Source organism: Sciurus vulgaris (genome assembly GCF_902686455.1).
Source record: "Sciurus vulgaris genome assembly, chromosome: 11".
NCBI classification, from domain to species: domain Eukaryota; kingdom Metazoa; phylum Chordata; class Mammalia; order Rodentia; family Sciuridae; genus Sciurus; species Sciurus vulgaris.
In genome coordinates, this window is record NC_136472.1 from 70995266 (window position 1) to 71571981 (window position 576716).

Sequence of the window (576716 nt, forward strand, 5' to 3'; positions counted from 1 at the left end):
GCTTGTCCCGGGCCCTGCCCAGGTTGCCTCCTCTTAGCCCAGTGAGCTGGCTGTAGCTCGCCAGGCACTAGACACTCCCCAGATGGCAAGTCAGTTAATTCACATGGGGAAGGAAGAGTCAGCTCCTACCTCCCACCCAAGCACCTACTGTGTGCCAGAAAGGCCCAGGCAGGGCACTTTGCATTTTTTTCTTTCTTTCAAGACTCAGTCCCACGTCTGTCTTATTTCTGTTTTCTCTTTCTACCTGTATCTCCTTCCATTTTCTCACCCACAAAAAGCTCCCATTCGGAATCATCATGTGTGACTCTTTTCTGTTCCATCCATGCTGCTGCTTTCCTCCTGCATCACTGGAGTCTACCAAATTGCATATATGCTCACGACTCACATGTACCAAGGTGCATGCACTGATAGACATGGGTGCAAATGTAAATCTCTGCCATGACTGTAGCTTATCAGCTGTGTGACCTTGAGCAAGTCACTTAACCTCTCTGAGCTTCAATTTTCTCACCTCATTAGAGTTGTTAAAAGAATAAATAAGATCATGTGTAACACTCTTAGTATCTTGCCTGGGCCTGGTGTTCAATAAAGGTTAGCTAACTTTTGTTTGTTCATTTAATCCTTACTCTTTTTGTTTCTAGGTTCAATCTCAGCACTTTCAATTTTTTTTTTTTTTTAAGGACTAGGTATTTTTCAGTTTTAGTGACATTTATTATTATTATACACATGCACCTTAGTACACTTTCTGTACATTTAACAAACCACATTCAGTATATACAGAAGCATGAGGCTGGCATTCACACCTACAAAGACCTTGTTTATGCTTGTGTCTGGTCCAGGCCAGGAAATGAGTTTCCTACTCAAAGTGTGGTCTGCAGACCATTCTGGGCTCTTGTTAGAATCTTTTTTTGTGTGTGTGGTGTTAAGAATTGAACTCAGGACCTTGCTGTGCTGGGCAGGTGCTCTGAGGTACATCCCTAGCTCATTTGTTGGAATCTTGAAGAATCCTACACCCCACCCCAGACCTTTGAATCAGAATCTGCATTTTAATAAGAGCCTTAGAACATCCAGGCAGAGAAGAGGGAAGGGGGCAGAGCTGCCATCCCTAGGTGGCTAGGTGGCTAGGAGGGAGCTGGCTTGGGTCCTGTTCTGGTGTATCCAGCCCGCTCCTACACCAGGTTGATACACGTCCCAGCTCCTCCTCCACTCTTGGGAGTTGGTGCTAAGGTGTGAGGTTATCCTACTTCACCTTGGGAGGACAGGACAGTCTCCTCAGCCCTGTCCTAGGAGGACATAAATAGCAAGGTCTTTCCCTGGTCCCTTCCAGGATTCTGAAGATCTGGGACCGGGAGCTACCTGAGGGCCCAAACAATTGGCAGGGGACCTCTTGCCCTTCAGTGGCCCCTCTGAAATGTGTTTGTACAAGTTGGTGACTCTCCCCACACAGCTTTGTGGCAGGTTACCGCCAGAACTCTGGCTGACCTCTACCATCTTGAGTGGGGTGTGGGCTAAGTCCCGTGGGGCTGTGAGAGCCTGAATCCTGGGCCAGATCCTTGCTCCCTTAGCCTTGGGGCTAATTTTAGTGCTGCCTTGACAGCTGCCTTGCCTCGACCTGGGTCAGTTCCCAGCCACTCAGTGCTGAGGTCAGTTGGGGTCTCAGGAGTGGGCCAGGCCTGCCCCAGCTTTGGCTGCTAGAGATGAAACTAAAATCCTGGTCCCCTCTCCACCCTCCCTACTGCCTGGAGAGTCCTACCTCAGCGGTGACCACTGCATTGGGATGGGAACTGTTCCTGCTCCTAGCTGGAAACACTCTCTGAAGACAGACAAACTCAATCCCACCCAAGAGGCACAAAGACCAGAAAACTTAGGACAGAAAGGATCATGGAAATCCTTCTAGTTCAGCACCTCACCTGCAGAAGGGAAAGGTCAGAGAGACCAAGATGTTGGCCCAGGGTCACACAGCGAACGATGTCAGAGTTGGTACTGGAGCCTGAGTCTGGTGTCTAGTTGGGCTCCATGCAATGCGCCCTATGAGTGACAGTGTAGAAGAGCTGGCATCTACAACAGCCCAGGAGGGCAAGCTCAGGCTTTGATGGCTGTCTGCCTGGAGGGGCAGAGAAGGGAGGCTCCTTCTCAGGTCCTTCCCAGAGGCCAACCCGTTGCATGTTTCTTGAACACCTTGCTATGCCCTGCCCAGGGTCAGGAGCAGACACTCCTGGGATAGTTGACAGGGAGGAGTTTAGTCTCTGTGGACCAAGAGATGGAGGCTTGCTCTGTCACCCGTATTTGGGTCCCTGGTTTCCTCCCTTATGAAATGGATGTAATGACGCATGCTCACAGACTGCATGGAAAGGATGGAGGAGATGAGAGCAGACTGGAAGCCTGCTGGGAACTCAGGGTGCTGTGCCCACACAGTGGATATGCTGCCACCTGGCTGGGCCCAGGGTCCCTTCCAGGGAGAATCTAGAACCCCAGCAGCTCCCATAGTCTTTATCTACTCTGCTGCTCCCCAGTGATACTGCAGGAGGAAAGATCGTTTTTAAAAAATATATATATTTTTTTCAGTTGTAGGTGGATGCAATACCTTTATTTTATTTATTTTATTTTATTTTTTATTTTTATGCTGAGGATAGAACTCAGGGCCTCATGCATGCCAGGTGCGTGCTCTACCACTGAGCCACAATCCCAGCCCCAGGGAGGAAAGGTCTTGAAGCCAACCTGGCAGGGGTCAGGGGAAGCTATGACTGGGTTGTTCTTCCCCTCCTCCAGCCTTTGCTCCCACTGTCCCTGACCCGTCAGGCCCTTCTCACTGTCTTCTTCTTCCAAATCCTCCCCACCTCCCCATCCCTCATCCTGCCAATTCCAGGTGTCTTCTGAGCTACCTCACCTGGGAGGATGGAGCTGGGTAGAGTGTTGAGTGCCAGGCAGCCAGTTTCATTTAATTTTCCAGAGCTTCCTCTCTGTCCCTATTTTTGTCTCTATCTCTGTTTCTCTCTCTCTCCCTCTCTTTGCAGTACTGGCAATTGAATTCAGGGCCTCACACATGCTAGGTAAGTGTTCCACCACTGAACTACACCCCCAAGTGCTTTAAACATTTTTTATTTTGACCAGTTACTAGGGAGGCTGAGGCAGGAGGATCACAGGTTCAAGGTCAGCATTGTCAATTTAGTAAGACCCTGTATCAAAATTTAAAAAGGTTGTAGAGTGCTCCTGGGTTCAATCTGCAGTACTAGAAAAACAAAAGTTATTTTGAGGCAAGGTCTCACCAAGTTTTTGAAGCTGGTCTTCAACTTTCAATTCTTCCTGTCTCAACCTCTTTCAGTCTCCCGAGTAGCCGGGCTACAGGGCCCAGCCAGAGTCCCCTCTTTCCCCATAACCAGGAACTCCTGAAGGCAGGGCTGGGTTCAGTGCTCTGGGGGCAGCCCCTGGAAATTTGAGCTCAGAAAACCCTACATTTGAACCCCCAACTCCACATTTGTTGGTGTCACCCTGAGCCAGGTGGGCCTCCCTCCATATCAGGTGCCCCGTTCCAACTCACATGGGCCAAGCTGGGCATGGTGGCACATGCCTATAATTATAGCATCTTGGGAGGCTGAAGCAGGAGGATTGCAAAAAGGCCAGCCTCAGCAATTTAGCAAGGTTCTAAGCAGCTTAGCAAGAGATCCTGTCTTAAAATTAAAAAAAAAAAAAAAAAAAAATTTAAAAAGGCTGGGGATGTGGCTTAGTGTTAAAGTGCCCCTGGTTCAATCCCTGGTACCAATAACCAAAAACTAAAACTAACTCATACTGGCCTTTGAAGTCCCTTGTGGAATTCTGTCCATCCCACGGTCTTCATGGTGCCCTAGTCCTGTGTGTGCAAGTGGAACCTTGTGTGTAGGCACATGCAGGCCTCTGCACATGGGTGTCACTCAATAACTATTTAATGGCACACCTTAAATCTTTTTGGAACAAGCCATGAGTACATGATTAAATAATTTTGACTAACTCTCAAAACACATACAGGCAACCCTGTGAAGGCTTGTTTGTCTGGCCTCACTAGACAACAATGTGATTCCCAGAGTAAATTCTCTAGACGATTGGAGATGGGGAATTCTGAAGATTGGCCAGAAGAGAGGCATTACAGGTATGAGTTGGGGGGCTGCCTCGAACCAAAGTGGGAGCTGGCCAGTGCTCAGCCATGAGCAGAATGGTAGTGTGAGGTGAAATGACAAGGCTGGCAGGGTCCTTGATCATGAAGACCCTTGAATGCCAGGTCAAGGAGTTACAGACTTGATCCTGAGGGCAGTGGGGAGCCATGGAAGGGTTTTGAGCAGGTGAGTGATGAGGCTGAGCTTGCCATCAGTAGGGTCCCTCCCTGGCTGCTGCACGAAGTATGGATTGAAGGCAACGGGAGAGGGATCAGGAGCCCAGTGCTTCAGAGGTTCAGGTGGAGAAGATGAAGTGTGAATGTAGGCAGGATGTGGAAGAGTATTTCACAGGAAGGGTCCAGGATTAGTCAAGAACTGAATGGGGGACAGGGAGGGAATGAAAGAAAGCCGGGTGATTCCTGATGCAGGTGATCAGCTGGAAGTGTCCTTGCTGGGGGTGACAGAAGAGCAGGGCCAGAGAAGATGAAGATTTTGGCTCTGGACACACCTGGGAGAAGGATTCAGAAGGAGATAGCTGGACTGGTTAGGGACTGGGGCCAAGCAAGTCAGGACAGATTTGCTCTAAATAACATTCTCTGGATGACTTTATAGCATCCCAAGTACCCTGAGTACAGTCCCTTAGGCCCTGACTGCATATGGTCCTCAAGACAGGTAGGACCCCAACTTGGGCCCCAGAGAGGGACAGGAAATAGAATTAGAAAGGATCTAACAAGGGTAGGGCAGGAGTGGCTACACAGAGGTATGTGGATGCAGAGGGAGGAGGAAGAAGACACAGCTGGGCTAAACTGGTAGTCCTTAGAGGCCCAGGAGACCCACAGTCGCCATTGTACAGGCAAAGCCAGTCTTCAGGTGGATGCTGGAAAGCTTGTCTGAGTATCATGTAACCCGTCCACACAAGGTGAAAGGCAGTAAGGGCGATCTCCTTCAACAAGTGCTTATTAAGTGTCTCCTCGTGCCAGGCACTGTTCTGTGATCAGACAGTGATGAGGATTTATGCTATATGGAGAGGAGCAGTACACAAAGCAGAACCCAAAATGATGTCAAGGAGGGGAAAGTGAGATGAGGAGACAGAGTAGGGTCGGAGTTGGTCACATCAGCTGGGAGGGAGGAATGGCACCTGAAGAAAGAGACCTGCAGGCCTGAATGGCTGGGTGATTTTGATCCAGTATCTTCCCACTCTGCCTCAGTTTCTCCATAGGGAGTCTGGCTGGATCTTCTCTGAGGGCCCCTGCAGGCCCGGACCTTAAGGGAGCAGCCCCGCCCCGCCCTCTCAGAGCCCAGGAAAGCAGAGGAGCCCCAGACCTTTTTCTGGCACAATGCCAGATTCACCTTTGCAGGTGGAGGAGGTGACTCACCTGAGGATGTTAGGATCCGGGAAACAGCCCCAGGTGGGAGTGGGAACCTAGACTCCCCGCCTTGCCTCGCCCAAGAGTGATGGCTGGGCGGGCCCTGGCCCTTCCTAAGCAGCCCCCAACTGAGAGTCCTTCTGCCCTCTGGGGGAGGTGCCAAGGACTTGCCAGTGCCTGGCCCTTCTGGGCCTCAGCCTCCAAAGGGGCAAGTGGGGAGGGATGGGGACCAGAAATCCTCAGTGTTCCTAGCAGCTGTAAATTGCTGTTCTGGTGAGTACATTGCAGGAGGCCCACAACCTCAAAGGTTTCCCTGGGGGCTCCAGGCAGGAGTGAGATGAGATTCTCAAGTGGGGGTGGGGGAAGGGTTGCAAGGTTTAGTAAGTGAAAATACAGGATGCTCTGTTAAATTTGAATTTCAGATAAGCTATGAATAATTTTTTAGAAGATGCATGTCCCGGACATTACTTATGCAAAGGAATTATTCAGTTTATCTAAAATTCAGATTTCACTGGGTGTCTTATATTCTAGGTGGGGAGGTGACTGGTGCTGAGGAAGTTCCTAGAATTCTGATAGTATTCTTGCCACCTCCCTTGCTGCCTCTTGGGTCCCATGGACTTATCCTATGCTTTGTTGGAAGGTAGAAGAATGAGGGAGAGAGAACTTGGGGTTGAGGAAAACAGAGCTATATAGACACCCCAAGACACCAGGAGACCCCAAGGCACAGGAGACAGCACCTGAACTGCACTGCGGGGCATCCAACTAACCTTGCCCCCTCCTGACCGCCCTTCCAGCAGGGCACTGACTCACTTTACTCCATACCCACCCAAGCCCTGCCCCTCCCCTCCTATACAAACTCCAGCCACAGCCTACTCCAGGAGTCCTTCCTTGGCTCTTCTTTAATGTCCTGACTACCTCCTCTGAGTTCCCAGGCATGCTTTCAGTCAACTTATCCTGTTACAGAGCTATATAATTAACCGAGCACCGCCCCCTGCTGCACCAGGCTCTGGACACTCACAACAGTGGTTAGGATGACCCACCCTGCCTCCATGGAATGCATAGTCTAGTGGGGACACACAATCACAAAATGGGGAGGTAGCCATCCTTTCAGAGGGACTGACTGGCCCACATGACAAGGCCTCATGAGGGTGGGGGTGTGTTCTGTTTATTTAGGCTCTGTTACAAAGCAGGCTTCAGTGACTACTAGCTGAATAAATGAAAGTTGAGAGTGAACAGAGCAGGGAGGGCTTTCCAGAAAGCTGTCACCAAGAGGGACAAGCACTGAAGAAGAAGGGCCTTCTTGATAGAGAAGGACAGTGCAGAAGAAGACCTGGAGTGTGCTGTGAAAAATGAGAACAGAGGTATGGTTGGCACAGAGGAGGATTTGTGGGGACAAGGCTGAATTAGGCAGCTCTGGTTAGATGGGGAGACTTGGCATCATGGCATGCTATTGCTTATGAGAGTCTGGCCTGCCCCACAGATTCTGCATTTCCAGAGGGCAGGGACTGGATCTTCCTCTCATCCCCACTAGCGCTGGGCTGAGAACTTGACACAGGAGATGGACTGATAGAGAGCTGGTGGACAGGAAGCAACACTGTGGCTGCACCCGAGGTGCCAGGAGGACCAGTCACACCACATTGTTGTCACTTCTGCCTGGATGTTTCTCAGGACAATTTTAGTAGGTAATCACAGACACTCTGCAATATTAGAAAAGGTGAATGACTTTCTACTCTATGTAGAAGTCCCTGTGGCCTGAGCATCTGTGTAACCTGGCCCTTCACCAGCCATGGTCTGGGAAGGTGCAGGGATGGTGACAGGGCCATTCCACCTACCTTCACTGAATCCAGGTGAGTCAGGTCGACTACAGATACCATTTCTAGTGCCCAAATGAAAGAAACTGAGGCTTAGAGAGTTTAGTTTGAGTGTTAAGATGTGGCTAAGCCAGGATTTTAACTCCGTTTGTCCATTGTGGGAGTTCCTTCTGTTACACTGAGCTACCCCTATTTTTTAAAAGTAATCTCTGGGATATTACTTATTTTCTGCACTTAGAAACTCAATCCAGCTTTATCTCATTTTGTTCTTTGCCACTTCTGTTGCAGATGTCGTCAGGATTGTTACTTGTCTAAGAACCTCTGCAGTGTGGCCTTTGTCCTAAAGCAGTAAACTGTGGAAGGAGGGAAGGAAGCAGGAAGGCAGGGATGAGGCCAGCTCCTTCTGGAGTTCACTGGCACTTTCCCCGGCCTCCCCACCCTTCCTGCAGCCCAACGCCCTGCTCTGAATCATGTGGCTCCTCCGAACTTTTGGGACAGCTGAGACTGTGCACGCACACACAGCATTCCTCCACAGCCAGGCTCAGCCCTCCCCTACTCATCACCTAGACCTGGTCCTGGAAGTGCTTCGCTACCTCCAGGTACTCAACAGGCCAAATCTGAGGCTACCACAAGGCAAGATTCTCCCTGGGTTTGCGGAGCCCCCTGTCTCCCTTGCTAGACTGTATCTCAGGATGGGGATCATCATCCTCTCATTGTGTGCTCAGTAAGTACCTACTGTGTGCCAGGTGCAGTGCTGGGCACCAGGGTACAATTAGGGCATGAGCACACCATGGTATAACTAACTGCTCTGAGTCATCCAAGTACATTACCACACTGACCTGGGTGAACCACCTGGGGCTCCTCATAGCCCTTCAACTAAAGACCTAATGTCTAGCACACCAGACAGCCTCCAGGAACTCAGGTAACATCAGCTACATCTTGGATCTCCTGGACTCCCCTGGCTTCTCCAGATGTATGACTGGTGCAGGGCAGGTCCACTGGGATGGATATGGGGCATTTTAATGACCGCTGGGTACAGACATGCATAAGACCTTGCCAGTCACTCTTGGACAGTCTTCTTACCCATAACCTTCAATGTCAAGTTTGTCACCTCTTCTTTATCTCCCATTGGTTCCAAGATCCAGCCAGTCCTTTCTCTTGTTTCTGGCTTCTGCATCACAAATGGACCTGTGGCCTTGGTGGCAGGTGCCACTATCCTGGAGCCTAAAGACCTCTCAACAGTTCCATCCAAGAACCTTGACAGAAGCCTTAAGCCTGTTTAAATCTTGTCCTGGATACAGCCCAAGTTCACTCCCAGTTCTTAGCTCATGAGCAGAGTTGAGGTCTTTGGCATGCCTGCTGCCCAGCTCAGGTTCTTAGGTCTGCCCTCTTTGCAGAGGGCCTCACACATCAGGGATGGTCCTCCAGGGCTTGCCTTTGCAATGGTAGCAATAGCAAAAACACAGCAACAAGAGCAGACGCAATGTCTCCATGTCTTCTAACCTGTACCTTTGTTCTACCTGTCTATTTTGGTGCCAATACCATGCCGTTTTTGTTATTATTGCTCTATAGTAGAGTTTAAGGTTTGGTATTGTGATACCTCCTGTGTCACTCTTCCTGCCCAGGATTGCTTTGGCTATTCTGGGTCTTTTGTTCTTCCAGATTAATTTCATGATTGCTTTTTCTGTTTCTATGAAAAATGTAACAGGGATTTTAATTGGAATTGCGTTAAATCTGCATAGTGCCTTTGGAAGTGTGGCCATTTTGATAATATTAATTCTGCCTTTCCAAGAACATGGGAGATCTCTCCATCTTCTAAGGTCTTCCTCAATTTCTTTCTTTAATGTTCTGTGGTTTTCATTGTAGAGGTCTTTCACCTCTTTGGTTAGATTGATTTCCAAGTATTTTATTTTTTTTGAGGCTATTGCGAACAGAGTTGTTTTCCTCATTTCCCTTTCAGTTTCATCACTTATGTATAAAAATGCTTTAGATTTATGTGTGTTGATTTTACATCCTGCTATTTTGCTGAATTCATTTATGAGGTCTAGAAGTTTTCTGGAGGAGTTTTTCAGATGCTGTAAATAAAGATCAATGTCATCAGCAAATAGTGACAGCTTCCTCTTTTCCTGTTCGTATCCCTTTAATTTCTTTAGTCTGTCAAATTGCTCTGGCTAGTATTTCAAGGATGATGTTGAATAGAAGTGGTGATAGAAGGCATCCCTGTCTTGTTACAGTTTTTAAAGGGAATGCTTTCACATATGGAGACATACCCACATAAGTACAGTTATCTCATTCTAGACAGGTGCCAAAAACTTACAATGGAGAAAAGATAGCCTCTTCAACAAATGGTACTGGCAAAACTGGAAATCCATATGCAATCAAATGAAACTAAACCCCTATCTTTCACCCTGTACAAAACTCAACTCAAAATGGATCAAGGATCTAGGAATTAGACCTGAGACCCTTCACCAAATAGAAGAAAAAGTAGGCCAGAATCTCCATCACACTGGCTTAGGACCATATTTCCCTAACAAGACCCCCATAGCACAAGAAATAAAAGCAAGAATCAATAAATGGGATAGATTCAAACTAAAAAGTTTTTTCTCAGCACAGGAAACAATCAATAATGTGAAAAGAGAGCCTACGGAGTGTGAGAAAATCTTTTCCACACACACTTCAGACAGATCACTCATCTCCAAAGTTTATAAAGAACTTTACACCCAAAATACAAAGAACCCAATCAATAAATGGGCTAAGGAACTGGGTAAACACTTCACAGAAGAAGATATACAGGTGATCAACAAATATATGAAAAAGTGCTCATCAGCCCTAGTAATTAGAGAAATGCAAATTAAAACCACACTAAGATTTCATCTAACTCCAATTAGAATGACTATTATCAAGAACACAAGCCATAATAAGTATTGGCGTGGATGTGGGGAAAAAGGCACACTCATACATCACTGGTGGAGTTGCAAATTGGTGCAGCCACTCTGGAAAGCAGTATGGAGATTCCTCAGAAAACTTGGAATGGACCCCCCATTTGACCCAGCTATCCCACTCCTCGTTTTATACCCAAAGGACTTAAAATCAACATACTACAGTGATGCAGCCACATCAATGTTCATAGCAGCTCAATTCATAACAGCTAGTTTGTGGAACCAACCTAGATGCCCTTCAATTGACAAATGGATAAAGAAACTGTGATATATATACACAATAGAATATTACTCAGCCATAAAGAAGAATAAAATTATGGCATTTGCTGGTAAATGGATGAAGTTGGAAAATATCATGCTAAGTGAAATAGGCCAAGCCCCAAAAACCAAAGGCTGAATGTTTTCTCTGATAAGTGCATGACAATATAGAATGAGGGGAGGGGTGGCGGGGGGGGAAGAAAAGAATGAAAGAATTTTGGCTGGTGGAGAAGAAAATGGGGTGAAGGGGGTGGAGGACAGAAAGATAGTAGAATGAAACAGACAGTATTACCCTATGTATATGTATGATTACATGAATGGTGTGAATCTACATTGTGTACAACCATAGAAATGAAAAGTTGTGTACAATGAATCAAAATGCAGTCTGTAAAAATAAAAAGGATTTTAATTAAAAAAATTAAAAATAAAAAAAAATTTTTAAAAAGAGCAGATGCAAATGTTTCTCAGAAGAAGGAAGGAGGAGCCAGGCGTGGTGTCACATGCCTGTAATCCCAGTGGCTCTGGAGGCTGAGGCAGGAGTTCAAAGCCAGCCTCAGCAAAAGCAAGATGCTAAGCAACTCAGTGAGACCCTGTCTCTAAATAAAAATACAAAATAGGGCTCAGGATGTGGCTCAGTGGTTTGAGTGACCCTAAGTTCAATCCCCAGTAACCTTCCCCCAAAAACAAAAGAAGGAAGGAGGGATTTGGACCAGAGCCGCACAGGACTGTGTATTAAAAGCATGAACTCAAATGATTCAACTTAGGAGGCTGAGGCAGGAAGGAGGATGGTAAGTTCAAGGTCAGCCTGTGTAACTTAGTGAGACCCTGTCTCAAAATAAAAAGGATTGAGGATATAGCTCAATGGTAGACAACCCCTGAATTCAATCCCCAGTATTGAAAAAAAAAAAAAAAAAAGATCAGATTATGTGTGGAAACAACTTATTTCAGTAGCTGTTATAAACTCACATAAATTACAACTAGCCAACTAGCATTAAAGGAATTTTGATTTTTTCCCACATTTTTTATTGGTGCATTATAATTGTACATTATGATGGGATTTGTTGTTACATACTCATACATGAATGGAGGGTCCTCATTCTCATACTCATACAATATAACAATATAATTTGGCCAATAAAGGCATTTTGAAGAGACCAGTGTTTGTTCTGGTGGTCGATGGTATGGTAAATGTGGTGATTCTTGATAATGATTATGGAGTTTTCACTGACAACAGAAATGAGTATTTTCCTTAACCAGGAAGTGATGGCTCTAGAGATACTCACAGCAGGTGTTATTTAACAGATTCCTTGGCCTCCACCTTATCTTTGCTACACTTAGGAGAGTCAAGAAGAGGAGGAGATAGGTCCTATGTGAAACTTATGGTTTGCTAATGGAGACAAGATTCAGAGACACAATGGAATCCTGAAAGGAGACCTCCTCTGCTTGATCTGGAAGCCAAGGGCTTGGGGAAGGGGGACCACAGCACTTAGGGGTAAGAAAGTCAAGATGAGTGAGGTTCAGACCATCCTGGCCTTCCCCAACTGCTCCAGAAGATTTGGGGTTGAACTGCACTCTTGGGTACAAAAGAACCCATCTGCCCATCAGAGCCATGGCTGGACATCTCTGAGGAATCACAGAGAACACCAGGAAAATGGAGAGCCAGTCTCCAAAATGGTAAGCTGGGAAAACCACAGAGGAGTGGACCCTCCATTCATGTTATTTACCTGAAGGTTTATGAGCCCCACAGGAGCAGGAAGAGACACTGAGCAGGAAACACCTGCATGTGCCCAAACAGCTTCCTTTCTAGTTTTTACAATTTATTCTTAGTTGTTGACCTTTATTTTATTCATTTATTTAGTTGTGGTGCTGAGATTCGAACCCAGTGCCTCAAACACGTGAAGCAAGTGCTCTACCACTGAGCCACGATCCCAGTTCTTCTTTTCAATTTTGACAGCACCCAATAGCTGAAAGATGAGGGGAGCTGTAAATGTTGTTTTGGAGTATCATATTTGGGTGATTACTTTATGCCAGGTGCTGTCCTAAGTATCTTTCATGAACTGTCTCACTTAATCTTCCAATGTTGCTATAAAATATACATTATTATTACTTTTTTTTTAACATTTATGGAAACCAAGGGTCCCAGGACTTAAGTAAATTAATCAGTGATAGAATCAAGTTTTGAAGCCAGTATTTTCTCTTGCAAACCATTCCTCTTAACCCCTACACTGCCCTGACCTGTATTTACATTAAGGAAAGTCCTAGTCAAAAGCATCTGTGATGGGCTGGGGATGTAGCTCAGAAGAGTGCTTGCCTAGCATGTACAAGGCCCTGGGTTCAATCCCCAGAACCCCCCCCCCCCCAAAAAAAAAAAGCATCTGTGATGTTCTTACATACCAAATGTAGGAGTTCTTGCTGGGTAGAAAAGGAAATGACCCCTAGTTAGTGGGAGGGAGCATCTGTGGATATTATGCTGGATTAAGTTATTCTACTATTGACCTAGAACATACCCATTGGGTGACAAGGCCACACCTCTGGGCAGGTTGAAATGACTCATTTAAAATTCTTCCTTGTAGAAAATCTGGGCCTAAAAAGCAGAACTGCTCACGGGTGCCAGGCTAAAGAAGACAGACCCTGACTCTCTTGGTCTTGATCTTTAAAGGCATTGGTATTTACAAGGGTGCACCAAAGTCAGAAGTCTGTCAAAAATAGGCAGCTCAGGGACTTGAAAGAGAGGGTGGCAAGTGGGCAAGGCCTACCCATCTACCCGCAGTCAGTCTGCACCTGGAGGATGCTACCTTAGACACTCGCCTGTTCAATAGGTCACATTCTGCTCTGTTTCCTTCTATTTCTGTCTGAACAGTCTTCTTATAGCCATTGCAGGGATTTTTAAAGAATACAGACTTTAAGATAATATTTTTTAAAAATACGTTAAAAATAAATAATCATTTTTAAATAACAGTTTTAGGTTTACAGAAAAGTTGCAGAGTACAGAGGATTTTTGCTTATCCTCAGCATCCTCTATTGTCAACATCTTACAGTCACCACAATGAATGGGCAACATTAACACATTATTATTAACTAACTGAAGTCCATATTTTGTTTGGATTTCTTTAGTTGGTTCTTTTGGGGGAGGGGATACCAGGAATTGAACCTTTGGATGCTTAACCACTGAGCCACATCCCCAGCCCTTTTTGATTTTTTAATTTTAAGACAGGGTCTCGCTAAGTCTTTGAGGCTAGACGCAAACTTTTGATCCACTCAGTCTCTGGAGTCACTGGGATCACAGGCACACACCTCTGTGCCCACCTTGCATTTCCTTAGTTTTTACCTAATGTCCTTTTTGGTCCAGAACCCATCCACGGTGCTGCATTACATTCAGTCATCGTGTCTCCTTACCTGTTTTCTGGCCTGGGACAGTTGCTGGGACTTCCCTTGTTTTTGATAACCTTGACAGTTTTGAGGAGTCTTGGTCAGGTGTTTTCTGAACTGTGGCCGAGTTTGGGTTTTCCTCATGACTGGAAGTTGGTTCTGAGTTCTTGGAGGGAGGCAAGAAGTCAAGTGCCATTGTCATCACACTGCATCAAGGCTACGTGCCACTGGTGTGGTTCACCACTGTTGAGTTAAGCTTGATCACATGGCTGAGGCAGTGATTGTCAGGTGTCTCCAGTCACCGAGAGGGAAGGGGCCATGCCCCTGGAAGTCTGCGTGGTGATCATAGTGGTAGAGAGCATCCACAAGGAAGTGAGTCTTGGAGGGCAGCATTTGAGTTCTGGCTTCCAGTGCCCCAGCTCAGATTCTGAGACTTTGGGCTCTACCAGCTTCAGTAGATACTAAGTCTGATTCACTTCCTTGGCCCCAATACCAGCACAAAGCTACCTGCTGAATGCATAATGTGACTTTTTTTTTTTTTTTTTTTTTTTTTTTGCAAATATATATTTTTAAATTGAGGTGAAATTCACATAACATTAAACTAACCATTTTAAAGTATACAATTTGGTGGCATTTCCTGTACACGTAGTGTTGTGTAACCACTACCTCTACCTAGTTCCAAAACATTTTCATCACCACGAAAGTAAACCCCACACCCATTGATAGTCACTCCCCATGCCCTTTTCTCTCAGCCCCTGGCAACACCAATCTGCTTTCTGTCTCTGTAGATTTATTTATTGTGAATACTTTATTTAAATGGACCCATATAATATGTGACCTTTTGTGTCTCTTCTTTCACTTAGCATAATGCTTTTGAGGGTCACCCACATCATAGCATGTACCAGAATTTCATTCCAGTGTATGGCTAATGTTCCATTGAATGCACACCACATTTTGTTTACCCATTCATCTGTTAATGAACATTTGAGTTATTTCTATCTTTTGGCTATTGTCAATAGTGCTGCTGTGAACATTCCTGTAAGAGTTATTTGCTTATCTGATTTCAACTCTTCAGGTGTCTACTAATGCATGAATGGATTTTTAAAGGTGATATTTCTTCCCAGGTTTATTTAATTAAATTAAATTAATTTATTTATTTGGAACCAGGGATTAAACTCAGGGGTACTTAACCACAGAGCCACATCCCTCCAGCCCTTTTAAAGTTTTTTATTTAGAGATATGGCCACACTATGTTGCTTATGGCCTCCCTGAATTGCTGAGGCTGGCTTTGTACTTGCAATCCTCCCGCCTCAGCCTCCTAAGCCACTGGGATTACACATATATACCACCATGCCTGGCTCTTCCCAGATTTTTAGGAAGCTAATCAAACATGGCTAAGGGGATTCTGTCTTGGGTCAGGTTCATGTTTAACATCAACATGTTGGCTAGAAACGTGGTACACATGTACCAAGTTCACCCATGACAAGAAGCCAGAAAATAGAGCTTATTATCACATAAAGAGGGCGAAGGATCAAGTTTTGCATATGGTTTCTTCAAAAGATTCTCCAAGCACAGGGTATGTGAGAACTGGTTTACTAATAATAACACAAGAAAGAGCTCAGAGTTCAAGCTGGGCACAAGCTCTTCATAAACCAACGTAGCGGCTGCCGCATAGGTGTAGGCTGCATTAACAGAGGCATAGCAACCAGAACAGAGAAGAAGACTGTCCTAATCCTGCACCACACTCCACCAGACCCCCTTTGGAGCTCTGGAGCCTCCCTAACCTGCTAGGAGATACTCTGAGTCAAGAGAAGTTAACCAGGTTAAAAGGTGTGGAAACTAGATCATGTGATAAGACCCATGTGGAAGCAGGGTAGCTGGGACAGGGTCTTTGCTGCCCAGGCCCTGTAGAGCTGGCCCTGGAGAGGAAAACTTTTTTTCCCATCAGGAAGTGAGTGTCCTTCCCTTTCAGGTTGGGTGTATGGCATAAGGAGGTGGACCTAGGTGACCCTGGAAGTCAGGTAACCGACCTGTGGCTTTTCAATACTAAGAAACAGATTTTAACTGGAGGGAAAGGAAAGAGAGGCGGAGAGAAACAACGTGCTTGGTGTTGGTTTGGTATCCTCCTGTTTCCCTTCTCTTCTCCTCCTCCTCCTCTCTCCTTTTCCTCTATTTCAGCACCAGCACAATTCTAAGCTTGGAAGAGCAGATACATCTCCACAAAGGTTAACGATTTGTGTTAGAATGGTGTGCTGAAATTGATGGGGTTAAAATTTAACTGGCTGACTTGTTAAAAACCTAGGAAAATTCTTCTGCCATTATGAAGAAATGGAAAAAAAGCAGGACACAAAATAATATATACATTATAGCTAGGTTTATACGCATAGAAACCCTGCTTAACATCACTTGCCTGTGTGAAGCAGGACTGATAGGGGAGTGGTATTTCGTTTTCCCTTTTTTCATATTTTTCAAATGCTCTTCAATAAAGGGACGTTATTTCTAGAGTCAGACAAAAACAAAACACTTTGCTTAATACTTAAGGACTAGCTGGGTGCTATGGTACCTGCCTGTAATCCCAGGGACTAGGGAGGCTGAGGAAGGAGGATGATAAGCTTGAGGTCAGCCCCAGCGATTTAGTGAGACCCTGTCTCAAAATTGAAAATAAAAAGGGTTGGGTTGTGGCTCAGTGGTAAGTCCCTTTGGGTTCAAGCCCCAGTACACAAAAAAACCCAGTACACACACACACAAAAAAAAACCTGGAGGTCTAATTGAACTGGCATAGCCCTGGGCTATGTTCCACTAGGCACTTGGGAAATTTCAGTAAACACAGGATATCTTGCTTGAAGAGCCATACAAATAAGTGACTCTGGAGCAGGAAGGAGAGCCCAGGCTCTCAGATAGAAAAGACCCAAAGGGTGGGAAGCCATCAAATGGGGCAGCCAATCGAGTTGGGCAATCACCAAGGCGGAGCAGGCCTCTCCTCTCCCAGTGGCATGGTGGCCATTGTTGACCATCAGCCTGTGTGGACCCAGCCCTGGAAAGGAACACAGGCTGCCTGAGAGGGGTCCTGGGGGACCAGGGGTGAGGCATGCTACGTGAGGTTCACACCATCTCCAGATGCCATCATACAGCAGTGCAAAGGAGCCTCCACATACCCACTCAGGGATGTTAACTATGGGCATCCGGGCTACAAGCTAAGAATGGCACAGGTGTTTGAGTGACTCCTGGCAGGCTTTCTCCTGGAGATGGGGGACACTATCCTTGAGGAGTCAGGGTGTGGTTCTCTCTGAACTAACTCAAGAAATATTTTCTATTTTGTTCTATGGGGAAATGTTGTCTAGGGTGAGTAATGGGACCCAGAGAGAGAGGATAATGGCCATTCCCTTCCCTTGAATGGAGGTGGACAGACCCAGACCAGGAAGCTTGATGCTGAGGCAGAGAGACACAGGAGGTACAGGAGCTAGAGGAAGGGCCCTACCTCTGGAGACACATACCCAGGGACATTATCGCAGAGCTGGTTCTTCCCTCCATGCCAGTTCCAGGAAGGCCTCTAACAACCTGTGGGCTCCATGAATAGTCAGGGGCATGCTGAGTCTCCACAGCCCAGGCCCAAATGCACTGAGTTATGGCCGCCCAGTGCAGGTTGCTGAGCATCAGGAGAGCCATTGCTGCCTCATACAGCCTGTTGGGTAACTGGGAAGAGGCTGACAGTTTGTGGGTATTGAGTAACCACTGGGCTTCCTGAAACTTCAAGTTTCTTTGTGGACTACTCCCCATCTTCCTCTTTCAAGGTCAGGCTGGGGACTGGGGAGGATCCACGGTTGGGTGACGGCTATTCATTCAATAGTTGCTTGCTCACCAATTCCTCTGCTTCTGCCCTGACCTGGACTTCGGGATTCAAGCAGACATCTGTAGGGTTCCACCTTCCAGGTTCCCAGCATCTATTTCCCCAGCCAAAACAGAAATCAGCCTGGGCTGCCCCTTCACATCCCTTTAAGTGTCCCCTTCTGTTCTCCTTGAACTTCTCCTGCTGCATCTTATTTATCATAAAGGGTCCTATTGCCCATCTTTTTCTCCAGGCTCAATGAAGGCAGGAGCTGTGCCTATCCTGTTCCCTGCTATATTCCTGGAGCTTGGCACAGTGCCACCAAATACCATTTAGATGCTCATTCAACATTGGTAAATGAATAAATCCCTTTGATTCTATGTCCTTCGTATTCCTGGAATCCATACTCTCCACAACCTTTGCTCAGATCTCATATTCTACTTGACTATCGAGTCTCAGGACCAGGCGACCTGTTTCATGTCCACCAATTTATTCTTTATATTTCAGCCAGAGTGAACGTTCTAAAGGGCCCATCTGCCATACCCAGAAGCCCAGAAGCTCCCACATAACAAGGAGCTTTTCAGAATAGAAAAATGACAGCCCAATCTGGATACTTGAAGAAAATGCTCAGGAAGTTATGCAGAATGCAAAAACTTGCAGCAACGCTATATAAACAAGAGATAAGAGAAGGGTCCAGGGCAAAGTACGAGGGAGGCATTGCACTGGTTGGAGAGTGGATGGGAATGAACTGGAAAACATTCATGGATAGTACACGGCATCCTCCTCCTCCCAAAACAGAACAGTGTGGGTCATACTGTCATTAACTGATCAGGTGCCATCCCATCCCCTTTACTACAAGCTCCTTAAGGACAAGGATCATATCTACTTTATCTTGGTATCTGTGGCACCTGGCACCTGGCACCAGGCTTGGCACAAAGTACGCATTCAATAAATAGTTCCTGAATGAATGAATCAGAAGATTAAATAAATTAATAAATGAAGAATCTATGGTTTCAAAGAAGATAAGAAAAAACAGACTAGTCCCCACTGCCTACCTCTTTCTCAGGGACCCCAGAGCAGCACTGACCAGATGGGCTTTTGACCAAACCCTAACAACATAGGAATGTTTCTTCAGGCCAGCTGGAGTGATTGAGGGCATGAATTCTGAGGCCAGATACTATAGGAGAGTCCTGATTTCATCAGTTAAGGTCGTGTGTGTTTGGGCAAGTTGTATAACCTCTCTGTGCCTTACTTTTGTCATCAGTAAAATGGGGATAACAATAGGGGGTCTTAAGAGAACTAAATTTTCATATGTGTGTAAATTTTGAATATATACATTTAGTGTGTGTGTGTGTACATCCATACATATTAATAGATAAACTTACAAATCTATAGCCCTGTTTAAGTGCCAGCTGTTCTTGATGATAATGATAATCACAACTGTGGCATATTTTTTCCCTGCAGATGTTGGGATTGAACCCAGGACCTTGTGCATGCTGGACTAGTGCTCTATCACTGAGCTACACTCCCCACCCTAATGATGATGACAATTCCCCTAGGCCACCCGCATCAGCTTCTCTTTTTCTGTGTCTACACAATTTTTAACAGTGGAATTGAGACATTTACTGTTATTAAGCAACATAGCATAACATTGAGAGGGTCAGGAGGTGATGGCCAGCCTGGCTTTATTTTGGCCTAATCAAGGGAAAGCAAAGAAAACAATCAAAATGGGACCTGGGAAAAGAGCTGACAGCACAAGCAGGAAGACAATTGTTGTGAAGTTTCAGATGAAAATCCTGTTTTATTCGGACATGACTTTTCTATTACAGAATAAAACTGTCCAAGTCATCTGTTCAACATTCTCAAAAATGAACGGTCCATGAAGCTTTGATGTGGTGGTTATTTGCTGGATGCTTTCCGAGTGGGCAAGGGCTATGAATAGGCTGTTCACAGAAATGGAAATGTGAATGGTCTCAAACACGTAAAAGGATGTGAGGTCTCACCCATGAGAGAAATGCAAACCACAGCCACGGGAGGCATGATTTTTCACCTATCAGATTGGCGAAAATTCTAGAGTTTTATATCAAAGGTTGTGAGACCAGCGGGATTTTACTTCGAGGTCACCCCTCCCTCACTTTTGGCGATGCCATTCACCCAAGATTTCCTCAATGGAGCTCCAGGAGGGCGGCCCTGCCTGGTGTACGCCTGCTAAATCGCCTGCTAAATTTCTCATGATGGGGTGATCAGTAGATATTATCAACTGACCTCAGGGCAAACCACTTAAGCACTTGGAGCTTTATTTTCTGAAAAGCAGACAATAATGGGGACTCAGGAAAAGCAGCCAGGGCAGTGCAATAAGTGGCACCTGTTATTGACTTTGGTAATTTGATACATACGAATTTAAATACATGTGCTTGACTAATCTGAAGACTCATGTAATTGCAAACTTGATTTCCACTTTGTAAATCATTACAGAAGATAAAGAATAAGAAAGACCTAGAATGGGTAGCAAAGAACAAAGAAGCAAAGCAACAAAGAAGAAATAAAAAATAGAGAAGTAAAATGAAACCACATTACTTATGAAATAGATATAAGTAAATTAAACTGTTATTGAAAGCAAAAATTCTCACATTCTCATGTTTAAAAACAAAATTCAACTACACGATAGGTTGCTTAGAAGAAATAAGACATCTGGGTGTCTGAGGCAGGAGGATTGCGAGTTCCAGGCCACGCTGGGCATGTTGGGCAACTTGGCAAGACCCTGTCTCCAAATAGAAAGATAGACGGACAGACTTAATATAAAATATCCAAATATATTAAAATATAGATGTTAAAAAGAGACAAAATCAGAAAAGAAACCTTGGAGTAGAAAAGACCCTTCTAATTATGGCACAAAATTCAGAAGCCATTATAAAAAATAGAAAAGCTAAACCTCAGACAATATAAACTTCTGCATTAAAAAGAGAGAAAAAAAAAAACCTGTCAGGTGTGATGGCACCTGCCTATAATCTCAGCGACTTGAGATGCTGAAACATGAGGATCACAACTTTGAAGACACCCTGAACAATTTAGCAAGACCCTGTCTCAAAAACTAAAAAGGGAGAGAGAGAGAGAGAGAGAGAGAGAGAGAGAGAGAGAAAGAGAGAGAGAAAGAGAGAGAGAGCATGCTTGGGATGTATCTCGGTGGTAGAGCATCCCTGGTTCAATTCTCTCAGTACTGGAAAGAAAGAGAGAGAGAAAGAAAAGGAGAGAGGGAAAAAACAAGTAAAGCAAAAGACAAATAATAAACTGGGAAAAATCATTTTCAATTCAGATGATAGATATAAGGACAGATAATCTTTCTAAAATATAATAAGCCAATAGGCATCAAGAAGACCAACAACCTAATAGAAAATGGCTATAGGATATAATAGAATAGGAAACAAATGGATCTTAAATTATTATTTTATAAAAAGATGCACTCAAAACAAGAGTGCAAACTACAACTACACTGAGACATGATTTTTCACCTATCAGATGGGCCAAAATTCAGTAGTTCCATATCACAGTGTTGGGGAGGCTATGGGGAGACAGGTATTCTCATGTGCTGCTGCAGGGAGGTTAAACTGGAACAAGTCATCAATCTACAAATGCACAGGTTATTCATTGCAGCAATTTTTTTTCTTTCTTTCTTTCTTTCTTTCTTTTTTTTTTTTTTTTTTTTTTTTTTTTTTTTTGGTACCAGGGATTGAACCAGGGGCACTTAACCACGGAGCCACATCCCCAGCTCTTTTTTATATTTTATTATAGACAGAGTCTTGCTGAGTTGCTTAGGGCCTCACTAAGTTGCTGAGGCTGGCTTTGAACTCATGATCCTCCTGCCTCAGCCTCCCAAGTCACTGGGATTACAGGCATGCATCACCATGTCTGGCCCACTGCAGCAATTTTTGTACTAGCAAAAAATTGGTAATAAGTGTCCACCAATAAATACATAAGTAGGGTTCAAATACATAATGGTATACCCATACAATGGGATCTGATGCAGCCCCTAAAAAGAATAAGGAAGCTTCCAGTGTATTGATTTGGAAAGATCCCAAAACACACTGTTCAGTGAGAAAAATGCAAGGTCACAAGCAACACTCTTTGTTTATGAAGAGAAGAAAGAAGTAGAAACATTTGTATTTGCACAAATAAATTCAGGGGTACACAATAAACTAATAAAACCACTTTCCACCTGAGTGCCTTGGAACACGCCTGTAATCCCAGCAAACTGGGAAACTGAGGCAGGAGGATGGCAAATTCCAGGGCAGCCTGGATAACTTGGTAAGACCCTGTCTCAGCATAAAATTGTAAAAGTGCTGGGGATGTAATTCAGGGCTAGAGCACCTGGCTAGCATGCAGAAACCTTGGGTTCAATTCCCAGTACCACACACAGACACAAATAATAATTAAAAGCAAAACAAAACATTTTCCAGGTTGGGGTAAGAGGAAGAACGGAAACTGGGAGGATGAATGGTGGGAGATTGAGGGAGGTACCTGTCTGCATATCTTTTTCCTTCTGTTTAAAATGTTCAGATCATTGAAATACATTACTCATTCAAACTTTTAGTGAAAAAAGTCAAATGACATAGGACATTTACATAAAGAAGCACAAACAGAGCTAGGTTAGGTAAAAGCAAATGAAATAAAGTGGGTATGATAATAGTGATGTAAGAAATAATAAAAAATTGTGTCTATATACATTTAATGGGACAAAAGAAGGCACTAAAAGTGTGTAATCCATAGTAAAGTAGAACTTTTATATATTGAATATTAGACTATCAGAATAGATGAAATGGAAAAAGAAGAAGTTGATAGAGATAAAAAATTAGTGGGAAACACAGCACTATGGGTGAGATGGGTTATACAGGATAAAAGGGAAGGAGGATTTGCATTACCTTAAAATATTTTAAATGTGTTTTATGTGTGTATATAGAAGAATTAGACTAATAGAATAACAAGAGTTAGATCTTAGAAAAAGAAAACATCTTTTAAAATATCCATGGAACACAAAAAAGCAAATTAAAGAAAGAAAATACAAACAACAGACTTTAATCCTTCTTTACAGGCCTTCTTCACCCACATACATACATGTTATGACTAGAAAGTCATAAAATGTTTAAACAATAAAAAGACATTTTTCTCTTTTGCCCCACCCCCCACCCCCTGCTGCTCTAGCTACTAGCTCTTGGCTCCTGCTAAGCTTGTGCCACTCCCTTAGCTCCCTCCCACTGTCCTCCTGATCATCTACCAGGACCCCGTCAGCATCCAGAACGTTGAGCAGGGACAGTCTGTGCCTAGAGGTCAGTAGGACAGAGGGTCACATTGATGACTTGCTCATTGGTGGAAATGCCTTTGTGAGCGCCAAGGTGCAGAAAGCACAGTGATCACTGGGGTTGATACTCTCAGGGACCATCACTTGCAGGAAACCGGCTTCATCAAAGAAGCCTACAGAAAGTACATCAAAGATGGCATGAAATTGGAGCTGGGGATGTAGCTCAGTTAAGAAAAAAATTCATGAAATCAATCAAAGGCAAACTTGAAGAACAGAGACCCCAAAGGGTAAGACCTTTTGCGACAGTTCTTTACAGGGGAAAACCTGAATTGCTCTGCTGGACTACTGTGAGCATGGTGTGACCCCAATATATGATTTTCTTTCAGGATGGCCTAGAAATGAGAAACTGTGAAAAAAAAAATCTGGCAATTACTTTGGATCTTTCACCTGTTGTCATAACTGGCTGCACTCTCATCCATATATCAACAGGTTATCAGGTCACAAGGACTTTAGACAAATAGGACTAATGTCATCTTGAGCTCTTTCTTTATTTCAACTGTGATTTATTTGGAGTAGAGGTATTTTGTGTGTGTGTGTGTGTGTGTGTGTGTGTGTGTGTGTGTGTGTGTGTTTGGTACCAGGGATTGAACTCAGGGGCACTTGGCCACTGAGTCATATCCCCAGCACTATTTTTGTATCTTATTTAGAGACAGGGTCTGAGTTGCTTGGTGCCTCGTTTTTTGCTGAGGCTGGCTTTGAACTTGTGATCCTCCTGTCTTGGCCTCCTGTGTTGCTGGGATTACATGCATGTACCACCACACCTGGCTGAGACATTGTTTTTGAGGGAAAAAAAGCAGATGTTCTGTAGACTATCTAAAAAAAGACTGTCTAAAAATTGTATTCATTTAAACTGAAAAAGTAAAATAAAAAGATCTCCAAAAACTAAATGTTTCCCTAAAAAGAATTTGGGATGGGTCAAAGGGTGATTAAAAATTCAATTATCCTCTAGTTACAAAATAATGATAAATAAGCCTTTCTAAATTCAAATAAATATAATACAGCCAAAGCTGAATTCGGAGGGAGATTATAGCCTTAAAAGCTTATATTGTTTTAAAAGATAATGTAAATAAATAAAATAGGCATTTGCTTCAATAAACTTGTGGAAAAAGAACAGAAAATCTACCTCAAGGTAACTAAGAGGAAGCAAATAATAAAGATAAAAGCAGAAATTAATTACTTGGTAAACATCGAACTGAGAAATAAATTCGGGTGTGTTTTAAATAAGCAAATAAAAACATTCCTTAGTATGGCTTATAAAACTCTTCATGACTAGGTTCTTGAGAACCTCTTAACTGTTTTATCCCTTGGCAATGCCCCTGCACACTTGGCTCCTGCCATTTTGGGCCCTTTGCTACCAGAACTCAGGGACTAGACTGATTCAGAAAAAAATTTGAGGTAGGGTTGGCAACCCTGCTTCTTAGCACTCTGCTTCCTTACTTTCCACTGCCTCCCATTAGCACAGAACACCTGCCTGAAAGGCCCAGCTCAAAGGTCCCCTGCCTTCCAGGCCAGTTTTGTGGATCCACAAGACTTTAACACAAGCCAGCAGTGACAAGTACCATAGACAGTGGGGCAACCCAACATCCATGACTGAGTTAACGTGCTCATGGGTAAAGTTATATCCAACTGTGGGGGTGGAGGCAAGCTGGCTGGTGGAAGTGGCACTGGACTGGTTCACGAAAGAGAAATAGGATTTCAGCCTATGGATCAGAGGAAAGAGCACCACAGGAAAAAGGAAAAACATGAGCAAGGACAGAGCTGTGTATGTGGGTGCAAGGACGGAGCCATCTGGAGAATGGCGGGATGTCGCATATGACTGTGGTGTGGGAGGCTGATGAGTAAGGAAAGGTTACTGGGCAAGTCACATAAAACCTTGAATGACACATTCCCTCTGAAGCAGGTTTGTGAGGTTGGGACTTTCAGATGGTCGCCCCTCGCCGGGGTTGGGTAGTAGTGTGAGGCCGCTGCCCTGGAGTTGCTGGGGGCAGGTGGGTGTGCAGCACGGGCTCTGGAGGCCTCAGGCAGGGTGGAAGGGGCCCAGCCTCAGTTTGATTCTCCTCAGTGACCCGTTTCTTGGCTCCTGCATGCCACCCTGCCCACCCACTAACATGACTAGAGAGGAGCTGGGAGGCAGCTCCTGGCAGCTCCCCTGGTCACCATGGATAGAGCCATACAGCTCCATCCATCTGTTTGGCCCAGCCCCAGTGGGGCCTCTGTGGTTAGGTCTTTGTGTTTACACAGTGGCCCTCTTTGTTCTGAGCAGCCTCCCTCCTGCCCTCCCACCTCCCTCTTGCCCTTCTCCATCTCTCTTCTTTCTCTCTTTTCTGTTACAAGAAACACCAGCTTTGCTGAGAGACAGGCCAGGGCTCCAACCCTGGCTTTCCCCATTGAGTCTCTGTGCAACCCTAAGCAAGTTATCTTGCTTCTTTGAGCCCCAGGTTGGGTCCGTGAAAAGGAGCTGTTGTAAGGAATCAAACTCCTGGTGCAAATTGGTCCAGTACCCAGTACCAAGACCCGAACGATAAGTGACGTTCATGAGGACCCCTACCCAACACTCATGCTGTTCCCTGGACCTTTCTTATTTCTCGCAACTCATCTCATCCTTACCTCTGGTCAGGAGGCTACCATTCTCCCATTTGACAGATGAAGAAACCAGGGCCTAAGGATAGGGGCTGGCTTCACAGGCATGTGACCTATACGGTTACCTTGGACCATGCCTTGAAGGGCCCTGAGTTTGGGTTAATATTCTGCTGTCACCATTTTGAAATTCTCAATAATTTTTGAACAAGGGTAGCCACATTTTCATTTGTCCTATGTTCCACAAATTAGGTAGCTGGTTCTGCTTCTAGGGGAGGTAGAGTAGAAGCTTTTCCAGGCCTGGACCAGGCTCCCTACTTCTCAGAGCTGCCTCCTTGGGGGCCTCCATCCTGGCCTGATTGAGAGCTAAAGCTACCAGGCTGCAGGCTGCAGTCAGCATCTGAGCCCTGGCCCCTGCCTGGAAATCTGAGGAGCGAAGTTCCTGGCCTGCAGGCTGTTGCAGCAGTCCAAGGAACAAGGAAGACCAGGCTGCTGGAGCCAGCCTAGCCCTGTGTAACTGGAGCCACCAGTGTGGGTCCCAATACCTTGGTCTAGCCATTGCTCTGGGAACTCATCAGGGCCCTCCTTCCCACAGGGTGCCATTCCAGGACCAGGAGACTCACTACAGAGTCAGTGCATGACTTTGGACTTTTACTTCATCTTCCTTAGCCTCAGTTTCCCTAAAATTAACATAAAAATGATAACACCCATCTCACAGGGTCCTGCCTTAACAATGAGTAGCACAAAGAAGGTTATCACTAAATAGAGTCCTTCCTCATTCACTCGCAACAGATATTTCTGGAGGCTGAGCATGTGACAGGGCCAGTGCTGGGTGCTGGGCATTTATTCCTGTGCAGGAAGGACTCTGGCCCTACCCTCAAACAGTTTCTCCATAGAGAGGGAGATAGGTACTGAGAGAGATAGCAGCATGACAGGTGGTAGGGCACCTGAGCTAGGTCTTAGAGGAGCTATGGCTGGAAGCCAGAAGAAGATCAAGAGCAGAGAAGCAAGAAGGGGATGTTGCAGGAAGAAGCAGCAGCAAGTACCAGGCAGGAGGTAAGCAAGGGCTCAGCTCTTTAGCCCAGCTAGCAGAAAGCAAAGAAAGGTGGGGCCCACAGTGCCAGGCTGAGGACAGCAGAGCCCCCAAACAGTGCGAAGCAGGGGATGGCAGTGAGGAGTGACAGAGACACCCTCCTAGTCTGTGACAAGATTAGAACCTGGGCCAGGCAAGGACTCCACCCTCAGTATGGAGTTTCAGAGCAGAAGTTTTTCTCAGGAGAGGTAAGAGAAGTATAGAGTGGGAAGATGACAGGGCCTTTGTGAGCCAAGTGCCTCCTCAGAGCTGGAGAGGCAGGAAGTCTAATGCATGGTGGGAGCGGGGAGCCACGCTCTGTGCTGCCCCTCCTGACCTGCTGCTGCTGCTAATGGAGCTCTCCCTTGTGCCCTCATGGCTCCATTACCCACCTCGTGGGGACTATTACTGTGCCTGAGCCTTTACCATTAGCCTGCTTGGTTCCAGGGAGACTCTCTTGTTGCTATTCTACCCACTTAGAAGGCACTTTCCGTGTGACTCACTGGGCCTCAATTTCCTGGTTGGATCAATGTTTGTAAATTCTTTTAGCCATAGAATCTTCTATGTATTTTTGACAAATTACCAGGAAATGTAAATAAGTAAAAATACAAAGCAAAGGTGCACAAGTTGAAGTGGAATAGGCAGGTCCCAGACAGCCCAGGCAAAGGGGACTTTGCTGGGGGATGTGAAATCTGCCAGACTTGATGACTTCCATGAATGAAGGAAGTGCCAGAGAAAGTGTCAGGGGACCTTAGCCTCCAGCTCTTATTGGAAAGGATACAACTCCTTGAACCTGGGCAGCTCAGGATGATGGGCAAAACACTGAATAGAGAACTTTTAGACAGGCTAGCTAGTAAGGTTATTATTAATACTCCATTTTATAGAAGAGGAGACTGAGACTCAGGGAGAAGTCATAGGGGAAGTGATGCCAAACTGGAATATGAACCAGAGGCAATGGGGTTCAAGGACAAGGTCCTTTACTCCCCAGGCCTCACTATATCACCTGATGAGCAGGTCAGATGTTGAGACTCTCAGGGATGCAGCTCCTTTGGCTGTAAAGTAAGGGAGTTGGACCGCAGCAGAGCATGCAGACCCCTGGACTGAGCACCTTGAGATGTGTCTGCTGGAAGCTAAGGCTGGGCTTAGGCCTTCATCTTGATATCAAAGGGGTATTTTTCTCCTGGGGGAAACAGTTGTGACAATAGAAGTTTTGGCAGCTTAAAAGGGGGAAGAGAGAGGGGGATTGGATGGGATTCCAGTGCCCAAAAGGACTTCCCCACACTGGGACCCTAAGGCCTATGCCCCACAAGTTGGTGATGTGGGAATAGCTAGGCCTCTGGAAAGTGCATGGATCAGCCTAGATAATAGGCAGAGGAGGAAGGACAAGGGGCCTTTGTGTTTCCCAAGCAAGTCCCAGGGGACTCCAGAGGCATCTTAGCCACAGAGCCTTGTGTGTCCTCCCTGCTCTTACTCCTGGCAGGGCTGCAGCCAGCATCCTTTTGGGGCCCCTCCTGGGCTTGGCAACCAGGCCCCAGTCAGCTGACCTGGAGTCGTCAGGCCCCAGGGCCCTGGGCAAACTCCTTGGCCACAGGAAGAAACCTGCTGTGCACTTGTCCAGCCACTGGACCACCCGAAGAGCCAATGGATGGACACTGATAGGTGGGAGGATGAGTATGATGGCTCCCATTCACAGAAGAGGCCCTGAGAGGGACTGGAACTGTGGGTTAACGTTCCTGAGTCAGTGCCAGAACCTACACTCCTGACTTCTAAACCAGAAATGAGGCGGGTGGGGAGGCTCTGGTTCATTCATGCTTACACTTAAGCAAGGACAGAGCACCTCCCAGGACCTCTGGGACAGCAGTAGGGAGAAGGATGACCTGGTCCCTGCCCTCCTGAGCTCAGACTGAAGAGGGACAGAAACAGGGTCCATGGCTATAGAAGGCCATCAGAGTGGGGTTGAGGGCAGAGAAAGGAATTAAGGCAGTTAAGCCTATGAGACTAAAAGAATGGGGAATTTGTGGACCTGCGGGTGGGATGAAAAAAAGAAGGGGAGCACAGGGACAGGGCCTCTCTTCACGCCTTCGGCTGGAGAGAGAGGCAGGAACCTGAGTGCTCCCGGGCTTTACTGTCTCAGGGTGGTGTCCTGAGCTGGTCCCATCAAGGCAGGCGAACAGGGCTGGGGCGCGGGGAGGCGACCAATCGTCGCAAAGGTCCCTCAGTGGGCAATGACAGGAGCCACGCCAGCTTGCAAACCTCGTAAAACTTTGGCGTCTCTCAAAATCGCTTCTCACACGCTCTCTGCTCCTGAGAGCGAGTCTGGCGGCTTCTGCCTGGCCAGGCGGTAGGACCGTCGCCGCCCGCGCTTCCTACGGAACTCCCACTGAGGGTGCGCTGACCCCAAGACTGTGTGGCTGGGCGGCGTCCCCAGAGTGGTGGCTGGGTGGCGAGGTGGCGAGGTGGCGAGGTACCTATTCCGGCGCGTGGAGGCGGTGCCGGGGTCTGTCCAGAGTCCGCTCCGCCCCGCGGGGCCTGCCCACAGGGCAGGGAGCGAGCTTGGGCGGGGCGGGGGCCGCGGCGCTCCCAGGCACGTGGGACCCTGCGCAACGCGGGCACCCGGGAACTGAGGCCACAGCCCCTGGGGCGGACGAATTCAGCGTGAAGGCGAGGGATAGACCGCCTGGTGGGAGATCCGACCCACGAAGAGGTTGGCGCGCGCGGCCCAGGGAAGCTGCCGGTACGACTGGCGCGGGTGCGGACCCGGCGCTGGGCAAGGAGCGGGCCGTGTGTGTGTCACTACCCCACTAGGGCACGGTTCCGAGCCTGAGTGTAGCGCATAACTGGACGGCTTGAGCGCGCTGTGAGTCCGTGGTTGATCTTTGCCTTAGCTGGAGCATATATCTCAGTGAGTGTGGATGCCACCCTGGTCCTAGGGTGTGTATATCCGCCTATTGGGGAAGTCGGTGTGTTAGTGGGTGAGTGCACGCGCCCCTGGGGAGAGAGTGTGTGAACTTGTGCGTGCTCTAAACTGTTGTTTGCACTGGTGTGGGAGCCCCTGGGGCGTGGGACCGTGGCCAGAGACCAGGCAACTCCCAAGACCTGTTGTGCTCCTGTCCTCCCACCAGGATCGCTCTGGGTGGCTCTTCCCCACCCCAGTCCTGGGTGTAGGTAAAACTAGGGAGGCAGTAGCTTGGACGGGGGAGGGCAGTAGCAAAGAAGAACAGTTAAGACTTTAATCTGTCAGCAGACTTTTAATCTGGCAGGTGCTGCTGTAGAAAGAGTCAGTCAGGAGAAAGGCAGTGCCCCCTCCCACAAGGACAGTCAGTGTCAGGCTTGGCCCCCCAGGAGTCCAGCCCCAAATGCCAGGTGCTGCTGGAAACTAGCTCTACCAGTTTGGGAGTTATGGAGTTGGGGGATCACCGTTCCTTTCAGCATGGCATTGCCAGATTCCCTGGGTCCACAGTCTTTCTTTGGATCTGGACTGGAATATGATGAGCTTTTGAGAGTCAGGTTTGAACCCTTGGGAAGTCTCAGTTATCAGTGGGTGAGAATGGGAGAAAGGAGTTTCTTTGAACAGCCACCCTCTAAAAGGACCAGTAAGGTCCTGCACATGAGAGTGTGGGGATAGGGGGTAAGGGACAAGCCCTGACACAAAAGTCCTGTCATTCTTTCCCCTCTCAGCCGGGGCTGACCTGGGGCATAGACATACGGTTGGGGAGCACTGGGCAACCCTCAGAAATGACTGCTGAACTTGGCCTGAAGAGTGTAGCTGTGACCTCTCCATTCCTGTCCCCCTCTTGCACAGGATGCACAAGGTCCAGATCCCCCAGAGACCAGCTAAGAGAACATGAGGGCATCACCAAGGTCTCATGAGCCCCACGAGAGCTTTGATTTCATGACTATAACCATTAGGCCATTGTAAATTGAGAATGTTGATCCTTGCCTCTTTGAATGCAAGGTTGCTTAGAGGATTCTTAAGATCAAGGCCAGGAAAGGGCTTGTGTGTGTGTGTGTGTGTGTGTGTGTGTGTGTGTGTGTGTGTGTGTTGAGGACTGAACCCAGGCCTTTTGAATGCTAAGCATGCACTTTACCACTGAACGCAGTAAAGGGCTTTGTAAACTCAGTGCAGTGCGTGGGGAGGAGCATGATACTCATAGATCTAAGGGCCTTTTGAAGAATATAATAGGACACAGGTGCAATAGCAGAGGATTGTCCTGGTTATTTGAATTTAATTATTGAATACTTTCTTCTCCTATGACACCCTCTGCAAAGATATTTTGCTAGTAACAGTTGACAAAAATCCCTCATTTTGTCTTCCAATAACCCTGTGAGGGAGGAATTATTTTCTTTATGTTGCAGATGAGGAAATGAGAGGTTTGGAGGGTATCTTCCCCAAGGTCACAAAGTCCAGGTGGAATCTGGGACTCCTGCCTGCCTTCCCCATCCAAGACAGAAGCCCCATCAGGGCAAGGAAAGTCCTGTGCCTTCCAAGTTGAAGGGAGTTTGAATCCTCTCCTAGGAACCTGTTTTCTGTGGCTTTCTTGTGGCCTGGTTGCCCAGCTGCCAATAAGGTAAGGTCAGCTCAGGTCTGCTCACAGGGCCAGGGGAGCCTTGCAGATCTGGTGAGCAGGGAAGACCTCTGTACCTATCTCAGAGAGAGGCCAGTTACAGGAGGAGGCCAGGTCATCCCTGCTTTCTTACTCTGTCCCTATCACCTGGCACATGTGGCACACAGAGCAGGTGCCAGGGAGTGTTTGGGAAATGGAGAGAAGTGGATGACAGAGGACAACCTTGGTCCATGCAGAGGAGGTCCTAGAGCAGAGGAGTTCTTATACTTCTTTATCACCCAGTCTCCTAGGCCTGAGTCATTTGTGGCCTGGGAAAAATAGCAGGAGTCCCTATTGGGAATGTGAACAGCCTAGGCCCTGGGGGGCAGCTCTTGATCCTCTGTTCTGGTATCCTGTCACTGTCACTGCAGTTCCCCAGAGGAGAGGCTTGTGCACTGGGGACCTCCCTTAGCCTTGTATCTGTATGGCTTCCTGGTGAATATTCAGCCTCCCAGCCCACCTGATAAGAGGAAGACCTTTTTTTTCTTTGTATGGGGGATTGAATTCAGGGGCACCCAACCCTGAGTCACATCCCCAGTCCTATTTCGTATTTTCTTTAGAGACAGGATCTTACTGAGTTGCTTAGTGCCTTGCTTTTGCGGAGGCTGGCTTTGGTCTTGCAGTTCTCCTGCCTCAGCCTCTTGAGTTGCTGGGATTATAGGTGTGCCCACTTTGCCCAGCTGGAGGAAGACTCTTACCATGGGTGGGTTGGGGTGCTGGGGAAGGATGCTCCCTATCCCAGGGAGTCCAGGGTCAAGGGAACAGGTCTCACCATACCCTTGTATGTGTAGTCTCCTCCTTCACCTCCCTCCCTCCAAACCCCCTAGTTCTGTCCACCTTACATGTGGCACCATCTTTGCAAAGGTCAACTATGATCATGACCTTCTCCTTTTAAGCCAGAATAGTGGCCAAGCTCCTCAGCCTGGTCTTCAAGCTCTTTGATATGAGTTCCTCAGGCCCCCACACATTCCATGCCACTTAACCATCCATGCTAGCCACACATGACCTGTTTCCCCAGCAGGCCATACTCTCACCCGTTGAGTCTCAGCACTTACACCTTCTGCCTCCTATTTCCTCCCATCTCTATGTCCACCTGACAAATGCCTATTCATCTGTCAAGTGCCAGCTGCTCTGGGAAGCTCTTCCTGAGCACCTCGAGCTGGCTGGGTGTTCCTCTGGGCTCCATGGCCCCTGGGTTGTGTCTTAATCACCCAGGTAGACTGGTCCCTGTCAGTGTCTCCCTGAGTCAGACTGGACATTCCTTAAGGACCCTACAGAGCATGATCTGAGCCTGGGTTCACAGGATCCCTCTAAAGGAGGGCATGCAAGGGCACTGGGGAGTGCTTGCTGGGACTTTGTGGCTCCTGGGAATATGACTTGTGATTGCATTACTCTGAGTGCAGACTCCTCTGGTTCTGAGAATCTCAAACCAAAGGCTATCAGAACCATGAGTAACAGGATTGAAGAAACAGTACTCCTTCCCAGAGGGCTGGACTTTGAGAACCAACAAACTTGGAAGCCTGGAGGAGCTGAGACAATCTCAGATACGCAGCCTCACACATGTCGGATTCTATAATTTTGTCCCTTTCCTACTTGGGGTCTCCCATCTCCTTTTCTCCCAAGCTGGACCTTCCTGCTCATCTTCAAACCTGATCATAGCTCCTCTTCCAGGAGCCTCACTGACTGCTCTGACCATGGCTTCTGCCCCTCTGGGGACACCAGGGAGGGACCTGGCTGAGAAGTAGCAGAGACTCCTGGAATTCAGTGTCTCCACTGTGATGGGCAGATGCAGCCTCCACATCAGGACAATTTGCCATTCCTATGGAATGCCCACCTGCCCCTTGTCTTACTAGTTTCTCATGAGCTATTCCATGGAGCAGTGCCCCCATTTGACCACCAAAGAGCCCAAGGCTCAGAGAGGGAGACTGACTTGGCCAAGATTGTACAGCATAGATGTTTCCAAGTTAAAACCCAAACACAGGATCTTGCCTTTTGAGCCTGACTGACAGCATTTTGGCGTGATAGGTTGGAGAGGAGCCCTGAGCACTGTGTTTCTGAGCCTGTTCAGTTCAGGAGCTAGTTTCTATAGCCCTGTGCAGGACTGTGCTGGGCCTGGGTGGAAGGGGTGGTTTGGCCCTGACCTGGTTGAAGAAGGTTCTCTCTTTAGGGTCTGTTACCAGATCTGTTAGCCTGGCTGAGACCTACCCACCCACAAGCTCTGACTTCAGCCTCTGTGAGAGGTCTTCATACTTGGTGAGGGCTCCCAAGAGGGCAAGAGTTTCAGGAGGGGGCTACAGAGCCCAGGGCTCTCCTGGAGGAGACGCTTCATACTACACCATCTGATAACATCCGGGTCACCCCTTAGCTGTGTGGCCAGGCCAAACCCCCTCATACTGCAACATGCCAGGCAAGACTGGAGAGCCTGCTGGATTTCAGCCCCTTTGAGGGCATTTGGGAGGGGACAGGGTGAATTCTAAGCTCCTAATCCTTTGCAGCCCAGCCTTGTCCTCTACTCAAACCACAGGCATGATTACTAGTTCTCGTCCTCTTTGCCCTGGTTCTTGTGCACTCTCTTCCACTGTCTCTATCACCTGACTCCTACTTATCTTCCAAAATGCAGCTCAGGGTCCTTTCCTCCAGGAAGCCTTCCCTGACTACCCTTTCTTCCCTGCTAGGGAAAGTAGGCATCTATTAGTCTATCAAGAGGAGATTGAGATTTGGGTTTTGGAACTGTGAGACTTGTCCAGGACCTACAACTGGGAATGGCAGGATTTCCCACCTGCACAGTGCCCTCTCCTGCCCCCTTGATGCAGTTCTAGGTCCAGGTCCTCTGTTTTCCCTCACAGCATCCCTCCCATGGCAGAGACTGGCAGCAGGGGTCTCCAAAGTGGTGACAGGACATTCTCCCCTACCAGGCTGGACAGGGTCCACTAGCCAGGTGGGTGGCACATTCCAGAGCCACCTTAGTGGAGGAACTGGAATGCCGTCTAACTGCCTGGGAAATTCCGCAGCCACCCTGAGAACTGCCTCTGTCACTCCTCCTGGCTTTGGGCTCACTAGCCTAGGACCACAGAAAGACCCAGATTAGGGTAGGAACAGAACCAGGTCAGGGAGTAGACTTGCCCCCTAGTAGGTTTGGCTTTGCTCTTGACTTCCTGGTGACTTTGGGTGAGACCTTGAGTTACTCCTTTCTGGTCTTAGTTTTTTATGTGTGAGATAAGTACAACAACCATCTTGGCCACTTTACACTAGGGAAGTACTAAGAGGAGGAAACATCAGCTGGGTACACCTCTGCTGGAAACCTGACCAGACAGAAAGAGCCACGAGGTTCAAAGAGGAAGGATCAACTTCCTGTCGATAGGGCCTGGACCTTTCAGGGTAGGGGGCAGTGGTCAGAGACAAAATTTCTGAAGTCAGACTGGAGTTTTGTGCCATTGCCAGCTTTGTAACCTGGGGAGCTTATTTAGCTTTTCTAAGTCTCTCAGGATTAAATGAGAAGAAGTATGTGAAGCTGCCTAACACAGAACTTGACACAGAGACAGCGCTTCCCTTGTGTTACGATAGGGGGTTAGAAGATAAAGAAGGCTGTTCCCAAGCAAGATATGTCATATGACTGTTTTTGCTGTGCTGACACTAGAGGGTGAGGGTGGAGGCCAAGACTGTGTGTTTTCTGAAGGGATGGCAGGAACCAGATTATCGGGTCTTTGAGCACCAGGCTAAGGAGTTTGGACATTAGCCTGAGGGACTTAGGCAGTCATGGAAGGGTTTTGAGCTTCATAGCACATGGTCAGATTTGAGTTTTAGGAAAGTCATGTGACTACACTGCAAAGGCTGGACAAGGCAGACAGGGAGTCTGGTGAAGGGCTGGTGGTGGTATGGAAGAGAAGCGCTGGGCTGTGGCTGGGCAAAAAACACACAGGGTGTCTCTGGGGGATTCCCCTGCTTGGAGTGACAGGACTTGGTGAGTGATGGGCTTCAAGTGGGATGGAGTGAGGTTGAAATCTAGAAGGACGGTGGAGGTCCTTCTCAGAAACGGCAGAATGACCTTGAGGAAGTGCTGTGCTCCTTCTCTGGTTGAGTCAAGGCATCTCCTAAAAAGAAGAGAGGTGTGTGCCTGGGAGGAGTCGGGTGAAAAGATGAAGCTCTTCATCTTGTCACTAGACTCTGAAGCAGACAGGCAAATAGCAACCAGCCCACTGGCCCATGTCAGCTTGGAATGACTGGGCAAGGTACTTTAAGCAAGCAGTGCCCAGAGGCACATCCCATAGCCCCCTCCCGGCCCTATACCTGTAGCCACTCACCTTTATCCCCCCATTCTAGGGCAATGAAGCAGATGGGAAAAGATCTTTCCAGAGAGGCACATTCTTCTTCTGCTGTGATGTGTCTGAGGTTGTGGGTGCTGGGACCTGCCCGTACAGAGCTGTCCCTCCACTGCCAACTATCCCCTCATGGAAGCCCTGGGCTTGGTGTGTATGAGGGCTCCCAGGTGGGACAAGAAAACCTAGGTTCTAATCTTGGCTGTGTCCTTGATTTACTCTGAGGCCTTGGGACTGTTTCCTCCTCATCAAAAGCGGGTTTGGTGCAGGTGATTTCCAAATGCTGCTCCAGGCCCTGTCTAGACTGTCACTGTGTGTTCTGAATGAGCTTCTGATTGTGTCTGTGTGTTGTGCCTGTGTGTTCAGATGTGGTCTGTGTGTGTGTAATGCCCATGAGGGATGCCTAGAGGTGGGAGTGGGGAGGAGGGTGATTCTAGATAGAGACCCAGCTTGGGCAAAGGTGTGCTGGCAGAAGTACCAGAGAACGTATACTGGGCAAGGAGACTATTGATCATTTCCTGTGTGGGGCTAAAGCACAAAACCAGGATGGAGGAAGGGGATGCTGGAACCTTGGCTCAGCCCTGCAGGACATGGGGAGAGGTCTTCCCCTGCAGAACCACCCTCTCGTGAAAGGGGGTGCCTGGAAAGGAGGCTGCAGGCAGCCCATCTGTGGAGTATATGAACTGGGGCTGGACAATGTGTGTGTGTGGGGGGGGGCATGTGTGGATGTGCAACTTGGTTAAGTACACCAGATCATCACTTCTCTGCCTTTGGGGTCCAACGTAGGAACAGAGGAGACAGCCCTGGGGGTGCTTGGCCTGGTTGGCTTTCCTTGTCCAACTCTGTGTGTCTGCAGGAGCCCCTGCTGTAGCTATCTGCCCTGAAAAATGCTGGAGGCTGGGCAAGGCCCAAGGCCAGGGAACCAGTTTTTCCTGTTTGCCCGAAGAACTCCCTGCAGTCCGTCCAGGCATGTGCATTCATGAGTGAGGAACCTGAGCAGCCTCTGAGCATCCTGAAGGTGAGAGCAGGGGCAGGTGTGTGAGGTGGGTCAGCCGGCTGGGAGGCTGGGCAGGTGCTACCATGCTGTGCAGTGAATGAACTAAACCCTGGTAGATTGGGGGAATCCTAAGGCAGGTGCCTTGCCCTGCTTCTTTGTCCCAGGGTGTGATGGATTTAGGCTTTGGAGCCAGACAGCCGTTGGTGTTCAGATTAGTTTTTCCAATTCCTGGCAATGTGACCTTGAACAAACAGCTTAACCTCTATGGCAGTATCTACCAAGGAGTGGTGGGGTGGGGTTCATGAAGATGCTTAATGGGAGCTGCTCAGCCCTGACTGGCTACAGCAGAGCAAGGAGAATAGCAGAGGGGACTCCAGGATGAGGAACTATGGATCAGAGATGGGCCAGGTAAAAGCATGTGACACCTCAGACAGCTGACCCACCTGTAGCATGCCTGGGTCTGACTTCCTGTGGCATTTCCTGGCCTGTCTAGAGAAGGACAGGGTCTTCTGGGCCCCTGGGGCTACTGAAGGAGGGATAGTCCAGGGGCAAGAGAAGGCCCAGGGTGGGGTGGGCCCCCAGGAGGGCCATACTGACCCCTGATCACCAAAGATCAGGAGCTGAGAAATCTTTATGCATCATTGTCTTCCTATAGGCCCTGTAAGCAGCAAGGGAAGGGAGAGGCACTTCCATCAAGCTCAGCTTCTGGGCTCTCACATTCTCTTGTGTTCATTTTACTCACTCATTCTCTTTCCTGCAATAGGTGCTGTGATCAGGCCTCTCACTAGGTCATAGGGACAAAAAAAGGGCATTATTAGATGAACTTAGCCCTCAAGGAGCACCTAGCATGTATTGGGGTAGAGCTGGAAGGACCAATTACCAACAAGGTCTGAGGAACAGCTTAGGAGTGGCCTGAGGGGCACTGTTGGAGGGGAGAGCTCCAGTGATGAGGTGACATTGAGAAGAACCTGGAGGGCTGGGTAAGATGGGTACAGTGTGTGTGGGTTCTAGAAAGCCTTTCTAGACAGAAAGAGCAGCATGAACAAAGGCAGGGAAGCCTCGTAGGGCCCTCAAACAGCTCACCCCTTTCCAGACTGGGAGCTCCTCAGGGTAGGGCCAGCCAGGACTGGGCACAGTAGAGCCAATGAGTGGTGAGAGGGACCAGTGACAAAGTCTGGTGGAGACTTCCACAGACCTCAAGGTGAGGGTCCAGGGCAGCCGGGGTCAGGAGAGACAGAGGGAAGGCCTGAGGGAGAGGGCTGGGGACATAGCTATCTTCCTGAAGTAGGGACTGGAAGCTAGGAAGATGGCCTCACAGTTGGTGAGTCAGCCTGTGGAGGGAAAGGGTGGGAAAGATCAGTCTGGACCAGGGCCACAGTGATGGAGTCCCCAGCTGGCCTGGAGGGTGGAGGCCAGGATGTCTTAAAGCAGGTGGAAGGGGCAGCTCCCTCCGTTCACTGGGAGACAGGGAAGTCTCCACCCCTCCTCTCAGTGTCAGAGATTCCTCCAGTAGAGGCCAGCGGGAAACTTGGTGCAGGGCAACGGGCTGTTAACTATGAAGGGCCCTGACCCCACCTCTGAGGAGAGACAAGGCAATCAGAACTGGGGCAGGAGCAGAGCAGCAACATGGGAAGGACCAGGGTGAGGAGGGAAGTTTGAGGACTGCATTTCTCCAAGGCTGAGGGATTTGACCCTTAAGAGGGCTGAAGTTCAGGAGGGTCTTCCCATTAGGGGCTGCTGCTATGATTTCCATTCTGCCTTTTGGGACTTCGGGGGCACATCTTTGCCCTTCAGACCAGGATGTCTATCTCCTGCCTTCCAGCTGAGAGAGCTCTTACTGGTCACAGGGTGGGGTGGGGAGAGGAGGAAGGTGGCACCTATCCTCCAGGCACTGTCAACTAGGAGGTCAGACCCCATGGGTATGACCCACACTCACAAGGGACATGGTAGGGAAATGTTGGGATTGTGATGGTGTGCAAAGAGAAACTGGCTGTGCCCAGAAGAGGCTACATTTGCTTCATGAAACAGGTTCCTTTCAATCTCTATCCCCATCTCTGCCCCAAACTTCCCCCGAGGGTTACTGTCCCCTCTGGTAGCCTCCCAGGCTGGGAATCAGGACTGCTGTGTGCAGAGGTAGAAAGTACCAGAATATAGGAATACTTAAAAAAAAAAAAAGAAAAGAAAGAAAGAAAAAAACCTGTTGAATGAGAGAATGAATGATTGGGGAAGAAAATATGTCAGCCTCTCCAGAGAGTGGGAAGATGAGCCTCAGGAAGCTCTGGGATGTCTACAGAGGAGCAGGGCTGCCCTGGTCAGAGACCCCTGAGCAGGCAGAGGGCAGTTGGCGTACAGTGGAGCCACACAGCTTTGAAGATCCCTTCCCAGGAATATGAAACTATACCCCTCTATAACCCCCAGATCCTCAGATTCCAGAGCTCAGAATCCTAGGTCTCAAACCCTGATCCTGAGGTTCCAGAGCAGGAACGGTACTTTTTTTTTTTTTTTTTTAAGGTCAGATCCTAAGTATTTTAGGCATTGCAGGCCATATGGTCTTTGTCACACCCACTTAACTCTGTAAACAGATGGGTATTGTTGTGCTCCAATAAAGCTCCACTTACAAAAAAAAATAAAGACTGTTGGGCTAGAATTGGCCGTTAGACTATAGTTTGCCCACTCTGTTCTGAAGTTTTAAAATTATGTGATGCTGATATTCATGGATCTTAAACATTTTTTTTAAATCTTAAACATTCTTTTTTTTTTTCCTTTTTTTTTTTTTTTTTCTTTTTTGATCTTAAACATTCTTGAGGTTTCCGGGTTTGGAGGTTTGGAGTCCAGGGAAAGATGCTGATCAGATGGCAAAAAACAAATAAGCAAACAAATAAAACTCCTGAGCTTAGGCAAATATTATTTTTTGGAAGGGGTACAGAGCAGTACCAGGGATTGAACTTGGGGACACTCAACCACTGAGCCACATCCCCAGTCCTATTTTGTATTTTATTTAGAGACAGGGTCTCACTGAGTTGCTTAGCACCTCGCTTTTGTTGAGGCTGGATTTGAACTCTGGATCCTTCAGCCTCAGCCTCCCGAGCCGCTGGGATTACAGTCATGGGCCAGGTGCCCGGCCATAGGCAAATCTTAAAAGAAATCTGTGAGCCCTTGGGGTCCATCCTGGCCCTGGTCAGGTGCCTAAGTCAGCCTTTCCACAGAGCCCCAGCCATGACCCTGATAGCTGTCCTCCCCTCCTCGCAGGGCGATGGAAGTGAGCCTGAACCTGTGGAATGACACCATCAATGGCACCTGGGACGGGGATGAGCTGGGCTACAAATGCCGCTTCAATGAGGACTTCAAATACGTGCTGCTGCCCGTGTCTTACGGCGTGGTGTGCGTGCTCGGACTGTGTCTGAACGTCGTGGCGCTGTACATCTTCCTGTGCCGCCTCAAGACCTGGAACGCCTCCACCACGTACATGTTCCACCTGGCTGTGTCTGACGCACTATATGCGGCCTCCCTACCGCTGCTGGTTTATTACTACGCCCGCGGAGATCACTGGCCCTTCAGCACAGTGCTCTGCAAGCTGGTGCGCTTCCTCTTCTACACCAACCTCTACTGCAGCATCCTCTTCCTCACCTGCATCAGCATACACCGGTGCTTGGGGGTACTGCGCCCTCTGCGCTCCCTGCGCTGGGGCCGGGCCCGCTATGCCCGCCGGGTGGCCGCAGCTGTGTGGGTGTTGGTGCTGGCCTGCCAGGCACCAGTGCTCTACTTTGTCACCACCAGCGCACGTGGGGGCCGCATCACCTGCCATGACACCTCGGCCCCTGAGCTCTTTGGCCACTTTGTGGCCTACAGCTCGGTCATGCTGGGTCTGCTTTTTGCCGTGCCCTTTGCCATCATCCTGGTCTGTTACGTGCTCATGGCACGGCGCCTGCTCCAGCCAGCTTATGGGACCACAGGAGGCCTGCCGCGGGCTAAGCGCAAGTCGGTGCGCACCATTGCCCTGGTGCTGGCTGTCTTCGCCCTCTGTTTCCTGCCTTTCCACGTCACCCGCACCCTCTACTACTCCTTCCGCTCACTTGACCTCAGCTGCCACACCCTCAATGCCATCAACATGGCATACAAGATCACCCGGCCTCTGGCCAGTGCCAACAGTTGCCTTGACCCTGTGCTCTACTTCCTGGCTGGACAGAGGCTTGTCCGCTTTGCCCGAGATGCCAAGCCACCCTCAGACCCCACCCCTACCACCCGGGCTCGGCGCAGGCTGGGCCTGCACAGGTCCGACAGAACTGATACCAAGAGGACAGATTTGTCAGCCAGCAGTGGGAACTCCAGGCAGACAGAGTCCACACTGGCTGGGAGCGAGAACACTAAAGACATCCGGCTCTAGGACTTGAGCCCTCAGGCCTGTGCAAGTTTATATGGGGGGGGAGCTGTAGGGGACCAGGGCTTGTTCAAATGCGATGGTGTCCCCAGAAACAGACCATCATGATTGTCACTTGGCAGGGGCTCAGAGTCAGCTTATGGTCCAGAGTCAGCAGCCCCATACCTGACAGCCATCATCTGTATGTGACAGTTGGGGAATAAGGTTTTTTAAAAAGGCACATGTTTAGGGCCAATGCCACCTGACACCCATGCAGATAGCTGGCTGATCCTGCCAAGGTATCTAGACTGGAGTCCAGCCTGATGAAGTCAAATGGAGAAGGCCCGAGAGGAAGAAGATATACTAGGGACAAATAGCAATCTGGACCTGAGCTAGCTACAGTGGAGCAAAGTCACAGGTTAACCAGAGGGCCCTGGTAAGTAGTTAAGACCAAGCTCCCATAGCAGTCTGGGGTGGGACTGTGTGCTTAGTGGACTCAGCTTAGAGGAGTACTCCCAGCCCAAGAGATGAACATTTGGGAACTGATGTGATAAACCAATCTGGAGGCTCCCAGCCTATAGCCTACTCTTTGAGGCTGTAACTGAAACTAAAGATTGTGCTACCTGTTGAGCTGTATTTTGCTGTATGGTCAGAGGATGGGGACACAGCCTAGGATGTTTTTAACACCCACTTAAAGGCCTTTATCCAGCCTGTTCTCTTCTGCCACCTGCCATCCCACTGACTGCTTCAGGGAAGTCTCACATCAGGGATTCCCCCTCCAGACCTCATGTCCTCTCTCACTTTAAGCCAGTTGGCTTCTGTGCCAAAAGTCAGGTGGAGTCCCAGTCCTTGGAGTTCCCCAGTTTAGGCAACAACCAGTAATCCCTTATTTCTAGCATTGCAATGGTGCAAATATTCCTACCATGACCAATTTCGAGTTACCAAAGCAATGGAACCTCTTGACAAAATTCCTGAAAATTTGACTGTTGACTCTTGCAAGCAGGTACCAGTTGCTCCAGCATACCATGGGATGATGCTGAGTGGTTGGGGCTGTGGGCCAGTAGGTCAGGGAAGGCTGGAGTGGAGTGGTAGGTGCTCCTGAGCTGTGGCTTCTGAGAAAAACAGTTTACTAGAATATCCAGGTTCCAGACACATCCTAAGTAAAGACATGGAGGTTAGCGGGTGGGTGTTCCGAGACCATAGCATATTCAAACTGGCACTCAGGCTCAAGATAAAGAGATAAGACCAGGGACCAGGTCATAAGGAGGCCAAGCCAGGCTTCCTTCTTGTCCCAACCATGAAGCTTCCTTTGCACAGGGTAAGTGTGAGAGAGAGAGACTCACTTCTCTTCCCATCTAGGCCTTGGCCTTCTGGGAAAATCCCAACTACAGCTGATGGTTGGTGATCAGGCTGGGTTAGCCTTGGGGATGGGTCTTACTTGTAGCAAGTTCTGGGTTCAGCCAGGACTGCCCTGAGCTGATTTATGGAGCTCAACTGGCCAGGACCAGGGCCAGGGCAGAACAATAGGCCTCACTCTAGACCTCCAGGACAGGAACTCGGTTCCTCTCTCTAGGAGAGCCCTTGCCCTGTGGGCCCACTCTGCCCGAGAGAAGGGCCTTTTTCTCACCCCACCTGTCTCCTACAGCATCTTCACCTTTTCCACTTTGCCTTGTCAAAGGCAGGGCGTCCCCAGGGGTTGCTCTACTTATGTTTGTTGTTGTTTTGAGATGAGGGTCTCCCCGCATTACCCAGGCTGGACTCAAACTCCCGGACTCAAGTGATCCTCCTGCCTCAGCTGTTGGAGTAGCTGGTACCATTAGCATGGGGTTGTTTTACTGAGAGACCCACTCTACAGCTCCCTCAGGTGACAGGGACCTGTTACAGGCCATGACCCAAATGATTACTTGCATTGTGCAATTCTGGGTGACCTGCCCAGAATAGTGTGAGATGCTCACCTCCCACATTCTAGGTTCTATATTTTTTGTTAATGCAGCCAGAGTCTCTCTGAGCTTTCTTGGTTACTACCTCATACAGACCATCCTGGGTCTTTTTGGCAGGCCAGAACCTATTTTTTCCCTACTCACTGCTATGCAGACTGAACCCCATCAGTGTTTATATAGGACTGGAGGGACAGGAAGGCTCACTCACCATCTATTCCTATGGCAGGCATGAGTGGGTAAGAAGTGGAGACCCTAGGAGAGCCAGGGACAGGCCTAGGGTCCCACCGCCAGACCATCTGGCCCTCCTGTGGACACCTGGCCTCCAGCTCAGTGCCCAGGCCACACGCCTGGTGGCTGAGGTTCCTCTGATTCCTGTGCTATTTTCAGCCCAAGTAAGACCAAGATTTTCCACTCCTGGCCCCAGACCATTGTCTAGCAGCCACATGGGGTGACCTGCCTGTCCTCAAAATATCTCCCCTCATGGTCTGGACCTCCCTGCCCTTTCCCTTTCTCCCTACCCTGACATCACTTCCTAGGGCTGTTGACTTCTGAAGGCTACTATGAAAGGGCACATGAGTCTCCAGCCGCCTAACAGGACCCTAGGGATTTTCCAGCCCAGCTGTAGACTCAAGACCAGAGGGGCGGGGCCTTGTCTAAGGTCATTCAGCAGGTCAGAGTGGCGCCTGGATGTGGGCCAGAGGCTCAGGCTGCTCCTGCTGCTCTGCCACCCCCTGCAGAGCAAATCAGTGTCTTGTAGGAATCCTGTGTCACCCACGCTGCACAACTCTTCCTGGGAGCCACGGAACCACGGAGCAGAGGCCAGGGACACTTGCAGGGGGTCAGAGGGAGTGAGGTGAGAGTCAAGTCAAGCTTGTTGACCTCTCTGCATCTGCTTTTTCAGGGAGCACCATGTGACAGTGCATGGCCTCTAGTGCCTGGAGTCTCTCCCCTGAGTGGCAATCATCCCCTGACTCACGACAGATAGGGGATCCACAGGACATTCCAACCTCCAGGATTAGGAAAGACCCTCGATGACATGCTCCCCACATAGTTGTTCCAGTCTTGGTCCTGGTCAAGCCACCAAAGCTGCCCCTCTCGTCATGTTAGATTTGGGCCGGTCTGTTTAGCATCAGGCACACGGGGGTGGGGGACTCAGGTGCTGACCCATGTCCCACCATGTGGGACTTTCACATGCATCATATTATTTATCCTTCCTGACCACCCGGAGCAGTAGACATTAGCCTCTGCGTTTAGCAGTAAGGACAGAGGAGAGGAGAGCCAGGGCTTGCTCCAGGTGACACGCACAGCAGGTGAGACCAGGGCCACCTGATGTCCCAATGAATTCCCTTCCCAGTGTCCCACACCACTCAACCCCTGCAGGGTAGAAGGGTCTGGACACCACCCTTGGCATGATTCAGAACCAGCGAGGCAGTCCAGCAAGGATGGGGTTAGGAGCATAGATTCTGCACCAAGACCACCTGGGTTGCAATGTCACCTCCACTTTTCCAGCCATGGCACCTTGGGTGAGTTAATCCTGTGGTGCTTTGATTTCCTCATTTAAATGAGATGCTACCTCCTGTGTAGGGCACTGGGAAGCTCACCTTAGTGAATGCTTATCGCAGTGCCTGGCATGTGGTATTTCCATACCCGACACTGAACTAGGGGCCATGGAGGCAAGCCAGTGGGGCCCTGCCTTCCTGAAGTTGACATAATTTAATAAACACATTTGGGATAAATGTTTGAAGAAGAGGACAGTGTGCCTGGCCAGTAAGGAACCTCCAGGGACCTGATGCCGTGACCCCTGAGGCTGAGGGTTTCCCCAGGAAGGAGGGAAGCAGGAATATCCTGAGTGAGGTATGGCTCACCTCTGCCCTGCCTGGTACTGGTGGCTTTTGGGCACACAAGCCTGTGTGTATTTCCAGAACTTTGTCCAGGTACCTGCGTGGAGGGCAGCAGAAAGGGGACAGTGAGAGGAGGAAGAAGAGGAGGAAGGTGCTCCTAATTCAAGCTGCAGGAGCCAGCTCCTGTAGGGTAGAGAGCTCCTACCCACTCAGCAGCAGGCTTAGGCATTGCTCCCTTGCTGGTCTGTAGCCATACCTTGGTTCAACCAAGATCCAGGATGGGAGGACAGGCCTGGAGTTGGTTCAGAGCAGGCAATGACTGGGCAGCTTTTGCTGTGTGACCTGAAACCACCTGCCTCCCTCTCTGGGGTGCTGCTTCCCAATTCCAATTTTCCCCGCCTCAGGTAAGGCTACCACTGCTGCCTACACCTTCAGGGACACGAACAATCAAGCTCACTGGGTTCTCGATTCAGAGGACTGACAGTGAGTCCTCCCAGTATCAAGTGTCCAGAAAGATGGAGTGACCACAGCCACCACACATTGCCACACCGTACAAAGCCAGCTGCTCCTGCCTCCAGTGAGAGGAGGGTGGAAGTGGATCAGGTATGACGGGGCCACAGGGTGTAGAATGTGTTGGGGTGAGGGGGAGTGTGGGAATTGAGCCCCTGAGGCAAATTGCACTGTTGCACTGTGACTGGGCAAGCCACTACTCTGCAGGCCTTAGTTTCCCCCTTAATTAATCATACTTGAGTCTGCTCAGCTCCTCTTCCTTCAGGAGGGGTTTTCTGGGCTTGCCTCTGTTGGCTCCAGCTTAGCCAGGTGTCCTGCCTCAGCCCTGTCCCAGCCAGGAACAATAGGCCCTGCGGGACAGTCACTCACCGGCTGAACCCTGTTCCCAGGGGCTCCACCCACTGCCCAGGACTATTTTCAGCTCTTGCAGAGGGAGTCAGAAAAGGACTTTCCACTCCCAGCACAATGACTGCCCTGGACCATTGTCCAGCTCTAAGTGGGTGATCCGCCTGCCCCAAAATATCCCCTGCCCTGCCCTCTGGGCCTCCCTGCCCTGCTCCTCACCTTGACATCATTTCCTGGAGCTGTTAACTCCAGTGTGCTTTGGAACAGCACACTAGGGGACATGACCAGGTGAAATTAGTTTTCCCTCCTGGCAGGGACCCCAGGGATTTTTTGGCTGCTTAGTGGGACTATAGGTCCAGAGAGGGCTTTGCCTCATCCAAGGTCACACAGCAGTCGGGGTAGAGCCCAGGGCTCTCTGACTGCTCCTGCTTCCTCATTAACTCTGGTATGTCCTGTGGAAAGGAGAGCTCACCTTTGAAGGTCCAAGATGTGCCTCCAAGGAACAAACCTGAGTAGTGTGGGTAGCAGGGCTACTTCTTGGGTTTTGACCTTGGAGCAGTGAATTCAGTACAGGGACTTGAGTTTAAAGTCTGTTCTTCCCCATTTTGGTCTCATTTTTACCAGAAGTAGATATTAGGGAGTTAATGTGTCCTCCCCAAATTCATATGTTGAAATCCAAATTGACAAGGTGATGGTATTAGGAGGTGGGACCTTGAGAAGGTAATTAGGTCATGAGGGTAAAGCTCTCACAAATGAAATTAATGTCTGTGTTGGTCAGCTTTCTATTACTGTAACAAAGTACCTGAGATATAAAACTTATAAAAAGAAAATGTTTTGACTCACAGTTTTAGAGGTTTCAATTTATGATCTGTTGGCTTTGTGGTTTGGGGATTGTGGTGGTACATCATGGCAGGAATGCATAATGGAGCAAAAACATTTGCCTCAGGGAAGCAGAAGGGAGGAAGAGGAAGGGGGCGTCCCCTTCAAGGACATACCCCCAATAACCTACAATCTCCCACTAGGCCCCACCTCTTAAAGATTCCAGTGCCTCCCAATAGCACCACACTGGGGACCGAGCCTTTAACACATGAGCTTTAGAGGACATTCTGGATCCAAATAATAGTAGAGCCCTTATAAAGGAACCCCAAGAGCTCTTTCACCTTTTCCACTATATGAGCTTACAACAAGAATTTGGCAGCTTGCACCATGGAAGAGGACCCTCACCAGAACTCAACCATGCAGACACCTTGATCGTGGACTTCCAGCCTACAGAGCTGTGAGAAATAAATATCTGTTGTTTATCAACCATCCAGCCTCTGGTGTTTTGTTACTGCAGCCTGAAAGAAGATGGCAGCTTTTGCTGGTACTGAGTTCAGGATTCAAGTGTATTCAGCTCTGGGGAAAGAGGAGGGTGAATATTTGAGGCAGAGGGCAGGGTCAGGCCCAGGTCTGCTATCACCACTCCTATGACCGCAAACTCAATTTTTTCTTCTGTCAGATAGAATGAAGCCCTTTTCCCAGGTTACCAAACAGTGGGGACACGGTGAGGCTCCAACACCCAGCTGCCATTTTCTCCCATCCTGCTGCCTGTGTGGTGGTGGACAGTTTCCCCTTCCCATCCTTAAACTGAGCATTTGACAAACTCTAGCACATTGAGTCACTTTGGGGTAAAGAGTAGAGTTCAGCTGAGTTTAAATTTTCAGTCTTGACTTGATTTAATGCTCATTTCTCTTCCCTGTGCCAGGAGGCCCTCCTCACTCCCACTCTGGGTCCCTCTCTCCTCCTGTGTGGGGAGGACAGAGACAGCATGTCTACTCTGGTACTGCCACCACCCTCTCTCCCTGTCCCTGCTTCTCTGGCCTTGATAACCTGGCCAGTAGTGCCTGGTGGCATAGAGTCCTTCAAATACCACCTCTCCCCCTGTAAAAAAAATGTCTCATTTAAAACTATTTCAGAGTAACTTGATTTGAGTGTGCCACATCTCTCCTACTGGGAGCTGGACGGATACCCCCAGTCTCTATGAGGGATTTTCCTAGAGCACCCCCTACTGGCTTGGGGTGGGAAAGCCCTCATCCTCTTCCTACCCCCACCCTCCACACCAGGCTGACACCTTGAAACTGCAAAGATGTCTTCAAATCCACAGAACTCAACATCCAGGATGGAGAGTGGAGATGGAAGATTGTAGGAGGTTGGGGTAATGAATTCCAAGAAGGTGTCAAACCCACTTGTTTTCAGGCTTCTTTGGAAGTGGGGTACTTTACCCAAATGTGTCTTCAGATATACTCCCTGGAGTCAAATTTCAAATCAGCAGCTGCATCCTTCATGGAATTACACAGGTAGACCAACTTATATGTGCAAAGCAATTGTGAAATGCAGCCAGGGGATTTAAAACTTGCCACATGGATGGACACAGTGTGTGCTATCGGGTGTGAGTGTGTGCCCAGTGGGCACATCTGTGATGGAGAACAGTGAGGGGGCAGGGCAGTCCTGATGGGTACCAAGTAGATATCAGGAAACCCAAGGACAGGGGTGGGCAGCCAACCTGTGGCAGGTCAGAGGGGCTGCCTGGGAAGTCAGACTGAAACCCAGAGAGGAAAGAAGACAGGTTTAGGGTTGGAAGGAAGAGATGGGGAGCTGCAGAGAAGACCTGTGAAGCCCTCCCTTATCTCTCCCCATTCCTCACTTCCTCCTCCTTTCTACTCCCTACACCCAGAATTCCTGGGACCAAAGGGAAGCAGAAACGAGCAACCCAGAGCTTTAACCCCGCTTCCTTTTATCTTAGCGCAGGCTCTATACCTTCCCTGGTTGTGCATCTGCAGTGTCCCGGGTTGGTTGATGTTGCACTGCTGCCCCCTAGTGGCTATAACTGACTTCAGTGGCAGGAGATGAAGACGAAAATGATCCTGGTGGCAGCCAGGCTGTTCCCGGGAAAGAGATAGATGAAGGGGCAGGACAGAGAATTGAAACAGAGAACACAGTGTGCCTATTGTGATTTGCCAACATATCCTGACTTGCCAAACAGACGATCATGCCTGACTGAACCATTATGTCTGTTCCCTATGCACCCCCACCCTCAGTTGGGGATGGAGATCATTCTGTCCTGGGCAATTCCTTTGCCTGTGGGAGAACCCTCCTCACAGCACAGCCTTAGGGACACAGCATATCTGCTCCTCAGCCCATGGTAGCCATAGAAGGGTGCAACCAGGATCCTTCTCTGGGCCAGGTACCACAGCTCTCCCTGCCCCACTCCAGAAACCCCATCCTCTCTATGCCCCCAGAAGTCCTTATCTTCTCACAGCATGGCCTCTGAAGCTGCACTCCATCCCCTGAAAAGTGTGGCTGGCTGGATCCTCTGACTGTATCCAGGCAGAGATTAGGGTTTACCTACCACCCACGAAGTGCTTGTAATTTGGACCCCATCAGCATGTGGGTAGGCCAAATACATCTGCCTCACAGGGAAGGGAGGGCCCAGGTGTTGGTCCCTTAGGTGGAGCCAGAATTACAAAGATGAGGGGTGCTGCATCTGGCGCTCCAGGCCCACCTCGCTTGAGTTCTGCACACTTCTCATTCACAAGCTTGTCCTCCACTTAAGGCCAGACACCTCCTCCACAAAGCGCAGAGAGCCCTGGGGTCAATGGCATTTGAACCCCAATTCTCACATCAAAGCCAGTTCTCTTTTCTTTGGGTCAGTAGCTTTCAGGTACCTCACTAAATCAGATGACCTTGGGTTTCTGCTTCCTCAAACTGAGTAATCATTACAAAGGAGTAATCGTATGCATTTCATATTTGATTTTTTTAAGATTTATTTTGTTATTTATTTCTTTATTTCATTGTTTATTTTCACCACCTGTCTTCTGCCATAATGAACAGTCCCAGGAAGAACAGGGGTCTCTGCTTTAATATCTATGCCCAGCACAGTGCTTGGCACATAGTAGGCACAATTACTGGCTGAATGAATGAACGAATGAATGAATGCAGTTTGTAGTGAGGAATAAATGAGATACACTATGTAAACACTTTGGCATAAAATCCAGTACCAATGGGTACTGATTATATGTTAATTCGTTTCTTTACAATGCAAATCATTAATAATTTCATATAAGCTTCACAGCAGCCCTTTGAGGCGGGAACATTATTATCATTGATCCATTCATTCATTTATTCAACAAATATTTAATAAGTGACTACTGTGGAGCAGATATGATTTGACATACTTGGAAATAAATCATCAGTGGAAAAAAAGGCAGCGATAATAAACAATAGGCAAAACAAAATGTAAGTTATACAGCGTATTAAAAGGTGCCAAGTGCTATGGGGGGAAACAGCAGAAAGAAGGAGGGGAGGAAGGGAGGGTGCAGTTTTAAAGAGAGTGGTCAAATGAAGCCTCAGGAGCCAGCAAATCTAAGAGGGCGTCTGAGGGAACACTTGAAGGACAGGTGGGAGTTAGCCAAGGAGGAAGAGCTTTCCCAAAAAAGGGACCAGTAAGTGCAAAGACTAAGACCTGGCTTCCTGTGTAAGGAGGCCTGGGATGGAGTGGTCCAGGAAAAGCAGTCAGAGGTCCGGGAGATCTGCTTGGATACTGAGCAACATGGAAAGTCACAAAGAGGTGATAATCAGGAGATCCAGTCTGACATCCATTTTGGAACTGTCCTGGCCGCTGTATTGAGAACAGACAAACGCTGAAGACGTGGCTTAGAGGTAGAGCTCTTGCTTAGCATGTGCAAGGGCTTGGTTCAATACCCAGCATGGCAAAATAAAAAATAAAAAGGAATAGGCCAGTGGGGCAAGGTCAGAAGCAATGAGAGCAGGGAGGAGCCATCGCTGAAATCCAGATGAGAGCGGGGCTGGAGCTGGAGCTGGGACCAGGTCAGGGAATGTGAACCAATATCAGGTGTACTGAAGGAAGAGCCAACAGGGTTCCCGACGGATCAGAGAAAGGGCAGAACGGAGGATGCTGCAAGGTTTTTACACAGTGAACCTGAGATCTAGAGGACTGGTGAGTGGCTACTACACTAGTGAGGTCTAGGGTAGTGTCTGGGAGAGGGCTGGGCAGAGTAGGGGTGAGGGAGGACTCTGCCACTGCCAGTCACAAACCAGCTCCAGGGAAGCTGGGCATTGATTTGAGCAATGGCTTTTTCCTCTTCCTCTGAATTCTCTATGATGACCTTTTAATTGGGTCCATTTGTTCCAAGACTAAGCAGAACAGACGCCAGATTATTTGCTTATTATTAAATAGATTAGGAAATGACCCTCTGTCTTGGGCTGCCAGAAAAATCAGAGCAGCTGAACAGTGTCTCAGAGGAGTAATGCCCCTCCCCCTGCCGTACCCCATGCCCAACTTCATCTGCTATGCTGTCCCCATTTTCCTCCCCTCCCCATCCCCCCAGAGTAATTTTTGTTCACAGCAACATCTGGTAGCATCCTATGACTACATTTTCCTTCTTGCATAGCATTTTGTTTTTTTTCTGGAATGAATCATTGCCTAAGAGGGCTATATTCTAAGCACAAAGAGAACAATAATGAAATCTTAAGCAATATTTGTAATCATATTATGACTAATAATATTGGGGCTTCTACTTTGAAACTACTACATATAGTAGAATATAGCATACAAATAATCATGTAAATGTCATTGGAAACCAAGGGTTTCAACATGAAAAAGATAAGAGTACAAAATCAAAGGAGTTAAATTTGAATTGAAATTCAAATTTGAATTTGAATTTGACTACAGTCTTAAATTTGAATTGAAAACATCAGTAAGAACTCATGATGTATTTTTCTCTTAAAAAAAAAAAAAAAAAGTAAGTATTTCCAAGCTGGGTGCAGTGGTGCATACTGGTAATCCCAGCTACTTGGAAGTCTGAGGCAGGAGGAGCGCAAGTTTCAGGCTGGCCAGCCAAACTTAGCTCTACAGATTGAACCCAAAGGTGTTATACAACTGAGCTACATCTCTAGCTCTTTCAATTAAAAAAAATTTTTTTTCATTGTAGATGGATACAATACCTTTGTTTTATTTTTTTATTTTTATGTGGTGCTGAGAATTGAACCCAGTTCCTCACATGTGCTAGGCAAGTGCTCTACTACTGAGCCACAGCCCCAGCCCCTTTCAATTTTTTATTTTGAGACAGGACTTTGCTAAGTTACCCAGACTGGCCTCAAACTTGCTATCCTCCTGACTCAACCTCCTGAATAGCTGAGATTACAGGCATGTGCTACCTTGCCTGGCTTCTTCTAGTTTTTTGAAATGCACAGTATATGATGTTTATTTATGGTGAAATTCATGTTTTGATCCAGAAGTTTATAATGAAACTATAAGTAGATAAACAAGCAAACTCATAGGTCAGTTTTTTGTGTTGCTAGCTTATCCTTGCTTTACTCTGAAAAGTAATTTAGAAGGAAAAGAATCTAGCATTTACCCTGTCTTTCCTAATCAAACCGTATTTCAGAGAAACCAAATGGTTGATGAAAAGTTCTTTACAGAAGAATGTGCGCCAGTAAATGAAGACAGAGTGATAGAATTAAACATTGCAATTTAGTATTCCTGTTAAAGTACTGTTTTAGTCCTGGGTTGTCCATTAGGGTAGCGATAACGCATAAGTTGCTCTTTAACATTTGAAATGTGACTTGTTTGTACTGAGATGTGATATAAATATACTCATTGGATGTTGAAGATTTAGTATAAAAGTTTAAAAATATCTCAATATTTTATATTGAGTACATGCTGAAATATTAATATTTTAGATATAATGGATTGCATAAAATATATTATTAAAATTAATTTCACCTATTTCTGATTAATATTTAATGTGCTTACTGTGAAATTATATATGTCCTTACATTGTATTTCTATTGGACAGGCCTGGACAATGATCATCCATAGATGCTGGTGGGTATAACAGTTTGATAATGCCTAAATCCACTGGCCAGTATTAACATCAGAAAATAGAACTAGACATTGTATTGCTGATGTGATTCAAAAAGAGTACATTCCACCACTTATGAAAAATCTGTGCCAAAAAACAAATCTGAAGTTGATCAAACCTCTAGATCTAACTACCAATTTTTAGGAAATACAAGGAATGGCGGATCAGATGGACCATACAGGGAGGCAACTAGCCAGATCCAGAATTTGAGAACTTTTATCAGATATACAACTGGTTTATTTAATAAAAGAATGGACAAAAAAATTAGAGGAGAAACAGACATCAGAATGGAAGTCAAAGCCAGGTCCCATATCCCCTCCCTGCCCCAACTTTGTAAATATCCAGAAGTCATCTAGGAGGGAAACAGGGAGAAAATGTGAAACACAAGGGGCAGTCCTGATCTTTCCCCATTCCTCAGGGGGCTGGGCTCCCCTGGGAAGCATCAGATCTGCTACAGGTAATAAGGGAACTGCATTTTCTTAGGATAGGCCTTGCCAAGTGGGTCGCTTTGTGGAAAGGAGGTCTCAGGGCCTGGATTTGCCCTTGCAGGGCTAACGCATGGTCAGCATGGTGGGGAACCTGGTGTTGGTCACTCTAATTGGCCCAAGTTTTCACCTTCACATCCCACTCTATTTCCTTTTTGGTCAGAGCTTCACATATGGCTCTTTTCTGTTTTCACCCCAAATGTTGATGGCATCTATCAAAAACATCATCTCCTCTGCCTAGTTCAGGACTCAGCTGGGTTTTGTGGGGGTTTGTTTTTGTTTGATTATTTGCTTGTTTTATTATTCTCTCTAAATATTATGTGTTGATGTTAATGGCCTGTGATTGCCGTGTGGCCTTGTAGCCATCTATAATCTATCATCGTATGAGGCCACCACATTTCATCAGAAGGAGAGAGACGGACACACATATGCACACGCACATGCACACACAGAGATGGAGGCAGAGGTGGAAATGAAACTTGCTGGAGCCACTGCCCACACAGGGAACATGCTTAGGCTGACCTGCAATGGTGATGTTGCCGACCATTATCTGTACTGCAGCCTGCTGGTCCTCTAAGTCTCTTGTGCAGCACCTCAGTGAAGTAGTGGTTTTCACTGTGGTGGGCATCAGTATACCAGTAACCAGTCTCATTCCTTTCACATTCATCCCATCTGCTCAACGCAAATACAAATCTTTCAGCTCTGAGCTCTGCCATTTCTTTTTCCTTTGGGTCTGTAGCATACATGCACCTCAGACATTCTTCTTCAGGGCCAATAAACCAGAATAGCAGGTGTATTTGCTATTGCACCTTGGGGTCCATAGCAAGCTGAACCCTTTGCTTAAAGCCTGAAAAACAAAAGAATGCTTGTCAAAATCCATGAGCGTAGTGATAACATGAGATCTGTAATGGTTAATTTTTTGTGGTGACTTGACTGGTCTAAGAGATGCCCAGAGAGCTGATAGAACATTATTCTGGGTGTGTCTGTGAGGGTGTTTCTGGAAGAGGTGAGCATTTGAATTGGTAAATCAAATAAAACAAATGACTTTTTTGCCAAAGCTGGCTGGCATCATGTGATCTGTGAAAGACCTCATTATAGAAAAAGGCAGAGGAAGGACAAACTTCCTTCCTCTGTTGGGGCTGGAACATCTGTCCTGGCCTTCGACACTATTGCTCCTGGTTCTCAGGCCTTCTGACTTGGGCTGGATTACTCCACCAGCTTTCCTGGGTTCTCCAGCTTGCAAACAGAAGATCATGGGCCTTCTCAGCTTCCAGAATTATGCAAGCCAGTTTCCATACTAAATAAACAAATTACACGTACTATTTGTTTTGTTTCTCTGGAAAACCAAATACAAGATCCAAATTTTAATTTCCTTGGTGGATTTTCCACCACAGGGTTTTGTTCCTAATTGTCTTCGTTCTACAGATGGAGGAATGTCCAGTTTCCCTTCACCTAGACTCTGCCATCACTTCCCTAATAGGCATTCTTGGTTTGCTCTTTGCTTTGTCATCTCCTGAGCATCTTGTAAACAGGTTTCACTCTGCCATTGTTTATACGGGGGACCTAGACACTTTTCCACTATGGTTTGGCCCAACTCTGAGTCCTGATCTTTTCCCAAAACTGAATGCACACTGAGTCCACATCACCTGGAAAAAGGTTGAATGCCATGGTTTGCTACCTAGACTCAGGCATGCCAAGTACTTTGAAAGGGTTCTCTTGGCGGTCCGGACCTGGAAGAGGGAGCAGGATTCCAAAGAAATGCCTTCCAACAGTGCAGGTTCAGCATGGAGCCAAAGACCCTGCACTCATGCTTTTGGGCTGTTGTCCTCACTATGCTGACTTTTGTTCTGGCCTTTCTTGTCCCCTCTGACACTACCTAAGAGCCTCTGCCAGTCGCAGCCTCAAGTGGTGGCAAATGGAGATGTTTCCACACAAAACGAGATCTTCTTGTGGCCTTCTCCACAAGAGAGCAGGAAGTTAGGATTTTTTCCCCTTGATATGTGTATCCATCATTTTATTCTCAAATAAGAGCCCCAGTTAGTAGTTACTTCATCTTTCCAGATTACTGTGTATGTGGCTAGATAGATAGATAGATAATAGATAGAGATATAGATGCCCTAAAAGCTGTGTGTTCTTTCTTTTTTGTGGTATAGGGAACTGACACAGGGCCTCACACATGCAAAGCTAGTGCCTACCACTGAGTTGCACCCCCAATTCTTTTTGTTTTTTTTTGAGACAGAGTCTTGCTAAGTTGCCCAGGCTGGACTTGAACTTGCCATCCTTCTGCCTCAGTCTCCCAAGTACCTCTGATTATAGGTGTGTGCATCATGCCTGGCAAGTTGTGTGTTTTTCTTTCTTCCTTTATAGGTACACAAAATGCTGCATACTATACACATATTTCTATGCCCTAGCTTCTTACAAAGATTTCCTTTCTCCCTTTCTCTCTTTCCCTTCCTCCTCTTCCCCTTCCCCACCCCTCCCCGCCTTCCTTCTTCTTCTTCTCTCTCTCTTCCCTTTCTCTCTCTCTCTCCCATACCAGGATTGAACCCAAGGATGTTCTATCACTGAGCTACATCCCCAGTCCTTTTTATTTTCTATTTTATACAGGGTTTAAGTTGCCCAGACTGACCTTGAACTTATGATTCTCCTGCCTCAGTCTCCAGAGTAGCTGGGATTATAGCCGTGCACCACCACACCTCCCTATTCTGAAAATTTCTTGAAGGTGTTTGTACTCTAATACATAAAAGTCTTCCTTGTTCTGTTCAAACAGCCATAATTTATTCAACCATTTTTGGTCTATGTATTCAGATTATTTCCACTTTGCAAGTATTGATTTGTTGATTTCCTAAAGAGCTGAAGTGAATGAAAACACCAATGTTTTCTTTATTATGAAGTGTAAACTATTTTACTAAATAATAATGTCTGGTCAAATCTCAGATTCAATAAATCTGCTATAAAAGGAACAGGGATTCAGTTTTGTCCATTCTACAATGTACATATACTGCATAACATCATGTATGAACAATAAAAACATACAATGTTAATTAATTTTTAAAAAATGGGCAGGGATCTATTGGTACCAAGTGAAAAATTTGCTCCTTTTTCTTATCAACTCAGCTTCTTGTTTCACCTTGATTTTCTTGCCCTCTTTGTGGCCAGGGCCTAGTGTTGTAGAAGTCATGGGACTCCACAGACAGTTTGAGAAGCGGACCTTTGCAAACTGTCACCTCCTTTGCCATAGGCACTATACTCCTTTTAATGCCAGAGAGCATGTTAACTCTTGTGCCAGGAGGAGTTCTGGGCATGGGTCTGTGAGCTATATGGGGTCTCCCATCAATTTGCTTAGAGGCAGGAAAGGAATCCAGAGTCCTAAGGAGGAGCTGCCAGGAAAGTGACTCCTGGGTCATGAAATGCAAATTAACATTTAGCTGGATAGTGGAATAGAGTGAGCAAGAGGAATAGGTGCTCCCATCCGGGATCCTGGCTGGCTGAGATTGCTGGACTGACAGGCAAATGCGAGCCATTTTGGAGCTTTTGGGCCTCAGGAAAGGGGTTGGGAGTCCTGGGGCTGGGGCTGGGACTGAAAGAGCAGCACTGGCCTGGAGAGGAGGTTGCAGACACTGAAGGCCGGGGAAGGGGAAGTCTCAAGAACTGCTGGAAATACCAGACATAGCTCATCCAGCAGCGGATCTCTCTGGCTTCCGAGGTCATGGGCTGAGGCTGCGAGGGGAGGGAGAGGGAGAGGAAGAGGAGGAAGCAAATTTGCTGCCACACACAGTGTAACCAAGGGCTTCTTAACCAATCCTGGGCCCAAGTGGATGGGGCATGGCTGTTGGGCCTAATTCTGTGCCTATAGCATTTCTCTGAGGCCCACTTCCTTGGCCTCAGTGACAGCACACTGCTCAGCTGCCTGTATTACTGCTCTGGCTGAGGAGGACCTCAGTGTTAACCCCAGGTACCTCCTCTTCCCTCCTTTAACTGATGGCTCCATCCCAAAGAGAGTAGGAATGACCTCATCCACCTTATGGCCCTGAGAACCAAGCTCTAAGCTAATAGATCCCAAATCTCTAGCTTGCTGACAATCCTAGGTGACTGGATGTGATTTTATGGAAGAGACACCAAGTTTCTTGCTTTCTTTGGTACTAGGGATTGAACCCAGGGGCACTTTACCACTGAGCTTAATCCCCTCCCTTTTATTTTTTGTTTTGAGACAGGGTCTTGCTAAATTGCCCATGCTGGCCTCAATCTTGCAATCCTCCTGCCTCAGCCTCCTGAGTCACTGGAATTACAGGCATGTGCTACTGCACATAGCATCACCAAGTTTCTGGATGTGAGTTTGGGAATCAGATCACTCAGGTAAGCTAATTAGAGTGAGCATGTTCCAGGACTGGAGCAGTTTCCATGGAAATCAGAATGATGCTCTGCACAGGCAGGAGGACCTGGGGACAGTGGATGACCAGGCAAGAAAGGCTAGGACTGAGAGCAGAACACTGTAAAGCAGTCAGGACCACCAGGTTCAGAGCTGCCTCCCACTCCAACTCCTGTAGACTCCCTCCCCCTACCACCTGAGAGCTCAGCCTGTGGGGAGCAGACAGATAGGGCTCCTTCACCTCTAGCAGCCTCTGCGGTGCCATCAGCACTTTTCATACCTCTACGCTTCTCACCGGGAACCTGAGGCTCTTCCTGGGCCTTTCTCTGGCCTTAGCAGCACACGTGGCACAAGTGCGGGAAGTTCAAGGATCAGCCAACTGATAACAGCTGGAGCTGGCAGACAAATGCTCCAGCTTCGCTGCCCCTGGGCGGGACAGCTCCAGGGTGTGTTCTGCACAGCCTCCCAGAGGTTCCCAGTGGATTGACCCCCCCAGTGAGGATCTGCTCAGTGACCACCCTGAACGGCTTCCTTCCTTCCCTGGATCACCTCTGACCACCTACTTGGATGTGGACCTTCGCCTCAGATCTGCTTCTGGAACCCAGATGAGACAACCCTCCTTCTCTTCCTCCTTCACATACAATCTGCCAAAGTCCTGCTGATTCTACCTCCTCCAGAGCCCAGCTCCATCTTCTAATCATCTCCTCACTATCAGCCCTCCTCCACCGTCCCCCGACCCCCCGACCACCTTGGTCTCTTGCCTCACCCGTCCTCTCAGGCACAGCAACCAGCTCAAGTCATCTTTCTACAACACAACTCTGAGCTTGTCCCACCCCTGCCTAAACCATTCTGAGGCTCCCAGTGGCCTCAGAATAAACCGAGCTTCCCAGTCTGGTATTTGAGACCCTGAAGGACCTGGTCTCTGTCCTCTCAGAATTCTTGTCTTGTCCCATGCCTCCCTTCCACTGGACAGTCCAGTATGACTGAACTTCATGAAGCTCCCAGAATTTACCCTGCTCAACTCCACCTCTGGATCCTTATTTGCTGCCCCCTTTCCCAGGAACATCTTCCCCCTACTTTACCCAGAGGACTCTAGTTGTCCTTGAACACCTAGCCCAGGTTACCTGTGTGCCTTGACCACCCCCAATCTTCCAAACTCCTCTGGGCTCCTATGCCTTGGTGCATGTCTTTCTGTCCCAGTATCCTCCACATCCTGGTCTGTTCTCCCCTGACACTGGGCACTTCAAGAGGGCACTAACCATGAACATTCACTTTTGTGTCCCTTGTGCTCTGCAAAGACAAGGCATAGAAGAGGCATCCAAAAACACATGAGCAATGATGAGGCCTCTGAATACAAAAAGAACCCAGGGTTCATTCCTCCGTTTAGATATTTGCAGACCACTGTGCCAAGGCTGGGGGAAATAGGTCTGTGAAACCCAGACACATTGCCTAGCCTGGAAGAACTTGGCTGGGGAGGGGAGAGAGGCAGCATTGGGCCAGAGTGATCAGGACATCACAGAGGCCAACACTGAGGAGGCCCTCGGCCCTGCCAGGTGTGAAGGGGGCCAGAGAAGGCTTCTGAGGGGAGGTGCTGCCTCTTTGCACTTGTCCACCCATTACATCTTCGCAGAGCATTTGGAGGAGTTGGAGAATCAGGAGAGAAAGAGAAGACATAATGTATCCCCAATAATCTTGCCCCTCCTTTCTCTTGAAGGTGACTTTTACCCTTTGGTCACACAATTCATGTCTTTGCATACTTTCTACATGAGTATTGTATTATTTTGCCTATTTTAAAACTCTATGCACATAGTAACATACTGCGCATCCATCCACATATATTTTTTCAGTCACATGATGCCTGTGTGATTTCAACCTTTTCCATGTGGTGTTCTAATTTATTTTTTTCTGCTGTATGATATTTCATTACATGAATATAGAGTCGCCCCTTACTATTAGAATATAATCTGTTACTGAGAACAAATTTATATGTAGTGAAAACTTACATTCCAGGATTTTAATAAGCAAAAATGTTTCCAGTCCATTCAAAAACCCCAACTAATTTTCCCCAAATATCATTAAAATTCTTTAAAACTATTAATAATCACCAAGGATATGTGCATAATATAAAGTTGTATTGTCCAATATAGTATCTCTTAGTCACACAAAGTTATTCCAATTTATTTATTTATTTATTTGCAGTACTGGGGACAAGACCAGGGACACCCACATGCTAGGCAAGTGCTCTACCACTAAGCTACATCCCCAACCCACAGGCAATTTAAATTTAAATGTAGCATGGCATTATGGCACACATCTGTCATCCCAGTAACTCAGTAGGTTGAAGCAGGAAGATTGCATGTCTAAGGTCAGCCTCAGCAACTTGAGACCCTTAGTAACTTAGCAAGACCCTGTCTCAAAGTAAAAAAATAAAATAAAAGAAGCATCCTTGGGTTCAATCCCCAATACAAAAAAATAAAAAATGCAATTTAATTTAATGTTAAAAATTCAGTTCCTCCATTGCCCTAGATACATTTTTAAAAACTTTTTTTTAAATATCAAATTCTTCATGAATTTTTGTGTCATCCTTGCATAGGGGCCATGCTAATCTTTTCTGCATTGTTCCAATTTTAGCATATGTGCTGCTAAAGCAAGCACTGCTCCAGAAACATTTTAAGTGCTCAAGAACACACGTGGTCAGAGGCTACCGTATTGGACAGCACACATAGGCTGTCTCCACCATCACAAAAGTTCTAAAGCATGAAACCACTGATTACTTCATTCTGGGATACTGAATGAGCTCTGCTTTCTCCCACAGCAAAGCCCTCTCACATTTGGTGGGTGAGATGTAAGCCATTACATCTTCCATGTAAGCCAAGTTTATGTCTATCCCTCATGATGAACTTGGTCACTTACCCATTTTCTTCTAATGTGTATGACCTTTCTCAGGTCTCTCAGGCTTACCAAATTTCTCCTCAGGCTTTTCCACTTTCTTAAAAGACAATTTCAGGTAACAGATAAGGAAAGAGAGCAATTGTACCCCGTATAAGAACATGAACATGAGACGCGACCCCATCCTCGGGACAGGAAGCTGAGTTAGACTGTTTCTCTGTGCTATGTCCACTCTCCCAGGTTCACCTTGTTGAGCACATGCAGATTCACTGTCAGGTTGAATCCTCAATACTGTATCCCCAATTTATTTCTACTAGTATTTATACTAGTAAATAGTTTGCAAGTCCCTACCATAACAAATATCAAAAGAGGGAGAGTTCAGAGAGCCAGGGATAGCCACATAATAGTCTATTTCTCCTTTCTTCTATTGATGGAAGATTGTTCCCAGAGTTTTGCTGTTAGACCAATGCTGTGATGTGTCTCAATACATGTGTGAGTTTCTCTTGGCTCTATGCAGTGGAATAGAATGTTCCATCTTAGACTATGTGCATCTTCAACTCCACTAAATATTGACAAAGTGTTCTTCTACTTGACTTTGTTCAATTTCTTTTTTTTTTTTTAGTTGTTGATGGACCTTTATTTTATTCATTTATTTATATGTGGTGCTGAGAATCAAACCCATTACTCACACATGCTAGGCAAGTGTTCTACCACTAAGCCACAACCCCAGCCCTTATTCAGTTTCTTATTCCACCAGCATGGTATAAAATTAAGGGTTTCTCTATATTCTTAACAAAATTTATCAAACTTTTAAGTTTTTGCTAATGAGGTGTGTGACATGGTGTTTTACTGTGGTTAGAATTTAAAATTCCCAGGTTGGAGCCGGGTGTGGTGGTGCACACCTGTAATCCCAGTGGCTCAGGAGGCTGAGGCAGGAGGACCATGAGTTCAAAGTCAGCCTCAGCAAAAGTGAGGCACTAAGCAACTCAGTAATACCCTGTCTCTAAATAAAATACAAAATACGGCTGGGGATGTGGCTCGGGGGTCTAGTGCCCTGAGTTCAATCCCCAGTACCCAAAAAATTAAATTAAATTAAATTAAATTCCTAGTTTGGGAGCAAGGTTGAACACCTTTTTGTACATGTATCAACCATATTTGCTGTTCTTCTGTGAAATGCCTATTCATGTCTTTTGCTCATTTTTAATTAGGTTGTTTGGCTTTTTCTTATTGATGTGAGGGAGTTAATTTATATGCTGAATAATAATCCTTTCTTATATTGTTGCAATGATCTTTCAGCCTACAGTCTGTCTTTTCACTTTGTGTGTTTTTGGATACTGAACAGAATTTTAAAAAAATTTTTTTTTACCATACTGAGTTTATTGATGATTTCCTTTATGGTTTTTTCATCATCATTGTTGTTTTATTTAAGAAAAGGGGAAAAAGGCACACTCATACATTGCTGGTGGAGTTGCCAATTGGTACAGCCACTCTGAAAAGCCGTGTGGAGATTCCTTAGAAAGCTTGGAATGGAACCACCATTTGACCCAGCTATCCCACTCCTTGGCCTATACCCAAAGGACTTAAAATCAGTATACTACAGTGATGCAGCCACATCAATGTTCAAAGCAGCCCAATTCATAATAGCTAGATTGTGGAACCAACCTAGATGCCCTTCAATTGATGAATGGATAAAGAAACTGTGGTATATATACACAATGGAATATTACTCAGCCATAAAGAAGAGTAAAATTATGGCATTTGTTGGTAAATGGATGAAGTTGGAAAATATCATGCTAAGTGAAATAGGCCAAGCCCCCAAAACCAAAGGCCGAATGTTTTCTCTGATAAGTGCATGACAGCGTATAACAAGGGTTGGGGGTGGCAAGGGGAAGAGAAGAATGAAGGAACTTTGGAGGGTGTAAAAAAAAAAAAAAAGAAACCTTTCCTTAATCCTGGCACGCAATAGGAATTCAGTATATGTTGCATAGCAGCTCTGATGGGGGCCCAAAGGAGTGGCTGACATCTGGGTGCTGTAGATATTGGGCTGACAGGAGCCGATGGTGCCGTCACTGAGATGAAGACATGGGAAGGATTATGATAGGCAAAGGGGAACTGTGGTCCTCAAACGGGGTACGTACAGGGAGGAGTAGATCTTGGGCTCAGCAGAAAGACTGGGCTGGGGTGGGAGTGTGAGTTTCCAGCAGACATGGGTAAGGAGAAAGGGTGCCCTTCCCCAGGGAGAAAGTGCAGCCGAGCAGCATAGAGGGCAGAACAGAGAGCTGGGAGGGTGAGGCAGGGCTGCCTGGGGGAGTCTGGGAAGTAAAAGACCCAGGAAGAGTGCTGTGCAGGCCACGTGCGGAGTCATCGGTAGCGTCCATGGAGTGAGACAGCTGTGCACGCTGCTTCTGAGGCATGAAAGTCACTGATCCTTGGCAGAGTCATCCTGTAGGTTGTCTGGGGTCAGACTAGGGGAGATGGGCAGAAGAGGCAACTCCTCCAGCGGTGCCAACGTCAAGAACACCTTTCTGTCTGGGACCTCTGTGCAGTTCCCTCTACCTGGGATTCTCTTCCTCTCGCCTTCATCTGGCTGAGCACCTCTTCATTCCTTCTGGTCTCAATTTTAATGTCACTTCTTGTTCTTCACCCTCAGTGCCTAGTGCACAACCTGGCACAAAGTTGGAACTCTAACTGTCGAATAAAACCTGCAATGGTAGCTGAGGGGAGGGCTGGCTTTTATGCGGGGACTGCAGGTAAGGGGAGTTTTCAGAGACAGGGGAACTGAGGTCCTTGGCCATCAGTGGGATCTTAGGAGATTAAAGGGAAGCAGAGTGATAATCAGGAGGAATGTTGACCTTGGTGAGCACCAACCACGTGGCAGGTTCTATCCCATTACAGTCCTGACACTCACTGTCCCTGGTCTCACTCTCATCCCTGCTCCCATCCCCACTCCTGTCTTTAGTCTGACAGCCCACTAGCTATGTGACTTGAAGCAAGCTAGTCTCCCTGAGTCTCAGTTTCCTAATCTGTAAAATGGGGCTGATAACAACAAGCACCTGGGGTTGTCATGAACACCAGGCAGCAGTGCATGGTGTGGAAAGTGCCCCAGACCCACACTTCAGGAATAGCTCAGCTCTGAAGTCAGACTATCTAGCTTCAAATCTCAGGTCTACCACTAACCAGCTGTGTGACCTTGAACAAGTCACTTCATCTGTCTGTGCCTTAGTTTCCCCACTTGTAAAATGGGGTTAATAACATCTCTTGCATTGGTATAGGTTTAAATGAGGCAATGCATTAAAATAACTAGCACAATGCTTGGCACACAGTAGGTGCTCAAGACTTTCCACCTCATATTCTTCCTCTTCTCCCCGCCCTCCATGCCCCCAACTCCACCATCCTGGAAACTGTAGAATATCAGAGTTGGAAAGATGGGAGAAATCACCATACCTCAACCAACACACACCAATACACGCCAGGGTAGGGTAGGAGTCCCCAGGGAATCCTGACTGGAGACCAGCAGTCCAGTCCCAGCCCAGGAGCCGCCCCCTGCAACCCGCGGCCTCTTCCAGACATTATCAGCGCCTCCTTGTCCCCCTCCTGGGCGAGCAGCCCAGTTCAATCCTGGCTGGGCGGGACTCCTGCGCGGGTGCCAAGCCCTCCGGGTCACAGCTCCCCCTCTCCTGTTTTGCTTTCGCCGTTCGGGCGCCAGAGACATTTGGGGCCAGAGCTGCAATCGCAATCTCGGAGGGCACCGGGTCTTCTGTTCGTGCTTCGTCGCCCAGCGCCTGGGCAACAAGAACTCGGCGCGAACTGGTGCTGCGCTGCGCGGTGAGGGATGCGCACTGCGGGACCAAGGGACAGCGGGTGGGAGCGCGTGCATGCAGGGCAGGACTGCTCGCTTCAGGCTGGTGACCATCCTGATGAGATTCCCAGGCATGAGTCCCCGGGGGAGGGATGCGGGTCATGGGCTGTGACTACTGTGAGCGGTGGGTTGTGTACACTTAGTGTGTGTTGTGCACAGTGTGCCACGTGTTACCAATGGATTGTGGACTGTGTCTGACTGCAAGAAGTGTGCATGATACCTGTCTATAGCTGGGAGTGACTTTCATCAGTACGTGCTGTGTGACGGGGGTACTTGTCACCATAGTGCACTGCCTGTGTGTTGAACAAGTTGTGAGGTGTTTTGTGGGACCCATCAGTGGCCCCCGTGGTGTACTGAGCCAGGGGATGGAGTGCTTTTTCAGTGATTGCCACAGACAGGTTTTCCACGAGCCCAGGATGGCTCTCACTTTTGCAGCCAGCACCTCTGAGTGAGTACTTGGGAGAGTTGACCCCAATCTGAGTGATAGAAGGATGTCAGACCCCATACTCGACCTCCCCCATCCCCTTTCACACACACGTGCACAAGTGTGAGCTCAAAATAGCTCCTCTATTTTTTTTTAGTCTCCAAAATTCCTGTGGATTTCACATTCCTGTCTATAATATTTCTGCATTTGTTTTAATATAAAATATTGTTCTGATTAACAAACACCCAGTGATTGAATCAAGGCCTGCATGCTCCTATCCTATGATGGGAGTTCTCTAGCATCTGTTCGGCCCCCTACCTGTCCCCCAAACTGAGATACAAGGACTTAGACTCCACAGAGCATGGCTGCATGGTTAGGCGTGTGGTGTGTGCTCTGTGGCAGCCAGGGGTTGGGTGAGTTCTTGGCGACTTCTAGTGAAGGGGCAGGGGAGCTGGGTTTCTGGGGAGGAGCCCTGACCTTCAATGGCTCTCACCTCTACTATACCTGCAGGATTCCAGGGGACCATGAAGAGTGGGTTGCTTTAGCAGGCTGCCATCTAGGACTGCCAAGGTGAATGTGTTGTGCAGAAGTGGTTCAGACTCCAGCTCTGGCACGTTACCTGAGGCCTATGGGCCTCTGTGCCTCAGTTCCTTCCTTGGTAGAATGGAGACATTAAAGCATGTGCTTTATAAGATTATTTACAAGGACCGACAATAGTTCCTGGATATAAGGTGTTTGGCACAGTCTCTGGCACATAAAAACCCTAACAGTGACAAAACTATGATGATGGTGATGGAGACCCCCACATGAGTGGGTCCCTGCCCATCCCAGGAGCCCTCAGATCTCATGGAGTCAATGATTCCAGTGAGCTGGGCAGGTGGGAATCTGAGATCCCTCATTTGGGTGTCTCCAGGACCCATTCCTGTCCCCAGATGGTATCATTGTTGCATTCTCAGTGACTCCCTGACTCCTGGGAAGATGCAGTCTGAGAGAATATGCAGGTCTGCACAGCGTGGGACAGAGGCCAAGGGGAAAATGCAGGGCAGCCTCGCCCACCCTGATAACCACTGCAGGAGCAGACACTCCTACACTTTGGGTGGGGTGGACTTGAGAACTAGCCAGGAGAGGGGCTGGAGTCCCTCTGCCGGGAATGAAGAAAGGCAAGATGAACAGAATGAGGGATGTTTGATCCTTGGACCAATGCAGCCCTGAGAGCTGGAAGAGAGCCTATGAGGACAGAGTTGAGCCTCAGGCCCAAGTGGACCAGTAGACCCTTCAGGCAGGCTTTGTTTCTGAGGTTAAATCATTTGTGTTGGCAGAGCAAGAGCCCCTATTCCTGGTGACTTCATCAGGCCTGTTTTAATAATGTGCCCAGAGGCCTTAAAGAAGAAGGGGACATAAAAGGCAGTGTTGGGAGCTATGGAAACATTTTGGGGGAGGGCACCTAAATATATCTCCTGTGGCAGGGTACTGTGATGGGCTGGTGGGAGGCTTGGGCAGGGGCAGGGCCAGCCATTGTCCTTGCTGCCCATCGTCCCCAAGCAGGGAGTGCTTCTGCTCCAGAGACCCTGAGAATTGCTCCACAAGGTCTGGAGGAAGGAACCTTGCTGGGCAGAAGGAGGCCTGGCCCAGTCCCAACTTGCCTAGTGACCAATGAGGCCAGTTTTCTCTTCTCAGCTATTAGGGAGCTAGAACCACGTGAAGTTAGCGTCACTTCTGGTCCCAATTTCCTTTCATCTACAATTCTGGCTATAATTGTTTATGATTCCAGTCCTAGCCCTAAGAGTCTATAATTTTTCAAACATTCTAAAAGTCTATAATCCAAAGTCCAACTTTCTATACTCCAGCTGTAACGTTCCCTGATTCCAGCTTGAATGCTAGAGGATTCCACCCCCAGCTTTGGCAATCTAACATTCTCACGCTTCTAAACTACCAGGGAAGATGGACTGGGGGCTACTTCAGCAGAATCAAGAAGCCCCAGAAAAGGCCCCCTCCATTCCATCCAACCTGGGCTAAAAGACAGTTCTGGTAAAAAGACCAGCTGCTCCTGGGATGGTGACAGAGGTCCCTCTTCATCAGGCAGTGGAAGTGGTCAGAATAGCCTGTGACTGGCTCTCAGAGGAGGGTGGCTTTGGAGAGGGAAAGGTTCAGATCCCTAGGTATAGACATTCCTCAGGATGAGGGAGTTGTGGGGGCATGGGTACCCTCAAGGGACTTTGAGAGGAAAAAGAGAGAACAAGAAATGGGGCTAAAGAGATCAAAGGCAAGTCTTGTTCTCTCTGAGATCTACCCTCCAGCCTTAAGGGGTGGCCAGGACTCCCATGGAGTGAGCGGAAGCTGCAGGGGCTCAGCCAACCTTGATCACAGCGCATGCTGGGAGTGGAGGATTGACTGTAGTGCCTGCTGCAGCTGTGTGACTTCAGATCAGTCCCTGTCCCTCTCCAGTCCTCACTTTCCTCGACTACAACTGCTTGCCCTACCTGTCTTCTACTACAAGGGAAGTAAGAGTGTCGGTGACACCTGGTCCTTGGAGGAACATCCCTAGACATGAGTCCAAGGACTGAGTAGTGAATGAATGAATGAATAATCAGATGAATAGATAGGAAAACTGCATGATGACCGTGATCTCCTTTCCCTCCTTCCTATCCAGCCTACACCCACGCGTAAGAAACTGATCTCAAACTAAAAGACCCACAGCCTGGTTGCAAGGGGGTGGGGAGAGCTGTCCTTTGGGAGAATCCAGGATTGGCTGAGAGTTTAGGTGGGGGCTGGGAACTCCCAGGAGTCACCTGTTGCTCTGCAGCATTTCCACTGCCAGTCCTGAGAGGTCCTGGGTTCCCAGGTGGTGGGAGGTGGGGTGAGTGGCCCAGGACAAGTAGCTATTGGTGCAGATCCACAGGAAGGTAGTACTCGTTTTCCAGGCTCCAGCAATGCAAGGTGCTGTGCCAGTGACCTCTGTACTCAGTCAGTTCCCACAGCACTCTGGCAGGAGGGAGAGGGCTGGGCACACCCTGGGCTTCTTCCTTCATTTTTCCTTCTTTCTCATTCCTCTGTTCTTTATCAAGTCCCCATGAACTGTCCCCCAAATATCTCTCCAGTTCCTTTGTTTTCATCCCTGTGATCTTGGCCCAGTTCTGAAATCCTCCCCGGCCTCCTCTCCTCCGGCCCATTTCTCCCTCTGCCCCCACTCATCAGAGTGACTTCCCCAGCACAAACCTGACTACGCTCTCCCTTCCTTGAAGCTGTCCCATGGCTCCCTATTGCTCAGGTGAAGCATGAACTCCGTGAGTTACTTGACGACTCAGGCCATTCCAGGTGACCCTTGCCTACCCCTCCCGCCACAGTTCTTTCTCAGCCATGCCCAACCACTGCTCTTTCCCACATCCTGCTCTGTCCTGAGGCAGGTATGGTGCCCCAGGCCTTGTGAGCTCTGGTCAGTCTGCAAGCCCAGCTCGTCCCCCTGCCTGGATATGGCAGAGAATCCACAGGGAATGACCTTCTCTGTGCACAAGCCCTTCTGCGTGTCATATGTACCCACTCAGTACTCTCTGCAGAAGCCCCCAGCTGTCTCCTGCCTGTCTTCCCTGGCTATGGCCCACCCTCCATTTCCCTAAGCATGGCTGACCTTGGCCTTAGCAGAGGTCTACAGAGCAGGAATAATACTAGAGAATCACAGAAATGAAAGGATAATTCTAACCAGATTTTCAGGCCTCTCTGCTCCTGGAATCTACTCAGTTTCCTCCTGAGAGCCCCTCCTAAGACTCCTCTAGTTCTTCCCTTAACTCCTACTAGCGGCCATGTTGTAGGCACCCCTATACCTGAAGGCACATCACTCATCATCCCTGCCCCAGTGTCTAGGGCCTCTCCCCACCACAGGACCACGGCTAGAAGGAGAAAAGTCCTGCAATGCCATTGGCCCATCTCAACAGCCAGTCCTCGAGCCCCAGAGAAGACAACCTTGTGCCTCTGATAAAAGGACCTTAATGGGCTGGGGATATAGCTCAGTTGGTAGAGTGCTTGCCTTGCAAGCACAAGACCCTGGGTTCAATCCCCAACACCACCAAAAGGGGGAAAAAAAACAAAAAAGTACCTTAACTCTTGTGTCCTTGTGTCCAGGCTGAACGGTCACTGGAGTGCTTCTCTCCAGACACAAGTGCCCTGGCCCAAGGTACATTCAGGCTTCCACCTCACATAAAGCCCTGAAGAAGCTGTGCAAATTTCTTTTTTCTTGATGTTCTTCGAAGCATTCCTAGGATCAAGGTCAAAAATCCCAGAACTCCACCCCATCTCAGCAGCCCTTGCACTTGAAAATTTTACCAAATACACAGCCTTGATGGTGTATCATTTTGGGGGGAATCAATATGGGCAGTTTTGTGTTGGTCTCTATGCTTGTATCTCTCTCCACCTCTCCTGTGAAGCCCCTGGACTTTGTACCTGTTATATGTGTTTCCATTTATATATATCCCCAATGCAGCCCAACGTCTGCACAGTTGGTGCTCAATAATGCTTGCTGAATTAGATTGTCCTTCTTTGGTGGCACTCATAGAACACTACGCAGGATTATCCCAGTGATTAGATCCATTCCTCCAGACAAATATTGGTCTCCCTTTTATTATAAAGACCATAAATCCTTGCTGTATTTTTCTTGCTTACTTTGTCTTCTAAGAAGCTCATCTTAGCCTAGGTTTCTGTTACTGTCTTTTTCAACCCTTCAATAGGACCATGCAGCATATGTGGCCTTTTTTTTTTTTTTTTTTTTTTTTGGTACTGGGGATTGAACCCAGGGACACTTAACTACTGAGTCACATTTCCTGCCCTTTTAATATTTTATTTAGTGACAGGGTCTCACTAACCAACTAGCAACTTAGGGCCTCTCTAAGTTGCTGAGGCTGGTTTGAACTCACCATCCTCCTGCCTCAGTCTTCCAAGTTGCTGGGATTACAGGCATGCACACCATGCCTGACCATATGTGGCTACTTTCTGAACTACCTAGCCCTTTCTGAACAGAGGTGTGACTTCTAAAGTTATCAATAATAAAACCCTAATTATCTCCTAGATTCTTATGACAAGGTCCGCTGACCTCTTGTATTTGTTACTTTTCTCTTTTGTCTCTTCTGCCACACTGATGCCTGCCCAGTCATGGAGGGAGACACTGTAGCCGTATAGGGCAGTGGATTGGTTCAAAGTGTTGGGTTCAAAGCATGACTTTGCCGCTACAAGCTCCGTGAATGTTGGGCTAGTTGCTTCCCCACTGGGAGCCTCATTCCCCATCTATAATATGAGGGTAATAAAGTTACCTGCCTTTGATGGTGTGAGGGTTAGATAAGCTAGTCTGTGTGTTAATAGCTAACAATTCCTGGCCAGCCCTGAGCACCATGCACATGTTTGTGCCATTCCCTGCAGGGGGACCATGGGGAGGGCTGTCTCTGTATGGAGCATTCTGTATCAGTGCTTCTCAAATGTTAGGGTGCCCACATCATTGGGAGCTCTGATCAGCAGGTCAGCATGGGGTCTCACCCTGCAATTGGGTTGTGACTGGGATTCACTGAGATGATCCAGAGAGGAACGAAAGAGCCTAGGACTGATGCCCCTGAGCCCCATTCTGAAGCCCCAGGAAGGCAAGACACTAAGCTGAGCTGAGGACAAGAACTATGATTTCCTTGCGTACCACAGGCTCACCAGTACTGGCGATCATTCACCATTCAGAAGGACCCAGTAAATGTAGAAGGAATGGACCAGAAGCCTAGTGAAGTAAGAGTTGAGACTTGAGGATAATGGGTAGGGCTCCCGTGACCTGGGAATGGCCCTGATCTCTCTGAAATGCCCATTACCCCAAATTCTTCCCTTTGAGCTCCAGAATTCAGAGTGATTAGCTTGATACTTTACTTTGATCTGGTGGCTGACTGGGTAAGTCAGGGCCTGCACACCCAAAGGGACCTTTGCCTGCCTTCTCTGAGGATTCTGGTCAGGGTTTGTAGGATGACTGGAGTGGGTGGGCCCACCAAACCACCAAACCACCTGTATCCTTGGGGAAACCCTATAACCTCTGGGAGGGAGCAGAAGGTCTGGCATCCATTCAAAAATCAGCTTCTCCCTTTCCATCCTTCCTGATTCAGAAAGTTCCTCGTCTGCAACTCATTGCTGAGCTGGGCTAGAGCCCTGCCTGTGCCAGGCTGGACATGGGTGCACACGTATGTGGGTACGTGTGGGCATGCTCTGGGGGGCATGCCTCCAAGGGCAGCAGGTACCTGAGCAGCTGTGCACTCACACGGCAGACTTGTGTGCCAGGGTCAGGATGTGCTGTGCGTGCCCCACAACAGGATCACATCCACAGAAATGAACGTACTTCTTTTTTTTTTTTTTTTTTTTTTTTTTTTTTGTGGTGCTGGGGATTGAACCCAGAGCCTTGTGCTTGCAAAGCAAGCACTCTAAAAATTGGCTATCTCCCCAGCAGAAACATAATTCTTGCACCCCTGCCAGGTTTCCACGGCCACTGCCTGCCTAAAATGACTAACAGCAGACCCCAGGCCGTGTACAGGATGAGGGGTTCAGGGTGCAGAGCAGGAAAACTGAGGCTCAGCAAGAGGGCCCAGCATCCCCTGTCTGAGGACACCACCAAGCTTGCTGTCTTCAAGCCTGGAGTGGGGTCAATTAAAGGAAGTCAAACTAGGGGTCAACTCCTAGTTGCAACTCCTGCAAACTAAGTCAAGCATCTCCTACTTCAGACAGGGCTGAGGGCAGTGTTGCCCTTCTTGTGTCTGGGATGCACAGTAAACTATTCCTGCCAGAGCTCATCCAGGTTACAGAGACCCTTCTCAGCACTAGCCAGTGGGCGGGAGGGGCTCCATTCTATAGTGAGGGAACCACTGGTCCAGAAAGACAAGACCCATGCAGGGAAGAGGCCAGTACTGCACCATTAGTGCAACAGGGCCAGGAAGGGGGATCCCGAGTCGGCACTAGCAGTGGCTGCCTAGGGGCAGGGCCTCTGGAGGCAGGGCTCCAAGATCCCTGCTTGTGGTCAGCATCACCCAACAAGTATATGGGTATAAACTGCAAAGCACTTGACTCACTCTAATAGAGGCCACAGGATTCCTGCTGGTGAGTGAGGGCAGGAAGGAATGGGCCAGTATCCATAAACAGCTGAAGGTCTAAGGACAGTGGGGATCTGACCTTGGCAACCCACAAGGGCTGAGCTGGGAGGTCCTAGTTAATCCTCTAAGCCATCCCCCTCTTCTTAAGTAACTACTTTTGTTCCAGGGAAATTTAAGAGCTGCAATGCCTGGGAACCCCACAAATCTCTCCTGGCATGTGGGCCAGCCTGGGAGCTGTGGCAAGGAGTGCCAACCTGGGAAAACAAGACTTGTGGGCTGGGGGTTTGCAGGGCACATCCCCACCCCCGCAGTAGGCAGGCACAAGCAAACACACAATGTGAGCAAACAATACACTCCAGAGCTGCTCACAGGGATACACTTGTGCACATACTACACTGCAATTCCAAATACACACCCCCCTGGGAATACACGTGCATCCTCAAGGTCAGACCGACGTGTGGCTGATGAGCCCCCAGAAGACAGTCATGTACCAAACATTCACGTACAGCTGCCATGCATGGCCCTCCCCCACCTGGAGACCTGAGTTCAGTTACCTGGACACTATGCCTTCTCCTCCCAGGGCTCCAGTCTGTCCCTTTCTCACTTCTCCTTCTTCACCTTCTCATCAGAGGGACAGAGGAGGGGCCCTCCTGTCAATACCTGTCACTGGCTGGGAGTGGAGATGGCTTTGTTCTTTTGAAGAACAGGTTCTATGGAATTTCTACTTATTTCTCATCAAGGATAAGGACTTGCCAGGCGCGGTGGCCCATGCCTGTAATCCCAGCAGCTCGGGAGGCTGAGACAGGAGGATTGCTAGTTCAAAGCCAGCCTCTGCACAAGCAAGGCACTAAGCAACTCAGTGAGACCCTGTCTCTAAATAAAATACAAAATAGGGCTGGGGATGTGGCTCAGCGGTCTAGTGCCCCTGAGTTCAATTCCCAGTACCCTGCCCAAAAAAAAAAAAAAAAAAAAAAAGGGTAAGGACTTACTTTTGGGGGTCCTTGAGAGCCCCAAATTGGGAGGAAGCTGGTTTTCAGATGAGCATATAACAATCCCTGACACTTGGGTAGTGCTTAAAAGTTTGCAAACTGCATTCTTGCCAGCATCTTCCCATTCTTCATGATACCCTCAAGATGCAGGTGCCTTCATTTCTTCCAGGTGAGGTAACTGAAGCTTAGAGAGGGGTGGGAACCGCCTGAGGTCATGCAGCAAGTTGAGGCAGAATTGAACAAAACTCTCCCAAGCTTAGCCTGGAGGAAAGTGCTTTGCCTCCTGGTGCTTAGAGTATGAGAACTAAGCCTGGTTCAGAGCCCAGAAGATGAGGCAGGCTAGGACTAACAAGTGGCTCAACATGAGAACTTCATGCTCCTTTACCTGTGGCTGCCTGAGGTCACAGCCAGCTCCCTCAGAGACCAGCACTCTTCTGTGAAGTTCAGCCTTTACCAGTGTGCACATGCCAGGGGAGAGGCTAGGAGAGAGAACAAGGACACCCGTACCTTGCTGTGTGACCCAGGCAAGACTCTGCCCCTCTCTGGGCCTGGCACCCTCCTCTTTGCAGTGGGATATTGTGGTTAGCTCTGGGGGGTGTTTTGCCCCTCTGAGCCTGCAGAGGGCTTTCCCAGAGAGAGAAGAGGAAGGCAAGCTCAGGATGCTCCAAACCAAAGCCTGACAGTCCCGAGTTGCAGCCTGCGGCCTGGCAGCCCAGACTTGGTCCTCGTTCACTGCTGAGATCCATCCAGGCAAGGCCTGGTACAGATCAGGGCCAGGGTCTCCTTCTGGCTGGATGGTCCTCTCCAAAGAAAAAACTAGAGGTGTGTGGGAAAAAGGGTGTCCAGCAAATCCAGGAAGGGCCTGTCCTGCCCATCTGAGATGGTAGCCCCTGGGTTTCCGCCCCTTACCCTCCCTCAGGTTTCCGGTTGCTCTTATCATTACCTGACTGACTACCTATTTACTCATTAACTAAAATAAATCCATTTCCCCTGCTAGAATGCAGGTGCCTCTAGGGCAGGGATTTGTTTTGTCCCCTCAGGTGCCTCTCTACCTGGGGCAAGCAGGTGGTCATTAAGTACTTGTAAAAAAGATGTGGAAGAGGAAGAGGGGGAGGAAGGGGAGGAGGAAGGGGAGGAGGGTGGAGAGTAATCTTAGAAATGAGGAGGGGCTAGCCCAGGCCTATCACAGACCAGAGGCAGAGCCACCCTCAGCCAAGAAGGGATTGGACCTGAGGAGGGGGATGGTAAATTAGGCTCAGCCCTTTCTCCCAAATCATGCTGGACCTGAGGATCCCTCCTTAGTCCCTGGGGAGCAGATGTCTGGATCCATGGGGTTGGGGCCACAGACAACCGAGCCCATAGTCTCCGTCTGTCTCTCTTAATGGACCTTGCAGGCACTGCTGAGAAAACCAGGGTAATTGTTCCCTGTGGCAGTGATGAACAGGAACAGGACTCTCTCCAGACTTGAAAGAAGCCAGGAGAGGGCTGGGGTGGAGGTGTGGGAGAATGGTCATGGGATGAGTGCCTTTCCCTGGGCCAGGCGCTGGGCCTTAGATATTCTCACCCTCCATGCTCCCAGTAGCCCTCAGGCTAGATGTTTGGTGCCCATTCTTGGGGTGAGGTGACTTGCTCCCAGCTGGGTGGTGGTTGAGTCAGCCTTTCATTAGGCACTTGAGCAACAGGTCCTCAGGAACTGGGTCAGGCCTTGCCACTCACCAGCTTTGTGTGGCAGCAAGTCACTTCCCCTCCTCCTTGTTCTCTGTTTCCTCATCTGCTGCTCCCAGGACTTCTGCAGAAGGCAGTCTGTGGCGCAGGAACTGACTAGCAGTGGGGGCTGCTCCACAGGTCAGGATTCACTCCAGCATTCATGGACTACAAGCAGATCACTCACTAACATCCGGGTGAGTTTCCCAGGTTGGAGCTTTGGGTACTTCCAACTCCTCTGGTAGCTTCTGAGAGCACATTATGCTGTCCACTTACTACCACTGGCTCATTGCAGGTTGGAGCAGGTGCAGGACAGGTGTGGGGCATTCCTCTTTCCTCCTCTTTCCTCTGCCCAGTTGTGCCTGGAGCCTGCTGCACCGCTCAGAGGGTTGACATGAGGCACAGACAGGAGGGGACGAGGTGGTGACCTGGTGATTGGGCTGTGCCTTGGTGGAGGAGTGGAATAGTGGAACAGGATTTGGAGCCACATTGGTCTGGGTTTGAATCCTGGGTGACACAGGACACATTTCATTTCTGGGTCCCAATTTCTTACTATGTGAAGTGGGGGCAGCAGTGATCTTTCCCTAAGATTTGTGTGTTTTGTTTTGTTTTGTGATGCTGGGAATCAAACCCAGGGCCTTGCACATGCCAGGCAAGCACTCCACCACCAAGTTATATCCACAGCCCCTCCCCTGAGTTTTTTTGAAAATTGTTCATTGTAATATGCTGTTGGGGATCCCCATGGGACAGAGGCTGGACCCTGCCCCAAGAGCCTTGGTGGGAGTGAACAGGAAAGATGGCATAACCAAATGCGAGTCTGCAGAGGAGGCCAGCGGAAGCCTCCCAGTTCAATCTTGGACAGCCTGGAGCTGTCTCCATGTGACCAACAGGGAAATTGAGTCCTTTAGTCCAGGTGTGACTTGTGAAATCAGAGAGAGCGGGGTGAATGAGTGTGTCCAAGAGAACAGGAGTTTCTATTGTACCCAACTCTGCTGACCACAAGGGACAGCAGGCAGCACTCTGAGCACATGCTCAGCCCTGAATCCTAAATGTCATAGGATTCACACATCTTGCCACCTCTAGAATGGGCTCCAAGCCAACTCATGGACAATCTCTCCACCCCTCCACATCAAATGAGATGAAAAATGAGAAGTCTGTTTGCATACTATAAAGTTTTGTGCCTCTCCTCGCGTGTTCAAGCCCTTGGGTGTGTATGCATGAGAATGTGCAGTTTGCGAACGTGCGCATGTGGGTGCAACACATGTGCCTGTGCACACTCCACACTCCAGATCTGGCCAGGTGAGACTAACTTACACTCCCTAACTTGCTCTTTGGCTGGGGCTCTTCTCCTCAAAGTTCTTATAATCTTTTTTTGCATTTCCTCACCATTTGTTAATTTACCAGAAAGGGAGGGGGCCACAGTGCGGAAATGTAGCAATTGTGTCTGAGCCTGACCCCTGGCCTCATCCTGTGGCTTCCCTGGAGACCTGGCTGCTGGGAGCTCCTGCATGGCCCTGTCTTGCAGGGCCAGGAGCTTGCCGGGCACCTACCACTGCTTTTCCCTCTAAGGCTCTGCCCTGGCTGTTTCTGCATTGTCCCATCAACTCTTCATAACATCCCAGTTTCCTCAAGGGATGCTATCATTGTTCCCATTTTATTGGCAAAGAAATGAAGGTTCAGTAAGGGAAATGGCTTACTCAGAATACCCAGAGGTCCAGTGGTAGTACTCTGAAGTTTCAACCTAACTCAGTCCGGAAATTTATTTGTCACTGTTGTGGCCGACCTAGTGAGCATGTGCTGACTGGCTGACTGATGGACAAATGAAAGAGCAAATGAATAAATCATGCATTCCATCTTGAGCTGAAAGAGATTAAGCCACCCCAGCAATGGCCATCATTAATCAAACACCTACAATATACCCAATGTTTCACATAAAATGGACACAGCCCAGGTAATTGTCTCAGGAGGCTGCATCCACAGGGCCCTGCTGCATAGCACCCCAACCCACCCCTTCCACTCTGGGGCCATTTCCCCATTTGCTTCTGAAGTGGGTTTCTATTTCAGTCTGGGGTGAGGATCTGGCAGCCCAGGCTCTGATTCTTCTGCTCTGTCTGGTGACATGTCTAGTTAGAGCCAATGCCCTGATCAGGGAATGTGATGTTCTCTTCCCATCACCCCTTACACAATCTCCCCTGCTGACCCTCTCCTTAGCTCTGTGGGAGGTCAAGGCCTATTCAACATGCATTGTTGATATGTGGAGTTGGCCCAGGCTGGGTCAGCGACCTCTGTGCCCAGCCATGTACTGGGCTCAGGAGCTAGGAGATCTAGGAATCTCATGAAGTTGGCAGTAGCTGAGGCAAAGCCAGGCAGTACCTGTTTTCATGTCCTGGAATGGAGTGGACATTCTTCTGTGTCACCGGGAGACACATCCCAGCTCAGAGTAAGGAAAAGCATTTTCTCTGTCATGTCAGGGGAATGGAAGCGGCCATTCAGATAGGCCCACAGTTCCTGAGTGTTTTGTGCCTTCCGTTGGTGGATCAGGGCATGGCAGGGACAGTCTCTGGCCGGGGAAAGAAATCAGACTTTGAAATCCAAGCTGAGTTTGAATCCAAGCACCAGTATTTTCTGGCTGTGTGATCTCAGACAAGTTATTGAACATAGTTTCCCCACATGTAAAATGGGGTGATAGAACCTACCTGACCAGCTTGTGGAATAGATAAAATAAGATGATGCTTATAACATTATTTGTAGATTCTTAGGAATTCTTTATTCATTCTGTGCCCTGGAGAGCCCTTCATCTGAGAGAGGAGAAATTCTCTTGGGTAACAGCTAGTGTGATGGTTGGAGCAAGAGACAAGATTTGTAAGATGTTAGAATTGACCCTACAGATTCCCCAATACTTGATACTATAGTGCACGGGTGTAGCATCTCATGCCCTTGCCTTGGTCCTGGCTAAGTTCTTAAGGTGGATGCACTTCCTTATCATGGAGGGGAGGGGCACAGAGAGGTCAGTATTTGCCACACAAAAATGCCTCTGTTGTTTAAAAAAAAAAGTACTATAGTAAATCAGATAATAGATTAAAAATGAAACAGCCCTAGACTTCTGCCCAAGCTGGAAATCTCCCCTCCCAACTCCTGGATTCATTGGTGAGATTCATTGAGGACTCACTTTGGGCCAGACCCACACTGGAGTTTATTCTAGATTTAACTGAATTAATACTGTAACTTGCATTTAATAAGTGAGGAATATAAGACTGTTGAATAACTTGCACAATGTCATACAGCTGATAGAAACAGGGAGTATTCAAACCCAGGACTATCTGTCCCTGAAACCCAGGATTCTCTCATTCCAAGGGAAACTTGCTCCATAAAAGATGTCAGGCCTCCAAACAAAAATACATACAACAGGGCTGGGGTTGTGGCTCAGTAGTAGAGTGCTCACCTTACACATGTGAAGCACTGGGTTCAATCCTCAGCACCACAGAAAAACTAAATAAACAAAATAAAGGTATTGTGTCCATCTACAACTAAAAATATTTTTTTAAAAAAAGAAATAGATACGACAAAATGGCAAAAATATGAATAACACAAAAAAGGAATGGTTAGAGAAATGAAAGTCAATGGCTATAATGGCTATAATGAAAGACAATGAAGACAGTTGGTGAGGATGTGGAGAAATCAGAAGCTTCATGCACTGCTGTTGAGTCTAAGATGGCGCAGCTACTTTGGAAACCAGTGTGGCAACCCCTTAACAAGTTAAACATGGAACTCTCATATGACCCTGTCGTTCCACTCCTAGGTGTATGCCCAAGGAAGCTGAAAGCATATATCCCCACAAGAACTTGAACACAAGTACTGGCATTATTTCTAACAGCCAAAAAGTGGAAAACAATCCAAATGTCTGTCAATTGATGAATGAATAAACAAAACATGGTGTACCCATACAATAGAATATCACTCAGCTATGAAAATGAAATTTCGATTGTGAATGAAAGTTGAAGACACTGCTGAGTGAAATAGGCCAGGCCCCCAAAAGGCACATAGTGTTCAATTTCATTTACATGAAATTTTCAGAATAGGCACATTTATAAAAACGAAAGATTAGCAGTTTCTGGAGCAGGTGGGTGGGGAGAGAAAAGGGATGGGGAGTAACTGCTAATAGGTACAGCATTTCTTTTTGTGGTAATGAAAATATTCTGAAATTAGATAGTGATGATAATTGCACAGTCTTGTGAATTTCTACAGGATAATGTGAATATACTAAAATCTACTGACATGATACTTTGAAATTAACTTTTATGGTATGTGAATTACATCTTGATATTTTTAAAACTAGGATCAGGGATTTAGAAATTACATAGAAGGTTGAGTCTAATATTGATACAAAGGAGCAAGTAGGAAATCTTGACTGAGTTTCCTGGCAGCTGGAGTGAAAAGGGAGAAACAGTTTCCAAGGATGAGTGTTGCTCCTTAGAGAAACCAGTTCTTGCCAGGCACAGTATTGCATGCCCATAATCCCAGTGGCTCAGGAGACTGAGGCAGGAGGACTGCAAGTTCAAAGACAGCCTCAGCAACTTAGCAAGACCCTGTCTCTAAATAAAAATAATAATAAAAAGGACTCAGTGGTTAAGCAACCCTAGGTACAATCCCTGGTGGAGAGTGGGAAAGAGAGAGAAGCCAGCTCTTCAGGCACTTGGCTTTAGCACTAAGACTCTGTACCCAGTGAACAGCAGCTCCCCCTTTCCCTCTCCTCCCAGGTCCTGGAAGCCACCATTCTACTTTCTGTCTCTATAAACTGGCCTACTCAAGCTACCTCACATAAGTGGAATCATATGATATTTGCCCCTTTCCATTTGGCTTATTTCACTTGGCATATTATTTTCAAGGTTCACCCATTTATAGCACATTATCAGAATTTCATTCCTTTCTAAGGCTGCATAATAATATGTTGTGTGTATACAGCCATTTTGTTTATCTATCCTTCAGTCAATGGACGTTAAGTTGCTCCTATGTTTTGGCTATTGTGAATAATGCTCCTGTGATCCTTGCTATATAAATGATTGTTTGAGTCCTGCTTTTGATTTTTTGGTTGGAATTCTAGGAGTGGAATTGCTGGATGGTATGGTAATGCTATGTTTGTTTGTCTATATATTTATTTATTGAGAAATGGCTATACTGTTTTTTGCAGAAGCTACATCATTTGACCAGCAGGTCAGTAATGCAAAGGGTTCCAATTTCTTCACCTCTTCACCAACATTTGTTGCTTCCTGTTTAGGGGGTTTTGGTTTTTGGGGTTTGTTTTTATTATAGTCATCCTAGTGGGTGTGATGTGGTAGCTCCAGGTTTTAATTTTCATTTCCTTAATAGTGATGTTGTGCATCTTGCATGTTTATTGGCCATTTGTATATCCTCTTTGGAGAAATGTCTGTTAGAGTCCTTTGTTGATGTTTGAATGGGGTTGATTTTGTTGTCAATTTTGAGTTGCAGGAATTCTTTATATATTCTGGATATTAACTCCTTATCAGACATGATTTTCAAATACTTTTCTTCCATTCTGTTGACTACCTTTTCACTCTGTTGATAATGCATTTCGATGCACAAAAGTTCTTAATTTTGATGAAATCCAGTTTATCTATTTTGTTGTTTTGTTGCCTGTGCTATTGGTTTTATAGTGGTCAGGGCTATTTTGATTGCAAGTGTCAAATGCAATTAGCTTGGGCAAGAAAAAGTTCATGTAAATAAAGAGTCCAAGGTATAGCTAGATCCAACAGTTACAAGGATGCCACCAGCATTCTACTTTTGTGTTTTGTTAGTCAGCTTTTCATCACTATAATCAAAATACTTAACCAGAACTACTTAGAGGAGAAAATGTTATTTGGGCTCATAGTTTCAGAGATTCAGTTCATGGTCAGTTGGCTTCATTGCTCTGGATCCAAGATGAAGCAGAATATCATGGTGGAAGGGCATGTCATTTGAAGGCTGCTCAGCTGAGTGCAACCAGGAAGCAGAGAGAAAGAGAGCAAGACTCCAGGAACAAAATATAAACCCCAAAGGCATGTACCTACTGTGACTTACTTCCTTTAGTCATGCCCCACATGCCCAAGAGTTACCACCCAGTTCAATAATCCTTTCAAATTATTAATCGATCAAATGGATTAGTCCATTGATTGGGTTACGGCTCTCATAACTTAATCATTTATTTCTGAACATTGTTCCATTGTCTCACATAAGAATCTGGGGGACAGCTCATATCCAAACCATAACAGTATCCTTTCTCCTGACTTTTTGCTTCTCAATTAAATTATTTCCAGAAGTACCAGTTCTCACAGTTGATAATCTAGGAGAAAAAAGCAGCTTTCATGCTGGTTCCACCTAAGTTGCTGAGGCAACTCTAATTGGTTGCCCCTGAGCCAATCACTGGTGAGGGGTCTGGATGAATGCTCTAATTGGTTGGGTCTGGGTCAGGTGGCCACCATGAATGAAAAAGATTACCACTAAATAGGGCAGGAGGCTCCCCATAGGAAGAGATGCTAGACAGTCAAACATTCCTCCCCAAAAGGAATCTGGGAATCTGATGGGCAGCCAGGGTTAGAAGGCTTTGCTTGAAAGAGCCTCCCTCGCCTTAGGCTTCTCAGAGAGGTCCGAGAGAAGTAGAAGGACTCCTAGCTGGTCCCTGCAGACTCTCTGAAGGAGGTGGCCCCGTGACTGGTTGGAGGGTGAGCCCAGGACACTCAATCTCTGCCCTCCCTGTTCACCCTACCTGAAATGCCACAGGTTCACTTGGCCATTTCATTCCTGCCTCCTCAATGAGGCTTCCCTGCCCAGGCTCCTGCATGCCTCAGGCACTGATGTCTGCTTCCGATTACAGGTCTCAGGTACATGTCCCTTGAGCTGTCCACACTGAGCTCCTGGGGGCCAGACCTGGATGTCCTCCATCTCTGAGGTTTCAGTGGGAGTCTTCCAATTGCAGATGGCAGAAAAGGGAAGGCCAGGGATCAAAAGAGCACTGACCAGGAAGCAAAGGAGAGCACAGCTGGTCCCAGAAACAGAAAGTAGATCAGGCATGGCAGATCACATGCAAGGGACAGTGAATGCTGAGAACCGAGAAGCCACAGTCTGCCTCTTTCCTCAGGAACTGGGAAGCTATAGAGGGCTTGGGAAGGGATGTGGATAAGGTCATATTTTTGTTGAGCAAATGTCCCTCTGGCTATAGAAAGGGGATAAACAGACAAATGTCAGACTGGAGCACAAACGGGTTGGTGACTGATGTGAAGGGGCCTCAGTTCTCTGACTAGGGAAAGGGCAAGGAGCAGGCTTGACCTACTGACCTCTGCAGGTGGGATTGGACACAGCAGACACCTAGCCATTTTCCACAGAAGGTGTATCTCCCATGTCATCCCACACCCTCTCTCAACCTATCACCACCCCTGCTAGGGTCCAGGTCAAGCACAAAGTCAAACACTCAGGGTCTAGATCAAGGCTGCAAGCTCAAGGACCAGAGCTGGATTCCATACTGTGGGAGAGCAGGTGGAGCTGAGGACAGGGAACAGCCTGGCTGAGCTCTGTGATGGCATGTCTGGCTTCTTTGGGCAGGGTGGGGCTCGGGCTCCTCCACCTAAGAAGAGACCAGCCCAGATCCAGTGCTCTGGAACAGATGGCACATGGTTCCTTCCTGTTTTGAGCCTCTCAGCCATGCCTTGCAGAGACACAGGCTGAGATAGAAGGGAAGTGATCCTTGGGAATGGTGCTGGACACAAGAACCAGGCAGAGGAAAACACTGGTGCTGTTGGAGCTCCACCCTTCACCAGCTGAGTGTCCTCAGGATTTTTGAATCCAGCTGCCCAGGGGCAAGGCTGGGGCTAGGAGCCGGGTACTATCCCACACCGTGTCCAGAGGGCAGTGCTGTCCCAGGGCCAAATGCCCCTTGTTTCTCGGCCTTGGTTTCCTCTCCTATAGGATGAATATGAAGGAGAGGAGAGGACTCCTCAATCTCTAAGGACTTCCCTCCCCGTCTAAGAGAGGAGGGCCTGCCTGGGCCTGGAAGGTGGGGCAAGTCTCCAGTTACCTAAACGATGCCTTGACTTCACTGGAAAGAGCCCGACTGGAGCAGCAGACTTGGGGCTGGAACACAGAGATGGGAGAATCCCCACAGGGTCACTGCAGGATTATAGTGTCCTCTTGCCTGCTTCCCTCCTGGCTTCCCTTCTGTGGCCTGAGGACCATGGTAGGGCATCTCTGACCCTCCTTACTCTTCTGTCTTTTTAGCACTCTGGTTGTCAAGGCTGGCAAATGGGTGGCAGCCTGCTGTGAGCCTGGTTACAAGGCCCCTGACTTAACCTTACCTCTGGCTCATCCCTGAAACCTCCCTGTCTATACTCAGGGTTCCACTTCAGGCCCTATTTTCTCTGGTCTGGACTCTAAATACAACCAATCCATCCTCCATCCAACTTAAGGGACCTCTTAAATCTCAAATTTAATGATGCCTCTGCCCTGCTTAAGAAGCTATTGAGGGCTCTCTATAGCTAGTACCTACAATGAAGAAGCCAAATGTGTAGCCCAACATTGGGCCCATTGGGACTGGCTCTCAGGACTTCAGCTTCTCCTTCTGCCAGGCCTCTTAGCACCTGCAAACAAACTCTCGCCGATGCCCTGTGCCTACCTCTCTAGCAGGTCTGGAACACCTTCCCTTTCCTTGTTCATATTCCACTGAAGAATCTCCTCTTCCAGAGGGCCTTCCTTGATACCCCAGACAGGGGTAGAAGCCTCCTCTGTCTTCTCAGAGACTCCCAGGTTGAGAAGTCCTTGCACATTTTAAGACTTCCAATAAATGATCATCAAATGAATGAAGACGTGAAATTGCAAGGTAGGCCTTTTCTCATGAGGTTTGCTGCTTTGTATAAAATGATGAGCAAGACTAGGAGTTCCGCCGAGTAAAAACTGACTGTGTGCCAGACACTGGATTCTTCAGTTCCATTATTTCATTTGAGCCTCCAACAATGCTGCAATTATTCTTAATTTTTTTCTAATTAAAGACTCTGAGGCTTAGAGAGAGATAAAGTCACTGCCCATAAGCTGTACAGCCAGGACAAGATCAGGTCTGTTGGGTGCAGAGCTTTGCAGAGGGAACAGTAATGGGTGGCCAAAGGTATGAATGCCAGAAACGGGTATTTGATCCAGTTCCACTGGCTGAAGACCTCTAGGTTCTCCAGGGAGCTCTGAGGAGAAACCTGTTCCAGGAGGGGATATTCACATTCGGTATCCTCAAGTGGTACAGGGACAAGCTCTCACCAGCTCCTTCTGCCACCTTCTCCTGCTCCATCATCAGCTCTAAGGACTTCCCTCCCCAGTGGTGTTTTCTCAAACCAGTGAACCAACATCATGAGCTATGCAAAGGAATCGGCTCCAGCCATTCCCCCCACCCACTCCTTCTATAAACCCCCAAACAGATGTTCTGGAGGTGCCACTGGCCACCCACCTTCTGGGCAGGGTCCAGGCCCTTTCCTAGAAGACACAAAGGCAGCCCCCCTCCCCAGCCTTGCACCACCTCCAGTGATACCCAGACGTCAAGCCCACGGTCACCTGCACACTCATCCCCTAGGCCTGTTACAGCAGTCCCTTAGGAGATTTCCTCGTGATGAGCTCAGATGGCGGCTGGCTCCTCCATCCCATTCCACCAGCCTCGCCTGGGAAACAGGGTGCCCACTGCTCTTCCTGGAGCTGGGCCTGAAGACTTTCACTCTGGGCTTGAACCCAGGGATGTGGGAAGTGGGGTCAGTGAGGAAGTGTGATGTGAGGGGAGGAAGAAACACAGCTGGGGAGGCCCAGGGGAGGAGGTTTGCTGAGAGAGTGGGCTGATGGGGAGGAAGCAGCAGATGTGGTGCAGGATTGACGAGGACAGGGCTGGAGTTGTCCTGGCTGTGGGGGCCTAGGAGAGAAGGGAGCACATGGGCTTTATTAGGAGGCAGGAAGTTGAAGAGAATCCCTCTGAAAGGGCCCTCTTTACATGAAGAAGTTGAGACTGACAAAATAAGGCCCAGGCCTAGAAGAGAGGGGAGTGAAGGGCAGTCTGATGGGCTAAGCATGAGGGATACAAATTGATCAGTGGTATTCACAAGAATGCTGGGTCCTGGGAGTAGGGGAAGGGGAGGGAGGCCAGGATGCTGGGCCAGGGGAGGCTGAATCAGAGGTTCAGTGTAGAGAAAGTGTGTGTGAAGGTTGGAAGACTGGGAGGCTCTCAGGAAAGCTGGTTGAGGCCAGTGCAGACTCTGAGAGGAGGTTCAAAGCCTAGAGAAGACATCAGACTGGGTGGAAGGGAAGGGTCTGCAGCCCAGCCCCACCTGGTCACTGCCTGTTCGCCCCTCTCAGTTGGGATTGTTCATGGCCTCAATCTCATACACAACCAGATAGAAACAGCCATGGTGGTGGCTTAAGGTCCTTTAGCCCCTACCTTTCTATCTCTTCCAAATCCCTAATAAATACCTACTGTAAGTACAAACCACTGCTTGCCAAGTCCCCTATACCCCCAAGTGAGGTTTCTGCTCCTAAGTCCTCTCTGTGTAGACATTCTTGAGCCACCCCTGGAAATTCATTCAAAAAATTATTTATTGAGCACCTACTATGTGCCAGGCACTGGAGACGCAGCAGTGAACAAAATGTGAAAAACCTGGTGGAGCTTCCATTCTAGTGGAGGGAAAGAGACAATGAGCAAGCAAATAGAACGGCGTTACAAGAGGACCAGCTAGGGAGAAGAACACAGCAGGGAAGGGGAGTGGGGACACACATGGACATGTGTGGGACAGGAATTTTCCATAATAGCTAGAGTAGCCAGGAGGCCACATAGAGAAAGGTGTCACTGGAGCGAGGAACAGGAAGTGAGGTCCACATGCCATCACACTTTCATAGCAGGAGCCACCTGTCACCTGCCAACATCCCACATTGCATGCGGAACCAGGAGCTGACCCTACCTTTGATACCCTCCTCCAAGGCCACCCCTGAGACCCTTACCTACAAAGCCCTGTTTCTCCTACAGTGGGTCAGCCACAAATGGGGCCCCAGTCCTACCCGGCTGACATTTGAGGGTGGAAGGCAGTCCATCCATCTGAAGACCACCAACCAATTGGCGGCCCTGGCCAGTTAGTAAACTTTTGGGGGCCCCAGTTTCCTCTTCTCAAAATAGGAAGAAGAGATCATGCCCCATCCCAGGTCCCAGGTGGTGAGTAAGACAGGACGGAGTGTGGCAAAGGGTCTCATCTTCAGGTTGGGAAGCAGTCACAGCCCTCTGGCCTCATGCCTGGTTTATGGCTTCCACCACTAGGTTTCCCTGGGGCTGGACATGAGCACTGGAAACGAAAACCAGTTGATGATGGTCTTGGGAAGTCTTGGCAGGTTGTCCTGGGCAGACGAGCTCTGTGCCCCAGAGGCAGGCTGGACTCGGGGAGGGAAGCAGTGACCAGAAGCAGATCTTGGTGTGATGGGGCACTTCTCCCAGGGAGCTCTCTCCAGGTGGAATGCAGAAACCTGGGAGAGGAGTGAGCTCCCTGTCATGGGAAGTATGCAAGAAGGTGGTTAGACAAGCCCTGACGGGGGCTTCAGGGGGTTTCTCCTCTTGGGTGGGAAGTAAAAGCACTGAGTCAGATGATCTTAAGGCTTCTCCAACTCTGAGAATTCAGAACTCAGAACGCCCCCTTGTCATTGACCCCTGAACTTGGGGTCCAGTGGTATGTTTTATCTCCACCAGGGGGGCTCAGGCCCCGGAGGTGCTAGGGGCTGTCACAGCACCATCCAAGACAGGGAGCTGACTTTCAGGGGAGGTTGGGTTCTCCGAGGCTCCCTCCATGCCGACCTGAGTTGTGGACAGACTGCCTACCTTTGGGCCTCTGTGTCTGTGAAACAGGAAGGATCATGACCCATAATAACTACTCGGCCAGTATTGGTGGTCTGCTTTTCTTGAGGTCAGGCCTGGGGGGCTCAGACAGGCTCAGAGATGCTACTCCTGCAGGCCTTTCCTTTACTCCTCCCAACAAATCTTCTCTGCCATCAGTCAAAACAAAGATCTTTTAAAAAAATATATTGAATGAGGCAGCACCAAGGACAGAGCCCTGTTCCCATTCACTGACTGGATTCACGCAGGCACATTTTCCCATACTTCTTGGGAGTAGAGTCCATGGTGGTCTTTGGGGCCCCAAAGGCAAAGCAAACTTGTCCCCAGTTCCTAACCAAGTTAGAGAAGGGAAGGAGCCTGTCTGCTATTGGCCCTGGGTCTGGCTTCCCTTTCCCAACTCCTATTTCTCTTCCGGTCTCAAGAAACTGTTCTTAAGGGTCAGGGTGTCATGATGGGTTTACTGTGTGCTTTGGCAAGTTCCTAATCTCTCTGGTTTCAGTTTTCCTGTAGGGAAAAGTCACCTCTCTTCCCGAACAGAGGTTGTATCATTGTTCCGATCTTTATCCTCATCCAGGCTCACCACTGACTCACCGTGCCGCCTTGGGCAGGTCACCAGCCTTCTCTGAGCCTGTCTCCTCATCTGTGAAGTGGGAACAAAACCAACCACAACCCAGGTGCTCGTAAAAGAGCAAGTGAGACCCTGAAGCAAGTGCACCCAGCACAGTGCCTGGCACCTATTGAGCAGCCAAGAAGCTAGCAGCAAGTAACTGAGACAAATGAGACTCGGGGAGGTGAAGTGACCTCCTCAGGTCGCACAGCAAGTGGGTGATGAATCTAGGATGGTGCCCAGGCTCCTAGCTTCCCATTTTCCCTCCCAAGAGCCACTGAGGTGACACAGCACTTACTCATGGGAAATGAACTGGGGGCAGAGGGAACTGCCTGGCTGCCCCTGCAGGAATCAGTCTCAACCTGGCAGTCTCAACCCTCTGTCCCCTCCTGCCCGCTTCTGGTGGCCTTCAGATATGTGGTCAGTTCTCTCTTCTCATGCAGGAACATTGGGATTCTGGGAACAAAACTGTGAGCAGGGGTCTGTGGAGAGAGGAGGGAAAAGCATGGAGGGGGGCAGTTCTACAGGCAGGACACCTGATTTCAAGTGACAGAATTCTAGGTCAAATGAACTAAGATAAAAAGGGAATTTATCAGACATACCACCAAAAAGTTCTGTGGAAGGTAAAGCTTCAGGCATAGCAGGAACCAGCTGCTCCATGATGTTCTCAGGAACCCGTATGTTCCCATCTCTCCACTCTACCTCCCTGTGGCTTTATTTTTGGATGGTCTCCTGGTGAGGAGTCTCCAGTGCCTAGGACAGTGCCTGGCACAGAGTTCAAATGGCTATAGCAGATCCAGACTCATTTCCTACCAACTTTGCAAATCCAGTAGAAAACATGTCTCTTCCCAACCTTCCAGCAAATGCCCCAGAATTGACTCCCAAGCACCCAGTGAAGGTGGCCTACCCATCCCCAAGGTGGCCACAGGGCCTGAGGAGCCCATTCACAGGGCCTCCTCTGACTCTGAGAAGAAGGGGATCCCCCAAAGGAAAAGCAAGGGCAGGGTTCATCATGAAAGAGGGTCTGGAAACTGGGTGGGAAGAATCTGTACAGGAGCCCAGGAGTGAGTGGCTGCAGGGCAGGCCACGTGCTGGACCGCAGCCAACTCTTCCCGGATGGAGCCTGGTTATCTGGAAGGATAGGCAGGTTCTGAAGGCACTGGGAGGCTGCAGTCAACTGTGCTCCTCACAGCCAAGCAGCCTCCTCCAAGTCCAAGTGGACTTCTCCACAGGGAGACAAAGGAGTGGGCAGAACCCAGGGTCCAGGCAAGGCCCACGGCCTGCCACACTCACTCCAGGACCAGGGTTTATAGGAAGGCCCTGGGGTGAGGGACGAGTGCTGTGGGCCCCAGGGAACAGGAAAGCCAGGCCCAGGGCTCCTCCTTTGCTCCTCGCCTGCCCTGCCTCATTGCTTTCTGGCCTCTGTGCCCTCTCCCAAGCTCTTCACCTCCACACTGCCCTGTGACCTCTCAGCCCTGGGTCCACTAGGGCTACCACAGTCCCCAACCTTCTTCAGTCAGAGAAAACCTCTTGCTAACTTTGTCCCGCCTTGGTTTCCTCATGTGCAAAATGGGGACAGAAATCATGAAGAGTGGACCAACTGTCAGCGAGGGGGTTTTTTGTTTTTTGTTTTTTGGTTTTTTTGGGGGGGGGGAATTTGCACTGTGCTTAGCACATTGCCCATGCTCAATAAAGCTCTGTGTCCCAGGGGAGGTGGGGACCCTGGGAGCACTGCTGCTTGGCACACACTAGGGGCTCAGGAGAGGCAAGTTCCCTCTTTGCTCAGAAACCAGTGGAAGCACTCCCAACCCCCAAGTCCCCCAAACTGCGGCTTCCTTTTACTTGCTCTCAAAATGGCGTTTTCAGTTCCAATTTTAATTCCTGTTGAGCAGAAGGGGAGAAGAGGAAGTGGAAAAGGAGAAGAGAAAGCAGGTCCCCTGCCCTCCCTGTGCCCCACTTCCAAGTTTGCTTGTCTCTGCAGTCAGCCTGATACCACATGTAGGACCAGAGCTCTCCAGCTGGGGACACTGTCCACTGTCATGCGGCTCCCAAGGAGCCATGGCCTCAGGCTGGCCTGAGGTGGACTTTGCAGCACCTCTGCCCCATATCAGATGCTGTCTAGGATCAAGACTGGGTTGATGCCTGGAACACAGAGGGCATAATGACCCAGTAAGGTAGGTGCCACAACTAGCCCTGTTTACACCCAGAGTCAGAAGGTCACGCAGCAAGTTGTTGGTGGATCCCAGCCTGTCCGACTCCTCAGGGGAAGGAAGCTGGGTCTTGACCCCTGTCATCCTGTGCCCTTGCTATTAATCTCATACACCAGGGGCCCAGCAAGGGAGTTCCCGGGCTTGGTTTCCCAGCAGGCAGACCCAGGTTTGGAAGCTTCCCAGGCCCATCTGTGTTTAGCCGCTTTCTGCCCCAACTGGCTGGCAGGCAGTGACTCAGGCTTTCAGCTCTGGCCTCTGATTGACTGGCCTCTCATCCACTCCAGACACAAAGGCCTTAGGGGTGGGACAGGTGTGGGGTCATTGAAAGGGTAGCCTGAGACCACTGAATCTAAGTAACTGAAAGAACTTCAACCTTGTCCATTCTTCCTCATGTCCAAACTCAACCGCTTCTGCTGCAGAACTGACCTCATGGTTGTCACCTGAGCTGAGAAAAGGAAACCAGCAGAGGTTGTCCTCCTATGGGGCGAAAGGCTTCAGTGTTTTTACTGAGGATGTTCCTAGAGTGGAGACAGCAACATTCCTGGGGCCTATACCTCAGAAAGACAGGGTTTGGCACCAGCCATGTCACTATCACCAATGTCCCTGTGGCTCCAGTGAGCCATACTGACCAGGGTAAAGATCTGAGAACGTGAGCTTGTATGGGAAGGATAAAGGGCAGAGGAGTGGGTCAGAGGATCTGAGGCTGGGACCCAGTCCTAAGGTTGCTCAATGCCAGTCCCAGAGGGGAGGCTTCTGCTGTGTGTGGATCATCCCGGACTGTCCACTGGCGCCATCTCATGGCCTCAGGCCCTCACTGCAGCAAGACAACTGCCCAGTGGCAAGAACCAAAATATTCAGATGTTCTACCCAAGTCCTGCCCTGAGACTGACACCCTCTAGGAATCCCTCAGAGCTGTATGGATAGTGACCCACTCTGAGCAGGGATATCCATAGGAGGTCATCCTGGGGGACCAGCTACTGGGTGGTAAGTAGCCCAGGCTACCTTGTCCTGGTCCCTAGCACTGTTCATCGTACAGGGAGGTCCATGGTTACACAGCAACTTTCTGAATAAACAGCAAGTGTTCCATTTGCACACAACTCACCAGGTGTTTACCAGCAGTTCAAACCTGAATTTCTCAGTTTGATCCAAACTTTAAGTTCCCACTCAGTTCCTCAACTTCCTTGCCTGTGAAATGGGTTTTGGGTGAGATCAGTACCCCAATTGCTCTTCGGTCCTAAGGGGGTCCTCAGCATCTTACAGACTGAAGGGAGTCCTCACTCCATTTAGATAGTCATCCTCCCAATATTCTGGTGGCCAATGTGACCAGTCTGCTGAGGGAGCTCCGAGAAAGGGTTAGGCTTGTCTGGAGGAAGACTGTGAGTAGGGGCAGAGTGGGGGAAGAACCCCAGCTCTCTCCCTGCTCCGTCCACTCCACCCAGCTGCCACAGATGCTCCAAACCAAAGCCCACTCCCTCCAGGCCACCCTCCTTAAATGCTGCCTCCACCCTTGGATCTGGCTTTCTGGGGACAGTGAGGAGCCACTTTTCTTTCTCTGGTTGTCGTAACACCTCCAAGACCTGGTTTAGTAGTAAGGAGGGGCTGGGCAGGCTTGACCCAGGCAGGAAGAATCCCACTCAAGTGAGTTCCTGGGATCATCTCCTCTATCCTCATTACTCCTCCTGAGCTCTGGGCCTGTTTTATGGAAGGGACAGCGACTGCTAAGAGAGTGTTGCGGAGCAGGGAGGTGGGAGGAGCTGATGATATACACTAGGGGCTCAATAAATGCCTGTGGAGAAAAGGAAACAGGAGGAGAAAGGGATAAGCGTAAGCAAGTAACTAAGTGGATTGGCACACAGAGGGCAGGGGAGACAGGCTGCTGGTGGATGAGCTATTGAATGATGACGAAAGGAAGGGGGATGCAGGAGCTAATGACTGGGAAAAGGAAAATGAATGGCTTCCCAGTGGCTCTGGGGTTACAGCTGAAGGAGGGACCAAGAACTCTTATCGCCCACCTACCCATTTGATAGATGAGAAGACTGAGAGAGGGCTGGGAGAAAGGAAACTGCTGGGTCTGTGGGGGCTGGTAGCCTCTGATCTCCCCTCAGCCAGTTCAACCCCCTCATCCCCCTCTTTCCAGGAAAAAGGGGTTCCAGGAAGGAAGCCTTTCTCCGCCTCCTCGCTCCTGTAGGCCTAGTTTCCGCCAGGCTGAGGGGTGGCAGGGAGGCGGTGGCCCCTCCAGGGGCTATTTCAGTCAGAGACAGCCCTGCCAGGAAGCAGAGGAAGCTGTCCACCCATTGGAGGTGTTACAGCCTGACCGAGGTCTGAGTGCCGAGAGCCCTGCGTCTGGCTTCCCTGGGTCCTAGCAGGCTTGGGCCCACAATCCTGCCACAGGGACGGGAGGCTGCATGTGAGTGTCACTGCATTTTGGGGCCATGGGCTGGTGTGGGGTGGGATGGAGAGCAGCCGGAGACAAGGAGCTGTAACTTCTGGCCAAGAGACTGGGCCAGCACTGAACTAAAGGAGGCTCACAGGATTCTGCCCAGCTGGGGGATCAAAAAAAGAAGAAGCAAGATGGGGCACAGAGTTTGGTGAACACTTAGGATCCTGACAAATGGAGATGGACTGAATGGTACCTTGTGTAAAGAGAACAGCAAAGATGGGCAGGCCGGGGAGGGTGTCTGGATCTGTGACTGGCAGTGGCTGTGTGGCTGTCCCCATGTCTTGGGATCACTGCAATGGGAGAGGAAGGGTGTTTCCCGGAGGGCAGAGGATGCTGGGAAGAATATGGTCTGAACCACCTCTTTGAAAGCCCACACCACAGGCAGCTTAGTGGGGCAAGGATCTGAGCTAGTCCAGGACTTAGGGCTAAGAGTGGACCAAGCTGCTGCCTAGAGGTGGGGCCAAGCAAGCCTTCCCTTAGGCAGCCCCTGCCAGGAACAGGAGGACAGCTCAGCCCTCCCAGCCCCTCAGAAGGCAGAGTGAAGCTCTAGTAGGGAAGCTGGAGCCACAGCCAGGCCTGTCTTTCCTGGGCCAGAAGGATTTGCCCAGAAAGCAGGACAGTTCCCTGGGTCCCCTCCTACAGCCCCTGACTCCTTCCAAGAGGGAGAGGAAGGTCCCCAGAGGACCAGGGAGCAGGAGAAGCAGAAACCAACAGGAGTCTCTAGCCACCTGAGGCAGAGGGCTATCCTGGGGCGGCAGGCAGGGTCTGAGGATGGCAGGCCTCCCAAAGGAAGGTTTAGGGACATATTACCCTACACTGGTCTTCTCTCAGACCCTGCTTTCCCCACCTTGCTCCCTGCCTGGAGTGTCCTGGCACCCCTCTCCACCCACAGAAATCCTCCTCAGCCACCAGGGTCTTGCTCCAAACTTCAGCTCTGAAAGTCCCTTCCACCCTGTGGCTCTCACTGGTCCTCCTCAGACTGGCACATCTGTAGCGATATTGATAACTAGCTCTATGTCTGTCCGTGTCTACATACTATACTCTGCCCCCAGGCATTCAGCAGGCAGTGAGTCAATGCCGGGCAGGTGGAAATGGGAGAATGAATGCATGAACGAAAGAACAGCCTGATGAACAAAGGAATGAAAGTAGAGATAAAAAATGAACCTCCTCTTGCCCATAACAGTCTTGGCTTCCCAGCCTCTCTGGGGGGCCTCTTGCTTCTTCCTCTGTCCCCACGCTCCACACCTCCTCTCAGCTGGACGCACAGCAGTCCAAGCTTACGGGCTAAAGACCCACCAGAAGTCTTTGATAACCAAAGGTGATATGGTGAGTAGAGTGCAGACCAGAGAATCTAAACATCATTTTGCTTACAATTTGGGTAAAATAGCTGAACGCAGTGGTACACGCCTGTAATCCCAGCAACTTGGGAGGCTGAGGCCAGACAGTCATAAGTTTGAGGTCAGCCTGGGCAATTTAGCAAGACCCTGTCTCAAAATAAAATAAAAACGGCTGGGGAGGTAGCTCAGAGGTAAAGCACTACTGGGTTCAATCTCTAGTACCCCCCCACCCACACAAGAATTTGGGTAAAATGTTTTCACTAAAATCAAATTTTAAAAATTTGCTCTAATATAACTTTTTAAAAATATCATAAGTTTATTTAGCAGGTATAGTCACATTAAAGACAGCTAACACAGTGCCAGGCACTGATCTTTGCAACAACCTTGAGGCAGATACCATAAGTTCGGTTTTACAGGTGGGAAAACTGAGGTTCAGAGGTTAAGTAATGTGCCCAAGGCCACACAACTCACATGTGGCAAGCCTGGGATTTGAACCTGGGAATCCAAGTCCATATACTCAGCCTCAATTCCTTACCAGTCTTTGAGTACATTTGCAGGACTTCATGTGTTTTCCAGGTCTGTTTTTCCCATCTGTTAAACACAGTGAAGGAAGGATTGGACTATCTCAAAGGCTTTGCTTTCCAGGTCTATTGGATTTAAGTTGTAAACTCTCCCTAGACATCGATGATATGGAAATGCCATTATCCAGGAGGCTTCCAGGAGTCAAAACCCCAATAAGCAACCCCTTAAGGAGTTTGGGCTGCTGAATCCCCCCAAACCCAGCCTCAACCAGTGAGAGGTGGGACAAGGTGTAGGACGCAGTGACATGGTATTTATTAGCACCTACTGAATGTCAGGCCCAAGACATATTTTACTGTTAAGATTAGAAAAGGCAGGAGACATGACCTGGGCTGTCCAGTGTGACAGTATAGGCTCCAACACTGGAACCAGGCCTGCCTGGCCCTGAAGCTGCCCTTGTCACCTCCACATTCCACGTCTGTGGGCCACACCAAGTTGATGCCTCTGAATCAGGTGATTGGGTTCTGGCTTACCTCTGCTTCTAACTCAGCAATTATGTTTGATTTGTCCTTGCCCCTCACAGCCTCTGGATTTCCATCTGTGTAAAACTGTGATCCCTCACGTCTTCAGGGAAATTATTTTCACTGTGGGCACCAGGTGGCGCTGTGGAGTCTGCCACTGCTAGACCTACCTTGGTAGCCTTGAGTCAATTGGAAAGAAGCCTTAGGGAAGTCCTAGGTCACCTCCTTGTGCTATTTACAGAAAACGAGGCTGCTACCGAAAGAAGAACATGGCTTTTGGAAGGTGGAATTCAGACTGAGGAAGTTGGAACTGTCCTCAGTAAGCTCTTGGTGTGTGGATCATTCAAATGGGTTAACTAAGAGTTATCAGGAACTCTGCTCTGGACCCCAGTTCTGGCTTGAAGACACAGAGAGGCACCAAACCTCTCAGGAAGTTCTCAGTCTGTGAGAGACAGGCAGATCCACCATGACCACAATCTCCATATCCCAGAGAGCACAGGGGCAGCTCTGCAGAGCATGACTTAGTGATTTAGAGGTGAGTGCAGCATTTCCCCATTTCACAGATGAGGAAACTGAGACTCAGAGAAGTTAGGTCACTATCCCATGCTAAGCAGCAGAGCTGGGTTTCAAACCCAAGTTCATCAACTCCCACTAACAATAGAGACTATTGATCAGGGTTTTGAAGGATGAATAGAAGTTCCCTAGTAAGGCTCATGGGAAATAAATAATGTAGAATGAAAGTAAGTTAGATTTCTCCCAAATTTGAGCTTTATTGTATTCCAAGTTTCCCTGAAGTGAGTGGTATGTGGGGCCTCCATGGGGTGGTAAGTATAAGAGATGACAACGTTGGTGCTCTAATTGTTCAGATAAAGATCAAGGCCGAGAGAGGGCCAGGGCCTACGGGGTGGCTGGCGAGCATGTCACTAACAAAGTTGCGTTTTGCTTCCCCAGCCTCTCCAAATGTAGGAAGCCCAGCTGGGCAGAAATGGAGTGGGACAATGGCACAATCCAGGCCCAAGGCTTGCCACCTACCACCTGCGTCTACCGTGAGGACTTCAAGCGGCTGCTGCTGCCACCTGTGTACTCAGTGGTACTGGTGGCCGGCCTGCCACTCAACCTCTGCGTCATTGCCCAGATCTGCTTGTCCCGCCGGGCTCTGACCCGTACAGCTGTGTACACTCTGAACCTGGCCTTGGCTGACCTCCTGTATGCCTGCTCCCTGCCCCTGCTCATCTACAACTATGCCCAAGGTGACCACTGGCCCTTTGGAGATCTGGCTTGCCGCCTGGTGCGCTTCCTCTTTTATGCCAACCTGCACGGCAGCATCCTCTTCCTCACCTGCATCAGCTTCCAGCGCTACCTGGGCATCTGCCACCCCCTAGCCCCCTGGCACAAGCGTGGGGGCCGCCGGGCTGCCTGGCTGGTGTGTGGAGCTGTGTGGCTGGTGGTGACAGCCCAGTGCATGCCCACTGCCATCTTTGCTGCCACGGGCATCCAGCGAAACCGCACCGTCTGCTATGACCTGAGCCCGCCATCCCTGGCCGCCCACTACATGCCTTATGGCATGGCCCTCACAGTCATAGGCTTCCTGCTGCCCTTTGCGGCCCTGCTGGCCTGCTACTGCTGCCTGGCCCGCCGTCTGTGCCGCCAGGACGGCCCTGCAGGGCCTGTGGCCCAGGAGCGGCGTAGCAAGGCTGCCCGCATGGCTGTGGTGGTAGCGGCTGCCTTTGCCATCAGCTTCCTGCCTTTCCACATCACCAAGACAGCTTACCTGGCGGTGCGCTCTACCTCAGGGGTCCCCTGCCCAGTGCTGGAGGCCTTTGCTGCTGCCTACAAAGGTACGCGGCCCTTCGCCAGTGCCAACAGTGTTCTGGATCCCATCCTCTTCTACTTCACCCTGCACAAGTTCCGCCGGCGGCCGCATGAACTCATATGGAAACTTACAGCCAAGTGGCAGAGGCAGGGTCGCTGAGTCCTCCTGGGCAGGACCCAAGGTGGGGCAACTGTCATTGTGGCCAGGACACCAGAAGTTCCACCAACCCTGAATCATGCGAGTCACGGAGTAGCCCCTTGAAGACCCCAAATCCCTCTGTGGGCACAGAGACCAACAGGCTTGGGCCTCCAGAAGTTCCCAGTCACAGTTAAGAAAATCATGGTAAGGGCTGGGGATGTAGCTCAGTTGTAGAGTCCTTGCCTGGCATGCATGAAGCCCTGGGTTCAATCCCCAGCACTGCTAAAAATCAATCAATAAATAAAATATTTGTTGCCAGACATGATGACATACACCTGTAATCCCAGCAGCTCAGGAGGCCAATGCAGGAGGATTGCAAGTTCAAAGCCAGCCTCAGCAACTTAGCGAGGCCCTAAGCAACTTAGCAAGACCCTGTCTCAAAATAAAAAATAAGTGCTGGGGATGTGATTCAGTGGTTGAGCTCCCCTGGGTTCAATCCCTGATGCCAAAAAAGAAAAAAGAAAACCATGTTAAACTGCTCACAGAAATACATGTGACATGAACTGTAACAGAGGCTTTGTACTGTACTTTGTACATGTACAAAGCATGGAGTACATGCTTTGGCATCACCAATGAAGGGGAGGAGGGAAGATCCAAAAGGAAAGTGAGAACTTCCAGGAAAAGGGTATTTGAGCTGGGTTTTGAGAGATGAATGTGAGCTTTCTGATGGGGAGGAATGATATCCCATTTATTTAGTAAAGGTTTACTGAGATCTTGTGCTCAGGCCTGGGTGCTTCTGAGGTCCCAGAAGAACCAGACCCAGTCCTGCCCTATACAGGCTCCCAACTCCTAGACACAGACACAGTGATATCAAGGCTGTGATAGACACAGGCAAACCTGAAGGAGGGGGGCCCAGAAGATGCCCATGACCCAGTCCAAGGAGTTTGATAATATCCATCTGAGCCAGATGTCAAAGGCAGAGTGGGAGCACAGCAGACTTAGTGGGGAGCACTAAAGTGCAACCTAGGCCAGTCTCCTGCTGGGTCTGCCCTGGGGAAATGGGCTGAAGACTAGGGAGGAAGGCATGTGGACTCCTACATGTCCCACAGCCACTGTCTAGACAAGGGCAGGAGCTGGCAGGGTGCTGCAGGCTCAGCAGGGCGAGGGAGGAGGGGCACTTCTTAAAAGAGGAGGCTCTGGTGGAAAGCACTTTGGGTTCAAAGCCCAGAGGTAGCAATCAGCTGAGTATGGCTCTAAAGCAATTAAACCTGAAGGCCATGTATATGGGACCTGTGCCCAGGAAAGGAGCTGTGTGGGGCCAGAGCGTCACATGCTCAGAAGAGCCCCAGAGCCACCTCCCCTTCACTGCCTCTTCCAAAGTGGTTCTCAAGATGAGGGCATCCTTGGGGCCTGAGCATCACCACAAGCCCCCCAGAGAGGGGAAACAGCACTTCAACATTGGGTCATTCTAAAAGGAGAAGCCAACAGCCTGAGAAGACTTAGGGCCACCAGGAGGCTGCTACTTGGAGGTCCTGTGACTGGAAAGCCCTGATCTCATGGCAGACTGTCCTTGCTGGGTTCCATGCCTGCCCTCTCAGGTCCCTCATTTTGACCTGTGGGTGCCTGGAAGGCTGCCTTGCTGTCCCCTGTGGAGGTGTCTCAAACACAGATCTGAGTCCTATGAAGCCTCAGAAAGGCATCTGTACTGCAGGCGCCTTGAGGAGGCAGCAAAGGGGAATCAAATGGCCCAAGACCACCCCAGGCCATGGAGTCCCCCTCTCCTCCTCTCCCTTAGCACCTCCCCTGGCCAACGCTCTGGGGCTCCTCCTCCTCTCTGTTCTGGCTCTTCGCTTCTCTTCCCCACCCCAAGCCAACCCTCCGCTGCCCCTTTCTTCCCCTGCAGTCCTCCCAGACCTGTTTTTCTTATGTGGAACCATCTAGCCTGCCCGTGGCTGGTGGTGTAACAGACAGCTCTGTGAGCAAAAGTGCCCCCCACAGCAAGGAGTCCTCCATTCCAGAAGGTAGAGCTGGGAGAGGAGAGGGCAGAGGGACAAGGCTGGGGAAAACTGTAAATGAATTCTAGAAAAATCTTTAAGCACTTCCTAATCCCCAAGGCTGCTGGGCAACAGGGACATCCCCAGAAGAACTTCAGGAGAATTAACACCCTAACACCGTCAGGGGAGTGTTTGTAGCTGGCTGAGGAAGAGTAAAAACCAGACCCAACCCACCTTGGAAATCTGCTCAATGTTCTCCCTGGAGAAGCTGGTATTTTGGACAGGAAGAACTTGGACTCTTTTAGCCACAGTGGGACATTAGAAGACAGGCTGATTTCAGTTCCCCACAGGATGCAATGGGTGCCAAGCAGGTCAGATGTTACCCACCTTGCATCCATTGTTGAATAGGGAGTAGGGGGAATCATAATCAGAAGACGGAAGAAGGCCTCTGCCCACAGCCTGGTTGTGCCCTGTCAAGAGAGCCAGGTGACTATCCCAGCGGGCTACAGAAGCTGTGACCTGTTGGTTACTTTTCTAGGAGTGGAAGTCATAGGCCACAGGTAAATTGCTTTCCCAGCTTCCCTAAGTGAGGCAAAGTAGTGTAGAGGGTACAGAGCCCTGAGACAGGCCACCTGGGTATGCATCCTGGCTCTTCCATTTACTAGCTGTGTTAATCTGGGTAAGTTATTTAATAAACCCCTCTGTGCCTCAGCTTCCCCAACTGAACAATTGGGATAATAATACCTGTCTTGCAAATGGATGTGAACATTAAATTAATTAATATGTGCAAAGCAGTCCCTGGAACATAATAAGCATGCAATGAATGTTACTACTGTAATTATTTTGCCTTTTGGAACACAAGTTCCTGCAGGGTCTCTCTCTTTCTAGGAACAGGCATAGGAGGTCTCTAAACAGCTGGATTTAGGCAAGAATTTGCAACCCTTCTCTGGGAGGCAGAATCTTTTAAGGAAAAAAAAAAAAAAAAAAAAAGCTCTTCACACTTTTCCAGAATAAGGACTATAATCCACATACCCCATCTGCTCTGATAAGAATGGAAAACCATTTATTGCATGCTAATACCAAGGAAGCCAAATGTTGTGTGGAAGCTTAAGTGCCCCTTCCCCTCCCTCCCTTTGTCTTTCCCACCCTCTCTTCGCTCCTTACTTTAAACCATAACAGTAATATTGGGGTAGGGGCTGGGGGTGACCCTAGGGATCCTTTGCTCTCTGGGGTGGGAGAAGGGACACAGAGGGAGTAAGGAGTAGCGTGGTGACACAGTGGGATGTGGGTTCAGAAAGGTCCAAGATGACTCTCCTGTGAGTTGGAGATTTCCTGTGGGATGGGGCAGGGCAACTAGGCCTTGAAGGATGGATGTAATCTGCTGGGAGGAGAGGGGTTAAGGGTATTCCTGGTGCAGGAGACAGTGCAGGCAAAGGCCTTCAGGCTTTTGGTGGAGGAACAGGAAGTGTGGTGACCCAAGATGAGGCTGGAGAGTGAAGGCCTTGGGTGCCAGACCAGAAAGGCCCTGTAGAACCATAAGAATGATATCAAGGTCTATTTATTGGGCCCTGTGGGTTCTGGACACCAAGGAATGAGCTTTACACACATTTTCTCATTTATGCCTTATACTACCTCCTATGACAGATGGGGAAACTGAGGCCACTTGTCAAGTGGAACTAACTTGTCAAGGTCAAGCTCACACAGCCTTTCTATAAAAATACTGGATCTCCCTATTTCATCCTCCCTCCCTTCCATTTCTTCACCTGCTATTCAGTACACCTCTCCTGCATAGTCCCAAGAAGTGTATCAGAGGCAGCTGGAGGTCAACCACAATATCACTTCTCCCCTTTAGCTAGTCACATGGTCTCTAAGGATGAAGACTGTACTGCCCAGACTCTCTGCAGTTGGACATAACAGTGAATTACTCCTAGCAACGGGATATTAGCAAAGTGCCCTGAGGCAGTTTCATGTGGGGAGGGAGGAGCAATTTTAGAGAGGGTGGAGTCTTTGCCCTCCTCCCTCTCCCTTCTTGTTTACAAGTAAAGGGGACAACTGGAGTGCCATCTTGGACAGTGAGGGTAAGGGCCCCTTCTGTGGCTGGTAGAATGAGAAGCTGGGAGCAACTTGGGTTTCCAACCATTCTAGTCTGAACTTTTGCGTGAGAAATAAATACTTTAAACACACACACACACACACACACACACACACACACACACACACACACACACACACTAGTTTTTCAGGCCTTTGTAACCCACAGCCAAAACTAATCCCCTTAGACAGGTTCCATCCTGAGCTGGTAGACCTAGGTGGAGGCCTGGCTGTGACTGGGATAGGGGTCAGGGTCTAGGGTCTAGGATCAGGGTCAGGGTCTGGGCAGTGGGCAAGGCCTCACCCTGGTGGGAGCTAGGAGTCAATGGTCTGGAGACCCTTTTTGAAAGCAGTTTTGTGTAAAGCCTGGGAAGGGGTCAGCCCCAATGTGGCTTGAGGCCGAGGTGTGCATAGGCTTCCTAGGGGAGAGTGAGAACAGAAGGGCCCTGTTTAGAGTCCTGGGAACGCCAACAGTAGTGGGCTAGGGAGGAGGAAGAGCCAAGGAGGTGGAAGTCAGGAGGTCTCTGAACCATGGTGGCATGATGAAGCAGTGGAATTGGGTGAGGGAGTGTATTACAGTTTGGATATGAACTGTCCCCCAAGAGTTCCTGTGTGAATATGCAAGCATATTCAGAGGCAAAATGATAGAATTATGAGAGCTGTAATCTAATCAGTTCATTCTAATTTGAATGGATTGATTGGTGGTCACTATAGGCAGATGGGGCTTGCTTATAGGAGATGGGTCATCAGGGGAGTTCCCTGGAAGGACTCATCTTCCCTGTGGCCCCTTTTTCCTCCTCTCTCTCTGCTTCCTGGCCACCAGGAGATAGCAGAACTCCTCAGTCCATGCCCTTCTGTCATGTTTTTCTGCCTCGTCTTGGACCCAAAGCAATGGTGTCAGTTATCTACGGACTGAGAACTCTACAATCATGATCCCCAAATAAACTTTTCCTCCTCTAAGTTCTTCTGGTCAGGTATTCTGGTCACAGTGATGCAAAGCTGCCTAACACAGAGGGGCAGGAGGTGGGGAGTGAGAGGAAGGTACTGAGGTAGGCCAGATCCGGGAAGGACCAAGGAAGCAGCTTCCAGGGCAAAGACCTTCGAGTGTCATCAAGTGCCACTTGATGACAGGGAGCTAGGGGAGTAGGGTCAAGAACTGGGGAGCTAGAGAATCAGGACTCAAGGCCCATCTTGGGGAGATTTCCATTCTAAGCAGGAAAAGCCCCAGGACACTAGATCTGTCCTAGCAATGGATGCTGTTGCCACATTCTTTCCTTATTTGTTTGTCTGGAAGACACTCTCTGTGTACCTTTGAGATGAGCTCAGATTCAGACCCTACCTTGGGAAAGAATCTGAGGGCTTAGTGGTACAGACAAAGAAACAGTTCATCCAATAAACATCTATTGAACACCTACTGTATGCCAGGCATCATAGTGGGCAGTGGGTCCCCGCTCTCATAGTCTGATGATGGAGACAGGTAATAATGAAATAAACACATACACCTAGATCATTGCAGCTGGGGAGGAGAGCTCAGAAAATAAAGACTGTCAGTCAACAAGGAAGGTCTCACTAGGGAGGTGACAAGTTCATGGAATGGTGGGTGGTCCCTAGATGTTGGGAGCTGGGGATAGTGTGATCTTATTTGAAGGGTCCAAAAGATTCCTTAGCTGAGGCCGAATGGTCTCAGAGGCATGAGCTTAGTGCAGAGAGGTGCAACAGACTTTAGGAGTTCAAACGAGTCCCTTCATTTCTCTGAAATGTTTTCCTTACAATTCAGTGACAATACTACCAGCTCTCCCCCAGCTGTCAGGGTACTGAGGATGGAAAAGTTGGAGCAGAAATTTCATAAATTACTAAAAATTACTAGAAGAATTGGAAAGAAGCACAAACTGGAACTTCAAATTTAAAAAAATGAAAAGCCACAGATGATCCAAAAACAGAGAAGAGAGCCTCAATCCCAGCTTGACCTGCTCATGGAGTGGGCCCACCACTTCCTTCCACATGCCCTGGAGTCTGCACTACACGGAGCAAACACCCAGGTGCCCACCAGCAAGATAGGGAACCCATTCACAGCTACAGTCACACATTGGAATGCAGTGCACAGCTAGAACAAAATCACACCGACATGCACTGATATGAATATGTCTTAGCAGTATAATATTAAGGGAAAAAAGTCCCCCAAATTACATACAGCAACATGCCCCTTTTATAAAGTTAAAACAAGTAAAATGAAAATACATCATTTTGAGAGCATATGGATATACAATAAGCTCACATAAAAAGGAAAGCAAGAGAACGCTGAAAGATTTGAGATGAGGGTCATCCTAGGTGACAGGGTAGCATGGGGACTATATAATGAGATGTAGATTATTGAAAAGATCATAGTTGCTTTGTTTGGTGTTTTTTTTTTTGTTTTTTTTTTGTTTTTGTTTTTTTTTTTTTTGTGAGGGCCAATTAAATAACTGATAAGAATACATGATGAACAAAAGGATTACATATAACCCAATCCTGTTCACTCAAGATCTACTTAATTATACAGGAAAGAGGGAATTTTTTTTTTTTTTTTTTTGTACTGGGGATTGAACCCAGGGTGCTGAACCACTGGGCCACATCCCCAGCCCCTTTTTGTATTTTATTTAGAGACAGGTTCTCACTAAGCTGCTTAGGATCTCACTAACTTGCTGAGGATGGCTTTGAACTCACAATCCTCCTGCCTCAGCCTCCTGAGCCACTTGGATTACAAGTGTGCATCATTGAGCCCAGCAGCGGGGAATTTCAGATGGTTTCTGTTTAGCTTTGGAATGGAGTCAGAAGCCAGACTGCCCCCTAATTCCTTCCTGTAGTTCACTTCTTATGGGGGACTCCTTACTCATTTTAAGTATCCATGCTTACCCCTTACCCTCTTAAGTACCCCAAGCCCGTCACTGACTGTGACTGTATGAAAACCTTCCCATCTTCATTTTTCCAAAGGCTTCCAGAGCCCTGACCTCACGGGCCACCATGACTAACTGGGTAGATGGTTATTTGCATTCCCCCTTTGTAGATGAGTCTGAGGCCCGAAGAAAGGGGTCACTTCTGGGGTAGGCCTGGCTCCAAATTCCAGCAGCACTCCTCACTCAACCCTGGAACCCAGTGTTCTCAGTACCTCTCAGATAAGCCTTTTCAAGGCCAAAAGCATTCAGGCCCTCTGTTCATGGAGATGACAGTCTAATCCTGGATCCTGAGAAGCTGGGATAAAAGGACTCTTCTATTTTTTAAAATAAATTTTTTCAGTTGTAGGTGGACACAATGCCTTTATTTATTTTTATGTGGTGCTGAGGATCGAACCCAGGGCTTCACCTGTGCTAGGCAAACACTCTACCACTGAACCACAACTCCAGCCCAGCCTCCCTGCCTCTTGAGGCAGTGCAAGCAGGCAAGCCACTCTCTGAGTGGGTGACTTCCCTTTGGGCAGAGGCCCACCCAAGATCCTTAAACACCCTCCCTCCCACCAACAAAGTCAAAGCCCAGCCAGCTCACCTCTGAGCCAAGCCACAGGACTCTGAGAGCTGGTGACCTGAGTCTCTGCTTTTCTCCATCAATGAACCCAATTGTGATATAGGATAAGGACCTCTAGGATCTCTGTCCCAGAAGTGAAAAGAAGGCAGATTATAACAGGCTATGAAGGAGCTTAGAAAAGTACAAATTTCAGATGGTAGGAGCCATCATGAGAGAAGACAGTAACTTCTGGGATGAGAGTCTACACACATCCCAAAAGTTTCCCTATAAGAGCAGAAAGAAAAGAGTTTAAAGGAAAAGTCTGACTTCAAATGTCAGAGTCAGAGATGGCACACTTAGGAAACCTGACTTACTTCTCACTTTTCACACAAGGCTTAGGCCCAGAGAAGCACAGAGATTTACCCAAGGTCACACAGCAAGGCAGAGCAGAGAGGCATTAGGCAAGGCAGGCTCTTTTCCTTGTTCACCAATTTCCAGATAAAGAAAGAGCATTTTACTCCTTAGTCCCCTTGAAGCAGAGCTTAGACATGATTGAGTGAGAGGCTCACTGGAGATTTGTCTCAACTCCTACAAATCAAGGAGCCCACAAATCAAGGAGCTTCCCAGAGGGTAGAGAATGAGTTCCCATTCTGAGGGCTATATGAGTAGCAAGCAAGGTTTGGGGTCCTGGTTGTCCTCCCTTCCTCATTCCACAATCACTGAGTGTCTACCATCTTGCCCTACATCCCCTCCTGTCCCTCTCATCTAGAGTGGAGCCTTCCAGCCTAGTCCTGCCCCATTAAGGTCTCTTTGATAGGCACTCTGGTGTCTGGGTAAGACAGACTGCTGACTTACTACATCTTTCCCTGAGACCCTGTTACTGCATGGACGTAGGAAGGCCAGGGCAGGTTTGACCAGCCTATAGAGAGCTGGGCAGGGCTGAGGGAGCATGGGGCAGACCAGACTGTCCTCTGTTCCCAGGGAGGACTCCAGCCCAATAAGAAGGAGAAGGCTGCTGGGAGGCTCAAAGGAAAGAGATTCACTTCTTTATCAGGATCTGGGGTAAGGGAAGATTGTCTGGAGGAGTACAGCATTTGAACACCCTAAAATCTGGATAATAATAATTATCATTATTATTTCAGTTCTGGGGATTGAACCCAAGGATGCTCCCACCACTGAGCTACATTCCCAGGCTTTTTTATTTTTGAGAGAGGGCCTGGCTAAGTTGCCTGGTCTGGCTAAGTTGCCCGGTCTGGCCTCGAATTTGTGATATCCTGCTTCAGCGTCCCCAGTTGTTTTTATTACAGGTGTGCATCACCATCATGCCTGCCTAAAACCTGAATTTAAGTCATAGCAGGAGCAGCAATTTTTTCCTGAATCTGGCACAGTTGCTTCTCCAAGAATATTTATCTCCAAGGGTGGTTCAAGGATTAAATAAAATGATTGAAACAATATTATCCTACATCATAGGCGCTCTGCAAATTTTAGTTCATTCAGATGTGGGGTCCTGCACTTAAATTGAGCCAAGGGGATGAAAGGGACCTAACAGAGCCAGGCGAGGGTGGGAAAGCTGGTGGCGCCCGAATACGCGAAACAGACTCGCCAGACAGGGGCAAAGGAGTAGATTAGTGTAAAGCGGGAGAAACAACCCATACGTTTCCTGCCAGAAGGGTGGAGCAGTTGCTGGAAGGAGTTTAAATTTGGCAGTGGGCAGTCAAGCGCATTGCTATCCAAGCTCTTTTTGAGGGTGAGGCCTAAGGAGGGGCAGAACGCCATATAAAGGTTTCTAAAAACTAAGGGGACTAAGAAACAAATGAAATAAAGTGAAGTCTTCCCAATTCTCCAATGGCTGGGGGTAGAAGTGGCTTTATCTATCCAGGACTCAGAGGCTTGGGAGGACCACGACGGTAGAGGGCACAAGAGCCACGTACCCGAGAGTGCAAGAGAAGAGGGGGCGGAGCGCTGGGCGGAGCATCGAGAAGAGAAGCCTCCCGGACGACCGCGGGAAGTGGGAGGCGTGGCAGCTGGAAAAGTGGGGTGGAGCTTCAAGAGATGGGGAGCAAGTTTTAAGGGACTATCAGAACTGGACCGGTCGCAAGGAGGTGGGACTGGCGGAGCGTTCGGGAGCGTGAGGGGTGGGACCTAGGCGTGGTGCAGCAGGATTCGCCGCGGAGGGTGGGACAAGGGGCGTGACCTGAGCCGGGTGTAGGGCGGAGCAGAGAGCGGCGAACACAGGCCGACCTGCCCCGCCCACGGTTCCCGCTGGCGTCAGGTCCCACCCCCTTTCCGTACTGGAGTGTTTCTCGGTGTACCTGAGTATCGGTGTGTACGAGAGTTTGTGAGTCCCGCCCCTCGGGCAGGAGGTATTCCTGTGCGAAAGCGGCTGAACCGCTGCGCCACTGCGGCTGTGTCTTCGAAGCTGACCACGCTCAGAGCTCGCGTGTATTTGAGCGTGTTCCTTGGGAGCAGCTCAGCCCGCTGCACTCCCGAGGGACTTCTCGGGAGGGTCGCACTGGCCTGCCTGTGTACAAGCATCTTGTTTCTCCTTCGGCCCCTCCCCGATTCCCTCCCCCTACCGGGCTCCCAGCCTGGCGCGCGTCTGGAGCCCACCCCCTCTTTTGGGCGCGAGGCCCCGCCCCCCGCCCCCTTTCCTCTGCCACAAAGTTTATTTGCAACAAAAGGGAGCCAGGAGCGAGCAGCCTAGAGGGAGGGAGCGGGAGCTGGAGAGGGAGCGCGTGGGGAGGCAGGCCGTCCGCCGAGCGGGCGGGCGCTGAGCTGAGGAACCGAGTGTTGGGATCCCTCCCCGGACGAGCCGCGATGTCCCTGGACGCTCCAACCAAGACGAAGGACCAGCCGAGAGTTCGCCGCTGAGGCGGGAGCGGCCGCCGGGATGGAGCCGCTGACTCCCGCGACCACAGAAACTTGATCCACGACTGATAAACCTCTGCTCATATCTCTGCGCCCTCCCAAATCCCTCGCGCTGCCGGTGCAGGACTCAGGCCTTCGACTCCCGCCACTGCGTTCCTTTGGAGCGGGAGCAGAGGGGGGGTTGGCCGCGGCTCTCCGAGGCCAGCCCCCCCGGAGTGAGTGCTGCCACCATGGCAGACGGGTCGCCCCGGCCCCCACTTTACCGCAGTGTCTCGTTCAAACTGCTGGAGCGCTGGAGCGGCGGACCCGGGCCCAGGGAGGAGGACACGGACACCCCTGGTTTGCGGCGCCGCGCCTCGTGCCGGCCGGCCACGACCATCCCGGGCCAGCCCTCCCGGCGCGTGTCCAAGCTGGCGTCGGGGCCCCCGGCCGCCCCCGCGCAGCCGCGCCCGCTCCGCAGCCTCTCGCCATCGGTGCGCCAGCTCTCCCGGCGCTTCGACGCGCCGCATCTGGACGAAGATTCTTCTGGGTCTAGAGACGGGGGCGTCTCCCCCGGGGCCGCAGAAGAAGCGGCCGAAGGCGCTGCGCGTGGGGCCTGGCCCAGCGTCACCGAGATGCGCAAGCTATTCGGCGGCCCTGGCTCCAGGCGTCCCGGCGCCGACTCTGAGGCCTCGGGTACGTCCAGCCCCGACGGTGCTGCGTGGGAGCCTCTGGCTCGGGATCCTCGGCAGCCACCGACGCCACCTCCTCGGACGTGCTTCCCCTTGGCTGGCCTACGTTCGGCGCGGCCACTAACCGGGCCTGGGATTGAGGGGAGGCGGCGGCGACAGCAGCAGCAGCAACAGCTACAGGAGAGGGCTCAGCGTCCGGCGGATGGTTTACATTCTTGGCATAGCTTCTCTCAACCGCAGGCCGGGGCCCGGGCCTCCTGCTCCTCCTCCTTCTCCATCGCCTCCTCCTATCCTGTCAGCCGCAGCCGGGCTGCCAGCTCCAGCGAGGAGGAAGAGGAGGGCCAGCCACCGCAGCCTGAGGCGCAGAGTCCGGCCTACCATGGCGGACACTTCTCGGGCAGCGACGAGGACCAAGACTGTGAGGGCGGCCACCGCTGGAGAGGGAGACCGGGGCGCAGGGTTTCAAGCTCCCAGTTGGATCAAGACGGCAGGCCGGACAGTGATGGGTTAAATCTGGGTAACATGAACTCATCAGGGAGAGTCAGGAGCCCTGAACCTCCTACATCGCCAAGAGTCCCTAGTGAGGAGGGATCCCGGGAGTGGGGTATTGGCCCACAGTCTTGCGTCTCAGGTGCCCAGGAAGGCTTGCGGCCTATGTCCGACACTGTGGGAGGAGCTTTCCGTGTGGCCAAGGTGAGCTTTCCAGCATACCTGGCCAGTCCCGCGGGCTCCCGCGGTAGTAGCCGCTATTCTAGCACAGAGACCCTAAAGGACGATGACTTGTGGCCTAGCCGGAGTTCAGGGAACTGGGGCGTGTATCGCTCCCCAAGCTTTGGAACCGGGGAAGGGCTCCTGCGGCCTCAAGTTCGAACCCGTAGCAAGGGGCCTGTGGGCACCACCAGAATGTTGAGGGATGGAGGATTGGAGCTGGATAAGAGCCAACAGAGGAAGTCCCTGTCCAATCCAGATATCGCCTCAGAGACCCTGACACTGCTCAGTTTCCTGCGCTCAGATCTTTCAGAGCTAAGGGTCCGAAAGCCCAGTGTTGACGCTGGGAGTAGCCTTCTAGATGGCAGAGACTCACCATCAGCAGATAGCCCAGTGGAGCAACTTGAGCCCATGCCCTCCCATACCCCAGCATCACCTGGCACCCGCCCCACACTCAAGGACTTGACTGCCACCCTGCGGAGGGCAAAGTCCTTTACCTGCTCTGAGAAGCCTATGGCTCGCCGCCTGATGCGCACCAGTGCCCTGAAACCCAGCTCCTCTGAGCTCCTGCTAGCAGGTTCTGGTGCTGAGGAGGACCCACTACCACTTGTGGTCCAGGATCAGTATGTGCAGGAGGCCCGTCAAGTTTTTGAGAAGATCCAGCTCATGGGTGCCCAGCAGGATGATGGAAGTGATGTTCCCCCCAGAAACTCTGACTGGGCTGGTAATCTGACCCAAGGGCAGCGGTCCCAGGAGGAGCTGTCAGGCCCAGAGTCCAACCTGACAGATGAGGGCATTGGGGCAGATCCTGAACCTCCTGGGGCACCCTTTTGCAGCCTGGGTACTACAGGGGTGTGGAGACCTCTTTCTTCATCTTCAACCCAAACAAACCACTATGACCCTGGGACTGAGGACAGTCTGGGTGGGTGGGCCCTGGTGTCCACTGACACTCCTCCCACACCAGGTGCCCTCCGCAGGAGACGCAAAGTCCCACCTCCAGGCCCTGGTGGGACTGAACTGAGCAATGGGGAGGCAAGTGAGGCCTATAGGTCCCTCAGTGACCCAATTCCACAGCGCCATCGTGCTGCCACCTCTGAGGAGCCTTCTGGATTCTCTGTGGACAGCAACCTCCTGGGTTCACTGAACTCCAAGACAGGGCTTCCAGTGACCCCAGCTGTGGATGAGGGCTTGACCAGTGGTCACAGTGACTGGTCGGTGGCTAGTGAAGAGAGCAAGGGATATCAGGAGGTCATTCAAAGCATTGTTCAGGGGCCTGGTGCTTTGGGACGTGTCGGGGAAGACAGGGTTGCTGGCAAAGCCCCTAAGAAGAAATCTCTGAGTGACCCCAGCCGTCGTGGGGAGCTGGCTGGGCCTGAATTTGAGGGCCCTGGAGGGGAGCCCATCCGAGAAGTCGAGCCTGTGCTGCCTCCATCCAGCAGTGAGCCAATCCTTGCAGAGCAGCGGGCAGAGCCAGAAGACCCTGGTCCTGGCAGGGGCCGGGCACAGTCTGAGAGGGCAATACCAGAGGCCCCACCTGCCTCCTCTGCTGCCCACCACAACTTCTGCCTTGACCCAAAGCTGACTGATGTTCTGTCCCCTCGGCTCAGCCGCCGAGGCTCTAAGAAACGTCCAGCCCGGAGCAGTCACCAGGAGCTTCGGAGAGAGGAGGAAAATCAGGACCAGACTGGTAGCCTATCTCAGGCTCGGCCTTCCTCCAAACATGTTCGCCATGCCAGTGTGCCCACCACCTTCACACCTATTGTGGTGCCTGAGCCTCTGACTTCTGTTGGCCCCCCTGTAGCTGTGCTGGAGCCTGTGGCCTTCCCTGCCCGAGCCCACCCCACATTGCAGGCTCCATCCCTTGAAGACGTCACCAAGCAGTACATGCTGACCCTCCACTCCAGTGAGGGCCCGGCTCCAGCTCCTGTGGACCTGCCCTTGACTCCTGTTGCACCGCCCTCTGTGGAGGCCAAACCCTGTGAGGTGGTTCGGGCTCCAGATGAGCCTGCCCCAGCCAGCAAGTGCTGCGGCAAGCCACAGGTGGTGAGTCCTTTATGGGGGGCCTTTGGGTGGGGCCCCAGGAAGACCATGGGCACTTAACCTGTCAGGAGCCTTTTGCTTATACTCACTAGACAGGTGCCCAAGTCCAGATGCTTAACTGGTCCTGGAAGTGCCCTGACAGTATGAAGAGTGTTAGTAACAGAGGACTCCTGTCTGCTTAGACCCTAAGGAGGCTTCAGGTGCTAATGCTGAAGGTTCTCTGCTGCTCCAAAGTGTTCTAGTGATTAAAAGGTTCTTATCAAGTCCTTTGCACGTATCTCAGGGACTGGCTTTCAAAATTCCCATGTGGGTCTTTGTTGTGATGCACTGGGTATGTGAGGGTGGTGACACCCAGCACAGATCAGTCCTTTCTCTAGGTTTGCTGCTTAGCAGCTGGCAGAAGGCTTCCCATTAGATGTTTGGGCTCAGGGGTCCACCCTGGGCATGTGTTTTCCTTTCCTTTTGTGGCTTTCCTGTGATGGGTCAGAATATAAGTTCCTGGGCCTGCTAGAATTGTGGAGTACAAGGCCTTACTTTATGGAGTAGTGGAAAGGACTCAGGGTTCTAACCCCACCCCTTCCCTACCTCTGTGACATTGGCCTTTCTCATGACTTAACCTCCCCATCTGTAAAGTTGGGTTGGGAGGGATGTGAACAAGATGGTGCCTATGTTTTCATCAAGTTAGTACTGTGCATATTGGGGGAAGTCTATGGATTTGAATTGGGGCACTCCAGGGGCCTGAGTTCTGCCAGTCTCCCTCTTCACTTAGAGGAGCTTCTAGATGGGGGCTGCTGGGAAAGGGTGGAGGCAAGGAGGCTTCTGCTAAGGCTGAGCAGGAAGGGCCCTTTAGAGAGGTCAGGAATAGTTCTGGCCCCCAGAGGCAGGGCTGCCTCCACAGGTCAGGTTGGGGGCCCTAGTCTCCCATCTTGTCTGCACGCATCTGTTCCCCACCATACCCCTTTCCTGGTGACTTTGAAATATGACCCCCACTGCAGGACCCAGTCCTAGGGGTCTCACTCTCCCTGAGGCCCCCACTTCTGCCTTCTGGCTTCAGCCATCTGTAGGGTTAGGCCTGTGGGTGCACATTGGTTCGCAGCTGCACATCCTGGCATCTGGGCTGGAAGCTAGAGTAGAGGCACTTGGTTTCTGGGCTAAGCTAGGGATGGCCAGGGGTTATTAACTGCTGCATTTGCTCTCACTGTGTCCCCGACTGTGAGAAGCCTGGAAACCCTAAACCCTGGACTAATTTGGTCACTCCCTTTCCCAGCACGCTCTCACGGCCCCTCTGAACTCCGGTTCCCTTTGTTTCTCTCTGCTCAGCTCCTTTTCCCCCTGGTCCTGGCTCTGCTGTTCCTCATGGAGGCCACAGGCCATTGTGGAGTCAGCAAGCACAGAGGGAATTTTGGACCTTACCTTCCTGCCGGGGCCCTATTAGGGGAGCTCAGGGGCCCCTACACTCCACTGCCAATTTTGTTTTTGGAAGATGGGGGAAGGGAGGACAGCGCAGGGGCAGCTCCTGCGGGTACTATCCCCCCTCCCTAGCTTCCTTTCCCATGTAATGCTCTCCTCTGGGAGCCCTGAGCTATGTTGGGGGAGAGGGCAGGAGTAAACCAAGGGACTCAGGGAGCCTGCATGTGGTGGGGGTGATCTTGAGACCAGAGAAGGGGTGGGAGCTTTTGCAGAACTGGCTCCTGCTCCACCTCCCTTTGCCTCCCTCACACTGGGGGACTGAGGTGGGAGAGATCTGCCATAACACAGACTTCTCCCTGCCCTGACAGCAGACTTTCTCTGGCCCCCACGCCCTTGGCCTCTGCAGTCCTCCCACTCTTCCAGGCCCCATTTTATGAACTGGTGAAAGAACTGGTGAGTCTATAATTAGAAGAGCAGAGTTGGAGTTGCCTCAGCTGCGGATCCCTGTGTGACTTAGAATTTGTCACATGCCATCTCCGTGCCTTGTTTTCCCCTTCTATAAAATGGGGTTAATGGTCTCTGCCTGGCAGGCTCTCATAGGTGAGTGGGTAGTGTCATCATTCGTGCCTAGGGGCAGGAGAGAGGGAAAAGCACGCTCCCCGCCCCATCTGCTTCTCAGTGAGGCTTGTCCCACCCCCTGGCTTCCCCACCCGTTACTATAACCTAGGCTCAGAAGACATTCACCATCCCTGAGTTCCCCACCTCCTCTTAAAGCCTGAAAGTTCTCCCATCTGCTAGTCTGAATCCATCCTACTGTCCCCTTCCTTCTGGCTCCATGAAAATGGGAAGCAGCTGTCTACCACCTCCTGTCGGCCTTCCTGGAGGAGACAGTGTTCCTTGTCTAGGGTCTGAGCTACAGTCACATTCGCAGCACTGTGGGTGGGGATGGCATGGTATGGGCTCCAGAGTAAGAAGAGATGAGAGGGGCTGTTATTATTTGCTTATGGGACAGAAACCTACCAGGACTGACAGGAGAGAATGTAGGGACCAAGATCTCAAGCCGTGGGAAGGTCCTCACACTCAGGTGTCTCCCAGCCCAGACCCAGACCTTGGCGTGGTGTTGCCTCCCTTGCTAGGAGGCAGGGGGCCTAACCAGTCCCAACCCAGCCTCTGACTCACTTTCGACCTCTACAGTCGTCTTTGTGTCTCAGTTTTCCCATCTGTACAGTGGGTGGACTGCCTGGTCTTGGAGGCCCTGTAAGAAAGACTCAGCCTGCAGGGTGGTAGAGGTACAGCTGGAAGACAGCTCTCTGCGTTGCTGTATGGGATCTAGGACCAGAGAATGAGGGGCAGCTCACACCATCTAGTCTGAACACCTGCCTCGCCCCCCTAACAGTGAAAGAAAGGTGGTTTCTTTCACTTCGATCCACAATAGCTGGCTGGTCAGTGACCCTTGGCACCAAGGCTTCCCTACCCCAGCCTTAGAATCTTGTAGTCCATTTCTGCACTCAGGTACTTGACACCCAGTTGACCCACGAGACATCTCTAGCCCAGAATCAGGAAGCAACTTGTCTCTCAGAATCACAGACGGATGAACCTACAAAATTCAGCTCATTGGAATAGCAATAACAATGGCTAGCATTTATTAAATGCTTACTATATAACAGACACTGCTGTTTCATTTGAGTGTGAAAACTTGGTCATCTTATAGTGTGACCTTAGATTCACAGGCCTGTTGGAGTCACCCTGAATCTTAGCATACCAGTATCTTAAGGTGAAGAGACTGTTTCTCAGTGAAATTGGCCTGCCATCTGAGAAGGGGCCCAAGTCAGGGACAGTTGAGGACATCACCTGCACATCCCAACAGCCTAAACACTTTCATATGCGTTACTTAATTCAGAGCCTGGGCTGAAAGTAAGAAGAACTTCGAGACCCAGAAAGGGAGGACACTGGGCCTTAGGTCACACATCAAGGCCAGGCAGAGGCAGACTCAAGCACCAGAACCCTGACCTTGTTCCTGCCTCCCCCCAGCAAGATCTACCCCCATCCCCAGCTCACCCAGGCAGCTCCCTGCCCTCTGCAGGCCTGGGCTGCAGCTCTTAGAATTGCCTTTGTCTCTCTGGCTCCCCCTTGGCAGGGAACCCATAGTTGGTGTGTGTGTGTGGGGGGGTTCTCTCCTTCTCCTCCTTGACTCTTTGCTGTGATTTTTCCATGGAAACTGGTTCGGGAGGGGGGGATGAAGCCATTAGGACATTTGGAATCCTGAGCGGTACCAAATATCTATAATTAAATATCTTGTCACCCAGCAGGAGGGGAGTGGGATGGGGGAGGACAGGCAGAAAGGCTGTCCTTTTCCTGTTTATTCTCTGTCACCCCCATTCCTTCCCAAAGGTCCTGGGCTGCTACAAGGAGTGCTGTCCAGGAATGAGTCCACCCAGCCGGGAAGGGTTGGCGGACCGACCAGAGAGTTGAGCGTGACATTTTCCAGCCCCTCTGTTTCTGGGACCAGCTGGGTTTGGGAGGCTGTTGCTAATCCCATCCCCAGCCCTCTCTTCCCCAGCATAGGGACTTGCCCCTCCTGCTCGCCTCCCTCCCATCTGTGATCTTTCTGGCTACACATGCTGCAGCAGTCTGGTGGAGACACCCCCAGGCTGCCTGGGAGCTGAGACATTGAGTTTAGACTCTAGAAGCAGTCTGGACAGGGCTTAGGATGTTAGCCTGGCAAAGGAGGCTTCTTGGAGGAGGCGGCTGTGCCTGAGACTGGCCTTAAAACCAGGGAGAGAGGGGGTTGTGCCAGGACAAGGGCACAGCTTCAGCAGACAAGTGGGAAAGAACAGGGCAGGTTGTGTGCAGTAAAAGTTTGTTTCAGAGACTTGGGTGGTCCTTGATAGGGTAATGCAGTCATCCACAGAACAAATACTGAGTACCTAGACTGGCAGGCACTCTTCCAGGTCTGTGGATAGATAGCAGCTAGCTCCTGCCCTCACAGAGCTTCCAGACTAGTGAGGACATCTGTCCATAAAAGCAACACGATGTATCAGGGAGCAGAAGGAGCTAGGGAGAAAAATAAAGCAGGATTAAGAAATTGAGAATGACTGGGTGGGGTGCTGTTTTAGATTGAGGGGTCTGGAAAGGCCAATTCTGAGGAGGTGGCATCTGAGCAGAGGCAAGAGGAAGTGAGGGAGCAAGTCAGGTGAGCATCTGGAGGAAGAGCATTGTGATAGAGAGGGACAGCAAGTGCAATGGCCCTGAGATGTTTGAAGAACAGACCCAAGTATGGTGTGGGTGAGTGGAATAGTAGGAGATCCAAGGTCAGAGGTAAGGGAGGGTAGAGGTGGGCCAGGCAGGAAAGAGCCATCGGGTGGTCGGAGGACTTCACATCTACTGGCGCCTAGGAAAGTGAGAGGGGTAGGCATTGTTGGAGGGTCCTGGGTGGAACAGGGACCTGAGCAGTTGGCTGAGGCATGAACAGGTGTGCTCTGCCCTGTGTGTGGGTAGACTGCAGGGCTCAGGGTGGAAGCAGTGAGGCCAGTCAGGGGACCACTGGAGTAATCTGGGCAAGAGATGATGGTGACTTCAGCCAGGCACAGGTGGTTGGGTAGTGGATTTCTTCTATATCCCAGAGGGCTTTGATTTTTTGTTTCTTTATTTGTTTTTGCTTGTCTTTGGTATGGAGATTGAACCCAGGTTTGCTTTATCACTGAGCTCCAACTTCAGTTCTTTTTGTATTTATTTATTTATTTATTTATTTATTTATTATTTTGGGTACCAGGAATTGAAAGCTTTACCACTGAGCTGCATCCCTAGCCTTAATATTATTATTGTTGTTATTATTAGTAGTATTATTATTATTTTAGTTTTGAGACAAGGTCTCACTAGATTGCTTAGGGCCTCAATAAATTGCTGAGCCTAGCTTTGAACTCATGATCTTTCTGCTTCAACCTCCTAAACCTCTGGGATTACAGGCATGCACCACCACTCTTGGCTTTTATTTTTTATTTTGAGAAAGGGTCTTTCTAAATTGCTGAGGATCTGACTGAGTTGCTGAGGCTGACCTTGAATTTACAATCCTCCTGCCTCAGCCTCCTGAATAGTGTGCACCACCATACCCAGCAACCCAGAGGGCTTTGAAGGGCCAAGGTCCCTAGCTGTCAAGGTGAACACAGAGCTACTGCTGCCTCCATGGCTAGACAGTGTGTATGAGGCCACTTAGGTTGAGGAGAGGGAGGGTAACAAAGCCCCCCGAGTGAACTGGGACTGCAGGATGCCCTAGTCACACCCTGCAGGCCTGTATTGACTTGGCTGAAATGCTTAGAGAGTGGAGCCACCACAGGGCCCCAGGAAAGCTGGTGACAATGCCATATCCCACTCTCTCTTCTGTAGCCACCATGACCCTATCCAGCTCTAGCTTTTGTGTCTCCTGGGACAGGGAGCTCATGCCACCCAAGGCAGCCTCATCCCTCCCATCTAATCCCTCAGCTGCCTTGGCACTGCCCAACTCTAACATTCCTGGTAAAGAAGGGCCCACCAGGCAGAGTTGCACACGCCTGTAATCCCAGAGACTTGGAAGGCTAAAGGCAGGAGAATGACTAGTTTGAGGTAAGCCTTAGCAACTTAGTGAGACTGTCTCAAAATAAAAAGGAAATGTAGCCCTGTGGTTCCCCTTTATAGAGTCCCCCTGAGTTCAGTCCCCAGTACTGTTAAAAAAAAAAAGCAAAGCAGGCTCAGAGCTGGCAGAGGTTTGCCCAAGGCCCTGTGGCTTTTGTGTGAGCTCTGGCCCCAGGTGTCCTGACTCCCAGGCCATGCGTTGGCCCCACAGAGTTTCCACTGAACAGAGTTGGCAGAGATGGTGATGGCAGGGCAGGGGACAGGTCAGTCCATGTTTCCCAGAAAGGCTTGCAACCCTGGCACACTTATTGGGAAATGTGCCCAGGCAGCCTGGCGCCTTGCTGGCAGGCCCTGAAATCAGGACCCTGGGTCCCCTGGGAAGCAGGAGCCTATTGGAGCTGATGTGCCCCCCACATGGGAGTTGGTCCCCCCACATCCCCCTCCACTTTATAGCCACCAGGGTAGACAGAGGCAGAGGGAAACTGCCAGGCTGCTGGGCTCTGATTAGTAAGTAAGCTCCAAACTATGATGGGACCTGGAGCCCCAGCCAGCCTCCAGTCGCTGTGGGGATCATTAGGCATTCCTAGCCTGATAGAGCACTTGGTGGTCTTCATTAGGAGTGGGGAGACTGGGACCCAGCCTGGCTTCACCATTTCCCGGTTGTGACCCCTCTCAGAGCGCATATCCCTCCTTGCCCTCAGAATTGCTGGGAGGCAGCAGCTGTCCTGAGTAGGCTCCCCACTTGCAGACCTAGGGGATGGCAGGCTGGCCACTGAGGCCCCTGAGGAGCTGAACTTAGACCCGAGTTCTCTTCCCCTCCCACAGATGCTGCTCTAAGCTCCCCCTACCCCAGAGTCCTTCCTCGTACTGGTGTCAGGCCATGGTGTTCACTGAGGCCTGTCCCCAGAAGTGGTGTTGTTACTGCATATGGGATGTTACAACTTCCCCTGGTTTATTTCTGGAGGGACTTGGGAAGTCACTGGGCTCTAAAAGCTTCTCAGGGCAAGGGTGCTGGGGTGCAGAGGGTTCCTGAGGTGCAAAGGTCACAAGCTCACTCAGAGGTCTAGACTGTTGATGGGTAGTGTATTAGTGTCCTACATAGCAAATTACTGCACTTCAGATGCATAGCATCTTCAAATCTATAATCCTCTTGCCTTCCTTTTTTGTTGTCGCTGTTATTGTTCTTCTTCTTATTATTTTGGTACTGGAGATTGACCCCAGGGGAACTCTACCACTGAACTACATCCCTGGCTCTTTTTTTAATTTTTTATTTTTTTAGTTGTCAGTGAACCTTTATTTTATTTATATATTTTATTTATTATATATATGTAGTCCTGAGAATCGAACCCAGCACCTCACACATGCTAGGCAAGCGCCCTACCACTGAGCTACAACCCCAGCCCTCTTTTTAATTTTTGAGACAGGGTCTTGCTAAGTTGAATTTGCAGTCCTCTTACCACAGCCTCCCAAGTCACTGGGATTACAGGCATGTGCCACCACATCCAGCTTGTCTCTCTTCTTAAGGACTCTTGTGATTACATTAGGCCTACCTGGATAATCCAGGATCCTTAATGACATCTGCAAAGTCCCTTTTGCCATACAAGGTAACATATTCACAGGTTCAAGGGATGAGGACATGGACATCTTTGGGGGACTGTCGTTCTGCCTTCAACACAGGTAGACAAGGTATGAGACTGTTGACTTCTGCAATCCAGAGCCCCCTGTAGGAACGGGTCCCAGGGCAGTCCCACTGCATTTATCCTATTCCATTTCATTCCACATTCCTTCCACATTTATTAATTTAGTAGTCAATCATTGAGCCCCTTGATAGCCAGTCAATGAGCCTCAGGGAAAACTTGGACACAATTCTTGCTTGTCAGGAACTGTCCTCTCCCCATGAGGTGGGCGAGGCCTGGAAGAAGACTGAACCCAGGCCAGTGGGACAGGGACAGAAGTGCCAATGGGTCCCTTGGGGATAGGCCTAACTTCCAGAGGTGGGTGCCCCGAGGTGTGCTGACTAGATATTGGGATGACAGTTCCTGAGAAGGGCAGTTGGTAGGAGTGTTCAGGGAAGCAGGGGCTTAGGAAGGTGGTGGAAGTCATGTCTTTGCCAGGTGATCTTACCTGAAGGCAGGGCTGGGACCTCTGGGCAGTTGCCAGAGCTCCATGTTGGGGATCGGTGACTCTGGTGCTGTCTGAGCAGAGAACCTGTCAGGTTCCTTCATGTCTGAGAGGTCAAGAGCTTCCAAAGAGGCATCATGTGGAAGACCTAGGATAAGCACTTACAGATTCCCCTGAATCTGTAAAATGGGGTCCGTATCTCCTCACTCCACAAAGAATTATTAGAATTAAGTGAAATCATGTCAAGATGGCCTGGCATGTAGTAAGTGCCCAGAAAATATCAGTTCTTCCCCTCATGATTGACATGCTAAGATGTGTTTCTAAGAGTCTCAGTTTCTTCCAGCCATGAAGCAAAGGACAAAGCACTAAATTGGAGGCTACTCCTGGGTAGGGTCAGTGGTTCAGCAGCCTGGGCCTTTGGAGATGGTGAAGAAGGAGAGGGACCAGGTGCAGTGGCGCACACCTGTAATCCCAGCATCTCAGGAGGCTGAAGCAGGAGAATCACGAGTTCAAAGCCAGCTCCAGCAAAAGCAAGGCACTAAGCAACTGAGTGAACTAAATAAACTAAATAAAAATAGGGCTGGGGATGTGGCTCAGTGGTCAAGTGCCCCTGAGTTCAATCCCCAGTACCTCCCCCAAAAGAAATAGGGGACCACATGCCCATCGTCATCCTCTCTCCAACTCCATCTGCTTTTGTTACCACCAGCCCCAACCTAGGGCTTGTTCTAGATGTCTCATCCCAGGTAGAGACAGAACAGAGCCAAAGTCTTCTCTGAGTCAAAGCCCCAGGCCGTCAGAGGTAGGGCTTAGTCTCTCTGCTTCCTGTTTTGGGCCTCTGCAGCACGGAGTCAGAGAGTCTACCTGTCTGGTAGACCAAAATCTCTGACTCTCTTGCTGGGTGGTATTTTACAAGTCATTGGACCTCAATTCTGACCCTTAGTTTCCTGCTCTGTAAAATGGGGATGCTGAGGAGTTATTATGAAGGCAAAGAGAATACTTGTGGTTCCCTCAGCCCAGGACTCTGGGTCTAGGACAGTCTCAGAAATGTGGCCACTCAGCATGTGCCTTTTTTAATTTTAATTTTTAATTTTTTTTTATTTTGAGGCATGGTCTCCCCAAGTTGCCCAGGCTGGCCTCAGCCTTTCAATCAAGGTGTACCATCATGCCCAGCTAGAGTGTGCTTCTGAGATTGTCACTCTCAAGAATCTGGCATCCTGTGGTTTAAAGATGAAGGATTCCGAGTTCTTTTCCAAGAGGCAAGACCTCTTACCTTGATTTTGTTCATGATTTTGAGATCATTACTTCTTGGTTCTGACACCCTTTTTCTTGAGATTCTGGGGTTGGGAGAGGCAGGTCCTCGATCAGTTGGAGGAGAGGAGGGCTTTGAGTTCGGGAGGGGTCAGTGGAGGGAGCAAGTGCAAGGTTGGTGTCTGTTTCCTGTTTATTGGTTCCCAGGGGGTGAACAGGCCCTGCTTCTCCAGTGCTGTGGAGCAGGAGGGAAAGAGGCCATGCTCTGGCTGCCAGCCAGACCCACAGTCGGGCCTCCTGGGACCGCCAAGACCCCACTCCCCCACCCCTGGACAAACACTCAGTCCTTTCCCAGGACAAGGCACTGGAGGTTAAGGAACAGATGTGGAAGGGAAGGGGTGGAGGGATGGATGGGGCCCTCCCTGCAGTGGAAGGACTGTTGACTCCATCTTTCTTGGCAGCCTGTGTCACTAAGGTGTCCCTCCTGATTTCTCATTGCCCCCTTCCATCTCTCCCTGTCCCCCTGGGGTGGGCCTTGGAGTGAGACATCAACCTCTAGGCAAGCCAGAAGGACAGGAAGAAGAGGAGGGCCAAGGCCTTAAATGCCAAGATGGGCCACCTGGAAAGACCCCAGACACTAGTCATGTATTCTAACCATCCCTCACCCTTGCATGTGAAGATGGGGAAACTAAGATCCAGCCAAGGGAATGGTCTTGTCAAGGGCCTGCCATATTAGACCAGATCCAAAAGCCTTCCCCATGAACCTCACCATTGCTCCAGCCCCACACTTGGACTACGGGGTAGCGGGTATCACAGAGTTCTTGAGGGGAACTCAAGTTCTTGTGGTTCATCTGATATTTGAGGGAATTTGTCTGAGCTGGGCAGGGAAGGGAAGCCACACTATGTTTTAGAGACCAAGATGACCAGATCACACGGAGAGAAGCTGTGTGTGTAGGAGCCAGGTCAAAAGGTCTCTCATACCATACCAAGTTAAATAGCTTGGGCACTGGGAACTAGAGGCCCAGGAACTGAGGAGGAGCAAAGCCAGCTTTTCACATTAAAGAACATCCTCTGATGTGTCGTGGCTGGAGGGAGCAGGGAGGTGAGAAACCTAACTTAGGGGAACAGATTATGTAGAGGTGGCCAGAAAAGGATTGACTGGGAGGAAATTTAGAGCTAAAAATCTGGGGAGCCCTATCAGAAGCTGGGGTGGAGGAGTGGGATCCACAGTAGGATAGGATGCAGGGTCTAAGTCATGTCCCTGCCCCTGGGCAGAACTGCCCTTGGCATTCTGGAAGGGTGAGGGTCTGAGTCCTGCCCCTGCCTCTGAGCCCAGTGTGTCCCCTAATTTCAGTTTCCCCTCTTGGATAGAAGTGTCCTGCCTCTATCCCCCAGGGAGGGTCCCAGGGAACAGCCAAGCTCCAGGCTACAGTCCCAGTAGGCCCTTCTAAGAGAGACCTGATGTAGGGAGTATGTGGAGAGGGAAGGAGCAGGCCATGTTGGCATGCCAACTGACCCAAGAGAAGTCACTCTTCCTCAGCTTCCCCATCTTTGAAGTGGTTGTTCCAGATGTGGTTCTGGAACACACAGGCTCTTGGGAGCTGGGGATTGAATGACTGGTAAGCAGGACAGCAGGCAGCCCTGCTAACAGCATCCAGGTTGGGTCCTGAGGTCAGATCCTTATTTGTTCAGTAGACAACCAAGATCAGTGCTGTGCTGTGGCCCTGTTGCCTTGCAGGACTTCCTGCAGAAAAGCAAGTAAGGGGGCTGTAGGGAGAGAAGTAACTCAGATTCGGGGCCTAATCTGAGCCTGTTTCCCCATCAGATGCCTAAGAACCCTGCTAGGGCTTTGCTGGCCCTCCTCTCCTGCCTGGACCAGCCACTTCCAGGCTTCTCCCCAAGGCCAGCGGGGGCGTTGCCTGGGGCGGGTGAGGAATTTCCGAGGGAATGGCTAAATTCAGCCCCAGCTAAAAATAGTTCAGGCCTGGCCCCAAAGCTGGTGGAGGAGGAGGAAGAGGAGGAGGAGGGGGAAGGTGGCCTGGCTAATTCCCTTTTGCCCCGACTGGTCACCTGGGCCAGGGCCACCTCTGTCCTCTTGGACTCCTGCTTCTTCTCACTTGAACCAGGCCTTTCTGTCTTTAGGAGCGCCTTGCTTGCTTCTTTCCTCCCCTCCTCTGTCTCTCGTCCTGCTCTTGCCCCTGGATCTTCTGCACTCCTCTGTCTCTTCTGGTCCCCTGTCTCCCTGCCTCCTCCACAGAGCCAAACTGTGGGCCCTGGCCAGGTGTAGGCCTTCCAGAGAGGCCCCTGTGTAGGACTGTGTCCCTTTGGATTCCCAGTTCAGGTGTCAAGAACCATCTCAGCCCCAACACATAAAGCTAAAATGCATCTCAGCTCTGCTTAGTAGTGGAGAACATGCTTCGAAGGCTCTGGAGTATAGAAGTGTGGATACGAGCCCTCAGGTCAATTTGAGACCCAGGGCTTGATTCTGGTCAGGGGCCCCACCTATGCCAAGCCCTCCTGTTTCTGGCACACAGTGGGGCTTAAACACACATTTATTTTAAAAATAATGTGAGGGAAGCAGCAGAAGAAGAGCAGAGACTGCCCTGGGGTTGTTCCGAGCTCCCCTGCCACCCACACCCAGCCCTGTTGACTCTGCCCTGGGGACCAGGCAGGTGGAAACTGGCCCATGGGCAAAGGGTCCTGGCCTGAGTTAGTAACAATTACAGGCAGGATGGAAACAGACAGACCCAGAGATGGCGAAGTTCCTGACCCAGGTCTCAGAGTCCAAGGTAAGAGGTGATATTTGAAGTCAGTCTGGCCTCTAATGCAGAGGGATCAGGGAGGAAATTGGTGGAGAACCTTCAAAGGTGAGTCCCACAGTACCTGACTATGGGCTCTGGTCAAGGGGTGGATTGTTACAGTAGTATCAAAGCTTATAAAGCCTTCCTGGGGGGCCAGGAGCAGGTCTGAACACTTAACCGCCATTAACTCACTCAATTCTCACAACAGCCCGAGGGGGCGGTCCCATCATCCTTGTGTCACAGGTGAGGAGCCACCACTGTGAGGTAGTAGCATGCAGGTTCAGGAAGCTAAGTGAGTGACTGAACTGGAATCCTGCTCCAGACAGTCTGACTGCAAAGTCCATGGGCCTTACTCCTGGCCTTCAGGACTGCCTGCAGTTGTGGCACAGGAGGAGACATGACGATCCCAATGGATTCACAGCCTGTGGTCCTGGCCTTAAGAACTAACACATACCCAGAAACTAGCACATAGTAATTGCTCAGGAAATAATAGTTGACTGGCTTCACCACATTGTAGGGCCCTTGGAGAGTGAGAGGTGACAGACTGGCAGAAAAAATGAGTGTTTCCTGCCTTCTTGGGCCCAGGGACCATGCTCTTGGTGCTGGAGAGCAGCTTCAGTGGTGCTGGGCTCCCTACTGGTGGAGAGAGCTCTGACCCCAGAGGTTGGGAAGGTGCTGAGATGCACCAGGCGGGGGTTGGGGGGCAGCCCTGGCGATGCTGGCGCAGTCCCGCCTGCAGTATCTGGAAAGCAGATCTCTTGGGCCGTGGCCGGCGTGACTCAAATGGAGACAAAAAAACCTCCCATATTTGGACAAAGAGCCCAGAGAGGCCCAGACCCGTAGCCAGCCCAGGCCGGCTCCCCCACCCCCAGCCTCCTGCCCTGTCTCCCTCTGGGCCCCTAGCCCCGAGCCCTGTCCCACAAGTTTAACTCTTGGGCCCCAGGCAGTGCTGTGGCCCCATCTGTCAGTCATCAGGCCACTTTCTGTGTGGCCAGCCTGGGCTGTGGGTGCTGGGGAAGGCACAGTGTTGAGCCTATGCTTGAGGTTGGAGATGCAGAGAGGAGCCCCAGCAGAGCCTGCAGGCTGGAGACCCCCACCCATCCCAACATGGATAAAGTTGAAGGTGCCTACCATGTAAAGTTGCACGTGTGCGCACACTGTCCTTTTCAATCCCCAGCAGATTTCTGTATCCACAAAAACATCACAAGTGAGAATTTAACCTTTCAACCCTTCAGACCTTCCCTTGAGCAAGCTTTGGTGGCAGCAAAGTTGGAGTAGATAGGGACCACCAGATGTCAACTGAACTGCTGTAAACAGGCACCATCCATCTGGGAGATGTGTGCAGAGCAGTTTGTTCCTGCACTTGAGAACTCTTGAGTGCCTGACAAGGGACTGGGCTGGGCAGTGGACGCCAGACCACAGAAGGGGTTTTAAGCCATCCCTCCCTGGCAGCAGGACCTCATCTCATGGGAAAACCCAGCAATCTGCCCCACTGCTGGTCATTAGTGGACTGAGCACTGACTGCACAGCTGCTCCTAACTTTCCTAATTGGCCCTGGCCAGGGGATGAGCTTTAGTGGTGGTTCTGGGGAGCCCAGGGTAACCTGTGAAATTTGGTGCCCCTACAGTCCATTGGTGTCTGGAGGTGTAGGGTTAGAATGTGCCTACGCATGGACAAGAAGGGGCTCCTGCCTCAGGGAACCCATCTGAGAACCAGTCTCAGGAGGCCATGGAGGGTGAGGGCAAGGGAGACTAACTTGGGGCAGTGACTGAACCCTTGAAGGACCAGTGGGGCCTTGAGAGGCTAGAGGAAGCTGGTGCCCTCTGGCCAGAGAAAGCTGTGAAGGTCTGTGATAGAGAAGCCCTGGTGCATACCAGATGCCTCAAACACTCCTGATTCTGGAGAGTTGTAGGCCCTGGGGAGTCTTGAAAGCCAGGCCTGAATATCAAACTTGATCCTGGGACAGTGATTTTGAAATTTTCAAAAATAATGAAACCTTTCTTTAGTGGAATCTTAACAGAATTGTAAGATCAGCCAACCTCAATGTTCTGTGAAGTGGGAGTGTCTGCCCTGCAACCATGTCTCCCCCATGTACTTCCATGGAACCCCCAGGACTCAATCAGAAAATATCTGTTGAGGGCTAAGCAAAGCCCCAGGGCAGGTGCATAGAGCAGACAGGCCTACTCTCCAGGGCCTCTGCAGGCTCAGACGGTTAGCCTGCCAGTCATTGTGGGTGGGGAAAAGTCTGAGGAGCCAGGTCTCCAGAGGAACCAGGGTAATGGGACATCCGCCTGTTCTCAGGGTTCCTTTGAACAGGTAATGCCCCAACTCAGGGCTTCTGGAGCTGACCTGGGCCCTCTTCACCAGGAGGACAACCTATTGGGCGGTGGAAAACCCTCCACCCACGACTGCCACCTGGAAGGATAAGGCTACCAGGAGGTAGGAGCTGGCAGCCAGCCAGGCTCCCAGAATGTGTATGCTGTCTTGACCCAGCTCGGTTATACTGACCAGCAACAGGCAATGGCACATTGTCTAGAGGCCCAGGAATTCTGGCTGGTGATTTAGTTTAGAATCAGGAAAGATTTCCTCAGAATTGGGAGTGAAAGGAAGAGTGGGAACAAGTGTTTGCAGGAGGAAGCCAGAGTCCTGAGGCTGGCAGGGCCACCCTTTGCAACCTGGGCTTTATCAGCCTCAGGCACTTGCCTCCCTGGCCTACCACACAGCCTGGGCACCGCTTCTTTAAAAACAAAGTGAAAGTCATTGCCCAGCATAAAAATAGGGGAGGGTGCAGAGGCCTAGGGGTGCCATGGAGCAGGGCAGGCTGAACTACTGAGGCCAGACATGATGCAGTCAGAGCAGGTTATAGGTGGGGAAATGTGACTCCGGTAGGTCAGCAAGGCCCGGTCACTGAGGGTGAGAGGAGTCAGCCTAAGTGCTTGGACTTGATCCTGTACTCAGTTGGGTTGATGTCATGGTCAGAACTGACTGGAGCCAGATGACTTAGGTTCAGATCCTGCTCTTCCTCTTCACCATATGACCATGAGCACTTAGTGCCTCTGTGGCTTAGTATATACACCTGTAAAATGGGGATAATGATGACAGACTTATGATAGGGTTGCTATGAGGAATTAATGTGATAATGACTGGCCGGACTGGACCATAAGCCACTGGGGAACAGTGGGAAGCCATAAACCAAGTTGAAAGGGGAAGGAGAGTGGTGCCTTAGTCTGGAAGAGGAAGGACGACAGAGATGGAGGGAAGCGGACAGGGTCACTGACAGTGGTCCAGAGACTACTTATCTTTGATAATGGCATGACCTGAGGAAGTTCCCTGAGGAAGACCTGAAATTTCCTCCGCGGCAGCTGTACATAGGAAGAGCTGAGCTGCCGTGCAGAGCTCTCCACTGGCAGACATCTTCACCCCACTGTAAAGTTACTTTGACGAAATCTGTCTCAGCTAGTCTGTGCTCCTCGTCATACAGATGAGGACCCAGAGAAGGGCAAGGTCACCCAGGGAATTCTGACCTCAGGGCCTTCATCCAGCCTGGGGACTCATTCTAAAATCTGGCAAGCTGGTCCTGAGGGGGCTCAGCTTAAGCTGGGGCTGGGAGTTTGGCCTGAAGAAAGAAATGGACCGTTCTCTGCCAGAGCCTGGCCCCTCTCTGCTTGCAAGGTGGGCAGGGAGGGCTTCCTGGAAAAACAACTGGGGTGAGACTGGAACTGCCCAAGTGGAGACCAGTGAGGAAACTGAAAGGAGATGGCAAACACAAAGGCACCATTCTCAGTCCCAGAGCAGCACCTTGTTTGTTTATTTTTGCAGTACTGGGGATCGAACCCAGGATTTGGCACAGGGTAGGCAAGCACTTTACCACTGAGCTACATCCCCAGCAGCACCCCATGTGATCTGGATTCAGTAGGAACTGCCCTAGGACCTGGTCCTATGTGTAGGCTGGGAACACAGGACAGGGCCAGGGACACCAGGGGAGATCAGGGGTAAAGGAGAGGATGCCCTGATGTGAGGGGAGCTCAGGGGTCCCCATGCAGGTGGGAGAACAACAACAAGGTGTGCAGAGGCTGCTCATGACTGAGACACAAGATTAGAGTCAGAAGCAGGGACCACATTGCGAGGCAGATTTTTTAAAAATTCAATCTGCGTGTTAATATTTTGAATAGGTAATATATTCATGTGGTTCGGAAGAACCAAAAGGATAAAAAGTCTTCCCACCCAGCTGCTTCTTACAGCCCATGTCCCAGCCAGGATGCCAAGTTTCTAGGATTTCATGAATTCTGCCTGAAATACCAGCAAGTACATTTTCTGTTCCTTGCTTTCCACACAGGTGACAGCACGCTGTGCACTCTGCCTTTGCTCTTTACGCTTAATAATCACGTGCAGATCTTGCCTCCTCAGTAGTTTGAGGGATCCATGTTCTTTTTTGTACTACATGGTGTTCCACCGTGTAATAACCAAACTGTATGGAACCACATAGAAAGGATATTGAGGTAACTTGCAGTCTCTTGCTGTTACAGACAGTGCTGCAGGAAGCAATTTCAGGCACAGGTCATTTTTTATAGTGGGTCCCTTCTAAGGTGTGGACTTGATGAGACATAGGGTGTATGCTTTGCATTGTGGTGCAAGAGAGGTATCCCCACACCTTACGGTTTCAGACCTTTGGGTATTTTCCAAATCTGAGAGGCGCAAAAGGATATCTCAGGGCATTTTAATTTACATTTATCTCATGCTGAGTAATCTCGAGTGTCCTTTCCTGTGCCCTTTTCTGTGCATTGTTCTGATCTTCTGTCCATTTTTTTTTTTTTTTTTGGTTGTTGGCCTTTTAAAAAAAATTTTTTTTTAGTTGTAAATGGACACAATACCTTTGTTTTATTTATTTTTATGTGGTTCTGAGGCTTGAACCCAGTACCTCATGCATGCTAGGCAAGTGCTCTACCACTGGGTCACAACCCCAGCCCATTTGGTGGCCTTTTGTTTCATCTTTTTCTAGGAGCCCTTTAAATCTTAGGGATGTTAATTCTTTTTCCAGGTTATGAATGGCAGATCTCTTTTCCTGATTTGTCACTTGACTTTTTGACTTTGTTTATGGTATATTTTTGTTATGTAGAAGGTTTTGTTTTATGTGATCTGACATATCAAGCTGTTGTTTTATGGCTTCTGGATTTGGAGACGCAGTTAGAAAGCCTTTCCCCAACCTAAGGCCGTAAAGCAATGTTTTCCTCTGGTATTTTATGTTTTCTTGTTTTGTTTTACATTTAGATCTTGGATCTACTTGGAGTTTATCCTGCGCTGTAGTGTGAATTATGACTCCAACTGTTTTTTATTTTTATTTTTTCCCAGATGTCTGGTGTTTTAAGCACAGGAGCAATTTGGTCACAATTGTAGTATCTTTCTGGCATGGGTGTGAAGGTCAGCAGAAGGGAGTGAGACTGTTGCTGTTGAGAGTCTGTGGCAGAGGAATGAGGAGAAAGAGCTGGGGTGGCATCAGAAGTACTTGGTGGCATTTGGAGATGGGGCTCAGGCTGGTGGTACAGTGTTCCCAAATATTTCATTTGTGTTGCATGACTTTGGACAAGTTACATTCCCTCTCTGGGCCTCTGTTATAGTTGGAAGGGGCCCTGGACATCACCCTGATCCCAGGGCTGACTGTGAGGAAGGAGGCTGTCCCAGAGGTGGGGGCACAGAAGATGGCTGTGGATTAGCCATGTGGATCAGGCTTGGCCAAAGTAGACGGAGAGTTAACAGCTGAATTCACTATGTTCCTGGACTGGGCAGGCAGGAAGGTGGAGAGGGGCAGGTGCCCGTTTAAAAATATGCACTGCAGCCTGGCTTAGCAAGTCCGGTGGGGCAGGCCCTCTGCAGCCCTCTGGATCCGAGAATGCCAGGGGTTTCAGGGAGTGGGTACATCATCTGCTGTCTCAGGAATGTGGACCCAGCCATTGCCATTTTGGGGGGAGTCCTCTCCCCACCATAAGCAGGCACCCTTGTCCTCTCCTCAGGGATGCCAGAGTGGACACACCACACCCCAGAATCTAGTTGTGGCAATGCCCTGGAGTTGCCTGACATCAGGTGAGTCCTTATTCCCTGGGGCCTCTATCCATTAAAGGGGGTAACTGGTCTTGCCCTGACTGCCTCCCACTCAATTAGCACTAGAGGGCTGGGGATATGGCTCACTTGGTAGAAAGCTTGTCTTGCATGCACAAGGCCCTGGGTTCAATCCCTGGCACCACAGGAAAAAAAAAAAAAAGAAACAATCAATTAGCACCAGAAAGGGAAGCCTTGAGGTCCATGCCTCTTCCACTTTTATGGATGGGGAAACAGACTGTGGAGGAGCCCTGGACCCCTGCCCTACCTTGCTCTTTCTTGACTTTCCTGGTCCTCTGGACCCTCCTCTCTGCCCCCAGCATGGCCTGTACCAACTCCCCACCCCCACTCCTGGGCCCCAGTGGTCAAATTCCAGGATTTCCATTGCCATGGCAACAGCCAGCTCATTGGGCCCTTCCTCTGGGGTTCTCCACCAGGCCTGTTGTCCAGGGGAGGAGGCTGAGAGTGCCTCCCGCCCCTGGGGGACTGGAGAGTTGGGGGCGGGGTGGGGAGTAGGGCAGACCCAGCTGGTTTCTCATTTGTTTTCCAAAGGAGAAAATGGAAAAGGCACAAAAGTGCTGTCAGCAAAGGCTACTCTGTTATTGAGAGGAGAGTGGGAGGGAAGGAGGTGGTCACCTGGGCTCCAGACTAGGGCCACCCAGAAAGCCACACCCAATCTCTCATCTGGTGAATCACCCCATAGAAGAGTCTGAGACCAAAGTAATTCAGAATGGGAGGGCCTCCCCAAGGTCATTGTCATCCAAGGCTAACACCTCCAAGGGACTGAGGATTCCAGCCCAATTTGGGCTTCTCCCAAGCAGACTGCCCATAGTGGAAGGAACTCCCATGGTACCATTGAAGGAGGGGAGCTCTTCAGCCCTGGACTACACAAGCAAGGGTTGCCAGGGATGCCTGTCCTGGGAGGGGACTATCTAGGCGATGTCAGAGAGTTGGTTTCTAAGAGAATCATAGAATTTTATTGCAGATGGGTGCAGTGGCATACACCTGTAATCCAGCAATTCCAGAGGCTGAGATGGGAGAATAACAAGTTCGAGGTGAACCTGAGCTATTTAGCAAGACCCAAATAAAAAAGGACTTGGGACTTAGCTCAGTGGTCAAGTGTTCCCATGTTTAATCCCCAGTACTGCAAAGAAAGACTCTTCCTGCTAACAATAATACAGTTCTATTTGTAGCAGCCAGTATTTATTGTGCACTCTCTGTGTTCCTGGCACTGTGCTAAGTAAGCCCTAAACATTCCCTACTTTATAGGTGAGGAAACTGAGGCACCCATGTGGACTTCTGGAGGTTGGCTGGCCATTAATGGAAAGTGATCTCTGGCTTAATTTTCCTTATTCCAGAGCCCAGTCCATTGTTAAATGTGCTGGTGTATTTTCTTCCAGGCTTTCTCTCTCTCTCTCTCTCTCTCTCTCTCTCTCTCTGTGTGTGTGTGTGTGTGTGTGTGTGTGTGTGTATGAGTTTGCTTTTAAATGACACAGATAGTGCAATATGGGTGCTTCTCCCATCTTTCATTGGATATTACACCTAAGCCCTTCCCCTTGGCATTTTAAAGATCCCTGTAAGTGCCATGACTTGCTGGCCCTCCCCATGGCTGGACGTTGGAAGAGGCCAAGGGCGGACTCCCCATGCAGGCAGCCTGGACACTCTCAGGGTTGCTCCTGGCTGGAAGGCGCCCCCACCTCCTGGCACTGTGGATAGATGTGGCTATCCTGACCCCTATTCCACCTGGGTTCTCCTGGGGGCAGAAATCTGAATGCTTGACCTTGAGCAAGGTACTTACTCTCCCTGCCTCATTACCTTCCTCACAGAGCAGGGTAATGATAGGACCTACCCAGGAGCTTATTTTGAGGTTAAAATAAACACCTGTAAAGCGCTTAGTAAGCAGACTGAGGAATCCCTCAATAGATGCTGCTACTACTTTTAGGCATCTGCTCTCTTCCTGTCCTCAGGCTTAGCTAGGTTAAGTGATTTACCCACAGTCCCCGCCAGTCAGTGGCAGGGCTGGGATCCTGTTCTTAGTCCTGAGAACTCAGGCAAGTTATGACTCGTCACCGAGCCTTGATTTCTCCAGAGTTACTGTGGGTCTTGTGGGATTAGGTTCTGAAAGTGTTTTGTAAATTCTAAGGTACTGGGTGATAGAGCGGTGCCACTTATTGTCAACAATTACAACAGCAAGACTAGAGGGACTCTGAAGTTTCAAGGCTCAGCAAAGGAGGGGCTGCCTAAGTTTGTCAGTTGCCTTGCTGGAGGTGGTGGGCAGCCTTGGTCCTGGAGCCTCCCGAGGGGTGAAGCCTTGGTCTTGAGCTGACCTTGAGCTGCGAATTATGTTGTGCACAGTATGTGCATATGTACACTCGTGTGCACACACGTATACACTCAAGGGTGACTGCCTAGGATTTAGGGCTAGTCACCAGTTGTGGATAAAGTACAGTAAGGCCTTGAAGCCCAAGCTCCCAATGACCAGACAGAGGCAGCGGTCACTTCTACCAGTGTAACCCAGACCCAGTGACGGCCCCTGGAGGCTAGGGTGGAGGGATCTTTGAGCAGCACCTGGTCACTGCCCCTGGGCATTGAGACCACCCCATCTGGCCTAGTGTGATAGAAGGGGACTTTCCTGGGCTCTCGGTTGGACCAGGATCATCAGGGCCAGGGCTAGAGTCACTGACTGGTGGATAGAATTTATTCCTTTCCAGGGTGTCCCCTGGGTCCTAGAACAGGGTCAGGGTAGGGAAGGTGAGGCCACAGTGCATCCCAGCTGGTTGGGCCCCTCTGGATAAGCTGTTCTGGAAGAGCCTCAAAGGCCCATTTCTGGCTCAGCAGACTGCCTGCCACCCTGGGGTCCTGAGACACTTTCCTCTCTGGGCCTTGGTGCCCATATGTCTGGTGGGAAGGAATGACCATCTCTACCATTCCTTTAGGGGAGGGAACATGGACACGGTGAAGTTGCTGTGAGCTTCGGTTCTATTTGTACTTGCTTTCATTCATCCACGAATTCACTGTGTCCTGAGCGCCTTCTAGGGCTGGGCTCCGTTCTAGGCCCCTCCTTCTGGAACTCAGACTTCATCATATGTCCCCTAGTGCCCCGGGCAGCCTGCTGAGTGCAAGGCTGACACACTGTGGGTCTGGAGTATGTCAAACAAATGTTGACTGGGGAGCTGTCCCAGGGTGGCTGACTGCTACCCTGGTCGATGGGGACAGTCACTGAGAATAAGGTAGGGAGGGCAGAGTGAATGTTCAAGAGGCTTCCTAGAAGAGGCAGAGCATCAAAGTCAGATGGAACTCGGATGGGGCCAGGAGCAAGGAGGCAGCCCAGGCAAGGGAACAACCTGCAAAGGTGCCAAGGTGGGGGTGAGTCTGACATTGGGCAGCGAAGAGACCAGCCTGGCTGTGCAGAGCTAGGAGCGTGGAGAAGCAGGCTGGTGGGAGCTCATTCCTTCTCAGGCTTCCCTGTGCCTTTGCTGGCCTGAGTAGAAGAATTTCTGGTACTGTGGAAAGTGGGAATAATGACCTCTTTGGGCTGTGGGCTCCGAGAGCCCCCAGGATTTATCAACAGCTTAGGCAGACCATGCGCCTCTCAGCTCCCTGGGGCTCTGGCCTGAGGCTGGTGTGGCCTTTCCCAGGGTGCCTGGCTCTTGGCCCAGTGAGTCATCTTCCACCCCAGAGGCAGGACACCCCATTTCACCCAACAACTCACATACATGAATTTCCTCCACCCCCCGTGCCTGGGTCTGAGGGAGGGAGGGAACAGGAGGGTCTGGAAACAAACCCTAGAAACTTCCGTTCCCACGACCCCTTGCCCCAGCCTCCCTGCATGCTAGAGGCCTGGGTGGTGGCAAAGGAAGGGGGTCCTCTTTTCGAGAGCTCCTACTGAGTAGAAGATGTTCTTCCTACCTTTCAGGAGAGGAAATTAAGTCTGTGGGAAGGATGTTCTCAGCCAGAGGTGGTGGTGCCTGTCCCAGACCTTATGGACCCCAGTTCCCTGTGCAGTGCTCTGTTGCTGAGCAAGCTTAGATCTTTTGAATGAAATGATTTTTAGAGCTTGGAGGAGAGGGCTCCTGGAGGTCATCTCATCCAGAGGTTCTGAGCCAAGGCTAGGATACAGGACAGACTAGTATGTGGGCAGAAATGTGTGTAGGGGTGGGTGGGTGCATTTCCTGGAAGTCCCTAAAGTAGGGTTGCCAGATTTAGCAAATCTCACCCGAGGCTTCATCAGCCTCCCAAAGGTGTCCCTGTCTCCCTCCCACACACACACACTGTCATGGGTAGGGCAGCCTGGCCCAGCTCATACTGGACACAGAAGATCTGGGTTTCATTTTCTTTGCTTGTAAAATGGGGGTGACAGCCCCAGCCTCTTGGACTGAGAAGATGATTAAAATCAGAGATTACTAGCTCCTCAGATGTTTCTCACATCTGTTGGGGTCTAACCAAACCTCCCAACCCCCACCTCCTGCTTCCGGCTATTATCCGTGATGTTAAGAAACTTTTACTTCTCAGCCTAGAAGGTCCAGCTGTATCTTCTTGAAATTAAGGAGGGCGGGGTGACAGAAGAAAGAAAGGGAAAAAAATACATGAAAAAACGACTGGAGTTAAATTCAAACCACATGCACCACAGCCCTAGTCATGTGGGCCTCTGCTGCCATCTGTGGGCGTCTTGCAGAAGTGCAGTTCCTGGAGCCCCCACTTCCTCACTTCAGCTGGAAGGCTTGATCCTGTCCTGAAATCTGGGGAAGGTCAAACTGCCCATCCCCATTTCTGGGCATGACCTCACCACCCTCCCTGGAGCTTGGTGGGAAATTTACAGCCCATCTGCACCGTCCCTTCTCCCCCATTTGTTTACAGAAAGGAAAATAACCACGGGGCCAGGGGGAGGGGAGCAACTTGACTAGTCACAGAGCAAGATGGTCAATGGATATGTATTGTGCATCTACTGTATGTTGACACCTGGTCTCTGCTTTTCTGGATCTTATAGTTGGTGTGTGGAGCAGGTACAGACACTGAGACCTTCCTTCTGTTTTCCATCTGTCTTCCAGCCATCCAGGGAAAACAATACCACTCCCGCTTCCCAATTTGAGACTTGGCTTGACTCCTCACGTATGTGCTTTGTGACCTTGGTGGAGTCCCTCACTTTTTCTAATGCCAATTTCTTGGGGTCAACTCCAAGTTTATGTTGCTTCACTTCTTAGAGCCCTTCTTTCCTCACCTGTAAAATGGTAACAACAGAATATACTCAGAGGATTGGTGTGAGGACTCAGTGAGGGAATACTTAAAAAATAGCATTTCATTAAACATTGACTAGCTGTAGGAGTAAGTCCCCACCAAGGATATGGTGGGGAATTGACATTTCATACCTGGAGGTCCAGGAGGGGTCAGAAGTGCAGCAGTTAAGGGTCTCTCTTCTGGGATGAAAGGTGGGCCAGCCAGGTTCAGCTCCCAGAAGCTTAGTCTGAGCCCCAGCAGAGACAGTGAAAGCTGCTGCCCCTCTTCCTTTCAGCCAGTAGGGATGGTTTCTAAAAGGGGTGGTGATGCTTTCTAGTGCTGCTGATGCTGGGGTTCCAGCTAGACCCCTCTGGGCCAATAGATGTAATCTGGGTCTATGAAGAAATCATTTACTCCTCCATTTCTGCCATTGGCATCTTAAGGATCCTGAGTTCATATTCTAGCTCTGCCACCTAGTGTCTACACTTGACTCTGGCTCCTCCTTGTTGATCCTCAGTTCTCACTGAGAGGCCGTCATGCACTGTGGTCAGGTAGTACTGGGCTGGATTCCTCTCAAAGACATTCTCCATCCTCACTCACAAGTCTGGCACTTAAATCTTGCATTTGACTGGGACATTAACCAGGCTGTTGGCTAGAATACCTACATGTGACTTGGGCTTCCTCCCAACATGGATGCTGGGCTTAAAGAATGCACAAGCCAGGGCAGCAAGGCAGATCACACAGCATTTTTATGACCTAACTTTGGATTCCACATAACATCACTTCTGCTATGCTCCATAGTCAAGGCAGTCACAAAGATCCATGTAGTCTCGGGGGAGAGAACCTGAATCTTATCACTGTATGGGAAGAGTGTCAACACCACATTGTAAGAAGAACCTGTGTGATGGACAATACTGTACTATCTTTGAAAAATATCACCTGCCACACCTATCTGAGCTAATTGTGAAGAAAAAATAAGAATGATGTGAAATACTTAATCCATGCCTAGCACATAGTAAATGCTTCGCAAATAAGCAATAAGTATTTTTTATATTATTGAAGTGGCCCTTTTACTTTATACCTCTGCTGTAGAACCACATGGACTGCTACCCTCAGACCACTCTGCAGCCACCTGTCCACAGATACCCACTGACAGAGACATACACAGACATGTGGAGGTGTCACTCATAGTCCCACCTCCAAATACGCACACAGACCCATGCATGTAGGGCAGTGGCCCCAAAGAAGGAAGGTCCTAAGGCTCCTTGGGCCCTGGACCTCTCCTTCCCATTCTCAAAGCCAGAGTTGTGGGGCACACAGAGCAGCCAGTTCCCAGGATCCCTGTTCTGTGGCCACTTCCCTTCCAGCTGCCTTCAAGACCTGGGAACTCTGTGGAGTCTTCAGAGGTTTGTCCTTTCAGAAGGGTGGGTCTGTAGGGAAGAGGATACTATGAGGGGAGTCAAGGGGAAAGAGAGGATAATGGGAGGATAAGTTTCTCCAGGAACTGATGGAGACTGAGGCCCCAGCAAGTGAGGTGTCTTGCCCAAGGTCACACCCAAAGCCTGAGGTGTATAGACTCCAGAGCCTATTTTCTTCATCTCTATAGAAAGAAGTCCCTCTTGGGGAATTTTTGTTTCATTGATGAGCCTGGTGACCCAAGGAGGCAGCAGCTGTCAGTGAAATGGATGGCCCATTAGGTTGGGAACATCCAGTACCAACTCCAAGCTCATGGACTTAGATGGGATCAGACAGCCTGTCTGGGCCATCAGCCAGGGCTGGGTTCCCAGGGAAGAAGATCCTCCTTGATCCTGGCATTGCCTGTGGACAGCATTTTGTTTACCTCTGAAGCCTTCTTGGGTCAGGAGAGCCTGTGTATGTCGCTGTCTTGGGACAAAAGAGACTAGAGAAAGGCCATCATCAACTCAGGCCACCATCTTCTCAAGGTTGGGGAGGTGGGAAATGCCCAGCTGAATGCCAGAGGTCAGGGAGGTGGAGGTGGGCTCTCCCCCAGGGCGGAGGCTTAAGAACCTGGCAGCCAGTTGGGTCGTACTCCTCACCAGCTAGGTGACCTCTCTACATGTCAGTTTCCTGGTTTGTAAAATGGGAGTGTAACAATAACAGAGCCTTTGCTGTAGGGCTGCTGGGGGCGTTAAGGAGCCAGGGCAAGCAAAGAAATGGCAGCTACATGGCCCCCCGAAGATTGTTCAAACACCATTGGTGATGGCAAGGATTCTAAGATGATAGCCCTGCCATGTTCCAGTTAGGGCAGTTATGGGACTCTCTTGGCAAACACTTAAAGAAAGCTGGGCAGAAAGGAAAGGCCGGAGAACCCTCCCTACCTGCAGGAAGCCCACAGACCTGCTTTCCAGAACTGCATGTCTCCTTCATGACCTGACTTCTCTTATCTCTTTTAAAAATATGTTTTTACTTGTAGATGGACACAATGCCTTTATTTTTATTTATCTTTATGTGGCACTGAGGATCAAACTCAGTGCCTCACACATGCTGGGCAAGTGCTCTGCCACTGAGCCACAACCCCAGCCCTCTTGTCATTTCTTTTTCAATTCATATCTTCCTACCTAGACTGTGGTGTCCAATGGGACACAGATCTCTTTTCTTATCTTTAAATCCCCAGCATAGTGCTTGGCACCTAGTAGGTGTTCAACACATAGTTATTGAAATAATCAACAAATGAATAGAATAAACTTAAAGTACCTGCTCATCCATTGAACCATGTATCTGTGTGGCCATTCATGAGTTCATCTGTCATTGATTGATCCATCTGTTCATCCATCCATGTGTTATTTATTCATCTATCATCATTCCATCCTTTCATCTATTCAGCCATCACCATTCATTAGTCCATCCTATGTCCAGTTTTTGTCGTCATTGTTCACCTGATTGGTCCAGCACTAACTGTAGGACCCCAAGTGACCAGTGATCAGATGCATGATCTTGGCAGGGCTCAGAGTGGGCAGTGTGACTGGAGGCAGGTAAGCACAGCAAGATCCCTCAGAAATGGTGAGGTGCAGAGGGTTAGGGTTCCCCAAGGCTGGTAGAAGGGTGGTCCCACAGAGCTGGGGTGCCCACCTGTCTCTCCTGGAGTGGGGTGGTCTTGGGGAGCAGAGCCCTTTCTTCTTCTCTGTCTTTTGCCTTCCCTGCCTAAGGAGCATGGGAGGGGAGCTCTGGCGAGGAGGGGATGTCTGTGGAGAGGCAGGTATGGAGTGGAGGCCCTGTAGGCTTTCACCAACCCCTTTGTACACTTAGAATAGCTATTCTGAGCCAGATCCATTCTAAACTGCAGTACCCAAAAGAGAACCTGAAATCAGCTTCCAGAGGGGAGCTCAGAAGGACAGCAGAACCATATCTGCGTGGGGCACTGTCAGCCCCACCCTAACTGACCTCATCCTGAAGGACTCTGTCAACCTGTGCTTTTATGGCGTTATCCCTGGAGACCCTGACTCAGCCACTGTGTGCTGCTGTTCCTTTGCTTAGCTTCCTTTCATTTCCCCGCCCCGCCAGCCCCCCAGTTGCCAAGGCAACAGGCTTGGATCTAATTAGCCATCCTTAATGAGGCAGCAGTGCAGCAGTGCCTCTGGCACAAGTCCTGCCCCCTTCCTGGGCAGGGTTCTCCAGTGAACTCAGCTTTCTGGCTTCCACATGCCTCTGGATCTTTTGGCCCCAGGACCCTGTTCAAACCATCCCTCCTCCAGGAAGCCCTCAGTGAATGCTTTCCCCCAGGCAGAGATGGCCCCTCTGCTCAACCCTATGAGAGAAGCCCTAGTGTGGTCTGGAAGCTCCTGGAAGCCAGAAAGCATGGAGTCATTCCTGCTGGAGCTAGTGAGGGAATGGATATGCATTCTGAACTACACACTCCTCCCAGTCACTGAGAGGAAACTGAGGCCCAGAGTTGGACAGCTTGAGAGGGGTCAGATGGGAAGCATATATACTGACAGGAAGCAAAATGTGGGTTAAGTATCCACAGTGGGCCAGAGTGGAGTCCTTAGGCCACAGGTGCATGTGCTCCTGTGAAGTTCTCTGGAACCTGGCTGTCTGTCCTAGACATGAGGCATGTCCTCCTCCCTCACCAGCCCCCACTGGGCCAACTGATCTAGCAAATCCAGACCCTCCCCCGACATGCACAGCTCTGGGAGGAGGAAGATGAGGAGCTGATGCTGCCACCAGTCATGCCTGCAAGCCACAAAAGTAGGTGGGCTCACTGGATTTGTAGTTCCAAACTATCAGAAGAGGGCTTGAGGCCCTCCTGGAGGACCTTTGCGTGGCAAGAGGGTGGCTGGCAAGGGCCTCCTGCCCCAGGATTGGATGTGATGGTTGGAAGGCTCAGGGCCTCGTGGGTGCTGTGCTGCCAGTGCATTAGAATCACACAGAAGGCTGGTAAAGCACAGATTGGTGGACTTTACCCCAAAGTTTCAGACTCATGTTGGGGGGCAACGTGCATTTCTAGCACATTCCCAGGAAGTGCCACAACTCTTGGTCCAGGAGCCACACTTTGAGACTGGTGCCATAGAGAGGCCAGAAGGGGGCATCACAGAGCACATTTTCACTCCATCATTTGTTTGTTCACTCTATAATTGAATTATTGTGAGCCAGGCCTGGAGGGCAACCCCGGGAGACAGACAAAGTCACAAATTGCTCATTCATTTATTTAGCACAGGTTTCCCAACACCTCTCAGTAATAGGTTCTGAATCCCAGCACAGCCCCCTGCAACTCCCTCTCTGTGCTGTGTGAATTGTCCTGGGATTGCCTGCTTGTCGGGGGGTCAAGCTGGCTTTCAACTTGCTACTATCTTGGAATTCTCTATACCTGTTTTCATTATTCACCTTTTGGGGGATTGTCTGTTGGAGAGTTAAAATTGCAATGTTGGATATTATGAACTTTGAGGAGGCCTATACTACCCCGGCCTGTGACTGACCATTTAGAAGATGGGGAATAATTGTCTTGGATAGGCCTGGAGTGTGGATCCATCTAGTTGAGAGCTGAATGGGAGTGTCTCAATTAAAAAAAAAAAAAAAGATCTGGTGATGGCAGAACACCCGTGGGTTCAATCCCTAATACCACAAAAAAATGAACAAAACCAAAGTGGCTATGGCATATCAAGGGAGCAGGCAATGCTCTACCACTGAGCTACAAGCACTGATGTGCCTGGAGTGGGTGGTGTGGTCAGGATGTCCCCACTGCACAGGAAACCCAGGGGAAAGCAGGCTTGGGAGAGGAGACATTTGGGGGATTGGTGAGTGTGAGAGCCCCCAGTGTACCAAGATGAACCAGAGGACAAAGGTGAAGTTAGCCAGGGCTGAAGGCACCACTATGGGGTGGGGGATGTAAATGTCAGAGTCCCTTCCCCATGGGGGTTAGCTGGTAGAGAGTGAGGGAACTGGAATTCTCCAGGACTGTGCTAGATACAGGGCAGAGATCAAGTTGATGGGGTGGGGGTAGGACTAGGGGTAATGCAAGGTGGGCCCTTTTAGTGGTAGTCCCCCTCTACCACAGCCAAGTGCTCCTCCCTTGGGCCTTTGACCAGTGTGGAGTTTCTAGGGATATGCATGAGCTGCACACAGACCTGCCTGTCTCTGCCTGCCAAGGGTGCCTATTTCTGTCCTGCCTGCCATAGTTGTGGGAACAGAGAAGCATGTACCACTGTGTGCAGGAGTGGGTTCTGTGTATCAGGGTTCAGGTCGTTATGGCACCTGAACTGTATGTTGATGTGAGTGCATTGGTCTCTGGCCCATCCTGCACAGGGACCAAGCCTAGAGGGCAGATTTCCTTGCATATCCGCCTGTTCTGTGAAGTTATGTGCGTGCCCGTGTGTGTGTGTGTGTGTGTGTGTGTGTGTGTGTGTGTGTGTGTGTACCACAATGAAGGGAGAGTGCGAGTCCCGTGTGTGTGTGTGTGTGTGTGTGTGTGTGTGTGTGTGTGTGTACCACAATGAAGGGAGAGTGCGAGTCAGGCGTGAGTGACTTGTGTCCGAGGGCGGACCAACCGCCGCGAGCGGTCAGCTCAGCGTAGGGGCGCGGCGGTGCGAGGTCCCGCCGCTCTTGGGCGTGCTGTGGGAGAAGGGGCGGCGCGGAGAGGGCGGCGGGGGGCCGAGGGCGGGGACCCCTCCCCCAGCGGCGCCGCGCGGGGCTCGCCGGCGCACTCCCTGCGCGGAGGAGGCCGCAGCGCCACCGCCGGCAGCGCCGCCGCGCTCACACTGACACCGGCACTGCCACCGCCACCGCGGCGGGGCTGAACACCGAGGAGCGAAGGGGGACCTCGCCCCCTCGCCATCCCCCCACTCGCCCAGGCCCTCCCGCCCGGGCGGCGGGCCGGCCGCATGCTGCAGATGGTGAAGACCCTGGCCCAGTTCACCATCGCGCTGGAAGACATGCGCGACCTGGGCCCGGCCGCCGCCGCCGCCTCCGGGGAGCCCGCCGGCGGCAGCGGCGCTGATGCCGAGGAACCTGGGGAGGCCCAGGTACGGGGAGGGGGAGGGGCGGCCAGGGACCCGGTATAGGGGCTTGGGGGAGCTAAGTGCAGATGCTGGCGCGCAGGGCCAGATCCGTCACCCACCCGTCTGGCCACAGGGCGTGGGGCCTATGATAATACGGTGAGGGCAGGGAGGTTGAGGGTGAAGAGCCCCGGCAGGTGGTGGTGTAGTTGGCAGGACGCTAAGGGTCAAGGCCTGAAGGCACTCAGCTTGTGAAGTGGGTCAGCATGGAAGCAGATTTGTTGCCAGGGGTACCCTGGGTCCACAGGCTCAGAGACCAGGAGGGTCTTCCAGCCTCCTCCTGAGTCTTCGTCTCTTGAGCCCCACCCCCGCCCCCAGGTATATTCATGTGCTGGGGGGTAGCAGCTTTGCTTTCCCCTTGCCATTCTCTCCTGGCTGGACCTCCTTGCCATGTTGCAGTGGGAAAGGTGGTGTCCCCATTCCTGGCTCAGTGTGGGGGAGGGGGAGGCATCCAGAGCTGTTGCCTTGTCTTTGTGTGTCTCCCCTGACCAGGTCCACTCTCTGGATCTAGGGGGGCAGAGGTCCCATCATCTTGGTACTGTGCTGTGCTGTATTGTGTCTCTCTCCACTGCCTCAAGTCTCTGGGCTGCAAGGGCCTGGTCCTTAGCTGGGTGACTTTCCTGCATTTTTTTGTCTCTTTGCAAGGGTATCTCGCCTTTATGGCTTCTCTCTGTGCATATGCATCTGTCTTCTTGCTGTGTACATCAGGGTGTCTTTGGGGTTTGATAGCCCCAATCCCGCTAGGAGGAGAGGTGCCCTCTGTCTTCATGCTGTATCCCCTGTCCCCACCTCCCTTGACCCTACCTCAGGGCCCCCTGTAATGAAGGTTCTGGGATGGGGTTGTTGAGGGGTGAGGGGCTCTGGAGGGAAGCTGGGCTTACAGGGCTGTCCCGCCCAGAACAGGTGGGCCTGCTGATCTGGTTGACAGCTGCGTTGTCTGTCTCCTGCTTCCCCTGTCTCCCCCCACCCCATGCACTACACCCGTGTCTGAGCACGTGCAGAAGTGTGCTCCATACAGTGACAAGGAGCTGGCCTTGTTTTCAGTGCCTTTACCTGACAGCTGAGTGACAGCCTGTGTTTTGCAGCAGGGAGGAGGCTGGGAACCGTGGCATTGCAGCGTCAGCCTCCCTGTGTTACCCCAGCCCTCCCAACCATCAGGCCCAGCGCCAGCCCTGCCTCTCAGGAAGCCTCCCTGACTGTGACCCTCACTATGCCTGCTGGGCCAGGCCTGCCAGGAGGCGTGGGCAGGGGATGGTGGCTGAGAGGCCCAGGGCCCAGCCTGGCCATCCTGCTGTCAGGCAGTTCCCTGCTCAGTCTCACTGATGTGGAATGAAAATGGACAGTGAGGACACTGCCTGTCCTCATTGCTGTGCTCTCACAGCGCCAGGATGGAGGATTATTATTCGTTCCATTTCACAGAAGAGAGTGTGGAAACAGGGCAGTTAGGTGACCACAAGATCATGAAGCCAGGAAGGGCAGAACTGGGGAACCTGTGACCTAAAGCTGCACCATCTGTCTCGGCAAGAACTTGGGATTCTGGGATCCTCAGTCAGCATGAGGTGACTGAACAGACTCTGGTTCTGGCTTTGCCAGTCACACTGGCTGTGTGACCTTGGGCAAGTCATGTCACCTCTCAGACTTGACTTACTGTGCAGTGGAGGTGACAACACCTGTGTCACATATCTGTGAGTGTGAGGTTGGAACGAGAAACTGGGGATCGGAGGCAGGAACAGACTTCTGGGCCTTTCTTTGGGAGGTCCTTCTGCCCCTGAAGCTGTGCACTTAAGCTCTCCATTCCAGGGTGGACCTCCTACTGGAAGCTGCCCTGAGTTTTTATTTTTTATTTTAAGACAGGCTCTCTGTATGTTTCCTGGGCTGGCACTGAACACACAATCCTCCTGCCTCAGTCTTCTGAATAACTGAGATTATAGGCTGCCCTGATATTTTTTAAGACCTCAGATGCACAGAGGATAGCTAGTCTGGTTGTACGTGGGAACTCTGAGGCAGGGCCTGATGAGGACGTCAGAGCACAGGGCTGCCAAGATTGGGGCAAGCCAGCCTGACACTCTACCCCCACCACCAGGTTTCTAGCACAAGAGCCCACTTTTCTGAGCATGTCTCATTGTAGAACACTGGGCAAGAGACTTGACCTCTGGGCTGGGGCTCGGGCTCAGTGGTAGAGCGCTTGCCTAGCACCTGTGAGGCACTGGGCTCGATTTTCAGTACCACGTAAACCTAAATAAACAAAATAAGACTTTGTGTCCATCTACAACTAAATTTTTTTTTTTGTTGTTGTTGTTTTAAAGAGGCTTGACCTGAGTCCCTGTATTAGAGGAAATTTATCGCAAAAGGTGAAGAGCAGGGCCAGATAGCCCAGAGCTCAGGTTCACTAAGCCGACACGGGTACTAGTCACCAGGGCAGCCCTACTTCTTGAGTCCTACCCTAAGGAACTCCTAGGGTAAGGATGGAAGGGACGCCACAGACAGGGACACCACTCCAGCATCACCATATGCAGAGTATGCACCCGAACCAGCAGGCCAAGCAGAGGCTTGCAAGAAAAATGGAGAGGGAGCACTAAATCAAAGATCTAGGGTCTTCCCAGATCTGGAAGAATGAGGACCATTCTAGGGACTCAGAGGAGTCAGGGAGGAATCCTAGAGGGAAGTCCTCACAAGCAAAAGGAAGGTGTTGAGGCTGGTGCCATCTGGGAAAGCTTCCTGGAGAAGTGGGCCAAGAGCTTAGGGACATGGAGCAGGCATCACATTGAGCAGGCAGCAGATAAGCTCAATCACGGGGATGGGGGCCGGGCAACATTCCCAAGTGGCTTCCAGCAAAGCCTTCGCACAGGTTAGGGCTCACCCTGACAGGGGTGGGCACCCTGTCCCTCACAGTGTAGGTGCAGGGACTGAACAACCCCTTCGTGGCTTTAATTCAGGCCTTGCTGGTTGGGTCTCCTTTTCCCACCCTTAAGATGGGGAGAATAATGACATCTACTTCACAGGGTGATCAAGAGTGTTAGGGAACATAAAATGCCCAGCACAGTGCCTAGTGCCCAGGAGGGCTCAGTAACCTTTTAAGAGAGTTGAGATTTAGCTTTGTCTGACAATAACTGAACCCTGACACTACCCAGCTCTGTGACCTCTGGCACGAGCTTTACCTCTGTTCTGTAGTGTCTTTACCTGTAGCAGGGGCTACTGAGTCTACTCCAGGAAGAAGCTGTGGAGCCTAGCTAGGAGCCCCTGGAACACTAAGCTGGAAAGTGGGGTTTTCAGGTTGGCAGCTGGAGTGGGTGGTAGCCGGGAGGCATCTTTCTTGCAAATGTGAAAGTTTATTGATTTTTTTCTTTTTGTCCTTTTCAAGAGACCATCAGGGAACCAAGAAGTAAACCAGAGGTCTCGAATCTGCCCACAGCTGCAGGGCGAGTAGGGCAGGAGTGGGGGAGTGCTACCTAACTCGGGAGGGGTGCATTTGAAATTCCCACAGGGAGAGAGCACCTGAGTGAAGGCCTGACAGAGTGCGGTCTAGGATGCTTTGGGAAACAGCCCCGAGCCCTGCGGTGGTGGGCAGGCCTTGAAGGCCAGGGAAAGGGTGTGGATGTGTTCTCTGGGCCTATAGGTGAACCTGCATGTGGTTGCCAGTGATGGGGTCTGAGGGGAACAAGGCACTGCTCACACTCTGCTCCTGTCCCCACAGGACATGCGGAAGCACGTGACTATGACCCTGCTGGACACAGAGCAGTCATATGTGGAGTCACTACGAACCCTGATGCAGGTGAGGCCCACAGTGCAGGCCCCTGAGAGCAGTCTTCTGAGGGTGGGAGGCACTCAGACAAGTGGGAGCAAACCAGGTCATAGACAAGGGGCCTGGGCCAGAGAACTGTGACCCTGGGACACACTACCTTCCGTGGAGAGCCCTGGATATGGCAGCCTTAGAGGAGGAAGAAACCCCTTCCAGGGCAGAAGAGAATGGAGAGGGGTCAGACCAGGCCACCCCCGGGCAGGAGTCCCACCACACATTCCCCCCAGCAGCCCCCGACCTGAGCTCAGAGCTGTGCACCCCCATTGGTGTACCCCCGTGTTTTTCTCATTGACTGGGAAAATATTCATTGAGTGGATTTAAATGTTGGGCACCTGCTGTCTCAGGCACTGCTTCAGGTGCAGGAGGCACTAGGACAAGTGAGACAAGCCCTGCCTCAAAGCTCTCAGTCCTAGGGGGACATAACTGAGTTTATGGGGCACTCTGCAAGCATGGAGGGCACCTGCCCTGTTTGGAGTCAGAGAAGACTCCCTGGAGGAGGTGCAGACTTCTAAGTAGCAGGAATAGCATGTATAAAGTCATGTCAGAAAGGGCCCTTTGCCAAAAAAAAATTTAACTATTAAAAAAATAATAAATAAATAAATTTGAAAAAAAAAAGAAAGAAAGGGCCCTGTGCCTTTAGAGGCCCTTGTGGCACAGAGCATCAGGGGTAAGTTCTAGGGTGATGCTGTGAGAGCCCACAGGGACCACACTGTAGTGACCTTGAACGCCAGGAGGAGGGTCTAGACTCCACCAGCAGCCCTGGAGAGTCAGTGAAGGGCTTGAATAGGGCAAGCTCATGGCCTGAGTCATTCTGAAGTCTGTCTAACTGTTGGGAAGGTGAGTGGAAGGAGAAGATCAGGGCCACTGAGATCCGGTGAGATGGAGGCCACAGGGAGGAGAGCTGGGGCCAGACCCTTAGAAGGTAGACCAATCAGGCCAGGCATGGTGGGGGAGAGGAAGGGGACCCTGTGTTGGCGCCAGAGCTCCTGGCCTGGAAAAGGTAAGGCACGGAGAGGGATTCATCTAGGGCAGGACGATGAGTCAAGGTTCAAATGTGTGGGTTCTGGGGAGGCCCAGAACCTGGCTACACATGCTGAAGTGGGTCCTGCTGTCACCATGAAGGATGGTTTGCAGGCCACCCAGGCAGAGTGGGAACAGAGAGTGAAGGTGGAGCCTTGGAACGCCCGCAGCGTTCATTCCCTCATTCATTCCACAAATCTGATGCGAGCCCCTTCTCGCTCCAAACATTGTGTTCTCCAGGCTGGGGCGGGAAGGGTGCAATTCAGCAATGAGCATAGTGACATGGGCCTGTGTTCTGGAGTTCATGGTCTGTGGCAGAGACCAGCAGTCATCAGCCAGACAAATTACACATGATGAGATGTGGTGATGCAAAGTTCATGAGAGCATATATGTATACGATGGATATTTCTCAGCCTGGAAAGGAAGGAACTTCTGCCACAGGCTACAACACAGCTGTGCCTTGAGGCCATTATGCTAAGTGAGGTAAGCCAGTCACAAGAGGACAAATATTGTATAGTTCCACTTCTATTCTGTACCTGGAGTAGTCAAATTCTTAGAAAGCAGAATTGTGGTTTCCAGGACCTGGGGAAGGAAGGAGTGTGGATTTAGTGTTTGGTGAGTACAGAATTTTGTTTAGGGAAGATAAGAAGATCTGGAGGTGGATGGTGGTGTTGCTTACACAACAGTGTGAATATACTTAATGTGCGTGTACTAAACTCCATTTAGTGGTTAAAATATAAATTTTCTATTATGTATATTTTGCCTCAGAAATACATTGCTTTTATTTAAAAAAGAAAAGTGCATGAAGAGAGAACACAGATTTGGGGCCTGCCTTCCTGTGGGGGATCAGGGAAGGCTTTTCTGAAGTTGGGATGTTTAGCAGAGACACAAAGGTGAGGCAGTATTTCAGCAGAGAGGGACCCTGGGGGATGGTTCCAGGCAGAGGGTACAGCAGGAGCAAAGGATACAGTGAAGAAATCAGAAGTGACCAGTGTGACTGCTTGCAGGGAGGCAGGACTAGGCCATGTGGGGGCTTTGGGCTGCTGGGCAAAGACTGGGCTTTCCTGTAAGCACAAGAAGCCATAGGAGGGACCTATCAGAATGTCAGCCAGAAGCATTGACACACAAGGGCCTGTGAGGGTCCTTTGCCATCCCTTAGGTAAGAGTTGCAGACAGCAGAGTTAAACAGTCCAGGGTTGGAGTCACTTGCCCCCCCGCTGGATGACCTGGCTTAATCACATCCCCTTTCTGAGCCTTGATTTTGCCTGCAGAATGCAGCCAGTCATACCCACCTCCCCACACAAAGACTGAAAGACGATGTTGCACTTAAGCCTGTTGGTGGAGGCGCAGTGGCAAGCTGGGAGCAGGCAGAACCTGGAGAGTCTTCCCACCTCGGAATCTCCAGGGCAAGCACAGAGCTGCTCAGGTGGAGGGCGTGCAGGACATGTGGTGGAGGCGGCCAAGCTGAAAGTGTTAGGTGGAGGCTGGAGCTGGGCAGGAGTGTGTCACCTGGACCCAAGGACTGTTAGTGGCAGCCCTGGAGTGTGCAAAGGAGGACCGAGGTAGCACCAGGGGTTTGGAGCGCAGTTCCAGTGCTCTAACTTGCTCTTCCTGTTGGCCAGCTGGGTGACCTGGAGCATCTGACATGACCACTTGCTTCAGTTGCCCCGCTGTAGAGCAGGGGTGGGGATAGAACCTGCCCTGGGTGCAGATTGAAGAGAGGTGCGCATGCAATTTCACCACTGCCTGCCGCTCTGCCTGGGTTCACGGGTGCTCGTGCGAGGTTGTGCTGAGTCTTCACATTACCTTGTGGGGTAGAGATGGTGATCCCCTTCTTTAAGTGAGGAAATGAATTCTCAGACATTCAGAAACGTGCCAGGGTCGTCCATCAAGTGAGGTGTAACCTCTGACACTTATCGAGGGCCAGGCACTGTTCCCAGGGCTTTACATGAGGTAATTCACACCACCCTCCCCACAACCCCATTTTACAGATGAAGCTGAGGCACACAGAAGTAAAGCAGTGTGTCCAAACCTGCAGTTAGGAAGTGCCACAGCCTGAGACGAAACCCTGTCAGTCTGACTCAGTTCCCCCTCTCACTCATCCGTCTGTACTAGCTGAAGCATAATGATACTCAAATAGAGATTTGGACTCTGCAGCCCTGGTGCTAACTCCCAATGACAACTGCCAACAAAAATGGATTAGTATTGTTTCTCTAGGCCAGGAATTTAAAATAGAGAAGTTAAGTACCCAGGTGAGCAGCCAGAAGGTGGTATTTGAACCAGGTCCTAAGGCTGCACCTTTTTCTGGGTGTCGCTGTCACCCTCGGAGCCTGCCTTCAACAACAACACTCTGAGCTAAGAAATGCCCCTCCCCTGACTGCCCCAACCAAGCTCCCCTTTTCCAGGCACCCTTGACCCCCTCTGTTCCACTCTTTTTTTTCTGGAGCATTTACTCACTTCTAGCATATTATGTAATAATTCACTTCTCTGTCATGCTTGTTTTCTGTCCCCTCCACTCAGTTGTCGGCTCCCAGGTGCAGGTTCTGCAGCCCCAGGGCTTGCGGCCCCTCTACCCCACAGGAGTGGCTCAGGAGCATTTGTTGAGTGAATGTGGATGTTGGCTTCACCAGTTCCGGTTGGGCTTCTCAGTCTGTTTATTCTTGTCTCCCATTGTGTGCCTGCCTCTCTGTGGGGTTCTGGGACCCAGAGATGTGTGCTATAGCTTCTGTTCCTTGGAGGGCAGGGACCCTGACCCAGACAAGGTGCTGGCCCACACCAGCCTAAGAGCTCTGATTGGGGCTGCCTCTCTGCCTCCTCTCCATCACCCTGAGCTTTTTCAGTATCCCCAGCCAGTCAAGAGGATTCTGTTGCGCTTGACTTTCTCAAGTTTGTTTTACAAAACAAGCCAGATTTTTTAAAATGTTTAATATAAATGTTATTGCAACATAGCATATGCTTTTTCAAGTAACACCCTCCTGTTTCTTTGGCCTGTAGTTACAGTGTGGGCCAGTAGAGGGCAACCTCTCCATCAGAACCGAGCTACACGGTCAGGCAACACTATTGAATGCATAATGGAGGTGAAAAACAGGAATTTTACTGACTGACACTTGCAGATCGGGACACTTTTAGAGCAATGTTCAGATAATGTCACTACAAGCCTCCAGAAACTCCCCAGGGGGACTTCTGCTTTTTCTTCTTTGTTTTTTGCACAGAAGTATCACCTTTTAACTTCTTATGATTACACATGCAATTAATTCTAGGACATGTGGTATTCGTATTTTAACATCTGTGGAACCAGAGTTCCTCCTGTATGGATAGCATATCATAATTTAACTGGCAGGAAATTTTTTTCCCAAAGATAAGTAGATTTATTGAAATATGACTTAACCTTTTTCCTATTCCTTTTCTTTGTGTTTTTTATCTAACTACATGTAAGCTCTGTCAGGGCAGGGATTTGGGTCTTTCTTGTCCACTGCTGTCTCCCAATTCCTAGAATAGTGCCTAGCATATGCTAAATGTTCAATAAATATTTGCTGAGTTAGTCTGTGGAATTCTCCCAGGGAACCCTAATTTTCTTGCTTTCCTTATTTTAAGCTCTCTGCGTCCAGAAAACCTTTCCTGACCCCCCCCCTTACCCCATCTCGTGTGAGGTTCTGGACTGGGCAAGAGGAAGACTTGGAGCTAGGTCTGGCCACCCTCTGGAGCTCTAGTCTGATGAGGGAGATGTGGGAAGCAGGGCACTGAGTGGCGGGCCCATGTGATTCTGTGTGTACTCGCCCTGGGACCTGTGCAGGTGGTGTGTTGTGCCATCTCTGCGGGAACATGCGCTGACTCTGTGGGTCCCCCAGGGGTACATGCAGCCGCTAAAGCAGCCAGAGAACTCCCTGCTGTGTGACCCGTCGCTGGTGGACGAGATCTTTGACCAGATCCCTGAGCTCCTGGAGCACCACGAGCAGTTCCTGGAGCAGGTGCGGCACTGTGTGCAGACCTGGCATGCCCAGCAGAAGGTGGGGGCCCTGCTCGTCCAGTCGGTGAGTGCCCCATGCGCTGCCACGACCCCCCATCTCACCCGCCCTGCACGGACATTGACTCTGACCCCAGTTCTGACTCCAGCTCCTGGGTGGACCTAAACCTGGAGAGTGCCCAATCCCAGAGCGTGGCCAGACTCTGGTATGGCCTCCAGCCCCAACCAGACTCCATCTCTGAACCTGGACCCAACCAATGGCTGGCACTGACCTAACCCTAGTCCTGACCCTGAGCTGGTGTTGATGCTGACTCAGACCTCACATGGATGCTGGTACTGACCTCAATCCCTCACATGGATGCTGGTACTGACCTCAACCCCTATCTTCACCTGAACCCAAACAGCTGCCCTGACCCTGATGTGGGCTTGAGCTTAACACAACCTCATCCTGACTAGCTCTTTTTTCCATCAGGCATTTTAATTTATTTTATTGGTTGAAGTTCTGGGGATTGAACCCAGGGCCCTGCGCATACTAGGCAAGTGCTCTATTGCTGAGCTACACTCGCAGCCCACCATCAGGTATTATAATAATTGTAGCTGACTCTTTGGCACTTATTATGTGCTGGGCATTTTTTTGGGTGGGGTACTGGGATTAAACTCAGGGGCACTTGACCACTGAGCCACATCCCCAGCCCTGCTTTGTATTTTATTTAGAGACAGGGTTTCACTGAGTTGCTTAGCACCTTGCCATTGCTGAGGCAGGTTTTGAATTCATGATCCTCCTATTTCAGCTTCCTGAGCCACTGGAATTATAGGCATACACCAGCACACCTGGCCAATGATTCTAAATACATTATATGTATCAAAAACCCTGTGAGATAGGTGCAATAATTACCCTGATTTTTTTTTTTTTTTTTTTTTTTTTTTTTTTTTTTTTTTTTTTTTTTTTGGCAGTACTGGGGATCAAACTCAGGGCCTTGTGCTTGCAAGACAAGCACTCTACCAGCTGTGCTATCTCCCCAGCCCAATTACCCTGATTTTAAGGTTGATGAATATAAGCCAGGTGTGGTGGCACATGCCTGTAATCCCAGCTACTCGGGAAACCAAGGCAAAAATTTTGTTTCCAAAAAGTTTACAAACAGAAAAAAAAAATCATATCTACTTTGGAATGTGAATATTGCTTAATGTGTTTGTTATGATGTGAAGTGGACCTAAAAAGGTCTTAAAATGCCCCTACTGGCCTATAGGCTGATCTGGCCAGATGGGGTGACAGGATGATGCCTCCATTCGTCATCACCCTCAGTGTCACTAGGTTCAGCCTCTTGCGTGAACCTTGATGCTGACCTTGAACTATGGCAGGAAGCCTTGGACCCCAAGGGATCCAAGAATGCTCTGTCCTAGGATGGGGGTGGTTGGTGAGGGCTGTCTTCCTGAGCTGCTTCGGGCTCTGCCCTGTCTTTTCCAGACACAAAGAGTTGACACCTTAGAGAGTCAGGGACTCAGAGGCCCAAAGAGGCCCAGAAACACCACTAAAGGTCACTTAGCCTATCCATGGTGCTGTTGAGCAAAGGAACCCATGTTTCCTCACTCCTAGCCAAGGCTTCTGACTAAGAACATCCATACTTAGTTTGCCATCAGCTGGCCAGCAGGTGTTAGCCACCAGCCGCCATGTACCCTGCCCTGAGTCAGGCATTACTATGACTGGGAGAGGAATACTTCTGTCCTTGGAAAGGGAGAACTTATCCTGGGGCATCAGGAGAAGCCAGAGGCCAGGTATACACCAAGCAGACAAAACTCTAATCAGGAGCTCAGCCCTGAGGGTGGGTGAAATCTGAATGGGGAATGGAATTGCATGAGCAAAATCCAGGGATCTAGAATGAGTCTGTTCATCTGAGGTCAGTGAGAATGGAGACCTGCCTATTGGGACTTGGGGGCCAGAGAGCAAGGGACAGAAAAGCTCCGTTGCGAGTGAGAGAACCAGGTCTGAGCACACAGGACACATCCAGGCATACATATGTTACATGGTAAGATACACCCATGCATATATGTATGTATGCACACGCACATACCTAATCACAGTTGCACATACCCCCTGTACACACCTAGAAACACAAACACAAAAACACACACTGATCCCATGAAGACACCCTGAGAGTCCCCAATCTGTCTCCTCACCCACAGTTCTCCAAAGACGTTCTGGTAAACATCTACTCTGCCTATATTGATAACTTCCTCAATGCAAAGGACGCCGTGCGTGTGGCTAAGGAGGCGAGGCCTGCCTTTCTCAAGTTCCTGGAGGTATTCACTGCGAGCGAGGGCAAGGGAATAGAGGCCACCCCCACCTCGGGCTAGCTTTGAGGGTCCCAGGAGCACTTCGCTGGGGCAGTACAGCCTGGTCAGTGGGTCTGCCTCTACCCTTGGGCTGAGCTGGAGGGGCTTGATGGGAGCCTCTCCCTGGATAAGCCCCTCCTGGCATGTCATTCCTCACACCGGTGCCCATCCACCCTGCTTTGGATTTCAGCAAAGCATGCGTGAGAACAAGGAGAAGCAGGCGCTATCCGACCTCATGATCAAGCCTGTGCAGCGGATCCCACGCTATGAGCTGCTGGTGAAGGTGGGCATGGGGCTGAGTGGGCAGGTAGACAAGGCCTGGAGGCATGAAGGAGAGACCTTGGACATTGAGGACCCCTCTGGCTTAAACTTGGCTTTAGGATCCCCAGGGGTCAAGTAGGGTAGAAAGTCCTCCCTGGTATCTACCAACAGTCCCTCCTGCTCCAGCAGTCAGTTGGGCCTGAGGGGCAGTTAAACAAACAGGTCTGTTCCCCATTCCCATCCTAGGACCTCCTGAAGCACACACCAGAAGACCACCCAGACCATCCACTCCTGCTGGATGCACAGCGGAACATCAAGCAGGTGGCAGAACGCATTAACAAGGGCGTGCGGAATGCCGAGGAAGCAGAACGGCATGCCCGGGTGCTGCAGGAGATTGAGGCTCACATCGAGGGCATGGAGGATGTGAGTGCCGCCCCTCCCCCACCCCACCGTGCCTGTCTGTTTAGCCTCTGTTCTTCCTGTCTCTTGGAATGGTGGCTGTGTTCAGGTCCACACTGGAGTCTTGAGCATGCTTGCATCCATGTCTCCCAGTACCTGTGATCACATAGCTCCACCTGTCCAGCTTTGACTATGTGTCCTTGGCCTGGCAGCACAGAGCCTGGAGGGTAGACAGGATGTTGCTTCCATGGGCCATAGCCTGGCCCATGGAGTGGGGCTGCAGGATCGCTGGGATTTGTGCAGTGGACAGGGACTAATAACTAGCCTTTAAGATGCCACGTCATCCTACCCCACAGCTCCAGGCTCCTCTTCGGCGGTTCCTGAGGCAGGAGATGGTCATTGAAGTGGTAAGAAGTGTCCCCTCGTCTACCCACCTGTCCTTACCTCCCTGCTTAGTTCACTCTTCTCTTACCTGCTGCCACGGGTCTCCACCCCAACAGGAGGCCTGGTCAAGTCCCTACTCTACTCTGACTCTCTGGACACCTGGTGGAGAGCTATCACCCCTCCCTGGGCCTCACTGTCCCTTTGGGCACTGTGGGCAGGTGGGTGGGCTTCTGGACTGTGTGCACAGAGCTGAACCCTGCCTATGGCCCCACAGAAGGCAATTGGTGGCAAGAAGGACCGGTCCCTCTTCCTGTTCACAGACCTCATTGTCTGCACCACCCTGAAGCGAAAGTCAGGCTCCCTGCGGCGCAGCTCCATGAGCCTGTGAGTGGTTGGGAACTGGGCTATTTGGTGCAAGCAGGGGAAGCCCTTGTCCTGCCCTGGGCCCAGCTCCCCTACCCTGGCCAGAGCACCCCACTGGCTCCCAACAGGTACACAGCAGCCAGTGTTATCGACACCGCTAGCAAGTACAAGATGCTGTGGAAGCTGCCGCTGGAAGATGCTGACATCATCAAAGGTGGGGCTGGCTCAGTCCTGCCAGGGGGTCCTGGTGTTGGAGTCTTCCTCTGAGAAGCCTCCTGGTGGGTTTGAGCTGTGGCCAGTTGGGCTGCTTGTCCATCTGCTTTCAAACCTCATTTTTCCATCCAGTATGAGGGGCTGGCATGAGGGATCAGGTTGACATCCATGCAGACCACCTTCTGATGGGCAGGACCCGGGCTGGCAGGTGGGGCTAGGTGGGCTGCTGCAGGGGGAGCAGGTATAGCTGTAATTAGCCATTGATTTCTCTGCACACACTCATTTGGGTGCCTCATATTAGACGATGCACCATTTAGGCTCCCAGGTGTTCTACCCAGGAATCCAAGCACAGGCCAAGGGTTGATTGCAAAGATCCATGTGGTTTGGGGCTGAACTTATCAGGAGCTAAGGCAGCCCCAAGGAGCCACCCCTCCTGTCTCTCTCTCTTCGTTGTGCTGTGAGTTGGCCCCATTCTCACTGCGCTTAGCTTTCTGTGCTTCCTCATAGCTCCAGGGACAAAGCCCAGACTGTCTCCAGGCCCCAGGTGAACACAGGCCCCTATGCAGGAATGCAAGCTGCAGTGACGATTATTGATCTCCCACATCTCGTCACTAGAGAACAGGCCAGCTCACGTCATGATACCTTTAGGTCAGCTGCCCACTCCTAATCCATTCGTCTGTGGCCAGAAGTGGGACAGGTCATATGAAGAAAATATGGCTTCCCAGGCAGTGAGGATTGGGGTGGGACTGTTTCTCTCAGAAGGACTAAGAAATTACGTGTCTTCATAGGCTTCTATAACCTTTGTAGGCTTCTATACCACAGATTGGGTAATTTATTTATTTATTTATTTATTTTAAATTTTTTTATACCTTTATTTATATATATGTGGTTCTGAGGATCGAACTTGGTGCCTCACACATGCTAGGCAAACGCTCTACCACTGAGCCACAACCCCAGTTGGGTAATTTATTTTTAAAATATTTTTTCAGTTGTCAATGGACCCTTATTTTTATTTATTTTTATGTGGTGCTGAGGATTGAACCCAGTACCTCACTCATGCTAGGCAAGCGCTCTACCACTGAGCTACTGCCCCAGGCCCCTACTGGGTAATTTATAATGAATGAATTTATTGCTCACAATTCTGGTGCTCTGGGAAGTCCAAGATCAAGATGCCAGCTGATCTGGTGTCTGGTGAAGGATCTATTCTTATATTTCCTTACTTGGCAAAAGGGCAAATAAGCTCTCCCAGAACTCCCCCCACACACACTGGGGATTGGACCCAGGGGTGCTCTACCACATCCATAACCCTTTTTATTTTTTATTTTGAGATAGGATCTTGCTAAGTTGCTGAGGCTGGCCTCAAACTTTCTATCCTCCTGCCTCAGACTCCCAAGTTGCAGGAATTATAAACAATTCCACCCTACCCAACTTCTCCCAGAACTCTGTATAAGGACACTAATCCCATTCATCAGGTACCATTCTTATGACCTTGTCACCTCCCTAAGGCCCTGCCTCCTTCTAACACACTGGGGATTAGATTTCAACATGCAAATTTTTGAGGAGACAAACATTCAGACAATAGCAGAGCTCTTCCAAACCTTGGCTTCCCTGGTACACCTCGCGCCTGAGCACGCACCCTGCTTTCCGTAGACAGCACCACAGCCTCCTTAGCCAACATGATTCCCCCTTACCGTTGATTTTCCCTGGCCACAGGGCCATTCTATTTGCCAGACTCAGAATCTGTTCTTCCTGTCGTGCTGTTATGATCCCAGCCAGGTCTTCTTTCTTGCCATTCTGTAACCTGTAGCTCAACTACTAAACTATACACTTCAACATATTCTATAAACAGAACAGAAGACGACAGGAAAAACCTGTCATTTAGGAAAGAGCAAAAAGAAAGAAACTTCCTGTCCCTTGATTTCAAGTCTTGGTGTCCTGGCCCCAGGGGTGGAGGAGGGTCAGCCCCAAGTATAGGGCACTGATCCAGAGTGTACCTACCCCCCAAGCCAGACAGTGGGGAGGGAGGAGGGGGTTGCTGAGCTAGCCTGTAGGGCAGCCACTTGGCAGTGGTCAGGTGTGGGATAGGACCAGAGAAATCAGGACATCAGCTCATTGCTCCCTCCCTTGTGAAGTGGTGAGTCCCTTGGTCAGCAGATTAGAATGCCTGAGGCTCTGCCTACTTGGCAATTCCCCCATGGCAAGCCGTGCTGCTGCCACAGTCCAGTTCTGCAAGTGCCCGACAGCCTTTGCCCTGTGGCTGTGACCCATGCCCAGTCCCTTGCTCTCAGGCCTGGTGCTCTGTGGAAGTTGCCTGCTAACTTTATTCCTGAGGCCTTGGGGTCTGTAAGCTCTCAGTTTGTCACTCAGCTGCAGGTCATGTATTGAAGGAAGAGAGTCTATCCATGCCTGACCATGTCAATCTCTGTTTGTCCATGGCCTTCCTCTGTCCCCACCAGGGGCATCCCAAGTCACCAATCGGGAGAACATCCAGAAGGCCATCAGCCGCCTGGATGAGGACCTGACCACCCTGGGCCAGATGAGCAAGCTCTCTGAGAGCCTCAGCTTCCCCCACCAGGTCTGTGCCCTCTGCCTAAGGGTGGAGTTTTCTGACCCTGGGGAGACATGCACACAGGCCTGGCATTTGTCTGGGGGAGGAAATACCCCTATCACTTATCTGAGAGGGAAAATTATAGCTTCACTTGCATATGAGGGAAGTAACGTGTTCCAAGTCTGAAGGTGGAGACGTGGCTTCGTCCCATCAGAGGGGGAGAGAGGATCTATCTCCTGCTTGGGGCAGGGCAGTGGGGGGAGAATCCTGGCTTCCTCTTGGTCCGAGGGGAAGGGAGAGGCAGGTTTCATACACATTCCCAAGGGCATGTACTGACTCTGGTGAGGCCTGAGACCTGAGACCTGGACCTTCTTCCCCATAGAACTTGGATGATGCGCTGCGGGATCTCTCAGCTGCCATGCACAGGGACCTGTCAGAGAAGCAGGCACTGTGCTACGCACTTTCCTTCCCCCCCACCAAGCTGGAACTGTGTGCCACCCGGCCTGAGGGCACAGACTCCTTCATCTTCGAATTTCCTCACCCCGATGCCCGCCTGGGCTTTGAGCAGGCCTTTGACGAGGCCAAGAGGAAGCTGGGTGAGCCAGGGCCCACATGGCACTCTCTTCCCAGATCATCCAGGAAGTGTCTGACTTCAGAAATTTCAGAATTGCTATGTCCTGTGTTGGAATGCCCAGTTGGCAGGGGTAGAGGAGATGTGGGGGCTGAGACTTCAGGACCAGACTTCTGAATACCTGGCAGGGAAAGGACCTCATAGACAAGGTCAGCTTAGGACACAGGCCCCATCATAGGTGTGAAAGGCCAAGACCCTCCTCAACTCTGAGCATGGCTGGATCAAGGAATGCTATTGATCAGGGTCCATGGCTTAGAGACCTCTGGGTCTTGCACTGTCACTGTACATATGGGGGAACTGAGGCCAGGGGCAAGCAGGCAGAACCCACAGACCCTCCTAAGATGACTGAGATCAGGCCCTCCTTAGACCCTGAGGGGCAGAGGAGGAAGGGAAATGGGACAGTGGCAGGACAGGGTGAGGAGGGTACTAAGCAGGGTCTGTCTCCCTCTGCCCTGTCCCCCTGTGTGTCTCTCCATCCATCTCCACTACAGCATCCAGCAAAAGCTGTCTAGATCCTGAGTTCCTGAAAGCCATCCCCATCATGAAAACCCGCAGCGGCATGCAGGTGTGTGTATGCATGTGGGTCACATAGATGCACGTTTCCAAAGCCAACATGTGTTCATGAATCTTTGTTTTGTGTGCAGCCTTGCATTCATGTCTTAAACATTGCAGTTGCTCCCTATGACTTTGAGTACATAGTTCCCTGTACATGTAAATGGGTACTGCACATCTGTATCACATGTGCATGGGTCTGTTTCACGCATCTCTGTATCTGTTCATGTGAAAGGAGACTATACAATCGATGTGAATGGAATCTAATTTATGAACTTGTATGATGCTGCATACATATGTACAAAGGTTACCATTGTCACATTCCTTAATGCATGTATCCATGATCATATTCAGGGTGCAGGTGTACATGTAGGTATGGCCGATGCCTGTATCACACAGGTATGAGAGGTATGAGGTGCATTTGATGTGTGAAGAGTGTCATGCATGCTGTGTGCATGTGTGCACGTTTATAAAGAAGGGTATAAAGGGATATAAGGAATCAGCGCACACCCATGCAGGCCTGCCTCCCTCCATTCTGCTGGGGTCCTCTGGGAGATCAGGATGCTGGTAGCAATTCTTCCATTCACCTTTCGCTGTCCATTGGCACCTTCCGCAGTTTTCCTGTGCTGCCCCCACCCTCAGCAGCTGCCCAGAGCCCACACCAGAGGTGTGGGTGTGCAACAGCGACGGCTATGTGGGTCAGGTGTGCCTGCTGAGCCTGCGCGCTGAGCCGGACGTGGAGGCCTGCATCGCTGTCTGCTCGGCCCGCATCCTCTGCATTGGTGCAGTGCCCGGCCTGCAGCGTCACTGCCACCGGTGAGGCCCAGTCAGCAGGATGAGCATGCCTGCAAGTTGAACCCTGCACACACTGAGGCCGCAACAACATTGCTGTGGGCGGGGCCGATGGGTGTGTGGGGACTGGTGGGTGGGGCCTCGCCTCCTTAGTGATTTTCATCCACAGGGAGCATTCCGCCTCTCTGAGGGGCCCCGCTGAGATGGCCCCAGAGCCTTCTGGACCAGAGCTGGACATAGAGGCCCCTATGGACGAGGAAACATCAACACTGACAGAACCGGGGCCCCAACCCTGCCTGCACATCTCTATCTCAGGCTCTGGCCTGGAGATGGCGCCAGGCCCAGCTGAGGGTGACCCCCGCCCCGAATTGGTACCCTTTGACAGCGACTCTGATGATGAATCTTCACCCAGCCCATCTGGGACCCTGCAGAGCCAGGCCAGCCGGTCCACCATCTCCTCCAGCTTTGGCAGTGAGTGCCCCACTTGGGGCTGACAGAGTGGACTGCCCTGAGAGGGGGTTACTGAGGGACTAGTAGAGGCAAAGGCTAAAATCAGATCTGAGGTCGTTAGCATACCGAGCAGAGGGGGGGCCAGCAGAGTGAGTGGGAGTTGATACATTGAGGACACAGAGGTCAGTGGGACACACAGATGGAATCTTGAAGACCCTAGAGTGTCCCAGGAAGGTGGATACCAGGTGGAGTGGCGAGTCCCTCTGTCCAAAGTGTGGTGGCTAGATCTGAGGTGGCCAGGCTAGGACTAGGACGCTGTAGCCTGAACTCTCAGTGAGCAGGATTAGACCTGAGCAGATGCAGAGGCCCAGGGACTGGGAAGGAGCAGCTGCCAAAGGCCCATGGGGGGAATGGCCAGGACCCACAAGTGAGGGAGACAGACCTAGAAAGATGTCAGGTCTCTGGTCCAGTGGAGGGGATGGAGACAGAGACCTTTGTCTCCCTCAGATGAGGAGACCCCAAGCTCCAAGGAGGCCACAGCAGAGACGACCAGCTCAGAGGAAGAGCAGGAGCCTGGCTTCCTGCCACTATCTGGCTCCTTTGGGCCTGGTGGACCCTGTGGCACCAGTCCAATGGATGGGAGAGCCCTTCGCCGCTCCAGCCGTGGCTCCTTCACACGGGGCAGCCTGGAGGACCTGCTGAGCGTGGACCCTGAGGCCTACCAGAGCTCTGTGTGGCTGGGCACTGAGGATGGCTGGTAGGGGCCTGGGTGGAGCCAGGGACACAGTGACAGAGCCCGGAGCTCCCTGCTCTGGAAATCATGGTGTGGAAGCAGAAACAGGAGGGCTTTGGGGCAGGCCTCAGGGGTCCTGCCAGCCAGAGGGCCTGAAACCCAAAAGGAGGCTGTGGCCCACCATCTAGTACCTCGCACAGGCACCTTGGGGAGATGGGGGTGGAGGCCCAGAGGTGGTGGGATGACTCCCAGGGTTGGTATGCCTGAGCATTTGTCACCCCTGATCCACAGTGTCCATGTGTACCAGTCCTCTGACAACATCCGTGATCGCAGGAACAGCATGAAGCTTCAGCACACAGCCTCTGTGACCTGCATCCTGTAAGGCCTCAGGGTGTCCTTCCCATCCAGACCCTTCTTAGCATACATGCAGGCCTCCTCTGTTCACCTCGTTCTCTGCTTTATTGGCCCCTCCCTTCTGAGGAGGCTTCAGGACAGAGGCCTGGCCCTAGGCCAGCTGTGCTTCTTACACACTGTGCACTTGGGCAAGTCCCTGCCTCTGAGCCTCAGGCTTCCCCAACCTGGAGAATGGGGTGAGAAGAGATGGTCTTTTGGGAGCCAAAGGCATGTTACCTGTGATTCTCCTGGCCCTCGGTAACACACTTTGGCCTTCTGAAATCCCTGACACTTTCTTTTCCCTGCCCAGGTATCTAAATAACCAGGTGTTTGTGTCTCTGGCCAATGGAGAACTTGTAGTGTACCAAAGGGAAGCAGGTGAGTGCCCCCTGCACCATCCCCTGCCAATCTGCTTACTAGTGGTGGTGCTGTCTCCTGGGAATGGTGGAGACCTCCAGGCCATGAGTCTGGAAATGTGACTGGGCCACTCTCAGGCCTCTCTGGGCCTCAGTGTCCTTGCTTATAAATGGGGATGTTCATCTCTCATTTCAGGTGTGGGTGAGGCTTAAATTCAGTACTATATTTAATTTCTTGTTTTCTTTACCCCATTCCCACTTCAGGTCATTTCTGGGATGCCCAGAACTTCAAATCGGTGACCCTAGGTGCTCAGGGGAGCCCCATCACCAAGATGGTGTCTGTGGGTGGACGGCTATGGTGTGGCTGCCAGAACCGAATCCTTGTCTTGAGCCCTGACACATTACAGCTAGAGGTAGGTAGGGGGTAGGGAGACAGAATCAGTGACTTGGGATGATCTGGGCCCAAAATAAGAGGGAGATAAGACCATGGGGGCAGAGAGGTGTCCAGCTAAAGGATTGAGACGTTGCCCTGTGTGATACTAGGCCAGGCCCTATCCTTCTCTGATCCTCATTTCTTCTCTAAGTGATGAGGAAGACAGCAAGTGCCCATGTTTGTTAGGATTCCTGATTCATGCTTCTGCCTACCTTTTCTCTCAGTGTAGCTATTGGGGTCACTGGGGGCTAGAACAAGGGTCCTTCCTGATGTCATCATCCTTTAGCAATAGACTGTGCCCTTTAGTCATGATGTATTTACATATATACCTGAGGTTTCCAGCCTGGGTGGTATGTGGGGGCAACAAGTTCCTTTGATTTGTCTCTCACTTTTTCTGTCATTGACTGGAATGGAAGCTAAAGACCCAGTCGGGTTCCAACTCTGACTGACAAGCTGTGCGACCCTGGGTTGGTCTTTTCCTCTTATGCTTGGACTTTGCCGTCTGTCCAAGGAGAGGCCAATAACTTAGAGAGGCCTCTGAGCTTTGAAGTTCTCTGATCTTTAAGTCACTAAGTTGCATGGGGAAAGGGCACCCCATTTTATTTCCCAAGGATTAAGTAGGAAGGTACCAGTGCAGCTAAACTTTGGAAGGTTAGTCATCCAGACTCAGGATGAGGACTGTTAATCGGGGTGGGAGTCTGTGGGAGTTATGGGGAGGGAGGGATGGACACTGGTGGGACTGGAGACTGGAGGATGGGGGCGGGCCTGTCACCTGTCTGTTCTCTACCCTCCCCTCACCCACAGCACACATTCTGCGTGGGGCAGGACTCAAGCCGAAGTGTGGCCTGCATGGTGGACTCCAGTCTGGGCGTGTGGGTGACATTGAAAGGTAGTGCCCATGTGTGTCTCTACCATCCAGACACCTTTGAGCAGCTGGCTGAGGTAGACGTCACCCCACCTGTGCACAGGATGCTGGCAGGTACTGACCTTACACTACCACTGCTTCTTCGCAGCCTTCCTGCCCTGTCTCAGGAGGCTGGGCCCGGGCCAGTATTAGGCCACAGCACTGCTCTTTTTCACCCCCCAGGCTCAGATGCTATCATCCGGCAGCACAAAGCTGCCTGCCTGCGGATCACAGCGCTGCTAGTGTGCGAAGAGCTGCTGTGGGTGGGCACCAGTGCCGGCGTTGTGCTCACCATGCCCACCTCCCCCGGTACTGTCAGCTGCCCACGGGCACCTCTCAGCCCTGCTGGCCTAGGCCAGGGCCACACTGGCCATGTCCGCTTCCTGGCTGCAGTCCAGCTGCCAGATGGCTTCAACCTGCTCTGCCCAACCCCACCACCTCCGCCAGACACAGGTGGGCTTGCCATCCAGGGATCCTGGACTCTTGGTTGCCCTGATCTCCCTACTGCCCTGCTAGAAGAGTTTTTTTTTTTTAAAGGGAGAAAAGTATAATTGAGCTGGAAGTGGTATATATTACAGGAAATAGGCTATGGAAAACCCAAAATGAAATCCACTAGGAGATTGTGTATCTCTTGGGTGCATGCATAAAATTTTGTCCAAATAAGTGTCATGAGAAACAGGAAGTGAACAATAAGCTAAGAAGTAGAATATGGCAGCTGAGCACAGTGGTGTGAGTCTATAGTCCCAGCAACTAGGGAGACTGAATCGGGAGGATTGCAAGTTGGAGGCCAGGGTCAGCAACTTAGCAAGGCCTGAAGTAATGTAGTAAGACCCTGTCTCAAAATGAAAACTAAACCAGACTGGGACTGGGACTGGGGCGTGGCTAGCATGGTGGCACTGGGCTCGATTCTCAGCACCACATAACAAATAAAATTAAGGCATTCTGTCCAACTACAAAAAAAATTAAAAATAAATAAAAAGGACTGGGGATGTAGCTCAGTGGCAAAGCACACCCCTGGGTTCAATACCTAGTACCAAAAAATAAATGAATAAATAAAAGTAGAATATATCACAGATAGGATATGTTTATAGGAAATATATCCTGTTTTATGTATTTCTTATCTGCAACAGGAAATAAGGCAGAAGTAGAAATGATCTATAGGGCAGGAAGTAGACTCAGGAAGTGATGTACAGAAAAGGAAGTAGAAATATCACCAGAAAAGAAAACACCGAATAGCACATATGACAGGAAGTGGGCTGTGAGTATTAGAAAGTGAAACAGTGGGAATGAGGCATAATCACAGTCACAGTCAGGCAGACCTTGAAACCATATTCCCAGGAGGAAGTGACCATGGGAATTAAGAATTAATAAAGCCTCAGCGGGGTTGTGGCTCAGTGTTAGAGCACTTGGCCTGGCATGTGTGAGGCCCTGGGTTGGATCCTCAGCACCACATATAAATAAATAAATAAAATAAAGATCCATTGACAAATTAAAAAAAAAAAAGGAATTAATGACGCCTCAGTCAGGAGTTGTCTGGGTCCAGAGAAGACTTAGCTATTTAACTAGGAAAGGGCTGTTGGAATAGGAACATTGTATATAGTTGTGTATTGCTTAACAGCAGGACATGTTCTGAGAAATGCACTGTGGGTGATTTGCTTGTGGCTGGGCTGTATGGATATATAACCAGGTGAGCCTATTGCTCCTAGGGCCACAATGAACAGAACAACAGGAGATTAAATGAAGCACAAGAAAAAAATGATGCAATCAAGAGATGCAGTGAACAGGATTATGAGCCTGCTGTCAACATAACAGCATACCGTTTATAGTAAACTCTCAAAAAATGAAAGTAGTAGAAAATACATTCTAAAACAGCAATTTAGTATAAACTGTTACAGTGGCACATGTATGTAATCCCAGAGAACTGGGAGACTAAGGCAGGAAGATCAAAAGTTCAAGGCCAGCCTCAGTAATTTAGGAAGACTGTCTGAGAATAAAAAATAAAAAGGGGTGGGAATGTAGCTCAGTGGTAGAGCATCTGTGGGTTCAATCCCTAGTACATTAAAAAAAATGTTTGATGTAGAAAATACAGGGCTGGGGGTGCCACTCAGTACAGGAGTGCTCGTGAAGCATGCACGGAGGGCCTGAGTTCAGCCCCAAGCACTACGAAAAAGAAAAGAAAATACATAAACCAGTAACAGAGTCATGTATTCTTATCACCAGTATCGTGCACTGCTGTGACTTGTGCAGTGCCTTCATACAACTAGCAGGACAGGGGTCTGCAGCAGCAGCACACAGACGCATGAGCACTGGGTTGGCTGTGACATCACTAGGTGATGGGAATTCTCAGCTCCATTGCCATCTTGTGGGACCACCGTCCTTGGTGCAGGCTGTTGTTGGCCTCATCCCGCAGCACGTAACTTTAATCACAATGAAGACATTACATGTGCAGTCCTAAAGAGAGAAGGTGGTGTGGTCCCGGTGAGTTCAGTCATCCTGACTAGAAAGTACAGGTGGCTGCCAGGAAGTGGGTATTTCTTTCTAAATAAGAGTTCAGTGCTTGTCTGTCTTTCTGCCTTGTGGGATGTGGCACCTCAGGCTATGATGGGACAGCGAAGCCACAGTTCCCTCAGGCTGATGATGCTCCCTCTGCCCTCCAGGCCCTGAGAAGCTGCCGTCGCTGGAGCACCGGGACTCCCCTCGGCACCGAGGCCCTGCCTCTGCCAGGCCCAAGATGCTGGTCATCAGTGGAGGTGATGGCTACGAGGACTTCCGGCTCAGCAGTGGGGGTGGTGGCAGCAGTGAGACTGTGGGCCGAGATGACAGCACAAACCACCTCCTCCTGTGGAGGGTGTGACCCTGTCCACTGTGGCCCAGGACTCACCTGCCCACCTGCCTCAGTCTGCTTGCCTCTTACTAGCCCACACACAGACCTTGACCAGGAGTCTCCAAACTGGGCTGCCTAGGTGCCTGCGTGATGCCCCGCTGTCTCATCTTCGTGGAAGCATTCCTGACGTACACCTGCTGGCTAGCCACGGCCTCTCCCAACCTACTGGCTGCTCTGGTGCTCCCAGTTGTGACCAGGGCAGGGCATGCAGGCTGCCCAGGACCTCTATCCCTGGAGCTTCTACCAAAGACACGGCCAGGCTGGACCGCATGGGGCTGGAGAGGGCCATGTGCAATATTTGGAGGGTTTTCTGTGGGCAGCAGGAAGGCTGAGGGTTAGCATCATTTCCCGTGTACAGTATTTATATTCCTTTTTAGATGAGTACTTTCCAAAGCACTTATTTATGCAGTGACTGGGGGCAGGGTGTGATGTGACGAATGATGGGGGGAATAACCTATTCCTGTCCAAGGGATCACCCTGGGACCCAAACCAAGCCTTTCTGGAGGGACCATTGTCTCCCTCCATTACACCATCACACACACACACACACACACACACACACACACACACACTGCATGTTCAGGGCACTCAAACACTGGCCCTCGATGTAAACTTCTCAAGCCCATCCTGATGGGACTGCTCACCCTGATCAGAGGCCAGGACCAAGTGCCCTCAGTCATGCAGAACAAGATGATGGCTTACCACGGTGTAAATCCATCTGGGGGGCCTCCCTAGGCTTTGGCATTTCCTAGTGGCTGGTGGTGTCTTAATTTTGGAACACTGGTAGGGACTTGGACAAGGCTTTCTCTCAGGTAAGAGAAAAGGGCCCTCACTTCTTGCAGTCGGCCCTGGTCCTCAGCCCCTGCCTCTCTGTGTCTCATGCACTGGCACATATGGTCACCTTGGGGTGTGGGCCTAGGACGCCCTCACTCTGACCACTGAATCCCTCTTTTCATACCCCTTCCTGCCAGGGATGGCCCCTGTAGGAAGGACCCCAAAAGCTGAGGGGCTGGGTATGGCCTCTTCAACTGGGAAGGCTCCCACTTGAGGCAGCCTCTTCCCCCACCTCCCAAGCTGCAGGGAGCCACTCTGACCCTCAGCCCCTCGCTTCAGCTACAACTCCAAAGGTCTGGTTTCAGATGGGGTTTGTTTTGTTCTGTTTGGTTTGGTTTTTATTTAGGGTGGGTGGGTCATTGTGGTCTTAGATTATGTTTCTCTTGCTACCAAACAGTCATGTATTAACTTTCTTGGCTGATGAAATTTAAAGAGTCAATAAATAGAAACACCAAACAACTGCTTCCCATTGGTGGCCATAGTGGCCTCCTGTCTCCCAGTCATGGTCTTCCAACAGTGACTCCATTGGGTAGAAGGGAGACCTTCGAGACCTAGAAGTGGCATGGGGTGTCAAGGCTGCCAGGTCCTGCCACTCTTTGGGCAGCAGTTTCCTTATCATAAAAATGAAGGAGCATTGGTAGTCCAGCTAACCAGGTCTAGGGTTGGAATCCCTTACAGAGCACATGTGCAAGTATGACATAATAGAGACATCACAAGGGTGCAGCTTAAGTGTCAATCAAGAGCTGCTTGGTCAGTCAGTCAGGACAGAGTTTGGGAATCAAGCTGACACACTGCAGGCAAAAGAACCAGGCACTGGGAACCTATCTAGGCTCCTTCAGGAAACCACGTTCTCCAGCAAAGCCTCATGGCTGGGGAACCCTGACCAAGGCCAAGGTGATCCCAGTCCTCCAAGCAGGGGTAGAATCCAAGTCTGTCCAACTCTATTCCAAAGAGCTGTGTCATTAAGTCAGACACAAGAATGCAGAGGTCCACCAACACAGGGCTACTCCATGTAGGGACAAAGAGGCCTTCACACCGTGGTACACCTGCAGGACTAAGGTAGCATCTTGCTGGGGTTGTATTGAGCACAGATATACTTTGGAGTAGGAGGTGACATTTATGTAAAATTTAAGATGAAACATAACAGAAGGATCATAGGCTTTGAGGGTGGACAGACCCTGTTGGGAATCTTGACTTTGTCACTAAGTAGCTGTGTGATTTTGGATAGTTGTACCCCTCTGAGACTCCACTTCCTCATCTGTAAAATGGAGCTGATAATTCCTTCCAGAACAGGACAGTTGCCCCATGTTCATAGGTCTTGGGATTACAAGGAAGAGATTCCCTCTGCCTCTGAAGTACAGCGGTGCTTCCTGGTGAAGACATTAACCAGCAGCAAATAGCTATCAGAGGGTACTGTGGTGCAGACAGTGGAGCGCCACCTCAGGACCCATGAAGCCAGGCTTGGTGGCACACATATGTAACCCCAGCTATTTGGGAGGCTGAGGTAGGAGGATCAAAAGTATGAGGCCAGGGGGCTGAGGAGATAGCTCAGTCGGTAGAGTGCTTGCCTTGTAAGCACAAGGCCCTGGGTTCGATCCCCAGCACCCAAAAAAAAAAAAAAAAAAAAAAAAAAAAAAAAAAAAAAAAAAAGTTTGAGGCCAGCCTGAGCAACTTAATGAGATCCTGTCTCAAAAAAAAAAATGCAAAGAACTGGGAGTGTGGCTCAGTGGTCAAGTGCTCCCTTGGGTTCCATCCCCAATATTGCCAAGAACAAAATCAGGACCTCTGGCTTCTCTGTTGCCACCAGTTGACTGCTGCTTTCACAGCTTCACAGCTTCTGCTGTCTCAGGACTTGTGCCCCCTCGTCAGGGACCCCAAACAGACTTCAGTTTCAGTACTAGATACCCAAGACCAGATCACTGCCATCTTCCGAGCCTGAGTACCCAGTAGGCATGGGACTGGCTCAGCCTGCTGGTCCCTAAAAAGCCCTCTTCCAGGGCCCAGGGCCCTCGATCAGGTGCTTAGCCTAAGCCAGTCAGCTATGGGCAAGGAGGTCTTGGAGGAGCAGGCCCCAGGCCCCAGACCCAGGGAGGATTTTGCTCTCTAGATGGTTCTTAACCTGGACTGCACATGATCACATGGGGGGGCAGGGATGGAGTCAGATGCATCCCAGAGCAAGTTGGAACCTCGGGAACCTGGGACACGGGTATCAGATTTCATTGTTTTTTTCCCTGTGGTACTGGGGTTTAAACCCAGGGGCACTCTACCATGGAGCCACACCCTCAGTCCTTTTATTTTATTTTGAGACAGTCTCACAAAGTCACCCAAGCTAACCTTGAACTTGCAATCCTCCTGCCTCAGCCTCCCAAGTTGCTGGGATTACTGGTGTGTGCCATCACACCCAGCTAATGATCAGTATTTTTATAGGGAACTTTAATGGAGTACATTTTTACAAGAAAGTACCAAAAGTAGTGTGCAGCTCAGCAAATGTTCATAAAGTGCACACACTCAGGTCAAGGAAGAGAACGCTCCATGACCTCAGAAGGTCCCCTTCTACTCTCCCTGGCTTTAGAACCACAGGGTTGCTTTGCCAGCTGGTGGGAGAAAGTGGGGCTTGGCTTGACTTTAAGAGGGAACACTTGAACAAGGGCAGGGAGGCGTCAGGAGCCTGGTGGGCGGGGCCCCTGATATAGGAAAAAGAGGGAAAGGCAGGGGAAACAGGATGGGAGCTCAGCAAGATGGGATTTCTTGTTCTGTGTTCCATTCTAAAACCTGCAGTAATGCTTAACACACAGTGGTGCTCAATACATCATTGTTGAATTAAATCTGGAAAATCCAGCCAACAGAAAATGCAACAGAACATTAACCCCAGCTTCATTTATTGTTTCTGCAAGCCAAGGGTCTGGATCATCTCACTCTCACAGTGGTCCTGGGAGATTAGTACATTATTACCCTTCTTCAGAGGAGGAAACTGAGGTTCAGAGAGGTTAAGTGCTTCCTCAAGGTCACCCACTCCAAAGGGCTAGAATCTGGATTCATGTCTGCTCTGCTCATGGAAGAGAGGAAAGATGGCCTGATGTGATGCTCAGGCAAGAGAGACAGCCTGAGCAGCCATTTAGCCATTCACAAGGTATCTAGCTCATGCTCCTTAAAGCAGCCCTGATCCCAGAGGAGGGGAGAAGGGACCAAAGGTCATCAAGGGGTTTCTCCAGGTGTTCCCTTTAGCTAGGGACAGAGGGCAGGGTTTAGCTAGACCATCTACTACTTTATGGGGAAGATGAAGCACAGGGAGGAACAGGGGTTTACCTGAGGTCACACAGTAAGGCAGCTTTGAGGGTAGGAAAGAGTCCAGGGCAGGAAGGTTTTCTATGGTCAGAAAAGTCAGGAAATGACCCTTAGAGATCAGGGGAGGCAGAAAGCTAGATACACTTGTAAAGCTGAGGCAGGAGGATCCCAAGTTCAAAGCTCATCTCAGCAAGGCCCTGAGCAATTTAGCAAGACCCTGTCTCAAAATAAAATGGCCTGGGGAATGTGGCTTAGTGGTTAGGTGCTCTTGGGTTCAATCCCTGGTACAAAAAAAAAAAAAAAAAAAGAAAAGAAAAGAAAAAAGAAAAGAAAAGAAAACTAGATTAGCTGGCCCTGTCACACACCCGAAACCAGCCTCAGCACACTAGTCTGTAGGTCCAGAGAGATTGGTGGCAGGAGAGAATGGGTGACTTGGAACCTGAACACAAGCTTCAACCCTGGCCTCTCCTCACTGTATGACCTGAGGCAAGTGCCTGTTCCTCTCAGGACCCAGCTGACCTCTGAGAGCCCTTCACGTCTTTTGCTTGGCTGCCAAACACCACATTTCTCTCTGTCCTCACAAACCTTAAGCCATGGGCTGACTGCAGGAAGCAGTAAGGGGAAGTGCTATTTTGGGCCCAATTATAGCCAATGAGGAACCCTGACCAGCAAAGTCGAGTGAGTGGGCATCCCAGGCTGGTCAGGCAGAGATGGTGAGCAGGCATCAGGAATAAATGAGGGTGAAGCTCCTGAAGCCAGGATGTGGAAAGGTGCTCAGAGCAACACTGAAAGTGGGGAGGGGAGGAGAAGGAGCAGACTGGGGCTCTAGAGCCCAGTGGTCTAGAAGAAGCTGTTGCCCCCAACATGGGGTCTCTGCAGATCTTCATAACATCCTGAGTGGGTGAGCTTGCACTTGGAGAGGTGAAGTCACCTGCCTAAGGCCACCAATGCCTGGTAGTGGCAGACCTGGACTTGACCCTTATCTGTGTGACATCAAAGCGTGTATTCCTCCATTTCCCCCCAAATTTCTCTTCTCTAGGACCCTTAGTCTCAAGTGCTCCAGCAAGCCACCTGCCTCCCTGGGTATGGCCACGTAACCCCTAGCCCTTGAATGACTAATGCTTCAGGACCAGAGGGTAAGTGGACTATAAGTCTGACCTGGATAGCCCCCAGGGATCCCACCAGTCCCACTACCTGCAGTCCATGGCTCTGGGTTCCTCTCAGACCCACCATGGGACCAAGAGGCCCCCACATGTGCCTTCCACCAGTCAGGTGGGCCAGCAGGGCCAAAGCCTGGGAAAGATACCTGAGAGTGTTGGCCTTCCACAAAGGAGCCAGTAAGGCCAGGGCAGAACTCAAGACCCACCAGTGAGGATTCAGGTCCTAGGGCAGGGTCTGGACCACCCCTCCCGAAAAGAACCCTGGGGGCTCAGATCTTGCAACCCAGGATCCCTATCCCAGGCAGGGCCTTGCTGGGACATGGAGCCCACACCCCTGCCTCCAGGTCACCATCACAGCTCATCCTAACTTACTGGGACCTCATGCTATGCCATATAATGAGGCAGGGGTCTTCTTTGGTCTCACTGCCCCAGCTGCACTGTAGGAAGTTCAAAAAGATAGTCCCTGATCTCAGAGATTCTAATGCCAAGATTCCATGGGTTCACCTGAGATGCCAGGATTTTAAAGTCCTTTGTCCTGGAGACTGACTCTTCAAGCTCCAAGACAAGCTAGCTTATACCTGTCTGTGACCCCCACCACTCCTTCCCTCACTACAGAGCCACGAGATGCTCTCAGACTCTCAGGGAAGGGCTCTTCTTGAAGTAGCTTGGAAGTCAGAGTCAGCTGGAGGGGGAACTGGCCCAAATGACCAAGAGTAAATAATAATTAGGCTCCTTCATAACTGAGGGGTGCAGGGGTGAGAAATGTGCCAGCTGTGGCTCTAGGAACCTGCTCTATGGAGTCACAGAAGGCAGGAGCCTCTTTCCACAGAAAACTAGAATGTCCTTTGGGCAACAAGTTTTTTTACCCCAGTTTTCAGATGCGGAAACTGAGTTGGGAGGAGGGGATTTAACTAAAGCTTCCCAGAAGGCTGGTAATAGAGTGGCCCAGATCCTCTCTGGAAGGTCTGACTAGTTGCCAGTGCTCCTTGACCAAAAAGCATATCTTCATTTGGTTTTTTAAATGGTACCTAAAATGCTACCATTTGACTCTGGAACTTGGAACTGGAGTATGGAAAGTCCCCTTATCAAGAAAACATTTCTGAGAGTAGAGGGGCTGATCTGGAACCCAGTATGAGCCTTTCAGGGATTCCTCTATGGACTGGGATGTGAGGCCCAGGGATGATCCCTGTCCCCAACCCTGGGGGATCTCCATTGATAGTGGAGACAGCTGGGACCATGATCCCCACATCAGAAACCTGGAGCTCCTATTGCCCTTCCCCCCTGCAGGCATGGCCAGGGAAATGGAAACTTTTCCCTTGCCCCCCTCACCTTATCGGTGTCCAGTTCTCCTCCTGGAATTTCCTGGAGCCTAGGGACCTGACCTTTCTTCTCCCTTATGTGGCTCAGATTCTATGACTCAGTTTGTTCAGAACCCACCGCCAGCCCACTTATCCTCAACAGTCTCATTTACCTTCCTCCACCTCCTTCATGAGCTGTGATTATCCTGACCCCAGCCAGGCCTCTGCCCCCAGCACTCGGCCCTCCCTGCTGTCTCCTCCCGCCCTGCTCTCCGGGGATAGCCACCCGAATCCCCTGAACGGCACTGAGCAAGGGGGCACTGTTTGCTGGGCTGCTGCCTCCAGTCCTGGCACAGCACTTCTCACAGGGGCACTATGTACAGAACAGTGAATACAATATGAATACTGCCCTGGGGCTTGTGCAGCCATGTCCCTGGTCACTGCCCTGCTGGGCCCTCTGATGGTTAGCAATGGAAATGAGCAGGATGGGACAGCTGGTGGTTTGGGAGAAAGGAGTGTCATCTCTCCTGCTGAACTGAGGGACTAACTACCCTAGCAAAGAGGGGTGGGGATTTGGGCTGGTCCCAGTGGGAAGTACAGAAGCCCACCTGATGGGCCTCCTTTATAGGCTCCCCTTAGGGGTGGGCCTAGGTCTCATCAAACAGGGCAAAGTGGCTCCAATTTCCAGGAGGAAGGAAAGGACGAGGAAGGGGCAGCCGTAGCCCTGATTAAACAGGTAATGGAGACAAGACCCCAGCAGCATCCAAGTCTCCAGTCTCGCCAAACTCCTTTCCCCGCCTCCTGGTCCCGCGCAGTCCCTGCAGTTCCTCGGGGGACTCGAAAGATGGCAACGTAGAGCAGCGCGGCCGGGTGGGAGAGTGGCGAGCCCTTTCTGCAGCTGCTGGGCTGGGGGCTCCGGGCCGCGAGCCCAGACTCTGACGTTGTGGGCGGGGCCGGCGGCCGTGACGCGGGGGGCGGGCCGAGCACCTTCCCGGCCCGGCCGGCAATTCATTCAAAAGGCGCGCAGGCTGCGCTGCCTCCGTGCGCTCGCCGAGCCGGGCCCGGGCGCCACGTCCTACCCCGAGCGGAGCAGGAGCTTCCGCGGCCAGGTAAGGGGAGCGCGCGGGTCCCGCAACCAGGGTCCGCGGCCAGGCCAGCGAGATGCGCCCTGCCTCCCTGCGTCTCCGAAGAAGTTCGCCGCCGTGGCAAATGCAGCAATCCATGCCCGCGGCCCGCCGCCCGGCGGCCCGCCTCCCCGCGTCCTGTCCCGACACCTCCCGCGCACCGACCGCGCCGGCCTCTGAGCCCCCGGCCCGGGACTGCGTGTCCTACGGCCGAGATTCGGGACCCGGCCCTGCGCAGTAGCTGTCAGAAGGTGCGCGGAGAGGCAGCAGCGTAACTTGCCGTGTGAGGGACCGACGGGGCCCAGAGGCGCCCTTGGCCCGGGAAACTTGGACCCAGACCAGGGCAGGGTGCGGGACAGGACAGCGGCGTCTCGGTGCCACTGCGGCGGGCGGGAGTGGGGGGGGTCTAAACGGTGTCAGCCCGTTACTGTGGGTGACACGGCGCATGAGGCGGCCTGTCCTGGGCGAACGTGTGGCCGGGATACTGGGCGGTGACGCCGAGCCGAGCAGGCGACACAGAGGGGCTCTGTGTGAGACAGGCAGAGAGAAAGAGAAAGGGGTGGGGAGAGGTCCTGGGTCACTGGGGTCACTGTGTGTGGCCTGCGGTGTGAGCAGAGTAGGGCCAGGAACACTGGTTAATGAGTGTAAGATAGAGGAGAGGAACCCCAAGTGACTGAGAACTAGCTCTGGATCACTGGGTAGCCGTGCAGGGTCAAGTAGTGTCAGTGTCAGTGTGTGTGTGTGTGTGTGTGTGTGTAGTCTGGCGCCTGCCTTAGGACAATGAGTAAGAGGCAGAAAGAGGAGGGACTTAAGACACCTCTCAGCAAATGGAAGACAAGGAAGTTGGGTCTTTCCTGGAGGTGTTGGGGGGCACCTCTCAGGAGTCTGAGGGACATGCCCTGGCAGCAGAGAGGGGGCCAAGGCTGGGGCAGCCTCTGGCAGCATTTGAGGGGCCCTGTAGTAGGCTGTCTCCACCTCACACACACACAGTATCTCTCACACTCACACACGTTGAAGTCCCACACCTAGTAGAGCTCTGCCCTTGGTAACCTGTGTTCTCTGTGTGCCCAGGCTCAGCCTTGCCCTCAGACCTGCCCCTGCTGGGCCTCAGTCTCCCCTGCCTGCACACTGAGGTGTCAGGCTGTGAATGGACTGTGAATCATCACTTTGGGATCCTCTATTGTTTTTGGGTCAACTGCCTCTGTTCTCCCTTTCCTCCCTTCAGGCAGAAAGGCTGCAGTGGGGGTTGAGGGCAGGCTTCTGCTGGGGACACAGTGGTCCAGGGGTTGTACCCAGGTGTTAGAGGGTTGGAAGCACAACTTATCCAAAACTGATCAAGAAGACTCCAGACTCTCACTGAAAGACAGCCTGGTCCTCTGTTCCGAATTGAACCCTTAGACAATATGGATCCTGAAATTCTGATCCATAAACATTCTTTACTTAGGTCTTCTTTCTTCAACACCCTGGTTGGAGGAAGAGGGGGCACTAGTCTGGTCAGGGAGACTAAGTTCTGGCTGGAGAGCTGGACCAGGGCCCCTTCACCATCTGGACAAGGCTGCTCTGAGACCCATACTCTCACAAGAGGGTCTTAGGGGCTTATGCAGGGTAGGTGGAAATTTGTCTCCCTGGCCCAGAAGGTGGCAGTGATTGGAATACAGCACCTGCTATAGGTAGGATCTGGAAGTTCTGTCTTCTGCTGCCATCCTCTGAAAACGCTGATTTTGTTGAAATGTTGAAAATGTGAAAGGACACAGTACCAGGCTCTGTTTTAAACTTTATAGTGTACTATCTCATTTAATTCTCACAGTGGTTCTGAGATTTGGTGATTATTTCAGAGAAAGAAACTGAGGCTCAAAGAAGCAGAGTGGCTTACCCCACAGTCACAGAGTCGGGACAGTGGTGAGAGTGAAATTCAGGTCCTCTGACCTTATGAGGTGCTTGGCCTCACAGGGTCAAACCACCTTCCTGCTTGTGGCTTACCTGGGCTGGTAGGTATGGCCTTCCCAGAGTGTTCCCTTTTGTTCCGAGAGTCATGCGTGTGTGCACCCATGTCTGAAACATTGGAGTCAGGTGGGTTACATGGTTTTCCTCTTCCTCTTCCTCCCTCACCCCTCACCCTTGGCCAGATGTCACCAGAAAGGCCTGTCTTCTGCCTTCTAGAACTGCACCTGGCTTTGGGAGTGTCTGGAGTTAGCAGAACAGTCCAGGGTGGCAGGGATAATTGACCTTCACCATACCTGAGAGGACCCCTCCCCATCATTGCTGTTGCTCTGGAGGTATTTTCCTTATGCTTCCCTTCTGCTATGATTGGGAGCAGACTGACTGACCTTGAACTGGTGCCCTGCCCTCTCTGGGCCCTTCTCCCCATTCTTCCCAGATGCCCCTTCTAGTTCTGACTACTGTCGTTGCTTGGTCAAGAGCTGGGGCTGGGCATCAGTGTGTCCCTTGGTCTTCTCTGGAATGACTGGAGCTCTGTTTCTTGGGGCTGATGAAAATAGCTGTCTTGGTCTCTAGGGGCTGAGCCCAAGTTATTTCCATCCCCAGCAAAGAGGTGGAAATAGCTCACAGCCCTGGAGGGGAAGAGAGAGGAAGAAGGGTTAACCAAGGGTTAACTGCTCCTCACCCCAGCCTCAGTGGAGGCTCCCCAGCTCCATCCTGCACCCTGCCCAAACCAGACCTTTCTGGGAACTTGGGATGACAGTGGGGCCAGGTTGGGTTTCCACTTGTGACCCCAGTTGGGACTAAAGTGATAGTTGCTGGAGGGAGGTGCCGGTCTGGCCAAGGATGGGAGACACTGAGGGGCAGCAGCATCCCCTCTACTCATAGGGCCAGGAGGCAGAACCAGCAGGTCCAGCCCTATTTTACAAAGGGAGAAACTGAGGTTCTGAGAATTTCAGGGACTTACTTAAGGCCCCCAAACCTTTCTGTTCTGGCTCTCCCACTCCAGACAGGGTATCTGCCTTCTGCCCTGCCACTTATTCTCTGGCCAGCTGGACAATGGCCAGCACGGGAAGCAGGCCTAAAACACACCTTGACAAAACCAGACTGCTCTTACATTCTGGCTCTGGTCCTGCCCTCTGGGCCCAGACTCTTGTTCCTAGCTTCTCTGCCTCCATTTCTAATCCTTCCATACTGCCAGAGTGACCTCCCTAAAGGGACTGTTGACTTTTGCATGCACAATAAAGTCCAAACTCCTCTTGGCTGTGAGGCCTTTCCTTCTAAGACCTTTTAACTTTGCATCTTCACCCACATCCCTCCCTACCTGATGCCTCAGGTCTGCGCTACCTTTGCTTTTATTGCCCCTCTTCCTAGAAATCTCCCAGCCATTTAGGATTCAGCCCACCTCACTCAGGAAGCTTCTGAGTCCACTCTCAGTTCCTTTTCGTTGTTGGATCCACTTGCCAGTTATTCTGCTTGTCTTTGGAGAATAGACATCTATGGGCACTGCTCACCCAACTCTGTGGCTGTCCTGACCAGCAGTCTGCCCCCACCCCCCACTGCCATATCTGTGCTGGCAAGGTCTCTCCTGAGGAAGGGCAGCCACTTAGGATACATGTGCCTGAATACATAGCAGGGTTTGTACCCATGGTCTCTGAGGCTCACCATGGTCTGAGGTAGTGTGCTGGGGGTTAGGGCCCAAAACTCAAGGCCACTCTCTAGGTATGGGACAAGTTTGGTGTTAACCATGGCCCTCTTCAGAGAAGGCCCTCATTCTAGGCCAGTAGAGAAAACTGTCCTCAATGATGTCCTATTGTGTGGGCCCTGGGCTTAGCATCTCCCCCAGCAGCACTGATGGGGGCCCCCTCCTTTCCGAGTTGTTATGGAGGAGCTGAGACTCAGCAGAAGGGAGCAGTCCTGGTTTGCATCATAGTCCCCATGCTGCAGTCTAACACACCAGCTCTTGCCCAGCTCCTGGCCTGGTCTCCAGCTGGCCTACCCAAAGCAGGAGGCGGAAATGATGGGGCTCTCAGCACCTAGCTAGGTGAAGCCTTCATATGAGCAGGAGAATGGAGCAGAAAGGAGGGATTTTGCCTGAGATCATCCAGGAGAGCCCATCTAGCTCCCTCCCCAACTATGGATTGGTGGGTGCTGGGATGTGGTCTCTGGGCAGATCTAGCACCCACAGTGCACTGTGCTCCTGTGTGTAGGCGTAGGCTTGGTGTTTCCGGGTAGGACTGGGGTAGCAGAGAGACAGGAACCGGTGCTGTGTCCCTGCTGTGTGCCCAGCCCTGCCATTAAGGCTCCAAGACTGTCCCATCTCAGCCTCAGTCTGAGAGTGTCATCCATCCTCCAGGCACAGGCATGCAAACCAAGTCTCAGAGGGGGAGAAACCCTTGCAAGACCCTATTGTCCCTGGGATCCAAACCCAGGTCTGTGAGCCTTGAAGGCCAGAGTTCTTTCTTGGGCCACCCTGGGAAAGACGAGAGCTCTATAAATAAACTGCCCATGTGGCTGTGAGAGTGTTCCCTGGCTAGCTGGCATAGATGGAGGGAGCCTCCACAGCCAATTAGAGGCAGGGTCTGAGGGTGGTGGAGAGAGAAGGAAGGAGGGTTTCCAGAAGGAGGGACTAAGCTTGGCCCTGCACATACTTACTGTGAGAAGGAACAGTGAGAGCAAAGGGGACCTGCAGTGGGCCCAACCTCCCATACGCCCCATGCACCACTTACTTCCCTCAGAGAACCTTCCCACTTCAGCAGGAGTCAAAGGAGACTGAGAACTGAATGCTGGGAGATCCTCCCAACAGGGAGCTTCCTGCGGGAGAGGGCATCTGGATTTAAGCTTGATTGTAAGAATCACCATTTGCCTGTGAATTCTGGGTCCCCCACCACACAGCGAGGCTAGCTGAATAGGCACAATTGCCTGAAATTACAGAGGAGAAACTGAGACTTGGGCAGGTGGGTGACACCTCCACCTTCCTGACTGTGGTGTCAGCTGGTGAAGCAGGTGGGCACAGGCCTGATACCTGGGAAATGAGCACCCAGGGTACTCTCAGTGAGACCAAGCACACTACCCATGCTGCTGGGATTACATTGGGTTCCCCAAAGTGCCCTTGTTGCACCCAAGTCTTTTGGATGACCTTGGCTGGACAGTGCTTGTTTCGGGGCCTGGGTTCCTTTTCTGGCCTTTGTGAGAACTGGTAATCCCCAGATAGCACTAAATAATGGCTCTGCTTATCTCCTCAGCATCCCATGAGGCAGGGACTGGCACCTCTGCTTGCAGAGGAGGATCCTAAAGCTCAGAGAGGTAAGTGACCTGCCAAGGTCACAGATCTACTAGGCAAGAGCACCAGAGCTTGAGCCCTGTTGGAATGTTCCAGAGCCCAGCCCCATGCCCTCCTAACTCCATCATCACCCATACACTCACCATAGGCCTTAGCACAGCTCTGTTGGGTAGGGCCTCAAGGGGAGCCTCTTTCTCCAACACCCTTGGCCTGGGGGAATTGGAGAATGGTGCAGGAGGGGCTGTGGTCTCCCCTCAGTCTCTCCCAAAGCCTCTGCCCAAGTCAGGCAGGTTGGGGTGTGGGAAAGGCTCATGCTGAGCAGACTGGGCTGCTTGGGCATATTAGTGAGTGACTCAGTACCAAGAGTATGAACAGGCCTGGAGGTCAAGTAACTTCTTGGAGGAAGAGATAGCAACAGCGTAAGCGGGAACTACAGTGGGGTGTCCTCCAGTCTGTCCTGGGTCACTTGCTGTCCTGTTTTGAGGTGAGAGGAGGTATTCTAGGACTGGCCCATGGCACCAAGAGGTTGGTGGCAAACTAGAAACAGGCCATGTGGGGGCAGTGGGGACGCCAGGCCTGGGGGGTACTGGCTAGGGCTGCATACTGCCCACCCTACTCCAGGGTGGGCAAGCCCTGTCTTTTTTGAGACCAGATTATTAAGGCTACTACTTAGCCTCTCTGAGACTCAGTTCCTCATGGAACTCTGTTTTTCAGGGGTTCATTGGGACCCAGCCTGGAGAGGCAATGGGGCATGTGGTAGGCACTTAGTGAGAGGGTTCTTGGGGAGCCTCAGCTTGCCCCAGAGATGACTGTGGAGCCTCAGATGCCCCTTCCCCGAGTCCCAGCCTCAGTCCGGAAGGAGGCAAGAGATTGCATCTGTACCTACCCAGACAGGGAGGAGCTGGGTGGGCCAGATCTGGCTGCCTCAGCCCTTCCTTAGCCTCAAGGAGCCAATTAGCCCCCTCAGCTCCACCTGCCCACCTCACCACCTGACCGACTGAAGTGCAGGCCCAGGGGCAACGGGAGGTCTGAGGAGCAGACCGTGTCCAGCTCCTGGTAAGGTGGCAGCAGCTGCTGCCTGGCAGTGTGGTGGTACAGGATTAGGGGTCCAGCACTGGCGCTTTGGAGTCATGGCTACCTGAGGTTGGCAGAGGGCTGGGTATAGGAGCACCTTCTGACCGAGTGGCCCTATGCTGACCTCTGCACGTCTCTGGCCCCCCAGCCCAAGCGGCAGCCTTTGGAAACTGGGTCTACACTCTGGGACCTCTTCCTCCCTCTGGGAATTCCCAGACTTCCCCAGCCTTCGTGCTTCTTACAGTTCCCAGTGCCCTTTTCTTTCAGAGTTGGCAGATTGGGACAATAAACAAATGAGTATGGGTGCAGGCAAATCCCAGAGGCCCCTGAGACTGCCAAGTGGGGGTAGCATCTAGTCTGGGGCCTGCCTGAGTCTTTGTACTAGACCTTCGGTTGAGCCACCTACTGTGTTACTGCCTCCCTAGACTCTGCCATCAGATTGGCAGACTCAGAACATTTACCTGCCAGGCCCTGGGCTAAGCCTCAGGGTCGGGGAGGCAGAAAGGAGGCAGTCCCGGCCCCTCCGTCCCTGCTTCAGCACTTACTGGCTGTGTGACCTCCAAATGACCTCCCTGACCTCAGTTTCTCCAGGTGTAAAACAGGAATGCTCACCCCTGCTGTGAGGAGTGGAGGAGTCCCTTCTCCTGTTAGGGGAGGAGGGGAAGCAGGCAGTCCCTCCCTGCCCTCAGCACCGCCCAATGTGGGCGCTGCCCTACTTCAGCCCCAGTTGCCAAGGAACCACTGGGTACCTTGCTAACCTGGATTTTTCTATTGATGGGTAGCCTTTGTCTTCCTGCCTGGTGTGGCCACCACTGAGGGAGGCCCATGTCCAGCTGTGTTTCTAGGCAACCCTCACTTCTGAAGGCTTGAGGGAGGTCCGCAGGCCCTGGAGCATGGGCTGGGAAACAACCTGCCTTCCCCTCGCTCTGCTCCTGGTGGGCACCTGCTCACTCCTCCATCCCCCTTGCTTGGAAGGCAGCCCGCTGCACCTGCCAAGACACAGATGGTTCCATGACTATCCCTCCCTTGCTTAACCCTTCAAGGTTCCCATAGCCCCTGGGAACAGTGCAAGATTCTCAGCTTGCAGCTGCAACTGGTGTGACCTGGGCACTGACCATCAGTCTTTCCAGACTCCTCTCCTTCCCTGCCTGCCCTTCCCCAGAGACTCAGGCACCTCCTGTGTACCTGGCTGCGTGCCAAACATTGAATATAAATGTAAAAGGAGAATCTCAGTGTGCTCACACATGCCTGTCAAGCACATGTCCCTTCCCCCTCCACACAGGGAAACTGAGGCACAGTGAAGAGCAGTGAATGCTTGTTGAGGGCGTACTCTGCCAGCCCAGTGCTGAGAAATTAGTGTGCATTCTCTCATTTCATCTCGTGGCAGTCCTCTGCAGGGCGTCCACAGCCATGAAGCCAGTGCCAAGCAGAGCAGGGCAGATTCACTCCACCATATAGCCCCAGGTCAGCCCAGAGCCTCAGATGCAGGTTCACACCCACCCTGCCTAGTCCTGGCCTTGCCCTGCTGCCTGCCCGTGGGCCTTCACTACTCTGGCGTAGGCAGACCATCTGCTGAGAACACCCTTTTCTGCCTCCCTTCTTGAGTGCAGCACAGGCTTACCCAGCATTGCACTGGGCATGGAGGACAGCTAGTGGCAGGGGAGGGGCTGGGTACACAGGGTGGTAGTTGGGGAGGCTTTTAGGAGGAAGTGACTTTGAGCTGAGCTGAGGGAAGAGTAGGTGTTGGGCAAGTGAAGGGAGGGGTTTCTGGGTAGAGGAAACAGCAGGTAACCGAGTCTTGAGTCTCGTGCGCCTTGGGAAGAAGGTTGAAGTGGCTGGAGTGTGTGTACGTGTAGGGGGTTGGCAGGGTGGGCCGGGACGCCATTCTGAGGGTGATTGGAGCTGGTCCACAGGGCCAAGCTCCATGCTGGAACATCCAGGCTGCTGCTGGGTGAGGGGGCCAGAGGGACAGGCTAGGGCCCAGGGAGACCTGGGACTGTAGCAGAGGGCAGGGCCCAGCTGGGGAGCGGAGGGGCATGGCAGGGGCCTGGGTGACCCCAATGGCTTCAATTCTGGGAAAGGGGAAGCTGCCTGAGCCTGGGCGGGTGGCATAGCTTCCTCTTTCGCTAAGGCCTCCAGGGCTGCTCCTCTCAGGGCTCTGCAGCCTGGGGCCCTGGTCATGGCTTTGCTGGTTGGCTTTTATCCAGGGAATTTCTGGTTCTAATTGTTTGGGCACTTTTCTGGAGGGCCAAGTAGGAGGAAACCCTTACTGACCTCCCGAGCCTGTTGGAGGCCTCCTGCTTCTAGCCTCAGGCTGGGAGCTGGGCTTTGTGGTGAATGAAGCAGACATCTGTGCCCTCCTGCTGTCTGGTGGAGAGCCTGCAACAAGCAAGTAAACAGAGGATACTGAACCAAACCTGCACAGAGGTGGGGGAGGGGCTGCTGGAAGGAAACCCCGTGACCCACTTTAGGTTGATTACCTCATAAGCCTCATGACAGCCTTCCCGTGGAAGATAAACATCCCCATCCTGCAGATGAGGAGACTGAGCCCTGAGAAGTGAGGGGCTCAGGTCCCACAGGGCATTGGTGGCAGTGGGGACAGGCCCCAGGCTAGCAGACTTGGGGAAGGAGTGGCCTCTGAGCTAACTTCCTTCTCTGCTAAAACCCTTGGGGCCCCTCTTCCCCAGCCAGTGTGGCTTGTGGGGGGCTCTTCCTCAGGCACATGGAGCTGGAGGGGAGGCTCCAGGGGCACTTCCCTGTACTCTCTGGGCCTCAGTCTCTCCATCTCTGACAGCTGTGCTCCAGGAAACCCTCAGGAGATGCTAGAACTTCGTGGCCTTCTGGATAAGGCAGAGTGGTAGGGATGGGGCCTTCGGGACCTCCTCCCAGCCTCCCAGCCGTGGGGCTTCTCTCTGAACTTGCTCTGTAGTCATGGTTCCAGGGCTCTGTGCTGGAGACCTGAGGTGGGGACTGGGGGCCCTGAGCAGCAGGTGTGCACATGTGTGCATAAGGGCTTTTATGCCTGACCGGGCAGGTCCAGTTGGGGCTCAGACTGGGCTCAGTGTGGGGGCCTGGGCAGCCAGACTGGAGTAAGTGCAGGGTTGGGGTAATTAGAGGGAGTGTAATTAGAAGGCACGAGGGCACCAGGCGGCGGATGTCTGTGAATGTGCCTGAGTGGGCCCTCTCTGGCTTTGAGGCTGGGCCTCTGGACACTCACTTTCCTCCCGGAAGTCTCCAGATTGCACAGCTCCACACCTTTCTGCAGATGAGCAGCTGCACACTGGCTCCTTATGGGCTCAGGTCACCCAGCGGGTGCCACTCAGGGTCAGGGGTGGCTCTGGGGCTCTCTATTCTGCAGTTGTTTTGCTTCTTACTTTTCATCCCCTGCCCCAGCTCTCTAGGCCCATCTGGGGACATGAAGGGGGGCTGTGGGTGGGCTTGGGGACAGCCCGAGGACTTGGGCTTGTGATTAGTTCTATGGGTTGAGTCCCTGGAAGGACTGGGAGGGGATACACAAAGATGGGCTTGAGCAGGAAGTTGGGCTGCGCAGGGGGAAGGGACGCTGGGGCCGAACCTGAAAGAAGACTTGTGACAGAATTTGAGGAGGGCAGGTCAGGAGATGAGTCAGGGGGTGCCATCTGTTGAGTGTTGGCTGCCAGATATAGCCTTCACCTACTCTGTGGCCTGGGCTTCCTTGTCCCTGGTTTTCCCCTTAGCCGGCCTGAGGCCAAGGGTGGCTGGCTGCCAGTGACCTGGAGAGTCCCAAGGATGATGTGACCACTCCCTTCCCCCTCCCCTGGGTGTAACACAAATCCCTGGCTCCGCGGAGGTCTGTGCCTGGCCAGGTCAGGCGGGTGGATCAGTTCCCTCGGCTCCTTTTCCAGGCGGGAAGCCCGGACTGCCTACAGGGGGAGGGTCTTTTGTGTGACCTGGAACTTGCTGCAGGCAGCGCATCTCCTGTCAGGGTTGGGATCAGAGAGGTTGGGGCTCTTCAGCCTGCTGGTGCTCTGGGACAGTGGCTGGGCTCTCTGAGCCCCGTGAGCTGCCCTTGGGCCTCAGAGGTTGCACATGGCCTGTGTCCAGGTCCCATGAACACTGTTTCTGTCACCCTTATGACCCTGAAGTCAGGCCTCTGGGGTACATCCTGGAACTTCCTCATTCTGCAACAGTCTCTTCTGTTGTCTAATTTGAATCCTTTATCCTGTTGTTCCAACTTGTCCGCTGGCAGGGGGCTTCTTTGGAGGTAGCCACAGTCTGGTCCCAGGGACCTCAGTCTTGGTTGGGCCAGTGAGCCAGGCAGCGACAACTGAGGTTTCTCTGGAGTATCACACACTGTGTCTTGTGTCCTAATCCTGCCTCGTTTTGGTTTTTGGCACTTCCCACTTACTGGCATGACCACTCTCTTAATCTGTGTGGTGTTGGGGTCCCCTGAGATGGGGATCCGTGAGGACAGGGCCCTCATCTGTCTCCTTTGTACCTATTTCCCTGGTGAGGGCAGTGGCCGGCACATGGGGTGTGTGGGAGAGAGGAAGGGAGGCTGAACTCTGCTGCCATGGCCACCTACCCCTTTGGGTCTGCCTCTGCAGCCAGGCAGGCAGAGATGCAGGCAGACATGTTCCATCCCTCCCTGGGGGAGGATGGAGGGTGGCCAGATGGAAGGGACCAGGCCTGATGGAGTGGGGTACAGGAGTTATAGGAGCCAGACTCAACTTTGGGGAAAACTTTTAGGGATGCTTCCAGCAAAAGAAGCGTTTGAAGGGTGGGGACAGGGCCTTTCTTGGGGCAGAACCAGTGAGAGTGAAGGCAGAGGAACGTGAGGCAGGCGGCCTGAGGGCCGTGGGGCTCTGGCTGGCAGGAGCCTGGAAAGCTGCAGAAGAGAGCAGAGGCCCCGGCTGAGGTGCTGCAACCTCCTCAGCCCCCAGCCCAGGCCTCCCCACGCTTCCTTCCTCCTGTGCTCCCCGGTGATGCCGCGGGGCACCTGGCTGTTTATGGAAGGGGAAGGAAGCCTTTCCTCCTCTGGGAAGCCTCCCCAACCTACTGGCCCTCTGTTCTTCCAGCCTGGGCTGGCCAGTGAGGCTGGCCCTGCATGGTGCAGCCCACCTCTGCTCAGACTAGCCCGGGGGCTTCTAGGGCCCCTTTCTAACTCCTTATGAAGTCCTGCCATTCTGAAGTGCTGGGGGGCAGCAGCTGCCTTTCTAGCCCAGCTGCCCCATGAGTCGTCCCTCCATCTACCCTAGGCTAGAAGAGATCACCACAGGGCCTGATGATGAAGCTGAGCCTACTGCACTGGCCCCTGTCCTGCCTCCTCGTGGTGAGTTGGACATGGGCTGGGGAGGAGCCAGAGGAACTGAATCCTGAGCCCTGTACCCTAGCCCTCCAGGGAGGAGGGAGTGAACCCCATGCTAGGGTGAGGCTTGATTACTCAGCTCTTCTGGGAAGCATTTGGGGCTGTCCAGCCCCAGAAAGCCCATCCTGGCCCACCCTGGCATGAGATGGTGACCCAGGAGGGAAGACCATGCTGCTTCTAACTCATTCAAGACAGAGGACACTGCTTTCTCAAACCAAGCCTGCTCAGCAGGGCAGGAGGGAGAAGGAAGGACTTGCATTTGTATGCAAGGCCGGCATGGCTGAGGGCAAAGTGCCTGTCAGCAGCTGGTGTGGGAATAGCACCCAGCAAAGAGGGTGGTGGGGGGCCTGGGGAAATTGGGCTAAAGAGACCTGGGATTTGGGGCACCTCCAATGCTGGAGTTGAGATCTGTGTTGGGAATGAGAGAATCTGGCCAGACTTGGACTCAGACAGGTCTTGGCATCTGGTTTGGAGTCATCTTTCTGCTCTGACTCTGGAATTCTGCGAGTTGGACACCTGGCCTCGGGCAGGAGGCCTCCCGGCCCTAGCAGGTGCTGGAACCAGGTCTGCAGCCGGAGGACATCCCCAGAGCTTCTGTGAATTTCACCCCCAGGGCAGCTGGCTCTGCTCTATGCCTTGTACCCCAAAACCAGCTTTGGACTAAATTGGAGGATGTGATCTCCCCACAGCAGTTTAGGCCAGATGGTTCACACCTGAAAGTGGGAAGCAGGGGGAGCTCCCCATGGAAGGCACTGTGACACACACTGAGAAGACCCTTCCTTTGGAATGTGCCATGCCCTGTTTGGGTACAGGGGTGAATGGGGTGACCTTGCCACAGGGGGGTGGGGTCATGGAGGAGGATGTGGTCTCGAGACTCAGCCCAGGGCCCAGAATAGTAAGCACCAGCTGCAAACTTGGCTCCAGGGATGATAAACAGAGGCGGGTTAATGACATGTCCAGCTGTGATTGGGGGGCAGGGTTGTAGCAGGAAGAGGGACAGAATCAGAGAGGAATTCGGAAGCATTTCCTCCCTCATGGGTCTTGTTAGCTGAAAGGGGTGTAATTCATAGACCCAAGGGCTTGAGGTCCTGATCCCCTGTCTGGGGCTTTCCAGAACTTTCCCAAAGCAGATGTGATTTTTCTCCCTACCCATGCACTGGCAATGCAACAGGTCTGAGACAGGGCAGGTTTTCCTTGCAGTGTGAGGGATTAAGATTAGTGTTCACAAAGCCTGGGTGGAGTGGCCCTATGTGGTTAGCAATCTCCACCTCTAGGGGCTTGGAAAGTATATAGTGGACAGATGGCCACAGAGACCCCATGTCCAGTACCTCCTTCCTCCCTCAATATGCTCCTGCTTGCTTTTCTTCCAGCTGCTGCCCTGGCCTCTGGCCACTGCAACACCAACGACCCCTTGGCAGTGCCCGCCTGGGGAGGAGCCCGACCTGGTGAGCATTGAGCTGCATGTCTGCCCTGTCCTGGGAAGACATCTGAGGGCAGATGGTGGGGTTCCAGGCCTGGCTTCCCCAGGGACCTCAGGTCTGACTCTTGGTTTCCTTTGCACCCTTTGTTTTCCACAGGACGAGGGTCAGGGCACATTATGCAAGTCCTGCCCCCCAGGCACCTTCTCCTCCTCCTGGGGTTCCAGCCCATGCCAGCCCCATGACCGTTGCAGCCTTCGAAGGAGGGTGGAGGCCCGGGCTGGCACCGCAACCCACAATACACTATGTGGAGGCTGCCAGCCTGGGTGAGCAAGGGTGGGAGGTGGGAGCTCATGCCTGGGAGGCCAGACTGTGGATCCTGGGGTTCCAGCCTCATTCCTCCCTGCGCAGATCTTAGTCTTCCCATCCGTGAAACAGGATGGAGCAGGACCATTGAGGGTACTGGTAGGAAGGAATTCAGCCTAAGGACAGTTTTTGGAGAAACTTCTGGACCTCAGTGACATCTCTCCCTGCAGGTGGATTGGCCCTCGGGGGGCTCCCCGTGTTCCATGTCAACCATGCTCCTGGGCATCTCTGAGTATGCATGGCTATAATGGTGAGTGGCAGACTGGAGGTGTGTGAGGGACAGGTGTGGCAAGCTTGAGCCCAGGAACCCCACATTGTCCATGTGGGGCAATGAGGTCCTCTCGGCGCACAGGAGGACAGCCAGCCAGGGGGAGTCCAGCAGAATGTGGCCAGTCACCTGCCTTACTTCTGAGTGGCAGAAACCATACAGCAGGCAGAGGACACAATTAGGGGGCTTGGGAGGTTCACATCCTGACCAGTCCCCTGTCCCTGTCCTCTCCGTGAGACCCTGCAAATGAACGTGATACACGCGCTCACATGTACACACTCACGCGCATGCTTGGACACCCCCCTACACTGCTGAGCCAGTCACCTTCTCAGGCCACTCATTCACAAGGCCTGCCTGGGGGAGGCAGGATTCTGTGTCCCTGTGCCTAGGCCTGTGCCATGTGTGCTGTCTGTTCGCTCCTCTCACCCCACCTTGAGGGGTGATGAGGGCGCTGAGGGGCTTCCCATCCTGAGGCCTGAGGAAGCCTTGTTTCAGGACCGCTGATTGGCTGGTCAGAAAAGGAAGAAAGGCAGGGGCCCCCGGCTGGCCTTTGCCTCCCAGTGTGGTGGGGCTCCCTGGACCATCAGCCCTCCCTCCACCCGACCCATGCTGACTCGGGCCCTGGGCCTCTCTGCCTCTCTCTGTGTTTGTCTCTGTCTCTGTCTTGCCTCCATCTTTGTGCTCAGAGTGGGGGCGGCGGGCCCGACGAGGTGTGGAGGTGGCAGCAGGGTCCAGCGGTAGTGGAGAGACTCGACAGCCTGGGAACGGCACACGGCCTGGTGGCTCTGAGGAGACAGCTGCCCAGTATGCAGTCATTGCCATCGTGCCTGTCTTCTGCCTCATGGGGCTACTGGGCATCCTGGTGTGCAACCTGCTCAAGCGGAAGGGCTACCACTGCACGGCGCACAAGGAGGTCGGGCCTGGCCCTGGAGGTGGAGGCAGCGGTGAGGCCTGGCCTGGGGTCCAGGTGGGAGACCGGGAAACTTGGGGGCCACCAGAGGGAATCTCCCTGGCCTTGGGGGCTCTGGCAAGGAGAGGCCCATGGAGGGCCAACTGGGAGGGCCTCCTGGAGGTGCTGCGTGTGATCCTTAGGGGAGACAGCTGCAGAGGCACTGCTGCCAGGAGGAAGGTGAGGGGTCTGAGAATGGTGACAGGCAGAACAGGCAGAGGCTGATCAAGTGGGGTGGCTGTTTCCCCACCCTGGCTGAGGCCCTGCCCAGCCGAGGGATTCTGGATTCCTTGGTGGGAGCGGGTGCAGGTTATAGTTGTGTGTGTGGTTCCAGGGTTGGATGACCTTTAAGTACTCAAAGTGACCTTTGACCTATGGCCTGTAGCTGGAGGAATGTCCTGTGGGAAGGGGCAGCTGTCCTGGGCAGACACCACAAGGAGCTCAGGTTACAGCTCCAGACTGTGGTTTGAATTACAAGTTCTGAAAAGAGGAAGAGGCACATTCTCCAACTCCTACCCCAGGGGCCTGGACCCCTTTTTCCTCTTCCCCACCTGGCCAATACTTCCTGAAGGATGGGGGCCCCACTTCCATATATGCTGACTGTGGGCCTTCTGGCCAAGTGAAATAGCATCTCCCATGCTAGTGTCCCAGGCTGCCTGGGACTGCTAACGCCCCTTCTAACCCCTAAGTCTGGAGAAGGCAGGCAGGTGGCAACTCAGGGTCATTTTTACCTGGGACTGCACTTGTTTTCCTAGCTTAGTGACTTCCTTTAACCTCTGGCTGCTGCTTGGATGCAAATTTTGGGAACTTTCTTTGCTGCTGGGCTCAGGGTTATCACAGTGGCCCATTCCCACACTCTTGAAGTTTGGGTCCCAAGCTGACCAAAGCCCTCAGTTAAATAGTACCATGGACAGGGAGGTGTGCAGGGAGGTAATGGGCCTGGAAGGGCAGAGGTTGCTGAAGATGTTTAGAGTTCTGGGCAGGAAGGAGCCCACTGCAGAGAGGCAGTGCGACCCAGAAGAGGCTGAAACAGCCTCCCACCCCCAGTGGGCAGGGATGCAGAGTTCAGATGGCCCTGAAATCACTCAGCACCTGTTGCTTTCGGGTACAGAGAGTGTTCAGTAGTAAAAGTGATGATGGGCTTCTCTGAGCCGGAGCTGAGGTCTAGAGCCTGCAGGTGCAGAACCCTGGGATACTTTTGTCACCTAAACAAATGCACACTGTCAACTAAATGCAAGCTCTGCTGTGGCTTCAAGGAAGGCCCGGGGTGCCCTCTGCTGGCTAATCCTGGTGTAGTCTGGGAGCCCAGCTTCCTGGGATCAAGGTCCTTCTCTTCTCTTTGCCAGGTATCAACCCTGCCTACAGGACTGAGGATGCCAATGAGGACACCATTGGGGTCCTGGTACGCCTGATCACAGAGAAGAAAGGTGAGGAGATGGGTTGACCCAACGCAGTGCTCAGGAGAAGAGGGTCTCCTCCCAGAGCCTGCAAGGCAGTGTGAGGTCACTGTCCTGCTCTGCCCTGCCCCCACACCTGGGTGCTTCAGACTGACAGAGGTGCTGCCCCTGTGCCTCTGGTCTTGCTTGATGAGGGGTGGAGGAAAAGGTGCACAGCCCAGCTTGGGTATGGGTGGTGGGTAGGTCGGGGGCTCTGCTGGGGCTTATGGGGGCTCCCCTCATGGTTGGAGCTGGGTTCTGACCACAGCTGCCCACAGAGAATGCGGCGGCCCTGGAGGAGCTGCTGAAAGAATACCACAGCAAACAGCTGGTGCAGACAAGCCACAGGCCTGTGCCCAGGTGAGGGGGGCAGGGCCTTCAGATAATCAGCCTGCCTCCTGGGGGCTCACCAATTGGTCTGTTCCCTCATGTGCTACCTCTACCCCTTCTCTATCTGCTTGGGTCTTCTGGCCCTGAGCCTGGGCTGCCTTGGTGACTGCTCCTTCCTGTTCCCTTCTGTAGGCTGCCGCCCGCCTCCCCCAGCATGCCACACATCTGTCCTCATCGCCACCATCTCCACACCGTGCAGGGCCTGGCTTCACTCTCTGGCCCCTGCTGCTCCCGTTGTAGCCAGAAGAAGTGGCCTGAGGTGCTGCTGTCCCCTGAGGCCGCAGCTGCTACCACTCCTGCTCCCAGCCTTCTGCCCAACCCAGCCAGGGCTCCCAAGGCTGGGGCCAAGGCAGGACGTCAGGGCGAGATCACCATCTTGTCTGTGGGCAGGTGAGGTTGGCACAGTTGCAGCAGGGTCATGGAGAGATAAGACAGCCTTGAGTGGAGGCAGGGTCCTAGATTAAACCCTACCCTTCCTGGGCCTCTCTAGTCGGGTGTGTGGCAGAGAGAAATCAGGATTTCCTAGCTATGCAAAACCTCACATGGAGCCCTTGGGTTCTCAGGGCACATCTTGGCCCCTATGGAATCTGGGGCTTCCGAAGCCAAGGGCCTACCACCTGCAACCTAGAGTTGGGGGTGTTGGGGCTGGCACAGACAGCAGAGTGAAGCCTTGTCTATGAGGGCCTGGCAAGCTGCTCAGGCACAGCTGTCAACAGGCTCCAATCCTGAGATGGAACCTGTTGTGTGACCCCAGCAGGTGCTGCCCTCTCTGTACCCAGAGTGGTCACACCACCTCTTCTTGTAGGTTCCGTGTGGCTCGAATTCCTGAGCAGCGGACAAGTTCAGCAGCATCTGAGGTGAAGGCCATCACGGAGGCTGGGCCTTCAGGGGGTGATCTCCCTGACTCCCCACAACCTGGCCTCCCCCCTGAGCAGCGGGCACTGCTGGGAAGTGGCGGGAGCCATACTAAGTGGTTGAAGCCTCCAGCAGAGAACAAAGCTGAGGTGAGGGCTGGGAGGAGGTTAGTACCTGGGCTAACCCCAACTGCAGAACAGGGGTGGAAATGCAGGGGTCCATGGGCAAGAGCCATTTTCCTGGAGCCTAGAAGCCCCCTCACTCAGCTTTGGCCTTTCACCCCTATCTCCCAGGAGAACCGCTATGTGGTCCGGCTTAGTGAGAGCAACCTGGTCATCTGAGGGGCTGCCTTGTCTGAGGACACTCAGCCCTGCCTTGGAAGGTTCTGAAGGCTTCCTGGAGGAGGAAGAGCTATAGCTGGGACTGTAAGGACCAAGAAACAATGGCCCAGCAGGCAAAACAGCAAAGGCCAAGGCCTGGAGGTGGGACCGTCCGCCCCAGTGAGGAGGCAGGCAGTTGGCAGGCACTGTGTGCAGGAGCAGATTGAGAGCCTGGCCCCTGTCCCTGCTGCCCCAGTTCCTCCCCTGCAGGATGCCCTAACCCTGTGCCTGCCCTGGCCACATCGTAGGAGCCCAGAGTTCTCTGTACCATCAGAGATCTAGGCTTGGCCGAGGGGTGGCACCTGTACCTGGTGCCCCAGTCCCATACTTTGGTGACTAGCTACCCTGCCCCTGTACAGGGCCCTAGAGCAGATGTGCCTCCTCCTCCTCTCCTAGCAGGTTCTGTAAAGGGAAGGGGTGATATAAAAGCCCTGGGCTGGGAAGCTGAGTTCCTGGGTTCTAATCCTGGGCATATCCCTGGCCATCACTGGTCCGTTTATCTGACTATGAAGTGAGGAGAGAATGATGCCTCAGTACCCAGGACCTTCCCAGCTCCCTGGAGGTTCGGGGCTGGGTCCTGTGGAGGGGGGTGCTTGACTCTGCCACCTCTCCCATTAGTAGCTTTATCTGGCCCATTTTTGCTGCTTCTGGGGCCTCTGCCTTCAAAGCCCCCATGGGGCTGCCTATCCATGGCTCTGCCTACAGAAGGGGCTTACTGCATGTGCCTGCCCCTACTTTGCTGTTTTTAATGAAACAGAAAAATGACTTGACCTGGGCAGGCTGAAGTGCAGAGTCCCAGACCACCCTGCCACCCCACACCCCCAGATTTCTGGAACTTCTGGGAGAGGACCATTGGCTGGGCAGGAGAGCACTTCTGGCCTAGGTGGTTTCTGTGTCCCTGTGGTGTAGCATGTCTGCCCCCAGCTCTGGACAGCGCAGGTGACTGCCGGCCCAGCCCTGTCTGTCTCCACTCTGACTCAGCCACCTGGTTATTTATGTGGGGCCGTGCAGGCGCGAACCCACTGCCCATCCCTGTTTCTCTTATTTATTAAAACCTGCTGTTGTCATCTTTCATCTCCATCCCCATCCACTTGTTGAAGAATAAAAGGTGGGAACGTGGTGTATGAGGAGCTTCTTTTCCTTGTGCCCCTTCCCGAGGTCATCTGTCTGTTCAATACCTATCTCCTTGGCCCTGAGTGCTGGGCTCCATGGTTGGATGGGTGGCCCCTCCCTCCCTACACCTCAGCAGTGGGGGAAATGGGCCAGAGGCGGCCCCTAACTTCACCTGGTTCCCACAAAGGTGCCTAGAGGGCTGTCCAACAGCAATACAGTGAGCCACATATGTGATTCAAATTTCTAATAACCACATTCCAAAAAGTAAAAGCAAGTGGATTCAATTTTAATATTAATACTATATTTTAAACAGTATATGCAAAATATTTTCATTGCAATATAAAATCAATATAAAATTATGAATGAGGTTTTTTTTTTTGCTTTATAATCTATTATGTATTTTACACATCTTAACATGAACTAGCATATTTCAAGGGCTCAAAAGCCACACGTGGCAAATGATTACCCTATTGGACAGCGCAGCTCTAGGGGAAGCTGTGGTGTGGTGCCTGGAGATAAATGGGGGCGAGGGAGACCTTGGGAGGGAGACAGTGTGAAAAGGGGAGACAGCCCCATGGGGAGGGAACAGCATGTACAAAGGCCAGATCAACAGAAATGTGACCACCAAACATGAGAGGAGGCTGACCCATCAGCTCCCTCTTGGCCAGGGAGTGCAGGGTCAGGGGAAGCAGTGGGTACTGTGAGGGAGCCCTTGCAGCTGTCCAGGCAAGAGATGATGGAGTGCGACAGCTGGAGCCACAGGATTCCTAGGGCACACCTGCTAGGGCTCCTTAATGTGGGGCAAGAGATTAGGGCCAGCTGGGTGGGGCAAGAGCCATCCTGGGGGCACCTATGACAGCCCTGGCAGGTGTCCTAAGGCATCTGGACACGGAAGTCTGGAGCTTTCAAGAGACAGACCTGGTTGGCAACAATATCACTTAGATGGACCTTTATGCCAGTATTGGGTTGGGAGGGAACATGTCACAGGGAACAGGCCCAGAGCAGATCCTGGGCTGCTCCAGGACCTGGCAGAGAAAGCACTGGCAGGGAGAAAATCAGGAGAGGAGGTGTCCTGGCAGCTAGGAAGCGGGTGAGGGGGTGACAAGGAGAATGGGCTACGATGCCAGGTGCTGCTGCTGGGCTAGGAGGACTAAACCCATGAGAAGACATGGATTTAGAAGGAGTCCTCTCGGGAGCAGTGAGAGAATAAGGCCACGTCCAAGTGAATTGAGGGAGACAGCTCCATGCAGAAGCCTGGCTGGGTCAGGCCATGGCCACTGGGGCCTTAGGTTATGGGAGAGATTGTTTCTAGTGAAGTCAGGACTTCACTGATGTTTGCAATTTTGTTTAAAGATGGAAAGAGGTGGCCGGAGGCAGTAGCATATGCCTGTAACCCCAGCTACTCAAAAAGTTGAGGCAGGAGAATCAAAAGTTCAAGTCCGGCTTGTGTAACTTGGTGAGACCATCTCTCAAAACAAAGAGGGTTAGGGATGTACCTCAGCGGTAGAGCACTGCCCTCATATGCAAGGGGCTCAGAGTCAATTCCCCACACCCCAGAATAAAACAAAGCAAAACATTGCAGAGGGTGACACATGTAAACACTATGGGCCTACCCAGAGAGAGGCTGAAGGGCTAGAAAGTGACCCTGGATGGAATCAGGGAGGCGTGCAGAGTACCGGCCTATGTGAGTTGGGCCTCTTGTAAAGCAGGCATAAATGACCAGGCTGGTGCTGCAGGAATCCTGACTTCGCAGAGAGCAAAGCCTTCTAGGCTGAAGCCAAGGTGGGCAGACATGCTGAGATTCCACTTCCCCTTGCTTCTCCCCAGGTACCAGGGCACAGGCTTCTCTCTTTGGGGTTTCTCAGTTGAGTAGGAAAGGAATGGGGTGCTCCTGAGGAAGCAGGAGACAAGGCTTCGCCTATACTACAAGAGGAAGGAGAGAGGGATGCTGGACATCAGTAGGAAATTTTTGGAGCAATAAAGGATGTCAAATCAAAATCTAGGACAGGATAGATGACTAGTCCATGTAACCAGTGAACCAAAGGAAATGTTCCTGGGGGCTGCAGGGTGGCCCTTGGCATCTCTATTTGCCTGTTGTTCAAATTCTCCAACTTGACTGTCCCCTCAGCCAGCCAACCACCCCTCTTCACCGTAGGGCTTGGACAGTATGCAGCTCACTTGGGGGCGGGGTATGTAAGGATGAGACAATGGACCCCCACCCACTCTCCTGCTTTGGCCTCTTCCCCCAGGGGAAGGCTGGACTGTGGTCTTCGGATGTCCTTTTCCTACCTGCAGAACCAGCCTGGGGACAGGCATGTACACATGCCAGCCACGGTGGAGACTGAGGCTGTCCGGACTTCCCAGGTTGTTAGGGACACCCATATCATAGGGGAGTACTGTGCTCCCCTGCCCACCCAGCCTCCTGCTCACTGAGAGGAATGGTCTGTCTCTTGGGGTGTTCAGGGTAGTTCTTAAGAGTGGGGTGAAGAGCTAAGGGGCAGGCAGGGGTGTGCTTAATGCTCCTGGCCTCCATCCCCCACTTCCCTGAAGCTTTCCTATCTCCTCACTTCAAGTCCCTGCAACCGTCTTAACTCTTTTTTTTTTTGGTTCTGGGGACTGAACCCAGGGACACAACCACGGAGCCACATCCCCAGCTCTCTTTATTATTTTGAGGCAGGGTCTCATCAAATTGCTTAGGGCCTTGTTAAGTTGCTGAGGCTGGCCTCAAACTTGGATTCCTCCTGACTCAGCCTCCCAAGTTGCTGGGATATAGGTGCATACCACCTGTGCACCACCATGCAGGCCCTCTCAGCTCTTGAGCTCTCCACTGAGGGAAGAGTGCTGAGCTTGACCTCCACTCACCTCCTCAGGATGGTGGGGTTGGGGACCAGGTTGCAACTTCCCTCCCTGACCCTGGCCTCAGCCCTGACACTAGGACCTGACGCTGAGTGCCCAAGAAATCCCATCCTGCCCTGGACAAACTGAGTGCTGTGACACAGTGGCAATCCTGGTGGCCAGAGGTGCCTTTCCCACCCACTGGGTTTCAAGCTGAGTCAGGGACAGAAAGGGATGCTGCGGAGGGCCATGGAGGTACAGGAAGTAGTTTGGTGGAAAGCACTGGAGAGAACAAGTCTTGTTGCCTCCCCCTCTCCCTGAAACTGAACCCAGGGCTTCACATACTATTGAACAATACACAACTTATAATAAATATGTCGACAAAGGCTTGATTTTAGTCTTTCCAAGTGATCACGCTAATGGGCCTGTTTTTCCCTCCATTTACCTGGTGTGGCTGCAGTCATGTGATGACTGAATTGCCTGGGTCAGGCCCTAGTAAGGCCCAATGGCCCAGGGAGAGAAGCCTGGGCCTGTACTAGGGCGGTATCATCACCCAGAGAGGGGACAAGAGATTCAGATGTTTAGCAGGTAAAACTGATAACACTTAATGACTGCTTAAGTGGCCTCTGTCAACTGTCCTGTAACTATAAACCACCAAAGCCTTCTTGGTTTCCCATGTGGTTAAATCCACCCTTTAAGCACCTGTCTGGGATGGGCAGGGGAATGTGAGCCTTGATGTCTGGGTTCTGGAGCCAGACCAAGCAGGAGTTCCAACTCTGCCCCTCACCAGCTCTGTAACCGGCCACAGCACTTACCCTCCGGGGGCCTCCCCCGTTAAGACGGGCAGGACTTACCTCCTAGCCAGCTGTGAAGACTGTGTTAAGCGGTCAACAAGCAGAAAACGAGAGGCAAGCACCAGCCACAAAGGAGGCACTCCATAACTTTTTTTGGCTGGGGTGGGCACTGGGTATCTAACCCAGGCCCCCTGCATGCTAGGCACACTGCACTACAGAGCTATGCCCCAGCCCCAGCAGATGTCAGCAATGAATGGCCTCACTGAGTTCCAGTCACACAACTTATTCCAGGTGCTAAAGTTGCCATTTCACAGCTCTGCAATGTGGAGAGGCATGCACTGGTGAAACAAGTTTAGAATCACCTGGGGAGAAGCCCAGGGAATTTACTGGCTGGGATTTTCTGTGCCTCCCTCCCCCAAGAACCACTCAGTCTGGTCACCTAGGACTTTTTTTTTTTTTTTTTTTTTTGGAAACATTTTTTAATAGTTATTGAATGTTCTACAGTTTACAGTAAATATCATAGTTACAAACTCTTGGCTTCAATCTTTCAGAGCGATCACTATCTGATCTTCAAAACAAAACAAAACAAAACCCAAAGGAATCCAAAACAACAAAACAAAACCAGATTTACACTTCATACACGCACAAGCGAGGCCGTGGGGCTTTCCAATCTTTACACTCCACGTTGTGTTTTGAAAACACCTATAAATTCTTTGATCAAACTACTTGGAAGACACTGGTCAAAAGTTTATTATTATTATTATTATCATCATTTTAAATGTTTTTATTTCTTTTTAAAATGTGAGTTCCAATAAAATTTAAAAATTAGATTCCAACCTGTAGATTAAAATGAATTAAAAAATACAAAAATCATATACAACGCTCTCTTCACAGGGATGTTACATGCCATGAGAACAGGCTTCTCTGTCATGTGATACGAAAGGGATGCAGACACTTGAAGTCACCAAGGGGACCTACCCGTCCGGGGCCTTTTAAGATCATCACAGACAACTCCAAGGTGCTAAGCATAGCCTTAACCTCCCCTTGGTTATAGAGGAGCTTGAGCCACAACACAGATTCGGGCAATCTGGCTGACCCGAGGAGATCTCTGGGCCAGTCCCAGTCCCACTCTTTCCTTGATTCTTAGGCATGACAAGGAGGCTGGAGCCGGGAGCATGCTGGTCTGGTTGGGGTTAGGCCCAAAACTGATTTCACCTATTTGATTTCCAGTGGCTGATATTTATCTTCCAAGTGGTTACATCTGTTCTCTTCAGGAAGAAAAATTCCCCCTCTACCAGGGGCTGGAATGGGTAAAGGGACTCTGCCACAGCAAGGGCACCTAAGGATTTTGATGCAGCTACAGTGAAGGGGGGCTGTTGTGTCCCTCCCTGGCCCTGTGGCAGCCAGTTTCATCCCCTGTGCTCCTTGGCTTGCTGCTGGGCTGGACTCAACAGCATTGGAGATAGAAAATACCCATAGGAGAAGCTGAAGAGGTGGAACCCAAGTGTGGCTCAGGCAAGGTTGGCCATGGAATGTTGAAGCTAGCCTGCCAGAAATTTTGAAGGCTGGGTCCTGGAACCATGTAATGCTGAATTTCTGAAGAGTTTTCTAGGAGTGTGGACATGGATGGGTAAAAGACAAATCCTGACACTAGCTGGGCATGTCCACAAGTGCTTAGAGGCCTAGGTGTGGAATCTGCCCAGTTGCGGGGCTGGGTTTCTTCCACAGACCCCTGCTTTGGGGAGTGGGTGGGGCTTGCACACCAGCACCAAGCCTGCTTTTCCCTACCCATCTCTGGAATCCCAGGATGGCAAGAAGCCAGGGGCTGCACAACCAGTGGTGATATGGTGATATGGGGTGGAAAAGCAGAGCTTTCACGAACTTCCACTCCACTACATTTGAGGAGTCAATCCATGGTGATGAAGACCACAGGGCTCACAGTGAAGCCTATGCTCTCTGGCCACAGAGCAGACCCAATGAATTTGATATGCTGGTCTTGCTCAGTCAGCAAAGGTGTGTCCAGTCTATACAATAAGGATGCCAGAACTTGGTGACCAAGGAGCTGTCCTATTACATGAGATTCATTTTTGAAGGCAATTCAGAACAAACTAAGCCCTCCAAAGAAGCACCTTCAGATCTCTGGAAGGAAGATACCTCAAATTCGGAACATTTTGGGCGGTGAGGGGAAAGGACGAGAATGCTCACAGCCTGCTTACTTGATGTTTGCTCCTGGTTCTCACCCATGAAAGACCAAGCCTGGGACTCCAGCTGAGATAGGTGTTTGGCTCTTCAGGGCCATGGCTGGCCCCCTGGAAGTGCCAACTTGCTTGATCTGGACATTGGTAGGCTTTCAGGGGTCAGAAAGCCAGGGTGCCGTAGGTTTCTCAGAGACATGGGTCTTTCGATAGAAAAAGATGCCTGGAGCTATCGTTGAACATGTCTTCAGTACTGGGTACTGTGACAGCAAAGTGCTTTAAGTTAGCCTTTTGATCCAAATTCTCATCCTCTCTGTGCTGCCAGCTCGATATACCCCTGGGTCCCCAGGGCCTATCCCACAGGTTTTGGCCCAAAGCAGAAGTTCATAAAAATCTGCTACTCTGAGAGCACTGAGCTTCCCAGGCCTCCATAAAGTTTCCCTCTGCTTGGGGGCAGACAGGTAGCCCTTCCTTTCTAGCCTCACTGAGAGACCCAGCAGGTGGCAGCAGAAGGAGCAGGGGATTTCAAGAGTTTGAATCTTGGCTTTCACTCAGGAGCTGTGTGTAGTGTGTTCAGCTGTGTGTAGTGTGTCATTTGGCAAGTCTCTTAACCCTCTGAACATTAGTTTTTTTATGTATAAAACCAAAGTTTTGGGAATCAACATCAAAGCACTTTACATACCTTAAAAACTTTGGACAGGTGTGTGTGCCCCTGTTGAATATTCAGGGTAGGGGATGTATTTCAGGGTCATTGCCAGAAGAATAAGAAGGAACAGCAACCGTCTATCTCACAGAAAGAAGTTTTTTGTTTTTTTAAAAGCATGACAAAAAATGAAGTTTTAGGCTTTCAATATTTTGGGGAACCCAGCTCCCTGACTCAAGCGTCCTGGGCCCCAGGCTGATTGAGTGGCAGTCGGGGAAGCCACAAGTGTTGTCCGGTGATTGGAACCACTTTTATCCTTGGCGCTGGCCACCAAAGTGCTTAGCTGAGGAGAGGCAGTAGCATGGGATGGAGAAGGCTGTGCATGCTGTGGCTGAGTCACATGGGTATGTCCCTTCTATTCTCTGGTCTGCTGCCTTCCTGCAATGGGAGGACCCTTCCAGCTTTGACCTTCTGCCCAGCCTGATCACTGTATCATCCAGAATTTTTGGTTGATACCTACAGTATCTCCTGCCAGATGCCTATGACCTTTGCCAGAGCTGTGCTCATCCTCTCAGAGGCACACTGCCCTGCTCTCCTGGGCTCGGTCCCTCTGTAGTGACTCCCTAAGCTTGGTCAGGCTTATGGATTTCTGTCAAAACAAGAGGGTGAGGCCAGCTCAACTGTGGCTCCACTGCTTATCATGACAAAGGGGTTCTGGGCCTGGGCCCCTCCAGACCATAGCTTTTCAATGCCTTGTTTTTACCTCGTGGCTTCCCTGTGGTCCTGAATTACACACCAGAGGCTAAGAAGGTGCTGAGCATAGATACTTCAGTACATGGGCCTGTGTATGGGTCAGAGAGAGAGCACACAGCCTAGGATCCAAGAGGTTCTGCTGTTATTAGCAAGTCACTACTTTTCTGAGCCTCAGTTTCCTTATGGATCAAATGGTAGGCATAATCACCATTTCTCAGGGTTAAACCACATGATGTATATTAAACTGCTCTGTGCAACGTGAGGTATAGATGTTAGTTTTTACTTATGGGTGTAGAAAGAACAAAAGTTACAAGGTCATTCCTAGGTCCCTTCCTTTTTTCCCTACTCTCTGTGGTCCCACCCAGCTTACCCAGAGGCGACAGGGTCAACAGTGAAGTCTGTCAGGATCCCAGCATTCAGCTCATTTTGGGCTTATTCCCTCTCTTCTATAACCTGTATTCTCATTTGTCAAATGGGTAGAGTAACTGACCCTGTCTTTCTCTGGACCAGTAAATTAAAAGGCTGTGAAGTGCTTTGAAATCTATGAAGCACCTGACAAATGCAATCGTTTCCTATTATTATCATTATTAATATTTTGGCATTTTTCAAACACATATGACATAATCTAGAAGAGTCTTCACCCACCTTTATGAAACCAAAGAAGGTGGGAGGAAGTATTTGCAAAAAATGGATTAACACTGGAAAACTTCATGTTGTTTAAAAATAAAACCTCATCAAGCACCCCAGAACAGACCTCTCAGAATAGCTGGATTTTCTTTTTGGTCTTGAAGTTCCCTGGAGGGCCAGGAAAGTGGCCCCCAAACTCCTGGCTCTGGGCCAAGGATGCTGATGGGCTCTGATCTCCTGGGAACAGCTAGACAGTTTCTGAGGTCCTTATGACCCAAGGGTTTCCTGATTTTTTTCCTCCTAAAGGGGAGAAATGGAAGATAGGGGGAAGGGTATGTCCAAGTTTACATGAATTTAAAATGAAAGTTATTTTAAAAATCCCAAATGTTGTCAATGATCCCACTTTGTACAGTAAAATGTTCCTGCGCCACCCCATGGGGGGGTTGCTGGCCCAGCTATGTGCTGGATACAGGAGGATGGTGCTGGGCAAGTCAGGCTCCTGGCTGAGACTAGCAGGGGCCGCTTTGTCCTAGGGGTCCCTCTTCTCCCAGATGAGCCCATGTCTGTTGGGCCTTATCCTCGTCCTCCTCTCCTGATGGCTCCCACTCTCTTCCTCTCTTCTCAGGACGAGGGGCTACTGTCCTAAAAGCATGGCCTCTCCTTTTCAGCCAGCCCACCTGCTCCTTTTCCTAGGGTGGAGTCAGGCACAGGATGAAAGTTCCAGATGTCTTCACAGAATTTCCAAATGCTATTTCTTCATTTGCAATTTCTGTTCCTGCCATCTGCCCCCAGGTAGCCTCAGATCAGTCTTCAACCCCCACCTCTGGAGTCCGTGAGGGTAAGGAGCAGAAATGAGAGCCCAGAGATCATTCCAGAGCTCACCAGGTGTGGGCGCTGCTGACTTAATTTTTACAAAACCAAGCCTATCCATCCCTAGGTAAATTTTTGTAGGCAACATACCACTAGGTAGGAAGGCTGCATTTAATGCTAATTTACTGCGAGGTCTAGGGAAGTCCTTTCTTCTTCTCTGGGCCTCAGTTTCCTCATCTGTCAAACAGGGAAATGGATGAGATGATTGCTAAGGTCCCTTAAGTTCCATGAGTCTATGAAATGTTTATTGCTATTGCTTTTCCTTCACTATCCTGACCTTCAGAGCCGCCAGCACCCACCTGGAATGTGGTTCCTTCACTTTGGCCCTGAATGGCACAAGGTACCCAGGAGGCTGGCCAAGGTGAGCCCTGGCACTGGGAAAGGCAGAAGGGAAAGGGAGAGAAATGCCACAGGTTCCCACTCTAATCAGGAAGAAGCTCCTCATCAGAGTGGGTCTAGGAGGGCTCAGAGGCCGAGGTCAGGATTATGCAGGGAACCTGGCCTTCCACGTCCTCAGGACGCTGGGATCCCACCACCCTGCAGCTGCTTGGCGGGTCTAAGGTCAAAATCACCTTTTGAGGAAGTGCCAGGTCAGTTATCATCACTGTGCAAATCAGAAGGTCCGGGCCCAGAACATATGGCCAGAGACCTTTCAAACCAAAGCCATTAGGCAAGCACCTCTTTCCCCTTCTTTCCTCTCCTTCCCCAAGTCCCCCCTCCCCCCACCCTTCCCCCAATTCTCCCAAAGACTCTGGTTTCCCCAGGTTCTCATGAAGCTGCTAATAACACTCCTACATAAACAGGTGTTTTTGTTCTTGGTCTGCTGCAATGGTTCTCAGAAGACATTTCATTTGTGTCAGGAGTAGAAATGTCCTAAACTAATTTTGCTTACAAACAAAAAACAAAAAAAAAAAAAACAGAAAAAGAACGATTACCCAGAGATGTGGCCTGCTCAATAGCTCTGAGTTCTGACCCTGCGCTTGAGGGCCACATCTGTTTATATTCTTCAAATGAAGTTGAGCCTTCAACTGAACCACTGCAATAAACCCCACTCTGCTTGCCACTAGTCTGGGATCCTGGGGACAAGATGCTTGGGGAGAAAAGAAGTGCTGAGGGGATGTGGCCTGATCAGGTAGAAGGGGGTAGAGCTGGAAGGGCAGCAGCTAAGAGACGGGCAATGGGGGAAAGGCAGGAGATTAGAAAAAGCAGCTTTTACAAAAACCAAAAATAAAAACCAAAATCATTAAAGATGCATAAAGTGACCCTTGCACTTCTGTTGTCTCTTCTTGAAAATAGAGGTGGTGCTGCTACGGAGCTGCTCCAGCACCGGTGTAAGACTTGAGTAGTTGCATACAATGTGTGACTCCAGATCTGGAGGAGGAAGGGAAACCATCAGTGACAGTGATATTCCACAGGCCACTTCAGGAAGCCTCTGAACCCTCTTCTGTCAACTTGGGAGCCCTAAACAGAGCCCTCCATGTCCTCCCAGTGGAGCTGCTTTCTCCCTGCCCGCAGAAGTTGTGTTCTAGCATCAGCTGTCTCCAGAGGAGGTGGAGGGCAAGGTAGATGCTGCTGTAGGGCAAATTCCAAGTGACATCCTTAGAATCCTACAGTTCACAGGCACTGCCTCAGAAGCCGCTGAGGGCAACAGAGGGCTGGTGGTCAGGGCCTACCCCAAGTTTCTACTTGCCACAAACCAGAGCTAAAATCAGTAAGATTTCATTTGAAGAATGGGGCCCACAGAAGTCTGAAGGCTATACAATAAAAAGCACAGAATTTAGTACTTGGAGACTAGAGTTCAAGTCTCAGCTCAATTTTTACTGGCTGAATAGTGTTGAGCTATATCTTTTATCTGCAAAACAGACCTAATGATTCTTAATTCACAGAGCTACTGTGAGTATTATGAGATAACACATGAAATGATAGCTATTAAGAAGAGTAAAAACTGCCAGGTGTAGTGGCACATGCCTATGATCCCAGTGACGGGAGGCTGAAGTAGGAGGATTGCAAATTCAAGCCCAGACTGGGCAACTTAGCAAGACCCTGTCTCAAAAACAAAAAAGGGCTGGGGATGTAGCTCAGGGGAAGAGCAACTCTGGGTTCAATACCTGGAGCCATACATACAAAAAAGAGCGAAATTACAGATCTTGGAACGGGAAAGCAACACCTAGGCTCCAGATTCAAGTGGGAGCTTTGAGGCAGTTTCTACACGGACCCCTCCCCCACCTCTCTCACCTTGGCCCCACTCACTTGGATGGGCTGAAGGTTTTACCAGTGTGGGGGCACGTAGCTGTACGCAGGGGTTCCTTGGGCCCTGTATGTTGGCATGGAGACAGGGTGAGCCCCAATCGCGGTATGCTGGGGTGTAGTCAGCAGAGTACCTGAGCACACAAAGAGAAGAGGAAACCTGACGAGTCTGTACCAGGGTCCGGGTGGAGAGGAGGAAACCATGAACCTTCTCTACCATGTCAGGCTTTACCTCCTTAGGGGTATCTTTTCGGAAGCTGAAGGAGAGAATTAACCACTATTCTTGGGAAGCCTCCTTTTGCTTTTCTTTGTGGGATTCTCTTGTTGCACACACCAAGCTGTAGTTGTTGGTGTCTGTGCTTGTATCTCTCACATTAACCTGGATGTTCCTTAAGGAAGGGCACTGGTCTGACCTATTGATTCCTGGTCCCCAGGACCTAAACAACAGGGCAGGCCCTGAGCAGGTATCAGGCTAATGTAAAGGACAGAATGTAAAGCTGGCTAATGTAAAGGACAGAATAGAATCCAAATGTCCACTCTACTCCTGGCCCTCTCTTTTCTCAGATGGTAACCTAGCTGGTTCTTTAAGGTCTGGGTTTCTACAAGCTAGTCAAAGACGCTGGTTTTCTCTCACCCTTAATGGGAAAGCCCAGTTTCTCTCTAGGTGTCAACTTACCCAGAGACCTTCCTGAAGCTGCACTCCCCATCCCTACTCTCAAGGTTCACTAAAGGCAGTGCTCTGGTAAGCTCTGCAAGGGTCTTCAGGAACTCCTGCTTCCCTCCTCCTTCACCGCAGGTCCTTATACTTCTGCCTGCTAAATAACATTGCCCTGTGCCCTCTTTTCTGGGCCCCCTGCTGATACCAGAGTCCTCATGTTATGGTCTCTCTCCTTATCTGCAGTGACAGCCTCCTCATTGGCCTATTTGCTTGTAGCCTTTACCTCTGGTCCTGCCTCCAGCCTGTAGCTAGAGAGAAGGTTTAAACCCAACCCTCTCCTCCTACTTGAAGCCCTTTGCCAGCTTCCTCACCTTAAGATCCTCAAGACTTTCCACCACCTTATCCTTGCCACTGTGCCAACCACTCTTCCCATCCATGCCCCTATTTCCTAGGTGCCTTCGACTGCCTCTAGTCCATCAACTTGCCACCTTTGGATTCTTTCTGCCTGTACTGCCCTTCCCTCTGTCACCTCTCTGCTTGGTCTCCATTCACCCTTTAAGGCCTTGCTCAATATCCCCTCCTTGGTGAAAACTTTCTCATCTCTGTGACAGAGTTAGAAGGTCCTTCCTCTGTGTCCCTGGAACATCTCAGCATAGGATTTCTTATGCTATGTGGCAATCAGTAGTACATGATTGTTCTCTGCTCCATCAGGAGTTCCTAGAGGAGGAGGGATGCTAAGGTAGATACTGCTCTCACCTGCTGACATTGCCATGGTGGTGCCTGCCACCATGCCCATGGCCACGCCATTGGTCCTGGGGGCAGCAACAGGCGCTGGGTAGATGGCAGAGGGAATGCTGTTGGGTTGGACGACCGTGGTATGGTGGATGACATGGGGCTGAGCAGCATACACCGGCTGGGTATAGTAGGCTCCCTGGGGGAAAGAGACTGAGGTCACATGGGCTCTTGGAAGAAGTGGCAGGGGATGGAGAGAAGTAGTTGGGGGTGGGGCTCTCTGTTCCTCCCAGACCCTACGGAATGGGAAGGGGAGAAGGGCTGATCCAGGGACACAGGCCTAGGCTCCAACTGGAGCCCTGCTTTGTCTTACTACACAACTGTGGTTAGCTCAATACTGGCTCGGCTACTGGTCTCCCTGACACCTGTCTTTCCTTGCTCCCAGGGCTGCCATGATGACCTAATGGGGTAAGCTCTACTTCTTTAACCCTCTTTTCTGGGCCCCCTTCATTCTAGCAATTTAAAATGTCTGCATTTTACTGAACTATACTTCTACAAGCTGCCTAAAATTTAAAGGTAGGGACTACAATTGATCAGTTTCTAAGCATGTGCATGGGGCTGGTGAATCCCAGAGCACTATGCATATGTGCTGAGGGATCACCAGACTGGTGTGAGTACTGGCAGTTTACACACTGAGAAAGTGCCATCAGTCAACAGCATTTTCCATGATGTCTCTTACTATCTATCTCCCTTTGACCAAAAAGTAAGGATGGAGACAGAGGTCCGAGGTGGCTTCCCAGTGTCTGGATCGCCTGGCTCTTCCTGCTACTACCGTTCATATGTCTGTTGAGCACTGGGAGCAGACAAAAGCCCGTGAGATCATCTTAACCCAAAAATTTTAGTATCTTTCCACTAAATAATAACAAGGGCTTCAATGTAACCTCAGACGTCTGAAAGCACAGTCTAATACAGTTTTCCATTAATGAGAAAAATTAATCTCAAGCCTCTTCCTTTTTTAAAAAAGTTCTACATTCTACACGGCTAGTTTTTAAACTAAAAAAAGTATTCTCTTTGCCAATTACACCTTGTGTTGAATTGTCACTCCAGAAGAACGTGCCATGGGCACCCTCCCAGAGTGCACACATTCTTCAGCTGGAGTCCAAATGAGGGCACTGAGGCACAGACAGAATAACTGCCCAAGGTCACAGGGCACTGGTGTCAGAGCCTGGGCACTTTTCTCCTTCTTGGTTCACAGACTTTATCATGGAAGAGTGGATGTGGGGTTAGGGAAGACTAAGACATATGTGATCTCACCCTGACTCAACCAATAGCTCACAGTGTGACCTTGGACAAGACACTCCCCTCTCTGGGTCTGTTTCCCCATTTGTTTAACAAAGGAATTCAGCTAGATGATCACTAAAGGACCCATGAACCCTCCACTCTTCTTCACCCTACCCAACCCACCCCATTTGGTCTGGAGGGTCCTCTATTTGCAGAAGAGGTAGGCCCATGTATACCTACCTGTGCATACAGATTCTGCTGGGGGTAGGCACTTCTGATTGGATACATGGCCGTCTGATAGGGGTTGGGTGATGGGGAGTAGGGGGGTGGAGCAGTATTACTCTGGGTCGGTGGGACCTTGTATGGAGTCCCTGCAGTATATCCTGTACCAAGGAAATAAGAGAGACCACCAGTTAGTTGGCATAACAGCAGTGCTAGAAGGCAGCAGGTACCAGTCACAATTCCCCAGACAAAGATGGGCTGAATCCAGGCTGGAAACACAAATGAGAACAAACAAGAGAACAGGGCTCAACCCAGAGAGCCCTGGCCCTATAGGTAGCTCCCTCAGTCCTGGTGCACAGGGCTATACATGTTTCTGGAGATATTTTATTTCTCTAGGTTTCAAGGACTCTCATCTACAAAGTAAGAGGCTGGAACCAGATAGTCTCTTATAGGACCCTTTCAGCTATGATGGCCTGGGTTTCTACATTGTCTGAAAAAGGTGGGTGCACACAGGTGGAAGCCCCTCAACCCACCCATTCCTATCTTCTTGCTTGTCTGTCTTCTTATTTATCCCAGTATCCCAGAGTATCTATCTTTCTCCGTCTTGCTTTTTTCCTTATTCTTGTTCTAGTTCCTTTTCTTCTTATATGGACCTCCCTTGACCATGCTGTCCTCCCCCCCACCAAGTTTGAAGGTAAAAACTCACACAAAACATCTCTCAGATGCTCATCTTTTGTTGAAAATATTGCTGTACAGGGCTGGCTTTTTCCTCCCCTCCTGTGGCTTGTGGGAGGGTCACCTTTAGCCCATGAGCCTGAAGTCAGGACCCAGACCCCAGGCCATGTCTGCACCTCAGTAGGCTGGACAAAAGCTGGGGGATTGTGAATTCAGATCTCAAAAAGCTCACAATTGCCCATGAGACACAACTGGGCTTCCTTAAGACCTCCAAAAAAAGGTCAAATCTTATGTTTACAGGAAGGACTTCAGACACAAGTCACTCAGGAATGAGAAGGTTTCCTTATAGAATCACCAAATGGAATCATCCTAATGAACTAGGTAGTTATCAACTGACCCCCCAATCCTCTCAGTTACATGAGGGGACCCTGAGGCTCAGATAGGGCAAGTCTTTTTAGAAACTTCTCCTAAAGACTCTAAACTCTAGCCAAGCATGATGGCCTGTAATCCCAGCTACTCAGGACACTGCCAACAGGAGGATCACAAGTTCAAGACCAGCCTGGGCAACTTAGCAAGACCCTGTCTCAATATAAAAAGGGTTGGGATATAGCTTAGTGGTAGAATGCCCCTGGGTTCAATCTGCAGTATTAAAAAAAAAAAATTAAGATTCTAAATTTTTCCTTCTGAGTTGGAAGGGTCAGTGTCAGGGGACCTTGGCTATGAAGTCCTAGTGATGAAATACTAAGGTGGCTTCTTCCCTGTAGTCCTATCCTACATGGGTCTGGCTGATGTCATTGGACCACTCTGGGCTTCATTTCTTCTGCCTATAAGATGTTTGTTAAGGACCCTTTAAGCCTCAAGGGACTGTTTCTGAAAGAAGGAACTAGGGGTCAAAGTAGCAAGGGGCTTTATTGGTAGAGAAGCCATCTAGACTTTGGTCTGGCTTTCTGCCTAATTTGAGTGACAACTGCCAAATCTCTGGGCCTGGATTTCTTATTTTGTAAAACAGTAGATTAAAAATGAAGATCTCTTTCTAAACTAAAATTCCATGCTCTAAGATCACAGGGTTTCTCTATCCTAACTCTTTAAGTAAAAGCAAGCTTCCACATGGGCACAAATCCTCAATTACACCATAACTTTAGCTTGGTATTTTCTGCCCTGATGACTCAAGAGGATATGAGAGCTGCTGCTCAGCTGGCACAAAAGATGTCCTATCATCTCCCCTGGAATTGTCATTTATTTTCCCACCTGCATATCTATAGTTCATTCCATGAAAAAAATGTTTTGTCGTCAAATTTGCTTGGGAAATAAGTAGCAATGAAGATGGGGTGAAAAAGATACATTAAAGAAAAGGAAGAACTGATAAGAAGTAGAAATTAACTGGAAGTTGAAGGAGAATTATAGAGCAGATTCCCTAGGATTTCTAAACTGTGGAGTTAAACATGGGATGTGACCACAGGAAAAGAAGCAGATACCATGTGGGAAGATAGAGTCTAAGTTTGTAGAGATCTAGGAGCCATCTGATGGCACCTTTTCACTTTGGAGACAGTTTACTTCTCTAAGAAACAAAGGGGATTCTCAAAATAGACTGATTCTAGGGAATCTTCTTTTCTTTTATGGTCCCAGAGACTGAACCCAGGACTTTGCATATGCTAGGCAAGTTCTCCACCACTGAGCAATATCAACAGCCCCACAAGGAATCTTACTAGTTGACTGGAGAAGAAAAAAGAAGGAATGAGTTTTGAGGTCCCACAATTTGTGAAGTAGCAATGTAAAAGAGAAAAATAGGTGGGGGTTTTTGTTTTATTTTAATTTTATGGCCCTGACAAGTCTTTAAAATAATTTGATGAGCTGTGAATCTCTGAAGATGGAGAGATATGTAAGGGACTATATTTCCCTAAAACTATTACAGAATTATTATTTTTTTGGTGGTACTGGAAATTGAACCCAGAGGCACTCTGCCAGTGAGCTACATCTCCAGTTCTTTTTATATTTTATTTCAAACAGGGTCTTGCTAAGTCGCTGAGACCGGCTTCAAATTTGTGATCCTCCTGCCTCAGCCTCCTGAGTAGCTGAAATTATAGATGTGTGCCACCACACCTGGTAGTACCACAGAATATTTTATTCATACTAATAACATTTAAGATAGGTAAACTCTGTGGTCTTCTGTAATTGCAACTTGTTTGGTAAATAAATCTTTAATTTAACTACAAATCCACTATGACTACTTTCTTGTTACAATGGTAGGTACTGAAATCATAGGGTTAAAAAGCCTAAAGCATCTATTATCTAAGATCTGGTCCTTTACAGGAAAGTTTCCTGATCCTTGATTTAAAGGAATAAAACAAGATATAGAGAAGCTGGAGATGTAGCTCAGTGGTAAGGCACTTGCCTAGCATGTGTGAGGCCTTGGGTTTAGTTCCCAGAGTAGTGCAAACAAGACAAGAAAACAAAACAAAGGCTGGGGATGTAGCTCAGTGGTAGAGTGCTTGCCTAGCAAGTACAAGGCCCTGGGTTCAATTTCCAGTTAAAAACAAAGAAGAGAAAAGAAAAGAAAGAAAAAGAAAAGAAAGACTTATTTGAAAAACAAAAACAAGCCAGGTGTGGTGGCACACACCTGTAATGCCAGCAACTCAGGAGACTAAGGCAGGAGGATTCCAAGTTTGAGGCCAGCCTCAGCACTTTAGCAAAACCCTGTCTCCAAACAAACAAACAAACAAAAAAAGGGTTGGGGTAGTGATTCAGTGGTCAATCACCTGGTTTTCTACCTAATTTGACACCTGGGTTTAATCCTTGGTGAAGAAAAGAAAAGAAAAGAAAAGAAAAGAAAAGAAAAGAAAAGAAAAGAAAAGAAAAGAAAAGAAAAGAAAAGGAAAGGAAATACGACAAAATAAAGCAAAACAATGTGTGGAGAGTCCTGCCAGGATGGAGAGCATCTCTTTTCTATGTAGAAGAAGGGGCTTCCTCAATCAGAAGATGCCTATCTCTGAGAGTACTACAGCACAGAGATTGACAGTCTGAGTCCAGACCCCAGTTCTGCAACTTAATAGCTGTGGAATATATCATCTCCTGACATGTAAAATGGGGGTAATAACAACACCTCTTTCATAAAGTTCCTGCAACAAATATGTTGATAAGTACAAAGCACTCAGTACAGTGCTGGACAATATAAGCATTTCAAACAGAGTAGCTATTATTTTTTTTTTTCACACTGTATAGACATAGTAAGCTTCCTGTCCTGGGGGTGCACAAGCCAAGACTGGTCTGGATGAATACAAAAAGAAGTTAAATTATGATTTGGTATGGTTTGTTCCAACTTGGAACAAAGACTCCAGGATTCCAATATTCTAAAATTTTATGGTTGAAATACTATGATTTTATGATTCTTTAGAGTTAACAGGACAACACTATTGGTTATTTTACTTTTATGCTCTTAAAGAATGTACTCTGGAATTTTTATCTTCACCAGGAAAGGGTGACCAACTCCTCTATGCCCCAAAGACAACCATGTTAGAAAGTGCAGGGACTCTCCCTTTCAGGAAAAGCAAAAGGTTCTGAGAGAGCTTTAGATGTGGTACATTTAAGAATAACCTTGTCTGAGAATGTTTCCCTTTCTTCATGTTATAAAATGACACACACGCATACTCAGAATACAAATAAGTAACCAAAACATCCTTGGCAGCCAGAGATGCTGATCTAGAAGGTCCTGCTTATCTGTCTAGACAATTTGGGATGGGAGAAGCAGAGCTGCAAGCTAGAGGAGATCTTGGAGATGGCCCAGACTGACATAAACATTTCACAGATGAGAGAACGAACAGATACTAAAAGAGAATGACTGCTCACAGGGACACTTCCTCTAACCACAGCGGTAATCAAGGTTACCATTTGTATCAGGAAGATCTTATATGAGGCTACAAAAACTACTCAGGGTCCTCAGCCTGGACTCCTTCAGAGAGTCTGTTCATTTCTCTCAGGGAATGTACTTATTTGGACTAGATAATTTCAGAGGGTCTTTCTGAGGGTGCTGATATTCTAAGTCTCTGAGTATCTCAGTATGACTTTTATGAGAACATCATTGCAGAGGACTTTCCACAAGGGATTGGTGGTCCTATTGATACCCTTGGGCAACAATGAAAATTCCTCTTTTGCTATAGTCTGGGTTACCTTAAGTATCGCAAAAGTAAGGGTTTATTACTTTGTGCACCTAAGTAAAAAAAGTTGTTAGGCTTTTTAAAAAAAAAAAAAAAAAAAAATGTGGTTTTTACCCAAGTGAACTTAGACTCAATTCACTCACTGGTGGCCTAGTAATCCTGGAAGGAATTCTAAATCTGAAGGTCACAATATTAGGGCTTTGATATGCTGTGCATTAAGGACATGAGAGGCTCACAATCAACCTTCTCCCTTTCAGAGGAAGAACCTGGAGCCCAGAAGGGCAGCCATTTTCCCAAAATTGCATAGCAAATTAATATAGAGCTGGGTCCAGAGTTCAGAGCTTGAGGTCTTGTCCTGGACAGAGTTCTTTTTGAGTTAAAGGTTTTTACAGTCCAGTTTTGGGCATTTAATATATTGGTCTCTGGGTCCCCCATTTCACTAAGGGCAAAATCATGAGAGGAATTTGATCATCAGAAGTCCCAGTTTTGCCTTATATAAGTAGCTTTATGATTATCTGTTCTTTGTCTCAGGTTCCTAACCATAATTTTAGGCTCCATCAAACAGTGTAACATTAGCAAGGTAAAACTTTTTCAGGCCTCTCTTCAATCCTTCTTCACTGCTATAAACCTTTGACCTGTGGAACACCTACCACTTTCAAGGGCATTGGTCCTCACATCACAAGTACCTTTGAGACTAATAGATTTACTGATTACCAGGTTTACATGTCTGGACAAAACAAAGGTCTATGTCCGAGTCTTGCCTTGCCCTCTGACTCTCCTTGTTGGTACCCAAACAAGACAGAACTGAATAAGTAGAAGGGAGACCTTATTACAAACAGGCTTAGCAAATGTTGATGAAATTGAACTGAATTTCTCAAAGCACCCTGAATTTTCTATGACACTAGAAGCAACAAAATATGAATGCTGTGAGGAGTTTTTGTGGGTAGAGTGGGTCAATCAATCCCAACTTCATTAAAGAATTACACAGGTTTAAACATTACTTGTAAGAGAGGGATATATTTTGGTCCCTTCCAGGGACTGTGACAGCTTGTCTGGGAGGGGACAGTGGGACATGGCTACTGGACATTTCAATGGGATTTCAGAAAGCCTTCAGATAGTACAAGGCAAGGCTTCTGATACTCAGGCTGCCTAACTGTGGAAAGGGCTGCCTCTGGAGGGAACCAGCATGCCGCCCCTGAAGAAGTGAACAAAGGCTTTATGGCCAACTACTGAGAGTAGCTGGAGAGGAAGTCCCTGTGGCAGGGAGGAAACTGACACACAGCTCCAGGGCAAGAGAATCAGGAGTCTAATAGCTCTTGAGAATGTTTAGGATGAAGCCATTCAGGCCAGTCATTTAAAAGATGAAGGTCCAAAGCATGAATATGAATACTTATCTAAGGCTACTCAGAAACAAGTCTAGAATCAACTCTGGGCTTCTACTCCAGGCTTCTTCTTACTGCACTATAGTAAGTATGCCCTCATGTATTTATCTCCATATGTGTAGTTGTATGAGAGAACAGTTTTATGCCAATTAACATATATAGTTTTATATATGTTCTTTCAATTCTAACTGAGGTATCTGGAAAAAGTTTCTATAGCTGTTATTCCTCTAAAAGTAAACTTAACTTCATGAAAAAAGTTAGGAATAGAATCTTAACCCTGGGTGTTATCTCTTCTCAGTTGTGCTGCTTATTAGTTGGGCAGCACTGGGCATATTACCTTTTTGAGCCTCAGTTTTCATATTGGGATGAAAATCTACCTAAATCACTTTTAAGACTACAGTGTTGACTAAAAGAGAGGGTGCTGGGCAAAGTGGCACACACCTGTAATCCTAGTGACTTGGGAGGTTAAAACAGGAGGACAGCAAGTTTGAGGCCAGCTTCAGCAATTTAGTGAGGCCCTAAGCAACTCAGTGAGATCTCATTTAAAAAAAAAAAAAAAAAAAAAAACTAAAAAGGGCTAGAGATACAGCTCAGTGGTAAGGTACTCCTGGGTTCAATGCTCAGTATTGAAAAATAAATAAATAAACAAACAAACAAATAAATAAATAAAAGGGGAATTATGAAAGCACATTCTCCAAAAAACGAGCTACACTATATAGGTTGATATTGACACCTAGGGGCAAATGATAATAAGGAAAAAGGACTTTGGATGTTTTAAAGAAAAGAAAATACAATGAATTTTTCTAATCTACTTACTTAGCAGACTAGCAATTCACTATAATATACATGAAAGGCTTGTACAGCCCCAGGTGGCACAACTCAGAGGCTAAGTCCTTACCACAACCAAAGTCAGCCATTCCTCTATCAGAAAGTTCCCTCAAGGCATCAAGATCTTCCTTATATGGAATCAAAATGCCACTCAGTGATTTCTAACCACTGGTTCTCATTTCCTCAGTGGAACCACTGTGTTAAAAATCAGAGATGTAAAGATGATAGCACCAGTTACTCTACTGAGCCTCTAGATTATCATGACCAATCTGTCAGGCCTGCTGGCTTCTGTCAATATATATGTCAATTTGTTCCCATAGTATAGCTTCTATAAGGGCAGTGTTTCTTTTAAAAAAAAAAAGGTGGGGAGGCATTTACTATGTTTGAAGACATTTTTAGTTGTCATAATGGCACTTTGCTCCTGGCATCTGGTTAGAGACTGGGAATGCTGCTAAACATCCTACAATGCACATTGTGGACAGTCCCCCACAACGAAGAATTATCTGGCCCAGAAGTCAATAGTGCTGTAGTTAAGAAATCCTGCATTGGGGGAAATCCCTCTCTGTTCATAGACACATGGGTCTTCACAATGTGTCCTCTGTCCTTTACCCTGAAATGCAGTAACAGTCTTTTCCTAATCAACTTTCTCAGTCAGGTGAGTATTCCTTCTCCCTCCCTCACTGTTATGTGTCTCTCTAAAGCGGTGTGTATGACCAAAGAGATCTTTCCTGAATGAGGAAGGACGACTTTTTGCATGGATAGAAGAACCTTTTAAAGTAGTATTTATAGTATGTCATTTTTAAAAATCCCCTTTCCTTTCTTCCTAAGAAACAAATCAGTCCCAACCAAGGGGAACAAGGAAAGGAGGAGACAGGCTGTATTTACTGAAAGCCGCAGAGGATGCTTGGTAAGTTCGGTTCTCGGTCCCGGTGTCCACTGGGAGGTGGAAGGTGCCTTCAGTGCCACAGGAAGACGAGTTCTGTGGCCAGGCCTGTTTCATCAGCAGAGTGGCTTAAGGGAAGACACAAGAATGGCATTAGGCAGAAATAAGAAGTGGGCACCACCAATCACAGACACAAAGCAAGGATCTTGTGCTGGACAGAAACATATAACCCAAAGGGCCTGTTCAGACACACAGAATGATTCAGCCTTTCTGAGATGGGTTAGTGGGTTGGGAGCAGTGCTGAAGTGAGCTTCCAAGTGATTGAAAACAAGGAAATCTGCACTTATGCAAAGAGCATCAGGATTTTCTATGTACTACTAAAACCATGAACATGTCCATGAATACTGCCTCCTTCTACCTGACCTGGCATAAGGCTCTGGTATATTCCTCAGCTATTTTACAATGTGGATCAACTTGGCAGCCTTTGTGTACAGGGCCATATCAACTCAACCCCCCTCCTTTTCGTCTGAAATTTCACCTGGAGGTGTATTTAATAAGTTGCTGAAATACCATATCCTCTAAGGGGATTGAGCTATAGCCATGTGAGCTTAAAGGCACAGGGCACTGTGGGTGTGTTCCTAGTTATCCAGTGGGATACTTGCTAACTCATCCTGGACACCTAGCCAAGGTCAGAAGAATAAACCTCTTGCATACCCTTGAATTATCCTGCTGAGGAGCAACTTGGTGTCCCACCTGAGACAGCTCATAAATTAGAGATGATCCTTTAAGCCATCCCAAAAGTAAACGCCAACTTGGGGTAGGTGTGAAAGATGAGGCCCAGTGTGAGATCTGTAGAGACTTCCCCAGCTGACTCAAAGATCAGCTTGAGAAATTTGAAAGATGATACTTCATATGTTCTAGAAGTGGGACTGACTCAAAAAACTTACCTTCATGGCACCCAGAGGAGAAGGAGAGAGGAAATAGGACTCCAAAGGGTAGAAATGCCTAACTTTTTACTATACTTTCAAATACTAGAGGAGAAACATTCTTGACCCAAATTTCTATATATATGGTAAAAAGAATAATTTTTAGCAATATCTTTTCCACTCAAATAAGGTCTTGGGAGTCTTTGATATGAGACATTAAAAAGCATATTAGCAGGAGGTGTGACTGTACAGACAACAGTCAGACATAACTGAAACATTTTAACAAGGAGCTAAAGTAAGTTAGTGTAGTCTGAGAAGGAAGTATGCCTATATATGCTAAATCCACAAGAATATTCTATCCTTCAGAGAGATTTCATAACTCCCTCTGCCTGTCTGGGTAATAGCAAATGTCTCTGTTCCTTCAATCACAGAACTGCTAAGGTTAGAAAAGGTCAGGGACTTCACTATTTTTGCTGAACTAAGGCTAGGAGTGCAGCTGTTATATGCTGACTCTGCTTGCATTAATGGCCCGCAATATATACAGCAGATGCTGAAGAATGAGAAGGAAATCATGGGCAGGAAAGTGACACTAAAAGGAGAATTCTGGCAAAGAGAAGTGGAGGCCTCGCAGAACTCCAAGTAGAGTTCAGGGCCTCTTCTGGATATCCAGACATGGCTCTGCAGATACTACAGGAGGAGAGAAGTCCATTAAAGCAATCATCTTGGGTTCTTTATGAGGGCAGAGGGCTGGTATGAAGGGGATTAACAAAGGATCCAATTAATGCCAAAAATCTTATCAAGATGTCTTCAAATTTAGAACTTGATACTCCATGTGGCTGGAAAGCTGCAGCCACCCAAAACAACTACCTGAAAGGTTAAACATGTTCTGAGGTGTCAGATAGAGCAAGCCCATGCCCACAAGAACCTCACTGGGACTCCACCAGGGAGCAGGAGCCCTGAATTCGGCTGTACAAATTTGGAGAAATTAGAGGTCCTGATTCATTCCAGTTTTTTCTTCCAAGTGGCACATACTTCACCATCATTTGCATCATTAGTCAAAAGTCTGACATTAGCCTGAAGGGCTGTGTGACTAAGTAAATCAAAATTAGCCAAAGAGTACTGAGGTCTAACTGCACTCAGTACTGAGGGGAGCGCCACCGTGGACAGGAACACGCGGGTCACGGTCACTGCACACAAGGTACTTACAATCTAGCTGGGGATGCAACACAGCCACACGCCAACCAGGGAGTGAACAAGACAGCATGATACCCAGGAAAACAATGTTGTAGATTCACCAGGAAAAAAGCAAATGGGACTATGCTTTTGATTGTCTTCGCTAAGTGATCCCTTGAGCCAAACTATACATTTTCCTGAATAAAGGGGCATTTTCTTCTGGTTTCATTAAAGAAAACAAGCAATATTTTCTATACCTCTTCTGTATATTTGAATACTAAATAATTTAAATAATTGAATACATGTAAAAACTTAAAACCAAATATCAACTTGACCTCCTCATTAGTTAGATGATCCTGCTCTTCCAAGTACAATTCTAAAGGCACCCATTCTATTGGTGGTGATCAGAGCTTAGTTGTGGAATGAAAACAATCCCAACTGAAGCTTTTCCGAGGCATGGTGGTGGAAGAGGCTGCTCTGATAGGCAGGCCTGTTCTTGGGTGCCAGAAAGGAACCACTTCCTAGAAATGTGTGATAGCTATATATAGGTGTATCATATGTGAAGATGTTGTTAAGCTGTGCATTTAAGATCGGTGTACTATATTATACTTGTCATCCTTCAAGTCAAAAAGACAGAACAAAAGAGAACCACTGGCAGTGAAGGGCCATGGGCCAGTCACAGCAAGTCGCCCACATCCAGGTGCTGGGTTGTTCACTTCCCTGGATATGGGACCCTCACACCCTCTGACACTGGAACAATCTGTTAAGCACACTTAGAGGAGAGGCAGCAAGGGACCATCATCCTGAACAATGTACTGAGTCAGGAAATTTGCATTTTTCTAGCCTGGGCTCTGCCACTTATTAGCTATGGGATCTTGGGCAAGTCACTTAATTTTTTGGTTACCTCAAAATGGCAATAATATTATTCCCTGATTGCTTCACAGTATTGACATGAGGGTCAAAAATAAAGTGTCATCCAGTTTTAGGTCTGGTAGCTATCTACTCTCCCATACCCATAGTGGCAGACTGTTCTAATTCAAGCTCTCAGCACCTCTCACCTGAATTATTCCAACTGCTTCCTCATTGTTCTGTTTATTTTTAAACCTGTCCCCTCCAATCTTTAAGTTATAGCTACAGTGATCTATCTGAGACACAATCATAAAACTCTCTTTCTTAAGAACATTCCATGGTTCTCTACTGCATAGAGGCTGGTTTGAAGTCCATTAGCATTCAAGACCCCCCCACTCTAGTTCTGATTATCTCATTAAGTCTCCAGTCCACACTACAGTGCAACTGCTTACCATTCCCAGAATATACTGAAGAGCTACACATCTCCATGGTTTTGTCCACACTGCTAGCTCTTCTGGTATGTCCCTTCTCACACTGTACCTGGTAACTTAGACTAATACATCAATCATGAGCTGAAGATTCACATGTACTACAAAGTCTTTACTTCTCTCTACCCAATGACCTCAGCTTCTGCATGTACTCCATGTCATTCATTATCCTTGCCATTCCTGTGATTCTTAGAAGTCCCTGTACTTGGCTGGCTTATTTGTCTCCCCAATAAATTGCACACTCCTTGAGAACTAGAGACTCTGTCTTACTGGTCTTTGTATCTTCAAATGGCCACTTAGGGCCTGCCACAGAATATTTTGTTAAGTGTACCATCCATACTACTCATGCATCTTCATTTCAGATGCTGTAAGTGGAAGGGTGAAGAAGAATGAGACCTTCTATACTTTTTATGGATACTTCTGTCCAAGTCCCGAGGCAACCAAACAAAATGACTTCCCATAATTAAGTGAAACAGGTCTGTGGCTAGAAAAACTGAAATCATAAAATTATAAATGGATGGAAGGTTAATATTTAAAGAGACCAAAATATCCATGTATAATAAAACTTTACCTATGACCTAGAAACATTAGCATATTGCCCAAGATCACACAGCCCATAGGAGTGGTAAGAAATTTCACAGTTCATTTTCTGAAAGATGTGCCACATGTAAATTTAATTTCTGACATCTAGATGATCAAGGTTTTTTAAAAGTGTGCAGAGATTTTACAAAAACATTGTCCTAAGCAGCCCAGGTGAGGGTGGTAAAAGTGGCAAGTCCTTCCCATGGTCCCTTCCTGTCTATGACGAAAAGAACCTAGTCAAGTTACACTGCTGGGACCCTCACAGGTGCCCAGAAGTTCCCGTGGTGCCTTGGGCCTGGAGTCCACACTGCCCCAGAACTCAGCTTTTGGCACACATGGCTCCCACTTTCACCATCCTGGAAAATGCCCCAATAACAAGCCCAGAGCTCAAGATCTGGGCTAAGGGAACAGATTGTATTTAAAGTCACCAGGTCTTCAAACATGTCAGACTGCTGATGGAGATGGGAAATCTGATCCTGGGGCAGACTGGTGTTTTGGGTTCTAATAGACAAAATCCAGGCACCCCATCAAAGAGGCTGCCACAAGCCAACAGAGGAGCCACATATAGACCCTGAAATTTTGGTTCATTTGTTTGAATTCAGCAGCCAGGTTAGGGTGAGAAACGCCTTTTAGTGCCATGATCCTTCATTGCTGCCCTAGGGAAATGGTTCATGTGTGTCTCCAACCCATGATTTTGCACCATCAGACATGTTCCTGCATGCTTTAGGAACTGCTGCTGAGCCACCTGGGGGGAGCCCAAGCCTAGGGGATGGGATTTAGGGAGGAAAGGAGAGGGGTTCTACTATTGTTACAAGATAACACATTCATAGGCCATAATACAGATGAGGAAAAATAGCTCTCCTACCATAAGCTGAATGCAGGAACTGAAACTCTGTTGGATAGAAATGTTAGTTGAAATTACCACTAAGAATTTGTGCAAAGTTTTACATATTGCAGTTACATAAACATTCTTTGTCTTGAGATAGCAGTTACCCCCGGGCCACACAAGAAATAGTGATTGTACAGAGTGTGAAGTACCTCTACCCTGGAGAGGGTGACAGACTTGCCATCCAGGAAAGTTCAGTCATTGCAGAGAAGCATTTCCCTGGATGCCATGGCATCTTCCAGGCAGCTGACCCAGAAGGTGCCTGGAGTGAACAAGACCAAACTCCTGCTCTTAGCTCATCTATGATAAAAACAAGTTTCAATCCTCCCAAGAACTACAAAGGGTGAAGATGCACTACAAAGGCTGTAGGTATTAAAGGATGTGAAGGTTCAGAGACAATACAGTAATCATAACAGGACTCTTAAGAGTTGTCTATAAAACCCTGGAGAGCTAGGCCCAAGCTTCCAGGAGAGGGTGGTGCTACAGAAGGAACACAGGCCATGGGAACACAGACAAGTAGGTTTGAATCCCAGCCTTATGGCTTTTTTAACTGTATAACTTTGGACAACTTATTTAACCTCTCTGAGCAAAATTGGAGGCAAGAAGCTCTAACACATAAGACTAATACAAAAGGGAACACTTGTAGCTTGCCTTACCTAGTGCCTGGAAGGAGGCAGAGGTTCAGAAAACAATTCCTTTCCCCTACCATTCTCTAGGCTTGTTATATGCAAAATGGGAATAATACAGTTGTACTTCACAGGGCATTATGAAATCGGGTGAGATAATAGGTAAAAAAATGCTTTTGTATACAGATTCTTGTGAGGAGGTATTGTATTTTTGTTATACCAGTTACCCTGTGTATCCTTCCTTTTCATTTTCAAGTCAAAATTATCATTAATATGATAAACCCTTTGCACTGTGGATTCTGAAAACCTAGTCTTGGCTAGCTTCTGCCTCCTGTGGGGCAAAATAGTTCTTAAATAAGATTCTTGAAATCATTAAGAAATTGTAAAAAAAAGCTCCAAGTACCAACACTGCTTTCAGAACCAATCAAAGAGCTTCCCTGCATCCTAGACAAATGACATCTTAGGTGCTAAAAATAGCTCTGTCTAAAGCAACTTCTTGGTCTACTTGAAGCAACTGAAACATACTTAAACCTGAGAGCCTGGCTCCTTTGCAGGCATTTGCTTCTGTGATGCTGGCATCACAAATGGCCGGTTTTGGCAGGAAGCTGAGAATAAGCAACTCTGTCTTCTCTGACCTTGAGCCAGTTCCTCCATGGTAAAAACCTCCTCACTGTAATCAAGAAACCTATGAATGCAGAGGCCAGTGTCCCACAATATGAAGTAGACTCTGTGTGTGTGTGTTTATGTGTAAAATTCAGAAGCTAAAGGCATCTCCCCAGGGTCACACCAAAATCAGAAGAGTTGGTGCTACAGCCCAGGTTTTCCAACTTTCGGTATGGGGCTTTCTAACATAATGCACGAGCATTACCCTTTTTGTGTACTTTGTGAGTTTCTGAGCAAATGGTCAATATTACCTCAATTAGAGTCTGGAGATATGTTGACTTTTAAAAACATAAAACTGGGTTGTGTATGGTGGTGCACTCCTGCCAGCTCAGGAGGCTGAGGCAGAAGGATCGTGAGTTCAAAGCCAGCCTCAGTAACTTAGTGAGAAACTGTCTCTAAATAAAATATAAAAGGGGCTGGAGATGTGGTTCAGTGATTAAGCGCTCGTGGGTTCAATCCCCAGTACCAACCAACCAACCAACCAACAAAAAAAAAACGTGAAATTGGGGAAAATCAGGTTAAGAGATGACTTTTATTTTTTTAAACTTAATCTTCTACACATACCAGCAGCTTTCCAATCTCTCCATTTTGTTTTGGTTCTTTTTTTCTGAGACAGTCTTAATTCCTCCTTTCTGCACCACCTTTCCTCTCTAACCTGGTTGTTCTAGTTTAACACTTCAATTTCTCTCTGCCCACTGCCTCAACAACAATGTAGTGGTTTAGAGCTCACACGGTGGTGTGACAGAACGCTGGGCTGCGGATCTTTGAACTAGTTGCTCATCTTCTCTGAGTTTTAGTTTTCCCATTTGGAATGATGTGAATAACAACAGTACTGACCTCAAAGTTCTGATGTGTTATAAAACAAGTTCCCATCTGTAAAGAGCTTAAAACAGTCTCCTATACAAAGAACCCTTCAATAAATAGTAGCAATTTATTTTTTGTCTTTCCACTTCCTTGCCAAACAATCCTACAATCTCTCACCAGAAGTGCTGAACATGATGAGGAAAAAGCCCACTGCTGGGAATTAGAGCCCAGGCCAATCTTGGCCTTCACCTCAGCCTCCAGGGTTACCTTGCTCTGTGTTCTTTTGGTAGCTTCCATTTCCACTGTTTCATGTGAGTCTCTAACTCTCTGACCTTTGTCCTTCCTCTATCCCTCCTCACCTCTATGTCAGCAAATCAAGACCATTAGATAAGAACTCTCCACTTTCCATTGGGCAATTGATTCTAAGCACATCCCCTGTGACTTTTCCTGTGGTCTGTAAGGAAGAGCTGCCCTCCTGGTGTGAGGCACCCTACTCCCCCTGCCACTTGACACCCCCAAAATAGGAAAAGACCCGAACTCTGGATTTCCCACCCCCACTGCAGCCTCTGTGAAGGCCTGGCTGTGTGGCACTGCTTCTCCTGCCTTCTGTCTCGTCCCCTCCCCATTTGCTCAGTCCCAGCAGTGCTTGTTTAATCACACCTATACCCTCAAAACTTTCTCAACCCCACACACCCTTCTAGACAATGCTATTTCATTTTGCTTTCCCAGCTAGCCAAGCTTCTCGTAAGCGGAGCCTCCACCTGATAAATCTACTTCTTTCCTCCCTGGTTCACTGTACTCTGGTTTCCAGTCTCACCACCTACCTGACTGTTGCCAGTGAGGTCAGTGGTGGCCTCCTGACTACGAAGACAATGAATCTTCCTCATTCCTACCTGAGTTTCTGCCACAACTTGCTTCACTTTACTTTAGACTAGTTTACAAAGCCAACTCATAGATCTCATGAAGATTTAAATCACTTACCTATCATGATAGATTTAACAAAAGCCACCACAGTTAAGATAGAACTTATCGAATTTATTATTTTATCAGAGAGAATTTCTGTAGCTTTTATTATTGCTTCCTTCTATTATAAATTTTTTGGGAAATATATTTTATTGATTAAAAGAAAACAGAAAATAATGCTGATACAAATTTTAGCCCACATGTCACTGCTCCCCTTATAAACTCTTTTTTTTTGGTGGGGGGGTACTAGGGATTGAATTCAGGGGCACTCAACCACTGAGCCACATCCCCAGCCCTATTTTGTATTTTGTTTAGAGACAGGGTCTCACAGAATTGCTTAGCATCTCACCATTGCTGAGGCTGGCTTTGAATTCACGATCCTCCTGCCTCAGCCTCCCAAGCTGCTAGGATTACAGGTGTGCGTCATGGTGCCTGGCTCTTATAAACTCTTTGAGGGCAGTGACGGCAGCTTCCTCAAGTTTGAATTACCTACAGTGTCTTCCAGACTGTCTCAGGTATAACAGGGCCAAAATAAATATCTGTCACATCTATGTAAGCACTTCAGGGATTATCATCATTTATGTGCATAAAATAGCTCTTGTTTGCCAAAAAAAGAAGAGCCTATCTGATAATTTCATGGTGTGTGTGCGCATGGGGCAGGGGATATGGTTAGGATGTGATTCCAGGGCTCAAACAGAGATCTTCAAATATAGCCCATGTTCATTTCTGCTTTAAATATCCCAGAAAAAAAGGGAACGAGTAGAATGGGGATGTGGCTCAGCACTACAGAGCTTGCCTGGCATGCATGAGATCTTGAGTTCGATTCCCAATACCACACACAAGGGGAATGACAGTAGAATGAGTACTGGTTTGGTACAGAAAAGTAGTGAACTGAGAGACAAGAAATCTTCCAAGGTGGACAGGGGATACAGCTCAGTTGGTAGAGTGCTTGCCTTGCCTGCACAAGGCCCTGGGTTCTAAATCCCCAGCACCACAAAAAAAAAAAAAGAAATCTTCCAAGGGTTCTAATTCATAAGCTGTTGCTGATTCACTGGGTCATGTGGAACTAAACACTGTTTCTGTAATCAAGAGAAGAGGCTTGGGCTGGGGTCGTGGCTCAGTGGTACAGTGCTTGCCTAGCATGTGTGAGGCACTGGGTTCAATTCTCAGCACCGCATACAAATAAATAAAGGTTCATCAACAACTAATAAAAAATGTGAATTTAAAAAAAAAAAAGAGAGAAGAGGCTTAACTAGAGAAACCTCTGGGGTCTTTTCAAGCTTTCTAATTCCATAATAATAATCGCTAAACAATAAAACAGGGTGTTAGGATATTCAAGGCTTTTCCAAATCACCTTTGCATATCTTTAGTTCAGATTCATCACCAGCCCCCACCCTGGCCCATGCTTCAACCACTCCTATTACTTCTAAGTCTCTAACAGTGTCATGTTCCCACATTTCCATGCCTTTACCATGTCTGCTCTGCCTGGAATGCTCGGTCCTCCTTTGTGTCCTTAAAAGAACACCTTCTAGGGCTGGAATGTAGCTCAGTGGTAGAGTGCTTGCCTAGCATGCATGAGGCCCTGGGTCTAATCCCCAGCAGTGGGGGGAAAAGAAAAAAAAAAAAAAAAAAAGACTTTCTATTTCTCCCTCAAGTCTCTATTGCTAGATCACTTCCATGAAACTTCCTCATTATACTCTTACTCCACCCCCCAGGCAGACTACGGTTCCCTCTTCTCTTCTAATATGTATTCTTTTTATAATATTTACTGTATTGTACTGCAATGAATTTGTCTACATGTTAGGCTTCAAAATAAACTGTAAGCTACTTCAGGCAAGGATGCTATATTTTAATTTTTCTATCCCAGAATAGAAGAGAGTCAACAAATAAATATTTACTGAGTAAATGAAGACTTTCCATAAAACAACTTAACCCTGAGGTAAGTAGTTACACTGAATCTCAGAGAGGTGAGGTGAACTACCCCGAGGTTTTAACGAGTCAGTCGGGGAATGCAGATTCAAACACAGGACTTTCTAACCACAGAACCTAAATATTCTCCTGCTCTTTTTCTTCCCCCAGTTCTAGCAATCAAACCCAGGGCTTCACACATGCTAGGCAAGTGGTCTACCACTGAGTCACACCCCTAGTCCTTTTATTTATTTATTTATTTTTTGAGACAGGGTCTTGATAAGTTGTCCAGGCTGGCTTTGAACTTGCAATCCCTCCTGCCTCAGCTGCCTGAGTAGCTGGAACTACAGGCATGCAACACTATGCCCAATTTTCCTGCTCTTGAGTGTTGAAGTTACTGGCTGAGCAGGAGTTTAAGATCAGTGAAGATCTCTGCAATGTATCCAGTCCAAATTAGAATAAACCTTTTTAATTTTTTCATACCCATTTCAACCTCTATCCAGTAAGTGTTGGACATTTATTATTTTTGAAAAACAAGTAGCTTGTCTCAGCTTGAAGACCAGTTCTTTACTCTCTGATGGCAAGTCTCTTACTCTCTTCCAAATCTATACCCCAAGAGTGTGTGTGTGCGTGTATGTTCATGTGTTTCCCAGCTGCAGCCTCAGGGGAGACAGCAAAGAATGGATTTGGATATTGCTTGGGAGAGCAGAAAGGGTGCTATAAAGAGGATGCATGTCTCATACATTCTAGTATAGGAGAGATGGGCCAAGCTTAAGACCCAAGGAGAATGAAGGAGATTCTACTCCCAACCCCCACCCTGAGGCTCACCTGCCTCAGTTCCCAGAGGGGCCTGCTCCCACAGAATCAAACCAGGACAGGTTGAGCCCAGAGCAATTAAGGACAGGGAAAGGCCAGCAAGTGGGTCTGTCTTCCCAAAAAGACTGCCAAACTTCCCACCCCATTCACCACTGCTGCCCCCCATTGTGTTTACCTGGAGCATAACTTGGGCTATTGGTTGGGTACAGGCTGGGATTGTAGGCAGGGGCCGCTGCTGGGTAGGCTGTAGGGTAACCTACATAAAGACAAGAAAAGTCTTACTTAAGCAAGGAAAACAACAACAAAACAAACTTCTAATGAAACAAAATCCAAGTTATAGGCTTGGCTTTCATTTTCTTCACAGGCCATTTCAGAATATATGTGATCAGCTTTCAGACTCTCAGAAAAGTTATTAATGCCACAACTCCAATATATGCAGATTTTGGGGCCCACTTTTAAAAAGCAAAACATAAAATATGCCTGCATTTTACTGTAAAAAATTGAAGAAAAATAAAAGAGCATATGATAAAAAGTGTAAGCTTCCTTTAACATTCCTGTCATAATACTGCTCTCAGAGGGAACCACATTAACAGTTTGGCATCTATTTTTTCTAGGTAGCTTTCTATGCATTTTTATACACATATTCAGTGGTGTACTGGCAAGTATTTAACAACTGGTTCGAAGAGGCTGGGAGTAGGATGCTTTTCTAGCATACACTAATTGCCATGATGTAAATTCTCTCACTGTGGACAATTTGAAGTTACCAATATCACTGAATAATTAGTTGGGAAAAGATGCTCACACTCAGCACTTGACCACAGCATATCATATATGGTTTTGTTTTTTTTTTTTTGAAAACTTCTATTGTGGCAAAGTAAATATAAAATTTGGAATTTAAACCATCTACGTGTACAATTCAATGGCATTAATTACATTCACAATGTTGTGTAACTCAACAGTACCTGTTTATGCAAACTTTTCACCATCCCACACAAAACCTCTGTATCCGTTAATAATTTCCCACTCTCCCCACCCCTACCCTGGTAACCTCTAATTTACTTCCTGTCCCCTCAAATTTTCCCCATCCTCCCCAATGCTTTTTTTTTTTTAATTATAGCTTTTATAGTTAGTGTGAAGTTGGTATCTCATGGTTTTGATTTATATTTCCCTAATGATTAATAATGTTGAACATCTTTTTATGTGCCTGTTGGCCATTTATATGTCTCTCTTTTTTTTAACGAGGGATTGAAGCCAGGGGTGCTTAACCATTGAGCCGCATTCCTAGCCCTCTTTATTTTTTATTTTGAGTCTTACTAAATTGCTGAGGCTCGCCTTGAACTTGTGATCCTCCTGCCTTAGGCTCCTGAGCTGCTGGGATTACAGGTGTATGCTACTGGGCCTGGCTTGTATATCTTCTTTGGAGAAATGTCTACTCAAATCATTTTCCCCTTTTTGTAATTGGGTCATCCTTTTGCTGTTGCACATTGTAGAAGTTTTATATATACTCTGAATATTAAGCCATTACCAGATTAATAATTCACAAATATTTTCTCCCATATTCTGTGGGGTTTCACTTGATAATGCCTTCAATGTAATTTTTTAAGTCCAATTTATCTACTTTTTCTTTTGCTACTTGTACTATTGGTGTCATATCCAAGAATGTATTGCCAAAACCAAGGCCATGAGATTTACCTTTGTTTTCTTCTAAGAGTTTTGTAGTTTGGGCATTTTGAATCGATTTTTGTGTACAGTGTGAAGCAGAGGAACATATAATTTTATATCCTATTCTTTCATTTAAACAACATAAACTTTTTCCCATAATTACATATTCTTCAAAAACATTTTTAGTATCTTTATGCTATTCAATTACATAGATATATCAAATTACTTAACCATTACCCTATTTTTAAATGTTTGGGTTGTTTGAAAATTTTCATTTTTATTATGGCTAACAACCTAAAGTAAACTAAACAAACCTTTGGCTGCAACTCTATTTCTTTAAAAATTAGGGGCATGGTGGCACATGCCTGTAATCTCAGAGGCTCAGGAGGTTGAGGCAGGAGGATTACAAGTTCACAGCCAGCCTCAGCAATGGCAAGGTGAGACCTTTTCTCTAAATAAAAATACAAAATAGGGCTGGGGATGGGGCTCAGTGGTCAAGTGCCCCTGAGTTCAATTCCTGGTACCCCAAAAAATAAATACATAAAAATTAGGTATAGAAACAAATTAAATATTCTTATATACAGACAGAGATTTTAAATGCATATTGTAGCCACTACAGAGAAATCTTTTACACAGAATTTCCAAGAATCATCTTATGAAATCTCTTCAAAGAAGCCAGGTGTGGTGGTGCATTCCTGTAACCCCAGAGGTTTGGAAGGCTGAAGCTGAAGGATGGACAGTTTGAAGTCCCTCAGCAACTTAGTGAGGCCCTAAGTAACTCAGTGAAACCCTATTTCTAAATAAACTATAAAAAAGGGTTAAGGATGTAGCATGGTGGTTAAGCGTCCCTGGATTCAATCTCTGGTGCCCCACCCAAAAGAATATTTTTAAATTTAAAAATAAAAAAGAGAAAGGGCTGGGGATGTAGCTCAGTGGTAAACTGCCCCTAGGCTAAATTCCTAGTACCCTCTCCCCCCGAAAAATGAATCTCTTCATAGGGTAGGTGCTCAGTGATAAAGAACGTGCTTACCTAGCATTTGTGAAGCTCTGAGTTCAATTCCCACACCACAAAACAAATAATCTCTTCATAAGTCTCCAAATCCAAAGTAATGATAAGAAGATAGAAATGCTACTTACCCCATTTGAGCAGTACATATTATATATATGTACTAAAATATCATGTATACCTTATAAATATGCAAAATTATGTTAATCAAAAACAAATTTCAAAGGAAATCGAAGTGTAACTAATCTTATATGATCTTTGCATACTGTATACGTCCATTGTATCCCTAAATTTGTTCAAATAATAATAATATCAAAACTAATCTTTAAGGCAGAATTAATATTGTCAAAATGGCCATACTACCAAAAGTACTATACAGATTCAATGCAATTCCAATTAAAATCCCAATGACATACCTTACAGAAACAGAGCAAGCAATCATGAAATTCATCTGGAAGAACAAGAAACCCAGAATAGCTAAAGCAATCCTTAGCAGGAAGAATGAAACAGGGGGTATCACAATACCAGAACTTCAACTATACTACAAAGCAATAGTAACAAAAATGACATGGTATTGGCACCAAAATAGACAGGAAGATCGGTGGTACAGAATAGAGGACATGCACACAAACCCAAATAAATACAATTTTCTCATACTAGACAAAGGGGCCAAAAATAATGCAATGGAGAAAAGATAGCCTCTTCAACAAATGGTGCTGGGAAAACTGGAAATCCATATGCAAGAGAATGAAACTAAACCCCTATCTCTCACCCTGCACAAAAATCAATTCACAATGGATCAAGGACCTTGAAATCAGACCAGAGACCCTGCATCTTATAGAAGAAAAAGTAGGTCCAAATCTTCACCTTGTTGGCTTAGGATCAGACTTCCTTAACAGGACTCCCATAGCACAAGAAATAAAAGCAAGAATCAACAACTGGGATAGATTCAAACTAAATAGCTTTCTCTCAGCAAAGGAAACTATCAGTAATGTGAAGAGAGAGCCTATAGAGTGGGAGAATATCTTTGTCACTCATACTTCAGATAGAGCACTAATTTCCAGAATATATAAAGAACTCAAAAAACTCTACACCAAGAATACAAATAACCCAATCAACAAATGGGCTAAGGATATGAACAGATGCTTCACAGAAGAAGATCTATAAGCAGTCAACAAACATATGAAAAAATGTTCCCCATCTTTAGTAATAAGAGAAATGCAAATCAAAACTACACTAAGATTCCATCTCACCCCAATTAGAATGGCGATTATCAAGAATACAAGCAACAACAGGTGTTGGAGAGGATGTGGGGGAAAAGGTACACTCATACATTGCTGGTGGGGCTGCAAATTAGTGCAGCCACTCTGGAAAGCAGTGTGGAGATTCCTTAGAAAACTTGGAATGGACCCACCATTTGACCCAGCTACCCCACTCCTCGGCCTATACCCAAAGGACTTAAAATCAGCATACTACAGAGATACAGCCACATCAACGTTCACAGCTGCTCAATTCACAATAGCCAGATTGTGGAACCAACCTAGATGTCCTTCCATTGATGAATGGATAAAGAAACTGTGGTATATATATACAATGGAATATTACTCCGCCATAAAGAATGATAAAATTATGGCATTTGCAGGCAAATGGATGAAATTGGAGAATATCATGCTAAGTGAGATAAGCCAATCTCAAAAAACCAAAGGACGAATGATCTCACTGATAAATGGATGATGACACATAATGGAGGGTGGAAGAGGGGCAAGAATGGAGGAAGGAGGGACTATATAGAGGGAAAAGAGGGGTGGGAGGAAGGAAAAAATAACAGAATGAATCAAACATCATTACCCTATGTAAATGTATGATTGTGCAAATGGTATGCTGTTACTCCATGTACAAAAGAAACAACATGTATCTCATTTGTTTACAATAAAAATAAATTTTAAAAAATTAAAATAAAAAAACTAATCTTTAGCTTAGAAAAAAAATTAGTATAAGAAGTGAGACTCCAAAGGCTATTTTTATAATTCATCCATTCAACAAATACTTGAATATCAATTCTGTGTCAGACACTGGTTTAGGGAACAAAACTAAGAACTTTGCCCTTGTAGAACTTATATTCTAAGTGGGGGGAAGAAGGCAACGGATAAATAGGAAATATAAACAAAATCTTTGGGATTCGTAAATACTGAAGTTTTAATTATGTATCTTTGTTAAACTGTTGGTCCTTAAACCCTTTCCAACTCCAAAGAGAATTCATTTCTGAATTCATCTTTAATCATTTTCTGATTTTAGAATTGAGAGAACCAACTTGTCACTTCAGTAGCAATTGTTTTGGAAAAAGAAAAAAGGCAGGGAGAAAAACACCACAATTGCCCCAGTGTCAAGGTCGAGAGCACTGCAATATTTAACAGGATAATCAGGGTAAGACACTGAGAAGGTGAGATTTCCACAGACTTGTAGGAAATGCTATGGTTAACCAAACAAAAAGCTTAAGCATTCCAAAGAAAATGATCAAGGCTGAGGCCCTAAATTGGGGAGCATCAGGGACATAGAGGAACAGCAGAGACTGGAGTGGAACAAATGAGGGATATAGTAGTAAGCAGTAGTAGTAGTCATAGTGGTAGTAGTAGTTAGATAAAGAGGTATTCAGTTCATTACAGTCTTACAGGCTACTGTGAGGAGGACTACGACTTTTATTATAAGTGAAATGAGAAGCTATCACAGGGTTTTGAGCAGAATAACATGATCTGACTTATGTGAAAAGGGTCACTCTGATGGCCAGCTGAAAATAGAGTACAAGGGGGCAAGGATAGAGAAGCATAGAGATCAGCAGGGAGCTACTGCAAACTTCTGACAACAGATGATGGGGCTCAGACCAGCACAGCAGCAGTGCAGGTGATGAGAAGTGACAGGCTAAGTCTTCACACACTTTGCCACACTGCTTTCTAGAAAAACTATCAATCTGAACTTGCACTAGCAGTGTAAAAGTGCCTGTCTCACTACTCCCTGCAGTTTTTAAATGCTCTTTGGTATTCTGACTGACATTGAAAAGCTGGTTTTAAAAGTCAAAGATTAAATCCCTAAATCCCTAAAAGCTTCTTTGGGATTTGTAAATATTGGAGTTTAATAATGTATCTTTATTAATATGCTCTTCCCTAAATCCCAACTCCAAAGAAAATTCACTTCTGAATTCATCTTTGATCATTTCCGATTTTGGAACTGAGATAACCAACTTGTTGTCACTTAATTAGCAATCGGGAAGTATGCCACTCTCCAGAAGAAAGTCAGGGTCTAAGCTGGGAAGTTAAGTGATCTAATCTTATGGATAAAATCTGTACTTAGCTTCAAGTGAGAGACTGCAGCCATGGGTAATCACAACACTGTTATGTCACTTCAGATGCTATTTACTTCAGGGGCAATTAGGATCTTCCTTCAAGGTTTCCAAGTAGAATTACTTTTCATTTACATAGAATGGCAGCACTATAGGGGTTTTATTTGGTTGACTCTTCTTCAGTTTACAGGTAACATTCATAGGCCCAGAAAAGGGAAGGGATTCTTAGGATCACAGAGTGCTGAGATTAGAAAGTACCTTAACGGTCCTTTAGTCTATTGCATTTGGAGTTAGAGCTTCCATTACAATACCCCCAATGGAATTGTTTATCCCAAACTTACATCTCTATTGTAATCAAGGCCTTCCATTCCTAAGATCCCCTACTCCACTGAGACCACTCTGTCCAAAAGTGCCTTCTCATACTGCACCAAATTCTGACTATAGCTTCTACTTTTTAGAACAGAAAAATTTGAAGATATCTAGTTGCCTTATCACATTGTACTTCACACTTTAATTATTATACTGTACACTTCAATGCTTTGTTTTCATTTTCTATCCTATGCCCCTCTCCCCAAACTGTAAGCTCCTTGAGACAGCTATGTCTCATTTGCTTGTACACAATAGCTCTTGGTCAGTTCCCCCTTACCATTCAGCTCACCAACTCACCACTCTCCTCAGCCCAGACAGCAAGCACCTGAGCTTCTCAAATGCTGGGTGGCTGACAGTCTGTCTGGCCAACAGGGAATATCTTTCCCTACTATCAACTTTGTCTGAAAAGGAAATCATAGATAAGCTGGGTTCCTTCCCTGCTCTTTTTCTGGCTTTCATTTTGTTTATTTCATTTCCTTGTCTCATTGACTATTTTTCATCCTGCTGCTTCTACTGATGAAGATGTCTGTATCTTTAGTGCCCAGCACAGATAAGGTAAAGAATAGGTACAGGTACTCAACGAAGAGATTATCAAGGGGTTGTTTTTAGAACTATGAGCGGTTGTGTGTGTGTGTGTGTGTGTGTTGGAGATTGAACTCAGGGCCTCATGCATGCTAGGTGTGAGAAACAGAAAGTCCACTGGTCCATTTTCAGAATACAGTATTTAGCCTTAAATGTAAAATTAGGATGTAAAAAAGGAAAGGCAGCTGGAGGGGAAATAGAGCAGAAAGGAAAGTTATAAGCAGTTAACTTACACAATAGCACCATAGCCAATGAGGATGACAGATCCAAAGTCCATGTACCGGAAGAGCCCTTTGACAAAACAGGAGGTTGAGGAAAGAGTCTAACTGACCAAAAGAGATAGAAATCTCTCTGTTAAGAAATAATAACTGGGCTGGGATTGTGGCTCAGCTTGATCCTCAGCACCATATAAAAATAAATAAATAAAATGAAGTTAAAAAAATAAATCAGATAATCTTTAAAAAAACAAAAGAAATAGTAACTTAGGTAAAAAAGTGAGAGCTTGTATATATGCCAAAAGGTACTCAATCCAAGAAGACTTTTTCACCACAAGAGAACAAAGGGAGGTGGGAACAACTAAGTTATATTTCTTTAAATAACACAATAGGGGACAGTAAAACCTAGGCAACTTTTGAGAAGATTGTGCACCCCATAGTACTCAGCCAATGAGGAACAGGGGAAGGACCTTTTGCCCTAGGGGAAAAATGCCAATCATAACCATTCTGGGTATGCCTGCTTACCCAGACACCTAATCTTGCAAAACTGTCATTAAAGCCTGGATTTTTTTCGCTGTATCTTGTGTCTCTGAGCCCATTGTTTGGGTTTGAGTAGGTGAGCAAGTTTCTCATACTAGGCAAGCACTCTATCAACTAAGCAATGCCCAGCCCTTTTTTCTCCATGAGTTTTGTGGAGGTTTTTGTTTTTCGTTTTGTCATGCTGGGAACTGAACACAGGGTCTTATGTATGCTAGACAAGCACTCCAGCCCTGAGTACTTTAAAAACAAATGAAACCAATTCAACAGGGTCTCTGGCTTTGAGGGGGCCACCAACTGATGACGGAGAAAGATCAGAGGATAAGCAGAGATAAGTGGATAGTTAGAATAAAGTCTGAAATGTGCCATGACAAGGAAAAACTGGTCAGAGAAGAGACTTTCATCCATCTCATTATTTAGTATCTATTGTCTGAATTATACTGAACACAGAGTGTCCCTGGATGTAAACTAAAATGAGGAAGAAGGACATTCCAGATAGAAGTATGGGGAGTAGAATTTTGAGGACACCACTGGACTGACTTATGCCCTCCTTGCTTCTGAGAGGTAGGACTGATGTTTTAACCACACCCCTTGTCTTCAGGGGCTTGAATTCATAATTTCACCTTCTTGAGACATGTCTCCTTTTATGGTAGTTGCCCTAACCTACCTTTCTGGCTTCATCTGTCCACTAATTATATATGAAGGCATTATAGTACAGCAGTTAAGAGTGGTCTCTGAGAGCTGGGTGTGTTGGTGCACACCTGTAATGCCAGTGATTTGGAAGACTGAGGCAGAAGGATTCCAAGTTCAAGGCCAGCCTCAGCAATGTGTAACTCGGTGATACTCTCACTCAAAAAAAAAAAAAGAAAAAAAAAAAAAAAGAAAAAAAAATAGTGGCCTCTGATAGCTGGGAGTATATGTCAGTAGTAGAGCACTTGCCTAGTATAAGTGAGGCCCAGGAAAGAGAAGGGTAAGGCAGGAAAAGAAAGGGAAAAGAAGGGCAAGAGGGAGAAAATTTTTAAAATTGTGTGTGAAGCTGGGTGCAACAGCACATGCCTATAATCCCAGCAGCTTGGGAGGCTGAGGCAGGAGGATCACAGGTTCGAAGTCAGTCTTAGCAACTTAGTAAGGCCCTGAGCAACTTAGTGTGACCCTGTCTCAAAATAAAAAATAAAAAATAAAAAGGGCTGGGCGCCGGGGTTGTGGTTCAGTGGTAGAGCATTCATCTAGCATGGGTGAGGCACTGGGTTTGATCCTCAGCACCACATAAAAGCAAATAAATAAAAATAAAGGTAAATTCAATTGTGGGGAGGGAGTACTGGGGATTGAACTCAGGGGCACTTGACCATTGAGCCACATTCCCAGCCCTATTTTGTATTTTATTTAGAGACAGGGTCTCACTGATTTGCTTAGCGCCTTGCTTTTGCTGAGGTTGACTTTGAAGTCGCAATTCGCCTGCCTCACCTCCTGAGCAGTTGGGATTATGGTCATGTGTCACCGTGCCCAGCATAGTAAATTCTTAAAAAAAAAAAAAAAAAAAGGGGGGGGGGGCAGGGCACACTGGGTATGTGGCTTAGTGGTTAAGCACTCCTGGGCTCAATCTCTGGTACAAAAAAATTAAAAAAAAACAAAAAGAAAAAGAAAATTGGGTGTGGGCTCCAAAGCCAGACTGCCTAGGTTTGAATTCCAATGATAACATTAATTCTCTGTACTTTAATTTTCCCATCTCCAAAATGGGGCTAATAATATCAAATAGCTATAGAAAAATTAGAATGCCTAAGAATAAATTTAACCAAGAAAGTAAATAACCTCTACAATAAAAGTTACAAAATAGTGATGAAAGAAACTGAAACACAAAAATGGAAAGAACTCGAATGTTCATAGATTGGAAGAATTAATTAATACTATTAAAATGTCCAGACTATTCAAAGTGATTTATGGATTTAATGTAACCTCCATAAAAATACCAATGTCATTCTTCACAGAGATAGAAAATTACATTCTAGAATTCACTGGGAAACATAAAAGACCCCAAACAGCCAAGCAATTGTGAGCAAAAAGAACAAAGCTGGAAGTACCATGATACTGGCTCCTAAGACCTACTACTAGGCTATAGTAACCAAAACAAGAAGATACTGGCATAAAAATAGACACCTAGTGAGTGGCTGGGGTTGTAGCTCAGTGATAAAAGCACATGCACAAGGTCCTGGGTCAATTCTCAGCACAACATCCCCCCCCCCCCCAAAATATTGACACATAGGCCAATGGAACAGAATAGATAACTCAGACATAAATTCACGCATCTATAGTCAACTGATTTTCTAAAAAGGCACCAAAAACATACAATGAAGAAAGGGCAGCCTTTTCAATGATGCTGGGAAGACAGAAATCCCCAAGCAGAAGAATTAAACTGGACCCTCATCTTTCACCATACAAAAGATGAATAAAACAAAGAGCTGGTTTTTTTTGAAAATACAAACAAAATCGATGAACATTTAGCTAGACTAAGGATGAAGAAAAAAGGGGGGGGGGGCAAATGAATAAAATCAGAAATGAAAAAGAAGACATTACAACTGATATCCCAGCAGTAAAAAGGATCATTAGGATCTATTATGAACAAATATATGCCAACGAATTAGAAAACCCAGAAGAAATGAATAAATGGACACACATAAGCTACCAAAATTGAACCATGAAGGTATAGAAAACAAGAACAAATCAGTAACAAGTAATAAAATTGAATGAGTAATAAAGTCTCCCAAAAAAGAAAAGCCCAAGACTGGATGGCTTCACTGCTGAAATTTACAAAACTTTTAAAGAACTAATGCCAGTTTTTTTCAGATTACTTAAAAAAATTCAAAGAGGGGGAACTAAAAAAGATCCTATACCATGATCAAGTGATACAAAGGCAGTTCAACATATGCAAATAAACAAACATTAGTCATATTAGCAAAATTAAAGACAAAAATCGAGGGCTGTGGATATAGCTCAGTTGGTAGAGTGTTTATCTTGCATACATAGGCCCTAGATTCAATCCCCAACACCACCAAAAAAAAAAAAAAAAGACAAAAATCATGACTATCTCAGTAGATCCATAAAAAGCATTCAATGACAACCATCTGTGATAAAAACTCCATAAATTAGTTATAGAAAGAAATGCATCTTTACTTAATAAAGGTCATATAAAACAAACCCACAGCCCATACTGAACAAGAAAAAGCTGAAAGATCTGAAACAAGACAAGGATGTTCACTTTCACTTCTATATTCAATATAGCACTGCAAGTCTTAATCACAGCAATTAGGCAAGAAAAAGAAAAAGCATCTAAACAGGAAGGGAGGAGTCAAATTATCCTTCTATGCAGGCAACATGACTCTATAAATAGAAAACCAAAAGACTGGTAGAACTAATAAATGAATTTAGTAAAGTAGCAGGATACAAAAAGCAGCATTCAAAAGCAAGCAGTAATTTTACATACCAGTAGCTAACTTGCTGAGAATGAAATTAAAAATGCAATCCCTTTCACAATATCCACAAAAATAAAATAACCCAACATTGCTAGAAGTATTAAACTAGTTAAGATCCTAAAGTGCTGGGGGCCAAGTACATAGTTAAGACTTTTTAAAAAGTTAGCTATTATTATTTCAAATATAAAAGACTATAAAATTTTTGCTTCTTATCTTCCCAAACCTGTCCAAACTTGTTCTCCATGGTTTTCTCTATAGCATTAGATGGCAATTCATTCTTCCAACTCTCAGAGTAAAAACCTTTGAATCATTCTTGACTCTATTCTTTCTCTTCCATCTACATCCAACTCATCAACAAATCCTTTCAATTGCTTTCAAAGTATTTAGAATCTGACCATATCACACTGTTTACACAATTTCTATCCTCCAAGTCATCATTAATTTTCATCTAGATTACTGTAATATCAAGCTGGCTTATACTTTTGATCCCACAACAGCCAAAGGGATCCTGTTAAAACATTAAGTCAGATCATAGAACTACTCTCTTCAAGTGCCAAAGTAGCCCACATGACAATGATAGCTAAATCCTTTCAATGACCTGGGTCCCTACTACCTGTGTAACCTCCTCTCCTACTACTTGCCTCTTGGTTAATCTTTGGCCACAATGGCCTCCTTGATATTCCTCAAATGTGCCAAGCACCTTCCCAATTCAGAGCCTCCTTTGTGCTCCCTCTTCCTAAAACTTGGTTCAAAGGTCACCTTAACATTCATTCTAAAATAGTATTCTCATCATACTCCATGCTCCTTGATCTGTTTTCTTTTTCTTTGCAGTACTAGAACACCTGACATCCATATGCTTGTTTATGTGATCACTGAACATGTCCCACCACTAGAATGCAAGCTAACAGTCAAGCTTGCTAATTTGTGGATTCCTTGCTGAAATCTCCTCCTCCCACGCTCCAAAGGCTCTCCCCTCAAACTCAGTTCCACCCCTGTGAGCAGAGTACATTCCAGACCCCAAGTTCCCCCGGATTGACTATACGTGCTGAAGCACATCAGTAGTAAAGTATACTGAACTGAAATAACATGTGTATATTTCATCGTTTATTCATAGAAAAAAATTTTTTTCATACCTGTTCTTCATTTTACCTTAAAATCAACCCTAATGTTATTTCTCCCATTTTGTACATAAGCAAACAGAAGCTGGCAGGTGAAGAGACTTTTTGACTAAGGTTATTCAACAACTCAGTGGTTAAACTGGGAAAAGTATCCCAAAACCAATGTATTTTCCACACCTACCAAATAACTATGACTGCACCCTTGGAAGCAAATCTACCACTTCTGTGTGTGTGTCTGTTTTCTTTTTTTGCAGTACTGGGAATTGAACCCTGGGGTGCTTTACCACTGAGCTACACCCCAATCCCTTTCTAGCTTTTACTTTGAGACAGGATTTTGCTAAGTTGCTGAGGTTGGCCTCAAACTTGGGCTCCTCCTGCCTTGGGTCTCCTGAGCTGCTGAGATTAAAGGCATGCACTACTGCATTTGGCTGTATTTATATTTTTTGAAGGTCAAAAGTGAAGAGAATAAATGGATACAAGTGAGTTTTCTCTTTTACAGTTCAAAGGCTAAAGCAGTGATTGGGTTTCCTGAGATCTTGATACATGCATTTTAATTTCTTTACAGATGTCAATACAATGTAATCCTCTTTTCTTATTCTTATTGGGATTAGAAATAAAGAAATATAAAGTTATTTTTGATTAATATGGAAATTAGAAATTATTCTCAGCAGAAATCAGAGAACTATCTGAAACTAATTGATTTTTACGAGCTAAAAATAATAGAGTATTAAAAGACTAGTGAAAGACTACCTCTCTGGTTCAGGAAGGCAGAGGATTACTCCTTTGTGAGCAGGGGATACTTAGGCAATGAAGACATTTTAGGTCTGAAGTTCACAATGAAAAAGAAAACCGCCCTTGCCCCAATGCCAGGGTGACCTAAAAACAACAAAATCTTCATTTTCTCAAACTAAAAAGAGTTGGGGGGGGGACATAATTTGGAATCTATACTACATTCTGAGCACCGTGGTAGGCAAATCTTAATCTGATTTAATTTTCACCCTAACCCTACAAAATATATTAGGACTTCCATTTTAGAGATGAGAATTTTAAGACATGTCTTGCAAAGTTAAGTAGAAAGTGGAGACAGAGCTCAGACCTGAGTCAAACAGCCCATACCGACCAACCTCCTTACCTCGCCTCAAAACATGAGTTTACTCAATGTAAACCTCCAGATTTGATTGCCATTAACTTAGCCAAAATTCTTTGATTTCATCTTCAAAACCAGAGAAATTATTCTGGAGAGTCAAATTGCTCAAAGATGGTTCTGCTTAAAAGAAAGAAAGGAAAGAAAAAAAAAAGCTATTTTGTTCCCACTCAGTCTTAAAATAGACCATACTCATGTCATTGTAAAGTAACACACAGACATTGAGTCAGAGTTGGAAGCAGTATTAGAGGTAATTGAATCTAATTTGCCATTCAGGACAGGAATACCCTTTATAGTGGTCCATATGGCAGGGAACAACCTCTGCCATGCCTTTCTAATGATGGTATGTTCAGAATCTTTTCATTAAAAGCTTGTTGCAGGGAGATCCAAGATGGCAGACTAGAGGGAGGCTGCGTTCCTTGTCGCTCCATAACTCCAGTATCGAGCAGAGGATATCTATTTCTTGGTGAGGCAGTTTTTGCTGCTTATCGATCCCCTGCTGTTTACCCCATTTGTCTGCTGAGATCACCTGCAGTCTGCCAGCATATCAATGCCTTTTCTGAGTGCAGATTGCTCACTGTCAGGCACCTATCATCTGCCATTTGCCTGCCTCTCGCCTGTCCATCGCCTGCCTTACACCTATCCACCACCCAACGCTCGAGGTTCACCTCCCGATCGTCCAACAACAGTCAACAAACTGATCGCTGACCACCAATGGAGCACCAGCTGCCTGCTATTGCCTGGAAGTTCACTGTTACAGTACCTGCAGGTTTGATTACACGTGGCTGCTGCCATTTTGAGACAACAGCCAGGCCCTGTAGGACCCCTGGCCAGACTGACTGAGCCCCGTCTCCAGGATCCCTCAGCCCAACCAATTACTCCCTGCCTCCAGGAACCTCACATCGACTGATTGCTCCCTGCCACCAGGACCCCCAGACCAACGGACTGCGCCCTATCACCGGGACCCCAGACCGACTGGTTGCAACCCACTTCTAGAATCCCACAACCACACCAAACACACTCGATCTCCAGGACCCCTGCTTGACCAACCACACCCCACCTCCAGGACCTCCAGCTGACCACGTCCACACCCTGAGCTGCAGCTCCCCAGCTGCCAACACATTTGGAAGCCAGAGCGGCCATCTTAGATAATCCTTGAAGCCATAGCTCCGATCTTTAGGTGGGGCAAAACCCATCCTGAGACACCTGCTGGAAGCTTGAAGCTCATTGTCAGGTACCTCTTATGCATCAGGCTACTGAACTCTGGGAGGTTTCATTACTATATGACTGTTATACTGTAGATTTTCTTTTTTCTCCTTATTGAAAAAATTTAAGTTTTTATTTCTTTATTTTTCTTGCTCTCTTTTCCTTTTGGTTACCTGTTCCCTCAGAGTCTCTTTCTCCTTTTTTGCATGCTAACATCGAATTTCTTTTAATTACACTCTCACCCTTTCTATTATCTAGAGCTTCTGTATATTCATATTCTTTTCTTATCCCATTAACAGCCACAATCTACATCCCTCTGCATCCTCTTTGTCCTCCATTTGAAACTGCAGACCTTATTGCAAATCTGTTTGTTCTACTGAAGATAATATTTGAACTCATTCTGTTTATTATGACAATTTTGTTATTGTCCTCATAGGGGCTATTTGGTCTAGGATTGCATAGTGTCTGAATTGGGCACTGCTAATATTGACCTCCCCTTAAAGAAAGGGTTTTGGAAACCTATAGGGCCACTATAAGCCTATAAGGGGAAATCTGCAATACCCCAGATCTGCACTGCTAGAGGGAAAGATACATGAACAACATGAAAAAACAAGGGAAGAAAATGATCCAAACAAATCTAGATTCTATACTAATAGAATCCAATGACACTATGTTAGAAGAAATGTCAGAGAAGGACTTCAGATTATACATGATTAAGATGATTCGTGAAGCAAAGGATGAGATAAGAGAGCAAATGCAGGCAATGAATGATAACACCAATAAGCTGAAAGAGCAAGTACAGGAAGCAAAAGATCATTTCAACAAAGAGACAGAGAATCTATCAAAAAAAAAAAAAAAAAAAAAAAAAAAGAAAATCCTTGAAATGAAGGAAACAATAAACTAAATAAAAAACTCAATGGAAAGCATCACCAAAAGACTAGACCACTTGGAAGACAGAACTTCAGACAATGAAGACAAAATATTTAATCTTGAAAATAAAGTTGACCAAACAGAGAAGATGGTAAAAAATCATGAACAGAATCTACAAGAATTATGGGATATCATGAAAAGGCCAAATTTAAGAATTATTGGGATTGAGGAAGGCTTAGAGAAACAAATCAAAGGAATGAACAACCTATTCAATGAAACAATATCAGAAAATTTCCCAAACCTGAAGAATGAAATGGAAAATCAAATACAAGAGGCTTACAGAACACCAAATGCACAAAATCACAACAGGTCCGCACCAAGGCACATTATAATGAAAATGCCTAACATTCAAAATAAAGATAGGATTTTGAAGGCCGCGAGAGAAAAGCATCAGATTACATATAGGGGAAGACTAATACGGATAGGCGCCGACTTCTCAACGCACACTCTAAAAGCTAGAAGGGCCTGGAACAACATATTTCGAGCTCTGAAAGAACATGGTTGCCAACCAAGAATCCTATGCCCAGCAAAACTAACCTTCAGATTTGAAGATGAAATAAAATCCCTCCATGATAAACAAAAGCTAAAAGGATTTACAAATACAAAGCCTGCGCTCAGAATGTTCTCAACAAAATATTCCATGAGGAGGAAGTGAAAAACAACAATGTAGGTCAGCAAAGGGAGGAACTACCTTAGAGAAAAACTACTCAAAAGAGAAACCAAGCCAAGTTAAAAACCAAAAATAAGCCAAATGACTGGGAATACTAATCATATCTCAATGATAACCCTGAACGTTAATGGCCTGAACTCATCAATCAAAAGACATAGACTGGCAGAATGAATTAAAAAGAAAGACCCAACAATATGCTGCCTGCAAGAGACTCATCTCATAGAAAAGACACCCATAGACTAAAGGTGAAAGAATGGGAAAAAAAACCTACCACGCACATGGACTCAGTAAAAAAACGGGGGTTTCCATCCTTATATCAAATAAAGTGGACTTCAAGCTAAAGTTAGTCAGAAGGGATAAAGAAGGACATTTCACACTGCTTAAGGAAACCATAAATATTTATGCCCCAAATAATGGTGCATCTCTGTACATCAAACAAATCCTTCGCAATTTCAGTAAATAACAACAGTAAATATTTATGCCCTAAATAATGGTGCATCCCTGTATATCAATCAAATCCTTCTTAATTTCAGGAATCACATAGAACACAACACAATAATTCTGGATGATTTTAATGCACTGCTATCACCACTAGATAGATCTTCCAAACAAAAACCAAACAAAGAAACCACAGAATTCTAGTCCAAGATGGTGGACTAGAGGGTGACTGCATCTCCCGTCGCTCCAGAACCCAGGATTCAAGAAGAGGAGGCATTGAGAGACTCAGACTAACATAGAGCCGTGGGGTGAGTCTCTCCCACCGGGTGAAGCTCAGCCCGGGAGGCAGGCCCGGACAGAGACAGCTTCTTGGAGCAGGGCAGGGCAGCTGGAGTCTTCCCCAAGCAGCCCTGCTCCCTCCGGCAGCAGGCGCGATATACAGCCAGCTTCTTGGAGCAGGCCGCCCAGTGAGAGCCTTTCTGCACAGAGCCCGCTCCAAGTCCCGGACCCAGTAGCGGGTCCTGGCCTGCAGGCGGATTCTCGGAGCAGGGCAGGACAGCCAGAGACTTCCCCAAGCAGCCCTGCTCCCTCCAGCAGCAGGCGCGATATACAGCCAGCCCCTCGGAGCAGATCCACCCAGTAAGAGCTTTTCCGCACAGAGCCAGCCCCCAGCCCTGGACCCAGTAGCGGGCTAGGGGCAGCTTTCTTCAGAAGCACTGCATTATCAAGTTCCTCCAAGACTTCAGGCTACTGAAGGCTGGGAGGTGATATACTGGAAATCTACAGGACACTATAAGCCAAAGAGGAAATCTGCAATATCTCAGAGTCCCACTGATATCTGACCAATATGAGAAAACAAGAGAAGAAAATGTCCCAAACAAACCTAGATACTATATATCAATAAAACCCAATGACAGCACAGCAGAAGAAATGTCAGAAAGGGAGTTCAGAATGTACATAATTAAAACAATCAGGGAAGCAAATGAGGAGATGAAAGAGCAAATGCAGGCATTGAAGGAAGAGATGAAAGAGCAAATGCAGGCATTAAATGATCGCACCAATCAACAGTTAAAAAAGCAAATACTGATCATTTTAATAAAGAGTTAGAGATACTGAAAAAAAAAAAAAAACAGAAATCCTTGAAATGAAGGAAACAATAAAGCAAGTTAAAAACTCCATAGAAAGCATACCCAATAGGATAGAACACCTGGAAGACAGAACCTCAGACATTGAAGAAAAATATTTAATCTTGAAAACGAAGTTGACCAAACAGAGAAGATGGTAAGAAATCATGAACAGAATCTACAAGAATTATGGGATATCATGAAAAGGCCAAATTTAAGAATTATTGGGATTGAGGAAGGCACAGAGAAACAAATCAAAGGAATGAACAATCTATTCAATGAAACAATAGCAGAAAATCTCCCAAATCTGAAGAATGAAATAGGAAACCAGGTACAAGAGGCTTATAGGACTCCAAATATACAAAATTACAACAGACCCACACCAAGGCACATTATTATGAAAATACCTAACACACAAACTAAAGAGAATTTTAAAGGCCGCGAGAGAAAAGAATCAAATTACACTCAGAGGGGAAACCAATAAGAATATCAGCAGATTTTTCAATCCAGACCCTAAAAGCTAGCAGGGCCTGGAACAACATTTTTCAAGCCCTGAAAGAAAATGGATGCCAACTAAGAATCTTATACCCAGCAAAACTTACTTTCAGATTTGATGACGAAATAAAATCCTTCCATGATAAACAAAAGCTAAAAGAATTTACAAAAAGAAAGCCAGCATTAGAGAACATTCTGATCAAAATATTCCATGAGGAAGAGATGAAAAACAACGATGCAAATCAGCAACGGGAGGAACTAGCCTACAGGAATAGCCAAATAAAGGAGAAACCAAATCATGTCAGAAACTAAAAATGAGTCAAATGACTGGGAATACAAATCATATCATGATAATAACCCTGAATGTTAATGGCCTGAACTCATCAATCAAAAGACACAGACTGGCAGATTGGATTAAAAAGAAAAATCCAACAATATGCTGCTGCAAGAGACTCATCTCATAGAAAGAGATACCCATAGACTACAGGTGCAAGGATGGGAAAAAACATACCATGCACATGGACACAGCAAAAAAGCTGGAGTATCCATCCTCATTTCAGATAATGTGAACTTCAGGCCAAAACTAGTCAGAAGGGATAAAGAAGGACATTACATACTGCTTAAGGGAAGCAAAAATCAGCAAGACATAACAATCTTAAATATCTATGCCCAGAACATTGGCTCATCCATGTACATCAAACAAATCCTTCTCAATTCCAGAAATCAAATAGACCATAACACAATAATACTAGTGATTTTAACACACCTCTCTCACCACTGGATAGATCTTCCAAACAAAAATTGAATAAAGAAACCATAGATCGAGGTTTCAAGATGGTGGCCTAGAGGGTGGCTGCATTTCATGTTGCTCCAGGACTCAGGATTCAAAAGAGGAGATATTGAGACACTTGGGACCAACTCAAAGCAGCCGGGTGACTCTCACCCATTGGGAAGGCATCCCGGATGGGACAGTAGTCCCAGAACGCAGGGAACTTGTGAAGTAGAGCTGCCGGCGAGACACCCCTCCCCCCGCTGGAGCAGTGAACACGGACAACTGGGAGCGCCGTAAAGGAGGCCGCTCGGCACAGTGCTGGGACTCGGAGCAACCACTGGGGCTCCGGCGGCTGCCCAGGGCAGGAGTGGCGAGGAGAGCTGTGTGGACTCAGAACACCGGGGTCTGCCCTGAGAAGGAGGAGGAGGAACGTGGCCACTTGGATTCGGAGTGACTGCACCAGAGCTACAGGTGGTTGCCAGAGGAGAAGCTCCGCGGCGAACTGTTTGGACTCAGGGCGACTGCTTCTGAACACCGGCGCCTGCCCTGAGGACGACGAGGAAGAGGAGCGCGGCCACTTGGATTCAGAGTGACTACACCAGAGCTGCAGGCGGTTGCCAGAGGAGGGGCTGCGTGGCGAGCTGTTTGGACTCAGACCACTTCTGAACCCCGGGGCCAGCCCGGAGGAGTAGGAGGAGGAGGAGCGCGGCGGGTCGTTTGGACTCGCAGTGACTGCATTAGCGCTCCAGGCGGCTGCTCAGAGGAGAAGGCGAGTGGTGAGTTGTTTCGACTTAAAGTGACAGTTCCTGAACACAGGGGGGCTGCCTGGAGGAGGAGCGTGGTGGGTCGCTTGGTCTTGAGTGGCCGCACCAGAGATCCGGGCGGTTGCCCAGAGGACCCGTGCAGCGGGTCACGTGGATTCAGAGCCACTCAGAGCGACCGCTCCTGAACACCCGGGGGGTTATCTGGAGAAGGAGGAGGAACGGGGAGGGTCACTTTGACTCGGAGTGATTGATTGCCCAGGGCTACGGGTGGTTGGTGGGAGGAGGAGGCACGAAGTGAGTTTCTTGGACTCCTAGTGACCGCACCAGAATACTGGGCGGCTCTCTGGAGGAAGAGGCGTGTGGCGGGTCTCTGGGACTCAGAGCGATTGTTCGGGGCCCCAGGTGGCTGCTCAGAGGAGGGGCCGCATAGCCAGGCGATTAGGTGCAGAGCAGGGTCCCAGGATTTAGGAGGCTTCTGGGTGGAAGAGCCGCACAGAGACAGGCTCAGGGCGGAGCGAAGGTTCTAGGCCTGCGGGCAGATTCTCTGAGGAGGGGCAGCCTAAGGAGATTCATCTGCGAAGGGTGAGGCTCCCAGGCCCAGGAGGTAGGGCCGGCCCCTGGGAACTTTGCAGAGGAAGGCAGCCCAGCCCAGGCGGTAGCTGTAAATTGAGGGGAACCTCTAGGAGGGAACTGACCAGCGAGACCTCCCCACCGGGTGAGTCTTCCCTGCCGGGTGAGGTTTCCCCACAAGGACGGTAAAACCAGAGACTCAGGCCCAAACAGGCCTTGCCTCAGCCCGCAGCCTAGGTCCCCTTTGAATGGCCATTGGTCAACAAGTGGAGGCACCTCTGCCCACTAGCAGGGATTATACCCCACCTGAAGGCCACCACGCCTAGAGAGGCAGCTTCCTTGTGGAGCACCGCATTATCAACTTCCTCCAAGACTTCAGCCGACTGAAGGCTAAGGGGGGATATATATAGAAATCTTCAGGGACATTGTAAGTCAATAGAGGAAATCTGCAATATCTCAGTGGTCCACTGATACCTGAACAATATGAGAAAACAAGGAAAGAAAATGCTGCAAACAAATCTAGATGTTACATCAATGAAACCCAATGACAGCATGGCAGAAGAAATGACAGAAAAGGAGTTCAGAATGTACATAATTAAAATGATCAGAGAAGAAAACGATGAGAGGAAAGAGCAAATGCAAGCATTGAATGATCGCACCAATCGACAGTTAAAAGAGCAAATACAGGAAGCAAAAGATCATTTCAATAAAGAGTTAGAATACTGAAAAAAAACCAAACAGAAATCCTTGACATGAAGGAAACAATAAACCAAATTAAGAACTCCATAGAAAGCATATCCAATAGGATAGAACACCTGGAAGACAGAACCTCAGACATTGAAGACAAAATATTTAACCTTGAAAACAAAGTTGAACAAACAGAGAAGATGGTAAGAAATCATGAACAGAATCTACAAGAACTATGGGATATCATGAAAAGGCCAAATTTAAGAATTATTGGGATTGAGGAAGGCCTAGAGAAACAAGCCAAAGGAATGAACAATTTATTCAATGAAATAATATCAGAAAATTTCCCAAATCTGAAGAATGAAATGGAAAATCAAGTTCAAGAGGCTTATAGGACTCCAAATACACAAAATTACAACAGACCCACACCAAGGCACATTATAATGAAAATACCTAACATACAAAATAAAGACAGAATTTTAAAGGCTGTGAGAGAAAAGAACCAAATTACATTCAGAGGGGAAACCAATACGGATATCAGCAGATTTTTCAATCCAGACCCTAAAAGCTAGAAGGGCCTGGAACAACATTTTTCAAGCCCTGAAAGAAAATGGATGCCAACCAAGAATCTTATACCCAGCAAAACTTACCTTCAAATTTGATGATGAAATAAAATCCTTCCATGATAAACAAAAGCTAAAAGAATTTACAAAAAGAAAGCCAGCATTACAGAACATTCTCAGCAAAATATTCCATGAGGAAGAGATGAAAAACAAAGAAGCAAATCACCAAAGGGAGGAATTATCCTAAAGGAGTTGTCAAATAAAGGAGGAAACAAGTTGTGTCAAACAAATAAATAAACAAAATTTTAAAAATGAACCAAATGACCGGGAAACCAAATCATTTCTCTATAATAACCCTGAATGTTAATGGCCTGAATTCATCAATCAAAAGACATAGACTGGCAGACTGGATTAAAAAGAAAGATCCAACAATATGTTGCCTGCAAGAGACTCACCTCATAGAAAAAGATACCCATAGACTAAAGGTGAAAGGATGGGGAAAAACATACCATGCACATGGACTCAGCAAAAAAGCTGGAGTATCCATCCTCATTTCCAATAATGTGGACTTCAAGCCAAAGTTAGTCAGAAGGGATAAAGAAGGACATTTCATACTGCTTAAGGGAAGCATAAATCAGCAAGATATAACAATCATAAACATCTATGCCCCAAACAGTGGCTCATCCATGTATGTCAAACAAATCCTTCTCAATTTCAGAAACCAAATAGACAATAACACAATAATACTAGGTGATTTTAACACGCCTCTCTCACCACTGGACAGATCTTCCAGACAAAAATTGAACAAAGAAACCATAGATCTCAATAACACAATCAATAATTTAGACTTAACGGACATTTATAGAATATACCATCCAACCAAGAGCGAATACACTTTCTTCTCAGCAGCACATGGATCCTTCTCTAAAATAGACCATATATTAGGCCACAAAGCTAATGTTACCAAATACAAGAAGATCGAGACACTACCATGTATTCTATCAGATCATAATGGATTGAAGTTAGAAATAAATGAAAGAGTAAAACACAGAAACTATTTCAACATCTGGAGATTAAACAATATGCTATTATATGATGAATGGATAACAGAAGATATTAGGAAGGAAATTAAAAAATTCTTAGAGGTAAATGAGAACAAAGAAACATCGTATCAAAATCTCTGGGACACTATGAAAGCAGTACTTAGAGGGAAATTTATTTCATGGAGCCCATTTAATAAAAGAAGTAAAACTCAAAAAGTAAACGACCTAACACTGCAGCTCAAAGCCCTAGAAAAAGAAGAACAGAACAGCACCAAAAGTAGTAGAAGACAGGAAATAGTTAAACTCAGAGCTGAAATCAATGAAATTGAAACAAAAGAAACAATACAAAAAATTGACAAAATAAATAGTTGGTTCTTCAAAAAAATAAACAAAATTGATAAACCTTTAGCCACACTAACAAAGAGAAGACGAGAGAAAACCCAAATCACTAAAATTCGGAATGAACAAGGAAATATCACAACAGACAGGATTGAAATACAAAACATAATTAGAAGCTATTTTGAAAATCTATACTCCAACAAAATAGAAAATTTCGAAGACATCAACAGGTTTCTAGAGACATATGAATTGCCTAAACTGAACGAGGAGGACATAAACAATTTAAATAGACCAATTTCAAGTACTGAAATAGAAGAAGTCATCAAAAACCTACCAACAAAGAAAAGTCCGGGACCAGATGGGTTCTCAGCCGAGTTCTACAAAACCTTTAAAGAAGAGCTCATTCCAATACTACTCAAAGTATTCCATAAAGTAGAAGAGGAGGGAACCCTCTCAAACTCATTCTATGAAGCCAATATCACACTGATACCTAAACCAGACAGAGACTCATCAAGGAAAGAAAATTTCAGACCAATATCCTTAATGAACATCGACGCAAAAATTCTCAACAAAATTTTAGCAAATCGCATACAAAAACATATTAAAAAGATAGTGCACCATGATCAAGTGGGTTTTATCCCAGGGATGCAAGGTTGGTTCAACATCAGGAAATCAATAAACGTAATTCACCATATTAATAGACTTAAAGTCAAGAATCACATGATTATTTCAATAGATGCAGAAAAAGCATTTGATAAAATACAGCACCCCTTCATGCTCAAAACACTAGAAAAAATAGGGATAGTGGGAACATTCCTTAACATTGTAAAGGCCATTTATGCTAAGCCCATGGCTAATATCATTCTAAATGGTGAAAAACTGAAAGCATTCCCCCTAAAAACTGGAACAAGGCAGGGATGCCCTCTTTCACCACTTCTATTCAACATCGTTCTTGAGACTCTGGCCAGAGCAATTAGACAAACCAAAGAAATTAAAGGGATACGAATTGGAAAAGAAGAACTCAAACTATCGCTGTTCGCTGATGACATGATTATATATTTAGAGGAACCTGGAAATTCCACCAGAAAACTCTTAGAACTCATAAGTGAATTCAGTAAAGTAGCAGGTTACAAGATCAATGCCCATAAATCCAACGCATTTTTATACATAAGTGATGAATCTTCAGAAAGAGAAATTAGGAAAACTACCCCATTCAAAATAGCCTCGAAAAAAATAAAATACTTGGGAATCAATCTCACAAAACAGGTGAAAGACCTCTACAATGAGAAGTATACAACACTAAAGAAAGAAATTAAAGAACACCTTAGAAGATGGAAAGATCTTCCATGTTCTTGGATAGGCAGAATTAATATTGTCAAAATGGCCATACTACCTAAAGTGCTATACAGATTCAATGCAATTCCAATTAAAATCCCAATGACGTACCTTACAGAAATAGAGCAAGCAATTATGAAATTCATCTGGAAGAATAAGAAACCCAGAATAGCTAAAGCAATCCTTAGCAGGAAGAGTGAAACAGGGGGTATTGCAATACCAGATCTTCAACTCTACTACAAAGCAATAGTAACAAAAACGGCATGGTATTGGTATCAAAATAGAAAGGTAGATCAATGGTACAGAATAGAGGACACGGACACAAATCCAAATAAATACAATTTTCTCATACTAGACAAAGGTGCCAAAAATATGCAATGGAGAAAAGATAGCCTCTTCAACAAATGGTGCTGGGAGAATTGGAAATCCATATGCAACACAATGAAACTAAACCCATATCTCTCACCATGCACGAAACTAAACTCAAAATGGATTAAGGACCTCGGAATCAGACCAGAGACCCTGCATCTTATAGAAGAGAAAGTAGGTCCAAATCTTCACCTTGTTGGTCTAGGATCAGATTTCCTTAACAGGACTCCCATAGCACAAGAAATAAAAGCTAGAATCAACCACTGGGATAGATTCAAACTAAAAAGCTTTCTCTCAGCAAAGGAAACTATCAGCAATGCGAAGAAAGAGCCTACAGAGTGGGAGAATATCTTTGCCAATCATGATTCAGATAGAGCACTAATCTCCAGAATCTATAAAGAACTCAAAAAACTCTACTCCAAGAATTCAAATAATCCAGTCGACAAATGGGCTAAGGAAATGAATAGACACTTCACAGAAGAAGATCTACAAGCAATCAACAAACATATGGAAAAATGTTCAACATCTCTAGTAATAAGAGAAATGCAAATCAAAACCACCCTAAGATTCCATCTCACCCCAATCAGAATGGCGATTATCAAGAATATGAGCAACAACAGGTGTTGGCGAGGATGTGGGGAGAAAGGTACACTCATACATTGCTGGTGGGGCTGCAAATTAGTGCAGCCACTCTGGAAAGCAGTGTGGAGATTCCTTAGAAAACTTGGAATGGACCCTCCATTTGACCCAGCTATCCCACTCCTTGGCCTATACCCAAAGGACTTAAAATCAGCATACTACAGAGATACAGCCACATCAATGTTCATAGCTGCTCAATTCACAATAGCCAGACTGTGGAACCAACCTAGATGCCCTTCAATTGATGAGCGGATAAAGAAACTGTGGTATATATATACAATGGAATATTACTCAGCCATAAAGAATGACAAAATTATGGCATTTGCAGGCAAATGGATGAAATTGGAGAATATCATGCTAAGTGAGATAAGCCAATCTCAAAAAGCCAAAGGACGAATGATATCGCTAATAAGTGGAGGATGACACATAATGGGGGGAAGGGAAGGGTTAGTGTTAGGGTTAGAGTTAGGGTTAGGGAGGGGGGCAAGTATGGAGGAAGGAAGTACTGTATAGAGGGTAAAGAGGGGTGGGAGGGGTGGGGGGAAGGGAAAAAATAACAGAATGAATCAAACAACATTACTCTATGTAAATTTATGATTACACAAATGGTATGCCTTTACGCCATGTACAAACAGAGAAACATGTATCCCATTTGTTTACAATAAAAAAAATAAAAAAATAATAAAAAAATTATATTTATTGCACAAAAAAAAAAAAAAGAAACCATAGATCTCAATAACACAATCAACAATTTAGACTTAATGGACATATATAGAATATACCATCCAACAAAGAACGAATTCACTTTCTTCTCAGCAGCACATGGATCCTTCTCTAAAATAGACCATATTTTATGCCACAAAGCTACTGTTAGCAAATACAAGAAGATAGAGATACTACCTTGTATTCTATCAGATCATAATGGATTAAAATTAGAAATAAATGACAGAATAAAAAACAGAAACTTCTCCAATGCCTGGAGATTAAATAATATGCTATTATATGATGAATGGATAACAGAAGACATCAGGAGGGAAATAAAAAAATTCTTAGAAGTAAACGAGAACAAAGACACATCAGATCAAAATCTCTGGGACACTATGAAAGCAGTACTTAGAGGAAGATTTATTTCATGGGGCGCATTCAACAAAGAAGTAAAAATCAACAAATAAATGACTTAACACTACAGCTCAAAGTCCTAGAAAAAGAAGAGCAGACCAACACCAAAAGTAGTAGAAGACAGGAAATAGTTAAAATCAGAGCCGAAATCAACGAAAATGGAACAAAGGAATCAATCGGAAAAATTAACAAAATAAATAATTGGTTCTTTGAAAAAATAAACAAAATTGATAAACCCTTACCCACACTAACAAAGAGAAAGAGGGAGAAAACTCAAATTACTAAAATTCGGAATGAACAAGGAAATATCACAACAGACACGAGTGAAATATAAAACATAATTAGAAGCTATTTTGAAAATCTATACTCCAACAAAACAGAAAACCTTGAAGACATCAACAAGTTTCTAGAGACATATGAATTACCTAAACTGAACGAGGAGGACATACACAACTTAAATAAACCGATTTCAAGCTATGAAATAGAAGAGGTCATCAAAAGCCTATCAACAAAGAAAAGTCTGGGACCACATGGCTTCTCAGCCGAGTTCTACAAAACCTTTAAAGAAGAGCTCATTCCAATACTCCTCAAAGTATTCCATGAAATAAAAGAGGAGGGAACCCTCCCAAACTCATTCTATGAAGCCAACATAACCCTGATACCTAAACCAGATAGAGACACATCGAGGAAAGAAAATTTCAGACCAATATCCTTAATGAACATCAACACAAAAATTCTCAACAAAATTTTAGCAAATCGCATACAAAAATATATTAAAGAGATAGTGCACCACAATCAAATGGGTTTTATCCCAGGGATGCAAGGTTGGTTCAACATCCGGAAATCAATAAATGTCATTCACCATATCAACAGACTTTTTTTGTTTGTTTGTTTGTTATTTGCACAATCCCTGAGGGCTGGGGACTCGAACCCGGGCCTCCAGCATGAGAGACAGGCACTCTACAAGATGAGCTATATGGCCAGCACTCAACAGACTTAAAGTTAAGAATCACATGATTATTTCGATAGCCGCAGAAAAAGTATTTGATAAAATACAGCATCCCTTCAAAACACTAGAAAAAATAGGGATAGTGGGAACATTCCTTAACATTGTAAAGGCCATCTACGCTAAGCCCATGGCCAGTATTATTCTAAATGGTGAAAAACTGAAAGCATTCCCCCTAAAAACTGGAACAAGGCAGGGATGCCCTCTTTCACCACTTCTATTCAACACTGTCCTCGAAACTCTAGCCAGAGCAATTAGACAAACCAAAGAAATTAAAGGGATACGAATAGGGAAAGAAGAACTCAAACTATCCCTGGTCGCTGATGAAATAATTATATATTTAGAGGAACCCGGAAATTCCACCAGAAAACTTTTTGAACTCATAAGTGAATTCAGTAAAGTAGCAGGTTACAAGATCAATGCTCATAAATCCAATGCATTTTTATACATAAGTGATGAATCTTCAGAAAGAGAAGTTAGGAGAACTACCCCATTCACAATAGCCTTGAAAAAAAATAAAATACTTGGGAATCAATCTCACAAAAACGTGAAAGACCTCTACAATGAGAACTACCAAACACTAAAGAAAGAAATTAAAGAAAACCTTAGAAAATGGAAAGATCTCCCATGTTCTTGGATAGGCAGAATTAATATTGTCAAAATGGCCATACTACCAAAAGTGCTATACAGATTCAATGCAATTCCAATTAAAATCCCAATGACGTACCTTACAGAAATAGAGCAAGCAATCATGAAATTCATCTGGAAGAATAAGAAACCCAGAATAGCTAAAGCAATCCTTAGCAGGAAGAATGAAACAGGGGGTATCGCAATACCAGAACTTCAACTATACTACAAAGCAATAGTAACAAAAATGACATGGTATTGGCACCAAAATAGACAGGAAGATCGGTGGTACAGAATAGAGGACACGGACACAAACCCAAATAAATACAATTTTCTCATACTAGACAAAGGGGCCAAAATATGCAATGGAGAAAAGACAGCCTCTTCAACAAATGGTGCTGGGAAAACTGGAAATCCATATACAACAGAATGAAATTAAACCCCTATCTCTCACCCTGCACAAAACTCAACTGAAAATGGATCAAGGACCTCGGAATCAGACCAGAGACCCTGCATCTTATAGAAGAAAAAGCAGGTCCAAATCTTCAACTTGTTGGCTTAGGATCAGACTTCCTTAACAGGACTCCCATAGCACAAGAAATAAAAGCAAGAATCAACAACTGGGATAGATTCAAACTAAATAGCTTTCTCTCAGCAAAGGAAACTATCAGTAATGTGAAGAGAGAGCCTACAGAGTGGGAGAAAATCTTTGCCACTCATACTTCAGATAGAGCACTAATCTCCAGAATATATAAAGAACTCAAAAAACTCTACACCAAGAATACAAATAACCCAATCAACAAATGGGCTAAGGAAATGAACAGACACTTCACAGAAGAAGATCTACAAGAAATCAACAAACATATGAAAAAAATGTTCCCCATCGTTAGCAATAAGAGAAATGCAAATCAAAACTACACTAAGATTCCATCTCACCCCAATCAGAATGGCGATTATCAAGAATACAAGCAACAACAGGTGTTGGAGAGGATGTGGGGGAAAAGGTACACTCATACATTGCTGGTGGGGCTGCAAATTAGTGCAGCCACTCTGGAAAGCAGTGTGGAGATTCCTTAGAAAACTTGGAATGGACCCACCATTTGACCCAGCTATCCCACTCCTCGGCCTACACCCAAAGGACTTAAAATCAGCATACTACAGAGATACAGCCACATCAACGTTCACAGCTGCTCAATTCACAATAGCCAGATTGTGGAACCAACCTAGATGTCCTTCAATTGATGAATGGATAAAGAAACTGTGGTATATATATACAATGGAATATTACTCCGCCATAAAGAATGATAAAATTATGGCATTTGCAGGCAAATGGATGAAATTGGAGAATATCATGCTAAGTGAGATAAGCCAATCTCAAAAAACCAAAGGACGAATGATCTCACTGATAAGCAGACGATGACACATAATGGGGGGTGGGAGGGGGGCAAGAATGGAGGAAGGAGGGACTGTATAGAGGGAAAAGAGGGGTGGGAGGGGTGGGCGGGAGAGGAAAAAAACAACAGAATGAATCAAACATCATTACCCTATGTAAATGTATGATTGTGCAAATGGTATGCTGTTACTCCATGTACAAAGAGAAACAACATGAATCCCATTTGTTTACAATAAAAATGAATTAAAAAAAAGCTTTTGCAGGTTGGAAATTCTTCACTTTTGAGAAAAAAATCAGCCTCATGAGGAATCGTACTCTGACATCTCTTTCCTTAGTTACTGGTCCCAGTTCTACCTTCACAGAACATGTCTGTTTCTTCTGCTTCAGGACAGGCCTCCAGATATGAAGACATCAGTTATTCTTCCTTAATTCTCTCTTGTACAAATACAGTACACCCAATTCTTTCGAGCTTCCCCGTCCTAATTGTTCACCTCTGATCAGACTTCAATTTACAAATCCCCTTTCCATTAAACAATTCAATTTTCTCCCTGCTTTGTTCACTTTTCCACTGATGGTTTTCCCCCTGACTTAATAAAAAATTAACTGAATTGACATAACAAGACTAATGATGGTGGTCAGTGAAGGCCTAAAATGACAATCCAGATTTCTTCATCATCATCATCATCATAATTAGCATCTAGCAAATGCTTACTCTGTGCCAAGCATGGTGTTAAGTACCTTCTTTACATAGGAGTTTTCAGGCCAGTTGGAAATAATGTAGGTCATTTAAATTATCTACAGGAATTACATAAAACATACAACCAGAATGTTGGGTGGGTCAGAATGCTAAGGAGGAAATAAAGAACAGGTTTGGGAGAGTTGGGAATGGCTTCTCAGAGGAAGAAACATTTCAGTTGGCCTTGAACAATGAATGAGAAGAATTTGTCAGAGGTGTGTGGGGTGAGATCCAAGGAATACACAGTCATTCATGCATGAAGGAATGAAAATGTTTGCCTTATTAGACAAATGGCAAATAGTTTATTATGGCTGGAGTTTACATTACATAGGGGAAAATAGTAGGAAATGAAGGCAAAAAGGAAGATGGGGTTGTAGGGGACTGTGAAGGGATCTGAATGCAAGGATAAAGGACAGAATTTACTAGTAAATAAAAGGAAACCATTGGATGGTTTTAAACTGGGGGTGGGGGGTGGTTCAGATTTGTGTTTTACAAAAACTACTAGAGCAGCAGTGTAGGAAGGGGTTCAAAGTGGGCAAGATCAGAGAAGGGATGGAATAAGAAATTACTGTAGTAGCCCAAAAAAGCTAAAAGCATAGCAATGGGATGAAGAGGAAGGAACTACAAAGATATTTAGGAGACAAAGCCTACAAAATTTGATCCTGATAATAAAAATCCCATTTTTAGTGCAGTAGGCTGAGAAGTTACAAAGTAAGGAAAACATTCTAACTGCAGGGTATGCAGGCACCCTCCTCCCTTCTTTAATAGAAGGAAATAAAATAAATTAAATGGGTTCTTGAATCTGTTCGCACCAGAAAAAGGCCTAAATCCAAATTCTTTTTATTTGCTGGGAGGCCTGGCTGCTGAGAGTGCTAGACTAGTGAGAATGTAGGTCAGCCCACGCAGGTGGTGGTTGTGGAGTGCTGAATCTGAGGCAGCCAGTATACTGGATTTAAGGCCCACCCGCTGAGTCTAGCAGTAGAGTGTCCCAAGGTTTGATAAAGGGTATGAGCTGTGAGTGAGGCACTGTTCTCAGTTAGGGCAAGGTAACAAGAGGGGAGACACCTAGTGCTCACTCATGGCACTCATCTGTGCTCTGTGTTGCATCTTCAAAGAAAGCCTATCCAGGTTAAGGGCAGCCACCTCTAGGTCATTCACCTAGAAGAATCCCAGCAGACAGGGCTGCTAAACCTTGGCAGGTTTAACTTGCATGTTATTAGTGTAGAAGCAGTACCAACAACAACAGAAAGGAAAGCGGGCTGCTTAGATGTTCCTAATATAATTGCTCTTAAGTACATAAGGCCAAGTGTGTGTGCTGTTCCTCAGGGGAAAAAGATTCTTTAACAAATCTAACCACATCTCTTCAGGTTCTTTTCTGCTGGAATGGGAGAAATTTTAATAGAAAGCAGATGGTCTATTCCACCTCAAAGTATGCTGCTGCTTCTTCTTCTCCCTTCTCCTTACTTTCTTGTATCTATAAGGCACTTGGGAAGTACCCAACACTTCCTAAGTTGTTTGTGAATGGTCTCTGACCTCCACGCATTTATTTTCTAAAAGCAGATTAAAGAGCAAAGTAAGATTTTGCAAACCAATGATTTGGTCCACGAATTCCTTCCCCTCCCAGATCAATTCCTTCATTCCATTATTGTGTTTAAAGAGCTGCAGCAAAGGGGAGAATATAGCTCATATTCAATAAAATACATAGGACACTTGCTTTCCATATAAAAAATAAAAATCAAACCCCTGCTTCACACTTCTCCAATTCCAAAACAATCAGACTTTACTATAAAATAAAAATTTAAAACTACTAAAAGAAAAAGAAATAGGAAAACATCAGTACAACACTAGAGTTAGAAAACCCTAGAGTAAGATGGTCTCTTCTTCAGTCTCCTTCCCTCCCCCAACCCCCCTCACTCCCTTCCCTTCCTTCCTACCTTTCTTTGGACTGGGGATTGAACCCAGGGTGCCTTACCATTGCAATACATCCCCAACCCTTTTAATTTTGAGACAGCATCTCATTAAGTTACTGAGGCTGATCACTCTGACTTGTGATCCTTCTGTCTCAGCCTCCAGAGTCACTGGGATTACAACAGGCGTGCGCCACCTCACCCGGTTTAGACAGCTTTTATTAGATAAGACTAAAAGGAGAATCACAGAAGGGTGATAAATTTAACTCATCAAAACATAAAACTCTATATAATAAAAGATGCAAACCAAAGTTAGAAGATAAGTACACAGAGAGAAAAAACATTTGTAACATGTACAATACAGGATTAATAACCAAAATAAAAAACTTGCATTAGTCAATGAGAAATTAAAATAATTCAATAGAATCTAATCAGGCAATCTGCAGAAGAAGTAACTCAATTGACTAGGCAGGAGGAGGAGAAAAGGAAAAGATGTTTAACCACACCAGTAACCAACAAAATGCAAATAAATGGAATGCGTTATCACTTTACACTTAACAGACTAGCAAAAATTTTAAGTTGGGAAGAGTGAATCTGAAATATTCCTAGTATTCTATTGTTTTTTTTTTTAATTTATATTCAAATAACATATTGGTCTATAGTTTTCTTGTCTGTGACACCTTTGTCTGGTTTGGGCATCAAGGTTATATAAGCCTCATAGAACGATTTATAAAATGTACCTATATTTTCTACTATGCTGCATAAAGTCATTCATAGTATTCCCTTATATTTCTTTTTATTTGCATAAAGACAGTAGTAATATTCCCTGTTTCATTCTTTTTAACTGCAAAAACCCTAGAAACTTTTTTTTTTAAATTCCATGTAAAATGGATAAAAAGACAAGCTATGGCCTGAGATAAAATATTTGCAAATCACATATATGATAAAGATAAAGTATCTAGAATATGTATGTACCCTATCATTTTTTACATATATTCAAACTATCTTTTTGAAGATTTAATGGAAGAAAATATTTCATATGTAACAGTAACGAAAATATATTAATATGTTTGTCAATAAAAAATGTGAGACTAATTAAAAATTAAAATTAAAATACCACTGAAGCAAAAAAAAAAAAAATCAGCCTTTCTACAAATAGAAGGACCATATTATTGTGTAAATTGATTTGTAAATTTAACAAAATCTCAATGAAAACTTAATAGTTTTGAGCTATATCATCTGATGCTAAATTTAGTGAAAAAAATAAACACAGAAGTGGGACCAGCACTAAAACACATTAACGCATTTTTAAAAGCCTAAATAATTTAAGAGTATCATACTGGTGTATTAGCAAAACAGAATGCCCAGAAGTAAGTACACTCAGATACATATAGAAATTGAATGTATAAACAGGACATCATCTCAAATCACTGGGAAAAAGAAGTAGTCAATAAGTGTTATAGGGATAAGTAAACTAATACCCCTGCCTTGCCTCATATACCATGATAAATTCCATATGTACCAAAGATATTTTTTAAATAACACAACCATTAAATAATATGAAAACTTGAAAAATTTTTCTTTACAAATCTGGAGTTACCAAGAACTATCTAACCTTTCAAGACTCAAAATCTCCAAGTCATAAATTATTTCACTGGTACTTTTTGTCACATAAAAGTCATTTTTTTATGGAAAGAAGCATCATAAGCAAACTTTTAAAAAAGACAAATAAGGGAGATATTTACAGCTTATATCACAAACATGTAAACTGACAAAATCATAACCCTTTCAAAATATAGAAAAAGGAAATAAAATTTGCTATTTAAATAAGATAGTGAACTTCACTCATTAAAAAAAAGAAATGTAAGTTAAAACTGTGGATGAAAGACTGTTTTCCCTCTCTCCATTGGCAAAAATCCAACGTTAGCTAACATACTCTATTGATAGGACTCTGGAGGGGAAAGCATTTTCTCATGCATTCTGACAGCAGTGTGTTAAAGTCACCCAAAATTATTATGTTGTGGTCTATTTGATTCTGGAATTGAGAAGGATTTGTTTGACATACATGGATGCGCCGTTATTTGGGGCATAAATATTTACAATCATTATGTCTTCCTGATTTATGGTTACCTTAAGCAGTATGAAATGTCCTTCTTTATTCCTTCTGACTAACTTTGGCTTGAAGTCCACTTTATCTGATATAAGGATGGAAATCCCCACTTTTTTACTGAGCCTTTGTGCGTGGTATGTTTTTTTCCCAGCCTTTCACCTTTAGTCTGTAGATGTCTTTTTCTATGAGATGAGTCTGTCAAAGGCAGCAATATTGTTGGGTCTTTCTTTTTAATCCAATCTGCCAGTCTATGTCTTTTCATTGATGAATTTAGACCTTAACATTCAGGGTTATTATTAATTTTTTTTTTGAGAAACATTCACTTTTATTTAATAAAATGTATTCATGATACAAATAAAGCATTTCAAATTCCATTGTAAATCACCAGTAAAATACAAAATAAAAATGCTCATTGATGAGAATTTTCCTCTCCTATAATGATTGGCAAATTATAGTTTCTCCAACTTTCAAGACTGAACATGTTTAGTAATTTTGACTTATAATAAATCAGCAGCATTTCAGGAATGAGCTATCTGCACTACATTGATATAGGAGGATTTCCTTATTTATATCACATAAACTTATGATGTCCAGAACATTTTAATTAACAGTTAAAGGCAATGTCACATTTTCTATATTCATAGTATTTCTCACTGAAAATTGTTATACATATCAAGATAGGTGGTATAAACTTTTTGCCATACATTTATCACTTGTGAATATTGGCTCTCAATTGAAACTATTTTGCTGTTACCAAAAGCATGTATTTTTGATCAGGTATTTCTGCATTTATAACAGGCATGAGGATCTGACAAGAATGCTCTGATGTTGAAGATAGTTTGAAATTAGAATAAAGATTTGACAAAATATATTTTTAGAGTTTGTCTCTTCAATGAATTCTCTGGTGTTTCATAATGTGTGAGCAATTACTAAAGGCTCTGCCACATTCTTCATATTTGTAGAATCTTTCATAGGAATTCTCTAGAATTTAGTAAGGGGTGAAGATCTATTAGAGATTTTGTCACATTCCTACCTTTGTATGGTCTTTCTCCAGGGTGAATCCTCTAATGTTGAGTAAGAGTTGGGTTAAATTGTAAGCTTTGCTACATTCTTTACATTTGTATGGCTTCTCTGAATATGAGTCCTATTGTGGCAAGTAAGAATTGGAGAATAATCAAAGACATTGTGACATTCTAGGGGTTCTCTCCATTGTAAATTTTCTGGTGCTTAACTCTGGTGCTTAATGAACTCTCATTAAGAGCTTTGCTTCATTGTTTACATTCATATGACTTGCCTATAATATGAATTCTCTGGCATTGAATGAGGGTTGAAGTGAAAATCTTTGCCATAGTCCATACATTTGTATGATCTCTTATCACTATAAACCTTGTGATGTTTAATAAGGGTTGGATGATCCTTAAAGTCTTTTCCACATTCCTTACATTTGTAGAGTCTATCACAATGAATTCTCTGATACTGAATAAGATGTGAGATTTGAATAAATGCTATTCCACATTATTTACACTTATAGGGTTTCCCTCCAGAACGAATAGTCTGGTGTTAAGAGTTGAGAGGAGCTTGAAAGCTTTGCCTCATTCCTTATGTTTGTATGGCTTCTGATCTCTATGAATCCTCTGGTGTCTAATAAGGGTGGTACTATACTTAAAGCCTTTGCCACATTCCTTACAATCATATGGACTCTCATCCCTATGCACCCTCTGGTGCTTACTAAGATTTGAGATTTGATTAAATGCTTTCCCACATTCTTTTTTTTTTTTTTTTTTTTTTTTTTGCTGGCACTCCATTTTTATTTTGTTTTATTATTAATTGTTTACTTTTTTGGTATTGGGGATTGATCACAGAAGTGCTTTTTACCACTTTTGGGTGAAGGTTTTTCCACAGTCACTACATTCGTAAGGTTTCTCCCCAGTGTGAATTCAATGGTGTACACCAAGCTGTGACTTGGAAATGAAGGATTTCCCACAGTTATAGCACTGAGCTACATCCCCAACGCATTTTATTTTTTATTTTGAGACAGAGTCCAAGTTGTTTAGGGGCTTACTAAGTTGCTGAGGCTGGTCTCAAACTTGTGATCTTCTGCCTCAGCCTCCTGAGTAGCTGGGATTATAGGTGTGTGTCACTGCACCTGGCTGCTGGCACTTTAGAAATAATGATATCCCACAGTAAATGCAATTATAATTGAAATAGTTTCTCAAAAACTTTTCCACTAAATAATCTGATAACAAGGTATCTTGTACCATTTTCTATAGAAAGGCTTTTCTCAACTTATTAGTCTGTTTCTTCCTGAGAGAAAATTCATGATCCTTAACAAGACTACCCATTCCTAGTGTTTTTCTAAAGCATTAATACTACAATGTACAATTAGATCTCTATGTCTGCTTAGTCACATAAGTTGGGGCGTATACTCAGCTACAGGTATGCTGATGGATTAGGAATTGATTTCTTGGTAAAGCCTTTCACAGAGTAACTGCATCTGAAAGCACTCTCTCTGGCGTGCGTTGCCTGGTGTTTATTGAAATTGGACCTCTTGTTGAAGGGCTTCCCACATTTAGAACACACATAAGGCCTCTCTTCTGTGTGAATTCGCTGATGTACCCTGAGTTGTGGTTTCTTATTGAACAATTTCCCACAGTCACAGCATTCACAAGGCTTCTCTCCAATATGAGTTCTTTGATGGGTCGTCAACTCCGATTTCTGGAGGAAGGCCTTTCCACATTTGTGACAGACAAAAGGTCTCTCTCTAGTGTGAGCCACCTGGTGTTTATGGAAATCTGACCTGCCATTGAAGGCCTTCCCACAGTCAGTGCACACATAAGGCTTCTCCCCTGTGTGAATTCGCTGATGCTCTTTGAACTGGGACTTGGATGTGAAAGCTTTCCCACAGACGCTGCATGCGTAAGGCTTCTCTCCTGTGTGAGTTCTCTGGTGCATGCTGAGTATCGACTTCTGATTGAAGGCTTTCCCACATTCACTGCAAACATGGTGTCTTTCTCCAGTATGAATTTTCTGGTGTATGTTGAGGTGTGACTTTTGGGTGAAGGTTTTTCCACAGACACTACATTCGTAAGGTTTCTCCCCAGTGTGAATTCAATGGTGAATACAAGCTGTGACTTGGAAATGAAGGTTTTCCCACAGTCATGGCACTTGTAAGGTGTTTCTCCAGCGTGACTTCCTGATGCACAGTCACGTGTGCCTTCTGGAGGAAGGCCTGCCCACGTTCAACACACACATAGGACTTCTGCCCCGAATGGAGTCTCTGATGCTGGGTGAGTGCTGACTTCTGGGTGAAGGCTTTCCCACACTTGCTGCATGCGTACAGCCTCTTGCCAGTGTGAATTTTCTGATGTACACTGAGGGTGGAGTTCTGAGAGAAACCTTTGCCACATTCACTGCATATAGAGTTTTTCTCTGCTATGAGTTCTCTGATGTCTGAAGAGAGAGAACCTCTGGGAAAAGGCTTTTCCACATCGGTGGCATTTATATGGCTTCTTTCTACTGTGAGTCTTCTGGTGGGTAACTAATTCTAATCTCTGAATGAAGACCTTCCCACATTCCTTACACATACAGGGTGTGCTGCCTGTGTGACCTGTCAGGTACACACCGAGTTTGGGCTGTGGGGTAAGGCATTCACAAATTTGCTGGCTTTATGGAGCTTTTCCACACTACAGGTTCTCTGCTGGGTAAGAATAGGTGAATTCCCCCCCACATTCATCACATCCATCTGGTTTCTCCCAAAATGGATCTGATGTTGCAAAAGTGGCCGTTTATGGCTGAGCACTCTTCCACGCTGGCCGCCTCTGCGTAAGTTCTCTTCTGCAGGAATCGTTTTGCAGCTGGCACCAGGAGCGCTCTGAGCAGCTGCCCAGAGCCAATGATGTCTTCAAACAGTTTTGCGAGGCTGCTTTGATTTTGACCATTTGCTTCTAGGTTAGGTTTCAAACGTTTCGCCAATAAGCACCATTTAAGGTCTCTTGTGTGAAGCAAGGACCCTCAGGGGAATGCTGTTCCCTGGGTCCTTATGAACACAACTGCTCTCTATGCTCAATGTCTTCTTGCTGATGGAAGCACAAGGGCTCAGGTACTGGATCTGGGTTTGCCGACCTCTCTTTGTAAGGCCAGCATCCTGCCACAGTTCTAAAATGGAACGCCATGAACCATCTCTTGTGATTTCACTCACCATCTCATTTTGAAATGAAGCTTTCTCAGAAACTTCCTGTTGTAGGATATCAAGCCCAAATTCTCACAAGATCTGTCCTGCTCCTCTGGACCCAGTGCCTGGGGCTCCTGGGATAAATGCACATCAACTGGCATGTCCTGCCTGGACTTCTCCTATTTTCTTCTCCTGGACTTTCTCTTGCTAGCAGCTCCACTTTCCTCTGGAGCTGGAAGTTGGGTGGAAAGTAGAGGCTCAAAGCAGAGCCACTGGGGAAAGGCAGGCTGAACAGTGAAGAGAAATCCTGTAGTCTGAAAGAGTCGGCCTGACCCAGGGGCTCCACAGACACCAGGAAATCCTCGGCCTCCCGCGACTGATATAACTACTCCACTGTCTAAGCCGGAACGGGCCTTTCGAAAACTTCCTTTCCCACATTCTTTACATGGGTAGGGCTTCTCTCCAGTGTGAATCTTCTGGTGTAGAGTAAGGATCGACATATATTTAAAATCTCTTCCACATTCCTTACATTTGCATGGTCTCTCATCACTATGAATCCTCTGGTGTCTAAAAAGGGTGGCACTACACTTAAAGCCTTTGCCACATTCTTTACATTTGTATGGTCTCTCATCACTATGAATCCTTTGGTGTCTAAAAAGCGTGGCACTACACTTAAAGCCTTTGCCACATCCCTTACATTTGTATGGTCTCTCATCACTATGAATCCTCTGGTGTTGAGAAAGGTATGAAATTCGCATAAATGCTTTCCCACATTCTGTACATTTGTAGTGCTTTGCTCCAGTATGAATCTTCTTGTGCTCAGTAAGGACTGAGTTGTATTTAAAATCTCTTCCACATTCCATACATTTGTATGGTCTATGATCACTATGAATCCTCTGGTGTTGACTAAAGTTTGTACTACACTTAAAGCCTTTGCCACACTCCTTACATTCATATGGTCTCAATGTTTTTCTCTTGCAGTCTTTAAAATTCTATCTATACTTTGCATGTTAGGCATTTTCATTATAATGTGCCTTGGCGTGGATCTGTTGTAATTTTGTGCATTTGGTGTTCTGTAAGCCTCTTGTAGTTGATTTTCCATTTCATACTTCAGGTTTGGGAAATTTTCTGATAATATTTCATTGAATAGGTTGTTCATTCCTTTGGTTTGTATCTCTGTGCCTTCCTCTATCCCAATAATTCTTTAATTTTTGTCTTTTCATGCTATCTCATAATTCTTGGAGGTTCCATTCATGACTTACTATCTTCTCTGTTTGGGCGACTTTATTTTCAAGATTAAATATTTTGTTTTCATTGTCTGAGGTTCTGTTTTCCAAGTGGTCTAGTCTTTTGGTGATGCTTTCCATTGAGTTTTTTATTTGGGTTAATTGTTTCCTTCATTTCAAAGATTTCTGTGTTTTTGTTTTTGTTTTTTTTTTAATTTTTCCAGATTCTCTATCTTTGTTGAAATGATCTTTTGCTTCCTGCAGTTGCTCTTTCAACCGTTTGTTGGAGTGATCGTTCATTGCCTGCATTTACTCTCTTATCTCATACTTTGCTTGACAAATCATTTTAATTAAGTATATTCTGAACTCCTTTTCTGACATTTATTCTACCATTCTTCAGTGGATTCTATTAATATAGAATCTTGGTTTGTTTGGAACACTTTCTTCCCTTATTTTTTCATGTTGTTTGTGTATCTTTCCCTCTAGCAGTGCAGATCTGGGGCATTGTAGTTTCCTTCCATAGGCTTACAGTGACCCTGCAGGTTTCCAAACCTCTTCTTTAAGGGGGAGATCAATATGAGCAGCACCCAGTACAGACAATATGCAGCCCTAAACCAAATAATAACAGTATTTTCATAATAAACAGAGAGGATGAGCTCAGTTATTATCTACAGTATAACAAACAGATTTACAATGAGGTCTACGGTTTCTAGTGGTGGACAAAGAGGATGGGGAGGGGTGTAGGATATAACTGTTAATGGGATAAAAAAAAGAATATATAGAAGTACTAGATCGTAGGAAGAGTGAAAGCAGAACCAAAAGAAGTTGGTTGTTAGAATGAGAAAAGGGATAAGAGACTCTGAGGAAACGGGTAAACAAAAGGAAAACAGAGCGAGAAAAATAAAGAAATAAAACTTAAAATTTTTCAAAAAGGAGAAAAAAAATTTACACTATAACAGTCATACACTATTCAAACTTCCCAGTCTTCAGTAGCCTGATGCATGAGAGGTACCTGACAATGAACTTCCATTCTCCCACAGGCATCTCAGGATGGGATTGGCCCCCCCCCCACCTAAAGACGGCAGCTTCTGTTTCCAGGATAATCCAAGATGGCTGCACTGGCTTCCAAATGTGTTGGCAAAAGGGGAGCTGCAGCACAAGGTGTAGGCACTGAATCTGTGTGGGGTGCAGTCAGTCAAGTCTGCTGGCAATCCACTGGTGGTCTGCAGGCTACTGGTGGACAATCAGCAGGTGGACCTTGGGCAGTGGGTGATGGTAGGTGAAAGGCAGGCAATGGGCAGGCAAGAGGAAGGCAAATGGGCAAACGGCGGATGATAGGCGGCAGTCTGTGAGCAATCTGCACTCAAAAAGTAGGTGATATGCTGGCAAACTGTGGGTGATCGAGCTGGACAAATGGGGTAAACAGCAGGGGATCGATGAGCAGTAAAGACTGACTCACAGAGAAACAGATTTTCCTCTGTTTGAAACCCAAGTTACGGAGTAATAAGGAACACAGTCTCCCTCTAGCCTGCAATCTTGGATTTCTCTCTATCATTCTTGATTTTAGCAATTGAAAGTTTACTCTCTTGTTCTTGATCAGTCCAGCTAAAATGATTTGCCAACTTGATACTCTTAAAGAACCAATTTTTGTTTTATTGATTTTCTCTGTTGTTTTTCTATATTTCACTGATTTCTGCTTTACTCTTTATTTTTTTTTCCCTCTACTTGCTTTAAGATTCCTTTGCTTTTTTTCTTCCCCCAATGTGTTAGAGTGAAATGTCAGGTTATTAAGCTGAGATCATTCTTCTTTCTTAATGTGGGTACCTACAGTTACACATTTCCATTTCCTAAGTACTGCTTAGCTGCATCCCATTTGTTTTGGTGTTATATTTCATTCACCTCAAAATATTCCCTAATTTCTTTTATGATCCATTTTGACTCACTGGTTATTTAGGAGTGTTTTCTTTAATTTTCATGTAATTATGAATTTCTCAAATTTCATTCTGTATCTGACTACTATTTTCATTCCATTGTTCTCCATCAGAGAACATATTTTATTTAAGTTCAATTCTTCAAATGTATTGAAAGTTGTTTAACAGCATAGCATATGGTCTATCCTGGAGAATATTGCATATTCTCTTAAGAATTATATTCTGTAATTATTCTACTGGTGTCTATTAAGCATACAGTGTTCAAGTCTTCTATTTCTTCACTGATCTTCTACTTAAGCCTATCTACTATTGAAAGTGAGGATAATGAAGTTTCCAACTATCAATGCTGAATTGTCTCTTTCATGCTTCATTTCTGTCATTTTTTGCTCATGTATGTGGGGGTCCTGTTTTTAGGTGCATATATGTTTGTAAATGTTATAGCTTCAATTGACCCTTTTCTCATAAAATACCCCTCTTTTTCTCCAGCAACATTTTTGTTTTGTTTTAAAGCCCATTTGGTCTGCTGTAACTACTCTAGCTTTCTAATCATTGCTGTTTACATGATCTTTTTTCATCCTTTTACTTTCAAATAATCTCTAGCTTTGAATCTATAGTGTGTCTCCTGTGGGCAGCGTACGGTTGGATCTTGGTTTTCTTTTTTCATGTATTTTTTTAAATTTATTTTTTTCTAATTTTTTTAATCAGTGCATTATAATTGTACATAATGGATCTTGTCTTTTCATATGGTCTAACAGACAATATTTGCCACAGAGAAGATTGAATGAAGGTACCAGAACAATAGGGTGTATTGAAGAGTGAGTAAAAATGTTGACAGTAAAGGAAAGAAGAAGTGATGATAGATTGAGGAGCTAGGAGGATCCAGAGGAAATTCATATCTTTTTTTGATAGAAGCAAGATTTTTCTTCTTAAAAATGAAGGAAACAAGGGCATTTGCATCTTCATTTATGATCAGGTTGTCAATACTCATTTTCATACTCATTTTAGTGTCTTGAAGCCTGTACCCCCAGTGCTGGAATTAGTTCTTGGCTGGAAATCCAGAAATCCATGTTTTCTAGAATTGTGTATACATTAAACATTAACACCTGAGTCATTGCCTTCAACAGTGAGCCAAGTACACAAAACATGGGCTGGGGGTGTGGCTCAGTGGTAGAGCACTTGCCTAGTATACTCAAGACCCTGCGTTCAATCCCCAGCATCACCAAAAGAAAAAGATCACAAGTTCCAAAAAGAGAAGGAAAAAAATTTTTTTGGTCAATTCAACTAGGTGAATACTTAAACACTGAAGTGTGTCAGGGCTACAATGAATGCAAAATAAAAAGACATAATACTTGAGGTACAAGAACTGAAATTCTATTGGGGGAACAGAGAAGAAAGACAGAATTTTTGTCTGGCTTCTGGCTTTGGAGAGGTTACAGCAACTCCAAGCTAGGGAGAGGAGGCACCTTAAGTAGTACATGACCTTATGTTCAGGCCATGGACCCTCCCCCACTGTTGTGCACACTGAATCAGGCATCAAATTAAGCCAAACTATACAGTATTATGCAACAGCCAGAGCTTTATTCACAGGCAGACCTAGGTTCAAATTCCAGCTTTTATTTACTAACTGTGACTTTGGGCAACTCACTTCAACTTTGAAAGCCTGGGTGTTATCGTTTGGATATGTGGTGATCCCAAAAAAGTCATGTGTGACAATGCAAGATGTTCAGAGGTGATATGATTAGATTATGAGAGCTGTAATCTCATCTGTGGATGAATCCATTGATATGAGTTAACTAGGTGGTAACTGTAGGCAGGGAGGGTATTGCTGGAGGAGTTAGATCACCGAGGGCATGCCTTTGGGGTTTATATTTCAAACTCCTGATGAGAAGAATTCTTTCTCTGTTTCCATGTTGCCAAGTACTGAATTGCTTTCTTCTGCCATGATGTTTTGCTTCATCTCAGGCCAGGGCAATGGAGTCAGCAATCTGTGGAATGAGACCTCTGAAACCATGAGACCCAAATAAAATTTTCCTCCTCTACATTGTTCTTGTCAGGTCTTTTGGTCACAAGCAATGAAAAAGCTGACTAAAACATTGGGTTCTGATATTTTAAAAAATAGATGCAATCAGTAACTTATTTGCTAAGTAATTTTTTATTGCCCACTCTATGTCCAGCATCAGCGCCCCTTTTCCATCTGTATCTGCCATGTGGGCTGGCTGAGGAAGTGGACAGCACAGTCCTTGAACTTGCTTTGTAAAGATTCTAAGATTCATCTAAGCATTCCTACTATAAGTTAGAATTTTCCTGCTCTGGTCTTCCTAACGAAGTCATCACAATCCACTGGGGAGAACAGGGACTCTGAGAGCAGGCAAATATGGATTCAACAGTCAGTTGTACAATTTATCAGATATGGAGTCTTAGACAAATCCCTTTACCTGATCCTCAGAAACACAGAGATGTCCTATACTACAGGCAAGACAATCAAAGGAATACTTGAAATTCTAAACAGTTTATGCAAAATATCTCACATAAATACTTGGCACAGAGTGGTAGGTACTTACATGTTAGTCTCCCCACTCATATTCATTTCATTACAAGTTCTGTTTGGGAAATATGATTTGCCCATGGATTTTTAACACTATTTAATTAAAATCTTCCAGGTTCTCAATCGTGCCTTATCTCCCACCTTTTCCTTGCCCTCACATGGTTCCAGATGGTTAGGCCTTTCACTCTTTGGCTACTCAGAAGCAAGCTACAAGTCATCTTGACTTTCTGTAGAAACACTGAACTAGTCACCTTTCCTGAATATAGGCAATTGTGTGTGTGTATTTTGTGTTTATAATCTTTTGGGTATCATGCCGGGGCTTTAATCCAGGGACTCAAGTGCTCTACCACCAAAACTATATTCCCAGTCCTTTTTTTCTGGACATTTTAAAGCATTTTTGTTCCCTTTAAAAAACTGTAAATGAAAATGTCCCCACATCTTTGCATTTTTATTTCTAGTTCAATTCAGTCTATTATTTCTGTTTTATGCTGTTGGTTAATAGTGAGTTTAAGCAACCTGAACATCTACCAATAGAACATTAGCTGAAGCAAATTTAAATGATCCAATTCCAAATTCAAATAAATTAAGGTAACACTGGACTTGGTGGCCCATACCTACAAACCCAGCAACTCAGGAAGCTCAAGGTTGGCCTCACCAACTTAGCAAGACACTATCTCAAAATAGAAAACAGCATGGACCTGGGGATATATAGAACTGAGTGTTTAGTGGTAAAGCAGCCCTTAGTTCAATCCTCAGTACCAAGACAAATAAATAAATCAACCAATTAACCAATTAAATTATAGAACACTACACAACATATAATCTCATTTTTGTTGAAAATGTGTGCCTGTTCATTTAAAATGAACTAGGAAAAAACGGATACATCGAAGGTTTAGCAGTGACTGTCTCCACATCAGGAGAATTATGGGTGCTCTTTGTGTTTTTCTCATATGTCGACACTTTGATTTTTCTCACATGAACACACTTGTTTTGGAAATGAGGAAAAACAAGAGAAACCATAAAATGAGTGTGTTACTGGACACTGAGGGTCAATTAACCTCCTATTGTTAAACATTTCATATGTTCCAAATAACTGTCACTCATCCTTTAGGCTAAGTCAGGACTAAAATCCAAATACTCAGATTTTCCAGGTGTACGTAAAAATGTAGTAAAAACTATCATTGGGTCCTATTTAAAGGGCTGATATTCTTGGAGACTGTCAACTCACTGGTGAGGTCCTAAGGAAGCAGGTAGGAAATATGTGTGACATCCACACCAGGACTGGGTTTTCAAATAAAAGGAAACATGGAACATGTCTTAAGTGAAAGATCCTTAGAAAATACTTCAGCACTTTTTCTGGGGGGAAAGTCAGGTGTTAGAGCTATTATTAAGTTACTATATGACATTGGCAAGATCCTTAAACTCCTTATCAAATTCTGAATCTTTGTTTCCTTGTCTGCCAAATAACAACTACTCTTAAATGAACATCTCCCATATTTTATTGGTGAAAAAACTGTGGCCCTGAGAGGTTGCATAATTTTCTCATGGTTATTTAAATGACAGGTTTAAGATTGAAACCAGATCTGATAAAAAGAAAATGAGGGTATGAGAATGTTTGACTATTTCTGTCAGTTATTTTGAGTTTTCTTTCTTTTAACACTAATGAGGCATCGGCAGAATTTTCTTTGTGCAATGTGAATAATACTGTGCACTCTGTTGAATTGAATTAGAAGGTGCATTGAATTATGATTAACTCATGGCCTCATCTTAACAGCTGAGTAATTAGATCAATCTAATCTTCCGAATTTTATTGCTTGGTTTATTATGGCATATAATAAGTTGAAATTACCACACAAAGTCCAAGTATTGCACAAGGGCAACATGCTGTGGAGGACAGCTTTTCTTACTTTGAGCGGTTGGGTGATACCAGGCAAATTACTTAACTACTGAGCGTGTCAGTAATCTGTAAAATGGAAATAACATTATCTTGCCTCATAATTACCAAGCTATGTTAAGTTTTAAAATGCCCAGTTCTAAGGAAAAAGTCATGAGTTATGAGACTATTAGCTGAGAAATATCTAAAAGGAAAGCTTCCTGGAACACTCACTGGTTTCAGTATTACCGAGAACGCAGTGATGGCACAACCATGCAATCTGTCACCTACCACTGTGAAAGTGTGTGGAATAAGTTCAGATTCCTCCCCCTTTTTCTCTCCCCAAATCCAACACTGAGTCCTAACTTAATTCATTTCATAAATGTTGAGTGTCTACTGTATGTCAGACACCTTTTTCTCTAACAATGTTTCAAATCTATTCTTCTCTTCATCCCAGATACCACCTCTAACTCAAGTCCCTTGACTATAAACTATTTAAAAGACCTAACTGGTCTTCTAACCTCCATTTCTCTCTGCCTCTCCCTCTCATCCCCTCTCTTCCTCTCTCCAATTCATCCACCTCACTACACTTACATCATTTTTCAAACATGCCAATCTATACATCATGCCTGAGACTCTCTGATGGTTCCCCACTGCCAGTGATGATGTCCCAAACTTCTTAGCATGGCACAAGGACCCTCCAAGTCTGCCTTCTATACATCTAAATGGCTTACTTCTTCTCTTGCCAAGCCTGGCCTGGCATTTTACACTTTACCAACACCAGAGATTTCCTAACAATACTCCACAGGCCTGTTCTACGTTCATGTCATTGTTCAGGCTATTCTTATGCATACATAGTCTTTCTCTTGCCCTTCACTTTTTTCTCCTAAAAGTCTTCCTTGACCATTATCCCTCCAGTTTAGACCAGGGGTTCTTTCAGGCTACTGTTTTTTCTTACAGTACTTATCAAATTACAGCCAGGTGCAATGGCACTCCACAGAATCCCAGCAAGCTGGGAGGCTAAGGTAGGAGGATTACTTGAACCTGGGAGCTTGAGGCAAGAGTGGTCAACACAGTAAGTCAGTCAGTCTCTCTCTCTCTTTCTCTCTCTCTCTCTCTCTCTCTCTCAAAAGAAAAATACATTTCCATTTTTCTCAAATATTCATCCCTCGATTTCGTAGGTCTAGAATCAGTTCAAGGATGACCCCCTAACTTATGATTCTCTTTGTCTTTATGTGCTACAGGTGGGGACTGCTGCTTGGGCTGTCATCACCCATACCTATTCTTTTTGCTCTCTCTCGTTTCCTAATTAACAAGCCTTAACTGATGCCCTGGGTCTGGCAAAGACAAACCCATCAACTAATGAAACTTTATTTCTGTGCTCACTCAACTTCCAGTGCAGAAAAAGTAGCATGGATTATAGATTCAGATATAGGTGCTAACCCCAATTCTGCCATTTCAAAATGTGAATTCAGTAAGGTTACTTCTACTCACTGAGCTTCAGCTACCATGCATGCACATGGTGTATGCGTGTTTTCAACCCAGGGCCTTGTATGTGGTAGGTAAGTACTCTTCACTGAACCCTCCCAGTTCATACTTCTTATGTAAAATGGGGTGATAATTACTTTGTAGAGTTGAGATGATTATAATGCAATCAAGTGATGTTTCTGTGTGTCTAGTATCTATGCTAACGAAGCCCTTTATGTTAACATCATTTAATCATTGCAATACCTTCAAGCGGTATTATCTTTATTTTATAGATAAGGAAACCAACTAGACATCACTGTGATATACATGATGGGCTGGTTCACTGAATACTCCTTCCCAACCCCCTCTGCCCTTTGGTGGGGGTTGGGGGAACACTACTCATTTCCCAGTCTACCTAACAGCTGATAATAATCATGTGGTCTAGTTCTGACTAATGATATGTACAAAGAAATGTACTGGGGGAACTTTGGGAAAGTCTTTGCTTTCCTAGTAAAAGAGTACACATTACTGGGGGCTGCAGTTGTAGCTCAGTGGTAGAGTGCTTGCCTAGCATTGTGAAAAGGCTATGGATTTGATCGATCCTCGGCATGACCTAAAAATAAACAAATAAAGATATAAAAATACAATAACATAAAAAAAAAAGAATACACATTATTGATGTTCCCTACACATACCCTTTTTTCCAACCTCAATCACAGACATGATCCCTAGGGCCATAGCAACCATCTTAGATCAACACAGACCACAAGAGTCATGGGGACCTTGAAATCACTGATCTAATAAATCAATGCCACCTGCCACTGACCTCCAAACTTCTTTTAATGTGGAAAAACATACATACTTTCTATTTGTCTAGTTAAGCTACTGCTAGTTAAGTCTTCCAGAAGCATGTTCTGGTGTTTGTAACTGACACAAATGATGGAGCTGAGAGTCAAACCTAGCTGAGACACAAGTGAAGCTACATTCCCAGCCCAAATTGGGGCAATCTAAACTGTTATGTTACATAAGAAACACCTTTCACTGGACTTGGTAGGGAATGGGTATGCAAATAATAAAAGTGATGATAATAATATCAGTCACTCAGCCTACCTCCTCAAGGCTCTATGCTCCTCTGGAAACTTAAGATCAATAGTAACGTTAATCACAACAGAGGTGCTCAGGAACAGTGTCCCTGCCTTTCCTTAGACTCTATGTCTAGCCCTCTTGTCTCAATTTCAATTCAGTTGTCCCAGTTCAGGTTCACTCTAAAGAAGGAAGGAGAGACATTCTGGAGTTAGGTTTTGGTTCTATGCCCACCTGTACCATTCTCTTGCCATGTAGGTGTAAGACAACAGAGTTTGATGGCCATAAACTTACAAACTGTGACAACCTTTGTGACAGTGAAGGTCAAAGCTTCTCCCTGGCACATAAAGGCCTTCTGAGATAACATTAAGTGTGGTTTTACAGCTTAAAGAAGACTATTGATTTTTCTGCCTCTTCTCCTGCTGAGAGCAGTAATAACAGAAACCTGATTTAAACACTTAAGTTCAAGTACCTTTCCCACCAGCTGAGCAATTTTCAAGTAATCACACTTTTGACCTTACCCAACAAGAGTCCATTTAATGCCAATTTGGGAGGCCAATTATTTAGTTTCCCAAAGATGTATAAGAAAAATGATAGAATTGTTGGCTATCCTGCTGGAAACTGTAGCCTTCATCCCTGTGCCCAGGGTTTGGGGTTGCCTAACCACAGACTTCTCAATCTGTCTGAAAAGGGGCCGGCTGTCCCTCCCATTATAGCTGATACATGACCTGTTTATAAAGTTGTTGTGAACTCAAAGGAATTATGGGATTTGCAATGCCAAGATTCTTAGACAAGTTCACAGAATTGGGAGGGAAAAAGGAGACTATTTATTGAATATTTACTAAATGGCAGATATGTGCATCAGAAATGTCTATAGAACTTATGAAAAACATACAATTTGCTGGGAACTACCTCCCAGTGAGTATGGGGTATGTGGTAGGGGCCCAAGAAAGCATTTTTAAACAAGTTCTCAGGCCCTACACTTAGAAAACCAGTTATAAAGTGCAAATCAATTATTTTTCAGGGAATCTTTTGGCCTTTGGAGGATTTAGCCACTAGTGGGCAAATCCAGATGTTGGAAAAGTATCTTCATCCCTGAGGTTATTGTTCTATATCAGAATATTTATTTTGTTAAACAAAGCAACACACACACCACACTAGACTGCTTTTCATCACTGTGGAGAAATACCTGAGAAAATCAGTTTAGAGGAGGAATGATATATTTTAGCAGTGGCTAAGAGGTTAACATGAATCATTATTATAGAAGAACCTCAGGACAAAAAAAAAGCCTATTTAAACTGAGGTCAATTTGCCAGTGAACATAGCCAGCTGGCTCCACTGCTTTCAAGCCTGTGATGAGATTGAAACATCATGATAGAAGGGTATGGGGGTAGAAACTTGCTCACCTCACTGGCAGCCAAGGTGCTAGGAGGAGGGGCGCTGGCTCAAAGAAGGGACTGAGGAAATGACATTTCCTTCCCCCAGTGACTTACTTCCTCTAACTGGGGTCCACTTCCTAAACTTTCCACCACCTCCCAATAATTCCACAAAATTATGACTCTATCAACCAATTAATTCACCAATAAGGTTATAGCCCTCATGATCCAATTACTTCCCAAAAGTCTCACATCTGAACACTGCTGCACTGGGGACCAAATCTTGGACACTCAAGCCTTTGGGGGACATTCCAGATCCAAACCATTAACACCTCCCAATCTGAAAGCCAACAGTAACAGATTTCTATAGATTTTTCCTTAAGGACCAGATGAATTCCAAAATTTCAGAACACTGGGCAATGCCTATGGGTTTTCTTAAGGCAAAGCTCTCTCTTAAGATGCTTTGAGACTGGGGCTATAGCTCAGTGGTAGAGCACATGTTTAGTATACATGAGGCCCTTGAGTTCAACTCAGCACAGAAAAAGAAAGGAAAAGAAGGAAAGAAAAGAAAAAAAGATATATTAAATTCAGAAGAGAATTCACTCTGGAAGAAAGGAGGAGTCTCTAGAGGAGGTTCTCCAACCTCCCAAAGCATACATATATGTGTACATATACAACTACCAGCTGATACTGGGTGGGAGGGAAGGACCCAGCTTTTTACATAACACACCTGTGCTCACTACTGTAATAATAAGGAATGTATGGATACAAAAATAGAGAAGAGAAAGGGGTGTGTGAATACAGTATATGGTGGAAGGACAGGGATACAAACATAAACCATGCAATTCTGAGATTCCCTTCATGGTAGTTTAAGGAGTTGTACATGGGTTGTGATTTGAGATACTGATTTCTTAAGCTAATCTAATGGTGTCCGGGAAGGAGGTGGACATAAAAGCTCCTGGGTAGCTTTGTCTATTATCTAGAGTTCCCTGTAGATATCAACTTTTTTCCCTAAGCACTGGATTAGAGCTTAATGTGAATCACTGTTATAAAAGAGCCTCACGACAAAGAAAGGTCTATTTAAACTCTGAGGTCAATTTGTCAGAACCATACGAACCTTTGAAATCACTTCATTTTAGGGGCTTGATCATTCAGTCATTTATTCATTCAACCAACCAATATTCATTATGAGTTTACTTTTTGTTTGTTTGTTTGCATTTTAATCCTCTGGCCTCAACCTGCCTAGTTGCTGGATTATAGGTGCAGGATACAGCACTCTGCTGAAAGTTTACTTTGTGTTAGGCACCCTGTCAAGCATAAAGGACACACAGATTGTCTGCAAGAGCAATAGGAACTACAGAAATATATAAATAAGTTAATAAAATAACATGGGAGACTACATGTAGTTCAGGGGTTAAAAGCATGGAACATTCCACTTTGGGTCTGAGTCTGGCTATATTATTTCTTGGATCTGTAATAGGAACAAGTCTTTTTTCATCTTTTTTGACTTGTCTCTACAACTATTAAAATTTGAATAGTAAAGATTATGTAAAATGAGAGGCTGGGGTTGTAGCTCAGTGGTAGAATACTTGTCTAGCATGTGTGAGGCACTGGGTTAAATTCTCAGCACCACATAAAAATAAATAAATAAAACTAAGGTATTGTGTCCATCTACAACTTAAAAAAAATTAAGTAAAAGGATAACATAGTTCTCAAACTGTATTCAGTAACCCCTGTGGTTACTCAACAGTATGCTCGAGGTACATGAAATAAATATAGTGTACCTTCCTGGGTACCACTAATTTTACCAGATGGTAAATATGGTATTTTATAGAAAACAAGTATGATTATATAACGGTGTTTTCAGGCAAAAGTCATATAAATTTTGAAGATGAGACATAAACTTTGTTCTCCACTAATGTCAGGTACACACATTTGGGTAAAAGTTTCCAAACACTGTGTATGGTCTACAAATAGAAACCATTGTTGTTAATAATAGATAGCTGCGCTTATAAGCCCATCCACTGAAGAAACAAATTTATTCTATGGAGTTTGGTCATATGAGGAGCCTCTCTACCCAGTTGTTTTTTTCCAAGCTTGGGATCTCTCCAGGTCTTGCCCAGAAGCTCTGTGATTCCATGCTGAGAAGCAGGCTAATTCTGCCTCCAAATGCCAGGAAATTCTCTTCAAAACACAGAAAAAAAAAAAAAATTTTTTTTTTTTTTTTTAGCTAGTAAAGTTGCTAATCTCAATGACTTCCTGGCCTGCCTTAGGGACCTCAGCCCATGCTAGCAGTTAACCTCCAGGATAAATAGTCCAATCCAGCTCCACCCATGACCATTTTAAAATTTCTGACAGATCAATTATCAAAGTGTCAGAAACAAATGATAAATAGGGTAGGTATTATTATTATTACCTTTATAGAGGAAATTGAGGCCTTTAGAAATAAAATGACTTATCCAAGTTTTTAGTGAAAGGCAGCTGAGGCAGATTCAGGTCTTCTGATTTTAAGTGTAAGCTCTCCCAGCTGCACTAAATAACAGAGGTCATTCTAATGAGAATTTATGCAGCACAGTCCAAAGCTCTTCAAATCCTTTGTTAACATCCCACTGATCTGCAGCTGTATTCAGAGCCACAAAAATTATATTAGCATTGACTAAGAACCGTAAGTTACTAATAGAAAACTAAATTAAATTGCATAAGCTTAATTAGCAGGAAAAGGGAACTCAGGCACTAGTGATAACGATAGCTATATGTGATCTTCCATAGGAACCTACTTGTGAAAAAAGGCTTTCAGCTTGGAATGGAACCACCATTTGACCCAGCTATCCCACTCCTTGGCCTATACCCAAAGGACTTAAAATCAGCATACTACAGAGATACAGCCACATCAATGTTCACAGCTGCTCAATTCACAATAGCCAGACTGTGGAACCAACCTTCCTTCAATTGATGAATGGATAAAGAAACTGTGGCATATATATACAATGGAATATGTATATTCCATATAGAATAATTTTATCATTCCATGAAGAATGATAAAATTATGGCATTTGCAGGCAAATGGATGAAATTGGAGAATATCATGCTAAGTGAGATAAGCCAATCTCAAAAAACCAAAGGACAAATGATCTCACTGATAAGCGGATGATGACACATAATGGGGGGTGAGAGGGGTTAGTGTTAGGGTTAGGGTTAGGTTAGGGTTAGGTTTAGGGTTAGGGTTAAGGAGGGTGGTAAGAATGGAGGAAGGAAGGGCTGTATAGAGGGAAAAGAGGGGTGGGAGGGGTGGGGGGAGGGAAAAAATAACAGAATGAATCAAACAACATTACTCTATGTAAATTTATGATTACACAAATGGTATGCCTTTACTCCATGTACAAACAGAAACAACATGTATCCCATTTGTTTACAATTAAAAAAAAAAAAAAAAAAAGGGCTTTCATGGTTTCCTATTGATCTTGCCCAAGTCCCTCAAGAGCTCTAGGGAAAGAACCCTGGGCTGACAGAGCTGCTGTCACTGTACTCAGAATGGGCTCTGAGTGGGAGTACTGAGCTTACCTCATCTTAACTATCTGATTCCGAGGCAAAAGGAGCTGGGTGCAGTGGCCCACAACTGTAATCCCAGCTACTCAGGGAACTGAGACAAGTGAATTTTTCAAGTTTTCAGTCCAATGTGACAAGGTCCTATCTCAAAATAAATAAAAGGGGTGGAAATGTGGCTCAGTGTTAACATTTTACAGAGCCCCTGGGTTCAATCCCCAATGGGGTATGGGAGGGACTAGGGAGAGAAGGCAAAAGAAAGAGATTAAGGAAAGGAGTATAATGAAAGAAATCTAACAAAAAAAAAAAAAATGTAAACATTGATGCCCAGAATGTTAGAAGTGGAAGGGAAATTGCTAAGCAGCTCAAGTCCCTGGTAGCATGGATGGGAAAGTGAAGATGAGAAATAGGTAGGAATGGTCCAGTTTCATACAGTCATTTATAGTAGAATTAGACCTAGAACTCAGACTCTTCTCATGCTTCAAAATCTAGTTCCACGCTTGCTTTCTCAGAACCCTTTTCTGACACCAATCTCTGACCCCATGCATACCTTGTTTCTACAACAATTTACATCTATTTATTATATTAAGCTTTTAGAATATTGTGGCACCTCTTTCTGAGATAGCATGTTCCTCAGTGTACTGAAATTATCTCCTTACACACCTGTGTCTTTCTATATCTCACAATCTATGCTGGTTAACGAAGGGAGTCTATGGAGGGGCCAAGAATGTACATAAAGAACATAACCATTGTAAGTGTGTGTTCACAAACTCATATAATTGAAAAACAGAGTATATAACAAAATTGGTGTAGAAAAATAAAACCAGATCCCTCCCACCCTGCACAAAAGTCTAAAATGGATCAAAGATCTAGGAATTAGACCAGAAACTTTCAAGCACTAAAAGAAAACATAGAGTCAATGCTCCAACACACAGGTGCAGGCAACAACTTCCTCAAAGGACCACTACAGCTCAGGAAATAGTACCAAGAATTAACAAATGAAAAGGCTTCAAATTTAAAAGCTTCTGCACAGCAAAGGAAACAAGAGCATGAAGAGAAAGCCCACAGAATGGGAGGAAAACTTTGCCAGCTTTTCTCTCCTTAGAGAATAAATACCCAGAATACATAAAGATCTCAAAACCTTACTACCAAAAAAAATTCCCAATCAATAAATGGTCAAATGAACTAAACAGACACTTCTCAAAAGAAGAAATACAAATGGCCAATAAATGTATGACAAAATGCTCCACATTTTTAGCAATCAGGGAAACGCAAATAAAAACAACAATGAGATGTCATCTCACTCCAGTTAGAAACGCAGTTATCAAGAATACTTTTCAACTGTTAGAAGAAAACACAGGGTCAATGCTCCAACATACAGGCACTTAGGAATGCTGGAAAGAATATGGGAGAAAAAGAACACTTATACACTGTTGGTGTGACTGTAAATTAGTACAACCACTGTGGAGATCAGGATGGAGGTTCCTCAAAAGACTAGGAATGGAACAACCATATGATCCAGCTATCCCACTCCTTGGTACTTATCCAAAAGAATTAAAGTCAGTATACTACAGCAATTCATGCACACCCAGATTCATAGCAGTGCAAGTCACACAGCCAAATTATGGAACCAGTCTAAATACTGGTCAACAGATGAATGGGTAAAGAAAATGTGGTGTATATATACACAATGAAGTTTTTCTCAGCCATAAAGAAGAATGAAACTATTTTATTTGCAGCAAAATGGATAGAACTTGAGAGCTTTATGTGAAGTGAAATAAGCTAGGCTTGATCAAGGAACCTATGTTTTCTCTCATATGTGGAAGCTAGAGAGAAAAAAGGGGGAGGAAAGTCCTCATGAATATAGAAGGGAGGTCAGTAGAGTAGAGGAAGGGCACCAAGAGGGAGGCCGGAAGGGAAAGAAAGTGAAGGCAATGGAGAAGGAAATTGACCAAATTATGTTATGCACATGTACAAATAAAAGAAAGCCCACTGTATGTACAATTATAATGCACCAATTAAAAATAAAACAAAACAAAACTGGAAGATCAGAGTTCATCCAGTCTAATTCATTTAGGCCCCATTCTGAGGCACTTCATCAAACAAAATCTCACCTGGAAGCCCAATATACAAAATAAAGGTATAAGCAGACCTCTACTGAAGAAGGAAACCCTTATTTGGCTTGCTCCTAAGCTCCTAAGACACACTGAGGAGCAATCATCTCATTTTTTGAATGATAAAACAGTCAAAAAAGAACATTTTTTATTGTAGGCCTTCTCTTCATTTAGCATGGAACAGAGAAAATAGTAGGATCATTGGAGCACAGTAAACCAGAAGGAAATCCTCTATGACCTTGAAAAGGACATTTAACCCCCTTCAGATAGCTTTTTTTTTTCCCACTTATAAAACTCATAATATCTATCTTTCAGGCAGGTTCTGAGGATTAAATAAGATGAAATATTTAAAGCATCCAGCTCTTGCTTGATACAATTTGGTTCTCAATAGTCACCCTAAAATTACTTTTACTAGGAATCAGGGGTAGAACCTGGTGTTCCTCAGAGCTCTGTTCAGCAAGCCTATTATCATCAAAGAATAGCATTCCAGAGAAAAGATATGACTACTAATAACCTGGAAGGTGACAAAGCAGGGATGAAGCATCTTAAAGCAAAACCTTAAATGAAATCTCTCCAGATATAAGAAGGCACCTTAAGTCTTCATTCAAAGCTTTCAGCATGGTGATGATAAAGATTGTTCCCCTACTAGGGCAGAAGAAAGGTAACAAAGTGAGTTATAAGACAATTCTGCATCATTGTATAGAAATATGCCCATGACTGAATGCTACAGAAAGGTCCATGTGTTAAAGGCCTGTAGAGCTTTGGGGAGGTGGTAGAACTTTAACAGGTGGCACCTAACGGGAAGAAGGCATGCCGTGAAGGGGATATTAGGACCCTAGCCCCTTCCATTCTTTCTCTCTTTGCTTCATGGTTGCCATGAGGTGGGCAGTTTGCTTCACAGTGTGCTCCCACCATGATGTTCTCCCTTCTGAGGCCTAAAAGCAAAGGGACAAGCAACCAAGGGCTGAAAACTCCAAAACTTTGAGTCAAAATAAACCATTCCTCCTTATCAGTTTATTATCTGTTTAATATCTCTTATTTTGACAACAGTGACAAAAAGCTGACTACCATACTGAATACACTGCTGTGACTTCAGTTAATTGTGAGAATCTGTCATTGAGAATGGGTATACAGAAAGAATGTCTCCCACCAATCTTCCAGGATGATGACTATTCTTTATTTACAAAGAATATTGTAATACAGCAAGACTATCTAGAGGGAAAAATAACATATTCTGGCTTGATACTTTTTATGATGTAATGGTGATGGACCTTTTTTAAAATATGACACCAAGGGTTTATTGTTGCTTTTAAGAAATCCTATATTGGGAGTGATTGTCATGGAAGCTCCAGGAGTCCACTTCTTCACCCTGACAACTACTGGCATAAAGTATCTGAGGTAACTCTGGATTCTAATCAGAATACTTATAGCATCCAGGGGAGAGCTCGATGGAAGACACTGGTAAATTTCAGTATTTTGCCCAGTAGCTACCATCCCCCTAGTTTCTGGTATAGCTTTTGCTAGAGTCAGGGTGGGCAATAACGACTTAAAAAAAAAAAGACATGATGGTACTTTGATATTTGTACGGCAATAAGAACTCTGTCCTCCAAATATCAGGGTTATGTTTTGACTGCAGGTTTTGATCATCAAGAGATCAGCAAAAAGGCTGGCAGCCACAGTTTCAACTTCTATTGGCTAAAGCTGATTCCAGGGTATTTAAAGAGAGAAATTAATGGATAAACAAATATTGCATGATTCTACTTAGTGAATGATATAGGCAAATGCACAGAAACAAAGTAGATTAAGGGTTACCAGAGGATGGAGGGAAGATAAAGGGGAGTTATTATTTAATGGGTACAGAATTTTTATTTAGGATGGTGAAAAAAATTCTAGAAATAGTGGAGATAGTTACACATCATTATGAATATACCCAATGCTACTGAATTATACACTTAAAAATGGTTAAAAAGGTAAATTTTATGTCATATATTTTACTGTGATAAACATTTTTTTAAAAGCATGCTTATATTTCATTTAAGGTTACTTTTATAAGCTATATACCCTTGGGAAGATTGAATGACTCCTACAGAGAAAAGGAAGCCAAGAAGGACTTAGAAGCAGGGGAGTAACAACCTAACGACACTACTACTTCTTTGGGGGAATAAGCTGTTCTTTTCTACAGAGGTGGGAAATTATTTTGTGATGCTGAAAAGAAAATTGGTCACAGAAAAAGAGCATTGTGATTTAATGTGTATGGTTCTTGCCCTGACAAGATTTAATCCATCTACCTTTTGTGTTGGCATAACAGAGATTCAGAGACAGACACACCCACAGTTTGTATTCATTCCAAAATCCAGAGCAATCTTGGTAGAATGAAAAGACTGGAGTCTGGTAAACCTAAACTCTAATCTTGGCTTTGTCATTTTAGCTGTATTACCTTGAATAAATTTATTGACCTTTTTGAGTCTTTTTTCATCTATGAACAAGATGTTTTAATAGGAATAAATATTGTACCATTCTAAGAATTAAATGACACCACAAATGGTAGTTTTCACAAATGGTAGTTTTAACTTGTACAGTAATGTACTTCTTAGTATATGGGTTCTTGTGGGCCTTTGTTCTCTCATGTTTCAGAGAAAATTTGTCATAGGAGAGTTAAATTTTGTTTTTAAAAGTTGAGTCTGGCTTTGTTAGCAAAGAAGCTGTGCCTCAAAGTGATGCAATCCAAGGCTGAATAGGTAATACAGGAGGCTTGAAAGCAACCCTTGTTAAGTAGTTCAATGGAACTGTTGGACTTCAATTATTATTGTTCTAAAAAACATATATTTCTTACAAATCAAGTAGGCCAGGGGATAGGATCCCTTTTTTTGCTTTCTCTGAGGATCTCTACTATCTCTATATGATTTGGAAGCAGTAAAAATCTTCCTGTTCCATCTAGAGGAATTCATCAGACAATATCCAAGTGAAATTTTCATTCACTTATAAAGCAGGATCAAACCCTCCCAAACTTTCCTTGTCACATCAGAAGGCTATTCATTAGCAAGAACAGTCATATCACAGACATCTCTTCCTCAAACCCAATGTATATTTCTCTGCTGTTATCTCCTTCACTCAGATTTCCATCTCTTTCCCTTTATTTCTTTCTTCCTTCCTTCCCTTTCTTCCTTCAAAATTGATTGAGAGCCAACTCTGTACCACTCTATGTGGTAGATGCTGGGGATACAAGGATGACTAAGAATAAAACAATGGCTACTCATTCTTTAGTACGTATTAAGAGACTTAACCACATACTGGATGCTTTACACATATCATGTCGGTCCTCAAAGTACTTTTGAAGTAGGTATATACTATTATCCCTGTATTAAAGAGGAAACTCAGAGGTGGGAAATGACCTAAGAAGATGATAGAGTTATCTCGTTTAAAGAAGTCTAAATAAATGTCTTAGAAATTAAAAAGAAAGAAAAGAAAAACAGCATAAAGTAGAAAGAGAACCACATTCTGTTGCATATGGATTTCCAATTCTCCCAGCACCATTTGTTGAAGAGGCTATCTTTTCTCCATTGCATATTTTTGGCACCTTTGTCTAGTATGAGAAAATTGTATTTATTTGGGTTTGTGTCCGTGTCCTCTATTCTATACCATTGATCTACCTTTCTATTTTGGTACCAATACCATGCCGTTTTTGTTACTATTGCTTTGTAGTAGAGTTGAAGATCTGGTATTGCAATACCCCCTGTTTCACTATTCCTGCTAAGGATTGCTTTAGCTATTCTGGGTTTCTTATTCTTCCAGATGAATTTCATAATTGCTTGCTCTATTTCTGTAAGGTACATCATTGGGATTTTAATTGGAATTGCATTGAATTTGTATAGCACTTTAGGTAGTATGGCCATTTTGACAATATTAATTCTTCCTATCCAAGAACATGGAAGATCTTTCCATCTTCTAAGGTGTTCTTTAATTTCTTTCTTTAGTGTTGTATACTTCTCATTGTAGAGGTCTTTCACCTCTTTTGTGATATTGATTCCCAAGTATTTTATTTTTTTCGAGGCTCTCACCATGCACGAAACTAAACTCAAAATGGATTAAGGACCTCGGAATCAGACCAGAGACCCTGCAGATTATAGAAGAAAAAGTAGGTCCAAATCTTCACCTTGTTGGTCTAGGATCAGACTTCCTTAACAGGACTCCCATAGCACAAGAAATAAAAGCTAGAATCAACCACTGGGATAGATTCAAACTAAAAAGCTTTCTCTCAGCAAAGGAAACTATCAGCAATGCGAAGAAAGAGCCTACAGAATGGGAGAATATCTTTGCCAATCATACTTCAGATAGAGCTAATCTCCAGAATCTATAAAGAACTCAAAAAACTTTACTCCAAGAATTCAAATAATCCAGTCGACAAATGGGCTAAGGAAATGAATAGACACTTCACAGAAGAAGATCTACAAGCAATCAACAAACATATGGAAAAATGCTCAACATCTCTAGTAATAAGAGAAATGCAAATCAAAACCACCCTAAGATTCCATCTCACCCCAATTAGAATGGCGATTATCAAGAATACAAGCAACAACAGGTGTTGGCGAGGATGTGGGGAGAAAGGTACACTCATACATTGCTGGTGGGGCTGCAAATTAGTGCAGCCACTCTGGAAAGCAGTGTGGAGATTCCTTAGAAAACTTGGAATGGACCCACCATTTGACCCAGCTATCCCACTCCTTGGCCTATACCCAAAGGACTTAAAATCAGCATACTACAGAGACACAGCCACATCAATGTTCATAGCTGCTCAATTCACAATAGCCAGACTGTGGAACCAACCTAGATGCCCTTCAATTGATGAGTGGATAAAGAAACTGTGGTATATATATAACGGAATAGTACCCAGCTATAAAGAATAATAAAATTATGGCATTTGCAGGCAAATGGATGAAATTGGAGAATATCATGCTAAGTGAGATAAGCCAATCTCAAAAAGCCAAAGGACGAATGATATCGCTAATAAGTGGAGGATGACACATAACGGGGGGGAGGGAAGGGTTAGTGTTAGGGTTAGAGTTAGGGTTAGGGAGGGGGGCAAGTATGGAGGAAGGAAGTACTGTATAGAGGGTAAAGAGGGGTGGGAGGGGTGGGGGGAAGGGAAAAAATAACAGAATGAATCAAACAACATTACTCTATGTAAATTTATGATTACACAAATGGTATGCCTTTACGCCATGTACAAACAGAGAAACAACATGTATCCCATTTGTTTACAATAAAAAAAAAAAAAAAGAGAACCACATTGGTTGTCAAAATTCTGGGTAGCTCTGACATTTCCCTGTCTATTCATGTGTCAAAAAACTACTGAGTAGGGGCTGAGGTTGTGGCTCAGTGGTAGAACACCCAGCTCGCAAGTGTGAGGCACTGGGTTCAATTCTCAGCACCACATATAAATAAATAAAAATAAAGTTCCATCAACAACTAAAAAAAATTTAAAAAAAACTACTGAGTAAATATTCGTGGCATGAAGCTGTGCTGGGTACTAGAAATACTAGAGTAAATCAGGTTTTGAATTCATTGTGAATATCAATAAGCGCTTCCTTATAATTCTAAATAAAGACCTGAAATGCCAGCCACCAGGAGAATACAGATAAAAAAAAGATGAGCAGGAGATGGGCTAAAGAGATCTGAATGGTTAGGTCATTAAAACTACCTTCTACAAGCTAAAGAGTTTGGATTTTATCCAGATAATGAAGAGCCATTGAAGAGTTTTAAGAACTGGAGTGATGTGATCAAATTTTCAAGTTAGAAAAATGATTCTGGCTGCTATGTGAAGAATGGATTAGGGGGCTGGAGTTTGGCTCAGTGGTAGAGTGCTTGCCTGGAATGTGCAAGGTCCTGGGTTCAATCCCCAGCAGTGTAAAAAAAGAACAATGGGTTTGGGAGAAAGCCTATGATAGGAGCTGAGAAGACTGAGAAGACCAGTTAAAAGGCAATTTAAATAATCCCAGAAAGAGTAATAAAGGCCTGAATGATAAGGATGAGAAAGATGAGGAGTGAAGGTCTGAGAAATGTAAAGAACATTTTTCTTTAAAAAAAAAAAAGTCATTTCATAACCATTAGAATAATTACTATTACTTTTGAGAGGGAGAGGGAGACTAACAAACACTGATGAAGCTGTGTGGAAACTGGAATCCTTAATACATTGCTGGGAGAATGTAAAATGGTGCAACTGTTAAGACAATGATATGATGGCTCATCAAAAATTAACAATAGGGGCTGGGGTTGTTGCTCAGTGGTAGCAGACTGGCCTAGCATGCATGAGACCCTGGTTTTGATCCTTAGCACCATATAAAAATAAAGGCATTGTAGCCACCTACAACTAAAAAAAAAAAAAAAAATTATATATATATGTATATAAAGTGAGACACACACACACACAAACAATAGAATTATCCAGCAATGTGATCCAGCAATTCCATCTCTGGATATATGCCCAAAAGAATTAAAAGCAAGGTATATGATACATCCATATTCACAGCAGCATTATTCACAGTCAAGAGGTAGAAGGAACCCAAGTGTTAATGAACAAAAATAGATAAAATGTGGTACATACACACAATGAAATATTATTCAGTCTTAAATAGGAAGTTAGTTCTGAAAAACACTATATAACATGGATGAACCTTGAAGACATTAGGCTGTGTGAAATAAGTCAGTCACAAAAGGATAAAGATTGAATGGTTCCACTTAAATATATAGAGTATTCTAATTCATAGAGCTAGAAGGGAGAATGGTGACTGCCAGGGGTTTACAGAAGGCAGGAATGGGGAGCTTTTGTTTAACACGTACAGAGTTTCAGTTTTGCAAGATGAAAGAGTTCTGTGGATGGATAGTGATAATGGTTGCACATCATATGAATGTACTTAACACTACTGTATAGTATATACTTAAACATGGTTAAGATTTCATGTACAACTAAGAAAAACCAAAAAATTTTAAAAAATGATTAAGATAGTAAATAATTCTAGGTTATGTGTATTTTACACAATTATTTCTAAAAGACAGGACTGAATGATTAAATTTGAAAGGCAAAAGAGAATGGATATCAAGGATGATACTTTCTCACATCAGGGAATAGGAAAATGGCGATACAAACCACAAATTGATAAAAGGAAAGAGAGGTTACAGAGAAAAGATAAGGGAACAAGCTCAGTTTTAGATATGTTAAGTCTGTGCAAAGTATGAGACATTCATAGAGGAGATGTTCAGAAGACTGCTGGAATAAACTAGTCTGTAGCTCAGAAGAGTGATCTGCTACAAAGCTAAAGCAAATGAATCATCAACCTATAGATAGTAGATGAGGCAAAGGACAAGCAATGTGGCCCATGGGCAACACCACTTTTTCATGGGTGAGCTAGAGGAAAAATCCTAAAAAAAAACTGAGATTTAGGAATAGATAAAGAGGAAGAAAAGAGAAATCAAACAGAAAAAATTACAATGGCATCAATAAAAGTAAGGAAATCTTGTTTCAAGAAGAAAGGTGCATCAGGGGTGTCAAATGATATACAGTGTCAAATAAGGATGAGGGCTGAAAAGGGTCTGTTGTATTTAACAAGAAGAAAATTATTTGGTAACTACAATGGGAATTGTTCATAAGAAATCTTAAGGCTCTTCTTCAACTATAGGTGAGGAAAGTGACCTGAGAGGTCTTTTTTTTTTTTTTTTTTTTTTTTTTTTGCGGTGCTGGGGATTTGATCCCAGGCCCTTGTGCATGCGAGGCAAGCATTCTACCAACTGAGCTATAGCCCCAGCCCCTGAGATGTCTTTTCTAAGCAGAGAAAATCAGTTTGAATATCAAAGGGGGTTTTGCTGGAGCAGTTTCAGAAATTAGAATCTAATTTCCAGGCTCATCTGTGATCATAACCACTGTGGTGTCCAACATACAGCTCCAGTCACAAGTGCCACAGTAGTAAAAGCACTTACTGTGTAATTCAGAAAATCTGTAGTTAGTTTAGGTTCTGCAATACAGTGTGATGTTGAGGAAGATGATCCCCATTATTTCATCTGGAAAATAATGACTATCTCCCCAGAATTGTTATAAAAAAACAAATATGAGGGAAAACCCCCACAAAAGTTCTTTGCAAAGAATAAATGCACGAATGTCAGTTAATCTTAAAATTTCTACCACATGATTCTTAGAAAAGAGAATGAACTGAGCAGGGCTTGGGTCATTGCTGAGAAAGACTTTATTTTTCAGTCTTACTGATATACCAGGTTATTCATTATATCTGTTGGCTGTCAGCTTCATTAATTATCATGATCATTTAGATGACAAATCGCTGTGTCAAATATAATCTGCTTTGTAAATTGACTTTTTTTTTTTTTTTTAAGTAAGAGAGGGCTGGAGTTGTAGTTCAGTGGTTAAGCACTTGCCTAGCACAGGTGAGGCACTGAGTTTGATCCTCAGCACCACATAAAAATAAACAAAATAAAGGCATTGTGTCCATTTACAACTAAAAAAAAAATTTTAAAAAGAAGTAAAAGAAGCATTCTAGAAAAACACTGATGGAAAGAAAGACGGTGACATCTTTGAACAGATCAATTTTTTAGCTTTCTAAATTTGAGGGTCATAATTTCTATTTGTGTATTTGTAGCTTTTGAACATGGGTTTGATACATGGTGAAATTGGGAAATTCATTCAGGGTCTATCACAGGAGTCAGGAGAGCACTTGAACTGGTAGGGGCCAGCAGAGGAATGGGAAGAGGTCAGGATAGGATGTAGGGAAGAGGAAACCTTGCTTATTATTTTGTGGTAGAGACACAATGAATACACAGGCCTAGAGTGGGGGCCCTAGGTTTCAGACTCAGCTCTAACACTTTCTGTAAAATACTTCTTATTCTCCATCTTTTCACCTATAAAGTGATGAATTTGTTGACTTCATTTGTTCTCACATTTCAAAATTCTTTTCTAATTGGTTTTAGGGAACTACATCAAAGTAAATGGCTGGCAATAGTACATTCAGTTGTCTTATGAAGAAGGCATTCCTAATTCTTTTTCGTAAGTTATCTTTTTTTTGCAAATGATATATCAAGGGCAAGAAACCTTAATAACTTATGTGATGTCACACAGGTCTTAAGTGACAGAAAGGACTTGTAATATAAGTTACATCTCCACAAACCACACTCTTTTCCCTACAGAGGAATATATTCATTGCTGTGCTTTATAACAACCATTAACTGAGTGTCAACTACAAGGCAGGCACCGTGTTAGAGGCTCAATCAACATTTTTATGGACTCACTAACCAACCATCTGTTTAGGTCATTATCCCATTTTACAGCTGAGGAAACCAAATTCAGAATGGTTAAATAACTAATGTGCCACATCTAATTAATTGCAGAGCCTAGATTCTAGCTCAAATCTGACAGACACATATGAAAGCTATCAGTATCAAAATAGTCACATGTCAAATCCTAACAATGGAGTCAGGAGGTTATGAAGAAGAAGCTTTATGGACATATGCCTGTAACAGTACTTATAACAAGAAATTCCTTCACATATGCCTGTTACAGAATTTATTGCAAGAAATTCCTCAAGACCACAGTATTTCAGGATAAGTCACTTGTAGAAGGATCCTTGCCTAGCAACAATGAACTCAGGTCAACTCCTCCAACGAGCCCTGTTACCAAAGGTCTTTGTTTCAAAACAGTTAAATGAACTTTTTTCCTTAAAAGTTTCCCTTTTGCCCCAGCCCTCCTGGATGTGCCTATGGTCCACTATAGCATGCATATCCTGAATTAAAATTCTGCATATTCCCAGATAAACTTTGTGTGGAGCTTTATCTCTATATATTTTTATTTCAGGTTGGCACACCAAAACCTGTCCTCTTCCCAGACCACCTATAATACCTCTGGGTGATACCGGGATATTGACACCCACCAAACATTTTAAGAAAGAGAATAATGTTTACATCTTAACTACATTCCAGAATTCTAGCAGAGAAACCTATCTGAGGCCTTTGGGAAAAAAAATGCCTCAATCTGTATAGAGTTCATTGTTATGGTAAACCTAGGTGACAGGTATTCAAGTGTTCACTATACTTACTATTGTCTTAGGGAGCCTGGGCTGCCATAACAAAATACCACTGCCATAACAAAATACCACAGACTGGGGGCTTAAACAACAGACATCTAGTTCTTACAGTTCTGGAGGCTGGAAGTCCATATCAGGATGTCAGCATGGTTGGGTTCTAGTGACAGGTCTTCCTGGCTTGCAGATGGCCACCTTGTGTCTTCACAAAGCAGAAAGAGGACTGATGTCTTCTCTTATAACAGCACTAATCCCATCATGAAGGCCCCACCCTCATGACCTCATGTAAACCCATAAAGGCCCCATCTTTAATTAATATCCTATTGGGGGCTAGAGCTTCCACATAAGAACTTTAGAGGGACATATTCAGTCCATAACACAATTTATAAACATTTTAAAGTATATGGCACATTACATTCCTTAAATTCACTTTTTCAAGATGTACAGGAAGTAGTAATAACAATGCTATAGGATTGTTGGCAAGTATAAAAATGTATTTGTGTATAAAATGCTGAGCTCAGTTTTGAGCACACTGTAAATACTCAGTAAAGGAGCTTTAAAAAGGAGGGGAGGGAGAAAGCAAGGGAGACAGAGACAGAGAAGAAAAACACTGTCAACTGGGCAGAAGATAGCCACTTATTGCAATACACTATATCACAAAATGTTTTTTATTTTCCATCTGATACTTCAGAGAGAATTTCAAATTGGGAGTGTTTCCCTTTATTTCCTTTATTCCACAGTCTTTGAAGCAGATAACACCACAATGCACTTGATTCCCTCAATTTTTGCCCTGCTGAACCTACCTCAAACTGCAGATCAGCAGCAGGCTTGTACCATCTCAAAGGGAAGGTTCCCTAGTCCTAGAATCTCCCATAGATTATTCATAGAACAGTGAAAGGGGCACATATTCTAAGACAGATCAACTTACTACAACAAAAAGCATATACATTTTAAAATCATAAAGACCTAAATTCAAATCTTTCCTCATTCCTTAGATGCTAGATACACTACCCAAGTCACATGAACTGAATTAAACTATCAGTTTTTTAAACTCTGTAAAAGAGTACTATGAGGTTTATAAGATTAACCATAATATACAAACATAAACATACATACATACATAGAACAAACTTAGAATGTGTCTGCCAAATGGCAATTAATACTTGTTAACATAACCATTACTATTATCAACAATAAGTGTATATTGTAATGTACTATGTTTTGCCATTTGTTTATAAATTATCTCATTTGGACCTTGCATTTCCAGCGATATAAAAGAAAAGATAACTCAAAATCCTGCCTACTGCATGACACCCAGAAAATCTGGATGAAGCATAACAAATATCTTATTCTTAGGTAAAGCTGAGGTGTTAATGAAGAAAAAGAAATCCCCAGGGATCAAAAAATGAAGGCAAGCAGAGCTCCATGGCACACGCCTGTAATCCCAGCAGCTCAAGAGGTTGAGGCAAGAGAATGGTGAGTTCAAAGCCAAACTCAACAATAGCGAGATGCTAAGTAACTCGGTGAGATCCTGTCCCTAAATAAAATATAAAAAAGGGCTAGGGATATGGCTCAGTGGTTGAGTGTCCCTGAGTTCAATCCCTGGTACTCCCCAACCCCTACAATGAAAGCACAACTAAAAATCAGGAATTCTAAATAGTAAGCCAATGTCTGTCTGCTCTGCGAAGGGTTTACATCCTAGCAACCAATGGGTTTGCTTTCTACAGCCAGCAGTGATAGAAGATAAGGCTGTGGGTCCCAGAGAGGCCACAGGCTGGAACTCAAAATCCCCTGTATAAAGCTGGGATCCTAAAGGAGTTGTATTGTCAGTCAAAAATTAATAAATATCTCTGTAGCCAAAAGTACAGAGATATAACAGGAGCCAGAGTCATGGCATACACCTGTAATCCCAGTAACTTAGGAGGCTGAGATAGGAGGATCACAAGTTCAAAGCCAGCCTTGACAACCTAAGAAATTAAAAAAAAAAAAAAAAAAATGGCCAGTGGGGATGTAGATCAGTGGTAGAGTGCCTACTGGGTTTGACTGCCATTACCACAGAAGGAAGGAAAGAAGGAAGGAAGGAAGGAAGGGAGGGAGAGGGAGAGAGGGAAAGAAGGAGAGAGGGAGAGACGGAGAGGAGAGGAGAGCCTGAAAAAGTCTGTTCCCTTTCTAATATATCATACTTCCTAAGCTTTTTTGTGTAAATCAATAGACAAATGCAACTATTTCCTTCCTTCTCGAGCTAAGCAACTCAGTAGGAATGAAAACAGCCAGGATCACAGCAATTGGGAAACCAAAGCCCCACAGGGCTCCCAAGGGCTCTGCTAAATAGCTCTGCCCTCTGACAAAGGAACTTAGGTTGCTAGCACACCCTGAAATGGGAAGGGGAAAACCAACCAGCTAGATTGATGTGGGGTACTACCCCATGGGTCCTAGTTACTGGAATTACTTTTATTAGAAATAAATACACAATAGACATTCAAGTAGAAAATATTTAAGGTTAAATAATAAGGAATATATATTCAGTTGTGATAACATCCACACGTAAAATTAAAAGTTAGGGATAACAGCTGTAGTTGTATCAGGCTTAACTTCCAACATATTTCATATTTCAAAATGTTATGGCTGCATAGTATTGAGACAATTCTGACTTAAAAACATAAGCAGCTGGGGTTAAAGGCATAGCTCAGGAGTAGAGCGCATGCCTAGCATGTTTGAGGCCCTCGGTTCAATCCCAAGCACCACAATAAAATGAAAACAAAGATGAGAAGCCGCAAGTGGTACCAGTTGTTTGTTTTTTTTTTTTTTTAATTAACATGCAGTCTTAGACCCTTAGCACACTGATAAACATGTATGCATGATTTATAAAAACCGACCTTAATATTAAAAAAAAACAAATTTTTGAGGACTCTGAAATACTCTCATAGCATTCTTATAGAACAAAGTTTAGAAATAACCAAACATGGGTTCCCTGAGATCCTTCCACTCTCAGTCTTAGGAAGTTGTACAGCATACACAGTAAAGTACATAAGGAGTTTGAGAAACCAGTACATGCCAAAGCTTCTTATTTTCAATAATTTGCTTCTGGGATAAAACTCTCCAATGCTCCCAACTCTAATCCCACTACCAAGACCTTAACCTATCTTTTTGCTCTTTCTTTCCCACTTCTTTTCTAATCTACATACTTCATCCAAGCTTGAGTATTGACAGTACCCTGTATGATCAAGAATTGATCACACATTCTTTTATTGTTGTTGTTATTTGTTTTTGGTGTTTGGGATTGAATTCAGGGCCCTATGCAAGTAAAGCATGCATTCTACCACTGAGCTAACCCCAGCCCTGACCATACTATCTCAATTCCATGTGTTTGTTTATACTGTTACCTCCACTATCATTTATATTTATTAATATTTTTGAAGGTTTGTGATGTGCTAAGCATCATGCTAGACATTTTCTCATTCACTTCTACTGACATAAGTCCTATCTGACTATGTTTGTAAATAATAATAGTCACTATTAAGCACTTACATTGTAAATGCTGAGTGCATTACACTAGCTCATGTAATTCTTTCAGCACCCCTACAAAATAGGGTAATACAAATGCCCCTGTTTTATACATGAGAACACCAAGGTTCTGGAAGTTTAGAAAACTTGCCTAAAGTCGAGTAAAGGAAAGGAAGGTTTTTAGAAAAGTGTTGTCCAAATTCAGAGTTGATTTCTTAAGGAACAAAGTAAAGCAGTCAGGGAACAATAGCATTCCAAACAGACAACATAAATAAAGGCAGAGAAGTAAGAACAGCTACTCTACATTGCACACCTTCAGAATCATCTGAGCTTGGTTTGAAGATCTAATGTTTTGTTTTGTAGCTTCTGACTATGTGATTTTGATTTTCTCATCTGTAAAATGGTGATAATAAGCTCTGCTATGTAGAATTTACTTTAAGAATGAAGTGAAATAAGGTATATGGAAGCCAGCACAGGTTAGACCCATTGTGCCCGGTGTTACCTCCCTACCTTCCCACTTGTTAACAATTCAGTGATTCATAGAATGAGACAGAAATTACTACCCCTATGTATATGTATGAAATTTTTTTTTTAATATTTAAAATTTTTTTTAAAAAATTTCAATGATTCTTAGTGAAGAATGTCACACTTTCATCACTACTTGACCTCAGATATATCTTCTCCAAGTTCCCAAGCTTAACCAGGACTTTTGAAGAAACAGCATACCAAGTCACTCAGAAAGTTATTTTGCAATGGCCTCAACCACCGTTTCTCACAAGAGCCTTTCTCACACCACTCACCCGTGTAGGCCATGTTCTTAGGGTTGCCATAAGGAGCCCCAGGCTGCACGGGGCTGTAAACAGGGTTCATTGTGGAAGACTGAGGATCCTACAGAGAAAACAAAGAAAACAACTGATTGTTAATAGCTCATTTTCCTTGACATCAGTTTCTCATCAAAATTCTCCAATTTATGCTCAAAGGGAAGTATCATAGTTTAGTAATAAAACGGACTAAACAAAGTATCTATACAAGATACTTTTCCCATTCTACAGATGAAGATATTGAGAAGCAGAGGAGTGATACAACTCGCTTAATGTCAATTCAAGTTCTGAGTTTAGTGTTAGTTATACTATCCCACTGAGAGCTCTGTCATTAGTGTGGCATTGGCCAGGTCACTTTTCCTCTTTAGATTTTAATATCCTGATGTAAAATGAATTAGTTTAGGATCTCTGAGGTGCTTTCTAATTCTAATGATATTAGTCCAAAGAGCTGGAAAATTATATGCTTCTATGGTTCACTAAGGGAGTCCAGTGCATGAAGATGATCACACAATCAGCTGTAAGGGAAAGTAGCAAGTGTCTTACCAATCCCTTATACTTGCAGAGGACAAGATACCAGCTTTGCAGCTTTAAAGAAAAAAAGATGGAGAGATTTACTGTCATTGAACATTTTAATGTAAACAAGGAAACGGCCAGGATTTCTTTCCATATGTATTCAAGAGAAAAAATAAACTTAAAGATTTGTGTGCAGTAACACCTGCACAAGTGTTCTGTTAATTATCTTAATGAAGTACATTCTCCTATTCTGATTAGTGAAAAAATCTGTCATTAAGCTCTATTAACCATCCAATTTGTCCCAACCTTGTTTAGGAAGCCATTTCTTACACACAGGCTGACACATTTGAAAATGTATCTACAAATATATTATTTACACTTCATAAAAAACTATTCCCTCCTAACTAGGTTCATATGATAGATGGGCAATGTTTTAGGTCATTAACTTTTCTAACACCTCAGGATAGGAAACAAGTTCACTGTTGAAGGCAGGCAGTGAACAGCTGGCCTGATGACATGTGTTCTGAGATTAATTAGTCTGTCCAGGAATCTGGAATGAGAGGTGGAGAAAGGATGGATTCCAAAGGAGAGGAAGTTAGGGCCACCAGACAGGCAAAAGGGATAATGCTGTTGGTCAGTTTCAGAAGCCAGAACTTCCTGAAACCTATCCAATATGCAGCCTTGGCAAACCATCTCAGGGTCACAGGCTAGATAAAACTACCATCTGTCTATAAACTAAAACCACAACAACTTGAAGATGAAAATTAAAGAAGACATGTATATTTTAGCTCAACTTAGAAAAAAATATTTCACAACCAGAGTTGAAAATTACAAGAGATTACAGATGTTAAAATATGTCACAAACTATAAAGTGACATGCAGATGTAAACAATGATGGTGTGATAATGGTGCTAACGTGGGAATGACAACACAGAAGACTTCTTATACACTTTTCCTGTCTCCCTTCTATTCACCCAATTCTCTGTATAATAAGCCAGCACACGGGAGACTATTAAGGTGCTGCAATGGTTTGAATGGGTCCACCAAGAAGTATGTGTGGGAAACTTACTGGTCATTGTGATAGTACTAAGGGATGGGACCTTTAAGAGGTGATTCAGCCAAGAGGGATCTGCTCTCATGAACGAATGAATTGAAGCTGTTATTATGGGGCAGGGTTCCTTATAAAAGAATGAATTTAGCCCCTTCTTGCTCTCTTTTATCTTCTTTTTGCCCTTCTGCTCTTCTACCACAGGATGACACGGCAAGAGGGCACTTACTAGATCCCAGCACCTTGGTACTGAACTTCCTAGCCTCCCCAATCTGCCCCAATAAATGTATTATAAATTACCCTGTCTACAGTATGCTGTTACAGCAGCACAAAATGACTAAGACAAGTCTTGGACAGCAAAACTGAGCCCGTAAACATCAGAGTACTTTCCTACTGAGAAAACACTCTGTGTTGCTGATTGGAGAAAATACAAAATTGCTTTTCATAATCAAAGAAACCGGTCTTAAGCTTTGAAACTGGCCTCCTGTTGCTCCAAAATGAAGGCCACTGGGACAGGAAGAGACCATGCCTGGGACAGTACTCCATATCAGCATCAATTCCAATCCTAACTAATGACTGACAGAAAAGAGATTGGTCAGGGGTTCAAAATTTGAAATAAGCTTATGACAGCTACTTCTGGGGAGCTGCTTGAGGGCAGACAGGGTTCCCAGCTTCCAAAGGAAGGTTAGCATTTTATGATAGAATCTAAATTTTTAAGTTCCCAAGGAGATTTTGATGTCCAAACAGTTCAAGGATCACTAGCTTAAGACTCCCAAATGCAATTTCCCTAACATAAGCTTGATAGAGGAATTAAACTAACAGTAGTGAACAAGAACAACAAAAACCCCTACTTACATTCTAGTTGGGAACAGGGTAAGAAGAGAGATTATTCTAAAAACTGAAATATCAGTATATTAGAAGGCAATAAATACTATAAGGACAAGAGTTTCAATTTGATGGTTAGAGAAAGTGTCACAGAGTGACATCTGAGCAAAGACCTGAATAAACTGAAAGAGCAAGCCATGTAGACTTTAACAAGAAACTGTCCAAGCAGTCCCTAATAAAAACTCCCTGGCAGAATGTAGCTCTGTGGTAGAGCATGCTTGCCCAGCATGCACCAGACAAAAATGCCCTACAGTAAAAACATGTTTGAGAAATACTTTGCAGGATAATAGTGTAATGGTTAATTTTAGCATGTTAAATGACTGGATTAAGAAATACTTGGTAAAGAATTATTTGGGGTGTGTCTGCAAGGGTGTTCTCAGAGATGAGCATTGGAGTTTCAGTGGATAAGGTGGGGAAGATCTCACCGGCCAGCCAGGAGAGAATAAATACAGAAAGTTAACAGGAATGGTTCTTTTTAGATACATGTGACAATAGAGTGTATTTTGACATATTATACATACATGGAGTATAACTTCCCATTCTTGGGATTGAACATGACATGGAGTTACACTGATCATGTGTTCATCTATGAACACAGGAAAGTTATATTCAATTCATTCTACTGTCTTTCCTATTCCCATCCCTCTTCCCCTCCCTTCACTCCCCTGTCTAACCCAAAGTTCCTCTATTCTCTCCCCAACAATCTCTTATCGTGAATTAGTATCCACATATCACAGAAAACATTCAGCCTTTGGTTTTTTGGGATTGGCTAGAATTTGCTTATTTTGCTTAGCATAATATTCTCCAGTTCCATCCATTTACCAGCAAATGCCCTAATTTCATTCTTCTTTAAGGGTGAGTGATATTCCATTGTGTATATACACCACAATTTCTTTATCCATTCACCTATTGAAGGGCACCTAGGTTGGTTCCATAACTTAGCTATTGTGAAATGGGCTGCTATAAACATTGATGTGGCTGCATCACTATAGTATGCTGACTTTAAGCCCTTCGGGTATTAACCTAGCCAGAAGGTGGGCAGCAGCAGTGGTGGCGGCAGCAGCAGCAGCAGGAGAGCACTGGTGGTCGGGCTATGGCGGTGTGGTGGCAAGGGCCTAGGGCTCACAGCCTTGGGCCTGGTTGCTGGGCAATCAAAGATCTATTCCTATATGAGCCAGAACAAATCCTCTGGAATGCGTTCCCCACTTCAGGTAGAGAACTCAGTTGCACATCATAAGTCAAATGCCAGGGGAAACCACTAGATGGAATCTACAGGAAACAAGAAGAGAAAAGAAATGCTGGAAACTCAATACGAAGCTCCATGAAGTGAAAGGAACAGAAGATCAAAGACGCCAACAAAGGTCCCCTGACACCTTTTCCAAACCAAAAATCTGAAGCAGCAGGACCTCCAAAAACTCCAACCTTGTCTTGTGATTCAACCAATGTAGCCATTGCCAAGCAGGCTGGTGAAAAGCCCCTCAAAGGAAAGCAAGCCCCTCGGAAAAAAGTTCAAGGAAAAACACAATAGAACCACAAACTCACAGATTTCTACCCAGTCCGAAGGAGCTCTATGAAGAGCAAAGCCGAGCTGCAGACTGACCTCATCCACGGCAAAGGCGGAGGCATGATTGCCACCAAGCAGTTCTCCCAGGGCGACTTTGTGGTGGCATACCACAGGGATCTCACTGAGCTCACCGATGCCAAGAAGTGAGAGGCTCGGTATGCACAAGATCCCTCCAACTGGTTGTTACATGTACTATTTTCTGTATCTGAGCAAAACCTACCCTGTGGACGCCACCAGAGAGAAAAATCATCTGGGAAGACTGATCAATCATAGCAAATGAGGGAACTGCCAGACCAAACTGCACGACAGATGACGTGCCTCACCCCTTCCTCATCACCTTCCGTGACAGAGCGGAGGAGGAGCTGACTATGGTGACCGCAACAGGGCCTCCATCCGGGCCTACTCTTGGCTGAAGCATCTAGGGCAACGCCACCTTCCCCGCAGGGCCTCCCTCTTCAAAGGACAAAGTGCCCTCAAAGGGAAATGACTTTTTTTATACACTTAATCTTAGCGAATTACTTTAGATGTTTTTAAATAAAAAGTATATTCAAGAAATTAAAGAACACCTTAGAAGATGGAAAGATCTTCCATGTTCTTGGATAGGAAGAATTAATATTGTCAAAATGGCCATACTACCTAAAGTGCTATACAAATTCAATGCAATTCCAATTAAAATCCCAATGACGTACCTTACAGAAATAGAGCAAGCAATTATGAAATTCATCTGGAAGAATAAGAAACCCAGAATAGCTAAAGCAATCCTTAGCAGGAAGAGTGAAACAGGGGGTATTGCAATACCAGATCTTCAACTCTACTACAAAGCAATAGTAACAAAATCGGCATGGTATTGGTACCAAAATAGAAAGGTAGATCAATGATACAGAATAGAGGACATGGACACAAACCCAAATAAATACAATTTTCTCATACTAGACAAAGGTGCCAAAAATATGCAATGGAGAAAAGATAGCCTCTTCAACAAAAGGTGCTGGGAGAACTGGAAATCCATATGCAACAGAATGAAACTAAACCCATATCTCTCATCATGCACGAAACTAAACTCAAAATGGATTAAGGACCTCGGAATCAGACCAGAGACCCTGCAGATTATAGAAGAAAAAGTAGGTCCAAATCTTCACCTTGTTGGTCTAGGATCAGACTTCCTTAACAGGACTCCCATAGCACAAGAAATAAAAGCTAGAATCAACCACTGGGATAGATTCAAACTAAAAAGCTTTCTCTCAGCAAAGGAAACTATCAGCAATGCGAAGAAAGAGCCTACAGAGTGGGAGAATATCTTTGCCAATCATGATTCAGATAGAGCACTAATCTCCAGAATCTATAAAGAACTCAAAAAACTCTACTCCAAGAATTCAAATAATCCAGTCGACAAATGGGCTAAGGAAATGAATAGACACTTCACAGAAGAAGATCTACAAGCAATCAACAAACATATGGAAAAATGTTCAACATCTCTAGTAATAAGAGAAATGCAAATCAAAACCACCCTAAGGTTCCATCTCACCCCAATTAGAATGGCGATTATCAAGAATACGAGCAACAACAGGTGTTGGCGAGGATGTGGGGAGAAAGGTATGCTCATACATTGCTGGTGGGGCTGCAAATTAGCCACTCTGGAAAGCAGTGTGGAGATTCCTTAGAAAACTCGGAATGGACCCTCCATTTGACCCAGCTATCCCACTCCTTGGCCTATACCCAAAGGACTTAAAATCAGCATACTACAGAGATACAGCCACATCAATGTTCATAGCTGCTCAATTCACAATAGCCAGACTGTGGAACCAACCTAGATGCCCTTCAATTGATGAGTGGATAAAGAAACTGTGGTATATATATACAATGGAATATTACTCAGCCATAAAGAATGATAAAATTATGGCATTTGCAGGCAAATGGATGAAATTGGAGAATATCATGCTAAGTGAGATAAGCCAATCTCAAAAAGCCAAAGGACGAATGATATCGCTAATAAGTGGAGGATGACACATAATGGGGGGGAGGGAAGGGTTAGTGTTAGGGTTAGAGTTAGGGTTAGGGAAGGGGGCAAGTATGGAGGAAGGAAGTACTGTATAGAGGGTAAAGAGGGGTGGGAGGGGTGGGGGGAAGGGAAAAAATAACAGAATGAATCAAACAACATTACTCTATGTAAATTTATGATTACACAAATGGAATGCCTTTACGCCATGTACAAACAGAGAAACAACATGTATCCCATTTGTTTACAATAAAAAAAAATTAAAAAAAAAAAAAATTAAAAAGTATATTCAGATGCCTTTTCACTGTAGTATTTAAATACGTTACAGATGGCCTTATATTACCAAAACTTTTATATTCTAGTTGCTTTTGTACTTTTTTTTGCATACAAGTTGAACGTCTGTGCTTCCCGTGCATGCGAAGATCTGCACAGGTTTTAGAGGAGTCAAATATGACCTAGGAAGCCTCGGAGTCTCCTGCCTCCAGGTGAAAAGCCTGGACTGTTCCCAGGCCCGACGTATGAGGACAGGCGGGTATGAGGGCTATTGCTGCCTCCCATGGCCTGGACAGGATGCTCTCACATCTCCACAGGCGCACCTTGAAGCATATGAATATTTTTTAAAAAAGTTTCGCAGTAAGCTAGTCTACCCCCCTGCTTTCTTGAAAGCTTACTGCCCAGGGACATGGCTGGGCCTAGACTTTCTCTTCCACAGGTAGGCACTTTTCCGCGCACCTCCAGGTATCAGGGTGCGCAGTTACCCTACAGCCAGGCAGAGACAAGTGCTGCTCCCTGCACCTGCCAAGGCAGGGATTCCTGAAACCAGGTTAATTCGGTTTTTTTTTTTTTTTAATTAATTAATTAATTTTGATTCATTGTACACAAATGGAGCACAACTTTTGTTTCTCTAGTTGTACACGAAGTAGAGTCTCACCATTTGTATAATCATACATGTACATAGGGTTATCAGGTTAATTCTTTATAGAAATGTGAACACTGAGTTTACTTAAAACACTAATAAAAATTTAAGAAAAACAAAAAAGAGGAAAACAACTTACATGTACATACGTCTTGAAATGAGTGAAGTGGTTGTAATTTTTTTTGTTTTGTTGGGGTTTTTTTGTTTTTGTATAAGAGATTTGAGATGGTACTCTATTCTAATCAAAAATAAAGTTTTGTAGCAGGACCAGAAATTATTCACCACTATCACCCCCCGCCCCTGCCCCGCACCCCCTGCAATTCTGCTGGGTTGAAAGTTCCAGATTTGCTGTGGAGGCCTTCTGTTTGTCAGACCACCTGATGTCCTTCCTGTGAAGTGCAGCCATAACTGGAATTGTGAGGCTATATCTCAGGACCCCACCCAGCCACCACCACCAGCCTCAAGGAAAGGCATCAGGAGCACAGGGAGTAGGCAGTGCCTACAACCAGGGAGCAAGGACGTGGCTCAGATCTCATCTTGACTGTGATAGCAGGAGTAGCTGGCTTATTCTCCCCTCCCCAGGGGTCTGATTCTCACTTACCGTCCACCTTCAATCCATGGGGCTGGGGTTCCTGCACACCCTGGTCCCAGGTAAATGTGAATGGAGACAGGTGTGAGAACCTGTCCTCATCCTTATCCCCACCCTGGGCCTCATGATGGTACTACCTAAGAAAGTCTTCTCTACCACTCCCGGTAGCCTGGTCAGTGGTCAGAAAATTGGAGAAGGCTCTGACAGGAGTATTTAAATGTGAGATAGATTAAATGTCTTGGTTGTACCTGTTTTTGGTTTAGTTTGTATTTAAGCAAACAAACAAAAAAAGGAAATAAACTTGAAAATTATTTGTCATCATAAAAATGAAACAAAAATTAAAATATTTCTTGCCAGGCAAGGCCAAAAAAAAAAAGTAACCTAGGAGTGGGATGACTTGGTCATGTGGTTGTTCCATTTCAAGTTTTCTTAGGAATCTCCATACTGCTTTCCAGAGTGGTTGTACCAATTTTCAGTCACAACAGTTTTCCCCACATCTTCTACAACTTTTACTGTTATTTGTATTTTTGATGATTGCCGTTCTGACTAGCGTGAGATGGAATCTCAGTATAGTTTTAATGTGCATTTCTTTAATTGCTAGAGATGTTGAACATTTTTTCATATATTTGTTGACCATTCGTATTTCTTCTGTGAAGTGCCTGTTCAGTTCCTTTGCTCATTCATTGATTGTTTTTTTTTTTTTTTCTTTTGTGTGTGTGTGTGTGTGTGTGTGTGTGTGTGTGTGTGTTAAGTTTTTTCAGTTCTTCATATATCCTGGAGATTAATGCTCTATTTGAGGTGCAGGTAGCAAAGATTTTCTCCCATTCTCTAGGCTTTCTCTTCACATTCTTGATTGTTTCCTTTGCCATAAAGAAGCATTTCCCATTTACTGACTCTTGATTTTACTTCTTGCACATTAGGAGTTCTGTTGAGGAAGTCAGTTCCTACAACATGATGGGAGAGTTAGGCCTACTTTTTCTCCTAGTAGGCACAGGGTCTCTGGTCAGATGCCTAGGTTCTTGATCCACTGTGAGTTGGGTTTTGTGCAGAGTGAGAGAGGGTCTAATTTCATGTTTGCTACATATGGCTTTCCAGTTTTCCCAGCACCATTTGTTAAAGAGGTTATCTTTTCTCCAATATATGTTTATGGTATCTTTGTAAACTATGAAATAACAGTATTTTTGTGGGTTTGGGGATAGGCCTTTGCTTACTGCCTTGGACATCAGAACTCTCAGCTCATTGGTATTTGGACTCTAGGACTTACACCATCAGCTCTCTAGCTTCACAGGCTTTTTTGCCTGGACTCATTTACACTATTAGCTTCTTGGTTCTGGGGCCTTTAGACTTGAACTGAGCTACACTACCAGCATCTCAGGGTCTTCAGCTTGCCGACTGCCTGTTGTGTACTCCTTAGTTGTCATAGTTGTGTGAGCCAATTCCTCTAATAAATTCCATTTCATGAATATACAATAGGTATCCTATTGGTTCTGCCTCTCTGAAGAACATGGACTAATACAGATTGGAAGATACTGGAGTGCTCTGAACAAAAGTGACATGATCTGACTTCATTTTAAGACACTGTCATACTAAGATTAGATGGAAAAAGGCATCAATTGGAAAAGGGTGATCAATTAGGAGGCTACTGAAATAGTACAAATGAAAGATGACAGTGGTTGAATAGGTGGTGGTAGTGATGGTGGTGGTGGGAAGTAGTCATATTTTGGACATATTCTGATGACCAAGCTGTCAGAAGTTGCTGATTAATTGAATATGGGGTCTGGAAAGAAGATTAAGGATGACTCCAGGGCTGAACTGAGGAACTGGAATGATTAAAATGCCATTAACTGGGATGAAAACTATGAGAGGTTTGGGTGAAGAACAAAAAAATATAGATTTGGACTTAAATTGGAGTTACTCAAAAGTTCTGCTTAGAACTTGAGTCAAGAGAAATTAAGTGATTTGCCCAACTAACAAGTGAGAAAATGTCAGTTTCAAATTGATTACAATGTCTATGCTACTTCCACAGTGCTAGATAACTTTCCCAGGCTCCTTTGTCTCCCTTTGTACTGAATATTCCTCTGGAATACCAGGTTTTCAACCCCCCTATACCTCAGGGGTCCTGGTGCTCTGTTTGGACCCTGATAAATCCCACCACGGAGGCAGTTCATATATAATATAATATCGCCACCTGCTGGGTCCCTGCTGGGCATACGTGGGCAGTTACAAAAGAATAAAAACCTCCCTCTCTTTCTATTTCTGTCAGCTGCCTAGAATCTTAGCTGCCATATGCTACACATCTGATCTGATTTCAGTTTTACAGTAAGACAAACTTAGGGATACCCAGAATGCAAGTCCTACCAACTTATCTTTCCAGAGTCAAGTATGAAATTACCCCTATTCCCTGGGGTTGAACCACTGTAAGTCTACTTGTACCAGCCTATCACCCTATTCAGAATAAAACCCAAAGTCCTTATAAGAGTCTATTAAGATCTTATACAATCGGGCCTTTACAACCACCTCTCTGGGTGCAATTCCCATACCACTATTCTCTTATTTTGGCAATGACAATGACCTCCTTGCTGTTCTCTGAACACACCACACATGATGGTGCTTCAGAGTCTTTGCACTTGCTCTTTGCCATATCTAAATGACCTTCTCCCTGGATATGCAAATGGCATGCTCCCTAATTTCCTTTAGGTTTCTGCTCAAATGTCACCTTATCTATCAGAAATGCCCTCTTTAACCAACCTTTAAAAAATAGCTCCTCTGCATGATGTTTTTCTCTGTCCTCTCATCCTGCTTTACTTTTCCTATTGACATTTTAGTCCATTTTGTGTTACCATAACAAAATACCTGAGACTAGATAATACATATTGAACAGAAACTTTCTTGCAGTTCTAGAGGCTGGGAAACACGAGATCAAGGGTCTGGCATCTAGAAAGAGCCTCACTGATACATCATCCCAAGGTGGAAGGCAGAAGGACAAGAAAGAGAACCTACTGAAACTTATTGAAAGCCCTTTTTTAAAGACATTAAACCCACGCATGAGAGCAGAGCTCTCATGACTTAATCACTTCTTTAATTTTTATTTTTTATTTTTTACAGTACTTGGGGTTGAACCTAGAGGTGCTTTACCATAGAGCTATATCCCCAGACCTTTCAATTTTTTCAGACAGAATCTCGCTAAGTTGTTGAGGCTGGTCTGGAACTTGTCATCCTCCTCTCTCAGCCTCCAAAGTGACTGATTACAGGCATGTGCCACCTCGCCCAGCAGCCTAATCACTCCTTAAAGGTCTCACTTCCCAATATTATTACACTGGCAATTAAATTTCAGCATGAGTTTTGAAGGGGACAAACATTCAAAGCAACAACTATTACCTTTTTTTTTTTTTTTTTTTTTTGCTTATTTGCTTATTCTTTCCCTCATTAAATTCTATGAAAATAAGAATGCTGATTCTTTTGTCTTATATTCCCAGTACACAGTAACTGAATGAATAATGAGCCAGTCTTCATGCTTCTTCAAAAACAACTTTAAAAAAGTTTTAAGGTACTTGGCACTTCTTGGCATACTCTAATCAACTACTTGGTTCCATGGTCTCATTATCTACTTCTCAAAGAAGCTCATCTTGGGTTGAATAAGTCAAGGTGAACCCAGCAGTAGTATGATGTGTGAAATAAAACAAAGATGCTGATGAAGTTGGTGTGCACCCTCAGACTTCCTGCCCACCATTCCTTCTACAAGTGGGTTGCTGCTGCCCTCAAAACAACTGTACTATTTCCTTCAAAACAGCAGCAAAACTGTGCACTGGCACATACCTGTAATCCTAGAGACTCAGGAGGCTGAGGTGGAAGGATAAGTTCAAGCTCGGTCCAAGCAACCCAGCAAGACCCTGTCTCAAAATAAAAAATAAACAGGACTAGGAATGTAGCTCAGTGATAAAGTATCCTGGGTTCAATCCCCAGTACCAAAAAAATAAAGAAAATTAGAAGTAGTATTAATAATAATACAAGGGTATGAAAATTCTGGATAGCCAAAGTGCTCAGCAAACTCTCTCCCCAAAAATAAAAAATGCAATTAGACAAAGAGATCAAAAACATTTTAAGCTGCATGCAGTGGCACACACCTATAATACCAATAACTTGGTAGGTTGATGAGAGAGGACCACAAGGTCTCAGTCTGCCCAGGCAGTAACTTAGTGAGATCCTGTCTCAAAATAAAATAAAAATATAAAGGGCTGAGGATATAGTTCAGTAGCAGAGCACTTGTCTACCATGTGTGGGCCATGGGTTGTATCTCTCGATACTGCACAAAAAAAGAAAAGAGGAAAGAAAAAAAAGACTACAACCCTTTCAGACCTCTGGGGTTTGGGTGGGGGCAGCTCTTCCTTTATTTATTTATTTTGTGATGTTGGGGATCAAACCCAGGCCCTAAAGCATGTCAGACAAACACTCTACTACAAGCTACTCTCCCAATCCCTGAAATGTTTGTGGTTTTTTGTGTTTTTTTTTTTTTTAAGATGGGGTCTCACTCTTTTGCCCAGGCTGGCCTCAAACTCCTGGGCTCAAGCAATACTCCTGCCTAACCTCCAATGTAGCTGGGACTACAGGCATGTACAAAGACACCAGGCAGTCTCTGAAAATCAAATGCATACATTAAAGTGAGAAAAGCCACTGAACCACACTAAGAATGGTGAGAGTATATGACATTTCAGCCTGGAGCTGCCCGTATTTCCAAGGCCCCTGCCCCCAGCTCCCTGGGGTTAATTCTATCAGGACAGGCCAGAACAGGCCAAGAGAACTACTGCTACCAGAGTAGGCTGATTTAATTTGAAGCTGAGCATAGAAAATGCCATGCCAAGAGTCACTGTTTAAAAACAACAATGAGACAATCTGGAGAACAATAGCAAATAATCCAGGAAGGCCACTACTGCAGCTACTCTGAGGTCATAATACTAGTTGAGACAGGCCATAGTCTTGAGATAAATAAAAAATTTAAAAGGGATTCTAGGGAACAAAATGGGTATAGTGGGTGTTGTTGATAATCTTTCAAGGGACCCCTAGTGATCCGAAAGACTTCACACCTACTTACAAGACACCTGAGAGAATCCTCACTATCTACTGACCTTAGGTGAATGCAAAAAGGCCTTGAACTTACTGAAACTTAAAAGCTAGAGAAGAACTGTAAATTGAATGCATTTCCACAAACTATATACAGATCCATCAGCAAAGGGTGAAAGTCTTCCAAGTCTATAGGGTATAAGCACAACCCCTGACCAATGAAAAATTGGCCACTAATCTATGCCCAAGGAGTCTTTAGAAAGTCAAGTTTGAAAATTAAAATTAAAAATTTTTAAAATATGACCAGAAACACCAGTAGTCACACACTGAAAAAAATGACCAATTTACAGAAGAATCTAAATAAGTCACTAAACAAAAAAATCCTAGCAAAAATACCCTCTTAGTGGTGAGAGTAGAGGGGGACCTGAATCAAGAGTTGTAACAATATATTATTTTAAACATATGTCTTTCAACAATAAAACTCATGAAAAATGCAAAGAAACAATATAGCATGGCTTATTTGTGGGAAGTAAAGGCAGGCAATGTTAGATCCAAATGTTAAGGAATCAAAATATTGGTATTAGGAGATAAAAACTTCAAAGCAGCAATTTAAAATGTTAAGAAAACTAAAGAAAGTCATACTTTAAAGAATTAAAAGGAAAGTATAATTTTAATAACTCATCAACACAAAATACCAATAAACAAAACTTATAAAAGTAAAAAGAACCAAACTGAAATTATATTCTAAAATGAAACATTCAAGAGGGGTTCAACAGCAAATCTGAGTTGGCAGAATTACTGAACTCGAAGGCAGATCAATATAGATCATGCAATCTGAAAAACAAAAAGAAAAGATGAAGAAAAATAGAGTCCCAGGGACCTACAGGATATACAAAAAAAGAAAAAAAAGAAAAGAAAAACAAGTAATGAGAATTCCAAAAGGAAAAGTAGGAAGAAAAAAATCTCTTAAGATATAATGGCCCCAAACTTCCCAAACTTGATTTAACAATAATAATAACAAGGTTCATATGTTGGAGGCCTGGTCCTCAGGGTGGGGTATCAGGAAGTGATATACAACCTTTAAAAGGTGGAACCTAGTGGGAAGTCCTCGGGTCACTGAAGACATGACCTTGGAATGGATTGTGGGATTTCAGCCTTTCTGGCTTCCTGTCTGATGATGTGATCTCCTGCTCTCACATATGCTACCATCACTGAAATCTCATGAGGGGCTGCAACTGGGGGTGGGGACAGGGTGTTCCATGCCTGCAAAATGGCGAGTTAAATAAACTTTTTTTCTTTATAAGCAGGCTGCCTCATAGTTAACAAAAACAACAACAAAAACAGGCTAATATAACTACACATCCCACAAACACAATGAACTCCAAGCAGGATAAACACAAAAAAATGGAACGTCAAAGGGAACATTTCAAAAACAGAAAGAGAAAACAAGTTCCCAGATAAAAGGGAACACTAATAAGATTACCAGTTGATTTCTTATTAGAAATAATGGAGGCCAGAAGGCAGGGGTGGGGAGGGGGATGATGTAATTAATATGCTGAAAGAAAAACCTGTCAACCAAGAATTTTAAACCTGGCAAACCTACCTTTTGAAACTGAAGACACATAAATACATTCCCAGACAATTAACAACTGAGAGAATTCATTGCTAGCAATCCGTGCTTCAAAAAACCCTAAAGAAATACTAAGGCTGAAAGGAAGTGATAATAGTAATTCAAATCCATACAAAAAACTAAAGAGCACCAGTAAAAGTGACTAGATAATAGGATAGACAGTAGTATAAATATTTTTTTCTCTTAAATGATTTAATTACAAAATTGTATTGTTAGCTTTTAGGATATGTAATGATGTAATATAAACATATAGTTCTCATAAAATCAAGAGTCCAAAGCAAAGGAGCATGGGAATAGAGCTATATGAGAGCAAATTTTCTTTATTTTACTGATATTAGTTCTATATCTGAAATATTATAATACAATAAACTGTAACAAGTAAGGATGCATATTTAATACCCAAAGTAACCACTAGGAGAATAAACTTAAAAATTTTAAGTATCAACAGTAATAGCAATAAAAGGGATAAACTACTAATCCATGTCACAACATGGATTAACTTTGAAAATACTGTGCCAACGGAAACGAGCCAAAGCAAAAAAACCATGTATTTTATCCTTCTGTTTATATGAAATGTTCAGAAAAGGCAAATCTACAGAAACAGACAATAGATTTTTGATTGTCTGGAACGCAAAAGAAATGGAGACTGACTACAGATAAAGAGTAAGAGATTTCTTTGAACCAATAAAAATGGTCTAAAACTAGAATTTTGGGATAGCTGCACAAATCTGTAAATTTGCTAAAAACATTGCATTATAAACTCAAAACGGGTAGATTTTATTATATACAAATTATACTACAATGAAGCTGTTAAAAATACAAGTTATTGATCCAAGAAGTAGTTACAGGTTTTCTAAATTAAAAGGGATTAAGTAGTGAGGTGGTGCACACCTGTAATCCCAGCAGTTTAGGAGGCTGAGGCAGGAGGATTACAAATTCAAAGCCAGTCACAGCAATGGCGAGGTGATAAGTAACTCAGTGAGGACCTATCTCTAAATAAAATACAAAATAGGGCTGGGGGTATGACTCAGTGGTCAAGTGCCCCTGATTTCAATACCAGTACCCACAAAAGAGGGATTAAGTAATTTAGTTCAACACCCTTGTTTTACTTTTTGTGGTGCTGGGTATCAAACCCAAGGTCTTGCATGTTAGAGAAATGTTCTACCACTGAGTGATACCTCCAGCCCCAACACTTTCATTTTACACACATGAACTAATGTTCCTACTGTTCTTGTGCAAGGTGTTACAGATTCAGAGGTTGATGAGACACAATTTCTGAAAGCCATGGAAACTGGCAATTAATGGCAATCTAGTACTGTTATCATACTGCTAGAATATAAAGAAAGAACAAAAGTGTGTGGGGAATAGGGGCAGTGCAATGCTGTGACTGTCATAGGCAGCAATATACTCAGTTAAAGGATTCTATTTCCTAATCTCCCAGGTAGTTAGGGGTGGCTATGTAATTAGTTCTGTTCCATGGGGTGTAAATGAAATACCATGCAGAACTTCTGGGAAGGCTGCTTAAAAGGAATTGTGCTAGTTTAGGAAAAGATACTATGTGCCTGCCCTTCCCTCTCCCTTAACTTTTTCCCACGATGTAGACTTAAAACATGATTAGAGCTTAGTGGCCTTCTTTTCCAAGTAATCTGGAGATTGGAAGTCTTAAACCCAGGAAGGTGGTGGCAGTTTTGATAAGTTCATGGTACAACCATTTTAGCCCTGGACTACCTACCTCTTACTTTTTTTACATGAGAAAAATAAAACTCTGTGCTTTTAACCCATTATTACTTTAGATTTCTGTTTATGTAGCTAAACCTAATTCTATTTAATAGGGGAGAGACTAGAGAAGGTTTCAAAAGAAGGTTTCTGAGAATGATATGAATTCTACAGAAAGAAAAGAAGGAAAGGCCATTTGTGAAATTATGCCAGGAGAGAGTGAGACATTCAGAGAATATCGAGTAGTTCTGGAAAGCTAAAGCACAGACCTAAGGGAAAACATGGCAAAAATATCCCATCCCCGTTTCTCAATAGTGTCCACTCAAGCTCTTCCAGAGAACATCAAAATGCCAAGTATGGCAAGGCTACAGGCCATTTTATGATGCCAGAGATCTCTGAACTTTTCTGTTATAAATACTCATTGAGGTTGTGGTTTGTTTGCTGGATTCTTTTTTTTTCCTGCCTCATTTTAAGCACAAAGAGGTAAAGCGGCTGTAAGTTTTATTTACTACTAAATTACTAGAAAGGGCCTGGTACAAAAGCAGAACACTCCAATAAAAACTTTTTAACTAGATTAGTGAATTAATTAATTAAACATGAAGAAGTGACTGGAATTCAACAGCTTAATTTCATTTCAGAAATTAATCTTTTCTTAACCAAATGAATTTAAGAAAGCAGGTCAGGCATAGTGGCACACACCTATAATCCCAGTAAACTGGAAGGCTGAGGCAGGAGAACTGCACCAGTAACAAATAAGAAAATTCACTTTGAGGAGTTTTCTCCTGAATTCCATTAGTGTGTTATGCAAAGAAGCCCAATTTGTTTGTTTGTTTGCTTAACATTTTCATTTACTGGTTTACATTATAAAATATTTTATTTTGAAAAATAATATAAATTTACAGAAAATTTGGAAAAACAGTATAGAAAGTTACCATATATGCTCCTCCCAGCCTCCCTGGTATTAACACCTCACATTCCCACATTCCAGATTGTCACAACTAAGAAGTTAGCATAGCTGGGCATGGTGGCACACACCTGTAATCTCAGTGGCTCAAGAGACTGAGGCAGGAGGACCATGAGTTCAAAGCCAGCCCCCACAACTTAGTGAGGCCCTAAGAACTCAGCAAGACCCTGTCTCTAAATTAAAATTTAAAAAGGGCTAGGGATGTGGCTCCAACGTGAAGAGCCCCTGGGTTCAATCCCTGGTACCAAAGGGAAAAAAAAGTTAGCATGAGTTTTATACTAGTAATTCAACTGTGGATTGTGTTGGATTTCACCAGTTGTCCTTTTCCTATACAGGAGCCAATTCAGACCCCACAGAGAAGCCCAGCTTTTTATAGTAGTTACCTGCTTCTTCATACTGTCTGCCCAATGTAATCAGACTGCACATTATTAGAGTTCTGCATTTTACAATTCTGTACATAACATTTCATTTTAGAAAAGGTTTCAATTTAAAGATGAAATGGGAAATCTAACTTCTAGGAATGTGTTAAGAAGAATCTCAATATCTGAAAGGCTTCCACAGAAAGATCTTTTCATGCAAAAGTCCAACAACCAGCTTTTGGGCCTGCCTGTAAATGAGATGCTCGTTAGCAAAATGTCAGGTTCAAACCACCAGAGCATTTAACCCCATTAAAATTGCTTTAAGAAAATAACTTTTTAGCTAATCAAAACATAACAAAATTGTCTCTCAAACAAATGCCTGCAAATAATACAAAATTTCTTCTCAAGTTATTATTATTATTAATTTTCTTTTGAGGGGGTGTAGTGGTTTGAACCCAAGGGTACTTTACCACTGAGCTGCATCTCCAGCCCTTTTAATTTTTTAATTTAAGACAGGGTCACACTAAATTGCTTAGGGTCTGCTAAATTGTTGAGGTTGATGTCCAAGTTGCAATCCTCCTGCCTCAGCTCCCCAAGTTGCTGGGATTACAGGCAGGCACTACCATGTCTGGTTGTCTTTTGTTTTGTTTGTTTTTGAAAGAACAAGCAAATCTGTAGGGAACTTACCTAAGTATAGAATCCAGTCACTCACTGAACCACACAAATACTTGGAATTCACTATGTGCCAGTTCTCTGCCCTTAAGAGAGAAAACAGTGGCAAGACTGACTACAATACTGGTGCTATATTAGAACACAGTGCTTGAAACAGAGAGGATGTCACTTTTTCTTGGCAAAGGGTCAAGAAAAAATTTCACAGTGCTACAATTTTATAGTTTATGAGGAGTGTGCAAGAGTTAACAAGTACCATTTTACAGATAAAAAATGATTTGTTCAAGGTCTCACAGATTTTTGGTGGAGGGCCAAGTACTCAAATCTAAATCTACAGTCCCCAGAGGACTAGTGTCCCTTTCATAACATCATGCTGTTTTACAATCCAGATGTACTAATAAACTATCAGGTGAATGAACAAATGACAAATGAAGAACACTCTTGACCCTTGGATTGGGCCTTGCTCTGGTCACTGGGAAGCTCAAAGCTGAATGTGCTACCAAATGAGCAAGAATTTCCAGTACTAAATTTATACTGGCATCATTTACTCTGTCATCCTGTTTCACCTGTCATTGCTAATCTATTTATTTTCATACTATTATGCCTTTTTAAAAAATTTTTTTTTCATACATGTATATAGGGTAATAATGTCCGTCTCATTCTATCATCCTTCCTATCCACACTGCCCCGCCCCTCCCCTCAATTCCCTCTGCATAATCTAAAATTCCTTCATTCTTCCCTACTCACCCCCGACCATGGATCAACATTCGCTTATCAGAGAAAATACATGACTTTAGATTTTGGGGATTGGCTTATTTCACTTAGCAGGATATTCTCTAGTTCCAACCATTTACCTGAAAATGTCATAATTTCATTCTTTAAGGCTAAGTAATATTCCATTCTTTATATGTACCACATTTCCTTTATCCATTCATCTGTTGAAGGGAATCTAGGTGGGTTCCATAGTTTAGTTATTGTGAAATGAGCTGCTATAAACATTGATGTGACCTGCATCACTGTAGTATGCTGATTTTAAGTCCTGTGGGTATAAACCGAGGGGTGGGATAGCTGGGTCAAATGGTGGTTCCCTTACAAGTTTTCTTAGGAATCTCCATACTGCTTTCCACAGTGGTCACACCAATCTGCAGTTCCAACAATGTATGAATGTACCTTTTTCCCCTACATCCTTGCCAACACTTATTTCTTATATTCTTGATAATTGCCCTTCTGACTAGGGTGAGATGAAATCTTAAGAGTTTTGATTTGCATTTCTCTAATTGCTAGAGATGACAAACATTTTTTCATGTTTGTTGATCAATTGCATTGTGAAGTGTCTGTTCAGTTCCTTAGTCCAGTTATTGACTGGGTTATTTTTGGGGTGATGTTAAGTTTTTTGAGTTGGCTTTTTCATGGTAAAATATACATAAACATAAATTTACTACTTTAACCATTTTAAAGTACACAGTTCAATATATTATATGAAATACATTCACACTGCTGTGTAACTATCACCACCATCCATCTCCACAACTTCTTATCTTCCCACCGTGACTCTTCATATCCATTAAACAGGAAATTGCCATTGTCCCCTCTCCACCCAGATCCTGACAACCACCCTTCAACTTTCTGTCCCTATGAATGTCATAACTAACTGTTCTAGAAATCTCATGTAAGAATACATACTATTTGTGGCTTTTGTGAATGACATTTCATGTAATGTCTTCAAGGTTCATCCATGTTATAGCAGGAAAACACTGGTTTTTAATTACAAAACACTGCAGACTTCCCATTTCAGATAAAGATGACCACAAACTATAAGACTGACCATCATTTATTAGTTTTTCAAGATGAAATAAAAGCTCACTGTAGGATTTTCCCCCCTCAAGTGCCACTGAGATTTCCAAATTGATTTATAATCTGGAACAAATATTTCTAAATAGATAATTTAATGAAGCATCTTGCTGCTCTCAAAATAAATTCTAACATATTCATTAGGAAGTAAAATGACCCTCAATAAAACAGACAATGTGGTATCAATGTTTGAATAAATAAGATAAATGTTTAGAATAAGCTATTCTAACTGCCTTCTCAGTTGTTTGATTTGCTCTCTTCCACTGATCTTGACTTCTACCCTATCTCAGTCTTTTGTTTCCATGGTTATAACCTTGTCCTTGACTTTGTCATTACTAATAATTATAACTTTCTAGAGTGTTTTTTTTTTTTTTTTGGGGGGGGGGGAATGCTGTGGACTGAACCAGGGGCTCATGCATGCAAGATGTTATGGTTTAGATAAGAGGTATCCCCCCATGAAAGTGGTACTAAGAGGAAAATTCATTGCATGGAGCACATTCCAGAAAAGAATAAAAAGTCAACAACTAAATGATCTAACATTACAGCTCAAAGCCCTAGAAAAAGAAGAACAGAATAACAGCAAAAGTAGTAGAAGACAGGAAATAATTAAAATCAGAGCTGAAATCAATGAAATTGAAACAAAAGAAACAATTCAAAAAATTGACAAAACAAAAAGTTGGTTCTTTGAGAAAGTAAACAAAATAGATAAACCCTTAGCCACACTAACAAAGAGAAGGAGAGAGAAAACTCAAATTACTAAAATTCATGATGAAAAAGGAAATATCACAACAGACACCACTGAGATACAGAACATAATGAGAAGCTACTTTGAAAATCTGTATTCCAACAAAATAGAAACTACCAAAGACATTGACAAATTTCAAGAGACATATGCTCCTCCCAAACTGAACCAGGAGGACATACACGATTTAAACAGATCAATATCAAGCAATGAAATAGAAGAAGCCATTAAAAACCTGCCATCCAAGAAAAGCCCAGGACCAGACAGATTCTCAGCCGAGTTCTACAGAACTTTCAAAGAAGAACTCATTCCAATACTTCTCAAAGTATTCCAGGAAACAGAAAAGAAGGGTACCCTGCCGAACTCATTCTATGAAGCTAATATCACCCTCATACCCAAACCAGGAAAAGACACATCAAGGAAAGAAAATTTTAGACCAATAACCTTGACGAACATAGATGCAAAGATCCTTAACAAAATATTGGCAAACCATAGCCAAAAACATATTAAGAAAATCGTGCACCACTATCAAGTGGGGTTCGTCCCTGGAATGCAAGGATGGTTTAACATCCATAAATCAATAAACGTAATCCATCATGTCAATAGACTTAAGGATCAGAATCATATGGTTATTTCAATTGATGCAGAAAAAGCGTTCGACAAAATACAACACCCCTTCATGCTCAAAACACTAGAAACATACCTGAACATTGTAAAGGCTATTTATGCTAAGCCCATGGCCAACATCATTCTTAATGGAGAAAAACTGAAACCTTCCCTTTAAACACGAGAACAAGACAGGGATGTCCGCTTTCACCATTTCTATTCAACACTGTCCTCGAAACTCTAGAGCAATTAGGCAGACTAAAGAAATTAAAGGGATACAAATAGGAAAAGAGGAACTTAAGCTGTCACTATTTGCTGATGACATGATTCTATATTTAGAGGATCCAAACACTCCTCCAGAAAACTTCTAGACTTCATCAATGAATTCAGCAAAATAGCAGGCTATAAAATCAACACACATAAATCTAAAGCATTCTTATACACAAGCGACGAAACAGCTGAAAGGGAAATGAGGAAAACAACTCCATTTGCAATAGCCTCAAAAAAAAAAAATAAAATACTTGGGAATCGATCTAACCATAGAGGTAAAAGACTCTACAATGAAAACTTCAAAACATTGAAGAAAGAAATTGAGGAAGACCTTAGAAGATAGAAAGATCTCCCATGTTCTTGGATAGGCAGAATTAATATTGTCAAAATGGCCATACTACCAAAAGTGCTATACAGATTCAATGCAATTCCAAGTAAAATCCCAAGGATGTACCTTACAGAAATAGAGCAAGCAATCATGAAATTCATCTGGAAGAACAAGAAACCCAGAATAGCTAAAGCAATCCTTAGCAGGAAGAATGAAACAGGGGGTATCGCAATACCAGAACTTCAACTATATTACAAAGCAATAGTAACAAAAACTGCATGGTATTGGCGCCAAAGTACTAGACAGGTAGATCAATGGTACAGAATAGAGGACACGGACACAAACCCAAATAAATACAATTTTCTCATACTAGACAAAGGTGCCAAAAATATGCAATAGAGAAAAGATAGCCTCTTCAACAAATGGTGCTGAGAAAACTGGAAATCTATATGCAAGAGAATGAAACTAAACCCCTATCTCTCACCCTGCACAAAAATCAATTCACAATGAATCAAGGACCTTGAAATCAGACCAGAGACCCTGCATCTTATAGAAGAAAAACTAGGTCCAAATCTTCAACTTCTCAGCTTAGGATCAGACTTCCTTAACAGGACTCCCAAAGCACAAGAAATAAAAGCAAGAATCAATAACTGGGATAGATTCAAACTAAATAGCTTTCTCTCAGCAAAGGAAACTATCAGTAATGTGAAGAGAGAGCCTATAGAGTGGGAGAATATCTTTGTCACTCATACTTCAGATAGAGCACTAATTTCCAGAATATATAAAGAACTCAAAAAACTCTACACGAAGAATACAAATAACCCAATCAACAAATGGGCTAAGGATATGAACAGATGCTTCACAGAAGAAGATGTACAAGCAATCAACAAACATATGAAAAAATATTCACCATCTTTAGTAATAAGAGAAATGCAAATCAAAACTACACTAAGATTCTATCTCACCCCAATTAGAATGGTGATTATCAAGAATACAAGCAACAATAGGTGTTGGAGAGGATGTGGGGAAAAAGGTATGCTCATACATTGCTGGTGGGGCTGCAAGTTAGTGCACCCACTCTGGAAAGCAGTGTGGAGATTCCTTAGAAAACCTGGAATGGACCCTCCATTTGACCCAGCTATCCCACTCCTTGGCCTATACCCAAAGGACTTAAAATCAGCATACTACAGAGATACAGCCACATCAATGTTCACAGCTGCTCAATTCACAATAGCCAGACTGTGGAACCAACCTAGATGTCCTTCAATTGATGAATGGATAAAGAAACTGTGGTACATATACACAATGGAATATTACTCAGCTATAAGGAATAATAAAATTATGGCATTTGCAGGCAAATGGATGAAACTGGAGAATATCATGCTAAGTGAGATAAGCCAATCTCTCAAAAATCCAAAGGACAAATGACCTCACTGATAAGCGGATGATGACACCTAATGGAGGTTGGGAGGGGGACAAGAATGGAGGAAGGAGGGACTATGTAGAGGGAAAAGAGGGGTGGAAGGGGTGAGGGGGAAGGAAAAAATAAAATAACAGAATGAATCAAACATCATTACCCTATGTAAATGTATGATTGCGCAAATGGTGTGTTGTTACTCCACGGACAAAGAGAAACAACATGTATCACATTTTTTACAATAAAAATAAATTAAAAAAAAAAAAGAGGTGTCCCCCAAAAGCTCATGTGTGAGACAATGCAAAAAAGCTTGGAGGTAAAAGGATTGGATTATGAGAGCATTAACCTATTCAGTGCATTAATCCCAATAGAGATTAACTGGATGGTAACTATATAGGCAAGAAGGGTGTGGCTGGAGGTCGTGTATCATAGGGGATGTGCCTTTGGGGTATATATTTTGTCTCTCTGCTTTCTGGTATCCTGTGCTGAGCTGCTTTCCTCTGCCACACCATTCCGCCATGGCGGTCTACCTCACTTCAGGTCCAGAGCAATCAAGCCAGCCGTCTATGAACTGGGATCTCTGAAACTGTAAGTGCCAAGTAAACTTTTCCTCCTCTAAAATTGTTCTTGTCAGATTTTTTGGTCAAAGCGGCAAAAAAAGTTGACTAAAACACCAGGCAAGCACTTTGCCACTGAGCTACTTTCCCAGTCCACTTTCTTTAGTCTTAATATCAAATATCTCACTCTGTAACCATCTCCTATCTTTAGTTTGGTCACTATAGTACTTCAACTCTAACAATTCTTCAACCTATCTGGACATTTCAACTCTACTAATTCTATCTGCATTTCATTATCTATCACTCTCCTCAAATTCTCATGTCCCTCAGAACTGTGACTATTTTAAACTCCTCAGTCAATTTTTTATAAATATTGCCTTCCCCTCTACCACTTGTATTAACACTAGTTTAATTAAACCACAATTCTCATTGAACCCAAATCACCATCTACTCACTGCCTACACTGGTACAAATGTTGGAAGGAAGAAAACATACTGCTATGTTTACTAAAGTTAAGTTTTAAACTCATGACCATCATTTTCATGTGGCTTTAAATGCTAACTGACAATCATTCTATATTTTCCTAGTCCAATCCATTTTGCTTTTCATGAGAACTTTCACAAACTTCTCCAGATTTACCTACCAAATCGCTTCTATGTCCACAAACTCTAACTTCTCCCTTATTACAGTCCATGTCCAGCCCTCCAGTGATATATTAGATTCAATTTCCTCACCAATGAAGAACACTATTCCAGTCACTTCTCCCATTTCTCAAGCATTATTAGGACTTCTCTTCTTTGCAAGATTATTCATATTAACATATTACTTGTCTCATCTAAAAGTACACACATAAGATAAACTAAAAAAAAATTCTTTCTCCATACCATCTAACATGCCAACTACAACTTTGTTTCTTTCCCTTCAAAGCAAAGTTCTTAGAAAAAGCTAGTTTATATTTTTTTTTCACCTTTCCTCTCATTCTTTTGATCACACTCCAGATTTTCATTCCCACAATCCCACAAACACTGTCCTTTTCAAAGTCACCAATGACCTCTACCAGGCAAAAACTTGAAACAATTTTCAGCCCTCATCTTCCTTGACATGTCAGCAGCACTTGACCCACATGATCCTTTTGTCTCCTTTTTATTTTTCTGCAGTGCTAGGGATCAAACCCAGGGGCTCATGCATATTCTCTACCACTGAGCTGCATCACAGACTAATCTCTCCTCTTAAAAACCATTTTTTCTCTATTTTTGTATTATATATATTTATATGTATAAATATATTTATTTATTTATTTCAGTACTAGGGATTTAACACAGGGGTGCTTTATCACTGAATCACATCCCCAACCCTATTCATTTATTTATTTATTTTTGTGTGAAAAAGGGTCTCGCTAAGTTGCTTAGGGCCTCGCCAACTTGCTGAGGCTGGTCTCAAAGTCACAATCCTCCTGCCTTTAGCCTCCTGAGTCACTTGGATTACAGGTGTGTGCCACTGTGACTGGCTTCCCTACTCTTTTAAATACTCTCTTCGCTTGGCTTCCAGACTCTACACTCACCGGGGTTTTGGTGTGTTTGTTTTGTTTTTCTCCCTGTGGTCTGACAGCAACTTCTCAATTTCTAAATTTTGTGATGACCCAGGTTCAAGTTTGGGCCTCTGATCTACCTCCATATATTCACAAGGTCATCTCATCTAATTCCATGATTAAATACCATCTATATTTTAATATTTACTATCTCCCAGCCTTCTGAAATCTGTTTCTCATAGTTTTCCCCAGTTCAGTGAACTGCAACTCCATGATTTCAACTGCACTGGTCAAAAGTTTGGTGTTATTTGTGAATTCTTTTGTTCTCAGTCCTCATGACCAGGCCATCAACAAATTTTTTGTGGTTCTACCTCATATTTAATATATCCAATATTCAATAAATTTTCACTACCTCCACATCTACCATTTTAATCTAAGCTACGATCAGTTCTCATAAGGATTAATGATAGTATCTCCTAACTGGTCAGCTTTTGGTTTTTGTTTGGTACTCAGGACTGAACCCAGAGGCACTTTACCACTGCGCTACATCCCCAACCCTTTTCACTTTTTATTTTGAGAGAGGGTTTCACTAAATTACTGTAGGTTGGCCTTGAACTTGTGATCTTTTGCCTCTGCCTCCTAAATTGCTGGGTTTACAGGTGTGTGCACACCTAACTGGTCTTGTTATTACATATATTCTTTCTCTCTATTCTCAATGTAGCAGTCAGAATGATTCTATGAAAACATTAAGTCAGATGAAGTCACTGCTCTGATCAAAATCCTCAATGACTATCTACCTCACTCAGTGGGAAAAGCCAAGTCTTCACTAGGACCTACAAAACCCAACAAAATCTGCTCTCATACCAACCTTCTGATCTCTTCTATTACTCTCCTCCCCCTTGATCAAAACAGCCATCCTGTCCTGAACCATACCAGATCTGGTGTCAGGGCTCTGGCACTTGTTCCCTCTGCCTATTCTTTCAGTTCACTCTCCCACTTACCTCCAGTCTTAATTAAAAATCACCTTTTCCAGTAAAACTTTCTTTGGCTCCCTAACAATTCAAACTTTCACTTCCAACCTTATAGTTCTCTTTTCTTTGCTTTATATTTCTTCTTTCCCACTTAACTATTCTACTTAATATTTTATTTTTTACCTTGTTAATGGCATATTACCCAATAAAATATAAGTTCCATGGTAACAGGAATTTTCATCTATTTTATTCACTATTTGCCTCGCATGTTAGAACAGTACCCAGAATGTGGCAGATAATTTTAGACATTCCTGTGTTCTATGATTCAGATGATGCACAAATCATGGACAATGAAAGTTTCCATTAGTCACTACCTACTATTTGTCAGATGTTAATCCCAGTTGGTCTCATTGATACTATTGTACTTACTCTTCATAATAATCCTAAAACTTCAGGGACCAGCTGTTGACAAAGAAAACGTGCACTCACGTGTGTACGTGCACACCCCCCCCCCACACACACACCCAGTTGGGCAGAAAGGAAGGCTAGGAATTGATAGAAGGTGAAAAAATGGCCCACAGAGAGGTGAGGATCACAAACAGAAAGAAGAAATGATGGAAAGTTATTATTCCAGTAGAAAGCAAATTTCGTGTTTGGTCATCCATGAGAAGTCTGCATGTTTACACAGTCCTCACAATCAAGGGATATCTTTTCATGGCTTCTATTTTACATTCTTGCTTGATACGATTTGTCTTCCCCTGGTCTGAGAATTCCTGAGACCCTGTCCTTTCACTTCTGCAAGCTCAAATCCAGACATCGGAAAGAACATTCCCATAAATTTTTGTTAAACTGAACTCAACAATTACTTGAGGTATTTATTCTATTTTCACTCATGACAAAACTGAGTTTTCAGCAACATTATGTAACATGCTCAAGGATGCATATACCCTCTAATTGAGAGAACGGGAAATTGAACTCAAGTTCCCTGTTCTCTTCCCTGTTGTTGTAATATACAATATGATACAAAAGTCATAATCACTAGCTGAACACTACCCTTTCCCCATCTCCATCTGCTAAGTGAAGCGTAGAACTGAACTCTGTAAGTTCACAAGTCCAACATTTAACCATGTTTCCCAATTCTTTTCCCCACCCATCCACTTTCTTCACTGCCTTGTTCCAGCTAGAACCACTATCCTCTGTTCTGAGCACACTGAGTGATAGCTCCATTCTAAATCCACTTCAAGTTAGAAGACTTGGTTGTTCATAAAACTGTTTCCCTCCTAGGCCAAGAGTTCTGAAAGCAGCAGCTATCTTGTAAACCTATGGATTTTTCCACTGGCTAACAGAGCCAAGCACAGTATTAAGTACACAGTTTAATTAACTAAAATGAATGATAGAACATGATAGGAACTCAAAGATCATTTAATTCAAGTCCTTCATTCTACAATGAAAAAACAGAGACCAAGTAACTCGCTCAAAGTCACAGAGCGAGTCAATAATAGAGCCAGAAGTGGGCCTCAGGCCTCCAGACTCTCAGCCAAAAGAGTGGCAGTGAGGCCACTCTTTCTACCAAAGTACAAGAGATCTCCACTGCCTACTGGCTAGTTTGAAGACTACTGGGCCCTTGCAGTGGGAGGTCTAAGACTCTGAATCAGGAACTGCTGCATTCCAAACAGCTGACACTCAGAATACCATGGCCAAGTCCTTTGTCTCAGGACAGAAGGGCTCAGAAAAACCTGGCAGAACAAGCCTATTTGATGCAAAGGCCCCAGAACACTATGGGCTGCAGGCAATGGACCAGTAAGGATTTTATTCTGATAAAGCTAAAGAAGAAGTGTGGGGGGGGGATGGGAGTTTGGGAGCAATGGAGAGGTAGATTCATTTGCCCAGCAACACTGACACGGAGAAAGCACTCTGCAATAGAAAGAGATTCTATTAGAAGAAGCTAAGGGCTTAGGAAATGGTAGAGAGGGTAATTTCAGGATCAGAGATTTCCCAGGGAAGCACCTCTCTAATTTGAGACTTGATGGTATAGATATAACAAAAAACAAACAAACAACAAACAAAAATCAGACTGGAGAGTGTATGATGCCAAAGAAGAACCCAGCAGAGAAAAATGCAGTTTGAGATACAGGTCTCCTCATTCTCCATCACCGATGCAGCCCACTCACCACCACCCTCCAGCCAAACCACTGGTACACTCACTTAAAACATAGTTTTACAGATAAATTTAACATTTAAATTCCTGAATTTAAAAAGGAACAAAGGATTTCAACAGATATTTCTTCAAAGGAGATACACAAATGGACAATGAGTTCAACATCACTAATAATTAGACAAATGCAAAGCAAAACTACAATGGGGCTGGGATCATGGCCCAGTGGTAGAGCACTTGCCTCACAAGTGTGAGGCACTGGGTTTGATCCTCACCACCACATAAAATGAATAAATAAAATAAAGGTATTGTGTTCATCTACAACTAAAAATTAAAAATAAAAAACTACACTAACAATACCTCTTGTCCATTAGGCCAATATCAAAAAACCAGAAAATAACAAATGTTGGTGAGGATGCAGAGAAACTAGACCTCTAATGCTCTTTTGGTGGGAATATAAAATGGTACACTTGCTACGGAAAACAATATGAAAGTTCCCAAAAAAATTAAAAACATAATTACTGTAAGATTCAGCAATCCCACTTTGGTGTATATATCTAAAAGCAGTGAAATCAGAATCTTTTGAGGAGATATTTGCACACCCATATTTACTGCAGCACTACTCACAGTGGCCAAGAAGTGGGAGCAATCTAAATGTCCACTGATGGATAGCTAATGAAATGCATGTGTGCACACACACACACATACACATACACATACACACAGAGAAATATTATTCAGGCTAAAAAAAATTGTTATGTGCTAAAATGTGCATGAATCCTGAGGATATCACACTATGAGAAGTAAGCCAGTCCCAAAAATGATACATGATTTCACTTAACGTGACATATCTAAAGTAGTCAAACTCTTAGAAACAGAAAGCAGAATGGTAGTTACTAAGGGCTGGTGAGAGAGTGAAAATGGGAGTTACTGCTCAATGAACAGTTTGTTTTGCAAGATGAGAAAGTTCTAGAGATATGAACAACAAAGTACAGATAAACACTACTGTACTATACACTTACTGATGTTAAGATGGTAGCTTTTATGTCAATCTGTTCTTTTAAAACACACACACACACACAGAGAAAACAGTTTAGGTCCCACACCAAAACTACTAAATCTGACCCTCTGGGAATTGGAATTTTAAACAAATTCTTGAGGTATTTACAGTAGTGATATTTCTGAAATCCAAAAACCACTGGCTTCAAAATAAAGTTCAAACTTTATTTTGTCATCCAAAGCCCTCCATGATTCCATTCCTATCTAGCATTCCATTCTTACCACTTGCTATTCCTCAGGTGCCACTCCACTTGCCCTCTGGCTAATCTAGCCCCGCCACCCCAGGAGATAATGGGAGAAGCACTGTCCAACTGAACACTGGAAATGTTCTGTGCTATCTAATATAAAAGCTATTAGCCACATGTGGCTATTGAGCATCTGAAATGTGGTTACTGTCTACTATATTGAACCGTGTAGGAGTAGAGCAATAATCAGATCCTGGAAGAAAAAAGAAGTAATGGTAAAAACTCAAAACAAAACAAAACCCTCCATGTAACCTTTTCCTCACATATTATGGATATGCATTCATCCATTCAACAAATATTTATTGATTATTATGTGCCAGGTATGTACAATTCTAAGTCCAGGAGAAACAACAGTGAGAAAAATCAATATCCCTGACCTCAGAAACTTGAAGTAGATAGAGCAGTTAAGAGCAAAAGGACAGTGCCAGAGAGTTTAGGTTCAGATTGTGGTTCCACTTCTAACTACCTATAGATTCTTTGAAAATCACTTCACTTTTTCATGCCTAATATGGTCTGGATGTCCCCCAAAAGGTTCATATGTTGAATGGTCAATCCCCAGTCTGGCAAGAGCCTATATGGGGTCTTTACAAGGTGGGGCCTAGTGGGAGGTCCTTGGGTTACTGGGGACCCTGCCTCAGAAAGGATGAAGGTCATTCTAGTGTAACCCTGAGTTGATTCTCTCAAGAAAGTTATTATAGAAGGAACAATCCTGACCCTTCCCCTTCTTTCTGGCTTCCTGCCTGGCAATGTGATCTATTCCTTTCACGTGCACCACCACCACTGTAGTGAAGGCACTACCATGAGGTCCTCACCAGAGTTGAATCAATGTCAGTACTTTGCCCTTGAATCTCCAGAACTGTGAGCTAAATAAACTTTTTTTCTTTATAAAGTTAGCCTACCTCAACTATTTCATTATAGTAATGTAGACTAAACAATTCCAATCCTCAGTTTCTTAATTTGTAAAAGATGAGTAATAATACTACTATCTAACAGGGTTTCTATAAGGATTAAACTAGTTAACATACAAAAAGGGCTTATACTCAACAGCTGGGCACAGAAGTACACACCTGTAATCTTGGCAACTTGGGAGGCTAAAGCAGGAGGATAGCAAGTTCAAGGTCAACCAGGACAACTTAGTGACCTCCTGTCTCAAAATTAAAAAATAATAAAATGGCCTGGGATGTACCTCAGTAGTAAAGCACCCTGGATTCAATCCCCAGTATATATATATTTCTCTCTCTCTCTCTCTCTCTCTCACTCACACACACACACACACACACACACACACACACACACACACAATAATGCTCAACATGTAATAACTAGCTGTTACTATTATTGTAAAAAAAAATATGGAAGTTCCTCAAAAAATTAAAAACATAATTACTGTAAGATTCAGCAATCCCACTTTGGGGTATGTATCTAAAAGAACTAAAAACAAAATCTCAAGGAGTTATTTGCACACTCATGCTTACTGCAGCACTATTCACAGTGGCCAAGAAGTGGGAGTGAGGAGCAAGACAAATTAGCAAATTATGAGTGGGGAACAAGACAATTAACAAATAGCAAAAAGTATAGGCAATTAGTGATATGGGAAGAATATAAAGCAGGATATAGAGACAGGGAGTACCAAGAGAGACAGTAGTAACAATTTTTAAGCAGATGGTCAGGGAAAGCCTAACTAAGATGGTTACCTGAGAAAAGACCTGAAGGAGGAAAGAGAACAAGTCACACACACATAGGAGAAAAGAATGCAATCCTCTTGTGAATGCTTTCTCTGTATGTTTTACTTGTGCTCATGAAACCCCTATGAAAATATTGGCAATCTATTCTTATTGAGGTTCAGAAATAAGATAGCTAAATAGATGAAAATTATTATTAAAAAAAACAACTGGGGGGGTACTGGTATTGTGACTCAGTGGTAGAGTGCTTGCCTAGCATGTGTGAGGTACTACGGGGTTCGATTCGCAGCACCACATACAAATAAATAAATAAAGGTTCATCAACAACTAATTTTTAAAAAGCAACTGGGACAAATATCTAAATCAAATGATCATAATTCACATCATCTATCTACCATATATGTGCCATATGATTATTGTGAATTTGTTCATCTGTCAGTGAAGACACAATGCAGGAGAGAGAAAGGGGAAATACTAGAGAATAATACTGACAAAATTATATTTTTATATTGTGTGCATGTATGAATATATAACAACAAATCCCACTTTTATGTACAATTATAATGCACCAATTAAAAATATGGGAAAAAAAGATACAATGCCATACCCTCATAGAGATCATAGAATCAGCTAGGAAGCCAGACACTGTTGACTTCAAACCACAGCTTTAAAGGCACAGTGTGACACATCTGTAGATCTGGTTCCTATACTCCTCAGGAGTCTCATACTGCTCTTGAGCCTGGGAGTTCAAGGACAGTTTGGGTAACACAGCGAGATCTAGTCTTTAAAAAAAAAAAAAAAAATCAGAGCTTTATCACATATTAACCATGTGATTTTGAGTGTGTTACTTAATCTCCTTGGGTCTTTGTGTCTTTATCACTTTCAAATAGTGATAATATCACTTTAATAGCTGATATAAGAATTAAATACAAGTAAAGCACTTGTGTACTATCTGGCACACAATAAGTACTCAAGGAAAAGTAGCATCATCTTCAGATTATTTATAAAAATATTTTCAATAAGAGGAAAAAGCCTCTTCAGATTAATGTGTTGTGAAATGTTTAGAATGCCTATGTACAAAATTATAATACTCATATTTATTATCATTTAGAATACTCATCTAAAATTATGGAGCAAATTAATAAAAATGAGGGGAAGAGTGTCAAAAGACAGTTGTGGTAGGCTGAGGATGTGACTCAGTGGTAGAATGTTAGGCCTAGCATGCATGAGACACTGGGTTCAATTCCAAGCACCACACACACTCACACACGTGCGAAGACAGTTGTCTTAAACCACATTTCTCTAATAATGGTTCCTTTTTCTCTACTTTGCATTTCTAGCTTCCTTCCAAACATCTTTAATATTGCAGTAAAGCACATGTGGAAATGCACTTGCAACTGATAGGAAAGGTAAGGCCTGGGATCTTTCTATCAATTTGAAATAAAACTGCCATGTCTCCTCCTTTTAGCCTTGTAGGGGGCTTGTACAGTAACTGATCATCTGTATCTACTATCAGAAAAGTCAGTTTAAATTGAAGCTGCTGGTTGTGTTTGTTTTTGTTTTAGATTTTTTTTTTTTCTTCTGATACTACCAGAACACAGTGGTGTCTTTGGATCTGTGGCCTGCTCGTCTGGATAAGAGGAGATGGTACAGCCAGAACATGAAAGCCACAGATGACATGAAAAGGACAAAATGGAAGAAAAATACCCCAAAAGGTACTGTAATATGATCATCAATGGAAACTGTTTCATATGCATATGTTGGAAAAGCTAATATAATTGTCTTATTGTGTTATGATCCACATATATGAAGAGTATAATACAAAAGGCTTATCTGTGTCCAACATACTGAATCCTGAAATGTCAGAACCAGAAGAGCCTTTAGAGAGTATCCAAAATAGCATTATTGTTATTATGGATATAGGAACTAAAGACCAGAAAGGAAAAGAAAAGCTTATCCACAATTACGTGGGAAGAGACCTAAAATCAGAACTCAGGACCAGACTGATTGTAGACTTGAGTATAAAGTGTGTAGGAAGGAAATCTGAAAAACCTTAACATTTGTGAACAAATCTCCAGAGACAATTTAATAACCCCCACATTTACAAATGCCACTGACTCTAAGAATGAGATACTCTTTAGCTAAGTAAATTACTCTCATCCACCACTGTCTTGTCAAATGCTTTTCAAATGAGAAAATGGGAAATTATGGCAGCTCAAGGGGCCTTTGAAGTTGTTCAAGAACAAGCCTAAGCTGCATATATTAAGTTCAAAAGTGAAAATATCAAAAACAAAGCCCTAATTTGTAAAGGGCAAAAAGGCAGAGTTCATTACCCAGGTGTTTCCAGAGTTCCCACAACTTACCTCTGTACACTGGGGAGCATATGTGCAGTGGTATTAACAGGAAATAAAATCCCCAAATCTAGAATTCTACACTTTTTAAAACCTAACTGCATCCTCCACTCTCCAGCACTTCCCACTATTCGACAATGTTCCAGGCAAAATGAACCACCCTGGTCTTCTTACACAAAACTTGTGCCATCCCTATGAATTCAAATTGTAACCATCCTTCAGGTCCACCTCAAGGTTCCCAATTCCAGAAGGTTTTCTCTAAAAATCCCACATTAAAGTTATCAGTCCTCTTTGGTTCTGAACCCTTCTGCCCCTGCACCCCCCCCCCATCCCACGCCACTCATTTCTCACTGCCTTTCCTCCATCCTCTTTCACTTAATTCAACCTGTGCTCTGGCTACCACATCAATTTAGCTGCTTCTTTCCAATTACAGTTAATACTCTGCCTGTAGAGCTTGGCTCTACTGGTACTATGTTCCCCTGTCAAAATCATATCAATCCAGTTATAATGTACCAGAAAGAATATGGACAACTTGAACTCAGAATATCTGAGTTGTAACCATGGCTCCATCAAATCCTAGCCAAGATTCACATCCAGGTCCACCTCACTCTTTTAACTAGGCAACTCATCCTCCATATACAAAACCAAATAGCCACTGATTTAACAAACCTGAGAGTTTATTAGACATACCTCATAACTTAGGCTCTCTAAAGGATAAAAAGGTACATAAGGCATGTCCTCTGCCCTCAAACAGTTTGTGATCTTATGTGAGTAGGAAAATAGAAGGTAGCAGAGTCGGGGATGGGGACAGGGACTGGCTTGCAGTCAAGGCAGCAGGGTCCTAGGCTCACCTCTGCCACAAAACCTGTATGATCTGGGTAAGTACTTTCCCTGCTTTCTAACTCTGAAAATGAGCAAGGGTTAGAGTCAGTGATTTTTAAGAATCCTCCCTCCCTCTCAGCTTTGACACTCTGTGGAAAATAACCACAGTACAAGCCTGTTCAGGATTAAAGCCAAGAACATGGGACAGATAATGCCTAATGTAACCGAAACAAGCTTCTGGATTCAATGGAAGCTGCTGTGTGACCAGGAGATCCAATGGAACCTCAAAGGGGGGATGGGAAAGTTGAAGTTGGATGATGAATGTATCTGCTGCCAGGAGGTCATGGCTAATCACAGGAACACTTCTCATTCACAGGAAGCTTTGCACAAACCCTCCATTCAAGCTGTAAGGTCCTGTTCCACACAAAGGAGACTCACGGCCCAGAAAAGGAGAGGTACCAGCCAGAAGCCTGCCAATGCAGACAATGGACAAAGCCAGTGGGGCAGAACCCATCCTGCCCAGGGCTGAGACCACATCTTGGGGTTTCTCCGTTCTCAGGTCTTCTTTAACACAAGAAGATAGGGAAACCAAGAGGCTACAGGAGAGTTGAACATTTCAAAATACATAATAAATCACAAGTTCTTTTAGCCAAAACAGATATTGCTTTGTAGAATTTACTTACAAATTTCAGAGATTTGGCAGAAGATTCTTTCTGCAAGCATCAGAAATAGTAAAAAAAGGTTTTCCTGTCAGATCAATTCAAATCCCAGCTCAACTACTTATCATCCACATGACTCTGAGCAAGTTTTTAAACATCTATCTCTCTTTAAGATAGATAAGACGGTAACATCTATCTTATTTATCTATTATAAACAGATATTAGAGGGCTCAGCAATAGAGTTTATGCTTAATATAGGTTCAATCCCCAGCACCTAGGCTGTGGGGGCTGAGGAAGATATTAGAAAGAAAACAAAGGCCTGGAATTTTAGATGTTCAATAATGTTTAGTTGAACTGAAAAATAAGCCATTTATTAATTTAATTCCTGACTTCAAGGCACTCAGTATAAAACACCATCCATACATGTTCACAAACTATCCCTCATGTAAGTTAGAAGGAAACAGGTACTATGTGAAAATAATTTCCTTAGGGAAACATCTTCTATGAAGTAGTCTGACAAAAATATTCAATATTCACTAACTATCCATGAGTTATCTCACAGTTCTAACACCTTTTAACAGGCAGTTCCATGTGATCAGTTTTGGCCAATGTTCTGTTCACTTCTGTAAACAGAAAAAGACACATCTCAAACACATGAAGAAGTACTTAAAAGCTGGTGTATGATCCACAGCTTTCTCTCTTCTACAAAGGCAGCCTCATGTTGAGATGGTGGCATCAGAAGACTGAACTGGCCTAAATACCCTAATCATCATATCCTGGAGGACATTATGTCCTCCAAAGTCACCAAACCTGCACTGGAATTTATAAGAATCCAACAAGTATTTGCTACATTGAGACACTGAAAATCTGGGGCCAATTCATTATCACAGCATAATTCTGCCTATCCCGACTAATGGAAATGGGGGTGTGGGATACCAAGGATTAAACCCAGGGGCACTTAACCACTGAGCTACATCCCTAGCCCTTTTTATGTTTTTTTGTTTTGTTTTGTTTTGTTCTGTTATGTTTTGGTTTTTAAGACAGGATCCTGATAAGTTGCTGAGGCTGGCTTTGAACTTGTGATCCTTCTGCCTCACCCTCCTAAACTGCTGGGATTACAGGTGTTCACCAACACACCTAGCTTGACCTATGAAATTGTAACAAGAAATAAACCTAGAATATGTGACTTCAAATCCGTACTCTACCACTTACTATTTTGTCCAAGTTTCAATTTGCTAGTCCTTGATTTACTCTTTAAAATGGGGGTAGTAGCGCTATCCTCTCAGAATTGTTATGAAAATTAAATAAAATACATGAAAGCAGAAGGTATAATACAACTACCTTTGGGGCAAAATGTGAGACTAAACTTGATGCTCAGCTGAGAAATTCCAACTGGAGTCTGTGTTGCCAAAATCAAGAAAGGGCATATGTCTGGAGGACAAACTTTGCTTGGGCTAGTTTAGAAAGAGCAGTTATTTGTTTCTTTGGTAGGAAAAGAAAACTCATCCTCCAGTCTGTAACACTTTTTATGGTCAAAGTAACCTATCTTACTGCTACATTTATTCTTCACAAGAAGCCAGTGTGTAGATTCTATCAAAAAAGGATTAATAAAAGGGCCTTAAGAATTAGAACTGTCAAGAAATTCCTCAAAAGCATCAAGAATTTTGATCCTTGGGGGGAACTCTTGAGAGTTCTGTAAAATGAACTCACAGTATAATAAAAAATCGCTCTGAACTTGTAGTCCAAAACCCTAAATGTGTCCTGGCTCTGTCCTTTATCAGCTATCTTACCTCAATTAAGTTATTCAACCTCTCTGATCTCAACTTCCTTATCTCTAAAATGGGGAATAATACCAATTACCTTATTGGACTGTCAAAATAATTAAGTGAGAAATGGTTAAGAAAGTAACTGATAAACAAAGGTTGATAACACATCTCAAAACAATGTCCTTGGGATTAATATCCTTCCATTCCTACATCTTGATAGAATAAACTTAACTAATTTTCAACTTCTAAATTATTGTTGAAATTGAACACTGTTATATTTCTAATAAATAAACCTCAAACTCTAAGCCCAACTAAGTTTTGCTTTTAAATATAGATTTCTCATCCCCTTCTTACCCCCAAGGTTACATACTGTATAAGACACTTCTGATTTGTTCTCCCTGATCCTCAAGGAACAGAAACATTTATTTCTGCATGGTAGGACTACACCTTCAGAGGCAAGCACAATCCACTACAACATACATAAGGTTCCTCTATCTGACTCCTGCAGAAATTCATGAAAACTTCTGGGGCTGGGGAGATAGCTCAGTCGGTAGAGTGCTTGCCTTGTAAGCACAAGGCCCTGGGTTCAATCCCCAGCACCCAAAAAAAAAAAAAAAAAAAACTTCCAATTTTCTTTTGTTCCATGTCCATCTCTTCTAATAGATTTTGTGTGCCTCCAGGGTAGAGATCATGGGCAACTCTCTTAATTTAGGGCCTACCAGGTTCAATTCCTGAGTCTACAAACAATTCAATGAACCTCCAGTACTTTAAAGAATGGATGGTAGAAAACCCTTCATTTATTTATCCAAAAATATTTATGATGTGTCTTCTATGTGCCTGGCACGTCCTGAATCTTACAGAAACATTAATGAACAGGATAGATATGATCTCCTGAACACAGTGGCACATGGCTGTAATCCCAGCAAGTTGGGAGGTTGAGGCAAGAGGATCATAAATTTGAGGTCAGCCTGGACCACTTGGCAAGGCCCTATCTCAAAATAAAAAATAAAAAGGCAGAAGTAGTTAAGTGCCCCTGGATTCAAACCCCAGTACTTGGGGGTGGGGTGGGGAGAATATAGACATGAACTGTGACCTCATGGAGTTTCTGGCTAGTGGGGAAAACAGATAAGAGACAAATAATTACAAATATATTATTATTTTTTAAAAATACAAATTGTTATAGAAGCTTATAGTAGTCAAGAGCATGTAGCTACAGAAAAAGTACAGCTAGCTGTAAAGGTGCTTTTGAGACAACTGAGTCTACATACTTTTTAAAAAGTAACTGAGTAATAAACTCTCCATATCCCAATAGCTACATTTCCACACCCCCACCCCAGTCCCTCATGCTGCTAGTCTAGAACCCAGATTACCTTGACTATTGCCTCTATCCCAATTCATAAATTTCTAAATCCAACAGAAATAGATCTTAGGGCACTGTTCATTTGGGCGGAGAAACCTTATATATGTTGTGGGAGATTGTGCTTGCTCATGAGTTCTCTGAAAGTACTCCTAACATGCAGAAATAAATATTTCTGTTTCTCAAGAGGACCAGGAAGAACAACAATTCAGAAGTCTTCTACACTATATAACCTTGGTCTTGTGGCTCAGGGATACCAATTACTTTCTTGAAATACCTGATATGATTGAGTTTTGGGTTTTTTTGTTTGTTTTTTGGTACTAAGGATTAAACCCAAAGGCACTTTACCACTGAGCCACATCCCCAGCCCTTTTTATTTTTTATTTTGAGAGGAGTCTCATTAAGTTGCTTAGGGCCTCACTAAACGCTGAGGCTGGTCTTGAACTTGGAATCCTTCTGCCTCAGCCTCTACAAGCTACTGGGATTATAGGCATGTGCCATAATGTGCCATCATGCCCAGTCCTTTTTTTTTTTTTTTAACATGAAAGCAGATGCTGTAGTTTTTCCACATAAGCTAGGAAGCATATACCATTTGGGTTAGGGTCAATCACAGAAGTAGAAGATTTGGAACCTTTCCTTTCAGCTAGGTCACAACTCAACAGTAAATGTCTCTAAAAAAGAGTGAGTTTAGGGGAAAGAGTGGGGAGTCCCAGTGACTCCATTTATTGATTGTGCTTTAGGGACAGGAGCAAAGACTGGTTCATTATTATATTCTCAGTGCCTAGCACAGTATCCGAGTCTTAGCAGACAATAGTATTCAAAATACATTTGTTAAAAATCTGAACCAAGGGCTGGGGCTCTAGCTCAGTGGCAGAATGCTTGCCTAGCACGCGTGAGACACTGGGTTCAATCCTTACTTAGCACCACATAAAAATAAACAAATAAAATAAAAGCATTCTGTCCATCTACAACTACCAAAAAAATTTTTTTAAAAACCTGAATCAAGAAACCTGTTACATTTTTTGATAATTCTCTTTTTCTATCACTAGTAAGTAAAAGAATTAGGATCTAAATCTCTGACTTATTAAGCTCCAGGGATGTTACACAGTAGTATACAGGCCTTTAACAGAGTTGCATCCACTTCCTAGGGAAACTCTTCAGTACCCAGCTAAGAACTACTTCTTCAAACAGATTATAATTTCCAAAAATGGTCACAATAATATCACCCCACATGTTCTTTCACCATGTGATCTTGCCACAAACCCATCAAGAAGTAGAGCCTAGCTGGATGTGGTGGCACACGCCTGTAACCCCAGAAACTCCGAAGGCTAAGGCGAGAGGATCGCAAGTTTGAGGCCAGCTTCAGCAACTCAGTGAGGTCCTAAGCAAATTAGAGAGACCCTGTCTCAAAATTTTAAAAATAGATAAATAAGCCTGAGGATGTGGCTCAGTGGTAAAGCTCCCTTCAATCCCCAATAGTCCCCTAATGGGGGGAGGGGGGCAGAGCAGAGCCTAATTTTTCTCCTCTTGAATTTGGGATGGTAGTCCAAATTACAATTTACAGGATCCAGCTTTTTACCTGGTTCTCTTGGGATATTCCCTAGGAAACATCTATGAAAAAAAATTTAAGAAGTTCTTTCATTCATTCAAGCTTTCAATAAATATTTATTATGTTCCTATTATGTGTCAAGCTCGAGACATGTGTGAGACACTGAGAATGCAGTGGTGCACTACCAGCTACTATCCCTGTCCACACAGACTTTACACTATGGATGAGGAAAATGGTAAAGAGCAGGTGAGACTTACTAATATATCCCATAATTACAACTTGTAAGAGATGCTCACAAAGAAGCAAACAGAGATTTGCTTAAGAATGGCAAGTCAAGAAAGGACAATCCAAGGAAGTGACATTTAAAACCTGCCATAGCCAAGGAGTAGTTAGCCATGTTGCAAGGAGAAGCAAGCAAACGTTTTAGGAAAAAGAAGAGCAAACACAAAGGCACTGAAGCAGAAAAGAGCTTGACATACACTCAGAGAAACAGAGAGATGATGAGTGTGGCTGGAATCAGTCACAGAAGGGAGAGTGGCACAAGGACCAGAGCATAGATATCTGATGTAATATTGTTGGGTTAATCAGAGGTCATTAAGTGTAGCATATCAGCCGGCTCGCTTCTCAGTTATCCTTTAAATATCATTTTAAAGCTAGCTTTATATAATTTCAAATATAAAACAAAAAGGAAATAATAAATGCAGGTACTGAACACTGTATAATTAATTGCAGTCGCACAGAAAGCACATTACGCTAAAATGGGACTGTATCCAAGATAAAGGAACATATGGTTTGAAGGCCTTCCTGTAATTAACCTCTTCAGAATTTCAGGACATAGAAAGACAAAATTGACTTTCCTACTGCCTCATTAATGGTACATGTCATAAATTATACCTGATTTGACCTAGTTTCTTTAGTTCTCAAAATGTTTCACTGAAATCATAATCCTTCAGTGAAAGGATAATCAAGACTGTCACCAAAGGATGCCCTGTCCAAAATGAAATAGCTTCCTGATAGAATTCAGAACATCAAAGTGGCCCCTTTTTTTAGGGGGTGGGGGTGCAGAAAATTGAACCCAGGGTTGCCTCCAAACAATCAACTTTTTGATTAAAAAAAGTGTGAGTCCATGTTCCACAAAAGAGCTATCACAAGCCCATTAACGGGGGGCACGTGGTTGCCAATCTAGCATTTCTGAAAGCAGTTTTATGATAATTTATTACCCCAGCATCAGCTACTCAGGAACTGGGTCATTAGGACTCTTGTTTGCTATGTCAGGGACTCTGCAGTGTCCTACATGCAGAAACTGTAAGGACCAGTATTAAAAATATTGTAGGCCGCTCGGCACAGCGCTGGGACTCGGAGCAGCCACTGGGGCTCCGGCGGCTGCCCGGGGGAGGAGTGGCGGGGAAAACTGTGTGGACTCAGGACACCGGGGCCTGCCCTGAGGAGGAGGAGAGGAGCGTGGCCACTTGGATTCGGAGAGACTGCGCCAGAGCTGCAGGCGGTTGCCAGAGGAGAAGCCGCGCGGCGAGCTGTTTGGAATCAGAACGACGCTTCTGAACACCGGGGCCTGCCCTGAGGACAAGGAGGAAGAGGAGCAGCCGCTTGGATTCGGGTGACTATACGGGAACTACAGGCGGTTGCCAGAGAAGGGGCTCCGTGGCGAGCTGTTTGGACCCTGACCACTTCTGAACCCCGGGGCCTGCCCGGAGGAGTAGGAGAAGGAGGAGAAGGAGCGCGGCGGGTCCTTTGGACTCGCAGTGACTGCATTAGCGCTCCAGGCGGCTGCTCAGAGGAGAAGGCGAGTGGTGAGTTGTTTGGTCTTAAAGTGACAGCTCCTGAACACAGGGGGGCTGCCTGGAGGAGAAGCGTGGTGGGACGCTTGGTCTTGAGGGACCACACCAGAGCTCCGGGTGGTTGCCCAGAGGACCCGTGCAGCGGGTCACGTGGATTCAGAGCCACTCAGAGGGACTGCTCCTGAACACCCGGGGGGTTATCTGGAGAAGGAGGAGGAACGGGCAGGGTCACTTCGACTCGGAGTGATTGATTGCCCCGGGCTACGGGTGGTTGGTGGGAGGAGGAGGCACGAAGTGAGTTTCTTGGACTCCTAGTGACCGCACCGGCATACTGGGCGGCTGTCTGGAGGAAGAGGCGTGTGGCGGGTCTCTGGGACTCAGAGCGATTGTTCGGGGCCACAGGTGGCTGCTCAGAGGAGGGGCCACGCAGCCAGGCGATTAGGTGCAGAACAGGGTCCCAGGATCTAGGAGGCTTCTGGGTGGAAGAGCCGCACAGAGACAGGCTTAGGGCGGAGCGAAGGTTCCAGGCCTATGGGCAAATTCTCTGAGGAGGGGCAGCCTAAGGAGATTCATCTGCGAAGGGTGAGGCTCCCAGGCCCAGGAGGTAGGGCCGGGCCCCTGAAAACTTTGCAGAGGAAGGCAGCCCAGCCCAGGCAGTAGCTGTAAATTGAGGGGAACCTCTAGGAGGAAACTGACCAGCGAGACCTCCCCACCGGGTGAGTCTTCGCTGCTGGGTGAGGTTTCACACAAGGACAGTAAAACCAGAGACTCAGGCCCAAACAGGCCTTGCCTCAGCCCACAGCCTAGGTCCCCTTTGGATGACCATTGGTCAACAAGTGGAGGCACCTCTGCCCACTAGCAGGGAATATACCCCACCTGAAGGCCACCACTCCTAGAGAGGCAGCTTCCTTGTGGAGCACCGCATTATCAACCTCCTCCAAGACTTCAGCCTACTGAAGGCTAAGAGGGGATATATATAGAAATCTTCAGGGTCATTGTAAATCAACAGAGGAAATCTGCAATATCTCAGCGGTCCACTGATATCTGAACAACATGAGAAAACAAGGAAAGAAAATGCTGCAAACAAATCTAGATGTTACATCAATAAAACCCAATGACAGCATGGCAGAAGAAATGACAGAAAAGGAGTTCAGAATGTACATAATTAAAATGATCAGAGAAGCAAACGAGGAGATGAAAGAGCAAATGCAAGCATTGAATGATGAGATGAAAGAGCAAATGCAAGCATGGATTGATCGCACCAATCGAAAGTTAAAAGAGCAAATACAGGAAGCAAAAGATCATTTCAATAAAGAGTTAGAGATATTGAAAAAAAACCAAACAGAAATCCTTGACATGAAGGAAACAATAAACCAAATTAAGAACTCCATAGAAAGCATATCCAATAGGATAGAACACCTGGAAGACAGAACCTCAGACATTGAAGACAAAATATTTAACCTTGAAAACAAAGCTGAACAAACAGAGAAGATGGTAAGAAATCATGAACAGAATCTACAAGAACTATGGGATATCATGAAAAGGCCAAATTTAAGAATTATCGGGATTGAGGAAGGCCTAGAGAAACAAGCCAAAGGAATGAACAACCTATTCAATGAAATAATATCAGAAAATTTCCCAAATCTGAAGAATGAAATGGAAAATCAAGTTCAAGAGGCTTACAGGACTCCAAATACACAAAATTACAACAGACCCACACCAAGGCACATTATAATGAAAATACCTAACATACAAAATAAAGACAGAATTTTACAGGCTGTGAGAGAAAAGAACCAAATTACATTCAGGGGGAAACCAATACGCATATCAGCAGATTTTTCAATCCAGACCCTAAAAGCTAGAAGGTCCTGGAACAACATTTTTCAAGCCCTGAAAGAAAATGGATGCCAACCAAGAATCTTATACCCAGCAAAACTTACCTTCAAATTTGACGATGAAATAAAATCCTTCCATGATAAACAAAAGCTAAAAGAATTTACAAAAAGAAAGCCAGCATTACAGAACATTCTCAACAAAATATTCCATGAGGAAGAGATGAAAAACAAAGAAGCAAATCACCAAAGGGAGGAATTATCCTAAAGGAATTGTCAAATAAAGGAGGAAACAAGTTGTGTCAAACAAATAAATAAACAAAATTTTAAAAATGAACCAAATGACCGGGAAACCAAATCATTTCTCTATAATAACCCTGAATGTTAATGGCCTGAATTCATCAATCAAAAGACATAGACTGGCAGACTGGATTAAAAAGAAAGATCCAACAATATGTTGCCTGCAAGAGACTCACCTCATAGAAAAAGATACCCATAGATTAAAGGTGAAAGGATGGGGAAAAACATACCATGCACATGGAATCAGCAAAAAAGCTGGAGTATCCATCCTCATTTCCGATAATGTGGACTTCAAGCCAAAGTTAGTCAGAAGGGATAAAGAAGGTCATTTCATACTGCTTAAGGGAAGCATAAATCAGCAAGATATAACAATCATAAACATCTATGCCCCAAACAGTGGCTCATCTATGTATGTCAAACAAATCCTTCTCAATTTCAGAAACCAAATAGACCACAACACAATAATACTAGGTGATTTTAACACGCCGCTCTCACCACTGGACAGATCTTCCAGACAAAAATTGAGCAAAGAAACCATAGATCTCAACAACACAATCAATAATTTAGACTTAACGGACATTTATAGAATATTCCATCCAACCAAGAGTGAATACACTTTCTTCTCAGCAGCACATGGATCCTTCTCTAAAATAGACCATATATTATGCCACAAAGCAAATGTTAGCAAATACAAGAAGATAGAGACACTAGCATGTATTCTATCAGATCATAATGGATTGAAGTTAGAAATAAATGAAAGAGTAAAACACAGAAACTATTCCAACATCTGGAGATTAAACAATATGCTATTATATGATGAATGGATAACAGAAGATATTAGGAAGGAAATTAAAAAATTCTTAGAGGTAAATGAGAACAAAGAAACATCATATCAAAATCTCTGGGACACTATGAAAGCAGTACTTAGAGGGAAATTTATTTCATGGAGCGCATTTAATAAAAGAAGTAAAACTCAACAAATAAACGACCTAACACTACAGCTCAAAGCCTTAGAAAAAGAAGAACAGAACAGCACCAAAAGTAGTAGAAGACAGGAAATAGTTAAACTCAGAGCTGAAATCAATGAAATTGAAACAAAAGAAACAATACAAAAAATTGACAAAATAAATAGTTGGTTCTTCGAAAAAATAAACAAAATTGATAAACCTTTAGCCACACTAACAAAGAGAAGACGAGAGAAAACCCAAATCACTAAAATTCAGAATGAACAAGGAAATATCACAACAGACAGGATTGAAATACAAAACATAATTAGAAGCTATTTTGAAAATCTATACTCCAACAAAATAGAAAATTTCAAAGACATCAACAGGTTTCTAGAGACATATGAATTGCCTAAACTGAATGAGGAGGACATAAACAATTTAAATAGACCAATTTCAAGTACTGAAATAGAAGAAGTCATCAAAAACCTACCAACAAAGAAAAGTCCGGGACCAGATGGGTTCTCAGCCGAGTTCTACAAAACCTTTAAGGAAGAGCTCATTCCAATACTTCTCAAAGTATTCCATAAAATAGAAGAGGAGGGAACCCTCCCAAACTCATTCTATGAAGCCAATATCACACTGATACCTAAACCAGACAGAGACTCATCAAGGAAAGAAAATTTCAGACCAATATCCTTAATGAACATCGACACAAAAATTCTCAACAAAATTTTAGCAAATCGCATACAAAAACATATTAAAAAGATAGTGCACCATGATCAAGTGGGTTTCATCCCAGAAATGCAAGGTTGGTTCAACATCAGGAAATCAATAAACGTAATTCACCATATTAATAGACTTAAAGTCAAGAATCACATGATTATTTCAATAGATGCAGAAAAAGCATTTGATAAAATACAGCACCCCTTCATGCTCAAAACACTAGAAAAAATAGGGATAGTGGGAACATTCCTTAATATTGTAAAGGCCATTTATGCTAAGCCCATGGCTAATATCATTCTAAATGGTGAAAAACTGAAAGCATTCCCCCTAAAAACTGGAACAAGGCAGGGATGCCCTCTTTCACCACTTCTATTCAACATCGTTCTTGAGACTCTGGCCAGAGCAATTAGACAAACCAAAGAAATTAAAGGGATACGAATTGGAAAAGAAGAACTCAAACTATCGCTGTTCGCTGATGACATGATTATATATTTAGAGGAACCTGGAAATTCCACCAGAAAACTCTTAGAACTCATAAGTGATTTCAGTAAAGTAGCAGGTTACAAGATCAATGCCCATAAATCCAACGCATTTTTATACATAAGTGATGAATCTTCAGAAAGAGAAATTAGGAAAACTACCCCATTCACAATAGCCTCGAAAAAAATAAAATACTTGGGAATCAATCTCACAAAAGAGGTGAAAGACCTCTACAAGGAGAACTATACAACACTAAAGAAAGAAATTAAAGAACACCTTAGAAGATGGAAAGATCTTCCATGTTCTTGGATAGGAAGAATTAATATTGTCAAAATGGTCATACTACCTAAAGTGCTATACAAATTCAATGCAATTCCAATTAAAATCCCAATGACGTACCTTACAGAAATAGAGCAGGCAATTATGAAATTCATCTGGAAGAATAAGAAACCCAGAATAGCTAAAGCAATCCTTAGCAGGAAGAGTGAAACAGGGGGTATTGCAATACCAGATCTTCAACTCTACTACAAAGCAATAGTAACAAAAACGGCATGGTATTGGTACCAAAATAGAAAGGTAGATCAATGGTACAGAATAGAGGACACGGACACAAACCCAAATAAATACAATTTTCTCATACTAGACAAAGGGGCCAAAAATATGCAATGGAGAAAGATAGCCTCTTCAACAAATGGTGCTGGGGAGAATTGGAAAATCCATATGCAACAGAATGAAACTAAACCCATATCTCTCACCATGCACGAAACTAAACTCAAAATGGATTAAGGACCTCGGAATCAGACCAGAGACCCTGCAGATTATAGAAGAAAAAGTAGGTCCAAATCTTCACCTTGTTGGTCTAGGACCAGACTTCCTTAACAGGACTCCCATAGCACAAGAAATAAAAGCTAGAATCAACCACTGGATAGATTCAAACTAAAAGCTTTCTCTCAGCAAAGGAAACTATCAGCAATGCGAAGAAAGAGCCTACAGAGTGGGAGAATATCTTTGCCAATCATACTTCAGATAGAGCACTAATCTTAGAATCTATAAAGAACTCAAAAAACTCTACTCCAAGAATTCAAACAGTCCAGTCAACAAATGGGCTAAGGAAATGAATAGACACTTCACAGAAGAAGATCTACAAGCAATCAACAAACATATGGAAAAATGTTCAACATCTCTAGTAATAAGAGAAATGCAAATCAAAACCACCCTAAGATTCCATCTCACCCCCAATTAGAATGGCGATTATCAAGAATACGAGCAACAACAGGTGTTGGCGAGGATGTGGGGAGAAAGGTACACTCATACATTGCTGGTGGGGCTGCAAATTTGCAGCCCTATGGAAAGCAGTGTGGAGATTCCTTAGAAAACTTGGAATGGAACCACCATTTGACCCAGCTATCCCACTCCTTGGCCTATACCCAAAGGACTTAAAATCTGCATACTACAGAAATACAGCCACATCAATGTTCATAGCTGCTCAATTCACAATAGCCAGACTGTGGAACCAACCTAGATGCCCTTCAATTGATGAGTGATAAAGAAACTGTGGTATATATATACTATGGAATATTACTCAGCCATAAAGAATGATAAAATTATGACATTTGCAGGCAAATGGATGAAATTGGAGAATATCATGCTAAGTGAGATAAGCCAATCTCAAAAAGCCAAAGGACGAATGATATCGCTAATAAGTGGAGGTTGACACATAATGGGGGGGAGGGAAGGGTTAGAGTTAGGGTTAGGGAGGGGGGCAAGTATGGAGGAAGGAACCTACTGTATAGAGGGTTAAAGAGGGGTGGGAGGGGTGGGGGGAAGGGAAAAAAATAACAGAATGAATCAAACAACATTGCTCTATGTAAATTTATGATTACACAAATGGTATGCCTTTACGCCATGTACAAACAGAGAAACAACATGTATCCCATTTGTTTACAATAAAAAAATAAAAATAAAAAAAATAAAAAAATAAAAATATTGTAAGGACACTGCTGGGAGCACAAGTTTTCATTCATACAAACATCACTCCAAATACTCCAAAGCATGTTAGAGAAGAAAGGACATTGGGGAGAGTCAGAGAGCCGGGGGCAGAAGTCTCACTTTCTCTAGTTAATTCATTCTAACTCTCTGGGCCTTACTTCCATGTATGATGATAACTCTTAATTTCATATGGTTTTGAGGAGAGAGAGGGCATAACAATTATTTTATGCCCTAATCTAATTTTTTATTTTTATTTATTTATTTATTTTGGTGATGGTATTGGATGAACCCAGAGCAAGCACTTTGCTTGCCATTGAGCTGCCTCCCCGACCCTCTAATTTTATTTTTCATCAAGGTTATAGGTAGTTTTACAGGTCAAATTCAATAATACTAAAACAGGTTTATAACAAAAAGTGAGCTTTCTGTCTTTTCTCTGATTTCTGCTTCAGTTACTTCAATTTTTAGCTCAACTTCCTAGTGTTCGTTTATTCCAAAACATGCATACACTGTCATATATATCATCATTTGTTATTTAATTTTAGTCACTTATTATCTTCCTATGATGAGTTTGCTCATTTATATCACTGTCTTATATGCTACACAAAACCACACACAAGTACACGTACTTCCCTTGCACCAACATAGTTAGATCATAACTTTCAGCTAAATTAATATTAGGAACAACACTAAAGTAGTAGAAGACAGGAAATAACTAGCTGAAATCAAGGAAATTGAAACAAAACAGTTCAAAAAAATTGACAAAACAAAAAGTTGGTTCTTTGAAAAAGTAAACAACATAAACACTTAGCTACACTAACAAACAGGAGGAGAGAGAAAACTCAAAATACTAAAATTCATGATGAAAAAGGATATATCACGACAGATGCCACTGAAATACATAACATAATTAGAAGCTACTTTGAAAACCTATACTCCAACAAAATAGAAAATCTCAAAGTCAGCAACAAATTTCTAGAGACATATGATCCACCCAAACTAAATCAGGAGGACATACACAATTTAAACAGATCAATTTCAAGCAATGAAATAGAAGAAGCCATCAAAAGCCTACCAACCAAGAAAAGTCCGGGACCAGATGGATTCTCAGCTGAGTTCTACCAGACCTTCAAAGAACTTATACCAATACTCCTCAAAGTATTCCATGAAATAGAAAAGGAGGGAACCATTCCAAACTCATTCTATGAAGCTAGTATCACTACAAAACCAGACAAAGACTCATCAAGGAAAGAAAACTTTAGACCAGTATCTCTAAAGAACATAGACACAAAAATCCTTAACAAAATTCTGGCAAACTGCATACAAAAACATATTTAAAAGATAGTGCACCACAATCAAGTGGGGTTCACCCTAGGGATGCAAGGTTGGTTCAACATCCAGAAATCAATAAATGTAATTCATCACATTAATAGATTTAAGGTTAAGAATCATATGATTATTTCAATAGATCCAGAGAAAGCATTTGATAAAATACAAGAAAACCCCTTCATACTCAAGGAAAACTACTCCATTCACAATAGCCTCAAAAAAAAAAAAAAAAAAACAAAATAAAATAAAATATTTGGAATCAATCTAACGAAAGAGGTGAAAGACCTCTACAATGAAAACTATAGAACGCTAATGAAAGAAATTAAAGAAAACCTTAGAAGATGGAAAAATCTCCCATGTTCTTGGACAGGCAGAATTAATATTGTCAAAATGGCCATACTACCAAAATGATTACACAAATTCAATGCAATTCCAATTAAAATCCCAATGACATACCTCACAGAAATCGAGAAAGCAATCATGAAATTCATTTGGAAGAATAAGAGACCCAGGATAGCCAAAGCAATCCTTAGCAGGAAGAGGTATCACGATACCAGACCTTCAACCATACTACATAGCAATAGTAAGAAAAACAGCATGGTATTGGCACCAAAATAGACAGGTAGACCAATGGTACAGAATAAAGGACACAGTTCCACTGCCTTCTCAATTCTCCTGAGTCCGCCATATGGGCCATTCAGCTCTAGGCTTCACTGTCCTGCTTAGGAGCCCCAGGTTGCTCTGCTGTGCAGGGGTTGAAGATCCCTAGGGAGAAGAACCAGCTCCTGAGCACCTGGAAATTTTAAGAAAATATTGAGGGGATCCAAGATGGCGGTCTAGAGGGAGGCTGCATTCCCTGTCGCTCCGCAACACCGGATTCAAGTAGAGGATATCTGTTTCTCGGTGAGGCAGATTTTGCTGCTTATCGATCCCCTGCTCTTTACCCCATTTGTCTGCTGTGAAGACCTGCAATCTGCCAGCATACTGACACCTTTTTTGAGAGCAGATTGCTCACTGTCAGGCGTCTATCATCTGCCATTTGCCTGCCTCTCGCCTGTCCATCGCCTGCCTTACCCCTATCCATCACCCAACGCTTGAGGTTCACCTCCCGATCATCCAACAGCTGCCAGCAGATTGACCGCAGACCGCCAGTGGAGAACCAGCTGCCTGCTGCTGCCTGGAAGTTCACTGTTACAGTACCTGCAGGTTTGATTACACGTGGCTGCCACCATTTTGAGACAACAGCCAGGACCTGTAGGACCCCTGGCCGGACTGACCGAGTCCCGTCTCCAGGATCGCTCAGCCCAACCGATCACTCCCTGCCTCTGGGGCCCTCACATCAATTGACTGCTCCCTGCCGCCAGGATCCCCAGACCAACCGACTGTGCCCTATCACTGGGAACCCAGACCAACTGAGTGCACCCGGCCTCCTGGATCCCACAACCACACCGAACACACCCGACCGCCAGGACCACTGCCGGACCAACTGCATCCTGTCTCCAGGACCTCCAGCTGACCATGTCCACCCCTGAGCTGCAGCTCCCCATTTGCCAACACATTTGGAAGCCAGAGCAGCCATCTTGGATAAGCCTGGAAGCCGTAGCTCCGATCTTCGGGTGGGGCAAATCCCATCCTGAGACACCTGCTAGAGGCTTGAAGCTCATTGTCAGGTACCTCTCATACATCAGGCTACTGAACACTGGGAGGTTTCATTAGCATATGACTATTATACAGTAGATTTTCTTTTTTCTCCTTTTTTAAAAAAAAATTTAAGTTTTTATTTCTTTACGTTTCTTGCTTTCTTTTCCTTCTGTTTACCTGTTCCTTCAGAGTCGCTTTCTCCATTATTTACATGATGTTATTGTCCCCATAGGGGCTATTTGGTCTAGGATTGCATAGTGTCTGGTTTGGGCACTACTAATATTGATCTCCCCTTAAAGAAAGGGTTTTGGAAACCTATAGGGCCACTATAAGCCTACAGGAGGAAATCTGCAATACCCCAGATCTGCACTGCTAGAGGGAAAGATACATGAACAACATGAAAAAACAAGGGAAAAAAATGATCCAAACAAATCTAGATTCTATACTAATAGAATCCAATGACACTATGTTAGAAGAAATGTCAGAAAAGGACTTCAGATTATACATGATTAAGATGATTCGCAAAGCAAAGGATGAGATAAGAGAGCAAATGCAGGCAATGAATGATAATACCAATAAGCTGAAAGAGCACCTGCAGGAAGCAAAAGATCATTTCAACAAAGAGATAGAGATTCTCAAAAAAAAAACCAAACGGAAATCCTTGAAATTAAGGAGACAATAAACCAAATAAAAAACTCAATGGAAAGCATCACCAAAAGACTAGACCACTTGGAAGACAGAACCTCAGACAATGAAGACAAAATATTTAATCTTGAAAATAAAGTCGCCCAAACAGAGAAGATGGTAAGAAATCATGAACAGAATCTCCAAGAACTATGGGACATCATGAAAAGACCAAATTTAAGAATAATTGGGATTGAGGAGGGCACAGAGATACAAACCAAAGGAATGAACAACCTATTCAATGAAATAATATCATAAAATTTCCCAAACCTGAAGAATGAAATGGAAAATCAAATACAAGAGGCTTACAGAACACCAAATGCACAGAATCACAACAGATCCACACCAAGGCCACATTATACTGAAAATGCCTAACATTCAAAATAAAGATAGGATTTTGAAGGCCGCGAGAGAAAAGCATCAGATTACATATAGGGGGAGACCAATACGGATAGCAGCAGACTTCTCAACCCAGACTCTAAAAGCTAGAAGGGCCTGGACCAACATATTTCAAGCTCTGAAAGAACATGGTTGCCAACCAAGAATCCTATACCCAGCAAAACTAACCTTCAGATTTGAAGATGAAATAAAATCCTTCCATGATAAACAAAAGTTAAAAGAATTTACAAATAGAAAGCCTGCACTACAGAATGTTCTCAACAAAATATTCCATGAGGAGGAAATGAAAAACAACAATGGAGGTCAGCAAAGGGAGGAACTACCTTAGAGAAAAATCCTTTGAGTAAAGGAGAAACCAAGTCAACTTAAAAACCAAAAATAAGCCAAATGACTGGGAATACAAATCATTTCTCAATAATAACCCTGAACGTTAATGGCCTAAACTCATCAATCAAAAGACATATACTGGCAGAATGGATTAAAAAGAAAGACCCAACAATATGCTGCCTGCCCGCAAGATACTCATCTCATAGAAAAAGACATCCACAGACTAAAGGTGAAAGGATGGGAAAAAACCTACCACACACATGGACCCAGTAAAAAAGCGGGGGTTTCCATCCTTTTATCAGATAAAGTAGACTTCAAGCCAAAGTTAGTCAGAAGGGATAAAGAAAGACATTTCATACAGCTTAAGGGAACCATAAATCAGGAAGACATAACAATAGTAAATATTTATGCCCCAAACAATGGTGCATCCCTGTACATCAAACAAATCCTTCTCAATTTCAAGAATCACATAGACCACAACATAATAATTCTGGGTGACTTTAACACACTGCTGTCACTACTAGATAGATCTTCCAAACAAAATCCAACCAAGGAAACCTTAGAACTCAATAACACAATCAATAACCTAGACTTAATAGACATATATAGAATATTCCACCCATCAACGAGCGGATACACTTTCTTCTCAGCAGCACATGGAACCTTCTCGAAAATAGACCATATGTTATGCCACAAAGCAGCCCTTAGGAAATGCAAAAAAATAGAGATACTGCCTTGTGTTCTATCAGATCATAATGGACTGAGAGTAGAAATCAGTGACAAAGTAAAAAAAGGAAATTACTCCAACACTTGGAGACTAAATAATATGCTATTGAATGAAACATGGATAACAAAAAACATCAGGGAGGAGATTAAAAAATTCTTAGAGGTCAATGAGAATGATGATACAACATATCAAAATCTCTGGGACACTATGAAAGCAGTACTAAGAGGAAAATTCATTGTATGGAGTGCATTCCAGAAAAGAATGAAAAGTCAACCATTAAATGACCTAACATTACAGCTCAAAGCCCTAGAAAAAGAAGAACAGAATAACAGCAAAAGTAGTAGAAGACAGGAAATAATTAAAATCAGAGCTGAAATCAATGAAATTGAAACAAAAGAAACAATTCAAAAAATTGACATAACAAAAAGTTGGTTCTTTGAGAGAAAGTAAACAAAATAGATAAACCCTTAGCCACACTAACAAAGAGAAGGAGAGAGATAACTCAAATTACTAAAATTCGTGATGAAAAAGGAAATATCACAACAGACACCACTGAGATACAGAACATAATGAGAAGCTACTTTGAAAATCTGTATTCCAACAAAATAGAAAGTACCGAAGACATTGACAAATTTCTAGAGACATATGCTCCTCCCAAACTGAACCAGGAGGACATACACGATTTAAACAGATCAATATCAAGCAATGAAATAGAAGAAGCCATTAAAAATCTACCATCCAAGAAAAGCCCAGGACCAGACGGACTCTCAGCCGAGTTCTACAAGACCTTCAAAGAAGAACTCATTCCAATACTTCTCAAAGTATTCCAGGAAATAGAAAGAAGGGTACCCTACCGAACTCATTCTATGAAGCTAATATCACCCTCATACCCAAACCAGGAAAAGACACATCAAGGAAAGAAAATTTTAGACCAATATCCTTGATGAATATAGATGCTATGATCCTTAACAAAATATTGGCAAACCATATCCAAAAACATATTAAGAAAATTGTGCACCACGATCAAGTGGGGTTTATTCCAGGAATGCAAGGATGGTTTAACATCCATAAATCAATAAACGTAATCCATCATGTCAATAGACTTAAGGATAAGAATCATATGGTTATTTCAATTGACGCAGAAAAAGCATTTGACAATATACAACACCCCTTCATGCTGAAAACACTAGAAAAAATAGGGATAGTAGGAACATACCTGAATATTGTAAAGGCTATTTATGCTAAGCCCATGGCCAACATCATTCTTAATGGAGAAAAACTGAAACCATTCCCTTTAAAAACAGGAACAAGACAGGGATGTCCGCTTTCACCACTTCTATTCAACATTATCCTCGAAACTCTAGCCAGAGCAATTAGGCAGACTAAAGAAATTAAAGGGATATGAATAGGAAAAGAGAACTTAAGCTGTCACTATTTGCTGATGACATAATTCTATATTTAGAGGATCCAAAAACCTCCTCCAGAAAACTTCTAGACCTCATCAATGAATTCAGCAAAATAGCAGGCTATAAAATCAACACGCATAAATCTACAGCATTTTTATACACAAGCAATGAAACAGCTGAAAGGGAAATGAGGAAATCAACTCCCATTTGCAATAGCCTCAAAAAAAATAAAATACTTGGGTATCAATCTAACCAAAGAGGTAGAAGATCTCTACAATGAAAACTACAAAACACTGAAGAAAGGAATTAAGGAAGACCTCAGAAGATGGAAAGATCTCCCATGTTCTTGGATAGGCAGAATTAATATTGTCAAAATGGCCATACTACCAAAAGTGCTATACAGATTCAGTGCATTCCAATTAAAATCCCAATGATGTACCTCACAGAAATAGAGCAAGCAATCATGAAATTCATCTGGAAGAACAAGAAACCCAGAATAGCTAAAGCAATCCTTAGCAGGAAGAATGAAACAGGGGGTATCGCAATACCAGAACTTCAACTATATTACAAAGCAATAGTAACAAAAACTGCATGGTATTGGCACCAAAATAGACAGGTAGATCAATGGTACAGAATAGACGACACGGACACAAACCCAAATAAATACAATTTTCTCATACTAGACAAAGGTGCCAAAAATATGCAATAGAGAAAAGATAGCCTCTTCAACAAATGGTGCTAGGAAAACTGGAAATCCATATGCAAGAGAATGAAACTAAACCCCTATCTCTCACCCTGCACAAAACTCAACTCACAATGGATCAAGGACCTTGAAATCAGACCAGAGACCCTGCATCTTATAGAAGAAAAAGTAGGTCCAAATCTTCACCTTGTTGGCTTAGGATCAGACTTCCTTAACAGGACTCCCATAGCACAAGAAATAAAAGCAAGAATCAATAACTGGGATAGATTCAAACTAAATAGCTTTCTCTCAGCAAAGGAAACTATCAGCAATGCGAAGAGAGAGCCTACAGAGTGGGAGAATATCTTTGCCACTCATACTTCAGATAGAGCACTAATTTCCAGAATATATAAAGAATTCAAAAAACTACACCAAGAATACAAATAACCCAATCAACAAATGGGCTAAGGATATGAACAGATGCTTCACAGAAGAAGATGTACAAGCAATCAACAGATATATGAAAAAATGTTCCCCATCTTTAGTAATAAGAGAAATGCAAATCAAAACTACACTAAGATTCTATCTCACCAATTAGAATGGCGATTATCAAGAACACAAGCAACAATAGGTGTTGGAGAGGATGTGGGGAAAAAGGTACACTCATACATTGCTGGTGGGACTGCAAATTAGTGCAGCCACTCTGGAAAGCAGTGTGGAGATTCCTTAGAAAACTTGGAATGGACCCACCATTTGACCCAGCTATCCCACTCCTTGGCCTATACCCAAAGGACTTAAAATCAGCACACTACAGAGATACAGCCACATCAATGTTCATAGCGGCTCAATTCACAATAGCCAGATTGTGGAACCAACCTAGATGTCCTTCCATTGATAAATGGATAAAGAAACTGTGGTATATATATACAATGGAATATTACTCAGCTATAAAGAATAATAAAATTATGGCATTTGCAGGCAAATGGATGAAATTGGAGAATATCATGTTAAGTGAGATAAGCCAATCTCAAAAATCCAAAAGAGGAATGATCTCACTGATAAGCGGATGATGACACTTAATGGGTGGTGGGAGTGGGACAAGAATGGAGGAAGGAGGGATTGTATAGAGGGAAAAGAGAGGTGAGAGGGGTGGGGGGGGGAAATAATGGAATGAATCAAACATCATTACTCTATGTAAATTTATGAATATGCAAATGGTATGCTGTTACTCCATGTATAAACAGAAACAACATGTATCCCATTTGTTTACAATAAAAATAAATTTTAAAAAATTTAAAAAAAGAATAAAGGACACAGAGACAAATCCACATAAATACAGTTACCTCATAGTAGATAAAGGTGCCAAAAACATACATTGGAGAAGACAGCCTGTTCAACAAACGGTGCTGGGAAAACTGGAAATCCATATGCAGCAAAATGTAACTAAACCCCTCTCCTCACCCTGTACAAAATTCAACTCAAAATGGATCAAAGACCTAGAAATTAGACCAGAGACCCTGCACCTAATAGAAGAAAAAGTAGGTCCAAACCTTCATCATGTCGGCTTGGGACCAGACTACCTTAACATGACTCCCAAAGCACAAGAAATAAAAGCAGGAATCAATAAATGGGATAGATTCAAACTAAAAAGCTTTTTTGCAGCAAAGGAAACAATCAACAATGTGAAGAGAGAGCCTACAGAGTGGGAGAAAATCTTTGCCACACGCACGTCAGATAGAACGCTAATCTCCAGAATTTATAAAGAACTCAAAAATCTCTACACAAAGAATACAAATAAACCAATCAATAAATGGGCTAAGGAAATGAGCAGACACTTTACAGAAGAAGATCTACAAGCATTCAACAAATATCTAAAAAATTGTTCAACATCTCTAGTAATAAGAGAAATGCAAATCAAAACTATCCTAAGATTTCATCTCACCCCAATTAGAATGTCTATTACCAATACAAGCAACAATAAATGCTGTCAAGGATGTGAGAAAAAAGGCACACTCATACATTGCTGGTGGAAGATGCAAATTGGTGCAGCTACCCTGGAAAGCAGTATGGAGATTCCTCAGAAAACTTGGAATGGACCCATCATTTGACCCAGCTCTCCCACCCCTCAGTTTATACCCAAAGGACTTAAAAATCAGCATACCACATTAAAGCAGCCACATCAATGTTTATAGCTGCTCAATTCACAATAGCTAGGTTGTGGAACCAACCTAGATGCCCTTCAATAGATGAATGGATAAAGAAACTGTGGTATATATACACGATGGAATACTACTCAGCCACAAAGAAGAATAAAATTATGGCATTTGCTAGTAAATGAATGGAGTTGGAGAATATCGTGCTAAGTGAAATAAGCCAATCCCAAAAAACCAAAGGCCAAATGTTTTCTCTTATAAGTAGATGATGATACATAAAGGAGGGGGGTAAGAGAAGAATGGAGGCACTTTGGATTGTGTAGAGGGAAATGGGGCGGGAGAGGGTGGGGGAAGGAAAGATGATGGACTGAGAGATATTATTACCCTATGTACATGTATGATTACATGAATAATATGAATCTACATTGTGTACAACCATAGGAACAAAAAGTTGTACCCCATTTGTGTACAATGAATCAAAATGCAGTATGTATAAAATTTTTTAAAAATTGAATTAAGAAACATACAAAAAATAAATTAATTAATAGTAGGATACATTCAGAACATGGCTCCAGAATAGTCCTTAATCATTATTTGGGAATTTCTCCCTTAATTTTCTACACTAGATTCTCCTATTTCCTTGATTCCATGCCTCTCTCTTCCTTTTTGACCTCATTTTGTTGGATCAAACTACCCAGTTTTATGAGATAACATATATGGAAGATAAGTTTTTTGAGGTACTGCTATAAGAAAATGTCCCTCCCCTCTCATGTTAGTGTCAATAGAGTATAAAATTTTAAGTTGGAAACCATTTCCTCTCATAAACAAATTAATTGGCTTTCCTCTAGCTTCCAACATACTTTTGAAAAGTCAAACACTTTGTGACCTCTTAATTCTTTTTGAAAGTTTTTATGCAGTGTACTGAAATTTCATGATGTATTTCTTTTATTCATTCACTACACTGAGCACTTGAGGGGGCCTTTTATCTAAACTTAAGTTCAGAGAAATTATGTTATTTATTTGATTTCCTTCACTCCATGATCCAACATCTAATAATTTAGATCTAGAGAACGAAAGGGAAGAAACTAGAGAAAATAGATAGGAGGAAATCATCAAAAAGTAAATCAACCTTATGTTTAAATAACTTTTAAATATAGCTTAAATTGATCATTTAATTTTTCTTAACTTTTTTGTTTCTGCTACTTTTTAAAATTTGTTCTAATTGGTTATACATGGCAGTATAATGCACTTTGATGTATCATACATTCTGCTAATATATTTTTAAATGTCCAAAGTTCTTTCTTCCTTCATTTTTTTTTAAACAAAATCCTATTCTTGGTTCACTGAGTCAATTCCTTCTCTGATATGACTTTTTTCTTACAAATTTTATGTAGTTATTGGGTTCACATGTTCTTCTTCCCCCTACTCTACTTTCTCTCTTTTTGAAAGGGATGCAGGTTCCTTTTATTTGTTTTAGTTTTTGTTGATTCATGTTAAGAAGTTTTTCTCAAACAGTAATTATCTTTGTCCATTTGTTCACATTTAAGAGTAAAGCACACATAGACACACCATATGAACACTAGGGCATTTTAACTCCTAGGGTTCAGTACAGTGAAGAAAATGTCATGTCAAATTTTTCATTTTGGGGTGAGAGGGGTCTTCAAATGTCTATGGGTCAGTTTCTCAGAAAGAAATCTCCCAATTTCCTACCTGAGGAGAATAAGCCTGATTTACCTATGTCTGCAAGCTAAGAACTAGATAGAGACCTCACTTAATTCTTGTTTTCAGAATGCCACCTATTTGAATGATGCTCTTAGCTATGTCTCATATCCCCAAGTCCAAATCCTCTCTAATTTTTTTCTCCAGTGAATAAACCTCAGTGTTCTGCTGAAACAGAAAAAGAACAAAGGAGTATAATCATTCCTTATGTAACCTCTAAATTAATCTTCCTGTTTTCTCTCTACTTCTTAACATTCAAGATGCTAAGGATCTCCAATAACTTAGGGCTTTCTAGGGTTTGTACCTCAAGATGACATTGTTCACATTGACATCCCTCTGCAGCCTTAGTTTTGTTTTCTATAATCTGTTAAATAATTCACCACTTGTGCTCTTTTTCTTCTTTTAAATGTTGCCCTCTCTCATTTAATGTTGTCACCTCTCCTATCTTCTTAGCCCTTACGAGTTAATACTAGTTTTGTTCCATTTCAAGGAATTTTTTTTAAAAGGAGAAAAGATATACACATTCAATCTGTCTTATTTTAATTACAACCCCCCACATGAAGCTCTTGGAAGCACCACAAAGAATATGAAAATTCTTGGAAAATTTAGAAAATCAATGTGATAGTGCTAATGATAGCAATAGTGCAGTTTCTTAAAAAACAATTATCCCAATATAAAAACTACTCTCTTTGGTGCTCTAGGGAAGCACCAGTTTCATAAATAAAACATTAAAAATATTTGTAGGGCTGGGGAGATAGCTCAGCTGGTAGAGTGCTTGCCTCGCAAGCACAAGGCCCTGAGTTCGATCCCCAGTACCGAAAAAAAAAAAAAAAAAAATTTAGCATATATATCAAAAGAGTAATAAATATCTTGACATACCAATAATCTCAGTGTAAAATGTGAGACAACTCAGCATAAAATTGCAGTAAATGACACAGAGTTCACAGGGTAACTATAAGTGGCCAATAAACACGAAAAAAGTTTTAAATTTAACATTACTAGTAATCTAGGGATTTAAAAATTAAAACCATGAGGTATTTTTCTTATATGAGACTGGGAAAAATTGAAGAGAGTGAAAATATCTGGTGTTGGTGAGATGTGCAAGGTATGACAATGTTCCGGATAATCAGAAACCTAAAAACTAAAAGGCCTCCTTGCTCCTGAGTTCTCATTCTAACTCTACTGAGTCCTCGACTCAGTGACTTTGATTCACCTCCTTTCTCTGGGCTTCCATTTCCTCAGTGGTTAAAATATTTAAAAAAAAAAAAAAAAAAACTGAGTATTGAACTAACTTATTTATTTCAAAGTATTGTGAAGAAAAAAATGAAAAAAAAAAAAAAAACTGGCAATAAAAGAACTTCGTAAAATCCTATAGCAATAGTATGATAAGGCAATAAGTGGTCTCAAAATTAAACTGTTTATGGTTGGCTAAAGAACCTATGAAATAAATAGCTAATTTTCCCAAAGAACTGCATAAAGAGAATTAAAAGGACAAAATCCAGGTTCTCATTTCACCAGATAAATTTAAGAAGTCCTCTACTCTCTGTTTTTTGGGCTTCTGAAGACCTCTAAGGATTCTATTACTGTCTGGGGGAAAGAGGAACTTCAACAGTGAATTCAAACTTACTAGTCTCTGACCTGAAAAACCAAAGCAGAACCTAGGCAGCTTTGCAGACAACCAGGTTACAGGTCCATGAATATTTTTTAGTGGCCAGCCTCCTTTGTGGCTTATACCAAAGAAATAGCAAAATAACAGCATGATCACACGTCATTAAAGGTCTATGACACACATTTCTTGGTCTTGTATACAGAAAACCGGACCCAGAAATACAAAGTACTAGAGGTTCTGAACCACCACGTTCAGAGGTTCACCACTTTTTATAGCACAGAGCAACTTGGCAGAGCAGAAACAGCGCTACAGGTTGGGAAGGAAACTCAGGATAAAACTCCATAGTTCTGTTTAGATACATGAATATCAGAAGACCACATAAAATTGCCCCTAAAGCAAATGGCAAGAGCTCCCCAATAGAATTAATCCTTGAGTATGTATTAAACTCCATAGTAAAAACCCACCCTTAGGAATTTCTCTTCCTTTAATTCTCTTGAAAATGATGGGTTAAACCACTTAATGAGTCCTTAGCATATGCAAATACCATGTACCAAATGTGTGACAAGACACGTCTGTTTCCATTAGCCAGTTTCATTCTCAAATCAAACCTATCATTGAGGAATTACTACCTTCATTTTACAGGTAAGTTGAGGTTCAGAGAAATTAATGGACTTAACTCAAAATCATCGATCATTACTGTCATCATTATATATCATTCTCATTTTAACGCTGAGGAAACTGAAGCTCAGAAGGGATATATATCATTAAGTTATTAAGTAACAGAACACAGGTTTGCCCCAGATAGTTCTGCTTCGAAAGCCCCTACAACTTCCATCATACCACCTTTTTTGTTCTATGCTAAACTACAAAATTAAAGATTTCAACTCCAATGAGTACACAGTTAATAATAAGCAACATGTCACAGCTGGGCATGATGATACACAGGTGTTGTCCCAGTTATTTGGGAGGCTGAGGAGGGAGAATTACTTGAGTCCAAGAGTTTGTTCGAGACTAGCCTGGGCAACATGGTGAAACCCTATCTCAAAAAATAAACAGAAATAAACATATAAATGTCATGTACAAAATCTTTCCTTTAGTTCCTTCAAAAAAATAAATGTCATCACTTCTGAAAAGCAATTAAGGAACAGCATTTATAGCAAGGAAAATCAGAGGGGAAGGTGACTATCCTAAGATTCCCTCCTAATGATAGTTCCAAAAGAAACTAAGGAAAGGTGACATTGATACAAGACTTTTTATTCTTACAATGAAGTCATACTCCCAAATGAGCCATTTTTTCTGGCCATCCATCCAAGGGATCATCACAATCAGCTGAATGTACCAGTAAAAACTGGTACACAATAGTTATACAGAATAGTGAGTTTCATTATGGCATATTTGTACATGCAGATAAAATAATTTGATCAATTTCAATCCCCAGAACCTTCCCTTGTCCTCCCCGCCTCCCTTCCTCTACCTTACTGGTCTCCCTTCTATTTAGATGAGATCCCTTTTTACCTGCAGCTGAATAATTTGATTAGCAAATCCTGTCATTACTGGTCTCACACAATGCTTTTAATGAAAAGATTGTCTCAGAATAGCATCTCACCCAGGTCATATGCAATACTCTAACCCTGTGAGCAATGAGACTAGGATCCGCAATTCTGCCTGCTTAAAAGACATCCTGAAAAAAGAAGTAACACTCCCAATCCTAAAAATTTACTGAGAAGCTTTGCATGTGCTGACCCAGAAGCAACAAACACATTAGCCTCATAAATTTTACTCCCTAATAATAATTAAGTGAGCTGTCCAGCATTAGCCCCCAGAAAAGCAAAGAAACCTGCAAGAGAAAGCAAAGAGAAGCTTAATGTTGTAAGGAATGTATCAGAACTCTTTTGTAATCTGCTAGTATGGGATTAAACAAGGGGAAGGAAGAAGAGGAAAAGGAGGAGGACAAAGATGAAGATGATCCTGCTGCCAGGTAGTAACAGCTTCATAAATCAGTGTAGGAAGCTCAGGCTCAAACTGGCTTATTTAAAAGGCCAATTATTAGTAACAGTGATTGCAAGTGCTGCTCTTTTGTTCTGTTGTTCCTTGACCAGTCCCAAATGGACAGAGAAATCAGTTCCACTGATTTCTACTGTCATCACCTAACAAAAACTCTAGGCTTGCCTACATAAGCTGGGAGAAAGGTAGAAGGTGCTGCTCAGTTTAAATTTTAGAAGATTCAAACTCAGGCTCTTGTCCTGTCTCTTCCACTTTACCAGCTGTACAACTTTAGTAAAGATCCTCAAACTTTTTCAGGTCCCTCTGTCTCTCTATCTGAAAAACAGAGAAAATACAATGGGATAACAGGAATAAAAGAACTAATTGTACATAATAAGTTAGTCTCCTTGCCCTTCTAAGAAATACACATGAGTGCAAAGTACCCACTCTAGAGTTCAGATTATCGCTTTTTAGGAAAAAAGATGTGTTTGATTTCATGGTATATATGAATATCAATAGTAGAATGTTTTCCCATTCTCATTCTCATTCTAGCATCTATGAACATGACAGGCACAAAGCTTGTGCTTTCAATAAGGCTTTAACGTACAGAATAAAGCAGTTACTGGGGATGATGCCTAGCCCAGTCCAATCCCTTCCAACAATAATTAGAATTAAGCCATCCTAGAGAAATATCTAACTTTCCGTATCTGAGAGATATTCCTTTGTTCAAATAGCATTTTTTGAGCAACTCTTTAATACCAAGACCCTTCTGGAGCAATGCAGACACAGAGACAGATCAGACACTATTTCAGTCACTATCAAACTCATGGTACAATGAAGATGACAGACATAAAAATAAATTATTAGAACATAGAATTCAGGGCTGGGATTGTGGCTCAGTGGTAGAGCACTCACTCAGCACACATGAGACCCTGGGTTTGATCTTCAGCACCACATAAAAATAAAGATATTGTGTCTACCTACAACTAAAACAAAATATTTTTAAAATACATAAGAGTTTTTTCACTTGTTGTCATACAGTTTCAAACTAATTCTCTGTTGTCCTGCTGTGTGATACCAGACTAGACTCTGTAGACTACATTTTCTTTTCCCAGCTGAGTGCCTTTTAGGTTCTGCCAACAGAGGGTGCTGGAAGGAGACTACAAGGCTGGGGAGAAAGAAGGGACTCTTAAAAAGTTCAGTTTTCTACAAGGCAGCAAGCAGGTCAGTGTGTAGTGGGCCTTGGTTGATTTCAATGCAATGACTCTAGTTACTGAAGCAACTGCCCATCAGCTAGTTTCACCACAACAATAAGCAATACATTGCTACAGCAATCGTATACTCTCCTCAGAGGTCTGAATCTGAGCTTTGTGAAACTCTCCTCTAAGTTTCTTCCCAGTTCAGTCCTAGCAGTGGTAGTCATTTTCTGCAGTTACTACCTCTACTATACTTAGAGTTTGATCTCTTTTAGTAGTTAAATACCTTTTGCCTAGTTAACAATTCTTTATATTAAATTTAACCTGTTTGAATTATTGTTGGAACTTTTGTCTCCTTAATTGAATCATAACTGACTTAAGTAGGATAAATGTTATGACACTGATCACAGAGTCCAGCCTCCTATTTTACAAATAAACTCCTGTTCCAAATATTGGAAAGAACATGCACATAGTCACAAGGCTGAACCTATTAGTAATAGTAGTCCCTGTTTCTGATTCTCAACAACAAAAATACAACTTGTTTCTCTTCCCATCTACACTATGAGATTCCTAAGCAATATATTCCTTAGTAACTATTCCTCTTCCCAGTACACAGCAATATACAGAACTGATCTCCTGAATTGGATAACTTAGCCTTTTTGCCTAAGAATGAACATATATTGGAGTCTTAATATACCCTGATTCATGAAAAATCCCTCCTGGGGTCTAAGAATATTAAACTGTACTAGAAACTCAGAAAACATTTCTATGTGAGAGCTTAATTATTTCTTGTGCCAAAGTGGCAATGCAACTATGTATCTTTAGAGCTTCTAACTAAAGAAATTAATTTGTTGCAAGGACAAACCCAATAGTTTTTTATCTTCCTCCTTTATCTGAATTGGAAAAGTAGACAGAATTCCAATTAGGATAAATCTTGTTTTGTTTTGATACTGGGGATTGAACTCAGGGGCACCAGACCACTAAGCCACATCCCCAGCCCTATTTTGTACTTTTATTTAGAGACAGGGTCCCACAGAGTTGTTTAACGCCTCACTTTCACTGAGGTTGGCTTTGATCCTCCTGCCTCAGCCTCCCAAGGTAAACCTTGTTTACTAGCATTCAAACTATTGCTGTCTAATATTCATATCGCTAGCATTTTGTTTTCTTTTGTAAGCTCATTTTATTTAGGGAGGGTGAATCATGCACTGTAATAAAAAGTAGAAACTGGAGTCAAAAAAGAATGAGTCCTAGACTCTGCCAAATTTTATTTTTCCAAGTGAACTTGGACAAGTCATTTAATTTCTTGAGCTTCAATTTCCTCAGAAAGGAAATAGGAAAAATACTACCTGCTCCACTGAGCTACTATATGAATCAAATGAGAACTACTCCTCATTGCACTGTACTCTGACCTGATGAATCTGACCCTCTCAGTGGGGCATGGTGGTACATACCTATAATTCCAAGTACTTGGGAGGCTGAAGCAGAAGGATTCCTTGAGCCCAGGAGTTCAAGACCAGCCTGGGAAATGACAAAACCCCATCTCCCAAAGCACTAAACCTGTATTCAGAAGGCTGAGACAGCAGGATCTCAAGTTCAGGACCAGTGTCAGAAACTTAGTAAGGCCCCAAGCAACTTAGTGAGACCCTGTCTCAAAATGCCCATGGGTTCAATCCTTGCTACCAAAAAAAAAAAAAAAAAAACCTCTCCATTCACTCAACCTGAGATTATTCCGAGCTCTACCATTCATCATGTGATATGAGTCAGGTATTTAATCTCTCTGAGCCTCAAATTGTTGCATCCATAAAATAGGAATAATCTGGAATAATCCTAACTTCCCTATTTACTTTATAGAATCACCAGGAAGCTTTAAAAAAAAATGAGATACGATGAAAGCAATGTACTTGACAAATCATTAGATTCATCATAATACCTCACATATGTGAAACTCAGCAATACAATTATCTTGTCTTTTGGGAACACACAGAGAACTTAACTAGGAAGCAAGCAAAAAAGTTCTCTCCAAAGCCAAAATGACTGTCTTTAATGCTACACATCTTATTACTGGGAGAGTCCCTAGGGCCTCACTCTTCCATTAAAACCAGATCTAATAGTGCTGGGTGACAATATCTAGCATGCATGAGAGCCTGGATTTAATCCCCAGCCTTGCAAACACACACACACACACACACACACTCTCTCTCTCTCTCTCTCTCTCTCTCTCTCTCTCTCTCTCTCTCTCTCTCTCTCTCTCTCTAATAAATTCAATTATTTCAAAGTATCACATATATTGGGTGAGAAGTAGCCAAAAAAGAAAGTAAAACACTATTCTCTATCTATGGTCTCTCGTTCCATGGCATCTCACCATCAGAAGGAGGACTTCACAGAAAACATGGTGACTGAGAAGAGTTTTAAAGAAAGAGTAGACGTTTGTCCAACAAAACAGGAAGTATAGCACAGAAGACTAGAAGGGGCCAGAACATAAATGAGCTGAAAGGGCTGAGAAGCTAAAAATAGTACAGTGTAACTGAAGCATAAGCAAGAGCAATAGGAAATGAAGCTAAAAGGGCAGGTAGAGATCAGATCAAGAAACACCTTGTATGTCATGCAAGGAATCTGGATTCTAACCTGAAGGCAACGAGAGCCAATAAAAAGTTTTACCAGAAAATTGAGATGACCAGATTTGTATCTTGGAGATTTTTCTGATGGTGATGTGACAGATTTGGGGGTACAAAGGGGAAGAAGGATGCTACAATCTTCCATACTTTGTAGCCGTTCTCCTGCCTACAAAACCCAGGTTCTGTTCTCAGCTTACTGTGAAGCAGACTCTTCTCTCTCTAAGAGACTAGTGGCTACTAGAGACATTCTAAAGGTGCACCTGAGGAAAGCTGTATCTCAAGGCCTCTACTTTCAGGTTCTTTTTCCCCCACTCCTTCCTAATATTTTCTCTAAGGATACAAAGACTGTGCTATACTTGCCTTACCAGAGTGTATCTCTTAGTCTGGTTTCAAAGACATGCATCTGCCCCAAGCCCTCACCTCCAGTTCCCAAAGACCATGGCAAACTCCAGTCACTTCTTAGACCTGTACTAAACAATCATGTGTACATGTGCACACACACATACATACACACAGTTACTTATATGAAAATCTGATTGCCTCATGTATACTTCTTAAGAAGATGGAAAGAAAGACGAAAGGGAATACTTATCACTGACTTAATGCCTTATCCTTTCCTATATATTCTCTGATTGGATCCTTACTACAATTTTAGATGAGGTGATATTTACATACTTATTTTCAGAGATAAAGAAACTGTGGCTCAAAGTCACAGAGCCAATATAGGGCAAAGTTAAAGTTTGAATCCACATGTCTGGGTTCACCAACAATTCACCTAAACCTTATAGGTACTGGGTTTCCCCATATCTTACCTTATTAATTACTGAATTTCTACTTAACACAGTCTGTTGAATTGCATTACATTAAGCCACTAACTGAGCAGATCAGCAACCAGTAACAAAGCAACCAAACAGAAAAACAAAGAACAAATGGAATACTAAGTCAATAAATGCAGATACCAAAAACAAAAATTTAAAAAGAAAATCAGTAACATCAACTCCAACAAGCTCATCAAAGCTGATACTGGCAAGAAGTGAAATAGCCAAATTGCATGTTGATTCACCTCCATTCCAGAATTTTATCTCTTCCTCAGGCAGCTCAGCAGAGGACCTGGTAAAATACTGCCTAGAAAGGCACACCACATAAATGAATTCCATTAAGCAGATGCATTTCTCCCTGGAACCTTCCTACTCTTACAAAACCACCAGGAACTGGAAAAATTTCTTGTTCTTCATCTAAACTGCCTGTAAGCCCTTGCTGGTTAGGGGAAGTTGGTGGCAAGAAGCAGATAGCTTGTCAAAGAGCCTAAAATCTAAGGTGAAAAGAAAGCAATTTACTAAAACCAACATTCCAAAAGAGAAACCAAAACTCTTGTGACAAAGAGTGCTGTCATAGTAGTCACCTTCTAAACAGAAGATTCCAAAGCACCTTGTAGGAGGGGTAGAGGCCAAGACCCACATTATCTCCCCAGCTGTATTTATACATAGACATCACCACACGTTTACACTAAGATTCTATATTTTTCGGAAAGCAAGAATCACTTGTTACCATCAACTCCCCCCCCCCCCCCCCCCCCAGTGCTAGGGATCAAACCCAGGACCTCACACATGCTAAGTCAGCACTCTATCCCCAGCCCTGAACAATTATTTTTCATTGTAGAGATTTTACTATAGAATGAAAGAAACATACTCTTATACTAGTAAGACCCTCAATATAACACAAAGAGACAAAAAAAGAATTTAAAGGTTAAATAAGATAATGTAAGTGAAATTGAACTGGCACAAGATAGACGCTTAATTAGTATTTGTTCAATTGAACTGAAGAAAAATAATTGGTATTTGTTTACTACCCCCTGATTATCAAAAATGACCTAAGCAGCTTTCATATACTTTATCTCATTTAATCCCTATACAATTCATAACAAGTGTTAATTATCCTCATTTTACAGATGATAAGAGCATTAAAAAAATAAATAAATAACCAAACAGCTCAGTCATTCAGGTAAAGGGGAAAAGTGATTTGTTCAAAGTATCAAAGAAAGTTATCAACTAAGCAAAAAATAATAATATTGCCTTTTCATATTTGGATAATGCTTTGAAATTTTTCACAAGCACAACAAAACATGGGGTGGGGGTAAACACTGGACTGGGAATTCAAACACCTGAGTTCTGGTTTGGGCTGTGTTTCAAACTGCTACACAATTTAAACTATGTTTATTTCCCTCTCTGGGTCTTAATTTCCTCACCTGATGCAAGAGTGGTATAACATTTAACTTAAAGAATCAGTAGAGCTGGGCATAGTGGCCTGTAATCCCAGGAGCTCGGGAAGCTGAGGCAGGAGTATCACAAGTTCAAAGCCAGTCTCAGCAAGTTAGCAAAACCTTGTCTCAAAATAAAAAATGAAAAGGACTAGGAATTCGGCTCAGTGGTAAAGCTCCCCTGGGTCTAATTCCTTGTACCAAAAAAATAAGTCAGTTGAGCTAAATGATCTCAAACACTATTCACTGGACAAGGCACTCTTGTCAGAGTTAGCTTGCTTCATCTAATTACATTCTGAGGAGTAACAGCTTACCTCCACCTGTCCATGAGTCATTTCTAACCAGAAGCATCCTTTTTACAGCACAACTTACCACCTGTGCTAGATGCTTCATTAAGTGTAAAGCTGATACTGTACTTTGCTAGAAGGCTGGTGCAAAAATGTTATCTGGAGATGAATAAATCATTCCAGTTGTGTTGGGTTGCAACTGTAAGGGCAGCATCTGTGGTTCTGAAAACAGATGGTCTTATAAAGATAGAGGATATGGTTCCTATCTCATTTTCCTACGGTAAGCAGGTTTGGATCAGCAGGAAGGCTGGCTGAGATGTGCCTGAATAGAGCTAGTATCCAGAGATGAGGAAAGATGACAAAAATGCACTTGCAGTTTCTTCCATAATAAATGAATATATCAGGGGCTGCAATTACCAGAATTCCAAGCTCTTATTTTTGTACCTACTCATCAATTTCTAAATTGTTTTCTTTTTAGTCCAACACTCTTTCTTTCTTTTTATTTGTAGATAGACACAATACCTTAATTTTATTTATTTATATGTGGTGCTGAGGATCAAACCCAGTGCTTTGCACGTGCTAGGCAAGCACTCTACCATAGTCACACAAACCCAGACCCAACACTCCTTTCTTGATCACAACACAAAGTTAAGCTCAGGGAGAGTGCCTAGAACAGTCCTGGCACAGAACAAGAACTTTAAGATGTGCTAACTAAAATTTCAAAAACAGAAAAATAAGAACTGAACAGATCTGAGGACAGCCTAGGACACTGTCGAAAATAGTGCATATGCTTAAAAAATGAAGTAATATGCCAAGTACCACTCTAGGTGTTTTACCTACATTTTCTCATTTAATTCTCAAGATATTTTATTTTATTATCTTCATTTTGTAGATAAGGATAAGTCATTGTTGGGTTTGATAAGTCATTGTAGAAAACTGAGAAAAGTTAGGTACTCTACCCAGTCACACATCAAATTAACTGACACCCAAAGCCTAAATGACTTCAAAGCTCTGTGAACTTTGTCAATCTCCTGTCCTATCAATGTCTTTCTTGCATTCCTTAAATACACCTGACTCATTCCTACCTCTGTATCTTTCTACCTGCTGTTTCTCTCCTCTGAACTCCCTTCTACCACATCTCCTCACCACTTTCCACTTTAGATCATTCAAAATGATCTAAATGATCTTTGTTCAAATGCAATCTCTTCAGAGGAGCTGTTCTTGATCATCCTCCCAACATACACTGTTTCCTTATCTTGTTTTTCTTTTTAATTATGGCACTAACATTATATTATTTGTTAGCTTGTTTACTATGGGCCTCCTTCAATAGAATGAAAAGCCTATGAGAGCCAGCAGTTTGTCTTGGTCACAACTGTATCCCCAGCGCAGATCAGTTACTGGTATGGCATGTACCCATGAAATATTCATTGAATGAATGACTGAATTTACATGCCCAGAATCAAAGGGCTCTAGAACATCAACTTAATAAAGTAGTTGTTACAGGAAAAAAGAGCTCAGGTTTTGAGATCAGGCAGACCTGCATTCAAGCCTCTCACTGACAATAGTGGTATGACTTTGGAAGTCTCTAAACTTTAATCTCATCTATAAAATGCATATAAAAATATAGGTCACAAGGATTTGCTATGATGAGTGGGATAAACCCATGAAAATACTTTGTGCAAGCTATAAAATATTATAGAAACAGGTTTATTATAATTATGGGGAAAAAAATTTAGAGGTAAGCCACGCCCTTCACTTCAGATTATCAACCCAAGACCCAAAAAGTTGAAGTTTATTATTCAATGTCCCATAGTTATTTAGAATCAAACCATGATTAGACTCCAGGACTCCAGGTGATCATACTAGAACACTTGGCATTATCCTCCACAGACTGCCTGACCTCTGGTGCACTACTTTCTCTGGTCCTATCTCACTGGATGCTCCTTTGATCTTCTCAACTTCTCAGCGTCAGAGTAACCAGGGCTCAATAATCAGATCTCTTCTCTACACACATTTCCTAGTGATCACACCTATTCCATGACTTTACCTATGGTAATGACTACAGCTATAATTTGGATGTGTCCTCCAAAGGTCCATGTGTTTTAACGTGGGGCTTGGTCCCCATGGTGGCAGTATTGGGAGGTTATGGATACTTCGAGATGAGGTGTAATGGGAGGAGGGCCTTAGGTTACTGGAAGCATGCCTCCAAAGGGTTTGTAGGGTCCTAGTCCCATTCTCGTTCTCTACTCCCGGGCCCAAGATGTAAGTGGCTTACTCTCTGTCATGTGCTCCTGCCATGATGTGCCATCCTCATCAGAGTCCCAAAGCTATGGGACCACCTGATACTGCACCAGAGACTCCAGAAACACAAACCAAAATAAACTTTTTCTCTTTTTAAGTTACTTGCTTTGGGCGCTGCATTATAGTAATATGAATCTAAATATTACAACTCCAATTTTATATTTCCAACTTGGACTATTCTGACTTTTAGAAATGTACATCCAACTGTTTACCTGACATATTCTCTTGGTTATCTAACAGCCATCTTAAAGTACAAAACAGTCATGTTATCGTTTAACAACAAAGACATGTTCTGAGAAACACAATGTTAGTGATTTCATCCCTGCACAAACATTATAGAATGTACTGACACAAACTAAGATAGCTATAACACTGCTAGACTATATAATTTTACAAGACCACCACTGTATATAGGATCTATGACTGAAGAAAATATACATGCAAAATTATGTTTATAGGGTTAGGGTTGTGGCTTAGTGGTAATGCGCTCGCCTAGCATGTGTGAGGCACTGGGTTCAATCCTCAGCACCACATAAAGATGAATAAATAAAATAAATGCATTGTGTCCATCTATAACTAAAAACAAATTTAAAAGAAAATATATATTTATAACCAAATGCCTAATCCCTCCCTACAAAATCTGCTCCTCCCAGTCTATCCCCATCTCTATAAGTGGCAACTCTATTTTAAAGGTGCTCAAAGCAAAAATGTCAGAACCTTTGACTACTTTTTTATTACTGTCATAATCCTCATCTAATCTATCAGCAAATTTATTCAGTTCTACTTTCAAAACATTCTGAATCTAACCCATTTTTTACTACTGTTAATCACTAACAGATTTGAGCTTTCATTATTGCTATTTAATTGTTAAAACAACCTATCTGAATCCTCTGCTTTGGTCCTCTCCATGTCTACCCCATCTCCCTCTTTCCCAGTAGCCAAAATGATCTTTTTAAGCTCAAATGAGAGCACTCTTCAAAATCCTACAATGACTTTTTTCACTCAGTATAAAATACAAGATCATGACAAGACATCATGACTTACAAGACACCATGTAATGTAGCTCCCTTCTTCCCATCTCATCTCACCCCTTACAACATTCCTTCTTATTCACTGTTCAATTCATTTATCACTCTCCTCCCTGCTCCATACTGTACTAAAATTTTAGCATCAACATCTATAGGGTTTGGAAACCACTCTGAAATGACCAGAAGCAAGGATCAAGAAAAACACACAACCCTCAGATCCCCTAAATGTGAACAAGAGGGACATTTTCCTTTTTTTTTTTTTTTTTAATTTTTTTTAGTCGTTAATGGACCTTTATTTTATTTATTTATTTGTATGTGGTGCTGAGGATTGAACCCAGTGCCTCACACATGCTAGGCAAGTGCTCTACCACTGAACCACAACCCCAGCCCTGACATTTTCCCTTTTTATTCTTTGATAAACCAAGTACAGGCCCACCTTAGTTCTCTGCCTAAAGCATTCTTCCCTCAAATTATCTGTATGACTTGCTCCTTTATTGCTCTTAGATCTCTACTCAAATTTCACTTCATTAAGAAGCTGAGGTTAACTTGTTATATCTAAAACAGCTCCCTCCCTTCCCTTACACTGTTTGACTTTTTTCTCTCTACCTACCAGAACTCTGTTGAAAGTAGGGAATTCATTTTATTCACTGCTGTATTCCCAGTGTCAAGATCAAATTCTAAGTACTCTATATGCAATACCAGTAATATATTTCATATATACCAGTAATATTTTTCAGCCATTAATTGTTCTTTAATCATATTTTAAGTCTTCAATCTCATCTTCCCCTAAACAGAGTGAAAATTTCTTTGAAAATATTCCTTTTCTCAATACTGGACAGAAGTAACTAAAGAAAGAAAGAATAAAAAATGAAGCCAGATTTTTTTTCCCATGGGAGTCTCTTATAATTGGCTAACAAATCAATATCAGTAAGTACCTTTGGGTGCAGAGTACCATCCTACTAAATTTAGAAAGATATTATCAAGCTACATGGTAAAGCATAAAAATATACATAAAAAAAGTATCAAGGGGCTGGGGTTGTGACTCATTGGAAAAACACTTGCCTAGCATGTGTGAGGCACTGGGTTCGATTCTCAGTACCACATATAAATTAATGAATAAAATAAAGGTTATTGTGTCCATCTACAACTTAAAAAAATTAAAAGAAAAAGAGTAACAAAATGGGCAATAAGTTCATGAAAAATGCTCAGCATCATTACCCATCAGGTAAACACAAATCAAATCACAATGAGATATTAACAGTATGGCTAAAAACAAAAAGACAAAACGAGTGGATGTTAGGACATGGAGAAACTGGAATCCCCAATCTATTGCTAATGGAAATGTAAAATGGTGCAGCCATTGTGGAAAACACTCTGAAGTTCCTCAAAAGGTTAAACATAAAATTCTCATATGATCCAGCAATTCCACCTCTAAATGTATACCCAAGATAAGTAAAAATCTTTGTCCATATAAAAATTTATGTGAGGATTCACAGCATTACTGAAAGATAAAAAATGAATACCACCCCAGTGTTCATAAACTAATGAATAAATAAATAAAACGTGGCATATCCATTGGGAATGGTGGCAAATGCCTATAATTCCAGCAACTCAAGGGGTGAGGCAGAAGGATCACAAGTTCAAGGATAATCTTGGCAATTTAGTGAGACAATCTCAAAATAAAATATAAAAAGGGCTGGGGATGTAGCTCAGTGATACAGTTACCCTGGGGTTCAATCCCCAGTACCAAAGGGGAAAAAGTTGCATATCCATACAATAATATTCAGCAGTAAAAAAGAAATAAGGATACATGCTAGAACATGAATAAACTTGAAAACACTATGCTAACTAGAAAAAATAGTCACCAAAAGCCACCTTTTTATAATTGCATTTATGTGAAATGTCCAGAAAAGGCAAATCTTAACTGTAGAAAATAAATGAGTTGCTTGCCTAGAGCCAGTAGAAATGTGGGGATCAGAGAATGGCTGCTAAAGGGTATTTTTTTTTTTTTTTTTGAGTAACGAAAATATTCTAAAACTGACTGTGGTGATAGTTGTACAATTCTTTAAATATACTAAAAGCCACTGAATTATACACTTTAAATGGGCGAACTGTATGGTATATGAATTATATCTCAATAACACTCTTATTTTTAAAAAGCCATTATGAACTTCATCTGGGTGGGGGGATATAGCTCATCAGTAGAGTGCTTGCCTAGCAGGTACAAGGCGGTGGTGTGATTCCCCAGCACTGCAAACAAACAAAAAGTGATTTGAGGCTTACATTGGGTTCCATTTATCAATATTCCCATTCACTGAGACTAAAAAAGAAAAGAAAACACCTTCCAATTGAGACTAAAATAAATTTTTTTCTCATATTCATATTCAACCTAATATTTACTGAATGTTAGGTAATTCTCACCTTCTTTATTTTACTTAGTACAACCAAAATGGCTACAAGACAGGAATTATCAACTCACCCATATTGTAAGCAAGATACCTACATCTCATAGAAATTAAATGATTTAGAATTTTATGAAGTTATTAATGCCAGGATTGATACTGCTTTCACTGTCCCAAATCTAGAACTTTCTCCTCTCTCTCTCTTCTTACTACTGAGCATAATTCAGACCTGGATATAGCACTTATTCATAAAAGTGTCTATGAATCAATAAAGCAAGAATTTAAAAATCATAAGAACACAGATTATGGGTTAGGGATGTAGCTCAGTGGCAGAATCCTTGTCTATCACAGAGTGAGGCCCTAGGTTCATTCCCCAATACTGCAAAACAAAATAAAAAAGAACACACTAAAAGAATGATTACTAAAGGTATATAAATCCCAGTATCTCTGCATTTAATTACTTGTTCATCAGCGCCCTGCTACATGAAAAGGGAGCTAGGTCTGATTCCCTAGGTCATCTAGATGGGAGCAGGAGTGTTTTAAAAAACAACAACAACAACAAAAAGATACAGAACAGATCCCAGCAAATCAATTAAAAGCCATAAGCATTTATATAAGACTCATTCAATTCACAACTGACTTTGACCAATCTTAAAGTATAGCAGCTTTAAAACAACAGAAAAGTACCTTTTAAAAAGTGAGCGGTAGCTAGACATGGTGGTGGTGGTGCACACCTATAAGCCCAGCAGCTCAGAAAACTGAAACAGGAGGACTCCAAGTTCTAAGTCAGCCTAAGAAAAAATGAGGCACTAAGCAACTCAATGAGAGCCTATCTCTAAATAAAATACAAAATAGGGTTAGGGATGTGGCTCAGTGGTTAAGCACCCTTGGGTTCAATCCCTGGCTATGACAAGTAAGTTTCTTAAGGTGATGGAACTGTCCTGTATCTTGACAATAGTGATGATTACACAAACTACACGTTAAAATTCATGGACTTTTATTACAAGTTAATTTGTGGTTAATTTTAAATAAAATTTAACAAAAACTTCATATTAAAAAATTACCTATAATTCAACAAAATAACAATTAAAAAATGGACAAAGGACTTGAACAGACATTTTAGAATGCACAATAAGCATATGAAAAGATGTTCAACATCATTAATCAATAGAAAAATGCAAATAAAAATCACAATGAGATATCAACTCGTATCCATCAGAATATCCACTATCAAAACAAAACAAAAAATAAATATTGGTGAGGATGTGAAAAAAAGAAACCCTTTTACATTATTGGCAACAAAGTAAACTGATATAGCTACTAATGAAAATTGTATGGTGTGCCTCAAAAAATTAGTAATAGATTATTATGTGATCCAGTGATTCTGCTTCTGGATATATATCCAAGAGAATTGAAAACAGAATCACAGAGATAATCTGTGTGCCCATCCATGTTCACTACAGCATTATTATAGTAGCCAAGAGAGGGAAACAAACCAATGTCCATCATGGAGTGAATAGAAAAAGAAACCATGGTATATGCATATAATGGAATATTATTTAGATTTTAAATTGTCACTTGCTACAATATGGATGAACCTTGAAGATATTATGCTAAAGGAAATAAGATAAATACAGTATGATTCCATTTAAATTGTGGATGACAGATGACAGGAACTGGGAAGAAGTGGGAAGAGAATGGTTCAATGAGACAGAATTTCAGTTCTACAAGAATAAAAATTTAATGTAAAAATAATTAACACTACTAAACTATACATTTAAAATAGTTAAGATGGCAAATTTTATGTAATATTTTTATCACAATCCATCTATGAATAAATAAATAAGCTGGGCATACACAGTAATGTGACAGAAGGTGAAATGATAATGATGGTTAAATTTACTGAGTGTTTTCTACAAGCCAGTATCTCACCCATCTGTGACCATAATCTCAATATGATCCCTCTTTCACAAATGAGAAGTCTGAGCCTCAAAAGGTCAAGTCAGTTGCTCAAAATTATACTGCTCATAACCGAAACTGAATTCAGACTCAGGCAATTGGACTCCAAAGCCCAGGCACTTTACCACTGGTATTTTACACTATAAAATACCATAACAAATACTACAGATCAGCTAGGCACAGCAGTGCATGCCTATAATCCCAGCAACTCAGAGGCTGAGAAAGGAGGATCTAAATTTCAGACTAACCTAGACAACTTAGCAAGACCCTGTCTTAAAATAAAAAATAAAAACGACTGAAGATGGTGGGGGTTGTGGCTCAGTAGCAAAGTGTTTGCCTAGCATGTGTGTGGCACTGGGTGTGAGCCTTATAGCACCACATACCAAATAAAATAAAGGCATTCTTTCCATCTGCAACTACAAAAATTTTTTTAAAATAAAAATTTAACAACAACAACAAAAAAAAAATGACTGAAGATACAACTTAGTAATAAAGTGTCCCTGGTTTAATCCCCAAGTAAAAAAAAAAAAAAAAAAAAAACTACAGACAGAAGTTGATAAAGATAACTACTCAATCCTGACAACCTAAACTTTTGATTGAAAACAGTCATATTAGAAGCAGACACATTGTACATTCAATGTATGTGATTAGAAGCATTGTGGAAACATCAAGACTGTCCTTGGGGGAAAAAAATATAGATATATAAATGTAGCTGGCCCCATTGTATCTCCCTTTGGAACCTCCCAAGTCAGCCAAGAAAAAAAAAAAAAAAGAGCAAACTAAACAGTTCTGGATCATCACTCAAGCAGGGTGCACACTTGCGTGTGCGCGCGACACACACACACACACACACACACACACTTCTAAGACCTAACCTCCAGCATCCCAATTTCAATATGGCCTCCAATACTGTCAGACATCAGTGCCACCAGCCTCCCTGAAGGCACTTTGGGCTTCTGAATGGTTTTCATATTTGCTCTAAGCAAAGGACTCTTCCCTTCAGCCCACAGCTCTGCAGAAACAAACACCACCCTCTGCATCTCCACCCAGCATCCCATAAGTGAATATTAGAATTTCTTCCAAGCCCTACACTACATACATCCCTCTTGTTTCTACCTGAAATCTGTATTTTCCTATATCTCATGGTTGATGAGGTTTATTATTACTACCTAAAAAGTAGGAGAAAAAAAAAAAAAAGAGACACATTAAGTCAAAATAAAGTACCAACAGCATTAATAGGGGCCTAATGAGGAATTAACTTTCTTCTGATTATAATCATTCCCCAACACTTAAGGAAGGTCAGTGAAGGCTCCTCACCATGAGTTCTTTTCACTTCTGTAGTTTCTATCAAATAAACATGATGCACTATATAATAAATACATTTTGTTAGCTGTATTTATTATATTTAGGCCACATTTCTTAATTCTCCATATTTCTTTGCAAGATTTCTTATCTTTCCAAGAATGTTAATCTTCTCCTTCATAGTAATCATTGGTTGAACAAAGCAATAAGAGGTTTACACTCAACCAAACTTAATTGAGCACCTACCATGTTTCTGAACAGCTTTTAATAGTTTTTCATTTAACCCTCAAAAAGAATCCTTTGAATTAAGTATTACTGACTTTTTAGAGGGGTGCTAGGACTCAATCTCAGGGCTTCATGAATGCTAGGTAGGTGTTCCTGCACTGAGTACCACCACAAGCCCCTCTATTACACTGAACTGTACTTCCTCATCTACAGGTCTATTTCCCCACCATACTTTCCAATATATAAACAACTAGTCATTGCAGCTATTTAAATTCATATTTAAATCAACTGAAACTAAGTAAAATTTAAATTTCATTTCCTCAGTCTCACTATTCATGTTTCAAACACAAAGAGTACATATGGCTGGTGACTACCCAATGGTCAAAACAAATATAAAACATTTCACTCACTGCAGAAAGTTCTATTGGATAGGGCCACATCTAGATTGTGTGTATTACCTGTAGTGCAGTCTGGGAGTCAATCTGGCAATAACCATGCCTAACTCATTTCTGTATCCCAGCATCAGTCCTTAATAAGCTCCCATTAAATACTTCTTAGGAATGAATGACACTGGGTAAGAGAGAGCTTGTTCTACCTTATTATCGCACAGCACTCAGGTTCTCTTTTCCATAAATTCAGTGACCTTTAGCTAGAAGCAGTATAATAATAAACCATCCTAAGAAGGAACCACAAGAGTAAGAGATAATCAGAAAGTCCTTTTTTTCAGTTCCTCTCCCCAAAAGCTTCACTACTTATAAAATTTAATTAAGAGGGCTCATTTCTTATTTCAGATTTGGCAAGTAATTAAACTGCAGGTGATTCTGAAAGGAATTTTTTTTCAAACAATGGAACAATCTCACAACTTGGCAGAAATAAAAACAGGAAAACGCCAGTCAAAATTTATCACATTTTTGGGGACTCTATGATAGATATCTCCTATATTTTTTATACAATTAGTCACCTGTCATATTTTCTGAGAAATACTAAGAAGTAGGTGCTAAAGAGAGTCAATTATGGTGGTTCATGCCTGAAATCCCAGCAACTCAAGAGGCTGAGGCAGGAGGATTGCAAATTGAGGCTAGCCTCAGCAATTTAGTGAGACCCTCAGCAACTTAGTGAGACCTTGTCTCAAAATTTAAAAAAAACGGGGACTGGGGATGTAGCTCAGTGGCAAAATGTCACTGGTTTCAATCCCCAGTACAACAAACAAACAAAAACAGGTGTTAAAAATATATAAATAAAAGAAAAATAAAGGAGAGAAGGAGAGGAACAAAATCCATTGCAGACTGCAACAGGATGGAAGAACCACAAGGGAAGCTGTTCAAAGATGAGTCCAAACTAAGTTTAAAGAGTAATCAAGAGGTTGGGAGAGGAAAAAAGTGTGAGAATGTTTCCCAAGTAGAAACAATGTCATGAAGGTATAGGAATAGGACCTGGACAATAAATGAGAAATAGTTCAGTATGACTGAAACATATGAGAAAGAAGAGAATTTCTGGGTAATGAGGCAGGCAGAGCCCAAACCATGAAAAGACCTTTGCAAAGTAAAATAAGAAGCTTAAATTTTACCCTTTAGTTATGGAAAAATCTCTGATAGTTTTAAAGAAGGAAAGAGGAATAAAATCTGTAATGAACCTCAGTACCAAAAAAAAAAAAGGTACCAAAAAAGAGAGAGAGAGAAAGAAAGAGAGTCTGATAGAAACAGATATAGTTTTAAACACAGCCTGTTTTAAATGGTCTTTCTCCATTAGTCTATGCCTCTCAAAGCTGTAACACCATGATTTAATTATATAACACAACTACAAAAGCAACTGTTAAAGTCAATTCCATACACTGTAAAAATTTCATAGCACTCCTTTATTCAACAGTCATTCTAAACTTCGAACTAAAATGGCTCATTTTTCTCCTTTCCACTGCACACAATTTTAAAAAACATTTTAACCAGATGAGCACATCTGTGCAGTGCACAACAAGTGTAAACAACTTAACAGGAGCTTAATGAAACATTTCCTATTCTTTATTGGGGAAAATTCTAACATGGCAACATCAGGTTGCAAATTGACATTTTTAAATTAACTTTTTAAAAAATATGAACATGCTAATTCTAAATCCCATCTGGTTGCATGGTGTGGCTGACCTGAATGAATGAATTTGCAGTTATGTGGCACATGGCTAAAGCATTCAGAACTGCCATGTGCCACCAGCAGCCTCAAGGACAATACTTAGGAAGCTCTTATACTCACACTGCTATGAGAGGATTTCTTAGTCTGTCCGACAGAAGAAAGGATATGCAGGGAAATGGAAAGAAGAAACACATATTTTAATAAAGTACTATCTTTTAGTTTTACCTCCTTGGGTACGGTGGCACATGACTGTGACCCCAGCAGCTCCGGAGACTGAGGCAGGAGGATCACGAGTTCAAAGTCACCCTCAGCAAAAGCAAGGCACTAAGCAACTCAGTGAGACCCTGTCTCTAAATAAAATATTAAATAGGGCTGGGGATGTGGCTCAGTGGTCGAGTGCCTCTGAGTTCAATACTTGGGTACCTGTCCCCCTCCCCCGCAAAAAAAAGGCGATGGATTGTCATATTTTTTTATTGCACAGTTCCTGAGCTTAGAGAGTTTTAGCTACCCTCCTGACTTGTACCAACAAAATCCTAAAAAGCAAGACTGGAATTGAACTACCCTAGGTTCAATTCTAACTCCACCTCTTACAAATTGTGTGAAACTGGGCATATTTCCTAATCTTATTGAATCTTTATATGTAAAGTAAAATGATAATACCTAATACCTAACCTTATAGAACTGTGGTGAGGATGAAAGAAAATGTACTCAAAATATCTATATATGTCAGGCTCATTTGAGTGTTTAAGAAATGGTAAGTATGTTAACACTTTCCTTTGTATCCAACTATAATTTGTACTAACAGTAATTATACACCTATTTTAAAGGTTTGTTTTAAGGATTAAATGAATTAATTCAGATAAAGGGCTTACCACAGTGCCTAGCATAGTACGTAATCATTAAGTTTTAATTGCTTTTGCTACTATTATCATAGCAAGTTTCAAACTAAAATGTAATTTCTTTCATTTCTGTCTTCCCCCTCATATAATTACATAAGACAGGCATTCAATAAAATATCTATTGACCAGTTAAATAAACAATGGCTGGGGCTGGGTTGTGGCTCAGTAGTAGAGCATTTGCCTAGCATATGTGAGGCACTGGGTTCAATTCTCAACACCGCATATAAATAAATGAATAAAATAAAGGTTCATCAACAACTAAAATATACGTATGTGTGTGTATATACATACACATATATGTGTATATACAATTGCTGAATGGCTGAATGAACAAATCAGAGATGTGACAGTTCATTACAGAGGTTAGGAGATGAAGAAAGGATGGGAATGTGTCCCAAATAGATACAATGGCATGGATGAAGGTATAAGAATGTGATGTAAACAGTAAAAGTTAAGTAGTTCAGGTTGGCTGGAACAACATATGAGAAATAAGAGGATTTAAGGCTAATGAGACAGGCAGAACCCAAATCATGAAAGAGCCTTGCAAAATAAACTAAGGAGTTTAAATTTTATCCTCAAAGTTATGTACAGATAATAAACAGAGTCCCAGAGACATTAAAGGTTAAGATTAAAGGTTAAAATCACTCAGAATAGCAACTACAATCCCCTTTAGTCTCTCAAAAACTATAGTTACAGATTTTTTTCTCCAACTAGACTTCTCTCTCTCTCTCTCGCTCTCTCGCTCTCGCTCTCTCCTTCTCTCCCTCCCTCCCTCTCCATATTTTAAATGTTACATATGGGATTGGTCAAGTTTTTCAGATATATGTGGTTTCAAGGAAAACTGTCTGAGTCAGGATATGCCACCAATGAATGATGAAGGGATGTGGAAGGAACATAACCAAATGAGACGAACCTCAGCGTCTCTCCTTTAGGAGAGAAGCAATAAAGAACTGATTTCATCTGCCCTGAGCTAGAGAAAGCAATTAAATCCAAAAGTAACAAGAGGATAAAGTCCTAAGTATGAACAAATGAGGACAGAACACAGAGAGAAACAAAACGATGAAAGGCAGGATGGGAGTTAAGGCACTCATCCCCTCATCTGGAGAGCATTAGTAGGTAGCCTTCTGTGGAGCATTCCTTCTTTCATTTAACAAATAATTCATGCAATGAATAACAGTAATTCAAGAGCATATATCCAGACCTTAAAAAACAAATTACACCTTTACTCCTATTACCTTCTCTCATTACCTAAATAATTATTCTAAGAAGACTATTAAAAAATATAGACCAAAAATTACAACCCAAGATGCTTATTGCAGGCTGGGGAGATAGCTCAGTTGGTAGAGTGCTTGCCTTGCAAGCACAAGGCCCTGGGTTCAATCCCCAGCACCGAAAAAAAAAAAAAAAAAAAAAAAGATGCATTATTACAATGCTATTTATAATATCCAAAAAATGGAAATGTCTCACAATAAAGTTATGATTAAATCATGCCAGACAAAGTAATAGCATGCAACCATTAAAACTGATAAAGATTGTGGGCAGGGGGTATAGCTCAGTGGTAAAGCACTTGCCTAGCATGTTTGAGGCACTGGGTTTGATCCTCAGCACCACATAAAAATAAATAAATAAAGGTATTGTGTCCATCTACAACTAAAAAAATTTTTTAAATGGATAGATTGCTAAATTAAAAAGCACTCCATAAAACTACCTATAGATTGATCTTAATGTCATAAAACAAATAGAAAAAAATTTTTAAACCCCAAATGCTAAAAGTTGTTTCGTTTTTGTTTTTAGTGCTAGGGACTGAACCCAGGGGCACTCTACCACTGAGCTATATCCCCAGACCTTTTTTAATTTGAATTTTTTTATTTATTTACCTATTTAGGTACTGGGGACTGAAGCCAGGACACTTTACCACCAAAGTTACATCTCCAGCCCTTTCTAATTTTTATTTTGAAACAGGGTCTTGCTAAGTTGTTTAGGGCCTCTCTAAATTGCTAAGGCTAGCCTTGAACTTTTGATCCTTCTGCCTCACCAAATGCTGAAAAGTTTTAATTTACTCTCTATATAGTAGAATAAAGAGAGAGATTATTTGTCAGGTTTTCAAATTTTTCCATAATAGAAATTTTTCAAAAACCATGGGGGGGAGAGGGGGAAGGAGATGTAAGGGAGAAAAATGAGGATATAAAATGCCATCAGAATTAATCAAGATCATTAGAATCTCTGCTAGGTGAGAATGATATAAAAGGCCTTAGTTTTGTACAAAAAGATTATTTTAAACCTAGTGAGAACTGACACAAATGCAAGGGTAAAAAACAATGGGAGAGCAATAAAAAGGAAATCCCATCAGATTCCCAAGAGGTCACTTTCCTTTTAGAATGCCTGTCATCAGCAAAACCAAGTTCAATGAGTGATGTGAGGAATGAAGCTTGCTAGATGAAGAAGATGGTAGAAATCCACCTAAGAACTAGTGCTAAAATATGTAAATTCCTTGAGAATATGGAACCCATCATTATCATATGGTATGATAAAGGACATAATGGAAGGTAGCAGCAGAAATATAGCAAGGGAGAGGGATCAAAGAAAGAATCTTGGAAAATGATTGATTTAAAAGAGAAAGACATTAACTTAGAGAAAGGTGAAAAGGACATTCTAGGAAAAAAAGGGACACCCCAGAAAATAAAAAGAGGGAAATGACACTTGTTTCAGCATTGTTGGAGAGCAAAATGCAAGGCAGACAGTGGTGAATGATGTAGTTGCAAAGTCCTCAGAGATCTGTTTCAGAAAACCTCAATGTCTGGTCTACTTTATCAGTCAAGCAGCTACGCATGAATCAAACAACAAGGCCATCAGCCCAGAAGAAGCTCACTCCAACAGAAGAGACAACAGAGTAGCATGGAAAAAATGAGTGAGGGGGAAGTTAGAGCACAAGGAGGAGCACCCAAGCCATCCTAGGAGCTCAGAGAAAGCCTCTGAGAGAAGGTGCTAAAATTGAAGCACAGAGGAAAAACGGGGCTAAAGGCATTAACATCCAAGATGGTAACACAGTACTGACCCCTGGCCTGATCACAAGCTCCATAATTCAGAGAACCAGTCCCTGCAAGGCTTCCAAAGAGGAAGCCATTCCTATCACCAGACCATAAGCCCCAAGGACCTTGTTGGCTGACTTCCTCCCCAACCAGGTAACTCTCTCTGCCACTAATGAGGCCTAGGACCCTGACTTGTCCTTCTCTTCAGTTGTGGTAAAAATTACCAAACACCCTTTCAGGCAGTCTCCAATGGTCAGAGGTGAGAATGCACTGAACCACTGAGGAGGAGAAAGGAGAGGTACCTGACACAGGTTTTCCAGACCCCAAATTTACCAAGCTAGAACACAGATACTTAGAATATTTGTAACAAATGTTTCCTCCAGGAGGGCAAACACTATCCTGGCAGTGCCTACAACATTACTGCTGTTTCACAAGCTTGGATGACTAATAGCCTCACTCCCTTTCCTCTCTGGACCAGTCCTAGAAATAATTATCAACTCCAGTCTCTTCCTAGCCTATTTTCCCTCAGGCTCTCCCACTCCCAACTGCACTACCCCAACCACCACTGAGTTTAAAACTAATCTAAACAAGATCTTTTCTTCCTCCATTTACCTCTCAAAACATCCCAATTCTGTAGGCTTTCACTTAAACCACCCCTGCTAGATGACATCCACTAGCAAATGAACTAGTTAGTATCTGTACAGTTCTCAGACACTTTTATATACATTAAATCATTTACTCTTCACGACCTTGAGATGTAGGTATTCATATCTTCATTGAACTAAACTGCTCTGATTTGGTGTAAATAAACAAATAAGTGGTGGGAATTATTACCAGAAAAAAAGAGGCCTTTCTTTTTATTTTTTTTTTTTTTTTTTTTTTTTTTGCGGGACTGGGGATCGAACTCGGGACCTTGCGCTTGCAAGGCAGGCACTCTACCAGCTGAGCTAACTCCCCAGCCCTCTTTATCTTTTTTTCAAGCCATATCTTTCTCAGAAGCTTTTGATAGTGTTCTTCTCATGTCTCACTAGCCAGACTTTGGGGACATACCCATTCATAAATCATTCATTGGCAAGGGGCATGGGATTACCACGAGTAACTGATTTAAACTACTTTTTAGAGCGGAACGGAAGCTGTCAAACACAACCAACCACAGTGCCCGCCACCTCTAGGACACAGACAGGGTCCAATGAGGGAAGCAGGCTGCTTTCAAACTAGATGTATGGTCCCTGAAAACTGCTGTCCTCGGAAAGAGGGAACAGACATTTTTTGTGGAGTCCACAATCTGTGGAAAACACTCAAGAAGGGGATTTAAAGACCTTAGTTTCAACACCAGTAGTATATTAAGACTATTTCTAAATCTAAAGCCTACTGGTGGGAATGAAAATTGGTGCAACCACTATGGAAAGCAGTACGTTCCTCAGAAAACTTGGAATGGAGGCACCATTTGACCCAGCTATCCCACTCCTCCATTTATAGTCAAAGGACTTTAAATCAGCATACTATACTGACACAGCCATATAGCAGCTCAACTCATAATAGCTAAACTATGGAACCCACTTAGGTGTCCTTCAACAGATGGATGGATAAAGAAAATGGGATATATATATATATATATATATATATATATATATGATGGAATATTACTCAGCTTTAAAGAAAAATGAAATTCTGGCATTTGCTGGTAAATGGATGGAGTTAAGAGAATATCATGCTAATGAAATAAGCCAAACCCAAAAAACTAAAGGCCAAATGTTTTCTCTGATATGTGGATGCTAATTCACAATAAGGGGGAAGAAGCACTAGGGATGAATACAGGTACTTTAGATTAGGGAGAGGCAAGGGAAGGGAGGGGAAGGGGAATGGGGGTAGGAAGGATAGTAGAGTGAAACAGACATTTTTACCTCATATACATATATGACTGCAAGAGACCAATGTGATCCTACAATATACAGGATTTAAAAAATCATACTCCATTTATGTATGATTTATCAAAATGCATAAATGCATTCTACTGTCATGTATAACTAATTAGAACAAACAAACAAAAAAGAACTATACAATTGTCAGAGGGGTCATCATTTAGGGTGATGCCACCAGATTACCTTAGGCTCTGTCATTGGATTATGAACTCATTTAGAACAACCCTTTTTTCATTTAAAAAAAAAAAAAAGTCTACTATGTAGGCTTGGCTAAGGGATTGCCTCACCCCAGTCCTCAGTTTCCCCTTCGATAATACAAAACTACACAGATCAGTGCTTTCAAATTGTTCTGCAGAGAACTAGGGGTTATGAAAAGGTACCCAAGACCAGAAGTAGGGACGGGATACAAAGGAGTGATGTTATAAGCCCCACTTAACCAGAGTAGTTCCCATTTAATCTGTCTCTAACCTTCATGTGACACTTGAAGGAAAAGGTTTCTAGTGTTTTAAATTTTTTTAAATCCACTAAACTAGACAACTAATATCCCTTCCATCATGTGTTAATTTCACTCCAAAGTTCAGCCATTCCACAATGTATACATGTTTCAAAGCATCATATTATACATGATATATATGATTTTGTCAATTAAAAATAAATATTAAAAAGAAAAATAATTACAGCAAAATGACAAAAGTAAAATAACAATATTCCTTCTAGATTAGCATTCCCCTTTTCAGTGAAAAAGGTATCAGCTGCACAATTCCCCATTAATCACTTCACTATATGTCATTGAAGTGTGAATAATCAAATGGAAGGAAAAAAATCCAATGAACATTAAGTCTGTGTTTTCAGTAGCTCTCTCATCATTGTTTAGCTCTACTACTCATTTCTTCCTTGTTCTTTCACCGTATTATCCTAGTTTTCCTCCTACCTCTTTGTTTTTGCCCACTCTCTACTTTCCAGACTTGGCCTCATTTGCTCAGTGACTAAATACTCCTCAACACTGTATTATTTCCTGTTCTCTTCTCACTCTTCTCTCTCCTCCTAGAATCCATGACCATGTCCATGACTTCTATTTTTTTAACCATCTATATGCCAAATATATAACTAATTTTTCTCTTGTTCTTATCTTTCTGTAAGTTTCAAGACAAACTTATGTCACTGCCTGCTCAACATCATCTCTTGGATGTCTTAAAGTCACTTCAAATTCAATATATCCAAAACTGAACTCATAAGATTCCCTCCCCAAACTAATCCTTTTCAAGAATTCCCATTTTACTGAAAGACATCGCCACCAAACACCTCCTAAGCTAGGGAATTGTTATCGCTTCCTTCTCCTTTACCCCTCCCCCACTCAATCCATCATTCAGTCTTATAAATTCAATTTGTTGAATACCGCTTAACATTTCTATTCATTTCCACCTACCATTCTCTTCATCCAACCTATCACCTTATCTCTCACATGAACCATATCTGTGAACAAAACATTTCCTTGCATTTACTGATAACCTTCTAGACAGTAGTCTCTCTTAGGCACAGTAAGAAGTTAAAAACAAAAACATAATAAAATAGGATGATTATAACAGTATACTGTAACTGAAGTTATATGAATGTAGTCTGTCTCAAAATCTCATTGTACACTATTAACCTTTTTCTTGTGATTGTGTGAGACGATACAATGCCCCATGATAAGATGAAGAGAAGTGAATGACACAGGAATTGTGACACAAAATATTAGGCTACTACATAATAGTTACCCGAACACAAGCACGGCAATACCTCATTGTCAATCTGATAACTGAGATAGCCACTAAGTGACTAATCAGTATACAGCACAGATACACTGGACAAAGGGATGATTCAGGCTGGACAGAGACCAAAGGTACAAGATTTCATCATGCTACTCAGAATGGATGTGCAATTGAAAATTTATGAATTGTTTATACCTGGAAATTTAATATTTTTAGACTGTGGGCAACTGAAAACATAGGAAAGGAAGCCACAGACAAGAGGGGACTCTAGTATTCCTTTCAAAAGACAGCAAAGTGCTTTTTTCCAAATTTAGATCATGTTATACCCCATAAAACACTTTAATGGCTTCCAATAATTCTTAGTATAAAGAAAAATATCTGGTCCTTTATGTTTCTTATTCCTATCCCTCACTGTGCACTGCAACCATGCTATCCTTATTTCATTTTCTCAAATATACCAATCTCTTTTCTGCAAGAGACTTTCCATGTGTCATTCCCTTTACATGGAAGATTCTGCTCACTATCCTTGCCCCAGTTTTTGTCTAAAAAACTAACTCATCCTTCAGATTCCCCATCTAATACCACTTCCTTAGAGAAGCTTTCACAGAACTTCCAGACTAGGTCAGATTCCCCTGAGATGTTTGCTCAGAGCAACATGAAATTCTTACTTGTAACACTTAGCCACAGTTATAATTTTACATTGTTTATGTGTATGATTAATTGATCAATATTAATAATTCCCACTAAACTGTAAGCACCATAAATATGTGAAGACCATATCTGATTTTGTTCACCATAGCCTCTGTAATTCACAGTGTTATATAATCGTAACCACAAGAGCCCAGCTCTATTCACTTCCAAAATCCAAGGTATTTCTAGTAAATACCACTGAAGAGGATAAATTATTAAGACTGTGATTAAGCAATTTTAACTGAAAACTAAACAGAAACGTGAGTCTGATGCTTCATGAATGTCTGTTAACCTTCAAGATCCCAAAAAGTGAATTTTTCTACGTTATTAGAGTGGCTGAACTATTCTTCCAAAATATGGAAGGCTAGAAATGTGGAAGAGGGGAGGATGGGAAAGTGAAAATCTTAAAATTGAGTTATTAATGAAAAGATATCCTATGATCATGAACTTGAAAGACATTATTATTGGGATAGCAAAACTAGGCAAAGCAGTGTACAGATTCAATATAATCTCTTGCAAAAATCCAAAAGGTTTTTCTTGTAGGAATGAAAGAACTGATCCTCAAAGTCATATGAGATTGCAAGGGAATAAAAACAGCCAAAATAGTCTTGAAAAAGATGAACAAAGTTTCCAATTTTAAAACTCACTACACCACTACAGTAATCAAAACAGTGTGTACAGGATAAACAGATAAAGCAATAGAATAAAGGGTTCAGAAAAAAATTCACACATCTGTGAGCAAATCATTTTCAACAAAGGTATCAAGACCAATTAAGAAAGAAAGAATAGTCTTCAACAAAGAGTGTTGGGACAACTCGTTATCTATATACAAAAGAATAAAATCGTTGACTGGAGATATACATCAACGAACAGTACTTATCTACATGTATGAGATAAGTTCCATCTCCAACACTGCAAAAGAAGACAAAAAACAAAAAAAAAAATCCTACACATAAGAATGAAGCTAGATTCCTATTTCATATCATAAATAAAACAACTCAAAATGAATCTTTGATTCATAAATCTTTGATTTAGTTTTATAAAGCTAAAACCATAAAACTCTTAGAAGAAAATAGGGATAAATCTTCATGACTTAGGATTTGGCAATTAATTCTCAGATACAACATCAAAATATTAGCAAAAAAAGAAATATTTAATTGGACTTCAAAATTTAAAACTTGTAACTCAGCATGGTGGCACATGCCTATGATCCCAGTTACTTTACTAAGAAAATAAAAAGAAACCCTACAGAATGAAAGAAAATATTTGAAACACTTGGTAAAGGTCTGATATTGAGAATATACGAAGAACTCTTAAAATTTAAATATAAAAAGGCAAACAACCCAATTTTAAAATAAGCAAAGACCCTGAATAGATATTTCTCCAAAATTATACAAATAATCAACAAATATGTGAAAAGATACTCAACATCATTAAGCATTTGGGAAATAAATCAAAATCATATGAGATACAATGTCACTCACATCCACTAAAATAACAGTGTTAACAAGAATGGTGTGAAATTTGACTCTTCATACATTACTGGTAGAATGTTAAAATGGTGTAGCCATTATGGAAAAAGTTTGGCAGCTCCAAAACAAGTTAAACATAGAATTACCATATGACCCAGTAATTCCACTCCTAGGTATAATCCAAAAGAACTGAAAACAGTTACTCAAACAAATAAATCCACCCACACATTTATAACAGTACTATTCACAAATATAGAAACAGTCCAAATGTCCATCAGAAGATGGATGGATGGATGGATAAACTATAGAGTATATCCACACAATGGAATGAAGTCAGAAAATGAAATAAAGTACTAATATGTGCAATAACATGGATGAACCTCAAAAATACTATTCTGAGTGCAAGAAGCTAGATACAAAAAGCCTCATATTTATATGGTTTATATAAATTATCCAAAATAGGTAAATCCATAGAGACAGAAAAAATTGTTGTACTAGAGGCTGGGGAAAGTAAGAACGCAAAATCACTACTTAGTAGATACAGAGTTTATTTTTTCCTTTTGAGGTGATGAAATATTTTGGAACTCCACAGAGGCAGTAGTTACACAACCCTGTGAATGCACTAAATGCCACTGGGTTGTTCACTTTATAGAATGGTTAATTTCAATAATGTTACATGAATTTCACCTCATTCAATCTGGTATGGTTTAGATGTGAGGTGTCCCCCAAAAGTTCATGTGTGAGACAAAGCAAGAAGGCTTAGAGGTGAAATGATTGAGTTATGAGAACCTTATCCCATTCAGTGATTAACTGAATGGTAACTGAAGGGAGGTAGGGTATGGATGGAAGAGATGGGTCACTGGGGTCAAGACTTTGGGGTATATATTTTGTCTCTAGTGAGTGGTCTCTCTCTCTCTCTCTCTCTCTCTCTCTCTCTCTCTCTCTCTCTCTCTTTCTCTCTCTCTCTCTCCTTCTTGGTGCCACGTTCCCAAATGACTTCCCTCTGCCACACCCTTATGCCATGATGTTCTGCCTGACATCAGGCTCCAAGGAATGAATTCGGCCTTCTGAGGACTAACACCTCTGAAATCATGAGCCCCAAATAAATTTTTCCTCCTCTGACTGTTTTTGTCAGGTCTTTTGGTCACAGCAACAAAAAAGCTGACTAAAACACAATCAGTAAGAAGGTATTTTCCTACACACACACACCTGAGTCATGACCTTTTTTTCTCATTGCCCAAACTGAAACCACAACAGGCAGTGCACTTCTTGATTCTCAGCAGGAAAGAAAAAAACAATGGCTCTAGGGAGTTGCCACATGAGAAGAACATAAACAAAATCCTCAGTACCACTACCATAGCATTAAGAAGTCCAAGCAGCTATGTTCATAAAATTAAGTATCACTACAGGAAAGTCCAGTGAAAGCACTTTTTATTAAGCTACATGAAGGTACCTATTGCTGAATCCAGAAGACATAAAGAAAGTAAGAGAAAACTCAAGTACTGGGAAGAGTATTCAATAGTTTTATAAGCCTTAAGGTTAACTACATTTTTAACTTGTTTTTTTATTGTTGTTGTTATTGGGTGTGTGTGTGTGTATGTGTGTGTTTATAGAACTGCGCTACACCTCCAGTCCTTTCCCTTTTTTTTTTTTTTTTTTTTTTTTTCTCTTTTTTTGATACAGAGTCTTACCAAGTTACTAAGTTGCCCAGGCTGGCCTCAAACTTGGAATTCTCCTGCCTCAGTCTCCTAAGTAGCTGGGATTGCAGGCGTGTGCCACCACACTCAGCTTGCTCAAGTACGTTCTCTTAAAAAAAAAAAAAAAAAAAAAGACTTAAATGCGGTGGTCCAAACATAGTACCTTTGAAAGGTTAACCCTAAGACTATCAACCTGCCTTGTGCTGAAAACAAATGTAGTTTAATCAGAAAAACACTGACAGAGGTGTGTACTACATGCTTATTAAAACAGCTAAAATACAACAGTGATAACATTAAGGGCTGACAAGGATGCAGAGAAACTAGATTTCTCATACATTGTTGGTAGGAATATAAAAAATGGTACAGTTGCTCTAGAAAACAATCTGATACTTTCTTAACAAATTAAACGTGCATACACACACAGCAAGTGCACTCCTGGACATTCATCCCAGAGAAATAAAATGCAAAAATCTATATACAAAGCTCATAGGTGCTTCATCTGAAATAGCAAAAAAGTGGTAACAACTTAAATGTCCTTCAATCCGTGAGTGGCTAAACAAACTCTAGTATAATCTGCCTAAGGGAGTTCTACTCAACAACAAAAAAAAATCAAAGTAAAGATATATGCAACAACCTGGATGGACCTCAAGGAAATTATGCTTAATAAAGTCAATCGCAAAAGGTTACATGCTCTGTAATGATACTTTTGTATCATTCACTTATGTATCATTCACTTCTGTATCATTCTCAAAATGACAACACTATACAGATAAAGAACAAACAAGTGGTTACCAGAGGACTGGGACAGGGTGGGATGGAGGAAAGGGAGGTGCATGCCTAAATATAAAGACATAGCACAAGGGAGTTCCTTCATGGTGATGCAATAGTTCTGTATCTTGACTGTGGTGGTGGTTACACAAATCTGAACATGAGATGAAACTGCAACAGAACTATACACATATGCACACTCAAATGCATAAAAAATGGTGAAAAATCAAGTCTGTAGTCCAGTAACATTATTCTACTCATGTCAAATACCTGGTTTTGATAGTCTATTATTTTTTATGTCACCACTGAGGGAAGCTGAGAGAAGGATACATAGGATTCTATGTACTATTTTTTGAAACTTCCTTTGAGTCTATAGTTATTTCAAAATAAAAAGATTTTCTTTAAAAAAAGTCAACATTTACTGAATATCAACAGTATGTCAGGCACTGTGCAAATGTCACATTCTAATTAAATATTATTCACCAAAAATTACATATAATAGAATCTTTTGCCCAACTTTTTAAAATTTTGATATTCCTGCTTATCTATTTTAAAAATTAGGATTTTTTTGCTGAGGTTTTTCTATTAATTACTTGCTCTAATATGGAACCTATCATAAACATAATTTATTATTATTGCTCATATATGCCAAAGCACTTAGACTATATTTAAATACATAAGTATACATACAATTACAGATACATAAACTGACGTAGCTAGGGCAATGATGTCACTTCTCAACACATTAGCTTCTTCACCTATTGTCAGGCTGCCTCTTTCCACTATACTATATGTTAAAGGTTGGCAACTCAAAGAGAAAAGTACCAAACACACTAAGCTAAGTTGAGAGCACATTATGACAAAACAAATGAAAGGAAAACCCCACTAAAATAACATTTCCACACATGCAGTTTATGCTCACTGAGACAGTATCATGTACCAAAAATGTGGTAGGGTTTGGAATTTGCATCAATCTCCATGAGTTAATTATTAACTGTGTAAGTTTGGGCAAGTCACTTCCCTGACCTCAGTTTCCTCACCCATAAAATGGAAAACATGATTACACCACCTTTCTTGGAGTTACTACAGGAATTAAAACAAGGGAAAGCACTTGGTCAAATTGTAAAATATCATGCCAATGTTTCTTTTGTTCCTTAACACTTTAAGAAGTGATGTTTCAGACTGGGGATATAGCTCAGTTGGTAGAGTGATTGCCACGCAAGCATCAAGGCCCTGGGTTCAAATCCCCAGCACCACCAAAAAAAAAAAAAGAAAAAGAAAGAAGTGATGTTTCAAAAAATTACAGAACTACTTTTATAATGAATAGTATCCTCAAAGCTCCACAATGCAGAGACTACATTTTATTTTGCATTTGAAGTGATCAAAACTGTTTCCAGGGAAGGCTTATAAAAACAATACCACATTAAACATTGGTGATTTGTTTTAAAAGCTGGTATGCAATTAAAAGGATTCCACTGTTTCACCAGGCTCCTGTGGCATCCAATTAAGTAATAACATGAGAGAGGAGCTCTTAATTATGGAGGAAAACTTCCATAAGCCAGTGACAGGTGTGCAGAGCTCAAGCTGAGATCAAAATAGTTGACTACAGCATTAATTCCTCCTTTTCCTTTTTCCCAAAGACACTTAAGTTTGCGAGCAATTAGTTGAAATGTAAACCAGACCAAATGACTGCTATATTTCAAGCTTTATTACCTTTTATCATGTTAACATCCACCAATTGAGTTTTAAAGGATTAACACCAAAACAGATGGCTTAAACCCACAATAAGTGAGCTTCAGTGATCAGAAATGATAATGGCAAGGCTGAATTTACACTCATACTGAGATGTTACCATGTTTCCCTGAATAGTACCTATTGTAAACTGAAGTTATACCTTTTTCATTTTCATGTTCTGTGTAAATAACCTATGAACAAAACCATCTTCAAGGGAATGCATTTTTTTTTTTCTAATTTGCCTGCCTTTCCTCCAAAATGTAAAGCAAATCTCTCTCACTCTCTCTCTCTTTTTTTTTTTTTTTTTTTTTTTATTTTAAGACGATTTCACTAAATTGTCCAGGCTGGCCTTGGACTTGTGATCCTCCTGCCTCAACCTACCAGAAGCCAGGATTACAGGAGTGAGCCACCTCACCAGGCTAAAAAGCTACTCTTTTGTCCCTTGATGTAAGCAATAAAAATTAAAGCCACACATCCAACATTTTTTTGTTTTGCAAATTACAGACAATGGTTTTTGTAGCACCTGCAAAAAAAAAGGCCAAATAAAGCCCATCCCCAAAATCCAAAAGGAAGAATAATTTTCCCACAAGTTTGATTATCCCTGGGTCAAAGCTTGACCTTTAGGAGACACAGACTCTTACAAATATCAATGAAACTGTTCCTGTGAACTCCAAACATGTGACAGAGCACAATGATGCCACAAAAGCACCCATTAGTTGAAATATCCCTTTTCAAGCAGGACTACTCTCGACTTCCAAAGAAATAAGCTTCTGGAAAACCAGGTCTCCAAATTTGGTGTTTGGAAGAGACTCTTGAAAAATTATGTACATATTTACACAAGAAGAGTCATTCTGATAAGAAAAACTCAGGTTCTGAATTCATGTACCAGTCTGTCACATAACTCCATTCAAGCAATTATTGAGTAGCTGCTCTTTATCAGGATTGAATGCTGATGATCAAAGTAGGACACATAATAATTAGTATAATAAAGTGTTACAGATTCTCTGATCATCAACACAAGAGAAGCATAAAGAGAAAATAGCTCTACCCAGAAAAGAGAGAGAGCTTTACAAAGGACGTGATACAGGTACCTTTTTTTTTTTTTTTTTTTTTAAATAAAATAAGGTCATGTTTACCAAGTTAAGAAGGGAAGAGAACCATTTGAGTAGGAAAAAACAACACAAGATTTGGCAGTGTAATAGCTTATGGTGAGTACTGGGGACTACAAGTGATTGAGAGGCTTGAGTTCAGAAGAGGGAGTCACTGGAGGTGATCCTGGCAGCAGAAGGAAGAAGGAAGGCTGCTGCCCAAAAAAAAAAATGCTGAGAGTCTGAGCTAAGGCAACAGCTGTGGGGATGGAGAGAAAGGCCACACATTAGAGAAATGTTAAGGTGATCATATCTACACAGCTCTGTGACTAAAATAATACAGGAAGATAAGAAAATACTAGATTTCCAGCACAGGTGACAGAAAATGATGAGATAAGAAACAAAAAGAGAAGGTTGAGGAAAGAAGATAATGAATTTAGTTTTAAATCAGTCTTGTGACTAAATCAGTCACTTAATATGTCAAATTTCAGTTTCTCAGTTGGAAAAATTATTACAATACCACCTACTTCAAAGGTTATGGTGAGAATTAAATAAAATAATTAATGGAGGAAGGGTAGAGGGAATCATTACTCTCTACCAATGACTCTAAGGAAGAAACTGCTAATAATATCCATTTTCCCTCCCTGGTACAAACACTTCCCTATCCTCACCCTCTACCGAGATTTAACTGGGCACAAGAAAACATGCTGGAAACATTCATTCCCCAGGGTTATTTACAATTAGGAATACCATGTTTCTAAATATAATGAATGAGATGCCAAAAGAACTGGCGCATACAACTTTCAGCTCTTTTGGGGGGACAGAGGGACTGAACCCAGGGCCTCACACATGCTAAGCATATACTCTACCACTGAGCTACACCCTTAACCCCATTTTTATGGCAACTATGTGCCGTTTGCTGTTCCTTCTCCCTTCTCACAGAGTAGAAGGTAGGTGTGTCAATCAGCTGTCTGAGCATGCAGATGAAGGTGTCATTCTGGTACAAAAACGGAATAGTAGTAACTTTGGTTTCCAGAATGATTTCAGGGAGCAGGACCTCTCACCACCATAGTCATAACAAACCTACCTCTGAACTGTTAAATAATAGATAAAAGTCGATCTCGTTTTAGCTACTGAATGTCTGGGTCTCTGTTTCAGCAGTTACCCTAAATTCTATACCAAGCTTTTAAAATGTGCAAGGGAAGCATGCAAGACAATTTCAAGACCCTAAAAATCTACTAGATATTGGTAGTTACCCTAGATATTGGTAGTTATGTTTGAGATTGGAGGGAGGAATAGTCACATGTATATATACACACATATGCACTTATAAAATGAGAAGAGCTGAAATAGTCCAGGACTGTAATCATCTAGTTAAGATTGAAAGTTCTAACTTTTTTCATTCCTGAATTCACTTTTAAGTTTCCACATTAAAACATTTTTTTAAAAAGCTAATAACATATAGATTACTAACTAAATCAAATCTACAATCTGTAATAATTAAATTAATTGTGACACTCTTAATTTATGTTCAAGTAATTTACCTAGCAATCATGTCAAACTAAAACAAGGGCTTGGAATTCTCAAATTTCAGAACTATAATTGTATGGAAAAATAATGCAGGTGAGAACACCTGGAAAACCAAGTGGTTACGTTATAACATGACTATATTTCACTGAGATTGCCTAGAAGCTAACTGAACCAAAACTGGCATCTCCTCATGGTGAAGATGAACTTCAAAACACTTGAGCCTGTAACTTTGACTCTATGGCATCACCTTTATGCATTATCTGGCTATGAAATTGCCAAAGTAAGCGAATAATTTTCAAAAGCAAAAGAATATAATGTGGTAAATGCAAGGCAACATAGGTTCTAGTCCCAGGTTCTTCGTTTTCAAATTGTATGACCTTGAATAAATCAATTGACTTCTCTGAGTTTGTTCCTTATCTTTGTAATATGAGAGGTGGAGCGGATGATAATTTTTTACAGCTGTATGAAATTCTAAAGTTTGTAAATTTTCTAACAGAATTAAAATAATTTCATCATTTAAATGCCAATACTTCAATGTTGAAAAGTGAATTCAGGGGCTAGGATTGTAGCTCAGTGGTAGAGCACTTGCCTAGCATGTGTGAGGCACTGGGTTCAATCCTCAGCACCACATATAAATAAATAAAAAATAAAGGTTCATCAACAACTAAAATATATATTTTTTAAATATTTTTTAAAAAGTGAATTCAGGGTTAAGGATATAGCTCAGTTGGTAGAGTGCTTGCCTTGCATGCACAAGGCCCTAGGTTCAATCCCCATCCCCAGCACCGCAAAAAAAAAAAAAAGGTGAATTCACAGAACATAGTATCACTTCAATTTCTTATTTAAAATTCTCTGTTAAACAAATACTGGAAAATAATTTGTTACTGACATTCCTTCCTTTAGAAATACAAAAGAAATCTGACGAGGCAATCAAAAAAGTTAGTACATTAAAAAGAAAATAAAATTGCTTCTTCAAGCACTACAAAGGTTTAAGTGTAATTCCTTTTCTCATATGAAGGTTATAGACAGTTATTATATACTGGTCCAACTACATTAAATGTCACTATAATTAGAATTAATCTAATTCTCAAATATAATCAAAGAGTAACCAAGAATAAAGAAACAGGGCTGTGGCTGTGGCTATGGCTCAGTGTAGAGTGCTTGTGAGGCACTGGATTCAATCCTCAGCACTGCACATAAATAAATAAATAAATTAAATAAAGGTTCATTGACAACTAAAAAAGTATTTAAAAAAAGAATGAAGAATCAGGAGAAACACAGGATATAAAAATAAACTAGCAGTTTCAGGATCATCATTCTCTATATTAGACTCAGCATCAACATTTTCTTTTTTTTTAGTATTTTTATTTATAGATGGACACATAGTACCTTTATTTTATTTATTTATTTTTATGTGGTGCTGATGATTGAACCCAGTGCCTCACTCACATTAGGCAAGCACTCTACTGCTGAGCCACAACCCTGCCTCCCAACATTTTCTTTTTTTTTTTTGCGGTACTGGGGATTGAACTCAGGGCCTTGTGCTTGTGAGGCAAGCACTCTACCAGCTGATCTATCTCCCCAGCCCCCAACATTTTCAATATGTATACACTCTGCAACCTTTATGGAAAACACCTTCATGCCAACTACTAGGAAAGCAGAGACCACACACACATACGCACATACACATACACACACACACACACACACACACACACACACACAGAGCTATCCTATCTGTCCACGAATAGCTCAGATGAAGGAATTTATTTTCCACAAATCAAAAAAACCATTGTGCATTCCTAAGAAAATAGATGTGAAGCTCTACAGCTAAAAGTAAAGTAGAGGGAGAAAATATGAGATTTGGAGTCAGGAAACCTGGGATTTGGGGTCCAGATTCTGCCACTCAGCAAATGTATAAGCCTATATAATTAATTCACTTCACTTTTCCTGACCTATAGATTGGATACAAAAAGGATAATGTCTGTTTCACAGAGTTTTAAAGCTCAAATAAGATAGATAATATATTTCATATACATGTACATATTCATAGAAACTGTTTCTGTGAAAATACAGTGCAGGGATTATACAGGCTCTGAAGTCAGGTTGACTTGGGTTCTAATCACTACTGCATCTCTTCATTAGCTATGAGACTGAGTAAATCAAATTCCTCTCTCTGAGACTCAGTTTTCTCTTCTATGAAATAAGGTTGAGACTCCACATCATGTACAACCACAAGAATGGGATCCTAATCAGAATAAGTTATACTCAATGTATGTATACTATGTCAAAACCAACTCTACTGTCACATACATCTAAAATGAACAAGTAAAGAAAAAAAAAAAAAGAAATAGGATCAATGAGAATGAAGACAAATACTGCACTTGGCACAATGCCTGGCAAAAAGCACAATGTTACCAGCATCATCATTATCATCCTTAGAGCAAGGGGAAAAACAATTTGGTCCTGCCCCAGAGCTACCAGTTTAATACAAAAAAAAAAAAAAATTAGTAAAATTTTAAATAACATAAAAAAATATTTTTCAAAAAATGAATTATGTAAATACCAGTCAACACTATAATATGAAGTTAATATGATAAGGTAACTCAAGACTGATTCTGAGTAGGGCCTATGGAAACCCATCTCCTTATTTAACCACTAAACCACCTTCATAATAGCAAACAAAGAGCACAGAAGAAAAAAACCTAAAATGTGTTCTTACAATCATACAAAATACACACTTTGAAAATGTCCTAGACATCAATTATTCTACCCTATTGCCCAATAGAAAAGGCAATGATCCAGACAATATAATGCAGTCACTTGTAGTAAAAAAAAAAAAAAAACAACATCACAACATCACCCTGAAAGAAAAATGAATAAAACTGGTGCAGCACTGAAATCCAGAGCCAGAAGGTTTCTTCATATGGAAAAATGCTTAGCCAATACATAGCATCATTCAAATACATCAATAATTAAACACAATGAAAATCTGGGTTGATGTTGCACTGAGGAAAACTATCATCTGCATTACTGAAATACTGTAAACAAAATCAAATTTCAGAGAAGAGGTAATCTGCATATGACTGCATAAATTGAGTTTTCTAGTCGGTGGAAGCAAATCCCCTACTTGCCAACCACCTGCACATCTTTAAACAAAGATATGCCAATGTGCTCACCTGACAGCCACCTCTGGATTCATGTGCAATAATTACAAAATTCACTTGCAACTTTCCCCAAAAAGGGGCACCTTCCTGTGTTGGAAAGTAAGGAGTTAGGAATGAAACAAAATACATATTAGCTTCTTTACAGATTCCTAGAAGACTTAAAACTGCAATTTCAACTTGAGTGTCCTCATTTAGGAAGATACAGATGTTAACGGCCGTCTTATTCCTTCAACCAATCCTCCACCCACTGCCCAGTGTCCTAAGTTTTTCTGAACAAGGAGCTTCCCTTCTCCCTGTTCTATGGATCAGGATTAGACCAGAATCCAAACTTGATTTCTAAGTTCTTCCCTAAGTCCCCCGGGCTGCCTCATATTGTATCCACACCCCTACCCTATTCTCACTTCCACTAAAAACTTTCTTTACCCAGGACCTCATTCCAACTTCTTCTTTTCAGCAGTCCCCAAGAATAACAATAAAACTTATCAAAATGTCTGCTTTATTTAGTTTAAGTGAAATTTTACATTTTTCTTTTAAACATTTACTAGTGAATTCTAAGTCCCACCTAATCTAATGAAAAAAGTCACACAGTAATTACTACTTTATCTAGCATTTAAAGTGCATTTTCACATCTATTATCTCATTTGATCCTCACAACAGATGGAAGGGTCACCTATTATTATCCCTGTCCCAAGCCTCAGAGAAAGTCAGCTGTCCCAAGAAACTAAACTAGTAAGTAGTGCTGTCAGCAAATATTACTGTATACATCAACCCTAACATACCTGTTAAGTGAGTATCACATCCCTATCTTGCAGATGAGCAAAACAAAACTTATCCAACGAGGTTAGGAGGCTTTTATCCAAGATCACCTAATAAAGAGCAGTGCCAAGATTTTAAAACCTGGTCCCTAAACTCGAAGTCTGGAATAATTCCAGTGACTATGTCATGTTTCAGAGATTTTCAAAGAATTCATAAAACAACATCTCTGTAGAAAAGCCTTTAATTTTATTAAGATAATCAAAATACTCCATAGACTTCACTGTTATAATACAAGATTAAATGACAGAAAGAAAACAAAGATATACATCTGATTATGTACTAATTCATGCATAATAGATTATTGAGCCAACTGCTGTAAAATCTAATAAGAGTTTAGCAGAAATTTGAATGTATCTTCAGAATGTCTAACACTATAATTAAAAACCTAGTGTGAGCTTTGAATCTGGCAGGCCTGTCACTAATTAGCTGGGATACCTTAATTTAATTATTTCTTTGAATTCTAAGTTTTTATATAGGTAAAATGAAAATAATACCTACTTCTCAGGGTTCTCATTAAGATTTAGAGATAATATATGTAAAACACCTAGAGCAATGTCTAGTATGACAGCTATAGTCATCCTTTGCCCCCTGTGGATTTTCCCAGTCAAAACATGAAAATTTAAAACAGATGAAAATTTAAAACACAAATACATAATACTCCAAATAAAATGAACTGTGTAGTACCATGGAAAATAAATATTCAAATAACTTAACATTTAAAATATCATCAGATATTTTGGCTTTGGATAAATTCTTTTTTAAATCCCAGATAATCAAAATAAGCCTGAGTATTTGCCTCGAATCCCTAAGCAGAATTTCTTCCCCCTTCAGAAGGTCCTCTAGTTACCTAGTAACCACCTGCCAGCCCCAAACTAAAGAAAATTGGCTCAGCACCGGGCTAATTACCCATCCAGCCTGAACAATCTAAAACAAGTCTGGAATAAAGGGAATTGTCAGCCAGAATGTTATTGAAATTATCCACAACAGGAGACCTGAGAATCCAAATACCACTGGGCAGTTATTTCCATGAGAATAAAATCACAATTTATGAGCCCTACAAATTATACCATTATTAAAACAAACATCCCATTGAGGCTACAGCTATCAGATAAATGGCTTTATTGTCCCCATTGTTTCATCTACTGCAGCAAAGAGGTGCAAACTGAATGAGCAGTTACCAGAAGCAGTAATTTCTAGGAAATTACAATGCAGACCTCCATCTTAAAACTCCCTTTGTGTTGGAGTGTACACGCTCTAAAGGGGAAAGAGAAATGGAGAATCAACTGTTCTCCACCTGCCCCCACACTCAAAAGATTCTGGCAACTTCACAAGCAGAACTCACCAGTTTTCCCTGCTTTTTCCTATTTGTTTTCTCTCCCAGCAGATCGTTCCTGGGCTCACCCAAGAGGAAGAATCTGAACTCAAAAAATGCACTTTATTGACTAGGAAACCTTTAGACATTCTTCCAACCCAAATAAACACAGAAGAGACAAGAAAATGGCCCCTGGTTTCCTTGGCTCCCAACAATACAATGAACCTCTTGCTAGAGCAATGAGAATTAATAAGAAAGTACAAAAAAGCATGACATAGGCTCCTCCTGTTATTAAAAAAAGAAAAAAAAATCTCTTTAAAGTAACTGCTAACATTATTAACCTCGCACTGTATTTCCAGACTAAAATAGAAAACCTGAAGCACACTACCTAAGTGCTATCCTTGCTCAACTACATCATGCTATGGGGAAAGCAAAAGTAATCCTTTCTGTAACAGCTCAATGAATGCACAATCTACCAATTTTGGAAAGAGAAAAGAGTGAAACTAGCATCACTGGGTATCTGCTCTAGGTCAACCACAGTACATACAGTATTTTTAATTCTCACAACATCCCTGAGGTAGAACAGATATTCTTATCAACAGTGAAAATTTAAAGCTAAGAGAAGTTCAATAACTTACCCAAAGTCACAGACCTTTAAACTAAGATTTGATTTAAAAGTTCTCTGACTTTAAAGTTTTACACTCTTAACCTTTAGTGTTTGCTTCTTTGTGCTATTAGTAGAACCTAACAAAAATACTTAAAAAAAAAAAAAAAACTCAAAGATATCAAACTAAATTCTACCTAAGCCTTTTATAAAATTCTAACTCTGCAAAGAAGTCATGGATCAATGCAAGTGGACTATGACCTCATTATAAAATTCACTTTTGAAATTCTTTAAACTCAAAAAACTTATGAAGTGTGTGATGATGATTCCTCACATGTGAGAAAACTAAGACTCAGAAAGAATGATTTGCTCAAAACAGAATGGAAACTAAAACTAGGACTCTGACTATAAGCTCATTGCTTATGCAACTGTACCATCATATTAGACTTAAACATAGGCATAAAGAACTAAAAAAAAAAAAATCTGCTTGAAGTTCTTTGCTTATTTATGAAGAACATCTGTTCATAATTAATATCATATGGAACACTAGGAATGAGGGAAGCACCAGAAAGTCCCTTAGGGCCTCAAGCTGCCTCAATCTAAACTTTCCTATTTCAAAAACACTGGAAATCCAGTGGAAGGCAGCATGAGCTCTAGGTGACAGAAAATCATTTTGGAATTCTGAACTTCTAAATGTACTCTGGATCACCAAGTGAAAACATGGCTGGTAATAATGGCTTCCAGGGTTTGAGGGCCCTCTATGGAGGGTACTATGCTAGGTTGTTGCTTTTGTTTTGCACTGCTGGGGATTAAAACCAGGCCCTCACACATGCCAGGCAAACACATGCCCAGCCCTCTAGGTTCTTTATTTTCATTGTTCGTAACGTTCTTCATGGGCCTTTAGCAGGTGGTAGAATTCCTATTTTACAGGTGAGTCAACTAAGGCCGATAAATGAAGTGACTGAATCCTAAGACTTTAAAACCACTGCTTAATCTGTGGAACTAAAAAGTACATCAGTGGCTACACTGGGGATGGAGCAGACCAGCAGGAACTGACTTCAAAGAGGCACGAGGAAACTTTTGGGAGGTGAAAGATGTTTACCATCTGAATTGCAGTCATGGTTTCATGGGTATATACATATATCAAAACTTAGCAAACTATACATTAAATTTATGTCCTTTATGTTGGTTTTACCTCAATAAAGCTGCTTAGAAGGAAACAGACATACACGTTGTTTTTACTAATCACTGACCATCAACCCAAAATATCTACCCTTAAATTGTGTCTGATCACATAAAAGTCAAGCCAAAGTTCTTTCCTTAACCAATTTAGTTTCAAGTTTATATAAACTATTAGTAAAACATCACTGAAAATTTTAATTATCTAAGAAAAACAAATTATTTCCAAAAATTCCATAATATATCAGACTACATTTTCATACAAAGGAAATGTTTATTATAGAATGTTGCCTGGTAGAAAGGATAAACAGTAAAGACTTTTACATCACATAAACCTGAACTAAATCCTATACTTGATTCTTACTAGTGAATCTAGTCAGGTTTCCCAATCGGTGTCCAGTTCTTCATTTATAAAATCAAAGTTATAGTAACAATACTACTTGTCTATGTAACAGAATACCACAAAGCTAGGCTTTGTGGCACACCCCTGTCATCTCAGTGCCTCAGGAGGTTGGGGTAAGAGGATGGCCAATTTCAAGGCCAGCCTGGGAACTTAAAGAGACTCTGTTTCAAAATGAAAAAATAAAATAAAAAGGGCTGGGGATGAAATTCAGAGGTAGAGTATTGCATTTACCTAGCCATGTGGGAGACCTTGGGTTCAAAACTCAGTACCACCAAAAAAAAAAAAAAAAAAGTAAATAAATAAAAAACAAAATACCGGGGGCTGGGGAGATAGCTCAGTCGGTAGAGTGCTTGCCTTGCAAGCAAAGGCCCTGGGTTTGATCCCTAGCATCGCAAAAAAAAAAAAAAAATCACTTGGGAAATCCAAGATCATAGTACCAAGAGATACAGTGTCTGGTGATAGTTCACTTCCTAATTTGCAGATGGTCCTTCTTTCATTTTCATTGTATTCCCACATGGTGGGGGAAAAGAGAGGAGCAAGCTCCCTCTTTTTTCTTATAAGGGCACTAATCCCATCATGAGAATTCCACCCTCATGATTTAATTACTTCCCAAAGGCCCCATTTCCAGATACCACTGCATTGAGGACTATGGTTTCAATATGTGAATTTGGGGGAGGGGAAATGCAGTTCATAGTACTACCATCACTAGAAGTCATACCATGTGCCAAAAACTAAACTAAGCACTTTATCTCATTTAATCCTCCCAAAAAATATATAATGTAAATACCACTATACTTCTACCCAATAGATGGATGAAATAATAAAAAGATTATAGCCCCATCTAGTAGATGGAGAAAATAAGTTATAAAAAGATTAAGTAACTTTAAAGGTCAAAATTAAAGGAATAAACTTGAAGAAGGAGGCAAAATACAGTGTCAGTACAGAATAAATGATAGAATGCCCATCCCCATTCTTTTTTTTTTTTTAGTATTTTTTATTTGTAGATGGACACAATACCTTTATTTTATTTATTTTTATGTGGTGCTGAGGATCAAACCCAGAGCCTCATACGTGCTAGGCAAGCACTCTTAACACTGAGATACAACCCCAGCTCCCTGGTCCCATTCTTTAAAGCAAGCTTCTCAAGGCTAGGGAGATAGCTCAGTCGGTAAACTGCTTGCCTTGCAAGCACAAGGCCATGGATTCAATCCCCAGCACTGCAAATAAATAAATAAATAAATAAATAAAGCAAGCTTCTCTGAAGTTTAGTGTATTAAAAAGAAAAAATTAATATATTTTATAAATAAACTTTTAACTGATTAAGGCTAGTGGTATCTACTTTACCCAATTCATCCTTAATTCTACTGGTTTTTTTTTTTTTTTTTTTCTGTTTTACTGATGGGGAAAATGAAATTCTGAAATTTAAGCAACCTTTAGCAGTGTTACAAACATAAACTATCACCTGGATGCAAGCATTAGGTCTTCTAACAGGAAATGGAGCTCTTTCTAGTTCATCTTCTTGCTCTCCAAGCCATTGAGAAATATATTCAAAAATTTTTAAGAGTCAAGCAGGGCACAAATCCCAGTGATGACTCGGAAGGCTGAGGCAAAAAGATACGAAGTTCAAAGCCAGCTTTGGCAGCTTGGCAAGGCCCTAGGCAACTTAGTGAAACACTGTCTCAAAATAAAAAATTTAAAAAAGGGTTGTGGATGTGGCTCAGTGGTTAAGTACCCCTGGGTTCAATCCCTGGTACCAAAAAAAAAATAAAAAATAAAAAATTTAAGAAGTCATTCACCTTAAGCAGTATCTTCCACAGTAGCACAGAATCAAAGTTTCATGGATTCTAGACTTAAAAATCTGTTCTAATTCATGAGACTTACAATGTTAGCATTTTGTAAATAACATCTACACACAAATATACTCAATATTTTTCTTGCTTATTTATGGTTTGGGGAGAAAAACACCTCATGCCCCTGTCAAAACACTATTATCAATGAGTAAACTTTTTAAAAATCAGAATATACTATTTGTATACATATTTATGAGGTTCTTTTCATGTGCCAAATTCTCACAACTACTTTCAAGGTAGATAGGTAGAAACAGACACATTTATCTTCATTTTAAGGGTAAAAAAAAACTGATTAAAAAAAAAAAAAAGCTGCACAGTTATTAAGTAGTTGAGCTAGGATTCAAATCCTGGTCTTCTGACTATGCCCAGAATCATCAGAAACAAGTTCAGGCTTCTCCTCCAAAAGAACTCTTTCCTGAAGAAGGTTTTAACCCTTCTTTTCTGCTATTCATGTTGTAGTACCTACAAGACACAGACAGTAATGTATTTGTATATACCTTATTTCACGAATACCTGGGAGTTTTTTTTTTTTTTTTTTTTTTTTTTTTTTTTTTGTGGCGCTGGGGTTTGAACCCAGGGCCTTGTGCTTGCACTCTACCAACTGAGCTATAGCCCCAGCCCCACCTGGGAGCTTCTTAAAGACAGCAACCACATCTTACTCATCTGTATCAATATCAACAAAAACAACTTAACACATAGTTTGACACTCATGTAGAAATAACATGCATAAATGTTTACTTTTGCTTGCTACTAAGACTCTAATCAGCAAGATATTTTTAAGAATTGTAATTTCAATCACCTGTCAGAAATTACTGAGGGCTTAGTAGGACAATCATTAAAACCCCAAATATTTTAAAGTTTCAGTCATCTCATCATTCAGATAAATCAAATCCTATAAGTACACTAAAAAAATCAAGGGGCTAGTGGTACAGTGCTTACCTAGCATGTGTGAGGCACTGGGTTCAATTCTCAGCACCACATATAAATAAATTAAGGTCCACTGACAACTAAAAAAAAAAATTAAAAAATCAAATGCACAAGCAAAGTACTGATAAAATTTGATTTTGCAGCATCTATTTTATGTTATCTAGAAGTTAAAATTAACCAAAGGTTAGCAAAAAGGAAACTCAGAGGCAGAAAAAAAGAACACTGGACTGAGTCAGAAAAGCAATCATAATGTCCCAGCTTCTCCATTTAGCAATGTAATCTTCATTCAGTCCAAATGAGATTCCAAGATCTCACACAAATTAAGTTCCTTCTGAATATTTAGATGTCTACTGGATACACAGCTCCACTGACCCCAACTATGGGCAAAGAATAGGAAAGCTGCATGAGAGAAAAATGAAGTAAGAGGAGACAACAGAATGCACAGGGAGCAAGGGATAATGGCCAAGACAGAAAAGTCACTCTACTAAAATTCAGCTTACAGCAATATGGGTGACTGGTTGGAAAATTACAGCTGCTTAACAAGCCAGTCTGAAACTATGGATTCATCTGACAAGTCCTTACTGATACCTATTCTATGCAAAGTCCCAAGATGAGTTCTGAGAATACAAAGATGATCAGATATAGTCCCTACCCACTTCAAGTAGAGAAACCCAACAAAAATTTAGTAAATGGATAATTATAATCAGAGTCACTGAGAGATGGGGCACCCAATCCCAACAAAGGAAATCAAGGAAAGCTTTCTGGAAAAGATTGGCTCTTAGTCTGAGTCTTAAAGGCTAGGTCAGAGTAGACCAATTAAGAGTAAAAAGAAGGGGTTATAGGTTGCACTTCAGTGTTAGAGCACTTGCCTAGCATGCAGAAGGCACTGGGTTCAATCTCCAGTATCACAGCAAAAAACAAAAACAAAAACAAAAAGTAGCAAAAAAAAAAAAAAACAAAAAAAGAGAGATAGCTAGACCAAGAGAAGAACATATGCAAAGACACTAGGACAAAAACCATGACACATATGAAGAACTGTAAGCACAGTACAATGTGCATTTCAGCAATACTGGAAATAAAATGTGCAAGCTGGGAAGAGAGAAAAACTATGAATGAATCTGGAGAGGACGTTAAGAAGAGAACTCTGAACTGCCTTAGATATACTATACCAAGGAACTGAACCTCAACTCAAAGATTTTTAAGTATTTGAGAGGCTGGGGACATGTCTCAGTAGTAGAGCATTTGCGTGGCACATGAGGTCCTGGGTTCAATACAGCACCAAAAAAACAAAAAAAAAAAAAAAAAAAAAAAAGATTTGAAGTACTGGAGATTCATGCTAACTCTCCTCTAGGAAACAGTGTTGCTACAATGACATTTGATTGAAAGACAGGCTTTCAGATAGCTTCACTGAGAATGGAGTTGGTTTTTCCCTCTCATAATTTTACAGCTTGATGAAAATGTACTATCAGAGTCAAAAATCACAAAAATAAGGATGATATTACCATCAACATCAGTACAGAAAAATAATTTTTTAAAAAAAAGTCCAGGGTTTGGGGTTATAGCTCAGTGGTACAGCACTTGCCTAGCACATGTGAGGCACTGGATTTGATCCTCAGCACCACATAAAAATAAATAAATAAAATAAAGGTATATGTCTACCTACAACTAAAAAATATTAAAAAAAAAAAAAAAAAAAAAAACTCCAAATGGCTGGGTGCCATGGCACATGCCTGTGTAATCCCAGTGGCTTGGGAGGCTGGGACAGGAGAATCACTGAGTTCAAAGCCACCCTCAGCAACGGCGAGGCAATAAGCAACTCGGTGAGACCCTGTCTCTAAATAAAATACAAAATAGGGCTGGGGATGTGGCTTAGTGGTCGAGTGCCCCTGAGTTCAATCCCCAGTACTAAAAAAAAAAAAAAACCCAAATGTTTGGAGATAGAGTACTTTGGAGAAATACTGGATTCCCTCAGTAATGACTAGAATCATCAGAAAGTTTATAAAAGGGTGTTTCTCATATTTAATGACATCTTTCACTGAACAGATCTATTAACTCTACTAATTTTCCAGAACAATTCAATACTTCAATCAGAAACCATACCGCAAAGTGTAAAAAGTTGATGTGAAAATCAGGCATAGTGATACACGTCTGTAGTCCCAGCTACTTGAAAGGCTAAGGTAGGAGGATAGCAATTTCAAGATCAACCTAGGGGACTGGGGTTATAGCTCAGCGTAGAGCACTTGCCTAGCATGTGTGAGGCACTGGGTTCAATCCTCAGCACCAAGTATAAAATAAAGGTCCAACAACTAAAAAAAGTTTAAAAAAAAAAAAAATCAACCTGGGCAACTTATCAGAACTTGGTTACAAAATTTTTAAAAAGTGAAAAGGCTGGGGAACTACATAGTAGTTCAGTGCTAGGAGCACCCTGGATTCAATCCCCAGTAAAGGCAGGACAAAGAAAGGGTGAATCTTTCCCCAAACCAATAAACAGTGCCCAGATCCCAGGATGCAAAACCACTGTATCACCGCATATTTAGTAGCACCAATATACAGTGTCTGAGAGTAGTTAGGTTAAATTCTGCTCTGTAAAATCTGGTTCATTCATTTAGCATTGATTCAATTATTTGACAAAAATATATTAAGGACCTGCTGGGTTCCAAATATTAGGGATACACAAATAATTAGTGAGATGCTGGAGGTGTAGCTCAACGGTAGAGCACGTCTGGTTCCATCCTCAGTACCGCAAAAAGGGGGTTGGGGAAGTTGGAGGAGGTGAAGAAGGAAGAGACAGGGTCTAAGGCAATGAATGCTAATTCCTCAACCCCAAAACTAAGGTTCTACGCTGTATAGGGATGATAACTAGAAAGCAAGATGATATTCAGTACTATGACTTGTCTAGCCAACCTCTCTCTCCATTCTCTGCTCAATCACAGTGAAAAATCAAAGTTATGCAGGCCAGTTGCAACAGCACACAGAAGTAATCCCAATGACTACAGAGATCAAAACAGGAGAATCACAAGTTCAAGGCTAGCCTCAGCAATTTAGCAAGACCCTGTTTCAAAACTTTAAAAAAAAAAAAAAAAAAAAGAAAGAAAGAAAGAAAAAAGGAAGGGGTAGAGGTTTAGTGGCAGAGGACCTCTGGGTTCAATCACCAGTACTGCAAAAAGAAGAAAGAGAAAAAAAATTAAGAAGAGCTGAAGACATAGATTAGTTGCAGAGTACTTGCCTTATGTGCAAGGCCCTGGGTTTAACCCCCATTACTGGGGGGAGAAATAATGTAAAAATCAAAGCCATTACACAATCAAGATTAATTGGCTATGGCTTCATCTGCATTTTTTTCTTTTTCTACTGTTAATAATATTCTAGGCCAAAAGGAAGGAAGACCTAATATACCTAAAGAGCGAGTTATGCACAGGCACAGACACAGATCTCTAAAGGCCACTTCACACTTTTCTCTCACCACAAGGTGGACAAGAATAAGCACCAAGCCCAATGATTTCTAACACCCTAAGTTGTGAAACTGCTTGTGTTTTAGTTCTAGCAAGTCAAGCAAAAAACAACTGCATTCACACTGGTTTCAAAACAGTATTTTAAATAAAGATTTGACTACCTACTCCCTCAGTAAGTCTGGGAACAAAATCATATTAACTAAAAATAAAGCCCACCGTGGTGGCACACACATGTAATCCAGCAACTTGGGAGGCTGAGGCAGGAGGATAGCAAGTTCAAGGTAAACCTCAACAACTTAGGGAGGCCCCAAGCAACTTAGTAAGACCCTGTTTCAAAATAAAAAATAAAAAACATTAGGGATGTGGCTCAGGGGTTAAGCACCCTTTGGGTCAATCCCCAGTGCCAAAAATAAAATAGAATAAAATAAATCAACTTGCACTGAATTGAGGCAGTGAAACAAAACTTCAATAGTGCATTCTCTCTAGCCACACCAAAAGGAAGGAAGGAAGGAAAAAAGCTAGTTTGTTTTACTAAGGAATGTTTTTTATGAAGCTGCAAAAGTTACTTATTTTATTAAATCTCAATCCTTACCTACACATCTTAATAGCTTGGATGAAAAGAGATGTACACATAAAGCATTTCTGCTACATATAAAAGTACAAGAATTATCTCAAGGCAAAGTACTAAAGCACTTGTGCAATTGAGTTGCAAGCTGAACTAGCTGCTTCTTTCATAACACCATTTTTACTTGAAAGAACAACTGGCAGACAAACCATAATTATTCAGACTTAGATGTTTGGCAGACATTTTTTTCAAAAATGAACAATGTGAGACTGTCACTTCAAGGAAAACAACTGTCAGTATTTGTTGCCAATGATAAAATTTGAGCTTTCAAGTGAAAATTAGAAAAGACTTGTCTGAAGAGATTGGTGGCAATATCAACGAATATGACTTTTTTGTATTATACAATAGAATATGTCAACATTGAGATGATCTGCATACCTCATTGCCACAGACTAAAATGTGTCCCCTCTAAATTCATACTTTGAAGCCCTATCCTCCAATGTGATAGTATCTGGATGTGGACCTTTGGGAGAAAAATCAGGGTTAGATGAGGTTGTGGGGGGGGCCACCATAATGAGATCAGAACCCTCATTAAGAAGAAATACCAGAGAGCATGATTGTGCAAGTAAGCAAGCTTGCTCATGTGTGCTCCACTCTCACTTTACCCTCTCTTCATCTCCCCCCATCCAACCCTGTAGCTTTTCTCTTTCTCTGTTTCCTTTCTCCCAACTCTACCCCAAGTGAGGACCAGCCAGGAGGTGACCATTTACAAGCCAGGAAGAGGCTGGGCACTGTAGTGCATGCCTATAATCCCAGAGACTCAGAGGCTAAGGCAGGAGGATCACAAGTTCAAAGTCAGTCTCAGCAACTTAGTGAGGCCCTACTTAATGAGACTCTCTTTCAAAATAAAAGATAAAAATGGTGGGGGTATGGCTCAGTGGTTAAGCACCCCTGTATTCAATCCCCGATACAAAAAAATGTGCACGTGCGTGCGTGTGTGTGTGTGTGTGTGTGTGTGTGTGTGTGTGTGTGTGTGTAAGCCAGGAAGAGAGCCCTCTCCAGAAAAAGCCATACTGGCAACCTGATCTTGGACTCTGAGCCTCCAGAACTATGAAAAAATAAATATCTAGCCAGGTACAGTGACGCATGCCTATAATCCCAGCTCGAGAGGCTGAGGCAGGAGGATCACAAATTCAAAGCCAGCCTCAGCAACAGAGAGGCACTAACCAACTCTGTAAGACCCTGTCTCTAAATAAAATACAAAACAGGGCTGGGGATGTGGCTCAGTGGTTGAGTGCCCCCGAGTTCAATCCCCAGCAACCCAAAATAAATAAATACATAAATAAATAAATAAATAAATAAATAAATAAATAAATATCCAATACTTAAGTCACTTGGTTTTGATATTTTATTATGGCAGCCCAAGAAAACTAAGACACTTGTGAACCAATATTTTCCAAATGACCTATGTATTACTAACAGAATCATGCATGGGTTTAAAGATCTATTCAAAGTTCAAAACAGATCAATTGACTTTAAAATGACCACATATGCTGATTTGGATGTGAGGGATCCCCCAAAAACTTCTGTGTTAATGCAGGAATACTCAAAGGTGAAATGATTAGTACGAGAGCAGTAACCTTATCAGTTCATCCTAGTTTGAATGGACTACTGGGTGGTAACTATAGGCAGATGAGGAATGGCAGAGAGGTGGGTCACTGTGGGTGTGCCTTGGGGAGGGTTCAACCTCCCTGCAGCCCCTTCCCCTTCTCTCTCTCTGCTTCCTGGTCACTATAAGCTGAGTAGCACTCCTCCACCAGACCCCTCCACCATGATATTCTGCCTCATCTTGGGCCAAGAGCAAGGAATTTGGTTGACCATGGACTAAACCTCTGAAACTATGAGCCAAAATAAACTTCTCCTCTAAGTTGTTTTTGTCAAGTATTTTGATCACAATGACAAGTTGCTGACTAACAGGAGAAAAACAGTTTCAAATTCCGTAAGAAATTCCAAGGGACCTTAAGAAACTGCAGTTGTCAAGTTGTGGTGTAGTATCAAAGAAGAACATTGAGCTACGCATGGTGATGCATGCCAATAATCCCAGCAACTCAGGATGCTGAGGCAGGAGGATCAAAAGTTTGAGGCCTCAGTAACTCAGCAAGGCCTTAAGCAACTTAGTGGGACCCTGTCTCAAAATTAAAAAGCAGGGAGGAGTGTTGGGAATGTAAATTAGTGGTTAAGCATCCCTCTGTTAAATCCCTATTACCAAAAAAAAAAAAAAAAGAAGAATATCCACAATTATATAAAAAAGCAATTAAAACATTCCTCCCTTTTTCAAACACCTATCTATGTGGACAGGATTTTTTTATTTATTCCTAGCAAAATTATTAATTGCAACAGGTTGAATACAAAAACAATTATGAACTCAGACAGTAAAGAGATTTAAAAGAATGCAAAATGCCATTCTATTTTTTTTTTTGGTTTGCAATAATATACTTGTTTTCATAAAAAATATGCTAACAATAGATTTATTTTTTAATAATTTAAATAATCCAGACTGGGGTTGTAGCTCAGTGGTATAGTGCTTGCCTAGCAATTGTAAGGCACTGGGTTCGATCCTCAGCACCACAAAAATAAATTAACTTATTCAATAAAGGTACTGTGTCCATCTACAACTAAAAATAAAAATAAAAAATAAGTTCCCTAAATTTCTCAGTTTTAATTTTTTTTTGGGGGGGGGGGGTGCTGGGTATCGAACCCAGGGCCTTGTGCTTATAAGGCAAGCACTCTACCGACTAAGCTACCTCCCCAGCCCCAGTTTTAATTTTTTTAATGCAGTAAATATTGATAGATATTTAGGGTCCTTGGTAAGTAAAAATGTAAGGACACCACATTCAAGAACTGTTGATACACAACAAGCAAGAACAACTATTCCTACACACAAGAATGATCAGAACAAAAAGCAAGTCAGTCCAGTCAGAATGGCAATTATCAAGAATACAAGCAATAATAAGTGTTTGCAAGGATGTGGGGGAAAAGGTACACTCATACATTGCTGGTGGAACTGCAAATTTGTGCAACCACTATGGAAAGCAGTATGGAGATTCCTCAGAAAACTAGGAATGGAACCATTTGTTCCAGTTATCCCATTCCTCAGTTTATACCCGAAAGACTTAAAATCAGCATACTACAGTGACACAGCCTCATCAATGTTTATAGCAGTTCAATTCACAATAAACTATGGTACCAACCTAGATGCCCTTCAACAGATGAATGGATAAAGAAAAATGTGGTACATATACACAATGTAATATTACTCAGCCTTAAAGAAGAATGAAATCATGGCATTTACAGGGAAATAGATCAAGCTGGAGAATATCATGCTAAGCAAAATAAGCCAAACCCAAAATACCAAGGGTCAAATGTTTTCTCTGATAAGTGGATGATGCTCCATAATGCAGGGGTGGGGTGGGGGGGGGATGAAGGAACTTTGTATTGTGCAGAGGGGAGTGAGGGGATGGGACAGGGTGTGGGGTTGGGAAGGACAGTGGAATGAGATGGACATTACTACCCCATACATGTATGATTACACTATCCATGTGATTCTACCATGAACAGTTAGAGGAATGAGAAGTTGTGCTCCATGTGTGTACAATGTATCAAAATGCACTCTACTTGGGGCTCGGGTTATGGCTCAGTGGTAGAGCGCTTGCCTAGTGAGGATGAAGCACTGGGTTCTATCAGCACCACATAAAATAAATAAATAAATAAAGATATTTTTAAAAATACATTCTACTGTCATGTATAACTAATTAGAACAAATAAAAAATTAAAAAAATAAAAGAAATATAACATTCAGAGCCAAGCAAGGTGGCACACACCTATAATCCCAGTGGCTCAGGAAGCAGGAGGATCTCGAGTTCAAAGCCTGCCTCTGCAATAGAGCAATCCCCTAAACCACTCTGCAAGACCCTGTCTCTAATAAAATACAAAATGGCTGGGGATGTGGTTCAGTAGTTAAGTGACCCAGGTTCAATTTCTGGTACAAAAAAAAAAAAAAAAAAAAGCAATTCAGTCATATCTTATAAAAGTTCATAAGCAGACAAAAATAATCTATGGTATTAGAAACCAAAATATTGGTTATCTTAGGGGAATGATTAATGTTCCCTTTCTTGATCTGGGTACTGTTCACATTTTCTGTGTATATTTTTTACATGTATTATGTATACATTGATATGATTTCATTTTAATTTATATTTTCTATATAAACATATATCCTTGCTATGGTTTGAATGCTGTGTCCCTTCAAAATTCATGTTCAAACTTAATCCCCCACTGTGGTGATATTAAGATATAAGGACTCTGGAAATATGATGAAGTCATGAGGGTTCCATTATCATGAATAGGATTAATTCCCTTATAAAAGCTTCCTGGAAAGTGTTGCCTAGCCCTTCCATTTCTTCCACCATGTGAGGACACAGCTTCTGTCCCCTCCAAAGGATGCAACAAGGCACCATTTGGAAGCAGAAAGCCCTTACCAGATACCAAATCTGTCAGTACCTTGATCTTAGACTTCCCAGCCTACAGAACTATAAGAAATACATTCCTATTACTTGTAAACTATCCAGTCTAAGGTTTTGTTACAGCAGAAGGAATGGACCAAAACACCCATACACATGCCTACCTTAGCTCACCCACAGTTCTGTTAGCACTGGACCAGGATATAACTGGGGAAAATCATAAGAAGCCAAAGTAGACAGGGATAATGAGTTCTATCTTGCACACACTGAATTTGAGGATCCTGAAATGGATGTATTATAGGTAGTAGATAGTAGTCAATGAGACTTCCAAGTATGAAGCTTAGGAGGGGGCTCTGAGCTGGAGATAGAAATTTAAGTCATCAGCATATGAGCAAGATTACTTACTCTAAGAAAGAATCTAAAAGTTCAGTGAGCCAGGAATCCAACCCCAAGAAGAAAGAAGAGTAAAGATATCTCCTTAAATATCAGTTGTTTTCACAGCTTCAAAAATCCGTTCCTGTAAAATCAGTTTACAACAAACCAGGAAGAGCAATAACCATGAACTATGTTCAACAGTACAGCTAGCTCAGTCAGTGGATGAAGTAAAGAAAAGAAATTTGGTAGGGAGAGGGTTTTCCAGATGGAAGGCACAACATATGGCAAGAATAGGAGTATGACAGTACAGCCTGATTCATGACTGGCTTATCTGATTTTACAGTAAGGACACATCCTAAAAAGGCCTAAAAGAAAGATACAAACTAAGGCCTCGCAGAACACAGAGAGAACAATTAAAGAAGACTGCATGTGATCATGAAATGAGCCATTCCTAACCTCATTCCCCAGCATATCTGCAGATCCTTTAGGCCTCACCTCAGGCACTAATTCCTCTCCTCCTTGCTCCACAGGTAGATGAGACCATGCCAAACCTCATCCTCCTAGGCCTTGTCCATGCCTCTACTGTAATATGTATCCTGCTATGCTACTATTATGGATGATATCCCACCTCCCCACTAGACTGTAAGCAGAACAGAGAATTTTATTTTTGTATCCTTGATTCCCAGCACTCCCTACTGCTTGCCATCTAATAATCACTCAATAGATATTTGTTGAACAGATGTTTTAAACCTGTTTTGCACAAGACTATTAGCTCCTTAGTCTTAGAATGTGTTGCAGTTATAGATTTATGTTCTTTATTTTGCTTTACTTATGATAGTATCAAAGTAAATTTACATTCCAAATGTAAAGTGACCAAGGGAAGATGTAGCCAAGGACAATACTGAATAACAAAAGAGCAGCCTGGAAGAAAAGTTGGCTCTAAACAAGTCACAAGTAAAATAAAAATATCAATAATAACAGTAAGCACTAATATACCGAAGGAAGGTAATTTTTTCCCTCCTTGCCTCACTTAATCCATACATCGCCCCAACAATAGAGTAAATTTCCCTCTTATATATGTAAAAACAATCTTTTTCAATTGTCTCTGTAATATGTTACAGGTAGAAAACTAAAAGGTAAGTGGCTATATTTGTCTGGATAAAGGCAAGAAAATAGTATATGCTGCACTCTTCACATCAATAAAGCCTCAACCATTTCATTTTTAGCTAGCCAGCACAGTTAATGTGGTCCCATAAATTCACTAGGAGAAAGTCTGCTAGCACTTTCTGCATTCCACTATATGCAACAATCTTTAAGTTCTAAGAAAGAAACTGTAAACTGGCCTTCATGGATTCCCTCCTTCACTGGGAAAAGAACCTAACAGAGAGTCAATAAACCAAGTATGACAAACTTTTTATGTTTTAGGGTGCTCTGATTTCACTCTGGTAAACTAGGAGGGGGGGAGGAAATGCAACTAAGATTTATATAGTCCTTTATAGTTTAAAAAGTATTTTCACATTTATTATCTCATTTGAGTCCAAATTCAGATATGTAAACTGAAGATCCAACAGATTATTAATGAATTTGATTTCAAATTTCTTGCTGGATATTTAGATTGCTAAACTTCTGATATGTATAACTGAGGGTCTCCTGTTGGTGGTACTCTGTACTTCCAGATGACAAATTCTCCTACCACAACAGGTGAGGACCAATGTACCAGGGAGCCTTTCTACAAAAAGAGGCATAAAAACCCCGACCAAAAGAGTCAAGTGGCTTGCAAAAATATGACATGAAGCTTCAAGCTGGTATAACCAAAAAAAAAAAAAAAAAAAAAGAATCTAAAATATGCAGATTTTCTCTACCAGTGAGAAAAATGCTTCAAAATAGTAGTCTTAAGGAGTTCGCATACGGCTGGGGTTGTGGCTCAGTGGCAGAGCACTTGCCTGCCTACACGTGAGGCACTGGGTTCAATTCTCACACCACATAAAAAATAAATAAAGATATCATGTTCATCTATAACTAAAAATATATATATATTTTTAAATAGTCTAAGAACAAAAAAAAAAGAGTTCACATAGATGAGTGTGGTGGCCCACACCTGTAATTCCTGTAATTTGGGACGCAAGTTCAAGACCAGCTTCAGCAACTTAGTGAGGTCCTGAACAACTTAATGAGACCCTATCTCTAAATAAATAAATAAATAATACAGAAGGCTGGGAATGTGGCTCATTGCACCCATGGGTTCAATCCCCAGCACCAAAAACAATAAGAGTTCACAAAAGCTGTTAACTCTGTTCCTATTTCCAACTCTGATCAATATTCAAGTAATCTGATCATCCATAAAAGCAAACTGGCTGCTTCCTGCGATCTACTAAACTACCCATATTCTTCAGTAAATGCACACATAGATAATAGAAAGCATTACTGAGCTTAGCATATGCAAAGTCCTGGGTTTGATCTCTAGCACAGGAAGGAAGAAAGAAAGGATGGATGGCAAACCATAGACAATAATTCTGCTTCTTTGTATCTTTTTATAATTTCCAGTTTTCATTATGTATATTTTAATGGTAGAAGACAAAACTCTTTGACAGTTAAAAAACAGGAATACGGGTTGGGGATATAGCCCAGTTAGTATAGTGTATGCCTCACATGCACAAGGCGCTGGGTTCTAATCCCCAGAACCGAAAGAAAGAAAAGAAAGCAAAAGAAAAGAAAAAAAAAAGAAAAGAAAAGAAAAGAAAAGAAAAGAAAAGAAAAGAAAAGAGACGGAAAGAAAGACCCAAGACTAAAGTGCCTAGTGTGGTGGCGCAAACCTATAAGCCCAGATATTGGAAAGGCTGGAGATACCAAGTTTGAGGACAACCTGGGCAACTTAGAAAGACCTGGTCTCGGACTGGGGCTGTGGCTCAGTGGTGGAGCACTTGCCTTGCACATGAGGCACAGGGTTTGATCCTCAGCACCACATTAAAAAAAAAAAAAAAAAGAATAAAAAAGATGTGTCCATCTATAACTAAAAATATATATTAAAAAAAAAGAAAAGAAAGACCTGGTCTCAAAAATAAATATTTTTTCTGGAACCAGGAATTAAACCCTTCTGGAACCAGGAATTAAACCCAGGGGTGCTTAGCCACTGAGTCAAATCCCCAGCCCTTTTTATTTTTTATTTTGAGACAGGGTCTCAGCAAGTTGCTTGGGGCCTTACTAAATTGCTAAGGCTGGCCTTGAACTTAAGATCTTCCTACCTCAGCCTCCAGAGCCCAAATGCTGGAATTAGCATGCACCACTATGCATGGCTCAAAATAAATTTTAAAAGGGTCAGGTGTGTAGCTCAGTGATAGAGCATTTGCCTAGTATATACATAGGCCCTCTGTTCAATCCCCAAAACCACCAAACAAAAAAACAGAAAAAAAGGAAGAGTCACAGAAGAATACTTATACTATGATACTATTTATAAAAAGTTGCACACATAGGGCAAGGAATATCTGTTGCCTAGCAGAGAGAGGCCCTGGGTTCTATTCCCAGTGCCACAAAAAAAAAAAAAAAAAAATGAAAAAAGCTGCAAGTAAACTATATTGTTTACAAGGGGTTGGAGGTGGGGGAGGGGATGCTGGGTAGTAATATTTGCCAAATTATATTGTTATATTGTGTGCATGTAGGAATATGTAACAACAAATTCCATCAATATTTACAACTATAGTGCACCAATAAAAAATGTGGAAAAAACACATTGTTTAGATGTTTAGAGATATGCACATATTTGGTAAAAGTAAGGGAATGATTCACATCAAATTCAGGAAAGCAGGAGGGAAACACAAGGGAGAGGGAAGAAGGAAGATTCAATTGGGCAGGGCTACCTAAGAGACTTTAAAAATACTACAAAGCTCCTTTTTTGTTAGGCTGGGTAATAGTGCACAATCTTTAACTATTATTATTAAATAATTTTTTGAATTTGTGTTATATATACTCTTATACATATGAACTACTTCACAATTTAAAAGGAAGATATAAAGATGAATGAACTGTATGTAATCCAGACACTTTCTCCTACTATCTGTGTAACTTTAAACAATTTAATCTCTGACAGCAGTCTACTTATTTTATAGATGAGGAAATTAACAGCTCACATCTGTTTAGTACTTTTTTTGGCATTTAAAGAACTATTTAAAGTTCCTAGACTACAAGTATGCAAATATGTAGCATAAACATGCAAATGGCAATAAATTTTTATATCATAATAATACAAAATAATGTCTCTTTAATAAATAATACAATACCATAATACTAAGAACTCATTGGTAGGGCACAGAAGGCAATTCATCATTCTAGCCTCTGCCTAGCTTTTTAATAATAATGGTAACTTATTCTATTTTAATGTACACTGTGTAACACACCATGTTAAAAGCTTTCTTGGATTATTTTGTCTAATCCTCAAACAACTTTATGAGATTAGTTCTATTATACCCACTTGAAAGATGAGTTCACTGTGCCCAGCGTCACACAGTTAACAGTGACAGACTTCAGAACCCACACTCAGTCTCCACACTCATTTTGCCTCACTTTTTTCACATTAAATTCTCTCTCCCATGACACTTGCTCCTTGACAACTGCTTTTTGTTCATCTTCATTTCCCCTGGCACTTAGCAGGCATTCAATAAACAAACAGTGAACAGATATTTCATGTATTTACAGTGTTTTCAAGACATAATTTCAGGACATGAACTGATTTGTTCCTCTTGATAGCTTTGGGAAGTATAAATGGGTTTTTTGTTTGTTTTGTTTTAGAATACTTAAGTGTATGACTCGGGGCACTCAGTACATTCACAATGCTGAGCAACCATTACTACTAAATATGAAAGGTTTCTAATGACTTTACTTAAGTCTCAGCTTTCAAGTGATGGATTTGAAGCCAGTTTAACTCCTAAATTCATGAGCTCTTCATTCTACCAAGGCCTCTACCAATACTTCCACCTGCTCTCCACTTTTCACCAGAGTGTCTCAAGGGTCAAAAGAAGTTAAGACACTAAAACACTTTATACACATTAATACTGCACAGGTGACCACAGCTGTAGGGGGGAAAAAATCCACCAACACATTTCTCTCGGTGATTACTTTTCATTTTGAGCTTTCAAAAGCTAGAACTTTAATAGAAACATCCCAACTCTAGACATTACCTGCAGATGCACAAAGGCAAGGTCTGGACCCCAGAGTAAAGTTAAGAGGAGAAATGTTTGCATTAGTTAGATTACACTCTCATAGAACTACAGGTAATTGCTCAAAACTGATTTTTATTGTAATACAGAAAACCTCCTCGTAACAAAACACTTTCAATTCCAAGGGTGAGTTCAATCTTCCATCATTCTACCTATTATGAAAACTACAAAAAAAAAAAAAAAAAAAGACTCCAAGTAGGCATTTTTGTGCTCAACTGAAAGCCAAGAAAAATGGTTTGTTTTCAAGCTGAACTGTGAAGCTTTAACAAAAATAAAAAGAATATTTTTGATCCCATTGGTGCCAATTTTATCCTCTTTACATATCATTTTTCCTCAGTCTGAGCTCTAATCAACATCCACTTCATATTTAACATATCATAGTTAATGCAATAAGTACAGAAAACAATTTCCCTAAAGATGTTCCCTCCATTTACACTCCTCTCTATTTTCCATCATCAGCATTGTGCCATGAGAATAAGTATATCTCTAAGCTTTAAATCAAATTTCCGATGAATAGATGGAGATGTTGTTTCTGTAGTTAATACAATGCATACATCAACATCATCCCCTAAAAAATAAAAATGATTCTATATACTTCATTTATCCACATCTGACAGAATTCTGATCACCTGAATTCCTTTAGAAGAAAATTCAATCTATAGAAATAGTCCAATTATTTTAAATCTTATCAAGCAATGTCAAAAGAAAATCAAATGAAAAACTCCATCAGTACCATCTCACCATCTCACCAATGAATATTTATGACATTTCCATATTTCCTGTCTTCTGTTTACATAAAGCAGTGATGCCAAGATTCATCTCAGGATTATTAGCCTGCAATACAATGATGGGTCTAATTGCCTTGCAAACCAGGACACCAATAAATGGAGTCTTCAAGCAATCAATTTTAAGAGGAGGGAAAAAAGGCCTAAGCTCTTTCTGCATACATACACGTTGCCTACCTAGAAAATAAATTCAGCTTCATATTTTTTAAGTCTCATTCATCAGTTCTCAAGCAAGGAATGCACCCTTAACAACCTCAAGCTCATCAAATCTATTTAAATTCCAAATTCCAGGACTAGTTTTAATGCACCAGGGTGAAGGGGAAAGGAAAAGGCAGAGTTCTCACACAGAAAGATACCTATCACAACCCAGTTGCACCTCCTTGACCTTTAGTTTCAAAGTGGGTCCCTCCAACTTCCTCTTTATGACATAAGAATAATAAAAGACACCCTCCCCTCCTTAACTGAAGCCCCTCTCAACTTTACCTTTTTGGCTGACTTTACTTCCAAAAGATACTAATATAAATAAAACAAACAAAAAGATCAAACTGACATCTTAAAATGTCCTCCAGGAGAGTCTTTAATGTACCTTCTCTGTCCCCTGCAAAGTACCCTTTTACAACCTTCTAATTACTGCCTCTCCCCCAAAAACAGCCACCAAAACTGCCCATTTAAGTGTTCCAACCCCTAAACCTCTTAGAGGACATCCCAATCCTTCCTCTCCAGAACAATCCAACCCACTCCTGCCCAGCACTGCTCACCTCTTCATCCTCTCTGTCCCATCCACACCAACAACTCCAGGTCTCCCACATCTTATATTTCCCCTCTTTCACCTCACCATCTACAACCACCTCTCCAGCTCATTACAAACATTCCTTCTCCAAAACTCCTTCTGCCACCTTGGCCAAGGGACATTTTCTTCAAGATACCATCCCCCAATCTTGCTCACCACCTGCCACTATTCTTTCAGTGAATCCAGTCTAGCAGTCTTATGTGCCACCATGCCCTCTCCACTGAGTCCAAGATCACCCTAAATTCTATTTCACTGTGCCCCACCCCCAATTTCAATCCTTATCCTCCCATTTTGGGCCTAACTTCCAATTTATCCCCCTCCTGCCAGCTCACCATCACACTCCCTCCCTGAGATTGAAAGTCTCACCCCTACCAGCGCCTATTCCAACCTTCATCAACCATTCCAGGAAAATCCCAAATCCCACCCCCTCCGCTCTATCTTAACCATGCTAATTCCATAAGTCTCCGCAAATTCCACCATCCCCAGGTGACAAAAGCCCGCTTCAAGCTCAGGTCTCAACCCATGCCAAGTCCCTCACCCCCAGCTCCTACCACCCTATCACCACCATCAGTCTGTCCCAGTCCCACCCCAAATTCCACCTTACTGAATTAAAACATTCCCCAGGGCCTTATCCAACGGTTTACATCCCACTCTATATTGAAATCATCCACCTATCTCCCAGCAGGGCTCAGATCCCAAGCTGTCAACTGCTCCAGGCCAACCCCAAATCACCACCCTCATTTAGTCCCCTCCCCCATTATAAAAAACATCCCACTTCAGTCTCCCATCTCACCCCAAGACTATCCCAAATGCTTCCTGACACCCCCCGCCCCAACACACACACACACACACACACACACACACACAGGCTCCTGTCCCAGGTCCGGCTATTCCCCCATTAAAAGCCCACACTCCTTCATCACCCCCCAACCTGCTTGGGTCCCACCCTCACCCCACCCCCAGCCCGCGCTCGGACAAGTCTCCCCCACCAGCCCGCCGTTCCATCGCGACCCCAGCCCCCTCCCCCCAACCCGCGCGGGGGCTCCGCAGCCCCCACTCTCCTTCTCCCCAGCACCTCCAGCACAGGCTCCAGACCAGCGGAGCGGCGGGCCGGGGCGTGGGGGGGCCTGGGGGGGTCTCCTCACCGGCTAGCCGCTGCAGGCGAAAAAGGTTGCGGCGACGACAGGCGGCGATGCCCTTGTCTTCTCTGGAGGCTACAGCGGCGACGCTCTCGCTCCCTCGCCCGTGTCCAGTAGGGTGGCGGGTGGCGCGCAGGGACGGGAGCCTCCTCCTCCTCAGCTACTCGGCTCTGAATCCTCTGCAGTAGCCGCCGAGAAGCCCGACGGGTGGGGGGAGGGGACGATCGGCTGCAGGCGAGAGAGGAGGAGGCGGAGGGAGGGGGCGGGGGACCGCTGAGAAGGGCGGGGGAGGAGGAGCCGGCGCGGCGTCGCGACACGTCCCATGGCCTCAACACGGCCGGACCACAACTCCCGGCATGCCCTGTTTCGGCCCGCACTCGGCCTTTGCTTCCCGCCGCGCCAACGCTGTCTCTGCCTTCTGCCGCCAGAGACAATGGAATGGAGCTGTCGGTGCGCTGACAGCTTTTATAGCCTTGAAGACCACATGTCGGGAAAGTCAGGCGATTCTGCATCCCCATTCTCAGGTGGCGAAGCTTTCAGCGTCTCCAACTTACTCAGAGGCACGGGTTGCCGCCCACTGGACTACATCTCCCAGCATGCCCCACAGCCTCCCACTCTCCTCCTTCCGGACCCTTCTCAGACCCGGTACTACAGTTCCCAGTGAGTGTAGTCCCTGCTAAAGGTAGGAGATGCGGTTCTCGATTCTTCCTCCATGTTAAGAAAAAGAAGTGAAAGAGAAAAAGGGAAGGAATATATCAACCCACCGAGCATAGGCCTAGATGAGCTAATCACCTGTGATTCTGTACTCCCCATCTCCGTTACTACTGTCTCACTCCAGAATAATGAGGCAGCTTCTTCACTGGTATCTTCGCAAACTCGAGGACGATTTGGCAACTTGAATTCAAATGTAAAAAGGACATTTATGTACATTTACGGCATCATTACTTTTAGAATTTACCTTGAAAAGATAATGGATAAAAGACAAGCACACAGATTGTTATATTAGGTTGTTGATTATGGGGGAAAATGTAAGTATCCATCAGTAGGAGGCTCATTAAATGGTAATGTATGCATACATACAATGCGGTACTTAGTAGCCATTTAAAATGATGAAGATCTATTGACATGAAAAGCTGTTTTCAACTTACTCTCAAGGGGAAAAATAATTCCAAAACACTATGTTTAGACAGGTACAGTTTATGTGAAATTTAAGACAGTATTCTATAAACATAGATTTCTGGAAAAAGGTTCCCCCAAAATATTATTAGTGATTATCTGGGGTAAAGGGTGTCAGATTTCAAGTTATTTTAATTTTCATATTGACTGAATTGTTGAAAAGAAACATTTCTTTTTTCTTTTTTTTTTTTTTGGAGGGGGCTACTACTGAGAATTAAACCCAGGGGTGTTTACCACTGTACTACACCCCCAGACTTTTCTCTTTTTTTGGTACTGGGGAATTTGGTACCTAGGGACGCTTAACCATTGAGCCTCCTGCCCAACCCTTTTTTATTTTTTATTTTGAAACAGGGTCTGTAAGTTGCTGAGACTGGCTTTCAACGGTGGAGTCCTCCTGTCTGAGCCTCTCCAGTGCTGAGATTACAGGTGTGCTCCACTGGGCCTAGCAGCATATACTACTTATGAAAAGCTACGAGACTGCTGGGCACAGTGGCTCAGGTCTGTATTTCCAGCCACTTGGGAAGCTAAAGCAGGAAGATCACAAATTCAAAACCAGCCTCAGCAATTTAGCAAGGCCCTGTCTCAGGATAAAAAATAAAAAGGGCTGAGTAGTGAGGCACTTAGCAACTCAGTGAGACCCTGTCCCTAAATAAAATACAAAAAAGTGCTGGGGATGTGACTTAGTTAAGCACTCCTGAGTTCAATCCCCACTATCAAAGAAAAGAAAAGAAAAATTGTGAGACCCTTTCCAAAAAAGTAAAATTTCCAAATCCAACAACCTCTCTCCTGCCTAGAAATATTTTGTGGCTCTCCATTGCCTCAGCAGTGCTTAAGGACTCTGTCTGGTTCTGCGAGCTCAATAGTTCTATTAAAACAATGATAAGGACTTCTAATTCATATCATTAACAAAGAATTTTCTCAATTTTCAATGTTTTCAAATGTTTCCCTTTTCTTGTCCTTCCACACCCATTTCCTCCTCTTACTCACTCTTCAAACTTAGGCCAAAATCCTACCTTCCTTTGGCATATTTTAAGCACACTCATTAATCCTTACATCTTATTTCTCATAGGATAGCTTTCTGATCTATGGGCTAGAGACTGTGAGGAGGGAAGTAAAAACGGAAGAACACAGTGCTTACACAAAGCATTTTCTACAGAATGAATAAATTTGTTTTGCAGTTAAAAAAAAAATATTCGTTTTTCTTCTGACACCTATGTCTAGCTCTTCCAGAATGTAGACTCTGAGGCTGGGTATGTAAAACAGTAGCAGAGTGCTTGCCTTGCACAAGGCTCTGGGTTTGATCCTTAGCACCGAACCAAAAACAAAATAACAAAAAAAAGAAAATGTGGAATATGGTATCAGATGATCTCTGATTTAACATAAATAATGTATTCAATTACAGTATTTTCAATTTTATGTCATTATTCTTTGATGTTCTGTAAAAAAAAAAAAAAATAATAGGACATTTGAACTCTACCACCCAGCCCACTGGAGCTTAGGAAAGCTGAGAGAAAGCCCTGGTTGCTTAGGTGCAAAAATAACAGTTCACAGTCCTGATGAAGCTTCTCTCTCTAGCACCCCCAACAGCACACTCTGGTTACATTGCTTTTCCTCAGGACCCATGTTCCCCAAATATATCAAGCACTGTCTTTTTTCAACTGCCTATTTCCTTTTTCATCCTAATCTCCCAACTTTAAGAATTCCAACCTTCCTTTCCCTTTTCTGACAACAGCGAAAAAGGTGCCTATGGTGTATTGGCTATGTAACAAGTCCCTCCCTCTGTCTTGTTGACCATGCCTCTTCCAAATCCTGTCTTCACTTCTTTTCCTCCTCCTTCCCCACTTTTCTAGTGACAAGAACTGGAAGCTTGGTGGTCAAAATTAGAAGAGCTCTGATCTCTCTAGCCATATCAGCATTATCTGAGTTAGGAGAGTCAAGAGGTGTGAGGAAGCTTCTTGGACCAGGAATCTGGCAGTCGGGTTCTAAATTAGACCTTGGAAAAAGTGTTCGACATCTCTAGTAATTAGAGAGATGCAAATTAAAACAACCCTAAGGGGGCTGGGGAGATAGCTCAGTCAGTAGAGTGCTTGCCTTGCAAGCACAAGGCCCTGGGTTCCATCCCCAGCACCGAAAAAAAAAAAAAAAAAGCCCTAAGATTTCTTCTTACTCCAATTAGAATGACCATTACCAAGAACACAAACAATAATAGATGTTGGCGTGGATGTGAGGAAAAAGGCACACTTTTACATTGCTGGAGGAGTTGCAAGTTGGTGCAGCCACTCTGGAAAGCAGTGTGGCGAATCCTCAAAAAACTTGGAATGGACCCACCTTTTGACCCAGTTATCCCACTCCTTGATTTATACCCAAGGGACTTAAAATTAGCATACTACAATAACACAGCCACATCAATGTTTGTAGCAGCTCAATTCACAATAGCCAGATTGTGGAACCAACCTAGATGTCCTTCAACAGATGAATGGATAAAGAAATCGTGTGGTATATATACACAATGGAATATTATTCAGCCATAAAGAAGAATAATATCATGGCATTTGCAAATAAATGGATGGATTTGGAGAATAATGCTAAGTGAAATAAGCCAATCCCAAAAAACCAAAGACCGAATGTTTTCCCTGATAAGTGGATGATGACATATAATGGCAGGGGAGTGAGAGAAGAATGGAGGAACTTTAGATTATGTAGAAGGCAATGGGGGTATGAAAAATTGTGGAATGAGACAGACATCATTACCCTATGTACGTGTATGATTACACAAATGGTATGACTACAATCGTGTACAGCCATAGAAATGAAATGATGTATACCATTTGTGTACAACAAATCAAAATGCAGTCTGTAAAAAATAATTAATTAATTAAAAAATAAATAAATAAAGTAGATCTTGCCATGAACATGCTGGGGACCCTCAATCCCTTCCCTTTTTTGTGGGGTAGAGGGTTACAGGATTGAACTCGGGCACTCAACCTCTGAGGCACATCCCCAGCCCTATTTTGTATTTTATTTAGAAACACAGTCTCACTGGGTTGCTTAGCGCCTCACCCTTGCTGAGATTGGCTTTGAACTCTCCATCCTCCTGTCTCAGCTCCCCAGGCCGCTGCCATTAGAGGCATGCACCACTGCGCCCAGCAATCCCTTCACTTCTGAACCTCCATTTTTATATCTGTAAAATGGAAGAAATGATTCCTGCCCTGCTATTTCATAAAGTTATTAGAATTTTTTTAAATGGGTATGCCAGGCCCTATGGCAAATGCCTGTAATCCCAGCTACTAGGGAGGCTGAGGCAAGTTTGAGGCCAGGCTCAGCAACTTAATGAGTAAGATGCTGTCTCAAAATATTTAAATTGAAGGCCTGGGGATATAGCTCAGTGGTAGAATATCCCTGGATTCAATCTCCAATACAGAGAAAAAAAAAGAACCTCTGGGTATGAAAGTGTTTTGAAGAGTGTAGAGTATCACAATCTAATTGCTTCATCCAATTTGAAATTTCTCTCCAAATCACTGCCAAGTCATGGCATATAAACTTCTTACTGAGAATTATATCAATGTTAATGAATTGAAGAACATTTTGATGAATTTATTAGCCAATTTAATTCCTTGATAAAATTTTTATATTTCTAACTGCACTGTTAAAAATTCTAACTTTTCTATATTGAATTTGTATCGAGATATGTTCTTTTCTCTATCAGTTTTATAAGAAAGATTTGATTCATCTGTTATCATTTTTCTTTGATGATTTTTACTGATTCTGATTGTTTCAGCCATTATAAAATTTACTTGCTAATAATTATTTCCACCAAGTCTGCCTTTTCCTCAAAGCAATTGGAGCCATTGTTGGTTTTATTTTGTGTCGATTATTCCTACTTAGTGGAATTTTCCCAGGGGTCAACTTTGCAGTGGTCAACGTTACCAACAAAGATGAGATCATTCAGTTTGCTTCTCCATCCATAATAAATTGTACCACATGTAGCTTTAGCCATTGTCAGTTTTATTTTGTGTTGATTATTTCTACCATATCTAATTTTCTTCTGCAACCCCATCAAAATAAACTCAAGAGTCAAAATGACAGAGTCCAAACACTATCCTTTGCCTATTAGTATCTGATTAACTTGTGCTTTGTTGTGTTTTTGTCCCAGCAATGTTAATGAGCTTCTTTGCATGCTGTCTCTCTAAACATCTCTTTGGGGCCTTTGGCACATGTGTAGTCTTTAAGAACTGCTCTGGGAGCACAGGAAAATGGATATTAAAGATCATGTTCAGGGACTGGGGTTGTGGCTTCGCAGTAGAGTGCTTGCCTAGCACAGGTGATGCACCGGGTTCCATTCTCAGCACCACATAAAAATAAAAAAAGGTATTGTGTCAATCTACAACTAAAACATACCTATTTTTTAAAAAGACCATGTTAGGAGAAGTGATTTTTATTAATAATCCAAAGGCTGTGCTAATGTCTAAGATCTATTATCTCATTATATCCTTCAAGCTTGAGCTGTGCAGTAGTGCTTACCTGTAATCCCAGAGGCTCAGGAGGCTGAGGCAGGAGGATCACGAGTTAAAAACTACCCTCAGCAATTTAGCAAGGCTCTAAGCAATTTAGCAAGACCCTGTCTCAAAATAAAAAACAAAAAACAGGCTGGGAATGTGGCTCCGTGGTGAAGCACCCCTGGTTCAATCCCTGGTACAAAAAAAAAAAAAAAAAAAAAATCTTTCAACCTAAACTTCCTTTACCTGCCCATCTTATAGGAGAGAAAATTGAGACTCAGAGAGGAAGGGATTGGCTGAGTTAGCATTAGAAGCACGTCTCTGTTTAATTCTCAGTGCTATTTGTATTGTGATTTGCAAGGTTATCTCATTTAATTTATAAATGTTTGCAATTATCTTTTTGGAAAATTAAATACAATTTTTGAGTTTAGCTAAGAGATAAAACAAGAGAAATTACATGAATATAAACAAAGCACTCTCAGAGCTTCTTGTTACTGCAAATGAGACAAAAAGTGTGAAAATGTTTTGTAAATGGCTCAACACTGGGCAAATGGAAGTTATTGCCATTTGTGCTGAAGGCTGTTAGATAAAGCTGCTATGCCAGCTTGCCAGAACACTGGAAAACTAATGACACACCATTAATTCACTACATGAGTATCAAGTGCCCACTCTAATATTCAATAGCCAATATTAAAGGAATAAAATTGTATTCTACCTATCCTTTAGAACCTAATTCAAGCATCAGAAAGCTTCTTCTGACCTTGGCTAGGTTGAGTCTGCTGGGGACTCTCACTACCCTGCTAACACCCTATGTTCACTATTTACATACTGTCCTCAAGGACAAGGCCCAAGGTTATCTGGTTCCTCTTGGTGGCCCAGAGTTCAATGTAGCTCAGGGCTTCTTGAAAAGTAAGGGTCCAAAAAATGGTGATTGAATCAATCAATCAATTAATCAATTAGCATGACAAGTATATAGATGATATAGAGAATCAATGAGAATGCAAGGAAAAATATACATCAAGTGAAATTAAGGGCAAAAGTAAATCACAAATGAATCTGAATGAACCAATAATAACAACTGAAGCTCCTGTTGAGCAGCAGCAGTACAGGGAAAACCTTAATATCCTAGCTTCAGTTCCTGCCATTGCCTAGCTGGGTGTCCCCAGTCAAGTCACTTTCCCACTTACACCTGTTTTCTCTTTTGTAAAAACTTGGAGTACTTACAGTGCAAATGAAAGAGTTAACTAAAGTAACAGATGTTTTGCAAGGTATGCAGAGCTGACAGAGTGAAGACTGTTACTGAAAAAAGCCAGAATATAATTTGGAAGACATGGTTGGAGTTTAAGTTTAGCAGCATAAAGCTGCTCAAGGGATGGGGATATAACTCAGTGGTAGACTGCTTGCCTAACATGTAAAGCCCTGGATTTGATCCCTCAGCACCACAAAAAAACTGCTCAAGTTCATAAACTTAAAAACATGGGGCTGGGGCTATAGCTCAATGGCAGAGCGCTTGCCTAGCACATGTGAGGCAGTGGGTTCAGTCCTTAACACCACATAAAAATAAAGGCATGCTGTCCATCTACAACTACAAAAATATTTTTTAAAATATATATGTATATGTAAATATATGTGTGTGTATTTACAAACACACACACACACGCGATTGCACCGTTGAATTGTGTCCTCCCAAAATATGCCCAAAGACGTGGGCAGTGCCATGGGTCTATAATCCCAGCAACTCAGGAGACCGAGGTAGGAGGATTACAAGTTCAAGGCCAGCTTTAGTTAAGCCCCTATCTCAAAATTCAAAAAAATTTAAAAGGGCTGGGGCTGTAGCTCAGTGGTAGAGCATCCCTGGGTTTAATTTCCAGTACCACCAAAAAAAAAGAAAAGAAAAAAAAAATAAGAAAGAATAAGATCTCATTGGCAGTCTAATAACTACAATAATTTCAAAGTAGCAAGGAGCACAAACAGTATTTCAATATATCTGCAACATCTCAATATGACATGAAAACGTCTGTTATGGTGACAAAGTCACATGAACTGCAGTACTACTAATTATGTATGTAGTTTGTTACCTGTATTGAGCACAGAAGGAAATACTAAATATCTGTAAAGATGAATGAATATAAAAATGTCACTTTCCCATTGGAGATCAAAGAGTCACTGATTTCTTTTCATGAACTCTCAAAGTAAAGGACCTCTCACAATGAGCTGGACAAGAACAAAAAGTATGTGAGAAGGGATGACAAAGATGGGTGAGGATGGGATGCTCTCTACCAGTGAGCTACACTCAGCACTTTATTTTATCATTTTATATTGAGACAGGGTCTCACTACATTGCAAAGACTACATTGCAAAGACTAGCCTCAAACTTGCAATCCCCCTGCCTCAGCTCCCAACATGCTTGGATTACAGGCATGCACCTCCATACCCAGTGACTGTAAAACTATAATTCTGTTTTTTTTGGAGGGGTACTAGATATTGAACCCAGGGTCACTTCCTGACCTACATTCCCAGTTCCTTTCTGTTTTTTATTTTAAGACAGTGTCTCACCAAGTTGCTGTGGCCCTCACTAAATTGCTGAGGCTGACTGGCCTCAAACTTTTGATCCTACTGCCTCAGCCTCCTGAGTCATTGGGTTTACAGGTGTGCACCACAAGAGCAGGTGAGATTGAAGAGGTAGGGGGATACAGGTGGCAGAGACTAAGGATCCAGTCAGAATTGAACTCCAGTCCTTTTCCCTACTCTTTCCTCACATGAACCCCAGTTTCATGACCTTGGGCAAGTTTTTTAATCTTTTCACAAAAGGCAGATATTCCCACATAACCTCACAGGGTTGTCATGCAAGTCAGTGTAAAGTTCTCTTCAACAAGACTTTTGTGTTTTGTTTACATTTGTATTGTTTGGGATTTTTGTGAGCGAAGTAAGCTCTTAGACGGTAGGCAGCAGGCATTCAGGGACAGCAGGGATGGTTGGGGCAGATTGGACAAGATCAGAAAGATGAATTGTCTTGGGATGGGACAATCTCCACAGTCTCAGAAAATATACTGTAGGTAAATTAAACAATACAGAGAAAGCAGGACTGAGTGAGTCAGGAAGACTCTCAGGAGGGAAAAGTCAAGAGGCCAGGACACCCATGAAGGCTGATGCTATGCCCGAATACCGTGACCTATTGTGTATTTATTTCTGTTGTCATTAATGAAATTCAATAGATAGAAGCATTCTGAGAATACAAAACATGCCCACCTGTCAGCTCCATCAATTCCTAATGTTTTTCATGAGTTCCTCATTTTAAACATATAAACCATTGCAGATGGTGCAGAAAGTCCTTGTTATTCTATATCCAGGATTATCTGTAAATTGGTAATTAACTCAAAGCATGATTATATCCAGATTCTGTATTTCTAACTAATTCCTAGATGTTGTGGTATGCTTTCATCAGAGGAACATAAATGACTTTGTCTCTTTTGAGAATGTCACCATCCATTGATGATCATGCCTAGATTCAGTAATTTATTAAAGGTTTCCAAATGGTGATATTCTTTCATTTCTTCTTCATTTACTACTTCGAAGTTTTCTTCTCCTCATCAACTATTTAATTACCCTGAAGTATATCATTTTTTCATAAAAGACTAGAAAAAAATACTTGATTCTTTATTACTAATTTTGCACTGGGCGTGGTAGTGCACCCCTACGATCCTAATAACGCAGGAGACTGAGGATTGCAAGTTCAAGGCCAGCCTCAGCAACCTAGTGACACCCTGTCTAAAAAATAAAATAAAATAAAAAGGGCTTGGGGTTTAACTCAGCAGTAAAGCGCCCCTGGGTTCAAAATATTGCCAAAAAAAAAAAAAAAAAAAAAGTATTGTAACCCAAAAACTAAAGGAAACAAAAATTTAACTGAAGGAGAAGGAACAGAACATGATGGAGAGAGGCATAGAAACTAGAATTCTTTGAGGAACATACCTTGTTTTGTGGATTTGGTTTTGGAACTGGGTGTTTTACATAATTATAAGATAAGATAATAAATTTTTTTAAAAATGTTTAGTTGTAGGTGGACACAATACCCTTATTTATTTATTTTTAATGTGGTGCTGAGAGTCCAATCCAGTGCCTCACACATGCCAGGCAAGCATTCTACCCCTGCCGAAGATAAATTTTAAAAAGTAAAAATCCCCCAAAATCAAACACAAAATGAACAGAACTGGGTTTGGAGATGTAGCTCAGTGGTAAAGCACTTGCCTAGCATGTGTGAGGCCCTGAGTTCAATCCTCAGCACTGCAAAAACAAAAAATAACAGAACTATATATCAAGCCAAAGAAGAATTATTTTAAATGACTTTAAAGCACATTAATTTGACTGTACATGTCATGGGAAATAGACTCAAAGGACAAAAGTACTACAGAAATTCTATTGTAAGCAATCATTTTGTTAGCAATAACACTGGTATTAATAATTTGAAACTATATATATTCAGTATACAAATATGTATATAGTATGAGGGAGCAAGTGAGTAAATTTTGTTAATATTCTTAGGAACTGAGATTTTCAAGTATGAATACGTGGTGTATGTGTAAGACCTAAGAAGTAAAAATCATATGATGCTAGAATTAATTGAATTGGAAGTATCTTTATGAACTCGTATACATTTTTCTTTTTAGAAACAATGACCAACCAATAGCAATAAAGTACTTAGACCTGGACTATATTCTCTACATACCATTCCCCACTGAAATGAACTAGGGATTCTTGGAGAAACAGTTTATTGTGTATCCAGGGAAAGAAATGAAAGATGAGGTTGGAAGTCCTTATCTAACCGGAATCAAGGACTCTGTCAAAGACCATTGGTGTTGTATCACATACTAATTGAAAAACTTCCTACTGACAGTAGATGAAGCCAAGAATAATAACTGCAGGTGGAAACATATTAAATACATTTAAGTTCACGAATTCACAATGATTATATGAAAATAATAGCCCCTAGGTGACCTGTGGAGAATGCTAGGAACCAACTCACTGTTCGGAAAATTGTTCTGAAAATAAAGAATCAAAGATTTATCTAATCTTTTGGCCAGGCACAGTGGCACATACCTGTAATCTCAGTGACTTGGTAGGCTGAGGCAAGAGGATCATGAGTTCAAACCCAGTCTCAGCAAGTTAGGGAGGATGTAAGCAACTCAGTGAGAACCTGTCTCTAATATAATATAAAAAAGGGCTGAGGAACGTGGCTTGGTGGTTAAGTGCTGCTGGAACTAAAAAGAAAAAAAAATATTAATCTTATTTGTTTTCCTGGTACCAGGGATTGACCCCAGGGCTTTGTGCATGTTAGGCAAGCAGCTCTACCACTGTGTTACATCCCCAGCCCATCATTTTATTTGATTTTATTTTGAGACAAGGTTTCAGTCTCATTAAATTGTTGAGATTGGCCTCAAACTTTTGATTCTCCTGCTCAGCCTCCCAAGTAACTGCCATGCGCCACTGAGCCCAGCAATTTTAGTGTTTTCTGAGCAAACTACACATTTCATCAATTACATATTTCAGGGTAATTGATGAGAGGAAAATATTCAGCTGATAATGCACTACCATCACAACCAAGAAGCAAAACTGACTGGGAAGGTGACACGCACACCTTAATCTCAGCTATTCAGTAGGCTAAGGCAGGAGGATCGCAAATTTCAGGGCACCCTGCTAAACTTAGACACTGTTTCAAAATAAGAATTTTTTAAAAAAGACTGGGATGTAGCTCAGTGGTAGAACGGTTTGTCTAGCAAGCTGGAGGCCTTGAGTTTAATCCCCAGAACTGAAGAAGAAAAAAAAAAAAAAAAAAAAAACAAGAATTACAGAAGTGTTTCTCCTCTACAAAGGAACTCCCTCATACCACCTCTCCCTCTTTGTACCATGGCAACCACTAATATGTTCATCTCTCTAGTTTTGTCATTTAGAGAAATGTAACCTTTTCAGGTTGATGTTTTTCTGCTAAGTATAATGCTCTTGAGATTCATCCAAGTTGTTACATGTGTCAATAGTTCTTTCCTTTTGATGCTGAATAGTAAACAGTATTCTATCATATGGATGTACCCAAGTCTGTTTAATCATTCACTCCTTAAAGCATATTTGGTTTTTTTCCAGTTTTTTTGCTATGATGAATAAATAAAGCTGCAGGAACATTCATGTATAGTTTTTTGTGAGAACATAAGTTTTACTTTCTCTGGGATACATGCCGAAGAATGTGATTGCTGGGTTCTATGGTTTGATATGTGCTCCATAATTCATTGGTTGAAAAATGATTCCCCAATGTGGCAGAGTAAGACACTGGGTCATATGATAAATGCACATTTTGTTTTATAAGAAATGCTTTTAAGCTGTTTTCCACGATGTATCATTTTACATTTCCACCAGCAAAGTATGATGGATCCAATTTCTCTACATTCTCACCAGTATTTGTTGTTATCACTTTCCTTAAATTTATCTGTTCTGATAGCTAAATAGAGAAATTGCATTGTGGCTTAAAGGAGTTCCTCCCTCCCCCGCTTCCTCTCTCTCTCTCTCTGCTTTTAGAAAGTCTTTACATATTGTAGACAATCACCCTTTGTCAGTCAAACCTGACTTCAAAGAGGATAAAGCATCTGTGTTCCTAAATAAAATCCATCCAGCTCTTATGTTTGCATCTCCACATTTTATTTTCTCTTTACAGACGCTATAATTGAATCATTTTACCTGTAACTATTTCTGCATTAACAGGAGCTTTTGAGGGACACCTTATATCCAAACCATAACATCCTAAACTCAAAATATTCTTGATGTATTTCCATCCTAATCTGGATGAATTAGGGGATATGAAATGTGTCTGATTCTCATCCAGGACAGCCTAGAGGCAATTTTTCAGAAAGGACAGAGAAGTTTTATATTGGCAGGGACCTAGGTGGGGAGGTTGACACCTTCAAGGAGAGTGAGAGAGAAGACTCAGAACTAGGAAGGTCTGGCGTTTGGACATATGTGTGGTACAATCTGGTTGTGAAGAAGGGGCAATATATAGTAAATAGGTGTGCATTTGTATCTATTAAGGATGGGAGGTATCTCCTCAAATATTTTTTCTACCTAAGACCCCAGATCCTTTGCACAACCGTAAGGTGAAAGGAACCCAAATAATGTCTAGGATGTAGCTATGAGTTGGACTTAATTTGATTTAAAATGCATAGAGTGGGCTTGGAATGTAGTTCAGTGGTAGAGCACTTGCAAAACATGTACAAGATTTTGGGTTTGACCCCCACTATCACACACACACCCGACACACGCACAAAGTGAATAAGGTAATATGCCATATTTTACTGTCCTATTTGTGGTATAAGATTCATACAGAGCTGGATGTTATGGTGCATGCCTGTAATCCCAGCAACTCGAGAGGCTGAGGCAAGAGGATCAAGAGTTCAAACCTAGCCTCAGTGACTTAGCAAGGCCCTAAGCAACTCAGTGAGACCCTGTCTCCAATAAAATATAAAAAAGGAGGGCTGAGGCTACAGCTCAGTGGTGGAGCATTTGCCTCGCACATGTGAGGTATACACACACACACACACACACACACACGTGTGTGTGTGTGTGTGTGTGTGTGTGTGTGTGTGTAAAGGCTGGGGATATGGTTCAGTGGTTAAGTGCCCACAGGTTCAATCCCTGGTACCAAAAAAAAAAATTTAAAAAAAAAAAAAAGATTCATACTCACTATATAATTAACGGAAAACAGAAAAAACTGACAACAGCTCCGTTGCACATGGTGAAATATTACTGACTAAAAATTGATGGAAAAATCAAATAAATAGTGACAAAGTGTAGATATACAAAATGTGTCTCAGGAAAAGTGGACTTGATAGAAGATAAAAATGACCACAAAAAAATAACTTACAAAGATGGAACTATAATTAAATTGTGATGTGGATTTTTGAGACTGATGACTCAAATCATCATTATAACATTTACATGGAAAATTATTTTTGGATGAAGTTAATTGCTGCTCAATTTAAGTAAAAACGATTAGTTGGAAATAGATTCAGTAGGGTGTGTAGAAAATTTAAAGGTATTGAACTGACCTAATGGCATTTGTTCTGATAAATATTCTCCATGAAAAATAATCAATATGACATAATTTCATATAAAAGTGTTCATGTACACAGAACAAAAACGTCCTCAAGGACAAAGGAGTGAGCCAAATATCCTGACCCTCTACTGCAGCTTAGGAGAAAACAGAATGGAGACAGCAGCTAAATGTTTGTTTATTTCCATTTTGTCAAGATTTACAAAATTTCAAGCTGGGGATATAGCTCAGTAGGTAGGGTGCTTGCCTTGAAAGCACTAAGGCCCTGGGTTCGATCTCCAGCACTGCAAAAAAAAAAAAAAAAGATTTACAAAAATTTTGCCAGGTGTGGTGGTACTTGCCTGTTATACCAGCTACTCAGGAAGCTGAGGCAGGAGGATAATAAATAATAAATTCAGGGCTGGGGAGATAGCTCAGCTGGTAGAGAGCTTGCCTCGCAAGCATAAGGCCCTGAGTTCGATCCCAGTACCACAAAAAAATAAATAAATAAATAAATAAATTCAAGGCCATACTGGGCAATTTATCAAGACCCTGTCTCAAAATAATAAAATAGCAAGGGCGGTGGATGTAGTAGTAGAGGACCCCTGAACTCAATCCCCAGTACCAGAAAAAAAAAAATTACAAAATTTACTGTGCACAGTTTTGCCATGTTTTAGAATGTAGGTTTCGATTCGATTACAGGTTAGCAGATACTTGCATTCACTGTGAATTCACCACCACATTAATGTTGGGCTTGGCCATATGATTTGCTTTGCACAGGAAGTGTTTACAGACATGACACGCTTGTGCTGTTTGATTTGGCTCCCACACCTCCGTGAGCTGCCAGAAGAATCTGCCCCAAGTAGACTCTGGTTCAAGTTGGATGAGAACCTGTGGAGCAGACCTGGATCCAACCCGCAACCTGAGGCGGAGCTGCCCCACCAAGCCCAGTCGACTCACTGTCAGCAGTTCACTGCAGAATGGGAAAGCAGCTTAGTGCTCAGTGAGCTTTGAGGTGAGACATTTTAGGCGCAACAACAAACTGAAAAAATAAGCAACAGAAAATATGAGGAAGGAGAGAATATAATCCAGGAGGACACACAGATCTTGAAAGTATTGGTAATACTCTGGTTTTCAAGCCCGGTGTTTCGATCCCCAGTACCGCAAAAAAAAAAAAAAAAAAAAGTCCAGTGTTGAGTTCACAAGTGTTTATTACATCATTCTTCTCCTTCTTCTTCTTTTTTCTCTATAATGGGATTGAACCCAGGATGTCATACATACTAGGCAACTCCAGGACCTTTAATTTTTTTTTTTTTTTTTTTTTTTTTTTTTTGAGTCAGGATCTGCTAAAGTTGCTGAGGTGGGCCTCGAACTTGAGATCCTCCTGCCTCATCCTTGTAAATTGCTGGGATTACAGGCGTGCGCCCTCACACTCGCCTACGTTTTATTTATTTATTTGTAGCTTATTTTTTTCCAGTGACAGCATTATTCATTAAATGGTACACATCCGTTGTACAAACTCTGTTATTTGTTAATTTTTTTCCGCAGTTAAAAAAAAAAAAAAAAAAAAAAGGGAGGGAGAAATTTGGGGACATGGTCTACAACCTACTTTTTTCAGTGATACTTGAGATTAACCCAGGGCCTCACATATGCTAGACTAGTGCTCTACTACTGAGCTACACCCCCACACTCTTTTCATTTTTTATTTTCAGACAAGGCTCACTAAGTGGCCCATGCTGTCCTTGATCTTATGATCCTCTTGTCAACCTCCAGAGTCCTGGGATTTTAAGCACGCCCAATGTCCAGCAACGACCAACTTTTATGTACTGAATAGAAGGTGGTTTCAGAGTGGTCAGGCAGATTTCAAGGGCTAGTGCACAATGAAGGATGCAGGGCTTTGGGGGGATGGAATGCAAAGATGAATAAAATCAGTGCAAGAGGGATAAGACAATTATTGGATCTAACTGTTGGAATATGAGGAGACTACTTCCCTCTCCATTCTCTTCTGGATTTCCCAAATATTCTATAATGAACATATATGACTTTGTAATTTGAGAAGAGAACAAGAAATATTATGACAGACGCAATTTGTCACTTCCCAACAGTCATCCTCTTTCTTCCTTGTTGACAGCATGAATCATTGGTCCAAGTCAGCCTGGCAGTCGTCCCCTTCCTTGTGGTTTATTTAATAAGAGTCTGTGTGCCCCACTTCTATCAAGGAGCTGAAAGGGCATGTGTGCTGGGAGTGGGGGCCAAGATTTTGAGAAAGATTTCCCTTCCTGAGGGAAAAAAAAGGAAAAAGACAAAAGACAAAAAATGAAGCTCTCTTGATATTTCCTTCCAGAGTTTGGACAATGTTGTATGATGGTTTGATATTTGGATCTGTGGCAACCATCTTGCAACCTTGAGGGAAGATGTTGCCCAAGAAGGATGGCCGAGGGGAGAGAGAGCAAGGCCATGGATGACAGGTTGAGCCACTGACTCAATCCAAAAACTACTCTGCTAGATGAGGCATAAAACTTTAATGGTTTAAGTCATTTTTCATTAAGAAGACTCAGTTACAATCAAAAACATCCTGACACAAAATTATTCTTAACAGTATTATAAAGACAGACATATCTGGACGGCCTCAAGGGTCCACTTCATCTCCCCAGACGGCTAGCTCAGCATGTCCAAATTAACCCAGTGAAAGATCTGGCAGATGTTATCATCACAGGGGCCCAGGGGCTCCCCCTTTCTAACAAGGTTACTTCCTCCATAGGAGAGCTTTCAGTGTGACATTGTCACAAAGCTCTTCCCTCCCCTGCCCACCCTATTTAAAAGTTCCTTTTCCTATCATTCATGTCAGCAAAATATGTTCCTTCCCCATTTCAATATTACTGAACAGCACAGAGAGGTAATGAGAGTTTCAAGGATTGTTTGTGTCCTACTTCTCTGCTTGGACATTTCTCCTTATCATACCTCATCTTACATCTGCACACTGAGCCAGGGCGAGTGGTGTGCATGACAAAGTGTGATGCAAAATGAAAACCTTGGGATAGAGACAGTAGAGTAGACATAAACAAGAACTGATTAACGTCAATATCTGCTGATGGCACCTGGCCCTGGATTCTGAACCAGACACTGTCCTCAGGGTGTGGGCCTGCATCCAGGTGTGAGAGGTCATAGGGTAAAGTCTGCAGCCCTAGCAGTGCTATCTTCTGCAAGAGTCCTCCTGGTGTGTCCAAGTTCCATAACTTAATCTCACTAAATTGCTTAGGGCCTTGCTAATTTGCTGAGGTTGGCTTTGAATTTGTGATTCTCCTGCCTCAACCTCCCTAGTAGCTGGGAGTATAGGCCTGTGCCATCGCACCTGGCTTATCACCACATCTTATTTCAAGAAATCACCTGTCCCATCAACCTCCCAAAAGTGAGTTTTTAAAAAAATATAAATAGCAACACATCAAACTCTCCAACGGTTTCCACCCTACTAGTATGTGTCTATTCCTGTCTTTTTCTCTATGCCTGCTCACACTGGTGACATCACACTGGTGAATATTTGTAGCCATCTGCCCTGGCTTTTATTGACACCTCCCATATATGAAATCTCCAATAGCACTTGAGAAGCAGGAGAAGCTCCAGAGAAGCTAGACTTGAGGGCATCAGCTATATGAGCATGCCCAGGGTCCTCCTAAATCTATGTTTTGAGAATGCCAAAGTCAGAATCTAATAGCTTTAGAAGACCCTTTGACTGTTCTTCTCCTCTATATGGAGGAATAGGCTGATGATGGAAATCATCTACTTGCCTCAGGGGTAATTTGATAGATGCTACCCAACCTGGGGACCATCAGGTCATCTCAGCTGGAAGAGCCACTCTGCCAGCCCAGTACAGAGCCCAGTTCCTCTAGTTCCTCACCTTGGCTAAAGCTTTGAAAAGTCCTGTCTTCATAGACTGGGTGCCCAGCTTGAGTGCAGCAACCAAATATGGTCACGAGAGGGCAGTAATGCCTCTCACCAGTGGCAGGGATTTGGCTTCAACCAGGAACTGCTCAAGGTATTTTTATCCTGTTAAAGCAGAAGGGCCAGATGGAGATCTGTGGGTGAAGGATAACTTGGTGTGCCTCTAAAATGGCATTCTTAACATACGTATTCAAATGTACTTGGGGGAATGAAACGAATTTACTTTCTGTTAATACAATATATGTAAATAAAAACAATACAAATACATATATATATATAAATGCATACACATATATTTATATACTCCTTATGGGTAGTGGCTAGGAGCAGATATGAAGGTGGCTGGCGGGGTGTTTCTTGATCTGAATGCAAGTTACACAAAAGTGCTCATGTTGTGAAAATGGATCAAGTTGTGCTGCTATGATTTGTGTACTTTTCTGTAGGGTTTACTGTTGTGCATCTTGGGATGGACCCAGAACCTCGTTTATTCCAAACATGAGTTCTACCACTGGGCTGTATCCCCAACCCATGTAGGTAAGTTTTGCTTTAAGAAAAAAATTCTTAAAAAGTATAGTAAGGGCTGGGGCTGCAGCTCAGTGGTAGAGTGCTTGCCTTGAATGTACAAAGCACTGGGTTTGATCCTCAGCACCACATAAAAATAGATTTGTGTCCATCTACGACTAATATTAAAAAAAAAAAAAAAAAAAAAGTAATAGTAAGGGCTAGGGGCAGTAGGAGGGAACGGGTGGAAACTGCAGGGCCTCTTCAGGCCTAGACCAGAACTCTGACATCACTTCAGGTACCTTTGATTGGTGAAAGCAAGTCACCTGGCCAGCCAGACTTGAGAGTGGGAGAAAGAGACTCCATCTCTTGAAGGGAGGAGTGACGGGAATTCAGTTTGCCAAAGACCATTCTTATAGGGATTGGGAAGAATTTCTGACCATCTTTTGCAATCTACCATGCTTCTTGTGGTGTTTCTTATACATCCTTCTAGAAATATTTTGTATAAATTTAAATACACACACACACACACACACAAATGGCTCCCACTCAAGCCAAAAACCTGGGATTCTTTCCTAAAATCTTCTTTCTCTCCAGATTTATACCTAGTCAGCCAGCAAGTTAGTAGAATCTCCAAAACTGAACACAAAATCCATCCACTTCTCACCGTCTCTGTTGCCACCTCCCCTTCCAAGTAATTTCATCTGCGGCCTTCCATGGTCTCCAACTAGTCTCCCTCCTTCCACTCTGGTCTCACTTAAAGAAGTTATCTACCTAGTGGTAGAGTGAGCTTTTATTCTTATTTTATTAATTTTTATTTATTTATTTATTTTCATGGTGCTGGGGAGTGAACCCAGGTCATTGCTCAATGTGAGGCAAGCATTGTACCGCTGAGCTACATCCCCAACCCCAAAGTGGGCTTTTAAAAAAGAAATTGTGTCATGTTATTTCTTTGTTGAAAACTATCCAAGAATTTCCATTCCACTCACTATGTGTTTGCTCCTGTCTCTCTGAATAATCTCATATCTACCACTCTTTCTTCTCTGTTCACTAAAACACAGCCTCTTTGCTGTCAAATAAACCAGGCTCTTCTCTGCCCCGGGGTCTTTGCTCCACTGTTCTTCAGACTGGGTAGCTCTTCCTTTTGCAGTCTGACTCCTTTTTCCCCTTCATGCAATAACTTCAAAATGGGTTTCCCTTACTAGGATTCTCCTGCCAACTGTTCCATCATTTTGAACACAACATGCTATTTATTTCCTTGGGCATTTATTATGTTATCTTGCTTATGTGTTTTCTTTCTTATATTTTTCCTCTCTCCTCCTTCCAGAATGTAAGAACTTTGTCTTTTCATTGATGGATTCTTTGTATGTGGTGCAATGTCTAGTCCATAATAGGGGCTCAATGAATATGTGCAGGCTGAATGAAGAACATCAAAGAGCATGGACAGTGACATTGCTCTGTGGCAGAGTAAAAGGAAGCCCTGAACTATGGGGAACCTCTGCGAGTTTATAACTCAGTCTGGAGGTCCAGAGAGGACCTCGTTGGGTGATAACTCTTGTGCTATATTCAGAGAGATACGTCCGAGTACATTGGTTGCCAGGCAGCTGGGATGCAGACAACCCAGGATTATTGCAATAGACAGAGCAGATGCCATTGTACTTATGAGCACCAACTCTAGAAAATGATATTTTAATCTAGCATCCATAGGCCCCTATAATGCATGAGTCTGTGAATTTAAATGGGAAAAATTACATATTTATATTCACTAATCCTTAATGAATGAACCCTAATTTCCTTCAATTATGAATGTAGGCAAACAACCATAGGAGTCTCAGTAAGCTGCATGGGATGGCCTTGGAACTTGTGATCCTCCTGCCTCAGCCTCCTGGATTGCTGGGATTATGGGTATGCTTAAATTTTATATTGAGACAAGATCTCATCTTAGTGTCTTCCTGAGGCTCAGTTAGTACCAGCTCAGTCAAACAAGAACTGTATAACAGAATGACGTCAGGGCATCTGGGAGTCTCCTTGGCTAGAATCTCTCCTTCACAACTGAATCCCCAGCACTAACATCACACCTAGAACATGGAAGTACCCAGTAAAGTCTGGTTAAACTAATGAGTAGGTCAATAGTCCTCACTTAATTCCTAGGTCAGCCACATTGCTGAGAAGCAGTACACAAGCCCAAGACTAAAGGTCACATGCATGAAGGATGCAAGAGAGCATGCCCTGCTTGGGAAATTCACAGATATCCAAGTCCACTTCCTGCTGGTGCAGGTTCAAGGGCCCAAGGAGTGTTTTAAGGGTTGAGCAGTCACAGATCCTTGCAGCCAGGTTTTGGGGTAGCACAAATTCAATAGCACAATTCCCTTCAAAAATTTAGTAGACCTTTGATCTGTTTGGTTCTGGTCAGTTCCAATGTAAGTAACCACAGTCAAAATTCTTATCTAGGGGCTGGAGTTGTGGCTCAGTGGTGTGCTCAGTGCCTGGCATGTGTGAGGCCCTGGGTTCAATAATCAGCACCACATATAAATAAATAAAATAAAAGATCCATTGATGACTAAAAACAATATTTTAAAAAATCGTATCTAGTCATGGTGTTCAAGCCTGAAGACTCTGATCTTTTACTTACTAGCCTTTCTACCAACTTTATGATGGCTTTCCTCAGGCCATCGGAAACACAGGCTTGAGTAGGAAAACACCATCCTTAATTCCTTCTTTGCCAACAAGCTCACAGCTTTTCTGAAGAGGGCACTAGTATTAAGTCCTGCTAAGGCTGCCACTTTGCAGTTACCACTTACAACTGCGTTAGTGTGGAAGCAATGACTTTTTCAACTCTGCAAAACACAAAATTATAAGACTCTCTGTCATCCCAGATTGTAGGTTTTAGCAGAGAATTCCTCCCCTAGCAAAGCTGTATGGAGTATCTAGCTCCAGCTTGATGTTTCTCTATTTCTCTTTCTTTTTTGTAGAACTTTGCTAAACTAACAAGAAGCCAGAAAACAGGAACAAAAGGCTAGAAGCTCTCTTTCCATGTAGCTAAGGTTGGACTTCTTTACATTGTGACTGAATCCCAAGAATACAAAAGTACAAATTGCCAGAACTTCCTAAGGCTTAGGCCCAGAACTAGCAAGTGTCACTTCTTCTATATTCTGTTGGTTAAAGTGAATTGCAGGGCCAGTTAGGTGAGGGGCAAAAGTCTGTAATTCCATTGATTTGGGAGGCTAAGGCAGGAGGATCACAAGTTCAAGGGCAACCTAGGCAATGTAGCAAGACCCTGTCTCAAAATAAATTTTTTTTCTACAAAAGGGATGGGGATAGCTCAGTGGTAGAGTGACCCTGGGTTCAATTCTCAGTGCCACCAAAAAAAAAAAAAAAAAAAAAAAAAAAAGAGTTGCAGAGTTATCCCAGATTTAATAGGATATACCACATCAGGTTGGGAATACTGGCACACTAACTACCTCATCTTGGAGGCAGATCATGGACCGATTTAGGTTGTAGCAATGCAATATAGCAATGTAGAAATGGCAAGAAAATTCTTGGAATTTCGCCACAATGTAAAGAAGTCCAAACTAAGTCACTTGGAAAGAGAGGTTACAGCCTTCTGTCATCCCACCTGTGTGACACACATGAGTGAAGCCATCCTGGACATTCCATCCCCAGCCACTGTCTGATGCAACCTCATGAAAGACCCTGCGGGACCCAGAAGAACCACCCACAGAATGGTGAGAGGCATAAAATGCTTGTTTTGACCCATTAAGTTTGGAGGTTTACCACACAAGAAGAGGTAACTCTTAGCTTTTTGTCACTGTAACCAAAATACCTGAGAAAAACAACTTAAAGGAGGAAAGTTTTATTTTGGTTCACAGATTTCAGATGTTGCGATCCATAGTTGGCTGCCTCCATGGCTTTGGTCCTGTGGCAAGGCAGACCATCATGGCAGAAGTGTGCGGCAGAGGAAAGCTGCCCAGCTCATTGCACCCGGAAAGCAGAGAGAGAGAAAGGAAAGAACCAGAGACAAGATATAGTCCATAGGGCACACCCCAAGGACCCACTCTCTCCAACTAGGTCCCACCACCTATAGTTTCCACTCCCTCAGTAGTTCATTCAGCTATGAGTCCATCGAGGGATTAATCCATTGATGAGGTTAGAACCCTCAGGGACTATCACTTCCCAAAAGCCCCATTTCTGAAGTCTGTTGCAGGGGGAGTGGGGGGGACCAAGCCTTCAACACATGAGCCCCTAACAGTAACTAAACACAAGGTTTTGTTTTGTTTTTAAGTTTTTATGGACCTTTATTTTATTCATTTATTTACATGTAGTGTTGAGAATCAAACTCAGTGCCTCACACAAGCACGGTAAGCGCTCCAACACTGAGCCACAACTTCGGCCCAACACAAGGTTTTAATCAAATGTCTGACTACCATGCAACAAGAATCACAAGCTTTTCAGTCTGCAGTGTTCAGTCCTTGCCATCTGCAACCCAACTGCGGTCATTAATTAAGCATTTCAGTCTATCACTTGCAGTACCCTATTCCCAATTGTGGTTCTACCTTATTAGTTATGTTTGCTAATCTATTCCTGTGCTTAATTTATAAATTAAACTGTGTCCTAGGTGTATATATATATATATATATATATATATATATATGTAGCAAAACACAGTATAGGAGAGGATAGCTCTGTCAATGGCTTCAGGCATCCACTTGGTGGCTTGGAACATATCCTGTATGTATGAGGGGAATTACTATGGCTCAAAATAAAGTTTTCTCTTTTTTGTGGGGCCGGGTACCAGGGATTGAACTCAGGGGCACTCGACCACTGAGCCACATCCCCAGCCCTATTTTGTATTTTATGTAGAGACAGGGTCTCACTGCGTTGCTTAGCACCTCGCTTTTGCTGAGGCTGGCTTTGAACTTTTTATCCTCCTGCCTCAGTCTCCGAGCTGCTGAGATTATAGGCATGTGCCACTATGCCCAGCAAGTTTTCTTTTTCTTTCTTTCTTTTTTTTTTTTTTTTTTTTGCGGTGCTGGGGATTGAATCCAGGGCCTTGTGCTTGCAAGGCAAGCACTCTACCAACTGAGCTATATCCCCAGCCCACTTTTTTCTTTTTTTTAAAGGAGGTTTTTTTGTTTTGTTTTGTTGTTTCTTTGCTGGTTGCAGTGGTGCATATCTGCAATCACAGCTACTAGGAAAGCTGAGGCAGGAGGTTTGCAAGTTTGAGGTCAGTATGGGCAATTTAGCAAGACTCTGTCTCAAAATAAAATTTCAAAAAGGGGTTGGGATTGCGGTTCAATCCCCAGTACCAAAAATAAAATAAAATTAAAGTTTTTCATATTTCCCATACCTATATGTTTATCTTGCCAATTCGCTTATTAATTCTAGTGTTTTTTATTAGAATATTTTGTTTTCTAGACATACTAGTCTAACAGTAAAAAGAACTTTATCTCTTTTTTTTTTTTTTTTTTAGACTCAAATCTTTAGTTTATTGCTATATTCAGAAAGCAAAAGGGGAAATAGCTTTACACAATAGTAGCAGTATTGATAATGAACACTGGCACTGAAGTAGAGAAACTTACATGAAGAATATGCCTCATTAGACAAGGAGAGGTGTTGGAGAACAAATACTGGATATGGTGTTCTAAAGTTTCATAAGCTTCATAAGTTTCAGTCCTTAAATGCTATCTTTCTTTCTTTTCTTCTTTTTTTTTTAGAAGCAAATGGCCAAGGGTGTTGCAACTTTCCTGAGTTCAGTTTCCTTTTTCTCAAAGTAGAGCAACTGATGGAGCAACTTGTGCAGTTCAGAGAGAGAAGGCAGAAATCCCCCAAAGCAAAAAGAGCTCGGCAGCTGCTGGGATGATCCCTCAGTCTCTCCCTTTACTCACAGGAACAGCTCCTCTGGTTCCGTCCAAGGCAAACTCATACCACCTCCCAATTTCTCCAGTGGTCAGCTCTCAACAAATTTACCAACCACCTTGTCTCCTCAATATGGAAGTGGGGGTCACTTGGCGTGCCAGACCTGCCCAAGAAAGCTGGATTGGGGGCTGCTCTCAGGTCCCATCTGGGGTGCCAAATTTGGTGTCGAAACTTAGTCCTTGTCCCCAGTGCCAATCCAATAATGAGGACATGGTTTTGAGAAAAAGGAAAAAGAAGGTTTATTGCTTTGCTAGCAAAGGAGAAACGATAAGGAAGGAGAAGGTCCGAACTTTATCTCTTAATGCTCTTGCTAATCCTGGGTAGAATAACCAAATACCTGATTAGCAGGAGGAGTTGCTAATACCTTGGATGATGCAATCAAGAAATTCACTAAAATGTACCAAGCCTCTCACCTGCCAAGCCTATGCCCACCCTCATGTTAATCCTCATAACAATTGTGTGACATGGACAGTGCTCTCACCACCTATAGAGGAGGAAAGAAGACTAGGGGAGTCTAGGCAACCTGCTTGAAGTCTCATAGTGGATTTAGCAGGTCAGGAGTTGGTGGGGGGAGAGCAGGGACCCAAGCCAGAGCAGCTGCCATTTCCACTTCTGTCCACAATCCTGCACTGAGGCCTGAAAGGAGTTTCTTAAAGCTTTCTTAATGGAGCCATCTGCTAAGCCAACAGAGCCGTTTATGTAAATCAACTCGGATGGCACGTGATGGCTTTATCCTTTCTTCATTCACTCTCTCATTCATTTGTTTTTTTTCCACAAACATGTGTGGAGCTCTGAACACCTCCTCTGTGCCAGGTCTTGCCCTCATCACTGGCAATACGGGGATAAAGAGTTCCGGTGACAACAGAATGGGCCTTGTTCCCTGTATAGACAGCTAGAGAAAGCATTTTCAAGGCAAAGAGCCAACAGAAAGAGATGTTCAAGAATAGAAAAGCAGCAGCCATGGAGAAGTTGCACACATGTAAATTCTTTGTTGGATCAGTCCTGTCCACCTGCTCCTCCCTTGCTCCCTTCCCCCACCTCAACCTCATCTACCCCCATCCTCTTCATTCATTTCAATTCAACTTGTTTATCAGACACAGATTTGGTTCTAGATGTAACCTAGCTCAGTATCTGCCTCAGTGTGTCTTGCTTGACACAGCAGGACTTGGCAACAACAGGCTGCTCTGTGTTGCTTAGGGACCATGGAGGTGCTTCATCCTGCCAGGAATCTGCATTGTGAAGGGACTTGGGAGATGCTATGGAGTTCAGCGCAGAAGTACCTGACAGTCTGAGAAAGTCTCACTTTCCAGGGCATTAGTGGGAAATAGTTAATATGTGTTAATAGTGCTCTTGGTTTTTGTCAGAATTTTTCAGTCAATGAAAAAATAATTTTTTTCTGTACTGAGAGTCAAGAACACAGTATTCTCAATTCAGCACTAGTCCTAGTAAAGTCAAAGTTCTTGTTAAGTTTCTTCCTGCTGCAAAAGCAGATAAAAACCCTGGACATTCCCCAGTTTGCTTCATCTTATTTTATTTTATTTTTTAATGTTTTTAGTTGTTGGTGGACCTTTATTTAATTAATTAATTTATATATGGTGCTTAGAATCAAACCCAGTGCCTCCCACATGCTCTACCACTGAGCCACAACCCCAGGCTTGCATCTTACGTTTGAATGCAAACCTAGTGGGGAAAGGAAAATATTCAGATCAAGATGAACTTCTCTCTCTTGTGCTAGAAGATCCTGTCTCTAGAAGCAGAGAGCAAATTGATAAAACAAATGGGGAAAGCAAAATCAAACTTAAAACAACTATTACAGGCAACAGGAGAAAGACTTACGACTTTCCTACAGAACTCTAGGGCACATGGAGAGAGTCAGGTCAAATCTCTGCAGGAGTGCTGGTTACTGATGAAAGGCCCAGGTTGCAGATGTAGCTTATAGCAGAGCACTTGCTTAGCATGGGCAAAGCTTTGGGTTCAATCCCAAGTACACATACACACACACACACACACACACACACACACACACACGCACAAATGGTGAAAGACTTTATAGTTTCCCTTAGAGAAGAGAACCTGGATAGTAACTTGGAATCAGGAGATGGAGATAATTTTTATGACCAGATGAGAGCAGCCAGGAGGCAAATGACTGTAGAAAAATCAAGTGTGCACTGAAACACTCAAGCTGGAGAGAAAATTCAATTCTACATCAATTACTAAAGAAGAAGACAGAAAAGCTGACATGACAGATCATCCAAAGTCTTCAGGCTGAGCAAACCTGGATTGAATATAAAGATCAAAATCTTCAGGAGAGAGGAAATGAAATGACTGAACTTTGTCAAGAGAAATAAATGGAATCTCTTGAGAAATGATTTTTCCAGGATGATTATTAGATGGAATGAGAGGAGGAAAGTTTTGAAATAAATGACACAAATGAAGAGCTGAAGCCCTTCTGAAAGCAAGTCAAGGACCGTGAAGCAAAGCTGGAAAAAATATCATTTGTTCTCAAAGTCAACTTATCTCCCTTGAACCAAAAGCTCAGGATTATCGGTTGGGAATGCAGGAGGTTGAGAGAAACGCCTTCATCTTGACAGATCAGAGAGATGAGACAAAGAATGATGGAAAAAGTCACTGCTCAAGCTTCTAGAAGTGGCTCCTCACACATCTGATGATCCAGATGGTGTGTTTTTTTCAGAAGGAACTCAGAACCCCCCATCTCTGAGTGTGGAGTGCTGTTTCCCCTGAGACAGGAGGTTCTACAGACCTTTTCTTTGGCTCTCAGACTTTCCTCCTTCATTCCCAAATCTGGCATTTGCAATAGACTCAACTGGGGAGTTCATGGCACGATGTCCTCTTTCTGAATTAGTCAGGGCTCTCCAGAGAAACAGAAACAGTGAGGGATATATTCATGTGTAAAGAGATTTATTTCAAGGAACTGGCTTACTTGAGTGTGGGGGCTGTCAAATCTAAAGTCTGGAGGGCAAGCTGGCAGACTGGAAACTCTCACACAGGGCCTTGAGGCTGCAGTACAATTGGCAAGTAGACTTCTTCCTCAGGGAATCCTCAGTTTTGCAATTCAGACCCTTCAACTGACTGGATGAGGCTCACCCAAATTATCAGGGATAATTTCCTTTACTTTAATTCAGCTGATTGTACGCATAGGTTACATATATCAACAAAATGTCTTTACAGCAACACCTAGATTCATGTTTGAATGACTGACTGACTAAAGCCTAGTCAGGTTGACACATAAAACTAACCGTTGTACTCCCTCTGCTGCAGGGAGCCTGTAGGAACCCCTCTGAGATGGCTTTCCATCAAGAGTTCATTGACCTTGTTATCATTCCTCTTGGGATAGGTTTCTCTCTGGGCACTGTAAGCTCATGGTCCACAAATGATGGAGGCAGGAGACAACCTCAGATCAGCAAATTTTCCTTTATTCTGCAGTGAAGTCTATGCCTCGGGCATGGGAGGGCCCATTTTCTGAGTATAGAACTGGACCCTTGGTTACATAAGGAGTCTGGGTTTTTTGTAGTTTTCATTGGAGACTGCGGACGTGCAGTTTTGACAGTCGGGCTAGTAGTGCAGGTTAAAAATTTAACTTGGGGAAGGTAGTGGGGAAAAGGTTGAAACTCATTATTATCTGGGGAGAGAGGAGTCCAGATCTTGAGGGATGAATACTCAAATATTGCCCATTGCTTTTCTTTCTCTGGGATCCATTGTTTCCCAGAGTTTCAGTATTTGCTGTGCCTCCATTTAGGACTAATTTGTGATGGGGGAAGATCAAAATTTAGGGCCCAGCATTCAGTATCTGCCCCTTTCCTTTAGGGTCCATTGTTATGAGGAAAGGATTTACTGGGAGAGGTTTAATGTTGGGCTAATTTCCCCTTCCTCCTCCTGAGTCACACTGTCCCTCCATTTTTCTTGGGGAGCTGTCTTGTAGGAATATTATTTTCCATAACCCTTTAGGCACCCTATTCAGAAAATGGAACTATGATTCCTTTTAGGTTCTTTTAACCTCCATATGATTCTTTAACTCAAAATCCTGAAACACTGTAAGGCTCTTAAGTCATTTCTCTTAGTTTTTTTCTTTGAAATCTTGAATTATTTATATATTTTACTATATATATTCACCCAGATGTTGGGGGGGCATACCTATAATCTCAGCGATCTGAGCAGTTGAGGCAAAGTCAGCCATGATGGTACAGTTGTACAATGTCAACTGTTTGGGAACCTGAGACAGGGGGATTGCAAGTTTGAAGGCAGCCTAGGCAACTTGTTGAGCAGTTATCTCAAAAATAAAAAATAAATAAAGAATAAATAAAGAGGGCTGGAGATGGAGCTCAGTGGTAGAGTGTTTGACTGGCATGCATGAGGCCTTGGGTTCAATCCCCAAGAACGAAAACCAAAACCAAAACAACAACAACAACAAAAACCCATCTTTTTGCAATTTAGCAATAAAAAATAAATAACCCAGTTTAAAAATGGGCAAATGGATTCTTTGTGCCCTGGTAAGGAGAAGGTGTCAGGCTGGGACCAGAACAGGTCAGATAGAAGACTCTTGTTCTCCTCCTACTAGGACTCTCAAGAAATGCAAGTAAAAATCACAATGAGATAACACACGTCACCCACTGGAATGGCTGTAGCAAAAAAGACACAATAGCAAGTGCTGGCCAGAACACAGAAACAGAGGAACTCTCCCCACTCACTGTTCCCTTTCCCTTCCCCCATCCCTCCCCCTCTTCCTCCTCCCCACTAACTTCCCCAGTCCTCCTCTCAGCTCCTCCTTGTCCTTCTCCTTCTTCCTCCCCTTCCCTTGTTTAGGGCCTGAGGCTGCAATACAATCCACAGCAGACTTTTTCCTCAGGGAAGTTTCACAGCCAGGACTGCTGGAGCTAGGACTCTAGGTGATGAGTTCATATCTCTCATTGAAACACACTGAATTGGGGGGTCACATACCCCCAAATTGGGAACACATTTCTCCTCCTGAGAGAAGGAAGCTAAAGGGCTGCGACCCCCCACCCTGACAGCCAAAGAAGATGGGAGTGGAGATTGCCCACTCAGGCCTGTCTAACACAGACTAACTCTGCCTGTTTCACCAGCCTTTTGTCTCTTTCCTGCCTCTTCTCCTTTAAAAGTTCTGATAATTTTCAGGGGTTTGGGAGATAGAACTTTTGAAACAATTAAGTTTCTTCTGCCTTCCTTCAAAGCTGGCTTTGAATAAAACCTGTTTTCCAACCAAACTGACTCAAAATTGGAGCATCAAGTGTTATGATCCAGCCTTATTCCTCCCAGGGTGGGTATTAGAGCCACCCTGTAACATCATTGGTAAATCCACTCTTTTCACTGTCTACACAGTGAGGTTAAAAATAACCCGGTAGCTGGCATGCTAGTGTACCTTGTAATCTCAGCAATTTGAGGCTGAAGCAAAAGTAAAAGTATCACAAGTTCAAGGCCAACTTAACCTCAGCAATTTAGTATGACCCTCAGCTACTTAGTGAGACCCTTTCTCAAAATTAAAATATAAAAAGGACTGGGGATGTAACTCAGTGATAAAAAGCCCAAGGTTCAATCTCCAGTACCCCCCACCCCATAGGAGACAGACAGATACGAATGGTGGGAATACAAGCTTAAGGGACTAAGTCTATAAAATGGGACAACTATATTGACCCCCACATGCTTTCTTTTCCAAAAAGCAATTTACCTGCAGCCCTACTTAAGTGGACAGGATATGTCACATTCCTCAGCAAGCTCCCTGTTATCTGCAGAAGAAACACAGGCCAGAAACAACGTCCATAAGAGGAACCCAAGTTACCCTCAAGGGGAAGACTTGTGACCCTTCTCACAGACTAAATCCTGAAACACTCATGGAGATAAGGATAATTCCTCTTAACCATAAAATCCTAACCATAAAATTATGGTTAGGAATTCAATTAGAACTGGTCAACATGGACCAAAGTGACCTACAATTATCATGACAGTGGGGACTTTCGTCTGATGTCAGTCAAAAGTCAAGAGGTGGACCTGGGCAGGACTCTCTGGAAACTTCTCTGGGATTCCCAGTAAAGCAGGAGAGGTACACTATCCCTGTCCACTCTGAGAGGACCCACTCTCTCTCTTGGGAGTATCCTGTTTCCCTTTTCCTGTCCTTTCAATAAACTCATCCTGTTTCACTGAGCCACATGTCTGAAATCTTCCTGACTTGATAGAAAGACTTGGGGTTTGAAGAATGTGTCTTCATGCTGCCTCAGTTTCCCAGAACACCCCAGCCCTGTAACACCTCCCCCCTTCTAAAAAAATAAAAAATAAAAAAAAGCCAAGAACCAAAAACCAATCCAACAGTGATAATCTTGGCTTCAGGCATCAGGGATTATATGCAAAATGCTATAATGTGTGTAGGCACCCCACCCACCTGGAGAGTCCTCACTGCTTATTAGTTTCTTGCAGAGGGCATTGGCAACACTTTAGAGACTATAGCCACACTGGCTGCATTTACATTTGGAATTGGAGTCTGTGGTTTTAATTTGCTCAGCTTCCTTTGCTCTTTTTCTTGTCTTAGCCTCCCATTTGGGAGGGTCTCAGTCTTTCCCTTGAATTCTACACTGTTGAAGAATCTTCCCTTTTCATCTGGTTGCTAAATCTGGAGAAAGCAATGTAGATGTTTTCAACGTTCACCACCCTACTCCCTCTATGAAGGATGCCCAGTTGCCCATAAGGGATGGCATCAGGAAAAGGACAGGAACCCACAGGATCCAGGTCCAGATTCCTGAGGCCAGTTTCCTCCTCCTTCCTTCACTCTCTTCCAGCCTCTTCTCCCTCCTCCCATATCTGCTATGGGAGTTTTGGAAAATTCAGCCAGGCAAAGGTTGGGATGGAACATTCCAGGAACCGGAAAGTGAGTTAAAGGCACAGATATGGAAAACAGCATGGTTTGGGAGATCTGGTTCCCGGACTGCTAAGAGGGGATGAGCTCGGCGGCTAATAGGATAGGCCACCGCGAATCTCCCAGCATGGCACGCACTGCACGAAGAGCAGAAGAGCTGGGGTGGATCGAGGTCAAGATTAGAGACTCAGGAGCGAAAGAGGGAGGCTTAAGGAGCCAAGCTGAGTATCCAGGACTGGGGTGATGGGCGCGGTTCTGTCAGGCAGCAGAACGAAGACTTAGTCCCACCCCTGACTGAAGGAGGACTGGCCCAGCCCGCTCTGCTGCTGGAACCTATCCTCCTTCCCCGGTGCCTTGGCGACCCTGGTTCAAGACCACCTCTGAATCACTGATGACTTGTTCAGGCATGAAGGGTCAGAGTTGGAGATCACTCGGAAGGTTGGGGAGAAGACTGGAGAAAGATGACTTTCCCTAAATGTGTGGGCCTGCCCCTTTCCTCCCCCGTCAGCCCCGCCTTGGTAGCACCTTCTTGATCCCCTTATCTCTAAGGCGCTCAGGGAAATGCCGCCCCGCAGAAGCCGTCTGGGAAATGCTGCTCTGACCGCCGGGAACCATGAGCCCTGCAACTCCGGTAAGGGAAGTTTTTTGGGATATAAGGACCAGAGCCGGGTGGGCCCTTCCCCAAAAGGGAATGGATCAGGAGCCTTTTGGACCCTGGCAGCCCCTGATCCGGTGTCTGCTGCTATGTGGGTGAGGATTTGAGGCTGAGCTATTCAAGGAAATGATCCTGGATGGGGCAGACCTAGGAGATAGAGAAACACGCTTCCTTACTTGGGAGTTGGGCCGCTCCAACTCTCCAATCTTTTTTTTTTTTTTTTTTTTGAGTTGGGATCTTGCCGTATTTCGCAGGCTGATCTTAAACTTGTGAGCTTAAGCCATCCTTCTGCCCCAGTCTCCTGAGGAGGTGGAACTACAGGCATATGCTACTGTCTGTCCAGGGCTTTCCAGTCCTTTTTTTTTGGGCGGGGGGGGGGGGGGGGGGGGGAGGGTGAGTACCAGGGATTGAACTCAGGGACACTCAACCATTGAGCCACATCCCCAGCCCTATTTTTGTGTTTTATTCAGAGACAGGGTTTCACTGAGTTGCTTAGCACCTCACCATTGCTGAGGCTGGCTTTGAACTCTTGATCCTCCTGCCTCAGCCTCTGGAGCTGCTGGGATTAAAGGCCTGCACTACCATTACCGGCTCCAAACCATTTATTTATTCATTTTATTTTTTTGTGGTGCTGGGGATTGAACCCAGGGTCTTGTGCATGTGAGGTGAGCAGTCTACCAATGGAGCTATATCCCCAGCCCTCCAATCCATTTTTGACTGTGCTCTAGATGAACTTTTCCTTTGCAACCCATTTATCATACCACCTAAACCCTCAACTGGAAACTTTCTCAAGCTGCAGTCACTGTACCATAACATCCAAGCTCTTAGCTTGCCATCCAAGGCCTTTGTGTTATATTCTAGCAAACCCTGCAGCTTTATCACCTACTCTCCATGCTACTCTCCATGACCATCCCCCTTCTATTTTCTTTCTTTAAAAAAAAAAAATTATTTTTACAGATTGCATTTTGATTCATTGTACACAAATGGAGTACAACTTTTCATTTCTATGGTTATACACAATGTAGATTCACACCATTCATGTAATCATACATATACACAGGGTAATACTGTCTGTTTCATTCCACTATCTTTCCATCCCCCACCCCCACCCACCCCATTTTCCTCTACACCATTCAAAGTTCCTTCATTCTTCTCTTGCCCCCTGCTACCCGCCTTGTTATATATCGTCATACACTTATCAGAGAAAACATTTGGCCTTCGGTTTTTTTGGCTTGGCCTATTTCACTTAGCATGTTATTTTCCAAACTTCATCCATTTACCAGCAAATGCCATAATTTTACTCTTCTTTATGACTGAGTAATATTCCTTGAGCTTTTTTGAGGAGGGGAGAGTGCTGGTGATTGAACCCAGGGGCACTTAACCACTGAGCCACATCCCCAACCCTTTTTATTTTTCATTTTTAGACAGGGTCTTTCTAAGTTGCTTAAGGCCTCCACTAAATGGCTGAGGCTGACTTTGAACTTGTGATCTTACTGCCTCAGCCTCCTGAGTTGCTGGGATTACAGGCATGTGCCACAGTGCCTAGCCACCCTTGAACTTTTTGACTAGAGCTCATATGGACTCATGAGTAGTAAAGCTACTACTCATCCCTTGGAGACCTTTCAACCTCCTCTGGGAAGCCTTCTCTAACCTCTTCTCTAACTCTTCTTTCTCCTTGTTAAATTACATCTTTGCTTTAACTGTGTGTTTACATTTAGTCTCCCCAGGAGACTAGAAACTAGGAGTGGAGGGGAAGGACATGTCAGAGGCTGCCCTGGAGCCCAGTGCCATGCCTGGTATGAACTAAGCTTCAAAAAACCATGCAAGCCAGGCATGGTGAGGAATACCTGTAATCCTAGCAGCCCTGGAGGCTAAGGCAGGAGGATCACAAGATCAAAGCCAGCCTCAGCAACTTAGTGAGGCCCTAAGCAAATTAAGGAGACCCTGTCTCAGAACAAAAAAATAAATAAAAAGGGCTGGGGATGTGGCTCAGTGGTTAATTTCCCCTGGATTTCCCCAGTACCAAAAACAAACACAAACAAAAAACCGTGTAAAACTGGGAGTCTGGTTTCTCTTTGAAACTTTTTTTTTTTTAATTTTAGAAAATTAGTTTACAGATTAAAAAAATAAATTAAGGTATACTTTTAAACTCAGCTCTTTATGTGGCTTTGGTGGAGGTGATGGGGTAGCACCTGAAGGTCTAAATTAGAGTAGGGGTGTTCAGTTCTGTGGGACTAAGGAAATCAATTCCTGCCTCCCTCCCTTACTGTGAATAGTACCTTTGTGCAGTGATGGAGCTTCACGTACAACTTGGGAAGCACATACATGTCAAAGACACTGGCTTTGGAAATAACCCCTGATGGGTTAGGTTTCTGCAATGTTTCTAATGACATTTTTATTTATTTATTTATTTATTTATTTTTTGAAACTGCGTCTTGCTACAAGGGATTGAATCTGGGAGTGCTTAACCATTGAGCCACACCCCAACCCTTTTTTATATTTTATTTAGAGACAGGGTCTCACTATGTTGCTTAGAGCTTCACTAAATTGGTGAGGCTGGCTTTGAACTTGAGATTCTCCTGCTTCAGCCTCCCAAGTCCCTGGAATTATAGGTGTGAGCCTGGCCTCTGCAGAACTTTTTCATGGCCTTGTCCTTGGGCATTCATAGGGTACAGTTGATGCAGCCATTCTTCTTAATAGCCTTGCACTCAGACACACATAGGGTGTTCATGCAGTGAATTTTGTGTGTGTGTAATGGGGATGGGATTAGGGATTGAACCCAGGCCTCACTCATGGTAAGAAAGCTGTCTACCACTGAGCAATTCCCAGCTATTCTTTTTATTTTGGGTGGGGGGACCGCGGGGTGAGGAGATACCAGAGATTGAACTCAGGGGCACTCGACCACTGAGCCATATTCCTAGCCCTATTTTGTATTTTATTCAGAGACAGGGTTTCACTGAGTTGCTTAGCACCTCACTTTTGCTGATGCTGGCCTTGAATTTGCAATCCATCCTGCCTCAGTCTCCCAAGCAGCTGGGATTACAGGTGTACGCCAGGAACCCAGCTCGAGCGAATTTTTTTTTCAAAGGCTATGATTTCTTTTTTAAATTTTTTTTCTTAGTTATAGATGGACACAATACCTTAGTTTTATTTATTTTCATGTGGTGCTGAGGATCGAACCCAGTGCCTCATACATGCTAGGCAAGTGAGCTATCACTGAGCTACAACCCCAACCCCTCAAGCCAAATTCTTAAGAAAAATTATTTTAGCTGGGCACATTTGCACACACCTGTAATCCCAGAAACTTGGGAGGCTAAGGCAGGAGGATCTCAACTTTGAGGCCAGCCTCAGCAACTCTGTGAGATCCTGTCTCAAGAATAAAAAAGGGTTTAGTGATCAAGTGCTCCTAGTTCCTGCGTTCAGTCCCCAGTACCAAAAAAAAAAAAAAAGATATTTTATAGTAATGGCTGATGTTACAGCTTAGTGGTACAGTGTGTGGCTAGCATGTTGAATGCCTTGGGTTCTATCCCTAGCACTGAAAAAAATATACATGTTTGGGCTTGGGCTGGGGATATAGCTCAGTTGGTAGAGTGTTTGCCTCACAAGCACAAGACCCTGGGTTCAATCCCCAGCACCGAAAAAAATATATATATATGTTAAAAAAAAAAATATATATATATACATATATACATATTATATATTAGTAAAATAAACTGGACATGGTGGCTCACACCTAGATGCTTCAGAGGTTGAGGCAGGGGAATCACTGGAGACCAGACAGGGCAACATAGCGTGTCCCCTTAAAAAAAAAAAAAAAAAAAAAGAAAGAAAAAGAAAAAGAAAAAACCTCGGGGTCAGTAAAGGCCTGCCACTCACGAGAGCATCTCCTGCCCCTCTGCAGGGTTGCAAACTACAAGTCCCAGAATGCCTCGGTCATCTCTTCGCGCCACGCCCCCTCCTGGGGGTGGGGCGGGTCTGCCGGGCGGGGCCCTGGGGCCGCTGGGCCCAGGGCAAAGCCTGGGAGTGAAATGCCCCAGGCTCTGAGGCGCACAAAGCGCAGGCGCAGCGGGTTGGGTGGCAGCTGCAACGAGTAGCGCTGGTTTTGGCAGCAGCATCCACAACAGGTGTAGACAGGTGGGTGCATCAAGGGGGGCTGGAGAGGGAGTTTGCATCTGGTCTCTTGATCTGTGTCGGCTTGGAGAGGGGAGGGAACCGTATGAGGAAAAGAGACCTGGCCAGGTCTTCCATCCCAGGTGTGTCAACCCGTGTTACGCAGTAACAGGTGTGAGCAGGTGGGGGCGGGGCAGACGCACCTGCTCACAAATAAGTCGCCATTAGGAATAGAGGGCACCTGGCTTCTAATCCAAGTTCTGTCACATACGTGGATTAAGTCATTTGCTGTCTCTTTGTTCATCTGAAAATAGGAGTAAAAATCCCCATCTAACAGAGTTACAGTGGGGACACAGTGAGGTAGTAGTCTGCAGTGGCTCCCAAACTTTGCTGTGCAGTGGAATCACTTCAGGATCTTTAAAGACTAGCAGTGTTTGCCTCCTCCACAAATTATAATTAACTCTCATGGGGCATGACTTGAACATTGCATGTTTTCAAACTCCTACTGGTTTAATGGTGAAAAGCCAGCACTGCTGGGTGTGGATCCTGGCTTCAGTGCTTACTAATCAACGGGATCTGTGCAAGTGACTGGACCTCTCCAGGCCCCAGTTTCCTCATATCTAAAGTGGGAATAATAGCCAGGATGGCTAAGAGGCTTAAATGAGATAATAGGTGAAAGCAGATATGTACACCTGGCACACGGGACCACGTCAGTCATAGCTGCTGTTCAAGTATTATTTTATGCACTTTGTAAGTGGGCTCCAGTGGGGTCCAACAGCAAGGGAGACTTTTCTTACTATGAAATTTCCTCATTCATTGCCATGACTCTGATGTTCCGTGCTGCTAGCATTTCAGAATCCCATTTTCTAACATTTTATAAGTTTTAAGAGTTCCTCACTCCAGCTCCTACCTGCTTCATAGACATACTTCTACCTGCTTTGTGACACAGTTTCATAGAATTGAGGCTGGCCCAGAAAGCCCAGGAGAACGGACTTGGCAAAGGATCTGTAGTTGAGTCTGGAATTCAGGCTCCTGATCCCTACCCCCCACCTCCGCCCGCCACATCACAGCTGGTGGTGGCCCTGCTGACCCTACCAGGACAGACAGTGCTCTCATTCTCTAGCTGGAGTAGAGAATGGGGAGGAGATGGAGGCTGCCTGGCCTTTGTTTACTGCCTTAAATGTTTCCTGAGTGGCTCCCCAGGGAGGACAGGGCTGGGGGTTTCTTCTAGGAGTCTGGTTCTACTGATGAGGACTGTGTGCCTGGACTCCTTTGACAGGTCCCACCTGACTCCATCCTGGAAAGTCCTTTTGAAGAAATGGCCCTGGTGAGGGGCGGCTGGCTGTGGAGACAGAGTGAGTGATTCTGAGCCAGCCCTTTCTCTATCCTGCTTCTTGGCCTGGGGCAGGGGTGAGGGAAGCAGTATGTTAGGCCAGCAACAGTGACCCCTCCCAGGAAATCAGTTCTCTCCCCTCCTTTGTCCATGCTCTTCTCCCTGCCCAATGTCCTTCCTATTCCTGACTGCTTGGCAAACTTCTGATTAATCTTCAAGATCCAGCCAGGTGTCCCCTTCTTTGAAGAGCCTTCTCTACTTTTCCTCTAACCCTCACCTTGCCACTGTGGCATCAAGCTGACTCAGAGGCCCCCTTCCTAGTTCCTGCAATGAGTTATAAATGTAACTGTCTTTACCTGTGTGTGTCCCAGTCCCCCACTCCATACTGGCTCTAGAGTGTGAGCTTCTCAGGACACAGACTGGGTTTGACCCTCTGTGTCCTCAGGAGCCCAATCCAAGGCTGGACACAGAACAAGTCTCAGAACAAAATGAGAAACATCTCCTTTGAAATCCCTAAAGCTCTGAGAAACCCTCTTATGTCTTTGCTCTTTCCAGTTATGATTCCAGTTGCAAAATGTCTGAAGTTATAGTGGTCTTAGGCTTTCAGACCTGCTTGTGACTGGATTTAGGATCTGAACAAGAGCTATCCTGGGAACCCCTGGGTCCAGGACCACTCCCACCCATGCCCCTGGCCCATTCAATTTGGCAAACTCTAAACACAAGTCTAGCTAGTTCTAGGATCTGTGTGGGTAGCTGTGCCCACCTCCCTCCCAACACCCCAGTGTGGTAGAAGAGGCAGACATGACACAATGACTGTCATACAAGCTAAGGTAAGAGATAAGAGAGAGGCTCAGAGTAAGGAGAGGTCTTTATCCTTGAAGATATAGGGCTTGGCCTTGTGGGTTCATAAACAATGGATCTGGTCATTCACTTCCTGTTCAACATTTTCTGAGCCTCTATGGTATGTCAGGTCAGTGGGAAAAAGGTTTTAAGCAAGACAGAAAGGGACCCTGTGCCCATTTCAGGGATAGATATACAAGAAAGTGGGGAAGGGGATTAACCTACTGAGGGCTAGGTCTGAGGGGACTCTGGGAGCCCATCTGGGGCTCTTGCCCCCAGCAGGCTCTGGGATTAGTTCGCTTGGTGGGTCTGGAATATCACACAGGCTCCATCCTTCGCCGCTGGAAGCGGAACTGGTTTGCTCTGTGGCTGGATGGGACGCTGGGTTACTACCACGATGAGACAGCGCAGGATGAGGAAGACCGTGTGCTCATCCAGTTCAATGTTCGTGACATAAAGGTCGGCCAAGAGTGTCACGGTGAGTAGAAGCCTTCCTCTATGACATTGTGACCGGGGCAGGGTCCTTCCACTGTGTTGAGAACACTAGCAATTGGAAAGCCTCTTTGCAGCGTTCAGAGAGCTTCCGCTGACACAGCTTCTGGGTCTTTGTCAACTCCACTTCAGTTAGGTGTGAATGAAGAAATTACTGCTTTGTCAAATTTATACTCTGCTAGTTGCAGAGGCAAGTCAGACACAGGAGCTAGATGAAGACAAAATAAGGAGACTCGGAGAAGTTAAGTGACTGGCTCATCTAATCTCCAAATTCTTCAACCAAGGTTCAGGCCACAGTTATAACAGAAAACTGGGAGTTGTACCTAGGGAGGCTGGTAACGTGGGACCATTGAAAGGGTTTGAAAAGTACAGCAGAATCCTCAAAATGTGTGGGATCAGAGGAGGTTAGCAAAGACCAGTCAGTTCCTGTTCTTGTTCCTGGTTTCAGCGGGGATCTGGGACCTATACTCATGGAAAGTCCACCTATGTATGTCTGCTTCCAGATATACAGCCCCCAGAGGGCCGGAGCCGGGACGGCCTGCTGACTGTGAACCTGCGGGAGGGCTCCCGCCTGCACCTATGCGCAGAGACCCGGGATGATGCCATGTGAGTGGCTCCTGGGAGAGAATGCAGTAGAATCTTGGGGAATGCAACCAGACACCCCCTTCTCCTTGGGCCTTCCAGTTCCCTGACAGTAGGAAGAGGCGACTGAAACCAGTAAGGTTGTGTCATGGGCAGAGGGAATTCAAATGACCCCCGGTGATTGGTATGCTACAGTGAGCTCCTCATGTGGTCTATGATGAGCTCAGTGTGTGCAGGCAGAGGTGTGCACAGCTGCCTCAGGTGCGTGGTCCCTCGGCATTCAGAATGTATGTAGTAGCTTCTGAGGGGAGTCCTCACCTGGGGGGGGATATAAAAGAGGAGACAAACCCAATGGCATCCTAAAAGGGACCTTCCCTCCCACTCCCATCTGAGTAGATGCCCTGACAGGGGGACTGAGATCTCGGGGGTAGGCCCAGACCTGCCTGTGGAGGCAGCTAGCTATGGCCCAGGCAAGGGGACCCCAAGGTCAAATGCATATCCACACTGAGAGCCTGGAGGTGACCTCAGGCACCACCAGCTGCTCCCTCACATTCCTTCCCTTCTCCCTTCTGGCTGAGGGGCTTGGCCTTTGCACTGGGGGAGAGTGAAGTGATGGGCGTGCCGGAGTGGGGGAAGCCGAGCTCCAGGCACACAGCACAGAGCCGCCTTGTCCACCCCTGCCAGGTGCCATGGCAACCAACAAAGGCCCAATTGTCTGGTGTCCATTGGGCATTCCCAAGGGTCAGAGCTCTGGGGAGCTGTGTTTGTAGGATTGCTATGTGGAGGTGGGCCGCACTAGAGCACTGGCCCAGGCATGTCAGAATCAAATGTCCCGTAAGCGATCCCCCTAAGCCCAATGGTCCACTGTACTGATGGAAAAACAGGATGGAAATTGAGGGGAGGGGACTGTGGAGTAAGAGTGAATTAGCCTAATTTAGGGTCCATGCAGGGGCAGAGGAGGGTCACTCTTGTCTACCTGAGGGAGTCAGAAGGATCTTCTTTTAATGAGACTGGGGTTTGAGAGTGAGTTAGAGAGGAAGTGTCTAGGATGTGAAGGTCTGAACCCCCTTTTTCCAAACTCTCACCTCATGGTCTGGTGGGGTTTGCTTTGCAGAGCATGGAAGACAGCACTGCTGGAGGCGAACTCCACTCCGGTGAGCCCCATTCTCTCTCCCTCCTTCCCAGTGCCGTGTGCCATAGAATCATGGGTGATTCAGACTCGGTCTCCACCTGTCAGCAGTTCTCAATCTAGTGCTCATATGCCTGGGCAGACTCAGATTCCCTGAGGCCCATGTGGAAAAAGAGGAAGGATAGCCAGCTGGTGCTCAGAGGCAAGAGGGAGAGAGCCTCCATGAAGACTTAGAGGAAGTGGCATATAAACTAGGGAAAAGGAACTTTTATCGAGCAACTACTATGTTCCAGGTGTGGTGCAGGTATAATTCCAAATACAATAGTCCTTTGAAGCCAAACTTGCTACCTGGGATTATTGTTTCTGCAGATAATAAGACTGAGGTTCATTCTTCCATACAATAAATGTTTACTGAGTTCCTACTGTGTTCCAGGTGCTGTGACAAGTTCCTACTATGTTCCAGGTACTCAGGTCAGAAGTGAGCTGAGGGGATGTAGGGCTTTCCTCTTGGACTCAGTCTAGTGAGGAGTCAGATGTGAAACAACTGATTAATTAGTTAATGATTCCATTGCAATTGTAGTAACTGCTCTGACAGAGACATGCAGCATTCAACTCTTTGGTGGCCTGATCCAGGTGGGAATTCAGATAAGGCTTAAGCTGAGACTTGAAGGATAAACAGAAACTGACCAGGTAAATGGGATGGGGATGTAGTGAAGGGAACAGCTTTCCAGATAGACAGATCAGCTGTGCAAAGGCCTGAGAGGGGTTAAGATAATGGCAGGTTGAGCAACAGAAGGAAAATGGCTGGAGTGGCTGGAGCTCTGGAGGGGGTGGTTGGGAAGGAGAGTTGGCAGGACCAGGCTTTATGGGCAGTGTTAAGGATGCTGGTTTCTTATAAGAGCATCAGGAAGCCATTAAAAGTTTTTAAACAAAGGGATGGCATGTTTAGATCAGAGCTACATTTCCAGCCTGTTTTATTTCTTGAGACAGGGTCTCACTGAGTTGCTGAGGTTGGCCTTGAACTTGTGATCTTCCTGCCTTAGCCTCCTGAGTGGCTGGGGTTATAGGTGTGCACTCCCATGTATGGCCAGACTTGGATTTTTTTTTTTTTTTTTAATACTGTGGATTTAACCAAGGGGCAATTTACCACTGAGTCACATACCCAGTCCCCCCTTAAAAAAAAAAATTCTTTGAGAATAAAGATAAAAATAAAAATTCTCAATAAAAAAAGGATCTCAATAAAATAATTGTCTCCCAAACCGCTGGGATTGCAGGTGTGCACCACTGCACCTGGCCAGACTTGGATTCTTAATAAGAATCTGATTGGTAGTTAGGGAGTGAATTGTAGTGTGGATGCCTGGGGACCAGCTAGGAGTCCAGGACAGTGTGCAGGCAATGGTTCTGGATCGAGGCCTTGCTGGCAGAGACAGGTTGATAATTACAGGACATATTTAGGAAATGCAGTCAAAAGAGCTTAGTGACTGATGGAGGTGTGGGTTTAAAGAACTGCCAAGGCCCAGCATGATCTGTGCCCCTACCTGCCAGACTCCAGAATCTATGCTTGCTCCTTCTATTTGTGGCTTAATGGAGCCTGCTGTCATCTAGAGAGACAGTCCACTGGGAAAGAGCAAAGGATCTGGATGCATGTAGAAACCCTCTTGGGGGCCAGGCATCATACTGAGCACCTGAATACATCATTTCATCCTCTCACAGCCTGGGAGAAGCTGAGGGTTGATGATCAATTGCATTTTACAGGTAGGGAAGCTGAGTCCAGAGATGGGAAGTGTCATGTCCAAAGTCCGAGTCTTAAGTCAGCAAAGAGCCTATGTTTCCAGAAGAGGCCATCATCTGCAGAAAGAGCAGAGGCAGGGATGTGTGTGCATGCACGTGGCTGATGGCCTAGATTCTGGCCTGGCAGGATGGTTTAGCATGGAGGAAATGACATGGGAGGAAATTACTTCTGAGGTTATGAGGGCCAGGTCACAAAGGACTTCAAAGTCCAGTTGGAGAAACTGGACTTTTCCCGAGGATCGTGGGAGCAATAAGGGGCATTATGTAGGGAGGGCCGTGATTAGGCTTTGGGGGACAGACTCAGGCTTCCAGGATTGGAGGAAGCTAGAAGTGAGGACACTGAAACAGTGGTCCACAGGGAGCAGAAACCCAGGACAGGCTCACAGGGCTCTGAGCTCCAAAGCTCTCTTGAGTAGGGCTACTCAGTTCCATTGAAGGTGAGGGCTGACCGTTCTGCACTCTGACTCTATGAAGCTGCTTTGTCCCTTCTCTACCTGTCCATCCTCCTGCTGCTCTGCTGACCACTTCTCTCTGCCCCACCCTGGATCCTACTTCACTTTGCCCCACATGCACACATCACCCTGGACCCAGGGCTCAGGAGGTGTGTGTTTGTGCCAGTGTCTTTATACCTGTGTCTGCTTGTTTGTGTGCATTCATGTCTGTGGGCTTTTTCTGTCCTTGTGCTTATGCAGGAGTGACCTGTGCTTTGTCCCTCCACATGCTACAGGTTCATGCCCACTCTGGAGCAAGACTCCAGGAGGAGTCCCTGACCTGGATGTACCAGGGAACACAGAGCCTGGGGACAGAAACAGCCAGGGGCAAGACTGGGGTGGTGGTGGTGAGGGTAGATGGGAAGACAGCTGAGAGCTGAGCTGCCCTCTCCTCCCTGGAGACTGGGAGTCCCAGATGCATGCAAGAGGTAAAGGTGGGCTAGAAAGAGAGTGCTGGTATTTCCTCACTGTGTAACTTTGGCAGTCACCATCCCTTTCTGTGCCTCCCCTTCTTACCATGGGCTGAAGAGGAAGAGGACACACCCTGCCCCAGCCCAGTTGGCAGAGGGCACTGGTAGGGCGTGCTAAGAGCTCTGAGTCTCTCCAGGAATAGAGGGCCTCTGACGCCTTTGTCCCTCCTCCTTCTTGGGTTTCTGTGGCTTGAGCAGGCCCCAGCTGGAGCCCCCGTCCCACTCAGGAGCCGCCGGGTTTGCCCCAAGGTCAGGTGTGTGACCCGATCGTGGAATCCTTGTAAGGTTGAGAGGCGGATCTGGGTAAGTGCTGGTTAGCCCTCCCTGCCTCCATTCTAGCCACCAGGATGAGCCTCTCCAAAACAGTCCCAGTCACCGCCCTTCCCTGCTCATGAACACTCACTCAACAACAACCACAGCCCTGTTTTTAAGGCTTGTAGAACTGACTAGTCTCACCTGCTACCTCCCCTTATCCCTGGGCTCCACCGCTTTGCTGTACCCTGGCCACTCCCACTTTCTCCTTTTCCAGCACCACACATGCCATTCTCTCTGCCACCAAGACCCTTAGCTTCCTCGTTCCCCTGCTAACTGGTGCTCATCCTTGAAGGCCCACCTCAGATGCTGCCACCTCCTCAGCGAGGTGTGCTCAGTGATGTGGACAGCTATTCTTACCATTCCTAGTACATGAGGGTCTAGCAGAAGTAAGTCTCAGAATGCCCATGGAACAAGTAAAAGAAGGAAGGAAGGAAGGAGTGAGAAGCCTCAGTATGGCATTATTACCACTTACTATAGTTTAGTCCAGGTCTGCCTCTCCTCTCCCTAATGTTTCTTGGAATCAGGATTTGGGCTTGAACCCCTCTGTCCCAGTGCTCAGCACGGGGCCTAGCCAGCATGGGGTAGGTGGCAGTGGGGCTTGAGTTAGTGTTTGTAGTTTTATAGTTGACTGTGAACTCTTCTTGCTCAGTGGTGCTCAATGCTTAGGGACTTGAAACAACAACAAATATTAAAATCTTACCTCTGGATGCTCTAATTTCATAAGTCTGGGGTGAGGCCTGGGAAATCTGTAGTATTTATTGATTTATTTTTATTTTTTGCAGTGCTGGGGATCAACCCAGGGCCTTAGCCATGCTAGGCAAGCACTTTACCACTGAGTTACACCCCTAGCCTCAGGAGTGAATTTTTTAAAACTATAGTTTTATGGGCTAAAGTGCTCACCTAGCATGGACAAGGCCCTGGGTCAATCCCCAGCAAAACACACACACACACACACACACACACACACACACACACACACACCCCACAGATTGTTCCTGGTGATTTGGACGTGCATAACCTCTGAGCCTAGAAGCACCTGGGCCACCTGGTTGCCTAATACATGTGGTTCTGCTGGATTCTCACAGTTCCTTGGGAGTGGGCAGTGTGGAAAAGACTTTGCAGATGAGGAAGCTGAGGCTCTAAGGGTTACTTAATTTGATCAGCATTACTCAATTCATCAACGCCTGGGACTTCTAGACCTCCTTCCCTTTTTTGGAGGTTTCCAGGTGATTGAACTCAGACGCTCATGAATACTAGGCAAGTGACCTGCCACTGAGTCACATCTTCAGCCTTTACATTTTATTTTGAGAAAGGGTCTCACTAAGTTGCTCAGTCTGGACTCCAACTTACAATCCTACCTCAGCCTCCTGGGTAGTTGGGACTGCAGGTGTGCACCACTGCACCTGCCTCTAGCTCATTATTCTGAGGCATTCCCCATGCCTGACCTAGGGTACAAGTTTGTTTAAAGTGGCAATGCCTAAAAAATAGGATTTAAAAGACTTTAAGCCTAAACCTAAGTATGAAAGTTTATCTGAGGGGCTGGGGTTATGGCTCAGCAGTAGAGCGCTCAACTAGTGCATGTGAGGGGCTGGGTTCGGTCCTCAGCACCACATGAAAATAAATAAAAATAAAGGTGTCCAGCTACAACTAACAAAAAAAAAAAAAAAAAAAAAAAAAAAAAGTTTATCTGAGAAAAGAGAGTTATTTGTGTGTGGCCCATGACAGATCAACTCTTCCCTGCCTACAGAAGTGGTGGGGCCTCCAGAAGAGGACGAGAATCAGAGATCAAGCCTTCAGGTTGCCTATTGCCAAATGATCTACATGAGTTTACTTCTGGGCCTCCCAGACCTGGAGGGTAGAAACAGGTGCCCCAGAGGGATATGAGGTGGTGTTTTCCACCCTCTTCAGGGCCTCACAAGGCCACTGGCTCACTGCAACTGCAGGGTAGGTGGAAACTTTGGATTTCAGTTTCTCAAACAGTAAAATTGGATCTGCATGCTTAAATCCCACCAGCCCCTTTTGGGCATGAGGCCCAGATCCTGACCACCCCAACCAGAAAGCCCTTGGGGGAACAGGACAGTTCCCTCAAGCAGTTATTTGAGCCCAAGGACCTAAGCATTGCTTGTCTGAGTCTCCTGCATCCAGTGACCATTTGTTCTCTCTAACTTAAACCCCAACTCAGAGTTGGGTGACCTTAGTTCCAGTCTGTATTTCATTCACTTGAGCTAAGGTCATTAAACATTTATTAGGCACCTATCATATTCTTGAATAGAACCTGAGGGATCTCCAAGTCTTCTTCTGGGAGGGACCAACACAGGGACATGAGCAAGGTTTTATCATTGACCAGATGTGAGAGAGGGAAGTCCAAGAGCTATGTGGGTGTCTAAATGAAATTCCAACAAAATCTGTGGTTCAAGGAGAACAATACCTGAGTTGAATCTGAAATGCAAATTAGGTAGTTGAATGAGAAAAAGTGAGAAGGCATCTTTATCAGAGGGAAATGGTGTGGAAACTTGAGATCAGAAGGTGTGCTTGGAGAAGTCTTCCTCTTTACAACCAAACTTCTTAAGATGTCAAAACACATTGATTCCTTCCCTCTTCTCTCAACTATTCTTCGACCCTTGGTAGCCTGGCTTCTTTTCCCCAAACTTTTTTTTTTTTTTTTTTAAGTAAAGTAACAATTTATTTTTGAAACAGAAAGGAAGCAGAGCTCCCACAAGGGAGAGGTCCCGAGTAGGTTGGCCAAAAGGTGTTTTTTCAAGGTCACTCACAACTTCCACGTTTCTAAAACCAATGACTTATTCTTTTGACACTGGTCAAGAGGATGGACAGGAGAGCATATTTAGAAGATCAAATCATGAGACCAAGTGGCTGATGTGACGAGCAGGACAAGTATGTGAAGACAAGGGTGCCAACCTAATTGCTTTGACTGAGTGCATGGTGATGGCATTTTTAGAGAAAGACATTTGTGGGGAGAGGAACAGGTTTGGTGGATGGTGAAACACTGCAGTCAACCCAAGTTAATGGACTTTGAGACACCTTGACTTCTAAGGGGAGTTGGACCATTTAACTGTGAAGCCCAATGAGATAGAGGCATAGGGTGAAAGGACGTTAAGAGGAAGTATCCAGGAAAGAAGGGGAGAAGGGAACCCTGTCCCTTCCCCATGTCTGCTCCTCCTTGCACTGGGAACTTCCATTTAACACAGAATTTATTGGTTCCTGTGCTAGGCCCTGCTGGTGACACAAATTAATGAGTTCTTGCTCACAGGTAGCTCACATTTGGAGTGCAGGTAGAAAAGGCCAAGAGAAATGATAAGGAGAGGCACAAGCAAAGTCCATAGTGAATTCACGAAGAAAGACTTCTTTCTGAGACCTGGAGGGCTTTCTGGAGTGGGTGGATTTTGAACTAGGTTTTGAAGGGTTGGGGTCTCGGGGAGCAAAGAGTGCATTCTACAGAGAACACTGACCATTCTCTGAACCTCAATCCCTAGCTCTGTAATACCACAGAGATAATAATACCCACCTTAAGGATTAGAGGTGGTAACACTGGTGAACACCTCTCTCAGGGCCTGGTACACAGTAGATGCTCGATAACAGTTACTTTGGTTACCTCCCATTCCTACCCTTCATTTTCTTCTTTTTCTCCCTAACACCTCTTTATTTCCTGCCTGGGACTTGGCCATATTCCCCACCCTATGACTAGGGGAGAAGAGAAATCAACTGGGTTTTAACTGAGACCATTATACACTTACTAGCAAAATCTGCCTTTGCTACCTATGAAAGGAAGTTGGGAGCCATAGAAAATTTTTTCGAGCAAGGTAGAAGAGACCAGGGTGAGAAAAGGCATCACTGGGAGCTGGATATAAGGGAGCTGAATTTTTAGAAGACAAAAGACCATGGACTTTGTGGGGAGGTGGGACCTTTCCAGAAGCTCGCTAGTGCCTGGGGGCCCATTTTAAACTTGGGGCGGGGGCAAGAGGGTTGGGGATCAAACCCAGACCAGGGAGTTCCTGGGCAGTTGACCTGGCTGGACTCTCTAGGTACGCGTCTACAGCCCATACCAGGACTACTATGAGGTGGTGCCCCCCAACGCGCACGAGGCCACATACATCCGCAGCTACTATGGGCCGCCCTACGCAGGTAAGTCTCCCCTCACCCTTTAACCCCAGCCCCTTCACTGTACCCGCACCCGCAGCCTGCCTCGGTCCAACGCCAGGTCCCGCCCACGCCTCATCGGCAGTCAGGACCACACTTCACCCTTTTAGTGTTCACAGATTTTCCCAGGCAGGACCCTCCGCAAATTCCTTGCAGCCCGAGACTTAGAAATAGTGCTGGATGCTCCAGAGCTGGCCCCCAGGTTTCTCCACAGACGCTCCTACTCAGCTTGGTTGCCCAGCAATCTTTCCTGAGGTCGTAGCGGACCCTGGTGGCTAACTTGGGAACCGTAGTCTCCTTGCCACTCCAAGGTCTGGACTGCGAACGCCCAGTCAGGTGCAGTGTGGTGGTGGTTAGAGATTCGCTCCGCCCTGGCCCCACGGTTCCCGCATGTCCGTGACAGACCCAGAAAGGAAGCCGTAATGTGGATCCCTCACCTCGTCAAGGTCTCAGTTTCTTCGACTGGGGAGTATGGGTTCAGTGCCTTAACATTGGATTGGGCTGCAGTCACGCAGAAAAGAAATGGAGATGACTGGTTTCTCCTCCGAAGTCCCTGATGTTCACTGGCTGTCTCCGCAGGCCCTGGTGTGACGCACGTGATAGTGCGGGAGGATCCCTGCTACAGTGCGGGCGCCCCACTAGCCATGGGCATGCTCGCGGGAGCCGCCACCGGCGCCGCACTCGGCTCACTCATGTGGTCGCCCTGTTGGTTCTGAGCTCTCGCACTGCAGCGCTGGACCCTGCAACTAGACGCTAACCCCTTGTTCTCCTGGACCCCACCCTCCACTCTTCACCCTCCAAGCGCTGTCCCATTTTAGCCCTTTCCTCTCCATTATCCCTTTCTGGGCTTGGACCATCCTTCCCACTCCTTATCCTCACCCCACGCCCGCCCATCGGAAGAAGTTATCATCTTGGCCACAGACATGGTTCGAAATCCTCACCATCTACTTCTAGACACCCTAGAAATCCCTTATAGACACATACGAATATATTTTAACCATACGAAGAGTATATATAACTTTCATCAGGCTTCAAGTTCTCCAGGTGCTGGAGAGAAAACGCGTTTTGAGCTCTCTGCTCCCTCTAGGGGCAGCTCCAGGCTAGTGGGAAAACAGGAGTAAACAGTTGTGCTGAAGTTGCAGTTATTTGTCTTTTGACAAGTGTAGGGGCGGGGAGCAAAGCAGGTAGGTTGGGAGTAATGTTGTTGACAAATTTAGAGCCCTGGATGTCATGGCATGTCCAGAGAATTAAAGGGGAGATCAGTTGGGCTAGGTCAGATCATAATGGGCTTACAGGGTAAGGAGTTTGCTAGATAAATGAGAGATGTGAGCTTTTTAATGGAATGAAGTCTCATGATTGCACCTATCATGAATATTTTGCCTGTACTGTTAGTACTGACATACCCTTACCCAAAATACTTCCTGAGTTCAGCTCCATTCTACCATCTTCCTGGGTTCCCTGTTCCCCATGACAACTGAGCTGCACCTGGGGGTTCCTGGTTGGGGGCCAGGTGAGCTCTGCTTGGGAGCTCCAGCCTTAGGAAGTTGCCTCCATTAGGAAATGCCTTTCTGATCCCAGGAGCTCTGTCTACTGCTGTGACTGTCCCCATCTCAGGCTTTGTCTCTTCTTTCACTCTGGGGGAGATGGTAGCGTTTCCCTCTGGGACCTGACAAACCTTTGTACCATCCTGGGAAGCCCCCCATGTGCCTGCCTGCAGGTGGCTCAGCAGTCTCCCCATTTGGTTCCCTTCCAGTCTCTTCCTTCATTCAGTCCCAATTGCCAGTAGAAATGCCAGCTAGCATCCATGCCCAGTAGCCAGAGTAGCTCACTAATGTTCCCTGTAGATGGGGGCTCCATTGGCTCAGCTGCAGAGACTAATAAAGATGTGGTTGGCTCTGGAACTGGCTCTGGCTTGTTTTGTTCTCCCAGGAGTCTGTTTTCCTGGGACATCTCCATGTGGGACAGCTCCGTGACCCAGCATCTACCAGTGCTTTCTTTTGTATAATGAGAAGAGTTTGGATTCTGAGGTCAGGTGGAACTGGTGACAATATCTTAGCTAAACAATTTGGGGCAAGTCACTTGACCTTTCTAAACATTGCTTCGCCTACCCAAGTTGGCCATCCCTGAGGGCTCAAGAGGAGAGGCTGCCAGGTGTTAGGGGCCGCTGCCCTGAGGGTCCGCAGTGGTGGTGAGCCTCACCCAAAAGATGGCGACAAGCAAAAAGCCAGAGACATAAACAACTTTGAGGAAGTGCCTACCACTGGCTGACAATTCTCTTCCGAGTCCGTGCGTAGCTCGTGATCAGCTCATGTCCTCAGTAACTATCACTAAGTGTCCATGAGACAAAAGCCTGACCTGCTATATGATTGGCTAATACACCCTATAAAGCTAGCAGAGGAAGGAAGAAGAAAAACAAAAGATGAACCAGGCACACGGCTGAGAGCTCTCGTATCAAAAATAAAGCCTTTGAAACTCCATCTGAGAGCCGTGTCTTCATTGTTCTCGCTGGTGGAGACAGCCAGGGTCTCTGTTATCTGAACTGAGGCATGTGCCATGGCTGGCCCTGCCTGCTAGTTCTGAAAGGCTTGTGCTGTCTGGGTCTTTTCCAGTGAGTACCTTCCTTCTAGAGTTGAATCAACTCTCCTCCCACCCCCCACCCCCATACTAGGGATTGAACCCAGCTACATCCCTAGTCCTTTTATCTTTTCAGACAGGGTCTCACTAAGTTGCCCAGGCTGGTCTCAAACTTGTCATTCTCCTGTCTCAGCCTCCTAAGTAGCTGGGATTACAAGCATGTGTCACCATCCCTGACTAATCAATTGTTTTTATAGAAACCAGGTGACCAGGGAAGAAAGCAACCATCAGACCTCTTGAAGCTGCAAGTGACAGAAAACTGTTCAAACTGATTTAAGTCAAAGAAGGAAAAACATCGGACACATAAGATATAAATCAAAGACCATGGGTTCAAACAGTATCACTTCGACTTTGCATTGCATCCATCTTTACATCCACTGGGCTGGTTCATTTGAAGGCTACAGTAGTCTGGAGTCTAGCAGCTCCCAACTATGATGCTCCTGGGCTCAAGACTAGTCAAAAGAATTTCTGTTCTTTTTTGGGGGTGCTGGGATGCACTACCACTGAGTTACATCCCCAGTCCATTTTATTTTTTGAGACAGGGTCTCACTAAATTGCTGAGGCTGCCTCAAACTTGATGTCCTCCTGTCTTAGCCTCCCAAGTAGCTGGGGTTACAGATGTGTGCCATCACACCAGGCCAAGAGTTTCTCTTCTAACAGTACAAATAAAGTCCTGAGCTCCTGTAGCCACCCCTGAATCAATCATAGCCGTCTATAAAAGGGTGGTCTAAAACAATAAGGGATAGCCAGGCCCAGTAGCATCTAGCTACTCAGGAGGCCGAGGGAGGAGGATCCCAGGTTCAAGGCCAGCCTGGACAACTTGGTGAGTATGTGAAACTGTACTGTTTCTGAGGATCCAGCAGTGGATCAGATACAATTGATGCTCTAGAACCTCAGCCTTAATTTTCTAACCAGTGCCCAGTTGCCCTCTCAGTCCTTTAGTAGTATCTCCACTAAGCCATCTCACTAGAGGGTATGCTGTATGCCTCTGCAGGGAGCCAATCTCTGAGGTTGGCTTTGAGAATGACCCTTTCCTCTGGACATACTTTCTGGGGTTCAGTCTCAGGGCTTTTTAAGAATCAATATATAGGAAATGCCTAAGCAATACAGATTCTTTCCCATGACTGTGTCAGGAAGCTGCTGGGCAGGGGACTTGAGTCTGTTATTTAGAGCTGGTGGCACTCAAATTCACTGCTCAGAGCTTCTCCTGCTTTAAATAGGTCTTCACAACATTCGCATGGGTCACTTGTTAATATCCGTCTTACTTACAAAGAAACAGATGCAGTGGGGGAAAGTAAATTGCTCAAAGTCATGCATGCTGTGTCAGAATCTGGATTTAAATGCAGGTCACTTGAACTTATCCCACCACACTATATTGTTTCTGCACTATAAAGCCCATGTGGTTCCTTACCTGGTAGGAAAACAATTCCCAGGAGACCAGGGCCACTTACCAAACATATCTTTTCCTTTAGCAAATCACTGGAAGTTGAGAACTAGAAGAATGATACTTGGGCCCTATACTCAAGAAGCTGTGTCTTTCTCAGACATGAGCTGAAGCTATGACAACAAGGTATAATCAGGGCTGTGGCAAATGGCAGCCCTTAGATTGTAGGATACAAGGAAGTAGAAGTAGAAGTTGAGGGAGGAATTGTCTTAAGTTGGATTAAATGAGAAATGCTTTCCCTACTATGGTCTGATGGGGTTGTTAGATGAAGAGGAAACAAGGACTAAAGCAACAGTCAATGCTGGGATTTCACTGGATGAGGCTACATCTGCAGTGTGATCTGGCAGTAGAGGGAACTAAGGGTGGAGAAACAGGTCAGCAGATCAGACTACCAGGGGCTTTCAGAGCCAGGGAAGGAACTTGAACTAGACTTCCAGGGCCACAAAGAACATCAAAATATATGAGAGGCAAGGGAAGACATGGTCACACTCAGAAGTTGGAAAGATTACAGACAAACCGATCCTTATAGACAACAATCTAAAATCAGGGTCAGTTAACTGGGGGAGCTCAACTCGAGGTCTATTCCTGAGACCACCCTGCCTCCATTAGCTCTGTAGACAGAGTCTGTTCCATTCTGAGCATCCTGGCAGTTGAGCACTTCTCTAGAACCAAGTACATGGCTCCATGTCAGAACTACTGATTTCTACTTTCAGAACACTTGCTGGAAAGGACCCTAAATGCTTACTTGGCCTGATAGGGACTGTTCTACTGTTTTATGCTACCCATAGGCACCTTTCTTTCCCTTGTGGGGTAGTGCAGACTGTGGGACCTCCTTCCTCAGTGAAGCTGAAATCTGCCTCCAGAGAACTAAAAGCTGGGTTTCAGCTTCATTTCTGGGCCTCAGACCACAATGCTCCCCAGTCCCACAACTTATCTACTGGTCAGTTGGTTTTGCCCCCAACACCTTAGTCTGCCTGGATGCACTGGTCACCACTTGACAAGATTTCTTTAAGTGATTGTCTATTCTCTCCACTTGGGTACCAAGAAGGGATCAATGTGGAATAGCCTTCCCTTGCTGCTCTAGTTTTTTATTCTCCATGTGTCTGCCAGACCCATCATGAAGACACGTATCCACCAGAGTTTACAGAATTTGTTGGGTAACTGAAGGGAAACAAGAAAATGAAAACATAAAACTAAATGACTTCTTATCTCTCCCATAAGGAGTTAGGTTTTTGGTCTACCTGCAAAGTCCCTACCTCCTCACCTTACTCCCTTATCCTCCCTTTTGGTTTTTCCCCAAAACATCTCTACACTTTGGCCACAGTGTTTTCCACTCACTCCCCTTAACTGAGCAATAAGAGTGCAAAAAGTAGTTGGCATGGTGGCGCACACTCATAATCCCAGCAGCCCGGGAGTCTGAGGCAGGGGGATTGAGAGTTTAAAGCCAGCCTTGGCAATTTAGTGAGGTCCTAAGCAACTTAGGGAGACCCTGTCTCAAAATAGAATACAAAAGGGCTGGGGATGTGGCTCAGTGGTTGAGCAGCCCTGGGTTCAATCCTCCTAAAAGTGCAAAAAGACATTACACATACAGTTGGCTTCTAAATCTCTTCATTAACAGAACTGCAACATGAATGTTTAATTCTTCCAGCTGTCCAATACACAATTTTCAAATTATTCAGACATACTAAGGCAAATATTAAAACTTGAAGATAACAAAATATAATCTAGAGGTAGCCTATGGACCATATTTGGCCTACATATCATTTTATATGGTCACCAAAATAATTTTTAAAAGTTCTGAATTAAGCCAGGAGCAGTGGCACAAACAACTTGGGAGGCTGACAGGAAGACCACAAATTCAAGGTCAGCTTCAGTAATTTAGTGAGACCCTTTCTCAAAATAAAAAATTAAAAGGACTGGGGATATGGCTCGGTGACAAAGCACCCTGCCAACTTAGTCTAGAAGAATGGATCTATCAGAACAGCCACAAAATGGAATATTTAAAAATAAGAATAGTTATCCATATATATATATATATATGCGCCAAATTATGGATAAATCTCAAAAAATAGCAGAGAGGACAGGGAGGAGTGTAGGAAAATAGAATTATACTGTGGTAAATTACCTGTTCCTTATGTACAATACTGAAGTATATGCTGATAAGCCAAAGATGCACACTGGAATTCTTAGGAACCACTGCAAATATAACCAAAAAGGTTAAGCTAAAATCAAAACCAGCAGCCAGGCACAGAGGCACATGCCTGTAATCTCAGCAGGTCAGGATGCTGAGGCAGAAGGATTGCAAATTCAAAGCCAGCTTCAGCAATTTAGTGAGTCCCTAAGCAACTCAGTGAGACCCTGTCTCTAAATAAAATACAAAAAAGGGTTGGGGATGTAGTTCAGTGGTTAAGCACCCCTGGGTTCAATACTTGGTACTAAAAACAAAAAAACTTTAAAGTGCCCCTGGATTCAATCCCAGTACCTCAAAACAAATAATAAGCTAAATGTAAAAGACCCCAGGCATAGTGGCACATGCTCATAGTCCCAGCTACTTGGGAGGCTGAGGTAAGAAGACTACTTGGGTTTGGGGCTAGTACAGGCAACATATTAAGACCCTGTCTCTTAAAAAAAAAAAAAAAAAAAAAAAAGGTAGAGGGATGGAAAAAGATATACCATGCCAACATTAATTATAAGAAAGCTGGAACAGCTATTTAAGTATCAGACAAAACCAAACTTCAAGACAATTATTAGAAATAAACAAGAATATTTCATAAAGATAAATGGCCAATGTATCAGGAAGACTAAAGCAATGCTAAAAGTTTTACAGTTGTAAATGAATACATTAAAAAAGACAGACCTCAGACTTTAGTATAGCTCAGTATTAAGAGTACTTGCCTAACATGCAGGAGGCCCTGGGTTTAATCCCTAGTACCCCACCCTCACCTCCACCCCCCAAATCTTCAAATCAATAATCCACTATACATCCTAAGGAATTAGAAAAAAGATAAACTAAACCCAAAGTTCCCAGAATGAAGGAAATAAAAGATTAGGGCAGAGATTTATGTAACAAAGAAAATGAAAGTAAAGATGGGAGGGAAGGAGACACATACACATATCTGTAAGCCCAGCTACTTAGGAGGCTGGGGAAGAAGGATATCAAGTTTGAGGCCAGCCCAGATAACTCAGTGACACCCTGTTTCAAAATAAAAATAAAAGGGCTGGGGATGTAGCCCAGTGGTAGAGTGCCGAGTTCAATTCACAGTCCCATTTTCTCCTCCCCAAAAATGAGAATTCTTGGCGTACAAGCTATTAGTCTGAAGAGGTATACAAGATAAGGGGCAAAGACTGGATTCTTGAGTTGAGGATGAGAAGGGACAAGCTTTGGAGTGAAGAGTTCTAAGACCCATAAGACTCCATGTAATCAGTCCCATTCAGTATCATCCCCATGGTTACATCTTATTCCAGGGCTTTACTTTTATTTTCATCAATTCCTCACTTGACAGTAGCAGCACTATCTTACTATTACTCCTGGGGACACTTGCAGCAGTATTCTGATCTGTGGCCTTTATTTGTATAGTAAGAGGATCAACTGTGGTTGACCCAAGGATGGGGCTTTCCTCTTTTCTGCAAAGGGCCAGATAGTAAATCCTTTTGGGCTTTTTAAGCCATGAACTCTGTTGCAACTACTCAATTCTGCCCTATGAAAGTATGGCTGAGTTCCAATAATACCTAAAACATGTAGTACAGCTGGGTACAGTGGCACTTGCTTGTAACTCAGTTACTTGGGAGGTTGAGGCAGAAGTTCAAGGCCAGCCTAGGGAACTTAGTGAGGCTTTGTCTCAAAGTAAAAATAAAAGTGGCTGGGGATGTAGGTTAGTGATAAAACACACAATGAAGTTCAATTCTCAATACAAACAAATAAACAACAACAACAAAAAAATCAATCAAGTTAGAGTAGATGGGAGGGCTATAGTTTGCCAATTCCTGTCCCAAAGCTAGGTGTAGTTCAGAGTGAGGAGGCAAAAGCAGAATTTAAACTATTTTTTTCTAATAAAGTCAGTCCTCACTAACGACAGGACACAATTTCATCATGGTGGGAACATCACAGAGTGTACTCACACAAACCTAGATGGTACAGTCTACTACAATCCTAGGCTACGTGGCATCCATGTGTTATGTTATAGCCTGTTGCTCCTAGGGCCATGATGAACAAAACAGCACAAGATTAAATTGAGCACAAGAGGCAATCAAGAAACGCAGTAGCTGGGCACTGTGGTGCACACCTACAATCCCAGCAGCTGGGGAAGCTGAGGACAGTGAGTTCAAAGTCAGTCTCAGCAACAGCGAGGCACTAAGCAACTCAGTGAGACCCTGTCTCTAAATAAAACACAAAATAGGGCTGGGGATGTGGCTCGGTGCTCAAGTGCCCCTGAGTTCAATCCCTGGTACCCCTGCTCCCCCAAAAAAGTGAGATGCAGTAAACAAGACATGTGGAGCTGGCTGGTGCAGTGTGGCATACTGTTTCACAGTAAACTTTTTCTTTTAAATAAGTAGCTGTATGCTTTAAAAATAAAGTTAAAAGTATAGTAAAAATAAACCGGTAACATTTATTATGTATTGTATATAATTGTATGTGCTGTATTTTTTTTTACAACTGGCAGCACAATGTTTGTTTATACCAGCATCACCAGGCAGATGAGGAATGTTATGACATTACAATACTGTACGAGTCCTTTTGAATTAAAAGTCCCAAATTGTTTTTTTGTTCCTCACCCCAGCTTCCTTATACTGAAAATGGAAACTGAAATTGTAATCTGTCTGGCTAACACAGCCTGGCTAAATCTACATATGTATATATATCCTGGATTTTGTTCCTATAAGTTGTAACATTCTGGTAGGACTGTTTGTAGCGATTGGCTCTCTTCCTAGTTGGTCAAACTATGATTAAATTCATTTTTCCTTTTTATATTGTTTTCTCTTATTTCTGATGTGGGTAGGCAACTAAATCCAGTCCATCAGAACTCCAGCACGGCCTTTGGTCTAGGTTGCCAGTAACAATATCACTAGCCAAAAGGAATTTTTTTTGGCTGTTGAAAACTTATGGGACCACCACTGTATATGTGATTCATCATTGGTTGAAAGGTCATTATGTGGTACATAACTGTAACCCTATTACTGCCTCTACCAGGGCCATCTTTCAAGTGGCAGCCACTCGCCCACTCCTCCAAAAATTAAAAAATCTTTGGACTCTCAAAGGATTTTTCACACTTTTTTCTTGTTCCCCACCCCCCTGAATTCCACGTTCCTTTCATAGTTCTAGAAGCATATGCTAATTCAACACCTTGGCAGGAATGGGAAACCAAGTCCATGATTGTTTTCTTCAGTGTTTTATTTATATATTTTTGGCAGCAAAATGGTGTTTATTAAAAAAAAAAAAAAAAAAAAAAAAAAAAAAAAAAAAAAAAAGCCTATACTATGAACACACTTCACTGCTTCAGTTAAAGAACCCCAAGTCAAATAAAAAGATCAATAGTAAAAGCAGCATACTGGTTACTTTCTTAAAGATACATAAAAAGAATCAAATGCAACAATGTAGGAAGACTTTTCAGAAATCACAACTTCTTCCAAATAAAGAATATGACCCATCTGCCATATTGAACTGACATTTATTTCAGGACATGCCATGTCAAAATAAAACAAAAGAGTCAATCCTTGCTTTTAACAATAATATTGTATTATAAAAGCACTTTACAACTCCATCCCATCTTTGAGTGTAAGTTACAGGTATGTGGGCTAATGATTATCTGAAAACATTTCTCTATTTAGATCCATAATCCAAGTGCTCTCTGAATATTACAAGGTGACAATAAGTGACAAGTGAAGGAGGAAGAGAGGGGAGCAAGGTTTTCTGAGTTAAGGGTTTTGTAGCAATGAGAAGATGAGGAAGTATGAAGTTATTTTTGTTGTCTTTTCATCTTTATACTGTGTTAAGTAATGCTTACAACATAAATTCAGCAGGCTTTTCCTGAGCTTTAACTCAGAAATTTTCTCCCTGCAAACAATGTATTTACAGATGTGTTTATTAACTTACACAGCAATCTCACAATAACTAGTAAAGATTAAAAGGGTGCACTCCTAGTATATTTGTTTGCAGTGTTTTAAGGGAAATGCATATTGCCATGGTGATGAAGCTCTAAAAAGATTCACCAAAACATCTAAAAATTCAAAGTTTAAAAAAAAGGCAAAGAAATAAATATCACCAAAGAAGATTAATTGTAGCTTAAATATAAAACTAAATCACTAGTTAATTAACCAAACTATACAAATCTAATAAAAAGCAAAACCAGCCTGAAAGACCCAACATTTAAAAAAAATGCTAAAAAATAAGGCATAAATCTGCACATTGACTTTTATTTCCATTCTCTCCTTTCCCTTTTCAATGTTCTTATCTGCCTCCAGGGGCTTATAAGAAAATTATTTTCATTTTCATTTTGACTTCAAATGTTCAAAGTATAGTATTTGCTATTCTGCAAGGGCTCTTTTGTTGGTAAGCTTAGGATATCATTATTTCTATTTGTTATAATTTTGACCATGTCAACAAATTTAAATTCTTTCACTGTTTCTTAAAGGAATTTGACTTTCATAATGCCTTGCCTGCACAGCATTTTTAAAAAGAAAAACTCCAAGCAAAATCTATTGCTTAGAAGGGGTGGTGCTTTTGATTTTCTTTAAAAAACAAACAATAACTATATCAACAATTTTAAAAACCTTGGGAGAAAGAGCTAATTGAAATTGTATGATTTTACCATGAATAATTAAACATTAAAAACCCATCCTGAAACACTTGGTCACTTTTTTCTCCCAGAGTCTAATAAAGTACATGTGAAAGGGTCATTTGTCTTGGTCAGAAATAGATTTTCTGTTCGTCTACTTGTAAGTACTCAGTATGTTCATTAGGACTCATTTTGAAGATACATCAGAACCCTTTCCTCATTCAAGCCCAGCCTACCATGATAACTAAGTGACCTCAAAAAAGTTCATTCACATCAGTGCTCAAGAATAATTTTGAACATCTTGGCCTAGAGCAAGTGGCTATCTGTAAAACTGAAGGATAATTCCAGTGGGTTTGCTGTGTTGCCTCATCTTGTTTGTTTTGTGGGAGGGTAAGAATAGGGACTGCAGATAAGAAAGAGATGAGAAAAGCAGGGAGAGATCAAGTAGGTAGGTAAATGCTGCTGAGAACATACTGCTCCTTAACCAAGCCATGCTCATATTGTAGAGATTTCCATCATTGTAAAGTACATTATCATAACATTAAAAAAAGAAAAATGTTAAGAAAATGTATCTGATCTTTAAGGTTATCACTGGAATATGCTGGACTCTTTTGGCTTTTTGTAAAATATAAATAATGAAGACACTGACTTTTTTTGTGCTTGTGAAGCTAATAGATCATCTCCACGAGACAGGCAGCAATGATGAATTGCAATACGTTATTACCGAAGGGAAAAGGTTCAAGCCAATATTCACACTGCAGTCAATGAAAGAGTATGGGAGCCAAAGCAGTGAGCTTCTGGAGAAGGGTTGAAGATGCCATGAGGGATTAGCAGGAACAGCCTCCTTCACTGACTGGTTGTTCCTGAGGCTTTTCCAGTTTTATGTCAATCACTGGAACAAAATTTAAGGAGCCATAAACAGAAAAGCACAGTTCTAATTATTCTTAACTCTGACATCTTTGGCAAACCATTTACAGTTCTATTTGACTTCAGAGCCTACACAATTGCTATATTCTATATAGTTACCTCATCATACATGGTATTCTAATGGAATAAACTTGCTTATGTGTATTACATGCAGCAAGAGTCAGAATGAAATACAAGCTCTATTCATGGCAATCTATCATAAGAATACTATTCTACAGAAGTAAGAAACAGTACAAAGATGATATTTGTTATAGAATCATCTATAATAAAAGTTTGAAATAACCTACAATAGAGTTCCAAAAATGGGCAATTTAATAAAAGGATGGCACTTAATAGAATACATTATATTATGAAAAGTAATAAAGATGGCTTGGAAAATATAAAATATTTAGAAGTGGGAAGAGTTGAGGACAAAATATTATGAACTCTATGGTTTACTAAAAAGGTCTTCATATGAAAAAATGTTAGAAGATTGTAAATATAAAACAAACATCAAAATTCAAAATTCTTGGAAATAACTGATTATTAGATGTGCTTCATTATGTTTTGTTTCTGCACTAGAGTCTATGATAAAATTGCATTCTGAGTTATTTCTTGCCTGTGCCAAATAGAGAGCTAAAATGTTAGAAAAGGTAGGAAAAGAAAATGATTGTTTATGGGGAAAAAGCCCAAAATAGAGAAGGAGTAGACTGGGATTCTAAAAGTTTCTTATCAAAAAGCAAACCAAAAACCAACACTCTCACTGGGCATGCCTGTAATCCCAGCAGCTCAGGAGGCTGAGTCAGGAGGACCATGAGTTCAAAGCCAGCCTCACCAACAGTGAGGCACTAAACAACTCAGTGAGACCCTGTCTCTAAATAAAATACAAAATAGGGCTGGGGATGTGGCACAGTGGTTGAGTGCCTCTGAGTTAATCCATGGTACCCCCCCCCCCCCCCCCAAAAAAAAACAACCAACACTCACACTGAATAATTATAGTGAGTAGCAGGTTGCAAATGATACTTAATAATAGACCTCATTTGTGTAGAAGACCTCTGAGCTTTTGTTCACCTGAATCATCACTTCCTGACTGTAGAAGGAAATGGCACAATATTCCTCAGCCAGCAAAGGAGAACTCAGAACGATTATCAACAATAACATTTCCTGAAAAAACAAAAAGGATACTATCTTCTCTGCTTCTGTCCTGTGTGCTTTCCATTCCAGGCAAAGCTGCTGCTACACGTCGGAAAAGCTGTGGGAGAGAAATGGTAGTAAGGTGGATGGCTAGTGGGTGTTGAGTGAAAGGATATGGCTTCTGGGTTATTCTTCACTTAGACTTAAGCATCATTAAAGCATATTAAAATGTCTATTCATCCTATAAACTAATATCATATGAAAAAATGCTAAATACCAAGCATGAACAAAGACACAATTTTTGTTTTCCAACAGATGAGACAAAACAGTTGTGAAACAGGCAGCAAAAATGTCACTTGAGTCATAAAATATTACAAAAAAGTTATCTTCAATAGAAGAAACACCCAACTCTGATAAGATGTTTGAGAAATACCTGGGAACAGATAATGACTGAAAGAACAGATTCACATTTAGACCAAGTAGAATGTCAGAAGAAACTACCTGATCATTTCCATTATTTCTCTTTTAGTTAGGCCTGTAGTATAGAATTCTTTTATGATGTAACTCCCTTGTACCATTTGCCTACTAACTTAAGGCATTATCTAAAACTCTTTAGGGATATAAAAATGTACCTTTTTTTTTTTGGGGGGGGAGGTACAGGGTATTAAACATATGCCCACACTTGTGAGGCAAGCACTTTATCACTGAGCTACATTCCCAGCCCTTTTGATGGGATTACAGGGATGTGACACAGTGTCCAGCTATTTTTTAAAATACTCATCTTAAGACAGGGCTCACCAAGTGGCCTGCTTGGCCTTAAGCTTGATCCTTCTGCCTAAGCCTCCCAAGTAGTTGGATTACAGATGTATGCGCCATGGTACCTAGCTCAAGGGAGTCTTTAAATTCATGAACTTGCAATGTGGCAAAGCAGAGACTCAAACAATTCCTTATGTCACAATGTGATGAGTTGTTATAAACAGAGGAAGTAGAAAATGACATAGAAAATGATATGAGAATATATATCTAAGAAGGTTCTCCTTAGCTGGGCATGATGGCACAAGCCTGTACTCCCAGTGAATTGGGAGGCTAAGGCAGGAGGATAGAGAGTTCAAGGCTGCCTAAGCAACTTATTGATGCCCTAAGTGACTTAATGAGACCCTATCTCAAAATAAAAAATAAAAAGGGCCAAGGATGTGGTCAAGGGCTTAAGCACCTGGGTTCAATCCTTGGTACAAAAAAAAAAAAAAAAAAAAAAAAGGAAGAAAGCCCTTCTTAGGAGCATGAGAATTTTTAGGATGTGACATCTGAGCTGGGACTTAAAGGCAGTTTTAAAATTTTACCTAGCTGGCCAGACATCACAGTGAATGCCTATAATCCCAGTGACTCGGGAGCCTCAGGCAGGAGGATTCAAGTTCCAGGAGAGCCTCAGCAACTTAGCAAGGCCCTAAGCAACTTAGTGAGACCTTGTCTCAAAATAAACATAAAAAAGGGTTGGGAATATGACTCAATAGTAAAGCAGTCCTAGGTTGAATCCTCAGTACCTGCCCACTCTTCCCCAAAAATCTCTTGGCTGAAAAACACATTGTGTAAAGTACTCCATAAATGTTGCTTACTTAAACCGAGAAGGAACAATGAATGAAAAGCTAGAGATGAGGAGCTGGATCTGTGTGTTAAATTGTTTGGGGCAAAGAAGTATACAAAAGGAGCAAACTAAAGATTTTATCTGTTAGAAAATAGTCCAATAGGGTAGGAATAGGGAAAAAAGGGGAAAACTGGTTGTTTTGGTTCTATAAGGTTTAGGAACATTTTAGTAGATACCAAATTAGGCATTAGCCTCAATATTCTTCCCAAACCAAATATTTCAAACTGTAGAATGTTTACCTTAACATCATTTCTAGTATGCCAGAAATTAAGCAAAATCAAAGATCATGTAGTGTTATAAATGACTAACATATCAAATCCATATAAGGCAGTGCATCTATTTGGATTAAAATATGAATACTCAGTCCCAAATATAAACATTTTAGACATAAAAATACTCTCAATAAATAATGACTATGAAAGCTGCTATCATAATAAATGAAAGTAAAAACTTATACAAAAGCTAAATGAAAAAATAGATCTATACAATGTAATAGATATCTTTAGGAAGAAGATTATGCCCTTTTTAAGCCAACAGGTGATAATAAAAATTTAATTAGGTCAGGTACAGTGGTGCATGCATCTGCAATGTCAGAGACTTTGGAGGCTGTGATGGGGGATAGTAAGTTCAAGGCCAATCTGCACAACTCAGTGAGACTGTCTCAAAATAAAAATTAAAAAATGGGCTGAGCTATAACTTAGTGGTAGAGTGCTCCACTGCCCCTTGTTCAATTCTTAGTAATACACACAAAATAATAAAAAAAAAATTAATTAGTACAAAATTAGATAAGTCTAATGTTTTTGAAGTTATGATATATTAATATTATTGAGTTAAAAGCAGAATACCAACTTTTGTCAGTTCAAAACTTCATGCATCAGGAAAAATTCCAATATCTGCTATTATATTACCTTTGATCTTACCATAAATAATATAGAGTGTGGGGGGAAATATATTTTATAGAAAATAAAAAAGCAAAAAATAGCATTCCCCCACCAATATCAAAATAGGTAGTAAGTAAAGTACTATGGCTGACAATGTGGCACTTTATCACATTCTGATAGTGTTTTTAGGATAAAGTTTTAGATTTATTTCTGTATTCCAGAAATTCATTCTATATACTAACATTCAGTTTTGGACATCTAACCAAAATATATATTCAGCATATTTCTGATTTCCAAGGGAAGAGAATGAAGGAAAAGGGAGGGCGTTTTATAAAAAAAAATTCAATGAACAGACAACCCATCAAAAATAATGCAGGTGGGAGTGGAGGTACATACCTGTCATCCCAGTGGCTTGAGAGGCTGAGGCAGGAGGACCTTGAGTTCAAAGTCAGCTCTCAGCAACTTAGTAAGGCCCTAAGCACCTCAGGGAGACCCTGTTTCTAAATACATATTTTTTTTTAAAAGGGGAGGCTGGGGAGGGGATGTAGCTTAGTGTTTAAGTGTCCCTGAGATCAATATCTGCTCCCCCCAAAGCAATATATTTCTTAGTTAATTCTTTGAACTAGCATGTCGTTTTCTCATGACAGAAAAATTCTATAAGATTAATCAATGCCAGTTACAAGGGAAAAGACTTTAACCTATTACTTAAATGTGCTTTCTTTCTTTCAGTAATGGGGATTGAATCCAGAGGCACTCTACCACTGAGCTACTCCCCAACCTTTTGTTTTTTATTTTGAGACAGGGTCTCATTAAATTGCTGAGGTCAGTCTCAAACTTATGATCCTCTTGCCTCAGCCTCCTGAGTTCATGGGATTATAGACAGGTGCTGTGACAACCAGCTTAAATGTCTATTAAGATTTTAATTTCTTTTTGATTTCATTCTCTCATTCCAGGATTTTTCTACCTTGATTGAATTATATAAGTTAACAAAGTATGGTCTCTAAATACTGAGATAAAATCCTAACATGCTGTGGTACTCCTGATCAAATGAAAAACAGGTAATGGTTTTTGTGATTTAAGAGAGAAGCTAAAAAAATAAATAAGTAAAAAAATAAAAGGCAGCTCTGTTTTGAAAATTAAGAAGTAATTTTAATTATATGTATATTTGAAAGAATAGTAAAATCAAGCCCCAATAGAATCAGGAACTTCAGAGCAAAATCAGATGTTCAGATATACCATATAAATAAGAAGAAACAATAAAGTTGTAAGTGGGTTTTGAATTTAGGACAAGACTCTTGTAGCAGAAATCTCTCTTCATTATCACTATATAGCTGTATCAGTCTATATTGGTCAGGCTTTTGGAAAAAACATATGTGCTTGGTGATGAAAGTGTTCTAAAGTCAGATTGTGGCAACAGTTGTACAATGCCACTTATTTATTAAAATAACTGAACTGTACATTTAAACTAAGCAAAATTTATGGCATATAAATTATAGAAACATGGTATATAAATTATGTTACATATAAGTACATAAAGTACATGGTATCCCTTATTTGAAATGCTTGGAATCAGATTTCAGATTTTGGAATATTGGATATATATATATATATATATATATAATGAGACATCTTAGGGATGGGACTAAAGTCTAACCTGAAATTTATTCATGTTTCATATGCCCTTTGTACACACAGACTGAAGGTAATTTAACACAGTATTTTTAATGCAGCTGTAATGTCAGATGTAGAATTTTCCACTAATGAAATCTAGTAGGTAATCAAAACACTTCAGATTTTGGGGCACTTTGGATTAGGATATATAACTTATACTTCAATAAAGCTGTTAATGTGGGAGTGATTAAATATCATGAAGATACTAGCCATCAGTAGTGTTCTCTGTACCTGCTGATGATCCCAGAGCTACTGGTTACTCCAATAGAGTAATTCAGATGAAGCTACCTACTGTTTTTTCCTGGAACACTGGCTTATGGTAATACTGTAGTAACTTCTATCACTCAAAATCTTAAATTGTCTCTGACTTTTAGAGTTCATACACTTATCGTTTGTTATATTCCACTCACATTGCTAGCTTCTGGGAGTATGTAATTTTGAAGGGTTGGGGAGAGAAAGAAAGAAAGATTGATTTTTAACATAATTGTGATAAGATTCAATAACAGTGGTTTCACAGGGGCAAGGTGTCTGTGAAAACACGAAGTTATTAGCCTAGCCAGAAGGTAGGGTAGGAAATGTCAGAGGAGATGTAGCTGACATCTTAATTATATAAGGCAAGAAGGGAATGGGAAGTATAGTGCAAAAACGAAAAACAATATAGAGATTTTTTTTCCCACAAAGCTCATTCTAATTGAAAAGATTTTTACTTTTTGATCATTTGCAATTTAAAAAAAATTACTGTTACAAATCTTATGAATCATATTCTGTGATATACAGCTCTGATTAAGCAAATGCCTTTTTGGCTGACTCTTCTTGACGAAAACTTGGTAAATATAAGATTTCTATATTTTTCTGCCCTCTTCCCTCCAAACACTCCTGCTGTAAACACTGTTTCAACACCAGCAGTTTAGTAAGGATAAAATCACCAGAATGTACTTTTACCACAAGCAAAACACTGACAACAAATAATTGCTTTCATTTACCACACTCTTGCCACCTCTGAAACTATTAATGTTTACCTTCAGATTAGGGATGTAGTAAGAGTATGTAAGTTTACAACTTTGCAACCATAAAAAATTAGTTGTCCTGTGTACAATCTGAAAAGTTTGTCAAGTCTTTTTTCATTTTCCATGCTTTATTTTTACTTTTTTCACTGTTTGAAAATATTTTACTAATTTATGAAGCCTTGTTACTAACTAGATAAAAACTTTACACTAATACTCATAATAATAACATATTATGAGAACATAATACTCATGCAATTATTTCATGTTTTTTCAATACTCAATGGACACTTACCTGCTTTACATTGTATCCTGCTTTTGCACTGGTTTCAATGAACATAACATTCAGCTCTTTGGCTTTCCTCTCTCCTTCCTCAATTGACACTTGCCTGAAAAAAAAAAAAAAAAAAAAAAAAGATGAATTCTTACTTTTGAAATATGACATTATTAAGATTATAAACAGAGTTCTGAAAATAACCTTTCTTTATGTAGATGATAGTTACACAGGCAATATTAATTTTAAAAATTTGTGGGCTGGGTGCGCTGGCTCATGCCTTTAATTCCACGGACTATAGAAACTGAGGCAGGAGGATTGCAAGTTTGAGGTGAGTTTTAGCAACTTAAGTGAAGCCCTAAGCAACTTAGCAAGATCCTGTCTCATAAAAAGCCTTTTTTTTTTTTTTTTTAATTGTAAACAAATGGGATACATGTTGTTTCTCTGTTTGTACATGGCGTAAAGGCATACCATTTGTGTAATCATAATTTACATAGAGTAATGTTGTTTGATTCATTCTGGTTATTTTTTCCCTTCCCCCCACCCCTCCCACCCCTCTTTACCCTCTATACAGTACTTCCTTCCTCCATACTTGCCCCCCCTCCCTAACCCTAACTCTAACCCTAACACTAACCCTTCCCTCCCCCCCCATTATGTGTCATCCTCCACTTATTAGCGATATCATTCGTCCTTTGGCTTTTTGAGATTGGCTTATCTCACTTAGCATGATATTCTCCAATTTCATCCATTTGCCTGCAAATGCCATAATTTTATCATTCTTTAAGGCTGAGTAATATTCCATTGTATATATATACCACAGTTTCTTTATCCACTCATCAATTGAAGGGCATCTGGGTTGGTTCCACAGTCTGGCTATTGTGAATTGAGCAGCTATGAACATTGATGTGGCTGCATCTCTGTAGTATGCTGATTTTAAGTCCTTTGGGTATAGGCCAAGGAGTGGGATAGCTGGGTCAAATGGAGGGTCCATTCCAAGTTTTCTAAGGAATCTCCACACTGCTTTCCAGAGTGGCTGCACTAATTTGCAGCCCCACCAGCAATGTATGAGTGTACCTTTCTCCCCACATCCTCGCCAACACCTGTTGTTGCTCATATTCTTGATAATCGCCATTCTAATTGGGGTGAGATGGAATCTTAGGGTGGTTTTGATTTGCATTTCTCTTATTACTAGAGATGTTGAGCATTTTTCCATATGTTTGTTGATTGCTTGTAGATCTTCTTCTGTGAAGTGTCTATTCATTTCCTTAGCCCATTTGTCGACTGGATTATTTGAATTCTTGGAGTAGAGTTTTTTGAGTTCTTTATAGATTCTGGAGATTAGTGCTCTATCTGAAGCATGATTGGCAAAGATATTCTCCCACTCTGTAGGCTCTTTCTTCGCATTGCTGATAGTTTCCTTTGCTGAGAGAAAGCTTTTTAGTTTGAATCTATCCCAGTGGTTGATTCTAGCTTTTATTTCTTGTGCTACGGGAGTCCTGTTAAGGAAATCTGATCCTAGACCAACAAGGTGAAGATTTGGACCTACTTTCTCTTCTATAAGATGCAGGGTCTCTGGTCTGATTCCGAGGTCCTTAATCCATTTTGAGTTTAGTTTTGTGCATGGTGAGAGATATGGGTTTAGTTTCATTCTGTTGCATATGGATTTCCAATTCTCCCAGCACCATTTGTTGAAGAGGCTATCTTTTCTCCATTGCATATTTTTGGCACCTTTGTCTAGTATGAGAAAATTGTATTTATTTGGATTTGTGCCCGTGTCCTCTATTCTGTACCATTGATCTACCTTTCTATTTTGATACCAATACCATGCCGTTTTTGTTACTATTGCTTTGTAGTAGAGTTGAAGATCTGGTATTGCAATACCCCCTGTTTCACTCTTCCTGCTAAGGATTGCTTTAGCTATTCTGGGTTTCTTATTCTTCCAGATGAATTTCATAATTGCTTGCTCTATTTCTGTAAGGTACGTCATTGGGATTTTAATTGGAATTGCATTGAATCTGTATAGCACTTTAGGTAGTATGGCCATTTTGACAATATTAATTCTGCCTATCCAAGAACATGGAAGATCTTTCCATCTTCTAAGGTGTTCTTTAATTTCTTTCTTTAGTGTTGTATAGTTCTCATTGTAGAGGTCTTTCACCTGTTTTGTGAGATTGATTCCCAAGTATTTATTTTTTTCGAGGCTATTTTGAATGGGGTAGTTTTCCTAATTTCTCTTTCTGAAGATTCATCACTTATGTATAAAAATGCGTTGGATTTATGGGCATTGATCTTGTAACCTGCTACTTTACTGAATTCACTTATGAGTTCTAAGAGTTTTCTGGTGGAATTTCCAGGTTCCTCTAAATATATAATCATGTCATCAGCGAACAGGGATAGTTTGAGTTCTTCTTTTCCAATTCGTATCCCTTTAATTTCTTTGGTTTGTCTAATTGCTCTGGCCAGAGTCTCAAGAACGATGTTGAATAGAAGTGGTGAAAGAGGGCATCCCTGCCTTGTTCCAGTTTTTAGGGGGAATGCTTTCAGTTTTTCACCATTTAGAATGATATTAGCCATGGGCTTAGCATAAATGGCCTTTACAATGTTAAGGAATGTTCCCACTATCCCTATTTTTCTAGTGTTTTGAGCATGAAGGGGTGCTGTATTTTATCAAATGCTTTTTCTGCATCTATTGAAATAATCATGTGATTCTTGACTTTAAGTCTATTAATATGGTGAATTATGTTTATTGATTTCCTTGCATCCCTAAAAAGCCTTTTTTGTAGGGAATGCAGCTCAGCAGTAAAATATCCCTGGGCTCAATCCCAAGTACCAAAAACTAAAGGAAAAAAAAAAAAAAGTCTGCACTACACTTACACTTTGTATGTTTGTTTGTATGTGTGATATACTTAACTAATTTTTATTAGTTATTTATTTTCATTTTTGTACTGGATATTTAAATTCAGAGCAGCTTATCTCTCAGCCCAATCCCAACCTCTTTTTAAACTTTATTTTGAGACAGGGTCTTACTCAATTCCCAGGCTAGCCTTGAACCTGCAATCCTCCTGCCTTAGCCTCACAAATAGCTGGGACTGCAGGCATCTGTGAACATGTCCAGCTTAAAACATGTTTTCTTACTGATTTGCTTTTACTTGAATGAACTTGTCTGATAATTTTTTTGTTTTGTTTTTTTTGGTGGTACTGGGGAAAGAACCCAGGGGCACTATACCACTAAGCCATATCCCCAGACCTTTACATTTTTAAAAAAACTATTTTAAAAACAATAAAAACTTAAAAAAAAATTCACTAAGATGCGCAGGCTAGCTTCAAATGTGTGATCGTCTTGCTCAGCTTTCTGAGCAGCTGGGTTTACAGAAGTGTACCACTGGCTCATCCTATAATTTTTTTACTATCAAAAACTTAGGGGCTGGGAATGTGGCTCAGAGACAGAGCACTAGGCCCACAAACAAAAACAAAACAAAATCCCCCCAAACCCCACCAAACCAAAATTTAATAGCCAACTTTTTTCTTAATGGCTTACTTCTTTCCCTTAACCCATTAAGTCACAAGTTTTTTATTCTGTGGATATTTCCAAAAAAAAAAAATGACACAAGTACATTAAAATAAGTTGAAATCATTATCTACAGTGATATACATAAGTATATATATTATTATAATACATGACAAACAATAATACTTTAAATCATTATAACTATAATCTTATTACATAATTGTATATTATATACTATATTTTTTTTTTTTTTTTTTTTGGTACTGGGGGTTGAACCGGGGAGGGGGGGGTGCTTTATCACTGTGCTTTTTCCCTGTCCTTTTTACTTTCTGAGATAGAGTCTTGCTAAATTGCTGAGGATGTTCTCAAACTTGCAATCCTTTTGCCTCAGCCTCCATAAGCACTCATTACAGGCATGAGCCACCATTCCTGGCATTATACATCAATCCTACCTTCCTCATAGGTGTTATACCATTCTACATTGCCCCAGCTACTTAAGTCCCTACAGACTCCTGAGTAATTGAGATAATAGGCCTGAGTCACCACAAACAGTCATGTCCTTTATTTATTTTTTATAGTACTGGGGATCCAGGAACTCAGGAATGCTAGGGAAGTGCTTTACCACTGAGCTATAGTCCCATCTCAAAATAAAAAAGGAAAAAGGTCAGCAGCTTAGGAGGCTGAGGCAGGAGGATCACAAGTTCAAAGCCAGTCTCAGCAATTTAGCAAGGCCTTAAGAAACTTACCCTGTCTCAAAATACAGAATAAAAAGACCGGGGACTTAGTTCAGTGGTAAAAAGTGCCCCTGGGTCAATCCCCAGTTAGAAAGAGAGAAAGTGGGGGGGAGGGTGGCAGGCAGGCAGGCAGGCAGGCAGGGATGTCAGCGGTAGAATGCTCCTGGGTTCAATCTCCAGTACTGCAAAAGATGAATCAATAAAAAAAATCTACCACAATTCCACTTCCTTCCCAAAGGTAACTATGGCTAATTTTCATATATTCTTATCTAAATTTGTTTTAAGTAAATATCTCTACCATCGTTTTAAACAGAAAGATATCATATTAGATGCATTAATCAATTGCTTTTTTAAACCTCAGGTGTTAGATATGGTAAGATATCAATAAATTCCTCTCTTTCTAATTGCTACTAACCACAATACTTCCCAAAATTATATATCCAATATGCTTGTGATACACATTTGGGCTGTTTAAACTTTTTAGCACTAAAGTAATGTTGCACATAACATTCTTTTTTTTTTTGTTGTTGTTGTTGTTTGTTTTGTTTTTGCAGTGCAGGGGACTGAATCCAGGGCCTTGTGCTTGTGAGGCAAACACTCTACCAATTGAGCTATATCCCCAGCCCACATAACATTCTTATATGGTCATCTTTGAGTGTTTCTGTGGGTTTCTCTGTGAGATACTAGACGCAGATTTGAGCCCATGAGTATTTTAAATTACAATATTATCAAACTGCCCACCTCCCCAATTATCAGTTACTTTTTAAGTGTATGACAGTTTTTGTTTATTCAAACTTTTGACAACACTGTATTATCAATGTTCTGAGTCACAATCAATCTTATAAGTGAATATGACCCTTATGTATTGAAACTGAACAATCTTTCCCTTTATGGCTTTAGAATTTCATGTTATGCTTACACAAGGCCACCCTCTGTACCAAACATTGACCAAAACATTTTCTTTTAATGATTTCTGCTAAACAATGAAACTTTCACTAATATGGAAGTCATTTTAGTGTAATGAACAATCTCTAATCTTTGAAAAATTAATAGGTGAGAGGTAATACTCTGGCAAAAATTACTAAGAATGCTGGTAACCCCAAAGCAGTTGACAAATATTACCTTTAAGAAAAATTATTTTAAGGGCTGGGGATATAGCTCAGTTGGTAGAGTACTTGCCTCATAAGCACAAGGCCCTGGGTTCAATCTCCAGCACCGTTAAAATAAAAAAAAAAAAAAAAAAGAAAAAAGAAAAAAAAGAAAAAGAAAAATTATTGTAAATATAATTGAAGTTTCTAGCACTTGTATACTCAGTTAAAATATTAAGCAGTAGCCAGGTGTGGAAGCCCAGATGTGTTACCCCACCAACTTGGGAGGCTGAGGCAGGAAGATATCAAGTTTGAGGCCAGTCTCAGCAACTTAGTGAGACCTTCTCTCAAAAATAAAAAAATAGGGCTGGGGAAGATAGCTCAGTTGGTACAGTGCTCGCCTCGCAAGCACAAGGCCCTGGGTTCAATCCCCAGCACCGCAAAAAAAAATTAAAAATTTAAAAAAAGAAAAGAAAAAATAAATAAATAAAAATAAAAGGTGTGGGGGGTGGGTGCTGAGGCTGTGGCTCAGTGGAAGAGCACTTGCCTAGTATGATGCACTGGGTTTGATCCTCAGCACCACATTAAAATAAAGGTATTGTGCCCATCAAAATAAATAAATAAGCAGGGCATGATGGTGTACGTCTATAATCCCAGAAATTACAGAGGCTGAGGCAGGAGGGTCACAAGTTTGAGGCCAGCCTCAGTAATTCAGCAAGGCCCTAAGTGACTTAGTAAGACCTTATCTCAAAATAAAAATTAAAAAGGGATGTACAGTACCCTTGGGTTCAATCCCTAGTACTGCAAAACTAAAGAATTAAACTAAGACCTTTTTTTGAAACTGTAGTACTCATTTTATATTTCAGGTGCCTTTGGCAGAAAAGCCCTTATAATACCTCCACTAGTCTTTGAACATTAGATTTCATTGCAACACTTTAATTAATATCATTCAATACCCAAATATCATTACCCATCTTATGAATAAACACGATAGTAAAAGCTCTATTTAGTACTATGTTCAAGACTATCTTAAGCAGAAATATGTGCAGCATATCACTTATGAATGCTGAAAGCAGATACTGAAGCCATGGATTCTAGAGCTAATGTTAATATATTTTGTATCCTGTGGCTTCAATATGGCTTGGCACTTTTGACTTAGGTATCCACAATTAAGATACTCAGTTCAAGTACACTGTCTGGCTCACACAAATAAAAAAAAAAAATTTAAAAATTAAATAAAATCACACATAAGAAACCTACACCACTGACTGATAACAAATTTTATAAGATTACAAAAAGTGTATAGTTTAATCATAATTTTTAAAAAAGATGCTTTAAAAAATGGTTAATTCTTTAACAAAACACCATTTATGAGAGACTTTAAGAATGCAAAATATGTACAGGCTTCACATTTAAACAATCTTGTACAAGAGCTATTTATACATGGGCTTCCACTACATAACTAATTTTCCCTTAAGTCCTGAGTTTACTATTTACATATTAAATATTTCATATTCTCATATTAAAGAAAAGCTTAAACTAAGTATTAAACATACCTCCTTTCAAAGTAATTTTTTAATGAACCAAAGTATAAAATAGCTAAACACAAAAGTCAGATATCCCCCCCCCCACAAAACCACTTCATACCTCTTGTCAGCAAGATCTGTTTTATTTCCTACTAGCATGATGATAACATCACTTCCTCTTTCTGTTCTGACATCATCAATCCATTTTGTAGTTTGCTGGAATGAATTAACATCTGGTATAGGAGGGTGGACAGAGAGATTAGTGTTACTGAAATGCCTCCCTAAGTGATGGACAGCACTACCCCAAATACCCTGCAAGTTGGAAGAGGGATGGCACATTAGGAACCCACTTTTAATGTGCCTACAACATAACTCCATTTTATCTGATTACATCTATCAGTGATCTAAACAAATCTGAATAATAAAATCTTCAAGGTTCTTTTTAGAGTAAGTTAAACTTTTTTTGATAATTAAATGAGTACAATGTACTATGTAATTGAAAAAAATTTAAAAGCTTTTTGAAATATAAGGACAGCTATGCAGATAATATGGTGTTATATTGCCACAATGCTTTTTTTGATCACTTACACATACCAAACATGACAAAGAAAGCATTTCCAAAAGTATGTCAGCCGGTAAGTCCCAACATATCCAGAAAATTTATAAAGCCTTCAAATAGCTTTCAACATCACTGTGTTTGTGTTGCTTACTCAGTTTGTGATCACTTTAACCTAAAGTTCATTAGTTTCATGTACCAGAATCACTTCTAACAAAATTCATCTTTTCGAGTGTTGGATTGTTTTCTTTTTTGTGGGTGGTGCTAGAGATCAAACCTAGTAATATATTTTAAAGAGTACTTCAATACTTTTTTTAAAAAAAAGTAGCTAAAGAAGACAATTTACTAGTATTTTAACACATATATGGAATTTTTAAAGAAAAATATACCAAGTTTCATTTGCTTTGGTTAAAGTAAGCACAAACATGTTAAAGCTACAAAACTGGTCAATGTATAACAATGAACATACATTTTTTTTTTTTAAAGAAGTAGCAAACCAAAGTAAAGCTGCACAATAAGACTGCATATAGTACCTATCCAAAAAAAAATCCCTGAATGCAAACTTCTAACTTCTAATATTGCCACTGTAATTACTATTTAGTAGTTATGATGTCTGAGCAAATACACAAAAAATGTCTAGTAATATTACTAGTCCAAATCAATACTTTGTCTATAAAATAATTTTAAAGAAGTCCAAGATGCTACATAATCCTGGTTTTCTCATAAATTATGGCCCACTATATGGAATGATTAAATATTGCCTATGTACAGATAAACCAATTTACAAAGACAATTTCAATCATAGAGCAATTTTCCTTTCAGTCACCAATGCTCCAGGAAAAATTTAGTCACTACAAAAGTCAAAGGCATTGCTCAGTCTTTGGGGAAAGAAAAAGAACATAACTTGTTTCATTTCCCATTTAAAAATTTTTCTTCTTAGAGAGAAACTTAAGTGTAATTCCTTAGCAACAAGGTATGTCTGTCAAAGAATCTAGATATGATTCAAACAAAAATCATTAACAGAAAAGTGCACATTATGTTTTCTCTGTCTTCCTCAATAAAGAAAGAATGGCTGGAAGGAGGAAGCAGAGAAAAGCTGGCTAGCAGAAGTTTTTAATAGCCTCAACATAGCCTTGTAGGATTTGGAAAACTTTGCAAGAGGCTTAGATGCAGATTATTTTAGAGGAATCTGAGATCAAATTAAATGAAAAAGGAGACTTCCTTCTATTATAGTTATGGCATGACTTAGGGATTACAGGATATTAAGAAAGCCTTAAAAAAAGATTCATAATTGGACTTGAAAGACAATTTCTGGGGTGAAAAACTTGGCACAATAGAAATGAAGCATTTTGCTACAAACACCAAAGCAAGTATTTCTGATCTGGCTGGTCTGTGACAGTTTGCTATGACAAAACTTATTTTTACATGCCAGTAAGAAAAACAAGCACAAGACAAGAACATGCATGCAGGTAAGCTAAAGGTTGAAAGAAGATCAGAAATGCATAATTCCCCCCACTCACTTGTGATATCATAAACAACAACTGCCACAGTGGAGTCACGAATGTAGCTAGGAATCAAGCTCCTGAATCGCTCTTGACCTGCTGTGTCCCATAATTGCAATCGTACCTAACAACAAAATCAGTCAAACAAGCAAGAAAAATAAGAAAGGTCAACCCGTTGCAATATACCTACTTGTGATATCGTAAACTACTACAGCTGCAGCAGAATCACGGATGTAACTGGGAATGAGGCTACGGAAACGTTCCTGACCCGCAGTATCCCACAGCTGCAGCCTGATCTGTGGGATGGGAAAAAATAAATAAAAAAAACCAAAAAACAAAAAACAAAAAACTGATACTTAAAAAAAAAAAAGGACAAAAAAAAGAAATAATGTTTTTGTAAAGGGGAGAATGAAAGGTAGAAAGAAGACACATGCAAGAGATTGCAGGGAAGTAAGAATGAAAATTAACATAAAACTCCCTTTACAAAAGAATAATATGAAAAATTTGCTTGCTGTGAAAGTACATGACTGAAAAATGCCACTGTCACAGAAAAGAGAAAATGAAGGTAAATGTCAATGAGCAGCTCAGGCTAAGAGGAGTAAAGGAATTCATGCTTTTTTGAAAGCCTCTGAAGCTAAAACATGTCTCTTTTCCACTGGGTCTACAGCACTTGATTTTTTTTATTCCCCCTACTTCCCAGAATTGGGGATTGAACCCTGGGCTAAGCCAGGGCTTTACCACTGAGCTACATTACATCCCTAATCCTTTTTATTTTATGTTCAGGCATTAAGTTGCCCAGGCTGGCCTTGAACTTGTGCTCTTCCTGCCTCAGCCTTCAGAGTAACTGTGATTAGAGGGAATATAGCTGGGATTACAGGCATGGCTTTTTGTTTAGCTTTGCTTTTTTATTTTGCAGTGTGGAGACTGAACCCAGGGCCTTCTGCATGTTAGGTGAGCACTCTACAACTGAGCCACATCTCCAGCTCTGAAAATGGGTCTTTGACTGCTGTGCTTATCTCTCTCCAGAACATTATAGAAAATGCAACAAAAAGAAGAAATGTCTTTATGCAAACCTACATAAAAATTCTTTACTTTCTCACACTACATTATAGGATAAAAAGTCTGAAAAAAAGCATCAAGTTTTCTTACCAGTATAAAGAAGTTTCCCAGCTTTCAGGTTTAAGAAATGGAAAGTTTTATATGAAGACAAAAGAAAATATCCCAAAAAAAAAAACTCACACAAGAAATAACATTGGAGATACAATAGTGTTTTTGGGGTGCAGATCTTGCAATATTGCATCTAAGCCATTCACTATTTAGGTCACGGTAATCACTCAAGGAAGAGCAGGCTACAATAAAGAATTTACATCGTAAAAAAAGGAAAACTCTTTAAAAAGGCATGAAAGATAAATATCCAAGTGCAAATATACAATTATTTCTTATTTAGTCACTTTGGTACATATTCTATTATGACAAAGAAAATCTTGAAGTTTACAAAAGCATAATATTTAAATAATAGCTTTCTGAATGTCTCATGTGACATTCAGAAGGTCTTCAGCAACTCTTCAATTTCTTTGTGAAAGTTCTTTTAATTCTCTCTTAAAGTTATCTGTTGTCATTTTTCCAAATCAAGACAATAAATTGTATTTAACAGGCCTAGGGACATGAGGGTTTTATATAACACTTGAAATTCTCTTCTTCTTTGGATTTCAATTGGGTATAAGAAATCAGAATGTGAAGACTCATGTGGTAATAGTTTTTCTCAAGGTCTATACACCAACTTTGTAACTGCTAAGTACTTCTAATGATGACAATCACTGATTACCATTTTGATCTTAGTTTTCTAACCTGGGGTGTTGGAAAAACTGCACACTGAAAGCATTACTCACTGTTCGATCCTCCAAGTACATGGTTTTTGATAAAAAGTCAATGCCAATTGTTGCCTGTAAAACAAAACAAAACAGAGTTAACAAATAATGGTAGTCTGATGGTGGCCAGCAATTAGATGCAAGTGGGATTTATGATTGTGGAAGAAATAATGAATAGATTTACAATAGCTAAGTAAGAAGGAATAACGTTTTCAGTGATAATGGCTTCCACATATTAAAGCACTTGCTCTTATTAGGGAATCACTTTAGGCCCTTTATGTGATCATTTCTAATTATCACACATTCCTGCAAGGTCTACCATTCTTGTCTCTCTCACAGATAACAAGACCAAAGAATTTTAGTTTGCACATTTATATTTGAACATTCAAGTATCTGTATTTAAACCCTAGTTTGAATATTATTCTGAATACTTCCCAGGCAGAATGGTGCTATTTGCTCCACTAGTAATTTTATAAAATATTGCTGGTGTGAGTTGCTGTTCTGCCTAAATTTCCTACATAATGGCTTGTCAACTGGCCTGATGCCACATTTCCAGAGACCCAGAAATGTGATTTTCTAAAAGGGATATGGTTTTTCCAATATAAAAGAAAATTAGTAAAGGAAAAGTTTTTCCACATACCACAATGATAAACAGCTTCTTTCTAAGGTTCAAATATATGAAAAATTCTGTTGCCTGGCTGCTACTTTGCCTACCATCAAGGAAAAAAAATATATAAAAAAGGAGAAATAGCTTTTAAAAGAGCTGGAAAAAGGCAAAGATTAGAATAATGAAGGAAAAATGTAGATAAGTTAAAGAAGAATCCAAAATTAAATTTGGGGGGTGGAAAAAAAAAAAAAAAAAAAAGGCAAAGGGCCCCAGAAAGAGGCTACTGGTGCAAATTCTACTAATCATCCCATTAGTAAATGTGCTTATGTGTTTATTTATGTGTGTGTGAGTATGTCTTATCTACTTTCCCCCTAAATATCTTTGTGCTGTATTTTACAGAATAGAAACGAGGCAGGCTGTGGATTTTCTAAATGAGTTATGATAAATTAAAGCATATTTAAAAACAAGAAATCAAACACTCAATCAGAAAAGTGGTTCATGGGTCACAGGTATAGCTCAGTGGTAGAGCGACTACCTAGTATACACAAGGCCCTGGGTTTGATTATAGAAAAGGAAGAAAAGTGGTTTAACCAGTTGGGATTTTATTTCTGTTGGAAGGACACTAAAATTTTGGGTAGAACAATCTACTGCTTTAGTTTTATTTTTTTTGCAGGTGGCGGGGGTACTGGGTATTGAACTTGGGGGCACTTAGCCACTGAGCCACATCCCCAGTCCTTTTTTGTATTTTATTTAGAGACAGGGTCTCACTGAGTTGCTTAGTGCCTCGTTAAATTGCTGAAGATGGCTCTGAACTTGTGATCTGCTTGCCTCAGACTCCTGAGCTACTAGGATTACAGGCATGTGCCACTGTGCCCAGCGTAGAGCTTTAACTTTAAAGGGTTAAATTACCACCATCTTTCTGAAAATATCACATGCCTAAAACCTGCTGTTTTATCTATGCCATCTTGTCCTTATGTTTATTGGTGATCTATAATATCTGTTGGAATAAAAATAAATCTTCTAAATCCCAAAGTAATTTCAAAAGTTAATCTGAGCTGTGGCTGGAGTTGTAGTTCAGTGGTACAGCACTCGCCTAGCATATGTGAGGAACTGGGTTTGATTCTCAGCACCGCATATAAATAAATACATAAAAATAAAGGTCCATCGACAACTAAAAATACAAAAAAAAAAAAAAAAGTTATTCTGAGCAACATTATCTTCCTCAAGTCAAAGAAAGAATTTACTCCAACTGTGGAAAATTTTCTTGAGCTTATACTGTCGAACCATATACAATTGCCAATGTTTTATTAATTTTAAATTATACAAATGGTAATAATATGGTTCAAAGTGAACTTGAAACTGTTAGATAAGTCTGTGGTTTTACAATTGGAAAAAGAAAAAGAACTGTGAAAAAACAACAGCAATTTAAAAGAATCACTTCCAGATACATATAGTCAATTGTTTGTATTCAAAGAATACTTGAACTGGGTGGCGTGATGTATACCTGTAATCTCAACTACTCAGGAGGCCAAGGCAGTAGGATCACAAGTACAAGGCCAACTTGGGCACCTAACTTATTGAGGCCCTGAATCAAAATAAAAAAGAAAAAGGGCCAGGGATGTAGTTCAGTGGTAGAGCATTCCTGGGTTCAGTACCTAGTGTAACACACACACACACACAGAAAATATTCAATATAATTTAAAGACAAGTTTCCTCAGTAAGGATGTGAAGTGCTACATGCCATACAAATTTTCTTGATAGATTTATATTTTTGGATCTAGTACTGTACTTACAAAAAATCTTATCTAACATCATAAATTAGCCTCTCCTCTTAGTGCCAAAGTACAATGATATTCTGGCTTCCTTAGCAACTTTAGAGACAGGGTCTCACTGAGTTGCTTAGTGCTTTGCAGAGGCTGGCTTTTAACTTGCAATCCTCCTGCATCAGTCTACCAGAGCCACTGGGATTACAGGTGTGTGCCACTGCGCCTGACTCCTTAGCAACTTTAACTCAAAGAATCAAAATCTTTCTTATCTATCAAATTCTACACAACGTCACCCCATCAATGGCACTTTTGGTATGCTTAAAAAGTCTTCTTATTTTCTCAGAGAACTTGGGTATAATTAAAGTACTTTTAAAATATCCAGAAAACTCTATAAAGTCTTTAGCTCATAATTCCTAAGCCTTAGATCCCTATTTCAAATTTTTTATGCTGTGATCTTCTGTTCTACTCTCAAAGATTCATTCTCCCTATCTGGCTCAATAACCTCAATACTTTTTTAGTCCCTGAGAGTGCCAGTTGTGGGCCCTCTGCTGAGAAATAATACAAGCATTGCATAGAAACAAGACAAGTATGTCTTCTGCCGCTTCTAATTAACATCATACTGGAGAGTTTAACCAATCAATCTCACTGGACAAAAAAAGAAAAAAAAGAAAAAGGTATACTCACTTATGTCTAACAGGCAACAGTTTAAAGCTGACTAAAAACAACTTTTATAATATGTAACTATCAAGAAGGGTACCCTCAGGGCTGTGGCTCAGTGGCAAAGCACTTGCCTAGCATGTGTGAGGCACTGGGTTCAATCCTCAGCACCACATAAAAATAAATAAAAATTGAAACAAAAAAACCCCCAAAAACAATAACAACAACAAAACAAGGGTACTCTCTTCCTCCTCTAAAAATAGCAAATTGGGGCTGGATATTTTATAGATCAAAGTTATGCTGCAATCATTTTTTCCTTTAAGGCAGTTCTTTTATTTTTTTAAGTTGTAGATATATACATTACCTTTATTTTATTTATTTTTATGTGGTGCTGAGGATTGAACCCAGTGCCTCATATGTGCAAGGCAAGTGCTCTACCATTGAGCCACAACCCCAGCCCTTTAAGGCACTTGTTTCATAGCACTTTTAACTAGATGAATGATTTGACTGTAAACTTGTATAATTTTTCCCCCCACTAGAAGTTCCCTAAAAGCAAGGGTTGGTCTATTTGTTCAGGGCTATATATCTAGGATATAAAACAGTGCCTAGCATAAAACAAAAACTCCAGGAAATGAGTTGGGAATGATAAATGCCAGAAAAGATGAGATTTAACCTGTGGGTCTGGCTTTTGTTTCTGTTTTTTGGTACCAGAGATTTACTCACCGAGCCACAACATGGTCTTCAAATAAGGGTCAGAGAAGAGTGATTAGAGTGATAAAGATCAGGTTTGAGTAGTACAAAACAAGTATGAAATAGTTACTAAAAGAGTGCTTGGTAGAATTTATAACCCAGCTGACACTAGCAACAGTAACATATTCAAAAAGAGAAAAGAAATGACTAAATTCAACTACAATATGGATTTTGCCTGGCAGACGTAACTGAGCCAAAAGAAGCCTAGAAATTCAAAGATATTTCCAATGGAATTTCAGCCAGAAGAGTAAGGTAGAAGACAAGAGGACTTGATGTTTACAAACAACATGAAAGAATTAGTGGACCTGAGGTTTTGATGTGAAATGCAGGCAGGAATTTTACTTGAACAACAAAAACCTTAGAGAAGGATAGAAGTTGATGGTCTAAGAAGAGAATATATTAACCAATGATTTTTAGAGAAGTTGATCATGGAAATGAAAATACAAAAATAAAAATAAAAATGAAAATATAAGAGGTTAATAGATTGCTGTGTGAACAATTACTGTTGCCCTAAATGGTGATGAATTAGAATGGAGAGGAAAACTCTGAAACAACAGTTAAAGTCTTCAAAGAAATAAAGGTAAGCAATATTTTTTTCTAAATGGTAAACGATAACAATCACAAAAGAATAAAGCTTTTTAGTTGGGTACAGTGGCACAAACCTATAACCCTCAGGGACTTTGCAACTCTGAGGCCAAATCTAAGCAATTTAGTGAGACCCCCTAGAAACTTGGCAAGACCCTGTTCCAAAATAAAAAATAGAAAGGGATACTGATATAGCTTGGTGGTTATAAGCCGATGGATTCAATCCCTGGTACCAAAAAAAGGAGAAAGCATTCAGTCATTAAATACAATATTAGCTGTGACATTTTCATAGACTGTTTACCATTGTGAGAAAGTTTCCATCTATTCCTAGTTTGTTGAGTGTGTATATTTTTTGATATTTTTTTTTTAGTTGTCAATGGACCTTTATTCTATCTATTTATTTATTTGCGGTGCTGAGGATCGAATCCACGGCCTCATAAGTGCCAGGCAAGCACTCTACCACTAAGTCACAACCCCAGCCTGTGTATGTATTTTTTAAAGTAATAAAAATTATACAAGTTTATGGGGTACAAAATGATGTTCAGATACGTTTACATTGTATAATTATGATAGCAGGATAAACAGCTTATTCATCTCCTCAACCATTAATCCTTTCTCTGTGGTGAAATATTAGACTTTAAAATAATAACTTAACCTTACCAGCTGGAGATATATCTCAGTGGCAGAGCACTTGGCCTAAATTTGACAAAGTGTGGGGGTTAAATCATCAGTACTGAAGAAAAGGAAAACACCAAAACAAAAAGCAAAACCTAACTTTCCATTTAAGAAGGTTAGTCTTGCCAGGCACAGTGGAGCACACCTATAATCCCAGTGGCTCAGGAGGCTGAAGCAGGAGGATTGTGAGTACAAAGCCAGACTGAGCAAAATGGAGGTACTAAGCAACTCAGTGAGACCCTGTCTCTAAATAAAATACAAAATAGGGCTCAGGATGTGGCTCAGCGGTCAAGTGCCCTGAGTTGAATCCCTAGTCCCCAGCCCCTGCAAAAAAAGGTTAGCCCTGCCTCCTGTCAATCATTTCCTGATCTAGTTACTAGGTTTGACCATACTTGAATAATAAAACCTAAATTTTAAAATAACTTCTTCCTTCAGCTTGCTTTTACTTTTCTTTCTCTAGCTTCTTGAGGTGGAAGATCAGGTTATTAGTTTACCCTTTTCTGTACAGCACTGCTTTAAGCTATCTCCCAAAAGTTTTGGTATATTGTGTTTTCTTTTTGTATTTATCTCAAAGTATTTTCTAATTTCCCTTATGATTTCATCTTTGACATTTATTATTTAGGAGTATATTGTTTAATTCCCCTATGTGAATTTCTCAAATTTCCTTATGTTAATGATTTTTAATTTCATTAACTCATTTATTCTTGATTTCAAGTATAGATTGAAATGCTACAGAATTCCTAGACTTGGATTAATTCTCTGTAAAAAAACAAACAAACATCTACTATCACTTCTCATTCCCTCCCTGATGGTACTAGAGATGATCTTCTTTAGGACTTTAGGAGAAGAGACAAATTGAATAAGGGTGACAACTGTGGGAAAATATATATATATATATATATATATATATATATATATATATATAGCATTTTACAGATTACAGAAAGTGCTTTTACATCCATAAGTGCATGTAAATATTACAAGTGAAAATTTTAAAATACCTTGAATGTTACTTCTAACACAGAATAGACAACTATAATAAGTTGACAAAAACAAAATACCTGATAGGTGTTGTCAAAACTGTCATACATGAATCTGGTGATCAAGGATGTTTTTCCAACTGAAAAGAAAAACACATTTGCTTAGTAAACACATTGTGTTCTCAGGCAATTCTATGAAGAACTTCAATTAAATTCTATGGAGAATATCTGCGATGGTTCTACTAACCATAATTAAAAACCAAATATCCCCAAGTATGCAAATAAGATTTTGTCTAATGACAACAATCTCTTCAAATTAAGACCAATGAAACAGAATAGAAGACACAGAGACACACCCACATAGTTACCCCATAGTAGACAAAGGCACCATAAACATATATTGGAGAAAACAGCCTCTTTAACAAATCGTGCTGGGGAAACTAGAAATCCATATGTAGTAGAATGAAATTGAACCCTCATCTCTCCCCTTTCACAAAAATCAACTCAACGTAGATCAAGGACCTAGGCATTAGACCAGAGAACTTACACTTACTAGAATAAAAAGTAGGCCCAACCCTATATTATATCAGATTGGGAACCAACATCCTCAACAAGACCCTATGGCACAAGAAGTATAATCAAGAATCAATAAATGGGCTGGGGAGATAGCTCAGTAGGTAGAGTGCTCGCCTCATAAGCACAAGGCCCTGAGTTTGATCCCCAGCACCGCAAAAAAAAAAAAAAAAAAAAAAAAAATCAATAAATGGGATGGTATCAAACTAAAAAGCTTCTTCACTTCAAAGGAAACAATCAACAATGTGAACAGAGCACCTACAGAATGGGAGAAAATCTTTACCACTTGCGCCTCAGAGCATTAATTTCCAGGTTATACAGAGAATTCAAAAAAACTTAACACCTAAGAAAAGGAATAACCCAATCAATAAATGAGCAAAAGAGCTGAACAGGTATTTCACCGAAGTAGAAATACAAATTGTCAAAAAAATATGAAAAAATGTTCATCATTTCTAGCAATTAGAGAAATACAAATTAAAACCATACTGAGATTCCATCTCACTCCAATCAGAATGGCAATCATCAAGAATACAAGTAACAATAAGTGTTGGTGAGGATCTGGGGGAAAAGGTATCCTCATACATTGCTGGTGGGACTGCAAATTGGTGCAAACCACTATGGAAAACTGTACGGAGATTCCTTAAAAACTTGGAATGGAACCACCATCTGACCCAGTTATCCCACTCCTCAGTCTATACCTCAAGGACAGTATACTATAGTGACACAGTCACATCAATCTTTATAGCAGTTCAATTCACAATTGCCAAGTTATGGAACCAACCTAGGTGTCCTTCAATGGATAAATGAATACAGAAAATGTGATATATACACACAATGAAATATTACTCAGTAATAAAGAAGAATGAAATTTAGACAATTATGGGTAAATGGATGGAACTGGGGAATATCATGCTAAGTGAAATAAGCCAATCTGAAAAAAAACAAAGGCTGAATAGTCTCGCTGATATGTTGAGGGAGGGTAGAGAGGGGAACAGAAGTCCATTGGATTAGACAAAGGGAAATGAAGGAAAGGGAATGGGAGGATAATAGGAAGGACAGTAGAATTAATGGAACATTAACTTTCCTAGTCTTTTATTTGAATGCATGACCAGGGTGACTCCACATCATATACAACCACAATAATAGGATTCTAATTAGAATAAGTTTTCCAAGTATGTATAATATGCCAAATTCATTCTACTGTTATGTACAACTAAAAAGAATTTAAAAAACAAACAAACAAACAAACAAACAAACAAAAAAACCACATGTACTGGTAGTATCCTCCTATAATTCCAGCTACTCAGAGACAGGAGGATCACAAATTTGAGGTCAGCCCGGACACTTTACTGAGACACTGTCTCAAAATAAATAAATAAATGAAAAAGGCTGAGCATGTAACTCAGTGCTTGTTCAGCATATGAGAGGTCCTGGGTTCAATTCCCAGTATAACAACAATGACAACAAAGAACAAAGGAAAGAGTGTTTAGTAAAGAGGTGTGGAAAATGAAAAAACAAAATAGAGGAAAACACTCAACTATATCGACAACCCTAATTCACAAAATGCCAAGGAGATATTTACATGGGGCCCTAAGAAAAAGACTCCTGGATGCTCAGGTTCACTTGATCTAGTAAATCTAAGTACAATCCCTAGAAACAGACAATAGACACAAAGTCCTAAGAGGGTATGAGAGCTGTAAGAACTAAACTGTTTAACAAAGTGGGTAAGAAAGGGCTGGGGTTGTGGCTCAGTGGTATAGCACTTGCCTCGCATGTGTGTGGCACTGGGTTTGATTCTCAACACCACACATTAATTAATGAATAAAAAGGTCCATCAACAACTAAAAAAAAATTTTTTTTTTTTAAAGTGAGTAAGAGGGGCTGGGGAGATAGCTCAGTCGGTAGAGTGCTTGCCTTGTAAGCACAAGGTCCTGGGTTCGATCCCCAGCTACAAAAAAAAAAAAAAAAAAAGTGAGTAAGAAGTGACAAGAAGCTATTTTACAACTTATCTCAGAATCTGATCTCACCACTTAGGCTGGGGATGTGGTTCAATGGTTACCCAGGTACCAAAAAAAAAAAAAAAAAGAATGTTAAGATGTTTATCTTCCCCAAATTACACGTTTAATATAAATCCAGTTACAATTACAATAGCATTTTAAAAATAAATTGACAAACTGATTCTCAAGCTTATATGGAAAAATAAAGGTAAGAAAAAACATTCTTGACAAGTTTTAAAAACCATCCAACCTCAAAACTGACCATGAAACTACAGAAATTCAGACTGTGGTTTTGGCCTAACAAAAGAAAAAGATCAATGGAAGAAACAGACAAAAAATCTCTAGGCAGTTGAATAAACATTTCTATACTTCTGAGAACAAAACTGTTTCTGATACCTTCTAAAAGGGCCAGAGAAAAGACAATTCTCATCTTTTCTTCTACATTAGTATCTCAAGAATATTACAAGAAAATAAATTTTAAAAATTTATAGCTAAACCGTTTTCTTAAAATGCAATTAGGCATAGGTACAGGTATGGAAACTGTACAATTTCAGTTTTTCTGTAAATGTAAAAACTATTCTAAAAAAATAAAGTTTAAGCAAAATAAAGTCTTAAAAAGTAGACTGGTAGGCTGTGGCTGTGGCTCAATGGGAGAGCACATGCCTAGCATATGTAAGGCACTGGGTTCGATCCTCAGCACCATATAAAAATAAATGAATAAAAAGTAGACTGGTGGTTTCTGGAACTAAAAGAAAAGGGAGTAATTTTTTTAGAAATGATGGAAATGATATTTTATGGTGATAAACTCTCTGAGTTGTACACCTAAAATAGATGTAGTGTGTTACATGTACATTATTCTTCCAGAAAACTGGTAAGAAAAATATTCTATCAAAAAGGAGCCTCAATAAGATAGATAACAAGATAGGCATGGGCATGGTAATTCCAGCGATCTGGGAGGTTAAAGCAGGAGGTTCTCAAGTTTAATGCCACCTTCATATATTTAGCAAGGCCCTTAGCAAATCAGGGAAACCCTGCCTCAAAATAAAAAAAAAAAAAAAAAAAAGAGGTAATATAGGTTTCTCTAAAATGAAGGTTCAAGACTCAACCTTCAGTACAGTGCTTTCCTCAATTTTCTGACCATAAACTCACAATGAGAAATACATTTTAAGTTCCCAACCAAAATACAATTATGTAACTGAAACTTACTATGAACAATGCATTTGGGTATTTTTCACTGTTGTACAAGCCAAGTGCTGAAATATTTACTGACAGAATATTATTTCTGGGTATAGCTTTAAAACAAACCTATGGAATTCAAAGTCTGTTTCTTAAACTTGAGAAAACAGGCCATTATGTCATCATTAAGCCTGATACAACTTGCAGCTTTTTTTTTTGGAGGGGGTAAGTTGGTAAATATCCTTTATCAGATTTACAAAGTTTGGCTTCTATTAGAGGCTTACATCACAAGTAGGTTTTTAATTTTGTGAAATGCCTTGCCCAGATTGACTTTTTTCATTTATTTCGTTAATGCAATGAATTACAATGCTTGGCTTTCAAATATTAAATCTTGCTTGTAAAACCTTGATTTTTAAAAACTGACATTGTAAAATAAAAAAGGAAAAAATTATAGGCTAATATCTCTCATGACCTAAGATACAAAAGAATCTACAGATTTTTAAATGAACAAGTAAATTTAGCATGGCCGCTGGATACCAGGTCAATATACAAAAAAAATCAGCTATATTTCTGCTAACAATTAGAAACAAATTTTACAAACTTTAACTTATGGCATAATCAGAAACAAAATACTTAAATAAATATCTAACAAAAATTATCTAAGAACTCTACCCTGAAAATTGCAAAACACTACTGAGGGAAATTAAAGATCTAAATAAATTAAAGAGATACACCACATTCAAGAACTAGAAGATTCAATTTTTTTGTCAATTCTCTCTCAAGTAATCTACAGATTCAAAATGATCTCAATCAAAACAAAGCAGAGTTTTGTTTGGTGTAAACTGACAAAATGATTAAAAAATTACTTGGAAAGTCAGGCATGGAGGAGCAAGCTTGTAATCCTAGTGGCTCAAGAGGTTGAGGCAGGAGTATAACAAGTTCAAAGCCAGCCTCAGCTGCGTAACAAGACCCTATCTTAAAATAAAATATAAAGAGCTAGGGATATGACTCAGTAGTAAAGCATTCCTGGGTTCCATCCCCAGTACCCCACACTCCCCCTAAAAAAAAAAAAAAAAAATTACCAGGAGAGGCAAAGAAGTAAATTAGAAGAGTCAAGGCAAACTTACAGAACAAAATTGAGCAACTTTGCTGGGTGCAGGTGGCACATGCCAGTAATTCCAGTGGCTTGGCAGACTAAGGCAGGAGGATCTTGAGTTCAAAGCCAGCCTTAGCAAAAGTGAGGCACTAATAAGCAACTCAGTGAGACCCTGTCTCTAAATAAAATACAAAATAGGGCTGGGGATGTGGCTCAGTGGTTGAGTGCCCCTGAGTTCAATCCCAGGTTCCCCAGCAAAAAAATTGAGCAACTATACTATTAAATTTTAAGATTTATCATAAACCTACAGTAAATAAGACAATGTAATATTGTACACATAGACAAACAGGACAACAGAATAAACTAGAATCCAGAAACAGAATCAAACAAGAATAGCCACTTGATTTATGACCAAGGTACCACTGGAATTCAGTGGGGAGGAAAAAGAACCACTGGGGCTGGGGATAGAGCTCAGTTGGGATTGTGCTTGCCTTGCGAGCACAAGACCCTGGGTTCAATTCCCAGCACTGCCAAAAAAAAAAAAAAGGATATCTGAATAGGAAAAAAAAAGACCCTTGACCTGTACACCTCACATAAAAAAATTAACTCAAGATGGATCACAGCTCAAACTGTAAAGATTAAACTCTAAAGCTTTAAAAGAAAAGTAGGCACAGATTTCTTAACGAGGAAAAAAGCAGTATTCACAAAAGAAAATCTTTAATTAAACATCAAAATTATGAACTTCTGTTCATCAAAAGAGACAAAAACAAACAAACAAACTGAAAAGGCAAGCCCCAAAAGGGAAATATCTGACAAAGGATATAGTTTCAGCCTGACAATGTAAGGTGCTACAAATACATTCTCCCCAATGAAACTGGTAAAAAATTACTGATATTATAACAAATTAAACATTTAATGTCTCTGAATCCTAGCATAACAGTTAATAACAAAATATTTATTAAAAAAAATCTAAAGTTCAGTAAGAAAAGAGACAGTTTATGGTATCTGAACCCAAAACCATAAAGACTTTATAACAGATTTACTCTTGATGGCAAACAGCCAGAAGCAATCCAAATACCTACCAATAACAAAATGGACAAATTGTGGCATCACCATAAAATTGACACAGTAAAAGTCATATCCTACTAACTACATAGAGGGGCTGGAGATGTGGATAAGTGGTAGAGTGCTTGCCTGGCATGTGTTAGGCCCTGGGTTCAATCCTTAGCACCACATATAAATAGATAGATAGATAGATAGATAGATAGATAAAAGGCCCATTGATACTTTAAAAAATATTTTTTAAAAAACCTACAAAGATAAATTTCAGACATACATAGAGAAAAATAACAAATTCAAAAGTGGCAAAATTGAGTAAGAATAGGAAGGGGTTTCTAACAGTGAAATCAGGTCAGGGAATCTTCTGAATGCTGGAAATAATCTATATTTTTATTTGAGTGGTAGTTGAGGGTATATAAATATGTTAAATTTCCAAAAAGCCATATATTTAAGACTTGTCCAGCCGGGGCTGGTGGTGCACACCTGCTTCCAAGACTGAGGCCAAGTTCAAGGTCAGTCTGGGGAACTTTGATTTGAAAGGGAGAGAAAGAGAAAGGAGGAGAGGGGAGGGAAAGAACAAACTATTATTTTTACTCTCCAAGATTCATTCAACCCTGCTTCAAAACCCTAGGTTTATTATTATACTCACAAGTCTAGCTATTATAACAAACCTTTACCCAATCCTGACCCAGTTTCTTTCTTTTTCTTTTCTTTTTTTTCTGTGGTTGGAAGTGTACTAGGGATTTAACCTAGGGGCAATTTACCACTGAGCTAAATGAGCTATATCCTCAGCCGTTTTTATTATTTATTTTGAGTCAGGGTCTCACCCAGTTCCTAAAACTGGTCCTGAACTTGGGAACCTCCTGTCTCAGCCTTCTGAGCCACTGGGATTAGTCATGCACCATAGTGCCAGGCTCCAATTTCCATATTAAAAGAGCCACCTTAAATCAGGTCACCAAAACACATAAATATCCCAACTTTGGCCTCCCCCCTACGTGCCACTGAACTGGGTTGAATATCATACCCCCCAAATTCACATTCACCCAGACCTTGCTTGGATATAAATTCTTTCCTGTTAAATTTACACTGTAATCAAGTTAAAATAAGGTCATGCTGGATTAGAGTGGGTCTTAATTCAATGTAGTGCTTTTATAAGAGGAAATTTTGAATACACAGAAGGTCATATCAAAAGAGCAGTGTTTGGGATGGGATTGTGGTTTAGTGGTGGAGCGCTTGCCCAGCATGTGTGAGGCACTGGGTTCAAGTCTCAGCACCACTTACACATAAAATGAATAAAATAAAGGCCCATCAACAACTAAAAAATTAAAAAAAAAAAAAATTAAAAAAGGAGCAGTAGAATTATTTCATTTTAAAGCTATACACAGTCAATTAATCTTTAAGATTCCTGAACTTGTTATTCTTAGCTGATGCAGGAGCTTTGTTGATACTTAATTTAAATAAAAATTGTACCTTACAAAAAATAAAAAGCATTATTCTGCTATAAAGGAACACAAGAGAATTAATGAAGGAAGGAAATCTGACTATAATAGTAGCAAAAACCTTGAATTATAAATGATACTGTACATCACTGGATCATATAAATTACTTTTTGTCATTTAAATGAGACAAGAGGGGACTGGGGATGTAGCTCAGAGTGCAGAGCACTTGCCTAGCATGCATGAAGCCCTGGGTTGAATTACACAGGGTCAAAAAAAAAAAAAAAAAAATCTACTATAACTGTTAAGATTCATGCAATGAAGAAACTGAAAAGAAATCACTGACCCATGAAGAGGGAAAAACTGTTCCTACATCAATTACCAAATGTATACTAATTTATGTTTTAACTAAAATAAGAAGTTCAAATTCAGGTTTGGGGCTAAAGCTCAGTGGCAAAGCATATACTTAGCATGTGCTCAGTGGCAAAGCATATACTTAGCACATAATGGGTTCAATCCCAGCACAACAAAATAAATAAGTTTAAAATATGTATCATTTGTCATCATTACACCATTACATTAGTCTTAGTTGATCAATCATTACTAATACCAATGTCTGTCTAATTAAGTCCTTCATAAAGAGCAGTAGTTCCATATACAAAAAGCTATACTCTCACCCAAAAGACGACTAAATGGTCTATTTTGGCTTAGAAGAGTGCAATACAATGTTCAAATATGCCATTCTAAAGCATATACTGTTTGCCCTATATTTGAGCCTTCAACCAACTGTGGACTGATAATATTCTTTTTTTTTTTTTTTTTCCACACAAGGAACTTTTATTTTATGCAGACGATTGATAATATTCTTTAAAAAAAATTCATGTCTGGCTGGGCAAGTGGCATATGCCTATAATCCATGTGACTGGGGAGGCTGAGGCAGGAGAATGGTGAGTTCAAAGCCTACCTCGGCAACTTATTGAGGCCCTATGCAACTGAGCAAGACCCTGTCTCAAATTAAAATAAATAAATAAATAAATAAATAAGAAGGACTGGGGATGTGGTTCAGTGGTTAAGCACCCCTGGGTTCAATCCCTGGTACCCCCCCCCCAAAAAAATCATGTCTATACTAAACATGTACAGACTTTTTTGGGGGGGTCACCTTACCCCCCTCAAAAATACTGTATAACTATTTATATAGCATTTACATTATATTAGGCAATATAAATAGTACAGTAATCCTAAGTAATACATAAAAAAATGACAAAGTACACGGCAAGAAAAAAAGTATACACAAAGGAGGACACACAAAGGTTTTATTAAGCCATTTTAAGTACCCATGCATTGTTATCCAACAGGTCCTGGAACCAATCAAGAGATATCAAGAGATGACTTTTTTGTAAATAATCTATAAAATATTACGATAATATTCACAATGCCTCTTTAATGGTACCTCCAGAAACAAAACAGACATTCTAGCCTAATTTCAACATTTGTAATACTGTTTCTGAAACTGAACTATGTTTTTAACATGCTAATTATACCCTCATGCACTTCTGCATAAGACCCTGCATGCCAATGATCTCAACAGGATTCCTATTTAATTTTAGTATACTAATAACCTCTAGAAAACAATTTAAGGGTGAAACAGTGCTGTATCTTTGAAACATTTGTAGTCCGCGGCAAATATAATGAAAAAAATGAGCCTACTCACATACTTCTTTTTTTAATTTTTAAAAATATTTTTAGTTGTCAATGGATCTTTTGTTGTTCTTAATTTACATGTGGTGCTAAGTATCGAACCCAGGGCCTCACACATGCCAGGCAAGTGCTGTACCACTGAGCCACAACTCCAGTACCCATTATTTCTTCATTTGAACAAGCACATACTAAAAGCCAGGGACTGAATGAATAGAAAAGCAATCAGAACTTAGTTCCTGTAAAGATTAATTGAAGGAAACAGAAATATTGTAGTGTTATAAAAAAGTACAGAAGTTATGCCATGGGAAGGGGACAGATTCTTATGACGAGACTGGAAGGTAAAGAAAAACTTATCAGAGAATAATGACTTTACAGAGATCTGAAGGAGAGATTAGTTGAAAAAATTAACAAACTCCATGGGTTATCCTGTATTAGAAGGCTATTTTTGGAGTTTTATGTTTATGAACCCAAGTATGTAATTGTACCTACATGAGATTAATGGAATTCTTCAAATACAAGTCAAAAAAGCAAATTTGTAACAAACCATATGCAGAATATAACTTTAAGATACTTTAGGATTCTTTTGCCAGTTTTTCACTTCAACTATTGAACCTATCTCGACCTCTTACTGAGTAAACAGGCAATATTTGAGGAGACAGTTTCTGGGTTGGAATTCCAGTCCTGCCTTTTAAAAAAACTGATATATAATTCCCATACCATTCCCTTTTAAGGCAAAAAATGCAGTCATTTTTAGTATATTCAGACAGTTGTGCAACCACTATTAATAACAAGTCTAGAACATTTTCATGGCTCTTAAAAAAAAAAAAAAATCTACAAACATTTCATTTCCCATTTCTCCCATTCCCCCAGACCCTGGTAACTACTAATCCACTTCCCATCTCTATGGATTTGTCTATTCTTCTAACCATCAACTTTTACTAGGTATGTAACTTAAACAGTTTAATCTATTATTTTCCTTTAAAAAAACTTTTTTTATTGATACATTAAACAAAATAATGAAATTCATACATTATGCCAGCTATTTCATTCCTTTCCTTTTTTTTGGTGATGCTAAGAATGGAACCCAGAACTTCATGCATGTTAAGCAAGTGCACTCTGGCACTGTATCCTATGTTACTTGTAACCCCCTGGATTCACAAAGTCACAGAAGTTTAAAAATAATGTGAACTGCATAATGAAATTGTAATATAGCATATGCACTATTCATAATAGCTAAAAAGTAGAAACAAGCCAAATGTCCATCAACTGATGAATGGAATAAACAAAAAGTGATTATTCATACAATGGAATATTACTCAGCCCTAAAAAGGAATGAGGTACTGAAATCCACTACAAAAAGAAGGTACTTTGAAAACACTACACTAAAAGGCAAGTCACAAAAGATTATATATAATTCCACTTATTACATGTCAAAAAAAGGCAAATATAGAAAGAAAAAGTAGATCAGAGGCTGCTTATGACTGGGGGATGGAGGGAAATTATGAGTGACAGCTAAAGGTTTCAGGGATTCTTTTTGAGGCTGCACAACTTTGTGAACATACTACATACTATAACATATAATAACAGATATAGTATGTAGCACATATATAGTATTATACTATACACCATTTAACAGTATACTTTCAGTGGTTGAATTATATAAATGTATCTCAATAAAGCTATTATAAAGAATTTGTGGAAGCTGGGCATGGTGCTTACACCTATAATCCCAGCAACTCAGGAGACGCAAGTAGGAGATTTCCAAGTGCAAAGCCAACCTCAGCAACTTAGTGAGGCCCAGTCTCAAAATAAAAATGGCTGGGGATATGGCTAAGTGGTTAAGTGCCCCTGGGTTCAATCCCTGGTACCAAAAAAGAGAGGGGTGGGGGAAGACTTATGGGGATCAGGTGTGGTGGTGCACACCTGTAATTCCAGCTACTATGGAGGCTGAGGCAGGGAAACTGCAAGTTAGAAGCCAGTCTGGACAACCTAGTCTCAAAATTTAAAAGAAAAGGGCTGGGGATGTATCTCAGAATGCACAAGGCCCTGGGTTACCAGTATTGCCCAAAAAATGAAAACAAACACACACACACACACACACACACAATTTATATGGAAGATGACCAGTGGTGACAGTTGTCTAAGTAATGTACTTTTTTTTTTGGTACCAAGGATTGAATCCAAGGGCACTTAACCACTGAGCCACATTCCTAGTCCTTTTTAATTTTTTTGAGACAAGATCTCAACTAGGTTGCTTACAGTCTCATTAAATTGCTAAGGATGGCTTTGAATCTGTGATCCTCCCGTCTCAATCTCCTGAGCAGCTGGGATTACAGGTGTGCACCATCACGTCTGGCTGTGAATGTACTTAATACCACTGATCTATAACCTAAAATGACACTTCTTGCTATAAGTTATGTAGCAAAATTTTTTTCTTTTCTTTTATGCAGAGCTGGGGATCAAACCCAGGTTCTCAAGCATGCTAGGCAAGTGCTCTACCAATGACCCAAGTCCCTACCCTTTTTTTATCTTATTTTGAGACAGGGCTCAGGTTGGTCTCAAACTTGTGATCCTCATACATCAGTCTCCTTAGGAGCTGGGATTACAGGCATGCACAACCATGCCTGCCTTTTACCACAATTTTTAAAAAAACCCTCTTAACAGCAAAAAATAAAAATTAAAAAACAAAAACAAAAACTACAGGGGATTTTTAAAGAATACCTGGGATTCAAAGAAGGTAAGACTGTTGTTTGCACAAATGGAGAAGCCTCAATTATTCTGCAACTCTTATATAACAAAGTATGATCTGCTTCACAAATCTTGGTCAATTACATTGGCCAAATAATACTGAATCTGACCAATAAGATATTTATAATTTTCTACCTTTTTAAAAAAAATCATGGAAGCCACTAGGAAATATTAATGTACTATCATAATCACAGCTTAAATCATATGCTATGATTCTAAGAACAGAGCTGAGCAAAAAACAGTATTTGTAGTCACTGTTCCATTATGATAACAAAGACAGCTGAGAAAAGTACCTGGGGATCACAGTAGAAACAACTTCACTGCACTAGCATATCCAAGGATGCCCCCCCAGGTAATGCAATTCTATAGCAAAACAGAAAATCAATTAAACCAATCTAGAATACTTTAATTTTGCTAATCCAGTCTATAACACTGAAGTTTAGTAACATAACAGTCTTTTTCTGGACTTAAATATTTTGTTTCTAAAATTATGAAACAAAAACCACACTTACACACATATATACATATATAAATGAAGACAGTTTGGTTATACATACTTGTTGAATTAAGTAACATCATATCTATTATTGGCATCAGATCTGCTACTTTGCTGCCATCATTATTCTCCCTCCCCGACACCACTTTACAACCCAGATTTTTAGCCCGCGAACCTGCTCGCCAGCCATTGGTCTGTTGTTATTAGCTCATGAAATTCCACTACTTAAGACTAGCTCCCCCATTTTCTCTCTCTCTCCTCCTTGCTTTCACTCACTCTCTCTCTCACCCGGTGGGCAGACGCTTAATAAAATCTCTTGTTTGAGTTCCCACATCCAGAGTGGTTTCTGGGTGCTTTCATCTATGACTCTAAAGTTGTTTTTAATAAAGGTGTTCTTTTTTTTTTTGCATTTTAAAATTTGTTCTATTTAGTTATATATGACAGTAGAATGTACTTTGATTTGTACACAAATGGAGTACAATTTTTCATTTCTGCACAGTCATACCATTTGTGCAACTGTACATGTATATAGGAAAATGTCTCATTCCACCATCTTTCTCACCTCCTGCCCCCTCCCCTCTGCACAATCCAAAGTTCCTTCATTCTTCCCTTGCACCACCCACCCCATTGTGTATCAGCATCTACTTATCAGAGAAAACATTTGGCCTTTGGTTTTGTGGGAATGTTTGTCTCGCTTAGCATAATATTCTCCAACTCCATCTATTTATATGCAAATGCCATAATTTTATTCTTCTTTATGTCTGAGTAATATGCCATTGTGTATATATACCATGGTTTATTTATCCATTCATCTATTGAAGGGCATCTAGGTTGGTTTCACAATTTAGCTATTGTGAATTGAGCTGCTATGAACGCTGATGTGGCTGTGTCACTGTAATATGCCTATTTTAAGTCCTTTGGATATAGGCCAAGGAGTGGGATAGCTGGGTCAAATGGTGGTTCCATCACAATTTCTAAGGAAATCTCCAGTTTTCCATAGTGGTTGGGCCAATCTGCAGTCCCACCATCAATGTATGAGTGTACCTTTTTCCCCACATCCTCTCCAACACTTGTTACTTGTATTCTTGATAACTGCCATTCTGACTGGAGTGAGATGGAATCTCACTGTGGTTTTAATTTGCATTTCTTTAATTGCTAGAGATGTTGAACATTTTTTCATGTATTTTTTGACAATTTGTATTTCTTCTTTGGTGAAATGCCTGTTCAGTTCCTTTGCCCATTTATTGAATGGGTTATTTGTATTTTTCGTGTTAAGTTTTTTGAGTTCTTTATAAATTCTGGAGATTAGTGCTCTATCTGAAGTGCATGTAGTAAAGATTTTCTCCCACTCTGTAGGCTCTCTCTTCAAGTGATTGTTTCCTATGCAGTGAAAAAGCTTTTTAGTTTGAATACATCCCATTTATTAATTCTTCATTTTATTTCTTGTGCTTTGCAAGTCTTGTTAAGGAAGTCTGGTCCTAAGCCAACATGATAAGATTTGGGCCTACTTTTTCTTCAATCTGGTACAGGGTGTCTGTTCTAATTCCTAGGTCCTTGATCCACTTTGAGTTGAATTTTGTGCAGGGTGAGAGATAGGGGTTTAATTTCATATTACTGCAAAAGGATTTCCAGTTTTCCCAGCACCTTTTGTTGAAAGCGCTATCTTTTCTCCATTGTATGTTTTTGGCACCTTTTTCTAATATGAGATAACTATATTTATGTGGATTTGTCTCTGTGTCTTCTATTCTGTACCATTGGTCTACCTGTCTATTTTGGTGCCAATACCATGCCATTTTTGTTACTATCGCTCTGTAGTATAGTAAAAGATCTAGTATTGTGATGCTTCCTGCTTCAATCTTCCTGCTAAAGGATTGCTTTGGCTATTCTGGGTCTCTTCTTTTTCCAAATGAATTTCATGATTGTTTTCTCTATAAGGAACATCATTGGGATTTTAATTGGAATTGCATTATATGTTGTATAACATATATGTTTTGGTAGTATAGCCATTGTGACAATATTAATTCTGCCTATCCTAGAACATGGGAGATCTTTCCATCCTCTAAGGTTTTTTTAATTTCTTTCTTTAGGGTTCTGTAGTTTTCATTGTAGAGGTCTTCACCTCTTTTGTTTCTTCACAATATTTAATTAGATCTACAGTATGAGTTTCCGGGATGATAAAAGTGGTAATATCCAAAGAGCTAAAAACATGTCTACACAAAAAACATGCATATGGGGGACTGGGGGTGTAGCTCAGAGGTAAAGAACACTTTGGGTTCCAATGCCCAACACCACAGAAAACAAAACAAACAAAAAGACTAGCACAAAAATGTTACTGCTTTAGTCATAACTACCAAAACTTACAAGCAATTAAAATGTCCTTCAGTAGGTAAGTGGATAAACAAACTGTGGTATACCCAGTCAATGGAATTTATTCAGTACTAAAAGGGAATAAAGTATAAAACCATAAAAAACGTGTAGGAACTTTAAATGTACACTATAAATGTAAGAGGCCAATCTAAAATGACTGTATGATTCCAATTACTATATGACATTCTGGGAAAGGCAAACCTAAGGAGGTAGTAAAAATATTAGCTTACCAGGGGTTGGAGGTAGGGATAAACAGGGAGAGCATAGATGATGTTTAACACTTTGTGTTTTAAAAGTATGAAGAGAGAGAGAGATTCAAGATGGCGGAACACAGGAGATCACATTCCTGGCTGCTCCCTGGCCTGAAACCAAGAAAGAAAACAGGCAGCTTCTCCATAAGGTGGGTGAACAAAAAATAAAGGGTGGAGTACTTTACTGGAATCTAAAATTGAACAATCAAAGCAGATCCACGACACAGGAGGTTGGATATAATAAAATAAGGAAAAATTTCCCAGTGGTACAGTCACACCACTAGACGCTCCAGCCAGAGCGGTTCCTCTGTGAACATAGTGGAGGGTTAAGGGAATTAAAGGAACTCGCATTTTTGGGAGGCCTGAGGCTTGTTTAGGTTCGAAGGTCTCCCTACACAATACAGGAGTGTGGGGAAAGAAGCTGCCATCTCTCCAGGTGGCAGACGGGTGTGAGGCGCGAGCTGGCAATTGAGCAAGCCAATTCCTGGCAAATTAAGACCTAGAAATAAACCAGAATAACTGGGAACACAAAGCATATTTCAATAATAACCTAACCTTGAACATTAATGGCCTAAACTCATCAATCAAAAGACTGGGTTAAAAACAAGGGCTGGGGTCATGGTTCAGTGCTAGAGTGCTTGCATGAGGCACTGGGTTCAATTCTTAGCACCACATATAAATACATACATACATACATACATACATAAATAAAATAAAGGTCCATTTAACAACAACAACAATAAAAGACCCAGGGCTGGGGTTGTGGTTCAATGGTAAAGCACTTGCCTAGCAAGTGTGTGAGGCACTGGGTTCAATTCTCAGCACCACATATAAATAAATAAAATAAAGGTTCACCAACAACTAAAAATATATATGAAAAAAAATTAAGGAAAAAAAAAAAAAAAAAAAAAACAAGACCTGACAATACGCTGTCTCCAAGAGACTCACCTCGTAGGCAGAGACATTCACAGATTGAAGGTGAAAGGATGGGAAAAAACAAATCATCCACATAGATCATGTAAACAAGCAGGGATTTCTATCCTCTAAAATAGACCATGTTATGTAAGCTATATAACTGTAATTATACAATTGTAATATTACCTTAATACATTTTTAGCAACTGTAGGGTTGTTTTGATGGCTCCCTTTCCCGTGATACTTTTTCTAGCTTTTTTTTTCTTGATATAGATTTTTATCAACTTTTAGCTGTATTATTTCTTTTCTATTTCACATATTTTTGCTCCTACTCTTATTTTAATAATCTGCTTATCTAGCATCTTTCTGATATAAATACATATAAAAGTTATAACAAATACTTATAAATTATGTGTTCATTTGAGTACTATTTCATCTCAGAGATTCTGATATCTTAAGCTTTTATCAAAACACTTTTTATTTACTTCTATATCATTACTCCTTCCAGCAAAGTGAGGGGGCTTAAAATCTCCAAATATGATTGTCGATTTGTCTTTTTAGTTTTATTGATTTTCCTCATGTATTTTGAAATTTTGTTAATAGGTACATATACACTTAGGATTGTTATACTTTCTTGAAGAAGTTACCCTATTATGGTTATGAAATGTTCCCCTTTATGTCTGAAAATACTTTTTCTTGAAATTCATTTTATATTAATAGCTCTACTTCAGATTTCTCATGTTTTCCTCTTCTTTTTTTTTTAACCGACTGGTGTACTAATAAAGTGTGTCATATGTATAGAGCATGTAGTTATCATCTGCATTTTACACATGTTGAACAATTATACCTTTTCATTACAATATCTAGTTCATTTATAATTATAATTAATTAGTGGTATTGTTGGAAAAAAGAACACTTGACATGAAGGTCGGTGGAAAACTGGGTAAATGATAGGTTTGATGATGTAATATTTTGGAAAACAGGTTGAAAAGTCCTGCTTTCAGGCTCAGAGAGAAGATTATTGGAATGCTTCTGTTGCAATTGTTCATTCTTTCATTTATCATATGGTACATAGCAACAGATTTATTTTGTTTAACACTTTTTATTTTGTAAATAAAATGATATATACAAAATGATATATATAAAAGTATGAAAACACTTTGTATAAAACAACAATGGTGGATATATATCTTTATACATTTGTCCAAATCCACAGAATGTATACCACCACAAGTGAAACCTAATATAATGATGCATATTCATCATTTTAAACTAATGTACCACTCTGGTGATGGACATTGAAAGGGGGTGAGGGTATGTATTCGTGTTGGCAAGAAGTGTATATGAAATCTCTGTGCTTTTCTCTCCATTTTGCTGTGAACCTACAATGGAACTAAAAAAAAAAAACTAAATCTTTTAAAAAATATTTTTATTCACATAAAAGTTGAAAACAAGAAAGATACATACATATAAACATCCACTAGCTTACCAAAGATAAAAAGTAAATAAATGTTTTAATGCCTAATTAGATGGCTCGTGTTTATTTCTCACTTCATTCCAAAACTATAAATTGCTAGTAAATAAGGAGGTTGAGGGATGAGAATGCAAAAACAAATAAGATCTGGATCTGAAATGAATTTACAATCCACTGAAGGAAATAAACATGCACACAGACAAAAGAGAACAAGAGAAGGAAGCACTATGCCATGCTTAATCTACATACTCACAGGGCGGGGGAGGGGGATAACATTCCTCAATTTATAAAACATTTCAGGGCTCATCCACAAGATAAAGTTAAAAATCTTTAGCAGGTATTTAAAGACTTTTACAATCAAACTTGAGCCTAGCCTCTAGTCTCATCTCCTACCCTTGACAAACAACTTCATGTGCCAACCATAGAAGGCTATTACTTATTCTCCAAGTGTACCATGTACTTGGAGAATGAGCCTTTTCTCATAATGTAATTTTGTAGATCTTCTCTTTCCTGGTTACCTTATGAACTTATAAATTTGGTATCCGATATGGTTATATCTAAAGGATAGAAAAACTAAATTAACTTTCAAAATTACTTTCAGCCTAAGAGCAGATCTTGAAAAGTATTTTAGATAGATTTAAGAATGTATCGTAAGGATGATAAAGATGAGTCAAGGGCTGGGGATGTGGCTCAGTAGTAGTAAGCATTTGCTGGCATGCGTGAGGCTCTAGGTTCAATTTCTAGGACCACACACACAAAGTTAAGTCCAAACAATCTCTACCCTCAAAAAATAGTCCAGTGGAAAGCTCAAAAAAAAGTACTAACATCAAGACTCACCTTCTTAGCATTACTTTTGTTCAAAGACTTAAATGTAAGAGTAGAAATTTAAGTTAAAACATGATTCACTTTTTCTTACAGGGTTAAAAGAAGAAATACTTAATGCTATCCCAAATTATCTTGCTCATGTATTTATTTACTAGTTTACCACTCTCAGCTATAAACGATGAGGAAAAGGAACTTCATCTATCTTATTCATGGCCATACTGGAATTGTCAGTCCCTAACTGGTACTGAATGAATTAATTAATAAATGAAAAGAAACTTCATGTATAACTAAAAAGAACAAATTAAAAAAAGAAAAGAACCCACTCCTTGGCCTATACCCAAAGGACTTAAAATCAGCATACTACAGAGATACAGCCACATCAATGTTCATAGCTGCTCAATTCACAATAGCCAGATTGTGGAACCAACCTAAATGTCCTTCAATTGATGAATGGATAAATAAACTGTGATATATATATATACACACACACACACACAACAGAATATTACTCAGCCATAAAGAACAATAAAATTATGGCATTTGTAGGCAAATGGATGAAATTGGAGAATATCATGCTAAGTGAGATAAGCCAATCTCAAAAAAACCAAAGGACGAATGATCTCACTGATAAGCGGATGATGACACATAATGGGGGATGGAAGGGGGGCAAGAATGAAGGAAGGAGGAACTGTATAGAGGGAAAAGAGGGGTGGGAGGGGTGGGGAGAAAGGGAAAAAAATAACAGAATGAATCAAACACCATTACCCTATGTAAATGTATGATTACACAAATGTTATGCCTTTACTTCATGTACAAACAGAAACAACATGTATCCCCTTTGTTTACAATAAAAATAAATTAAAAAAAAAGAAAAGAAAGAAACTTCATAAGTAGAGAACATTCACTATTTTAGGCAGTTAATGTGATCCAGAGTCTATGCAGCCTTATAATAGGCTTGCATTCTTAGAAAAATGAAAGTGGATACAGCTGAAAGAAACACACTTACAAAATCAAGTTCAAAAACTGAAATGTAGGGGGCTGAGGAGATAGCTCACAGGTAGAGCACTTGTCTAGCATCAATCCATAGTACCAAAAAAGAAAAGAAATCGAAATACTGCCAGCCATGGTGACACACACCTATAATCTCAGCAACTCAGGAGACTGAGGGAGAAGCATTGTAAGTTTGAAGCCAGATTTGGCAATTCAGCTAGAACCTGTCTCCAAACAAAATTTAAAAAGAGCTGGGCATTGTAGCACATACTTATAATTCCAGCAATTTGGGAAGTTGAGGCAGGAAGATCATAAGTTCAAAGCCAGACTCAGCAATGCAGTGAGGTCATAAGCATCCTATCTTAAAATTTAAAAAATTAAAAGGGCTGGGGATGTGGCTCAGTGGTTTAGCACTCCTGGGTTCCAGTTCCAGCAACCGCCCCCACCCACCACCAAAAAAAAAATCTAAGAGCTGGGGATGTAGCTTAGTTGTAGAAGACCCTTGGGTTCAATTCCCAGTACTGGGGTGGGGGGTGGGGGGATTCAGAATATATATTTGGTTTTAAAATAAATCCACCATCTTCTTAATGTGCTTTTTTCCCCAGATAATTTTTTCCTTGTGTTAGCTGAATTTGTAGTCTTTTAAAAATCATTTTCATAATCAAACTGGGGTTTGAACCCAAGGATACTCTACCACTGAGCTACATCCCTAGCCCTTTTTCCTTTTTAAAATTTTGAGACAGTAGCCCCCTAAACTCCTCAAGTTGGCCTTGATCTTGAGAGTAAGGACTCAGTCTCTGGAGTTGCTGAGATTACAGGCATGCCTCACTATACCCAGCTTATCGATAATTTTATTAAATATAAATGTCCTAATGTTTCAATTTTTAAAAGTTTATCAGATTGGACTAGCAAAAAGCCTAACTACGTGCTACTTATTAAGACATCTGAAACCTAAGAATATAAAGAGGCTGAAACTAAAAAGATAAAAATTATGGCCAAAGACGGTATACCTATATTATTATCAAAGTAAAGCCAGCAGGCACAAATTACATGCTAGTAATCCCAGCAGCTCAGGAGACTAAGGCAGGAAGATCCTGAGTTCAAAGCCAACCTCATGAAGCCCTAAGCAAAAATAAAAAGGGCTTGGGATGTGGCTCAATGAATGGTTAAGTGCCCCAGGCTCAATCCCTTGTACCATTAAAAAAAATAAATAAATAAAAGTAAAGCCAGATGCAGCAGCACACCTGAAGTTTCATCTACCCAGAAGGTTGAGGCAGGAGGATCACTTGAGGCCATGTTTGAAAGTTTATTTGGAGATTCAAACAGGAAAGCTCGGCTACCTGAGAAGGGAACTCCTCTGATGGAGAAGATCCTCTTTGATCAAGCATGAGCATGAAGCTTCTGGAAGGTAACGCCTAGAATAGTGAGGGAGGAAGGGGATACCCTCCTGGCCAGCCAGATCAGTCAAGTTAACACTGGCAATCAATGGGGTTATTTCACCCTCACACCCTTGAGACCAAAGTGATACCAGCCTTGACAACATAATGATATCCTATCTCCAAAAAAATAAAAGCAAAACAAACAAATTAAAATCAAAGTAAACTTTAGAGCAAAAAGAATTACTAGAAAGAAAAAGGAACATCTAATGATGACCAAAGATTCAATTCAAATTTAAGCCAGGCGTGGTGGCAACATGCCTGTAATTCTAGTGGCTCAGAGGTTGAGGCAAGAGGATTGTGAGTTCAAAGTTAGCCTCAACAATTTAGTGAGGCCCTACGCAACTCAGCGAGACCCTGTCTCTAAATAAAATGTAAAAAGGGTTGGGGATGTAGTTCAGTGGTTAAGCACCACTGGGTTCAATCCCTGGCACAAAAATATTTTTTTTTTTCAATTCACCAGAAAATATACCAATTTTAAAGATGTATGCCAAGCATTAAAGTCTTAACAGCACATAAAATAAAAATGAAAAGAACTATAAGGGTAAATATACAAAGCCACATCACAGTGAGAGATTTTAACATTATTCTCTCAGTACCAGAACAAAGATTAAATAAGGACACAGAACCACAAGATTAACAAAATTGAGTAATCATATGCAGAATTTACAACTACCAACTGCAAAATATAGATGATTTTCAGGTAGACAAAAATATTTGTAAAATCTCAATTTAATGATAGCACCTAAAGGGAAATTTTGTACAATTATACTCACACATACATATAACATGTATTAGGGTGCAAAAAGCTAAAAAAAAAATGAAGTATGTATCTTTCAAAAAATTAGAAAAGATCAACAAAATAGATCCTAAGAAATAAGAAATAAAGAACAGAAATTAAGGAAGCAGAAGACAAATATACAAGGAGAAAGACCAACAAAACCAACCAATAATTCCTAGGAAACAAATTGGTAAAACTCTATTGAATCTTATCAGGAAAAGAGAATGTATAAAATATCAGTATTAGAAATTAATGAAGGCAGGCTGGGTTGTGACTCAGTAGAGTGTTTGCCTGGCATGTGTGAGGTACTGGGTTTGATTCTCAGCACCACATATAAATAAATTATTAAAGGTCTATCAACATCTAAAACAGATTTAAAAAAAGAAATTAATGAAGGCATAACTACAGATTCTGTAGACACAAACACACAGAGCAGTGTGTGCTAATAAATTTGAAATATTAGATAAAATATACAAAGTCCTAGAAAGATAACAAAATAAGTAAAGAAAAATCTTAAAAAGTCTTGTAATAACTAAAGAAATTGAAACCTGTTATGGTTTGGATGTGAGGTGTACCCCCAAAAGTTCAAGGGTGAGACAATGCAAGAAAACTCAAATGAGAAATGATTGGGTTATAAGAGTCTTAACCCAATCAGTGAATTAATCCCCTGATTAGGATTAATTGAGTGGTAATTGAAGTTAGGGTGTGGCTGGAGGGAGGTGGGAACTGGGGTGTGGTTATGGGGGTATATATTTGTAGGTGGCAAGTGGAGACCTCTCTCTCTGATTCCTGACCATTCATTGTGTGAGCTGGTTCCCTCTGCCCACATTCTTCCACTATGATTCCTGCCTCACCTCCAGCCCCAAGGAATGGAGCCTGCTATCTATGAATTGAGACCTCTGAAACCATGAGCCCCTAAATAAACTTTTCCCCCTCTACAGTTGTTCTGTTCCGGACCTTTTAGTCATAGTAGCACAAAAGCTGACTGAAACAAAACCTTAATTTAAAAATCTTCCCCATGGTTGCAAAAAGCCAAGATTTACTCTTGAATAAAATAAGGTAGGAGGTTTGCTCTCTGGGAAATCAGAAATTTTTATTTAAAGTTAGAGTGAGTAAGATAGTCTGGTACTGCTGAAAGGGTAGACAAACTAATCAGGAGAATAGAAATCCCAAAACCAGACCAATAAATTTATACACACTTATTACAAAAGTGACATATCAGAGCAAGAGGGAAAAGGTTATCTTAAATATAGTGGGGCTGCAGGTGTAATTCAAGTGTTACAGCATTTGCCTTACATACAATATCCGGCATCATAATCAATCAATTGAAACATGTGGTAGGCCTGTGTTCAATTGTAGCTCCCCCCAAAAAATAGACACAGGATGTGGGGATAATTATGTATCCATACTGGGCCACATACCCACCCACTAACAAACACACACACACGCACTCTCTCTCACATTTTTAAAATAAAAAATAAAAAATGTGAAAGTTAAAAAAAGGAAAGAAATCTGACATCATAGCGCACACAAAACTAATTTCTGTGGATTATAACTTAAAGGCAAAACAAATTTAAAAATCACTCTAAAATTTATAATAAATTCCAGACATGGCACATGCTTGTAATCCCAGTTATTCTTGAGACTGAGGCAAAAGGATCATAAGTTTGAGCACAGCCTAAGCAAGTAAGCAAGACCCTGTCTCAAAAAATAAAGGGAGGGCTGGGGTTGTGACTCAATGGTAGAGTGTTTGTGTGAGGTACTAGGTTCGATCCTTAGCACCCATAAAATAAAGTCACTAATCATAGAGAAAAGACTGATACATTTATTTACATTAAATTTAACATTATTTGTTTGTGAAAAAATTGCTATCGAGTGAAAAAAAATCAAGCAAGTAGGTTGGTGAGCTTAGGAAAAACATCACATTTTTTGGACCCGAGTTTTGAAGGAGAGGATGAAGCAATACCATTGGTGTTAAAACTTTTTGTTTCTCAAAACTATGACCGCATACATTAACTTTTCTCCTGATGGCATATTTTAACCAAGTAAGTTTTGAACTTGAAAAATACTACTGGATATTACAATAGTGATGTAATTAAAAAATTTTAAATCCAAGGAAGAAAAACAAAGCTAGTAGTAGAACAAATTTTATACTATACCAGTTTTTAAATATTCACAATTAGTAAATGAAAGTCATTAGTCTCATGGAATTTTAAATTTGCAAAAACACTAAAATATAGAAATATATCATTTTGATATACAGAATAAGCTTTTCTGTATTTAAGGCAGTTTGGGTTTTGTTTATTTAGTTTCTTGTTTTTAAAAAGTAGAACGCCCAAATAGTATATCAGGATCTATGTCTCACTTGGTCAGCATTCAAGTCAATGCCTCCTATTTATAATGAAGTTACCCCAAAATTCCAAAAAAAGGGAGTCAAAATCTACTTAGGAGACCCCTTTTTACTATACATTCAAGGACACACTTCAGCATCTTTTCTCATATTCCTGTTCATTTGTGATCACCAGACTCCAAAATTAAAATAGCTTCTTTTCACAGAAAGATAAGGACTATCTAAATTTAAAACTTAATTTGCATGTCTTCTGTATTCATTCAAAGCCCTTTGGCTAAGCTTACTCTCAAAACCTTTAATAGTGCACTAATGATATTCTCCTATGAATAAATTTTACTCATTCATTCACTGGCAGTGCTGGGAACTGAACCCAGGTGCTGAAACGTGCTATGCCAAAATTGAGATCTAGATTTTTTGGGTTTTTTTTTTTTTGTAGTCCTGGGTATCAAGGACCTCAAATATACCAAGCTAGCACTTTAGCACTGGGTTACACTCTCAGCCCTAGAGTTTAAATGATCATTTCAATCGGAGACTAATATTAACATGGGCAGTATGGCTATTCATTTTTTACTCAACAATATTTTTACATTTTCCCCTACTACCCCTGTGCAAACACATTATATAGTATTACATGCTACCATTTTTCTATCTATCCCACTTCCCACCAATATCATACAATAGATTTATATAATAAAGACTGAAGGAAATCAATCACCAAGAAATCCTGATTAAAAAGAAGTTCATGCTAGGTGAAGCAGTGCAGGCCTAAAATCCCATAGGATGCTAAGACAGGAGGATCTCAAGTTCAAGACCAATCAGTAATTTAGTAAGGCCATCTCAAAATAAATAAAAAGGTTTGGGATATAATAGCAAAGAGGAAGAACACCCCTGGAATCAATGGGGCAGGAGGAGCTTATATCAAGGCAAGGAAGAACAACTAAAACTAGTGAACAAGAACATTTAATCATCAACAAATATATTGCTACAGAACACAAAGTAGGATCTGTTAACAGTTGTAGGTATACTACTGGTTTTATCTGAACACTTTTAGCTTTTTCAAAAACCACTTTCTTTACTTGAGAAAAAATATTCTCCAGGTGCTTTTATGACTCACTCTAATATTTCCACAATCTCTTCAGTCAGGAAATTCTTCTACATGTATGACTTGACTTCACTATTTCAGTTTAAACCTCTCTCTTCAGATTGTGGAAGATACTTTGAGACTGCAAAATGTCTTGTTCTCAAACTTCTGTCCACTAATTTTTGCTTTCATCAAAGTGATCTCACCTGCTGCAATTATTACATTAGTGCTCTAATGGAGATTTTCAATTTATCTTACTACATTCATTAATTGAATTTTTTTATAAGAAAGGGCTTTTCCTATTCCCTTATTTATAATAGTATAGATTCATGAGTGAATATTTTAATTCTATCAGTTATAATCCAATTCAATATTACCTTTCCCCCACCCCAGTACTGGTGTTTAAACTCAGGGCAAGGTATGCTAGGCAAGCACTCTACAGCTGAGCTACATCATCAGACTTTTTTTAAATTTTGAGACAGTTGCCAAGGCTAGCCTCAAACTTGCAATTCCTCTGCATGTACCACTGTGCCTGGCTTTCATATGTTGGCTTTAACAATCAAATGAATTAAAACCATAAAGCATTAACAGGGCATGATATGTATGTAATAAGTAATCAAATGTTAGTTGATTATTATGTATGAAAACAAACATACTATTATCTGGAAACCACAAAAAAATGGATTTGCTTAAAACAATAAAGGCAGTATGGCTATTTTTAAAAATTTGGGGCTGGGGTTGTGGCTCAGTGGTAGACTGCCTGCATGTGTGAGGCACTGGGTTCAATTTTCAGTACCACATATAAATAAATAAAAAATAAAGGTCCATTGACAACTAAAAAAATATTAAAAATTTATAGTCTCATAGGAAATACACATAATTATTAATCATTCTAGTTATCAGGAGGTGCTATTTTGAGTTTCACATGTGTTTGCAAAGGAATATTAAGCACTGTATTAGCTTGCTATGGAAGCCATAATAAAATGCCACGAAGTATCACCCCAAGTGGTGTAAATAACAGAAATTTATTGTTTCCCAGTTCTAAAGACTAGAAATCTGAAATCGGGGTATCAGTGGGGTTGGTTCCTTCTGAAAGCTGTGAAGAATCTATTCCAATGTTCTTCCCCAGCTTCTGGTGGTTTGCTGGCAATTCTTGGCATTCCTTGGTATACAGAGCAGAAACCTGTTCTCTATCTTTATCTTCATGTGGTATTCTCCTGTACATCTATGTCTAAATTTCCTTTTAATAAGGACACCAACCATATTGTATTAGGATCATACCCCAGAATGAACTCATCTTAACTATATCTCTAACACACCCACCTTCTAAGCTACTGAAGGTTATGACTTCAACATATCAATTTGGGGATGTTATATTATGATATAAGAAATATATATATTTGGACAAAATGATAACTAAATGACTGATAACACCATATTACAGAATACTTGTTACACATTTCCTATATTTCTCAGAAAGGCTAAGGATCATTTGAACTGTTTAATCTTTGCATACCTCTGAAATTCTTGCCCATTTTCTTTTCTTAACCAAAGTGTTAATTTAAGCATGACTGCCATGACTGCTGTTTTCTAGTAAACCAGAAGTATGATATGATTTCATATTTATCCTATATTTTTAATTTGACTTTACCATCTAAATGTAATGTTCATATGTTGATTCCTCAAGAGTGAAGAGAAGGCATTACATTAAAATATTTTTTTGGTAGAAATTTGTCATGTTAGAATGTAAGGTTCCATTAGCCATAAGAATGTTGGCTTGTTTCAGAGAGGTCAGTAAATAAAATGCATTACATAGGGGGGAAAAAATACACATTTGGGTCTACTCCATAGTTCCTGACACATAGCTACTAACGCTCTAGTCATTTCCCTTTTTTGTAAAAGTGATAACAGTGAAAAGGACTATCACTTTTTAAAATTTATTTACTTATTTATTTTGGAGACTGGGCCTTGCTAAGTTGCTGAGATTGGCTTTGAACTCACAATCCTCCTATCTCAGCCTCCAGAGCTGCTGGGATTACAGGTGTGCACTACCATGCCCAGCTCCTTCCATCTTTTAATATTCATAACAAACTCCTTTCAATCCCACCTGAGTTTATGTTAATGAGATGACTTTTGGAAAGCCTTAAAGGATGGGAATCTGGTAGCCAGAAGAACCAAACCATGTGATTATATGGTTACAGAGTTGGAAGAACCAACCATATAATTATAGAGTTGGAACTTCCAGCCCCATCTCTAGGGAAGGTACAAAGGCTGAAGTTTGTACTTATCACCAACAGTCAATGATTTAATCAATCATACCTAAGCATAGAAGTTTCCATAAAACCTAAAAGTCAAGATCTAGAGAGCTTCTGGGTTGCTGAACTCACTGAGGTTCTGGAAGGATTGGAGTGGGCATGGAAGCCTCCTCTACCTTCCTCATACCTTGTCTTATGCACTTCTTCCATCTAGCTATTCCCAGGTGCACCTTTTTAAAATAAATAGGTAAGATGGGCATGGTGGCACACACCTATAATCCAGCAGCTCAGGAGGCTGAGGTAAAAGGATTGCAAGTCAAAGTCAGCCTTGGCAACTTAGTGAGGCCCTGTCTCACAATAAAAAATAAAAATGAACTGGGGATGTTGCTCAGTGGTTAAATGCCCCTGGGTTCAATCCCTTGTTTGTATGCATGCATAAACAAATAAACAAACAGGTAAATATATTCAAGTGTTTTTTCTTCTCATTTACTTAAGAGGAAACTGAGGCAGAGGTTGTGTTTTCTTTTAAGAGCATGTAATTTAAGACAGTGGAGCTTATGTTAGAGTGTGTGCTCAGCATGCACCAGCCCTAGGTTCAATCCCCAGCACTAAAAAAAAAGCACATAATTTATAATTTGGCAGAGCCAAGGATGAAGTTAAATTTTCCTAATTCCTCCAGGATTTACCCACTTAGATCACAATAAATTTTAAATGTTTCATTGACCAAAGGAAACAAATGTTCCATAGTAAATAATTTGATAAAAAAACATAAAAGGCTTACAAATTAATAATACCCTATCATTACTTCAGGAATCATCTAGTCTTTTCCCTATTTTTTTTTTTTTAACAATACCATGATGACGCTTCCCTCACCTTCTTAAGGAAAAGACACGAACTTATAGGATAAATAGGACAAATTCAATATCTTAAATTCAAATGACTGGACAAATTCAATATTTTATGGTTACCTATATGACCATTATGCTAGACACAAAAAGTAGAGATCCAAAAGGCTTAAGACTAGATTTTTTTTTGTTGTATCATTAAATACTACAGATCAAAATATCTTTAGAACAGAGTAAGTCTAAAATCTGCCTAAATCTGAAACATCACATTCCTTATTTCCCTATTATAGTCAACTTAATTCATCATGATTTAGATAATCTAAAGTGAACATCCATGCATTTCTGGAGTATTCTTTAGTTTTAAGAAAGGTTAAGACTACATGAAATTACTGAAATTAAAGTAAAATAAAATTTAAAAGTCAATTCCCCAGTCACAGGTATTGGACATTTTGCCAACTCAGAAAGTCCAATTTGTCCAGTTGATAATCTAGAGAACCTGAAATATCACAACCCCAAAACACATGAAGGAGATTATTGTCAAAATAAAGATTTCTTAAGTTACATACATACAGAAGAATAATTCAATAAGATCTTTAATCTTTTAGCAACCATATCAAAATACTGAGAATACAATATGTGGAATTTGCTTCGAATAACCCACTTTGGTACCAGAGTGGGAGTTTTATATAGCCAAGGGAAAAAAAGAAGTCTTGAGTTGGTAACTACTGACACTGCTGAGTAAGCATTATAGTGGGGGTTTATAATAAGTTTGAAATCTTTCACAATAAAAAAAGTTTTAAAATATCTTAAGGACCCCAAAACACGGTATTTGGTTAAATCGCAAATTAATTTCTTAATATACCATTTATACCCACTGCCTACTTCTGAATCCTTAACTCCTCAAAACTCAAACTATTTTCTGAAAAAAACTCATCTAGCTGGGGTTGCAGCTCAGTCGTAGAGCGCTTGCCTGGCACATGCGAGGCGCCAGGTTCGATCCTCAGCACCACATACAAATAAAGATATTGTGTCCATCTACAACTAAAAAATATTAAAAAAAAAAAAAAGTACTCATATAACCAGGCCTGGTGATGCACACCTATAATTCTAGCAACTTGGGAGGCTGAGGCATAAGGATCCCAACTTCAAGACTAGCCTGAGCAAATGAGCAAAACCCTGTCTCAAAAGAAAAAAGAAAAAGGCATGGTAATGTAGCTCAGTGGTAGAACTACCCTGGGTTAAATTCCCAGTACATGAGGAGAAAATCACTTACTCGTTTCTTAATAAATCCAATGGTCTTTTCTGAAAAGACATTTTCCTCCATCTAAGCCACTGACTAGAGTCATACCAGATACTTGGGATATCAAATCTTTCTCCCCCTAGGTTAATTGTTAAATTTTTATTTCATTATTTATTCAATTTTTTTACTTTTTGTTGTTTGCAATACTGGGTTTTGAACCTAGGGCCTCACACATGCAAGTTAAATGTTCTACCATTGAGGTATAGCCCCTGTCCTTTTTTATTTTGAAACAAGGTCTAAGTTGCTAAGGCTGGCCTCAAACTTGTCAATCCTCCTGCCTCAGGCTTCTGAGTAGCTGAGACTAAAGGTAAGCACCACCACACCCAACCATGACATTTTTGTTTTGAAAGCAAAAAAAGTTCCTGTAATTTTCATTTTTATAAAGTTCACTATGATATCAATGCAGGATGAACTGAAGGGGAAGTCCAAAGACAGAGGTTGGAAGGTACAGAGTAACAGAAAAAACTTAAATTTGCCTTAAAGCTCCCTATTATCCACTGTACACAAGAGAATAGAGATTGTAACTATTTGTTAATGACCATATTACACACAAATCAGCACTGTACCTAGTATACAATCAGTATCAGATAATTAACCACTAATATTACACAATTCTTAGCATGGAAGATTAAAATAAAAAGAATGGAAGATTTTAAAAACCGTCTTGGGCTGGGGAGATAGCTCAGTTGGTAGAGTGCTTGCCTCGTAAGCACAAGGCCCTGGGTTCAATCCCCAGTGCCGCAAAAAAAATAAAAAAGTCTTCTATACAGCATATACCTTAAATAATGATTTATAACACATACTAGAGTTGGGAAGGTAGTTCAATGGGACAGTCCTTGCTTAGCATTAACGAGGCCCTGAGTTCCTCTGACCCCTGGTATCACAACCTTCTGCCAAAAATGCCCAATTATTATGGTAACAAATAAAGATGGGTGAACAATAAAGGTTTATAAAAGGCACATTATAAAAGACTTTAACTTACACAAAAGTGTTCTAGACTTCATCTCAAAGAGAAGTCTATGTGGGATGCAGACAAAGTTTTGTGCACTCTCACAGTAGCAGAACAAGATAACACTGATCTCAACTACTGATTAACTATAAAAATCAAATAGTATTTATCCTTTCGTGACTGGCTTACTTCACCTAGCATTAATGTCCACAAGGGCCATCCATGTTGTAGCATATGTCAGAATTTCCTTAAAAAAAAAAAAAAGAATTTCCTATCCTTTTAGGGCTAAATAATATCCTATCATATGTATGGATCACTTTTTTTCTAATAGGCAATCACTCTATTACTGAAATACACTCCCAGACCCTCTATCACATTTTGTTTATCCATTCATCTGTAGATGGACACTTGGGTGACTCCATCTTTTGGCTACTATGAGCATGGTTGTAAATCAAGTGGTTTTAATTTTTTTTTCAATGTGCTTTTAAAAAAGAACAGAAACTCTAAAGAGCCTAAGTTAACTCTAAATATCTACATGTAAGTGTTGGTTCTCAAAAAAGCTAATTCATCCAAATTAGAAACTCAAAAGCAAATGGAGAAGTGGTAATTGCCCAACAAACTACATCAAGTTCAATTTTAAACTGATAGTGGGTAAGCTGAGAAACATTTTGATTTGTGCCACAGAACCCCCAAATGACTCCGGAACTCCTGGCACCACATACACATAGAAATAAGGGTGAATGTGGAGCTAATAATGGAAGGAATGGATTAATCTGTTTAACAAGTAAACTGACTCTCTTACATCCCTTTCTCGATTCCACACAATCAGGTTCCTGCTCTACTTCATCAGAATATCAGAATTTTCATGCCAAGAAAGGAAAAGAGGATTTCTGGACTAGAGAAAACAAGGTATGATTGAGAGTATAAATGAGGCTGAAAACATGGAGTAAAACAGAACTAAAACCAAGGAGACTAGAGCCTGGGATGTAGTTCAGTGGTACAGCAAGTAACATGCTTAGCAACTAAAAGGTTCTGTGATCACCACCCCACCACCACCACCACCACCACCACCACCACCACCCCACTCCCACCCACCCCCCCCAAAAAAAAAGAAAAGAAAAGGAGGAGACAAGAGTAGGGCAAGAGGGAAAACTAAATCCACACTGTATAACTTCAAATCCTCTCTCCATCCAGAGAGAATATACCAGGATCTTTCTCTCCAAAAGGCCACTGGGTAATTCTTCAGGAAATGTAACGGGCAAAAGACTTAAAGACCTAACGTTACAAAAAAACAAAGGACAATAATCTCGCTGATAAGCGAATGATGACACATAATGGGGGGTGAGAGGGGGGCAAGAATGGAGGAAAGAGGGACTGTACAGAGGGAAAAGACGGGTGGGAGGGGTGGGGGAAGAAAAAAATTAACAGAATGAACCAAAAACTATTACCCTATGTAAATGTATGATTACACAAATGGTATGCCTCTACTTCATGTACAGAGAAACAAGATGTATCCCATTTGTTTACAATAAAAACAAATTAAAAAAGAAAAAAGACCTAACATTAGAGATTCCTCCCCCTCCAAAAAAAGAATTCAGATTGTTCTACAGTGAAGCACCATAAATTCACATAAAGGCTAAAATAATTTTTTTTAGAATTTGACTTTTAAATAGACGGAATAGCTAAGAATCACTAGTTTTTTGAGAACTACATCAAACAGGGAAACAGAAAAATTAAAACAGGTGAAAAACAATTTATAAAAAACTAAGCATTCAGAGAAAAAAAAGCCATATAACTCAAAATCCTAAAAATGACAGAAAACACTGGAATCAAAAGGATGCTTCTGAAAGTGAAAAGCTCTTTGAAATGATGACAACAGAAATAAAACTTAATAGAAGAAAGTTGGAAAAAATTTATTAGACTTAAATAGAAAAATAAAGAAATAGAAAACAGGAAAGATAATATAAAATCATAAGACCAATCCAGAAGGTTTAATAAGAATTCCAAAGAGAGGACCCACTTCCGTTACTTGCTGCTGAGGACTGCGCTCTCCCCGGGTGGGTGAAGGATCCCAAGATGGCTGGGCGCAAACTTGCTCTAAAAACCACTGACTGGGTAGCTTTTGGGGAGATCATTCCCGGAAATCAAAAGACTATTGCTAACTCCCTGAAGTCCTGGAATGAGACCCTTACCTCCTGGTTGGCTACTCTGCCTGAGAAACCGCCAGCTATCGACTGGGCTTACTACAAGGTCAAGGCAGGCTTGGTGGATGACTTTGAAAAGATGTTTAATGCCCTAAAGGTTCCTAGGCCAGAGGATAAATATATTGCGCAGGTGGATGCTGAAGAAAAGGAAGATGTAAAAAGTTGTGCTGAGTTTGTGTCTCTCTCAAAGGCCAGGATTGAAGAATATGAGAAAGAGCTAGAGAAAATGAAGAACATAATTCCATTTGATCAGATGATCATTGAGGACTTGAATGAGGTCTTCACAGAAACCAAATTAGACAAGAAGTATCCCTATTGGCCTTACCAGCCCATTGAGAATTTATAAAAATTGAATGCAGGAGAAAGCTCTGCCCTTCTATTACAAACTTTGGACATTAAAAATAATAATGAGGGTTTTTCAAGATGGCGGCCTAGAGGGCGGCTGCATTTCATGTTGCTCCAGGACTCAGGATTCAAAAGAGGAGGTATTGAGACACTTGGGACCAACTCAAAGCAGCCGGGTGACTCTCACCCATTGGGGAGGCGTCCCGGATGGGACGGTGGTCTCGGAACGCAGGAAACTTTGTGAAGTAGAGCTGCCGGCGAGACGCCCCTCCCCCCGCCGGAGCAGTGAACTCGGACAACTGGGAGCCCTGTAAAGGAGGCCGCTCGGCACAGCGCTGGGACTCGGAGCAACCACTGGGGCTCCGGCGGCTGCCCAGGGGAGGAGTGGCGAGGAGAGCTGTGTGGACTCAGGACACCGGGGCCTGCCCTGAGGACGAGGAGGAGGAGCGTGGCCACTTGGATTCGGAGTGACTGCACCAGAGCTACAGGCGGTTGCCAGAGGAGAAGCTGCGCGGCGAGCTGTTTGGACTCTAAGCTACCGCTTCTGAACACCGGGGCCTGCCCTGAGGACAAGGAGGAGGAAGAGGAGCGCAGCCGCTTGGATTCGGGGTGACTACACCAGAGCTACAGGCGGTTGCCCGAGAAGGGGCTGTGTGGCGAGCTGTTTGGACTCAGACCACTTCTGAACCCCGGGGCCTGCCCGGAGGAGGAGGAGGAGGAGGAGGAGGAGCGTGGCGAGTCGTTTGGACTTGCAGTGACTGCATTAGCGCTCCAGGCGGCTGCTCAGAGGAGAAGGCGAGTGGTGAGTTATTTGGACTTAAAGTGACAGCACCCGAACACAGGGGGGCTGCCTGGAGGATAAGCGTGGTGGGTCGCTTGGTCTCGAGTGGCCGCACCAGAGCTCCGGGCGGTTGCCCAGAGGACCCGTGCAGCGGGTCACGTGGATTCAGAGCCACTCAGAGCGACCGCTCCTGAACACCCGGGGGGTTATCTGGAGAAGGAGGAGGAACAGGGAGGGTCACGTCGTCTCGGAGTGATTGATTGCCCTGGGCTACGGGTGGTTGGTGGGAGGAGGAGGCACGAAGTGAGTTTCTTGGACCCCTAGTGACCACACCAGAATACTGGGCGGCTGTCTGGAGGAAGAGGCCTGTGGCGGGTCTCTGGGACTCAGAGCGATTGTTCGGGGCCCCAGGTGGCTGCTCAGAGGAGGGGCCGCATAGCCAGGCGATTAGGTGCAGAGCAGGGTCCCAGGATCTAGGAGGCTTCTGGGTGGAAGAGCCGCACAGAGATAGGCTTAGGGCGGAGCGAAGGTTCCAGGCCTGCGGGCAGATTCTCTGAGGAGGGGCAGCCTAAGGAGATTCATCTGCGAAGGGTGAGGCTCCCAGGCCCAGGAGGCAGGGCCGGGCCCCTGGGAACTTTGCAGAGGAAGGCAACCCAGCCCAGGCGGTAGCTGTAAATTGAGGGGAACCTCTAGGAGGGAACTGACCAGCGAGACCTCCCCACCGCGTGAGTCTTCCCTGCTGGGTGAGGTTTCCCCACAAGGACGGTAAAACCAGAGACTCAGGCCCAAACAGGCCTTGCCTCAACCCGCAGACTAGGTCCCCTTTGGATGACCATTGGTTGACAAGTGGAGGCACCTCTGCCCACTAGCAGGGATTATACGCCACCTGAAGGCCACAACTCCTAGAGAGGCAGCTTCCTTGAGGAGCACTGCATTATCAACTTCCTCCAAGACTTCAGCCTACTGAAGGCTAAGGGGGGATATATATAGAAATCTTCAGGGACATTGTAAGTCAATAGAGGAAATCTGCAATATCTCAGCGGTCCATTGATACATGAACAATATGAGAAAACAAGGAAAGAAAATGCTGCAAACAAATCTAGATGTTACATCAATAAAACCCAATGACAGCATGGCAGAAGAAATGACAGAAAAGGAGTTCAGAATGTACATAATTAAAATGATCAGAGAAGCAAACAATGAGATGAAAGAGCAAATGCAAGCATTGAATGATTGCACCAATCGACAGTTAAAAGAGCAAATACAGGAAGCAAAAGATCATTTCAATAAAGAGTTAGAGATATTGAAAAAAAACCAAACAGAAATCCTTGACATGAAGGAAACAATAAACCAAATTAAGAACTCCATAGAAAGCATATCCAATAGGATAGAACACCTGGAAGACAGAACCTCAGACATTGAAGACAAAATATTTAACCTTGAAAACAAAGCTGAACAAACAGAGAAGATGGTAAGAAATCATGAACAGAATCTACAAGAACTATGGGATATCATGAAAAGGCCAAATTTAAGAATTATCGGGATTGAGGAAGGTCTAGAGAAACAAGCCAAAGGAATGAACAATTTATTTAATGAAATAATATCAGAAAATTTCCCAAATCTGAAGAATGAAATGGAAAATCAAATTCAAGAGGCTTATAGGACTCCAAATACACAAAATGACAACAGACCCACACCAAGGCACATTATAATGAAAATACCTAACATACAAAATAAAGACAGAATTTTACAGGCTGTGAGAGAAAAGAACCAAATTACATTCAGGGGGAAACCAATATGGATATTAGCAGATTTTTCAATCCAGACCCTAAAAGCTAGAAGGGCCTGGAACAACATTTTTCAAGCCCTGAAAGAAAATGGATGCCAACCAAGAATCTTATACCCAGCAAAACTTACCTTCAAATTTGACGATGAAATAAAATCCTTCCATGATAAACAAAAGCTAAAAGAATTTACAAAAAGAAAGCCAGCATTACAGAACATTCTCAGCAAAATATTCCATGAGGAAGAGATGAAAAACAAAGAAGCAAATCATCAAAGGGAGGAATTATCCTAAAGGAATTGTCAAATAAAGGAGGAAACAAGTTGTGTCAAACAAATAAATAAACAAAATTTTAAAAATGAACCAAATGACCGGGAAACCAAATCATTTCTCTATAATAACCCTGAATGTTAATGGCCTGAATTCATCAATCAAAAGACATAGACTGGCAGACTGGATTAAAAAGAAAGATCCAACAATATGTTGCCTGCAAGAGACTCACCTCATAGAAAAAGATATCCATAGACTAAAGGTGAAAGGATGGGGAAAAACATACCATGCACATGGAATCAGCAAAAAAGCTGGAGTATCTATTCTCATTTCCGATAATGTGGACTTCAAGCCAAAGTTAGTCAGAAGGGATAAAGAAGGTCATTTCATACTTCTTAAGGGAAGCATAAATCAGCAAGATATAACAATCATAAACATCTATGCCCCAAACAGTGGCTCATCCATGTATGTCAAACAAATCCTTCTCAATTTCAGAAACCAAATAGACCATAACACAATAATACTAGGTGATTTTAACACGCCTCTCTCACCACTGGACAGATCTTCCAGACAAAAACTGAACAAAGAAACCATGGATCTCAATAACAGAATCAATAATTTAGACTTAACGGACATTTATAGAATATACCATCCAACCAAGAGCGAATACACTTTCTTCTCAGCAGCACATGGATCCTTCTCTAAAATAGACCATATATTATGCCACAAAGCTAATGTTAGCAAATACAAGAAGATAGAGACACTAGCATGTATTCTATCAGATCATAATGGATTGAAGTTAGAAATAAATGAAAGAGTAAAACACAGAAACTATTCCAACACCTGGAGATTAAACAATATGCTATTATATGATGAATGGATAACAGAAGATATTAGGAAGGAAATTAAAAAATTCTTAGAGGTAAATGAGAACAAAGAAACATCATATCAAAATCTCTGGGACACTATGAAAGCAGTACTTAGAGGGAAATTTATTTCATGGAGCGCATTTAATAAAAGAAGTAAAACTCAACAAATAAACGACCTAACACTACAGCTCAAAGCCCTAGAAAAAGAAGAACAGAACAGCACCAAAAGTAGTAGAAGACAGGAAATAGTTAAACTCAGAGCTGAAATCAATGAAATTGAAACAAAAGAAACAATACAAAAAATTGACAAAATAAATAGTTGGTTCTTCGAAAAAATAAACAAAATTGATAAACCTTTAGCCACACTAACAAAGAGAAGACGAGAGAAAACCCAAATCACTAAAATTTGGAATGAACAAGGAAATATCACAACAGACAGGATTGAAATACAAAACATAATTAGAAGCTATTTTGAAAATCTATACTCCAACAAAATAGAAAATTTCGAAGACATCAACAGGTTTCTAGAGACATATGAATTGCCTAAACTGAACGAGGAGGACATAAACAATTTAAATAGACCAATTTCAAGTACTGAAATAGAAGAAGTCATCAAAAACCTACCAACAAAGAAAAGTCCGGGACCAGATGGGTTCTCAGCCGAGTTTTACAAAACCTTTAAAGAAGAGCTCATTCCAATACTTCTCAAAGTATTCCATAAAATAGAAGAGGAGGGAACCCTCCCAAACTCATTCTATGAAGCCAATATCACACTGATACCTAAACCAGACAGAGACTCATCAAGGAAAGAAAATTTCAGACCAATATCCTTAATGAACATCGACGCAAAAATTCTCAACAAAATTTTAGCAAATCGCATACAAAAACATATTAAAAAGATAGTGCACCATGATCAAGTGGGTTTCATCCCAGAAATGCAAGGTTGGTTCAACATCAGGAAATCAATAAATGTAATTCACCATATCAATAGACTTAAAGTCAAGAATCACATGATTATTTCAATAGATGCAGAAAAAGCATTTGATAAAATACAGCACCCCTTCATGCTCAAAACACTAGAAAAAATAGGGATAGTGGGAACATTCTTTAACATTGTAAAGGCCATTTATGCTAAACCCATGGCTAATATCATTCTAAATGGTGAAAAACTGAAAGCATTCCCCCTAAAAACGGGAACAAGGCAGGGATGCCCTCTTTCACCACTTCTATTCAACATCGTTCTTGAGACTCTGGCCAGAGCAATTAGACAATCCAAAGAAATTAAAGGGATATGAATTGGAAAAGAAGAACTCAAACTATCCCTGTTCGCTGATGACATGATTATATATTTAGAGGAACCTGGAAATTCCACCAGAAAACTCTTAGAACTCATAAGTGAATTCAGTAAAGTAGCAGGTTACAAGATCAATGCCCATAAATCCAACGCATTTTTATACATAAGTGATGAATCTTCAGAAAGAGAAATTAGGAAAACTACCCCATTCAAAATAGCCTCGAAAAAAATAAAATACTTGGGAATCAATCTCACAAAACAGGTGAAAGACCTCTACAAGGAGAACTATACAACACTAAAGAAAGAAATTAAAGAACACCTTAGAAGATGGAAAGATCTTCCATGTTCTTGGATAGGAAGAATTAATATTGTCAAAATGGCCATACTACCAAAAGTGCTATACAAATTCAATGCAATTCCAATTAAAATCCCAATGACGTACCTTACAGAAATAGAGCAAGCAATTATGAAATTCATCTGGAAGAATAAGAAACCCAGAATAGCTAAAGCAATCCTTAGCAGGAAGAGTGAAACAGGGGGTATTGCAATACCAGACCTTCAACTCTACTACAAAGCAATAGTAACAAAAACGGCATGGTATTGGTATCAAAATAGAAAGGTAGATCAATGGTACAGAATAGAGGACACGGACACAAACCCAAATAAATACAATTTTCTCATACTAGACAAAGGGGCCAAAAATATGCAATGGAGAAAAGATAGCCTCTTCAACAAATGGTGCTGGGAGAATTGGAAATCCATATGCAACAGAATGAAACTAAACCCATATCTCTCACCATGCACAAAACTAAACTCAAAATGGATTAAGGACCTTGGAATCAGACCAGAGACCCTGCAGATTATAGAAGAAAAAGTAGGTCCAAATCTTCACCTTGTTGGTCTAGGATCAGACTTCCTTAACAGGACTCCCATAGCACAAGAAATAAAAGCTAGAATCAACCACTGGGATAGATTCAAACTAAAAAGCTTTCTCTCAGCAAAGGAAACTATCAGCAATGCGAAGAAAGAGCCTACAGAGTGGGAGAATATCTTTGCCAATCATGATTCAGATAGAGCACTAATCTCCAGAATCTATAAAGAACTCAAAAAACTCTACTCCAAGAATTCAAATAATCCAGTCGACAAATGGGCTAAGGAAATGAATAGACACTTCACAGAAGAAGATCTACAAGCAATCAACAAACATATGGAAAAATGCTCAACATCTCTAGTAATAAGAGAAATGCAAATCAAAACCACCCTAAGATTCCATCTCACCCCAATTAGAATGGCGATTATCAAGAATACGAGCAACAACAGGTGTTGGCGAGGATGTGGGGAGAAAGGTACACTCATACATTGCTGGTGGGGCTGCAAATTAGTGCAGCCACTCTGGAAAGCAGTGTGGAGATTCCTTAGAAAACTTGGAATGGACCCTCCATTTAACCCAGCTATCCCACTCCTTGGCCTATACCCAAAGGACTTAAAATCAGCATACTACAGAGATGCAGCCACATCAATGTTCATAGCTGCTCAATTCACAATAGCCAGACTGTGGAACCAACCTAGATGCCCTTCAATTGATGAGTGGATAAAGAAACTGTGGTATATATATACAATGGAATATTACTCAGCCTTAAAGAATGATAAAATTATGGCATTTGCAGGCAAATGGATGAAATTGGAGAATATCATGCTAAGTGAGATAAGCCAATCTCAAAAAGCCAAAGGACGAATGATATCGCTAATAAGTGGAGGATGACACATAATGGGGGGGGAGGGAAGGGTTAGTGTTAGGGTTAGAGTTAGGGTTAGGGAGGGGGGCAAGTATGGAGGAAGGAAGTACTGTATAGAGGGTAAAGAGGGCTGGGAGGGGTGGGGGGAAGGGAAAAAATAACAGAATGAATCAAACAACATTACTCTATGTAAATTTATGATTGCACAAATGGTATGCCTTTACGCCATGTACAAACAGAGAAACAACATGTATCCCATTTGTTTACAATAAAAAAAAAAAGAAAAAAAAATAATAATAATGATAAAAAATTCCAAAGAGAACTGAAAATGAAGAAAATAGTTCATTAGTAAGTAAAAAAAAAATTCTTAAAACTAAGGGACATGAGGGGGCTGGAGTTGTAGCTCAGTGGTAGAGAGCTTGCCTTGCATGTGGAAGGCACTGGGTTCGATTCTCAGCACCACATATAAATAAATAAATTCCATCAAAAATATGATTCAAAAACACACACACACACACACACACACACACACACACACACACACACACACACACACACTGAGGAACATGAGGCAGTTCATGGCCCTCCGAGTGGACCCCAGAAGCCTGAAAAGCCATCACGGCATTGAGGCCCAAGCTACACTACCCCAACAGAAAAAGCCGCATGGAATCTGAGTTCACAGTGAAATTAAGTAATTTCTCTACAATTAAGAGATTCCTTGAGCAAAAAGCCCCCTCCTGATGAAATCTACCTAAGAACCCATCTACAACATCTTTATGCCATAAAACAACACGGCTGTCTTTTAACAGGAGCTTGCCCCCAGAAATGAGTGTCTGCCTGCTACCTTAATTGCTCTCAGTACTATTGTAGTGCTGCTGCGTATTGAGGTGGATCTTTCATGTGGAGGAAATCTTCTCTTGAAAAACATCAACCTTTTTTTGTCCAGTGAGCAACTGTTATGGGACATTTTTTGGAAAACCATTTTTGGGGAAGGCTGGCATTTGAGTTATTTTGGTCAAGTTCTTCATGTCCTGTTTTAGTTCGTCCTAAAAACTCGCAGAATTCCATATTCTCCTATGAGCTCCTTTCTCCTCTCTTTATATCTAACCCCCCATCTCCAGTTTCATCCTGTTTTTTTTTTTTGTTTTGTTTTGTTTTTTTTTTTGTGGTGCTGGGGATTGAACCCAGGGCCTTATGTTTGAGAGGCAAACACTCTACCAACTGAGCTATCTCCCTAGCCCTCTCATCCTGATTTTTTGAGTCTAATAAAACTGAACTTCTAGTGAATGACTAATCTGAGCTAAAGTCAAATGGTAGTAATGAATGCATTTGATATTAGTCAAAATAGAGAATTTACCAATTATTGTTCTAGTGCTAGAATCTTTTCATTAATTATTATGGAATAAAGAAAATATTCACAAGGCTCAAAAGTCAAACAAGCTATATAGTCTTGAAAGTCTTTACAACTCTGCCTCCTAGGAACTGAGTTCTTCTCATAAGCAGTTATTCTTTGTATATCCCTCCGGTTAGGAACTGAGTTCTTCTCACAAGCAAACAGTTATTCTTTGTATATCCCTCCAGTTATATTTGACCAATGAATAAGAAAATGAAAATATATTTTGCCATCTCACTACCCCTCCAAAAAAAAAACCTAAGGGACCTGAGTCCTTAGTTTGAAAGGATTTAAAACTAGTACCCAGATAGAAAATGAAAATAGACACACAGTGTCAAAAGTCAAAAAAGTAGGGTCAGAATGGTAACAACAGCAATATACTAATGTCTTCAAACTTCTGAAGGAAACCAGGGATGGTGGCACATACACGTAATCCCAGCTATTCCTTGGGAGACTGGCAGAACCGCAAGTTTAAAGCCAGTATCAGCAATTTAGCAAGGCCCTAAATAACTTAATAAGACCCTGTCTCAAAACAAAAAAAAATAAAAAAGGGTTGGGGATGTAGCTCAGTGGTAACTGTCCCTGAGTTCAATCCCTGGTACCAAAAAAAAAAAAAAAACTCTGAAGGAAGAATAGAGCAACTCCTGCCACCGTATCCAAGGTCTTGGTTAGCCAGTCAACAAACGTGAGCAGAATACAATAAGGTATTCTGAGAGACCACATTAAACTAACTTCTAATATTGTATATGGTTATGATTGTTTTCTTATTTATATTTTGGTATGCCTAATTTACAAATTAAATTTATTACAGGTATGTCTGATATACAAAGGGTTCAGCAATATTCAGGGCTCATTATTATGTGTTATTTCAGGCACTCACTGGGGATGGCAGCATATTCCTTGCAGATAAGGGACAACACTATTGCACATTCAACTTAGAATTCAAAACCCCACCACTTACCAGTATGAGGTTATATGAATACATTTTCAGACACACAGGGTCTCAAGAAATTTTCCTCCCATGTTTCCTTTATTAAGAAACTACCAACTACAGAGTATGTTCAACAGAATGAGGAAATAAAACAACAAAGAAGAAAATGTACAATCTAGGAAATTTCCAACCATCACAAAAAAAGAAGAAAAGCTTCAGAATGATGGTAAAGATAGATTCCAGATTAACAACTGTATATCAGTCATGAAGAGTAACGAGTATAAATTAAAATAGGTCAGAAAGTCCTAGAATAATATCCCAAGAAGACCAAACAGTAAAAACTTGATGCATTCTTACATACTGAGAGAGGACTTAAAATGGTGGAGTTTAGGAATAAATTAGCAATAAGCATACAAACTAAACATAGGGAAAAAAGCAAATAGTGATACAAAGGAAAACAAAAGTTTATGAGTACAAGTTACCAGTATGATACATGGCTCAACTATGAATATCATTTCCCTAATTACAATAAGGTAAAGATTTAAATACTGATCTGACCAAAACATAAAATATTTATGTTCAGAGGATGGAGAAAACACCATGAGATTAGTAATGTCACATTAGAAAGGAGTTAGGCTTGAAGAGTTTAAAAAGAAAAATGTTGAAAAATACTTTGAAAATGCTAGAGATCAAAATTACAAGCAAAGCTTAATTGTCTCAAAAGTTGTCTTTATCACAATATAATGCCTGCCAAATAAGAAAAGTTCAACCAGACAGAATAAGAATAGATTTAGGGGCTGGGGAGATAGCTCAGTCGGTAGAGTGCTTGCCTTGCAAGCATAAGGCCCTGGGTTCAATCCCCAGCACCCCCCGCCCCCCCCCCCCAAAAAAAAAAAAAAAAAGAATAGATGTAACAGGGAAGTTTGATGTTAAAAACTATTAGGGATCTCGCTGATAAGCGGATGATGACACATAATGGGGGGTGGGAGGGGGACAAGAATGGAGGAAAGAGGGACTATATAGAGGGATAAGAGGGGTGGGAGGGGTGGAGGGGGAACATAACAGAATGAATCGAACACCATTACCCTAGGTAAATGTATGATCACAAAAAGGGTATGCCTCTACTTCATGTACAAACAGAGAAACAAGATGTATCCCATTTGTTTACAATAATAAAAAAAAAAAAATCTATTAGGGGGCTGGGGATATAGCTGAGTTGGTAGTGCTTACCTGGCATGCACAAGGCCCTGGGTTTAATCCCCAGCACCACACACACACAGACACAAAAAAACCCCTTAAATTTAGCTGAGTGTGGTAGCAGATACCTATAGTTTCACCCCTTAAGGAAACTAAGGGCAGAGGATCACTTGAGCCCACAAAGAGTTTGATACCAGTCTGCAAAAAATAGTGAGACCCCCATCTCATAAATAAATAAATAAAATTAATAAAATACAGGCTCACACCTGTAACCCCAAGACTCTGGAGGCCGAGGCAGGAGAATCCCAAGTTCTAGGCTAGATTTGGCAACTTGGCAAGACCCTGTCTCAGAACTGTAATTTAAAAAAGCAGAAGGGGGAATGCTGTGGATATAGTTCAGTGGTAGTGTGCCTCTGATTCAATACCCAGTGCTGTTAAAAAAAAATAAAATAAAATGTTTTCCTGCAGATTTTTAAAATAGAATGCAGTAAATGAAGCAAATTAAAAGTAGTCCAGTTTAAACTGTCATAGAAAAGGGCCCAAGGAGACCTGCTGACTAAATTTAATGTAGTATATTCTTGATGAGGTCCTGGAACAGAAAAAGGACATTATTGTCTTATATTAGGAATATCACTGAATAGTTTACAGATTTTAACATATATACAAGTTATCAATTATTAATTTAGAAATATAATGGTGAGAAGTGCATACCTAGTACTATTTTTTCACTTTATATTGCTTTTTTTTACATCAACTCTTTTGAATTTTAATATGCTAAAAAGGGAAAAAGCATGAGTGTCAATTGTACAGTTTCATATCATTGTATTATGTAGATCAGTGAGTGTTCTTAAAACTTTTTCTTCTCGCAACCCCTTTATGCTTTTATAAATTGTTGAGAACCCTAAAGAATTATTTACTTTATATATCAATATCTACTATATTGAGAATTAACCAGAAAAATTTTTAAATGCTAAATACATTTAAAATTAAAGTAATAAATCAATCATGTTAATTTTTTTAATGAAAAAGAGCTATTTTGCAAACAAAAATCAGTAAAGAGAGTGGATTTTTTTTTATATATTTGCAGAGCTCTTTAATGTGTGACAAGATAGCTGGATTCTCACAGCTGCTTCCGAAGTCTGTTATAAGACCACACATCAGGTAAGTTCTTGGAGACTCCAATATTCTCTTAAGAAAATAAAAGTGGAAAAGTCATATAATATCTTAATATTATGAAAATGATTTGGACCTCACTCAGGAGGTTTGAGGAGCCCCTGAAAGATCGTGAGCCATCCCTAGGGCATCAGTGAACCACACTTAGAGAACTACTGTATTAGATACTATCGAGCCATTTCTACCTTCCTGCAGCTTCCTATTACAAGTTAGGACACTCAAGTAGAATGTTCTCCATATCTTGTTTTAAAGTCTTAAAACTAAACAGTGGAGTTAATGTTTAAGAACACAAATCTGGGTTTCATATGTTAGCACTGGCCATTGACCTTTGGCAAATTACTCAATATCTTCATGTTTCAGTTCATTAATGCAATAAAGATAATAATAGGACTTACCATACAGTTATTGTGAAGATTAGTCAATAAATGTAAAGTTTTTCTGAGAGAGTCTGGAACACTGAAATGCTTAGTAAATACTTTAACAAGTATTTATTAAAAACTACTAGTGGTTTGATAGAGCCTACTCATAAGAAACTTACAGGGAATTTATCAGGGAAGAAATATGTAATACTTAATATAAAACAGTGATTAATAATATAAACTGTGGACTGGGGTTATGGCTCAGTGGTCCAGAGCTCGCCTAGCACATGTGAGGCCTTGAGTTCAATCCTCAGCACCACATAAAAATAAAGGTATTGGATCCACCTGCAATTAAAAAATATGTATTAAGATAATAATAATAAATAATAATACAAATTGTTCAGGGCTGGCTGGGGGTTTGGCTCAGTGGTAGAGTGCTTGCCTGGCATGTGTGAGGCACTGGGTTCAATTCTCAGCATCATCTATAAATAAATTAATAAAATATGGATCCATCAACAACTAAAATATATATATATATATATTAAAAAAAAAAAAAAAGGGGGGGCGGCTGGGGTTGTGGCTCAGTGGTAGAGTGCTCCCCGGCATGTGTGAGGCACTGGATTTGATTCTCAGCACCACATAAAAAAATAAAAAAATAAATAATAATAAGATATTGTGTCCATCTACAACTGAAAAAAAAAAAAAAAAAAAAAAAAAAAAGCCAAAAAGACAAGTCAGAGATAGGAACAAAAGAGATACCCGAAGGAAACTTCAGGAATTACTTATTTCATCATTCTTTTAGTAAACGATGTACTAGTAAAATATAGAGAAATTACAAGAGATGAATATATGAAGATCATCAAGACCAATGTCATTAACTCAATCTGTTTCACGTACTGAAATGATTCAACATCATTACAAAGCACCTTATTTTCAATAAGTTAAATAAAACCCAGTTTACCTAATTTCAAATTAAGTTCCATAAATACACCTTTGCTATAATCTACATTCTTATGTTACACTAATAGCAAACAATTTAATAGCTTGAACAGAGCAAGACTAATTTAATTTTGCTCAATTGAAAAAAAAATGCAAAATGCAGGTTAGTCTTTTTTTTTTTTTTTTTTAGGTGAACTGATTAAGCCTTTAAATTACTGGTTTCCCCATCCCATCCCCTAACATCTAGAGCATCCTATATACAAACAAATAATATAAACATAAAATATTATTGTTAAACAATTAAGTGCATAAAAAATAGATCCACCATAATATATATAGGCCGCTAGCTTTGATTACTATTAGATTCAACCATCATTCATTCATTCACTACATATTTCTGAGCATACTGTGAACCTGGAATCATGCTAGGCAATGGGGATACAATAAACAAAAAGAGGACAGCTTTTATTTTCATGTAATTGCACTCTGCTGTGGGAAACAAAATAAACACATAAAAAAGAGGATAATTGGGCTGGGGGTGTAGCTCAGTGGTAGAGCACTTGCCTAGCATGCATAAGGACCTAGGTTTGCTTTCCAGAACCACAAAATAATAATAATTATAAGAAGCAGCAGCAGCAACAATTAGATACACTGAGGCACATGCCTGTAACTCCAGCTACTCAGGAAGCTGAGGCAAGAAGATCACAAGTTCAAGGCCAGTCTGGACAATTTATCAAGACCCTCTCTCAAAGCAAAAGGCAGCGGGGATGCTGGGGACATAATTCAATGGTGGAGCCCTGGTCTACCAAGCACACAGTCCTGGATTCAATTCCCAGTAGGGGAGTAAGGATGATAAGTATAAATGTTATAAATGCTATTAAGGAAATAAACAAGGCTTTGCCACAGATTACAGTTTTTGAAAGCTGAATTGCAGAATTCCAACAGACCTAAAAATAAATAATTCATGAAGAGTTTCATCAACATGACATTCTACAGACCTTTGCTAATAATGCAGAAGAAAACTAGACACTGACCATGAAAACAGATCAATCTTTCTTGTCAAAGCTATTGGATGGCATTACTTAGCAACACAGTAAACTCAAAAGAAAATCAACCTCACAGTTCCATACAGACAAAAGCACAAACACAACCCTGAAGAAAAACTAAGGGGGTGGAGCTAAGGAGACATGACAACTTAATAATGTAATGTGGTATCCTGAATGGAGAGCTGAAAGAAAAAAAGGACATTAGGTAAAAACTAAGGAAATCTGACTAAATTATAGAATTTAGTTAATAATTATATATCAATATTGGTTCACTAACTGTAACAAATGTACCATTCTAATGTGAGATGCTTATAACAGGGGAAACTGGGTGCAAGGATATATGGGAATCCTCTGTACTACCTCATTTTTTCTGTAAATCTAAAACTATTCTTAAAAAAAAAGTTTTTTTCTTTTGAATTTAACAAGATTCAGGAATAATGGGTAAAGGAGACAAAAGAGGAGTTAGTAGATTATAAAGAAATAAGAAATCATAAAACTACAATATGATTTGGAACATAAATACTCAAAAAATTCAAAGGACTACAGATACTTAGGAAATTAAGATCTCTATTCATGCTAAAAACTTCCTAGACAGTTTAATGAGTTTTTCATGCAAACTAAACAGCACTTCATCACAACATAGCAGACAATAATATTCCTGGAGTGTACAATTAGCACATTAGAATCTATCAATAATGACCAATAAGCTATATTTTATGTATCGTCCTGAAAAATCATTGTAATTATAATTGTAGCTGGACCAAAATCAACTCCATAGGTTCTACTAATTACTCACCTAAGCAAACAGTTTTATACTTACTTAAGGAAAATTCATAAGCAAAGAAGAGGACTGTAACCTCCCCAATTCCATTAAAGGGGAAAGGGAAGATAATCCAAGCATGAGAAAAAAAAAAAAAAAGGAAAATTAGCCAGGCACCAGGTCACAAATCTGTAACCCCCAGAAACTCAGGTTGAGGAAGAAGGATAGCAAGTTCAAGGTCAGCCTCTGAGAACCCTGTCTCAAAATAAATAAAAAGGGCTGGGAATTTAGCTTAGTGGTAGTGCACTCCTAAGGTTCAATGCCCAGTACTGAGAAAAGGAGAAAAAAAAAAGAAGAAAATTTATTTCCCAGGTCCAACTATAAGCAATTTTGCAACTACTATTAACCTGCTGTAATGCCATACAAATTAATACGAATAGTTCAAGATAGTAACAAAACTCTGAATTTATATCAGTTATATATATCTTCTAGTCAAAACAAATAACTAATATTTTCTATAGCCTCAAGTTTCTGAATTTTAAAGATGGTAATGAAAAGTGTGAAAAAAGACAAAGGAGGATGATAATTTCTGAATTACTGCTAAGTTTATATAATGCAGCATAAAACAGCTATTTTTACAAGTAATCGTAGAGACAACCATTACAAAATTGGAAAGTAAAGCAACAGCAAACCCTGACCAGGTAAATGGCATAACAATTTCACTCATCAGATATTATAAAATATTACTTTTAAAGAATCATTTAGCCCAAAAGATATTTAAATCTAATTTAGATAACCAATGACTATTCTTACTCTGTTCCCTTACTCAAAGGAAATCCTACAAAGATGTTCGTTATTCTAAGTCTTCTCTCACATAAATCCTAAACATGAAATTGGAAAATGCTCAAGAAAAAATGAATTAATATTTCCCCAGCAATTCCTGTTTGCACCACCATGAGGAGAATCAAACGCTGTTTCATGTTAAAACGAGAAGAGGTGAGATGTTAAAAATTCCAAGTAAATGGTCATGACATAGCATCTGGCAACGACAGAAAAAGCATCAACAGTGCCAAAAGAATTTTCAGTGATCAAAGTCAAGAGAAAAAAAACGAGCTTTTTCAACAAGCCACAGCCCAACCCAAGGGGCAAAAATCGTTGCTGCCAACGCCACCCCTCTCACCCTATTTTCAAGTCTCATCCAATTCAGATATACTTCCTCTACAACCCAAACTAATTCTCAACCTAGGTGAAAACCATCCAAGAATTTTTTTCTGCGACTACCACTTCCACCTTCCAGGCGATTCGCACTTCTTAGGGCCAAGCCTCTGGGGAAAACAACGCCCAGATCCCACCCTCCTTGCCCAAGGTTGAAGAGGGCCGGTTGGAAGGAGTGGGGCTTCCCGGAGAGGGCCTCACACAGCTGAAGAACCGGGAAAGAGCAAGGAATAAGGGTGGGGCTCGAGTAAGGCCAGAGTAGGGAAGACGACCGAGACCGGAGGAAGAAAGGGATGGACGGAAGGCTGGGGCTGGGCGGGGTGTGGGCGGGGGAGGGAGGCCGACCGACGCGACAGGGCCGAGTCGGGACCGAAGAGCCTGGGGACCCGGGTAAAATCCGACCGACGCACGCTGGCAAGGAGTCGGGGAGCACGGGAAAGAGCTGGGGTGGAACCCGCCGCGGACGCAAGGCCAGCAGGGAGCTCAGCAGACACAAGGGCCGCACTGGGGGCGGCGCGGGGAAGCAGCGGCCGGCTGCCAAGAGGGGGGAGCCGCGCACTCACCGCTCTGCTCCCCCAGGAACACCAGCTTGAATTTCCTCAGCGGATTCCCAAAGTCTCCGCCCGCGGACATGATGGAGCAGGAGGAGCTGCCGCCGCCTCAGCCCAGAGACCTCCCAGACCAACGCTGCTCCAACCCGCTGACGAAAAAGACGAGCGGAAGGGCGGGCGCCGAGCTCTCTCGGCCCCTGCAGGGCCGGGCGAAGGAGCAAGGCTGGAGGGCAGCAGGACTCTCCACAGCACGCAGCCGTCGCCGCCGACGCCGTCTCCCCGCAGAGTAGCCTAGCACCGAGCGAGGCCCGCCGCAGCGAAGGGAAGGAGGGCGGTGTCGGAGGCGGTCAGGGGTGTGCTCAGGGTTCCCAAAGCTAGCGCAGTCTCTTCCCTCAGCAGCCGGCACCGAGACTGGGGTGGGAGAGGCTGAGGGTGGCGGGGCCGGAACCGCAGGCGCGTCTGGGACCTTTCACACGCAGCACCTCGATTCCCACAGCTGCCGCCGCCGCAGCCCAACCTGCTGAGTGCGCGAGCCTCTGGCGCGGCGCGGGGCGAGCCCGGGCGCGAGCCAGCCGCACCGCCGGCCGCCGGCGTGCGTGCGTGCGTGCGTGCGTGCGTGCGCGTCACCGCCAGCGCCTTCCTGGTCTAGAGGCTCGTTCAGTTCCTGCCGCACCACAGAAGAGTAGAGTTGGCTGGGTTTAGAGTGGCGTTAGGAGAAGCAAAGAGGCGGGGCAGAGTCAGGGTAAGTGAGGGGGTGGAAAAAAAAAAAAAAAATGGAGCACTTACGTCACTTACTCTACGATCCAATCAGAAAAGATCGAGGGCGGGCAGGGACAAGATTGAGGTGGCAGCGCGAGAGCGCGCGCGACCCTCCAGCGGTGGAAAGTGGGGTACTACGGCGGCCATGCGAAGTGTGGCGCGTTGCACTCTGAGGGGAGGGGAGAGAAGAAGAAAGGTGGGGCGGAGGCGGGGCCGGAACGGAGGTGGAATGACCCCAGCGATGTATGGGTGGAGTTGGGTAGCCGTAAATTGTGTAATAGGTGCCTTTTTCTTAAGCTGTCAGCTCAGCCTCACTTTCCTCAGATCACCCTTTCACCTACCTTCTCCATCTTCTTTCTGATCCTAATTCTTCACACGGCATCTTATTGGATAACATTCTCCGTTGTTCCCAGAGTTTCATAACTACCACAAGCGGTCCTCCTCATTTTGTAGATGAGGAAACTGAAACCCAGAGGGTGGAAATGACTTGCAAAATCCACAGAGCCATGAGATGGAATCCAGGTTTTCTTGCCTGAACTGCAACCTTCCTATTGATGAACCGACCACTTTCCCAGCTTAACCTGGCTTTGTCCTCTGTTACCACACCCTTGTTGCTCAGATGTTGATGACTCTAGGTGATGCCCATCTTCTACCTTGCCAGAAATGAGTTCAGACATTATATCACAGTCGATGAAACAGGCTCACGCAGCAAACAACTTTTCAAAGTTCACATAATAAATCGAGGGAAAGCCTGAACTAGAACCCAAATCGGGGTAAGGGAATATTTTTAAAATCACCCTTTCCTCCTAAAGGAGGGCTTCTGAATCTGCTATGGGTGAATCTCCCTTAAATTAGCCATCTGAAGCACGTGCATTTTTCTGTGGAGAGGATCCATAGCTTTCATCAGGGTTTCAATCTGATTCATAATCCCCCAAAAAATGAAGGTGAATAACCCAACCAAGAGGAACCTAAAAAGACATGACAACTAAGTGTAATGTGAACAACTAACATGACATATTAACATGGTTCTAACATGACAATTGACAGAACAATTAAATATAATTTTTCAGTCAGGAGTAGAGACTCTGGAGGCTCAGGCAGAAGGACCACAAGTTCAAGGCTACTAACGAGGCCCTAAGCAATTTAGTGAGACCCTGTCTCAAAATGAAAAATAAAAAGGGGCAAGGATGTGGCTAAGTGGTTAAGCGCCCCTGAGTTCAGTTCTTTCTACTAAATTTAAATATAGTTTTCAGTGGAACGGTATCTTGGAACATAAAACAAACCTTAGACAAAAACAAAGGAAATCTTTAGTTAATAAATGTATTGATATTGATCCATTCATTGTAACGAATATATTAATGTAACATGTTAATAGAGGAAAGGGGGAGTATATGCGAACTTTCTGTATTGCCTGTATATTATTTTTGTAAATCTAAAACTATTCTAAAGTCCACTGATAAAATTTAAAGTTCCTAAATAAATTCTATTAAGAAAAGACAAAAGGTTAAAGAATCATCGAATTATAGATTTTGCCATCATACAACTTCAGCCACACCTATTCATCAGTGGGTGGGGAAAAAATTCAAGAAATTTCTGCCCTCAAAGAAACCCTTTTAAAAGCTGATGTCAAAACTGGGCCTGGCGTCTAGTACCTGTAATCCCAGTTACTCAGAAGGCTAAGGCAGGAGGATCTCAAATTCAGGCCACCTGTGGCAATTTAACAAGAAGACCCTGTCTCAAAATAAAAAAATTAAAAGACCTGGGGATATTAACTCAGTGGTAGAGCATTCCAGTACTGCAAAAATTAATAAATGAATGAAAAATTAAAACTGGTATCAAAAATGCTTCCCAAGCTGGGTAGAATGGTACATGCCTGTAATCCCAGTGACTCAAAAGGTTAAGACAATAACGTTGCTGGAGGCCAACCTCAGCAACAACAACAAAAAAGAGCTTCCCAACCTAATAATAAAAGTCCTTAGTTTCCCATATAGTATCCTTAATAATTCACAAAACACATTTAATACATTTTCTCATGATTTGGTAGTTGATATTTACTTAGCTATCAGAATGACAGGATCATACAAGGGCCTTCTCAAGTCCCAGAATGAATTGTTGACCTAGAATAAATTAAGAAGAGGAAGTGAAGTTCTTAAAATATCATCTATTCTGGCCTATCAAGATAACAACCATATCCTAAAACCTTCTTATCTATCAAAATCCTTTCCTGTTTTCATCAAAGTAGCATGATTTTGGAGCATGCATCTAAAGTGACATAGTTGTTGGACTGAGGTTGTGCCTCAGTGGTGGAGTACTTGCCTGGCATGTGTGAAGAAGCACTGAGTTATCCTCAGCAGCCCATAAAAATAAATAAATAAATGTATTGTGGCCATCTACAACTAAAAAAATTTTTAAAATTTAAAAAGTGACTGAAAAACCTGAGTTATGACATAGCCATTGTTTTTATTTTTATTTTTATTTCATTTTACAAGTAGCTTTTAAGGTCTGATAGGGCTATCCCCAACAGTAACCTAGAACCCTGACCCACAAAGAGCAGTCAATATGAAGAAACTTTTTAAAAAGTTCTTACAGGGGCTGGGGTTGTAGCTCAGTGGTAGAACACTTGCCTGACATGTGTGACTCTCTGGGTTTGATCCTCAGCATCACATATAAATAAATAAATAAAACAAAAGTCCATCCACAAGTAAAAAAAATTTAAAAAAAAGAAACTCTTACAAACAAGTTAATGTTTTTTGTTTTTTGCTTTTTTTCTTTGATGGGTACCAAGTTTTCATTGTGCTTCATGAAATAGCTTTTAAAGTAACATTTCAGGATTAGAACTATAATCACTTTGTACTTCCTCTAGGGCTTTATGAATCAATTCCTCCCTGCAGCTTTGTACTGTGTAGTTACCTAGACAGGTGGTGCTATTTCTCAATGGAAGACCCCAAATGTTTTGGAGTTTTAAAAGCTTGTGTTTTTGGGTTTTTTTTTTTTTTTTTTTTTTTTTTCTTTACAGTACTAGGGATCAAACCAGGACCTCACACATGCCAGGAAAGTACTCTACTACTGAGCCACATCCCCAATCTTTTCCTTTTTAAGTTTTATTTAGAGACAGGGTCTCACTAAATGGACCAGGTTGGCCTTGAACTTGCAATCCTGCCTCAGATGCCTGGTATTACAGGTGTTCACCACCACACCCAATTTCCTTTTCCTTCTTGAGACAGGGTTTAGCTGTTTTCTGAAATACCCTTTAAAGTAGTATCTAAAGATTGGAACTATAGGGCAGGGGCCGGGGTCAGTGGCAGAGTGCTTGCCTGGCACATGGATGAGGACTAGCACCACATACAAAAATAAGCAAATAAAATAAAGGCATGCTATTTATCTACAACTACAAAAAATTTTTTTAAAAAAGATTTGAACTATAATTACTTTATACTTCCTCCAGAGCTTCTTGAATCAATTCCTTCCTCCTGCTTTGGTCTTTAGTCAAATGGTCCTCTTTCCTATTATTTGAAAGAGACCAATTCATACTCCTTCAGTTACCACCTAAAGAAGTTGCCTTAGCCAGGCGTGGTGGCACATGCCTGTAATCCCCAGCTCAGGAGGCTAAGGCAGGAGGATCACAAGTTCAAAGTCAGCCTCAGCAACTTAGTAAGGACCTAAGTAACTCAGGGAGAGCCTGTCTGTAAATATAATATAAAAGAGGACTGGGGATGTGGCTCAGTGGTTAAGTGCCCCTGGGTGTAGTCCCTGGTACAGAAAAAAAAAAAAAAAAAAAAAAGATTTATTCCTCACAGATCTGGAGACTAGAAAGTCCGAGGTCAAGATGCCAGAAGATTCAGTGTCTGGTAAAGGCTGTTTCCTGGTTCATGGGCAACTCTCATCTCATTGTGTCTTCATATGTCAGAAAGAGGACAAGGAACTCTCCAGGATCTCTTTTATAAGTGCATTCATCCTATTTATGATGGTTCTCCACCCTCATTACCTAATCACCTAAGGCCCCACTTCCTAAATACCATCCATCACATTGGCAATTAAGATTTCCATATGTGGGGCTGGGGTTGTGCCTTAGTGGTAGAGCGCTTGCTAGGCATGTGTGAGGCCCTGGGTTCTATCCTCAGCACTACATATAAATAAATAAATAAATAAATAAATAAATAAATAAATAAATAAATAAAATAAATAAAAGGTCCATCAACAACTAAAAGAAAATTAACAAAAAAAAAAAAAAAAAAGATTTTCCACATGTGAATTTTGAAGATACACAAACATTCAGACCACTGATATCTTCCAAAAAGTTTCCTCTCTGCTACCATTCCCACCAACAATGTGAGTATCCTTGCTTGTCCTTCCATTGTACCCTCTTCTTCCCCCATAGCTTAATTAAATCATTGTTACTTATAACTCTTATTTACCATTAATCTCCATGAGACCAGAGCTCTCATGTTGTTGAAATCCGAGCTCCCAACTCTTGAAGTGCTTCAAGAACACTATGAAGCCAGGTGCGGTGGCACATACCTGTAATCCCAGCAGCTCAGGAGGCTGAAGTAGGAGGACTGTGAGTTCAAACCCAGCCTCAGAAACTTAGCAAGACCCTGTCCCTAAATAAAATATAAAAAGGACTGGGGATGTGGCTCAGTAATAGAGTGCCCCCTGAGTTCAATCCCTGGCACCCCTCCCCCCAAAAAAATAGCACTATGAAGTACTTACTACATAGTAAGCATGCAACAGATTTTAAGTAAAATAAACAAGAATTATTTCATTATCTTCAAAGGATGGATGGTATTTGGACATTCAGAGAAGGAAGGGTAAGAGCATTTTGGAGAAAAAGAACATTGCCCCAAAACATGTTATGTAAATCGATACTTGATTTCTAAACATTATTTATGAAAGGTGCCCAGACCAGATCTCATAACAAAAAAACTGGGAACAGTGGGAGAGAACAGCCTTGGCTGCTGCAAATTCAAAGAATTCAAAGTACCTGGAGCAATTTTCTTTGATCATTTTGAAGGGGGTTTCTATTTGAAGACTATAAGTGTGTCCAGGAATCTACCACAGTGAAATGCAATAAAAGTATAACTTGTCTTCTGCCATGAGAGACAAACCTTCTGAAGGAGCACCTGGATTTCATCTTATTCTTAGTGGAAGAAATTATTAGCTTCCTATCCAATAATATACAACACACACACACACACACACACACACACACACACACAAGTACAGATCTTTTTCCAACTTCCCTTAGGCTAAGGTATAGACACATGACTCAATTTGAACCAGCAGGAAATGAAGGAAATGTGCTAGAGGCTCCTGAGATAAATTTTCTTCCTTGGTGAAAAGGTATAGTTGAGGAAAAACTGCCATTTTTCTGCCATTCGATGTGATTGTGTGAAGATGTGACAGAGCTAATACAGTTCTTGTGAACATTATAAAGAAAAAAGCCAACCCGTTGATGACGGAGAAGCAAAGAAGTAAAAGACATCATGAGCCACTGTACCAACTCTAGACTGAATTTCTCTTTAGTAAAATAATAAATGTATTTATATTTACTAATGTCTTTATATTACAAATGTCTTTGTATTTCTTTGTTATTGTTATAGCTGAAAACAGCATTCTAATCTTTACATCCCTTAAAACCCTTGCATAGTTCCTTGAACATTAGGCACTGAATATTATGTGTGTGTAATATAATACAGTAGTAGGTATCAAATTTGAGCTGCCTTTTCTTATTTACTATTCCCTAAAAAGGATTTATTGCTCTTGGAGAGTCAGGAAGTCAACAGAAGGAGAAAAACTGTTCAGGTAAAAGGACTGAAATCACTTTGTTCATATTTGAAACAAATAATAGGTCTGGCATGAATTCGAATTCCATCAAATGTGATGCCCTTCTAACCTACTCTACAGGTTATTATAATCATTGCTACTAAAAATAATAATCAATATATAAAACATAAAAGTGAAAAATGCTCAACTCAAGGTGATTAATTGAATGAGCACAATTAACACAAAGCATATTTAAGTCTCATTTGAGAGTTCGTTTAGAGATTCTAATAGGAGAGTGCAGCTACTCACATGCACTTGACCAAAGAATGACCCCCTGTCAAGGAAAGTTTTCCTTTTCCACCCAACTCTTAGCTTGGGAGGGACACAAACAAGGGGTGAGGGCAGAAGAAAACACTTTCCTAATCAGCCAGATCAGCCTAATCAACACTGGTAAACAATGGGGTAACATAGCACAGCCAGATCACCCTCACATTCTAAGGAAGTCTCCTTTGGTAAGGACCATGAAAGCAGAGAAGCATCTCATGTTAAAAACTTGTTTTCCAGCCTGTGGTTGTAGCTCAGTGGTAGAGCACTTGACTAGCATGTGTGAGGCCCTGGGTTTGATTCTCAGCACCACATAAAAATAAAATAAAGGTATTGTATCCACCTGCACCTAAAACAAAAATATGGAAAAAAAAAGTGTTTTCCAAGCTTAGCATGTACAAGGCCCTGTGTTCAATCCCTAGCACCAAAGAAACCCACCCCACAAAAAAATCCTACTTTCCAAATACATTGACATATAATGATACCATGAGAGATCAATAAATATTATTCAAAGTGGCGGAGAAGGTGGTAGAACTTAAGTGGAATTTTGGTGCTTCCTATAATTAAAACCAATTTACTGCTAAGTCAGAGATATTTTTGCTACAGATTTATCTACCAAATCTATTTTTGATAATTCCGTTTTGTTCCACTCATGTGAATCATGATCCCTGTTATGAATAATATGATTTCTCAGAGACTGATAAGTGGAGTGTTACTTCCAGGCTTTCAAATTGGAGTGGGGGAAGAATTTGATTCTTGTTATGCTTATTATGTGTAATACCTGAATATTGCTGGAGCTCTTCTCTCCCTGCACACTATCCCCCACAAATAATAAAGTTTCCTCCAAGATGTACAGGAGAATGAATCACTCCACCTGCTACTCAGAAATAATCACTCTCAGAGTAAAAAAGAGAACTGCTTCTATGGGTGTTTCTATAAAAAACAGCATCTTAGGACAGAAAAGAGAAACTAACACTGCTTGTGCTGAAATTCCAACAAAATATATAGTCAAATTGCAGCCTGCCCAAGAAGCCAAGATAGACTTTCTGTGAAAATTTCTTCAGATTTTTGAATGGCACAAAGTGACTAGGATTTTATGTATGTAAAAAACAAAAGATATCAAAATTATTATAGGAGTCATAGCTCAAACTATCCACTGAGATAATAAGTTACAATGCCATGGGGAAAACTTGAACAAACTCCCAGCTTTAGGAAGACAAATTAAAGATACTTCTGTTTCCTTCCTTTTCTGAAACCACTCAAAAAGCAGAATAAAGAAGTTAAAATGTACACTCTGGTTTTAACATCTCTAACCCACAATACTTTGGATTCAACTCAGGAAGTGAGGCAGGAGGATTGCAAGTTCAAAACCAGCCTCAGTAACTTAGCAAGGTCCTCAGCAACTTAGTGAAACCCTGTCTCAAAATAAAAAATAAAAAGGGAGCTGGGGTTTTGGCTCAGTGGTAGAGCACTTGCCTAGCACATATGAGGCACCTGATTTGATTCGCAACACCACATATAAATAAATAAAAAATAAAGGTCCACCAACAACTAAAAAAATTTTTTAATAAATAGAAAAAAATAATAAAAAGGTTTGGGGATATGGTTCAGTGGTTAAGCACCCCTGGTTAAATCCCCAGTACCAAATATATATATACACACACACACATACAAAGAGAAACAAAGAATGAGCTGTAATAACTAAAAAGAGCACATTTTAGTTACTGAAGGAAAAAATAGTAGGAAGCAAGCCAGTCACCCAAGCAGAACTCAGAACCAAGAGGCCAAAAAACAAGGAAATTGTATCAAAGGTTATATAAATAGCAGTTCTAAACCCATCCCTCTCTGTGGAGGAACAGGCCACTAGAAGCTCTAGGCTCCATGAACCAGGAATAGTAGAGTACCAGGATGAGGTGCTGCCAGAAAATACGGGGACTGAGAACTAATCATCTCTTCTTAAGCACCCAAGCCCTTCCATAACACTGACAGACACATATGCCCAAAAAGAGACTGAAAGATTCTTCATTAAAATAAACTAAAACCTCACAGAGAAAGGGCCTATAAATTCTGACTATTGAGGTTCTTCAATATAGAAATCAATTTATAGACTGGGCGATATAACTTAGTGGTAGGGTGCATGTCTAGCATGCACAAGGCCTTGGGTTTGATCCCCAGTACTGACAAATACATAGGTAAATAAATAAAGTAATGTAAAATCATAAAATGAAAGAGTTGGAAGATAACATTGAAGAAATATTCATATATAAATGTGTGTGTGTGTGTGTGTGTGTGTGTGTATATATATATATGAACAATGCTGGGTGTGGTGGTGTAACCCTGTAGTAATCCCAGCAACTCCAGAGGCAGAGGCAAGAGGATTACAAGTTCAAGGCCAACCTGGACAATTTATCAAGACGCTGTTTCAAAATAAAAAATTTAAAAAGCTGGGGATGTAGCTCAGTGGTATTGTGCCCCTGGTTTCAATACCCAGTACTAAAAAAAGAAAAGATAAGAAATATATATATAGTTTTTTTTTTTTTCCCTTCTTCCCTTTCCCCAGTGCAGACGTGAATCGTCTGCATAAAATAAAGGTTCCTTGTGTGAAAAAAAAAATATATATATATACACATATATCTCAAAAAAATAATAGACATTAGATAATGTGGGGATTATCTAGGATTAATCTAGGCGATCAGCACCCAAAGAACAAGAATTATATTAGAAGAAAGAAAAAAGTAGTGCAGAGAAAATTATAAAAGAAATAATGTATCCTACTTGGGAGCTATGAATGTCTACATTGAAAAGGTACACCAGATACCCAGCAAAAATTAAAGAACTGGGCATGGTGGCACAGGCCTGATTGTAATCCCAGTGACTCCAGGGGTGTAGCCAAGAGGATCTCAAGTTTGAGGCTATCCCAGATAACTCAGTGAGATCCTGACTCAAAATAAAGAAATTCAAAGGGCCAGTGATGTAGCTCAGTGGTAGAACTCCTCTGGGTTCAATCCCCAGTATAAAAAATATATATAATTAATAAATAAAAGAATACCCACATCAAGTTACATCATCATGAAATTCCACAATATCAAAGACCAATATGATGGACTGACAGATCTGGCTCCATGAGAGTGTTATAGGCCAGACTCTAAGGGAAATGACTGAACAGACTCCATTTTGCTCTGAGACTCCATGTTATGTAGGAAATAAGTTTCTCCCATGGGAACATCCTGCCTCTGTACCCATCATCAGTTACTTAGTGTGACATGTTTAACAACACAGAATGACAATTCCTATGTAAAGAAAAATTGCTCTCTTTTGATTCCTATTGCTCCTAAACAATGTACCATGTGAACAGTGATTGTGTGGATGTTAGTAACCATTCTTTAGTTTGTACCTAGGTAAGGGTCATTTTGACCCACTTCTCCCTCTGTTGATGATCTCATGATGTTAGTGTGTAATTTCGAATCATAGCAACAGACACTTATGATTGATGTGATTTTTGGTATAAGAACTCCTACAATTCTATGGTCAGGGCTGTTCTCCCAATAGCCATTTTTTGGGGCATTGTGTGAGACAGTCAGCTGGCTGGCTTAATAAAGACTCTCAAATTTGGACTTCTCAGTGGTGATTGGTCTTTTCTTAAGTTGCACCCCATAACAACCAAGAATCTTAAAAAAAAGGTTTAAAACCAGTTATAAAACTGGAAACAACAAAGCAATGCCAAAATGAAAGAGATTTTAACCTAGAATTCTGTACCCAGGCAAAGTATCATTTAAATGTGTGGGCAAAGTAAAAATATTTCCAGATCTGCAAGATCTTAGAAATTCACCTCCCATGTTCTCTTTTTCAAAAACCTATCTGGGGGCTGGGAAAACAAAAGGAAAGAAAGAAAGGCTCTGGTGGCACACATCTTTCTTGGTAGATTGAGAAAGGAAGATCACAAGTTCAAGGTCAGCCCGGATAATTTAGTGAAATAAAATAAAATTCAAAACAGAGCTGAGGATGTAACTCAGTTGTGGGATGCTTTCCTAGCATGTAGGAGGCCCTCCGTTTGATTCTCAGCCCTGAGGGGGAGGAAAAAAAAAAAAAAAAAGAAAGAAAGAACTAGCTGAGGAGTCAAACTAAAGATGAAGAAGAAGTTATAGATCCAAGAATAGTAGATCCTATACAAGAAAGGAACAAAAGAAATCCCCAGGGAAGGTTAAAAAAAATCATAGGGCAAGAGTTGTCAGTTATCAGACAGGATAGATCAGATGGATGAGTTAAATTTGACCACGTCGAGAACAGTTGAGAGACAACCAAAAGGTGAGCCAAAACTTACCAACAAATGCAATAATAAAAACTAGGCAAATGAAAATAGCATTTTAACACTATTGGACTCTGTGTGTGTGTGTGTGTGTGTGTGTGTGTGTGTACACGTGCACACACATATGTATGTATGTTTTACTGGGGATTGAACCCAGGGGTGCTCTACCACTGACCTACATCCCCAGATCTTTTTATTTTATTTTTCCATTTTGGTACCAGACCAGGGGTTGAACCCAGGGGTGCTTAACAACTGAGCCACATACCCAGCCCTTTTTTTTTTAATTTTGAGACAGGGTCTCACTGAGCCACATATCCAGTCCTTATTTAAAATTTTGAGACAGAGTCTCACTAAATTGCTTAAGGCCTCGTAAAATTACTAAGACTGGCCTTGAGTTTGTGATCCTCCTGTCTCAGCCTTCTGAGTGACTGGGATTATAGGTGTGCACCACCACACCTGGTCTTTTTTATTTTTTTATTTTGAGGCAATGTCTTCACCAAGCTGCTTAGAGTCTCCTAAGTTGCAGAGGCTCAAACTTGTGATCCTCTTGCTTCAGCCTCCCAAGTAACTGGGATTATAGGTGGGGGCCACTGTAATCGGTTTATTAGAACTTTACAACTGTGTACATATAGCACTTCAATTAAGTGCAATCGGATTTTTAAAGCACCAAGAAGCTTCATGCTAGGCCACAGTGATCTTACCTTTTCCACAACTCCTCTAATTCTTATAGTTTGTACCAGTCCTTCTATGAACACTAATCATATGCTACCTTCTGTCACTTCTAAAGAGCTTTCAGAGGAAATTGTCCAACGGTTCCACTCTTAGGTATATATCCAAGAGAACTGGAAACATTCACACAAACCCTGTACATGAATGTTTACAACAGGATTATTTCTAATAGTCAAAATGCAGAAACCACCCAAATGTCTTATCAGCTGAGGACATGAGTAAACAATACCCATAAAATCTGTTATTATTAAGCCACAAAAAGTAATGAAGTACTGATACATTCAATAGCATACATGGATGAAAAGATGCCAAGTGAAAGAAGTCAGACACAACATTAGCCCTTTCTTGATGAAATGTTCTGGAATTAGTGGTGATAGCTGTACAACATTGTGAATATACTGAACAACTGAATTATACACATTAAAGAGATAATTTTGTGGCATGTGAATTGTATTTCAAGTAAAAATACTTATTGATAGTTCTTGTTATATACAAGCATTGTCATAGGTGTAGTTTCTTTTTTGGGGGGATCGAAGATAAAGTGAAAAGGGAGTTTTAATGTTCATAAAACTGTTAGGGTTAATTCTCTGTCAGGAAAGGTGGTGCACATCTATAGTCCCAGAGACTCTGGAGGCTGAGATAACAGGATCATTTGGGACCAGCTATAAAAACATGATGGAGGAGCTGGGGAGATAGCTCAGTTGGTAGAGTGTTTGCCTCGCAAGCACAAGGCCCTGGGTTGGATCCCCAGCACCGCAAAAACAAAACAAAACAAAACAAACAAACAAAACCATGATGGAGGCTGGGGGTGTAGCTCAATGGTACAATGTGTGCTTAGCATACATCAGGTCCTGGGTTCAATTCCCAGCACCAAAAAAATAAAATAAAATAAAATGTCGTGACAGTAGAGAGAAACTTTGGCAGTTATTTGAAGGACAGTTTAGGCAAAGGATTCAATAGTAACAAACGATCTGAGGACAACTGTGAAAATATATATAAATAAAATACAGAACAGGATAAAAAGTACAATCGAATCCCATAGAAAAAAAAACAGAGGCCAAATAAATTAGTGAGTAGCTATACATGTCATTAAAACCAAATAGTGGCAAATAGCTAACTGGGCACTTTCTGTTTTTTAAATTTGTTTTTAATAACTAATAATTAGATATAAATAATATTTATAAACTTCTATAAGATAAAAAATACAAAATAATCATAAATTTATCATTAAGAGTCTATACATTTTGTAATATGTTTCAACATTCATTATGGACAAATTATACATAATCCAATATGCTTTGTGCTAAGGAGAGGTAAGAGAAAATAAAGCAAGAGAGTCACTTCATACAAAGACTTAAACAAATCCAGTCTTCTTTGATTCACCATATCTATTGCCACTGAATTACTATCCTTTTCAGGATTTGAAGCAAGGATATTTTTGCAATTCCAAAAATTTTGTTTGTTTAAAGTCAGACATGGTGGCACATGCCTGTAATACCAGTGGCTGAGGAGGCTGAGGCAGGAGGATCTCGAGTTCAAAGCCAGTCTCAGCAATTTAGTGAAGCACTTGGCAACTCAGCAAAACCCTGTCCCTAAATAAAATATAAAAAAGGACTGGGGATGTGGCTCAGTGGTTAAGCACTCTTGAGTTCAATCCCTGGTACCAGAAAAAAAAAAAAAAAGGAGGAAAAAAGGAATCCCAGTGACCCTGGAGACTGAAGAAGAAGGATCTCAAGTTCAAGGCCAATCTTGGAAAATAGCAAGACCCTCAGAAACAGTGACACCCTGTCTTAAAATTAAAAAGGCTATGGCTGTGGCTCAATGGTATAGGGCCTCTGGGCTCAATCCCTAGTATCATACCCCTACACACAATTTTGTTGTTGTTGTTTAGCTCTCAGTAACAAAATACATAGAAAATTTCTAAATTTTTTAACTCCTTTGCTAAATCTGTTCCTTCTATACAGTCTTAACATGGTATATTAAAAATGTACAATCTATCTGATAAAAGGTTAATTTCAAGAATATATAAAGAACTCAAGAACAAAAAAAATTGAATAACTTAATTTAAAAATAGACCAAGAGCTTGAATAAACCTTTCTACAGAGATAATATACAAATGGCCAACAAGTATATGAAAAGATAATTGACATCAATAATCACTGGAGAAATGCAAATCAAAATCACAATGAGATATTGTCCCACACTCACTAGGATGGCTACTATCAATAAAACAGAAAATAACAAGTATTGGAGGTAATGTGGGAAAAATGAAACCCTCATGTACTGTCAGTGGGGTTTTAAAATAGCACAACTAATATGGAAAACTATGGAGGTTCTTCAATAAATTAAAAATAGAATTACCATGTGATCCAGCAAGCCCACTTCTGGGTCAAAATAATTCAAAACAGGGCCTTAGCCAAGTGCAGTGGTGCACACCTGTAATCCCAGCAATTTGGGAGGCTGAGGTTGGAGGATTGAAAGTTTAAGGCCAGCCTCAGCTATTTAGCAAGACCCTGTCTCAAAACAAAACAAAACAAAAGTCTGGGGAAGTAGCTCAGTGGTTAAGCACCCTTGGGTTCAATCCCCAGTACCAAAAGAAGAAAAAAAAAAAAAAAAAAAAAAGAATGAAAAAGAAAATAGGGCCTTAGGTAGTCACATACCCCTGTTCATAGTGGCACCATTCACAATATCTTAGAAGTGGAATGAATAAACCGAATTTGCTCAATAATGTCTGGGGCAGTGGTGAATACCTGTAATCTTAGCAACTCAGAAGGCTGGGGCAGGAGAATCCCAAGTTCAAGGCCAACCTCAACAACTTAGACCTTTTCTCAAAATTTTTAAAAAAGGAGTAGGGGGCCAGGGATGTAGCTCAGTGGTTGAGTACCTCTGGATTCAATACCCAGTAGAGAGAGAGAAAAAAAAAAAAAAAAAGAGCCAGTCACAAAAAGACAATAATCCATGATTCCACTTATGCGAGGTATTTATTGTAGTGAAATTCATGTAAACAGAAAGTAGAATGGTAGTTTCCAGGGGTTGGAGAGAGGGAGAAAAGAGAAACTGTTTAATGGTATAGATTTTTAGATTTGCAAGAAGAAAAAGTCCTGGAGACTTGTTCTACAACACTGTAAATATATTTAATACCACTGGACTGTATACTTAAAAATGGTTAAGATGGTAAATTTTTATGTGTCTTTACCACAATTTAAAAAATGCACAAAAAAGTTATTTATTTTCACCACTCCGACTTAATAGAGTCTAGAAATTTTAGCCAGAGCAATTAGGCAAGAGAAGGAAATAAAAGGGATAAAAACAGGCAAGGAAGAAGTCAAATGATCACTGTTCGTAGATGATATGATCCTCTACTTAGAAGATCAAAAAAGCCCACCAGAAGAATGCTAGAACTGAACAAATTCAACAAAGTAGTAGGTTACAAATTCAACATACAAAAATCAGTACTTTCTTTTATGCCAACAAAGAATCTGCTGAGAAATAAATTAGGAAAACATTCCCATACACAATAGCCTCAAAAAATAAAGCTAACCAAGGAGGCAAAAGACATTACAATGAAAACTACAGAACACTGAAAAAAGAAACTGAAGACCTCAAAAATGAAAACACCTGCCATCTTCATGGATAGGTAGAATTAACATTGTTAAAATGATCATTAGATAGCTGGACGCAGTGGTGCACACCTGTAATCCCAGCATCTCAGGAGGCTGAAGCAGGAGGATCAAGAGTTCAAATCCAGCCTCAACAACTTATCAAGGCACTTAGAAACTCAGTGATACCCTGTCTATAAATAAAATATAAAAAAGGGCTGGGGATGTGGATCAGTGTTTGAGCACCCCTAGGTTCAATCTCCAGTACCAAAAAAAAAAAAAGACCATTAGACTACCAAAAGCAATCTACAGATTTAATGCAATCCCCATCAAAATACCAATGACATTCTTCACAAAATTAGAAAAAAAAAAACAGTCCTAAAATTTATTTGAAAGAATAAAAGAACCAGAATAGCCAAAGCAATTCCAAGCAATGCTTGAGGAATACTTGATATTGTATTATAACTACAGAGCCCTAGTAACAAAAACTGAAAATGGATGGAATTCAAGAACATTATGTTAAGCAAAATAAGTCAAACTTAGAAGGTACTGGCATAAAAATAGGCACATGGACCAATGGTACAAAATAGAAGACACAGAGACAAAACCACACAGATACAGATATCTGATCCTTGAAAAAGGCACCAAAAACATACATTGGAAAAAAGACAGTCTTTTAACAAATGATGTTGGGAAAACTAGTTATCCATATATAGAAGAATAAGACTACATTCTTACATCTCACCAGGCACAAAAATCAACTCAAAAGATTAAAGACCTAGGAATTAGACCAGAAATGATGCAACTTCTAGAAGAAAACACTCCAGCATATAGGCACAGGTAACTACTTTCTCAATAGGACCCCTAAAGCTCAGGAAATAATACCAAGAGTTAATATATAGGATGGCATCAAATAAAAAGGTGTCTGCACAGCAAAGAAAACAATTAAGAATTTGAGGACAGAACCTACAGAATGGGAGAAAATCTTTGCTAACTACTCTCTGACAGAGAATTAATATCCAAAATATATAAAGAACTCAAAAAAATTTACATAAAAAATCTCAAAACCCAGTTAATAAATGGGCAAATGAATTAAATAGATATTTATCAAAATAAGAAATACAAATGGCTAACAAATATGTGAAATTGTTCAACATCATTTGCAGTTAGGGAAATGCAGATCAAAATTTCATCTCACACCAGTCACAATGATAGTCATTAAGAATACAAATAATAATCAACTTTGGAAAAAGTATCCCATTGTACTGTGTTGAGTTGGCATTGTACAGAAATTAACAACCATATTGGTCTGGAAACATTAAACATAATTTTTTTTCCATTTGTACAGGGGTAATGCACTGCATTAAATGTGTAAGGTCTTATCTACCTGGGTTTGATTATAGAAATTAATAAAGTATTCTCCAAATTAAAAAAATACAAATAATAATAAATATTGAAGAGGATACGGAGAAAAGGGAACACTTTTACAGTGTTGGTGGGATTGTAAATTAGTACAACCACTATGGAAGTCAATATGGAGTCAAAAGACCATGAATGAAACCACTACATCACTCAACTATACCACTCCTTGGTATTTATCCTAAAGAACTGTAGTCATTACACTATAGTGATACATGCATATCCATGTTCATAGCAGCATAATTCACAGTAGCCAAACTATGGAACCAGCCTAGGTGTTCATCAATGGATGAATGAATAAGAAAAATGTGGTGTTGTGTACATAAAGGAGTTAAATTCAGTGATGAAGAAAAATGAAATCGTCATTCTCAGGATAATGAATGGAACTTAAGAACATTAAGTGAAATAAGCCAAGCTCAGAAAGTCAAGGGTCATATGTTTTCTCTCATGTGCAAGCTGAGAGTTAAAAGGAAAAGAAAGAAGGGGGAATCTCATGAAATTTGAAGTGATGGGCTGGGGTTGTAGTTCAGTGGTAGAGCATGTGCTGAGACACACTGGGTTCGATTCCCAACACCACATGTAAATAAGTAAAATAAAGGTCCATTGACAACTGAAGAATATTTTTTTAAAAATTGAAGTGAGATCAGTAGAATAGAGGAAAGGGACAGGGGATGGGGGGCTGGAGAAGGAGAGAGAAAGGGGAAATAGTGGGGAATGATATTGGTCAAATTATATTGGTACATCCTGTGCATGTGTGAATGTACAATAACAAATCCCACCATTGTATATAACTATAATGTACCAATAAAAATGTGAAAATATTATTTTTTATTTTACAATTTAATCAACTGGTAATTTATTACCCAATAGATGAGGTGCTTAAGTGGGATTCTTAACATTAATTCTGCCCTTGAGGAGTTAGTTGAAGAGGAAATTCATGTGAAAATTTAAATAACAAATATTTGAACATTTCAAAATAATAGAGATCTCACAACATGTTGCATAAATGATTGCCAAATAAGGAACAAAGGCCTCTCTAAGAGATGAGAGAAGTTATGACAGGGTGAAATCTCAGTTGCCTATTGGCACACTGGCAGAATTTGAGTAGATGGAAAGGAAGGAGAAAAAGATAGGTATGTTGAATTTTGTGTAAAAGCTTTGTGATAACAAAGAATCAATGTCAATATATATTATCAACCATCTTGAAAACTACTACTATTGGGATTTTCCCCTTAGGCTATAAAAATGCCAGCATTTGGTGCTAGAGTCAGTTGAAAATTCTCATTATTTTCATGAGTAAAAACAAGATTTTCTTATCACTGATCCTATTGTCTGTCTTCCTGGCTTCACCTGACATACTAATTGCTATTTCTGCTGTGCACATCTGAGACTATCAAGGTCAGTGTGTAGCCTTCCCTGAGAAGGTTACACCTATAGTACAACACAGACAACAGAGTTTGTGGCACTGTGCTATTTATGCACATGTCACTGTTTTTGTTTTGTTTGTTTTGTTTTGTCTTTGGACTGTAGCTAAGAGGTAGGATACATGCGTAGCATGCATAAGGCCCTGGGTCTGAGCCCTAGTACACACACCAAAGGAGAAACAGGGTTTCACTATGTTGCCCAGTTGGGCCTCAAACTTGCCATCCTCCTGCTTCAGCCTCCACAGTAGCTAGGACATCTTCAGGGTTGGTTAATTACCACCCTGACATATCAACAAGGACCAGGTTCTTCTGTCTTTCTGCTCTGCCTTCATGAGAATATTGACTTTGTTCAGGAAGTAGTTTCCTGAATAATTACAAGATGGCTGCCATAGTCCAATTTGACACATATAGACACTATAAAGTGGAGAAAAAGGAGATACCTCTATGTATCTGTATTTATACGTGAAAAAAATTCTCAGAACCCCTCAGTATACTCCCCATTACATCTCATTGGCCAGAATTGTTTCATATATCCATCCCAAATCTGTCACTGCAAAAGAAATGGTATTACTATGACTGGCATACAGAGAGATATAGAAGTGTGGAGAAAGATGAATTATTGCTATAAAATTATAATTTTGTTATAAGGAGGAAAAGACAGAAAGTGACATTTGGCAACTCAATACCAATGTTCAGTATAGTCAGTTTCCAGTATGTTTTGTCCTAAAATATTTAGTTGTTTATTTATTCCTTCTACAAATACTTTGACTACTGTGTACCAGTATTCTGCTTTCCTGTTGGAAATATGAAGCAGAAAAAGAGTTGGTCTTCACTTTCGAGATTACATCAATCTGATAATACAAATGTGTAAAAATAAAAAATCAAAGTCAGAATAAAGCGAGTAATAGCTGAGCAAAGTGGCACAGGCCTATATTCCCAGCTACTTGGGAGAGAGGCAAGAGGATCACGAGTTCAAGGTCAGCTTCAGCAACTTATCAAGACCCTGTCTCAAAAATAAAAAAAGAAAAAGGGCTGGGGATGTAGCTCAGTGGTAGAATGCCCCTGGGTTCAATCCCCAGGGCTGACCAAAAATAAAAAATTGCCTGTGTAATTTTAGATTTTGGTGCGGGAGGCGGGGCATACGGGGATTGAACCCAAGGGCGCATAACCACTGAGCAACATCACCAGCCCTTTTTATATTTTATTTAGAGACAGGGTCTCTTTGAGTTGCTCAGGGCCTTGCTAAGCTACTCAGGCTGTCTTTGAGCTTGTGCTCCTCCTGCCTTATATATTTACTACTTCATTCACCACTTTAAAACATCACTTTAAAAATTTACTAAGATCTGGGTGAATCTTAATTCTCTTCTCCAAAAGAAATAATATTTATCTCCTAATTTGATGAGTTTTTTACCTACTTTTTAATTTTTTTGGTACCAGGGATTGAACCCAGGTATGCCTAATGTCTCAACCACATCCCCAGCCTTATTTGTATAGTGCCTCGCTAAATTGCTGAGACTGGCTTTGAACTCAAGATCCTCTTGCCTCAGCCTCCCAAGATGCTGGGATTATAGGCATGCGCCCTCACACCTGGTTTTACCTACTTTTTATTATAGCTAATAAATCAAAGAGATAACACTGTTGGTAAAAAGTATTTGCACTACTATACCATATTACTCTGGTGTTCAGGACATAAATGTGAGCTGGAGATAGAGATTTTTGAAGTTATCTTATAGGTCAGTGTCCATTGTGGTAATGAAGATTGATCATTATCACCTAAGTATTGTGGAGGATAAGAAGGCCAGACCAGAATCTTATAGAATAGCAAATTGTTTGTTTGTTTGTTTGAGATGGGGATTATGTCATGTTGCCCAAGCTGACAGTGAACTCCTGGGCTCAAATGATTCACCAACCTCAGTTTCACAAATAACTGGGACTATAGGTGTACACTATCATGCCCAGGAATCTTTAAGATCAGGAAGAGAAAACAATCTGTGAATAAATTCCAGGAGATTATGGAAGAACCAAGAGAACGCATGTTAACAGGAAAGTAATGGTAAGAGAACTTTCAAAATGAAAGATGAGGGCTGGGCACACAGAGGCAGGAGGATGGCAAGTTCAAGGCCAGCCTGGATAATTTAGTGAGGCCCTGTCTCAAGATAATAATAATAAAATAACAACAATAATAATAATAATAATAAGAAGAAGAAGAACTGGGAATATAGCTCAGTGGCAAAGTGTCCCTGGGTTCAGTACTCAGTACCCGTCTCCCAAAAAAGAAAGAAAGGTAAGGTCTCTTCAGCATCAAACACATAGGAGCAACTAAGCCAAGGAGTGAAAACATTTATTTAATCTGCCAATAAAAGGTGAATGACTGCAAATGAGCACAAGGGATGTTTTTGTGTGTTAGAAATGTTCTAAGATTCAATTATGGTGATGATCACACAATTCTGAACATTTTCTAAAAATGACTGAATTATATGCCTAACATGAGTGACTTTTGTAGTATAGAAATTATACTTTAAAAAGGTGTTATGTTTTTGAAGAGTTACTGGTTCCCTGGGTCTGAGAAATATCAATGGTGTAATTAGGACAGAAGCCAGATATGGATTAGAAGTAAATTCAAAATGCAGAAATGGAGGCAAGAAATTAAGATTTTTTTTTTAATTTAAGGGTTTTGATTCTAAGAGAAGGAATGAAAATAATTAGCACCTAAAGAGGCAGATGAAATCTATAAAGGGTAGAAGATAATGAGTTTAATTTTACACATATTTCACTTGAAGTGAGTATCCAAATAGCCAGATGTAGATAAATATTACTTTTTATTTTAGAGTTGAAGCAAATTGCTCAGTAGAAGTTTTCACAATAGGTGGGCAGGAGGTTGAAGCTGAAAAGAGCAATGCACGACATATGAAGACCCCCTCTTTGGTCTCTAGGAAAACTCCATTTTCCAGAACTACTGAGCTCAGAGAATATCTATACGATTTTTTTCATCTCCATCAGCTTCCAGGCATATAAAATTCACCCAATTATGCAGTATCTGTAATAAAGCATTTCTCTTTATTCTCCCATTCTCCCTTTTCCCAGTTCTTCAATGTCAGCAAGTTTTTCTTAATCTCTCGTTTCCTATCTCTTCTTTCACAATTGAGTCCTTTACAATTCCTTGTTTAGGAAGAATCTTTGGGACAGGAAGGTAGCTCAGCAGTAGAGCCTGTGCCTACAAAGGCCCTGGGTTAAATTCCCAGCGTCAACAAATGAAAAGGGGAAATGTGGACTGGGGATGTTGCTCGATGGTAGAGGCTTGCCTAGTGTGTGCCAGGTCCTCAGTTTGATCTTCAGCACCGTGGAGGGGGGAAAAAAGAGAGAAAGAGAGAGAGAAGAGAAAATGTGCACTAGTGTGCTTTTCTATTTCTAGTGTTTAAGAGGTCACCAGGTGTCCATCAGAAATATTGGACCACATCTCTAGTTTTTCTAGGCTCAGTTAACCCATTGAATTAAATGACATCTATAAAGCGCTGCAGTGCATGCACCCAGAAAGAACTCAATAAATGGATAATATGTCTTGGAGAGAGATGGAAAAAAATAGGTGTTTCTGCAGAGATGTCTCTCTACCCTCTTCATCCCTTTTACATTATTTAATAGGAAGCAATATTAGTATCTGAACTACTAACCCATTTTACTTATAGAGAATGATATTAATCACATTGCAAAATGATTTAGGAGTTGTAAAGGGGCCCACGGTTACTTTAAGTACCATCTTCTCACATGTGTATTCTGAGATCATTAAACTCCATTAAATTCATTCATTCTCTCTCTCTGTCTGTCTCTCTCTCTTCAATATTGGGGATTGAAACCAGGGCCTCACCCATATTAAATAAGTACTCTACCACTGAGCTATGTCCCCAGACCTTTTTATTTTACTTTCAGACAAGGTCTTGCTAAATTGCTCACACTGGCCTTGCACCTTTGGACTATCTGCCTCAGCCTCAGTGCCTTGGATTACAAGATATGCCCCACCACACTCAGTAAATTCTTTTCTTTTTTTTTCTCTTTTTTTGGTATCTCCAGTCATTTTTTTAATATTTTATTTTGAGACAGGGTCTCCCTAAGTCCTTAATGCCTTGCTAAGTTGCTGAGTTTGGCTTTGAATTCGGAATCCTCCTGCCTCAGCCTCCTGAGAGGCTGGGATTACAGATGTGTGCCATGGCACTGGCTATTAAATTCTTTTTTTTAATTAAAAAAATTTAGTTGTAGATGGGCACAATACCTTTATTTATTTATTTTTTAATGTGGTGCTGAGGCTTGAATCCAGTACCTCATGCATGCAGGCAAGTGTTCTACCACTGAGCTACAACTGTGGCCCTACTAAATTATTTCTTTTTAGTATTTTTTTAGTTGTCAATTGACCTTTTTTTTACATAGTTATATGTGGTGCTGAGAATCACCAGTGCCTCACATGTTCTAGGCATTCTACCACTGAGCTACAACTCCAGCCCCGCTAATAAATTCTTAATAGAAGGTCAAACACAGAGCACAACTATAACAAACCACTACTGATTAAGCATCAATCCATTAATCACAAGATAAAGCACATTTCAAATTAAATTCAAAAAAGCATTTAAGTGTTTGCTTTTCTAATTTTCCACTTTACTATATGAGAAGTGAAAAATGTTAGTATTGTTCAATAAGAAGTATTTATGCTTTAGTAACAAACAGGCAAAATTATGCTTATTCCAAGACAGAGCTTCACTACAGAGGAAGGATTCTATTATTAGAAATGCAAATAAATACCTGGAAAGGATTAATACTCAACATACAAAGATACAAAGTACACAAAGATTGATGGTTTTATGCAGTAATCTTATTACACAGGTAATTTTTTTTTGTTTGCTTATTTATAACTTCAGTATCCTGCCTTGTATCTTTGGATAATTACATTTCCTTGAGGACATAAATTTTATATATGTACATACACATAGATACACACACACACACACACGTACTTTTGGTACTGGGGATTGAACCCAGGGATGCTCTATCACTAAGCTACATCTCCAGCCCTTTTTACTTTTTTACTTTGAGACAGGGTTTCACTAATTTGGGGAGGCTGAATTTGAACTTGCACTCCTCCTGCTTCAGCCTCAAGTTACTGGAATTACAGGTCTGGACCACTATGTCTGGGGGAGAACATAAATTTTATATTCTGTCTAATCTACAATGCCTAGCACATGTTTTAAACTAGTATTGTTCAATATACACATACTCAATTGAAATAATGAATGAATAATATTAGTACATCATAGATTGGATGACCAACTAAAGTACAAGATGCCAAGTAAAATTTAAGTTTCAGATTTCAAAATTTCATATTAAAATTTAACTGGCATCTGCTGGGCATGGTGGTGCACAACTGTGATCCCAAGACTGGGGAGACTGAGGCAGAGGTTCACAATTTCAAGGCCAACCTCAACAACTAATAGAGACCCTAAGCAACTAGGTGAGATCCTATCTCAAAAAAAAAAAAAAAAAAAAGCAGGGGGGTGGTGGTGGTGCTAGTGATGCAGCTCAGTGGTAAAGCACCTCTGGGTTCACTTGTCAGTATTCCCCTGAAATTAATAATAGTAAATTAAAATAACTGGCCTCCTATTTTTAGGATTTAATTGGCATCCCATTTTTATTTGCTAAATCTGGCAATTCTGAGTAATCTTTAATTAGAAATGAGATCTTGCAGCCCTACAGACTGACCAAGGGCTTCTTTCCTTAGCAGTAAAACTAAGCTAATTTGAAAAAGACTTTAGAATTCAAGCAGTCTTATATCCTTAATAGAGAAAGTGAACTAGAAAACATGTACTAGAGTGGTCTGATTTTTATAGGGAAGATATAGAAAATACTTGCTATCATCCTTTTTGTAAAATCTTGGAGCAGGAGCAAAAGAAATAATTACCATGCCCTTCTTTGTTCCTGAGATGTGATATGCTCTGCAGATACAAAAAAAAAAAAAAAAAAAAAAGTCATGATTAGTTTTCTTTCAGGTTTGCTTGTTTTTAAAGCAAATTCTGATAGAATAATAGCTCAGGGGTGGGAAGTTGATTGAAAGATTTGAAAAAGGGGGATATAATAGGCAATTTTTCTGCCTATAAAATTAAGTGCTCAATGAAGGGAGCTATTATATAGCCTCTGTTTGGGGCAGGTTTTTTAATTTTATTTTTTGTGGTAGTAGGGATCATTGGGTAGAAATGTTTTAATATTTTCAAGAGTGAAATATTTCATATACTTTTTTTTTCAATGAAACACAGGATCTTGCAATATTGCCCTGGCTAGTCTCAAGCTCTTGGCTCTCTAATCAGCCTCTTAGTAGCTGGGACTCCAAGTGAACATCACTGTACCCATCTCCTCATATATTACTTTTTAAAGCACATTAGGATATGGGAATCACTACAACCTACTCACATTAGAATAGGATCTAAATAGTTCTCCCACCTGTCCCTGTAATTTCTAATTATTTTCTTTCTATACCCAATTTTATAATGTCAAAGGGAAAATAATGATTTTATTTATTTATTTATTTATTGGGGACTGGGACTAAACCCAGGGGCACTTTAACACTGAGTTATATTTCTTGTTCTTTTTATTCTTTGAGACAGCATCTTGCTAAGATCCTGAGGGTATTGCTAAATTTCTAAGACTGGCCTCAAACTGGCAATCCTCCTGCCTCAGCCTCCCTAGTCGCTGGGATTATAGGCATGTGTCACTGTGCTCAGCTAAAATGATGCAATTTTAAATGTTCATTAATGAACTTAATGGGAAACATTGGTGTTACAGCACATTAACTTTGAGTTAGATACATGAGAAAAGGACTAGTCTTGCTCAGGCCCTAACTGATTGCATCATGTAAATCTCAAAGAAAAAAAAATCTTAATATTTACTTTTCAAATTAATAGATAAAATAGGAATAAAAATTCTAATAGACCTAATGATGTTTTAAAAAATTTTTAAAGCCAAATTTTCTTAGAACATCTCTGGTTTTACCAGGACCTTGTGCTTGCAAGGCAAGCACTCTACCAACTGAGCTATATGCCCAGCCCCAGGACATTTCTATTAATGTATAATGTTGAAAAAAATTTTTCAAGTGAAGTTGACATTTTGGTTCTTGGCTTTTCAGACAGGTTCCCCTTCAGGTAACTAAGTCAGGAAAAAATTTTTAAATACTAGTATCTCAAGCCATTTATAAAATTAAAGGGTCATTCTATAAACTTTGTGTCCTGAGGTTAGCCAAGATTCTGTTTATTTCTATATCAAATATAGCAACTTGAGGGCAAAGGTTGTGGCTCAGAGGTAGAGCGCTTGCCTGGCTTGTGTGAGGCACTGGGTTTGATCCTCAGTACCACATTAAAAAAATAAATAAAATAAAGGTATAAGAAATATAGCAACTTGAGTTGGGGATGTAGCTCAGTTACATAACACTTGCCTTTTCCTAGCATGTGTGAGACCTAGGTTTAATCTCTAGCACTGTATTAAAAAAAAAAAAAAAAAGCAGCTGTTTTTGTTTGCTTAATACTGAGCAAACATTCAATCAGAGTTGTCTACTGTCACAATAACTTGAACAATATTCAACCTTTTCTGTTTATTCTTGAGGAAAATTGTTATAAAGGTTTTACTCTATTACAACATTTTATTATTACAAATAAATCTTGACTCAATAGTTTTTTTTTTTTTAAAGTTGTTTATTAGCATTGGTTGTGAAGAGAAATCTGGGTCTTAGTTCCAGCTGTCATTAACTTCCAGTGACCTTGAGACCTCAGGTCTTTTCCCTGAAGGTTTCAATTTCTACACCTGTAAAGTGAGACGGATTGCATGACCTTGGATTTGGCAATGGTTCTTTAAATATGACACCAAATAAACAGACAACTAAAAAAAAAAAAGTAGATAAATTGGATTTCGTTAAATTTAAAAATGTTTGTGTATCTGAGGACACTACCAAGGGAGTGGAAAGACAACCAACATAATGGAAGAGGAAAAAAAAATATGTATATGCACATACAATACACACACACATATATATATATATATATATATTTATCATATATCTGATACAGACTATCCAGAATATATATGTAAAACTCTTACAACTCAACTATAAAGACAGAAACCATCCATTCCGAAAATGGGCAAATACTTTGAATGGACTTTTCTCCAGAGAAAATAAACAAATAACTAATAAAAACATGAATCATTATTCATTAGGGCAATGACATCATTATTAAGCCTAATAACATTAGGGCTTGACATCATTATTCATTAGGGCAATGCAAACCAACACCACAGTAAAATACCATTTCAGAGTCCTTGGATGGCTTTAAAAAATCAAAGCAAATGGATGCAGTTGGAGAATATCATGCTAAGTGAGATAAGCCAATCGCAAAAAACCAAAGGACGAAAGATCTCACTGATAAGCGGATGATGACACATATAGGGGGTGGGAAGGGGGCAAGAATGGAGGAAGGAGGGACTGTGTATAGAGGGAAAAGAGGGGTGGGAGGGGTGGGGGGGAGAAAAAAATAACAGAATGAATCAAAAACAATTACCCTAGGTAAATGTATGATTACACAAATGGTATGCCTCTACTTCATGTACAGAGAAACAAGATGATCCCATTTGTTTACAATAAAAACGAATTTTAAAAAATCAAAATAAAAAATTCTAAAAAGCATTGGCAAGAATGTGGAGAAACAAACCTTCAAACAAATGCCTGTACACAAATATTCATAGTATTATTCACAGTAGTTAACAGAAACAGCCTTAATGTCCATCAAAGGATGAATGGATACAAAGGTATATTGACCAACCATAAAACAGAATAAAGTATTGATACATGTTACAACTTTCAACATGGATGAACCCTGAAAACATGCTAAGTGAAATAAACCAGGTGGAAAAGTGCTGCAGGAAACAGACTGATGGAGCAAGCAGCACTAGGAGAGGAGGAGAACTTTATTTTACTCCGGGGGGCTGGGGAGAGCAGAGGAAAACAAAAACTCCAAATTTTGAGCCCTGATTCACAGTTTCACACAATATTTTTAGGTTATTTAATGTCATCTTAGACCCACCTATCATTGGGGCTTTTTCCTAATCTATGTGGCTGAAACCCTTGTGTAGTGTCTCTAACATAAAGCATGCTCACAAAACAGGAAGAACAGCTCTTTTCACAGGAATGTATTACATTTCAAGAGGAAATACTCAGGCTCTTAGGGCAGTTATTGATAATGTAAAAGGTAGGGACCACGGTTAATTAGGCTTCCTGGAGAAAGGCTGAGAGAGGGGAGCAGAACTCATTCCTTCCCCAGGCATTGGTCTCTTATCATAACTTTTTTGTAATTTCATTTCACAACCAGCTCTGGTTTTGCCATCACAAAAGGACAAATATTGTAAGGTTGTTTTTATGTGAAATGTCTAGAATAGGCAAATTCATAGAGACAAAAAGTAGATTGGGGATTACCAGGGGCTTGTGGGCGTGGTTAATGGGGAACTAAATGTTTAATGTTTATTTTGCAATAATGAAAAATTTTGGAGGTAGATAATGGGATGTTGAGTGACACTGAATGTAACTAATATCAATGAATTGTATGCTAAAAAATGGTCAAAATGAGCTGTGGCGCATGCCTGTAATCCCAGCGGCTCAGGAGGCTGAGACAGGAGGATTGCGAGTTCAAAGCCAGCCTCAGCAATTCAATGAGACCCGGTCTCTAAATAAAACACAAAACAGGACTGGGGATGTGGCTCAGTGGTAAAGTGCCCCTGAGTTCAGTCCGCAGTACCAAAAAATAAGAAGAAGAAGAAGAAAAAAAAGTAAAAATGGAAAATTTAAAAAAATGTATTTTGCCACAGTTTTTAAAAGGAGTGGGGCCTGGGAACATAGCTCAGTGGTAGAGGGCTTACTTAGCATACACTGAGTTCCTAAATTCAATCCAAAATACCATTAAAAAAATGCTGGACCTAAGAACTGGTGATCTCTTAAAGTAGTGCAGCTATAAACCCCAGAACGGTCCACATTTAACGCCGGTCGTGCTGATCGTAATTACCAGACTCTTAAAAGCTGTCCCAGTTTGAACAGTGAATTATCTGGTCACCCAGTCTAAAAGAAGCTCTGCCTTTGAGTGGGCTATAAGATTCTAACCTCGGGCATTAGCACCTTGGAAAGGTTTTGTGATGACAACACCTCTGGGAAACTAAAACCCATAGGCCTTCAGAAAATTGGAGGCAGAACTGGAGACTTGAGGACTTCACCCATATCCCAGCTCCCAGGTGGGAATCATTTTAGTAGAAAACCAGATCTTTCCTTCAGGACCATGAGAGACCGTGACAAAGGTACAACTACGACAAAATAGGAGGGACCGAGTCAGAGGCGACCAAGAAAGAGAACGGCCACACCCGCCTCCGGCGGGGGCCACACTCATCATGGCCGCTCCAAGCTTAAGTGTAGGAGAAGCGCGCCTTCACTGGCAGGTCGGGGGGCGGACCAATGGGGAGAAGCGAGGGGCGGGACTATCCGGGTTGGCTGGAGAGCGGCTGGTTTAGTATGTCCCCGCTGGCCTTGGCAGGCTGTGGTCGCCACGTTATCCTCAGCTTTTGCAGCTGGATTTTGCTCGGTGTTGTGCCATCGTCAGCGCTTCCGGATTGAACTGTGGTTGAGTTGATCGGTCCCCTCCCTATCCAGTGTCTGTCCCTCCTTCCACGCCTGTCCCAGTACAAGCCATGTTCTCTTCCCTCTCCTTTGAGCTGATTCATCTCTGTGAATTGGCCGCGTAAGGTGTGGCCTGACACGTTTGAACTTAATTTTTTTATTATAAACATACGTGCATATTTTAGAAAACTGAGAAATTATGAAAAGAGCAATAATTTATTCACCCCCGATAGAAAAGAAAGAAAAAAGAAAATCATAATTAACCGTTGTCATTATTTTTCTGTGAATCTGTTCTATTCTATTTTTT

General features: G+C 43.0%; 8 protein-coding genes and 1 pseudogene across 36 annotated transcripts; 7 read left to right on the forward strand and 2 right to left on the reverse strand.

The window, feature by feature from the left end:
- Positions 1-28991: 28991 nt before the first annotated feature.
- P2RY2 (purinergic receptor P2Y2) lies at positions 28992-41847 on the forward strand. Of its 8 annotated transcripts, XM_079103781.1 has the most exons (5): positions 29186-29430; positions 31053-31264; positions 35621-35766; positions 36473-36634; positions 39863-41847. In XM_079103781.1, the coding sequence occupies exon 5, from the start codon at positions 39867-39869 to the stop codon at positions 40995-40997; it is 1131 nt and encodes a 376-aa protein (XP_078959907.1). In that variant the 5' UTR covers positions 29186-29430; positions 31053-31264; positions 35621-35766; positions 36473-36634; positions 39863-39866; the 3' UTR covers positions 40998-41847. The 8 variants fall into 8 exon arrangements, with proteins under 8 accessions (XP_078959910.1, XP_078959907.1, XP_078959905.1 ...); XM_079103779.1 differs by lacking the exon at positions 35621-35766; XM_079103784.1 differs by lacking the exons at positions 29186-29430; positions 31053-31264; positions 35621-35766 and adding an exon at positions 28992-29152.
- Positions 41848-73862: 32015 nt separating this feature from the next.
- P2RY6 (pyrimidinergic receptor P2Y6) lies at positions 73863-96374 on the forward strand. Of its 6 annotated transcripts, XM_079103786.1 has the most exons (4): positions 83690-89642; positions 89759-91444; positions 94096-94389; positions 94806-96374. In XM_079103786.1, the coding sequence occupies exon 4, from the start codon at positions 94840-94842 to the stop codon at positions 95824-95826; it is 987 nt and encodes a 328-aa protein (XP_078959912.1). In that variant the 5' UTR covers positions 83690-89642; positions 89759-91444; positions 94096-94389; positions 94806-94839; the 3' UTR covers positions 95827-96374. The 6 variants fall into 6 exon arrangements, with proteins under 6 accessions (XP_078959915.1, XP_078959917.1, XP_078959913.1 ...); XM_079103791.1 differs by lacking the exons at positions 83690-89642; positions 89759-91444 and adding an exon at positions 74326-74536 and having other exon boundaries at positions 94096-94184; XM_079103787.1 differs by lacking the exons at positions 83690-89642; positions 89759-91444 and adding an exon at positions 74484-74536.
- Positions 96375-106016: 9642 nt separating this feature from the next.
- ARHGEF17 (Rho guanine nucleotide exchange factor 17) lies at positions 106017-164371 on the forward strand. 2 transcript variants are annotated; one of them, XM_079103769.1, is made up of 21 exons: positions 106017-109657; positions 143353-143430; positions 148326-148508; positions 150623-150739; positions 150963-151055; positions 151280-151456; positions 151789-151839; positions 152091-152200; positions 152308-152393; positions 154849-154967; positions 155323-155536; positions 156063-156136; positions 156740-156939; positions 157085-157386; positions 157873-158122; positions 158390-158476; positions 158802-158869; positions 159112-159260; positions 160085-160259; positions 160368-160637; positions 162842-164371. In XM_079103769.1, the coding sequence occupies exons 1-21, from the start codon at positions 106466-106468 to the stop codon at positions 163036-163038; spliced, it is 6192 nt and encodes a 2063-aa protein (XP_078959895.1). In that variant the 5' UTR covers positions 106017-106465; the 3' UTR covers positions 163039-164371. The 2 variants fall into 2 exon arrangements, with proteins under 2 accessions (XP_078959895.1, XP_078959896.1); XM_079103770.1 differs by having other exon boundaries at positions 106017-109654.
- Positions 164372-170502: 6131 nt separating this feature from the next.
- RELT (RELT TNF receptor) lies at positions 170503-189593 on the forward strand. 6 transcript variants are annotated; one of them, XM_079103776.1, is made up of 11 exons: positions 170597-170754; positions 182302-182375; positions 183782-183856; positions 183989-184155; positions 184366-184445; positions 185150-185407; positions 186759-186839; positions 187127-187208; positions 187371-187628; positions 188044-188242; positions 188387-189593. In XM_079103776.1, the coding sequence occupies exons 2-11, from the start codon at positions 182328-182330 to the stop codon at positions 188432-188434; spliced, it is 1296 nt and encodes a 431-aa protein (XP_078959902.1). In that variant the 5' UTR covers positions 170597-170754; positions 182302-182327; the 3' UTR covers positions 188435-189593. The 6 variants fall into 6 exon arrangements, with proteins under 6 accessions (XP_078959903.1, XP_078959902.1, XP_078959898.1 ...); XM_079103772.1 differs by having other exon boundaries at positions 188044-189593; XM_079103775.1 differs by lacking the exon at positions 170597-170754 and adding an exon at positions 171201-173045 and having other exon boundaries at positions 188044-189593.
- Positions 189594-190415: 822 nt separating this feature from the next.
- Positions 190416-416179, reverse strand: FAM168A (family with sequence similarity 168 member A). Of its 8 annotated transcripts, XM_079103817.1 has the most exons (11): positions 415968-416178; positions 303380-303453; positions 292032-292119; positions 287840-287929; positions 222222-222302; positions 216246-216272; positions 211365-211490; positions 203462-203604; positions 201965-202139; positions 200554-200684; positions 197518-199674 (listed from the first exon to the last, which is right to left on the reverse strand). In XM_079103817.1, the coding sequence occupies exons 3-10, from the start codon at positions 292099-292101 to the stop codon at positions 200572-200574; spliced, it is 825 nt and encodes a 274-aa protein (XP_078959943.1). In that variant the 5' UTR covers positions 292102-292119; positions 303380-303453; positions 415968-416178; the 3' UTR covers positions 197518-199674; positions 200554-200571. The 8 variants fall into 8 exon arrangements, with proteins under 8 accessions (XP_078959944.1, XP_078959943.1, XP_078959942.1 ...); XM_079103818.1 differs by lacking the exons at positions 197518-199674; positions 303380-303453 and adding an exon at positions 190416-191509 and having other exon boundaries at positions 415968-416179; XM_079103816.1 differs by lacking the exon at positions 303380-303453 and having other exon boundaries at positions 415968-416175.
- Positions 295647-296562, forward strand: LOC306639295 (N-lysine methyltransferase KMT5A-like; annotated as a pseudogene). The gene has a single exon. The product of its transcript is annotated as an N-lysine methyltransferase KMT5A-like (transcript).
- A 35389-nt stretch (positions 416180-451568) lies between the features above and the next one.
- PLEKHB1 (pleckstrin homology domain containing B1) lies at positions 451569-465201 on the forward strand. Of its 2 annotated transcripts, XM_079103824.1 has the most exons (8): positions 451569-451726; positions 452982-453057; positions 454201-454353; positions 454871-454973; positions 456064-456103; positions 459029-459133; positions 463186-463285; positions 463880-465201. In XM_079103824.1, the coding sequence occupies exons 2-8, from the start codon at positions 453021-453023 to the stop codon at positions 464014-464016; spliced, it is 675 nt and encodes a 224-aa protein (XP_078959950.1). In that variant the 5' UTR covers positions 451569-451726; positions 452982-453020; the 3' UTR covers positions 464017-465201. The 2 variants fall into 2 exon arrangements, with proteins under 2 accessions (XP_078959950.1, XP_078959951.1); XM_079103825.1 differs by lacking the exon at positions 459029-459133 and having other exon boundaries at positions 451571-451726.
- A 7824-nt stretch (positions 465202-473025) lies between these two features.
- On the reverse strand, positions 473026-548022 carry RAB6A (RAB6A, member RAS oncogene family). 2 transcript variants are annotated; one of them, XM_079103828.1, is made up of 8 exons: positions 547421-548022; positions 498547-498605; positions 492467-492520; positions 490768-490873; positions 488641-488752; positions 481685-481778; positions 476243-476309; positions 473026-475043 (listed from the first exon to the last, which is right to left on the reverse strand). In XM_079103828.1, exons 1-8 carry the CDS (start codon positions 547488-547490, stop codon positions 474979-474981), a joined length of 627 nt encoding a protein of 208 aa, XP_078959954.1. In that variant the 5' UTR covers positions 547491-548022; the 3' UTR covers positions 473026-474978. The 2 variants fall into 2 exon arrangements, with proteins under 2 accessions (XP_078959954.1, XP_078959953.1); XM_079103827.1 differs by lacking the exon at positions 490768-490873 and adding an exon at positions 490596-490701 and having other exon boundaries at positions 547421-548018.
- LOC306640018 (ATP synthase subunit d, mitochondrial-like) lies at positions 529662-531171 on the forward strand. Its single transcript, XM_079103829.1, has one exon. The coding sequence runs from the start codon at positions 530639-530641 to the stop codon at positions 531110-531112; it is 474 nt and encodes a 157-aa protein (XP_078959955.1). The 5' UTR covers positions 529662-530638; the 3' UTR covers positions 531113-531171.
- Positions 548023-576716: the final 28694 nt, after the last annotated feature.

Excerpts from the sequence above, each read along its gene's own strand:
- P2RY2 (XM_079103784.1), top strand. The coding sequence starts at position 39,867 with ATGGAAGTGAGCCTGAACCTGTGGAATGACACCATCAATGGCACCTGG.
- P2RY6 (XM_079103789.1), top strand. The coding sequence starts at position 94,840 with ATGGAGTGGGACAATGGCACAATCCAGGCCCAAGGCTTGCCACCTACC.
- ARHGEF17 (XM_079103769.1), top strand. The coding sequence starts at position 106,466 with ATGGCAGACGGGTCGCCCCGGCCCCCACTTTACCGCAGTGTCTCGTTC. Across the intron at positions 148,509-150,622 it reads GGGCCCTGCTCGTCCAGTCG|TTCTCCAAAGACGTTCTGGT; the intron begins GTGAGTGCCCCA and ends CCTCACCCACAG. Across the intron at positions 158,123-158,389 it reads CTGGGCACTGAGGATGGCTG|TGTCCATGTGTACCAGTCCT; the intron begins GTAGGGGCCTGG and ends CCTGATCCACAG.
- RELT (XM_079103772.1), top strand. The coding sequence starts at position 182,328 with ATGATGAAGCTGAGCCTACTGCACTGGCCCCTGTCCTGCCTCCTCGTG. Across the intron at positions 184,446-185,149 it reads GAGTATGCATGGCTATAATG|AGTGGGGGCGGCGGGCCCGA; the intron begins GTGAGTGGCAGA and ends CTTTGTGCTCAG. Across the intron at positions 185,408-186,758 it reads CCCTGGAGGTGGAGGCAGCG|GTATCAACCCTGCCTACAGG; the intron begins GTGAGGCCTGGC and ends TCTCTTTGCCAG.
- FAM168A (XM_079103818.1), bottom strand. The coding sequence starts at position 292,101 with ATGAACCCTGTTTACAGCCCCGTGCAGCCTGGGGCTCCTTATGGCAAC. Across the intron at positions 216,273-222,221 it reads TAGCCCAAGTTATGCTCCAG|AGTTTCAGTTCCTGCATTCA; the intron begins GTAAACACAATG and ends TCTATCCAACAG. Across the intron at positions 211,491-216,245 it reads GTTCCTGCATTCAGCTTATG|CCACTCTGCTGATGAAACAG; the intron begins GTAGGAGAGCTA and ends TCTTCCCTTAAG.
- PLEKHB1 (XM_079103824.1), top strand. The coding sequence starts at position 453,021 with ATGGCCCTGGTGAGGGGCGGCTGGCTGTGGAGACAGA. Across the intron at positions 453,058-454,200 it reads CGGCTGGCTGTGGAGACAGA|GCTCCATCCTTCGCCGCTGG; the intron begins GTGAGTGATTCT and ends AATATCACACAG. Across the intron at positions 454,974-456,063 it reads GAGACCCGGGATGATGCCAT|AGCATGGAAGACAGCACTGC; the intron begins GTGAGTGGCTCC and ends TTTGCTTTGCAG.
- LOC306640018 (XM_079103829.1), top strand. The coding sequence starts at position 530,639 with ATGGCTGGGCGCAAACTTGCTCTAAAAACCACTGACTGGGTAGCTTTT.
- RAB6A (XM_079103828.1), bottom strand. The coding sequence starts at position 547,490 with ATGTCCGCGGGCGGAGACTTTGGGAATCCGCTGAGGAAATTCAAGCTG. Across the intron at positions 488,753-490,767 it reads AGTAGTTTACGATATCACAA|ATGTTAATTCATTCCAGCAA; the intron begins GTAGGTATATTG and ends CTCCTATACCAG. Across the intron at positions 481,779-488,640 it reads ACAGATCTTGCTGACAAGAG|GCAAGTGTCAATTGAGGAAG; the intron begins GTATGAAGTGGT and ends TTTTTTTTTCAG.